Source organism: Alligator mississippiensis, chromosome 11 (genome assembly GCF_030867095.1).
Source record: "Alligator mississippiensis isolate rAllMis1 chromosome 11, rAllMis1, whole genome shotgun sequence".
Classification (NCBI taxonomy): Eukaryota; Metazoa; Chordata; order Crocodylia; family Alligatoridae; genus Alligator; species Alligator mississippiensis.
Window position 1 is genome coordinate 12,273,255 of NC_081834.1, and position 576,716 is coordinate 12,849,970.

The 576,716-nt window shown below is 45.5% G+C and overlaps 3 protein-coding genes and 1 long non-coding RNA gene across 16 annotated transcripts; 2 read left to right on the forward strand and 2 right to left on the reverse strand.

The window, feature by feature from the left end:
* Window positions 1-2,496: 2,496 nt before the first annotated feature.
* On the reverse strand, window positions 2,497-108,477 carry SV2B (synaptic vesicle glycoprotein 2B). Of its 2 annotated transcripts, none has more exons than XM_019477881.2 (13): window positions 108,320-108,477; window positions 43,929-44,808; window positions 27,983-28,163; window positions 26,885-27,036; window positions 23,665-23,798; window positions 22,940-23,029; window positions 18,795-18,905; window positions 17,786-17,874; window positions 16,314-16,478; window positions 11,438-11,571; window positions 9,347-9,547; window positions 8,000-8,159; window positions 2,497-6,743 (listed from the first exon to the last, which is right to left on the reverse strand). In XM_019477881.2, exons 2-13 carry the CDS (start codon window positions 44,458-44,460, stop codon window positions 6,560-6,562), a joined length of 2,133 nt encoding a protein of 710 aa, XP_019333426.1. In that variant the 5' UTR covers window positions 44,461-44,808; window positions 108,320-108,477; the 3' UTR covers window positions 2,497-6,559. The 2 variants fall into 2 exon arrangements, with proteins under 2 accessions (XP_019333426.1, XP_006257950.2); XM_006257888.4 differs by lacking the exon at window positions 108,320-108,477 and adding an exon at window positions 102,663-102,908.
* Window positions 108,478-143,836: 35,359 nt separating this feature from the next.
* LOC109280620 (uncharacterized) lies at window positions 143,837-154,783 on the forward strand. The gene is made up of 3 exons (XR_002086997.2): window positions 143,837-143,983; window positions 144,338-145,059; window positions 153,722-154,783. It is a non-coding gene; the product is annotated as an uncharacterized LOC109280620 (long non-coding RNA).
* Window positions 154,784-161,170: 6,387 nt separating this feature from the next.
* Window positions 161,171-482,591, forward strand: AKAP13 (A-kinase anchoring protein 13). Of its 10 annotated transcripts, none has more exons than XM_019477514.2 (40): window positions 161,181-161,251; window positions 193,581-193,639; window positions 235,318-235,417; window positions 257,729-257,772; window positions 281,147-281,294; window positions 298,250-298,546; window positions 317,317-317,500; window positions 338,715-338,904; window positions 342,133-345,061; window positions 351,336-351,412; window positions 392,508-392,589; window positions 399,079-399,215; window positions 409,639-410,003; window positions 412,686-412,739; window positions 416,088-416,150; window positions 419,725-419,917; window positions 421,239-421,347; window positions 430,301-430,343; window positions 432,172-432,304; window positions 441,311-441,482; window positions 446,497-446,564; window positions 448,550-448,616; window positions 451,626-451,761; window positions 452,672-452,784; window positions 453,931-454,077; window positions 456,870-457,120; window positions 457,511-457,636; window positions 457,730-457,847; window positions 459,294-459,542; window positions 462,922-462,998; window positions 464,614-464,795; window positions 464,880-464,962; window positions 466,509-466,688; window positions 467,555-467,716; window positions 469,762-469,832; window positions 470,340-470,384; window positions 471,972-472,022; window positions 472,503-472,955; window positions 474,934-475,252; window positions 476,665-482,591. In XM_019477514.2, the coding sequence occupies exons 4-40, from the start codon at window positions 257,740-257,742 to the stop codon at window positions 476,712-476,714; spliced, it is 8,157 nt and encodes a 2,718-aa protein (XP_019333059.1). In that variant the 5' UTR covers window positions 161,181-161,251; window positions 193,581-193,639; window positions 235,318-235,417; window positions 257,729-257,739; the 3' UTR covers window positions 476,715-482,591. The 10 variants fall into 10 exon arrangements, with proteins under 10 accessions (XP_059570566.1, XP_019333059.1, XP_019333058.1 ...); XM_019477513.2 differs by having other exon boundaries at window positions 235,318-235,412; XM_059714584.1 differs by having other exon boundaries at window positions 235,318-235,412; window positions 409,642-410,003.
* An 11,081-nt stretch (window positions 482,592-493,672) lies between these two features.
* Window positions 493,673-518,727, reverse strand: KLHL25 (kelch like family member 25). Of its 3 annotated transcripts, none has more exons than XM_006271173.4 (3): window positions 518,625-518,727; window positions 502,730-504,543; window positions 493,673-495,550 (listed from the first exon to the last, which is right to left on the reverse strand). In XM_006271173.4, exon 2 carries the CDS (start codon window positions 504,524-504,526, stop codon window positions 502,757-502,759), a length of 1,770 nt encoding a protein of 589 aa, XP_006271235.1. In that variant the 5' UTR covers window positions 504,527-504,543; window positions 518,625-518,727; the 3' UTR covers window positions 493,673-495,550; window positions 502,730-502,756. The 3 variants fall into 3 exon arrangements, with proteins under 3 accessions (XP_006271235.1, XP_014461603.1, XP_014461604.1); XM_014606117.3 differs by lacking the exon at window positions 518,625-518,727 and adding an exon at window positions 517,244-518,275; XM_014606118.3 differs by lacking the exon at window positions 518,625-518,727 and adding an exon at window positions 512,489-512,604.
* Window positions 518,728-576,716: the final 57,989 nt, after the last annotated feature.

The following is a 576,716-nucleotide window of genomic DNA, read 5'->3' on the forward strand; positions in this document are numbered from 1 at the left end:
TGTGTGTGTGTGTACGCGCGTGTGTGCCTGCAAATATATAAGATCTTTATCTATTAAATGAGGTGTTGCGGGAGAATTTGTTTTCTGGCTAAAGTACAGCTTGTGCAATAGGAGTAAGGAGGGTTCATTAGTTAATGTGTATGCTGTACTTTAACAGTGCTATGTAGTTCCATCATGATGAGGACAGGGCGGTTTTAAGTTCTTCAGTCAGTCGAAATGACAAAGTGAAAGTGCTTAAAAACTAGACCTGTTGCAAACACTTGGATCAATTCTGTTTTGTGTGATAGACACCTGCTTACTAAGAAACCAGACTGAGGAATAAAGCTTAATCTCACAGTATCAGTCCATGGGTGGCAAGCATCTAAATTGCTCCCAGGTTTGGAATAAAGGGCTCCATCCCCCTTTACCCATGTCCTGAGCCAACCAGATACTCCAGCACATTTATTGCTCTGGCATAAGATTCCAGACTTGGCCATTTGAGTTTAATCTCACATTTGAGAGTCCCAGGTATGGAGGGTATTGATTTGTGAGGCCTCTAATAAAACAAAGGTCCAGCTGATCTAGCTTTCCATTTTAATCCATTTTCCAGTTGAGAGACAAAGGTTAGACCCTGTCTGTGGTTTTCATGGTTGCTGAGAAGAACTTTTAATTTTTCTTTCATCTCCAGCTAAGCTGCTGTGACAGCTGTTTTGGATGATGCTCTGATTTTAGAACATCTAAGAAATCCTGGTCCTTCTCCTAATGAAAATCTCCAGAAGTTTTACAATAATACCTGCTATGTAGCCACTAACTAAGAAGTTGAAGATCAGTCAGGTTAATAATATAGGAAAATGGGAGCATAAAAGAGAGCAATCCCTTGCTACCTAAGACAACCTAATCCTCTTCATAAAATTATCAGACTTCACCTTAAAACAAGTCAGGTTTTTATGTGCAGAGCTGATCTCATTCCCAGTTTGTAAATTCAGCTAACTGGATTTGCCTACTAAGATTTCTTCCTCATATGAAAAGTCAAATAGACTGCAGCACAGACCACTTCAATCCATGTCCAAGGTTTCTCGTGCAAATCTCTTTGACCCTTATTTAAATACCTGCCTCTGCTAGGCAAACAGTTTTTGCTGGTGGTTGCTAATACTCTACTTCCTGTGTAAATATGCAATGCACAGAAGGAGCTTATAAAATGTTAACTCTAAACAGATCTGCAACCTGAAGTCAGGCCTGGTTATTGTAATATATACAGATGGCAGGGGTCAGCTGAGAGCAATCTAATTCAGCTCTACCAGCTCACTCAGAGAGAAACTTCAGTTTATCTGGTTGAACAAGGGCCCAAAAAATGCCCGGTTGCATCTCAGCTGAGGAACTCTGATCTAGTCTTCTTTTCACCAATATGGCTGAGAAAACTCTCTGGTTCATTTAGTTCATTTCCCATGTGCTCTGTTTCCTTGTGTCTGACTTGAACATCTCTGCTTAGCTTCTGGTTGTTATACTTGATCAGTAGGCAAAGAGAGGACCTGAATGCCCAAGAGACCTTTCATCAGCCCTAAATGCATTACCAATGAATCAGATATAGGCTCCACATCAAGGCTAGGATCCAAACCCCTCTGGCCTTCAATGAAGCCTGGAATCATAGTTGATGCCTGGCTCAGGCCCATGGCTTTGCTCTGCACAATAGACAAAACTCAAATCCATGCTTAAACTATCCTAAGACAGGTGTCTTCTAGGTGTCTTCTAGGTGGCTGACATCTCCATGTTTTCCTGTGCAAATATTGTTAAGAATGTAGCACCTTTTCTCTGTATTAAATTATGAGCTACTTGGGAAAGGTACTGCATACAAGCATGAGGCTATGTAAATAATAATAAAAATAACAATTTTCCGTGGGCGTAATATATCAGTACAAATGTATATACACAGGTATGTTACCTGTACGCCTGTCTGCCCACCTTTCTGTCAATTTAGCCTTCAATTTTGTACTGACAGCCATTTTTACAATCAGCTAAAAGGCCCCTACATATCTAAAAATTTGATTTACAAGAAAAGTTGGCTATTAGAGTTCCACACACAATTTCCGGTGGAGAAATGGATGGATCCCTATATATAGATACAGCAATAGGTGCATGTATATGTGTTGGCTTGATTTTAAATTGCTGGTATGTGTTCATAAAGAAAAGTGTTCATTTTGGGGGTACATTTTTGCACTGAGAAACAATTTAGCTGTCTCTGGATGTGGATGTGATGCTTTTGCATCAAAATTGTGTGCCTGCTTCATCAGGTTGCCTTTAAGATTAAAGGGCTTCCCATATAATACATAAGGAAATACCAGGCCTGATAAAATGGTGATGGAAATGAGATGTAATCAATCCGGGCTTAGCGGGGGAGGTAAGGAGAACTGCGGTTGCAACCTCCAGGAGGCAATCCCCATTACTGAGGATGAAGGGTCATAGCCACGGGCCCTGTGAAAGGAGCTGAAGATGGACACCAAAGCATGGAGAATGCAAGAATTCTGTTGGGTTTTTTTCTTCCAGCTTTTAATGTAACAGACAGAACAAAAACTAAATGCATTGGAACAGCTCCATTTTCCAGTGACAGTCAGACACGGATCAAATCAAAGGAGTTTGAGAGAGGGGGAAAAGAAAGAACAGACAGCAAAGGAATGAGACTGGCCATTTCACATGTGGAGAGTTAGCTGCGAGAACATCGAAATGAAACATTCCATTAAATGCACCACGCTGGACATTATTTACAGTGAAACACACAATGCGCACACGTTTAGACAGTGCTAGAGTAACATACATCAAAGAAGTAAGTTAAGTTTGTTCAGATTTATTTTGTTTCCTTCCCACTTTCTTGGTTTGTTTCCTTCCAAAATCAGCCTTTACTGACGGGAGGGTGAGTGAGATTTGATGGCAACAGAGATTATCTTACACAAATATAAATCCTTCTGAAATGCCCCAGGTAATCTTTGGCCACCACCTACAAAGGCAATAAGGGACTTGTGTGGGAGGGTCAATGGACTTTGTCTCTCTCTAGCACCAAATTCCATTAATAGATGCCTCAGAGGTGGCACCAGAGAGGACATTCAGACCTAGATATGTCTTTCAATCTTCTAGGATCTGAAACCGATCCCCTAACCTGATCACTCCCAAACTTGAAAGAAGTTTGGCTTTGAATCCAAATTTTGCTCCAATGACCTATGTCTAAATAATAATATTGTGATGAGTTCATGTAGTGCTGCTTGTAAACATCAAAACATTTTACAGAACCATGGATGATGGTACAAAATTTGGGGGGACCCTTGCAGCCAATATTTTGGTTTAGCCTGGGGTCTAGTTAAATGGACAGAGCGGTAGTGCGGGTATTGGGCTGAGCAGGGTAGAGTATGGACAGCAGATGGACACAACAGGAATACTATGGCTGGGTTGACTGATCTCTGTAATATAAACAAGCTGAACCTTGTTTCTCCAGCCTTTGCTATATCCCCAGTTCTGTATCATCAAATATTAAATTCAGTATGTTTAGGCTTCCATGTTAGATCTTGAACCCATAGTGTGAAGTTCAGAGATAAGAGCTGTCTGAAGATGTAAGAATCACCTGTATTAGAGATATAAAAGGCCTAATTTCAATACATCAGTGATCACCTGGCCTCTGTAAGACTGATACCCACAGTCTCTTGCTTAGTGTCTAGCTCACCTAACTTCCAGACTCTGCTTCTGCCACCCGGACTCTGCGAGAAATGTATCCCAGGAAAGGCTTCTAAGGCTGAGTGACCATCTCCAAATTTACCTGCCTGTTTCTAATTCCTGAGCATGTTTCCTCCTCCTCCAAAAATTAATTGATGGGGTTTTCAACATAACTAATACAGCTAAAGTCATTTTTCCAGGTCAACAGGAAACACAAATAAGTCAGCTTGTTGCTTTTGAATGTCAATATGCTATATTTCTTAACTGAAAATTGCTAATAAAATAAATAGGAAGGAGCTGTGGCATCATAGAGTTGTGCAGCAGTCTAGCAAATAAAATAAATATCTTCCTCGATTACAATGGGATAAACAGAGTGAGTACCCTAGCGAGCACTGGCATCACAAAGATGACCAGGATCATCTTTTCAGTGATGAAGTAGATACGTACCTCTAATAGTGGGAAAGGTTTGGATATTTTTAAAGATAAACGCATCTTGGGAAACAGCAGCAGTGAAGGGGTTAAGGCAGAACCTATCTGCTACTTCCAAATTCAAAAGGACATAAAAGTACAAGTCTCCCCTTTCCAGACGCAATATGTGTATGTTTGAAGAAAATGAAACCTATAGGTCCTGAGCTGAAGAAAAGATGAGATGTAGGAAGCCCAGGATTATAACAATAGTTTTCAGACACAAAAAAAAAAAAAGTGTGGGGCGGGGGGGAAGTATAGCTACGTGTAACCTGGCAAGGCCATGATTATATATCCTGCTTGCAATGATCCCAAACCAGTGGTGTTCACTGGGGGCTTAGTGCCATTAGCAAGAAGTCATAGAAACATTTGCTCCCCATGATCTACACATACTCTGCACAAAATGGTGCGAAGAGTGAATCCTAGACTTTTCACGGGATAGTACAAGATGCATTACAGAATGATTCCCTCTGTGAAGCTGAAAGCAGATATGGGGGTTAAACCTGAACTTCCTATGTGAGGGTCCCAGGCAAGCCCTGTTCCTTTTCTGAAAATAAGGGACTCAAGGGAAAGGCCCAGTCAGTTCTTGGAGGTCATGGTGGAAGTAGTCAAAGCAGTAAAACATAGTGGCTCTGCTGGTGAAAAGGAAAAGGAAGGAGCAAGTGACCCATAAATCCTAGAACCCAAACAGTCGGGGAGCTCCTGGGGGCTGGTTCCCCCCATTCAAGCATATTATTTCTAGCTTTTAATCAGGAAGATACGTTATGTTATGGTGATTGAGCAATAATTGTGTGTTTAACTGCTGCACTTCCCCTTCTAGCAGGTAAGGGGAAATCTCTGATAGTCTCATCACCTATCAATTCAATGTGAACTGGTGCTTTATGAAAGCCCAAAGAAGAATCTTCATTTTACCTCGCATGGTGATAAAGCTGTCCAGGCTTCCTCTGTAAAAGTACAACTCAACTTTTCATGTCACAAAATGCCTTAGTGATTCAAATTCTCTCTGTAACACAATGGTTCCCAGTAGTGCCCAGTCAGTCTCGGTGCCTGCGAAAGGGCCCAATTGGCATGATCTATACTGCCATGAGCAGGGATGCTTTATTTATTTTTCTGCATTTCATTCTTGCTTTCCCAAAATATATGCAAATATGCCACGAGGATAAATTACTGTGTAACTAGTTGTGTGGCAACATCTAAGTCACAGTATGAAGAGCACGTGTATTTTGAGAATGATCATTACAGGATATCAAACTTAACTTTCCCACTTAACAGAATAAATGTACTGTACAATGAAAGTTGCTGAGTGCATTCTCTGGATAACAGATTAAATGGCTATAAGTAACTATACTTATAAGACCCAAATATATAGGAAACTCAGACATCATTTTCCTTAACTAATATGGCTAAAATGCTGGTAAGTTCTTGCAGTTACCATATTCTAAACATTAAACAAAAAAAAAAAATGTTCCCTATTTACACTGTGTTATATGTACACATTTGGTTTGTGGCATTCCCAACATCATGCCAAATTTCTCTTCAGAAAGAAAGCTAAATAGGAAATATCATAGAAATATCCCCAAATCAACACAATTCAAGGTTTGTTGGCCGGATATAAATAATGATGTGTTCCAGCTGGGACTGCTCTAGACATTTAGGATTAGCAGCACTGATTTTAGGTTTTATTTTCAGATGCAAGTGATACAGAGCTTAGAAATCAAAACTGCAGATGTTTTAAATTAAGAAATGGCCTAAGCTAAGAAGGTGGTTTGTGAATCCAGGTTCTCAACTAGAGACAATATCACGGCACTAGCCTTTTTGGAAAGCTCTGAGCACTTGCCATGTGAAAATCAGGCCCCTTTAAGGTGCCACAAGTTGGGATCCAAAAATCAAGACATCCAAAATCCCTAGTCCCAGTGCTGGATGTGACAGACCTGCAGTCAGTTTGCAAACTGCCGTCCTGTTGTGATGCCTTTCGTGAGTGAGCACATTGGTGCTAATCGCCAGGAGCAGCTTAGACATGCAGGTCTTGCAGCTCATCAAAGGCATAGGGGTGTTGAGTCTGTTCTCCCCCTGGGATGCACGCGCATGCGTGCACACACACACGCAAAGTCGCTGCTAATGGCTTGAGTCATTTACACTCATCCATAAGGAAGCGGGGCTGGACAGATCCTCATCTCTCCCCAGTATGGACAAGATCTACAGCAATGAGCAAAGCTCTATGTGTTTTGCCTTGGCTGCAAAGGGTCAGCAATGGTTGGGAAGAGGTCCTAATCTAGGGGTTAAACTTTCTTCCTTCACCCCACCTCCTATATCTGAGGTATCAGCAGAAAAGTTTAAGTGGACATTTTGATTTTTTTTTAGACATGGCTCTTTTTGTTGTTGTTCTTTGTCTTCTTTATTCCCCCTGTGGCCCGGTTGATCACATCAGGACCTGTTCTCGAGTCTCTGGTAACCGCAGGGCTACCAGGCCCCCTCCCACCAGAGCAGAGGAGGCCAGAAGAATGGGAACTACTTCGGTTATCCCGACAAAGGAGGCAAAGATAGAGTTCCCCAGGATGGCACCAAACTTGCAGAGACCATTGAGGATGCCAAACGCTGTTGCTCTGCAGGGGAGGGAAAAGCAGAAAATGATGGTTAGGAGTTGGGCAGCACTTCACCACTAAAAAGAGGCTCGATTGATTCTGGAAGGATTGAATATTGCTATCTCCTAATCTAAGGATTAGTTGATTTACTGGTACTCCTCATATACCAAGTGTTAAAGGTGTAGTTTTTAACCTTATTTGCTTGAGCAATGGAAGCTAAAGATAAGCACAAGGGAAGTTGCTTAACTTTAGACTAACACAGCTCACTACATGTCTCAGCCAAAGATAATACAGTTTAATGAAAACTCCAACTTCAAATTACATGCTATTTACACATACAGAGACAAGAAAGAATTTCCCATTCCCACAAACGCCAGCTGGAGCACTTGATCAGGCATAGGGTATCCCACTCTAAACTATCAGCTAGTGCAGTCATATTGCTTACATAGGCCAATAGTCATTTGAAATGCAGCCTATGCTTCTAGCAGGTAAGTGGAGCTGGAAAGAATGAACAGCCCTAATTGTTTTGGGTGATGGGGTGGGATCAGGTGATACTGGTGACTTTTATTTATGTCTGCACCCCCATCTCTGGGACTCAGCATCATGGCAACCACAAATAGAGCTTAGCACTCAGCTTGCTGAGAACATGTCAACACTGCCTCAAGAGCTGGCTGTAGTGGGTGGTTGCTGGAGAGACACACGCAGAGTGCTCCCACACACCCTGATTCACCCAGCAGCTGAACACACTGCCTTCACAGCACAGTCCTTCACAGCTCTTATCAATAGACTGAAAAGGGCAGAAGAGGCCTCTAACTATACTGACAGGCAAACTCTTCCACTCAATCCTGAAACCTTAATGCACACGATGCTTTGCCTCCCAAACACAGACCTTTCTGTGCTGTCTACCAGTACCAGAGGATAAAGCTGTGAGTGATACACTGTGACAACAGACTGGGGGGTGCATTTCAAAGGATTCTCTACCAGGTCTGTAAGTGTATGCATGCAAATGATAGATGCTCCATGTGCAAGTTTTGGTGTATGTATTTTGCACACATCTGCACAAATTCACATGCACAAGCTCTACTGCATGTGGCATAGTCCTCAGCTATGTCTGTGCTCATCAGATTCAGCCATGGGACTCCTGAATTTTGCTAAAAAATAAAAAGATAATTCTTCCAGTTAATATTGGGGGTTTTTTTTTCCTTAGGAAGTAGGAAAGGCAGTATCTAGAGTCCAAAAATTAAAATCCAAGAGGAGGCTATCCTGAGCATAGTCACCTTTTGTCAGTGGGATACAGCTCAACTGTGATGACGTCCAGAGCGTTCCAGGCTGCAATGCTCGCCCCACAGAATAGGCACTGCCAGCCGATCATTGCCGAATCGCTGTTGCCAAAAAACAGGAAGAAGCAGCATACGGCAGATATCAGCATTGAGCCACCTGTAAGGGAAGTCAGAGAAACATGATGGCATCAGAATCTCTGATCAGGAAAACTCATCATGACTAAGAAAAACCTTTAAACCAGTGGAGCTCAATTGTTGGGCCCTGCAGGCTGGATCACGCCCTATGCTGCTGGATTGGGTCCTATGCCCTATCTGCTCAGCCCTGTGTGTCTGGATTGGGTCACACACTGGCTCCACATCCCTGATCTAGCTCTCAGGACTACACAATCCTGACTGTGGGGATCTCCATGGCTCCAGAAATTTGGCAGCAGGGGAGAGGCAATTAATGCTACCACTACTTCCCTGCCACCAATTTTTCAGGCCAATGGGGATCCCTGTGAACCAGATGACATGGCTTTGTGGGAAGGATCTAGCTCACGGGCTGGGGGGTAAGCACCCCTGCTTTAAAGAACGGAGTTCCTTACCAAAGATGAGGGAATCCCACAAGCTTCTTCCAAATGGAACCAGGAAGAGCACAGCCAAGTCAATATGAATATCAGTAAGTGGGAATCAAGACTTTCAAGGATTTTGGATCTGAAAACTGGTTGGTAATATGGAAATTGGGGTTAGTATTGTATTCAGATTGCATGACACCTCTAGCTTCGGCTGGGCTAATTTACAGCTGATTATATGAAGCAATTAAGGTCTCCTGTAATGAGTGGGATACTCTTAGCCTGCACGGCACATTTACACGGCTACTGTTATTTTATGAGGAAGATTGAGGGAGAGAATGAAAGCATTCAGGCTCTATTACTTTCAATTCAGAGCCACCGACATGAGCTGTTGCACTTGTGTTAACGTTCACCAAAGCCAAACACACTGAACTGGAATTTTTCTATTCAAGACTCTCTGATTTTGTTTGAACCGAAAATGCCAGACAAAGTGATTCACCACTTCTTAATCACAACAGCTGCCCGATGAAAGGGTAACCCGCCCGCAGTCGCACAGCAGGCCACTTGCACAGAAACAGGACGCCAGCGTCCTGACTCCTCATCCAGCGCCCTGCCTGCAGAATCCTTCACCTTTCTGCTTTACTCAACATTAGTGTAACTCCTCCCCATCCTAGACAGATCCAGTTTCTCATCTAGATGCAGATGCACAGAGAGCTTTGCATCCCATGATTTTGTCCATGGTCATCCACACACCCATCCGTGGATGTGCCTTGTGCCCAACTTCGCCACTCACCAATCATCCTTATCCTTCCTATCTTGTCCATGAGCAGCGCTGAGACAATGTTGCCCGGCAACACAGACAGACTGCCCAGGAAGCTGACAAGATAAATCAGGAAATCGTTGTCCTCCTCGAAGTCCAGGTGACATCCCTCCTTCTCCTCCGGCTCGCTGCTGTTCAGGAACTTGCAGTCAATGAATTTGTGTTTGTAGAGATCTTTGAGGGAAAAGAGGCAAAAATGAGATCCTGTTGTACCAGCCTCCCTCAGTCCAGTTGCAACAAAACTGGCATCCAGGGTATATTGTAAAGCCTTGGTTTAGATTGTGGGATATCGGTGTGGAGGGAAATTCATATTACGTACGATATCCTGTAGGGCTCTGTGAAGCTTCGAATGGTGAGTTGACTCAGAGATTTGACCTGATTTGGTGGCTGAATCTCCGAAGCTGAGCTGAATCAGGGGACCAATTTAAAGGTCCGAATTGATGCAAAGCTCTCCAAATCTTCAGAAAAGATTTGGGGAGCTTTGATGATTCGGGCAGCCCCCGCTGGCAGGAGCAGTGAGTCCCGGGGTATTTTCATTTTTTTTTTTCTTAAAGGACCAGAGCTGGCCCGGGCAGGGCACCTGTGGGGGGACTGGGGGAGTGAGGAGGGGGCCAGGGTGCTCGTGCAGAGCCCCCCAAGCAGTGGTGGCAGTGGAGGGCAGCAGGGATCATCCCCTGGCTGACAGCACCCGGTGAACCAGGGCCAGAAGCTGGGACAGCCATTGCCATGCTGGGAGAGGGGTCGGGGATGGGCCTGCCCTGGCTGTTTCAGAGATTCGGCTGCTGCCAAATCTCTGAATCAGATTTGGCTGAATCAAATAGGGACACTGAATCAAATCACCGAATCAAATCACTGTCTCCCGAATCAGCCAAATCCAAAGCAAATACTAGCTGCTTTGCACAGGCCTAGTATACCGCACATGTAGAACAGGCATAAGCTTGTCTGTCACTTCTTGCATTAGCTGGTGTGTAGGGAGATGGGGTCAAGCATGTGTATCCAAATTACCTTCTTATGACGCCCTTGGGCTTTTAAAAGATATCATTTCCTTGCCTCCCAGGCCTTGAGGAGTGCCTACAGAATAACACCTGCCTTCAATAGAGAGGGAAATGGGACCCTGCTTCTTTGTACATGTTCTAATGCATGCACATTGAGTCTGCCATGTCAACTACTGGTGAGCAGTAGCCCAGGAGCTGGGGCTATAGGCTATGATTTTCATAGTCCAGTTGGTCATTTTCAGTTCAAGGAAAAATAAAACTCAGTTCAAGGGAAAATGAAAAGTAATTAATGAATAAATTACATTAATGAAATGTCTTGAGATCCCAAATTAGAAGCTGGATGTAGGCTAAAAAAATTACTACAAAAATGCATTGAAAGCCCACTACAATCCAGTTCCTTCATGACTTTATCCAACCAGCGTTTGAGTTTGGTTTCCCATGTTTCTCCTGCAGTGACCAATGACCCGGAAGTTACATGATGGAGGAGTCCTGGAGATGCATCTCTCTGATCTACTCTTAGCCTCTTGCAAAGTGCAACAGAAGAAATATGGGACAAAAGATCAGATTAAACTGAAATCATAGACTGGATCAGCCTCAGCTTTTGGAGAAATTCTCCTCTCAGTGCCAATTTTGTGATTAGACTCATGTATGAAGAAAAAGTTAAATTTGGATCTTGGGAGATGAAAAACTCCAAGTTCATGTTGCACTTTGATGCAAATGCGGTACACAGAAGTCCACCATAGTGAAACAGCTTTCACCTTCACACTCTCTTCCCCTCATCACACTCGCTACCTCAGTACACACATTCATTTTTCCCCCAACACACACGCACACACACATGCACACGCACACACCCCAGCATGCAAATAGACTAGTGCCTCCCAAACTATGCTCCACAAGGCCTTGAGAAGGGGTGCACCAATTGTATTAAACACCTGCTCCTTTTCTATTAAGAATTTCATGGTAAGCATGCATTGTGGTTGGTAAGAAATTTTGAAGGTTGACAGTGGCCTGCTAGTTCAAAAAGTTTGGGAGTCACTGAATTAAGCCAAGCCAGGAACCCCTTTACCAGTGTTATTGAAGATCGTGTATTCAAAAGTGCAGGTGTTGAAATAGGTCTCGCTGGAAGTCACATCAATAAAATAGCAATTCTTAAACAGGGTGTCCTCAAATGTAACATGTTTTAATTTTATCTTCATGAACCTGCAGGGCAGAAAAAGAAACTTTACTCCCAGAACTAGTGATTTAAGTGTAAAGCATAGAGGCTACGGACAGACGTTCAAAAAGCCTGAGCCTGAATTGATTGAATCTTGACATGTGAGTCTAACCTGCCTAGGCTAAATCAGGTTTGTAACTAGACAGGCTAGAAGCCAGGGAGCACTACAGCAGCCCTCCCTCCCCTTGTACAGAGCTGAGCTGAGGGGGGCGTGGCCAGGCCACTGATTAGGGAGGGTTCCCCCCCCCACTTGAGCATCCCAGCAGGGCGTGTTTATCACCTCCAACTCAGTGTTTATCACCCCATTAAGAAAACAACAGAGGGACATTACCAGTTTTCTATTGATTCTGTCTTCGTCCCATATGCCACAGCACGGATGGTGGCCAGGATGTAGTCTGCTAGCTAGCTAGCTGAGGTGTCTGTGAGGGACGGGGGAATGCCTGCTTAGTAGACAGTGGGCACGTGGGGGACAAGGGGAGAAGCAGAAGCCAGGCAGACACCTGCAGAGACTGCTGAAGCTGCAGCCAGGGAGCAGAGGGGAGGGGCCAGCCCTACTGTGAAGCAGAGAGCCCCGCCCAGCCAAAAGAGCATGCTAGGATGCTGGGGGACTCTGATTTAATTTAAACCAGCAAGGGGTCTGGGGCAGACATTGCATAAACCAGTTTGAGCCAAAACAGTTAAGTCTGATACTACATTCAACCAGGTTTATCTCAAACTGGTTTCAGCCAAAACAGTTAAGTCTGATACTACATTCAACCAGGTTTATCTCAAACTGGTTTCAGCCATTCTCACACTGGTTTATGTGCACTGAACACTTGTTCTGTTACAGCTTTAAACCAGTTTCTGATCACTTAAACCAGTTTATGTGTAATGTTTGTCCCTAGCCAGAGTGGCCGTTCCAATAAGCTTGATTCATGTACATAGGTTAGGTAGACAGAGTGCTAATTGGCAAATCTAAAGTTGTTCAGAAGGATCTCTCACCTCCAAAGCCTAGCTCAATCCTTGTCTCTGTGTTTTGAGTTTTATAGGGAAAGGTTGGGCTTTTAGCAGCAGGGGGAACTGTAGACAAAATCTAGGCATCTTCACTTTCTCATTCCTCACACTATCCATGTCTCACCAGCCAAGACCAATTCAAAGTGACTTCTGAACTGGTGCTGGATAATCTGAAGAAGGCATCACTTTACAGAAACGCATGGGCTGAGTCTACAGCTTCTACTTTCCTTCTGTCCCTTCACCTATAGTAAAGAAATATCCTTCACTGGAAGCCCTTTCATCTACTGAGCTAAGCATAAGGCTTTGAAGATGGGCACACCTAATTTCTAGCTAAATTTCCAGAAGTTCATGGCATTGGGTTAGACCTCTCTACCTTAATGTCCCTATCTGCACACTGAAAACATATTTATGATTGTACTCATGATGGATGGTCCTGTTACACACTGACAAGTTTTTAGTGTGAACAGTGCACCATCCTTGAAGAAATGCAGCAATATAATTAAAGATGTGGTGAATTTTCCTTTTGGGGAAGCTGTTGCAAGCAGCATACAGATTTGTAGTAATATCTGTAACCAAAATTGATTCTTGAAGTAAAATTGCTTCCTGAAAACCATTGCCACAATGTATACAAGAAGGTTTACCTAAATGCTATTTGTGTCCACCTCTCTTCAAGGGCTGCTATATATTGAGTAAATATAGCCAATAATACTAAGAATTTCACCAATTTCTCCTCTGATATGAAACCTGACTTCTGTGATCTGCTTGACAGAAAGGTGACACAATACTGATTCAACCACATATTTCAGAGGGACATCGTGAAGATGATTAGCTGAAAATGCAAAGAACTGTGTGCATACAAGTATTATTGTCCAAGCTAATGAGATCAGGGTTAGCATTAAATAAAAGGCTTCTAACAGAGATCCAGAATCTAAATTTAATTGAGCAATTGCAACAGAACCTAGTTTGATGTTTATATTTCATTAAATTAATTAAACAGGCTTCTCAACAGAAGCCTCAGACAGGCATTATTATTTCACAGAAAAATTACGTAAAGACTAATCAAGCCTTTTGTTTCACAAAGAAGGTCTCATGGGTTACAGTACAACTTAGACTGATCTGCATTCGCTTGGTAATAGCTTGTGATGTATTTACTCTCAAAAGCCTTTTAAAGAGCTCTCCTCCTACAGTTTGCTTTCTTAACATTCATCTTCAAAAGAGTTATGAAGCAGTTGCATGGTATTCAATGGGGTTCTAACTCACTGCCAACGGCTGGAGGGAAAACAGAGCTATAAATCATATTGAGAGGCGATGCAGACCATGTTGAAATGCAGGTTGAACAGGTTCTGAGTGAGTCACTGCATTGGGAAAGAACCAAGAGGGTATTGGGCAACACATATGAGAGTCTCTCTTATGCCAAAGGGAGTTTATGATCTGTGAGCTGCTGTGTGCTCTTCACACACCCACTGAGAAGTCATGGACAGATTGGATTTAGGAGAGAATTACACTTCTATGAAGTTAACACCTGAGCTCATATAGACTATGCTGATTCAGACCCATGGATTCATAGAAAAAATAGGTCTGGAAGGGACTTCAAGAGGTCATACAATTTGCTGCCACGCTCAGGGAAGAGACTTATCCCTGTCTAAACTAACCCAGACAAGTGTTTATCTAAACTGCATTTAGACAGTGTCAGAGATTCCACCGCCCCTCTCGACAGCCTGTTCTGGTCCTTAACCACACTCATCGATAGGAAGTTCTTCCTAGTATCCAACCAAAATTTCCCTTGTTGCAATTTCAGCTCATTTCTTCTTGCCCTGTCTCCTGTGAATACCGAGGACAGTTGATCACCATCCTCTTGATAACACTCCTTTTTGTATTTGAAGACTGTTTTCAAATCCTCCAGCAATCTTCTCTTCCTCCATCTAAATAAACCTCGCTTTCCAACCTTTCCTCATCTGGCATGGTTTTAGATGCCTAACAATTGTGTTGCTTTCCATTGGACATCTTCCAATTTGTCTAGGTCTTTTTTGAAATATGGTACCTCCAACTGGACACAGTACTCCAGCTGTAACCTTACCAGAGCTGAATCAAGTAGAAGAATCACTCCTTGTGACTTGCACGCAGTACTCGTATTATCAGACTGCAGAATGCTATTCACTTTTTTGCAACAATATTATACTGTTAACTCATCTTCATCTTGTGCTCCACTACAACCTGAGGTCCTTTTCTGTAGACTTGCAGCCTACTCAGTTTTTCTCCATTTTATATCTGTACATTCAATTGTTCCATCCTAAATGCTGGGCCTTGCACTGGCCCTTGTTGAACTTCCTCCAATTTATTTCATATCTTTTTCCAATGTTTCATGGTACTTCTATATCATAATCAGGACCTCTAAGGTGCCTGCTACCTCACCAGCATAGAGCCCATGGTAAATAATGGCTTTAATGCACCAGAGAAATGTTTGCTTTCAGGGAACTATATTTAAAAAATGTTCCTTGCTGAGTACCGCTAGATGTCAGTATGTCCTAAGGAAATAGAAGAAAGCTACCTCTGGATTCAGAGAAACCCAGCAGAGCTGGGCTTGCTCTCAGCTCCTGGTAGATTGGTCCCAGATGAATGAACTCTTGTGGTCAGAAGAAGTTTGCTGGCAAAATGAGCTAGGAAAGAGATCCCTCAAGTTTGCTTTGGACCTGTTAGTAAAGGTGGATGGGAGGAAAGTAGGGAAACCTGGGTAATGAGAGCATGTAGCCTATAGAGAGTTCCCTGTGGCACCCCAGGGATTTGCAAATCATGCATACCAGAGGCCTGTCCAAGACCTGTTTTGATGCCTCCATTACTTTGTCCTTCTATGGAGGCAGGGGGAGTCACCACCAGGTGAAGACAGCAAAAATCCTGTTTCCCTTTCAACTGTTAAGGTTGTGACCTTACATTGGCTGGGTCTTGTGGCACTGCTGGGGTTTTCTGTTTGCCTTTCTCGGAGGGCCACGTGGACACGTTTTACTGGCACAAATATCTAAGGGTAGCAAATGTCACGGTTGCACACATGAGGACCCACAGCCAATAATTCCCATGCATCAGGCCATCAGTACTGATGCACTTGGTGTCCTGAGCCTGTTGGCATAGCAAGGGGGCAGCGCTGTAGACCTACCTCTTCTACACCCTCCCTGTGCCTCATGGCCACAGATAAAATTTTGTAGAGGTTGGGTGAAGCCTTGAGGTGACCCCTTGTAGGGTCTCTTGTAGGGGTGTACCCTGCCACACCATGTGAGCTCTCATGGGAAGGTGTTTGGATGTCCTGTAGGGACAATGGTCACTCATCCCTGAGCCTGTGACCCAAGGTAACTGCCCTCCTGACCCCCCTATATCTACACCCTGGTTATACATACTGTACTGGTGATGGGCTGCACAAGTAGGGAGAAGATCCCTGCACACTCTTCTTCCTGTCCAACTACAGAAGGGCAATCTGCAACCTAGATTAAGCACTCAAATCCCATATTAACTAAGCAAAACTGTAGTATCTACCTCCCTCTGAAGTATCTTCCCCCTAACACTGTTTTGATGTATTTACCCTGCATCTCTGTAAGGCAATGTAGCACTATTACCCCCATGCTGGAGCACACGAAACAAGGCATAGAGAGCTTAAGTGACATGTCAGCACCAATAGCTGCACCAATAGCATCCTTCCTCTCAGTCTCATGCTTTCAGATGCAAAAGAAACTAGGTCACAGTTACTTACGTGTCATTAATATATTCCACATTTGTATGGATCTGGTTTTCCAGTGTGAAGTTGAAGGTGGCGTTTGATATCTTGTCGTTAGTGAAGTTTTGCCGTCGGGATTTATACGCCTCATCTTGGAAATATCGAATCATGTCAGGGAACCAAACAATAAGGCCATAGTAGCTGCAGCACAACAAGCAAAGGGACATGTTGGGGTACAGGATGTGGGTCCTAAAAATACTGTGATATTTTCACAATGTCTTCCATACCATACGGTTCACAGCTTGAAAGCTCCATATTTTGGGTTTTAGTCACAATTTTGAGCTGAGAGCTGGGAAAGGTCTGGAGAGCAAAGTCTTCTAAGTGTCCATAGAAGAGCAATGGCCTGGGCAGAGTCAAAGCAAGTGTTTCAGACCCCACCTTGGAAGGATTTAGGGAACTACCAGGTTTTGAATCTTTGCGACTTATTCTGTCCTCAAATTATCTGCTGAGGCTGCCAGTAGAGAGGGCACTAGTGATGCCAATTGGACATAGCTAAATAACTGTAAACTTCCTGTATAGATTGGCTTAACAACTCATAACCATACCTCTTTTGGTTCACTTTCTATAAACAAGCAGTCAAGTTGCATTAGCAGAGATCCTGGTGGAAAGTAACGGGTTAAGCCGAACACAACCCTCTCTTCCCCTCCCTCCCTCCACCACAGTGCTCATTAAAAGGGAATGTTAAAGTGACTTTCCATAAGCATTTATATCAGACACCTAAAAGTGACACACTTTCACACAGGAACAGAAATGATACCATGTGTGTCATGTAACAAATCTCAATTAACCAGCACGCCATAGAGTTTAAGGAATTCATTTATATTTCCCCCTCATATTTGAATCATACCATAAAACCCACACTCCATTCATGGGCATGCTCCAAAAAGAAAAGGACAAAACATTGCATATGTTTGTTTGTTTTTCCCCATATACACCCTTTTCTAACCCTGTCACCAGAAAATGTCTCCATTGTGGGCATTCATTGACCTTCACATACACTGAGACTATCCTCACCCAGTTTCCATATGCCAATAAAACTGCCATTAGCAATTACTTTTAGACATTGCTGATCGGAGAAGGATTCAGACCAAAGACCTGCAGCTGAAAGGCTCTATATAGCATTATTGAGCCATGCCGTACAAATCCATGTGCATGTGAGGAGGTCCTCAAGTATTGCTTTATTCAACATGTATTGCCATAAAAATTTTAGGAGTAGTCTAATCAAAGAGTAAATCATAGATGCTGAGCAGAGCAAGGCCTATTGTTACAAGGTCTGTCTTTTAAAATAGAGATGGATATGCAAAACTGAATTCTGATAACAATTTATTCACTTGAACAGGTAATTCTGCCCTAATCTAAGATGATGGTTTGTTGTAGATGGACCTTGACTTTAGCAAGACGCCTTCAGAGGGCTCCAAGCCCCTGATAAAGTTAGAGAAGTAACTTACCTCAAGGCCATTGTAAACCAAACCACACCCAGAATCAGGGTGTTCATCTTGTATTTGGCTGTCAAGCAACATAGCACATTATCCCAGACCTACAAATGCACAAGAAAGAGTGAGTCAGGGAAATCGTTGCAGAGATCATAAAAGATTATTTTCTGATCAAACTGTGAACTTAATGTTACAGGATAGAGGGTTTATTTGGGGAAGGTAGGCTGAGGCATTGTATTCCAGTGCTCTTTAGAGCTATGCTTGTAAGAATAGATTGCATACATTTAGGACACAGCATTGATACAGGCTTGCACTCCAGGATAGTTTAGTCTAAACACTTCTACAATGAGTTAGTGTGTGTGTGTGCACAGCACTATAATGCACTGAAAGGATTTGGAGCAGCTCTGCTCTGTGTGTCATAGAGCCTGGTCTTCCAACCATTGAGAGAGATTCTCATTTACTTCATGTGGCAAGGGTTTGTACCTCTGAAGCAGGAAAGTCTAAAAGGAATGGCTATGAAGTTCCTGGGCAGTCATGGTCTGGGTAGTATAATAGCAAATCCTTATGCGGTGAAGAGTCTATATTGTAAGGCTGAAGACTTGATCTCAGCTGGCAGAAGATCAAGGATCCAGCATTATAATTTATCCTGTGCAGTTAGCATTTTCAATAGAATAAGGATTCTGTATTAGGCTTTGTCAGTAGGACATCTCCGCGCAAGTAGAAGGGAAATCAAATGCTTGGGTCATCTGATGCAAGCACTCTGCCTTTAGCGTAGCTTAACTGGCTTGCTTTATGTAGCCAGTCCTTTCAGGAACTGACTGGTGGCTTGTGGTAAAAAAGAATCAGAGTGGACATGTATGTGCATCCATATAGAAAATATTACCAGAGCCCAGACCCATTTCTCCTACATGGTGAACACAAGCGGTGGTTTGAATGCAAATTAGGATCTCAACACACCTAATGCACCAAAGCCTCGAAGCCCAATGGGCAAAAGCTCTTGTAGGATGGTCTTCCTGTTCCGTACCTGTTTGAATGTAGTTGTGAATCTGACCAGCCAGCGCTGGTACCACGTCCCTGTGGAGCTCTGGATTTCAATAAACTCATCTATTTGCTTTGGAGTTTTGATGTGGGCAACCTGGGAATAAAAAGAAAGAAACCAGCCAACGTTTAAACCACTGAATGGACTTGTCTTCTTCCCTTCTGCACAATACTTTTTCTAACGTTGGCTACCGAATGTCCCCTCTTAGTGTTTTGTTTAAATAGGTTTCCATTAAATGCTGAATTGAATGATATTCTCATAAGCTATAAATTTGTCTCTTCCTTTCCCTCTCTTTCTGACACATTTCAAATGTATCGCGTCAACTTTGAATCTTCATTAATTAGGTTGGCATTAAAATCTAAAACTGATACCCATCATGTTTAGCCAGCACCGCAGTATGTGAATGTGATGTCTTTAAGAAACTGAGGAGCGATCAGAGCTGGCAATTACTGCAAAAAGCTCTAAGAACAGTCAATCATGTTTTTAAACAAATTTGCTTCAGCTGTGTCTTCTTGTTCTTGTTTCTCCAGTGCTACTGGCAGGAGCATTCCCTGATACAGCAAGTTTGAAGCATCAGTGTCAGAACAGTGGTGGAGCATGAATTCAAAATGCATAAATGTGAACATTTGCATCAAAAAAGTCATGCAATCAAGGAATGAAGCATGCCCTGTGACCAATTTGTCCAGCCACAGCAGACTGAATTTTGAATACTGTAAGCAGCCCATGAACAGCTAGGAATAGGTCACACAGAAAGTATGTGGTGAATAATTTTCAATAAAGGGCATGTTCAAGAAACCCAGGATGTGTTTGCAAATAAGACAAGGAGGTGAATGTTCATGGTGTAAGTTACTGAATAGGAATGATTCACCCCATTCTGTAGTCAGGCTCTGTATTAAATGTCAGGCCTGGGAAATGTCCCAGGAACAGCTGCTTCAGTACTTTATGGCTGACTGACGCCTGCTGGCCAATCAGAAAATTACAAATTCCAAAAGCTATTACTGACCTTATACACTTCATCCTCACACACAACAATTTCACTTTTAATAATCAACACTTCCTCCAGATGATGGGAACAGCTATGGGCACTAAAATGGCCCCACAGTATGCCAACCTTTTTATGAGCCACCTGGAAGAAGACTTCCTCAAAAACTGCACCATCAAACCCTTGCTATACTTAAGATACATCGATGACATCATCATTTGGACTGAAAACCTGCAATCTCTGATTGAGTTCCATCAGAAATTCAACAGTCACGATCCCTCCATCCGACCTTCTCTAGAATACTCCAGCACCAGCATCTCCTTTGTAGACACGATGATCAGTATCCAGAAGGGTAAAATACAGACCACGTTATACAAGAAACACACAGACCAACATACATATCTGCACAGAACCAGCAATCACCCTAAACACACCAAAAAAGCTGTGATATGCAGCCAAGCCCTCAGATACCACCGCATTTGCACTGAAGAGCACACCCGGGATTGCCACCTCACCAATCTCAAAAAGGCTTTCACCCAACAAGGACACTCGTCCAGAGAGATAGATCACACGTTTGAAAGAGCCACCTGGATACCACGTGAAGAACTGCTGAAGAAAACCCCCCACAAATCGCACACCACTGGTTATGATGTATCACCCCTCCCTTGAACCTGTATGGAAAATCCTCAAACAATTGCAACCCATACTCGAAAGAGACCCTATTCTTAAAAAGATCTTCCCAGAGCCACCCATCCTAGCTTTTAAACAAGCACCGAACCTCGCCAACCTCATCGCCAGAAGCAAACTTCCTCAACCCCAGAACACACCAAAAGGATCCAGACCATGCCAGGACAAGAAATGCAAAACCTGCCCACACATCTCCACCACCTCCACTATTACTACACCCCACAACAGAGCCATCAGCATCCCAGGATCTTACAGCTGCACCTCCAGAAATGTAATATACCTCATCCAATGCACCAAATGCCCTGATGGAAGATATGTAGGAGAGACCAAACAACAACTGCGCACCAGAATGAACGCGCACCGGAAATCCATCAAAGACAGAAATACCCAATTACCGGTGGGGGCACATTTCTCACAGGAGGGCCACTCTCTCTCCAATCTCTCAGTCCTGATCCTCAAGGGAAACTTACACAACACTTCCCAGAGACGAGCCTATGAGCTCCATTTCATCAACCTGCTGGATACTAGAGATCATGGACTAAACATAGACATTGGATTTATGACACATTATAACCTGCCTGACATCTGACTCCCCAGGTATCTCTCCACTTTCATCCCCCTTCTCTCTCTCTCTTCCCCCGCCCCAGCCTGTCTCTCACCCATTGACTCCTCAATCTACATTTTCACTGACTGCCTGTCTTGTATGCACACCAGCCCAGCCGCTGGCCTCTTTACTTTTCATTCCATCCAGGAAGAGCACACACCAACTGCTGAAACTTCCTTAGCCTGACGAAGGGTTTTTGAACCGGAAAGCTTGCTTAATAACTATTCTCCAACTATTTGGGTTGGTCCAATAAAAGATATCAGATTCACCCAAGGAGCCTTGTCTGCCTATGTCCTTAGACCAACACGGCTACAACCTACACCCCTGCAACATATTGCACCGCATTCCCAGAGCCTGTCTGCCTGCCTGCGCCAGTAAATATCAGTCAGTCTCGATTCACTAGCCAAACTCCAGACTTGAAGTCTGGTGTGTCTGATCATTTCAAGATACAGCCAATCTAACATCGCTAGTTGGAACGATGGGCACTGATCAGTGCCGTAGCAATCAGCTGCTCATTAGGAGCCTAGGAACAGAAGACTTCAGATCATCAGATGCTGGAATGAGCACACAGTGCCCCAACATAGGAGTGGTGTCAGATAGGCATAGACAATACACATTTATCAAGGGGTCCCTAAAGTGCCATAAACCCTGCAGGACTGTCTCACATCATAATATGAACCCCCCTGGTGTATCATAGCTAACTACATATGATAAAGGGGACAGGTGGGGCTGGCATGCAGCCGAGGAGAAAGCAGTCCTGCATGTGAGGCATGTGATATCTGGCTCATGCCCAGCTGCACCCCTGCCGATAACTCATCAGGCCATTCCAGTGTTCCAGGAAAGCGAGTTAATGATTTTAGAGCAGGTTGCTTTATTTTCTTTCTTTTTCAGAAGGGTTTTCATCCATCAAATAGCCTGTGCCCAGGAAATAGCACAGGGTCATTAAGCCTCTTGTCTGAACCTGGAGCCTGAACACATTTGAAGGTGCAGTGAATTAATTTCTGAGGGGCTCATTAGTTACAGACACCCTTTCTCAGTGACTTGTCTAAGCGGTGAGGCCTGCCTTGTTTGCACTGATAAGCTGAGCTTTGCATCCAGACGTGCCTCCTTTTCTTCTCGCCATCCTCCCGTGAAACGTATGTGCCTTCTCATACATAGCACCTGAAATCACAGACTGTTTCCTGGCTACTTCACTGACCACTTACAACCAAATTACTGTAATGTACAATTAACCCCACCACACACCGTCTGTCTGCTTGCTAAATTAGACTGTGTCCATGTTTCGACCTTTTTCACACAGAGCATTGGTCCAGTGCATAATAACCATTCACCTTACTTTCCCTCAGAGAGATTAAAAGCTGGATATGAAGCAGATGGAGTTTTGGAAGCTCATTAGGAAGTACACGGAGTTTAATCACAGTTTGATTAGAAGCCGGAATAGGGAAAGGAGTCATCGGCATTTCCCACAACTAATGTCTCTCCTGTTCATTTTTTCTGAGGGCAGAACAATTAGGCAAGTGAGTGCAACCAGAAAACCAGTGGGGTCTACATTGTGTTTTGTCCCTATGAATGTACAGCTCTCACTAACAGCTCTTGGGGCTGATCAGCTGCTGCAGAAAGAGGTTGGCGTGTGACTTAGTAAGTGCCACTATCATGTTCTCACCTTCTCCCGTCTGACACCCTGCAGGTCAAATAATAAATGGGACACTGGAGATCCCACTGGGTAGAATTAATTAAGGGGCCATCATCCCTGAAGGCAAATAACAAACCAGCTCGGAGTATAAGACGCTTCATATGTCAATGTCCCCACTAACAAGGAGTATAAATCATCCCCTTCCCCGGGGAAACCACACTCACTGTGAACACTCTCTCCGGCTCCCCCTTGGCTCGCATGTTGGTGTCATGAACTTGCTTGAGAATCATCCAGGCTTCATCATGTTTACCTGTCTGGGAACATGAAAGGAAGAAATATGCCCAGTTAGCCCGGTCTCCATATACCCTGGGGTAAAGTGGTGTGCCTCAGTTGCTCCATCTATAAAATAGGGCTAAATTATTCTTGCCTTGCTGGGGTTCTAAGACTTAATCTGTGTATGTAAACTTCTTTGAGAGCTTGAGATGCAAGATACCACCACGTGCACTAAACCAACTACTTGCTGTACCCTTGTCTGTGTATGCACTGAAATCCAATCCCCATGTCTTTTCTCCTAATCATGTTTCTTGCCTTTCACTCTTGCAACCAGATCCACTGTTTACATTCCCAAAATGCATGTTATGTTTGGATCTTATCCACAAAGCCTTTGATGGATTTAAAAACCCCGTGTCTGTTCATTCTTCTTATTGTTCACTGTGGATGTTAGCATTCAAGTGTGATATGCTAGAAGAATGTGAGTAGCAACATGGTACAGCGGGCCAGAAATGAGACTGTGAAGCCAAGTATGTCTCTGTCTCTGAGTCTGTGTGCATTTATGTGAGTGTGTGTGGTGGGTACATGAGCAGAACACATTACTCACAGTGGCCCCTCATGTGTCAGGAGGGACCAGGTGCCCTCTGTTAAAAATCTGATTGCAGTTGAGTCATCTTACCTCCAGCAAAAAACGTGGGCTTTCGGGCATGAATTTTAATGCTATCAGTGAAGAGATACAGGGCAGAACACAGACCAGTACAAAAACCCTCCAGCTGTGGAACTGGTACTTGGTCCCCATACCGAAACCCCAACCTGTAAACAACAAAAGGAAAGGAGTCAAAATTCTGGCCATTAATATAGATTGATCTCTCTCTCTCTTCCTCATAGCTACAAACCAGACCCTACAGGTCTGCAAATGATGATGATAGGCTGACGATTTCTCATCTGATGAAAGATGAACTACTCCTAGTAATGGATTCCCCTTGTGGCCTCCATCAAATGGTTCAATAGATAACAGCCTATGAGTTCATATTCATTACAGACAACGGAATGGATTATCACCACGTTCCTGTCTTTTTAAAGACTTTCTTTAACTTTCAGTTCAGAAAGCACGCTGGTAATGAGGCTACAGCTACCACGAAGGTGCCTACAAAGGGAACAGAGGGTCCAGTAGTGCTGTTTATAACACGTCTACTGCCTCTTTCCCCCTTACAAATAATTTCACATACTTAGCCCTTCTCTGTACTTCAAGGCACCTTGGAGAGAACAAAATACACAACATATCGAGGAGGAAAGCAGTCGTCCCCATTTTAAAGATGAGGATGGGATGATGGATGATTTCCAGAAACACACAATCAGGAGTTGGAATTGAAACTCCAAGGCTCTGGGCTTTAGTCTTATATTTAGGTTACACGTTGCTCTGGGATCTCCCTTGGTCTCTGACAGGGCCAGAGAGTAAGGCCAAAAAAGGGGCTGAGAGTTCAACTTTAAAGATTCAAATGGCAGCTGCACCAAAGCAGATGTTTCTTTTTTTTCTCCCCACAAGCCAGCATGAATCAAAGACCCAACTAAAATAGATCTTTAATCAAAACTCTCTTTTCTCAGTTTGCCTTCCCAGACAAAACTCATAGGGGGAGAAATGTGCATTTCAAACATTGCTTTTTCCACTCTCTTTCTTTCTCACAATACTGAACTAAACAAGTTGCGGACTTTTTAGCAATCAGAACTCCATCGGCCACAGCGCTATCCTCAGTCAATCAAGTCCCAAACAGGATGGAACAAGGGGATAGCAGAAAGGACAACTGTACAGCGCAGGAACCAGATGTACTAACAACAGACAGACACAGTGCGGAGACACCAATTGCAAGATTCAAGTATTACCTTTTAAGGGCTTCTTTGGTTTCTTTAAATCACATTTGCAAATAATGAATGGGTTTCAGCCCAACCCCATTGCACTGTAGTTGACGTGTCTGTTCCAAGAGTCTGAATGTACTATTACTGGCCAAAACTGTGATAATTTTTAAATACTAGACACCACAGATGGATAGATATTTTAGTCTTCCTTCACGGCCTCTTTGCCCTGTCCTACTTTTCTCCAACAGGATTTTGCAAGCAGTTGGTATTACTGGATCCTAGATAGGGCATTAATCTTTTTGATTAGATATTCATGGGCTGATGTGTTCCTACATTATGTGTAATGAGTTACCAGGAGAATCATATGACGTGAAGCTTTTCCTTCCTAACAACACTACATTTCAGAGACCTCACATCTCTTCTCTCAGCCAGGATCCCAGCACATTTATGTTCTAGAGAGACACAATCACAAAAAAACCCACCTGGAATCTGGCTAAGAAAAGTGGGAATATGATAGCTTTGCTCATTTAGCCCTGTATTAAAATCATAGGATTGGAAGAGACTTCCATGGCCACCTAACCCACCCCCTACCCCTGTTACTAGCAATTAAAAGCAGAAGTGCAGATGGGCTGAGCCTGTCACTGATAAAGGCCGTGGATTAATGAGCAAATGGCCACACCTGACTGCATGGTGCAGCAGGCCTGGCCAGGGGAACAGAAGTAGGAACAAGATTTGAGAGAGGAAGCCTCTTAGGGAAGTAGGGCCTGTGGGCTGCTTTGATAAAACAGAGAGACTTCTTATTTCTTTTGTGGAATAGCTTGTACCTTTTGGCTTATTGCTTTGATTTGATTTGGACTTGTGAACTGGAGAACTGGTTGGTCCTACAAGGGGAGGAGAAAGCTGGGGATAGGGGTTTGGGTGGGACTCCACCGGACCCCACCCCACCCCTTTTGTTTTTCATAGGGGCTAAAATACAACCCCAAGCCACATGGGGAACCCTAGCACATGGAGATGGAATCCTAAAATGTTGAGAGATGACCACTGAGGCCAGGCCTAAAGTCTGGAAGCTAAGGTCTTCATAAGGTGGACATAGATATAGAGAAAAAAGGAGACTAGGCTTTAACAACTGGAGCCCTGACAAGCTCTCAGAAACCCACAGGGACAATCCCAGGAAAGGGAGTGCACTGTGTGGGTGTGCAGGGGCAAAAGGACCCAAGTACGGTGATGGGTCTGGTAGAGCCAGCCAGGCAGTCTGTGAAGCTGCTGCCAGTCCTACGATTTCCTTCCACTTCCCAACATACAGCAACATCAAAGTCGTGGCAGGAAAGTAACAGAAGCATAGGCAGGTTGAGAGAAAGTTGGGGAAGAGCAGTGTGGGCTCTACCTACCTTACACCCCTGTATCAAATATAGGATATACTATTCCTATTGGGGTATGTAAGAGTTGCTACTTATTGGCAATTGTTTGGCTGAGCATGAACAGAAGTCATGGAGTTTCAGTCAAACCCTCCCCAAGTTTGGAGGTATACAGATTTGGGTCTGGTGCTTGGCAATTCATGAAGAGAGGACAGTAGCTGCAATCTGCAGTACTAGAAGTGTGATATACTTGTTGTCTTTGCTCCAACAGAGCCTTTCCCACTTCCTGGGTGTCTACATGTGTGTTACTGTGCAGTAACTAATTGGGTGTAATGCAGTTACTACTGCAGTAACTAATTGGGCATAAATTTGATACCTGGATGGTGCAGGTGCATGGTGCAAGTATCACATTTATGCTCAAGTCAACATAACTCACCATATTTACTGTGCAGTATGGGTGTGCACATGTAGACGTGCACCTGTACCGTGAAGCAATTTCAGTTACTGTGCAGTAAATGCACACATGTAGACATGACCAATGTGTTTAGGATGGACACTTCATCAGATATAACACTTCTCTATTTTCTGTGTTGCTAACATGTGGCTGGGTGAGTATGAACATATTCTGTGCATGCAGGCCTAGGGGTATTGATATGGTGTTCTCCAGAATAGAAACCTCAAAGCATTTACCGTAGTGTGGAATGATGCTCCAAGCCATTGCTGAGGCATAAATGCCACCAACCATCCAGAACATGCAGAGCCAGCTCAGGTGTTCTCCTCTCTTCTCACGAGAAAGGAATTCAGAGAAATAGGCAAACACAATAGGGAGGGATCCCCCAATACTGGGAAGAAGAAAAAAATATCAGACAGGAAGAATACAGGTCTTCAGGAAACAAGATCTCTCACCAGCCAAAGTGTCTTAGAGTAAAGGTGGAGCCTACTTTTTCCTTCGGCAACTCAGCAGAACCCACGGTCATTCTCCTGCATGGAGAATCATTGGCAAGACTATGATGCTAGCTAGCTTCCTCTGTCATCCTGTTCTTGGATATCAAGGAGGGACATGAAGCTTGTTATGAGCAGAAAATGGGTTTCAATGTACATTGTGAATGTAATGCTGTGCTGCTTTATCCAGAGAGGACCTGCTGAGCCTTTGCGCTGTAGCCACTTGTCCTGTCTGAAACTGCAGAACTGAGCATAGGAGCACGACCTCATTTTACAGTGGCAACCAAGAGCCAGCCAGTAGAAACAGCTTACGGTGGCTATTGGCTTCAGCAGATCCAGTCTGCTCATCTCTAGCAAGGACCAGTTCTGTAATTCCCCTTATCCATCCTCTGCACTTAGTCCGAGGGAAAATGTTTATGGAGCCATAGTGGCTGCTACGTTATTGGTGTCTTGCACCTCTCTGGAACAACAGGGAGAGCTCCGGTCCCAGTAGACAATCATCTACATTGCAAGGTACACCCGTCACTACCCTTATTAACAATATCAGCATGAAGACTGAGACTTCTGAGTCTTTCCAACAGGTACCTGGGCCTGACATGCTGAGTAAATGCTATCACCCCCCATGCTGTTTTGTGCAGTGGCTAAGATCTCTGCCTTCAGGGCTATCAATACTCCAAGCACTAAATTTATTTTATGCAGCACAAAACAAGAAAATGTATCTGGCAGCTTCTGCCTGTCCGTGTAGAACCAGCAGTTAGTCCGTCCATTGCCTCGGCCTCTGTGTGAACTGCTACAAGTCCCTCCATCAGAACAATTAGCTGATGGGCTAAAGACAGAGGTACCCACCCGAAGCCAGAGATAAGGCGGCAGAAAAGGAAGAATCCATATCCTTGGGTGAAGGAGGAGAGAAAAACAAAGGCAGCGTTGATCGCAAGCGATATGATGAGGCATTTCCTTCTTCCCAGTTTGTCTGCCAGGCCACCCCACATGACAGCCCCCACCATCATGCCCAGGTAGACTATCAGGCCTAGTGAAAAGAGAGAGACAGGGAGACAAGGCAGTTAGCAACATCCTCTCAGGTGTTTGGTGCAGTAGAATTTGACATCTCACATGTGTCTTCACGTTCAAAGTGTTTTCCACAAAATCTTAACCAGCTACCAGCCATGGGCTCTGATGAGAGGAGGATGGTTATTGAAACACCCAACCAGCCTGAATGCCTGCAAGTGCCTAAAATACACAGCCTCTTGAGAGAAACAATATTGTTTGGCAGGTACCAATGTGGATAATGCTTCTTCTCTGAGTACCAGGTATTTGCTTACATGTCCTCTTATGAGAGAAGAGTTTACGGGAATCGACAGAGTCACCGCCATGTTCGAGGGAGTCAAATTATGACATGTGAATATTCAAATACCCATGAGTTTGGAGAAAACAATGTTGACATATGTTTGGAAAGCCCCTGGCACTTCACAGCTGCCAGCAATGATCAGTATAAATAAAGCTAAGAATAAGTCATATTTAACAAATGGGATACATCCAGTTCTAAAACCCAAAGGTCCCAGGTAATTAACAGTCTATTACTTCTAGGATCTGCATATTAACAAGTCAGACTGGCTCCTGAAGCCAAGACCGGCTGAATTGTATTCCTGACTGTGCCAGTGATTCACTGTGTGACCCTGCATCTCTTTGCCTCTGTTTCTCCATATGTACAATGGGGATAATGACCTTGGCTTTCCAGGGCTGTTGTAAGAGCTGAAAATGTAAGGTCAAGTGTTTAAGTTGGTTGGGTGTTTTTTACCCTCTAGTCTGACATGGTTCCAGGTAACAAAAAACACCCGACTCACTCAGCTTCAGGGGACGTCTGTTTTCCACCATAAGAAAATGAGATCTTTGGCATTGTCCAAGTGTCTGCACTACATAATGTGTTGTTGTGCAGAGATAACCAAACTCTAAACCAATGTGCAAGCAGTTTTGCTGCAGTCTTGCTGAGCTGCACCCAGGCTAATTTACCTTGCCAAAGCTAGTTAGTTCAGCTATCGCTACACTGTGCTACAGCGTGCAGTAAAGACATACCCTCATTTGAGCAGACACAGAGACTTCTCTTCCCTACCTCACCGGTCACTCATCCCCCAGCACGCCAGCAACAGCCTGGCCTAAGCAGCTTATAACGCACGTGTCCCCAGTACGTGCCACTAACTATCAAACAGGAGTCTGTCTTAGCTCCACTAACCCAAGGGTATGGCTGGAGAAGCATCCTGAGCTCCTGCCTATTTTTCATGAAACATTGACAGAGCAGAGAGACGGTTAAAGATAGGAAGAAACTCTTTGCTGGTTACACCCAAGTTGCCCTTTAATTATGCCATCTTCGACACACTCTGGCTTTCACTGCTTCCCCAGGAAGGGCCATCCCATCTAGTCTGACCTTCTGTTTAACACAAGCAATAGGATTTCATCTATTTACTTCTGTACTGAGGCAATCACATGGTTGAAGCCTTTTCCAGAAAGGCATCCAGCCTTGATTCAAAGACTTCAAGAGATGGAGCATCCATCACTTACTTCCCTTGGTACCATATTCCCATAAGTAGTCATCCTCCTTGTGTACAAAGCTGTTTCTTATTGTTTATTTGACTAAACATTTAAAAAAAATATATATTTGTCTGGTTTTATCCTATAGCAACCGATTCTTTAAAAGATGGTTTTAGTCACTATTTTAATGCTATATTTAAACTGAAAAGAATTGGCTTAGCCACAGACAGGAACAGGCAAGCCCCTCACATGGCATGCAGCTCTCTACCATACCCTTGAAAGGAAGGCAATTCAGCTTTTCTCACCCATTCAGCTCTTGACCACCCCGCTGAAACGGCCAATAGAAGAGCCATTAGGAGGGGTGGACACTGGTCCGAGTTGGACCAGCTCATTCACTTCACATCCCTGCCTCCCTAAAGATCCAGGGATTCATGTAAAGATGCATGAATAATTGCGTTCAGAGCCTCACGCTGCTCTTCGACACAGGCCCGCAAGAGTCTTACCCATGTAAGGGCAGTTGGATCACATGCTGAGCATTAAAATCCGGGTGATGTGCAGTGTGTGTAGGTGCTAGCAGGGCTGGAAAAAAATTGATCAGGCAGAGTGAGATGATTTGATTTGCATTGCTGTAAGGAAAAAACCCCTGGGGATCAATCAATCCAGCTACTGCCGGCATATGGCGTGAACCTGTGAAAACAACACATTGTGGCTTGGTTTGATCTCCAGCTTTCAGTTCTTTGTTTAAGCTGTTTCTATTAGCAAATTCCCTTCAGCAGGGGAAAATGCAATAAAGGAAATAGTCATTCAGGGAGAGTTACCTAGCTGACCCTTTGAATTAGCCCAGATGAGGCAGGAACATCATTATCCGGTTTCATTCCATTGAAGCTGGCATAACTGATTTACCCCAGTTCAAGGATATGTCTCTTCAAGTTCAGTGCCTTTGTTGCTGTATGACTCTGCAGTTACTACCCCAAAAGCCCAGGACTGAACTGTCTGGTGGCCAAGTGGTTATTCATGAGATGCTCTGATTCCCGAAAGCCCAGTTAGACTGCGAGGTCCAAACAACACCACATTAAAGGAAATATCACAGCATCGGCAATGCCAGAGCTAATATATTGGGAATGAGATGCAGAACTGTTTCACCATCTTCAAGCTGAAGGATCACACAATAGTTTAGGGGGAACCCTAATTCAACACTGACTTCTCCTCCATGGTCTCTTCAGCACTACTGTAATAAAAGGCATAAAACCTTGACATGACCTTGATTTTGCAATTTGTATTCTCTTTTTAGCTCATGAGAACTGTCCAAATTACACCCTCCAGGAAGGCTCACATGCAAAAAAAAGACTTGGGTGCAGTAGAGTTAAGGGCTGTAAGCCCCATCTTGTAGGTGCCAGAACCTCATAGTAGAAGCCAAACCTTGTGTTAGGAATTGAAACTCCTGGTATGTTGAATGGAGAGAGTTAACAGACTCAGATGAGACAAGCAAAGTGAGTTGGGAGCTGCCTAGAGATAGCCAGCATGTTATGCTACTCAGAGCTCAGCATACTCATCCCTATAGACCACCTCCTTCCTCTTGAGATGAATGGTCTGGAGCCCTCCCCTTGGAAACAGGTGCCTATATCTTTGCTTTCAAAAATGGAGCAAGGATACTCTTTCCTTCTAAAACACAGAGGAGGTGGGGTTGCTTGTGGCCACACTCTTTTGCATAATAATACAAGGGTTAGAGCACTCACCTAGGCTATGGGAGATCCAGGTTCTCTCCCCCTCTACCTGAGAGACAAGCCCATATCACAAGCCTAGAGCACTCTTGTTTCCTCCTGAGGAATCTGTGCAACTGGGCAGAACAGACTTCTAGGGAGTCACAGAGCCGGGGAGAGAGCATGACTCGGTGGTCTGGTGGTTATGGTCAAGGAAAGGGGAGAGATGGATTCCAGCCAGTAGCTCCGACCAGGACTGAGCCGCTCACAAGAAAAGAAGTGTTGTGAATGTGGAATGTGGGAACTATCCCCGATGAAGCTTCACAAGAGGAGTCCCCTCAGCTCCCTAGAACCGAGGGTCCAAGCTCAGGTAGGTACCCAGGTGCCCCTGCTCCCACTGAAGACAAAAGCTGCTGAAGATGCAAAGAACACAATTGCAATAATTCATCATTGCATTAGTGACTGCACAAGATGACCACTCCAGTTGCTCTGGTGTGCTCTGCACCATGATGCAAAGCCAGCTAAGGAATGATGCAGAGGGGCATTTGGAAGTCGACACTAATATCCTTCCAGATTGTAAATGAATGCACCTTTTTTTTCTGAAATACATTACTAAATTAAAAGCTATGCAGCATACAGCCACTGCAGGATTTCACAAGCTGCTTGGCTTATATTAATCAGACCTGGAAAAGTTCAGGCTTCTAAAAACACTGCTTTCGATCCCATAACTAGGCTGTGGGAATAAGTGGTAGTGAATTATTTAGCCTTTTCCCCCATTCATAAGCTAATTACAATTTTGCTTTATGTATTTGTTCAACTTCTCTTTGCAATGTTTTCCTTTTATTCTTAGGATTGATCCCAGACAATTCACTAAGAATTTTTTCTAGCTGACAATCAAAAGTCCACCTACACTGATTGGTTGCCCAAGTAATGAAGTGTTATTTGTACTCTCTAATCTGATGAGTATATTTTTTATCATCAGGAGAAGGATTTTGGGTAGGCTGTTAAGGCTTTATATTCCTCAAAAAGAGAGAGAAAATAGGCAGAATGAAGGATCGTTAGTGCCTTTTCCTCTGAAATGATAAACATTATGCTTTAAAAAAAAAAAAAAAAGAGAGAGAGATTCATCATTGCAATCATTGCAAGATTTCTCAAGGTAGGATCATCTCATCCACACAAAGCAGCTGCTTGTTTGTGCCTGGTATTTGCTGCAAAGGATGTTATCAGATTCTTTATGAATAGTTTAACTGCCTATATGTTGGCGATATTGTGTGCCATTCCATGTTATATTATCATTTTATCTTGCATACAACATGTCCTGGAATAAGATACATGCCTTGCTTTTGAAAGGCTGAATGAAGGAAAAAAAAGATATTTTCTTGTAGTAAGTAACTGGGTAGCAGCAGCTGGGGAGCTGACCCTGCTCATGGTTTTGTTCTCTGTGGATCTGGGCAGATTTACTTTAACTTTTGCCTGCAAGCAGCAGAAACTGATCTTACCATATTTCTCACATAATGTGCACTCCTATTTCCAGTGATTGGATTTTGGGAAAAACAGATGAGTATTTTATGTACTAAAATGTGGGAAATAAGCCATTTCCAGTATAAGCATCAGGTGTCGTGGGTTCAACATCCACTCTTCTGCCCTGGCCAATTCATGATGCAGTGAATGAACAATTATGTATGTATTGTGTAATAATGCTTTAGCTAAAGATATATGGACACTAGAGCAGCCAGATAAAAGCATATGCATAGCATGGGAACTTTCAACCTCTCTCTCTCCAGACACCAGCCTCTGCCACCTTGATCAGAACATGCTGGATAAAGAAACAGATATAAAATCCAAAACCATAATGAAGGAGACTCCCTGTGGATTGCCATAATGGTTAAGGCTTTTACACCAGCCACTGAGATACACTAACATCGCCAGCACATCACTGCCCTCTATACTGATAGTGAACTCTGCCAACAGAGTGATGGAGGGTCGTTCAGCAAAGCTAAACCCACAGTTTTGAATCCAGATTAAAAATGAATGATCAGGCTGAGTTAATTGTGTTTTGCAGAGAAAATCCACGTTGGCAGCTGTTCATCTAAAGCTTCTTAAAAGTGAAAAAATATCTGGCCAGGAGCAGGAGCCTGCTGCCTTCTAATCTCCAGGATGCCTTTCCATTTTGATTGTAGCCAGTGATCTATTATTATTATTATTACTATACAATATCCTGATTGAGGGTGTGTGGAAGCCAGCTATCTGGCCTTTGGGGACATTTGTTTTCAGTTGCAGCCATCCAGCTCAGAGTGACTGAGCAACTGCTCCATTAATCAAGTGCCTTTGGTTATTACGTGTCTGACTCTGCTAGGTCCTCTCTTACAGCCAAACAAAGAGACCTGGAGGACTTGAAAGCTTTACTTTACCATGGAAGGCCATAGCCCTGCAGAAATTTCTTGCCTCGGCGCATTTGTTTCTTTATTTTATTCAACCCAAGAGCTGATCCTGTACAAGTCTGTGCATAAGAGGAACTGGAGCTACATTGAGCCCCAAAGCTAGTGACCACAGAGATCCTGCAGGTGCAAACTTCCCAGTCTAAACCACTTTCTGCACCTTGCAGGCACTCCAGATTGGCATCCTATTGTCTCCAGGGATATTTTTATTACTATAAAATGGTTATTACTAATAAAAAAAAATAAATATTTTTATTAGGATAAAACGTTAAGGGTATATAAAGAGGCTACTGTGTAGGAGAGGTGTAATCAGACTTCTGAAGTCCAATATGTAGAAGACCATTTAGGCAAAAACAGTTGCTCCTACCCAAAGAGAGAGTCTCAACTCCTAGGAGGAGAGAAGGGTATAGAAGTGTCCACATGCATAGCTCTGCTTTGGGGGCAGGGCCATAGTGTTTCTGCTACTAAATGATGGAGTTTCAAGTGCTGCACTCTTGGTGTGAAGGGAGCGAGTGGATGTCACGCATGATGCAAAGTGCAGCACTCCACCTTGCGAGCAAGGTGCAGGACTCGCAGCTGAACATTGCTGGAAAAGGACAACATTCGAAGGATTAAACAGGCAGCAGAAGAGGCCTGGTAGGAGAAGTGCAGCTGATATTGTACTGCTGAACAGTGCAGATTGTGAACTCAAGCACAGGCACCCAAGCTCAGGGTAGGCTTCAAGATTACTTCTCTGTGAGGCAGCATCTGTTATGCATTGAAATTAGGCAGGGTGAACCCAAGCTAGTATTTTCTGTTGATAAATACAACCTAGTCAAAATGGCATTAGTTCTCTATGTATTTTGTTTCATAAACCAGTGATGCTGTGCAAACTAACCCCTTCAGATTTCCAATAAGAAAGATGCGCCATAAAGATTGCAGCAGTGACTCCCATCAGATAATGTCTACATCCATTTCCGAGGCATTGGCTGTCTGGTCTGGAGGCACCCACTCCACAGCCCAAATGAAATCACCAGGATGCTTTATCATGATGGGCATCCTCCTCCTCCTGCAAAGACTGCATGTTCCAGACAGCATCATAAAACTTTCATTTGGGCAGCTGCTATAAACCACTCCAGTAGATAAGTGTCATCTCGGGGCTCCAGGTGCAGTAGTTATATAGCAAAGAAGGATTTACAGGCAGCAGTTTTCTGGAGTAACATCTTGCCATGGTGTTCATTCAGCATTTGTTATTCTTTTCTAAAATGTGCACCTGCTTCTTGGGGCATTTTCCAGGAAGCTACCATATAGCACTATGTACATGGTTGAGATCTGGGCACTGAAAAGAGGGTCACGAGTTTTGTCAAATACACAAACCCAGTGAGAAGCAAAACAACCAGAATCCTAAGGAACCAAAGGTGCTCAAGTCACTAGGCAAAGGAAGAGAAGTCTCAAGAAATGTAAATTAATTAGCCTGCATAGAAGAAATGAACCTAAGGAATGACAGTCTGGGAGGACTGTTATCCAAAGTCCTGCATACAAAAAATTGAGGACCACTAAACCACTTGGTGCATATATCACTACACCCAAAAATACTAATTAGGTACTGAGCTGTATTGAAAGAGGCAAGGGATGCATTGGATTATTTCAGGAATATTTTGACCACAGTCCCACCGCAACAATTCTATTACCTCTGAAGGAAATAAAGGTTGATACTCAAGTTTTAGTAGGACTAATACAAAAATCCAAAGTTAATTCCATTCTCCTGTGCCGCTCCTGCTTTTAACATTCACCAAATACTCTAGAAAACAAATTTACTGGCAGCAATATCCTCACAATAAGCAGTACTTTGAAAATGTTACAGAATATTCCTGGGAAACACATTCCAAACTTGGAGACATGAGAGTTCATACCAGAAACTTGATTCAAGCCGTTATACTCATTCAATCAACGTCCAAATTGTGTGACCTACTGTGTGACCTGTGTGTCCAGTCCAAATTAAATTGCTGGTGAACAGGCGCATATAACATCTGAAGTTGTTGCTGTGCTGGTTAGAGAGCAGTCATTGTTTGAAGACATCAGTCCATCAGTAACATAAAATAATGGGCACATTTGAGCAAATACGCCAGCACAAAACAAAAAAGTTTGTGAAAAGAAAAGTATGTGTGAACAGTAAAAATAATTTTTAAAAGAAAAAGAGCTGAAATTCAAAGAAAAAAAAGATGTGGTTATGAATGACTCAGCCAGCAGCTGTTGCTACAAGCAAAATAGAAAGCCACTGCATTTATTCCTGCTGGAAAACAAGAAAAAAAAGGGGGGGGGGGGTAATATATACAAAGTTTCTACATGAAGTAAGTTCTTTAAATGTTGTTAAAATTCTTCAACCTGTGTCATGGAAATCAAACTAGATGATGGGAGTGGCTCTTTCAGGCCTTCAAATCTGTGCCCATATGAATAGGAAGGACATATACAATGCCATGCTATGTAAGTGCTAAGCACTATTATGTCAACCAATTTGTTCAAGACAGATGGTTTCAGAAAGGGTTTCAAAACCAGTCTAGACTCTTATCGGACGTCTCCTACACCCCTCTACTTCAGTTCATGTGACATTTCTTTTGTTCAACAGATATGCAGCAACATCTCCCTAACAATTAATGACCCGTTCAGTTAAAAGTGAATCATCCCATCTATAATAGTGCAAGGAAGATTTTCCTGTTGTAATGAATGAGGAAGGAACGTATTTGAACTGGCTCGCAGTAAGGGATAGCGGCTGTAATCCTAGGGAATTTTGCAACTGAATCAAAGGAGAATTTATGAATCCACAAATGTTGCGACATGTCACTGAACGCACACGCTGAACATTTCACAGGTGCTACCAGCACAGAGAGTGGGTGGGTGTTTGCGCGGAGTCTGTTTCAAGGTACCCCCCACCGGGATTTGTCCATCAATATAATATTCATGGGACCATCTGGTTTCTTCACACCCAGCCCCTCTGCTAAACTGAACTTTTCAACAGAGGAAGCCAAATTAATCTTTTTCTGTTAAAGGAAAATCTGTTCATTTGGGCTCGTGTCAGATAAAATTACCGTTCTGTTTACAAATGAGGAGGCGATCAACACCCAGAAAGAGGCCTGCACGAAGCTCCACCGAGGTGAAGCAGCACTGACATTCAGGAGGGCTCTGTGCGTTTTAGTAAGCCGTGCCGCATGCTGGCCGGTGTGCACCTGTACCACCGCCCTTCATTCACGTATCAGGCCCACCCTTGTGTAGCACAAGAGATGCAAATGCTGCAAGAAGATGTTGACTGACATAGATGGGAAGGCTGGCTGTGTTTGTGCCCCTCTCGTGTTTGCCTTCAATGAATATGCTAATGAACCACTTCCAAGGAATGTCTCGAGGGAAATATTGTGCAGTATTCATAAACAGAAGATTTGGATTCTTGTAACCAGGAATATCTGCACCATCAATTTTCTTCTGTGTCCACCAATGCAGCAATCTCAGTCGCACCTGTACTAGCACGGTTCCAGGCACCTGCGTTCTGCCCTGGGTCTGTGTTGGTAGGCTGCACAGGATAACACTACTCGGAGGGTGTGCTAATCAACCCTGCTAGAGCCTAAACCATTTACTGGCATGGTTAGGCTTTTAGGCCCAAGGCATGGTTGGGGGTGGGTCTTAAAGACACCATATCTAGATGTATAAGACATTTATGCAGAAAAAATAAACTGGATAAGATACTGAGTTCTGATAAGATGGTAATTAGAATTTGTTGAAAGAAGAAGAAAAGGCAACACCAATATTTGCCTCTAGGAATAATAATGTCTGATACCAAGCCCCCAAACCAGCATAACCTTACATCAGGGGTGGGCAAAATATGGCCCGCAGGCCAAGGCCGTTCTATCCGGCCCACAGGTCCCTAAAAAAATTAGAAAATTAATATTTATCTGCCCTTGGTTCCTGTAAAAAATAACAGGAACCAGGAGTGATAGGACCCAAGGGAAGCCCAGTGGGCACCTCCAGCAGGGTCCCAACAGCAGTGCCCGCCTGGCCCCACCTCCCCTCAGCTGGAAGCCCCAGCCAGGGCTTCTGGCCTGGGACCATGTAGCTGCACCATGCCGGAAACTCAGGTAAGTGGGGTGGGGGGGGGAGAAGGGCAGGGGGGACTTTGGGCAGGGAAGGAGCTCAGCGAAAAGCTGAGTACGGGGGGCAGGAAAGTGGCCCTTCCCCACCTCGTGGCCAGCGCCCCACACTGCAGCCGCTCGCAGCCCATGCAGGGCTGCCTATGCCTGCTCAGGACAGCCCCACGCGGGCTTCAAGTGGCTGCAGTGTGGGGTGCTGGTCACGGGGCAGGCGAGGGGCCACTTTTCCCACCCCCTGCACTCAGCACCACCTTGAAACCTGGCCCCACTGCCAGCCTGGACCCCATGCCAGCTCCAGCCTCGCCACCACTGCCTGTGGGCTGCCCAGCATATGAGCTCCAGGCAGGCAGCAGCAGCCAACACTGCCTGGAGTGGCAAGTTGGGGGGGCTGCAGCTGACGCCGCCGACGGGCGAGTCTGGAGCCAGCAGGGCCCAGGCTGGCAGTGGGGCAGGTTACAAGCTGGTGGTGAGTGTGGGGAAAAGCGGTCCCTCGCTTGCCCCATGCCCGGCGCCCCATGCTGTAGCCACTTGCAGCCCGCATGGGGCTGCCTGTGCCTGCTCCAGACAGTCCCGCGTGGGCTGCGAGCACCTGCAGCAGGGAGCACCAGTCATGGGGTGGGTGAGGGGATGCTTTTCCCCACGCTCAGCACCAGCTTCTTCCCTGCTGGTGAGCAGGGGGTCAGGGCTGTGCACTGTCCCCTGCCTGTACTGCAGGGCTGGGGAGCACTGGGAGTGAGCAGGTGCAGGAGCCAGCGGGAGCACGTGGCCTGCACCGGTGTCCTGGAGCCAGTGCCGGCAGGGCCCTGAGCAGGGTGGTAGGAGAGCGGGATCCCAGCCAACAGGGGCTCTATGGAGCCGGGCCAGCTCCCCCCTCTCCCTACTGGTGCAGCCCAGCCCGGCTCCACAGACACCCTGCCAGCCTGCGCCCCGCTTTGGGCCCCACTGGTGCTAGCCCTGGGACATTGGTCCCAAGATGGTGACCAGAGGGCGGGGCACCTGTCAAGGGGTGGGGCTACCCATGCAGCCCTCCACAGCCTGCCAAAGCTGGGTAAGTGGCCCTTCGCCCAAAATAATTGCCCACCCCTGCCTTACATATATCCTTTCTAACTCAATTCCTAGTGCTAGGCATGAATTTCAACCTTGCTGCATTATCTACCAGCACAATTTTTATTACTTTTTTTGTCTAAACTTCTAAAGAAAAAATGGAACTAGGATCCAGCAAAGAGTTTTATCTTTAAATGGTTGTTATTATTGTTAAAGCTGTAAAAAGAAAGGATGGGCTTGTGCCTAATAGCTCTTAATCTTACTCTTGGCTCTGCTGTGGTCTATTCTGCAGCTTTGCACAGGCCACTTAAATTTCTCCTATTTTCTTCTCCCCACTTGCAGTGGCAAACCAAGCTGACATTACTGGCACTATGGGGATACTAACATTTGTTCTGTGTTCTTGCCATATGAAAGGTCCTAAAACTCTAGGTAGAAGATGCTATTATTACTCTTCATTTTATATTATATGTTATAGGTTTACTGCCCTTTATACATAAATAATAATATTTGCTACCTGGGCTATGAATAATGGCAATAATCCATCGTTGACGCTGTTGCTATTTTTGTTAAATTTTGGACCAATGCACAAATATCAAGTGAAGAACTGAAAATAAAGAAATGAACAAGCCCCATCTCAGCCCACAACTTTTTGAAAATATATACCATCAGTACTAAAAAATTTAAAACTGATTTTTTTCCCCCTTAAATTTCCCCTGTATGCCACTTTTAAATAACATTTCACAGCAAAGAGAAATCCAAAATACATGTTCTGTACCCACAGGGACAGCTGGGGCTAAAATAACCGTTCATTTGCATCTCATATAGAGTTGTTTATTTTCAGAATAAAATGCAAACGTTTTATACGATGTGTCACATTCATTTCACACTTTTCACAAAAAAAACATTGTGGGCATATGTTTGTTTGTCATTTTTGCTCAATTTGGGTATAATTTTGGTGATTTTTTTTTTCCCTACTGTTCCCAATGACAGGAAAACATGCTAAAGATTAAGGGTTTAAAGCAAACTTTATTTTAAATAATAGCTAATGTTCAACAGATCCTTTGGGGGACATCCATTTAGCTCTTCTTCTTTTCTTATATGGTTTGACTATTTCTCCCATGTTTTTTTCATTCGGCCATCCCCTCAAAACTGAAAGGGGAGACATTCTCTTAGGTGTATTAGCAACTACCTGAAAACCACCTCACCTCCATTTGAGATATTCTGATTTTTTTTTTTCTTTATCACAAACACAACTAGATGAACAGCCACCAGAGAATCAGTATGAACTCTTGTGCAAGGTCTATTTGTATGTAACAAAGAGAAGGAATTCATGTGTATCTAATGACCCATGGGCCCCTATAAAGTCATGGTAATTTGAGCGAGAAGCATGCCCACTCTAATAACATCTCTATTCATTTCACAAAGACCCGCTTTTGCAGATTATCACTAAACATTAGTCATAAATAGACATAAATAGAGCCAAAGAGCTTCTTGATTGCTACAATTACTCTGACAAATCAGCCTGTAAGTATCATTGAACCCTGAGTATTAACAAGCCTAATTTGCAAGAGCACAATCCCGAGAAGATCGGGGAACTGGAGTCCCCAGAGGGAAATGAGCTTGTGTCTCAGAAGCTCTCTGCTACTTTACAAGGTTTCAGTCTTGAGATGGTCTCAGGGAGGTTTTGAGGAAGCTTATTTTTTGGTATCTCTCCTTAGTACCTTCATGAGAGCCAGCTGGGAGATTGTACACTGGAGGAGACAAGGCCATCCTGAACAGTATGATGTTTGTGCCACTTGGTACTAGTTCTTCATGCTCAAGCATTTCTCTGCAGCCTGAGTGTTTTCAAAGCCCCTTGGAACACAGTTCCTTCTCTCATAGACCTAGATCCAAACTAGCCACATCTCCATGCAAGAAAATAGCCGGCAGGTGAATAAGAGCCTTTGTAAGAAAAAAAAAAGATTTATGTGCTGTATTTGAAAACAGTTTCCTCTCCCATAGCTACCATTAGCACGAGAGTAATATCCAGTCCACTCTCTTCTCAGCCTTTCCAGCTGAACTGTATCAGCTCTTCTTAATATGCATAAGTATTTTAACTGCAGCTGCAACGTCTAATTTCCAAACCAGACAGTTAAAGAGGGTGGAAAAATTTCTGCAAAACCAAGTTCCAAAAAGGTTTCAAGTGGGGAGGGGAGCCCTAGAGGAAAAGGAACTAGGAAGCATGTTGTTCCTCCTCTTAGAAGTAGACAGAGGTACTGGATAAACGCACAGAAAAGTGTGCAAGGTTATCTAAAGCTCATCTGAACCCTCTGAACTGTCCATCTTGCACTTACTGGAGTTGAAAGAGCATAAGAACAAGCTTTCTCTTGAGATTTCTGTCCTTTCTACTTCTGGTTGTGCCAGAAATACTTCAAAGATAGATTTCCTTGTGACATTTCAGTGCTCCTGACCGTGGTGCCTGTAGTCAGGAGCTCCACCAAGGGTAGATATTTATAGGGTCAGATATTCAGAAGATCTGAACTTTTCTATCTGGGCACCAAAATAAAAGACCTGCTTTCTGAAAGGTCTCCCCATTCAGTGGGCACCCGCCATGCTCAGCGATTTCCCAAAGCCATGAATCTTCCCATAGTGGCTTTGTTAGTCTTGTAAATGCACTATATAGTTGCATGGCTGACTACCATTATCACACAGGGCTGGATGCTTCCAGGGGTCCTAAGGGGTCTAGGAAAATTCTGCACCTTATTTTGGTTCATGCCTGAAGAAAAAATAATCTTTTATCCCAACTGTCCTACTCAGTCTCAGGTAAAATAAATAAACCTTTGTTTAAGCCCAGTGGGAGGTAGAAGCAGTGAAGCAAAGCAGATGTTGTTAATAGGCTGATTTTTTAATCCCTGTGTGGGACATTAATTTCAGTCCACAGATTTAGAAGGAAACCTCCATAGACTTCTTTGACCCAGTATACAGAAGCAAACAATTTTAGCAGAGAATCTGGCCTCTGAAGGGAAACGGCAACACAGCTCCTCTGCTAATTGGGACTTGGAGCAAAGAAAATGCAGGGTTGGACCAAGAAGGGAACATTAGTGAGCTTGGCAGTGTCAGGAGATGCAGTGTAACAGCTTGCAGATCAATGCAGTGGCCCGAGTTCTGCTGCTGGGAAATAGTAAGGCTGGGGGGAGTGGGACGTCAATGGTAGAAAATGAGACCATGGCAAGCACTGGCTACAGAATTGAGTTGCAGTCACCACTGACTCTCAGTGGAGATCATCAAAAGCTCTTCCTCAAGCATAACATTTTGAAATTCTTTGAACATGAGGCTGAAAGTGAATTGGGGTCTATCCTGCACTCCTTGTGCAATTCCCACAGATTTCAGTGCATTGGGAGGGGGTAAAGAACCAGATTCTTATAAAGCAGGATTCTGCTACTTCTAAGAGACCTCACGGCAGTGTTAGACTGTGAAACTACATCTGAAGTCGTGCTGAAATGTTGGGGTCCTGGTTCACACTCCTCTCTGTATTCTCACTGCAGACTTTGCTATGGAATAAGTGCACTCACTCCACTCTGTGCCAGCTTGAGAGGGGGCAGAACCTCATTGCAAAAGAGCTTGTAGTCTAAAAAGACACAGGAGACAAGGCAGGCTCACATTGCCCTGGCTGCCAGGAAGGTGGACTTCTTACAAAAAAGCCTTAACAGAAAATGTTCAGCAAATCCCATACAAGAGCTTTCTTCCCTGTCCTCCAATGTCAATCTCCATCCTCACCTACTCAGCACTCTTCATCCCTGATGAGAAAAATCCCTCTTTCCCTTATGCAGCACTCAGTACCTCAGTGACAGGTATGATTTAAATTTATAGACAGGCAGGCATGAAGATCAATACACAGATAAATTCAATCCTGCAGCAATAGGTATGCTTTCAAGGCAAAGAGAGCTAGACAGACAGATAAATAGGAAGATCCCATGTAACAAAAATGAATAGGAGTTTAAGGGAAGTCTAATGTCCTGGGAATGGAACATGCAAGCAAATGAATCTCAGTACGAGAGATTCTCCCCACTCACATTATATAGCTTAATATACAGGCTCTTCATAAAGTCCTTGTGCACCTTTTAAACTTTAATAACTTAGATTGTAGGTATGATAGAAACAATCTCTAAATAGCATTTAAAAGCAAATTTATTAAAGTTTTAGGACAACTTGAGTACACAATGCTAGGCTTCATAACTAATAACAAATTTATTCTTAGTTTACGTCCTTTGACAAACAAAAAATGGCTAGTGTAGACAAGAAGGTAAACTGTCCTGTGGCTAGCAGAATTGAAGTCATATCAGCTGTGAGAAGAAAATGGTGGTTATGTTGAAGTCTAGCATTGTGTACTCGAGTTGTCCTAGAACTTGAATAAATTTGCTTTGAAATGCCATTTACAGATTGTTTCTATCACACCTACAACCCAAGTCATTAGAGTTTCAAAGTGCACACGGACTTTATGAAGCCCTTGTATAATGACACCGACTCATACATGTTAGATTCCCTCGTACCTGGAGGACACTGGTTTGTGAGCTGCTCGTTAAAATCTAGCTATTAAAGAATTGAAATCTGGTTCCCTGAGGGCTGAGGTTGGGAATGTCTCTTGTAACCCTCCTGCTTGCTTGTCCTTCCGTGACACTCATGTTTTTGTATAAACAAGCTTCCTTTCTGAAAGCTACAGATGAGACTGCATAATGGAGGAAAGTTGAGTTCAGGTCTAGAGTTTTTCCCAAGCTGTGAGTGTGACAATCACAGCCCAGACAGGGCTGGGTGAGGGCACAGCTCTGTGTTGTTTTTGAGCAGCTTCCTTGTCATGGGAGTGCATGTAGCTGTCCTCAGTCCCATGAGCATGCATGAAATGAAGGTCCTGGGTGCCCCCACTTTAAGAAATAAGATAATGGTTAAATCCATCCCCGCTGCATGCTGCTTGAGGAAAGTAGTTAAAGGCACTTACCGAGCATCCCTTTGTTTGACCTGGACAAGCACATATCCTTCTCGGCGCTGGGTAGCACAAACCCAACCACAAACACCTCGATTCCATCTGCCATCAGGGCCAAGCCGAGAACAAAGAAGAGTGTCCACTGGAAGCGCCCGTGGCCACACTCTTCAATGATGTTCTCATATTGGTGGGCAAGCTGCTCCTCATCCTCCATCCTCTGTGTTATGAGGTCCGCATGGTCTCTATAGTCATCAGCCACACCAGGGGCTTTCTTCTTATGCTTGCCTTTAACGTCATCTGGGTGAGGGATGCCCTGATATTCTCCTTCATAGACTTCGTCATCTTCATCATGCCCTTCTGTGGCATCACTCTGGGCATCTTCTTCTTGAGCTGGCTCATTGCCACCGTGGTAATAGCCATCACTGGGTGCATACCCTTCATAGCTACTATCCTGATACCTGTAGTCATCTGACACTTGGTTCATCTCTCGTGCTATATCCTTAGCCCCTTGATACAGGTTTGCATTGTTTCTATACCTATCATCCATTATAAGCGTAGATTTTTACTCAATATATATATTGTTTATTTGTGTGTGCAATTTCTGGTATCAGCTACACAAACATATCTTGTCTCTCCTTTAGAAAACGGACTTGATGCAAAGTTCACGTGGCTTAAAAAAGAGTAAATCTTGAAAGAAGAGCTTCTGACAGGGCTTTTCATAAAGTTTCACGTTTCAGCTCTAATTTTTGACTCGCTTTCTTCAGGAGGAGGGAATGTGTAGGTAGGTCGTTGGCAAGAGATAAGTGAAGGATCAGCAAGTTTGTTCAACCTAGAGCTAAGAGGACTTGGCAGGTTGCTTGTTTTTCAGATTCATTGAGCTGATGAAGGTCATGATCTGAGAATGAGAAAGCAATAGTGATGAAACAGCAGCACAAAGAGGAGGGAAACGCACAGCGTTAAATACACAGCCTTTTGAATCTCCAAAAAAAAAGAAGATGGAAAAGTTGGGGATTATTGTTGCATTTTACAAATAGGTAAAGCCCAACCCAGCCCCAGCCCAGTCATATGAATGTTTTAAGTAGGCTGGAGGCAGCGTCCAGCCTGGTGCCTACTTTGAACCACACAATGCCATCCCAAGAAGTCCTGCCTCCAAAACTCATCCTAGGGCTCCATTGAGAATATCAAGTAGTGCTAATCAGCCAGTGCTTTTAGGTTACTACAGACATCTCTGTCTGCCTATCTGGAGCTCAGTCATCATGGTACTTTAGACTCTCCTCATAATTAAAATAACCTGAACTATACTTTTTTTTTTAAACCAAAGCCCAGATGCAATTTTATGACATGGATTTTGCTTTCATGAGTGTCCCCTCGCTTTGCAGAAAGACCAGGAAGAGAACACAAGTGAAGAGGGAGATTCCCATTTAACCATGCCCTGCTTATTCCAAGTCTAATAGCCACTGGATAAGAAGTTTTCACAGCAAGGAACAAATGAAGTTACTATGAAATCATCACCCTCTTCGGAGAAAACTGAGCAAAGCCAAATCATTTATAAATACTCTCAGATTTTGAACACCTGGAATCAATTATTTTTTCAACTGAATTGCAACCAGTTGGCTCTACTGTGCTCTCTGGCATTTGTCCCTGTGCACAACTGAAAATAAAGGCTTTGGAAAAAAAGGATCACTGATAAATAAACATAGAGTCGTGCTAGAAGAGTTAAAACACTGCAGACATGCTAGACACTTAGTTTCTGCTGTCTGGTTCTAGCCTAAATAAATGAATAAGCCATGGAATGACATAGCTATATTGATATGGAGCCTGTGGGCACTATGATTTTGTATGCGCATGAATGTATGCACACACAAACTGTATACGAGTGTCAGCAGAGTTTAACGTGCAAAGCTGGTATTCTAACTAGCAATGCAGACTCTCCACTCCAGAATATTATCCCTGCCACCTAGACACGGTGGAAATGCCATCAAACCAAAAAGATGTACATGAGTCAGAAAACAAATGTCACAAAATAAACCTTCTCAAATGTTCATGCTAGAAGGAAATTAAGGGAATTAAAGTCCAATTAGCATGGAAAATGCTGCTGTCAAGTTAAATATAGCCTACGCATACAGAACTAGGTCTTTTCTTGCTGCTTGAAAAGAATCCCTTTGTGTATGAATGGGGATCCACCAAGAAGCCCCAAGTGTTTATGAAAAGCCCCGAGTGTCCTGCTGAGATATGTATGCAACACCCTAAGGAGTTGCATGCAGAGTAAACAGGTTTCCTTCCCGTTGCTGCGGTGTCCTGTGATAGATCTGCTCACTAGCTCATTTACCAAAGAACTCTTCAAACCTGTTAATGGAGCTTGCTAACAGCAGGAAGTGTGAGCGTGCTGGGCAAGCATATATCTTTTTAAAGAGGCAGCTTCCCTTTACTTTTTTCCAATGCAATGCTATGTATGTGGCCTGATACTTCCAGGTTCACTTTTGAACCACCTGCTGCTTCAGAGATCTGGGCAAGTTCCCTTAATATGGTTCCCCCAGAAGTGGCATCATAAGCCTTTCTGGGAGTACGGTAAGGCCTGACACTCGTAGAGTAACCTCATGGAATCAGAACTCATGGTAGAGGTGATACCTTTTATTAAACCAACTAGATGTTTGCAAAAAAAAATAAAAATATTTAATTGCAAACCTTCAGGCACAAGCCCCCTTCACATGGCACTGTATATATGCCAAGGACGTTGCTGTAACTGAGTACAAAATGCTTGTCTCCACCACTGCTGAGTTAGGTTTGTTCTCATTAGCCTTTGAGCGTTCAAGACTGACCTCACTTCCAACAATCACTGAGGAACTAGTCATTTGACGACCACGTCTTACAGCAAATTAGTGGCCCAGTATTAAGTGCTTATAAAACGACCACCTGGCAGTGATCGACCCTAATCTCTTGAGGCATGACCTACAAGAAGCTAAGTAGAAGTTTTCCTTGGTCTGGGACAGACTACAGAGAAGAGTGAGCCAAAGTTGAGGACTGAATTGTGGATCCCTCCAAAGCACACCTCACTGTCCTCTGACACCACTTCTTGAGTACCCAAGGCCTGACCACTCCTCCCCACGCAGGCACAATCAGCCTTTTAGGAAGGCCTTTTGCCTTAAAAGAAACCTAGGGAAAACACGCATCTTTTGGCTGGAAGCAGACCAGGATGCTAGGCTCTCCACTAATTTCTTTCAGGATCACACATGCAGCTTAAGGCATGCATTTTGCTAACCTTAAGACCTGCAAATAGGATGCTTTCCCTTTAAGATCCAGGAAGCCGGCACCTCTCAGCAAACACTGCAAGACCATCCTTCACTGCTGTAGCTCCCCTGACATTTGTCACTGCATTAAGTATGTTTCTCCATTCCCTTTCTTTTTGCTGAATCACCCCATACATTTTACATTAGGTTAAAAAGGCAACCGGGCCATTTTCCAAGACTCAGAGAGCAATCAATAATGAAAAAGAAACAAAAAAACCCCACAACGCTAGCAACACGTAAGTGGTTCCATGAAGTCAGAAAGATCAAGAGACTGAGGCACACATCTAAGTCAGGAGAAACATTTGCATCTAGTCTTGGTCTGTTTATATGCAAGGGAGTTAATACATCTGACAGCCATCAGAGGCACTTAATAGGTTTTACAGCACTTGTTTCATTGCTAAGGGGCTGCTAGTGTTAGTTTAAAAAATACCCAGGCTGCAGCAGAGCTGAAAAAAACATCTCATTTGTGAAATAGCCTCTATTACACTAAGACTCATGCCAGGGGTGAACATTATGTTCTTGGATTCAGTGAAAATTGAATTCCACGGAGACATATTTTCTTTTAAAAAGAAAGGGGCAGGGTTTTAAACAAAAGGAACAATATTCCCTGCCACAGCGAATCCTAAGAAACAGCAGAACCTATTGCTGAACTCTTCATGTAGCATTTGGTGGCAGGTTATGGTTCAAAGTGACCCAGGTCTCAACCTGTCAAAGCAGAGTGTGTGACCTCAAGGTATTTCAACTGCTGCTTGCTTTTCTGGAAATAAAAAAAATTGTTCTGTGCTACTTGTTCTATAAATGGAACCAAAAAGCTTTCTTTCTAAATGAAAACATAATATGCCATTAGCAAACGTTAAAAGGTTCAAAATCAGCAAGACAATTTCAAATCCCAGATCAGTCACAGACTGTAAGCCTAGGCAAATATATACATAAAGTCAAATATATGCATAAGACGACAACATAATTTTAAATAATTTTCAATACCAAGATTTGAGCTGGGGGTTCCCTATGCCACCTGCAATAATAGATGTCCAAGAGCTGGAAGAAACAGGGGAGACCCATTGGAGAATCCAAACTATAAGAATTGTTTTCTACAGCATGACACCATTACATAAAGAAATACAGGGAATGCATGTCTCTCGGTGTGGACACATGTACATTTGGGGCCCTTTCAAATGGGGAATGTTTTAAAAAGGCAGCAGCAAGTATGTTCTAATGGCTAGGTCTGAGCCAATCGAGAATGGTTTAAATGTAGCAAAACTGCTCCAACTTCAAACCTGGATGAATTCATGTTAAAGCAAGAGTAGTTTTGCTACATCAGAATTGTTCTTGGCTTGTTCACATGCAAGAATTGGAACACGCCAACTGCTGCCCTTTTAAAATGTTCCCCTTCGGACAGGGTCCCAAATGTACATGTTCACACCCCATTGCTATGGTCTTATTGGCTAGTGATATCATCCATTGCAGGACAAAAATGCAACACAGAATTCAAGTCTTGGAAAATCAAAAGCTTTCCAGTTCATATTTATTTTACAGACTGCAAGGTTGTGGTTTGGACAACCCTAGCAGTAGCCCAGGGTCATCACAGCTTCTCAGTGGCCTCTGAGTTTTTCTTCATTTTGTAGATCTGCTAGAGACCAGAGGTAAATCCGTCATTTCCACAGACCATGTCTAGCAATATTTTCTGGGGTTTGGAGTAGGGGAAGTGCATCCTGTCCCAGGGCAGAGCTCTCTATTACTACAGCACTTGCAGAATCCCAGAGAATATACTCTCTCTCACTGTAACATGCAACTACTTTGCCAACAAGTCTGCTTTGATCTAAAGTGACACTAGCCACCCACTGGCTACCACCACTGTGTTTTGCATAAAAGCCTTTCTCTGTTACATGTACTTATATCATCAGTCATTAGTTTCCATGAAAGTCTAGGGAATATACCTCTGGTCGGGAAGCACCATATAGTCTATTATGGTTATTCCCCCACTTTTATTGCACACAGAGGACCCAACCCAATTCCCAGTGATATCAGTGACAATCCTCCCACTGGTTTCACTGGGAGCTGAGTTGTCTCTGGAGCAGTCTAAGGATGTGCTTAGGAACCGTGTTAGAAACACAGGGCTGGAAAGTCTTCCTGGCTTATTGTATCTGGCCCCTAATACTGCAGACAACTGTGTCATATGTTCCCTTTCAAAAAACCATCAAGCCCCAGCTTAGAAGTCATTGGGTCATTCAAACCTTTCCACCTAAAGGAAGGCTATAGCAGAACCTGTCCACACTGATCATTAGGAAACAGCTTCTGAAGTTCAGCTCAAATGTACTCATAGGTGATTTTTACCCATTTGTACTGGTGCCCAGCATTGCCCTTTAAATCTTCTTCCTCCCTAGTCTTCATGCCCCATCCCATGAGCTAGCAATCTTTGCCATTGGACTATGAAGGATGCAGTACAGGAGATGCTGAGCCATGGAGCTGCTCCCTAAAGAAAGGAGCAGTTGTCATTTCAGTTATTTTATTAACTGATGCCAGCTTAATCAGAAGAGCTGTAACTAGGGTTGCCACTTAGTCATGCCATTCAGAGTCCTTCACAGCCATCTCTAACTCCTGACCTGAGCAAAGGTAAGCATAATCCTGCCTTTCCCTTTGGACATGTCTGGCAATAACTGAGTCTCTGCCCCATATACTCTGGATTACTTGACCTTCAAGTACCCCATAACTGCAAGATGGGATAATCTTCCTCTATTTTAGGGTTCTCCATGGTCAGGTGTCTAAGAATTTCTTCAGCTCTAAATGCCACTTGCCCTGCAGTTGTCCCATTACGTATCCTACATACCACTAAATATTGAAGAATTTTCATGCTACTGACCTTGTTTTCACTCCCACAACTGCATGGGTCCCTGACACCACACTACCCTTGCCACCAAATTTCTGGACTCATGGGAGCAGTGGCAGGACCCCACCTGAAGCAGCAGGGGAGCGGAGGCAGCATTTATTGCCATGGCTCCCAGTGCCGCAACAATTAACACTACCCCTGCTTGCCTGCTGCTGAATTTTCAGGTCCATGGTGAACCCCACAGGGTACATGATAGCACTGCCACATGGGGCCATGCCACAGCTGGATCTGCGTGCTAGATTGCTACATAACCAGATCCAGAACTGAATGGGGTTAAGCCAGCACTCAAGGTCGCACCCACACACCGAACTTGCACGCTGCCCCTGCATGCAGGATCCGGCCCATGGGCTGACCCTGCACTGCACATCCAACCCACAGGGCCAGATAGCTTGAGCACCATTGCTCCAGAAATATTTTGTGTTCCAAAGCGCTGGAGCTGGGGACAAATGCAAATACTAGAGTACCTCCATTATAGGCCTAGGACCTTTAAAGTAGGGTAATTTCAAGATATATCCCCAGGCATAAGCATGTAACCTACAGAATATCATCAAGTTTCCTATAGCAGAGAGAGAGCTGGAATGAGGCAAGGCCTAGAAAGGGGCTCCACATAGGAGATTATTCATCAGGAAGATGCGTTCTCTCCTCTCTCTGGTGACAGGACATAAGAAAGATTTGGAGCGAGGGAGTTAGCATTAGTATATTGATTCATAGATTCATAGATGTTAGGGTCGGAAGGGACCTCAATAGATCATCGAGTCCGACCCCCTGCATAAGCAGGAAAGAGTGCTGGGTCTAGATGACCCCAGCTAGATATTCATCTAACCTCCTCTTGAAGACCCCCAGGGTAGGGGAGAGCACCACCTCCCTTGGGAGCCCGTTCCAGACCTTGGCCACTCGAACTGTGAAGAAGTTCTTCCTAATGTCCAGTCTAAATCTGCTCTCTGCTAGCTTGTGGCCATTATTTCTTGTAACCCCTGGGGGCACCTTGGTGAATAAAACCTCACCAATTCCCTTCTGTGCCCCCGTGATGAACTTATAGGCAGCCACAAGGTCTCCTCTCAACCTTCTCTTGCAGAGGCTGAAGAGGTCCAGGTGCCCCAGTCTCTCCTCATAGGGCTTGGCCTGGAAGCCCTTAACCATACGAGTGGCCCTTCTCTGGACCCTCTCCAGGTTATCCTCATCCTTCTTGAAGTGCGGCGCCCAGAATTGCACGCAGTACTCCAACTGCGGTCTGACCAGCGCCCGATAGAGGGGAAGTATCACCTCCTTGGATCTGTTTGTCATGCATCTGCTGATGCACGATAAAGTGCCATTGGCTTTTCTGATGGCTTCGTCACACTGCCGGCTCATGTTCATCTTGGAGTCCACTAGGACTCCAAGATCCCTTTCCGCTTCTGTGCCTCCAAGCAGGTCATTCCCTAGGCTGTAGGTGTGCTGGACATTTTTCCTCCCTAGGTGCAGCACTTTGCATTTCTTCTTGTTGAACTGCATTCTGTTGTTTTCCGCCCATATGTCCAACCTATCCAGGTCTGCTTGCAGCTGTTCTCTGCCCTCCGGCATGTCCACTTCTCCCCACAGTTTTGTGTCATCTGCAAACTTGGACAGCGTACACTTCACTCCCTCGTCCAAGTCGCTGATGAAGATATTAAAGAGTATCGGTCCAAGGACCGAGCCCTGCGGGACCCCACTGCCCACACCCTTCCAGGTCGAAACCGACCCATCTACCACGACTCTCTGGGTATGACCCTCTAGCCAATTCGTCACCCACCGGACTGTGTAGTCATCCAAGTCACAGCCTCTTAACTTGTTCACCAGTATGGGGTGGGATACCGTATCGAAGGCCTTCCTGAAGTCTAAGTAAACGACATCAACCCTCCTCCTGTGTCCAGGTGTTTTGTAACCTGGTCATAGAAAGAGACTAGATTAGTCAGGCACGATCTGCCTGCCACGAACCCGTGCTGGTTTCCCCTCAGCATAATTTTTCCTGCTGGGCTCTCGCAAATGTGAGCCTTGATAATTTTTTCAAAGACTTTGCCTAAGATGGAGGTGAGACTGACTGGCCTATAGTTGCCTGGGTCTTCCTTCCTCCCCTTCTTGAAAATGGGGACCACATTGGCCCTTTTCCAGTCCTCTGGGACCTGGCCCGTGCACCATTGAGTGTATCTGTTGTTAGTTAAACTTTTGCTATAAATTCAGCCCTAGGGACAGTGACTGGAAGTGGATCTATATGTTCCCAGACTTGGGAATCTGCATACTCTTCTTTCACCACCAAAAGTGTGTGCATGTGTGTGTGCACACAGAGAGGGAAAATAAGTCCTATAGAATTAAAATTCAGACCCCTGTCCTTCCAGGTTGAAGCAAGGAATGCTCTCGAAGTCTAAAGCTGTGGAAAAAAACAAAGGACAAGGAGAGAGAGTATGTGTGTGGGGGATGAGGATGGGAGGGAAATGCTAAGAGGAAGTGAGGAGGACTCACAGAAACATTTTCTGGGGATCTGTAGCATCCACCAGAATTATCCCCTGAAGCAGATGGCTGATCAGTTTAACATTCTGTCTCCGGGATAGCTTCTTTGGCAAAGTTTCCCTCCTCCCCTGCCCCAAGAGCTGCTTTCTGCTGGCAGGGTTGGGAAGAAGCCCAACTCCTATGGTGGCTATAAGGACACTCTGCAGTCAAAAAGCAGGCTGTATAACAAGACAAGGAGGAATTTTTTCTCCCTGAGGAGAAAGGAAATCCTATAGATCCACTTGTCTGATGTTCCAATCTCTACAGAACTATTAAAGTTGATGCAAGTAATGGGTTCATTTATATGCACACAGGGCCAGAGTCTCAGAGAAGCTGAGAACCTGCAACTCCCACTGGGCAATATCCTGGACTTCGGGAGGGTCTGCATTTATATGGTTATGATTAAATGTAGTAAGGTAGCATCAAAAGGACCAAGCTGAGGCAGCAGTAATGTACTAGGGTCCCATGCTTCTTCTCACATATGAGATGAAAGCTGCTCCTGTGGTTAGGGCAATAGTGGGAGATACGTATTCATTTTGCTGCTTTAGTGTTGACTTTCTTGGTGGCTTTGGGCAAATCACTTAGCCTTTTAGTATTTGTTACCCAACTGGAACTGACCCTGTCCTAACCTCATGGGAATGAGTGCATTAGTTGGCTGTTCAGACACTGGATGAAGCCATTGAAGATAATGAAACAGCTTTTGCCCAAAGATTTTTTCAGCCTAGCTAAATAACTGGAACTGAGACCCTGTGAGGTTAAGTGATTTCCATAAGAGAGACTGCAGCAGAAGGAGCTATTGAACCCTGTAGTTTAGCTACAAGACCTTTGCTTCTTTCTGTTTGTAGAGCTATGATCAATGGACTCAGTAAACTATGAATTCTCTCTGAAATAGGTTTCTCTGTCACTTATAATATAAGGTTTCCTTTGGAATGACCTGGATAAATCTCTTGCTCTGCACCTTCATCTACCACTCTGCATGCATTCCTTTCCTTCTTCTTTCTCACAGATATGTTTCTCTCCAATAGTTCAGAGCCTCTCTTCCATAGACTTTATGCCAGTGATTCCCAACCAGGGTGCTGTGAGATCCTTTCAGGGGTGCCATGGAGTGCCACAAAATTTTAGCATGGTTAGGTGTGCCAACGTGATTCACAAGATAAACCCAGAGATTTCAAACAGGATTACATAGTGTCAAAACCATTCCAATCTGTTGTGAACCTTCTAATTTCTTTGCAACAGAAGAATTGCCCCATTATTTTTCTATAGTCAAAAAATGAGTGAATGCTAAGAACTGGCATTTTTGAGGGATACCTTAAGTCTATCTAGGAGTGCCTCAATGCTTCAAGTCTATCAAGGGATGCCTTGAGTCTAAAAAGGTTGAGACCCACTGCCCTATTCTGCAGCTCCCAACATCTGAAGCCCCATGTCATGCATTCAGGCAACAGAGCCATGAATGTCTGAATCAATCTCACCTTCACTATTTCCTCCCCGCTTCCCCCAGTTGTATTACTTCCTCTGGAGTTTTGCTTGTTTTATTTGCTCACTTTAGAATGTTTCTACCTGAAAGCTTAATTTAATGGCCTGAACCATCTCAATTTCAAGAGAGGGCTTTGGGAGATGGTAGGCAATTCAAAACTGAAGAAAAAAACCCTCCGATGCATAACTCTCATGAACTGCTTACCCACAGCAGAGGAAGCAAAGGAGAATGGATATATTTTAGTTAAAACACTGTGTTGGTATTCTTTGATTTCACTGGAACATCATAATCTTTGGGGGACTGCCTTAATGCTTTGAGCCATTTTTTCCATTTTGCTAGAATAAAACGAAACAGGCTGTTTTCCTCTTGTTTGCACTGCAATATTTTTTCCACTTCACTTCCCTGTTTTACAAGCAGCCACAATTCTGCCCTCTATTCCCCCTCTGCAACCTCAGTGACTTCAGCTGGATTTGAGAATAAAATAAGGGTCTAGCACAGAAATAATTCAAAGAGGGACTTTATTGAGTAAAGTGTGGAATGATCAGAGCAGCATGAGTCTGGCCTTTAATGAGAGGTATATAGGGCCTGTCTGTTTTTCCTTCTCAGAAAGCTGAGGGTGGCTTTTGAAAAGGCAGGTCAATTTAAAATGTAAAGCACTGAAAACAGAAGATGTAAATAAATCCTGCAATTTTGGGAAAGGATAGTTCTATCTTCTGGCAGATAGCTCCCACCTGCTTCTTTTATTCCCACTTCCAGCAAAGCCCCCAGTCAGACTGATCCATCCTCCCCACTAATGACAACTCATGATGGGAACCTAGAATCCCGACCTTTTTTAATATATGGTGCATTTAGTGAAGAAAGGCTAACAGCTTGCAACCACAGGTTGGCAGATACATCTAATCTGACCTTAAAACTAAACCACGCCCTTACCCATATCAGTTCTAATCACTACTGCATCATGCCACCTCTTGTACTGTACTTTGCATATTTGCACAGTAAATAGCCTATATAACTGTGTCAGCTAACTGGTGGGCATTGTTTAGGAGCTGTATGAGGTTTCATAGATTTCATAGACATTAGGGCTGGAAGGGATCTCACGAGATCATTGGGTCCACCCCCCTGCCTTAGGGGCAGGAAGTCATCTGGGGTCAGATCACCCCAGCAAGGTGAGCATCCAAGTGATTCTCAAAGGTATCCAGAGTAGATGCTTGCATCACTTCTGCAGGGAGTCTATTCCAGACTCTGGAGACTGGGATGGTAAAGTTTTTCCTTATGTCCAGTCTAAAACGGCCTTCCAGCAGTTTGTGACCATTAGACTTGTCTTCCCTTGGGGTACCCTGGTGAATAGATGTTCTCCCAGCTCCTGATGCACACCCCTTACATACTTATAGGCTGCCACCAAGTCACCCCTGTGCCTTTGTTTCTCCAGGCTGAACAGTCCCATGCCTCTCAGCCTCTCCTCATAAGGCCTGTTCTCTTGACCTCTGATCATGTGTGTGGCTCCCCTCTGGACTCTCTCAAGCTTCTCCACATCCTTTCTTAAGTGTGGAGCCCAGAACTGGATGCAGTACTCCAGCTGTGGCCTCACCAAGGCCGAGTAAAGTGGGAGGATGACCTCTTCGCTCTTGCTTGAGATGCATCGGTAGATGCAAGCCAGATTTTTATTTCCTTTGCCAGCTGCAGCATTGCATTGGTGGGTCATGTTCATCTTGTGGTCAATCAAGACCCCCAAGTCTCTTTCAATTATGGCGCTAGTGAGTGTGGCACTGCTAAGCCTATAGTTATGATGTGGGTTTCTTCCCAGTGATTGCATTACCCCCTCAGCCTCTCTAGTCCCTCATATCCAGGAGACAAATGGGAATTGTCCCTCCCCCCCAAAAAAATGTTAGAGTGAAATTTGTCAATACTGCCTCTTTCCAACCAATAGTTCGTGATTTGAGGACCCAGTATATTCTGACCAAAAATAATTCATCAACATTTTCCTGACATCTGACATTATTCTGTGAGCAGCAGTTTCTTCTGCTGGAAACAAGAATGAATGCTAAGAAAGGGGAAGAAAGATGGCTCTACAGTCTAATGACTTAGTTGAAAGAAAATGGCACTCCTGCTGGCTAAATAAGGCCAGACTTCCTATGTGAATGAACCTGCATTTTCTCTGTAAATGAGGCTATGCTTTCTAAGGACCTGGCCTCTTCCATTTGCTAATGCAACTGTTTCAGTCCCAGATGCAAGATTCAACACCTACAATATCTGAGCAATGCTGTATCTTCCCTGATGCCTTCTTTCAAGAAGTAAACTACTTATCTTATCTGGAAAACAAGGCCCTTGGGGGATCAAATCAAGATGATAGCTACAAATATTGAATTCTTTGCAGCTATATCAGCTACTATCTTTTGTCCTTACTATGGGACTGTGAGAGACTTCAGTACTTAACGGAAGTGGAATCGTAATCACGCTGTACAGCGAAGGTATTTTACGTATCAATTAGCTTTATCATACCCATTGAATAACAACCATAATCATCATGTGGTGAACTTAGCACCAGGCACTACAGGTCTGTTTGTTGTTAATAAAGCAATGTTTATTCCCATGACGAGCCCTACTAAAGAAATGTAGTTCAAGGAGCAATTTGACTGAAAAGATGGATGATGCACCAGAAGATGAGATTTCTAGACCTATGGAGCAATGCAGAGAAAGGATCCAAGACAGCAGTACAGCAAGAGGCTTGAAGAGAGTGAAGATACCAAGAGGGGCACAAGCAAAAAGGCTAGATATAAGAAAGACACTTCAGGGGTAGAGACTGGGGTGAAAGGTGATAGGGAAAGGGTTAGGGCCTGCAAAGGGAGTATGAAAGCTCTTCAGAGAATGATTGGTACAAAGAACAGTCTCCATTGCTTAGAAACATGAACTCTGAATTTCACCTCTCAGTACAATAAATCCATCTTATGCCACCCCCATTAGAAATGAGCTCTTAATCTTCGGTCTGACTCTAGAATCAAACTCTTGATTCACTTTAGGAATCTCTATTTCCCTGAATAATAAGCATACAGAGGACAAGGGGAAATGTATTAAGCCATATAGCTTTGAAACACATTTAGACAAAGTTAGTGGGGAAGAAAATATCAGCTCGTCTAAATCACTACCAGCTTCTTGAAACATTAGGGGATTATGCCTGGCTTGTTCAAAATATATCCCATCTCTTCTGTTGTGGATTTTCAGCTGTTTGCTCCATGTTTCATCCAAAAACCTAATCACGTGGAAATGATGAGAGATGAATCCCTTGGGATTTTCCCATAGCCAGTTCATGAGCTGGTGTAAATCAGCCTGCTTCTATTGAAGACAGTGGAACTGTGCTGATTTTCATCAGCTAAGGATTGGGCCCATTGTGTGCTGCTTTCTGCACGGGGTCCATGACAGATGCTTGTAGACAGATATGGGCAGACAGGCAATAGCAGACATCACCTAAAGAAAGAATTATATCAAATTCCTTTTGTTTCTCTTCAAATCTACAGTCAAAAGGATTTTCAGTTGGTTTCACTGGATCTCACCTGGTCTGTGTTAAAGGAGAGAACAAGCAACCATAATGCTAGACTTGAACTTCCCAAACATGACTTCTTAGGCCCATCTACCTTCCCAGCTCCTTCTATCAGGCTTATAGCTAATGTGTTTTATCAGAGCTTTCCTGACAGCGGTGTTTGACATAGACAAGGGGAAGAGGGTTTTTATTTTGCCATGAATGAAAGTAGTTCAAAAGAGCTACAAAATAAGCATGTTGTAATGAACGGGCATTGCTCTGTACTGTGTATGAGTTGATGTCATGGCCACGCGGCATAGCTTCATCATGTATCCACACAACACAAATTTTACCAGAGCCAGGGGAAGACATTCAGTCACTATTATTGTATCCATGCAGTACAGTGTCTCATTGCTGCCTGGGAAGAGAAAAGGTGTTTCCTTTCAGTCTCTCACCAGTCTCATGGAAGGATCACGATAGAGGATCATGCCAACCTCATCTTCTAAATGCTTAGAGTACTGAAAAAAATGCAAAGATGACTCCTTATTCTGTCCATCCATGAGCAGAGCTCTGTTTGCTCCTCCCTCTGCCTGTAATCAGGGGTAGTAAAGTGATGCACATCTTCTTTCAAGGCCATGCACAGTAGTGCTGATTGAAGGTTTATATCACTGCAGTAAATCTTTGCTGATTTACATTTATTGCCATCTTGTGATTTAAAGCAACACACTATTGAATCACAATACACACACACATACACACACACACACATTTATATACATATACACTTTTCTTTCACTTGAAAGAAGGGTTACCACTCAAGATATATAGACTCTTCATCCAGTTCTGTGTTTATAAAATTGAGCACACAAATACTTGTGACCATAATAACTGGGCCTTTTGTTTAGACAGCCACCTGATTTTTAGGTATCACTAGGCATGGGTACAAGTACAATCAACTGAAAGTGAATTTATTTGTGGGAGTCAAACTCAGCTGTAAAATAGAAGGCCAGATTTAAAAAAAATCCAGGCTAGAACAGGCTATAATAGGGTTTACTTTTTCAAACATTTTCTTCGAGTGTCTGGTAAGGGAGGCATTGCCCAGTGTTGTTTAGCTGAAAAGTATGGTATTTATTGAAAAATAAAAGACTTGTTTGCAATCAGGAAGTTATTTGATGGATACTCTGGTACAAGCCAGAAAAAAGCATTAAGTGGAGCTTATTAAATAAACTAACTGGGTCACAAATTCTGAATAAGCAGCTATGAGTTACAGGTCCTATGAATAGAAAGTTGTTTGAAGGTCATTGACTTCATACCAGCCAGTGCCAAGAAATGGCTTTCAGTACCATAGAGAGCACCTCATGGTTTCTCTTCTGTGAGGCAGGTGAGTCAGGTAGAGTAAAACTCCACCACTCAATGCAAGACTATTGATTTGTTTTGAGATACTGCTATGTTTTTTCTCTCTCCAGAATGGTGCTCATTTATTTACTCCGTCTGCATTATAGATTGGTTGGCAGGTGGTAATGATGTGTCCATGGTGTAGAGAAAACAAAGCTTGAGCAATTTAGTGTGCCATAAAGACAGATGAATCATTTAATAATTTATAGTATTGTCCTATCATTGTTGGATTAACTCAATTTATTGACTGCAGGGTTTTTTTGGTTTTTTTCTTGTATTTGCAGACCGAGTGGTTTGTTATTTTTTATTTATTTCATATTTGTACAGCAGTAACTACAGCGGGGATCCCATCTGTGACTAAGGTACCAGCGATGAAGAAGTGGTCATATATTACTTCATTGCACTAGTGCAGATTCTATGATGATGCATGAGGAGAGCAGGAGATAAGTAACTTATCCTGACAGTTTGATGAATTTGGTGTAAATAGATGTAAAATCACTGATGAAATTACCCCAACTTATACTGGATGAGTTTCTATCTAATAGGCCTATGGTCTATTTCTGCTCTCCTATTTCATGTTGCATAGTGCCTTTCACAAGCTGAAATGGGTCCATAAAGACCAAATACAAAGCAATTTTATTTGATGTGAGCAAACAGTGAAAAATGGAAACACTTGAAATGGAACATTAATGTTGCAATGTGATCCAAGTGGTTAATACTTAGCGGAGTGGGGAGTGGGGGTATGGAAAGTAATTGCATTTTTAATTGGTTTTATAGTCAAATTGGAAAGTTATGGACTCTAACATGAACAAATGCAATATAATACATTTTTTTAGTCTCAACAGCTTTAAGGGTGGGATTGGCACCTAAATGACTCAGGGTAGAGGACATATACTGATTTTTAATGCTTCTAAGCTATGAAGGTACCTTTAGAAACCACATTTACAGTGACAGTATGTTGCAGGGTAAAGAAATGTAATATATAGTCCAAGAAAAGGACTCAGTGATTCATGGTAGCACTTTTGTTCAATGTATGATTCTATAAGGAACAATTAAGAGTTGTGCAATACACTTTGTCTTTGGGGCCCGTAATGATTCTGAAAAGCACCTTTAAAAGGACTACTTTATATTTAGACTTATTTTTCTATACTGTAACGAGGTACTAGTAAAACACAGACGTGATAGGCAAGAGAGGGGCATCTCAATGGGACCAGGACTCCCCACACACTTCTTGCATCAGTGTAACAGGAAGCCCCTTTCAGGAAGCACAGTTCTCCTGGTTTTATCTCCATTTCCTCTTGCCCCACAGTGACCAATGGCAGTTGGGTTTCACCCCATGTGCCTCTCAGTACATCTAAAGAGAGTGGACACTCACTACAATCAGACACTTTGGGCTGATCACTCCACCTGGTGTGGGAAAGGGTAGGAAAGTGTTCATGGAGCAAGTTGTACTTTAGTTTCCTGTCCTGTAAGGAAAAGTAGTTGGACACTTTCTCTAATTTATGCCAACAGATAATTGCTGTGAAAGACCTCTGCTCCCTCCACACCCCTTTTCACTTTCCTCACCCCAGCTTCCCCTTGCTACCCTTACACATACAAAGTTCTGCTAACCAAGAAAAATTGTCCCCTAGCTATTTCTATCCTGAATCAGGTGCCTCGTACCACACAAGTGGCACAAAGTAGATAGCGTGGACCATAGACTGGGCTTCTTGTGTGTTGCCATAGCCATCCAGGTCTTTTTAGATGCTTAGTTGCATGGTTCCACTCAGAGTCATGGCAGCGTCTTTCCTTTTAAGGCCCAAACATTCAAAAGATGGGTAGAGTTTCTCCTTAGAGCCTGACGTGCCCTTCCGCATAAAACCGCATTCAGAAGAAAACTAGAAAAATGCCATTTCATTTGATTCTCTGCTGAAGCAGTACATCTGATGTCTTTCCACCATACATCAGGAACCCAGCAGTCTGGCATGTTTTCTTTTCTTCCTACACCCACCAGGACTTATGTGTGGTTTCCATTAAAACACATATTCTCAGCAACGATTAAAAGTGCCATTGCATCACATAACAGCAATCTTCACAGTGAAATTTTCTGTGGGTTGAGCCTAGCTTGTACTTCCTTGTGCTTGTGTTTTGAACTGAGCGACAAAAAGTGGTACAGATTGTTAAGGAGCTATTACATTTTTAAACTGAATGTTCCTACGGGTGTGGATGCTTTTAAAGGTCAAGTCTAAGACAGTATGTGCCTATGCTAAGCTGGCACAGTGCTGATATAACAGATGAAACAAGTAACAATTATCAATGTTATCTGAAGAATAAACAGCTTTTTTAAACTTAAAGGCCGCAGAATAATAAGGAGAGTGTTTGTGAAACATAATATTAAATAACAGTCTTGGTAAGACCACGTCTCGCAGCTGTGAAACAGTGGCGTAGACGGTGCCAAGGAAAACTAGTCTACATATGAAGGGGCAGGCAAAAGGCGATAAAAGGTCAATTGACAGGCTGAATATGGACGGTGAACTGAAACAGATGGCATAAAGGCAGCTAATACATAACTAACAGATGGGGAGGAAAAATCCCAGCTGAGAATTCATCGAGAAAGAAAAAGGTGAAGGGGAAGAGAACAACATCAGGGAACAGGGATGTCTGGGAATGAAAAATGGTCACTGGCTCCAAGGGCTGGACTTCTGGGGAGGTAAGACGAATAATTTGTTCAGGGCCATACAAGAAGTAACCACAATGTAAATGCCTACTCTGGGACCTGGCCAGCCTGCTGGGATGCTCAGCCTTGGTCATGAGAACGGTGCCATGGTCTCTTCAAACTTCCTTTAGGTATTTATCCACCCACCCCCATGCACACCTCACAGTTTAATGCATTTATCCTCACTTTACTGTCACAGTCAGGTAAGGAAGTGCTGGTATCCACAATATATAGAGGGGGGAATGAGGCTCAGAGACTTAAATCCTGTCACCTCTACATCCTTACATGGCACCTGCACATAACTAGCCACGTCACTACAATGCAGGGGATTTGTTCACAGTTTGGAGACTATTTTCCCCCATTGTGGAGCAGGATCACCCAGGTATGTATGTACCTGCCAGAAATGAGGAGGAAGGCACTTCACCCTTTTAGCCCAGTGGCTAGGGCACTTCCTCACAAAGTATGAGACTCGGTGCTAGGTCCCCTCACCCAGGGGTGGCTTGAAGCTACAACTTCCTGCAGGAGTCAAAATCGGCTTTTCTGAAGTCCAGGGTCCAGACTCTGCTGCTCTTCTTTCTTTCTTTTGTCAGGATCATGAACTTGATCATCTCATGGTCACTGCTGCCCAAATTGCCATCCACGTCTATCCCCTGGGAGGCTGGTCTGAGGAGGAAAGGAGTCCAGGAGAGCTGGCTGTACTTTAAAGAAACCTTATGAGGATGCAGGAACAAACCATCCCTCTGCGCAGAAAGAATAGCAAATATGGCAGGTGACCAACTTGGCTTAGCAGAGAACTCTTCAGTGAACTTAAACACAAAAAGGAAGCTTAACAGGAGTGGAAGTTTAGAAAGATGACTATGGAGGAGTATAAAAATATTGCTCAGGCATGCAAGGATGAAATCAGGAAGACCAAAATGCAATTGCAATCGAAGTTGCAGCTAGCAAGGTTCATAAAGGGTAGCAAGAAGTGTTTCTACAAGTAGGTTAGCAACAAGAGGAAGGTCAGGGAAAGTGTAGGTCCATTACTGAATGGGGGAGGCAACCAAGTGGCAGATGATGAGGAAGAGTCTGAAGTACTCAATGCCTTTTTTATCTCAGTCTTCACATTCAAGGTCAGCTCCCAGACTACTGCACTGGGACAGTTTGGGGAGAAGGTGAGCAGCTCTCAGAGGTGAAAGAACAGGTTAGAGACTTTTTAGAAAAGTTGGACATGTACAAGTCCATGGGACCAGATGCAACGTGTCCAAGGGTGCTGAGGGAGTTGACTGATGTGATTGCAGAGCTGCTGGCCATTATCTTTGAGAACTTGTAGCAACTGGGGGAGGTCCCGGATAACTGGAAAAAGGCAAATATAGTGCCCATCTTTAAGAAAGAGAAGGAGGAGGATCCAGGGAACTAAGACCAGTCAGCCTCACCTCAGTCCTCGGAAACATCACGAAGCAGATCCTCAAGGAATCCACTTCTAAGCACTTGGAGGAGAAGGAAGTGGCCAGGAACAGTCAGCATGGATTCACCAAAGGCAAGTCATGCCTGACCAATCTGATTGACTTCTATGATGAGATAACTGGCTCTCTGGATGCAGAGAAAGCAGTGGACATGATATATCTTGACTTTAGCAAGGCTTTTGATATCATCTCCCACAGCATGCTTGCAAGCAAGATGAGGAAGTATGAGTTGGATGAACGGGCTGTAAGGTGGATAGAAAGCTGGCTGGATCGTCAGGCTGAATGGGTAGTGATCAATGGCTCAATGCCTATTTAGCAGCCGGTATCAAGTGGAGTGCCCCAGGGGTTGGTCCTGGGGCCAGTTTTGTTCAATATCTTCATTAATTACCTGAAAGATGGGATGGAGCACACCACCAGCAAGTCTGTGGATGACAAAGCTGGGGGGAGTAGTTGATATGCTGGAGGTGGTGGTTCAAAACCACCTGAAGGGTGGTTCAAAAGAGAATGGAGCTGGACTGTTCTCAGCTGGTGTGTGTAGATGAAATGGGGGCCCTAAATTGAAGCAGTGGGTTTTTAATAATACCGCTTCAATTTAGGGCCTTTTAAAGCCCCATGTTGTGCACACAGCTGAACTTACCTGCCTCTCCAGTGGCAGGGAGGGGAGGGCAAGCTGCCGGTGGGTGGAGTGGTCCCTGGGCTGCAGGTGTGGGGGTTGGTGCTTCCCTCCATGGCAGCGGCAACCCGCACCCCAGGAGGCACCCGTCTGCAGGCACCCAGCTTGGGTAGTCCCGGGGGGCACTGCAGCCATGGAGGGAAGCATGGGGTCCCCGTGCAGCTCAGGCAGGCAGGCAAGCTCCAGGGGGGAAAAAAAAAAAAGAAAGAAAGATCAGGCTCACCGCCTTTCTTGGGCAGAGCCTGCCTTCCCAGACTGCTGCCAGGCTGCCTGTAGGGCTTCCTGCAGAGCCCCTGAGCTGCACGGAGCCCAGTGCTTTGCTCTGCAGCTGCAGGGCAGCAGACTAAAACTCCTCAGAGTCACTTAAGGTATAGTACACTGCCCAATTTCCTACAGTAGCAGGAATTACTGTGTAATATGTCGCTGATGCGTGCAAACACCAACACCCTTAAAGTGGTGCAAAAGCATTTAACTCACTTTAAAGTGTCATGCACACATGCTCCTTATTTTGTCTACACACGGCCAGTGGTATCAAAAAACATAACAAGGAGCCATGGTCTCAAGCTGCAACAAGGGAAGTTTAGGTTAGATATTAAGAAAAACTCTCTCACTAGGAGTGTGGTAAAGTACTGAAATGGGTTACCCAGAGAGGTGGTGGAATCTCTGTCCTTGGAGGTTAAGGCCTGGCTCAACAAAGCTCTGGCTGGGATGATCTAGTTGGGGACAGTCCTGCTTTGTGCAGGGGGTTGGACTAGATAACCTCATGAGGTCCTTTTCAACCCTAATTTTCTATGATTCTATATGTAAGGCCAGGAGGAGGAAAACAAGCCAGAGGGAGGATGGCTTAGTGACGTGGATGCTGCCCTGTGCTCTGGCCCCTGCACTCTGTTGCTTTTCTGCACCTTGCATTTACAATTCATTGGATACAATGGATAAACCAGAGTGGAACAGTTTCTGCTCTTTTGGTCCAGGGTAGAACGCAGCCTCCCCCTCCCCGCAGGGCAGCTTTCAACACACTTGTCCACCATCCCTCTGGGAGTGCAGCCCCTTGAGCATGCTCAGAAGAGAAGCACAGGGCAAATCAGCTACTCAAGCAGAAACAGAATATATGCTGTGTATAAGTCAAAAATGGAAGTCACACTGTTACATAAGTGACACTTAGAAAGGATTTAGCCCTAAGTGTCTTCCCTGAGGTCTGTGGCACAGAATGGACTTGAGTGAGCCCAAGTCTGCCAAGTTTTCAGCTAGTGCCCTAATATCCACCCAGCTGTAAGGGGTGAGGCTGAAAGATTTCATAGCTCATGAATATGCCGGCATCATGCTGATGCACCAACTTAGCACAGACTAAGAAGGAATCGTGTAGTTACTGGCTACCCCTGGCCCTTCTGACCAATGCCTATGTCTCATTTAGAGCAGGGGTGGGCAATTATTTTGGGTGGAGGGCTGCCTACTGAGTTTTGGCAAGCCATCAAGGACCTCATGACAGACAGCCAGGGGCAAATAAGTATTAATTTTCTAAATATTTTAGGGGCCCCGCAGACCGGATAGAATGGCCTGGTGGGCCGCATCTGGCACACAGGCCACCATTTGCCCACCCCTGATCTAGAGGGTTCCCCTTGGACAACTAAGCCTCTGTTGTCTTATGAGCAGGGATAGGTTCACAGCCCAAAGTGGTCTGATTGTAAGCTGATAGCCTTTACAACAAACTCCCTGCAACTCAGCAAGTCTTGCCTGCATCAAACAGCAAGATGTGCTTTATTAACAAGGAGCTGCTTAACACATTGGCAAAGACATGCCTCTAGCTACAGAGGGGACTTTTCTTTCATTACTCTTTCAATCTCTGTTATTAAATAATGAGCTACCTAATTAACAAATTCATTAATACATGACAGGGATGAATAGATTTGCTCCAGTGACAGTCAGTCATGAAAGCTGATTCTACTCTTAGTGGGGTTACACATGTTATCCTCATACAGAGGGAATTGCCCTTGAATAGGTACCTTTATTAAATATCTAATTAAAAAACTGCCATTTATGCTGTCTTTTACTAACATACAGAAACAACAGTTAGCCTGTGTACCCCTTTACAATCCATAGTGTAGACTCAGCATCTTATTGCCTACACTCCTTCCATCACCCTTGGATATCTCCCGCCCATCTTCATGCCTCATTGCAGCTCACCCTAACACCTGGAATTTATACCCCATGCATTTTCCCATGCAACCATTCAACCCTATGCTCAATTTTTTCCATCAAACACCTTTTTCTTTCTAGGAATTTCAGCATTATACCCTGCACGTCTCCTGAAGGTTGTCTTCACACAGTTGTGGACAGTAGCTATGGCTAAAAACTCATTATTTGTCAATAATTACCACATGGTAGTATTCAAGGTACATGATATTTCCTTTATAATTAATTACTTAACATGAGAAATAACTATAACAACTCAGACACTAGATTCATAGATTCATAGATTTTAGGGTCGGAAGGGACCTCAATAGATCATCGAGTCCGACCCCCTGCATAGGCAGGAAAGAGTGCTGTGTTCAAATGACCCCAGCCAGATGCCTATCTAACCTCCTCTTGAAGACCCCCAGGGTAGGGGAGAGCACCACCTCCCTTGGGAGCCCGTTCCAGACCTTGGCCACTCGAACTGTGAAGAAGTTCTTCCTAATGTCTAGTCTAAATCTTTTCGCTGCTAACTTATGGCCATTATTTCTTGTAACCCCCAGGAGCACCTTGGTGAATAAAACCTCACCAATTCCCTTCTGCGCCCCCGTGATGAACTTATAGGCAGCCACAAGGTTGCCTCTCAACCTTCTCTTGCAGAGGCTGAAGAGGTCCAGGTGCCCTAATCTCTCCTCATAGGGCTTGGCCTGCAAGCCCTTAACCATACGAGTTGCCCTTCTCTGGACCCTCTCCAGGTTATCCGCATCCTTCTTGAAGTGTGGCGCCCAAAATTGCACGCAGTACTCCAACTGCGGTCTGACCAGTGCCCAATAGAGGGGAAGTATCACCTCCTTGGACCTATTCGTCATGCATCTGCTGATGCACGATAACGTGCCATTGGCTTTTCTGATGGCTTCGTCACACTGCTGACTCATGTTCATCTTGGAGTCCACTAGGACTCCAAGATCCCTTTCTGCTTCCATGCCTCCAAGCAGGTCATTCCCTAGGCTGTAGGTGTGCTGGACATTTTTCCTCCCTAGGTGCAGCACTTTGCATTTCTCCTTGTTGAACTGCATCCTGTTGTTTTCTGCCCACTTGTGCAACCTATCCAGGTCTGCCTACAGCTGTTCCCTGCCCTCTGGCATGTCCACTTCTCCCCACAATTTTGTGTCATCCGCAAACTTGGACAGAGTACGTTTCACTCCCTCGTCCATGTCACTGATGAAGACATTGAAGAGTATTGGTCCAAGGACCGAGCCCTGCGGGACCCCACTGCCCACACCCTTCCAGGTCGAAGCCGACCCATCCACCACGACTCTCTGGGTGCGACCCTCTAGCCAATTCGCCACCCACCGGACTGTGTAGTCATCCAAGTCACAGCCTCTTAACTTGTTCACCAGTATGGGGTGGGATACCGTATCGAAGGCCTTCCTGAAGTCTAAGTAAACGACGTCAACCCCTAGTCCTGCGTCCAGGCATTTCGTAACCTGGTCATAAAAACAGACTAGATTAGTCAGGCATGATCTGCCTGCTACGAACCCATGCCGGTTTCCCCTCAGCATAATTTGTCCTGCCGGGCTCTCGCAAATGTGAGCCTTGATAATTTTTTCAAAGACTTTGCCAAGGATGGAGGTGAGATTGACTGGCCTATAGTTGCCTGGGTCCTCCTTCCTCCCCTTCTTGAAAATGGGGACCACGCTGGCCCTTTTCCAGTCCTCCAGGACCTGGCCCGTGCACCACGAGTGTTCAAATATTCCCATCAGTGGCTCTGCAATGACGTCAGCCAGTGCCTTCAGCACCCTCGGATGGAGCTCATCCGGGCCTGCCGACTTAAAGGCATCCAGTTCTTCCAAGTGACTCTGCACCATCTCAGGGTCTACGCATGGAAGTCTGGCGCCTTGCTGCTTCCTCTCTACAACCCCAGTGAGAGACTTGTCGTGCCCCTCGCTTAGGAACACTGAGGCAAAGAACTCGTTGAGGAGTTCAGCCTTGTCCCCTCTGTCTGTCACCAATTGTTTCTGCCCATTTAGCAGTGGTCCTATTCCTCCCTGGGCCTTCCTTTTACTCCCAATATATCTAAAAAACAATTTCTTGTTGTCTTTTACTTGGGTTGCCATCCTCAGCTCCATGGTAGCTTTGGCCTGCCTAACTGCCTCCCTACAAGCACGAGCAGAGGAGGTATACTCCTCTTTAGTAATCTCTCCCTGTTTCCACTTTTTATGTGCCCCCCTTTTTGCCCGTAGGCTGCTGTGGATTTCTCTGGTCAGCCAAGGAAGCCTCCTGGCCCCTTTCCCTCTTTTTCCTCTCATCGGGATCATCTCCCTTTTTGCCCGAAGGATCATTTCCTTAAGGCACAGCCACCCTTCCTGGGCCCCCATCTCTTCAAAACTCTTCTCTGCAGTGCGTCCTTGACTAATCACCTGAGTTCATTGAAATCAGCTAAAGTCTAGCACTTTCACCCTACTAGTTACCTTACCCACTCGACGGCTTATGATGAATTCTATTATTTGGTGATCGCTGTCCCCCAGGTGACCACCGATCTGTAGGTCTCCTACCATGTCATCCCCCGTTGCCAATACCAGATCCAGTACGGCATTCCCACTAGTGGGACCATGTACCTCCTGCGTCAGATGGAGGTCCTGTACACAGGATAGGAACCTGTGTGAACGGTGGGACTTTGCTGTCTGCATCTCCCAGCAGATGTCTGGGTAGTTTAGGTCCCCCCTGACTACTACCTCCCTAATTTTTATGGTCTCCGAGAGCTGCCTCAGGAGCCCCGAATCTAGTTCTTCTCCTTGGTGTGGGGGTCTGTAGCAGACCCCTACCACCAAATCCCTTTCTCCTTGACCTCCATGTAACCTAACCCACAATCCTTCTACTTTTTCCTCCTCCGATTCCATTTTGATACGGGTCGATGTATATCGCTCATTGACATAGAGCTCAACCCCTCCCACTCTCTTCCCCACTCTATCCTTTCTGTACAGCTTAAACCCTCAATATGTACCGCCCAGTCGTGGGAAGAATCCCACCAGGTTTCTGTGAGCCCTACTAAGTCATAGGTGTTTTCTGCAAGCAGGAGTGCTAGTTCATCCTGCTTGCTCCCCATGCTCTTAGCATTAGTGTATAGGCACTTAAGCCCTGTGACTGGTGCCTTTTTTGCCCCCCAGCTCTGATGCCCAAAGGGCCCCTTATTGCTTACCTGCTTATTGTTTACCTGTGGTTTACTGCTGGCCGCCCCATGGATTATAGATAGAAATGTCACCACTGGCTTTCCCTTGACCATCTTCCCATATATATCTGTGTACCTGACTTCCCCTGGTTGACATAAAGCAAAGATCTGTGGAGTTACCTCTTGTACTGTAGAGGTCAATAGCTCTCTCTAGTGTGCTTTCTAGCAGGGTCTCCTGTGAAATCCCAGGTTCAGTTGTCCATGGCTCTAGGATTAAGGAGTCCATGGGCTATAAGACTTCACTGTTAAGAACCGTTTCTAGATATTAAGAACATGCCTTTCCTTACCAGACATCAGTTTCAGGCATTGCCTCTGGAGAATATTGCTTGCCAGCTCCAGTGAAAAAAGTGTACGTTTTCAGCAGATGTCCTAGAATTAAACTGCATCCCAAGAGGTCACCAGTGCCTGGGCCCATAACAGTGCTTCCATGACACTAATAGGTTTTGTATTTATGTTTCCCTTCGGTGCTGCTGTACGATAAAATCTCAGGACCCAAATTTATTATAATACTAAGGGTTAGATTAAATAAGAACGTGGTTCTATCTCTAAAGCTCAGTATCTTTCTTTTTTTCATGGAGCTCCACCAACACAAGTGCCTTGTGGCTGTTAAAACAATCAGAGTCAGAAACACAGCTCCTAATGTGCCCTGTCTCTACAGAAATATACACACAGGCAGCAGTGAATGTTAATAGATGCTCACTTTTAAGGTTCACTCCAAGGGTATTTAGCAGGAGAAGTACTGGGACAATGGATTTTAGTTCACCCATATTTATACTGCATATCTTTTGACTTCTTTTTGGTAGGACACTAGCAGGGCTGGGCAGTGGGGAGAGGGGCTGTCAGGTCAGACCTCCTGTCTGCAGCATCTGTGACTACCAAGTAGAGTCTATTAGCTGGTTGTCCAAGCCACCCTTACTATAGCCAAGGTAAAGCAAGGATTTGGGGGTGTAAACCTACAAGGTGAGCCTTCCCTGGCTGGTAGCAGTGGAAGTTGCATTAAACTTGTCCCAGCTGTGAAATGCATATCTTATCTTCTACGCACAAGTCCTTAAAGGCCTGACTGACATAAGCATGTGGCAGGAACTCAGGAGGATAGGATGCTTTTCCACACGGCTAAGTAGGCAAGCTGAAGGTGCTTCAGGGCACTGCACATCCCAGCACGGACTTGGCAGAGAATTCTGTGCCTTGCATACAGCAGCATTACATGGCTAATGTGTTCACAATGATGCATTATTTACAGTCAGACTTTACCCTCATATGTTAACTTTTATACTGAAGCAACCCATGGCGCTCTTTGAACTAAGTGCACACAAAAGCACTGCATCCAGCATCCCCTCTGCAGGGAGCTGGCTGGACTTGTGCACACAGTGTGCGTCACAGAGCTAACTGAACGTGCCAGCAACATGCCTTATACGGGGTCTTAGCAAGTGCCCTGTATTCCCTAACGACTCCTATAGTAGCCCTTCTTGCAAGACAGCCTTACAAGCTTAAGCAACATTGTAGTGGTTGGGCTGTCTTTCTGTGACTAGGGAAGACAGGAAGAAAGGAAAGGGACTGGAAAGAGGGGAAAGGAAGAGAGAAGAGAGATACCATTAATGCTTTAGATAACACTGACAGGCAAACAAGCAAGAAAGAGCAACAGCAAAGCTCACAGAGAGAGAAGTGAAGTGGGTGACAGAATAGAAAGACAGGAAGGGTGGTGACAGAATAGAAAGGCAGAGAGAATGGAGAGAGGCAGCTGCTGATGTGCAAGGAAGTTGTATATGTGGAAGGGTTAGATGGGGAACGAGTTAAGCTGTCACCCATGCCTAGAGAGTCTGCAGCCAGAATGGGTCAGACCCACTGACCTCACTGTCCAAGCACGGCCCTCATCCAACCCTCTTTGGCTCACCTGAGCCAACGGGACCAAGGCTCAAAGTGCTGCAGCTGCTGTGTAGGCCTCTCAGGAGTTGGAAAATAATATTGCCTTGAGCTAGTCGAAAAGCACAATATCGCCACAATCAGACTTTTTAAAACTTCCAGTGCAAAGACTGTGTCCTCACCTCTCCAGCAGCTGAGTAAATTCCTGCTTTCAGGCTGGGCATTAAGATAAATGATGAGGAGGCTTCAGCTCTGGAAATTAATAGCTGCAATATATCACCAGCCTGTGCTGCAATGGCTCAGTGTGTACGCAAGGAGAAAATCCTCCAAATTGCCTGCTGGGGCAGGAGGCAGATTTATTGATACTTTCCAACTGACTCAACTCATTATTTATTGCTTACCTTGACTGGTACTTGTGGGTAAGGGCGTGGTGCAAAGGACAGAAGTTATAGTGAACCTGTTATCCATCTACCATGTGTGGTAAGAAGTTATTTTTACTTGGGCTTCACCTGTGAATTTTCTGGGGCGTACGAAAAAGCTGACAAGGTGAGCGACATTGCAATCTGCCACATGGGCATAGCTTCCTGGGATTCAGAGAGAATAAGGATGGACCAGAGTTAAGGAAACCAGCAAATGGTTCTCCTTTCTGCCAGTCTTCCAGTGTGACCTTAGGCAAATCATTTAGGCTCTCCAGGCCTCAGTTCCCCATCTATAAAATGGGGTTAATGGGACTGCCACATTCCGCAGGAGTATTGTAAGGATAAGTGCATTCAAGGTTGTGAGGTCCTTTACCATCCATAGTGTGCGCTCTGTCCACACTCAGTAACAGAGCCATATCATAGGTACCTTGCATAGGAGGAAAGCTGCAAAAAGAGCCCTGAACATCTTAATGACTGAGGGATAAATTCAGAGGTTCAATCTTTGAGAGTTCAGATGGTGTTTCTCAAACCACTCTGATGGAGAAATTGCTCTCACAAGGACTGAGCCTTTTCAAGCCATTCTGGGAAGACTGATGTTATCGGGGTCAAAAATACCACAAGCCTCTCTCAGGGGATTTCTGCATTTCTACTTTCTAGTTCAGCTGTACCCACAAAACAGAAGCTAAGAAAAAAACCCAAAATAAAACAAAAAATAAAGATCCTTATCAAGCTCCCAGAAATGTTTGGTTTGAGCGGAGGTTTCAGTGAAGAGGAAGGTCAGCTCTTATCATACATGAACTGGGTCACTTATCCTTCGCCTGGACTTTGAGTGAACTTTGGAATTTTTGCTGTGCGCTGGCGTTGGCCTGCAGGGACGTGCTCGGCACCGATCCCCCCCTCTTACCCGAGGCTCTGATCCTGTCAGCTCTCCCTGAACACAGAGCCAGGCGAGGACACGTGCAGGAGTGATCTGCCAGGGAACTGCAAGATTCTTCCCAAAGAAGCAGCATTGAGTCCTGGGCTGTAGTAGGGGGCTGTGCTGCTGGGGGTGCCACGTTTACAACGAGAGGTAAAACAGATGCTTCTGGTGGTAATTTAGGTTCTTGTGGTATTTTTTTTTTAAGTAAAAGTATTAAACCCAGAATTCTGACCAAAATCCAACTCAGCTCCCTACACTTACGCATTCATTAATACACTTTTGCTAATATGCATTAAATGGAATATCTCCATTGTGAGATATTAGAAAAAGGCGCATTAGCAAAAGTGCACTTTTTGTGATGGTTTGATGAGCATTAAAATGGGCTAATGTGCTTTAAAGCATCACACCTGTTGACACCCCTGTGATACTTCAACTCTACCAGCACTTTTGAGTGGACATATATAATTCCTCATTTCCTGTCCTAAAGCCTTGCACAGTGACAGGCCCTGCTGTTACCAGACAACTTCAATGTTGAATTGAAGTGCCCTATCCTACTGCTTAATAATAATCTACTGTCTATAGAGGCTGTTTCTAAATGTCTACAGCATAACCTAACAGCTTTACAATTACTGGCCTATAAAAACTGAAATGAAAGCCAGATGTTGACTTTAAAAGCTAATAGGAATCCAGCCACTGAGTCAAGGTTTAGCCCAAAATGTTGGCAGTGAAACTGGAGGAGGCAGGGAGGGAATGTAGCCTGGAATAATCGAGATGTCGAATACAGCGAAACCAAACTATTCACTGTGACATGAAACTGAAACACAGGCGGCCATGTAGCACCAAGGGTCAGCATTGCAACCCAGGAGAAAGACATTTAGATAGACCCATCCACCTCCTACCCATCATCAACTTGAGTTCATCTTGTGATTCTCCTCAACAGCCTGCAGTAAAAATATGGAGATGATGAAGGGAAGGGGTTTCCTGTTTGGGGATAATAATAAGGCCAGCGACTATGCAGGGGTCTCATTAGCTGATTACTACCGAGTCAGAGGAGCTCTTCCTCAAGCCTGTCTGCATAATAGTGAGATAAGCTGCTTAGGGAGTAAATCTTCAGGAAAGGGGCAAGACTAGGGTGAAAGGATGGTTTGCTTTTTCAACTGGGAATACAGCAAAGCTGAAGCAGCCTTCGGTGTGTGTGCCTGATGGCAGGCCTAGTCTGAATAGAGGGGAGAGGAGGCAGAGCTCAGCACTGCTGGGGTAATGGGATTGCTTGGTTCAGTATGTACATATTGCAATAAAGAGACTCTTCTCCCCCAGTCTCCTTCCACCCAACTCAGCCCTCCAGCAGTGTGGACAGACCAATGTTTCAGGGCAGCAATATGAGGTGGGTGAGGTAAGGATCAGGGAGTTTACAGCAGAGCCTGCCAGCCATTGATACGTGCCTTCAAGCACTGCACAAGGGAGGGAGCCAGTGATGCCGCACCTGCTTCCACCGGCTGCGCGCTTGGCACCCGCGCTTCCCCACAGCTGCTGCGGTCGCTTTCTGCCTCGCTGAGATGTTACCGAGATGGGCTGTGCCGGCTGAGGGCCCGTCACTCTTGCAAAGGCTCAGTCTGCTGGCGTGCAGGCAGCTGGCCCCTGGTCTTAATTAGCCCAACTGAGAAAACAGCTCAGTGAAAGTTACTGTCAGCAGATCACCCAGTCCCTTTCCATGTATCTTAATCCTCCTTCCTTTGTCTGGGGTTTCGCAGGCTTGCACTGACTCGACGTATCACTCAGCCCTCTCTTGATGATTTACTGCCTTTCCAACTTTATCCAACTTTAAATGAGCCTGGTTATCAAATCTCCCTCTGCCTCTGTTTCATCTGCCCCTTGTAGGGATATACGGGGTCTTTAAGGGAGGTGCTCAGACACAACAGCTCTGAAGACAGTGCCGCATCACTTTAGAGAAGGGTGTTTGGACCTACTTGCTGGGGTTTGGGCCCTTGGGTTTGTCTTGTTGTAGACACTGCTTCTGCCAGTGTTACCACTCACAAGCACCTATATTCCAAAGGCCCCGATGAGGTATGCAAGGAGAGGGAAGAGCACAGACTTCCTGATTCCTCCAGTTTTCCTCTATGAATCTATATAAGAGCAACCAGAATCTGACACTTGGTCCTGATCCAGTGAGGACTTCAGTGCTTCTTGGACCGTGCTGCTCCCCCCTCCACTCCCACTGATAATATGATGTATCACATTGCAGACTCAGGCATCCAGCTCTGCAGGGATGGAGGGCATGCTGTCCAAGACTCACTTCACTCTTCTCTTGGATCCTTAGTCGTCTGCAGCAACTTTCAGCAGAACAAGATCCATCTCCTCCTTTGCACAGTACCTAAAGCACATATGTCTGCACCCGGGGCCAGGCAGCTCTGACAATAGAGCACAGTTGGGCCCCTTGACAGCTGGAAATGGGAGGCATATTATAGCAGCAAGTGCATGACTAGGGAAAAGTGTTTTTGCAGTATCAGCAAACTTCCTTTTCAGGCTGGTGCGGTCTCTTGTGTTCCAGCTGGCACTGTGACAGGAAACCCAATGGTCACACACCAAGTAAAAAAATAATCAGCTAGCTACCCAAAGTAACCAAGAGAGAATGTACATCAGGGCTAGAGGCAGATATTCAAAAAGCATGAGCCTGAATTGATTCAATCTTTGCAGGTTAGTCTAACCTGCCTAGGCTGAATCAGTTTGTAACCATACAGACATCCCCTCTGGACTGAAAAAACACACGCACATGCCTACAGCGGTTCAAGCTAAAAGCCGGGGGGTGTTAGAGCAGCCCTCCCTTCCCTTCCACAGGGCTGAGCTGAGGGGGGCCTGGCCAGGCCCCAGCAGGATGCTCTGATTAAGGAGAGGTCCCCCCGCTTGCTGGTCAATGAGGAAGCCAGCAGGGATTTTATGCAGCATTTACTTACACAGCAGGGAGTTACACGGGGAGCATTTAACATCCCATCAGCAAAACAAAAGGATCTCTCATTAGTTCAAGCTCTTCTTAAACAACTTTTTCCAAGGAAGAACATTACCAGCTACCTGTTGATTAGCTCCAAAGAGCCCTAAATGGACACAGCCCTATCTGTGCCTTTGCCCTGTCTCCCACAGCACAGACCAGACTGTAGCCAACATGTGGTATACTATCTAATGTTGAGAGGTGTCTGTGTAAGGCAGAGGGGAGGGGGGAATCCTTGCAGAAGCAGGGAGTAGTGGTGGCGGGTGGAAGGGGGGGAGCAGAAGGAAGCCAGGCAGATGCCTACAGTCTCTGCCAGAGCTGCAGCCAGGGAGAAGAGGGGAGGGGCCAGCCCTGCTGGGCTGGAGCAGAGAGCAGAGCCCCATCCAGGGTTGCAAAGCATCTGGGATTCTGAGGGACTCTGATTTAACTTAAACCAGGAACAGGTCTAGGACAGACATTGCATAAACCAGTTTGAGCCCAATTAGTTAAACCTGACTGAATGTAGTATCAGACTTATCTCAAACTGGTTTCAGCCATTTTCAAGCTGGTTTATGTGCACTGGACATCTGTTCTGTTATAGGTTTAAGTCAGTTTCTGATCACTTAACCCAGTTTATGTGTAATGTCTGTCCCTATCCCAGGTGTTCTTATTTTCTGACTCATCATAACAGAATACAAGCTACAAGCAGACCTGGACAGGTTGGACATATGGGCGGAAAACAACAGAATGCAATTCAACAAGGAGAAATGCAAAGTGCTGCACCTAGGGAGGAAAAATGTCCAGCACACCTACAGCCTAGGAAATGACCTGCTTGGAGGCACGGAAGCGGAAAGGAATCTTGGAGTCCTAGTGGACTCCAAGATGAACATGCGTTGTCAGTGTGACAGAGTCGTCAGGAAAGCTAATGGCACTTTATCGTGCATCAGCAGATGCATGATGAACAGAACCAAGGAGGTGATACGTCCCCTCTATCGGGCGCTGGTCAGACCGCAGTTGGAGTACTGCGTGCAATTTTGGGTGCCGCACTTCACGAGGGATGTGGATAACCTGGAGAGGGTCCAGAGAAGGGCCACTCGTACGGTTAAGGGCTTGCAGACCAAGCCCTATGAGGAGAGACTGGGGCACCTGGACCTCTTCAGCCTCTGCAAGAGAAGGTTGAGAGGCGACCTTGTGGCTGCCTATAAGTTCATCATGGGGGCACAGAAGGGAATTGGTGAGTATTTATTCACCAAGGCACCCCCGGGGGTTACAAGAAACAATGGCCACAAGCTAGCAGAGAGCAGATTTAGACTGGACATTAAGAAGAACTTCTTCACAGTTCGAGTGACCAAGGTCTGGAACGGGCTCCCAAGGGAGGTGGTGCTCTCCCCTACCCTGGGGGTCTTCAAGAGGAGGTTGGATATGCATCTAGCTGGGGTCATCTAGACCCAGCACTCTTTCCTGCCTATGCAGGGGGTCAGACTCGATGATCTATTGAGGTCCCTTCCGACCCTAACATCTATGAATCTATGACACTCAAGCAAACCGAAAGGCAACAGGTTAACATCAGGAAATCCTTCGTTAGACAATGCATATCTCACCTGTGGAATTCATTGCCATCAGACATCATTAAGACATGGAGCTTAGCAGGATTTCAGATAGGGACTGGACAGCAAAGGAGAACTTTCAAGGTCTCATTTATCACGGTAATTTATTTGCCTAAAAGGAAAATAAATATTTATGGTCCCTGAGCCAGCCACTGCCCAGAAGCATCAGATAGAAATATCTTCTGGGGTAGGTTATTCTATAACTGACTTCTACAGGCTTCCTTCCACCTGCTTCTGAAGTGTTTGTTCCAACCACTGCTGGAGGCAAAACGGTGCGCTAGAAACACGATGCATGATCGCATCTGGCAGTTATTGAGTAGCGATAACAGCATAGTTCTGAGGTGGCATCAGAGCAGTTGCTGTGGGGTTTTCTGAGGCACTTGCCTTAATTATGGCTATTTAGGCAGTAAGAAGAGATGATGCTCTGAAAAGTGGCATTTGCTCCTGGAAAGGAAAGTCCATTCCATTCTCAGCAGATCTAAGATAAAACAACTATAGGGCATTTGCTAGAAGCAAGACTCCTGAGTGATTTACAGAGAGAAGCCAGCCAGGCAATGGAAGTATATGAACCAGTGTCATGGACCCAACAAGGCTGGGCAAATTATAGCAAAGTTCAGCAGGATAATGAACACTTCAAGCTAGATGACACTGGTCGCACTTCAAAAGGCAGGATGGCATAATATCCCAGCTAAAGCAGGCAGCAGGGAGAGATGGTTTCCAGTAGCTATTTATCAGAAGGTAAAGTTAGGCTTTCTTGAGGGGGAACTGGAGGACAGCTGGCAGATTCAGCCCACATAAAGCCTTTAATCTAACCCAGATCGATAGTAAGCAAAAATCATTCTTCTCTGATAGCTGTTTGCTGACCTATGTGCAATAAACAAGCCAACGGGTCTCACTCTGGTTCCTAGGACCAGAACACTAAAACCATCAGCAGCAGAGCTGCAATAGCAAAGCCCTTCTCGATCATCCCAGCAGAGGAGCAAAGAACTGGCTTTGCAGGAGACAGAAATAGCATGAAGAAGGAGGAAAACTGGTCCAGCAGTTTAAGCCTAAGCTTTAGATGCTAAAGATGTAGGTTCAAATCCCTGTTCCACCACTGATTCCATGCGACCTTGGACAAGTCACTTAGGTTCTCTGTCCATTTGTTCCCCTTCTGTAAAACGGGGCTAAATAGCATCGCCTACTTCACACCATGAGGGCAAATGCCTTCTAAGTGGAGGGATGTTCAGTGACCCAGGGCAATGGGGGCCAACAGACAATGAGACAAGCGAGAGGCATTTGTAGGGTTGCTGTGTGGGGAAAGTTGACATTCCTATTGCCCAAGCCGCATCTTTAAGGACATTATTCTCCCCAGCTATGTATGTCCCCAGCTATATATCAGCACCGAGTTCATACTTTGGGGTGGAGTTGGGAGAGGCAGATATGAGGACCCCGGCAATCAATATGGAACAGACATAGTCCTAGCATCTCCACTCCTAGAGCAGATGAGAGCCCCGAACGGATTTGTCTGACTGCACACAGTTGTGAGCTAAACTCAGTAATGCATCACTTGGGTTTTTAGTGCAGCAGTGGAAGTGGTCTATTCAGAAAGAAACAGTTCTGCTGCAGGGATGGGGGTCAGATGGGTTTTACAAATGGGTCTTTAGGAGAAGCTTTCATTTACTAGAGGAAACAGTGAAGTTCTTCATTCCCAGATTCCCCTGAAGAACCTAATGGGCAGACATGCTCCGAAGACTGGAGTCATCCATAGTTAAACTCTGCTTTGTTCTCTGCAATACCTAGAGGAGAAAATAACAGCAGGGCTCAGTGCTTAATGGTCTGTTTCATCTCACAGCTCCTGCAGCTGTCTGAATAACTCTGCCTGTGCTGGGATGCCACTGCGGCTAATTTTTTATATCAGACGTGTATTGTGGCCACTGCTCAGTGCACCACTTTTCCTCAGAGGGAGCCAAATCCTGCCTCTTCCTAAGTCACTCTTTGAACAAGGGGAGCAGTGTCTACCCTCACGTTCCTTGTTTCCACTGCCACCACTTACGGTATCATCTATGTGCCCACTGGCTTGCCTTCTGGCATGACTTGTTTTGCCATAACCTCAAAGCCCAGAGGCACTAAAGAAAGAATGAAGCCATGGACATAAGGCTGGCTGTGAATTATACATTCATGTATGCCACACCCCAGCACCCTAACTTGGCTCCTACATGGTTCCCATTTCTTCCACTGTAGCTCAGGATAGGGCTGGTTGCTTTCCTGTAGCCAGCCCTGAAAACCTCTGTATTCTCAGGACTTCCCACAGCACACACATCCTGTCTTGTTTCATATACCTTCATACCCCATAGCAGACCTTCCCTCTGACTCGGAAACACTCTTACCTAGGTACTTGCCTCTTGATAGGAGGCAAACATCACCCTCACTAACCAGCTCCTGCACATCTAGCCGGGGCTTTGCTGGGGTAAGAATGCGGCATTTCTTGTGGTGGTGAAGGTAGCTAGATTTTAATTGTGTCTAATCAGTCCCAACTTCAGACTGCTTTGCAGGAGGGTGGGAATTCACACAGAACTGGTCCTTCCCTGCAGTAACCAAACCTTCAAATCAGTGAAGTGCCCAAGACCCCCGTATCTCTGAGGGTGATGAGTTCTGCCCCTATAGCATCAGCCTGTGCTACTGGAAACCCTGCCAAAGCACCAGCCAAAGACATCGCTGGAAAAGAGAAGGAATATTTTTGCTCTTGGTGACTTTGACTCCCCCCTCTGTTAAAATGAAAGTGACTGTAGACACAATCATGTTAGAGGTGGGACTCTCTGATGGGTGGCTGCAGAGGCTGCCTTGCTGCCAGGCTCTCTCCAAATAAAGCATTCTCAGTCAGCCCCACTGTGCAGTGGAGCAAGGCAAGTTTCTCATCATAAGATCTGCATTCAGGTCTTCAGCAACCAGGCTGGGAAAACTGGGGAGTGGAGGGCATCAGCGCTTCACTAGCTCCCTCTGGCTGCCTGGCAGAAGAGCACTTCAAGACTTCCACAAGGATCACCACTACTACCCCAGCATCTTAAAGCAGGAGTAAAGGATAGAGGTTACTCCCAATCCAACCTACCACACAGATCATAGGAAACCCAGCTCTGCTAATATTGCACTCAACCTCCTCCTTTATCTCAGGTAGTGGGATCAAATGGTTCCCTGTCATTTCCAGGGGTGGCATAGTCCTCAGTCACCCAATGGACAAACCAGCATCCATTCTCTTTGAAGTGCATGGGAAAACTTTGCCTGTTTCCTAGAGGCTCAGCTGTTTAGTTGTTTCTGTCAAGACAAGTCTGCAGAGGATGAGGAAAATTCAGTCCCTGCCTTTGCACAGGATTTCCTGTTCAACACAGCCTGTCTGATGCTTGCCCCTGTGCTGACAGAATTTGCTGCACAGCCTCTGTTGAAAAGAGTCCCTCCCAGGTTTTTACTGCATTGGCTCAGTTCCCTTTACATTTGCATGAAGCAGCTGGGGCTAGTCCAGACACTGGGCTGTCAAACCTCAGGGAACTTTCAGCTGCTTTCCCCAGAGCAGTTCAGGCTGCAAGTGGTACACGTATGCATGGATACAGTGCAGCATAGCATCTATTCCACTCCCTACGGGCCTGTGACTGTTCCCTGGGCATCACTGGGTTGACCTGTCACTGTCCTTGTTTCAGTCATTTGTGTCCTTTGGAGTGTGGGCTCTTCAAGCTGGTGAGATCCAAGAGGGTGAGAACACAGGGTGACACGGCTGCAGGCGTCTGCATCAAGAAGCGGCTTTGTGTCCCCAGAAAACAACCACAACCAATGTCTTGGGAATTAGCCTCCTCCCTTGCTCTGACTAAGAAAACATTTGCCCCAGAGAGTCCAAATTCTTTCTGTGTCACTGTGAATCTTTCTGGGTGCAGCTGATGTCAATCTGAAGTAACTCCACTGAAGTCAGTGGAACATCATGAGTGGAAAACTGGTGGAGAGGGCAGGGGATTATAAAGCACAGTGGACATATCTACACAAGACACTAACTGCACAGTACACAAATTCTACTGTGCATTAATGATTCGTCATGGCAAAAGCTGTGCTAATGTGCCGTAGAAGTAGTGTCATCAAAAAACCATGCACCAGTTACTGTGAGCTAGTACCTGTTATTGCGGGTACTAAACTGAATGTGCACTAACCATGGAGCATTAATGAATGTGAGACGCACCCAGTGAGTCCAAGCTGAGACTGGAGGGCAACACACCCCTGCCTACTGCAAATCTGAATATGGCCAGGGGGCTTACTCCAAACTTACACCAATGTGAAAGGAAATTTGGTCAGAGGCCTAGAAACAGTGAAGCAACAATATGGTGGTCCGGGCTGTCCAAAAAGGTTGCCCTTCTGCTCGCTGCCCATCAGTCAGTCCCTTCTTTCTGGACTCTTTCCTGTTACAAAGCAGCTATATGGTAAACACAGAGTATCATGCCAGGTTTCCTGACACACATTCTTCCTTTTTCCCTTGGTTTGCAGTAGAGAAGCCCTGACTGCAGCACTCTGCAAAGCAGGGGCTCCCTGCAGCATGGTGTCATGGAGAGAGCAGACTTGGCTCAAGAATAGAGCCGATTTTTCTGCTAGAGCAAGCCTGCCTGCCTATTTGGGCTACGCAAGAGCTGCTGACTCTCTGTATGAGGCATCGCCAGCACCTGCCCCTCAGTTACTACTTATGCTCATCCAGAACCCTCTTAGCATTCGCCTGATAAAACTGCCTGCTGCACTATTGCAGATGGGCTGGCAGAGAAGGGTGAACCTTCGCTCCTGGAAAATGACAATTTGTTTCAGGATGGGGTTGTCTGGCGTGTTCAGTCACTCCCTGGAAGATTTCAGTTAGCTGAGCATTGTTTATAAGAACAATATTGGTCACTCTGAATGATGCTGGGTCATTCCATTGATTCATCTAGCCTTGTTCCCTCCTCCCAGTGATGGCCATTTCTTGATGCTTCAAAGGGAACTGAAAAATGTCTATGATGTATACAGCCATCATGCAGTGCTGTATGGGAAATGAGGATGAAGGATACCACCCCAGCTCCTGTACTGATCAGCTATCTGATGGGCAAGGTCTGAGGATTCTTCATTTTACCTGCAAATTTCAGGAGCCCCTTCTGCATAAAAAGGCATTGGCTTACTCCAAACTGTGAAGGGTAGGATGAGAGCTCCAGGAGCAGTGGTTTGTTGTACTGTGAAACGATTAACATCCTGCCCCACCACCCCCACAAATGTAACCATGATAAAGAGGACCTTGAGACAACCAGATCAGAAGACAGTGATGAGGACAGCAGCAGCAAAAGCAACAGCATGAATTGATGTTTAACCCTGTATTTGGGGACACGACTAAGAGTCAACGGGCTTAAGGGAGATGAGGCCTTGTGAACGGGTGTGTGGGAGTGCCATTCCATGGGTGCTTATATTGTAAAGGGTGCGAAGCGGGTCAGGAGGCAATGATTAGTGACTTGTGTGTGTGTGTGTGTGTCTGTGCATATCTATATAGATATAGATATATATATATATATTAGTGACTAGAAGTGATTTGTGATATATATATGAGAGAGAGAGAGAGAGAGAGAGAGAATCTTTATATGTATCTAAAGACATATATGTTTGCAAAAAAAACCCCCATTTGCTGTTTACACTATCCAATAGCCATATATAAACCCAGTTACACCCATACACAATGCTCTGACTGGCTTCTGAAACACAAAGCACAGTGAGCACTCTCCAGGGCCGACAAATAATTTAAAGGAAATCTGCCCTATCCCTTTAGGGACAGGTAATCTTGCAATCTCTTCCAAAGATACTGAGCACATCTACACATTAATTAACATGCAGTAGTTACTGAGCATTTAATTTAGTACTTGCTTCACAAAGTACTAACTAAATGCACAATAACTACAGTTACTGCGCCATAGTACCAGCGCACAGGTTTTTAGTGACACGTACTGCACTGTAGCCTAATACTACTGCGCAGTAGTGTATTAGCACAGCTTTTGCCCAGCACACTACTGTGCAGTGTTATTGGCTACTGCACATTAAGTGTCTTGTGTAGACGCACCCACTGTCTGCTAAAAGAAGAAGAAATAGGGAATTCCTGGTGATTTTGACCAAAAAAGCCCAGCAGCTGGAAATCTAATGGATGCAGGTGAGATAAGGCTGTTCTCTTTTTGTTGACTGTTTGCTCCACATATCCCAGCTAGGAGGACAGGGATCAAAAAGCAAATTGTTTTCAGGAGTTTTTTTTAAATGGAAACTCAAAAACAAAAAGAAAGAGAAAGATAGAGAAATGGGTACTTTTCTTGAAAAATTCTATTTTTTCAAAAATAAAGGCATCCGTTTTCCATTGGCAAGAAACCAAACGTTTTGCTAAGAACTCTTTTCTCAGCACTGGGCAGAGGAGATGAATGCCAAAGAGACACAGGGTGCTTCTGTTTCAATGTGACACAATTGATTTATTTTGTGCTGTGGACAAAGAGGAATTATTTAGTGTATGTTCTAGGGGGAAGATCCGCAAGTGGCACAAATGCATGATGCTTCATTGAAATCAGTGGGTCCACACCCATTTACATTCATTGTGGGCATTTGTAATTTTGATTAGGAGCATTTGTAACTAGAAGTAAAGGCTTGAAACTCAAATCTAAGCGAAATCTCAGGAGAAGCATTTTGACAGCAAGATCTATTAGGCAGAGGAATGGGTTCCCTAGGGAAATGACAGACATCCCATCATTTGGGATGTTTCAGATCAAACTAGACAAACCTCTAGGACATGGCCCAGAGGCTTGTCAGAGGGTTGAGCAAAGTGCCCTAATGGACCTTTTACCTTTTGAACGTCTATGTGAAGAAAAGAGAGGTGAGGCATTGGCGTGCTGATTGGGATGTGGGGTTAGTCTGCTATTGAGTATGCAGTGGGATATGGGGAGCTGCTTGTTTTCTTGCTCTTCCCACGTACGTCAGAGTACAAGCAGATTGTAAAAGTCTAGTGCAAATGCCATCCAGCCATGAGCATCCAGTATAACAACGGGAAGAAACACATACATATTTCAGCTGTCTAGGAGTTTCCTATAGAAATCTTGAGCCATCATTACTCTTGCAGTGCAGATACCTTTCAAAGTCACTGCAGGCAAGAGCATAGCTCTGCCAGCCTCAGGGAGCCCAGGGATTCATGAAATATGGATAGCAAGCTAGGCAAGCTTCCTAGAATCAGATAAAGATGCACACTCTAATTGGCTCCATCTGCCCTTCAAACTAGAACTGCTTTGCATAAGGATACACGGTCTTCTCTTTCACTAAACTTCTATGTGTGCGCCTGACAGTTAAATAAGTCAGTGCTTCACCATGCGTCAAGGTTGTGCTGAGACCAGAATCAGCATGGACATGCGGTGAGCCAGCTAAAAAGCATGTCCACACAGTGTCTCACTAGGCTGCCTGGCAACCAGACATCTATTTCATGGAGTTTATCTATCCCACAAGCTCACCTGGCAAGACCGGTTTGCCAAACAGGGGCATTCTGGCAAACCCTGGGCTCTGTGCCAAGCCTGATCCTACAGCGCCTGTGCCCCAGGATTGACTGCTGTATTTGAAGGGCTTTACCTAGGACTAGGTACCACCAAAGGCAAAGTACATCAGATGCTCTTAAGCAAACTAGTGCAAAGTGGGCAGTTTGGGAAGACAAAGCCCTCAACCCCACTTGCCAGCTCCATCCCAGAGAATTGCCTGGAGCTTTAATCCATTAGCAAGGTCCATTCAATCCTGGACACTATACATATGTATCCTGAAGACTCCAGGCATACATGAGCAGACCTGGTAAATTCCTGTCTGGCTTACATGGTACTTGCACCTGATTAATACTTGTGCTTATGTCACCTACATCATCAAGGGGTCGGAAAGCCTGTTATGATAGTGGGTGCACAGTATTAGCCCCATTTTGCAGAGGGGAAAACTGAGGCATGGAATGGTTATATGATCTGCCTGATCTCACAGAGTAAATCAGTGGTAAAGATAAGGAAAGACTCCAGGTCCCCTGATCATAAGTGCTGCCAGCTGAGCTTGTGCACCAGGCAAACTCCAAGGTACCTGAGCTGCCAGGTGACCGCACATCATAACATGACATCACAGTGCTGTGAATGGGAAAAAGCAGGCTGTACAGGGCACTTCATAATGCTGCAGTATTCTCAGTGCTTTGTGCTACAGAAGTAGTCAGCTGTAGCACCCGCCCCTCATTTACCTTCCTAGGAAGGGATCAGGGCCAGTCAGCTGCATGTGTGCCTGTCAACAGGAATGAAACTCAAGATAGCATAAGGCAGGGGCCCATGGGGTGCACTTTCCTGTTTTCCTATTTCATGCTCGCACCATGCAGAAAGTGTTAAATGGTGCATCTGTACTGATCCAAAACACTTGGAGCACAGAAATCTCCAAGCAAATCCTCCTGACAAAAGCTTTTGATTTAACTCAATGCAGCAGAGATGTTTCACGCAGCAGACTTGCTGTTTGATTCACGCTCAAAACCCCAGAGAGCAATCACAAGGGGACTAGGGCTCCATATCTCTGAGCACCCATAACAATCACTACAAGTGCTCAGAACCTCACAGGAAGCTTCCTGCATGCTAATGAACTTGGTCACATATGTTGCTAATTATTAGAGTTGCTATGTGATAACCAGGCTGTAGCAATAACATAATTGGGTACTCAATCCACCCTAGCCTAAATGTTGGAAGTATCACTCCAAAAGAGATCTGGGTCTTTCTCCAGCATGAACTCCCAAAAAGGATGCAAGTAGCTGACCTCAAAAGGGGAAATTGGAAGCTATTTGTTCCTACCAAATTTTGTGGGATCACTTCATGCTTGTGGAAGCTCACAACAGAAAATTATTTCACAGAGTGTCCTGGGAGGCTTCAGACCTCGTTTTTACTTTAGTTAATGCCAGCAGTTCAGGATACTTACAGTCCTGCCAACCTTTTAACAAACTACTAGTTTTTAGCTGCCTCCACTCCAACCAAGCAACTAAATCCTGGATTGACACTTCCTTGCGCCTTGTGATGAGAGGTTTGTTGTTTCCCCAAACCTTGCAGAACAGCTATGAGGAAAACCAAGATACAGGGTTGGAGAGCTCAGGTAGTCCAGAGAGACACTCAACTAAAATACAGTAGCTCATGGTATCTGTTTGACATTTTGAGAAGGGCATTCTAAAGAACAGATTCTTGCTAGAAGGTCTGACGTGCTTTGCTATAAAGTTGTAGGAAAGAGCAAGGGAAGGGTCTGGGCAAAAGTGTGACAGTGAAGCACAGAGAGAATAGTTTTAAGGAAGATAATCTTTTCCTTATGGTAACTGCGTTTCTCCTGCGTTATTAAGAGAAAATAACCCTTTCTGGAAGCCTGTATTACTGTCACATGACAGCAGATGTACTATGTTTGGACTTCTGTGAAAAAATTGATATGATGTCTTGGTAGGTTGGACTAGGAACACCGTGTGATATAGGGTGGAAAGGGGCTGAAAAACCATCGACACATAGTAATAATAAATAGCAGCATCTTTAGCTGTTTAGTGGGTAACTCAGAGGGCAGCATTAGCTGACTTTTTATTAAACACCTTAATGGTTCTTGGAGCCAACTGGGCATTGATGAAACTCAGAGGTTATGGTACATGGAAGGGGTTACAGGTGCGTGTGATGACAAAGGAATGATGTAAAGGGAGCAAGAGAGGTAGGAAACTTGGCAAGCAACTAGCACAAAGCTTTAACCTCCCTGCTCTGCTTTCTCAGTGACAATTGGGAATGTGCAGCTAGTGTCCCTGCTGCCTTATAAGTCTGCTTCCTCTCTGCTCCTAATCCTTTACACTCTTTGTAACCTCCACAGGGAAAACATCTGGCTACCTGGAACATTTGGGTAGTAAGTAGTGAATGATGCGTGAATCCCACCATGGAGACATGCCAGCAGCCAAACAGTTTATATAGCACTGAGCTAACGGATCGCTTCTTGGTGAGCGGACAAAGTACACATGAGAAAACACAACTGAGACCTCTTATTGATGGGGCTCCTGGAGCTGGTGCTGCCAAATCATTACTGTAGGATCATTAGAAGGTGCAATAGATCCCTTTGTGTTCTTCTGGATCCTATAAGCTCTTCACCTTTATTGAAAGCTGCAAGTACACAGATCTTGACAGAGCCAGTTGTGGCTACTGTGCATGTGCCTTGCAGCTCTGCTATAGCATTTGTTTCTAGACATTGGGACGATTGTTTGGACTTACTGTTTTCTGATCTTCAATCGGCTTATTAAGAAATGTCTCTGTTCTTGATGGGAGCGTGAGGTCTGGTGAGCAGATACAGTGGGTTTGAGGGAAACCTTAACAGGAACAAGCTTTCCAGCTGGATAGCACATAATGCAATAAAGCCATGCAGGAAAGTGAAGTAGACTGCCCTGGCATTTCCCATGCTGGAAACTGAGTTTTGCTAATAGTGAGAATGAAATTCACTCTTGCCCCCATCAGCTCCTAGCTGCCTTCATGGTCACATTAGTAACATCTTCATGCTGACATCCTAGCTTCTACCACTAATTAACACAGCAGCAGCAGCCAGAGTTAATTATAGACACAGCTCCTTTATCCCCTGTAACCCTGACTAGATGGAAGCAAGAATTCATCATCTGCCATTGCAGGTTCAGTGATCTCCAGTCTAACAGCAGAGACAGAAAATTGCTCATTCTACTCCCACTCCAAGGCTTCAAGTTCTGGGCCAGCATCAAGGCCCCTCCTTTGTCAGTCGACATCAGACTGAACCGCTGTTCCCTTTCCTGCCTAGCACAGCATTCCTGTTCTCTGCCACAGTGTGCTCCATCCTATCGCTTCAAAAGCCCCTTCTGCATTCACAGCACCATAACCTTTTCGGTCTCATTGAAAGCCCTTGACAATGCTTTCCCCACACCCTCCTCTCGCCCACTCACATGGATTAAAGTCAAGCATTACATTCAGCCCAAGAAAGAGGGAATTATATATAGCAGGGCTAAATGGGTGTTAATAGGAAAAATACTGCCATTTACAATACAGATACTATAGTACTTCAGTGTTAGGACCCTAGTCTTTGCCATGTGAGGGGAAGAGCTTTTTTATTGTAATCAGTGGGCTTTTACAACACCTATCTTGAGTGCTTCAGGGCGGCACAACTAAGTCACTGTATTGCATATTTTCATCATGATTTTTAAATGTGCAAAGTCCCCAGCAACTCCAATTGACTTGAGTCATTATGGCAGGGTGATAAGTGCTTTTAAAAATCAGACCTGTCCCATCTGAGGGGCTAATTTATAACAAGTTCTGGCTATGCACTGAGATACCCACTGACCTACTCAGCAAGGCAAATACCCTTGCTAATACCCAAACATGTTGGCACCAAAAGCATAAGACCCAACATTTATATGAAAGTATCAAGCCATGATGGTCTCTGGAGCCAGACTACAGATAGAAATGTGATCACGTGCACTGTGTTGGTGTATTATGCCTTGGACTAGGAAAGTTTGGAGTCCAAAACACAGAAAGGAAAAAAATATTAGCATTTTTTATCAAAATGAAACAACTCACAACTTTGAAATGGTATTTTTCTTTTTTACTCAAAGAAAGAAAAGGGTTGTTTTGCCATGACATTTCATCACGAGAAAAATTATTTTTTTACAAAATGTCAGCTCGAAACTTTTTAAAAAATCTGATTCTCCTGATTGGGAAACTGGAAAGTGCTATTGAATTCAACTGTTTCTCATGGAAAGTGTTAATTTTGATTAAATCAACCTTTTCCATCTGGAAAATATTGTGTGTGAAGATTTTCAATCTGCTCTGAATATAATACAAATGCCATACAAATTTCAGGGTAGAAATAAAAATGCATGTCCGTGAACAAATAGAAAATGTGCATCACAATTTACATTTTGAGCTAAGAGAACTAGTGTGATGAATCAATGGTTAGTATTCTTCACTCTCTGAGACGAGGCCTGGATAGAAATCTGATCCCAAGCCGAACCAATGGCCTTCTGATTAACAATACCTAGCTTTTAAATAATGCTTTCCATCAGTACATCTCGAAACATTTTGCTGAAGGGGTCAGCCTCATCCTTCCCATTTTTTTTAAACAAAGGATTTAACAAACCCAGCAGATGCACTGGCAGAAATCTGTTTCAGGAATTTGGTTTTCAAGTATTAGAGGAGGCATTTTGGTTTGGAATCAATCATCATGACACAGGAAAGGTAAAGACAAGTGCCAGCAACTGAAGTTGACAAGGTATGGCACAGCGCTGGACATACAAACACACAGCAGAAAAAATGACAAGAGATTTGTACTCTGAAATCTCTTCCAGTTGCAACAAGAGAGGCTAGGATTGTTCCTTTGATTTGAAGCTTATCATTGGCCAGAACTTCAGCAGTGTGAATTAGCTCAATTTAGGCTAGGTAAGTATCTATCCATCATTTCTATCATGCCACTATCCCTTTAATCATGTATAACTTGCAATTATCATTTAGGGCTATTAAAATACTTAAAGAGTAATCCATGGCTGTTATAATGTTAGCTGATTAATATCATCTTTGAAATTGAGTTTCAGGGTTTAGTAATTGGTTCCGTAGAATAAAAAAAATGTGCAGGGAGCATTTATACACCACAATAGATACTATCTTTCATTTTGAACAAGCAAGATCAAATAATCCTTTTTTCCCATGTGCTGTAAACATCTAGCATCAGAAAGGTTTCTAAGTCCCTTGCTGGGCTTTGTGTGCTTTAAAGTAAATACTGAAAAAGTGCTGTCACCTAGAAAGCTAGCATGCCCCCATCCCACTTACGTTGCAGATACAAAATATATCTTTGTGTGTTTATTCCATTCTATTTGTAGGCATTTCTGAACAACTCTTTACCTCAACCTCAACCTCTAGAGATGATGAAAATGGATGCTTTGCTGTGTTTTTATTGCCATTTCTCTTTTAAAAAAATAATGCAATCCACAAAAATAGCTGCTAATTTCAAATTGGAAGAAATCTGGAAACACTCTCCTTTTACAAATCTTTACTTTCTGCCACAACTGTCTTCTCACACTGCCGCCCTGACTTGACCAGTGGCTTCCCTGCCACCAGCTGAGCTTTGGGGACACCACTTGAACTTTAGGTTGCTTACCCAACTTCCAGGCACTGTCTGGAGACTTCCCGTCTCAGGCCATCTTGTTGTCTGCTTACCTGTTGTTTTTCTTTCTTACCATATCCAGAGGGTAGCTGACATTTTGAACCCAAGCTATCCAGGGTAATTACAGATTATAGCAACAATAAAACCACGTGGATGCCAACTTTCTGGATAAACATCTACTGTGTATAAAATCAGGTGCACAAACACACTCTACTTCACCAGAGGAATGGGGAAAACAACCCTTCTACCTTGAGCATAGACACACACATACACACACATATAGGCTTAAATGCATGCAGCCCTTGTTCTCATTTTGATTTTGGAAAAAGTCTAATTAGCTCCTGAAAATAACCTTTGTCAAGTTCCTTACTGAACAAGGAATACTGAGACTTACTTTTCTCCAGGCCCAAAATCTTAGGCTGTTTCATTCAGGTACAAACAACACCTAACCGGGAAAATGAAAATAACTCTAGAAGAACAGAGGGTGAAGTTCTGGTCTCAAGCTCCATTTTAATATTATAAAAGCCTGCGTCTGTCTGTCTGTAATGCTTTATTCACACTCTGATTGGCTGTTTGTCAGCCAATCAGAGTGTGAATAAGCGTTCCAACAGGAGCTGGTGGCCATGATTGGCTCTGATTGGCTGATGGAAACAGCCAATCAGAGTGCTCCAAGCATGGCTGGGTGCTGCCATGATTCTGAAGCCATGCCAAGGGCCAAACAAGGCATGGGGGAGCTGGCACCAGTAGCGCTGGCCTCGGATCCCCCACCCCGCTCCCTGCAAGAGGCAGAACAGCGGCAGCATGGGGCGTTTGGTGGTGGCACGCCATCCCAGCCCCCTCCCCGCCCCCCCCCCCCGTAATTCTTGATGGGCAGATGGCTAGTTCTAATACTGCAAAAGTACATGTCTGTCTGTCTGTCTGTAATGCTTTATTCACACTCTGATTGGCTGACAAACAGCCAATCAGAGTGCGAATAAACATTCCAACAGGAGCTGGTGGCCATGATGGTGGGGACACAGGGGACACGGGGGAGTCAGGCCAGTGCAGCTGGCCTCACCCTCCCACCCACCCTGCTCCCTGGAGGCAGGGGCAATGGAGCAGACAAAACAGGGGGGATGAGGCCAGCAGCACTGGCCTCACCCCCCACCCTGCTCCCCTGCAGATGTCAAGGATGGAGGGGGGGGGGGCAAGGCCACCAGCTCTGGCCATGGCCCTCCCCTCCCCACTTCCATCATTGCTGCATGGGATGATGGACAGCAGTGGGGGAAGGAGCGGGCACCACACAGGTTGGGGGAATAGCAAGCGTGCCGCAGGTGTGGCAGTGTGGGGGAGGGGAGGAGTGGGCCCGGGGCCCACATGGGGGAGGAGGAGGACTGAGCCCGAGCTGAGGGAGAAGCCCACCCACCATGGCAGGGGGAGCAGTGGGCTCTGGCCAACCTGGCAGCAGAGGGGGAATAGGAGGAGCGAGCTTGGAGCCAACGGGGGCAGGTGGAGTAGGCCCAGGCCCAAGGGGAAGAAGAGGTTTGCTCCCCCAGCCATTGCCGCATCAGGCTGGGCCCACTGCTCCCCCCCAGTGCCATGGCGGGCCAGCTTCTCCCCCAGCTCGGTCTCCGGTCTCCTCCCCCACTCAGACCTGGGCCCACTCCTCCCCATCCCCACTCCTCCCTACCATCAGCTGTTCCAGTGGAAAGGGGAGGAATGGGCCCAGACTCCAAGCAGCAGGAGGTAAAGGGGGAGTGGACCTGGACTGGAAGGGACATGGGGCTCCGTCCTTACTTGCTCCCCACTCCCCGTCAGTCCTGACGGGCAATTAGCTAGTTCCATAATAATAATGACTAACACTTTAACCCTATAATTAGCCAATTACTACATTCTTCCCCTCTGAATTTACAACCCAGATATAATCTTTCAAATAACTAGGAGCTCTCCATTCTCGGGGTGGATAACGCCGCTCCTCAGGAACAGCCTTCTTCTCTGGCGGGGGGAGTACGTGTCTGTCTCTAGCATCACTGCCTCTGGACTAGGAGAGTTTGCGGATAGCTCCACATTCCTGAGCTCAGAATTCTTAGTCATTCGTAGTCGTTCTACCCAATTCCGGGTGCTCTGAAAATCCCTCCTCCTCAGGCAATGGCTCTGGTCCCTAAGGTAGTTGGTTCATAAGTGGATGTGGTCCTGATGTTGTCTCACCATTTAGCCATTACTAACTCCAATTATAAAAGATAAGGGTCCTGTTTGTTCTTGGATCCTGCCTGGAATCCAAGTAGGTTGGCAAGTACTGAAATTTCTTGTATAGACAGGATCACACCCCCCCCCCCCCAACACTCTCTCTTTAATGTGACAATCATGGTTGTGTTTTTGAGGGTCTGTTTTTTCTGCACTTCTTCCTCCATATTGGGATACAGTAAATCCAAATGAGTCCCAATCCACTTTCCCATTAATACCTGGCCTGAGCTGTGTGAAGTTTCAATCTCTGACTCAATTTGACGGTGATTCAGCCCAATTCGGTGGCCAAATCTCTGAATCTGAATCAAATCAGGGTTGTGCAGAGCCCCCAATGCAGTGCAGGACAGTGAGGGGGCAGCAGGGATCGCCGCCTACCTGGCAGCACCCAGTGAATGGGGGCTTTTTTTCCCCAAAGTGCTGGGGTAAACGGGCCAGCCATTGCCCGGACTGGGAGAGCGAGCGGGGGATGGGGCCTGTGTGGTTTGGAGATTCAGCTGATTCGGCCGAATCGATTCGGGACACTGATTCGAATCACCGAATCTAATCACTGTTCCCCAAATCGGCTGAATTCAAATCCAAAGCGAATACTAGCTGCTTCGCACAGGCCTAATAATAAGGACTAACACTTTAACCCTATAATTGCCCAATTCCTACAACCTTGCTGTCTTATTTATATTTAATCACATTCGGAGGAACTTTTTACAGGGCTTCTGCTCTGTGAAGCATTTGTGCACCTGCTTTGGACACTCAGACAACAAAGGGGACTTTCAAAGCTAAATGTAGGCCATGCTTATGCTCTGAAAAATCTGCCAACTGGCTGCCCAAGCTGCCTAGCTGTTCACAAGCTCAGTTGGGGCCCAGCTATTGGGCTCTTACTGCTGTTAGACATTATGGGCATTTATACACATGCTCCTGGAGTAGAGGGGGGGAGGGCTTTAATTAGAGTGGCTTTATATAATTAAAGCACCCAGAGTATCTCATGTATCAGCATCCCTGCACTTAAAAATGACAGTAGGGGGTGCTTTAACTACTGCTTATTGAATGAGCTATAGTTAAAGCACCCCACTGCAATTTTTAAGTGCCAGGACACTGATACACAAGACGCTGGATTCTGCTGGAGCGTGGTAATTACCACACTTCAGCAGACTCATGTATGGCGCCCTATGTTCCCTGGGCAATACTCTCCTGATCTAAAGGTTTACAGCATCTCCCCCTGTCCAAGTAGCACAGGGAACCTTCCTAGGGGGTCAGTTGTGGCCTGATAGAAGATAATACCAAGACTTCTCCTGCACATGCATTGATAGAAAAGCCTCAGAAAGGGGCAGTAGAGAGAGGGAACTGGTCACATTTCCTGTAGTCTGTGAGACTTTGCACTCTTCAAAAGCAAGGGACATCCAGGGAGCTGTCATAGCTGGAGTTCACTGCACTCAAGTTGCCTGAATGCTCAGCCGCTGCTGAGATTTTTAAAAGCCCCCCGGCACATAGCCTAAGTTCTCAGCACTGCCCAATATTTATTTAGCGTATGTGATTTTGGCATATTGTTTCAGCCATTTTTAGGCAATGTCATCACCAACGTGAAGAACTTGCAGGCCATCAGGTAGCACAGTAAATGAACATGAGTCAGCCATGTGGGACATGATGTGAACTTGTCCACAAGGGCATTTATTGTTATTGCAAAGACCGCATTGGTCTAGGTCTGAGGCACAGTGACCCTGTGCAGTTTGAAAATGGTTGAGAAGTGCCCAATAATGGCTTGGCCAGTTAAATCCTGGTTGACTGACTGAAGGGTCAGAGATGATGTGGTGATTCATTGGTGCTTGTGCTGACCATTCTTCATGCCATCAAGTTAGGAAAAGTCAAAAGATTTTGAAAGGGTGGACCATATTGGGTATCTTGAGGGGAGCCCAACTATTGGTGGGTGGAATACGTCCCAGTGCACTGGCAGCATAGGATTATCATGGAGTCTGGCTAGTAAATTTACATCAGGGATTAGACCTGCTGGACAAAAACCTTGGAAGTCTCTGAGCCAACTGGGACCCGAGGCCACGGGCTCAGGTTATAAATTGGGTGAGGTGGTTGGGAAAAGGCAAGGTCAAGGTGACACGATCTGGGGGATTTTGCTACCACAGCCAGTCATCTTCCCAGTGCCTAATATAGCCAGTATGTCCATGCTTTAGACACTCTTTTTGTTTCTACAGGTTGAAATGTTTTCCCGTGGATCCCTCTGCCATCTCCAGCGCCACATAGCCATGGTGGATCTCAGAGATCTGGCTGGGCTCAGAAGTGTCCCCATGTCCTTCGGAAAGATGTTGAGGGCAGTGGTGAGCCTGGCTGGGAGACAGGAGGATGCCAGCTCCTCTGGATCGCTTTCTCTGTTCCCACCTGCAGCTCAAGCTGCAAGCGAGTCTTTTCCCCTCCGTGCCAATGCCTCTGTGAGGTTGAAGCAGATTCTCTGAGGGAAATGTCTCGGAGGCCTTGGCCTGCCTATCTGGCATCTCCTTTCCTGGAGTGGTCTAGCGCGGGTCACCCGGAGCTGGGTCAGGTGCTCTACTGCAGCCTTCCACGATGTTGCCCCCTCATTTTTAAGCACTTCCAGCGGCTCACCCCTGGAAACCCCAGCAGGAGCATCCCAGCCCTTTCCACCTCTTCTCCTGACCTCTACTGGCCACTATGCTAATCCTAACCCTCCTTCTCCCCTTCACTAATACTAGAAACCCTCAGAAATTCCCCTCTCTCTCTGCCTCTCTCCATCCCTCACCATCTCTCTGTTTCGGTGGCGTGCGTTGCAGACAGGCACGAGTGGTGTGTAGTGCGAGTCTGATGGGGGGATTTTTAATCCCTGGGCACAGACTGCAAAGCAGCCAGCGAGCAGGGGCTCAGCTCCAGCCTGGTCCCTCCTGGGCTTTGAGTATCCTTGCAACATCAAAGGGTCCTGCTGAGAATATAGGTTGGACCTCTCGCCTGCACCCGCTCTCCACCCTGACACACTCACACCCCTTGCTTCTCAGTCAGCCTGGCTGTGCCCAGTCCCCTGTGCACCCAAGTCCAACTGGAGCCTTTATATTAGCATGCAAAAGACCGTTTGCACCTGCTCAAGTGAGCAAAGACAAGACCCACCCCGCCGTGCCAGCCCCAGGTTGTCTGCATACAACCTCCTTTTCCTCCAGAGTTAGGCTTTCAAGCAAAGACAACCAAAGCCTTTCAATATTTAATCAGCAGCTCAGCCTTAAGTGGAATGCATCAGCTACCAGCTGCCTCGCGCTGCGTAGGTGGGGAAGGGAGAGAGAGAGAGAGAGGCCCTTTCCTTCTATGTCCCTCACAAATCCTCTCCCTCTGCATTGAACCTGCCTTCGTTTGCACACCTGCCGTGGTGGACTGCGGCACAGGAGCTGTGTGCTCAGCAAGGAAGGCTTTGAAGCAGCCTCATTTCTGATCCCCAGCTGGTCCCAGCCAGTGAGCTGCCTGCCTTCCAGGTGTAAATCTAACTTCCTTCCCTTCTGGTGGCTGGGAAATCTGCTGTGTTCAGCACTCATAAATCACGAAAGGCCAGAGCTCAGCCTCCTTCTCCCTCTCTGTGTAGTGCAGTCTGGCTGGGAGCCCAGGCTCCACAAATGCCAGACACCCTGGTTCCCAGACTGTGGAGGCAGCTGTAGCCCTTTCCCAGTCTTCCCCCTGTTCACCATCATGTTCTTGGTCTACATGAGCCAAGAGAGCCCACCAGGGCTGAGTTCAGGGGTGCAATCCTCTTCCCTACCCCAGACTATGGAGTATGAATGACCCTCTTGAGACTGGAAAGCCAGCTCCTCAAGAGGCAGTGGCTGTGGGATCTGTGCAGCAGCAGAACTATTGGCTCCACCTCGCACCCACACTCTTAAGGGATCCACTGTGGAGCTGTGCCCTGAGACTGTTTCTGAACCTTTTTTGTACTGGGACCCATTTGTAAACATTGATGGCCAGTCCTGACCCAGTGCCACTACTCCTGACCTGCTGCCCCCAACCCCCAGTGTGTTTGGGGGGGGAGGGCATGGAGGGCACCAGGCAGCCCCTTGCAGGCGGGAACTCTGACAGCTTGCCCTGAACAAACCACAAGTTCCCACATTTTTCTCCTTTAAAGGAAAATCCATTTTTAAAATGTGTTCGCAACCCTTTCATATATTCTTGCGACCCACTTTTGGATCATGACCCACGAGTTGAGAAACACTCTGAGATGCACAAAGGGTGAACCACTCCACCACATACCCTGCTCTGCAGAGCCACTTCTGAGATCCGCCCTACCTATGGAAGGGGGTGTAGGATCTGGTCACAAGACTTTGCTGCCCACCGTTGCTCATGCAGCCATGTTCTAATATACAGAGAGAGGGACAGGGCTGTGGAGGCAGTCTGGTGGAAAAGCAATGAAGATGTTCCTTCTGGCTGCTGCACAGGCACAGACTGATGGGCTTCAGCCTAGGTTGTTTGCATGCACTCTGGGACAAAGGAAGCATTGCTGCCCGCAGGCCAGGGCTTCTGAAGATAGTGGTGGGAGGGGAAAGCTTTGTGAGTGCTGCCATCCTAGCTCTGGCCCAGAGAATTCAAGAGCTATAAGCATCAGATACTACAAATCAGAGCTCTCCAGCAGGGGCTTCAACACCCCCTCTATACTGCAGTGCAGTAAAAAAGAGAAAACTCTTCCCTCTTTAAGGAAGGCTGGTTTTAAAATGAACTAATATGTAGCATCTCACTGAACTAGCTAATGTGTCCCTACCTCCAGCTTTCATGGAAGATGGAAAACAAAGTCCTAATGATCTCTGGTCAACTGGGCCCCCCCCCCCAGGCATTTTTTGTAGGAGCCCCGGGGTCTTGGCCAAACATCCACCTGCTTTGTGGCTTGTGGAGTGCAGGGAGGGCCTGACCAAATGCTTCCTATTGGATTGTCTATTATGCCTTTGCCTATGATAGTAGGAGATTGGACTCCATGACCCAGCGAATCCATTCCAGCCCCATGTTCATGATATTCTTTCCTCATTTCTCCCTTCAGATTTGACTGGCTGTAGGTTTCTCCCTCGCTTCCTGTCTTCCTCTCATTATCGTGTAGATCCCCAGATCAGGGTATCTGATGGAGTGGTTCACCCTTTGTGTGTCTCAGGGCACAGCTCCACAGTGGATCCCTTAAGAGTGTGGGTGTGAGGAGGATCCAATAGTTCTGCTGCTGCACAGATCCCACAGCCACTGCCCCTTGAGGAGGTGGCTTTGCAGGAGGCTAGTCTGATCCCCATTATCCCCTCTCTCACTACCCTGGAGGTAGCTGCAGCCCTAGCTGGAGATGGAAAGGTTGGGATTCTTAAAGCAGAAAAACTCCATCTGAATAGCATTGTAAATAATTCATTATAACACATGCTAAATATTCTTACATCCGATTGTGGAGAAGCTGGGAAAGTACAAGGACATATCCATACAAATAGCAATAAATAAATGCTAATGCGCTGCTCCAGTTTGCATACCTGAGAAGGCAAGAGGGATGGGATGGAGAGGGTGACATGAGACTCCAAAGGACTCTCCACAGTCAACAGAAAGACCAATTTCTGCCAATGGTGAGAGTGGGGCTTCTTATGCAAATATCTGGCCCCTGGGAAATGGATGGCACACCGCTTTCACCCAGGCACCAAACAACTTCCCACAGTGACAACTCTCAGACCCAGTCAACATGCAGGTCCATAACTCGAAAGGAAAAGGCTCCACATCTGCTTCCCAGCTTTCTGAAAGCCTGGACAAATGGGCAGATGCAGCTTTATATCAGGAGTGGAAATCACTGGGATTTCTCTGGCTGTGCCAGCACATCAGTCATTAAATACTGTGTCTCAGATTGAGCCCAATTAAAATACATTAGATTCCTGACATGAGATGTTCCAGTTGAAGATGAATGTAGGGCCGGTGCAGTTGGGCTCCCAGCGTACATCCAGAGGAATACATCATGCTCAGCAAAGACCTGGGCCTCAGTGATGCCACAAGGGTCCAATTTCCAGATATACTGGGATCTGCTAATGACCTGCCCCAACAGAGAGTGCTGAAGTCTGACCTGGCAGGACTCCAGGAACCTACCGCAAAGCAGACCTAAAGCCATTACATCACCCCCCGGATGACAGCAGGGAGACTCCATCACACTGAAATATTTGGTAGCCAGAGAGCAAAAGCATATATGTTCCCACCCCCTCCCCACCCAAAAAGAGGAAGGGGCTGCTGTTATGCTGGCTCACTAAGCCTGTGCTCTGTCCTTAGATGGATGCAGCTGTCAGCAAAGTCAGGGGCAGTTATGCCTGGTCTTGTCCCCACAGCTGGGCAAGGAAGCCACCTTGTTTTCTTTTTTCCCTCCTCCCTGCTGCTTCCACTGTCTCCCTTCTCCCTGAAACATAGAAAAGGGTGTTCTGAAGCCACGCTCGTGAGAACAACTGCGGAAGCTATCGACTGTAGTCTTCCATCCCACGAGAACGGGGAGAAGAAAAACTGATCTAGTGCAACTCAACACCCAGGGTTCAGGACGCCAGTCAAAGGAGCTGGTGGATCAGAAGGATCAGGAGAAAAGAGCACTCTGATGGCACTGCAAGGAGAAGAGTCCTACATCCCAAGGCTTTGCTCTGTACCAAGCAGGCAGCTGCTGTGTTTTACAGGCCAGCAGATTGCTCTTCTCTAATGAGACCGTTATAAATGCTATACTGTACAGTGCTTTTCACCTCTGGTATCTTATTTTATGCACCATGCACCAGATTCCTTCTTCTGATATAAGGGCAAGACAGGAAGGAGAGAGAGAGAAAGAGAGAGAGAGAGAGAGAGAGAGTGTGTGTGTGTGTGTGCATGCGCGCACACACATTTTGCAGCTACAGAGACAGCTTAGCTGAATACTGGTCTTCACCAAGCCCCACACCATCACTAGTTAGTTAGATGTATTAATAGGTTTGCAGTAAATACACTACTCATATGTAGTGTCTGCAGCCGGGTGACATGGTGACACTTCATTTTTTCTGCATTGTACCTTGACATTCCTGAGGGTTAGTCCTCTGCACAGAAACTGCAGCCACTTTGTTCTCCTAGCTGCTGCAGTATGTTACACAGGAGGTACATGGCATGCACGCTGCTTTCTGGTGGAGACACCTTTTGTTCTCTCCTGTTGCTTCCCCTCGATATAAACAGTAAAGTCGGTGTAAAGTGGCAAGGAATGGTTGGCTAGAAAAATCCAGCAAGGCCAAAAAATCCAGCAAGGCCACATACTGTTCCTTTCTGTTCTCCACTGGGATTGCATGACTGACTCTTTCATTTTCAGATTGTGTCCTTCTTTCCTTCCACCCCGCTGGCATTCAGTCTGCATTCGCCTCATGTTGGAGTATAAGCTCTGTGGGGCAGGGACTTTTTATTTGTCATATGTTTGTACAGCACCTAACACAATGGTCTCTGTGTGGGGACCCCTAGACACTTCTTCAGTACTCACAGCGAATAACAATGCTAATGTCATTCTCCAACTGGGCCAGCCTGTTCCACAAGAGTGGTCTGAGCCTGTACTGCATAAGGGAGCAAAACTAACATTGAAGGCAGTAAAAATAGGGTCACTTCATGGCCTACACCATGCTCTTTGTTTAAAGGGAATTCTCATATGGAGACAAGATTGAAGAAGGAGGATGCTTATATGAAAAACAATGAGGGCCTTTCTCTGGCCATAAAGTCCTGACTCCTCTGCTTTGGTGTATTTTTCTAGGCCTTCCTCTTCTCACCATTTGCAGCCCAAGCTCCCCTTCAGCCCCGAGCCCAACTCGAGCAGTCCCCGTCCTGTCTCCGCAGTGTTGCCCTCCGCCATCATCAATGGGATAACAGAATCGTGACTGTGCTGGAGGAAAGAACAGGCTGAGCAGATGGGCTGTGAGGGAGGAAGTCCTCATATAAAACACAAATAGCTGCTGATAATTTAGCAGATGTGCCCAGACAAATGAGGAGAGACAGGCAGGAGGTGATTAGATTTATACCAAAGTCAAATAGAAGTAGTTTTCCCTTCTGTGAAAGTTGTTTACAGCTTCTCTGGTCCCACGTCATGATGTGATACATGTCCCCTGGCACCAGTGCACAAGATGACAGACCTTCATCTGTCTGGCCACATACTCTGCGGAGCTCTTCACTCAGGACACCACGTTCTCATGGAGCAAAGTTTCTCAGTGACAGCCTGGGTGGGTTTATTACAGTCTCTGATCACACTGGCTAGATATTTAATAGGGGAATAATCCATCCATCATAACTCATTTGCCTGTAATAAGGCACTAACCTCCAACCATGAGTCATGACATTCATAGGATCTGCAACATATACAGTTCAGTTCCTATCGATAGAGAAGAACACAAGCAGCACTTCCTAAGATCAGCATTGGCAGGGAATATTCTTGGGGATGCTACAAATTTGTCGACATTAACCCTACAGTAGCATTCACGTGACTGGCACTATGAAAAACACCAGACTCCATAGAGTTATGGTCAGTTCGGGCCCAGAATTTCAGTTCTGTGGCTTGTATCAAACAGATCACCACTAGGGAGGTTTCCACGATCACCTTTTCTCTGTCATTTATGAAGATTACAGGGCGTTTTTTATTAAGCACCATTCCCCTTGCTCTGTGGCATTGCCAACCCGAGCACTGCAGTATTTGGGCAAGTGGGGAACCTGGAAATGAAATCAGCTAGGAAAACTGACTTGACCCATCTCTTTTCAAATCCAAACAGGGAGAAATTCAAAAAGGAAACAAATGCACAGCTGACAGTAGAACAAATAATTGGATGTACCCATTCCTTTCATTTTTGTAACCTAACTCGGAGGCTAAATTCATTTGTAGAAACTTAGGATGTTTAATGGCGTGTTTCTAACAACACATGCCAAAGAAAAACCTATGTGGACTTTTATTAAAGGAAATGAACGTTGTTCATTCTGAGATTTTATCTCAGCTCTTTTGATCGTGTAATAGATGGAATAATCAAAGACACCGGCAGACCCAGTCTAGAAGGATTTCACAGCATCTGAAGAGCCAGGGCAGTCTCCTGCTATCAGTTCAGTTCTTGGGCTTGTACTATTTTCACTTCTGCCTTTGATCCAAAGACGTTACTGTGAAACATGTTTGAAACAAAGGGATCATCAAGATGATGTCTATAAGACATGGGTCTTAGGAGTTAATGTAATATCTACCAGTGCCAGAAACTCCAGGGACACTTTATAGTTAACAATTGGACCTGAGGGGAGTGGGGGAAACATTGCTTTCTGGTCACTGAATTCTTGGAGACTGTTGTCCTGTATTTACAAACTGGGCAGAAGAATGGGTTGTAATGGATGAAATGTCTTGGTGCATATATGTTTTATGAGGGAGACAGTTTTTGCCAAGAAACCCATTATAACATTTCCCCCAGTCAGATCTCTTGAAACCCTGCCTGCTAAACTCATAAGCACCAAGAAAACCTTGAAACCACCAAACCAAATGTTTTTTACAGATCTGTCTCCCAGGAAGGTCTCCAGAACTACTAGATCAATGCATCAATTAGATCATTTTCAGGACTGGGTCCAGGGCTGCTGAGAAGGTCAGTGCTTTGGAGCTGTCAGCAGAAGCATGGCAGGTTCATCGTTGCACTTCTTGCTTGCTGTCTGGCACTACAGGCACCTTATGGAAAGACGTTTGCAGACTCGGTACAGCCAGGCTGCTAAAACTGCCATTAGGTTTAACAGTCACTGTTCCTGTTTAGAAGAACAAGGCCAAATTCATCCCTGATGTAATTGCTTTGTCATTACTGGAGTCATAAGAGGAACAAAGCTGACCGTGTTGTGAACCAACTCAATAGCCCTGTGAATTCAACCAGCTCACTGCCCTCAGATTCAAAAGCAGCAGGCATTTGGGGGACACAATCTCTCCTGTTTCAGATCTGCAGATGGTTTGACTCCAGTCACACTTTTCCAAACAGTTTGCCTAAAAGTACTTCCTTGCTTCTCCTGGTGTGCTAGATACAAGCAATTCTGGAGGCCCCCTCCCCACCCCACCTCCTGGGCCAGAAAATAAGTCATTTAGACTTTGATTCTGGCCACATCTGCTAGCTACAACCTTTCTGCTTGTCTAAGTACTTTCACTACTTTCCTCGCTGTCTGACTGGAGCCACCACACACCTGGAACTAGTAATTAAATAAATTGCTCTGATGAACACTTGCCACCTGGCAGGCTCTGGTATAAACACAACTGATTTCATCAGGCTTCCTTCTTTTTCTCAGCTTCCCCCTCTCTCTGCCTTTTAGCTGTGTCACTCTTGCCCAGAAAGGGAACCAAATGGAAAAGCATCTCTTACCAGAACTAAGAAATAATTCATCCCAGAATCACCAACCAGTCACCAGTCACTGTCCCTCTTTGCAGTCCTTCTGGAGCTGTCCCTGAAAGGGTCGCCTTTGCCGCTAGGATGTCACAAGCTGGAGATTAGAAGTAAATGCTCGGCAAACCAAGCTGATCATCCCATTGCAAATGCACCCAGGTACTGAAGCGCCAGCAATGGAAGAGTCCGTCAGCCTGCAGAAAACACATACACACGCACGCACGCACACACGCCAATAACAAAGCAGTAGGAGCCCAGGAGGCTGCAGGCAGAGGGGGAGAGCAGATGGAAGGGGGGTGGGGAGCCCGGCAGCGGGAGATGCTAACGTGACAGATGTGTTGACTTGAACTTAAACAGGAAATTGATAATGCTCAACATAGAGGGGGAAAGACAATAGCTGATATTAAAGGCAGGGGCTGGTTGTACTTACTGACCTTTTCTTCCTTCTCTTTCTATTACTTTGTTCTATCCCGGCTTGTGCTTTAATTCTAGCTCGAGCACACACGCACAAAAAAAAGCAATAACAGGCTGCACTGACTCCACCTGTCTGTCTGAGCAAAGCAAGGGCTGACAATGCCAGGTCTCAGAGGAGCGTTAAACAGGCTTTCCCTTTCAAAGAACTGGTTAAGGACCTGGTCATTTATTCCTTATTCAATTCAAACTCCCAGTGAAGTTATTTAAATGGCATCAGCTAGATGACTTCAGTGAGAGTTGGCCCAGAGCTTCTCGAGCACCAGAATCGCACTCAGTTGGGGAAAGGAAAATACAATTACAGCAAAATGCCAGATGTAGGCTTCTGAAGAAGCAAATTAAACAGCAAGGAGTAGAGCTGACCCATTTACATGCATGGAAAATAAACCCCCTTGATAAAAGTCCTATCCTCAGGAATCAATCAAGGCCTTTTACCAGAGTTTAAATGACAACACTGCAGAAGCTAATGCTGGCCCTGGCTTGCCAAAGATGTGCAAAGGTGTATTCACACCCTGCCCCTCGAGAGTCCAACAGAAGTCAGTTTGCAGAGGGATATAACTGTCATCCAAACTCACTCCACATTGAAACTGGGCATAGCAGCAATGTCCTCAACTAGTGCTGAGAGTGCAAAGGCAGCCAAGGAAATAAAAGGCTCTTCCTCAGTGAAAAGAAAAATGAATAAAGGTAGTGACTGAAAAGTGAATGCTACCAGGCAGGAAAGGAGACAGAGCCAGAATCCCAGCTCCGAGGACATCCAGGGGATCGATAGCAACACCAGCCCAAGTCTTCCAAACAGGACCCTGGTTACTGCTTCATAAATGGATCTCCATTTCCAACAGAATGGAGACCGGGCCTGATTGCCCTGGAGATCGGAGTGTTTTATCCACAGGACAGGCAGAGCCACCCCACCACAGCTCTGGCCGTCAGGGCCAATTAGTATCAGGAGCAATTAATTTCACATGGCACATTCAGGCAAAGTGAGACAGTCAACAAGAAGACCCATTTTGGGTCTTGACACTAGGGACACAACTGAAACCCATCTACTCACACACAGGACCACACCCCACAACCTCAGTCACTAATGCCACACAGTCCTCCTAACACCACTCCTGTCTTCAACCCTTCCTTGCCCCATCTCTGCCTTTCCGAGGCTGGCAGCATCTCCCATGTTGTATCACATTCCCTCCCTTGTGCTGCTAAACTAAACCCACCATTTTAGAGGATAGTGATTTATTCCAGCTCAAAGCAGATGGGACTGACCTGCAAACCCAGTATCTTGTTGCTATAGCCAGCTAAAGCCAGGCAGATGCTTTCCATGGCAAGGCATGTCAGACATGGCTTCTAGGTGGAAAACTGTGTACCTGATAAGCAACCCAGGGCGCTGGTCAGAGGAAATGGCGTTTGACTCCTTAGCAAGATTACAAGGCACTGAAAAGGAGCTGCCTTGTGCTCCCCATCCTTCCCCCTTTATGCTGCTGCACTTCCTCATCTCTGCAATCATTTATAAAGCTCCACAGTCTTCCTTAATTGCAGCCCCACAATGCTCAATGTTACATCATATGCCACATCTGTATCATTGGACACCTGGACGTTTAGCCACCTCTCAGAGGGCATCATCTGCCTGCCAAACATGTCGCCCACACCGTCTCACCACATCCTCTTCCCATCCCTTGCCCCCTTCTGCACTGGTAAAGCTGGTCTGTTCCACTGTGGCCTGATGGGGCAAGGGAGGCCTGATGAGGAGTTTAAAGCAGTCTAATCCCTGGGCTGGATAATTCAGGAAAAGAGGATTACCCGCTCAGAACACAGCCCTCGCCTAAATATAGACTGGCCTTTCCTTTGCATTTTATCTGATGTAGCTGGGAGACATTTCCTCATTCTGCTCCCCAGCCCAGTCCTAGGGGGCTAACTCTGACTCCACTTTGCTCCAGAAGAAAAGTGGAGCCATTGGAGTGACCACAGGATAAAGCTGGTGTCTGCAAGAGGAGAGCTGGGGCTTCTTTTTAAAGCAAGTTTATCTCCCATCCTTTCCTCAAAGTGCAGGGCTGAAAACAAGGCTGGCCCTGCTGATCATATACCCCAGTGGCTTAAGGTGCATCCTCCATTTCCCTTCCCCAGCAGTTTGAGGCAGACAGCCCAGCCACCCCAGGATCCCTTTTCTCCTGGTATGTTTATTTGGTTGTTCCAGCTCCTTTTCTTCTTCCCAGATTTTAAGCTGCCGTAGCACTAACCTGCTCATTAGCATGGGAGTAATTCTATAATCCTCTCAGATGAGGACGTTTGCAAAGGTTCAGCTCGTGATCTGGAAAATTAATTTGGAGAACTGACAATCGGGGAAGCAGGATCCTGCAGGCAGAATCCTGAGCTTCCCCGTCACGACTGTTAGCATTGCCGGGATTTTGTACCAAGGCCAAAAAGCCACCCAGCTCCGGATCTGAGCAGAGGATGGGAGCTTTCTCTTGGCATTTAGTACAGAAGTGGGTTGAATGATGGTGGATCCTGCATCCATTGGGGATTGTTCCTCAGGAACCAGGCAGCCGCTCAGCCTCTGCTTTCCCAGTTTAACTCCAATTCCCCCAACCCATTCTGCAGAGGTGCCACTTCCCTCAACCTCTTACTACAGAGAATGAGCAGGGTTTTCACCGATCTCATGGTAATCTTCTCTGCATCTCTCTCCCTTCTCCACCCCTGCCTCTCCTCTCCACCAAGGTGTGACTTTATTTTCTTCTTATGCAAAAAACAACACATCCTTATTCCCACACCAACCCATGCCATTTCTCCAGCATCCTGGCTCTCCCTTAGAGATCCCCAAGTCAAGAGTGGACGAGAGCCAAACCCCTCTTGAGACTATACAATCCCACAAGAGGGTAGCTTTCCACTCTCAGCATGGGGTTTTGCACACTCACTTCTCCCCACACTGATGAGCTCGCCTCCTGAAGTTGGTGTCTATGCACTTTATGCACACAACCAGTGAGTTGTACACACTAACTCTGCACGCACAGAATGAGTGTTTGGTGGTGTGCCCAGCTGTGTGCTTACGAACAGGCGTGTGAGATCAGAGCCTGCCATGAGAATTGATGAAAGCGTGTCCTCTCTCTCCAGATCACTTCCCTGAATAAAGAGCTGTCCAACATTGCCATCTGTACATTAGAGCATGTCATGGACCACAGATGGGTGCATATAACATGTCCATGTCCTGAGGCAGAGCCCTGGCAACTGAAGAAGCTGAATAGCAAACCCTGATAAGAGCCTTGCTGCTCATTGGCCTTCTGTTTATACAGCAGAGATGTTCCAGGAACATTGCCCGAGCACCTACAATCAGTATTTGCACAACCCTTTCAGAAAACCCAAGTACCTAATTTCAAGCCTGATCTTCACTCAAAGGTCACTGAACAGCACAGCCCATCTCCCCCAGCAGGGCCCAGATAACATGGGGAAGAGATCAGGATGTACCAGCACTGACTAGAACCACTGTAAATCTTCCTGCCAATGACATGGGGCTGTAATGGATCCTCCAACATTAGCTTGGGGCTAATCATCACCTTCCTTCATCCACCAGGAACTGGAGGGGACCTTGCTCTACCCCGTAGGAGAATCTGGAGAAAGGTCTAGAAGGTCACCTCTCCTCCAACCCTCCTCCCAGGGATTGCCCCATGAGACAGGGTAAGTTGACTGTTAGTGTAGGTACTCCACAGATGCAGGGGTATAGTATAGTGGTATACAGTATAGTGGTATACACCTATACAGAGGTGGTATAGTGCATTGCTAACTGAACAGGAGACACAGGGCTCAAAGCTTTTGCCCTAAGGGAAACAATGCCGTGTTAATGTATATTAGACATCTAACTGGCCAAGTGAGGAGGTTAACTCATTCTCTCTCCTCTGGCAAATGATAAGAAACAGGAGCCTGGAAGATTACAATTTGCAGCAGCTATCAAATAGATGCATCGCTTAGTCCTGTCCTGATTTTAATGTCTGTCTAGATGTCTGGTGGGGGAAGATCCCTCTGAACTTACATAGTTAACTATTGAGAAAACATCCAATCAAAACTCACCCGGGTTCTCCTTTGCACACAAGAGGGAGCTCCACAGTTCCCCTCCCCCATCCATTACAATTATTGGGTTGGATTTTTTTCAGAGCCAAGGTCAAACATGTCAAGTAATCTTTCAACAGCTCCATGGTTTTTATGGGATCTTGCTATAATGGATTATGTCACTGCAGTCCTGCATATGTGATGAAAATCTCAACGGAACAGCAGCCATCCTCAGACAGATACACAATGCATACCTAAGTGTATAAGTCTCCGTGCATGTATACGTGCGCGCGCGCACACACTCACACACACACACACAGGATCAGATTTTTTTTAACCAGATCATAACAGCAGGGGAAATAAGATACAGTACAGCCGCAATTCAAACAGAAAATCATTTCCTTGCCCTCCATGGCTTCGTTTCTTCTCTGCTAACAGAGGTGACTAAGTGCACTTTTTAGTTTTAGTTACATCCACGGTACCGAGAGATAGGGAAGGACTATTACAAAGGACAATTAAATTGCATGCTTGCAGTGTTGTGGCCACATGGGAAAGCTGAGGGTGGTGGGGGTGGATGTACGCAATCCCATGCAACTCATATCCACATGCACACAGACAGCACAGCAGACTCTGCATATGCAACTTATCCCCAGTACCCACTCCTCAGCCATACACAGCCCATCCAGAACACCCCACCAGGGCACATTATGATTGTCCTTCTAAATTAAAGTAACCCTTTCCTGTTTGGATGCCTTCCATGCAGCTTGAACTACAAACAGCAGCTCATTGCTTCTCTCAGAGAAGGTAAACTTGGGCAGGGAGGGTAACGGTGTTAGTTTGAATTGTTGTTTTGCCCATGACATGACCAATTTCATTAAAATAACAAAGTGCCCTGCAATTCCTGCTACTTTTTCCCAAATGAGCTGCTGGGTCCTTGCCTTCCAGTCTCATTAGCCGCAACCCCTATTGCTTCATTTTCTTGGACAGGCTTCCCCTATTTTTTTACAGAGCTCAGAGGTAAGCCAGGCACCCAGCTGCCTCGTGTCTGGAATGGAGAGCCCACCAGCCATTTGCTGCCCCTGGGAAATGTCTTGTCTGTTTGCACTACAGCAGAAGAAATGACTTGCTCTTACCTGTAATGTGAAGTTATTTGCCGCTGCTGCTGCTGCTGACTGCTCAGCTCAGTGCCGGAGTTTCAAAGCCGAGGGATGCATCGCACTGGAATCTCCTCTAACAATGATGCAGTCCTGCCAGGCAGTGCATGTTAATGATGCACCGGAGGGGATCCCAGTGGAGAGAGAACAGGGCTTTATGTCATACCTGCATCACTGCCCCCACAACAAGAAGGAGGGAAGGGAGGGGGATGAGCAAATGCAGGGAGAGAGAGAGAGAGAGATTGAAAGGCAAACGGAGAGAGAAAGGAAAAGCTTGTGTAATTTAATCAGGGTAATAAAACAACCCATCCATTGCCTCAGCATTGAAGCTTTTCTGGGAAAGTGCCTGACTGCAGGGGGCAATTTATTTAAGTGCTCTGATGCAGGGTTAAAATCCGTGGGGAACACGGCACAGGGGACACACTGGCGGGAGTCTACTACAGACCTCCCACCCAAAGTCCTGAGCTTGACCAGGAGTTTGCCCGGGAACTGGCTGAGGCTGCATGCTCCAGGACCATGGTTGTCATGGGTGACTTCAATTACCCGGACATCTCGTGGGAGGATCGCTCAGCAAAATCTGAGCAGTCGCAAAGCTTCCGCTCGAGCGTGGATGACCTCTACCTGACTCAAGAAGTCTATGGGCCAACGAGAGGCAAAACGCTGCTCGACCTGGTGCTGGCTACTGGGGATGACCTAGTCGGCGACCTAGTGATCGATGGGAAGCTGGGTGACAGCGACCACGAGCTGATCACCTTCACCATCCGCCGAAAAGCTGGCAAGTCAGTCAGCAACACGCAAGTCCTTGACTTCAGGAAAGCCGACTTTGACAAGCTCAGGAGGCTTGTCAGTGAGGCCCTAAGGGACTGTGACCACAGGGAGAGGGGAGTTCAAGAAGAGTGGTTGCTCCTCAAGGGAGCGATCCTCAATGCCCAAACTAAGTCTATTCCATCTCGGAGGAAAGGCAGCAAGAGGGCACAGCAGCCCCCCTGGCTCTCCAGGGACCTAGCAGACCTCCTGAGGCTAAAAAGAAAGGCCTACAAAGGATGGAGGATGGGAGTCACCTCCAAGGAGGATTATTCTGCACTGGTCCGGTCCTGTAGGGAGCAGACCAGGAAAGCCAAGGCTGCAACTGAACTCCAGCTAGCTTTGAGCATCAAGGACAATAAAAAGTCCTTTTTCAGATATGTGGGGAGCCGGAGGAAAAGCAGGGGCAACGTTGGACCCCTGCTGAACCAGATGGGGCAACTGACAACTGACGCCCAGGAAAAAGCCAACCTATTAAATGGGTACTTTGTGTCGGTCTTTCATCAGCCCCATGGGACGCCCATGCCCGCTACAGGACAGGGAAGTCCAGGTGAGGGTGATCCCCTGCCCTCCATTAATGCTGACTTCGTGAAGGAACATCTTGAGAAGCTGGACACCTTCAAGTCAGCCGGCCCTGACAATCTTCACCCCAGGGTACTCAAGGAGCTGGCAAGCATCATAGCCCAGCCTCTGGCATGGATCTTTGAAAACTCTTGGCGCTCTGGTGTAGTGCCCGAAGACTGGAAGAAGGCCAATGTGGTGCCTATCTTCAAGAAAGGGAGGAAAGTGGATCCGGCTAACTATAGGCCATTAGCTTGACTTCTATCCCGGGGAAGATCTTAGAAAAGTTTATTAAGAAGGCCATCCTTAATGGACTGGCCGACGCCAAAATTTTAAGGGATAGCCAGCATGGGTTTGTTGCGGGTAGGTCTTGCTTGACCAATCTCATTTACTTCTATGACCAGGTGACCTATCACCTGGACAAGGGAGAAGAGATTGATGTCATATATCTTGACTTCAAAAAAGCCTTTGATCTGGTGTCCCATGATCACCTCTTGGTGAAACTGGCCAATTGTCGCCTTGGGTCCCCCACGATCCACTGGCTGGAAAATTGGCTCCGGGGTCGGACCCAGAGGGTGGTAATTGATGGAAGTCACTCATCATGTTGTCCTGTGACCAGTGGGGTCCCCCAGGGCTCTGTCCTTGGACCCATACTGTTCAACATCTTCATTAATGATGTGGACACTGGAGTCAGAAGCGGACTGGCCAAGTTCGCAGATGACACCAAACTTTGGGGCAAAGCATCCACGCCAGAAGACAGGCGGATGATCCAGGCTGACCTGGACAGGCTCGGCAAGTGGGCAGACAAGAATCTGATGGTGTTCAATGCCGATAAATGCAAGGTTCTCCACCTTGGGAAGAAAAACCCGCAGCATCCTTATAGGCTCGGCAGTGCTGTGTTGGCTAGCACTATGGAAGAAAGAGACTTTTTTTTCATAGATTTTCATAGACATTAGGGCTGGAAGGGACCTCGGAAGATCATCGAGTCCAGCCCCCCGCCCAAAGGGCAGGACGTCAGCTGGGGTCATAGGATCCCAGCAAGATAAGCATCCAGTTTCATCTTGAAGGTGTTCAATGAAGGCGCTTGAACAACCTCCGGCGGCAGGCTGTTCCAGACCTTGGGGGCTCGGACAGTAAAGAAATTCTTCCTTATGTCCAGCCTGAAACGATCCTGTAGTAGTTTGTGACCATTAGTCCTCGTCATCCCTTGGGGCGCTCTGGTGAACAAACGTTCCCCTAGATACTGGTGATCACCCCTGATAAACTTGTAGGTGGCCATCAGATCACCCCTGAGCCTGCGCTTTTCCAGGCTAAAGAGCCCCAGGGCTCCCAGCCTGTCATCGTACGGTCTGCTTCCCTGACCCCTGATCATGGGCGTGGCTCTTCTCTGGACTCTCTCAAGCTTCTCCACATCCTTTTTGAATTGTGGAGCCCAAAACTGGATGCAGTACTCCAGCTGCGGCCTCACTAAGGCCGAGTACAGGGGGAGAATGACGTCCCGGGATTTGCTTGAGAAGCATCTATGGATGCAAGCCAGCGTTTTGGTTGCTTTACTAGCCGCAGCATCGCATTGCAGGCTCATGTTCATCTTGTGGTCAATGATGACCCCCAAGTCTCTTTCTTCCATAGTGCTAACCAACATAGCACTGCCGAGCCTATAAGGATGCTGCGGGTTTTTCTTCCCAAGGTGGAGAACCTTGCATTTATCAGCGTTGAACACCATCAGATTCTCATCCGCCCACTTGCTGAGCCTGTCCAGGTCAGCCTGGATCACCCGCCTGTCTTCTGGCGTGGATGCTTTGCCCCAAAGTTTGGTGTCATTGGCGAACTTGGCCAGTCCACTTCTGACTCCAGTGTCCACATGATTAATGAAGATGTTGAACAGTATGGGTCCAAGGACAGAGCCCTGGGGGACCCCACTGGTCACAGGACACCACGATGAGTGACTTCCATCAATTACTACCCTCTGGGTCCGACCCCGGAGCCAATTTTCCAGCCAGTGGATCATGGGGGACCCAAGGCGACAATTGGCCAGTTTCTCCAAGAGACGATCATGGGACACCAGATCGAAGGCTTTTTTGAAGTCAAGATATATGACATCAATCTCATCTCCCTTGTCCAGGTGATAGGTCACCTGGTCATAGAAGGAAATGAGATTGGTCAAGCAAGACCTACCCGCAACAAACCCGTGCTGGCTATCCCTTAAGATGTTGGCGTCGGCCAGTCCATTAAGGATGGCCTCCTTAATAAACTTTTCTAAGATCTTCCCCGGGATAGAAGTCAGGCTGATGGGCCTATAGTTAGCTGGATCCACTTTCCTCCCTCTCTTGAAGATAGGCACCACGTTGGCCTTCTTCCAGTCTTCGGGCACTACACCAGAGCACCAAGAGTTTTCAAAGATCCGCGCTAGAGGCTGGGCTATGATGCTCGCCAGCTCCTTGAGTACCCTGGGGTGAAGATTGTCAGGGCCGGCTGACTTGAAGGTATCCAGCTTCTCAAGATGTTCCTTCACGAAGTCAGCATTAATGGAGGGCAGGGGATCACCCTCACCCGGACTTCCCGGCCCTGTAGCAGGCACGGGCGTCCCATGGGGCTGATGAAAGACCGACGCAAAGTACCTATTTAATAGGTTGGCTTTTTCCTGGGCGTCAGTTGTCAGTTGCCCCATCTGGTTCAGCAGGGGTCCAACGTTGCCCCTGCTTTTCCTCCGGCTCCCCACATATCTGAAAAAGGACTTTTTATTGTCCTTGATGCTCAAAGCTAGCTGGAGTTCAGTTGCAGCCTTGGCTTTCCTGGGGGTCATCGTTGACCACAAGATGAACATGAGCCTGCAATGTGATGCTGTGGCTAGTAAAGCGACCAAAACGCTGGCTTGCATCCATAGATGCTTCTCAAGCAAATCCCGGGACGTCATTCTCCCCTTGTACTCGGCCTTGGTGAGGCCGCAGCTGGAGTACTGCATCCAGTTTTGGGCTCCACAATTCAAAAAGGATGTGGAGAAGCTTGAGAGAGTCCAGAGAAGAGCCACGCGCATGATCAGAGGTCAGGGAAGTAGACCCTACGATGACAGGCTGAGAGCCCTGGGGCTCTTTAGCCTGGAAAAGCGCAGGCTCAGGGGTGATCTGATGGCCACCTACAAGTTTATCAGGGGTGACCACCAGTATCTGGGGGAACGTTTGTTCACCAGAGCGCCCCTAGGGATGATGACTAGGTTGAATGGTCACAAACTACTACAAGACCATTTCAGGCTGGACATAAGGAAGAATTTCTTTACTGTCCGAGCCCCCAAGGTCTGGAACAGCCTGCCACCGGAGGTGGTTCAAGCGCCCACATTGAACACCTTCAAGAGCAAACTGGATGCTTATCTTGCTGGGATCCTATGACCCCAGCTGACTTCCTGCCCTTTGGGCAGGGGGCTGGACTCGATGATCTTCCGAGGTCCCTTCCAGCCCTAATGTCTATGAAATCTTTGAAATCTATGAGATATGGGGGTTTTTTGGCTTTACACTTCAATAGCTCCCAGGGCATTGGTTGCTGTTTTATTTCAGAAGTGCTGCTACTGCCCCCAGCATCTCCCTGCCTGATACCCTTGCTCAGCACCACGTTTGGGTCCTGGTCTCCAGGGCTGGTATGACCCTAGGCTAGAGAGACTGCTATTATGAATGCTATGTTTCAGGAGATGCTCCACTGCAGGGATAAACCACGCAGCTGAACGCCCCTCCTGCTCCCTAGAAACCCCAGGTGGAGCAGATGGGGCAGGAGGGATCTGGATCACTAGATGACTCTGTGCTTTAGGAGCTCAAGTTCACTGTCAGGGCATGGTAGGCAGCAGGAAGCCAAGGTCCTCACCCTGGGGAGGGAGGAAGAGAAGACAGCTGAGGATGAAAGAAGCAGTGATAACACAGCAACAAGATTCATGGGAAAGACTTGGGAGCTCCACCAGTTTTTCTGCCTGAGATATTGGGCATAGAAACATTCTTCACCCAGAGCACCACAGGCTTGTGGCTCCAGCCCCTGGGGATGGCACTGTCCCAGAGGGTCCCTCAGTGGCCTGGAGTATCACTGCAGGAGGGGCTGATCCATGATACTGTTTGGCCAGGTAAGGCCAGGAGAGGCTGTGACCCATCATGAAGAGAAAGCTTACCTTCATCTTCCTCAGTCAGCTACACAGACCCACATGTCCACACCCTTGGCCCATAGCTAAAACTTCACAGGCTCCTGGGTGGCACTGCTGGGTGTTGAACCCTTTTCCAAGGCCAGATCCCCCTTGACCCCCATCATCAAAGGAATCTGTGCTCACGTACCACCCGCCTTTTAGGGATGCCTCCCCCCTCCCACCAGCCCTGAATCTCAGCTCAGTAAGAGACCAGGCTGGCACCATGGCAGGGAAGGAGGAATGCTCTATGGAGCTTGCCCTGCCCTGGAAATCTATCCCAACCCTTTCTGTTGTGAACAGACACACAGTGGATCCAGGCTTAGATGACAGGAGGGAGTTGGTACCAAAAACAACATAGCTGCAGTAACAGACAGCTTAGTTAGCAAGAGGAAAGCCATCAGCTTCAAGAGTGGGTTTTTCAGCCTGAACTAAGCTCTGTGCTGCCGCAGCTCCTCTGTTGGCACTACCCCAGCTAGCTGCAAGACATGCAGACCCTGTAGACACCCTGCTTGCCCCTGTGTAGCCAGGAAAAATTGGCTGGGAGAGGCATAGAAATCTTGGGCATTAAAGGAAACAGACTCCCCAAACAGCGCTCTCAGAAGGTTTTTCATTACAAAATACTAATCCCTCCCCATGATACCCTCTACATGGGCTATGGAGAGCATGATGTGGGGAGGGGGTGTGTAGCCCAAGGGGCAGCACAAGGCACCGGGTCTTACGAGACACCTGCCCAGGCTCTGCCCATATTGACTTGCTGCCCATATTTCAGATGCTTGATTAATGAAATGGAATTAATAATCCCATTTTGTCAAGTGCTTCGTAAAGTACTTTGAGATCCACTGATTGTAGCTTGTGTACAAGCTGGGTAATGAGGATGACCCTTCTTAACCCCTTGTTTATTAACTATCCCTTTCCCCTCCCACTCTGCCTGTCCCTCCCACATCCAGCTCCTTTTTTTTGTTTTCTGTCTTTTATTCTGCCTTTGTCCCACCTGACTTGAATCATGGGCTCAAGCATTTGCATGTGCTGCAGTGTCACAATGGGGTCGGCACACTGGGCACACTACCTGTGATGACTCCACATGCAAATAGGAGAGAGAGTGGGTTTTTTTGTCCACAGACTTAAAGCCCACATCCCAAAGTTGACATTTGGTTTCATTCTCCTGCATGGGATGCATTGTTTTAATCACATGTTTAATTCTGTGCAGTGCATTAATTGCTTGGATGTCGGGGCACTTTCGAAGTTGAGTTGTTATTATTTGTACTCACAAGGAAACCTTTGCGAGACTGGCGAGAGCTGTTCTGGATGCCGGTCTACTGCAGTTCCGTTGAGGACCATTTTGTTCACGTGTCTCTGCTCCTCTGAGTTCTCCAGCTCATTAATTCTTCAAATCCCATTAATTCTATTTGTGTGTCAGATCCATCGCGCTCTGCATGAGTCACACAAAGAAAGTGCAGCACCTTCTGTAATTGATATTTTCCTGAAGCCAGCTCTTCGGTAGTCTCAGAGATGATTTCACAACTCTATTCTACTGCCCTTCATATGCAGGCTGCCTCTCACGGGGCTGAAAGGAGGGGTGTCTCCACTGCATTCAGAGGGGTGATTGCAGCACAGCATGGCATACTAGCTCCATCAACAGTTAAAGTATGACATCACGGGCTAGCTACCCAGAGTCCCTGGCTGTCTTGTAGAACTGGCATGAAGCCCATGCCCCAATATTTTCACTGCAATTCTTACCTGTGCTCCCTAGGTTAAAACTAAGAGTAAAATCAATGCCCACCACTCATATGCCTCTATGTGAAGTAATTCCACCTTCATTTGCAGTGGTAATATAGCCACCAAAGAGAAAAATAAATAATCCAGGGGAAGTTCTTCACTGTTGCACTGCAAACATCGCTGGCCGTGTCTACGCAAGACACTTACTGCTCATCGCCCTAATAACATTGTGCAGTAGTGTGTCACAATAAAAACCATGCTAATAGCCTACTACACAGTGTTATTAGGCTAATGCACAGTAAACATCACTCATTAACTGTGTGCTGGCACTACTGCACAGTAACTTTAGGTACTGTGCATTTAGTTAGTGCTTTATTAAGAAAGTACTAAGCTAAATGCACAGTATCTCCGGTGCATCAACGAACATGTAGATGCACCCACTGTTTCCTAATTATATATATGCCTGAGCAGGGAAAAGGAAATCTGCTAATCACTGCCAGCAGCATCTAGGCATCTCAAAGAGAGGAGTGCCAACAGGGACAAGAAGAGAACCGTTTTCTCCGACACCAGATGGCCATCACAGGGAACCACAGTCTGCATGCCTCATCTATTCTGAGTTCTCACAAACACCAAAGGGAGTTTTAGACACACAAGGGCTACTACTCACTGCCAGCAGAACGTCTGATGGTAGACCACAGCCTTCATCATCACACTATCAAAGCATGTGTGTCTAGTGGCTCTGGGAAGCTCTGCTCAGCAGCTAAGTCACCAAAGCACCAAATGTAAATGTCTCCAAGCTCCTTCAGCCAGCAGCCAAAGCCCTCCTCAACCTAGCAAAGGTGGAGTAGTTCTCCAAGTGAAAAAGAGGGTCCTGTCTGCTACTGTCTTTGGGACTGGGCATGTTGTTACCTGTCAGCTCTGTGCTCTTGGGGAACGCTGGCGTGGTACCCAGCCTGTCTGACTCATGGAGGACTCACCCCCCGCCCCACCTCTGCCTGAACCACAACTGATCAGAGGAATGACTTACAAAAGGCAGTAAAGATGCCATGGGAGATGCTCCTAAATCCCTCCAGACAAGGGTGATAGGGGTAAGGCAACTCCCCTAGTCTCATTTACATTGAAGATGGGACAAAGAGGCACCAACATTAGCATTCAGAGTGGAGAACAGAGATGCCAAGGCAAGGACTGCACTGAACTCTGGGACCAGAGAAGCAGGGGAGCACTGCATGATGGGGGATCTCTGCTCCAAATGCTAATCAACCCATGTCTGCACACACCCAGCTCAGCATTTATCGGACCAATTCTAATGATGACTCCTTTACTGGCACCCAAAACACTGAATCTGCCTGTTTGCATTGTGAACTCCTTCAGAGTAACAGCTGCCCGTAGCCAGGAATGATCAGCTTCTATTGTCCAGCATAACAAAATAACTCTGGTATACTCCCTTGAGCCATCACTGACATTTCCCCATAAACAAACCCTTGAACCATTGCTGTTTCCCTAAAAAAAATCCTACCCAAGCTCCAGTTTCTGTTCTGGTGCTTGGATCCAAATGCTGCACCAGTTCCACTGGGACTTCACCTTCTCCTTTTCTGCCTGGAATACCTCCCCGGATGGTGCTGGGGGCCCTGCCTGTCTCAAGCACTCTGGACCTGAACCTGAACAGCTTGTCTGCATGCTCCAGCAAACACCTGGAACCAGAACCAGTTCAAGCTCCACAGAGTGGTGAGACCCCAACTCTCTCTTTCTCTCTCTCTCTCTGTTTAAGCCTTAAGCCCACTTTCTAAGCCTCAGACTTGACTGAATCTCTTCTTTCTCTCTCCCTCTCCTCTCTTACTCCAGGCATTACTTTATAAACCTGACTTTTGTTGATCAGACTTGAGCTAGTTTTCCAAAAATACCCAAATGAAGTTGTGTAGTACTGTAGCTGTTTTGTTTTTTTGCCTTGTGTGGCTATTACTACAGTATCATCATAAGTTTCATAATACCTGGTACTAAAATAACTTATGGTCAAGCTGTTTGCCATACTCTCTCTCCAAACCACATTTACTCTTTCTTCTTCTCGACCACCCCTGCCCACCCCACCCCACCCCACCCCTATTTGTTCTGCAGCAACATTTCTTTTACCTAAGCCAAAGATCCCTTTAAAGCCCCCAAATCCTGTGGGGTCTGCTCATCAAGGGAGTTACTATCAGGACAATTGGGACAAGAGATTGAGAAGTGTTGAGCTATGATATATGAAGATGTCAGCCTGTAAATGCTGAGTAACCCTACCTGCTCAGACATGCTCTGTTAACCTGTGTGCATGTGTCTGACTGCATTTTATTGATGCTCTTCTGAACTAAGTTCTGTGCTGAGTCTGTGGCATATGAGGGTGTCAGCCTGGAAATGCTGATTGACTTGGCCAGCTCAGACACGCTCTGTTAATCTGTGTGTGTGTGTGTGTGCGTTCGACTGATTCGGGAGCTGGAGGAACCCAGCCCCGTTGAAACTAAGCCTGCAAGGTAGCTCCATTGGGGGTGAGGACTTGAAGAAGGGAGAGATAGAGCCCCGTATAGAAACACAAGTGACACAAGAAGTACATTGATAAAATTGCGGAGACCCCAGGAACAACTCTGAGTGCACCTCAAAGGGATGGGCAAATCTGGTAACAATGTAAACACATTCAGTATCTTTCCAGTGAAACTCTGCAGTGGAGAACAGGCCAAAAAGACAGCTGGGTACAAGCTCAAGATCCCTGTACTGAACAGTGTATGCCAGCACTGCAGGGATACAGCTGTTATACAGCTGCTGGAAATGAAAAATAAATCAAACTGATCTTGGCAAGTGATGGGTTTGCTTATGCCTGAACAGAGTGAAGTCAAAGTTATCCTCAAAATATAATACAGATGGAAACTCAGAAGCCCATTTTGAAGGCATTTTGAAGAACAGCAGGGCACTGCTGGAGACCAATACAGTACAATGCCCATGCCTAGGCATTAATGACTCTCTTGGGGTCTGTGCTGCTCCCCCCTGTACCATGTAAACCCCTCAGGCCCTGGAAAGCTATTTCAGAGAAGGAAGGATTTATCTTGTGACCCACAAGTGTGATGGTGACATTATTCTCTTGCATCTTTATTGTATAACCAAGCAGGTTTGGTACCTCCCCTCTGCACCGTTGGCTCACACGGCTCTGTAAAAACATACTGAGGGAACAAAAGCAGAGAGAAGTGAAGTGGCAGCTGAGTGACCTCTGCAAGTGCTTGTAGCATGTTGACTAAAAGAGAGATAATTAGAGCAACAAGCATGAATCCAAAAACACACAAACCATGCATAGTTAATGACTCAACTGGAGGCTTCACTTCTGTGCCAGGGTACAGCTGTGTGATGCATTTGACGTGACATGGTGCCTATAGACCGTCAGCTGCGGCAGGCAGGTGTTCTTCACCTGATCTGCAGGGAGTGTTGAAGACCCTAAGTCAGAAGTGTTTTGTCACATAAATGGAAGTGGCAAATCCAAACCACATACAGTCCTGAAATTTGCCTGACTGGCATTTATTTCGAGGTTTACCCCTTTCCTTCTTGTACAAAGGGCACCAGCTTGATTTTTTTAAAGATGAGATTAGTCCCTTTTATTCTAACTATATTGTGGTAGTATCCAGTGGCCCCCTTCATAATCCAAGTCCCACTATGCTCTTCAAACACCGAATAAAATATAATCCCAGTTCCCAGATAGGGACAGGCAGGGGTGGATCCAGGGGGGTGCATTGGTACACTTGCACCCAACTTTGATTCCTGCTCCAGCCAAAGTTTAAAACCAACTGCCTGACAGTGGCAGCAGCATTTCTACTCAGGCCATGCTGAGAGAGTCACTTGACTTCATGGCTCATTATAATCTACCTGATCTCTTCTAAATCCTTCCTTCCACAGGTGTTAACAACCGTCTCTTCTTTTTAATACGCTTTTTAATATGCTTCTTTTTAATACGCTTTTTAATACGCTTCCTTTTAATACGCTTGATGTTCCACTAATCAAGATAGCCTTTGTTCTGCAATTCTGCTGTCTCTCCTGTTAATGAAGCTCCTATTTCACAGTCCTGCAGAATGTTTTAACCCATTGTAATGAAGTTATATTTATTTTTGCTTCGATCTGAAACTGAATAATATAGCCTAAGGCCCCAAGCATATTAGTAAAGCTTCTAGTTTATATTTAACTAGAGAAAATATGTGTTGTTTTATATATGATGATGCACCTCACCATCTGAACCCCATGTTCAAAGGTCTAGATCTGCCCATGGGTACAAGGGAAATTTCACTTCCATGGGCAACGTTTGTCATCACAGCCTACAAGACATAGCCAATAGCTGTAAGCATCAGAAACAATGGAGAAGGCAGAATGAGGGAAATTGTGATAAGACCATTTTTTTCCACAGGCCAGCTAGCATAGATGGCTCCTACTATTAGCTATTTATCAATGAATCATAATAAGCTAGAAATCACAAGTCCCCCCTGGCCGCCATCCTAGCTACCGCCTGTCAGGCTTTTCAACTGAGCAGCACAGATCAAGCAGGTGTGAAAGGGGATTTGAAGAGCGAGACAGTCATGGCTTTAACAGTGATCTCAGAAAGGGTATTCCATGCACAAGGGCACCATAAAGGAAAATGCAATGGTGCTGAAGGAAAAGGGAACAAATGGGCAGTCAAGACCGGCAAGACACTGCATGAGGGTAAGGTGGGAGGGCAAGTTAGTGGGCAAGTGTGAATCTGAGATGCTTCATTTTGGGTGTGTTGCCTTTGGGCTGTGATCCAAAGAATCACCTCACTGACCCCCTCACACAGTCAGACTGGTGCTGAGCCTAGTAGCAGGACAATGGACAAGGCCAACATTGCTTCACAAGCTACCCAAGGCTGTTAGGGCCAAGGGCAGGACTGAAGCAGTTACTGAGCACTCAGGCTGTCATGGTATTGTGGGTGTGTGTACCTTTATTACAGCAGGTTGGGAGCTGGAGGGGTGTGGGTGCTAAAGTGCATGGTTGACAGCCCAAGAGGTCACAAGTTCATGGCCATAGCAGAAGTGCTCATGGTGCAGCCTTTTAGATGAATACAATGTGCAAAGCTGTTTAAGTGTTAAGTTCATTTGTTATGAACAGGGATAAAATGTATGATGTCAGCAAAATAGCTGTAATCCATCTGCTGTGTAAGTCTTGCTTCAGAGAGACAACAATCACCATGACCTGCACACAACTAACAAGATAAAAGACAAGGATGATAACATAGAGCAAGGAAGTGAACAACAAAACATCCAACACAGCATCGCCATCTCCCCTTCCCTGCCCACCTCCCTCAGGGTAAAGATATAAATACAGAAAATTTCAGGAAAAATGATTATCAACCCCTCTTAGTTAAAAAGCTTTAACAAAATTAGCTGGGGATCTTTCTCACATTTCAGAACTCCTGCTGAAACCCTGCTGTCTGATGGGATCACTGCTACATCAAGTGCCGTATTGCCACTAGCAAGTAACGGGACTCTTGGACTGCAATGCAAAACCTGCTGTAAAAGAGTTTATTGCTTGCTGTATGCTGGACCATGGGATTTGACACACTAAATCGGACCATTGTTCCATTACACACCCCTTTCCCAAGCAATGACCACCACAAGGTGCTTCAGGTGGAAATAACAACAAAAAAACCACAATGATATTACACACCGCCAGTTGTTTAATGCTGGGAGGGGGGAAGAGAATTCCCCCTTTGACACCTGCCATCATCTGGGTATGGCCTGCAGCATAACATTGACTTCCTTTTTAAAATGTTAATCGCCTGAATTAAAAAATGTTAAAGGATCAAAGAATGAGGGTTGAATGGCAGGAAAAAGAAATCCTTTAAACATAGTTTGCTTTTATCACTAAAAGGCTCAGCTTTTCTGACTAAGATCCTATTTCCATAATGTTTAGTTTTATCCACCTTATAACCAGCCTGGCACAGTTTCCGTTGTATAAAACTGCCTGACAGTCATAGTAACCCATAGAAATCTCTGCACACTGTCTACTGCCCTTGGAAGTCATATCTTGGAAGTGCCCTTGCAATCCTTACTCACTTGGGTAGTCTCTGTCTACATGAATCAACTCATTGATCACTAGGAGAAGGCCCATGCAAGAATCAGGCCCAGGGGTAACTTGGCCCACAAGGGGCACAGGAAGCCCCTCTGTGTGGCACATGGCAACTTGGAGAGGGGACAGGCAGCCCAGTGACAGATAAGAGAGGGCACAGAAAGCAGAGCAGCAGATCAAAGCAAGAAAAGGGATTGGAGTGGCACCCAGGGAGAGTGCAGGGCTCATTTGTGGCATGCCTGCCAAAAAGGTTGGCCCCACTGACTACAGGATTAAAGTCATGTATATGGGGTGGGGGTGTGCGGTGGGCATGTAGCAGCAGGAATAAAGGGTAAGATCTTCAGATACAATAAATCATGAAGCTCCATCAGAACCAAATTCTCAGGGTCCTGTTATAGACAACAGAGTAATGCCAATTCATCCCAGCTGAGGATCAGGCCTCCAAGTGCAAATCCTAAAAGGTATTTGGAGACCTACTTCCTAGTTAAGTGATTCAAATCAATGCGAGTGAGGCACCTCCATAGCAAGTTAGCACCTAAAGACCTTTCAAGATCTGGACCTAAGTTTTTAGAGGCAATGTGGGAAAAAAATAATCACCAAGTTAATAATAGGTGCTTAGCTGAACTCCTGATACAGAAATACTGTTTTTCTTTCCAGGTACCCACCAATTCAGAACTCTCCATCATGCAATCATATCCCAAACCAATGAAAGACAGAGTTGGAAACTTTACCTCATCGAAACAAACTTTCATAGGCTGATTATATCCTGCAGGGTTGGTTGTTTCTTAACAACTGCCTTTGTCTATTGAGTTCTCTATTGCTTTCAGGGTCAGACACACGGAATGCAACAGATCCATACAGCGTGTGTCTGTAGCCAGAGTGTCTCTTCCAAACTATTTTATGCTTCCTAATGATCCTTTCAGTCCTGACTTAAAATCATAAGAAAAAGGATAGCAAGGCTTTTGAGAAGAGCTTGGATAACTTTCCTCCCCGCCCCTATCATCTTTCAACACTAAGGGTTACGTTACAAAGCTAAATATGACTTTGCAGAGCCCTATACAAAATTCAGGGTGTATTGATTTGAAAGGATGAATGATTCTGTAAGTGTTAATAGCATAATCAGTGACAAAATCCAAAGTATCAATATTTAACATCCTTGGTTCTGTTCATCCCTAGCTATTATTCAGAGAGGGCCGAGTCAGGAGATTAGAAGCTGTTGGAGTCTGAGGAAGCATGTATTTGGGAGATTTCCCTGAATAAAATTTGCAAAATAAAGTTACATTTTTTACCTGGCAGTCAACGTTGCCAAGACTCTGTGATTTGCTGAAAGGAGTATGACATTACCAGGAATTATTGGGCAGCTCAGCAGATATGGGAGGACTTTTTTTTTGTTTGTTTTTGTTTTGGGGGGGGGTGTTTGGGGCTTGTTTTGCTAACTATTTTCCTTACAGTATGGTATCAGTGTGTATGTGAGAGCGAATTTCAAACTAAGTCTCTTTCAAACAAAGCCCCTTTTCTTTCTTTACATGCACACCCTGTAAATGTATTATTATGTGCAAATTCATTTCTATCAGGAAATGAAGGAACAGGTCCAGTGCACAAGGCACTATTTGGATGCATGACGAGAGGCAGCCTAGTCCCCTAAGAGCTTGTGCCTATATCTTTCATATGAGTTAGAAACCTAAACGTATTCCCTGTGAGAGCTTTGTCTTTGTCTCTCTCTCACACGAACTCACACAAGCGTACATCTACCATATAAATACTATTTGGAGAGAATGTCAGCATTAAACCTGCTCTTTCTGTGTATTCGTTATGAGGAACCCTGTAATTACAAGGGATAATTGTTACCCAGGAAGAGCAGAACAGAGCTTCACTTGGTGCATAGCCCTGTGGATATCTGAATTATTGGTGTCATTTCTTTTTGAAATCACACATACATGGTGTGCTCAGAAGGCCCCATTGAATTTTTAGAATGACTCTGTGTTATTACACCTGATCTCTAGCCAGTTGCCTTGCTATGGGGTATTGCATAATTGTCACATAAGCTATTTGCAAGGACGCTATTAGAAATGGCTGCACTTGAACATCTCAGAGAACAGGCTGTTCTGTGTAGTATATGCTCATTCCATTAAAGCCTAATACCAAAGCTGAATGGTCCTTGAGACTGGGGACCCCACTGCACTAAATGCTGTACAAAACCATCTGTTCCCCAGAGACCTTTTAATACAGAAATACGAGACAGAGAAAAGGTAGGAGACGAAACAGAGGTGCAGAGATTAAATGACTTGCCCACGATGACAAGATAGGTCAGTGTCAGAGCATGCAATAGAAACCACATGCCCTGACTTCCAATTTAAGGCCTTGGATGCTAGGCCAGCTCCAACAGAGCTTCTTACTGTTGAGTCTTTAAGCATCTAACCATGGTGTTTTCTTGAAGTCATTCCTAAGGAGGTTTCCTTCATTCAATAAAGAGAGAAAAAGATGTTGCAGTCCTAACACTTTCAAACTCTGCTGGATGCCAGAACTTACAAGAGACACAGTCCAAGCCAATAACCTCATGGTTTGCTTACCTTATACAGCCTGCTGGGGCCTTGGCCTCATCTCTGCAGGCAAGCTCTGTTTAAGCTGTTGTGGAGTGTGAAATATCTAGCATGTGCTTAGCTGCTCTGTGCAACCCAGGCAGCCCAGTGGGCTAAAGGGAAGGAGCTTCATCTAATCCTTCCATTGCCAGAAAGACCATGAAAAGGCCTGGCTCAGAGCCATGTGTCTGGGCAAGAGGGGCACAATGTGGAGACCAAGGGACAGTTAAAATCTCCTGACAGATTGAGGAAATCCAGCAGGGGTGAAGCCAGAAACTGGTTGAGGGAGGGATTCCAGCTGATCCGGAAAACAGGATTTCGGGATCAGCAAATTTGTTTCACCCCCTTGGACCTCTCAGGTTCCACATTCCAGGCCTACATTAAACTATTTTCTCGTTTGCACTTTTTTTTGACAGAGCCTGGAAAACAAGAAGGGAAGAAAAGTCCAAAGATAGCAACAGGTGAAAAAGCAGAGGCAAAGATCAACATGAAACAATACATGCCAAATATAGGCTGCCACTGGCCTCATTCCAGCCTAACTCTGGGGGATATCCTAAAGCAGAGCAACGGCTGCAGCTGTGGCTCAGAAATCATGTTTGTTTGAATCAAATCTCTTTTAAAGACAACATGGGCTCAATACATAAGATTCACACTTGCACCCCACAGCAGGTGTGTGAACCAAGAGATTTGCAGACAGCCGGAGTCTCCTGCCCCCAGGGAAGGTGAAAGGACATGGAAGAGACCACTCACTATTACCTCCTCTGACACAGCTTCAGGGCATCAGCTTGGAATAGAAACCTGGTACTTCAGAGTGGAAAGCTATGCAGCCCTTCTTACAGAAGATGGCAGCAAATGAGCTGGCTATTGAGAAGTGACTGCTGTTTTTATCTGAGGAACCTACTGTGCTCTCTTTCCAAGCCAGAGTTGCTGCTGCTTACTACTAGACACCGAACACGCATCAGTGAATTTGTCCAACACATCATAACCTCCATTCACTACAGTATAAGCAATGCAGCTATCCAGTTCAGCAATTCATCAGCCTTATAATAACCTAAGAGAGCCCAGCATCGTGAAACAGGGTAACAGGAAGAGTGGTATGCAGGAAGCGCTATGTTATTACTGTGTCGCCAGCTGGACACTAGCAGTAATTTCTATATTTTAAAGTTGTTTCAATAGGCCAGTGCTAGTGCACAGCAGTCACCTCAAAGACACATCACAAAAGCATCTAGCTAAGCTCCAAATTAGTCAGAGTGAAAAATCAAATATGGCCTGAACTGAGAAGTTCAGCTCCGGACTCAGACTTGGCCAGGTTCAAAGGTGGGGTTAAGATGTATTGTTTCTGCTTGGGTCTGTCAGAGCTGAGGAGGGTCGAGAGCTGGGTTTTATCCCTTAAGGATGAAGGTTGAGCAGGATGGCACTTTAGAAACTAACTGGATTGGAGAGGCACAAGTATCTGTGGCCAGCAACCGACTTTCATCACATGCCTGTAGGATGAAGGATGAAGGTGAGGGGATCTGCTTTTCCAGATTGAACCCATCTCTGTAATAATAATGATGATGGTGATGATGGGTTTAGTGATGAACTATCAAGATTCAGCACTGCAGTTTCTATTAACCAGAAGCCCCTTGGGCAGATGTCCAGACCCAACATTGCTTCCCAATTATCCAGAAGTCTCCAGGCTCCAAGGCCCAGCCCCTAGTCTGTAGCAGCTGGAAATCTCAAGCTGCCCTTTTCCCATGCCATCCTCTCAATCCTCTGAAATTCTCAAAGCTGGACTCAGCCTGCACATCCTCAAAAGGAAGCTCCTTTCAGTACCAGTTAGTTTTGGAGAGTCACCCTTTCACCCAGGCCCTGGGGTACAATTAGAACGACACCCTAAGATTTTGGCTTAGCAGCATGTTTGATGACTTCACCGAATCTAATGAGGAAGACGTGTATTTTTAGCATTTTTAGCAATTCATAATTCATACCCCCATCATGTGCAAAACCATGGTGTCAAAAGTTACCATCAGAGTGTGCGGGACCACAAGCACCACTAAATAACAACCATGGTTGTTGATCTTCCCAGAAGAGATGGCCACACTAATGTATTATATGAAGCAGGTTGCTCTTGGGTTATTCCCAGCTCATCAGCTCATCTCATGGTGGAGGCTTTTCTCATGTGTTTTGCAGACCCACTTTTCAAATCCAAAGGATTTGGGATCAGATTAGAGACCAAGTCAGGTCCAACAATGACCTTCTGGAGTGTTTGTTCAGGATGACCTCCTGTTCAGATCTAACACCCTGAAACTTTCTCTATTTCTCCTTCCCCCCTTTTCCTACTTAACAATTATCACATTTAGCTTAGGAACCTTGGAAGTCCACCTGTCCTCCAGGCAAGGAGGGGCTCTGTTTAGAACAACTCAATGGAAATCATCTTTTGAGCAGAAAACCCTCTCCTTTGGGACAGGAGCAGTCTAAAGCCCTCAATCTGATTCTCATTACAAATGTCTAGACTTGTATAAAGCACCCATCACCAGAGAAACTAGGTGGTAAATACAAATATGAAAAGGAAGTCAGTGGTGAGTAATGGACTATATCTGTCTATTTATCAGAGGAGCCTCTGCCTCCCTCTAGACCTCTTATACATCTGAAAGCAGAGCAAAAAAGAAAAGCAATTTCATGCAAGTTTGCTGCTAGAAGATACAGACCAGGCGTGGGAGATTCTTCAGTGAACAAGTGCTAGCCAGGGGTGGTGATGGTGGAGAGTTGCCCAAAGCATGCCATGTTCTTAGCTGCCTCCTGATGGTATATGTTCCCTAAGAAACTACAGTCAGTTGATTCAAGCTGGAGTAGCCCAGGGGCTGCTTTAAGTCATGCCAGTAGTAACACAGAGAATAAAGAAGCAAAAATGTCTCTCTAACTACTCCGGCCCTTCCCCTGCCACTCGACTGCAAGCAGCAGAAGATGAATACAGCAGAGAATCTCCCTGATGGGCCCACCAGAGTTGATGCCATTGCAAGCCAGAGCAAAGTTGTGAGAGAGCATTTTTTCACTGCACATGCCTTGAAAGTCTGCTTCTATTTGAACAGTCTCAAGGCACAAAACCAGATGTCCTTATGGTCTTGCAAGTGGCCAACCTCTGTGGAAAGAGCACTGCCAAAGACTGTTGGTAAGGTGGACTGTTCCCACACCATGAGAAAAGCTCACTGGCAGGTGTCTCATCTTATTTAGATCACTTCTGAGGACCCACTTGTGCAACGGCAGTACCGGAAATGAATGTGGTTTCAACTAACCAAAAGCACAACTTTTGAACCATTCCAGCAACAACAGGCTGAATCCCAATAACGGGACCATTGTGTGTCCTCCCTTTGTGGGGCAGAACACTCACTTATCTACCATGTCCATTGTGGCAGAGCACAGTTTGTGCCTGACACTTTCAGGGGTCTGAGCAGGCAGTAAGCAGCCTGCAGGTGGGAGCAGGCCCAATTAGGCAGTCACACGTTAGGTAGGAGGCTGCCTGGGTATAAGGCTAGGTCCCAAAGCAGAACAGGCAGTTGCTGCAGGGGGCCGAAGGAGCAACCTCACCCAGCCGGCTATTGCTCCCAGAACAGCCTGGAGATGCAGGGCAGGAACTATGGGGATGGAGGAGGTTCCTGGACCTGGGGCATGACCTAAAACTACACCCTGCTGGGGTGGGATGGTGTGGTGGGGCTGCTTGTGACAGGGCAGCTTCCAGGGAATGCCACACCTGTGCCTCCCCAGAAAAGGATGAGTATTAGGTCTGTGCGAAGCAGCTAGTATTTGCTTTAGATTTGGATTCGGACGATTCAGGGGACAGTGATTTGATTCCATGATTCGAATGACTGTCCCGAATCAATTTGGCCAAATCTGATTCAGAGATTTGGCTGCTGCCAAATCTCCAAATCACCCATGCCCCTCCCCTGCCCGCTCTCCCAGCCTGGCAATGGCTGCCTCACCCACCTCAGCTTCCAGCACTTCAGGAAAAAAAAGCCCTGGCTCACTGGGTGCTTCCAGGCGGGGCACAATCCCTGCTGCCCCCCACTGTCCCACACTGCATGTGGGGCTCTGCCATGAGCCCTCCAACCCCCTCCCCACTATTGTAGCCCACCATGGCTGCCCCGCCTGCCACAGCTCTGGCCCTTTAAGAAAAAAAACAGAAAAACCCTGGACTCAGCATTCCTGCTGGGCAGGGGGTGATCCCCGGTGTCCCCTGTTGCCCCACATCATGTGCCCTGAAGCCCCAAGGCCACTGCAGGAGTGGTCAGTCCAGGGATTTTTCTCTTTTTTTTTTCTTAAAAGGCCAGAGCTGGGGCAGGCAAGGCAGCCATGGGGGGGAGGTGCTGGGGGAACAACAGGGCAGGGGTCAGGGGGCTTGTGCAGAGCCCCCCATGCAGCATGGGGCAGTGCAGGGCAGCGGGGATCGCCCCCCACCCAGCAGCACCTGGTGAGTCCAGGCTTTTTTTTAAAGCACGGGAAGCTGGGGTGGGTGGGGCAGCCATGGGGTGGGGCTAGGGGAGTGGGCATGGGATGGGGCCTGGCAGGAGTCCTCCCATGGTTCCCTCCCCACCTCTACCTCTCCTCCCCCACTCCTACTTACCAGCTCCGAGTCTGGCTGCAGCTCCCTGCTGCAGCCACTGGGGACTGTCCGAATCATTGAAGCTTTCCAAATCTTTTCTGAAGATTCAGAGAGCTTCGAATCGATTTGGACCTTTTAATTGGTCCTCCGATTCAATTTGGATTCAGAGATTTGGCCACCGAATTGGACTGAATCTCCTCTGAATCGAATCACCACCCAAAGCTTTGTACAGCCCTAATGAGTAATGGGGCGCTAGAAAACCTCAGCCCCTGCTGCCTTGCGGGTTACCCCATGGAGAGGAAAAGCTAGGGGAGCATACCCCGACAGAAAAGCACAGAACCAAGGCCCACTGAGTGGAGCCTGAAGTGGGGTCCAGGCTGTGAGAAGAGGGCCTGAGACAGGGCCTAAGTCCACTAAGTGGGGTCTGAGGCTCATGAAGGAACCAGGTATTGAAGTTCCAGGGGTGTGGGATTGAGAGCCCCAGTGTGGGGGTGTGGGATGAAATGGGTCCAGGCAGGTCTCAGGAAGCCTGAGGTCAAATCTAGGCTGGGTGAGGCCGTGTGTGGCCTAGCTAAAGGGCCGGGGGAGTTTGGGGATATGGATGCCATCTGTGAGGCGTCGGACACAGTATAAGGGTAGGTTCAGAGCCGTGTATTTGCCCTTGGCATCAGGGCAATTAAATGGACAGCCTCCCACCTAAGAACATCTTTAGTTACATCAAAGGCATGGCAGGCGGGGCAGGTGGGTGGATTGTCCAAGACAAGTGGGTGGGCCAACGTCTGGACTGGCCCCAGAACGGCCCACTTGTTGCATCCATCTTTTGGACATTAAGTACTGCAGGGCAGACACCTGCCCTCCATAGGTTTTGTTGTGAAGTGTGTCACATTTGGACACACTATAAAATTACCAGGAATGATAATAATCAGTCAGATGACCCGTGAGGAATAAGCTAATTCTATATACAAGATATAAGAGCTTAGAGCTTTACAGCTCTCCCACGTAACCTAGAGGCTTTCATCTTTCATTGATGCCTTACCCACCCCTCCACAGCACCTGTGCGCCAACAATCAGCTGGAATCAAGACAGTTATGAGGGGTTGCCAAGAAACCCTTGATAGCACAGCATGGACATGACGCACAGAAAGTGTTTTGCACAGAGGAGAGTAGATTATTCAGTAGCAAGGCAGGTACATGCCCAGCAAGTGTGTGTTCGGACAAAAAATTCCATTTATCTCGGTTGTTCTCAGCTAGCTCACACCTAACAATTAGAATACTGTCGCATGCCCATACCCATAGTCCTTGTGCTAGGCCTCAGGTCTACACTTTTCCAATGTAAGCAACTAAGCACGGTGCACAATACAGTATAGTGATGAGAGAGGCACAGCCTAGTTCATGGTAACCATATCAGCACAGAGCTGCAAGATGGCAAAGTATATTTAGGTGCTGTCTTTCACAGGAGGTCTGCATTTCCTGGGTCAGGGTGGAATCTCAGGACCTTCACCACTCTCCAATTGGCCCCAGGACAACTTACAGTGCGGGCAGCCTGTGTACCCCTGCCACCCTCCAAAGGGCGAATATGAATACTTTTTGCTACCGATCTAAACTAGGCCACTTACAGTAAACTGCATAACTTAGATCGATTCCTCTTCAGGCCTCTTGAATGCAGCTTAAATGTCAGGAGTTTCCTTCATTTGGCAATAGGAGGCACCAATTTGGCGAAGCGTGTGTGCATGCTTGTGTCTGTCTGTCTGCCAACAAGAAAGGGAGAGGGATAGCTTCATGACACCTTCTTCAGGGTCTGAGCTTTGGGCTTTTCCTATCTGGCCGGACTGCAGAAGCCATTAAACCACATCAGCCAGATCTTCAAAAATCCTTGAGAAACTCATCCTGGAACCAAGAAAATATTTTGCAGCACTGTGCTCCTGGCCCTGCTTCCAGCCCTGCATTTCCCTGCAGCCTCTCCATTTATTCCTGTAACGTATCCAGCCTGGCAGGAACTCGAGCATTTATCATAGCCTCTCCCAGCTCCCTGTGCCATATGTGTGCATCTGCCCAGATGCATGCCTGCTGTCTGGATGTTTCCTTACCACTGCCCAAGCTTTCCCAGCACTGAAAACAATCAGCTACTGTGCTTAGGCATTGCACTTCCTTATGGAGCATAGAGCGGGAGGGAGAAGGGGGGTTTCTCCTTGCTGTGCCTTGTTGCTCTTGGCTGCCATTGCAGTATATCACAGACCTAATGTAGAATATCCTTTTGGATTTCTTTTCCGCACTGCCTGTGTTTCCACTGCCTGCAGATGCTGAGAAATGACTGGAAAAGTTTAGCCTGAACAAAACTGGAACATCTTTTCATCTGGGTTTTCTCCCCCTTTTTAAAGTTTTGACCCCCAAAATGACCTTGTGAAAAGAAAAGTTTGCCTAGGTAAATGCAGAAGATCAGTAACAGTCTCTGCTGCTTTTTATTATCCATCTTCAGGCTTACGGGGGAGAAAGCACAAGCCCAGAGCCAGGTGGGCTGGTAACAAAAAGGTCAGGATCTTTTTGCTAGCTCAGGTGAAGGCTATGTGACAAAGGGTTGCTGACAGAAGAGTGTGTCCACACTTCAAGCTCCTCCATGGCACCAGAACCATCCTTTCCTGACAGAGAGGGGTAAAGCCTTGTCTACACTCGGGGGCTTCTGCCAACAGGCAGCCATCACCTCAACCACATGTTTGACTCCCCACAGCTTCTACTGGATCTGTGCAGCTGCGCGTCATCACTTGTGCCAGCAGGGCATCTAGTGTGCTGGGAAAACCACTGTTTAATAGTTTCAGATTTTCATAGATGTTAGGGGCTGGAAGGGACCTTACAGATCATTGGGTCCAGCCCCCCTGCACTTAGGCAGGAAAGACTGCTGGGATCAGATGACCCCAGCAAGTGAGAGTCAAGACGCTTTTTAAAGATCGCCAGGGTGGATGATTGTACCACCTCTGGGAGGGAGCCTGTTCCAAACCCTCGGTACTCAACTTGTAAAGAAATTTTTCCTTATGTCTAGTCTGAAGTGATCCTCAATCAGTTTGTGTCCAGTATTTCTTGTCCTCCCCTGGGGGTTTTGGTGCTTCCCCTGCCCTGATGTACTCCTCTGGTATACTTATAGGCTGCCAACAAGTTCCCTCTGAGTCTTCTCTTCTCCAGGCTGAACAGTCCCCTGTCTTTCAGCCTGTCCTCATATGACCTAGTCTCCAGGCCTCTAACCATGTGCATGGCCCTTCTTTGGACTGTCTCAAACTTCTCCACATCCTTCCTAAAGTGCAGTGCTCAAACCTGTACACAGTACTCCAGCTGCAGTCTCACCAAGGCCAAGTAGAGCAGGAAGATGACATACTTAGCCTTGCTTGAGATGCCCCGGTAGATGTATGTCAGTGTTTGATTGGCTCTGCCAGCTACAGCATTGCATTGGTGACTCATGTTCATTTTGCTGTCTATCATGACAGCCAGGTCTCATTCAGTTGTGGTGCTGGCAAGCATAGTACTGCTGAGCCTGGAAGTGTGTCGTGGATTACTTCTCCCCAGATGGAGCACTTTGCATTTCTCTGTATTAAATGACATCAGGTTGAGGTCAGCCCACCTCATGAGCTTGTCCAGGTCAGCCTGTATTGCCAGCTTGTCCTGGAGCATGACCACACTCCCCCGTAGTTTGATGTTGTCAGCAAACTTTGCTGGTTCATTTTTAATCCCTGAATCCAAATCATTGATGAACATGTTGAAAAGAACTGGTCTGAGTACTGAGCCCTGAAGCACTGGTCACCTACCGCCACGATGACTCAGTTCCATCTATCAGTACTTTCTGGGGCCTGTTATGGAGCCAGTTACCTAGCCACCAGACCACAAAGTAGTTGAGGCCACATTTTCCCAATATGACCATGAGGACACCATCAGAGACCAGGTCAAAGGCCTCTTTGAAGTCCAAGTATATGACATCAACCTCATTTCCCCTATCCAGGTGGTGAATTACCTGATTGTAGAGGGAGAGGAGATTGGTCTGGCATGACCTGCCATAATGAATCCGTGTTGGCTGTCCTTCAGAATAATGCCTTCTGTTCACCTGTCAGTGATGGGTTCTTTGATAACTTTCTCCAGGATTTTACCAGGGATTCAGGTCAATCTGACTGGCCTGTAATTCCCCGGGTCCTCCTTTCTCCCTTTCTTAAAGATAGGCACCACATTGGCCTTCTTCCAGTCTTCTGGGACCTTTCCCAAGTGTCTTGAGTCTTCAAGTAAGTTGGCCAAAGGTCTCGCAATGACGTCAGCCAGTTCTTTTAGCACTCTCAAGTGTAGTTCATCTAGTCCTACTGACTTGTACATATTTAGTCTTTGTAGGTGGTCCCCCACAAGATCTATGCCAACTATGGCAGGGTCGTCACCCCACCATGTTCATCCTGTATCCTGTCAAGCAGGCTAATACTCATGGCCTGGTGGAATACTGATGTGAAGTATTCATTCAGAAGTTCGGTTTTATCCTGACTATCAGTTATCCTCCGTCCCTTTTCATTCAGGCCAGCAGAAAGGATGGGTATATCTTCCTGACCCTGCTGCCAGCTTCTGGGTGGTAGCAGAAGTTTTACTTCACTTTGCCAAGGGGAAATAACTCTGCCAACCACAAGGTGGGGTGTGTGGCCAACAGGGAGCTGTGGGTAGAGGCGCACACAACATTTTGCTAACAGAGCTCTGTGGTGCAGACAAGGTCCAAGGCTTTCACTGCTTTTAGTTACCTGTGGACACTGCTGTGCCTTCTGCCAGCTGTTGACCAGCTGGGTGCTTTCCCTGGGTGCACCTGATTGTGCACACACGGTGATGACTGCACTGTCTGCCCCCAGAACTTCTCCCAGCTGAGACAGGAAAGTTTGCTTAGACCAGGCCGCAGCTACTCCTGGCCACTGTCTGCCTTAGGGTCCTACCTACTGTCCCTAATGCTGATTATCCCATAAGCTAGACTAGAGGGGGCCAACCTTTTTCAGCAGGCAAACCACAAATTAGCCCCATACCCTCCCCAAGCTCCTCTTTGATCCCTTCCCCCTGCCTGATCTGCTGCTCTGCTTCCTGACCAATCTGCTGCTTTGCTGCCTGTCCCATCCCCGGCCTGCCACACACACTGCAGGTTGCCCACCCCTGAGCTAGACAGAGTATGGGTGGCCCAGAAGGGGTAACTTGCAGTGCATACCTAGGTCAGGGGCTATGGGATAAGATGGCAGGGACCAGCGGTATGTTCTGGCTCCTAAGTTGGCATGTAGAGGGGTAACCACTGCAAAAAGAGGTGGGGCTGGGGAAAGAAGCCAGTGGGGTGCATTTCACCACAAACATGTTTGAATTTCTAGCTAGAATTTTTTCCTACTGAGGACGTTTCTAATGGCTCCCTTTGCAACTGAGCTGTCCCCAGTTACCACCCCTGAAGTTCAAAGGCTTTATGCCAGCTGTGACTTCAGCTGTGTTTTCCTACATGAACCAATGTTAGCTCTTTCCTGTCAGCTCTCTGGATGTTGTCAGGCTGCACTTCTCTGGATTGCAGGACCTGTGGCAGGAGGTAGAGCCCTAATGAGTGAAAAGCCCTCATTACCAGCTCCAACAGGTACTTCATCCACAGGCTGTTCAGCTGGAGGCTTGTCACTGGTTGTTTGTTTCACTGTTAACAGGCAACCTGCTGTGAAGATCTTCCCCTTTGCCTGCTATCTGACAAACAAGATAAGAGCCGACCTCCATCTGCCTGGGGCCAGGGCTCTTCACTGCTAGTTAGGACCCGTTTCTTAAGCATTGTTGCTAAATGATGTCACTTTGGAATGATCTCTCCCAGGCTTTTTACACTAGCTGGGACCTCCAAATGTCCCCATATTCATCTTCACTGACTGCCTTTCTTGCATGCATACCAGCCTCTGGCTTCTTTACTATTCCTTCCATCCAGGAAGGGCATACACCAACTGCAGATGCTTCCTCAGCCTGATGAAGGGTGTTTATACCTGAAAGGCTTGCTAAGAAGAATTTTTTCTAAGTATTTGAGTTGGTCTAATAAAAGATATCAGATTTACCCAAAGAACCTTGTCTACCTATGCCCTTAGACCAACACAACTACAACCTATACCCCAGTGGTGACATGTAGGGGGTGCATGGGGGTGTCCTGAGAGCGCCGGTGTACCCCCTGATGGCTGTGTTCACTGCTTAGGCGATGGGCAGGGGAGGGAGGCAGGTGGGAGCACTGGTGCCCCTCCTGCAAGCACCAGCCAATCACTGTGCTCACTGCAGCTGCTTTTGGGAGTGGCTGCGGCTGCTTCTGGGAGTGGCTGCAGCGATTGGCCTTTTTCCTTTGCTCCCAGAAGTGGCTGCATTCACTCCTGGAAGTGGCTGCAGTGAGTGCAGTGATCGACCGCAGTGATCGGCCACCATGGGATCACCTGGGGGGACACCCCCTGGTCAGTGGGATCAGCCGCAGGGGGACCCCCCCAGTTGGTGTGACTGGTCACAGGGGGAGCACGTGCCCCCCCAGCTAAGGCGGCACCAGTTGCTCATGCTATACCCCCATATCCTTCATAACCCAGCTGCATTGGTGCTTGTATCTTGTCAGTAAAGGCAAAGCTAGCTAGAGAAAGACTACTGCCCTATGGTTAAGGGGTTAGGAGCCAAGTGATGTGGGATCAGTTCTTGGCTCTACCACTGATTTTCTGGGGAATGCAGGAAAAAAACTCTGAATCTCTGAGTTCCACCTCAGAAACCAGAGCCAGGGAGATTTCTGGGCCCCCACTCTTTCCAGAGCTTGCCTATGGTGATCATAAACCTTGCTAGGCAGACCCTGGCTCTTGCCATGTGCATGCGTGGTGCCTGGCACAATGGAGTCATGATCTCACCTTCTAGGTGCTAAAAAGGTCAATGATGATAATAGTAGTTGCTGACCATTTAATAATAATGTTATTGGACCCTGATCATACCAGGATACAATGGTCAAAAATGGGAGTTGTCAAGGGGAGTCTGTTATATGCTAAGCCAACTTCCTTACATGTACTTATTGCCAATGATACAGGTAAAGCAGGGCTAGCAATGTGAGGACAGTTAGACCAAGCTGAGTGGCTGACATACAGACACTAGCCAGCAGATGCTAAAGCCCTACTTGCTCTAATCTGGCAGCCTGAAAAGCCATAGAATAGGTCAAAAGTAAATGTGGCAAAATGAGATTCAAATGACATTTGGACAAGCCAGCATGGGGGTGTCCAAATCCAGTTAGATAGACAGCTTCTAGCTTTATAGGGAGTCACTTCAATGTTGGGTCTAGTTACAAAAGGAGTAAAACATAAGTGCAAAATCCCTAGTGGAGTTAACTTTCAGGACCACAGCTACATCAGGCTTAGTCCCCATGTATGTAACCGAGTGGGAGCATGCTTTAGCTGTGGACAGTTGTGTTGTAACCACATCCTACCCAATGTTGTTACTGTATTACTGATGGAGTGATCTAAGCTCCAGCGTAATTTTTCAATGGTGTTTTAATATGGTTGGGTCCTGACCACATTGGGTGGGGGACCAAAAACAGACATCCACTCCTGCACACACACATTAGGGCTGTGTGAGTCTTCGGACTGTGCTTCGGATCTGGAGAAGCTTTGGACACTTTGGCATCCAACACACCATGTCCAGATCGAAGTGCTGGCTTTGTTAGGCTTTTGGAAGAGGTTTGGAGCTTGTGAACCACTTCAGAAAAGCTTCAGGGCCACTTTGGATATCCGGCCATAGGGTATAATAGGGAATCAATCAAATATCTATACTTTTGTTGTTTTCTGTCTGATTTGAATGAAACTTGCAGGAGTGGTAGCCTCTACTGAGAGCATGAAGCTTGCTGAGTTTCAAGAAGATCAGTGCAGGGACTCAGGGGGAACAGCACCTCAAATTCTTGAAAGCAAAACTCATGTCACGTGTATATGTTACGCCACAGGGGGGTGAAAACTGCAGAGATAGTGGCCCCTGCTGAGGCCGCAAAGCCTGCCAAGTTTCAAGAAGATCAGTGTAGAGGTTTGGAGGGAACTGCACCTCAAGCTGCTGACAAAGGAAGAAGCAGCCCGGGGAATACCCTCCACAGCAGAGTGGCAGACGGTCACAGCCAGGACCGGAGCAGCACACAGCGAACCGGTACCAGCTTCTCCAGTCCGACTGGTGAACAGGTACGAGGCCCTGGCGACCCTGTAGGAGATGGAAGGGGAGGAGGAAACCCTTGGGCAAGAAGAAACACCACGTTCTTCACACTCCAAACAGATCAAGAGATCCACGATGATCCAGAGGAGGAGGCAATGAGTGCTCGTCATAGGCGACTCCATCCTGAGAGGTATGGAAGGACCCATCTGTCGCCGGGACCCCTCGGCACGAGAGGTATGCTGCCTCCCTGGAGCAAAGATTCGGGATGTGACGGAGGTAATCCAGGCCAGGATCAAGCCCACCGATTATTACCCCATGGTCCTAGTCCATGTGGGTACTAATGATGCGGCCAGGAGAACCCCCGGTCACCTGATGGTGGACTACTGTGCTCTGGGTGGCGTGCTGAAGGAGTTCGGTGCACAGGTGGTTTTCTCTTCCATCCTACCAGTGACTGGACGAGGAAGACGGCAGGAGAACTGCATCCGAGAGACCAACTGGCGGCTTCGGCAGTGGTGTCTCGAGGCAGGCTTCGGCTTCCTGGACAATGACCCGCACATCACAACAGCTGGGATGGGCTTCACCTGTCCCCCAAAGGTAAGCGTGTGTTTTCTACTAGGTTGGCGGATCTCCTCCGGCAGGCTTTAAACTAGGCTCGTCGGGGGGAGGGGAGTACGAGGGCAGGGGAAGCTGTGGACCACCAAACCATGTGGCACCCACAAGGACAGCCCAGCCTGAAGGAGAATATTGGGAACCTGAAAGCCATGGGGAGGCCAGCACTACAGAACAGGTAAGAAACAAGAAGGTAAGAAACAATGGGCCCTATGGGACTCGGAGCAGGGGGGCAGCAAAGGCACCAGTCGCAGGGCTCAAGTGCCTATATACTAATGCTAAGAGCATGGGGAACAAGCAGGATGAACTAGCGCTCCTGCTAGCACTAAACACCTATGACTTAGTGGGGCTAACAGAGACCTGGTGGGATTCATCCCATGACTGGGCGGTACATATTGAGGGCTATAGATTGTATAGAAAGGACAGGTCGGGGAAGAAAGGGGGGGGGGGGGTTGCACTTTATGTCAGTGAGCAATATACGTCAACCCTCATCAAGACAGAATCCGAGGTTGAGGAAGTAGAAGGATTGTGGGTTAGGCTACATGGGGGGCAAGGAGAAAGGGATTTGGTGGTAGGGGTCTGCTACAGACCCCCACACCAAGGGGAAGAAATAGATGCGGGGCTCCTGAGGCAACTCTCGGAGACCATAAAAGCTAAAGAGGCGGTAGTCATGGGGGACCTAAACTACCCGGACATCTGCTGGGAGACGCAGACAGCAAGGTCCCATCGCTCACGCAGGTTTCTAACCTGTGTACAGGACCTCCACCTGACACAGGAGGTGCATGGTCCCACTAGGGGGAATGCCATACTGGATCTGGTATTGGCAACGGGAGATGACATGATAGGGGACCTCCAGATCGGTAGCCATTTGGGAGACAGTGATCACCTTATAATAGAATTCAACATAAGACGGCGAGTGGGTAAGGTAACTAGTAGGGTGAAAGTGCTAGACTTTAGGAAAGCTGATCTCAATGCACTCAGGCGATTAGTCAAGGAAGCACTGCAGAGTAGGAGTTTTGATGGGATGGGTGCCCAAGAAGGGTGGCTGTGCCTAAAGGAAACGATCCTTCGGGCACAAAGTAAGACGATCCCCGAGCGAGGCAAAAGAGGGAAAGGGGCCAGGAGGCTTCCATGGCTGACCAGAGAAATCCAGGGCAGCCTAAGGGCCAAAAGGGGAGCACATAAAAAGTGGAAACAGGGAGAGATCACTAAAGATGAATATACCTCCTCTGCTCGTGCTTGTAGGGAGGCAGTTAGGCGGGCCAAAGCTACCATGGAGCTGAGGATGGCAACCCAAGCAAAAGACAACAAGAAATTGTTTTTTAGATATATTGGGAGTAAAAGGAAGGCCCAGGGAGGAATAGGACCACTGCTAAATGGGCAGAAACAATTGGTGACAGACAGAGGGGACAAGGCTGAACTCCTCAACGAGTTCTTTGCCTCAGTGTTCCTAAGTGAGGGGCACGACAAGTCTCTCACTGGGGTTGTAGAGAGGCAGCAGCAAGGCGCCAGACTTCCATACATAGATCCTGAGGTGGTGCAGAGTCACTTGGAAGAACTGGATGCCTTCAAGTCGGCAGGCCCAGATAAGCTCCATCCGAGGGTGCTGAAGGCACTGGCCGACATCATTGCAGAGCCACTGGCGGGAATATTCAAACACTCGTGGCGCACGGGCCAAGTCCCAGAAGACTGGAAAAGGGCTAACGTGGTCCCCATTTTCAAAAAGGGGAGGAAGGAGGACCCGGGCAACTATAGGCCAGTCAGTCTCACCTCCATCCTTGGTAAAGTCTTTGAAAAAATGATCAAGGCTCACATTTGTGAGAGCCCGGCAGGGCAAATTATGCTGAGGGGAAACCAGCATGGGTTTGTGGCAGGCAGATCGTGCCTGACCAACCTAGTCTCTTTCTATGACCAGGTTACGAAACGCCTGGACACAGGAGGAGGGGTGGATGTCGTATACTTAGACTTCAGGAAGGCCTTCGATACGGTATCCCACCCCATACTGGTGAACAAGTTAAGAGGCTGTGATGTGGATGACTGCACAGTCCGGTGGGTGGCAAATTGGCTAGAGGGTCGCACCCAAAGAGTCGTGGTAGATGGGTCGGTCTCGACCTGGAAGGGTGTGGGCAGTGGGGTCCCGCAGGGCTCGGTCCTTGGACCGATACTCTTTAATGTCTTTATCAGCGACTTGGACGAGGGAGTCAAATGTACTCTGTCCAAGTTTGCAGATGACACAAAGCTATGGGGAGAAGTGGACATGCCAGAGGGCAGGGAACAGCTGCAGGCAGACCTGGATAGGTTGGACAAGTGGGCAGAAAACAACAGAATGCAATTCAACAAGGAGAAATGCAAAGTGCTGCACCTAGGGAGGAAAAATGTCCAGCACACCTACAGCCTAGGGAATGACCTGCTGGGTGGCACAGAGGTGGAAAGGGATCTTGGAGTCCTAGTGGACTCCAAGATGAACATGAGTCGGCAGTGTGACAAAGCCATCAGAAAAGCCAATGGTACATTATCGTGCATCAGTAGATGCATGACGAATAGGTCCAGGGAGGTGATACTTCCCCTCTATAGGGCGTTGGTCAGACCGCAGTTGGAGTACTGCGTGCAGTTCTGGGCACCGCACTTCAAGAAGGATGCGGATAACCTGGAGAGGGTACAGAGAAGGGCAACTCGTATGGTCAAGGGCCTGCAGACCAAGCCCTACGAGGAGAGACTAGAGAAACTGGACCTTTTCAGCCTCCGCAAGAGAAAGTTGAGAGGCGACCTTGTGGCTGCCTATAAGTTCATCACGGGGGCACAGAAGGGAATTGGTGAGGATTTATTCACCAAGGCGCCCCCGGGGGTTACAAGAAACAATGGCCCCAAGCTAGCAGAGAGCAGATTTAGACTGGACATAAGGAAGTACTTCTTCACAGTTCGAGTGGCCAAGGTCTGGAACGGGCTCCCAAGGGAGGTGGTGCTCTCCCCTACCCTGGGGGTCTTCAAGAGGAGGTTAGACGAGTATCTAGCTGGGGTCATCTAGACCCAGCACTCTTTCCTGTTTATGCAGGGGGTCGGACTTGATGATCTATTGAGGTCCCTTCCGACCCTAACATCTATGAATCTATGAATCTATGACAGGCAAAACTCATGACATGGGTGACCCTGTGTGTGTGAAGGTGCAGCAGGGTGAAAACTGCAGGGATGCTAGCCCCTGCTGAAGCCATGAAGCCTGCCAGCTGTCAAGGAGATCAGTGCAGGGGGTTCTGCGGCCCTGCACCCCTAGCTGCTGACAGACAAAATTCATGACATGGGTGCTTGTGGGACTGACTGTGTCTGTCTTGGGGCAGTTGATTGTCTATATTGATTATTTCCTCTCCTTAGCCTGTGTTTTTGTAGGTGTTAATCCTCACTCGTTAACCTGTTATGTAGTAGCTAAGTACTGTGTATTGAGCTGATCCCTGAGGGAATCATGATCCATTGGTAACTGGCAACACAGTAGCCTAGCAGCCAGGCCTGCAGTAGTGACTCCCGTGCCCCATGCCCCAAGGCAGAAGTCAGTTGCACAAGCACCCATGACACGAGTTTTGCCTGTCAGCAGCTAGGGGTGCAGGGCCCCAGAACCCCGAACCTCTGCACCTATCTCCTTGACAGCTGGCAGGCTTCATGGCCTAAGCAGGGGCCATCATCCCTGCAGTTTTCAGCCCGCTGCACCTTAACATGCACAGGGTCATCTATGTCATGAGTTTTGTCCCTGAACCACTGCACTGATCTTCCTGACACTTGGCAGGCTTCATGCTCTCAGTAGAGGCTACTAGCCCTGCAAGTTTCATCCAAATCAGACAAAAAACAACAAAGTTATAGATATTTGATTGATTCCTCATTATACCCTATGGCTGGATCTCCAAGGTGACTCCGAAGCTTCAGAGCCGCTTCGGCCAGATCGAAGCAGGAAACCGATCCAGAGCTCCAGATCAGATCCCTGGCATCTGAAGCAGCCAGATCCGAAGCTGGATCAAATAGCTGCCTACTCGCACAGACCTAACACAAATACATGTAGCCTTGCGCTCCCAGCTGAGAGGGAATGTCCTTTAGGACAAGGGCCTGGCTGAGTGCGAAATCCCACCCAGTGCCAAGTGCTTGTAATTTATACTCTCAATATTGTAACAACAAATGGAGGCAGTCAACAGCTTGTGCTTGATTTTTCCATCCCCTGCTGAGCAGGGGATGTCTAAAGCCTCATGGCAGCTAGGAGTCCTCGCTGCCAATGCAGGCAATGTTATTGCAAGCCTCAGGATGTTCAGTGTTTTTCCCTGAAAGTTCCAGCTCCTGGGGTCATATGATTAGACGAAATATGGCCTTTTAAGCTATGTTTCTAACCCTCTTGGGTATAGGGAAAAGCTTGTGAATGTATATACTGAAAACTTGGAAGCTAGAAGGCAAATAGAAGGAATCCAATATGCATTTTTTGAAAAGTCTCATAATTTTAAAGGCAATTTTTTGTTTTGGGGTGGGGAGGGAAGGGACAGGGATGGAAATCAGTGTTTTTCAACACTAGCTTACAAGCCAAAGGAGACATGCACCCATCTCCCAGGTCTAGGGAGCCTGTATGATCAGTGAAACAAGGAACCCAGAATCTAGGCATACAATTTGGGCAGTTAGCCCAGGTATCTGATGATTTCTCTTTTGACGTCAGGAGTGTTTGCTGGCTTTCTACAGAGGAGGTTGTTGCAACTAGGAATACAGTAGCAGAAGACATTGGGCTGGGAGACTTAGATGTTCCTTATTAGTTTAGCACTGGTTGCATTTTACTGAGGGCAATCTCCATTCAACTGCAGAGATGAGCCTAAGGCTCAGCGTTTGGATCCTGATGCAGGTATGAAGTTTCATAAAGTTTGGGGACGTTTTCTCCCAGGAGGTATCAATACTATTTCCATGACCACTTTTCCCCAGGGACCACCACATCAGTTCAGCAGGTGTCCTATGAGCCCTCTGACTAGCTGTTACAGGGTGGACTGGCTCACTAAGAGTCAAGGAGCCTAGGGCTAACTAGCCCAGCATAATGATCACAACCAGGTGGGAGAAGAGGTCTGTGACCGCCTAAAAAAGTCTGAAGAAACTTGGTGGAGGAGGAGTTGTGTGAGGAAGGTAAGTGTCTCCAGTTATTGGTACAAGGGGTGGGAACGTGTGTGTGTTTCTGCATTCTAGGAATAAGGTCCAGTTAAGCAGACAGCCTTCTCTTTTTGATGTGTGTGCCTCAATTTATGTTGGTGAAACAGTGCCTGGGCAGAGACTTGAGTATGGTAAGGAGTCCTTCCAGAGAAGCCCGAGCGATCAGACGACTGAGGACCAGGGAGGCAGTAGCTGCGCTGAAGCTGGAGTGCACAGGCAGACATGTAACGTCAGCATTTTTGGGGTAGGTTGGGGTGTCAAGTAGGGACTGTGCTCCCTGTTACCTAAGTCTCTGCAGCATTTCCTGTAATCAGTATCTCTGAGATCCTGTTAGAGACCTGCAAACCACTTCCATCAGCAGGCCCCGACCACAAACCAGTGTGAGCCATCCATTCTGTCACTTGCTCGAGCTAACTCCTCTGAGGCTGTGGCTGTCTTACCTCTTACCCTCTTCAGGGCTGAACACATTTTCTGTGCCTGACAAGTAAGAAAAAGTACAGGACATGCAGTTATACAGATGCTTTCAGAATGGCGCATCCTCCTGTGATAGCACAAGATTTTTAAAACCATTTTTAGCTCCAATTTCAAGCCGAAGCCCCTGGTTGAAATGGGTCAGGCCTCTGTTTAAAAGATAAACTGGGGTTGTGAAGATGCTGCTGTTATGATTTGCTCCCAGAGATGGTGAGCAGTGTTTGAATCACTTAAAGGCTTTATTTAGCAGTCCATGCAGAGGAGAGCCCCAGTCTCTTGTTCTTCATGTTGGATTGCTCCCACTGCATGAACTCAGAGCTGGCTACAGACCTTTGCTGTGTACTGTGCAGCTGGACAGGCATGTCAAATATTCACACAGAGCACAAGTTCTAAATATCTGATCTTTGCACCATCCTTGTCACTTTGAGGCTGAACTAAAAGCTGGTTAATAGGAGAGGAGTCCAGCCACAGCTCTCCCATAAGCCTCTGTCCATGTTACCCATTATCCTGTTGGGCTGCCTGGGAGAGCAGGGCAACTACAGTGTTAACAGCTGTGAAACACATGTTTGGTCACGTGGCCTTGATGCCTGCTTTTAATACCAGCTCCTCTCAGGTTTTATCAGCTGCTCTGGAGTGTTGAACTTAAATAAAGGGCCGAATCTGCAAGGCCTATCTGCTGTTGGAAGGCTCCCAGTTTCCGTGCTGGGTAGGGGAACGATAACAAGAACGTTGACATAGGGTATTAAAGGTGGAAGTACGTTCTGAGGGTGAAAGCATGAGATGGTGAGTAAGAAACTCTTGGATCCATTCCTAGTTGTGCTCACTGCTGAATGACCTTGGCCAAGCATTTAACTGTCTGTGCCTCCCACATTATCTGAGACTGGGTGCAATTTCAGGAGCATGCCCTGACACTTAAGTAATGAAGGTTTGCAGGGCACTTAGAGATGAGCAGGAATTGGATGTTGGAGAACAGTGAAAAACCAGCAGTTTCATCATGTCTTGTATGTGTAGGTCTTTAAAAGCTAAGAGGGGAGGGCTGGGGAAAGGGAAGAAAGCATGACAGTGAGGCTTTCACAGGCTAGCTTTGTGTAAAACTTGCTCATTCCATTTAATCTGCCTCCATCTCTTCTTTTTCAGGCTTGTGAGCAATTGTAGCCCCCATGGAAGCAACATGAAAGGCTCCAGATGTTTGATTGGAGCTTGCACTCAAGCACTCAATGCCAGAGGTGAAGTTCAGATTAGTATTTAGGAGTTTCTCTTAAATGTACCAACACATTTCCCCACTTCCCGTTCTGGGTACACAACAATACTTGGTGCTCTGAAAATCACTCTGCACTCTCAGGCAGGCCAGCATCATCAAAGCCATACCATAGATGGGAACTGTGGCGTTGATGATGTCTGAGGCTATTGGAAGAGTTATTAGCAGAGGAGGGTGATGGGAAGGACTGAATGCCTAGTCTGTGCCCCAGGATCCTTTTGCCAGGCTTTCTACTGAGTCAAGCAATACTGCTGCTTTCGATGAAGCTTAGAGACAGTGGACGGTGGAGGTAGTGCTGTGACCTTGCTAGAGAAGAAGGACTTGAGGAAGCGTGGGTTGCAGTCCTAGCTCTGCCTCGGACTGGCGGTGAGATCACAAGCAGGCTGACTCGCCTCGCTCACAAAAGCCTTTTCATTCTGGAAAGGAAGGCATTGGTTCTACCAGCCCGCACAAGCAGGGCAAGTAACTCACTCCAGTACAGGTCAGGGGAAAGAGAAATCAAAAGAGAAAAGACCGTTCTGGCAAGAACCAGTAGAGGCCACCATTGCACTCCTTAAAGGATTCTGGCATTTCCATCGTGGGATGGATTTTTAATTCCCAGGTATGTTCTGCGCCGGGGTGTTTCCTTTCTTCCCTCTGCTGTCATGTCTTGGCTTATATATCTCTGGCTTGATACAGTGAAGTGTGCCAGGGCACTGTGTTAATCCCCTTGGGAAGGAACCATTTGTGTCGTAAGTGCGAGGACTGCCTGTATTGCTCTCTCATTAGTCTTGTCATCAGCCCCTGTGGTTAGCTACTTCATAACATCCCAGCAAGAGAAGAAAGGAAGGCCAAAGTGCTCTGCTTTCTGATCTTTACCTGACATGATGTGCCCAGGGCTGCCTTGGTCATAATAAGATGTACATGACTGAGTGTTCACACATTTGCATGAATCTCTGCTATTTCTACTGGCCTAACTAGTTCTGCATGCCCTTCAGAAATATGCTTTTGTGTGTATGAGAGTGGTGGATCCACGGTACATGATTAAGTGTCCTAGCAAATAGGACGCAGGACTGAGATTCGGCACGCCTGGCTTCGAAGCTCAGCCCAGCATTGACCTGTTGGATAACCTGAGGCACCAAGAGAGGAAGTAAGTTGCCCCAGTTTCCCCATATTCACACTGAGCATGGTATCACTGACCTGTGTTAAGTGCTTTCAGAACAAATCAAGTTTTATTTATAGATAGATTGTTGTTCCAGTCCTGTTTCTGTCACTGAATTATCAGAATTTATAATGGCTTCACAACGTCCTGGTAAGATAGACAACACTGCTCGATGACATGTGGGTTATCACTTCATTTCGGTCCCTAAATGGAAGGGATGCATAGTGACCAATGAATTATCTGCAGAACACTTCTGCATGACCAGCTTGTTTCTTGCAGGGATCAGTAGCTGGCCTGTCTGCAGCTTGTGGTGCTGCTGACAACTCTGAACTCTCAGCTGCGTATCATGCCAGGGTAGGTCAACTGAAGACAGATATTTCCAGTGAGTCAAAGTAGCACTGAACCCACGCAGCAGCCTGCTGAGCTGCAGAGCACTGTAAATGCATAAGGGGCACGAGTGCAGACTTACAGGCAATACACTGCACTGGTGCTGCAGAGTCCGTACTGGTTTTACATAGCTTCTAGAGGTGATTTCTAGTGTTACTTCTGATGCATGTAATCCTAGATAGTAGCATCTACTGCATTCATTTATGCACGATACCCCCACAAACTAGTCAACCAATAACTGACAGTCAGTGTGGAGGTGTTCCACAGTTGCCTACTATAATCCATCTGGAATTTGATTAAGTCTTTGCCACTGTCAGAGACAGGCTACAGGCCCAGACCATTTTTCATCATTGTGACAATTCCTGTAGTTATATAACGTAATGCTGGAACATACATCAGTAGCCCATTGTATGTTCAACTGTATTGTGTACTATCTAGCAAAAGATGCCTTTGGCCAACAAACGTTTTCCTAGGGATTAATAATCCTTCCTGCTTCCCTGTTTTTAATTGATCATGTACTTAAGCAGCTGATGCCAAGTTACAATGAGAACAGTTAGGGGAGAACATGTGGTGTGCACATGAATGGGAGCTAATGACTTCACCATGACCAGTTTTGTGGGGCTCAGTGCCAAGTCAAACTCTTACTAATTGGTGCAAAGAAAATAGTACGCTTCTTTTTATCTAATAATCGGTGTTGATCATATGCGAGTGGCTAGACAGCTCATAAAGAGTGTGATTCAGGCTGGATACTTGGAAAGAGCACTGTGATGTAGGAGATATTTAACCAGATCTCCCTGGTCTGAGAGCTTGCCTCACTAAGCAGTTACAGAAATGTGTGTATGCAATTATGGAAAATAGGCATGCAAATTCTGTGCGTGCATTTTTTAATGCACACACAAATAGCCAGACATTTGACAGGTCCTCTGCATATTCTTTTCATGCACCTCTTTAAATTTCTGGCCCCAAACTTTATACTGTTGCAAATACTCCCAGTAAAAATGGCTTCTCGTGCTTTACTGGACTGAGTGCTATAGCATTTGGAAGAATGGCTCCATCTCCTTTTCCTTCAGTTTTAAAGGCATAAGACATTTAATCTGATTCCAGGAGTAATCTTGCAAGGTGATGCTACTCTGTCTGGTGTCACTCTCAGAAGTGAAAGTGGAGATTGGTTGTCGTTTCAGCAGTCACACTAGTCAAGCCTCCAGGCAGGCAGAGAGGAGTTGCAAAGTTTTGATGTCTGGGCAAGTGTGCAAGCTATCCAACCCACAGATGAAGAGATTTGTTCCCCCGTGCCCAAAAGGCTCTTCACCAGCTCTTCACACTTGAATAGATTGATCAAAAAATTGCAGACCAAACTTATGCTCAGTATAATGCATTTATTTCAGTGTGATCTGAGAACATTCACCACCATATCAAGATTATCAGTGATTTGTAAGATAGTTTATTACAATTATATAAATGGGTTGGAAGCAGATCTGGATGGTTGGCTTTAACCCATTTTTACTTTTTAGTGCTGTCTCCAATGATGCTTTCAGCCATTCATCCCTATTACCAATGATAAGAAAAAATCAAACTGCAACTGTTCAGAGGAGGGCCACCCACTTGGTTGGAGGGCAAAAGGGCAGGCCCTATAAGGAGAGGCTGAGGGACCTGAACCTGTTCAGCCTCAGCAAGTGGAGGCTGAGGGGGGATTTGGTGGCTGCCTACAAACTCGTTAGGGGAGATCAGTAGCAAATAGGAAGAGCCCTATTCTCCCAGCACCACCTGGGGTGATGAGGAACAATGGCCAGAAGCTGCTAGAGAATAGGTTCAGGTTAGAGATTAGGAGGCACTATTTCACTGTCAGGGTAGCTAGGATCTGGAACCAACTTCCTAGGGAAGTGGTCCTTGCTCCTACCTTGGGTAAATTCAAAAAGAGGTTGGATGAACACCTGTCTGGGGTCATGTGATCCCAGTGTGTGCTCCAACCAGTGGCAGGGGGTTAGACTACATGATCTATTCAGGTCCCTTCTGACCCCTAACTACTATAAAACTATGAAACTCTTGTATGGTCCCCAGCTACTGTACTACAAGTGATGAAACAAATGACAGTCTCCATTTATACTGGAATTTGAGCATGTTTGCTCATGGCTTAAAATGTCCTGTGTTTTATTGATGGTAAAAAAGCAGGGATGTTGGGACTCAGATCAGGAAACTGGAGCACCAGTCTGGGCCAGCATCTACAGAGCATCATAAGAACAAGAGATGGAAGAGACCTGTTTGATCACTTAGCCTGCACCATGGCAGTGTGGGTCTGTTCTGTACTGTATACTCTTTCATCCATTATAAAATCAAATGGCCCACCCAATGCATCTTCTATCTCGGGGGACTCTGCTATAGTCCAGTGAACTAGGCAACACTCAAGACTTATTTTAAGATCAGCTGGGTATTTAAAAAGCTGTGCTTAGATTTGTTTATGCTGGGGGATCAGGAATGCCATATGATGGCTGATTACGGTGAAACAGATCCTTCAGGTACAGCAGCAGCTGCCATCAATGAACGCTGTGCAGCACAGTCTGTCTGGCGTGGGATTCCAGCATTTGCAGTTACAGAAAACCAACCTCAATTTGCTCGTCAGGAATGTGCACAGTTTGCTGTACTGTAGAACATGCCATCTCCCATTCTCAGTGCGGCCAGTGTAATGACAACGAAGAAGCAGCAGACTAGGCTGCCAAGAAATGATGGGGGAGGCAGGTCTAGCAGACACTTCCAAAAAGTGTGACCACAGAAAGATGCTGTCAGGAGACGAGAACAACAGTCTTTCTGATGACATGCCCCACATACTGCAAACCGCAGATCAACGGAAACTGCCTCTGGTCCTTTCTTTCAGTCTCTAGGTCTACTGAGAAAAGAAAAGGAATTGTGCTTCCTGCTAGCAGCTGGGCTACAGGAAGCATATGGTGAGGGGTGTATGTAAGGAAACCATTGCCGAGAGGGAATGATCCATTGGCAGGGCAGGCAGGGGAGAAAGGGGGCAATGATTTCATTCATAACCCTGTGCTACATGGAGATAATTTTAGGTCCTGTAGGAGGAAAAAGGGGAAAGGAAGAGGACAAATCTGTTGACGAAGGATTTAGGGAGGATAAATTGATATTGGAAGAAGATTTAAATTTTGGTTCCATGGCCTATATACTATATACTCCTATATACTCCATGCTCCTATGCCCAAATCAGGCAGTCCCAGGGTGCATCTACACAAGACGCTTTACTGTGGAGCTGACTAATTACTTAGCTGCACAGTAAAACATCACCATCTACATGTGCAGTGCTATTAAGCTGCAGTAAGATAATTAACTCTGCTGTATAGTACTACTCGTTATGAGTACTATCCTACAGTGGAGTAGTTACATGTGGCAAAATGCATATGTAGACACTAATGGGGCTGGCTGGGGTACAAGGGTGCTACAGTGTGGAAGCTGCTTGCTGGCTAATGCTGCATTAATATACGTAGATGCACCCATAATGTATCAAAATCCTCTCTCTCACATAAGGTCAGACCTCAGGGACCAAATGATTGCCATGGCAATTCTACAGCTTCTACCAATGACTGATTAATTTCATTTGACTGCTCTAAGAAGGCAATACAAGATTACTTGGTTTGAAAACTACTATTTAGTAGCAGGGATAGTACATTATGAACTTGTTAAAGAAAGCAAGGGGAAGTACTATGGTAAGAAAAGAGAAATAGGACATTTGCTATTTTGACACTAAGACAGTGGATCAACTCCTGGTATCCTGCTTAGGGTATGTCTACCCAATATTGTGCATCCACAGCTGGTGAGCTGCGTGAACCTACCTCACATCATATAGTCTCATGTGATATGAGTCCTGGGTACCTGGCTCCACACTTTCATTCCCATAAATCCAGATGTGTGTTCTTGGGGGACAGCCCTGATTCCTAGTGGCACAGAGTGGAGCTTTTCTAAGAATTCGCTGGTGGTGCTCTGTAGAACAACTTCTCTATTTCTTTCATGGCCCCTATTTTAGCCTGTCATCAAATGAGGGGGGTTTGGGCATGCATTTGTACCAGTGGGCTAAACAGTATGTCTCATTGCTGGACAGTTGTTCATGCTGTGGGATCAGTGCTTCAAGAGATGTTCAGTGGCTTTCAGGTCCCTTCAGTGGTGATGCGTAGTGGATGCACAGGGGTGCACGTGCACCCTTTGAGAGTGCCAGTGCACCCCTTGGCCGGCTGTGCTTGCCCACCGCTTAGGCAATGGGCAGGGGGAGCAGGCGGGAGCACCGATGACCCCCTTGCAAGTGCCAGCCAATCACTACAGCCACTCCCAGAAGTGGCTGCAGCCACTCCCGGAAGCGGCTGCAGCAATCGGCCATGGGGGAACTCCCCCCAGCAGTGAGACTGGTCGCAGTGGGGGTATGTGTCCCCCCTCCTCCCCCCCTGCCTAAGGTGGCACCAGTTGCCCATGGGTCCCCTGAAACATGGAAAAGCACTGAGCTTCAGGGTAAGGGGGATGTATTCATGCAAGATGAGACAAATATGGTGAGGACTTCAGTTGCCATTCAATTCCCACTTGTAGACGAATAGTTCCCCCTACAGATCTGGGATGACTAGCAGTGACTGCACAATTTCTTTGCAAGAAGGCAGAGCTTCATGGAGCTGTATGAGGAGCTTGCTGGACCCTCTGGCACAGCAGTACTTGTTTTTGGGAACACATACCAATACAGAAGAATTTCATAGATTTCATAGCCATTAGGGGCTGGAAGGGACCTCGCAAGATCATCAAGTCCAGCCCCCATGCCATAAGTAGAAAGTCTGCTGAGATCAAATGACCCTAGCAAGACAAACATACAAATGCCTTTTGAATGAGTCCAGAGTAGGTGCTTACATCACCTCTGGGGGGCGGTTTGTTCCAGACCCTGGACACTTGGACTGTCAAGTTCTTCCTTATGTTCAGTCTAAATTGGCCTTCTAGGAGTTTGTGGCCATTAGACCTTGTTATCCCTTGGGGAGCCCTGGTGAACAACTATTCTCCAAGATCCTGATGCACTGATCATCTCTGGAGGCCACAGCTAACCCATTTGGTGCTAGCAAATCAGTAGTTGGTGGCAGAGGTTGAGATGAGGTTCTTACTCAGCTTATACAGACGAATGTGCCTGACAGGAGCTGGAGCGCTAAGAAGAGGGTTCCCAAACTGGGCCAGACTAAACATACATGTCTATGGCTTGCCCTGCTAAGAAAGCCAGTGAATATGGTGAACTACAGTGCAAGTTAATGAACATCATTGGTGGTATATGCCTTGCCCACACTCATAACAGGGTAGCAGGGAGATGTAGCATTTCTGTTTCTGGACAACCTAGGACTCTCCTTCCTCCTTATTAATGGCATATTAGTGCCCACTCTAATGACCATGAAATAGTTTTCATGATGAAGGCAGGACTCTGAAACACCCAGATGGGTATTAATGACGTATTAGTACCCACTCTTGACAAGCCATGATGAACGAAGTAGGAAAGTTCCTCCAAATCCATATCCTGATAATAGGGTCCTCCACAGAAAACTCAGCTACTCTGAGCAGCAGTAGGGTAGTGGTAGACTGTACATTTAGCAGTCTGAAAACAAGATGGCATTGCCTATGTGCATGTCTGCAGGGCACAGTAGGTCACAACCATAATGTCTGAAGCTAAAGGTAAGTGTTGGTACCTTCATATGGCATAGACTTTTACCAGGTTACACAACCAGACAGTGCCCTCATAAATACTGGCACAGGTTCAAGGGAAACCAGGAAAGCCATATGGGTTTGCATCATGACCACATGTGGTGATGGTTAATGAGGAATTGACTGCAAACACATGTGTTGCTTTCTGGACTGTGCTTTCCCATGGGACGAGCTGTAAGCTAATTTCTAGATTTCAATTAGAATTTGAGGAATGTGCCTGGGAAGGGGACTGCTGTAATTTTTAGGGAATGTGGTGGACCCACTTATCCAAGAATGCCCATAAAATCAAAAGCTTTTACCTTTGTCTGCCATCAGTCTAACTCTAAAACTGTTCTTGGCCACATGAGAGACTCTCATTTAACCTTGTAAATTTGTGTTTTATTGATGCTTCAATAAAACCATCTGGCATAAGCTTGACCGTTCATTTGTTTGCAAATAAGAGAACAATCAATGCTACACACAAAACATCATTTCATTAAGTATGTCCAGGGGAACCACAAGGCCAGTGCTGTCAGATCAGCTTTCTGTTGGCAGTTTGAAGGGATCCTTTTAAAAGTGTACAACTGACATGAAAAAAGTACGATGAGTGGGGCTCATTGTACTTCGAGGCAGGGGCGGGGAGGGGGGGAGGACTGCTTGTGTGCAGTGCATGCATCTGTTGATGATACTGAGCTTTTCAATCTCCCTCTCCCTGCTTCTTCATACAGTCTGCAGCAAACTGACAGCACTCACAGGTTGCATTCATTGCAAACCAGGTCATTTCTCACACCTCTTTCTGTCCCCTGTTGAATCCTGACAGAGTGCAGGCTTTGAAGCAAGCAGGCCAGCAGGGAGCTTATCAGAACACAAAGCTTATCAGCCCATCATGCCCTACAAAAGAAAACAAACACATCTCTCTCATTAGTATCAAGCTCTTCTTATCTGCAGGGTGCATTTGCAAGCCACTGGCTTCTAGCCCAAAGTAGACACTCTTCTGTCTGCCTTTGTTCCAGTAAAATTGGACACACACACACACCCCTCATCATTAGCTAGCATGGGGGGGGGCGTGGCTAGATACTGGCTGGGGTCCATGCTGCTGGGGTCCTGGCATGGGAGAGGGGTGGGAGTGGGGAATCCCTGCTTGAGCAGTGAGTGGTAAGGGCGGGTAGGGCAGGAGGAAGCTGGGCAGATGTTGCCGTCTCCCAGCTGCAGTCTCCACCTTCTTCTCAGTCAACCGGAGATCCCACTAGGGAGGAGAGGGACAGGGCCAGCCCTGGTCTCTGGAACAGACAGCTCAGCCCAGCCCAGGGCTGAAAAGCATGCTGGGATGCTGGGGGACTCAGGTTTAACTTAAACCAGGAAGAGGTCTGGGGCAGAAGTTCCATAAACCAGTTGGACCCAAATCAGTTAAGTCTGATACTACATTCAATCAGGTTTATCTTAAATCAGTTTCGGCCATTTGAAACTGGTTTATGTGCAGTGAACTTCTGTTCTGTTACAGGTTTAAACCAGTTTCTGATCACTGAAACTGGTTTATGTGTAACTTCGGTCCCTAGCCCAGGAGTGTCTAGCCATTGGCAGAGGTGGATCTGCAAAGTTTGGCCTACTCTTAACTGACTGATCAACTAGAACTGCACAACAAACTTGCAAGCCCTCTCTCTCAGCAGTGGGGACAATTCTGGAAGAATACTGGTCTTGAAAAACAGTAATCTGTGGCCACTTCTTTTCAGCAAAGCTGTAACTACTAAGCAGCACATTCTTGTAACCTATTTGTAAGCAGCTCATTTGTTGAAGTTGTATAACTGTTACATAAAACTGGTCAAGGAAGACTTGTGACCGTGAAATACTTTCCATGATGAAGGCAGGACTCTGAAACACCCAGATCTTGGTCTTTGCCTAGTTAATTTTTTTCCTCTTTACTTTGAATATGCCTGGCTGGGGAAAGCAGGGCTGGGATAGGAAAGTGGATGTGAAGAAGCTCTGGTGCCACTGACTCCAGCCCTGCAGAGATGATCAAGTTTGTTTTTTTTCCCCACAGAACAGCTCCTCTGAGATTTCCCTAGGACACTCACTGCAATAATCAGTTCAGCAGGCAGTTCCTGATGAAACAGAAGTCATCTCCAATCTCATCCTTTCATTCTTGTGGAGCTCTCAGTTCTTCCCTCTATAGACAAGACCCTGTTGTAGGAGGCAGCAGGTCAGTACTTGAACTCCAATGGAACAGGTGCATTGCTGGACCTCTATTTAACATCCTCAGACTTGAAGTATTACTATGTAAGGTCCTTGCTTTGCTCCAAGCAGCCTGAGAGATACTCAACAGTCAACCACTTTGAGTTGGCATTACAGTGGCATATATTAAAATCATGGTCTCCTCGTGAATGCTCCTCTAGTCACCTAGATGGATGTTGACAGGGCAACTTTTAGCTTGTCAGAGCAGGGGCCAGCTATATACTAGCAGCCTGCTAGGAAAATAAAGGATTAAAGACAAAGCACAGTGATGTTAAGTGCCATACAGTTTCTGGTGAGAAGAAGGTAAGTAGGAAGAATGCAGAAGAGCCAGAGGATGCTGGTCCATGGGATTGTGGGAATGCCAGTAGAGAACAGCCTGGACACGAGCATGTTGCTTGCTATCATACTACATCCCTGCTGCAAAGCATACAGGTAAAGGGATGGGTATAGGCTTAATGCAGCATTTACTGGAAACAGAGAAGTGCTTAAAGCTCTGTACATTCTTACCTCTGGGAAAGGGTATAAGGGCTTTAAGTGTGAATGCAAGAGGAGTATGGGTAAAGTATGCATGCAAATCTGAACCTATAGGTAGCTTGCAGGTTAGGCACACCCCCAGTCTGCCCTTACTTAGATGTACTCCCATGCTTAAGTAAGGATCTCCTGATTCTGGTTGACTGTCAGTATAGTTCTTTGCTGTGTATGCTGTGATGCACTTTCCACTGGCCACAGATGTAACAGGAGCAATTGCTTGTTTTAGGAAGAAAGGCATTAACTTGATCAGATTGAGCAGAAAATCCCTCTTTGGTGAGTTCCTCCTATTGTATAGCTTTCTGCTTACAACTTAAAACACTGTTTGTCTGTTCTCCATTCACCTTCTGTCCATGGTTAAGCTTTTTTTTAGATTTTAGTGGTGTTTCAACACTTACCAACTTTCTTGAAGCCTCAGTTCCTGGCATGAGACTCTCTCACCTTTGGTTTATAAAAACCTGACTTCCTGTGGTGCAAAACCAGGAAAAATGGCAAAATGCACCTTCAAAGTTTAGACATCACAGGGTCGTTAAAAGGACCCTAAATGCACTGCTGAAGGTCCTGAAGCTCTTATAGGCTCCCACTTTCAGTGATGTCCCCTGTTTCATAACAGGGAGTTCTTAAAGCTTCAGGCTGTTTCACAATAATACAGATTTGTAAGTAATGCATAAAGGGAAGCCAAGATTCATTCATTTCCTCTTCTATTGGTCTTTCCTGGAGCTGTGGGCCAACTGCAACTCATCAGGATTGTTCTTTTTGCAGCTAGCTTCCTCAAGGGTTGGTACAAAAGAAAACTAATATCCACTTCCCTCTGCAACAAGCTTTTGCATTGGGCAACCAACCAGCAAGCTTTTGAGCCAGTTTGCCTTTGCAGTCCTGGCTGTTTGGGTATGGTAGTCAAAGAGAACTAAAAGCCAGTCCTGAAAACTAGTTTGGTACGGTCATCGTAAACATACCCCGGTTAGCATGGGTCCTGATACCAGAGCAGCTGCCACCATAGAGTTCAGCACTGTGGGTCAGCACTTGCACAACTTCTCAGGTGTGCTGTGCAGCTTGGGATGAGCTCTATGCTTGCACAGCTATGTGGTTAGCAGTACCTGAGCTATCAGTGTAAAACTCTCTCCCAGAGATGCCTAGCTTACACTGAAGTTCTGCAGATCCTTAGTCCATCTTAGACAGCTGCCTGCATTATGAAATCTTTGCTGACTAGGACAGGACTGGAGTTGTGGGGTAATACAGATGTGCAGTTCGAATTTGATGGGATGTAAGATTGCAACATCATTTGTTCTAGTTCCCATGGCTATTTTTGCGTTGTGGGTTCAGTTCACTGAGGCAGGAGCCACTTTTACAAAGAGGTTTATTTATTCATGCCAACAGCACCCAGACACCCACGAGACTCCTCTCTATCTCTGTCTCTGGCTCTATGTATATCTGAAAGATATATAATCCTCACAGTCCTAGTGAGACGGCTAGCTTGCACAGGCATTTGGCATGCACCGTTACAAATAAAATAAGGCATGAGTCAGTTGTACTTTTCATGCCCAGATCATCATGCATTCTTCTGTATTTTGTAGTCTGTTGTAAACCTGCTCCTTTCCCCAAGTCACTGCTATGAAGTCTAACTGCTAATTTGTGTCCCTCTATCGTGGTGTTCAGGTTATGGATGAGGACCTGGGTTTTCTCCTGCTTTGGTGCAACTCATGTTTCCTCCTGAGAAGGCAAACACAAGGATGAGCTGGGTCCATTGGTTTGATTCCCTGATCTACTGCATGATCTTAGGTGGCTTACTTAGCTTCTCTCTGTCTGCCAGAAAATTGGCCATGCTACTAACCTACCTAGCAATGAAGTTTGCAAAGCAGCCTGAGACCCTCAGAGACCACATGCCCTCCTCTAATTTACCCACATCACAAAATCCCTGCAATTGGCTCACTGGAGAGTTACAGTTCTCAGCGTACAGTACTGCTAGTCAGGGTGGAGGCGGCTGATCTTCTCTGTCACCGTGGACTTTGTTGTAGAGATGGTTATGATTAGGGGCAAATCTCGCCAGCCACCTTACCAACTTTGTCTCCTTGTGCTCAGTGTAGTCTTTGAAAGTATTTTCAGAGGGTGTGTATGTGAACGTGCGGAAAGTGGAGGGCTGATTAGGTACTGTGTGCTGAGTATCTGAGTACTAAAGTAGAAATACTCCCATGATAGAAATCTTCAAGGATAAAAATAGATTGTTCTTATACATGCTATGGAAAGTGTAGGCAGCTGGCATCAGTTACCATGCCATTTTGTTGCTATTGAACTGCAAGGTCATGTGTTTTACATGGGGAGGGCCGACCTCCATGGGACACAGGTGCTACAGGAACAGGGTTTCACTTGGTGGCACTCTTTCCTCTGAGTCAATAAAGTGGCTGGGCAACATCCTGGCTCCTAGATGAAATCTAATAATGCAGGTTTCCTGGGAGCTGTTAAAGAACCTGCAGATCCTTTTTCACAAGAGTACGAGTATTAACCCCCTTAGCCTCATCAGACTTAAACTTGGGTACCTCCCCATAATTTGCCCAACAGCTATAGTTTCATTTGGAAGAGGGTGTTTTTCATGTCTGGGTATGGAACACTGCAGGCTATAAAGCAGCCAATGTGTTCAAGACCCCAAGGGCTTGAACACATTCTTGTGCTCATGCATTGCACAAGAATTTTAACCCTTGTTCTACTTGGTCTCCCATTTAAATGATGTTTTGCTTTTGATTTAAACAGAAGTGGGATCCAGCCCAAAGCTAGTAGATCACCATAGGAATATGTAGCCCACAAGGAGCATTTTTCATCAGTACTTCTGAAAACATTGGACAAAGGTGGTCAGTGTTGCCATTATCCCCATTTCATAGCAGGAGAAGCTGAGGCACAGCAAGGTGAAATCATTTACCTAAAGTCATCAGGCAGCCTAGTGGCAGACATAGGAATAGAACCCAGGTGTCCTGAGACGCAAGCCAGTATTGTATCTGGTAAGCAACACTTTTAGGTGCGTTACGCCGAACACTGCTCTAAATGAAGCAACACTGCACAATGTTAGTAGGACTAAGAGATGGGAAGTGTGCTGTGAGCCTTAGGTCTGCTAGTTTCCTCTATTTGCACAGTAGGAGCAATCAAGCATGCTTGGCCAACAGGAGCGTAGTGAGAATCTTTGCAGAAATAGAGAGATGAAGCCTACTTCCAGTGTGTCAATAAATCCAAGAAAGTGGATGCTTTTTTTCTCTTTGCAGGGCTCCCTTATGCAGGGTATATTTGAGAATGCTGTGGTACATGCATGCCACTTTTATTTGCACAGGATCAGCTTCTTTGATGAAGTGTGTGTGCCAGAAACACAAGAAAGAGATGGTTTATAAATGCTAGAGGGGGGAAGGTTAGAATGGTAGCACAAAGGGCCCTGTACACCTAAAGATAAGCTTTAATGGGGAAAAGTCTTGATTTCATATACAAAGAAATCTACAGTTTTAAAAAGCTGCTTGTGTCCATTGAACTCTGGCCCAGAAGCACCCTGTTATGAATAATCAGACAAAGCAGCTGAATAAACAGGAGTAGCTCAAACACGGAGAAACATCAAGGTAAAAGGCAGGTGATGAGATTCACTTGAAGACTCTTGGTGGAATCAGAAGGAGAGTCCCCAGGTCTTGGAAGACAGGCAGTGAATCTCTCTTCACAGGCTGGGAAAGAAGCTAAAAGTTATTCATGAAAAGCAAGATATTTTAAGTTGTTTGTAAAACCACTGCACTATAGAGATGAATATGTGGGGCATATCCACCCATCAAGGCATGGCACATCCTGAAGCAGGTGAAATGTAGGCACCTTAGCGCAGTGCTGGGTGCATGTGCCTGGAAGCTTGCTCTTTTGAGGTGCTTTATTATTGTGGTGCTGGCATCTCTCAAGAGAGCAAGCTTGTTAGTGTAGGCCTAGCACTGCGGTTTCATCTGTTCCAGGGAGTCGCCTGTTTGAAAAATGCTCTTACGTGCTCCTTTGCTGTAGAGAGCCCCAAAGCATCACTATTGATGTCAGAGAACGTGTGCTGTTTCTGTCCCAGAGGAAATGTGGACTGCTTGGGACTTATACGTTCAGCTTTTATAGCTTTGAACGTGATCCTGAGCTACACACAAAATTCCCCTCCTTTATTTGAAGGATAAATAAAAAAATCACACTTCACCCTCAGTCGGTTCCATTAAACCACATTCCCTCTGCCTGCCAGTAAACACAGAGGGAGCACTACTTCTGCATCCTTAAATTGCATGTCAGTGCCAGTGGTAACTCAATTGAGTGAGGTAAGGAAAAAGAGCTGTAATGTCCCATCACTTCCCTTGCCCCAGAGCTGATAAAAGTGACCGAAAACCTACTAGATCAGTCTAGAGCAGGGGTGGGCAATTATTTTGGGCAGAGGGCCACTTACTGAGTTTTGGCAAGCCATCAAGGGCCGCATAACAGGCAGCTCAGGGCAGATAAATATTAATTTTCCAAAGTCTTGAGGCCCCGCAGGCTGGATAGTATGGCCTGGCAGGCTGCATCTGACCCCCGGGCCGCATTTTGCCCACCTCTGGTCTAGAGAGATGAGTATGTGGAGCATATCCCTTCTCAAAGGGAGGCAGATATCAACCCTGTGTGTCCTTGTGTCTTCCAAGTCCATGAAGCACCTCTGTGCATTTGGTACCTAGGCCACTGTAGTCTCACTGTAAGTTAATACATTTTTCAGGGAAACATATAGAGGGGAAGGTTTCTCCCCAGTGGCAAAACTCCATTTCACCTCACTGGGGCTGTCTGGTAAGCTCTCCTGTTTTTCCCTTCCAACCCTGAAAATTGTCGCAGAGGCTTCATGGACCGTGGATGTCACCCGATAACTCTGGATTCAAATGTTTGTCCAATGTAAGAACTTTCTGGGACAAAAAACTGAGATCTTTGTCCCTCCCCCCGGCTTAGATTTTTTTTTAATTCCAAGAGGGCATTTCCCTTGATGAGGAGGACCTGAGTAAGAAACAGGTAAAATTTTCAGGATTAAGGCAGTTGAAAAAGTAGAGTGGTCTCCAGGAGGATTCCCCTCCCATAGACAAGAGACCACTCTTTTATGATATTTTACCTTGCGCCTGAGAAGCGTCAGATAGAGCATAGGGCTGATGCCTTATTCAGGTCGTACTTGTCCAGGTCCAGCAGTGCAAAAGGAGGCATAAAGCTACTGCGCAGATGCAGCTTCCCAGCCTTTGTCATCAAGAAAATACCTTAATGGCATACAGCTAATGCAGGCAGAGGTGGACCCCTCTCAGCCTCCCTGCTCACTAAGCACCTGCTGCAAGGCCTGGTAGGCAATGCCTGCATGTGATTCTGGACCCAAGGACCAAACCTGTTCAGGGCTGTTCTAGATCAGTGCTTCTTCACCTATTTTGTACCAGGTCCCATTTGTAAACATTGATGGCTGCCCCTCCCCAGCCCCTAGTGTCTGGGGCAGGAGGTGGCTGTGGGGCAGGGTGTGTGTGTGGGGCATGGGGGGGCCCCAAGCAGCCCCTTGCAGATAGAAACTCTCCCAGCCTGCAAGGGAAAACCCAATTTCCCACATTTTTCTCCTTTAAAGTAGAACCCATTTTTAAAGTTTGCTGATCCTTTTTAAAGTTCATTCAAGACTCTTTCATATAGTCTTGCGACCCACTTTTGGGTTGCGACATGAACGACGTATTCAACAACAAATAGGTAGAGCCCTTTTCTCTCCAGCACCACCTTGGGTACTAAGGAACAATGGTCATAAGCTGATGGAGAATAGGTTTAGGTTAGAGATCAGAAGGCAATATTTTACAGTTAGGGTGGCCAAAATCTGGAACCAACTTCCCAGGGAAGTCGTCCTCCCCCCTACCTTGGGCAAATTCAAGAGGAGGTTGGACGATCACCTGTCTGGGGTCTCGTGAACCCAGCCTCCATTCCTGCCTGTGGCAGGGGGTCAGGCTAGATGATCTGTTCAGGTCCCTCCTGACCCTAGCTACTGTGAAACTATGTCCCCGGCGGCCGGTGTTGGGAGCATGGTGGCTATAGCCGGGAGCTCCCGCAGACACCGCTGGCGGGTGGGTGGGCTTTTTGCAGGGGGTGCACCGCCACACTCAGAGGGTGCACGTGCACCCGCATGCACCCCCTACACGTCGCCCCTGGGTTGAGAAACACTGCTGCAGATGGCACGGAGCGGAGCAACCTCCCAGCCGCTCTACTCTGCGCTACCCAGGGGACACGGTGCTACCGGGCAGGGACAGGGGTAGCCGCCTGCAGGCTCCTCCTGCCTCAGCTGCTGCTTTGTGTCAATTCATTGCACGGGGAAGCCTGCAATTTCCACCCTGCCAGGAGGCGCCAAGCAGCCGCTGCACAGGGAAGGGGCAGCTGCGTGGGGCGAAGGCCAGCTGTGATCTGGAGGGGCTGCACCCCGGGGCAGGTGTCTGTACCCCGGGACAAGCCAGGCGCGGCTCCCGGACACCGGCTGCTGCTTCCTGCGCACACAATAGTTGCAAGTCGGCGGAGGAGGCAGCGCCCCGGGCAGCGCGGCCTCCCCCCTCCACGTGCTCCCCGCATTCGAAACCCGCCCCCTTCCACCGCTCGGCTCCTATTGGCTGCCGCGCCGCCTCCTGGCACCTCAGTGAAGCAATGGCAGCGGGCTCCCCAACGTTCGGGGCGGGGCCAATTCCGCCCCCTTCACTCCGGCCGGTCGGCGCATGCGCGGTGGCGCGGACTCGCTGGGAGGGCGGAGGGAGGAGGCAGCGCGCGAGTCTGGTCCGGACACGGCGCCGCCGCCGCCCGCAGCAGCCCCGGCCCGGTGAGGAGGGCGCCGCGCCGCGCCGCGTGAGGGGCGGGAGTTGGGCAAAGTTGGGCTGGGTTTGGGGTCTTTAGTGTGAGGGGTGTTTAGGGTCACGTTGTGCTTGGTGTCAGGGGGTGTAGGGTCAAGGGGTTCCTGGGGTCAGGAGTCCAGGGGTGCTTGGGGTCGAGGGGGTTTAGGGTCAGGGAGTTCTTGGGGTCGAGGGGGTTTGGGGTCGCCCGGCTGGGGCGCAGCGGGTGCCCCCGTGTCCTGCTGCCCGGGCTCGGCCCCGTCCCCTGCAGCCCCCGGCTCGGCCGCGGCGCTGGGGGTGCTCGGCCGCCCCCCAGAAGATGCAGCTTCCTCCGACCGGAGAAGACGGGCGTTGCTCAACATCGGGATCTGGGGTCGAGCCCAGAAAGTCAGCGGGACCCGGCCGGGACCGTCTGGCCCAGGCGGTGCCTCTCCAGCAGGCGCTGCGGCCCCCGAACAGGGGCGGCTTGATTGCCTTTCGAGGGGGCTGCGGCGCAAGGGAGGTCTGGGGTGGGATCCCCCACTGTGAAAAACATCCTGCTCTGCTGGGGGCTTTCCCTGTTCTGGGCAGCAGGAAAACATCGCTCTTTTGTCTGTAGTTGAAAAAAAAAAGTGAGGAGAGCTGGCGTTTTCCTTGAGGTGTCTCGCTTCTAGCGAGGGGTGGCTCCGGTCTGGGAAGGGGGCCTCGAATGTGAAAAGGTTGCGAACCGCATCAGCATTCGGGTCCGGACAGGCCGCGGGGTTGTCGCGCGGGGTCGCTGCTCCCAGACGGGCTCCCCCTTCGCTTTTCCTCCAGGCTTGGCTGCAGCTGCTCAGAAGTAACTTTTTCTTTTGAGAGCGGTCTGAGGCGCTGTCGCAGCGAAAGTGCTGCTGCGCCCGAACTCTTAAGCCACCAGGGTTTATTAATCCACCTTTCTGTAGCCATGTTATCCCTGCAGGTCATACAAAGGAGTTGGGATTAGCAAGAGATCAGTGTTACTGACCTCTCTAATTGCTTCTTCTCCAGTGTCCTGCACGGCGTCTCCCTTATGCTTTTCTTCTTTACATTCAAGCCTTTGCAATGTTGTGGTTCTGCAGCGATGCCATCTGCTGTGGTATTGCATCCCTTTACTGAGGTGCAGGTATTGAGGTGGTAAACAGAATATAGATGCCGCGGTAAACCAATCGGTAGCATATGTTGCTTGCTTACAGTCTTAAAGGCAACCGTGAAACTCAAAATACATGCTGAGATATGTGATGCAGTAGAAATATGAGAGGCATGTCGTCTATAAACGAAGTCTGGACAGTTGTCCTGGGTTGCAGGCGTGCCTTTTGTGCTGTGGGTCCAGGATCACGTAATATAATCAGCTGCGATGGGACAAGAATGGTGTGGTTTCTGTTTACAATAACTACTGAAGCTTGAACTCGGTCCCTCTCCACATTCTTCTTGTTGTTTTGCACACACTGGCTTATTGTGGGCCTGTTAGGGTGAGTTAGGCTGAAGAGTCCTTTTGGAAGGTAATGATTTATTAATTTCGCGCTGGAGGACATGTCCCTTGATATTACTCCTATTCACACAGGGGCTGATGATCTTAACTCCGGTCAAGTTGTCGTGAGGGGGACACGATTTTCTTCCCTTCCTGGATGGGAACTTGACTCACAAGTTACTTGGTTGAGGTCATACAACCATTCTGCAGCAAAGAGGGGAGCTGAAACCAGGCAGGAGTTTCAGGGGATGCTGCTTAGGTACAGGACCATCTTTTTTGGTTGGATGCTCTGTTACAGAATGATTGTCCCAGAGGAAATGCTAGGCAAGCTTCTGGGTCCATGTGCCTGCAGGTAATCTTGATGCAACAAACTATGCAGTGTGTTTTTTGTGTAGCTGAAAACAGTTTTGTCGTATTGGTACTTTGCATACACAGCTTGGCAGCAACAAAAGATAGCCTGATCTTACGTACATGTGATTGGCCAACACCCACTTTTTTTTTGTGTGGCTGGTGATTTGGGGTACAGTACTATTTTGAGACACCTTTAAATCAGTGATTTTCAACTAAGGTGTTGCAACACCCTGTGGTGACACAAGATCCCTTTACGGGTACTGTGTGATGCTGCTTAATATTAGCATTGTTAGGTTTACAAACACCTATACACAATTCACCAGATAAACCCAGAGATTTCCAGTAGGAATCCATAGTATCAAAATCATTCTTACTTGTTGTGGTCTTTCCAGGTGTTTTACAGGTCAGAAAGGAGTTGAAAGGATTCCTCTAGTATTTTTCTGCAGTTGAAAAAGTACGAAAGCTAAGAATTGGTTGAGGAGTGCTTTTTCTGAGAAGCTCCTTGAGTCTAATGAGAGGTACCTTCTGTTTTAAAAAGTTTGAGAAATATTGCCTTGACAGCTGAGGGATGGTCCTGGGATTGGGACGTGTAAATTTAAATCCTGGCTCCATCAGAGGCTTCCTCTGTGATCCTGCGCTGATTATTTAGTCTTTGTCTCTTGTCTGTTTTGTAAACTGAAAATAATAGCATTTCCCTTCTTTGCAGAGGTAACTGCGTTGGGCTGAGAGGTGTTCTGGTACTATGGTGACGGGCATTAGAAGTACCTAGGCTTGGCTTTTCTTTAGGGTGTGAGATGAGTGTCACATTAGCTGACACATCCATTCACTGTTTTCTGATAGTAGCAGTAGTGGGGCTATGGCTAGAAACTTCACTAAAACTGCCAAATGAATCACTGCTGCAGGTTCCAGGGTTCTGTGTGCTGGTTTCCTTAGCCATCTCATCTTTTACTGTCTTCCATTTCTGGAGCATTGAAGGTCTTCTGCTGTTGTAGATGGGAGCTAAAAACAATATCCCTTCTTAATCTGGGGTGTTTCTTTACTTTGGGTTATTTCTGGTATGGGAGAACTGTGGAAATTGTGTTTTAGCAGATGATACAGTGAAACCAAGGAAAACTTACCCACTTTAGAATGCCAGTCTGTAGGCAGGTGAAACGCAACCAGTTCTGAACAAAGAAAATACATCTGTTGAAGGGTTTGGGACACAGCATGGGAAAAGAAATAGTTGCAGCAGGCATTACGTCTTTTGTCAATATTATCATTTTTTTTATAGTGACATTTTATTAAGACTCTTTTTCCCCAGCAAAGAGCCAGCTATATGAAGGAGCTGGAAGTGCAGCGGTATATAAATCAAAACGTATCAAAACAAAAATGTTGATGACTTTGACAGTCTCTCCTTTCAAATCAGTGTACTAAAGCCTCCCCCTGCAACTTAATCCTCTCTTTTTGTGCGAAGTGTACTATAGACGAAAATACAGTTTATTAGGGAGTGTATCCTGTTAGGAGTTCAGTACTGAGTTTTGTAGCACTTGGACAAGACTAAGTTTTAGTGGGGAAAACATGTTTAAAGCTCACTTGCTTTGGATAAGTGCTTGCTCAAGCTAGTTAGAAATGCTTTTCTCTGTGAGGAAAAAAACAAATTTCAATCAAAGCAGCAACAAGAAAAACAAAAACTGGTCTTTGTTTGAAATGCTGCAGCAGTGGCTCATAGAAGCAGGTCAGGAGCATCACAGCCCTATCTCCATGTATGTGTTCAAGTCCTTGGCTGGTCTATATTTCTCAGGATGAACTGCAGCCTCACCTTTTGGTGTGATGCGCTCATGCTATGTTGGAGTCCTTGGCCAGGAATCACTGTGGGCCATCTCCTTTCTCAGCCAGGCTCCCCAGATGGACAGCGGGGCTCGTTGACATGTAAATGCCAACTCTCAGAAGGCACCCCTTGCACTTTCTGGATCCATGTTTTTACTTTTAAGCTGGGAGCTTTTGAGGAGCTTTGAAGTGTGCTTTCTGGAGAGAACTTGGACCTTTTCCCTAAATTCCTCTGAATTCCCTTTTATTTGAAAACCTAACTTTTCCTATAGGCAGATTGGATGGAAAAATATCAGCCTCTCTAGCACTCGTTGAATAGTTCAGTGCTGGTCATGGTATCACCATTTGGAACCACAATTCTTTAGTTACTGCAGAGAATTGCAAAAAAGAAAACCATGGAGATGGCTTGGAGTCCTTTTCCTTACCTGCCTTTCTCCCTTGGAAATTACCTTTATGCAGCTTCAGAAGCTATAAACTTCAGTGTTCCTTTGGCTAGTGATAAGGAGCTGGGCTGGCAGCACTCCAGCAAAAGCTGGGGCACAAATGCAAATTTTTTTCCAATAAAATATCAAGAAATCAATATTGATTTAGGTTGAAAGCACTTTTTCCAGTTTTCAGGCACACTATTTGTATTGTTTTTTGAGTACTATTTAGTTAATTTATTGTTGAAAGCTTTGGTTTGTACTTGGACATATGTAAACATAATATCCCAGAAAAACTTGTGTAAGGAACTCTTTCAGTCAGATTATCTTCCCTGAGCACACTGGTTGACCTTTCCATTTGGCATTGAAATCCTGGAGCTGGTTTCATCTTCACTGTCTGCATAGGGCTGTTAGTGGAAGTAGTAGGCAACCATCAATCCTTTTGGATCATGGTATATACATAACGGTTCACCCGGACCGTTGCATGTGCCTAGGTAGGAATATAGAGGAGTGAAGGCTGCCCAGATTTCTATTCCCCATTTTGGTCATTGAGACAGAATCCAAAGGCCCAACCAAGTCTGGACGTTCAGTGCCTCAATGGCTGTAGTTACATGCATGTCTGGGAATCGAACCCAAGTCTCCTGCCTGACACACAGATTCTACCACTGCACCAGGAGTATCTGACTGGTAAAACACTTTCAACAAATCCCTGATTTTAAGCAATCTTTTTTGACTGGGGAAAAAACCCCAATACTCTTATTTAATTTTTTATATGTATATAGTCATATATAAGTGCATGTGTAATATGTATCTTGATCAACACAAACTCTTTTGAACCTGTGACTTGTGTTTTCTCACTCCTTATCCAGGAAGAGTGTTACTGAAATGTGCAAAAGAATCGAGCCTGGTTGTATATTGCAATATGTTATTACTAGCTAAGAGCCTATGCATTTTTCTTTCTGTTACAGACCTGTTGCTGGAAAATATGTAGGGTAGCTTTCATTAAAATATAAGCAAGTATGAGGAGGGGAGAGAGATTATATGCAACTGAAGTAATATAATTCTGTAATGGGTGAATTTTGAAGCCCTGCTGCAAAATGGCAAAAAAAGCTGAACTGAGAGCAGTTCTTCAGGTTGAAGACGATACTATGTGGTAGGTTTTTGAAGCTCTTTGATTTTTAGAGGCACCACTCCAGCATAAATTATAGTACTGCAGCAATGGCTGTAAAAGTACCACGTGCTGTATACCCCACCTGGGTAGTCAGCAATGCAGAACAGCTACAATATAATGTGTTCCAGCTACACTTCTATGGAAAGTCTTGTTTTTGTCTGGATTTCTCTCCAGTAGTAAAAGTCTGCTAAGATTATGGCCCCTATGTGCTTTCACAGTTGGCATGTGGTTGGTGAGGCAGAGGCCAGAATCAAAGCCTGTATCAGCTCTTTTTCCTATATATTAATTTCTTCTCATAGGATTCTTTGTTAATTTTTCTTTTGCATCCTTCCTGACAAGTTATATTTTTCTTTGGATACTTCTTCTGTAAAGATTAGGAATTCCCTCTTCTCCCAGACCATCTAATTCTTGCAGAATGCTTCAGCTTGTCCTTCATTCCAAAAATAACTTTCCAATGATGCTGCCTGCCTCTGTCATGTTAGTAATAAATTCTTTCCCAGGCAGACACTCTTGTCTCCCAATGTTGGGGAGTAAATCAGCAGGCATAGTGACTGATCCTGCAACCCTGTTTTGCCAGGTTAAGCTTTGCATGACTAATCCCTTTGATTTCCATGGCAATACTCGAATGATGACAGATTACTTGCATCAATGAGAGTTATAGGACTGAGTCATCAAAGGGAATCCACTTAGTTGTTCTTGTGGAGTTCCGCCTAATTTAAAAAGAATAGATTTAAAGTACCAATAGCTGACTCAATAAATTCTCAATTTCAAGAATTTGTGAAATATTTTCTAAAATATAAATAGAATATTCATGTTGTCCTATCCATGGCTGTAGCTTCTGCCTACTGTTAGTTGTTGTAGGGTAGTTTTAAGGGCCTTGGAAAGGTGTCCAGGCAAGTTTTGGGGAAACTCTTAGACTGTATCAACTTTAGAGCATGGAAATTTGTCCCAAGTAATGTGTTCTTTTTAAGATCTTTCTGAACAGCAATTCAGCAAATGTGCAGATTGCAGTATGACTCTTCATGGCAACTTCTTTAAGGCCAACCTTCTCTAGTATATGTGGGGAAATACTTTGGGATTTTCTCTTACAGATATATGAGTAACTACTGAGGAGGTGGGGAAAGAAGAAAACAAATGACAGAGTGGATATGAAGAAGTGTGTGTGTGGGGGGAGTTAATGTAACTGATTCTCAGTAGGCCTGATCTGCTGTGATCATTTCTGAGCACAGCATGAGGGTTTCTGATGCTTGGTTGTGTATTTTAAAGGCTTAGGTTGGCGCATGAATTCCCAGTGTACCCACATCTGAATTATGCATGTAGCTGCATGCCTCTTGTCAACCAGGCTGGTGTATGCTCCTCATCTAAATTCTGCATCCACAGCTTTTGGCAAAACTTTTATGTGGTACTGCAAACGTCTCTTCTCTGCGTGGCTCGCATACAGTGGTGTGACTGCTACATAAAGCTTAGTGTTGTATTAAATGGAGTTCTTGCCAGTAAAAGAGTGTTTTGCTATCACAGGACTATTTTAAATAGTGCTCTCTCTGCACTAAAACCATTGACTCATTCTTTCCACCTTTTATGGACCGGCACACCTGGAATGTGTCATTCTGAACGCAGGCAGACTCCATCTTAATCTCGCTATTGTTCTTGTTATGAATTTAGCAGTGTTGAAGACAAGTGGGGTGTATCGGGCATGCTTTTGAGAAGCAGTCTACTCCTATAAATTTACATGGAGGAATATTTTGCCTGGAAGCATAGTAACTAAACTGTGAGGGAAGGAAGAGAGAGTGTTTTGGATGCATGTTGGGGTTTAAACCACCTGTTCTAAAAGTGAGCTTAGTCCTCTTGTTGAGAGTAGCATGGATCCTAGAATGTAGCTTCCTGCTGTGCTTCCTATTACTTGACTTCCCTTCCACAAACCCCAGCAGAGGTCTAGGGGATTAGGCAAAATTAAGAAGAAAATTGGGTGTGCAAAAGAGAGACTTTTGTGAAGGGAAAGAGCAGTCCCTGTGCATTGACTCTACATTGCAGCCTGACTTTCCTTTGAGTTCCCTCTGGGATGCTAAAACCTCAGATACATAATCATGGTTAGGATAACCATATGTGGGTGGGAGAAGCAAAGCTTGATAATGGGGAATTTGAGTTCGCTTCTGTGAGTCTGCAGGTTGCACAGAATTTTTTAGCTTAAAATGATTTAGGCAGGGTAAGATCACAGCAGAAATGGGTTGTCTTTTAGCTCATCTTGACCAGTACCCACAATACCTTGAGTGCTGTCAAACAAGGAGCTAGAATTTAAAGTCCATTTCCCTCAGAGCTTATAACATCTCTGCTCTTGATCTGTAGCCTGCAGCTTGCGCTGTTATAAACTACACTCGATGAATGCGATTTATATATGGCATATGAATAAAAATGGACAGCTGCTGTCGGCTTATCTGCAGGTCCACATGCTAGCACTGATATTAATCCTTAAAATAACATTGCAGTATGGTGGTTCACATGCTATGTACCACAAGCTATCTGTAGCTAAACTTCCCACAGTGGAAGCCCTGGCAGCAACCTGCGTGGTTCACTCAGGCTTATGAGTTGGAAGGATTTCATCTTATCACAGGATTCAGTTTCTCCATCACTGAGGAGTAGTTTTCAGCCCACTTTCTTCTGCTCCACCCATTTTCCTGATGACTGCAGCAGCTGAAAGCAAAATGAGAGACCGGAGGTGATGAAGAAAACTTTCATTGCATTAATTGAATGTAAATGTTTATGCTCTGTGTTCTCTTGGCAGCTGGGCTGAGGGTAGGTTAATTTGACAGTAACTGATGGTAGAGAGTGGGGAAGAAATGAGGGCTGAGGCCTGGCATATTTGTCTTCTACGTGGGCAGTTTGGTTTGAAAATGAAGGTGCATATAGTAGAACGAGCTATTTTCAGTTCAGAAAGTCCAGGTGACTGTGCCCTCAGCTACAGGCTGTCAGGAAGAAAACATTACTGAACATCAGTCTCGGCTTCTCCCTTCCCTGTGCTTGTCTCTTCATTAGACCAGTGCAGTAACCAGTAGGAAAGCAGCACATCATAGTCAGGCCTCCAGTAGATGAACCATGGGGAGCTACTTTAGGCTCCAGTCCTGCAGTCGTATTCATGCAGCCAATCGCTTGGGAACCTCCCCAGTCTTAAATGCAGAAGTCTGCCTGTGTACATCAATCTGCAGGACCTGGGCCTTAGTTCTGATCTGCACTGCATACAGCTAGTTTGGGGAAGAGCCTTTTCATAGTGCTCATTGAGGAAGTGGGCTGTACGTGGGCTCTCAAGCTAGAAGTTCTGTACCTACCTGCCTCTCATTTGCAAGCCCTCTTGCCTCCCCTGAGGCTCCTTTTTTTGCAAAATGGAGCTGATTATCATGTCTACTGCAGTATTGTTTTGAAGCTGAAGTCAGGAATGGGGCCCTGTTTTATACTGAGTTGTACCAAGTTAAAGAGCCCGTTCCTGGTTCAAAAGAGCTTATGATCTTAAAACTGGGGATCATAAATATGCTTGCAAGGAGGTTAAGAGGATTAATTGCTTGTAAAGTGAAGTGAAAATGGGGAGAATTAGAGACATGCTTAAGTGGTAACCATGTCACGTATGCATCAGTGACTTGTTCCCTTTTATTCCTCCATCAGGGTATAAGCAATGTTCACAGAGCTGTGTCATTAGTGTAGCTGCTTAATTTCATAAGGGCATGTATTGAAGTACTGACTTCTTCAAAGGGGGATGGAAGCAGTCTTATCAGTTTTCTTTTTAATACTGTGGCTTTAAGGTGATGCACCTTTTTCTTAGTATATCTTGGAGCGAGAACTTTTCAGAATACAGATCATATTTCTTTTTGCAGTTTGGGAGCACTGAAAATCTCCATTTTTATTTTTTCTTCCTTTATTAGATTAGCTAGGATTTTGGCAGGACTTCATGCTACTTGGTTAGCCAGTAGACTTGTACATGACTGATAGTAACTTTTCTGCTTTATAATCTCAGCATTCAGAAGTCAGCAGGCAGTCATTTCAAAGTAATGAAAGCAGTCTCTTTAGCAACCACAATTTACGCTGAATATTTGAATGGAAAACACATTCAGAAGCAGACATCAAGTCCCATAATGAGAATTGGGAAGGTCTTCGGGGTATGATAATTTATGCAGTGAAGAGGGCGTGTAAAAGATATGTTTTATATAATGTTCAGATGACTAAAAGTGCTATTGCCTTCACAGGTATTTTCTGCACTGAAACTCTTTAATGTGTTTCCCCTACAAAACCCTTGTCTAGTCGAACAGTTTATTCTGCAGTTTTATAATGCAAAGAGATTCAAGATTTCAGGTCTTTTTCCTGAGAGGTTTACTTGATTGCAAGAAGGAAGTGCTGCACAATAAATTAAAATATTTTAAATTGCTATAGCTTTTCTGTTTGGCTTGCCTGTTTTGAAATTAGCTTGTACAACCTGGCAGAAATGTACAGGACGGGGTGGTATTGCTATTTCCAATAACAGCATTAAAATAAAAGAAATAGACTGCAGGGGTGCTCAACTTCTGGCCTGTGGGCCAAATCTGGTCCATAGAGCCATGGCATCTGGTTCCTGGGCTCCCAATTGTGGTGGGGGAGCACTGGTAATTAGTACTGCCACCTTCTCTCCTGCCACCAAATTCCCAAGGCCCTTGTGGAGGATCTGAGCTGAGCCATGCCCCTTCCCATTGCATGGCCAGGTTGGGGCCAATCCATGCCTCCCTCCCCCACATGGCTGGATAGTTGCTGGGTTGCTCCCTACCCCCATCCATGCATCTGCCCCCTGCCAGCAAGTTGGGACCACCAGTGAATGCATCCTGTGGATGGACCAGGGGACCACCTATTCGGCCCACTGAGCAAAAAGGTTTGAAAACCACTGCTCTAGAATAATGGTCTTCAACCTTTGGTCTGTAGACCTCCAGGGGGCAGGGGGGGTCCACAGACTCTCTAAGAGGTCCATAAAGCATGCCTATGATCAGTCAAAAGTATGTAAATACCTACACTTACAATCCAAAGGGGTCTGCACCTGCATTCGAATTTCTTTTAGGGGCTGCAAATTAAAGGTTCAAAACCACTTCTCTAGAGAAATGAATGTTTAGGGCATATCTACCCATCCAGGCACTGCACATCCTGAAGCAGGTAAAATGTAGTATGCCGCTGGGTGCATGTGCCTGGAAGCTTACTCTCTTGGGGGTGCTTTATTATTGTGGTGCTGGCATTTCTTAAGAGATCAAGCGTGTTAGTGTAGGCCTAGCACTGTACCAAGGTGGCATGGTTTCATCTGTTCCAGGGGGTTAGTTGCATGTTTGACTGAAGCACATTCTTGCGTGCTCCTTTGTAAAGAGCCCTGATGTCGGAGAACATGTGCTCTTTCTGTCCCAGAGGAAACCTGGACTGCTTGGGGTTTATACTTCCAGCTTTTTATAGTTATGATTGTTATTCTGAGCCACATATACAAAACTCCCCTCCTTTATTTGCAGGATAAAGAAAAAAATTCACACTTCACCCTCAGTCTGTTCCATGAAACCCCATTCCCTCTGCCTGCCAGTTAACATAGAGGGAGCACTGCCTCTGGATCCTTAAATTGCATGTCAGTACCAGTGGTAACTCAATTGAGTGAGGTAAGGAAAAAGAGCTGTAATATCCCATCACTTCCCTTGCCCCAGAGCTGCTGAAAGTGACCAAAAACCTACTAGATCAGTCTAGAGAGATGAGTATGTGGAGCATATCCCTTCTCAAAGGGAGGCAGACGTCAACCCAGCGTGTCCTCCTGTCTTCCAGGTCCATGAAGTGCCTCTGCATTTGGTACCTAGGCCCCTGTAGTCTCAAGGAGCAAGGGAAAGTCTGCTTCTTTCGTAATGACAGCATGCTGTGTTTGCGGGCATAATCTTAGGATTGAAGAAAAAGCTAAGCTCTTACCTTGAGTGTGTGCGTTACCCTCATTAAGTGCATGGGACTTTCAATCGCATGGCAGTTAGCTCCCAAATCTGACCAACTCCTTTCTTTTTCAGGACTTTGACTGACTAGCAGCCCTGAAACTTGCCCCCCTCCTTTGCAAAGCTTCTAGTAGGCTAGTTGGTTTTCAGAGCTACTACTATGACAATATTTGAGACACATTGTTTACAGTGTTGTGGTATTAGCAGCCCTGGCACCAACTACTCCTGCCATTTTCAAGGCCTCAAATAGCACCCTTTGAACAGCTGCTTCCCCTTTACTGTTTCTGCTGCAGAAACTTCAAGTACAGTAAGCTGCAAAGTAGGTAGTGGTGCTGCAAGAGGCTGTGCATTAAGTGCTTCTGCACTTAGCTGATGTGCAGTGAACCAATGTTTGTTGCTAGGTCGGCAAGAGGCAACAAATTGGGAGTGGCACTGTGCTACGCAGTACAGCAAATTATGCAGTTACCCAGCACATGTATAACTGGAGTTCCTTGTAGTCTCTCTGTTCATCCGATGCATTCCCTACAGCAGGTAAGGCTGACCCTGTCTGTCAGTGGGCATTGCTTCCCATCTGGGGCTGTAGGGCAGGTGTGGCATGTCTGGTCTCCCTTTGTCTGCCTTGCATGGATGCAACCCATGCCAGCCTTGCATGGATGCTGCAAAAATTAAGGACAATAAAAAGTCCTTCTACAGATACTTAGCGAGCAAAAGGAAGGCACAGAGTAACATAGGGCCGCTGCAGGACAAATCGGGACAGTTGGTGGCTGCCGCAAGGAAAAAAAGGCAGAGCTCTTCAATGACTTCTTTGCTTCAGTATTCCTAAGTACTCACTGAGACAATTCCCCCACCTTGAACATAGATGTCCAAAAGGCACCAGACCACCAAAGGTTAGTGCTGACTTAGTTAGGGAGCACTTGGAAGGGCTGGATGGGTACAAGTCAGCCGGCCCAGATGACCTCCATCCACGGGTGCTGAAGGAATTGTCCAGTGTCATAGCTGAGCCGCTGGCACGGCTGTTTGAGTACTTGTGGTGCTCCGGCCAGGTCCCTGAGGACTGGAAAAGGGCCAATTTGGTGCCCATTTTAAAGAAGGGGAGAAGGGATTAGCCGGGTAACCTTAGGCCAGTCAGTCTTACTTCTATTCCTGGGAAAATACTGGAAAAAATCATCAGAGTGCATTTGTGAAGGCCCAGCAGGGGAAATGATGCTGAAAGGAAAGCAGTGTGGGTTCGTCACAGGTAGATCCTGCCTGACAAGACTTATGGCCTTTTATGACCAGGTCACACACTGCCTTGACACAGGAGCTGAGGCTGATGTCATTTACCTGGATTTTAAGAAGGCCTTTGACACAGTTTCACATCCTGTTCTCATGGGGAAGCTAGCAGGCTGTGGAGTGGATGTGTACACAGGTGGGTGGCCAACTGGCTTAGGGACCACCCGGAGAGTGGTGGTAGACGGGTCGTTCTCGGCCTGGAGGGAGGTGGGCAGTGGGGTCCTGCAGGGTTCAGTCCTTGGACAGGTGTTATTTAATATTTTCATCAGTGATTTGGACGAGTGTGTGGAGAGCACCCTCCAAGTTCATTGATGATACCAAGTTATGGAGCAAAGTTAACACACTGGAGGGCAGGGAGGAGATACAGACCGATCTGGACAGGTTGGCTCAATGGGCAGAATGAAATAGGATGCAATTTTGCAAAGATAAATGTAAGGTACTCCACCTAGGGAGGAGGAATCCCCAGCACACCTATAGGTTGGGAGATGACCTCCTCAGCAGCTCAGCAGCTGAAAGGGATCTTGGAGTCATAGTTGACCCCAAGATGAGCATGAGCCGGCAGTGTAACAAGGCCATCAGCAAAGCCAATTGCACCTTGTCGTGCATTAGCAGGTGCATGACCAACAGATCGAGGGAGGTGATGCTCCCCTTCTATGCGGCACTGGTCAGGCTGCAGTTGGAGTACTGTGTCCAGTTTTGGGCACTGCACTTCAAGTGGGACACAGAGAATCTGGAGAGAGTTCAGAGAAAGGCCACTTGCATGATTAGTGGCTTCTATGAAAGACCCTATGAGGGGAGGTTGAAGGATCTGGATCTCTTCAGCCTTCACAAGAGACAGCTGAGGGGAGACCTTGTAGCTGCCTATAAGTTTATCAAGGGAGGACAACAGGGAATTGGAGATGTGCTATTTACCAGGGCACCCCTAGGAGTAACTAGGAATTATGGGTGCAAACTAGTGGAGAGTAGATTCAGGTTAGACTTTAGGAAGAAATTTTTTTACAGTAAGGGTGGCCAGAATCTGGAATGGGCTTCCAAGAGAGGTAGTACTATCATCTAACTTGGAGGTCTTCAGGAGGAGTCTTGATAGTCACCTGATTGAGGTCATCTGACCTTGGTCCTCTTTCCTGCCAGGGGCAGAGGGTTGGACATGATGATCCTTTGTGGTACTTTCCAGCTCTACAATCTATGAAACGCATAGGTCTTTAGAGGGTTGGAGTCACTCGTATCAGGGTGAAAAGTCCGTGTGTCCCAAATATAATATATCTACAGGTATCCCAGTTCTGGTGTCTTGATGTGTATCACTCGTTTTCCCTGTGCAACTCTGCTTCTCACCTAGGAGTTGTTTCCAATCTGGCATGAGCTGATCAAGTAGGTAGGCCCCCTGACAACTTTCACTGGCTGTCTAACGTTGTCACTGGATAAACTCCCCCAGAGCCTCTAGCTTCCAGCCCTCTGCAATCCAAGGCAAAGTAGTGAGCAAAGCATTCTGCAGGTCTTGCCCGGGGCTGCTTCTGGGTTCAGCCTTCCCCCTAGTTTCTGCCTTGACTGTCTGGTTGAACAAGCCTCCCCACGACAAGCTTCGTTGTTACTACTGCTGTTGCTTGGGACTCACTGGCTGCCTGCTAACTTGAGGTGGAAACGCACCATTTTTATGGTGGCACAAATAGACATCCACACTTTTTGTTGCACTGCAATGTGGCTGCAACAAAAGGTAGTTACAAATTGTGCTATTTTATTGTAGAGGGTGTCTGTTTTATGATGGGAGAGCGTGGGTAGCTGAATAATTCTTCTCCAGGGGTCAAACACTTGTTTTATACTATTGGTGCAAACTAACTTTGCCTCCAAGAGGAAGTCCGAAAGGAGAGAAGAAGGCTTTAAGGCAGGGATGGGAAAAGATTTATGTATGTAGTCTTCCCAACCACTTATGGATCTATATTGATTTGCACATCGGGTGTCTTAAACTAGATTCCCACTTACTATTACAGACAGTGTGAAACAAGGATTCTCAAACTCTTTACTGGTGAATTGTATGTCAGTAGGGGGAATTGCAACCTTTTGCTCTTGGCTGCTAACAAGGAGCTGAACAAGCACCACATGACTAGACAGTTTTCTATAGACAGCCATCAAGTGCCCCCTGATCACTTGTGGACCACTGCAGAGTAGGAGAATCAGTCAAAAGTGTTTTTGCCTACAGCTAAAATGCTTCCAGGGATTTCTGTTTGTCAAACTGCTAAGCGATCTTGCTGTACCAAGCTGTGACTTCAGTAGCTCTGCTTAATAATGTTATAACACAATTTTATTAGCCATGTCATGCAGAAGTCACGGGTCAGAGAAGACTGCACAACATCTAAAACAACCAAATAAAATTGGTTATGCACCCCCCCCCCCCCAAAGGTGTACGCAGCTGTGGGAGCCGACCCCCCTCCCTGCGCCCCCTGGATGAGCTCCATACCTCTCCCCACCCCACTTCCTCCCTCACCGCAGGGGGTGTTGATCTGCACCCCCACACACCCCTTCCCTCCTGGTTCCCCTTCCCCCACAACAGACTTACCAGCTGCATGCAGCTGTATGGGAATTGGATTGGTATTGGCCAATACACCTACTTAAAATTCAGCATTTGGTATTGGGCCCAAAATCTTGATCAGTGCACGCCTAGTCTCTAGTTCTTTTAATGCTTCCTGGGTCTCTGGATGGGTTAACATGGTGAACATGCATAGAAACTTGTGTATTTTTTTAGGTTTTTGCATGGAGGGTAGGAAGCAGCGTGTTTTGGAACAAGAGGACTGAAATCTTATGGCTAAGAAGATCATGGAAGCACTTATTTTTTTGAAAAGTACCATTAGGTCATAGAGCAAACCTTGATTCATGAGGCTTCACATGGGGAAAACATACGAAGCAAACAAAAATCCCTGTATTAGACTCTTTCTATTTTGAAAGGAAGGAATTGAACTTGTCGTCTTTCTTTGGACCAGGAGTGTCAAGGTATTCTCTGCTTGAAGGCTATCCTGCTGAGCTGCTCTGTCGATTTGTTCTCCAACTCTCCTGTCATTTTTGGCCATGTGTTTGGCTCTCAGGAGAGTGCTGTTAAGAATGAGAAGCAGTTCTCAACAATTATTGTTCCTGCTTCTGTTCTATTTAGGTGCTAATTAGTGTAATATTTGAGTTCCTTCCAGTAGTGTGTTAACTGACATGACTAATGTTTGTCACATTGATATAAAAGCAGACAGGTGGAAATGCAGCTGACACTTGGTGCGTAGAAGGTCATGAAGTCCTTGGTTCATATGGGAATTCATTCCACAGCCTTGGCCTGGCCTCTGAGAAAACTGTCACTGGGCCATTTTGGTGGTTGTGGCAGGGGTTGTGTATGGAGCTCATCACTTCCATGGTGGGGCATGAGTGGAATTGTGTGTCGTTCTGTGCTTGAAATGAAGGTCTGAGCTGGTGCTTGGCAGAGGAAACTTGCCCCGTGGTTATTGGGATGGGTGTGAGCTTGCATGCGGTAGATAGCCTACTTCAGGGTTGGTGTCTCTAACTGCTGTGTGATGTGCGTGACGTCGCCCTTGCTTTTAAAGTGTTGTCTCTTCTTTGCTTACCTGTACGACTCTTGAGATAAGTGTATCATTAGGGAAGTAAGTCAGACACCTTCTCCCAAGAAAAGAGATGTGTTATAAATATTTAAGTCAGAAAATCAACATGAAGCCTGTTGATCTGTTCTTAACTCTTTTTTGTTTCCTGTGGGTTTTCTGTTTGTGTTACAGCTGAAATGTTTACATACTTCTGCATGTGCTTTTCTTTTTGGAAGATGTATTATATCATCCATCTGTTATGAAGAACAGGTTCTCCCCATTTCTGATAGCCAAGAAACAATTTTCCCAAAGGAACCGGAGGGAGAGATTACAGGAAGCACCAAGGGAAGAAATCTAAGAATAGAATTGTTTTTACTAATGCACTAAGGTTTGTTATAAACCTATAACTACCTTTCCAAATGTCCTTGGGCTCTGTGAGAACCACGCAAAGCCTCTTGTAGTTGGAATTCACTTTGGCATGGGTGCACCCTCAACAAGAGCTTGCAGTTTTTAGAAGTGGGAGTCTTGAGAGGGTTGTTTAATAAAGTCTTGTTTAAAGACTCGCATGAGATGTTAACATTAAATGTTAGTAGAGAATTAATTATACTCCTCAAGCAATTGGCATTGCGAGTCATTTGGTCTTCACATTGTGTTTTCTTTTCTTTTATACAGAGTGGGGAGCTAAGTGTTGCTTGTGAAGCAGAAATCTGATTTTTTCTATGAACTGGATGAAGCTTAGAAAAATATGATGCAGGCTTCCTTGGTTCTCCCCTGGGAACCCTGACCTGGGCAGGAGGAGAGGCATGCAGTGGGCTTGGGGAAAGGGAACATGTCCAATGGCACTATGTGCCCTCTGTGACTGGGCTTTGACTAGCTATCGGAAACGAGACCAAGATCAGCAGCCCATTTCATGTGCCCTCCCTTAAAGCAGCTCTGGCCAGGAGATACTGTTTTTCAGGCATTACCGACTTGTACCAGTTTTTTAATTGTTTTTTTTTCTTTTTTCAAGAAGGAGCCTTTTGGTGGTGGTTTTCTGAGCTTGATGCCGGTTATTGTTTTCCCGGCCCTGAAATAAAACCAGTCTGCATGTTGAATAATGGATTGAAAGGTTGCCTTGTTTCACAGAAGGGTCCATAAATAGCATTAGTGTCTGGCTGGTTTCCTTCAGCAAAGGAAGTGGACCATTGTGTCAAAGTATGCTAAATGGGGGATCCCTGAGCTCTTCTACATTAATGCTGCTTGCCTGCTTGAAGTGGAAGCCTTTTAAAACCCTGGGCAAGTTGAAACACTTACATTTTGAGGCAAAACCTTGAGCTTCTGTGCCCCCTTTCAGCCCAAGTAGGTTATTGCCATACCTGCTCCTCTCTTTCCTCCCAAGGCTCCTGGCACGGGGAGATTATGAGGGGACACTGCGGATGGTAATGGATGTGGCTAGATCATCCTGTGCTCTCTGAGCATCAACATGGTGCTCTGGGCCATAATTTAAGCCACTGGCTGGCAGTGTTTTTGGACAGGGTCAAAAACACCCGCCACCTTGACTTGTAAAGATGTTGGCATGCCAGGGGCAGGCAGTAGGGAAGCCTCAATGAGCCCGATCCTTGTTGTGGCAGTGTAGCCCCGGCCCCTTCCCTGCTGTCTCCCCAAGGTGCTTGTCAGTCCCTGGCACTTCATGTGCCGTGCTCTGGCACCTGTGCCGTGGGTTGCCTACCCCTAGTTTAAGCTGTTGTAACTGAAACCAAGCAGCTAGCTTGGTGTCTGCCTGTCAGGTCTGAAGTATAGGGGCATGGAGGAATGCCTCTCTGTTACTCCCAGACCTTTTAGGCCCTCAGCTAAATCCTCCATGCCCAGATCTAGGGGTCAAGCACATCTTGGTTGTGTGTGTGTGTGTGTGTGTGTGTGTGTGTGTGTGTGTGTGTGTGTTTGGGGGGGGTTTAATTTTATTTCTGTTGTTTTTATTTGCCGTGTGCCAGATAAAGAACTCATTTTGGTAATGCTGAGAAGAACGAGGAGAGGGAGTAGATGGAGACCCCTGTCTTTTGCTGCAAGTCCTTCTAGCTACTGCAGTAGGGGAAATAGGGCAGCCGATTTATTTGGAGGTGTAGAGCACTGTGTGTGCGCGTGTGCACATGTGCACACATACATGCACAGTATTACTTGGTGTTTCTGGGACTTCTTCTTTAAAGTGATTTCCAAATCCCTCATGCCTTGTCATGCAGTCCTTATGCATCCCATTCCTTGGGTTCGACAACCACAAGATTTGGACAATTAACTTCCTCATAATGTTTGAGGAATGTGCTTAATAACAGCATTGTCATTTTGCAAATAGGAAAATTGAGGGGGTAAGCGGTTTGCCTGAGGCCACATGGATTGCTGATGAAAGAACCAACATTACAATTTAGGTGACCCTGGCTCTTGCATTTTCAGAGACAAACCCAAACAAATTCAAGTTTAGGAACCAGAGTAAAGAAGCCTGCCTCCACTCTTCCCTTTGTAGCGACATTGTGTGTATGAGCACTTCCTTGCAGCTCCTTGTTTTCCTCTCTTAAACCAATTGTGGTATGATGACCGCTGGATGTTGAGAAATATAAATAAAACCAAGGTAGTGAACTCCAGCATTCCCAAGTCCTTGGCTGTGTTGAGTTAAAACATCTGTCTGCGATTCCACTCCAATTCCCTCCACTTACATGGCTGTCGAAGTGCCAGTCTTCACAAATCCTGATTCAGAAAGGATCTTGGGTGTGCGAGATGCTAGAGACCCATTCTTTCTTCAACTACTGCGGTATCTTAGGCAAAACAAAATAGTGACAACTTGGGGCTATAATTAAAATACAAAAATTCTTATTATGAGAGAGATCATGTAACTCTGTTAAAGCATCTCGGGTTCCAAGTTGGAGATCTGTATTTTATGGAACAGAGTAAATGTGGTACCTGATTTAAAAGGCCTGTGGAATAAGAGAGTTAATGTCTTGCTCAGAACAACACTTGGCTCGTCTCCCAGTCTCTCTCTCTCACTTAAATCAGAATCCCCCGCTTAGCCCTGATGTGGCAAGGGTACATATGACTTGTCTCTCAGATTCACAATAGGCTTTGACACTGGGATAAGTGTAACTGTTGCAAGGTTCATTTCAAAGTTTGTAAATCTGTGATTAAAAACTGAATTGCTATTACATGAAACCGCCTTCTGATTAGGGGTCAGGGAAACCAAACTTAAGATAGAGAAATGGGAGGTAACAATCATAACTGACCTATTTGATGCTGCTTTTTTTTTTAGGGATGTTGGGTGGGAAATACATTGGCAGTTCTTAACTATATAGCTTTTGTGTGACTTCTTGGCTAACATGTCTATGTTAATATTACAGGAAATGGGCAGGATGATGAGCTGTTTTCACAAACTAATTCGAATGTGTAACATAGGTGGAGGGAGAAAAAAAAATGTGGGGGGGGGGGCTGAGTGTGCACATGGCCCCCCTGTGGGAGAGTCGGAGGGGACAGGTCCATGGGGGTGGTGGGGGGAGGGGAGAGGCTGGGGCTGGGACCAGGCAGGGATCAGGAGGGAGTGGAGCAAAGCCGGGTTTGGGATTGGGGCCAGGTCTTTCTGTACCCGTGCAGCCACCCCTTCCCCCATGCCCAGGGTTGTTCCCGGCACTGGTGGCCCCTGCGAATCTGCCATCCCCCAGGCCTGCACCAGCCCTGGGCCTGCAGACTGCCTGGGGGGGCCTGGAGCTGGGGACCGGAGCAGGGCCAGCCTCAGTGGCACTGCTGGGCCAGAGGGAACAGAGCCTCTGGGATCCCCACAGCTGCCCTGCCCTGCTCCAAGTTGTCCCCTGAGCAGCCTGCAGCTCCTCCAGAGGAATGGTACTGGGGAGCCAAGGGAGGGCACATGCCCCCCAGTCTTTGCATGGGGCAAGGGTGGGCGGCAGCTGCAAGCTGGGCTCTGCCTGCTCCCTTCTTCCACGCCTCACTGCCGCTGCTTTGAAAGTGGTGTGGCATCATCTGCCTTGCTGCCCAGCCCGCCCAGTGGCAGGACTCACATGGCACCACACTGCACCACTTTCAAAGGCAGCAGTGAGGTGTGGAGGCAGGGAGCAGGCAGAACGCAGCTTGCAGCTGCAGCCCACCCTTGCCCCATGCAGAGAGCGTGGGGCCATGTGCCCTCCCCACCTTGGAGGAGCTGCTGGGCTCTGATTTTGTCCCTGGGGCCACGTTCATCATGCATGATTCGCCCCTGCACTGTGGCAGGTCTCTATCTGCTGCCATGGCCCCCCCCCCAACCAAACCCAGGTAAAGAAAGCAGGTTGAAAGAAACTTACCTGCCTGCTGAGCTGGCTGCGATCCTGGCTCTGCAGGGTATTCGAGTGTGCGTGCCCCTTTCCGCCGCAGCAGCCTGTGGCCGGGCTGTCCTGCGCTTGGGGTGGGGCTGAGCCCTGTTAGCCGCCCCCCCCCCCCCCCCCAATTCTTCTGCCTAATATGTAATGATAGATGATTGTGGCTTGAGATTCAGCTGCATTGGTGGATTTTGGGATCATAACGTTGCTTACTTTGAAGTCCAGTAAGATGCATGTGTCCTACTGACACTGGAAAAAAATGGATCTGTTCTATGTGGAGTCCATCTTGTTCGTGTTGCTCTGAATATTCCCTTCACTTTGAACTGTGTTATTAAATGGCTTTTTATTTAAATTGGAATTTTTCACAACTTTCCCACCCTCCTGTTTCCGCCATCTTTTTACTATTCTGGTGAGATGAATTGCATTTGTATGTTTTCATTCTTATGGTTTACCTCTTTCTTGTCTTTTTTTTCCCTCTCTTTTCCTGTCCTTTCAGTGGTAAGTTGAAGAGGAAATGAAAAAGTCACACCCCAACATTCCAATTAATATTTGTGAAAAGCTGGTCTTTTCCTGAACTTGTAAAACAGAAACGACACGTTTCCTACAACCACTCGGCTCCCCTCTTTAAACCTTCTCAAGTTTACATGAGAGGAGTTTAGGAGGCGGCGAGTAGAATGTGCTGTCTTTAAATAAAAAGGTAGGCAGACATCATCCGTTTCCTTGTGTTGTGGTAAAACATCTGACAGTGATTCAGATGGATTTCTGGGATCACATACTCATTTTTTCCCCATGGTTTTTCTTTACGTGAATGTGACTTTGCATGTAGTAATGAAAGAAATCTTGACAGTATTAACTAGACTATTGCCAAGCTTTGTCCTTATTTACATACTCAAACCATAGTATTCCCGTGGTTTGAATGAAAGGATATCAAATTCTTTCTTTGAAGATCCAGTCCCTTGCAGAAAGTCCCATGCTCAGCCTTCCCCTGTGAGGAAGCCACATCTCGCGTGAGGGCACTTTCTTTGGCTTTAGTCTCTGTCACCCTCAATGTCAAGAAGCACCACTCCAGTACCAGACTTCTCCTGTGTTCTCAAGCCAACTTGTGCTGGCTGCTCTGAGGTTGTAAACTTTGCTTAAAAAGCAGTGAAGACAACTTGGGCCTTAAATCAGTTTAGCAGCTTGAATTATAGCTTATACTTGGGTCTGGTGGTTAACTTGAGTTACATGTACAGCTTGCCTTGGTAACCAGCTGAAGTTTAAATGTTTGCTTTTTCTGTTTTTTGGGGTTTTTTGCAGCATAGATGTGTCCAGAGGAATGTGTCTTTGGATAACACTGCTTGTCTCCTATTCTCTTGTATCATTGTGAAAGAGGTACAGATGATTGTGCATAAAACAAAGTTGTTATCATTGCCTTTCCAGCATTTGCTCTGACTACAACCAGCGTTTGCCTGTTCAGTGCAAAATACAGTAGTGACATATGGTGAAGGGAACAGGAAGTCTGCAGGTTGCAGGGTTCTGCTAGGATACATGTGCAGTGGGGCATGTGTTTTTAATTTTAGACCTGGCAGTAAAATATGTAAGAGCAACACTTAAAAGTGAATAAACGTGTAAGAGCAATGTAAATGGAACAGGGGGTTGTGTTGTTGGCTACAAAGGACCAACTCACAGGATCATCATAAAAATATTAGTTTATTAGATGGATGCAAAAGTCAGATCATAAGCCTTGGGGCTGATCCCCTCAAACACACACACATTCACACATGCACACACACTCACAGTAGCTAGCTATGAACACTAAGCACCGATGTCAAGATACCTATCCCCAAGTGCTGGAGTCTGCTGTTGATGGCTAGTTGAGGCTCCTTTCAGTGCGATGTTGCTTCAGTAGGGGGTTGCTGACCAGTCCTGGCTGCACAGGCAGGGTGCTGGTCAGGTCATAGAGGGTGCCATTGGGGGTCATTCTTCACTGCTTTTTATCCCACTCTGCTAGACTTTGGAGACTCCCCAATCTCCAAAGATTGGGAAACTCCCCAATCTCCAAAGTCTAGGAGATCCAAAGACTCTCCTAGACTTTGGAGACTTCCCCAGTCCAGGGGCCATTGACCTTGTGGGATGTCCCCTTTGGTGGTTGCTGGATGGCAGCTGTCAGCCCCGGGGGTAACATCCGCAGATATGTGCAGTCTTGGGAGTCTGTTGATAAAGTTTGATTAATTCACTGCCGTGATTAGTTCAAACTGGGGCTTCTGTACCTTTAGCAGTGAAGTTGCAATCTATATTTTTATTATAAGTACACCTTATAGTCTATAAAAATAATAATATAATAAAAGAAGAAGCGGAAGGAAGGAAGGAAGAAAAGGTAGAAAGGAGAAAGCATTCCCCAAAAGGGGGCAAATACTGCAAAAGGGGCTTTTTTCCATATGGAGGGACTTCATGGGGGAGGGGGGTGGGGGAACAGGCAAAAAAAAAAAGGTTTCTTGCTACATTTTGAGAAATGTATGGCAAACCACAGTAGCAGGGTAGATGCAAATTTAAAAAGTAACAGATTTCGAGAGCTGTGCTAATGAGGAGAATACTTCTCAGTCTTGACTTTCATAGCAGGGAAGGTCAGTGTTGGTCTTATTATTTGGAAATGGTGTATATGTGAGCTAGTTTTATTGCTAGCTGTCTTAATTTGTTCTACGGCCAAATCTTGGTCTTGATTTGGGTAAATTGCTCACTATTGTCTGTAGCTTAGTTCTGCAGAATTGGTAGTAGTCTATCTTTGGGTGTTTCCTTTCAATTATCATCCTCAAACATCTATTTTGGTAAAAAAATGCTTCCTGTCTCAAATCCTTGCTAAGCAGCAGCTATTTTTCTGCAGATTAGTGGCTGATTACATGATGTTTTGTTATGTCTTTTTTTTTTTTTTTTTGTGCTGTAAATGCTAAGCACTTCATTAATGTTTGAATTTGTCTGCTTGTGTGAACTGAACTGAGAAAATGAAAAATGCTATCCTCCAAGTTAAAGGAACAGTGCCAAAGCTGCCGAGCAATGCAGGTGTGGAGCTGTACAAGGCAGAGTGCTGCTAAACTGATAGCACATCTTTGCTGGTCTAGGACAGGGAGCAAAGTGTAGAGTAGGATGCAATACGATGCCAAAAGTGATAGGGGCAGGTAAGCGCTATAATTAGAATTCATCCTGGAATGGCTGTGTTTGAAAGAGGGGTTTTAATGTATACACATTCATACATATTCACCGAGATGATGGGCTAGGTACGCAGAGTGGCGTGGAAAGGAAGGAAGAGGTTAGGAGTGTAATGAGGGTACAGTTGGGTAGAAGAGGATGAGTAGAGCAGCACTTTGATTACAGTTCCATTTTAAAGCTTGTTTCAAAGCAATCCTGCATATTTTTACATTCGTTCAGAAGCACTTGCACCCAGTGCTCTGAGTTTGGAAAATATTAGTGCATACAAAGGATTTTGCATGCAGAAATGTTCCCCCCAGTTATAGAGGACACGCATATGTGTGCAGCAGTTAAGGCTGAGATTTGTAGTGATGACTTTAGTTAGCTTTGAATAAGGACCCTGTAGGCACGTCCAGACAAGCATGCGTATGCCTCTTGAGGCAGGGCAAGAGGCACGTGCGGGAACGAAAAAATGTTCCCCATGCTACAAGTTTGCAGCACAGGGAGATATTAGACCCCTGGATATCCAGGGGTCTAAAAAACCCACTCTGCAATATTGTGGAGCAAGACATGGTTCGAGACCATGCCCGGAGCCAGCATGGAGTCGGTCCTTGAAAAGAGATGCTCTGGTTTTGGCCAAAGTGTCTCTTTGGTGCTCTTGCTGCCCCCGGCATTGTCTAAGGTAAGTGGGGTAGGTTCATGGGTGTGGGTGGGTGAGGGGTGGCAGGGGGATATGAGGAGGGGTTGGGGAGTGGCAGGCGGGATGTCCTTGGGGCTGCAGGGGGTGAGGACCTGGCCCAGATCCCTGCGGCTCACTAGTCCAGCTTTGCACTGGAGCGGGTTGCATGGCTCTGGGAGTTGCACACAGGAACAGCGCCTCCCGGAGCTGTGTGACCCACTCTGATGCAAAGCCAGACTAGAGAGCCACATGAGGCTGGGCCAGGTCCTCACCCCACCCCCTTCAGGCACAGTGGGGCAGAGGTGGGAGCTGGTCCTGGAGCCCAGCCTGGCTGGGCGCCACCCATGGTGACAGGACCCGGTGCGGCTTGAGGTCCCCGTGTGCCACGCCAGGTCCTTTCGCCCAGCTGGGCCCTTCCTATTGTCTCGGCCGGGCTGAGCCGACTCGAGGTGATTCAGAAATTGCTCGTTCGTCAGGGCGGGCTGGTGAATGGAGAGGCTGACAAGGTTTAATGGTTGTAAAAACGTTAGTTACGTCGCGGGTGGCTGCGACGGAAACGGTTCGGTCGTCTGGACAACAATGTGAGTTGCTCCAGCTGGCGAGGCCAAAGCCAGCAAATCCGTCCGTAACTCAAGCCGGCGGGAAAAGGGTACGTCTGGGACTGCGCTCAGCGACGGGAAGAAGGATCGATAGGTGATCAGTCTATCGACCAGCTAACCGCAAGTCGGATCTCTTTAGAGGCACTCTGCAGCTTGCCTCTAAGTTCTTCGACTTGGGTGGAAGTCGCGCTAATTTTTAAACGGCCAGCAAGCCAATTACCGGTCGCCACGTGTGAATAATTTAGCACTAGCCAATAGCGGGACACAAATTTGCATTCGAATAGCGGGAACTCTTTGCACCGTGCATTTCTGTGCTGCAAAGGGAAAATGCATCCTGCAAAGACAGCTGCAAATTGGCGGGAACTCTCTCCTGCACGCGGGTTCTTGATGCAGCAAAAACCCTCGCTGTGCAAGAGGCTCTCATGTGACAAGAAAATTCCATAGTGCCAAGGCACCAAAATCACTGGGTCGTGACACCTATAGCGGCAGGACCCAGCCACGGAACCGAGCCGGGTCTTGCCGGCCCTGGGGCTGCTTGTGTTGCTCGGTGCAGCCTGGTGGCATGAGCAGCCCCAGGGCCGGCAGGTCCCGGCTCGGCTCTGCGTGGTTCCCGCGTGCTGGGCCAGGTCTTGCCACTATAGGAAGGGCCTGGCAGAGCAGCCCCAAGGGTAACTGGGCCCGGCATGCAGAGACCGCAAGCCATGCCTGGTCTTGTTGCCATGGCCCCAGCTGGGTGGCAGAGGGGCCCCAGGACCCAGCTGGGCTTGGCACGCGGTCCCCACATGCTGCGCTGGGTCCTGCCACCATGAGACTGGCCCGGCTGGGCAGCAGGACGAGCCCCAGGGCTGGCAGGACCTGGCTGGGCTTGGTGCACAGTGCCCCACTAATGCTGTGAAAAGCTGTTTACGGGCCCTGGTTGTGGGGGCTGGGGCCCTCCAGGGTGGACCCTGGACCCTGGGTAGGGGGGAGGCCTCCAGGGTGCCTGGGACCCTGGGCAGGGGTGCTGGGGCTCTTCAGGGGCGAGCTGGGACCTTGGGTGGGGGGACGGGGCAGGGGACCCACCCCTCCTGAGCAGCTCCCTCACAAGGTCCCCCACAACCACAGTCCCCCCAGCAGTTGCCCCACATTTACCCACAAACCGACCCACATCCCTCCACACACACACCCACCCACCTTCCCCCACACCCCTTCTCACCCCCTCCTGCAAACACCACATCCCCCCTATCACACACCCATCATGTGTGAAGAAAACCAAAAGGACACATCAACACATATAGGTATTTAGAATTTACTTTGTCATAACGATAGAGACATTGGTAGGCTTCCACATTGCTTTAACATTGTAACTATACCAATAAAGCATTACTCAACTGATCGCTATCTGTCTCTCTGTATATATGTGTGTATGTAGAGTGGTTTTTTGTTTCAACTGTGGAAGAACATGGATTTTGGGGTATTTTTAAAAATGGATTTGGGATGCTGCTGCAGCAGTCCAGCTGGCACACGGGGTACCAGGTACCAATTAGCTGGGCCCCAGAAGCTCCTGAGAGTGAGTAGCCCTGAACTACTTGCCAGGGCAGCTTTTTGTGCTGATGGGGCCAGGACAGGGCAGCTTTTTATACTGCTGGGGATAGCACAGGTGCTGGCCCCAGGCTCTAGTTCCCCCTGGCTGCAGATCCGGGAGGAGCCAGGCAGGGTTATTTTGCCCCAAGTAGCACAATTTGCTCCACAACGAAGTGCATGCCCGCTTCTATTTGAGCTGCTGCAAGCACACATGCTTGCATGTGTGGATGCGCCCTATCTGAGCATAGTAGCACACTGAAAAATTGTCTGGTCTGTCTCGGTGTGAGCATGTTTACTATTTGGTTGGGGTTTTTTTTTGGGGGGGGGGAGGTTTCTAATCTTGTTAACTCCTTTCCATAAGCATTTTTCCCCTGCCAATCCCTTTGTATTACTTGTCTAAACGCTGAATAAAAAACGCGACTATTTAAACTGGTGGTGGTACCTTTGCATAGCAGTGCTTTTAGAGGAGATGTCCTATCAATACGTCTGGTAGCTTGGTGACACAGTACTTAGAGCCTTGTGGTTGGCTTAGAATTTTTTTGTGCGCGTGTGTTTGTGGATGTAGTTATAAATGGTTTACATCATGAGACATGGTATTAAATTCTTTGTAACTAAAATTATAATGCTGTCATCCAGAAGATACCTTTAGAAGTATGAGCTAATTTTGAAGCTGGATATGTATTGCAAGCAGCTTTTTCTAAAGTAGGTTTTTTGGACACACATTAACTTTTTGTGGTTCTGTTTATTCTTGTGGTATGGATATTCAAATCATTGTATTTTAGGACTACAGATGTTCGAGGAAAGTAAGCTTGTGTGAATGCTTATGGAAACTAGAATTTTTAAAGCAGGTATTTATACAAGAACACTCATGCTCATGATTACGGAAGAAATAAATACCTATTTGTTTATCTGAGCAACCCCAAATAAGCTTATATGTAGGGTTAAAAAAAACCCAAAACAAAACACATACTTGCCAGACATAATATATTTGTTTTGAAGAAACTAATCTCAAGAACATCCCGTGAGCAGAAAAGCTGGCTTTTTGAATGATTTCTGCAGACTTCTAAAATTGCAACTTTTATTTATTTATTTATTTTTTGCTACTTTTTTTTCCTTCTCTTTATATTGGGAATGAAAACCTATGAAATGTGAATATGTAGTACTATTAGGCAAGTTTCCAAACTTTTCCAAGATTTAGGATAGCTTTATTATACACTTTCTAAAAATAAAAATATCTTAATAGCTGTGCTGATATTTCATCTGAAAAGCTGTAGGAAGTCTGGAGGCTTCTGAAATACTGATTTTTTTTTTTTTTAATTTTTTTTGGATATTGAACTTCTGTTTCTGTAGGAGATGTCTTCTATATTAGTAGCTCCAAGAAAACTGAGGCTTGAAAATTAATGAACCAGAAGCAGAAAATATGTGGAGGAATTAGATGAGCAGTTTCAAAGTACTCTGTTGTATTTGTTGAATGGAGTTTTAAAAGCATTGCACAATCCACTTCAGGACAGGAGCAAACATTACTCTGGGTGTTCCCCAAGCTTTTCTCCTCTGTGCACAACTTGCTTTGCCCTTTTACCTTGTTTTACACTAGCCTTTGTTTCACTCTGCAGTAGTAGTGCAAAATCCCTGGTTACTATTGCTATGGTTGTTTCAGAGGATGGAAAGTTTAAAGAACTTTCTAATCTAGATTCAGTTTACGTTTTCTATATTCAAGTTACCACCTTAATGAGTCCAGGTTTGCTGGAAACTTTCCGCACAAATGGGAATTTGTTCCCATGAAACTCTAACCTATAGGATGAATGCGTTTATCGTTCTGAGCTAGACGTGGAGGGTCTAATACATTTGTGAGTAAAGGCAGAGTGCTGCTCGTAAAAGCATAAAGAGAATAATTTGGTTGCATCTGGAAACACAAACCAGCGTGCTGCAGCAGATTCTTGTAACGACAAAGAACCCACTGTTGAAATCCCTGCTTCCATTTATGCCAGTCTCAACCATTCCAAACATATAAAACTTCTTAAGATTATGGACGCTAAAGAAATGGGAGTTCTTAAACTTTGCACAATTCAGGCTTGTAAAGGAAATGGACAGGAATGGAGCGCTGCCCAAACAGACAAACGCTTTCTTGTTTTCAGCATCCAAATAACAGTGCCACGATGAGCAATTGTGAACGAGAAGGGCATTCTGGGTAGCAATAGGAAAAAAGCGTATAAAAAACCCCCCTCCCTGGTTCCTGTATCTATCCTGGCACATAAATAGCTTTTGGACAGGAGCAGGCTTTATTCTGCCTAGGTGGGCACAACTCTGATCCTAGAAAGACTAGGCCTTCCAGATTTTAAGGATAGAAGGGACCATTGGGATAATCTAGTGTCATCTCTTGCATGACGCAGACTATAGCACTTGTACCAGTAAAACCCTTTACCACAATATAAACTGTTGGTGGTACTAGGGATAGCTATGGGAGCCTTTCATTTTACAGGGCAGAATGAGACTTTGTGGGTGCACTGCTGGCCTGTAGTCCTGCTGTCCGAGCTCTTGGGATTAGAGCTGGCAGGTTTGGGTACTCTTTAATTAAATGGTGGTGCAACAAGGGCTGTCTTGTAACAAGAGAGAGCCAACTGTCTTACAAAATACACAGGCAGGCTGTGTCTTGCTATCCCATTACAACATTTCTATTCTGGGAAACACCCACTGGTGCCATCTGATAAGCTTGGCTCTATTAATGCTAAATTGCGAATTAAGTTATGTAGCTAATGGATTCTGTATACTCTAGATACTTATAACAGTACTTTGTGTCGATGTATCAGAAGCCCAAAGACTTAAGGTAGGCTACCCACATCCAAAAAATGGGGAGCAGCAGCCATAGGTTAAAGTCAACATTTTCCACTGAATCTGGGCGCGGGCAACATGAGTGTCTCCAGCTCCACCTGCAGCTGATGTGTATTGCATATTGGTAGCAATGGCTCAGGGTAGGCGCACAGAGTTGGTGAGCCCTTGAGAATTAAATTTCACTCTTGTGATGTGGCAAAGGATTTGTGACTTGGTAGCAGAGCTGGGAAGAGAATTGTGTGCCCTGTCTGCTCATAAGTACTTGCATAATCACAATTGTGTTAATTGGCAAGTTGCTGAGGATGATGTTGCAGCTTAATGCTGAAATTTGAATGGTCTTTCGATAGCAAGTGACAGTATGAAGAAGCCTGCATGCTAATGGAAAGCTCTGCTGTAATATGGGTGTTACTGCATTTGTCTATCTTCCATCTCACTGCCTCTGGCCACATTGGAAAGAGGATCATGCTGAATACACGAAGGGTCAGTCTGCTCAGAGGAGTCCCTTGAGGAACTCTAAAGACTCACTTTGAATTAAATAACCCAGGTAGTAAATTGGGTGTCTCCCAAAGGGGATTAGGTTGTGAAATCTTTTCTGTCTTATTTTTCTTTTTTTTCTCCCCTAGCACCTTTACTCTCCAAACACCACCCTGCCCCCTTCCCATTTCTCTTCTGGTACTTTGTGAGCAGGTTTGTGGCGCTTTCTCATTAAGTCCTGATGTAGTTTGAGCTGTAGGTTATTTCCAGCTCTTTCTGGTAGGTAGAAGTTGGAAATTGTTCATCTGTCTTTTCCAACTGTACTTGGTTCAGAATGGGTATCCATGGAAAAATGTTTCCCCCCTCCACAAGCATGCAACTCAAACACTGGGCAGAATGCCATTGGTTTTGCTCATAGGGGTTCTCTTCCTGTGGCTGGAGGGAGTCTAGCTATCAGGATTTGGCAAGATTTTATTCTGAATAGATTGAGTTGGGAGTGGTGGTTGTGGACCTGGTTTGTCTTGTGGTTGCATGCACTGTTCCCTCTAAGGTTTAGCGATCCATGAGCAATCCTGGTTGGGAGTGCATGGGTATTTCGGTGTGCCCACCCCTCTCCCCTCCTGCAGCAGCCTGTGGCCAGGTTGGGGCAGGTGGTGAGTGGCCAGATACTAAGCCAGTGGCAGTGGGGGGAGCAGCAGCGCCCCCTTGCCTGGGCACTGGGCATCCCTCCCAGGCCAACGCTGGGGGGCCATGTCCCCCTACCTCCCCTTTCTTTCCCCTCCCCCATCAGTATGCCACTGTGCATGGCATTAAAAAGTTATTATGCAGCATGATTTTTTTTATTGTGCGTGGCTTAGAGGGAACATGGTTGCACGGCAGTTTTGGCTTCAGCCAGTTGGGTAGGGATGGACATCACCTTTTATATAGCTTGTTATTCAGATTAATTTTGGATGAATAATTTGGTTTTGCTAGGCACCCTCCTGACCCTGCCTTCTGGAATCCTGCAAAGCTTCTGTTTTTATCATGGCCTTCTAAGCGTCAAGGACTTCAGTAGGCTTTTGGGGGCGGTGGGGAGCCCTTGTATAGAAAACAGTCGCTTCATTAGTAATGGTAATCTACAGAGAAACTGCTTGAGACCATTGCTGTGTGTTAAGAAATGTTGAGATCTCCATCCTGTTCCCATGGAAGTGGGGGGGGACCCCAGTGAGAGCAGAGTCTGATGATCACAGTATATGGAAATCTCTCATACGCGAGTCTTCTCCACCTGAAGAAACTTCAGCAGAATGGCTCTTCTCGCAGGTTTTCATACCTGTCTTTCCTTGCATTTCAGTCTGCATTTTATTTCACTCTTACACATGACCAGTCACCATGATCTGTCTCTCGATGTGCGCTTCAATTACCAAACACAGATGCATTCAGTTGACTACTGCCAGCTAAAATTTAAATTAAATCTTTAATCTCAAATTTAGATATCAAGAACTTTGTCCTCCCCCAGCCCTTAGTTCTGACTAATACGGTTGATACCTGTATTTCTTAATAAGAAAATAGATGGATTCCTATCTCTGCTGAGAAGTTTTTGGAGCAGTTTTAACAAAACAGTGCAACTTCCCTTCCCCCTCTCATGAATAAATCTTAAGTACCTTATCTGCTGTATCGGAAAGTCTTCCCTGGTTTTAACAGCCTCTTTAAGAGCAGATATAAAAGGGGCTTTCACTAGCAAACAGGAAGCAGAATGAATAGCAGGAACCTTTTGATAATGCACTGTCTGTCTGAGATAGGAAAATTGGCCTAACTAAATTGTACCAGATGAGTGAATGACAGTGGTTCAGCCAGGGCCAGAATTACAAGTTTTAATAGCTGGAACAGTTAATTCTCCCTCTTCAACTAATGATCAACTCCTTTCTCAATCTGTCAGCACAAACAGTCTGTTGCAACTGTCTTATTTACTTTGGGCTTTTCTTAACCTGCGGCTTGATAGGACTCCCTATTTTTAATCCACAACACACTTTAGAAGAACTACTGTGCCTACAAACATTGTGTTTCTGTGCCTGCTTATAACAAACACCGCTACAAGCAGGCATGGGTCTTTGTGGGATGCACTGCAGGGCTGTGTAGCTGTGATGATGTCCTACATATTTTAGCTTTCTGTATCCTGAGCTAAATGTTGTGTGTTCTTATATTTCTATTGGAATTTCACCCTGGGAGTGTCTAGATATTTGTAATGACCAGCGATTTCATTACCCCCTTCCAGTCTGGGCAGCTGTCTCTTGTGTTCTCCCTTCCATCTCATTGACTAGTATTCCTGGCTTGTTTAAAAAAATAAAATTTTAAACAAGTCTGACTATGGTAGTTGCTCAGATTAGCTAAATGTTTTGGTCCTGGTTTTCTACTGTTACACAAGTCTTTATGCCACTGAAATGTCATTGATTTCAGTGGAGTTGCAATTGGTGTAGAGCAGGTGTAATATAGTAGAAAATCCAGGTTCTCTTACTGCTGATATGCTTGTTTTCTGATACCTCCTTTTTTATTACTAAATAGTCTGCTGGTAATTGTACCGGAATTGAATGATAATTTTTAAAACACCTTTCTTTTTAAAAAATGTAGTTACTTCCTTGGTGTGTTTAGTATAAAGAAAGAGAAGACAACTTATTCAGTTATGTAAGTAACTCTGTGTTTTTCAGGCCTTTTCCTTGGATTTTAATATCAGAAATGTTTCCTTGCTGATGAGAACTCACCTTAGGTAGGTGAAGGAAGGTTTTTATATTTACAGATTTAAAATCCCATGTTTTATTTGTTCAGCCTGTTTTGTTTGGACTATAAACTGCCAGCTGGCCATACCATGTGAATGGTACTAAATTATTCCAGAGAGAGAGATTAAAAGTATGATAATGCCTTTATTATAATTTACAGGAGTGCTTTTTAAATTGCTTACTTTTTGGGAAACGTTCTTCATATAATCAATGGAAAAGGAGATGTATTGTAAGGAGGCCTTTTAGCCATGACCACATCCATTTACAAATAGATTCTTGATCATGGACTCAAAAACTGACATTGGTAAAGCTTCCTGGGTCCTGGGGCAGAATTTTTGGCTTTTGAGGGCAAATAATATGAAACGGGGAGGAAAAGCTCACAAGTGTTGCATTGAATTTGAGTTATCTCAGAAAACATTTTTTGTTCCATCACAACTCGCATGGCACCATCTCCAAGTTGAACAGTGAAGACACTGTCTCTGTCTCTTATAGGAGCTGAAGGTTGTTTGTAATTAAAATGGAGTTAAAACTGCCAAAGTCTAACTTTCTGGGCAAACGCTGTCATCTACCCACACCTCAGGCAGTACCTTAAGACTGACGTATAGCATGTTCTCTTTTTCCAATCCTTTTGCTGAAGATGAGGCCAGACTGCTCTCCTGCTTCAGAGTGGCATCCTGATACAGGATTGCGCTTCTCATTTAAGGTATAAGAGGGGGTGGTTCAAATTCCATGTAAACCTTTGCATGGATTGGAAAAAGTTACCAAAATTCTGCACGCTTGTGCCTCTAAGTGCTAGGATTTTGAAAGACCGTACCTTTCTTGAAAAGTGCCTTTTTTTTTTTTCCCTTTATTAAAATATCTGTGAAAGGGCTTTCTTCCCTCTCCCTGGTTCTACAGGCCACCTTTGGTCCTCTCCTGTGACTACATTGTGCACCTCATAGGCAGGCCCCTTTTGGGCCCCTTTTTTTCTTGAAGTCATGGACCCTGAGGGAAGTCAAGTGGATCCAAGCCTGACTTATGACTTTGGTCAAGGCTGTAGATCCAAAGGCCCCACACAGTCATGGGGTGCCCTGGTCTTCTGCAAGACCGTTCCTTTGTGCTTGCTGTTCCTGTCACCTTTATCTGTGATGCTCCAGTCCAGTTTTTAGGGCTGTGCAACGCTTTGGTAGCCCATTTTGATTTGGAGGAGATTCGGCGGCCAAATCTCCAGATCCAGATCAAATTGGGAGATCCATTAAAAGCTCCGAATCGAACCAGAAGCCTCTGAATCAATTTGGAGATTCAGCCATAGATTTAAACAGGGCTGCCTTGTGCTGCCAGTCCAGGAGGGCATGGGATCAGGCATTTGCCCCCGAATCTGCATGAGGCAGGCTGGGCTGGGCTGGGCTGCACTCTGGGAGGCTAGACCCAGCCGCCTGCTGTTGGGCTGCGCTATGTGGGGCGGGTGAAGCCAGGGCTGCGCTCCGGGTGACTAGCCCCAACTGCAGCCTGGAGAGCAGCCCTGGCTCCAACTGCTCCACAGAGTGCAGTGGAGTGGGGCCATTGGGGGTGTTGCAGCCACCCTAAAATTCCCCGTAGCCCCTGGCATTGGCCCCTCCTCGATCTGGGTATGTATGCCTGCCTCCATGCCCAGCTGCCCCCAGCCCCCCAACTGGTCTTTAGCAGCCCCAATCACTCCCTTGCTGTGGGGACATGGATCTGCACCCGAATGTCCCTTCCTTGCCCCCTCCACCCACCACAACAGACTTACCAGCTGGAGGCAGCTGTGTCCAGTGTGGTTGAGGACCACTGCCTGTTTAGTTTATGGCCAAATCTCCAGATCTGAATTGGCTGAATCAAATTGGGACAGTGATTCGAAACACCAAATTGAATCACTGTTCCTCCAAATTGGCTGAATCCAAATTGGATACTTGCCACTTTGCACAGGCCTACAATTTTGTACAGAGTATCACTCTTGCCTTACCCAGAAACTTGCACAGGATCTACAGACAAGAAGGCTGCCTCAAAAAGCTGTGCTGCTGTCATCCCAGTGGGCACCCACTAGTCTCACCGTGTTGGCACTTTGGGGCCTGATATACACTACAAGATGGGGGGTTCCTTAAGAAGAACCTTATGTCCAACTTGGATATGTTGACATCCTTTGCATCACATTCATTACAGCTGTCTTGATAGAGGTGCCTAAGGGTCCAGAATCAGTCATTTGGTCTTTCTCCAGATGTTTTCTGGTTATGAACAGTCTGAATGAATTGACCAAGGACTAAATTAGACTCTTTGCCTGTGTTTTGAGGTCTTTTGTTCTAGCTCTGTAGGATAAAAGAGGGAGGGTCAAGGTGCAGGCCCGTGTCATAAAAATGGGTTCTTTAGCAATTCTGACTGGCTTAGAAATTTTCAGTACAGCTGACCGTTCTTCTACGATCTCTTTTAGAAACAGGTACCTGGCCTGACTGAATTATAGCTCACAGATTGTATTTTTTTCCCCCCAGGCTTTTCAACAGGGCAAAAAATACTGCACAAACTAATAAAGAGACATGGCAGCCTTTATAAATCTGTTAAAGGAGCAGTCTCTCAGCGTTGTATACTAGACAGTACGTCAAATCTATGAACATACCCAGACCCAGGTGATAAATAACCCAGATAATTGTAGTTAAGAGGGAAGGACATAATTAAATCTGTCTACTGTGCTTTTAAGTTAGGTCCAGAGCACTAATGCTTTACACTAGAAAGGTAAACACTGTCATTATTCAACAATGAAATGCACACAAAGCTGACATTGTTTTTCCTCCTTTGATTTAATAATTATTTGCAACAGATTTAATGTACTATTTAGATTGGTCTCTCTTGTACGGTGGAACCGTGATTAAACCCCTACCCTTTTTGATAGGTCATTACTCCTTTGTTTTAATTTCCATTTGTATTAATGCTACTTTGCTGAAGAAGTGCATGCCATTCTGGAAGGTGCTTGCTTTAAACTTAGTACATCTGGGATGCTTAGCTCCTGTTGCTAGAATATAGTTAGCCCAAGCATGTCCCAACCGGCTTCTGCTCATCCGACTGGCCATGTTACACTCTCTGCTTTGCTGTGTGCTGTTCAGCATTGAATAGACAAGCCTCCAAAACAGGAAAAGGTTTTTCCCTTCCTGCATCTTCTTTTCTATATACGTTTATTATTATTTTTTTGCCTTCCAAACAAAACTTTTAAATTTGCTTGCTGGTGATATTCAGTTTTACACTATAAACTAGACTACAGAGATGAAAGGAGCAAAGCTCTTGACTGTACATCATGAAATGAAGATCCTGTTGGGACATCTGGACACCTCTGTAACACTTAATTCATCTCTCCTGAACCTGTTTCCAGGTGTAGTTGTTTATGTGCTGTGCTGTGCGCTTCTGTGGAATCCAAAGGTAGTTTTTTGGGGGTGTCTTTGGACTCTTGTTTAGGGTTGTTTAGTTCAAAGCTTCTTTTGGCAGATAGTCTTTGGTCTCTCTTACCAATGGTATACCAAATATATGGGAGATCCATAAGGCCTTGTTTACAGTGAAAAACTTAGTTTAGTACTAACACAGCTATCACACTGGCAGATGGGGTGGGGATGTGTCAGTGGCTCCTCTCAGCTGCTGTAGTTTGTCCTTTTTTTAAATTTTACTAATTTGTTTGGGGGTGGGGATTGCCACATGGTGTATTAAGATGTACAGAAATAAGGAACATACTTGTTAATGGGTACAGCTGAGACACTGGGAGGTGGCATATAAATTAATATCTGTGGGCATTTTTGCACACGCAAGTGCTGCAGCGCCGGGTGCTTTGCGGTGCTGCAACACTTGTAGTTGTGTAGGTTGTGAAATGTGCGTCAAAAATGGCAGCGCGAAGAATAAGGCGGCAGTGCGCTTTTGAACTAAAACACATAGAAGGTGCTTTAGTTCAAAAGCGTACCGCTGCCATTTTCTAAGTGCTGACTTGCATTTCACCACTTATACAACTGCACACAACACAGCGCGCATCAGCTTGTGTGAGGACCAGCCTCAATCAATCGAGTCTGCTCCGAAGCAGCGGATTGCCAGCGCGTTGCAGGACAAAGTATGTGTATAAATTCACCCTATGTTTGGTACAAGACCAAATGATGGAATTGCAGCAAGTTTACCAAAAGGGGTGGCTGCTTATGAAGCGACTGGTATGCAGTGACTGTTCATCTGATTGTCCTTACTACAGGGTGAGAGCAATTATAGGGTAAGTCCCTGTCCCCTTTTAACTTGCTGCAATTTGATTGTACAGACCCTCAGTGTGCAAGTGTTTTTGGGGGCCTTTGAATGTCCCTTTCCTGCTGAGTCCCTTTGGACTCTTGCAGCTCTAGCTCTTCTGATGTGAATTCTAGTCCAAAGCATTCAAGGAGTCACTGATGGGATATCTGCTTTGGCTCAATAGTTGCTTACCAAAGGAAGTGGTGGAAGAATTCCCAGTCCTCTTCAGACATATATTTTTTTTGGAAGACCGGTGTTTCTGTAATGTTTGTGTTTGGCCCTCTTGACATCTCTTTAGCGAAGCCACACTTACTCCCTAAATTTGAGCTGAAAACAGTCAGAGTATTTCCTGGACAAAAAACAGCCCCTTCTCCCCTTATCTCCAGTGGGATAAACAATTTCTAGGGCTTCGTAGTGTGAGTTCCACCAAATTTCCAGAAGCTGTACCACCTACTCAAAGAAGACCAAAATTGAAGCAAGTCCCTCCTCAATGAGGATCCAGGGGAGGCTGGTACGTTCAAGAGCCCTCAATTTCTCCTGGAAGCAGAATATATTTTGGGAAAAACCTGGTAGTAACGTTGTACGTTTGCTTTTGGCATGTAGCATGCCAGCCAAAAAGGCTATTGTTTTATGGTTAACATGTTTTTTGGGCAGCCAGTGATCTTTTTTATTTTGCTGAGGCAGATGGAGGAATTCCAGTCCCACAAGCTTAACCCTGGGAAAGATTAGTTGGTTTTAGGTTTGAACCACTTGAGCGGTGAGGTTAGCCTAAGACAGCAACATATCTCTGCATATGGAGCTGGTTCTGGCCCAAAGCATGTCTAGTGACATAAAGGCTGTGAAAAAACCAATAGGTCAACTGCAAACTACTTGAGGAATGTTCTATACGTGCTTTTGGCGAGGGAGAAATTTTGTGGCATGTCTGAACTGTTGTGTTTGTGTTTCTTGTTTCATGGTAGAGATGCTTGAATTGCAGATGCATGCAGTAAGTGTACTTGAAGAGTTCCAGTTATATGATTATAATGAATTGAAATATCTGTGTAAATGTAGTTTCTTTTATGGGATGATGGCAAGGGATCATAGAAAAAGTTGCTCTCTTCAAGCACAGAACATGGACTTTTATTAAGAAAGAAACCTGTGTTACCACTACCTCTCTGTGCTCGCTCTTGGATTTACTGTGGAGTTTCTGCATAGTACCTTTCCCCAGGTTCTTCCTGCTCGTCTTTTGTACTACTAATTTAAAGTATACACGTATTTTGAGGACACCTGTATTCTCTCTCTTTCGCTCTCTCTCTGCTTCTGCTGCTGTTAGCATATGCAAGTCATTTATTGTGTAGTTTCCTGCATAACTTGCTAGAGATGTAAGTGTGTTTGTCACAACCAGATAGCACAGTACACTTTTATGACAGTGTGTAGAAAACCGAATGTCTGTCAAAACAGGCTGGAATGAACTGAAATTTGTTTCCTTTTTGGTTACTCATGTAGCACTTATTCACTTCCCATCTGTTTTGGCTTCGAAGACTGCTGAGATGCTTCCTCTGTCTGACCCACTTGGCACTAGTCAAAGAAGATCATCTTTCTTCGATAGCCAAGTTTTATAGGGCTGCAGCTTATTAGTAAATAATCGTTAGGATTGTGAAACTCATCACTCACCGAGCAGGCAATTTTTAGTGCTTTTCCTTTGTCCCTCTTACTTACTGACCTGCTGTACGTGTCATGCAAACCCAAAGAAAATGGGGTTGCACCAGGTGCACAGAGGAGGAAGGCAGCATCTCGGGGGTTGTGAAGGGGCACTAAAGGTGGCAAACTCTTTATTTCACTAACAGCATCCAGACTTTTTTTAAAGTTATGTTTAGGCAATTTTATGCATCTCTTGTCCTTGTTTGTGGTACTGTAGTCATAGGCAGAGACTAGGATTCCTTTGTACATGGTGCTGGTATGAACACACTGACGGGTGGCATTACCATGTTACAAAGTGTATACAAGATGGAACGGCATGTGAGCACAGACACAGGCAGGAACACAAAGAGAATTGCTTCAGAGACTAACTTTCTTGCATTTGTTAAACATCTGCATGAGTTTAGAAGTGAAAGAATGGGGAACCTGATACCAGTTGACTGGAATGCAGCATTTCAAAGTGTGATGATCACTTTTTTATTTCCTCTCGAGTCCTGTGTCAGTCACTGCCTGCATATTAAAACTAATTTTCAGCTCAGTTAAACATCATTCCCTCTTTCTTCTAGGTGGTTAAATTGAAAAAAAAAAGTTACCAAAAAACTCCTATAAGCCTTGCTCCGTGTTCTCTGGCACCATCGTGGTAACTGGTTGCTTTCCGCTTGTCTTTAGATGCGTTTTTGCAACCACAAAATAAACTCTTTGACTGTCCGATATCATCTAGCTTCACTGAGAACTTTGTGCATGGTGGAGTAGTGTACTGTTATGTATTTTAGAATAGTGTTGGTGCTTAATGAACACTACACTAACAATGTTAATTTAATCTTTTTACCTGTTTAAAAAAAAAAAAAGGCTTTTTTCCACCCTTCCTTTCCCTCTTCCAAATCCCAATTGTTTTTGATTTTCTGTTAGGCTAAGCTTTTTTCAAGAGCTGTACTTTCTGTAATTAATGAAACCTTGGAATGCACATGGTCATGGATATAAATGATTAATAAAATGGAGAAACATTAAGTTCTAGTTATGTTCTCTTTATTTGACTAGATCCTGTTAATAAGAAAAACCTTGAGTGACAGGATGACAAATGAGATCAGCAACTTGAAAGAGATGCTTTAGGTCCCATGCTTTTATTTATTTATTTTTTAATTCAGTGCATTGAACATTGCCAAAAAACTTGATGGCTGTTCTGCTGCCTGATTCTCTTCTTGAACAAAACACCCTCTGAGTTGGCTGCTTCTCTGGTCGCATTGAGAAGGCACATGTGTCTTTAGAAGATATGACTAGACTTCCCCCATCTCCATCCCCAATTCAGTTCTTATTGGTTTTATCCTTCTAGCTATTTCCTGTTGCCAGTAATTTTAGTGTGGGAGAGTCTCAAACACTGGGCCCAATTCACATATGAGCTATTCAGTGAGTTCAGCGGTTCTGCAAACCAATTTCTGTGTGCTTCATTTACAGGCCCTGTGACTTGTGTGTGGTCTCTCCAGTCCCTTTGTTTCTAAGAGTAACATCTGATTGCAAAACGAAGACTTAATAGAAGTCTGGGCTGTTTTCTTTGAAAGTGTGCAGTTCAAAGGCATGTTAATAGCAAACTAGATTTAGTTTAGCATTAGGTTTTATTTCTTTGCCATCTCGTAGGTAGACGTTCTTGTGGCAAAATCCCTTTATTCCAGCTTTGGAGACCCGTGCTTTTTTTAAAGTTGTATACAGGTGTTCAACACACATAGTTTATGCAGGTGTATTTTATTTCTTTAATATAACCTACATATTTAACAATCATGTAAAATAATCATAAAATAAAAAGGGGTCCCTGTCAGTGGACTTAAGATTGACTTGCTGCAAACAAGTTACGCTTTCATTTCAAATAGCATCTTTAAATTTAAGTGCATGTCCTCTTATGCCTTTCTTGATCCCAATACCAGCAGGGTCTGAATGTCTATTATGATGGGCACAGGTTACAGTTAAGTGGTGCAATCTTAACAAGGAAGAATAGAGCCCCATTTAATGGTTGCTAAAGCCAATACAAGCTTGACGGCCTTTTGAATTTCCCAAGCTCTGGCCCATAGTACTTTTTGTTGTTGAAATGGAGAATTGTTCCAGTTTTAAAGACTACTTGGGAAATGCATTATAGAGTTCTATAATGGTCACAGTGTTGAGGTAGCTTTACCAGTCTGTTTATCAAACTTTAATACCCTCATATTAAGAAATCTCTGCCAAGAATTAGTCTTCCCTGTAGTAGCAATGTTATGTAGCATAAAAAAGTGTTCTTTAGGTTTTATACAGTTTTCCCTCTGAGTTTTGTGGTGGTAATGGATATTATGATGTCACCATATTTGCCACATATTAGTTAAACCCAAACAGATTTGAGAGCTTGAACGCATGCAAGTACAGGTACTCCTCAGTTAATGTTGTCCTGATTTAACGTTTTTTTTGTTATTACATCACTGATCTATTGGAGAACATACTTGTTTGAAGTCACGCAATGTTCGGTTATAATGTTTGGCCGCTGCCTGCTAATAGGTAACTACTGTGACATAATTAGATTTGCTTAACATTGTTTGGCTTAGTCACATTTTTCAAGAACGTAACTGCGACGTCAAGCAAGCAGCAGCTATATGAGATTTGCATATATATCGTGTTCATTCCTACTTATGTGAATTCAGTGAAGGGAAATTCCTGGGAATGTGCTGAGGAAAGTATAATAGTAATGAAGAGACAGGAAGGGAGACAGCACTACTTTTTTCACTAAGTTAACTGCCGCGCACTTTATTTTACTTGTACATAAAATACCTGTTTAATTAATATTGTAGGGTAGAACAACTCAGATTTTATTGGGGGCTACTTACAAGGTTCTTAAGTTTGCAAGTTGCAAGGAATTTTTTGGAAAGGGTCTGTCGGCGATCTCTGTGATTTATTGATGTTCTGTAGACATGTAAGTGGAGTGGAATTTCATGTTTAATATATAGGTGTTCTACGAAAGAAGCTTGTCTCACTCCATTCGACATGCAGACATGAGTCTGGTAGTGGATACCATTCTGAGAGTGCCTGTTTTTAACTTGGGGATTCAATTCTAGAGGCCACTTTCAAATTATGGTAATGTGCTGCAAAGTGCAGGATCCGCATCTAGAGTTACCAGAGATAAAATTGCTCATTCAATTAAAGTGTGTGTGTGTGTGTGTGTGAGAATCTTGATACATTCTTCATCTACATAGCTATATACAATTTTTATGGGGGACTCGCATTTTCTTCATCCTACAGGTTGGATGGTGTTTGAGACGGGTCATGGAGGCTGCTTCATTCACAGCTCAGTTTGCGCTGGCTGTAGTGTACAAGACATAAGAGAATACGCTGAACTATTGATATATAGCTAAATATTTAATAGTTTAATTCTCAGATGGCCTTGTAGCCTTGTTTACTGTATAAAGCCTAGACTCCTTTGGGCCTAGGAAATGAGGAAGTACTGGATATGATCCTATAATTAAAAGCTGTTCTCTATTCTTCCCCTTCCTACAAAGCCATCTGTTTTTTTCCCCCTGCCTTCTTTTCCTATCCCAGATTAATGGATCTATTATTTCTTCTCCTGCCTGTTAAATGATTCTCTTTTCTAGTGCTTCTCTGCAGCAATTTTTTGCAGCCTGAAGGGGCTCTTCTCAGCTTATCTCACAGCAACAACGGACCATCTCGACCCTTCTCTGACATGTTTTGGGGTTGGGATGGTCTCTGTATTCCTTTCAGGCTTTGAGTTTTCTCTTGGTGGTGAGCATCTCCTTTCTCTGCTTGCATTGCCACTTCTTTAGGTCTTGCATTGTAAGTTCTGCTTTGCCTACTTGCTCATTTAAGTCTGAGACCTCAAAGTGGTGGGATTTTTCCCACTTCCCTGGAGTGGGAACAGAATTGGGTCTCTTGTGTTCTCTTCCCTAGGGCTTGGGAGTGAATCTCTGGAGCTGGATGCAAGAAGCAGCAGCTAGGGGTGGCTGTAGGAGGATCCTTTAAAGGTGTGTCCTGCTCTTGACCCTCAGCTAGGGACAAGTGAGAATCTATTTTGCATTGATAAGAGAATTTTTTGAGGATTCATTTGGAGCTATTCTGTTGCACCTACTGCCAACCTGAGGCAGATTATTGGGTATGTCCTCTGCAGCCCTAGTAATGGGTATGCCTGCTCGCTGTTTGACTGGAGATACCCAACCTGGCTTGGACAATGGAAGCAGTGTTAGCATAACACTCCAGCAGAGCTGAATAGCTTATTGGGAGTGCTTCACAAGAGCAGTTGTTAGCGGGTTAGCTCTGCACATTCTAGCTCAGGTATCAGTACTTGGTACTGCGTTGTGCCACGTAGATATACCCATAGTGCAGCAGCTGCTACTTTTGCAGGGCCTGGCAGCTGCACCTCATTTATGCACAGCCTGCTCTTAAGCTTCCTTTTCATTCAGCAGCACTAGACAGTTTAAATCAAACACCAACACTGCACAGAATTTGATCGCTTACCTGGGGAAATTTATCCTTGCTCATTTGCTTGGGGCGAGTAGCACTTAAAAGACTGTAACATATTATCACCTGCAGCTGAAAATAAAATAGAGATCTGGAAGTAGTGGGTGATTTTCTACTTAGAGGCTAAAGCTGGCTAGCTGGAAAACTTTGCTGAAAGCCTTCTGATACAGGTGCCCAGTGCCAATGGCACTCTCTGTTATTGAAGCATTGGCGCACAAATTTTCAGCTGATTCATCCTTTAACAAAGGAAAGGGGAAAGGATCATGTAACTTGGTCTCTCTCTCTTGCTCAGCTGAGTCCTTAATTCAGGCATGGATAAATGGAGGAATTTGATCAGACCTCGCAGTGTCAGACAGGCTTTGAACTAAGTGAAATGGAACAGAGCCGGGTTACAGGGCATAGGGTTTCTCTTGTGAAGTCTGCAGCATTTGGCTTATCAATGAAAATACGCATGAATAACTTCCACCGGGCAGTCCTGTATGCTCTAGTTCACCTGCTTGCCTGCATCATGGTGTGGTGAAAAGGCATGTAACTACCTAGTAACTTCTTCAGTACAGCTAGCAGTTGATGGGTGTGGTGCTCATGAGCTGTGAGGAGGTGCTAGTTATTTCCCCCGTATGTCTCATTCCTGGTTATTTACGCTGTAGGGTGCGTGCAGAGCTGAACTCAGTCTTGGGTTACACGCATGTTCCATCCACCAGGGAAAAAATGTGCGTAGCGCTTGGAACCTTTTCCTGAGTCTGTTTTTCAAAATAAAATAGGGGAAAAATGAAAACTGGGTCAGATGGCTGCGTGTCAGTTGGTTCAGCTCTCGAGTCATGTTAGCCTGGAACAGTAGGAACTCTTGACTTCATATGTGTTTTCCTCTGGGGGAAGGAGGGAGCTCATTGCACAATTATTGTACTATTTCTTTGGATGCTGGTTTTGGATGTCTTCATGCTGTGACAATACAGAGTTCCATGTTCAGTTAAATCCCAAGATGCCTACCAAATTTGAAGGCACAAGTATATGGTAAACTTTTTTTTTTTCCATGCAAGATCTGGAGTTAAGTTAACTTTCCTGATGAGAAAGTTGGAGGACTCATGTCTAGATAATGAGCTGAGGGCATAGAAGAGGCCTGGAGAGCTTGCATTTAGGATAAATATGTCCTATCTAGAAGTACTCCTGAGTTAGGAAGCACCTCCTGGAGCCAGGATTCCCTTCTAGATGCTCTTTTACTCTTGGCACTCGCTCCACGTACTGTTTTTGTTTGCTGGTTTGCCATTCAGTGGCATTCCTTCTTTCTAGTAGTTTGGTGTGTGAAGTATAACGCTGCATAAACTCAACACCATTTGGGCAGCCTAGCAAGTTCACTGCCGTCCTTACGGACGGGGTAGCTCAGTTCTGTGAAGAGATTACGTGATCGCTCTGCCTTCCCCACCTGCTTTCCTAATCTGTGCTGCTTTTTCACCTTGGCTGGCTGTGGCTGAGTCTGCTGTTTATGCCTGTTTAAGAAGTTAATCTTTCTAAGAGCTGTTGAGCTCCTTGGCCCGATGTGGTAGTCTTGGCTACAGGAATGCACAACATCAGCATTGACAAACTAATATGGGGCGCTGAAGAGAAATAGTTAGATGCTTATTTCCATGCAAGGCTGCAGGAACCTGGGGTACATCTTGGGGACTTTCTCCTTAAACACTGAAGCATGACAACCTCCAGACATTTTTGTACTAAAACAAAATTATCTGAGCTGTCTGTTAGGTGACTTGATCAAATCACTGTCCCATTATGTCCACGTGGATCGTTCTTGTCCTGGTTAGCCAAAAAATAAAACAACTAAAGTACATAGTGTTTAAAGGGAAGGAGAGACTCTTGTATTTTGAACTCTTCAAATGCATGTGCAGAGCATCTCTGACTTTGGTTCTTGTCTTGTTCAGGTTGAGAGGTCCTGGGACATGACAGCCATGCAGTTAAGTGCTTGCATTGCTTGCAGTTGAAAGGTGAAAGGAAGTGGGGACATGCTTGTGGACTCACCCAGAGATCTTCTTGGCAATTGGCTCTCTCACTGCAGTGCAAAGGCGCTAGCTTTTTCTGTACAGGGTTCCCTCGATGTATGCAGTACACGCATTCCTGGAGAACGGTGCATAAATTGAATTTGCATATAAAGCAAACCCACTTCACAATGTAACAAATAGGGATAGGTTTCCATGGCAGGGAGGGAAGGAGTGAGGCTGGGACGAGGGAAGGAGCGGGGGGAGGGGTGATGAGGGAACAAGAGCGGCACTCACCCCAGCCCCGGCTGCAGCGGCCCTGGGAATGCCCAGAGCCAGCTGCCTGCAGCCACTGCACTGTGCTCTGCCTGTCCCCCCGTGCCTGGGCTCCACTTGTTCGCACTTGCCCCAGCCCCGGTTGCATCAGTCCTGGGAGCGGCCGCCACCAGCTACCTGCACCAGGGCACAGTGCAGCCCAGTGGCTACAGGCAGCTGGCATTGGCCACTCCTGGGGCTGCTGCAGCAGGAGCTGGGGTGAGTGGGGACAGGCAGAGCTCTGGGGGGTTCAGGGCACAATGCAGCCCAGCAGCTACAGGCAGCTGGTGTCAGCTGCTGCAGCCGGGGCTGGAGTGAATGCCGCGCCTCACACTGCCCGGGGCTCCACTTGTCTGCGCTCACCCCAGCCCGTACTGGAGCAGCCCCAGTAGCAGCTGACACCAGCTGCCTGCACCAGGGCACAGCGCAGCCCAGCCCAGGATCAGAGGTGAGTGCAGACAAGCGGAGCCCAGGTGCGGGGAGGGGGGACAGGTGGAGCACAGTGGCTGCAGGCAGCTGCTCCTGGGGCTGCTGCAGCCGGGGCTGGGGTGGGTGGGGCCATGGCTCTTTTCCCTCCCCCCACAGACTTACCTGCTTGGGGGGGGAGGGGCATCTGTGCTGATCGCATAAGAACGAATTTATGACACATATAACGAATTATGGGTCTAAATATGCTCATCGCATAAGAGCAAATTCACATATAAAGAACCTGCATAAATCGAGGGGAAACCTGTACTTCCTCAGAGCTCAGCCCCATGTTGCACCTTTGCTTAGGCTTGGCTTTTATTTCTTGAGAACAGTCATTGCTCATAAAACCTTTGTGGATTGTTTGTTCATGGGGTAACTCCACACAAATTGCATCAATGGTGAGTTTGACTTTCTGATGGTCACATGAATGGGACCTGGTTTAATTATTTGGGGTGCGGAGCCTCCAGACTTTCTCTGTTCAAGTGTTGTTGTGGTTGACTACTGTATACTTCCTTTCTTTAGTGGACTGCAGATGCAAGTGCAAGGTTTAATAGGAGCTGGTGCATCCCAAAACCAGGCCTTATGCTAGGAGACTGCCCAGGCTATTAAGCTCCAGTCCCTTATGCAGTATAATACTGGGACAACTTGAGCAATTTGGGAGTTGATTTAGGGAAGGGGCCACAGAAGATGTGCACAGTGACAGTGTGCCTTTGCACCTGCCTTGCCTGTTACTGTGTGGTTTACTGCCATGTGAAGGAGATTCTTGCTTTCATACAAGCAGGCATCTTTGTTTCTTTTTTGGCAGGCTTGCACTACCAATTCAGCAGGTTTGCATTGTCCCTTCCTATGGGTCAGAGTCTTTCATTATTTTATGAATGCCTTTTAGCTTTTATGATGAGCGTGGAAGATACAGTGACAATTATGCAGCTTGCAGGGTGCATGGAACTTGCCCAGGCAAGAAGTTGTGTTTGTTGCACAAGATCCACCTACCTACAGCCCAGGGCTTGGAAGAAATATAGTAAGGCTAGAGATAAGAATTAAGGAATAATATTAAATCTGTTTTTCCCCCACTCCCTGTAGCTAGGCAAGTTAAGGTTTGCACTAGGTTGGTGGCAATGTACTTTTAGTTGCAAGGTACATGACTTTTTTTTTTACTCTCTTGTTCTATACTAACCAAAGAACATTGGTAGCCTTAGTAGTTGAGTAGACGTGTTTCAGATGCTGAGGACTTTTCTGTAATATTAAAAATGGGTCTCTAATGTTGATGCTAAATGTTTACACTTATTGATGCTGTCAGGAGATGAATATTCACTATTTGGAGCCATAAGCGAGCTGGAGAAGAGATTATTTAAAAGCTTTGATGAGAGGAAGTTTAATTCAGCAGTGATTTCTGCTGTATAAAAGAGAATCTCTATAATTCTGACTTGTTGGATTATAACCGGTGAGAAACCTTACCCCAGTCAGCTCTGGTATTCATATGGGAAAAGGTTTGCCAGATCCACCTTTAATTTAGGCACATCTCTCTCTTTTTTTTTTTTTTAACAAGGCCAGCTCAGTAATACAGCTGATATATGATGTATTGTATTCACTGTCATACTAGATGGAGACACGTAAACATGAGGAAGAATCAGTGTGGACTGTGCTGGAAAACAAGCCTGTCCCTTGTTGTTCTTCGACAAGCAGCACTGGCAAAGCACTAATCTTAGGAAAGGCTGAGATCAGCTTTGTTTTATGTTCATAATAATTGCCCGCCCCTGTACTACAGGAATACAAATAAATAATATCTAGCCTGCCAGAGGAATGTGTAATAAGTCGTAATCCTCTTTGCAGCCTGACTAAACCCAGAGCCGTTCTTCCCCAGCTCATTGTGCTTTGGTCCCTGGCACATGCGTAAATGCTGCACCTGGGAGAACTTCTCTGGTGTGCACTGTGCCAGATTTTCTTTCTTTGTCTCAATTGCACGTGTAAATGTATCCACTGAAAGTCAATGGGATTTAAGTTCCAAAGTCACTGAAGTCTGGAACCTGGCCCATCCCTCAGCCTGAACCTGCACTCCAAGGAAGGGGGGCAGTTGAGTTCATTTCCTTGTTGTATCTGCTGCAGACCTGGTCAGTCCTGGCACTTTAGTTTGCTGCTGTGACATCTTTTCCTAGGCTACCTGCTCTAGGGCTTCCCTGAACAGCAGGGCACTGGGAACATTGCTGAATTTCATTGCTGCACGAAACCTTTGTGCACTCCCTCCTCTTCCCATTACTGACTATCATACTTTAGTACAGGGGTGGCCAACCTGTGGCACAGGTGGTGTCGGTGTAGCACATGGCAAATCGGGGAGCAGAGGTAGATAATGCAGGCAGCTGAAAGCAAAGTAGCAGATCAAACATGGGGCACAGGGAAGGAAGCAGAAAGAGCAGCAGACCAGCATAGGGCTGAGAGCAGAAAGAGCAGCATTTCGGGAAGGGGATCAAAGTGGGAAGGGTGCAGGGCTAATTTGTGGCACGCCTGCTAAAAAAAATAAATAAATAAAGTTGGCACTCATTGCGTTAGTACGTCAAGTTCTCGCTGCTCTCTTTTAATTGATGTGATCTAAGTGTTGATTCCTTCCAGTTATATGATGTACATCAGCAAATAAGAATGCCACACCTTTTTCTTCAGGGCCCAAAGTGAGAGTCTCATATTTTTCACCTTTGACGTTATTCCTGTACACCCTGACTTCTGAATAGATTGACACTAGACTTTCCTCTCCACTGGAGGTGCAAGAGTTCTCCTCCACTCCTCATTTGCCTTTTAGCGGTAACGCTTCCAGGGAACACTATGTACCCAAGAACAGAGGCACGTGTTTCTGAAGCACTTCATCATCCTGCACAGCGAAATGGAGCTATTTCTCTTTGCTCGGTGAGGTGATCTACGCATTACTACTTCTGCCTTCCTGCAGAAGGAGAGAAGTGGGCGTGAGATTCATCTGGTTGCTGGGACCTTTGAGAAGGGGAATAACAAAGCAGCCACCTTCACAGCTCCTTCTCCCGAGGGCGGCAGGGGTCTCTTTCTCAAGGTGGGTTAGAATTAACCTGGAAGCTGAACGTGGTCCCTAGATCGCTTTTGCAGGTGCTCAAAGAGTTGGATAATGCTGGTGTTACAGCCCTTTTGTTTTTATTGCCCTCCCCACGCTCCATCTCCTCCCTTCAAAGCATTTCCTGAGCCAGGAACTGTGGTGGTGGGCTGGCTTGGCCTGATCCCTGGCTGCAGAGGCGATGGCATGCTGCTTTCCTTACCCTACCGCCCCTTCTCTCCACTTGCTTGGCACTGGGCTTTTGCCTGCAGGCTGCTTTTGTAGGCGGACAACATGATGTAGTGTGGGAACGGGTTTTCATTATCACAAGCCGAGGGGCGCTGTCAGAGATGAGCCCTGATATGTTCTCCTTTAGACCGCAGTTGGGATTTGCTCTCACGCTCCCTCCTAACTCATGTTTACCAGAATGGCTCTAAGCACCATAACAAGGGTTGTTTGGATTGGTTTAGTTAGTTTATGGGGAATGTCAAGGTCCTTGGCCGGTTGTCTAAAGAGCAAGATGAAAGAATGTTTTCACATGTCCTTTCTCTCCAAAACACAAGCTTACAGTTTTTGTCAGAATAATCTACTTGGACGTCCGAGGCCAGGAAGTCGCCACGTTGTAAGAGGGGTCTGCAGCGTAGCGCACACATGTGGCCAATATGTCTGATGTTTTAGTGCAAGACTGTTGCTGGGGAGCTTAGCTTTCTGAACTTGGTATCCTACGGGCAGAAAATGACTGCCAGGCTGCACGCTCTGCTCTTCTTCCTATCGCCTACAACCCACCTCTGCACCTGCATAAACAAATCTTCCAGTTAAGTTTCTGGAACAGACGGTGGACTCCTGCCGCATGACAGACGACAGCTACCTTAGCAGTTTTTCAGTGTGTGGCCCACAAAGCATGCATCCTTGAACGTGATAGTCCCTCATGATCTGAGTCGAGTTATACTGCGGACTGGTGTAGTGCATCCATCAGAAACGCATCAGTGTTAGCACTCTGGCTCAGCCACAGTATGCTGCTTATACAGGCTGTCTGGACACCCTCATTATTAGTGGAGCAAGTGGTTTTTATTTAAGTATGCATTTTTTGACCTCCAGTCATTTCAGAAAGGCCCCGGCTTTAGTATGTGCTGCTGCCTTCTCTATCAGGGCTGCTCTGTGAAAGCCTGTCAGGACTGTGCAGTAAAGGCACACATGCTTACAATAAAAAGAAGAATGAATTTGCATTTTTCTCCAGTGCTTTTATGTGGCCCGTTGGTTTATGACTCTCAGCCTGTAGCATAGGCAGCCGTGCCAATAATGCAGCTTCATTTTTCCATGTCACGTGCTGCTGTGCCAGGTCCAGCAATAGCAACTGTTGAACAAAAGGGAGGAGAATAATACAACCTGCCTTACCAGAAGCCCAAATGGAGTCAGATCTGTGGGAAGCTGGAAATGACTTTTACAGCAAGTTAGACACTAATCACACTCTTTCCCTCTCGCCTACCCATTTATCTCTTTCTCCTCCTCCTCCATGTTTGACCATAAATAAAATGTCCACTCCTTTGTACCTGGGTGACTAATAGTGATGGTAAAGGGCATCTCTTTCATAATGGAAAATGTCTTGTAAATAACCAAGTGAGAGATGTGCCTAGTAAAACAAGATAGAGTTGCAGGAGGGAAGATTTTTAAGTGCAGCGTCGTCTTTGGAGGTCTAGGAGAGGCCAAGGATACTGGAAAAAGAAATGCCAACAGAACGCCCTATCAGTTTGCCTCAAAATGGACAGTGCAACCCTGGAGCAACGGCTGTTTACCTAGTGATGACTTGCCAGGTTTGTCTTTTCCATCTCGAGTTTGAAAATATAATAGGTAGGAGATGCTGCTTTCATTATTTTTATTCACCCTTCTGTGTCCTTTGACCTCAAATGGCTCATTGTTTAGCACAGTCTGAAGTGATGCAAAACCAAATAGTCTTAAAATGTGCTTTATAGGAAGGGATCAAATGTATTTTTTTTCTACAATCTGAAGACATTTGAATGGATTTTTTTGCAGTATATTTTAAAACTCCATGGTGAAACCCTACATATGACCAGATGACAAATTCCTTATTGGTTTGAACTGGCAGCACTCCATATGATCAGACCCTAGCATCTACCTTACAGTCTTTCCTGTAGGGGAAAAATGACTAGAAGAACATCAAGAACTGCTTTTATCGCTTCTAAAGCGCTGAGTCCTGAACTTAGTTTCCATTCCATATTTCCCTTTTCTTTTATTTGTAGTGTGCAAAACACTTCTGATCCAGGGTTTGAAGCGTGCTGTTCAGTGCTGTACTGTGCAAATGTCTGTGGAAAGTGGTGTCCTACAAACGAGAAACGCAGAATGAGTTACCCTCTGTAAATTGTATATGATGCATCTAGTAGGGGAGGGTGGAAGCTCTCCAAGCTTGGATGGTATCTTTCAAGATTGTTTTAGTTTTCTGATTATTTAGAGAGACAGAGAACAAGTTTTGATGTCATTTCTCTGATTTTTTCCCATGTACATTCCAATTTTTCTTGGCAATAGAGGGTACTTGGAATGAATCTAGTATTTCTCTTTTATTCAAGTGTTGGAATGTGAAGCTCATCTTTTATCTCCCACCCTCCCTTTTGAAATGTTCATATCAGAGGGGCTGTTTTACCATTTGGTTGAGGAATGAAGATGCTCGAGCCCCCAAATAAATAGCGCTGCTTGTTCAAATCAGTTGCTTGTTTCCAGTTTAGTAGTCTAAAGTACAAGAAGCCCAGATGAGTGTGCGCTGAGGTTTGTGACCAAAAACCCCCCCAAACATTTTAAAGCTTTCTGTGAAGATTTCAACTTCTATGCTGTCAGGGCTGAGAGTTGATTGGTGCTTCAGGGAAGGCTTCAGTCATGTTTGGACTTTGAAAGTTTACAAAGCCAAGTTCTATATATTAACTTTCTCTGTTAATTGATAAACCCATTGGCTTTGGATGTGGTCAGGTTAGTGCCTCTCATTCTTGATAATGTTCCTCATTTCTGAGACCATTTCAGATGCTGGCAACCTTGAAATGCACAGCCATTGATGGCTTTGTATGTAATTTTAACAATATCTCAATATAACAATATTTAAAAATATGCACATTACTAAGGATTTCATATTGTATTTTTTTTTTTAATTGGAATGCCTATCTACATAGGCAAGGTAAAATGCCAACTCTCTTCCCCTCCTTGTACCCATCCCATCCCAAACCAAATCAAAATAAATTTCATCTATGAAAAAGCACTAAAGTATCTTATTTAAAGGGCCTCGTGCCATCCTGCCTGCAGCACTATTACCTGTAAATAATAAGACAAGTTGCGTCTAACTGTGATTTGCTGAACCCTTTGTGAAAGTTTCTCAGGTCCCTGCTTTGTTCCAGACACTTAAGCTCATCCTGATCTTTTTGAATGGTTTTAAACCTTTTGACTGAATGAACATGACCTCTAATTTTGAAACCTTGGCTGATTTCACATCAAAACTATTTACAACTCAGGGTTTTTGTTCCGAGTTGCTTGAATCTCTATTGTAAGGCAGCCTTCAGGAGCGTGTGTATATTGAGGGGAGGCATAGGGGAGGGCAGCTGAGAACCAAGAGAGGATTCCCAGAACCCCCTCCATAGTGAACGGTGGCTGTAAAACTAGAATGCCTTGTGCTACCATGGAGCTTTTGTCTTCTCGTGCTTCTTTCTCCTTTTCTTTGGAGCTTAGGCCTGCAATATGCTGAGCTCTCCCCACCAATCAGCAAAGCACTGTGAAAGGAGGCAGGGGGGTACTCCCATTGACTACAGGGGCTGCAAATATGGATGGAAGGTGTGTCCCTAAATGCTTTGCTGAACTGGGACCAGAGCATCCAATGCCTTGCAGACCTGAGCGTCGCTTCTCAAAGTGAGTAGGCACCTACCAAAATTGCGATTTCATGGAAATCGGGCAACGCTTGTGAAATCCACAAGAGGGAGAAAAAAAAAATGAAACAAAACCTTACTGAAAATAAAATGCTGCCTCCCCACAGGGAGCCAGCAGACCTCATGATGCGGTGGCCCAGGTGGGTGGGAAGAGGACTGCTCGCATAAAGGAGAGCCCAAGGTGGCGGTTGCCCCTGTCCCTTGCCGCTGATTGGTTCAGAGGGCTGCCTATCATGCAGCCCCACCCCTCCAGGAATTGGCAGTGAGGGGTAGGACTGCATGATGGACAGCCCTTGCAACCAGTCAGCAATGAGGGGTGGGACTATGGCAGACAGCCATCATAACCAGGGGCCACTGGGGCCCGTCCACCAATGAGAGCATGGGGGGAGTGTCATAACCAGCCCATGAAAATGGTGGTTGACCCAACGATCAACCTGCGAAATTGGCCGGCCGCCACCTTGAGTTGGGTAGATCCGTAACTGTGAGCACTTGACTCCTTGACCCCTATTTTAGAGACTGAATCACGTACCTCTTACTCTTGTTATAGTGATAGCAAAACTTTCCCGTGAGGCCTGGGTGCATTGCACTTGAGTTAGCATCTGGAAATGGGGAGAGGAGACTTAGGTGGCTAGCACTATTTCTGCTGATTCTGACAGACTGGTGCCGCTGGTAGTGTTTGTGTAGTCTAGTGTATATCCCAGCCGCAAGGCCTTTATGAATAAAACTGCTCCAGCGTGAAGCATGGCAAGCAGGGGAATACCTGCCAAGAGGAGAAAATTCACAAACCCTTATTTCCTTGATGAATGGGGCAAATTAGAACAAAAAAAGCAAGTAATTAAATAGTTTTGTCTGTGTTTGTGACGGTTCAAATTGGTGAAATGCTTTCATGGCCTTTCATTAACGCACACTTAACTAGACAAGAAAAAGCATAATCTAGGTTTAGACCTTGCTATTTTCTGTGCCTTGCCCTGCTGCTCTTGGGTATTATGGGGAAGGAGGGGTCTGGGAATAGAGCAGGAGCTGAAAGCAGTAAGGTGAATCGAGGGCAGAGCGAGAGGCTTAACTTGTAATTTCCTTGCTTTTGTTGGTTCAAATCTGACCCTTTCGCTTTAAAAAAAAAAAAAAAAGTTTTGTATTTCATTTCCTTAGTTGTATAAGTAATGGGAGAGGTGGGTAGAAGGAGCTAGGGACAGGGGTCAGGTTTAGGACAGACAAAAATAAAGCAAAGCACCTGATTTTATTTTATTTTATTTTTTACTCCCAGCAGAGACCTGCATACTTTGAGTAGGCCAAGAAAGATATAAAAGTGGTTGTCTTCTGGTTGAATGCTTGAAAGCTTTTGGATTTAGCTGGCTTTATAGCTTTCTGTGCAGCCCTGGAGTATCTCCCTCCCTCCAAATACCTTCTGGGCAAGATACACTGACCCTGACTAAGCCAATGTAGCTGGAAAAGAATTGGGCTCAATTAGGCAGAGAAAAACAGTCATTCTGGCAACCGAAGGGGACTTCTTTCTTTGGCTCCTCGGAGGCTAGCTCCCCTTCCCAACCATAGCACCGTGCCTCTTTCCTGTTAGTTCTCTGCCAGCTGAAAGATGGAAGCAGCAAAGGAAAATAAATATGCTTCAAGCTGTGGAAACATTACCGAAGACAAAAACATCCTGCGTGTTAGAGCTAAAGCTCCATTTTTAATCGCACTCATGAGTATTGGTAGGTGGACCTCTGACAAGGCATAGGCTTGATGCTAGAGTTTCTGGGTGAAATCTTATGGCCTATGAAGTAAAACCGAGTAAGCATTATAGCCCCTTCTGGCCTAACATCTGTTTCTTTCCCTAACCGCTTTCCCCAAATGTAATATCTGTTTAAAAGATGGTGGCACTTCCTAGAAACAGGCTTGGGCATGGGGGAAGCAGACTCTTACTTGCATCCATATATATGTATACAGGGATATATACAGGATCCCTGTTGCTTAATATCCCCCTGCTGTTTATTCCCCACCTGAGGTTCTCGAGAGATCCATTTTCGTGGCAGCAAGCAGAGGAAATGGCTTGTAGGAGCAACTTCCCTCATCTTTAAGTTACTGGACAAAGTGGTGTTTTTCTCTCTCGGATTAGTGGCTGGTCCTTGATTTTCCTACTGTAAGTCAATTCTTTCTTTAAAAGGGAGTCTTTCCCAAACAATAGCAGAAAAGTATTTGTAAGACAGTAGGCCTATTTATTAACTGAAACTTTAAATCTAAGAGTTTAGTAATTTTAGCTGAGTTATCTGGTACTTGTGGGATTTCTTATTAATTATTCCTGTAAAACGGCACTTTTTAAAAATGAAAATGGTCTGTGGACAGAGATATTTAAAATGGATACTCCTTATAACTGTTATGGCTTGCTTACCATGAAGTAAACCCATTGCTTGTGAAAGCTTATGCTGTATACATCTCTGATTTAGTTAATCTGTAAAGTGATATTCTACCCTCCTTTCTTGCTTATCATGCATTTTCTTGGTCATCTCTGCTTTTGCTACTACTTACTCCTGCTGTCTTCATAATCCTTTTTACCTGTACCATTCAAGATTAGTTTCTTGATAACAGCTACACGGACCACATTGTTTTATCAGCTGCCATGAGCTCTGACTTGTTTGCCTGCCACCTCTAGGGTTTACATCCTTCACAGCTCTGATCATTTGGAAAGCATAGTTCTTCCTGGAGTGCAGTTGCGTCCTCTTCCTGGGCACATGCGATGAACTGGCTTCTTTCTGTGCTGGTTTGCATCAGGGCTGCAGGTTAGGGCTCTAGATAAGCAATTCTGGATGTGCTATTGGGTAGTTTGTGCCCTGAAGGGTGTGAATACTTATTTGCAGATGCTTCGTTTATTTAGGCAAGAAAAATGCTTCATTACTTTAGATGCAAAGTCTTTCCCAGAAGATGATAGGCTTTAGAAGATCTGCTGTGGTCTCATCCCAGGGTCACATGGAGAAAGGAACAGAAGCAGCAGAAAGATGATTCTGATGACTCTACTTTAGTGGCCAGTACCTAGCAGAATCAGTACCTCCTTAAAGGCAACCTAGCATGATGGTGGACAGCATCATCTGGCCATATATTCAGGCATGCCCCCTCACAGCTTTGTAGCCTGATTTTTGTCCTCTCCTTCACCCTCCTGCCTTTCTCCTCCCCTCTCCCCCGCCACAAAGTACTGAACACCTGCAGCTCCTGCTGACTTCAGGGGGTAATCAGTACCTCTGAAAAGCCAGCAGTTATCACTGTTTTGGTCCGTGATGGAGTAGTATTGAACTTAGACACAACTTGAAAGGAGATGTAGGGCACTCTTGATTAGCTTAGCCTTGCAGATTGAGCTGTCTATAAATACACCAGGTAGGTAAACAGCCAGGAAGGAGAAGAGCTGTTCAAGATAAAAGACGGCGCTGGCACAAGAACACATGGCCACAAGTAGGTTTAGGCTGAAAATGAAAAGAAGTTTTTGTTCATCAAAGGAGTAAAGCTTTGGAACAGCCTTCCAGTGTTGGGTGAAGGGGCAAGAAACCTGAATTGGCCCTAAGATGGAGTGCGATACATTTGTGAAAAGAATTACCTGATTTAGCACCTGTTGTTGCAAAGCGCAGGACTTGTTGACCCAGGAGGTCCCTTTGAGCCTGACGCTCCTGTTTCTGAAATGAACTACTAGGTACATGTGAATCTGTCACTTAGTGTAACGCAAAAGGCTTGCAGGTGAACCTGGTTTTTATTCTGCTGCCAAAGCTCCTCCTCTGGGTCTTTGCTTACAAGGGTGGGCAAAATACAGCCTGCAGTCCAGATCCAGCCTGCCAAAGGATTTTGTCCAGCCCACAGTGGGTCCCTCAGCTCCACCTGGCCCAGGCACAGGTGGCAGCCTAGGCTGGGGTGTGTGCAGTTGGTCCCATTACTCCCCAGATGTGCAGTGGGGCTGGGACAGTGCAACGGCCAGACTTGCTTCCTGGCAACCCTAGCAGCAACAGCTCCTTCTGGCTGCTGCTGCTGCTGCTGGACCTGGGTCCACTGCCTGGGCACCCCAGCCTGTCTGCCTGGCACCCACCACTGGGGACACCAGACAGAGCGGGTGGGCAGGGCGTTCATGGAGACCAGCCTGGGACCTGCGCAGGCAGGGTATGTGGCCGGGTGGATGGGATGGGGGTCATAAGTGGATGGGGAGCAGTGTCTGGGACCATGGCAGGTGGGCAGGGCCAGGGCTGAGACTGGGATTGGGTGCAAAGCGGAGATAATGTGGAGCCAGGGCCCAGGACAGAGCCGTGATCTGCTGTGTAATATCACTGCGATGGGCACTGGTTCTGCAGGCAGGGGCATGCAGGGAGTGGATTATGGCTCTTCCTCTGGCCCCGGCCCCATGCTGTCACAGCCCCAGGATCTCAATTTGAGGCCTGGCCCTGCCTGCCCTTCCTGCTTCCAGACTTCACTCTCCACCCACTAGTGGCCCCATCCCATCCACCTTACCAGGGTCCTGCATGTGTGTCCTGCCCAGTCAGTGTGGGGTCAGGGCCCAGGGCAGAGCCTCCATCTGCTCCACATGTCCCCCTGCCCGTGGAACTGGCACCCATTGCAGGGGAATGCAGGAAGCAGATTGCAGCTCTGCCTTGGGCTCTGGCCTTGTACTATCACAGTCCTGCAGTCCCAGGGGAAGAGGGGAGTGCTGACCCGGCCCACAGCAGCTCACCAAAACTGCCTAAGTGGAGCCGGCCCATAATTGCCCACTCCTGCCTTAGAGGATCTCTGGCCTAGGAGTAGGAGGTCCTGAGTTTTTGGTCCTTTTTGTCTCCTTTGGGGGAAGGGAGGATGGAGGGGTGGGTGTGTGGACGATAAAACCTATTTGTCCTGTTATTAACATGAGATACAAGAGCGGCACAGATACGGCAAGGAATTTATGAATATAGAGCAACTTGTGTTCCTTGCCCTGAGGACTGTGCTGTCCAAGACCCTGATTTGCTAAAGACTGGCCATGTGCTTAGTTCTGAGCATATGAGCAGTGCCTTTAAACTCAGGAAAGCCAGCAAATTCAAATATCCTGAAGGCTTTTTGTTTTCAAAGAGATGTTTCTTTTTTATTATTATTATTTTTTTGTCCTTGCTTTGCCTTTGCAGTAGATCGTTAATGGTACTGCTGGAAGAGGCAAGAGATTTTTAGATCATGATTTTGAGCAGCGTTGCAACAAATAGATGAGCCGTGGCTGCTTGTATGTGGGTAGTTCTGCATTTGGGAATGCACTGTCCATGTGGAAATATGGGGCAGTCTTTAATTTTCTTATTGTGTTTGTATTAAAATAATGCCAGCAGACCCCAAAGATCAGGGCCATATTGTATGAACACACAATTTGCAAGTATTTTGAATGCAGAGCAGGGAGAATTTATTGCTTGTACCCATGTTAGAGCTGAGCTCTAGATGTCTTTTTAGTAAGGTCACCTTTTTTCTTGCAGTATTCCATATGTTTTATGGAGAAATCTCAATGGACACCTGATGAACTCATTATTGGGCTCATCTTTTGGTACCAGAGCTCTGGTCAGTGGTTTAACCAAAGATTTATTTACTACTCGAGACTGTAGTGCTCTCCTCTCAACCATCGCTTGAAAGGCGGATGCTGCGGTTGTGTAACTTCATGTTCCTGTTGGGAGCTTCAGCCATTAGTGAAGGACTCCGAATGATTTTCTTGCTGCTGAAATTGTTAGCAGTCTCCTCCCACGAGGTTTACAAGCGAACAAAGGACTGGCAAAAATAAGATATACCTACTTCCTTTGAAAAGCGTGTTCCCCACTGTACCATAAGCCAAAACATACGATGCGTCACAGAACTTAACAATACAATAACTTCACTGGCGCTGTGAAATGCAGCAGAAAGGAAAGCAGTGAGGATGTAATGGTATTGCCCGACTACATGATGCAAAGTGGTAGCATGTTTGTATAGCTTACACAGTGCTGATATTAATTTTTGAGGCCCAGGTGACATGTCCATCCATTGGCATCCTTTTCATTTCACTTGCAGCTTCAGCTTGCCTTTTTTGTGTAGCCTTTATAGCAGTGTTATTGGACAAACTCCGGGCATTGACCTCCACCGTGATTAACTAATTCATTTCTGCATGTCCCTTTGTATATAATACACAATAGCATTTCAGGAAAGCTGCTTGAATATGTTACCATTGCAACCCTTCCTGTCTCTTTGGGGCAGCAGAAAAGTAACAGAGTAAAAATGATTACCAACTGAATAAACTTGATTCCTCTCAAAAAGTGTTGACTGAAAGAGAATCAAAATAGCAGGTCTAGTTCTGGGTTTAGGATTTTCAGATAAAAGGTGCCTCTGTAGTTTCAAAGTGTTAATTTCCAGCTTCCTGCAACAATATTGTAAATGATTTGATCTAGGGCAGTTAATCCCACAAAAGGATTGTAACCACAGTACCTAGAGATAAGTTCCACTTAAGGGGAAAAAAATGATTTTGTAATTTAAATGAAACAAAGTATAAATGAGCTTCAACTCTCCGTGATAAGCCTTGAAGTCGGTGATATTTGCACAAGAGACAGCGAAAAGACTTTCATAGTAAAGGGTCCCCTTCTTCAGAGAATGTTTTTCAAGGTCTTAGAAGGATAAGAAGTTAAGTGTGTGCCAGCACGTTTATTAAACTTGCGCTGCATGTGTTAATGTAACCAGGAACAAACTGTGCCTTTTTCTGCACAGAGCAAAGCTAGAGGCTTTTAAAAAAATAATTTTTAAATAGATGTTGTTTGTTTTACAGAGTCTCTCCCCTGCTAGCTGCCTTTCTCTACCCCATTTTTCAACATTAACCTTGTCATTAGTATCAAGTTCTCTCATCCTTTGTGGAATGTAGAGGGCATATCGAATGCTACCTTGGAAAAGTAATAGCTGAGGGGGGAGGATAGGAGTGATGCATGGAAGGCCAAACTTGTGCACAGGAATGAAATAGTTTCAGTTTGGATTTTAAAAGGAAAATTTTGAACAGTTTTTTGTTTTCCAGGTGAATGGGTAGTAATATTCTTGTGTTTCCATAATAGAGACAGACTTTTTATGGTGAATGGAACACAATGTTGCTTACTTTGATATAAATCTAGGTATTGCTGGACATCTAATTGGGGCTTTTTATCCAGTAAAAGAGAAAGCAAACCAATACCATTCCCCTCTCTAATTTCAGTACTGGAGTTTCTTACTCGGTTGATTATGGATGTTGTGAGCATCCACTAATGTTTGAGCCCTCGTGTAATTTTCATTAATACTTCTTAGTTCCAGGACAAGTCCAACACGTTTCATCTATAGATCTCTGAGCACTTTACCAAGGGAGGGCAAAGTTATACTGCTAAGCTGAAATCTGATACCTGCACTTTTTGGCATCTAAAATGCAACTTAGAAGGTGCTGAACAGCCATAAAAAGGGGGGGATTTAGAATGAAATGCTTTCTCACTTAAAACATAATACTTTTGTAATAAAGAAAAATCATTACTGTTTGGCAGGTTTTCTACATGGGGAGGGAATCCCTTCCAATACTAACCTTTTGGTCATGACCACATCCCCTCCCCACTCTCTCATCCTGGCTATCAGTGTCTGACAAATGCCTAAATAACTCCATCCCTCATCACGGAGGCTTGTGGATGACCCCTGTAGATACTGACCCCTTGCTGACACTGCTTTTAGAACGGGTTCCAGCTGGGAGTTCAATCACACAACACAGCCCAACTGCAGTGACTTCTGCAAACTTTACTGCACTGTTTTCACTTGTGTTGTGTGTCAAGGAACAGGATCCTTTTCTGCATAATGGTCTCCTTGTGCTACATGCTGAAAATAGCAGTTCTTTGTGCTTGGGAGAAGAGAGCAGAGTGCAGTTTGGACAGTTGTACCTCGTTTATTTGTTGTATTTGGAGTGTGGGTCAGGATCAGACTTGGGGGAAGGACGGAGGCTCTTTGTTTCATCTTTTCTCCCTTAATCAGTGATACTGATGCTAGACTCCCTTCTCTAAGGTCCTGATACAGTGCAAGCAAATGTCACTGCCATTTTGCTTGTTTAATGTCAGACGGGGGTTGTGGGAAAACAGGTATATTTTCTTTGCTAGCTGCCGGAGATCCTTAATAGTTGAGCTCTCGTGTAACGCAGCATGTAATTTGAGATGAAGTCGCAGATTTTGGTTGCATCATTGGACCTCCTCTTTCATTATTGGTTTAGGAACATTATACAGGTCTCCTAATTCATATAATTACATTAAATGCTACACAATCCCAATGACATGTTGTTTTGAGCAGTAAAACAATTTAATTCTAAGGTTGCCTGGTTGGTGTTCAGCAAATCTGGGCAGGTCTGCACCATATTAAAAGCAGATCTTCCTGAGGTTTAGGACGGTGGGAAGCCTATAGTTGCCTTTTTTTTCTTGACGAATTTTTAGTAATCAAGTCTTTGCACTAGCGATTAGGATGGTAGCCGGGGAGTTGGAGACCAGGGTTCTAGTTTCAGTTCTGACCAAGCTAGGACAGGTCTGCTGTGTGACCAAGGTCACTTCACTTTTCTGTCCCTGTGTTCCCCTCCCACCATCTGTTTACCCTGTAAAGCAGGGGTAGGCAAAATACGGCCCGCCAGTTGAATTTGGCCCACCAGGCAACTTAATTCAGCCCACGGGCACCCACCAACTAATTGTACCCCACCCAGGCCACGTGCTTCACTCGCACCCTTGTGGGCACAAGGGCCTGTCCTAGCCAGCACGCATTTTTTTGGGCAGGGCTATTGCTGTCACTGCTGCAGCTGCGGGAGGACCTGCTTGGCTTCCCCAGTGTCCTGGCTACGGGCAGCAGGTAGGGAAGCGGCTGGGGTGGGGAGGGAGCAGTAGCTGGGCGGGAGCATGGGGCTGGGGCTGGGGCTGGGGCTGGTGGTAGCGTGGAGCCTGCATCCAGATTTGGGTGGGCAGAGTGTGGGTGTGAGGGAGGTTGGGGGGGGTTGGGGACACCCCTGCTCCCCATGGCACACAGGCCCTGCCACTGGTGGCAGCAGCAGAAGGTGGTAAGCACTTGGGGTGCTCGTGCCCCATGCAGGTGCTGCTGCCTGGTGGCACACAGCTCCAGCCAGTGCTGCACATAGTGGTGAGGAGCGCATCTAGGCCAGCCCGCCTCTGCACAGGGCTCCCTGCAGCACACGTGCATCTCCGGGATAGTCCTGCGCGATGGAGCCGGCTGCCTTCTCGGCTCGCCGTCATGCAAGTCCCTTGACTCTGGCAGGAAGCCAGGGGGAGGCTGCCCTCTACTTCTGGCAGAGTCTTGGGACCTGTACAACAGGGAGTGATGAAGGCAGCAGGCTGCATTGCATGGGGCTACCCCTGGTGGTGCGCGAGTGCCAGGAGCTGCATGTGCACCATGGGGAGCCCCATGCAATAGAGGTGGGCTGGCCTGGCTGTGGTCCTCGCCACCATGTATGGTGCTGGGCGGAGGTAGGCAGCAGTGCCTGTGCAGGGCATGAGCACCCCAAGTGCCCGCTGCCTGCTGCTGCTGCCAATGGTGGGGACTGTGCACCATGGGGGGGAGGGAGAGTTTGTGTGGGGGTCCCCACACCCCCCATCCTCCTTCACACCCACACTCTTCCCCCACAACTTTCCCCACATACCCCGTTTCCCCTACATACACCCACTCACCCCTAACCATGCCCCACACCCCGACACACAATATACAAGAGTAAGACTTTCTTCTTGAGTTATGCAGTCCCATCTACATACACTTCACAAACACAAATCACAACAAAAATATTTTGCAATAAAATTAAAATATGTTATAGTAGGTGTTTGACGTGTAATGTATGATTTGGGTTTTTTTCTGGTTCCAAGATAGCAACCATCCCCTCCCAAAAGGAGTAGTTCTGGGGGGCAAGGGGAGGAACTTCTGGTGGCAGGGGTTGGAGTGGGACTTTTGGTTCCAAGATGGTGACCAGGAGGTGGGGCACCTGTTAAAGGGCAGAGCTACCTTTGCAGCCTTCGACAGCTCATTAAAACTCGTTAATCTGCCTTCCAGCCAAAATAATAGCCCACCCCTTCTGTAAAGAATGAAGCAAAGGGGCTGTTAGTACAATATGTACAGTGTTGCAATTTTTGGAGAAGCCTTTGGGCACTATCATAACAGAAATAAATAGCACATGTTTGGGGAGAGGAGAGCCTGCCCTTTGGGGTTAAGAATGCTACAGCCATGTAAAATATAAGCACTGAGGCAGAATTTAGGCTTGTATTTCAGCTCACCCATTTTACTAAATATTTGATTTGCTTCAGAAAGCTGCTCGGTGCTTGTCACTGGCTTCTGTTCACAGCATGAGTTCTGATAATTTAAAACCTGTGGTTCTCCTAATTTCTGGCCCAGTGGACCCTGATGTATCTTTCTCAAACTTGTCAAAAGAGGGAGGACTGCTGTCATCCATGGACCACCAGTGCTTCATGAATACGGTGCTCAGGGGCATTCTCCCATATTCAAGGAGTGAGGCCAGTGGCTGTTCCTGTTTGACCCTTCATGGTCCTTAGCCCCGTCGCTGGTTGGACATTCGGTCCTCCACATTGGATATAGCTACTGGTCAGTAGAGCTTCAGGATGAGGGGTGGGAGTCAGGATCCTATTGTTACCAGATTTAATGTTAGGCTTTAGATAGTGGCACTGAATTCTTAAATGCTTGAACAAGAATAGTTCGTTCTCTGAAGACAGCATTTATTGAGCACAATTCTCAAATTCAAGCATATGACAAAGAACAACAAAAATCTTCACTTAATCTAAGGCAGCTCAGTAAGACACAGTGAGAACACACACGACTTAGTTTAACTTAAAATGCAATATAATAAACCAAAGAAGACAACAGAATGCCTTTGCATGAGTCTTACATAGTCCCCGAGGGCAAAGGGATTTGGAAAGTCCTTCTGGGGAGTCTACAGGTGGTCATAGGTGTTTGAGTGGAGATCCTACAGGGCTCATCTCTGCCTGGGCTTTTATAGGCGAATCTGTACCTCTTTCTCTCCTTTGGGTGCCTTGACTGTAGTCACATATAGCAAACCTCTTGTGTATAGCATGCCTCTCGTACATTCATTGTATTCCAGTCTCTCACCTCGTACAGGTACTGCTTTGACATGTATATGTAGTCTTCTGCTGTCTTTGGCTATTCCAGCCCAAGCAGTCTGGACCTTCTCCTGCTCCCTTAGCTCTGTCTCTGGTGAACACATGTGATGATTGTGCCAGGTCTTTGCCAGCACTGTGGAGGAATGCTTGGGACAGAATCTGGGAGAATGAGGCCTGGGTTGCTAGGTAAGTTGTGTGTGGTCTAAATGGAGCCTTTTCAGTGACAGTGGCTTCTTTTTAAGGAATAATGAATTACCGTCATTCTGCTTAAGGGCACTTCTATTAAAGAATAGCACACTGCAAACTTAACTTGTATTGTTGAGATCCTCTTGCTCAGCGACACCTGCGTAGAAGCTCAAGTACATCCAAAGAATGCAAAGTATTTCTGTTCCTGGAGGGCTGCACACTTGTGGTCTTTCAAAAATAATTTTTAAAAAATGTATTTGTGCTTGGTTTCGGAGGGTGAAAGGGGGAACCTACTCTGGGCGGGGGGCAGTGTTTTCATGTGAAAAATAGTTTCTGGGGCAGGTCAGTGACAGCATCTAAGCGATGACCATGTTCCTGTAGTCCTCAGCTTGCTGCTGTTTGCACTTCCTCCATCCTTCCTGGCCTGCAGGTGGGGATTTATTTTGGGCTCTGGCCCATGTTAACAGAGGGGACAACCTGTTTAGATTATACTCTGGATGTCATTTTTAGCGGAGACATAATTCTTTTTGTCTTGTACTAACAGACAGGGGGGCCCATCCCCTGGAAGGGAAACACTAACAAACACAGAGGATCTGTGGCAGCGTTCAAACTGTTTTGTCTTGTGGGAATGGCTGTAGGCTGGAGCCGTTATCGCAGCTTGACACAGCTTGGAGCTACTTGCCAACCAATAAAAAGACAATATGGTTCTTTAGGTGGAGATAGAGGCTGGGTCTTGGTGTGAAGATTATAGTGTTCAGACACCTCAGTTATCCGTGGTGGGCTCTTTTTTATTTAAAATCCATAAGTTTGTAGAATCCAGGATTTTAGTATCCTCCCAAAGTGGTGGTGGTGGTGTTGGTGAAGCAATGAAAGGCCCAAAGCAGACACAATTCTACAAGTGGTTTGGGTTTTTTGGGGTTTTTTTTTGGGGGGGGGGGGGTTGCTGCCCCCCACCCCTTGTTTTTAAATCAACAAATCTGAGTAATGGTAATTTAGCATCGAGGTTTGGCAAGACTAGGTCTTTGGGCCCAATCCTGTTCTCTATGGCTGAATGCTCTAGTTGGGCTTAAATCCCCACACAGTGTTCGGGTTGTGCTGGTTAAATGCACAGGAAGACACGATTCCTGCTCCTGGGGAGATCTCTTATACTAAGATTGTCAATAGGTGATCCATTTTGTCCTGAGAGAAAGCCCTTTGCCTGGGATAGCGTACAGGTGAAAGTCTTCTGTCCTGTTTTAAGTTCCTCAAGTCTGTGGGATAAAATATGCCAGCGCTTCTTCCTGGGACACGGCTGTATGCGTCTGTAAGGTGACTGGGCTTTTTCTCCGGAGAAGTCAGCCAGGCGCTGTGCTCCTCTCTGGCAGAGGAGAAGGAAAGGGCCATGTGTCTAAATGACTGTGCTGCTCATGGCTTTGAGCTGGATCAAGCCCTGGGACAATCAGGTCTGTGTCAAATGAGATGTCTATTTACAGCCTAAATGGACAAGAAGGAGAAACAGTAACAGAGCCAGCCTGTAAAATAAATGCCAAAGGCACGCACCTCTGTTTCTTCCAGGTTCTGTGATGCTGACTCAAGGTGGCCGCCTTTCACATGACTCAGTGGTTGCAGTGTCAGATCAGTCTCCAGGTGTGTCTTGGGCACATTCTCAGCTCTGTGCTCTTAGGGGATGTTAATGTTTGTGGGTTACTGTTGCTTTGTTGCCTGGCCTTGCCTTACCATGTCTCTGTGGATCAGGGGTGCCTGAATCATCATCACGCGAGAGAAGCTGGGCTGGCGTGCTTCTTCCTCCCCCCCCGCAGCCCCATGGGAGTCTGGATGTAAAGCAGAGATGCCTGGCCTTCTCCTCGACTATAGGCCTAGGCAGGTAAATCTCTGCCAGTGCTATGCAGAGTTTAGAGTTTCAGAGGTAATAGGGAGAGCCTCTGCACAGCATTCCTTTCTCGTCTAGTTCAGCAGCAAGGCCCGCACAAGTATTTTTGGCTTTGGGTTCAGGAAGGGGACAGTAGGGATACATTAGGAATAATTGAACTGAGAATGAATTTACCCGAGTCCTTGTTTAACCAGTATTATGGGGTCCAGTTTATGCCTTGACATTACCACTTACCATGCACTGTGGGGTGAGTGATCAGGAAACTTTTTAAAAATCACTAGTTTTCTTTTGCTTGGTGTGGAACTAGAAATAGTACAACAAAGCCAAAAACCCTACTAGTTATATGAATGTAAGAGAAACCTTCCTGTTTTTACTATAAAGCATGTGAACCATATTCTGTTCTTGGTTACACAGGCAGTAATATAACACCTTTACGTCCAGTGGAGTTGCTCCAGATTTATACCAGTTCAAATGGAAACAGAATTCAGTTAATTTTTTTTTATCTTGCTGCATGTTTGTGCACTACTCTTGTAGATCTGGTTTTGGCACCTGTCGCCAAGCAAATGCACATAGAAGCAGATTGTTCTGCTATGTCTGTTGTGTCACTGTTGCACATCAGTGCTAAGTTCTGAGCATTATCTGACATGGCTTTCCAGTCCAGGTGGGTCTTCGCTTCATGTGTGCTCAAGTAAGAGGGAGTTCAACTGCATGAACGTGGCTGTCCATCCTCCGATTCCTCATGAGGAGGACATGGTAATGGAGACTGTCCCAAAGTCCTTCCCTAGTCTGCATTTGAAAGCATGGTCTAGATTACAGGCCAAACTTTCAGAAGATTTCCATGAGCTGTCTTGGAGAACCAATAGGCACTAAAGAGGGTACTCCTTAACCAGGAAAGCATGTGTATGTGTGTCGGGGCATGCAAATTTGTCTGGCCATTCGGGGCATGCTTTCACTGGCATGATATGGTACAAACTTCTGAGGGGGGTTTACTGGGCATGTCTACACATTCAGTTAATGCACCTGCATTTTCTGCACAGAAAATTCAGGCTCATTACAGTGCTATCTGGCTCACATCTACATGTGCAACCCCATTGAGAGCAAATTGAGGCTGACTGGAGCAACCCAGTCCAGGTCTGTTCCTGCCCTGCTCTGCCCCCCTGCAGCTGCCAGGAGGAGCTCAACGCTCTCCTGGGTGCCAGCTCTAGGCTGACAGAGGACACAGGGCTTAGCCCTGAGTTGTGGAGGGTTTGGCGGGGGGAGCTGTCCCAGCTCTGCAGGCAGCTGTGTTCCAACGTGGGGGAGATCAGGCTGCCCCTGAGTTGGGAGGATGCCAGGATGGGAGGGGGAGAAGCTGTCTCAGTTGGGTGGGCAGCTGCTTCCCAGCCATGTGGAGATCGGGACCCATCCCAATCTCCATGTGGCTGGGAGGCAGCTGCCTGCCAAGCTGGGACAGCTCTCCCTGCCCTCCTGTTCCATAAGCCGATAGAGCAATTTGCTCCCAGTTAGTGTCTACACGTACGGAGCAGCACATCAGTCAGTACACCGTTTTTCTAGTACCTCTGTTTATAGGTACTAGAAAACGGTGCATTAGACTAATGTATTACACAGTAATTGCTGCGCACAGTATACAATGATGTTTACTGTGCATTAGATAAGTCTAATGTGCAGTAACGTGTCTCATGTAGACGCACCCACTGTGTGGGTCAAAGGTGTTATAAACTTTATTCCAAAGGTTAGGTTGTGTGTCAGAACTGTAGGGTTGACCTAATTAGGGTACTTTGGCCAGCAGGTGGTCTCAGCTATAGCAAAAAACCCCAAAGAATCGGTGATTCATCTTATAGGTCATTAACACCCATTTTTATGCATTGTCTGAGTTGTTGAAAGCTTAATTACAGGAATTCCAGACACAGTCTGAGACAACTCACTGTACATGTCAAAACCACGGAAGTTTTCAAAACAAAGCTGGTAAGGTTTCTCAAAATATGCTTAAGAAAAATATGTTTCTCCGAATGCTTAAGATAAGGAAACAACTTGTTCTTTATAGCTTTATTAATGCCTGCTTTTAACTGGCGTGCTTCTGAGGCATGTTCTGTTTCCTAGACCCATCTTGGGGAAGAAACCAAAAAGTGAAAACCTGCAAATGTTAAGGTTTGCTAGACGTTTCCTTGTCATATGGTGATTCTCCCGCTGACCTTATTTCAGGCTGGTTGGTGGATATTTACAGCCTTCTGTCCCAGAATTGATGGCAATCACCTTTTTTAACCTTGGATAAGTTGTTTCCTGGAGAGTGTACCATCTTCTGGTACGCGTTTCCGATTATAGCAGTAGAGACGGGTCCATCGAATGCTTGCTCCATCACCTCTAAGTCCACATGAGAAGCTGATCTCCTTTATGGTACACATTTCTGACTTGGTGCACAAAGGGGTTTTAAGTCACCAATCTGACAGAGTGCAAACTTACTTTCAGCATTGGCATTATATCTTTACAAGTGTGCAAGTTTGCATCCCATCACACTAAGCCTGGCCCCTAAGTGGTTTTCATTAATGCATCTCTGGCATAGACATGAAGTACCCTGACCTTCTTAGCCTGGGTGCCTGCTTTTATGCCTGAACAATAGACTGGGCAGTATTTTGGCAGATGGGGCAAAGATGGAGCCAAAATAGGGTGTGCACTGATTTAGATTCAGTTCATGTTTTTATAGATATCTTTGCTCCTTTGTTCACCTGTTGCATCCTGTCTCTTATACAGCCTGCAGACTGTCTTGGAGTAGGGACCATTTTCTGTCACTTGTCCATTGGTTCAGATTGGGAATCCTCAATGTTTTTCTCATAGCGATATTTCATTTGAGGGCCATATGAAAGATGTCACTTACCACTCTGGGAGACGCCCCTAACTAAGATGCCAGTTGATGTGGTTAAAGATAAAGCTTCTTTATCTTGGCTCAAGCTGTTTGCTAAATCAATAAATTAGTCTCATAGTAGACTTAACTTCTGCAACCTTCCTCATTCTTCTGGCTTCGGCATCACTGTAGATGTGGCAGTGCTGAGAGCACAGCTTAAAGCAGCACTACAGAAATATTTTGGATAGGAACCGGTATTTGATCAGTGACTGTTCAAATGCTCTTAGCTAGTTGCTGTGAAAGTTGATATGCTCCATTTCATTTAATATCACAACTGTCCTTTTACATAACTTGGCCTTTTAGCTTGGTTTCTGCATCTTTTTCATTGCAAAATCCTTCAGTGGGCAGTGTCTATTTTGTATACTTGATAGGTCAAGTTAATCTCTGATACCATTAAACTGACTTTGACTAGGCAGTATCAAAGGATGACCTGAGCTTGTTGGCTTTTTATATCTTTTTTTTTTTTTTTGTATGCCTTCTGGAAACTGGGTGTCAATTCCTTTCTCTGACTAAAATTGAAAATTAATTTCATATTCTCACCTTACTACCTGGTAAAGATTCATTTCACATTTCCCATTCTGCAAGCAGCTCAGTTTAGTTTGGTTGACATCCTTTTCTTGCCATGAAAAGCTTTATCCTTAGAAACTGAGAGCATCCCTCCAACATATACATATAGAACCAACCCAAAGAAGTATATAGAATATATATGTTTTGGTTGGTTGTTTCTGTGAAAGACAAGTTTTACAAACAATGGTTATGTGACCTACACAGAACTAAACTTTCACTTGACTTACGAGTATTTTATTGCTGTACCCTATACCTCAAATTCCTCATGTATAAAATGTATTTATTACCGTCTTCCTTTCTACAGTACTTTTCAGCAGTAGATCTTAATGCCAAGCATTAATTTATCTCCTTTTGGTGTCATTCTTTGAGTTGCATTGCTGCTGTCTTCTTCCCTACCTCATTCTCTAGCGCACCCAACTTTTCCCTCAACTTTGTTTCTCTTCCACTAGCCATTTTCTTCCTCTGCCTTGTCCTGCAGGTCACATTTTTCCATGGGTGTCTCTTCTTGTCCAGCAGTCTGCCCTCTGACTCCTCCAGTTCTGCAGATGCCTGCAAATCTTGTGTGGTCTGTGCAGCCTTCTTTTTCCTCTCCTCTATCTCTTCAAATCCCCTTCTGAATTCCTTCTTCTGTTTGAGTGCAGCATGTTGTAAAGGAGCCTTGGCTGTGCTTTATCTTCAAGGCCTTGGCTCTCTTTCCAAATAGAACCTATTGCACAGGCCTGCTGCTTCAGGAGTCTCCCAAGTCCCTCAGACAAGTAAAGAATCAAACCTCAATCAGGCTTTGGGATGGCAAGTGGGTGTGTATGTGTAAAAGAAATTGGGAAACCATAAATCCAGCAGCTATTTAATAGGTATAAAGGGAAGCAACTTTAGAGATTAGTTCATATGAATTATTTTGGAATAAAATAGGGTGAGAATTGAAGGTAGGTTAACTATCCCAGAAGAAGTTCATGTAGGGGATTTAAAAAAAAAAATTTGGAGTAAGAAATGCTTACACCAAAAGCTGTCCCATAGAAATGTGTTGTTGTTTTTTTAATTAGCTATAGTGGAATTGCTCCATTTGTAGACACTCTTTAGATCGGGACAGACAATTATTTCAGGTGGAGTGGAGGGCCGCTTACTGAGTTTTGGCAATCTGTGGAGGGTTGCGTGGGGTAACCCTGCCCCTTGACAGTGCCCCGCCTCTTGGTTGCCATCTCGGGACCAGAAGTCCCACCCCCTAACCTTTGCCACCAGAAGTCCCTCCCCTTGCCCCTAGAAATACTCCTTTCAGCAAGGGTTTTTGCCATCTCAGAACCAGAAAAACACCAAATTATATTCTAAAAACGAAACATCTACAACCTGCGTTTTTTTAATCGAATTAATTAATTTTGTCCTGTACATGTTTGTGTAGTGTACACAGAGAGGATTGCACAGTAGCTTAAAATGAATTCTGACTCTTGTACATTGTGGAGGGATGGGGGGTGAGTACAGGTTGGGTGGGGCTGTGGGTGTATGGTGGGGTGGATAGGTGTGGCGGGTGAGGGAGCACTTGGGTGTGCGTGTGGTTATGTGGGGTGTGGGTGGCTGTGGGTTTTGTGGGGGACGTAGCTGGGTGTGAGGGGGTGTGGAGATGGGGGCAGTGCAAGGCGGGTATGTGGGTGCATGCGTGTGGTGGGGTGTGCTTTTGGGACTCACCCTATGAACACACATACACTCTGTGCTTCTCTCACTGCATGCACATGCACACGCGCATGCACACCCACCCCACCCTCCTGCTCCTGGCCCTGAGGTACCAGTGTGAAATCATATGGCCCATGCAGCCTGGGCCCATGTGATGCTGGAGCAGGTGTGCAGGGAAGCAGTGAAAGCCAGGGCAGGGTGCCGGCCTGGCTTTGTTCATGAGTCCTGCCAGCTTTCCCTGGGTCCTACTGCCCCTGGCTCCTATCATTTTTGTAAATATTATCTTGTATAATATTTATCAAAGCTAGGAGCAGTTAAATATTAATTTTCTACACTTTTTAGGTGCCCCGCAGGCCAGATAGAATGACCTAACGGGCTGGATCTGGCCTGCAGGCCATGTTTTGCCAGCTCCTGCTTTATATGGAGAATGCTTTATCTGACTGGGCAGGTATAGGGTGGTAATGTATGGGTGGCTGGCTCCTTTAAAGGAAACTTTATGCATCTGTGTCTAGTTAGTTATCTAAGACCATTTTGTTTTTGTTTCCTTCTGTAATAATGTGTTCTAAAATCGCTCGAGAAGAAAAGGAGGAAATTTTATAGGCTGCATTACTGCTCTTTGATTTGCTAAGCTGGCTGATCCACTCCGCTCCCTGCGACATTCCAGGTCTTTTGGTGATTCAGAACGTTACTCACTATTTAGTTAACCAGTACTAGACACACCAGTGTTGTGTATCTCTCTGTTGAGATATTTAATTAGTTTTGAAGGCCTTTCTCTATAACTAAATTATACAAAGAAACTTTACCCTTGCTGACTTCATATCGTGTCTCTAATATGGGTCTTGGCTTACGTAATTAGTCATAGTCAGTTCTGGCTTGAATAAGCAAACCAGTGTATTTCAATTAATGGTTATACTTTAAAAGATAGTACTGGAGATATGGAACAGTGCAGCGACATTTGTGTTCCAATGACTATTGGATTGATTTTTGGCCGGTTTACAAATCACAGATGTCTTCTATACTAGTGGCTTTCAACCTGTGGTCTGCAGACCCCTGAGGGGATCACAGACTCTGTGTAAGGATGAAAAGATGACTATGATCAATCAAATGTATTTGAATATTCACACTTACAGTTCAAAGGGGTTTGCACCTCTATTCAACATTTTTTAGGGGTCCGCAAATGAAAAAAGGTTGAAAACCACTGTTCTGTACCTAATCTGCAGGCTGACGGGATAATTCTCTCCTCCTTCCACCAATTTACCAGTCATTAAAAATATTCTTTGATGAGCTTGCAGGTTAATACTATGTTTTTATAGAAGTATTGGGATTGGGAGCTCTTTTGAGAAATCTGATTTCTTTGTGTGGCTCTAATTGGAATAAGAACTAAGGCATCTTGTCATTAGTAAAATGAAGACAGCAGGTATCTGAATACACAAGGATAGTGAAATGAAGCTGGCTTATATGCAGTAGAAATTTGCTATCCTGCCCAAAAGGCCTTCTTCCTACCTCTCAGCAAAGACTTGGGAGCAGAAGCTATAATGTAGTCTCTTGTCAGCTTGCAAAACGTTGAACTGTGCAGTCACAATTTGGTATGCTGCACTTGTGCATTTAAATGCGAAAACTGTCTTTTGTGATGCATTACTTGTATGCATTATAGGTTAGCTGGATCAGTGGCTAATGGGGTTTCCTGCCATTACTGGGTTATCCCCTTGTCATTGCTGTGATTGCAGCTGTACTCTTAACTTCAAATTCCCTCAAGAATATTATTTCAGTCCACAATGAATACCTGTTTATCTCAGTGTTGTTAGTAGAGACCACTGAAGCCGGAGGTGCTTGTCTCCTGTATAGCAAAAGAGAGTATATTTATGTTGGGCTTGGGTTTTGCTCCTACCAGCTAAAATGTGCATGGGAACAATCTCTGTTGTGGTAATCTGGGACACCCTGGTGACTTTGATTTAACTAATAAGATGCTACGCATTAATTATCTGAATCATTAACTGACTTTTCTCTATGCTTACCTCTCTGAATTTAATCTTTGGGGCTAGGAACAGAAGTTGCATATAAACTGGTTTTAAGTGATTGGGAACTGCTTTCTATCTGTAACAGAACAGAAGCTCAGTACACACAAACTGCTTTCAAAATGGCCAAAACTAATTTAAGATAAACCTGGCTGGATGTAGTATCAGACTCAACTGATTTTGGTCAAACCGGTTTATGGAACTTCTATCCTAGATCTGTTCCTGGTTCAAGTTAACTCTCAGTCCTCCAGCATCTCAGGGTGCTTTGCAGCCCTGGGCTGTACTGTCTGCTCCAGTGGAGCAGGGACTGCCTCACCCCTCTGCCCTTTTCTTGCCTGTGTCCATCAGCCCATAGGGATGGGGGGTGGGGGCAGAGGAGCAGACCCCTCTAGCCAGGGTCTCCACAGCATGTGGGGGGAGGGAAAGCCCCTGTGGTGGGAGCTCTTGGATCTTTGCAGCCTCCCCCATCCTCTGTCCCCCTTCCCAGCTGCTGATTGCTTCAGCCACTGCCACGGGAGGGAGGGAGAAGAAGTGCTCCGGGCTGGATGCCTGCTCATCCAGCCCAGCGTGGGGACACCATGGAGCCTTTGCCTTGGGGCTACCCCCCACCCCAGCCAGGGCAGCCCCAGGGAGCTGTGGGGAATTCTTCCCCTCCTGAACCCCAGGGCTGCTTGCCTGAGCTGCTGCAAGCCTCAGGGATAGCTCGGAGCAGCCTTAGGAAGCAGAGGGAAGAATAGATGGGCATCAGCTTCAGTTCCAGCTTGAGGTTTTGATGAAGGTGAAGGTTTCCTTGGAGAAAGTTTGAATTCCCTTAGTCCTGGCCACTGGCATTCTTTGAGCATCTCCAAGCTCCCTGGCTGCAAGGGCTTGCATACTGTCTGCGCTTGTCCTCCTGCTGGATTTCTTCCTCGAATAAATGTAGCCTGTAATTGTAAGCATTTCACTTGGAACAAAGCATCTTTCACATGGATATAATTAAGTCTCTTTATTAAAGTGGGCAGGGGCAGAGAGGTTGCCTTCCCCATCTGCATGCTTGTTGGAGCAGTAGAGGAAAAAGGAGCCGTTTGGTTGGTCCCCTCTTTGGCATGTTCTTCTCGAAACTTGAAGCTTTGCGTGTTAATGGCAACGTGCATCCTCTTGCTGACCAATCGCTAGCCAGGTATTCGAATTAGCCTGTTCCACTTCAGCTGTCCCCGGGGTGCAGGACGTGTCGGGAGGAACCTCTGCCAGTACCCCCATAATGATTACCCATTTCTCTCTTTCAGGACACGTGTACCGCTTTCTGCTCTGATTCTCTCTGCTTGATTCGGAGGTTTTGGGAGGAGCCGCTGGAGCTTGCGCACTGCTTCATGCAGTTACAGTAAGGTTAAACATTGTTGATCTGCAATGAGTAGATAATAGCTGAGGTTGCCCGTTTTGTAAAGCTGTTTCCTGACTTGTCTGTTGATATCAGCACCTTGACTACGTATCAACTCATGCTTTATAAACTGGCTGAATGCAGGCTGTGGTAAAACTTTTACTCTGTCAGCTGTATGTGTCATGATAAAAAACAAGGTCAAGGCTGTTGCATTGAAAGGGAATAATGACAGGCATAGGTGTAGGGGATTCATAAAGGTACCCAAACAGAATAAAATAACAGCTAGATGGAGCACGGCATATTTTGTGTTCAGTATCTGTCTCATAAGTAAGCTCAGGTCCAGAGTTGCCAGGTCTAAAATTTCCCACTGTATCAAACAAGAAAAGGTGTTTCACTCTCCACAGGTGGGGTTTTTCTCAAACATGCTTAAGCATTGATACCTGGGATTTCCCTGCCAAAGCTATTTTATACCAGTCATTGCAAGGTTGTCCCTTACAGGAGTAATATTTTTAACCCGAGGCTTCTGCAACATCCCGCTGGAGTTGAGATCGGAGTTGTCATCCTGAACCAAGGCACATGTTTTTCTCCAGCTCGTATGTCTCCCAGGGCAAAGGGCACTGCTTCTGTAACACCCATCACTTTCTAGTTTGGTACCAGCACCAGGCCCAGTCCCTCCCTGTAATAGGCTCTTATTGTTGGAGCCAACTTCTGACTCTCCTGCATGTGTCAGTCCCCTAAGTCTAGGTAATCACTGTCGGTTCTTACCTCTAGTTCACCTAGGCACACTCATCAGTGCAAACCCCGTCTAGTGCCCTTTGTGAGCAGTCTGGTAGCCTAGACCCTGGAGTTGGTGCTCCAGCCTTCCTGTATCCCCCAGTTTTAGATGCATTTCCCCCAGAGCACAGATGGCTGTGGGAACTTTAAATAAGTCCCCAAGTCTTCTGTGGAGTGCAGCACATCATTTCCATGTTCAGAAACCTACCTTTGAAGGTATCAACCGTGAAGTCACTGCAGTGCAGTGAATTTTCACTAAGGATTTTCAAGCGTCAGAAGTCCTAAAGCCTGATTTACGCTTTGTAGAAAACATGAACCTCCTTTGAGTAGGAGGGATTCTCCCACCAAATGTACCTATCTTCTCTAGGGTCAAACTTAGTTCTTTCCTGGAGGTTGACTTCACTGTTAAGTCCTCTAATGCCTTGACAACTAAGCTTACGTTTTCTCACCCAGATGGACTCTTTCTGCTGGAAATGTTTGTGCAAGGCTCTTTTTAATCAGGGAGGGTCAAACCTCCTCCTTATGTACCTTGGTGGAGCTAAGTCCTCATTCTTGTCATAGTGCATCAGTGGAGTTGGCTCAGTGGCTTTATGCCGTCTCCTGCTGACAGTTTTGGTTGACAAAAGAGTCCTGCATCAGTATGTCAGGGTGATAGATCATGCCATCCTCCCACAACCTATGACGAGCTACAGCTTAAAGCTGTGCTAATTGTTTTCCTGAAAGAAAGAAAAGAGCAATTGTATAACTTGCAGTCCTAGTTAGTAAGAGGGAGCAACAAACCTTCCAACATACTGTCCTTTCAGTTGCACTGATTATTTTGGACTGGATTTTTACTCTCTCTTTGGGGAAGTCAGTGCAGTTGAAGGAGGGACTGGATTCCTTCAGTAGATGCTTTATTGTCAGTGTTTTGGAAGGATTTCTGACTTAATGGAATCCACTCATTCTCTCAGTATACTTTTGAATATGCAAAACCTGCTAGCCTTGAGCAAAAAGCTGTGAGTTCTGTCTTTGGAAACGAGACCTTTCAGCGCTTCTCCAGCTCTGCAGAAAGAGAGAGAACCGCAGTGCCTCTCCCCCCACCCAACACTGAAAACTTATCACATCCTCTCTTCCTGCGTCTAACCTGTTTTACCCTGTGCAGTGCCTCAGATTTTCCATGGTCTTACCCAAGAAAACTAGTGCTTTGAAAACTGTATGTATAACAATTTTGGGTCCAAATTATTTGGCATAGTTGAACCTTAGCAGCTGGATGGATTAATCATAAGCTGCTGTTAGTCTGGGGAGACAAGCATTTATTATTGTAATTATTTTAATTTAATTTTCCCTTTTGGACAGTGGAGGCACAAGAACAGTATGCATATTTTAGCTCTTGATAGTCTTTTGAGTAAGAAATAAATCCTTAGGCTTGGCATCTAATTTAAAAAGAGAGAATTCCTTTGAAGGCATGCATGGCTGAAAACCTGGCTTTGTAGTTCACCCTGAACCCCTGATACCCCACCCAGTGTGGCTATGTGCATACAAGAGGCTTATGTCTTCTGTCCCATAAGAGAATCAATGTAGAAAAGACAGAGTTTGGACCCCCTAAATTCCCGTTGCACTGTATTCACAAGAAAAAACTGTCAGGTCTGTTTTAGCTGCCAGTATAGTCTGCTCCCAGACAGGCTTTAGAAGATTATTATTGTTTCTGGCGTGCAGCAAGCCTGAGGTTTTTACTGTGTTCATTGTTCTGAAGCAAATGGGAGTCTCTTCCTAAGAGAGTGACTCAGCAAGGGGGAATAATGCAAATTCCTGATGCTGTCTGTTGCCATCTTCCTGCTCTCCATAGTGCCCGCGTGCAGGCCGCAAGGAAACCTCTCACCTGATGACTTCCTCCCAGGAAACTGCAGTCCCAACACTTAAGATTTCTGGGTGTGCCTCCTCCATGCAGAGTGTAGAGGCAGCTGAACTTGCATTCTCCATGCCCTTTTTCTTTTTCTGACTTCCTTTTTCCTCCTCCCTAAACTGTATTTACAAGGCAGAAAATGTTTTAATTTCATTTGTAATTTAGTAGTCAATTCACAAAGTTTACATTTCTATATGGAAACCTTAAAAATAGCCATCCAGGGCTGCAGCAAGGACCACCCGTACACTGCGAATGAATTCTGCGTTAGACTGCACTGGCAGGAGTTCCCTATGTGGCCAGCTCAGCACACTGTTGGCTCCTCAGCTCTGTACGGTTTCTGTTGTGATCTCAGTGTTTAAAGTTGTTTAGGGGGGAGAAAACCTCCTTGTCTTAGATCTGTGAACAGGTTTTGAGGGGGAAGGGAAGGGCTGCAGCTTCCACTCCAGCCCTGAGCTCGGGGCAGCCATTGCCCCATCCTTCCAGCCTCTAATCCATGCCTCTGCCTCCCCCTACTCCTGCTGCATACCTTCTCATCACAGCTTCAGCTCTGGCTGGGGCCCTGCTGCAGCTCGGAGCACGTGCTGGATCCAGGCCTCTGCCGAGGCAGGCAGCTGTCTCCAGCTTCAGTGTCAGGGCCAGAGCCGCTGTCACCGCAGCTGCTGCTACATGGGTGAGTGGGGGCCAAACCCAGCATGTGCTTTGTGCTGCAGACTGGATTGGACCTGAGTCAGAGCTGGAGCTGTGACAGGGAGGTAGGTGGCAGAGAAGGGGGAGGTGTGGGGAGGGGTCATAGCAGGGGGCAGGCAGAAGAGAGGGGCAAATGGTTGGGGGTGCAGGTGTCAGGGGCTGCAGGTACGGCGGGGAGGGGCAGGTGCCTGGAGAAGGTGGAAGGCAGGGCAAGTGGTAGGATGGCCAAGCAGGGGGGCAGGTGCCAGGTGGGCAAGAGGTGGGAAGGATAGGAAGTGAGGTGCAGGGGTCAGGCCACTTGACTCCCTGGCTTGCCCTGTTACACTGGTGGTTGGGGCTAAATTAAGACAAGTCTCCAATATTAGGTTCTATACATGGAGAATTGTAACAAATAGATACATTTTCCGTGTCTAAAATTTGAAGTAGTCTTGGATTCAGGTAAATATGGTACATTCTCTAGTTTGGATTTGTTAAACCTGATCTTAACTGAAGTTTAACCGTAACATACCCGTGTTACTGGAGCAGCATTGGAGCTCTTGGCTGGTGCTTTAGTGCATCTGTCAGCATTTTTTTCTAGGTTGTAAGTGGGTAATCTGGGTTTTTTTGAACAGCCTGCCCTAAAAAAGCTATCTAAATAGAGTGGTTATTTGCTGTGGCTGCTTATATAGATGAGATGGAAAGCATTTTAAAAGACTGCACGGCCTCCGTTTTCTCTGCCTGTGTCTCAGCAGCAATATGTGGGTTTTCTTATCAGGAATTTCCCATTTTGATGTAATTGCATCCCACAGAAGATTTCTGAATGGGTGGGGCTGTATTAGATGTTTTTTTTAGAGGGCAGGTCATTTCTGTTTCCCTGTTTTTATTCTTCGTCTCTCTTTAACTGCATGTCTGGCGTCTCTGTTGGCACCATGCATGTACTGCATGTACAGTTAAAACAAGGAACAGTGAGCAAATTCTTTCCTATGCCCTTACGCCCAAAACAGTGCAGCTTGTAGGGGTGAATGGAATCCCTTATGTTTTTTGATCTCTTTGTATTTCTTGGTCTTTTGGCGAGGAACAATTTCCTTCTCCATTTGCACTTGAGTGGAGCTCCACGTTGAGGATTTTAAGGTTGCAAAGAAAGTGTGTTAGAGGTGACAGATTTCTATGTCCTGTTAAAACTGCTAGAGTGGTTGTCATTCAGGCCCCAGGAGGTGCTGCCTTCTCTCCCCAGGTTGGACAGGAATTACTGGAGCACCTTAGGGAGGTGCGAAGGAACTGTTTGGAACTCCCTAAAGGACGTGGGTTGTTCTTTGAAGAGACTTTGTACTTGTGGCCTTCTGGGTCTGGTTCTACAGCATCCTACTGACCTGCAACAAACACTCGCTGCTTTGGGCTGAAGAATCCCTGCCGCATGTTTGGCTTTGAGCCTATTTCCCTGGTTTGCCAGGGTCTGATGGATCACAAGAGTTTTGGTTTAGTTTACCCTTTGGAGTGAGTGAAAGGCAACAATAAAGGTGGAGCATTTCTTGCTTTTGGACAGCTGACATTTTTGTGCAGAAGTGGTTGAATGGAGCTAACACAACCAGTCCAACGGAGGGACCCCAGGCCAGACGCCTTCCCTAAATACCACTGTCCACAGATGTGGAACAAGTCCTAGGAGAGGTAAGCCTCAGAGAGCAGAAGCTTTTTCCAGTGTAACAAAATCAAGAGGAAGGTGCATGGTCTATGGCAGTGGTTCTCAACTTTTTTAAGATGTGAGGCACCCTCTGGAAAATGCCAGCTCTTAGTTTTCACTTGCTTTTTGACTACAGGAAAAAAAAGAGCAGTTCTTCTGTTGCAGAGAACTGAGGAAGACCACAACAGGTTAGAATGTTTTTGACACTTTGAATTCCTATTTGAAATCTCTGGGTTTATCTTGTGAATGACATTTATACACCAAAGAGTGCTAACATTGCACAGCATCCTGAGGCACCCTTGAAAGCATCTTAGGGCATCCCTTGGCTTCCTAGTCGAGATTCGCTAGTCTATGGGATGTGGAGTCTGAAAAGAGAAAGATGATGTACATAGAAGCCAGGGTTTATGGAGGTGGTGTAGTTGATATAAGGTCTTGGAGAGAATATGGAGATAGCATGACATTTTCAACTCTACTAGCCAAAGCCAGGTAGGTAAAATGGGTGCATGAGCTTGCTGGAATATACATTTGCAACATGCATGGTAACTGGATCACATGTGTGTGGAAATGATGGGCACTATCAAATGATATGTCTGTGGGGCACCAATGTAGTGCTTCCATGTGAGGTGCAGCGTGCACTCCAGATTTGTTCTTCACTCTCAGCTTGAAGCCCAGGGCGGAGGGAGGAAGTTGGGAGTGGGTCCCTGTTTATTTTGGAACCTTATCTTTTCATTCACTCCTGGTAGCCATAAATCACAGCAAGTGCCAGTACTGCTGAATGCCTATACTTAAAATACCACCTCATTCCATGTCTGTGCAGTATCAAGACTGAGCTGGAGTCTGGGCCACCTGGGATGGCCTGAGTTTTTAGAATCAGTAGTTAAAGTAACATTCCTAGTGCCACTGTCTGTCAGATGGTGCATGGACTGCTGTGCAAATGGCTGCTTTCCAGCCGAAAGGATCATTATCCTGTTATCTGTATGGCTCTTCTTTAGTTTGCATTAAACAACGCAAGACCTTTTTATATGAAATAACAAGTACATCGTAGAGCCTGGACAGTCCAAACACAATTGGCTACAGCTTTTTTCCCCCAAAAAAGGCTTGTGAATTTGTGAAGCCTCATTTTTTGGATGACGCCTTATGAAGGACCTAGATTTTTGGCAGAACTTGTGACCTTTCCTATGAAAACCAGAACCCTTTGAGAGAGCACCCCAAAGCAGTGGTGGCTCTTACAACTTCAGGACAATTATTGTTGTGGACTCTAGATCTTTAGCAGAGGTCTTCAGATGACTGGACTGGCTGCTAATGGATTTGCAGCTAGGGGATTGCTGCCTTGCACAGAGATGAGGCAGAAACAGCTGTTTCACAACTTGCTTGATTAAATTTGGATGCATGCATAGACACATACTTTCATGAGCACAGAGAGTGCACTTGTTGCACTCCCATTCATTGAAGCCAACTGTTAGTTTCTAACTTATCTGTAGCCCTGATGAGAAAAGTCAGACTGAAATGTTTCTTTTGTCAGTTAGGGCAGGATAGCTCTTCCTCTGTTGTTTGATGTATTCTGCAAATAGATACTTCATAGCCTGTCAAATCTGTAGCGTCTGTTTGTGTTGAGTACAGTCACATTAGTAAAAGCATCTGTCTTTGAAAGCATTTATCACTTGTCACAGTGGGTATTTAAAAGTAGAAATAGGCAAGTGAGGGACAAGATAATGCCTTAGAGCAGGTGAATCCATCAGTAGAGCATCATAATGTAATGCAGGACATAGGCAGCGCTGTCCCGGAGTTTATGTACACCGTGCCCTATTACAGACCATGCACATTTTTTAAAAAGCCAGTCTTTGTGTTACACAAATAGATCTGGATTCAGGAAAGAGGCTTATGACAAGATGAGATCAGTTGGTATAATTAGAGCCAGCTGATAATCCTTTTTTACTCTCTAGTTTCAACATTTACAGTACTTCTTTCTATTTATTTGAAGTTGGGCACATGGGCTTTGGAGTGGTGAGTGCTGGCATTTGGATTCTGGCTCTTGAGACTATTTTTCCAGAGAGGGGAGGGTGGGGGGAGAGAAGCCACCAGCCAGGTGCATTTGCAGACGGGGACTGCTGCTTCCCTCTCCTAGGTGTGGGGAGTGTTGGCTTTATTAACAGTAGCTGCTGTTTGATCTGCCTCCAGCATTTCAGTTGGAAAGTGAGTAATCGCTTAATGATTTTAACAATTTTGTAACTGGAATGTTGCAGAAGGAAGAATGGAAAAGCATGTGTGTGGTGGAGGGGGCTCTTTTTTCAGGCTGGAAGCCAGAGTGCGACTTGCTGTTTTCTTTCTATTGTTCCTTTTCGTTTCTGTTGCATGCACAGGTTGTTTTGGTGGGGTTTTTTTTTCTCCTGAGCGGCACAAGAATGTGGTACAAGCTAGATTTTCTTCACTATGTCTTCAGAAACTGGGAAACTCCTCACAACTTTTGGACTGCGTGTAGCTGGTTTGGTCACCTGCCAGCCTAGGATGCTCGTGGGATGGAGCTGCTGATTGCTGCTCCTCCCACGGAAGAAAATGTACCCATTAGGAAGCTGGCAGCCAACAGCACAGACAGGGGTGGGCATGTGCCTCATGACCCAGCTCAAAGAGATCATTTGGTTTCGTTGGCCAGGTAGATGCATAAGTTGAGGTTCCCTGATCTCTCCAATGTAGTGGTGTCAGTGTTTCCAGCCTTGTGGTGCTGAGGAATCTAGAAGCATTGCTAGGATTTCCCCATACATACTACAGCCCAAAAATGGTGCTGAGGAATAGGCTGAAAACCGCAAGTGACTCTCTTAGCTGTGCCAATCCCAGGTTTTACAGATTCAAGTGGTAAAGGATGGTTCAGCAGCTTAGCTTTTAGCCTGGGACTCGGAAGGAAGGTCTGTCTGAGCCTAGTAGCCCTTTGGGCTAGCATGGTAAGGCATACTGATGTCTTAGCCAGGAGCAGAGAAGGGAGGGATGTGGCCAGGATCACATCCAGCTGCCATGGTCTCCCCAGCCTGAATAACCAGGCACCACCCTCTCTTTGGTCGCCTTTACACAAGCCTCATGCAGTACTTTAACTCGCATGTTCAGAGCCAAGATGCAGCCACCAGGCCCTGTGGGACTTGGGACACCTGAGTTCAGTTGTCTGCTCCAGCACTGACTACCTGTATGAATTTGGGACAGTTACTTGCTAGTTTTGTCTCATTCCCCCACCTGAAAATTAATATAATGTCATTGTCATACATCAAATTAAGAAGAATCCTAGTGAGCTTTCTGCAGTATTCCCACCCCAGTGGCAGGCTGCTTAGATGGCACCCCAGGATTAACTGCCAGCTATTGTCAGAAGGTCAGGGAAGGGGGACAAAGCCCTTTCCATGTGGTAATGGAGGTGTAATATGGCATCTAAGGTAGCAGGAAAGATGAAGGTCTGTTTAACACACAGTGGGCACATCTACATGTTCATTGGTGCGCCTTTGTTACTGCGCATTGAGTTTGGTACAGGTTTCCCTCCCTTTATGCTGTACATGCATTCCTGGAAAATGGCGTGTAACTCAAATTGGCATAAAGGGAACCCATTTTACAATGTAACAAATAGGGATACGTTCCAAGACCTTGACTGTGCTGACCCGCAGACCCATTTCTACCACTTTTACAAGACAATTTTGGTACTTACCGACAGTACGCACAAGCACAGGGCACTGCCATAATGGGGATGGCAACTACAGAAACACATGTCGCAGACAATGCGCGAGGAGCACAAATCCACACAGGAGACTATATTTTGATGCACATCACTCCCACAGTGCACTGCTCAAAGCAGCTGACTGCCGGCTTCCATCACATCGATGTCGTAAAAGTGAATTTACCTTGTTATAATGAATTTTGGTATAAAAGGTCATCGCATTAAAGCGAATTCGCACGTACAGAACCTGCATAAAGCGAAAGAAACCTGTACTTCTAGTATGAGATAAAGGTGCAGTAGCTGCACTAATGTGCAGTAGCAAAGGCAAACTTTTTTGTGACAATGTGTAGTAGACTAGCTCTACTGCACATTAGCACGGTTTTTCCTGTGACGCGCTCATGCCTAGCAGAACACTCCGCTGTGTATTAAGGCATCTCGTGTAGACGTGCCCGCAGACTCCATTTCAAGGTGAGTTTCATTGTTTTTGGGGGTGAACTGGAATTTTGGAGAATAAGGAACCTGCTGGAGGTTGAAGATTTAATTGAGACACGGCCAACCTGGACCTGGTTGGTTCCACACAGCTTCATGCGCTGTGCTTCAGTGGGGGTACTTCGAGTACACCCATGAAACCAGGCCAGGTTTCAGTCTGGTAACAAAGCACTTTCAGTTCTGAGTTTCAGGGAGGTAAGGTGTACAAAGCAAGTTAATCTGTATCCAGAGTGTTTTGTTAAATCATTAGTCAATGAAATCAGTGACTCTGTTGGCTTTTGTTCCCTATTGTGTCTTTTTTTTTTCCCCCTTCTTGGTGTGGTTTAATAACCAGGATAACCTGATCTGTTAAGGTTGTTGCTGTAATAGCTAGCTGCTTGAATCCCATTTGTTGGGCTGCTGTGCCTCGAGGGCAAGGATCTGGGGTTTCCAGCTATCAGAAAGAGGCTGCTTTTCAAGTACTAGTGTATTTTTTCAAGTTAAACGTGTTCCCTCTCTTTTCAGCTGTGTTGGGATGGGAAATCACAACATGTAATTTGTATCATCTCCTTCCTTTCCCCTTAACACTGTGTTAGTCTCTCCTAACTCTAGCCATCCTCCAAATATGGAGCTTGCTGTTGAATTAGCTCTGCTATGCTCTCAAGTTAGTGCATGGGGAGCAAGGCTGATCCCACCTTAAATCTTCAGGTTCCAGTTCCCCAGAAGAGTCTTGCGTCAGCTGCGGCTGAACAAAGCCCCTTGCGTTTGCACTGGAATAGCAGTGTGTGGTTCCGGTTGCCTCGGACAGGACACAGCTGGGGAGCCGGCATCACCTGTGGAAACGCTGCACTTGAACCATTTTTAGAAGCAGTCCATTGAACAGGAAACCATAAGCATCAGCGAGTTCTTTAAACACCCAGGGTCATAAACAAATGTCTGTCTCTCACCTTTCTTTTTAAGTTCTAAACTTGGCAAATCAGCCGTGATTTTGTCAAAAAACTGCCTTTTTAAAACTTAACATTTTTAAAGGGCCAGCACTTTTCTAATTGTCCCCTTCTTTCCACATGGCATTCAGAGACTTGTGGTGGGAGCAACCTACTCTTTTATTTCTTTGCAAAATCTCCCCTTGAAATATTTGCCACTGTGTCTCCAATATCCTGTCTAGTCTCTGACCAGATGTTGCAGAGAAGCATGCAAAGCCCATGCAATGGCCAATTAAACATCACCATGGCTATGGGGAAGCATCTTCTTAACCTCATGCAATTAGTGGTTGACTTCTGTCTTGGAGCATGTGGGCCGATCTATCTAAATGTTTATCCTAACTGGTATAACAGCAACTGTCTTCTCATTTGAGAAGCAAAGGGTTTAAACTACAGCAAAGCAGATTTAAGTTAAATATACATATAAAGAAAACTTCTCTACTGTCAAAGTAGAAAGCTGTGCTGGGAAGCTGTGCAAGCTCCTTCATTGAAGATTTTAAGGAATATATTGGATAGGCATTTGTCTTGAGCAATACTACATCCTGCATTTGTGTGAGGGGGTTTGGACTGGATGGTCATTCCACCCTTTGGACTCTGAGTCATGCAAATATCTAATCCTTTCTGTAATAGTGCTAATGTCTTTGCTTCTGTAGCATATTTTGGCAGTGAGTTGCACAGGTTACTTCTCTCTGCATGCAGAGCATTTTTCATAGATTTCATAGACATTAGGGCTGGAAGGGACCTTGGAAGATCATTGAGTCCAGCCCCCTGCCCCAGGGGCAGGAAGTCAGCTGGGGTCACAGGATCCCAGCAAGATAAACGTCAAATTGACGCTTAAAGGAATCCAGAGTAGGTGCTTGCAGGCCTTGGGGGCTCAGACTGTAAAGTTCTTCCTTATGTCCAGCCTGAAACAGCCTTGGAGAAATTTGTGACTATTTGACCTTGTCATCACATGGGGCGCTCTGGTGAACAGGCATCCCCCCAGATCCTAATGTTACACCCCTTATATACTTATAGGCAGCTACCAGGTCCCCCCGAGCCTGCACTTTTTCCAGGCTGAAGAGTCCCATGGCTCTCAGCTTGTCATCATAAGGCCTGTTTTTCTGCCCTCTGATCGTATGCGTGGCTCTCCTCGGCACTCTCTCAAGCTTCTCCATGTCCCTTTTGAATTGTGGAGCCCAGAATTGTATACAGTACTCCAGCTGCGGCCTCACCAAGGCTGAGTACAACGGGAGGATGACATCCTGGGATTTGATAGAGAAGCATCTGTGGATGCAAGCCAGAGTTTTCCTCGCTTTGCCGGCTGTAACATCACACTGGTGGCTCATATTCATCTTGCAGTCAATCATGATCCCCAAGTCCCTTTTGGCCGTGGTGCTAGCAAGCGTAGCACTGCCGAGCCTATAAGCATGCTGCAGGTTTTTCTTCCCAAGGTGGAGTACCTTGCATTTTTTGGTGTTGAACGCCATTAGATTTTTGTCCGTCCGTTTTCCGAGCCTGCCAAGGTCAGCCTGGATTACCATCCTGTCCTTGGGTGTGGATGCTTTTCTCCAAAGTCTGGTGTCATCAGCGAACTTGGCCAGTCCACTTCTGACAGCAATGTCCCCATCATTAATGAAGATGTTGAAAGGGATAGGCCCAAGGACGGAGCCTTGGGGGACCCCACTGGTCACAGCGCACCACAACGATTGACTTCTGTCAGCTGCCACTCTCTGGGTCCGACCTCTAAGCCAATTCCCCAGCCAGAGGACTGTGATGTAGCCAAGGCCGCAATTGGCCAGTTTTTCTATAAGGTGATCGTGGGATACCAGATCGAAAGCTTTTTTTTAAAGTCGAGATCTATGATGTCAATCTCTTCTCCCTTGTTCAGGTGATATGTCACCTGGTCATAGAAGGAAATGAGATTGGTCAGGCAAGACCTACCCACAACAAACCCGTGCTGGCTATCCCTCAAGAAGTTGCCTTCAGCCAATTTGTCAAGAATGGTCTCTGATTTTTCTCCAGGATCTTCCTGGGGATGGACGTCAGGCTGATGGGCCTGTAGTTCCCTGGATCTACTTTCCTCCCTTTCTTGAAGATAGACACCACATTGGCCTTCTTCCAATCTTTGGGCACTTTGCCTGAGCGCCACAAGTTCTCGAAGATCCGTGCCAGGGGCAGAGCTGTGATGCTTGCCAGCTCCTTAAGTACCCTAGGGTGCAAACTGTCTGGGCCAGCTGACTTGAAGGTGTCCAGCCTCTCGGTGTTCCTTCACATGGTCAACATTGATGAAGGGTAACAGTTCTCCCTCACCCTGGCTGTCCCATACCATATTGAGCAGGCCCATCCCTTGGGGCTGGTGAAAAACCGATGCAAAATACCCATTGAGCAGGCTGACTTTTTCCGGTTGTCAGTTGACCCATATGGTTTAGCAGGGGTCCACTAATAACCGACGCGGAGAAAAAAGCCAACCGGCTCAATTTTATTAATCCTTTCATTTTCTCTTATTAATTGTGACCCTTTTATAATATGAGACTAGGTGTCCCTGAATTACTTTCTCCATGTGTATATGTCATAACATTAATTAACTGTCTTTTTGCTAGCCTAAATGGCTCCAGTCCTTTTAATTTCCCGAAGGAAGGCCAGGGAAAAGCAGTGATAGATGGATACTAGTGCTGGTTATTACACAGTGGCTTACGGCTGTTCTTTATACAACATGGATGAAAATCACAGCACAGCAAGGCCAGCCGAAATCCTGTACATCAGCTGAGTTGCTCGTACGCCCAACCTCCATGATGTGAGAGTAGTCGGTTTTCATTCAGAATGAAAGCAAAAATGGAATTGCATTTTGCTTTGAGTCATCTCTCCTTTGGCAGTATTTTGCCTTTGGAATTTGCATCGGTTGTAATAATCTAGCTAACTTCCTTTCATTATTTTAGATTTTTTAAAGATTATAGTTACTACTAAGGTCAAATAGTCAGCAGCTGATAACAGAAAAACTAAAGGGTGATGGAGGAATCTAGCAGAACAGAATTGTGCACCACTCAGAAGGAAAAGGAGATGAAGTTCAAGCTCTATATGTCACCAAGATTTATCTGGAGGAACTCGAGTAAAAGAATCATTTTTATTATTATTAATGTGGATTATCATAGCATGAAAGTTCAGCATTGCAGAGGAGGGAATTTATCCTCAAGCTGCCAATCTGTCTGCCTTCTCAGGAACCCACACCCTCCTTGTCTTCTGCTCCCATCTTTGTTTGTCTTGAGGAGGTTTGAGCATAAGCACTTCAGGGCTGTAAACCTGTGTCTCTGTTTGTAGCTTGTATTATGTATGGTCAGTGTTTTATAACAGTGTGTCTGGGTGGGAGTGTTCTCCAGGATGCCTTCTGTGTTTTGCTGAATGAGTAGCTTGATGCTTTTGGAAGCTTGATTTCATTGTTGTAATGCAGGTAATAGAAAACTGAACCATGCCAGCAAGTTAGGAGGGCTAAGTTTGCTTTTATTTAGCATGGTTCGGGCTGTATTTAAGAATTTAGGGAGCACTTGATCCAGGACCATTGAAGTTGAAAAGTACCACCGAATGAAGTGGCTATTGGTTAGACCCAGCTCCATTCATGTTCTGTTAAATCTTCTCAACTTCTCTAAACTCTATCAAGTGTTATAAGCTATTGTTGTGCCCTAAAGTTAAAATGTAAGGAGTGCTATATAGGCATTTGGCTGCTGTATTCATCACTTAGTGTTTAGCATGGTACCTCAAGACACATGTGCGTTTGGGTACTCTCTCGCAATGTGAAAGGAAGTCAGCCTGGATGTGGAGCCAGTCTAGCTTGAGAGGGAATACATGGCTTGGATTGCTCTGTGAGATGTTATGTGAGCCAGCTGATTCCAGTGTCATCCAAGTCCTGTTTTGGCAGACTGGCTTTATACAATTAATCTCACATTGCGTCATAGTCAAATAATCCTTTAGTTCCTTCTTCTCAGCTTCAGGCCTTCGCGATGCTTATATGTGATATCCCTGACAGCTGAGTTCAGCTTGTACTTTGTTGTCCATCAGATCTCTTTTCAGATGTTTTCCATGAGGCCTACACAACCCCCATAGCATTCTCATGATCTTTGCACTTTCAAATCAAAGCACCTCTTGGCAGGAACGGCCTTGGAAACTACTAAGCAGTCAGTCAGAGCTTCTCCAACGATGACCAAAGCTAATGAAAGAAAATACTTCCTAGAATACTTCTAGACCAAACTCAAGTGCTTGATCCGGCCCACTGACAGGCCCCATACCACTCTTCTGGCCCATGGGGCCAAAAGGTCCAACATCACTGGTACAGTGTCTCGTCCAGCAGTGTCTTAATTCTGGTCAAAGCCTTTTGGGTGCTACAGCAGTGCAAACCAAACTAAAAGGTTTAATACTGTCAGATATTCCTGCTGTCCAGGGCAAACAGGAATTGCATTTATTCCTCCATCTCCACCTCCCCCTGTAAAATTAAATGCAAAATAGCACAAAGTCTCTTGTATGGATTTTAATAACTCGAGCACAATCTTGACGTTCAACGGGGCAGAAGGATACTTTTTCATAATAGGAAAAGTAGTAGCTTCATATTGCTCTCGCTCTTCCAGACCTATGTAGACTTTCACAGAGTTTAAACCATTGCTGCTTTCAAGAGCTTGAAACTGGAATTGCTATTTTGTACCCTACTTACAAATTTGCAAAGGATTTTACTCTGTTATCTGAAGGGGAGAGATGGAATTGAACTCCAGGGAAATTGTAAAGTATGTGTCTGAATTGCTACAAAGGCTGTGACAAGCCTGACATGCATTGAATTTCAAATGGTTCGGCTATTTGAAAGACCTATTATGAGCATTTGCAGGTGGCTACTCCTAAAGAAAGAGAAAGGTGTATAGAGCTGAAAATGGCCCAGCTGTATACATGGCTATCTCTTCACTCAAGAGAAACCATGGATATGCTTCAGCTAAATACATGTCCATCTTCTTTCTGCTTTCTGTATGAATGTACCAACAAGTGAATTTTCAGGAGGAAGGTTGTTTTTCCTTGTTTTTTCAAACTACTAGGATGCCGCGCAATGGGGGGCAGGCATTAGAAGCACCTGTATATAAAGCATTTATGAAATGTTCACTATTTGAGAATGTTCCCATAAAATGGCTCAAACCTGGATCCAGCATGCTGCATATTATAGTCCTGGGTGAAAGGGCCCTGAACTCAGTGCCTGTAGGCTTGTATGAATCAGTATTACACACATGCATGAGAACAGAGTGGAGCAAAGGGCATGAATGATCCTAATTTTAGGCCCACCCACTTCGAAATTATCCTCCTTCTGATTAATGCAGGATGTTGTCATCAACTTGGCGGTGTCTGTTCAGCTTAATTGCTTAAAAAAAACCCAAAAGATTTGCCTGGGTCAGTGGGGTGGCATGACAGCTGTGTTTGGGGTGAGGGCACGCTTTCAGCAGGCCTTGTACTGAAGAATCCCACATAGTCTACAAGCTGGCAATGCGTAGTCCCTCCACGCACATCCCAGATTCCACGGCAGCACCGAGCGGCAGACTTCTCTTACCAGGCAGTACTTCTTGCCAAAGTGTAAAATCTTTTTTTTTTTTTTTTTTTTTTAATCTTGTTTTATATAGCAGCGGAATAAATTTGCAGGGAGCACTGTGAAGAAATATACAGGTCTCAAACATACGAGATGTGATTGCGGAGGCTAACGTGGCATGTGGCACAACTGACATTATCATGGGGTTCCCATAGAAGTGGCTGCTCCCTAGAATTTGTTAAACCTTGATGCTAAAAGCTCTTTGAGATTTAAATAGCAAATAGTAGCAAGTCAAATTCTGCTGTGACCCTTGGACATGAGTAGTGGTAACCAAAGTGCCTCAGCAGCATATGCACCGAGAAGGCGCAGTTGTGACAAACGTGCTCCGATACAAATGGGGGAAAAAAGTGCAGTTCATTGGTCCTGCAGAGTGTGCAGATGTTGTGCTATTTGTGATTGAAGGCAAGGCATGACCAATGCATGCAAGTAAGCATGCATCTCCCCCTGCCAAAAAAAAAACCAATCCAATTCCTGCAGCGTTTCAGATAATAAGCTGAGTTGTGTATCACCTCGTTGAGTTACAGTAGCATGTTCTCAACCTTGCTGGGGCTGGCCTGTATATCAACACCCATACTGAGCCATTCTCTTTACTTGCTTCAGGCCGTCATGGCCCAGTTTCCTCTTCCGCCCCTTATCCCTAGTACAACCATACGCAGGGAAAGGTATTTAGACCTAATGTTTGTTTTCAAGCCATTAGGCGAAAATTTATCAAAGCTATGCTTTGTCCTGGGAGAAGACATCACACTTTTCAGGTCTTGTATTTTTTATTATATTAGCAGGACAAAACAATTCAGGTTGTTCTCTCATCTGTTTAGAACTATATGTGGTTGAGTTAGCAATTGAGGTGCACCGATGCATTGGTCTGATATCGGATCGGCACCAGTGTAAAGAAAATCGACTGTATCAAATCGGTCTGGTGTGGCCAATAATTTGGCCAATAAATGTTTGTGCATGTGCGCAGCCCCAGCACAGCATGTAGGCAATGAGGAGCACAGCCTGGCAGCATGGAGCGCTGCGTGCAGCTGGTAAGTCTGTGGTGATAGGGGAGTGGGGAGGGAAGTGGCATGCGGGGGCAGATCAACGCCTCCCATGGTGAGGGAGCAAGTGGTGCTGGGGCAGGCATTTCCCAGGCAGAGTGGGTGCAGGACGGAGCCACGGCTCATCCTGGGGGTGGTGGCGGAGCAGCTCCCACTGCTGTGTGTCACTTGTCTGCCAGCTCCCACCACTTACCCGGGGAGGAGGGGTGGTGGCTGGGGCCCGGGGGTCATGCTGTGATGTGCTCAGGGCGGGCAGTGCTGGGAGGGGGCTATGGCAAAATATGGGGTGGCTGCAGCCCCCACCCCCGGAGCCTCCCTTTTACTGCCACTGCCTGCCCTGAGCACAGTGCTGCACCCTGCCTGCCCTGCCCTGCCCTGCCCTGCCCTGCCCTGCCCTGCCCCCCTCCCCATGGAGACCCCCCCCACCTGGACCAGCCGCAGCTCTATCCAGTGCCCTCGCTGTCCCAGCTGGGCAGCACCTACCCCAGCCCCATTACCCCCCTCACCATAGTGATCTGCCCCTCCATGCCCCTTCCCTCTCTTCCCTCCCCCCTTTCACCACAATAGACTTACCAGCGAGAGAGAGCTGTATCGGAAATCGGATCGGTATAGGTGAATATCCCTCCTTAAAAATTGGCTATCAGTATCGGCCCCCCAGATCTCTGTCGGTGCACCCCTAGTGATGTAGCTGTGATGCACCAGGAACTTTGTGAGAAGCAAGGATTTCTTAAGGTCATATATTCTCTTGGACCAAATGCATGGTTTGCACAGTGTGTGACAGGCTTTCAAATGCAAGATATTCCTCATCTCAGCTCATTTGCAAAAGCTTGTCTAACTCCATCCCAGCTATACAGTTGGTCCAATAGAAGATGTTACCCTAAGAAATCCTTGTCTCCAGCTATATCTGAGCATTTTTTAATTCCACCCATCTCCAAACAAAGAATTTTAAGTGGCTGACACATGGCGTTTCCAGCTGCATCCCTCTTGCTGAACAGAGAGCTCATTCTACCGGAGCACAATTACTGTTTTCCACCTGCCCCAGGAATGTTGCAGGGTCTGAGATCTGTTCATTGACACTGTGGAGTAATTGCTGACCTCTCTCATATACCATGCCTTGGAGTTGGGTGCTAGGTCAGAAACCAGATTCCAAATTTGCAAGAGGAAATACCGTGATCAGCTGTATCAGTTGCACTGGTGAACCTCTTCAGTTCCACCATCCTGAGTGGCATCCTTTACCAGTCGCTTGCAGCAGATCCATGCTGAAGCAGACTCGGAGAGGAGCAAGCCGCTACTTGTCTGAATGTAACTCCAACTGAATTTGTAACAGCAACTGCTGTTCTTGGAGCTTGCTGAAATCTTGAAACACCATAAACTACGAATCGCAGGGAACTGTGACAGGGTGCAGCTGTTCTCCCTCTTCTGCCCTTGCAGAGGTAGTACAGATTGGGTGCAGCATGTTGCTGCTGCAGGGTGTCCTTGTCTAAAAATCTGTTCATGGGCCATCGTGAATTCAGGAGACTTGCCCCATCCAAGGAGTTGGCAGTGGTCTCTTTCCCACTCATTTAGTTTCTGTTTTTCTTCTTGTATATCCCTTCCTCTAACTTGTAAAGATTTCATTATAGCTGGCAATGTCTCTATCACAAAATGCAGTTATTTCTAGAGGCTTGACCTCTGCCCTCCCCATCTTCTGCCATCTGCAGGTGTCCCAATTCTTTCCCCTTTTTCTTTGAGTGTCAGGCTGCAACCTCAAACCTGGACCTCATCCTAGCCTCCTACTTTACTGAATTAGGCTGGCTTGAAACTTCCAGCAGGGCCTAACCCTCTGCCTACTCTGTCACCCGAGTAGCTGGCCAGGGCCAAATGACCATCTGCTTCTCCCCAGATAAACCCCTGCACAAGAAGAGGCAGTGACTCAACCTGACCCAAGACCGCTTCGCCGGTCCCTCCAGCTTGCTCTTGGACTCCATCCTCTGGTTGATCGTCTGGTTTCTTGATTTGGGTCTCTTCTAGACCCTGCTCTCACATTCATTTTCTGGCTTCCTGATCTGGTTTTGCCCTCAGATCCTGCTCACCCATCCTGCCCTTGGTTGGTGCCCTGATCCCTGGGTGACCCCAGACCTGGCCATCTACATCTCGGTGTGACGATGAGTGACACGGTGCTGTCTGCTCTTCTCCAGGGAGGCAGAGACCCAAGTATTTACTTGGATCACAGAGACCCAGACTTGTTGCTAAATGAGTACCAGTCTGGTGTAGCATTTCGCACAGAATTACGATGTCTGTACAGCAGGCGAGACAGTTAGATGAGACAGGAAATTTCTCTTACTGGGTCTCCTGCTAAATTCTTGTCAAGAGGAAGAATTTCTGTCTTATATGGATGTTCTGCTCCATGGTAGTTTTCTCTTAACAGCAAAGTTAATTCTGATACCTTCCTATGAAGTGTGGGTGTATGTGTGTTGAAATAGCCCCTTGGAGCTAAAACGGCTTGATTGCCTCTGTCAAGAACATAAAATAGCATCCTGTTGTTCTTGTTAAGTGCAGCAAAATAGGCCTTGGGATGAGATTGTAAGCACATAGCATATTTTAAAAAAAGCATAGCTAACATTAATGAAAAGTGCTAGAATGGCAACTTTTGGCTGTAAAATCCTCCTCCTTTCTCCATAGAACAGCTCTCTTGTATAGTGGCAGGCAGCTTTTCTAATATTTGCATGTAATGTGTCTCAAGATGGTTGTTCGGGCAACAGGAGGAGACTGCATTTGACATGGCCCACCTGCTTTCTGCTGCTACTGCCAACAGAGGAACCAGATGTTGCTCTCAGCTGCATGGCTGCCTGTCTACCAGGAACTGGACTGAAGCTAAAACTGAATTGCAGATTAATCTACACCTGTGTTATAATTAATATCAAAATTGCTATTTACAGCAGTCTACTTCCTAACCATTTTTCCAGTTAGGAACAAGCACGTAATACAAGCAGCTCTTTCTTCCTGTGACCTTGTCTCTCCTAGCTTCCTGGTGTTCTACCACTGGCTCAGCTTCTCTGGTGACGGGAAGGGCAGGATCCTCTAGTCTAATGAGATGCACCCCTTTTATTACAGTGACTTGCTGTGAACAGGGTGGTAAAAATGTCTGATGCATGCTGCAGCACTCACCATTTCTATAAACTGTTGGAGCACCATTGGGATATTCTGTGGGGAAGGCACGGGCTATTTTAGCGTCAGATCACATTGGTTTAATGACACAAGAAGGTGTGGGAATTTGAGATCTTGGTTTGCCTTCTAACTGGTTTCCCTCCTCCCCAGCTTCCCTTCCCTAACATCACCACAAACATGTACAATACCAGGGCTAAGGACTTAAATTTAGCTTAGAAAAATATCTTCCACCCTACGGCTGCTTCTCTTTTTGCACTGCAGGGTGCACATTGTTTTGAATTCTGGTCTCTCTAATTCTGCTACCTGTCAAGCTCAGCTTTACAGAACGGGTCCCAAGAAAAACAGGAAGTGGTGGCTAAAACCACGTGGTTGGCAGCCACCTGCAGTTCCTCTGTGGGGTGGTGCAGCACTTCTGTGAGCATCCTTGAATACTGCAAGGCCCTCACTTTCCAAGGGATGGGTCAGGATTGGGCAGTTCTGCCCCGCACATGTCTCACTCTGTGAAGAATTCTTGTGTATTCGTTTAAAAAGTCTTTCATGTGTCATGTCATGTGTGGTTGAGCTTCTGCAGAATGCTTCCAAGCAGTGCAAAAATCCCAGCAGCTCAAGACACTTGTATTGTACTTGTATTGTATTGTTTTTAGCTTATATTAACTACATGCAAACAATGAGACAGCAGTGGTTAAATTGCTTTCAGGCTCTAAAGGATGTACAGGTTAGACCAGCGTTTGGGATGGTTTAGGCCTGCCTTCAGCAGAAAGGTTGGGCCAGGTGACCTCCTGAGGTCCTTTCCAACCTTGGGGGTTTTTTTGTTTTGTTTTTTTTTAATGATGGTGGTGCAAACGCTGATTATGTCTGTTCATTTTCTGGCAGAAACCGGACAGAACAATATTTCATCCTTGATGTGAAATCTTCACGTTCCTGCCTTGTTCATGGGAGGAAAGCTTCCCAACCTCTAATTTTTTTCTTCTTTCTGAGATGTGATCCTTCTGGGAACTGAGTTGACCTCACCCCCTAATTGGTGGGAGAGGGTGTTATTGAGCTCCTTCTCTCTCTCTTGCAAAGGCAGAGTCAGACTCCTTCACGGCATGTGAAGTCCCCACTGTTTAAGGTGTTAGACCTTGGAATCAAGCCAGCGAGGAGTACTAGGCACTGCAGATCCCAAATGAACCCTAAACCTCTACCCCAGTGTTATTTTTGGTGTGGGTTTGTTAGTTCCTATACAGACACCCAACAAAGCTCGTGGTCCCTGTCTTGGCGTGCTTATTGAGGAAACTGGAGTTGCTTTACTGGAGTTAAATAGGCTTTGGATCAGAACTAGCATGGTAGCAAGAGATGAAGGGCAAGCAAACAGGAAGGATACACATGGTAACATGTAACAGGCAGCGAGCGGATTCTTTCTGGCTTTGTCTATGCAAAGCCGACAGCTGGAGCGCAGACGTGTTTGCCGTGTGTGCGATTCTGATTGCACGTAGATGCCATTCGCCTTCAAACCACAACAATCAACTAGTGAAGTAACCAGGGTGACTGCAGATTCTTGTGAACCTGACACGCTTCCCTGGGACCTTCAGATGCTGAGAGAAATCTCGTTTTAAAAAGGTGGGGGGAAGGGGGTTGTCATTGAGAAGCTCCACTTGTAGCAGATTCAGCCCATGCCCATTCCCACCCTGAGTTTTGTCTCGACTTAATTTGATTTTGTTGTTTACAAATTAAGCCTCAGTTCAAGAATTATACTGACCTTTGCGGTCCCTAGTTTTTTTGCCCTAAAGGATACCTGGTATGTCCCCTTTTCCTTAAAGGGGAAACCTCTTTGTTTGTTTTAACCTCAAAACTGTTTAAAAGATCCCTGGGTTTAGTTGTTGAGATTAAGCTGCAAAACAGCTCTACATGGCAGTGACGGGACTAATGCATCTCCTTTTTCTGCAAGCCTCTAACCTAGTCACAGCATCATGCCCTGCCTGCTTTAAAATTGCAACGTTCTTTTCCAAAAGTCCCATTAAGTGTCTCACAAAATGGCTCTTCTCAGAAGATGTGGTTTTCACTTCTTCCTTCACTTCTAGCTTGTAAGAAAATGCACTGCTTGTAAAACTGAAGGACAAAAAACATTGGCTTGAGTCTCATGCCATCTGTACTCTGGGCAGAGAGCACCTAAAGAGCTTTGCCAGTAGTTGTATTGATTGGGGGGGGGGGGCGCTCATCGTCTGATATGAGCAAAGACGGATCTACTCCTTGTATTAGTTATATCTGAAATCATAAGGCAACGTAGCATGAAACTTGCCATTGGAAAAAGGTTTATCCATTGTGGTGAGCTTGTGTGGACTGGCAGGTTTAGATTCTGTTGCAAACAAAAGAAGTGTTAATGTTTGAAGGATAAAGACAATGTTTTTAACCTCTCTTTCTTTTCCATTCTAGTGTTCTGGGTCATGAAACTTAATCCACAGCAAGCTCCATTATATGTGAGTAGAGCCATATTTTTGTTTGCTTTTCTGTTTCTTTTTTTCTTTTGACTTTTTAAATTTGCTTTTTCCTTTGTATTTATTTTGTGCCATTTCTCCACTTTCCAGGGACCCTAGCTTGTTTTGGTTTTTTGCTTCCCATGTAAATATGCAGTAAATCAGTGACAGGGAAGCATTTCAAGTAACACAGATGTCACCTTTGGACTGGAGTCTTGTAGGATGTTGTACCTTTGTTTGAGTGTGGTTGTGTGTAACTTATGTTGGTAAAAGCAAGAGTCTTTCTAGCCAATAAGATGGCTAGTGCAGTACCCACTGAAGGCAGTGATACTTAAGCTGTGGCAAAATTTCCTTCAAAGGTCTTGTTACAATTAGATTGCCTTGAAAAATTTTCCACTGCTGCTAGCATGGGCAAACCTTTGTTAAGTCCTTCTACTGGTAACACAGGTGAGTAGACAAGGCAATCCCTAGTCAGCAACTATAGACTGCTGCCTGGTGAGAACTGGCAGTAGATCTGTTCAAACCTTTCACATGGGGCACAGTTAAACTCTTCGAAACTAGGATTCACAGAGTTGTGCCAGCAGAAAGCTACCATATTTGCCTGCATACAACATGCACCTTTCCCCCAAAAAACAGCGACTGGAAATTGGAGTGCATCTTATAGGTGAGAAATATGGTAAATCCAGTTTCTGCTGCTCTGGGTAAAGCTGAAAGTAAAATCTGAAGCGATCCACAGGGAGCAGAACACTGAACAGGGTCCCTAGCTGCTGCTACTTGGTTACCCAAGGAAAGATCTTTTAATATGCACCTCTCCAAAACAAGGCACATACTGTATTCTGGGGTGTGTGTTGTATGCAAGGCAATACATTATTTCCCTTCACAGAGCAGGCTGCAATGGCCCAGAGGTCATTTTCCTCTTGCACATCTCTTCAGTGTCTGGTTCTGGATCAGGGGGCAAGTTCCTTAATGCAGCTCCTTTTCCTCTAAGCTCTCTCAGTTCCATATGGGAATCACAGCATGCCTTCCCAGCTGGGTCTAATGTTTAAGGGCTCTAGGATCCCTGTCCCTTTAAGGAGTAGATCATCCAGTGACGACAGTGGGTTAACCTCCATATTTTCGAACCCTGCTCTGAGAAGGCTTCTTGATATATGGTTAAAACTTCGTGGCCAATCTACCTTTCACCTTTGTTACCACCGTTGGACTTGAACCTGTGTTGTTGCTGGTGTGGGAGAGGGCTCATGTAAGCCCTAATCTTAGTATTACAGTAGGAGATGAGCAAGAGAGGTTATGAAGGGTGGGATGATAGTGCCTATTTTTTTTTCCAAAGCATTGGCTTTGGAAAGCATAGAAACATACCTAAAAGGCTTAGGAACATATAGTGACCTATATTTTGTGACTTTTTAAAATCTGCACATTTGTTCCATCACTGGCTTGAAACTCGCATTCCCAAAACACGTCCTTCCCATGCTCACAAAGCCCCCACGGCAGTGCGAGTCTCCTCTGAAAAATGACTGTGTAAAAATGGCCCACTGAAATCTACAGCTGCCTTCTGTGTAATCTTGAAACTAATTTTAGTCTGAAGGTTGGTAAATCACTAGCAGATTGTAGACATGTCAGCTCTGAAGGGACTTGCAGTTAGGACCTGCCAGAAAGCAATTTAAAGAAATTGCAGTTTATATACATATATATGATGTAAGCACTATATTAAAGGCAGATGAGCAAAACGAGCAGAGTTTAAATTTGAGTGTTTTAGATTAACTTTATGAATTTCCTTCTTGCAAGCACTTGTTTTCCCAGTCTTAAGCATCCACTTAACATGAGCAAGATTATGTTCTCATGTTCAATTAATTCTTTCCCACCGTTTTAATTGTTTTCTATTTAATAACTTAATGCAGTGCATACATTAACAAGTTTGTTTTTTCCTCCCCCACCCTTCCATGTGTGTGATTTAAATGAAAGTCTAGTTTATCCTCAAGGGTACAAAAAGATGTTGCTGCTGGCTGTGTAGTTTTCCTTTGTGTTTGTTAATAAAATCATGACAGAACAGTCACTGTTTCAGTAGGTTTTCATTTCAGCAGCTATAAGTGTTATCTGTTTCTCCTGAAATTCAGAAAAATACCCTAGAAAAGTAAATATACAACTTAGTATTTTTTCACTTAGTGTACTGCTGCCTAATTGCACTAGGATCACTTCCCATGTTCCATGTACTTCTAATGGACATCTGAGTTCTCCATTTGAGAGAACTGTTGCATGTAAGAGGAAGAAAAAGAAAGATTAACAACAGAAATGTTACTTTCCTCAAAGGGGGACCGGGGGGGGGGGGGCATACAGATGTTAGCAGTATTAGAGGCTCTTGGCATACTGTTTTTTCCATGCAGACTGATGTGCAAAGCGTAGGATCAGTTTTGAACTGCATTTCAACTAGTTAAGAACTATATCCAAAACACTCATTCATTAATAAATGACTTGCAGTCTGCAAAACCAAATGACTGGCGACGACGATGATGACAGCGATTATATAAATGAAGCCTCAGATTCCAGAGACTGTTTTCGGGAAGAGAGTGGGGTTTTTTTTGGTTTTTTTGTTTTTTAAAGGACCCTGAAGATATGGCCATTTGATTTTATTTGTGATAGATTTATTTTTAAATGAAAAATACATCTTAAATCTGATGAGTGATTCCTACTTTTTAAGCAAGTGTCATCCTGCAGGAACCTAAACCACACACTGAGTGAAAACATGCATGTCAGTACCCAAAATATACACAAATCATTCTCTGTGCACCAAAATGCAGCTTCTCTTGGATGCTGCTTTGCACTGGCACCACCTTTTTATAAAGCACCTGTTGTGGTAAAAGAGTAAAAATAGCATCTTTAGTTGAATGTCAGGGAGGTAAATGCAGGCCCATAATACAGTTAGTCTCTGGGAAAACCATGGAGCAGGTCCTCAAGGAATCTATTTTTAAGCACTTGGAGGAGAAGGTGATTAGGAGCGGTCAGCATGGATTCATCAAGGGCAAGTCATGCCTGACCAACCTGATTGCCAGTCACCTTGTCATAGAAGGCACTGTGGATGTGGGGAGACCAGTGGATGTGATGTGTCTTGGCTTTAGCAAGGCTTTTGATATGGTCTTCCACAACTTTCTCACGGGCAAGCTAAGGAAGTACGGGCTGGATGAATGGCCTGTAAGGTGGATGAAAAACTGGCTGGAGCATCGGCCTCAGCGTAGTAATCCATGGCTCAATGTTTAGTTGGCAGCCAGTATCAAGTGGAGTGCCCCGGGGATCAATCCTGGGGCCTGTTTTGTTCAGTATCTTTGTCAAGGACCTAGAAGATGGCAGAGTGCACCTGCAGCAAGTTTGCAGAGGACACCGAGCTGGGGGGAGTACTAGATATGCTGGACAGTAGAGCTAGGATTCAGTGACCCAGACAAATTGGAGGATTGGGCCAAAAGGAATTTCATGAAGTTCAACAAGGACAAGTGCAAAGTCCTGCACTTAGGACAGGACAATCCCATGCAGTGGTGCAGGCTGGGGGCTGACTGGCTGGGCAGCAGCTCTGCAGAAAAGGACCTGGGGGTCACAGTGGACAATAAGCTGAATATGAGCCAGCAGTGTGTCCTTGTTGCCAAGAAGGCTAAGAGCGTACCAGGCAGCACTGTTAAGAGTGTTCAGATGACCAAACACCTTTATACTTGTGAAAAGTGTTAGAAGAACTGAACTCAGGAAACAATCTGAACTCATGAAAGCTTTGACCTAGGATTTGTGTATGATGGGGAAGGAGGTGAATTCATTGACATAATACCCCAGGCTCCATGCTATGGCTGAAATTTGCTATGCTTCTGTGTTTGGCGGAAGGGAACCCCCAGATCGCCACAGCATCTGGCTCTTCATTCTCCCTTTTGTATTGGCTCAAGCAGCCACATCGTGAGCTCTCACAAACTAAGCTGAGCCGGGGCAAGTCCGCTCCTATGCAGTGACAGGTCTTTGAGAAAGAAAATGGGAAGGTGGAAGGGGACAGAGCTGGAAATACTTTTTAAAAGTAAGCGCGACTTAAATCTTCTGAAGTGTTCACGGATCACTCCCTTCTGAACAGCTCTGCAGAAACAATCTGCAACCTTTTGCAGCAACAGCTGCCTGCCATCAAACGCTTCCTCTGGGAACACCTTCCTTGGCTTGTGCAGATGACGTGCCCTGTAACAGCAAGAGTCACTCAGGAACAGCACAATGCCAGGGCACTGACATGTCCAAGAGGAGTCACCTGTAAAAGACAGCGACTCTGTGCCGTGTAATAGAAAATCAGGCCAGAGTGACAGAGTCTGTTCTGCCAGCACATGCAGTACTGCGGGAAAACAACCTGCCTGTGCTTTGCGTGTTTGGTTGCCTCCCCCACCCCAAGAGAATTGTATCTAGCTTTAAATCTTTGTGTAAGTTATCTCCACTTAATAACAATGCTTAATGCATTTTCTGTTTGCTTCAGTGTTTGGCTGTTCTCCCACTGTACATAGTGATGCAGTCATGAGGTCTCATAGCTTATGCCAAAAGAGATAGGGCTGTCAAGTGTTCCTCAATATAGCACAGTGGAAGTTCAGCATAGTGCGACGTAATTAATGCCAATATTGAAGCAGTCTGTAGGTCAAGCAGCTACTGGAGCAGTGTAGCTGTCAGCACTTAGTTACTTTATAAATGACATGGTGTTTCAATTCTGAGTTTTTTAGAGTTGAACTTGTACTATGAATTTAAGGTAAAAAAAATGAACCCACTTTTCTTCTCTTTAAAATATCACAGTAGGGTTTTATAACGTAGGGTGCTGTTTTATTGACAGTAAGCAGCTCTAAGAATAAGTCTAGGAATGTTCGGAAGTCATTGACACGGATATCCACGTTCAGATAATTATACAAAGGCTTGAATTACCACTGCTAAAGCAGGGAGTCTCATACTCTTCCGTGATATGGGCCACATTTTAATACAGTGATGTGGAGTCTTCATTTGTGGATATTTGCAAGAGCAGATTAGACGGACACTTGGCTGAGATGGTTTAGTCAGGGATAATCCTCCCTTGAGCAGGTGGCTGGACTAGATGACCTTGTGAGGTCCCTTCCAGCCTTGCTTTCCTATGATACTATGATCTTGTGGACTATAATCAGGTTGCAGCTTGCAAGAGACTGAACTTTATCAAGTGAACCCCAGTCACTTGACATAGGCCAGGAATATAAAAAGGCTAATATATATTTTAGCTGGCTGGGGTCAGAATCTATCTTCTCCACTGGCTGCTACTTTTAAAAGACTACTTCCCTTCAGATTTTTGGTTTTAGTAACCACCTCTGCATCCTTGGGTCAGCTCTGGCAGTTGTGTGGAAAAATGGCATTAGGAAAGTTGATATGCATTACATGCCTTGTAGTACATTTTTAGTTGCCGGTTGTATGAAGCAGGAGCCAGTGCTACGTGACCACACCATTTTCTGTGCAGCAAGATGGTTCTCTAGTTGTCAGTGGCATGCCCCAGTTTGGGATTTTGGGAAGAAATCTGGAAACATTTTTTTCAGGCTGTGTTATCACTTTGCATTGAGTAACCTTTTATCATTTCAGGGATCTCCCAAGTACTATAAAGCGGGTCAGGGATGGAATTTTAGTCAATGTGCTTCTTCTGTTTAAACCAGACTTTTGAAGTTAAAAGCGGGACGCTCACTTGTGTGTACAGGTGTATGTGGAATTGAGGCATTACAGAAATATTTTATTAATGGGAAACATAAGGTGGGGAAATAACCAGTATAGGATTTAGGATTTTTTTCCCATGGTCTTGTAATAACAACTCCCACCATAGCATTTCATAGCATCTGTTCAAATCCATTGCAGAACTTGCAGTTAGAGCTGGAACGTTAGGAGGTGCTGTAGTTACTGCCAATATAGTGTTGGAAACCCAGGACTGGAAGAGCCAGTTCTACCACAGGGAAGGATTGAGGTGTGTTAATGGAACAAAGTTAGTTGCTCAGTTTCTAAGTGCTGAGACTTTTTTTTTGTTTGAGACTTTTTTTTACTCCAAACAATCTTTGATTTCTGATCGGTTAAAGTCTCTCTCCATCTTGATCACATGAGAAACATGATTTTATTTAATCACTTAGATCAAAGGGAATTACTTCCTATGTAAGCCATTAGGGAGGGGAGATAGGAATTTGCTTTATTTTTTATGATTTTTTTTTTGCTTCCTTTCTGGCTAATAACACAACGGAGTCTAACGATGTAGAACATAATTGTGAAAGAAGCAAGGATCTCAAGCTGTGTTCTTATGTTCAAAACACCTTCAAGAAATATAGAATGCTATTAAGTGGAGACTTCACCTTGATCCATAGTTTCATAGCTGTTAGGGGTTGAAAGGGACCTTACAGGTCATTGGGTCCAGTCCCCCTGCACATGGGCAGGAAAGAGATGGATGTCAGGATATTTTTTTTGAAGATCGCCAGGGTAGGTGACTATACCACTTCTGGGGGGGGAGCCTGCTCCAAACCCTGGGTACTCAGCTTGTAAAGAAGTTTTTCCTTATGTCTAGCCTGAAGCGATCTTCAATCACCTTGTTCCCACTATTTCTCATCCTCCCCGGGGGGCCTTGGTGATGCTCCCCTAGACCCTGACATACTTATAGGCTGCAACCAAGTCCCCCCAGGTCTTTTCTTCTCCAGGCTGAACAATCCCAAACCCTCAGCCTCTCCTCATATGTCTTGGTCTCCAGGCCTCTAATCATGCATGTGGCCCTCCTCTGGACTCTCTCGAGCTTTTCCACATCCTTCTTGAAGTGTGGTACCCAGAACTGGATGTAGTACTCCAGTTGCAGTCTCACCAAGGCCGAGTAAAGTGGGAGGATGACATCCCTTGCCTTGCTCAAGATGCCTCGGTAAATGCATGCCAGTGTTTGGTTAGCTCTGCCAGCTATGGCATCGCGCTGGTGGGTCGTGTTCAGGTCTTGTTCAGTTGTGGTGCTGGCAAGCAGAGCACTGCCGAACCTGTAAGTGTTGTGGGTTATATCTCCCCAGGTGGAGCCAGATAGCTTATAATACCTGAATCCAAATTGTTAATTAACATGTTGAAGAGCACTGGCCCAAGTCCTGACCCCTGAGGGACACCACTGGTCACCCACTGCCATGATGACTCATTTCCATCAATCAGCGCCCTCTGGATCCTACTATGGAGCTTGTTTCTAGCCACTGGACTGTGAAGTAGTTGAGGCCACATTTTCCCAATTTGACCACGAGGACATTGTGGAAGACCAGGTCAGAGGCCTTTTTGAAGTCCAAGTATATGACATCAACCTCATTTCCTCTATCCAGGTGGCGAGTAAGCTGATTGTAGATGGAAATGAAGTTGGTTTGGCACAACCTGCCCGTGACAAAGCATGTTGGCTATCCTTCAGAATACTGCCTTCAGTTAGCCTGTGTGATGGTTTCTTTGATGATTTTCTCCAGGATTTTACCTGGGATTAAGGTCAAACTAATTGGCCTATAGTTTTCTGGGTCCTTCTTCCTCCCTTTCTTAAAGATGGGTAACACATTGGCTTTTTTCCAGTCTTTTGGGACCTCTCCCGAGCTCCACAAGTCTTCAAATAACTTCATCAGCAGTTGTGCGATGATGTTGGCCAGTTCTTTTAGCACTCTTGGGTGTAGTTCATCCGGTCCACATGACTTCTAGATATTTAGGCTTTGTAGGTGGTCCCTCACAAGATCCACATCAACTATTGGAGGGTGGTCTCCCCCCATGGTTATATTGTATCCTGTCAAGCATGCTAACACCCTTGGACTGGTAGAGTACCAACGTGAAGTATTTGTTCAGGAGTTACGTTTTGTTCTGGGTGTCTGTTAACAGCCATCCCGTTTCATTTATCAGGGACCCTATATTTCCCTTGTTCTTTTTATGACTTCCTACATATCTAAAGAAGGACTTTTTGTTGTCCTTTAATCCGTTGCATATCATGTCTTACTGATGCTTCAAAAGTGACCTGCTTGTCTCTAAATTTCAGCCTCACAGGTTATCTGCAAGGTTTTTATAAGATTATTGATCAAACTGCTTGCCTTCATTCACAGACACTTTCAGAAGGATAATAAAATCGACATACACTGTAACACAATATAGGGAAAACAGATGTCGGTGTGATAGTACATGCTAGGTCTATATTAAGTTAGTCAAATGGAGTAGTTACAAAGCACAGTAGTCCAATTCAGTATGTTTTAGAACAAGAAGAAAAAAATGGACAACAGGACAGGAAGTGCAGAGCAAGCCCTCCCTACATTAATGGGTGTTGCTGCCTGTTAATTGGCAAGGGGCTGAAGGTAACATACTGTACTTAAACTGAGGACTGTGCCTGAGCCCTGCCCCCTCCAACTTGCTCATTCTCTGCATATGCCTTTCTATTTATTTTTACCCTGCTATCTTGAAAGTAAGGGAAGTGACAGGGATAAAGTTTTGTAGCAGTGTGGTAGAGGTGATATCTTTTATTAGACCAACTAGCCAGTTGCAAAATAATTTATTTGCAAGCTTCTGGGCTCATGCACCCTTTCTCAGGCAAAGGAGAATACAAAGATTGTAAAATTTTTCCCAGGTAGAAATGAAAATTCATGTTGTACAGGAGAGCTGGAGGGTGGTGTAAGATCTACTGGCTGGAAAAGTTCATGTTGTGCAAATTAGGCTTGGATAAAAGTTGGAGCAATCTATTTACCTCGAAGGTGCCTGATGGCAAGCAGGATGTTGAATTATGTTTCTTCCTTGTTGAGATGTTTCATATTTCACAGGAGGACTGACTATGGAAAGGTTCTCCTGGGCAAGGAAGTTCTGTTGCCTTGAGGCTGCTCTACAAGTATGTAAAGTTGGCTCGAAACAAAAGGCTGGAGCAGGGGTGTTCAGCTTCCAAGTCTCGGGGAGCAGACACACACAGCACTTGAAGCTGATGTGTTGGTCAGTGCCGAGGACTGCCAAGTGCTTGACCTAAATTGGACCCAGGGGGTGTACTTTTGTCCTTTGCTCCAAGAACTGGCAGGATTAAGGGCATGGTGCATGCAGGTTATAGGTGATCAAAAATCAAAGGTCATTCTGAGCTGATTGGCCCATGGTGCTGGTGAGCTTAAGGCACAGTGGGGTTTGTAGCCAGTTGCACACGCAGGAGAGACGTGGCTAGCATCATGTCTGGCCACCTGTGACTTGGATAACCAGGTACCCATTTGTAGCTGGATGAGTCCAGAGCAAAACTGAACTCACACCTATGGAGTTGCAGTAAATGCCCTAATTGCTCTGTCACCCCACCCTTAGGTGTGTAATATCCAGATCCTTTATTACTGAGCTCACTAGTGTAGAGCTGCTTTTTGAACCCATTGACCTTCCTGGCAACACAGTGGGCTCCCGAGGAACTGATCTGGTTGCTTATGCTGATTTTTTTTTTTTGTGGTGTTTGTGCATGTGCCTTGAAAATAACAACATAAATACCTTATGATCCCTACTTCTCTCAACAGCTTGATAGGAGTAGCCTCTTCAGGACCCCCTCCCCCTTCACATACCCCCTCCTTGAACTTGCACTCTCCAACCAACAGCTGCTTCAAAGCCCAGGAAACAAATAGGCCTTATCTTGTACCTAGGAAGGCAACAGCTTAGACTCATCTATTAAAAACAGCAGCTAATGTGAAGGAGTTGGAGCTGCAGTGTGATGGAATCCAGTAAAGAAATGGTGTAGCCCTAAAGGCCCCTTTTTCTGCTTACTGCCAGAAAATTCAATAACATAGAAGTCTGAAATCTGATGTTGGGAGTGATGTTTTTGTGCGAGCTTTTTGTTTTCTCTCCCCCCTCTCCACCAGCAGTGCTGATCAGTGGGTGTGAACTGGAAAAGATTGGTACTTGGATCAGGCGCTGTGTAACTTCCCCCCTTATGAATAAAGAGAGCCAATTTGTGCTACTTCATCACTCTCTTCAGCATACTTCGTCTAAGGCGTGCCGGTGTCTTTTGGTTTAACAAAACTGAATGTGTCACATTGTGATTGCTCGGAGAGTGAACAAGAGCTGATTGGTTGATACAGGTGCATAAACGTCAGCAGCCAGTTCGATGAATCGGATGCACTGCCTGCTATCCTGTTTAGGAGCTACGTGGTTGAAGAATTTCTCAGATCTTAGTGCTAGTAAAGTTGTGAATGCCTGTTTCTATGATGTCTTCTCAAAAGATGTGGACTTCAGAGCCTCCCCCACTACATGTGTTACAAAAGAGGTTCTGGTTACAACATGTTTCTTCTTTACCCCCCTTTTCCAATTTATCACGCATCCAGAGCTTTTGCTGTGTTTCTTGATTAGGCTAAAAGCTTTCAGCATATCCGGACACCTGCTGTGAACTAAGGGCCTGTTTCTTTTTCACTTATACTAATACACATCAGATTGTACTTCACTGAAGTGGACTGACCTATGTGGACATAGGTGAGAGGAGACCTAAAAGTCTGGAAATTGTGCAGTAGCTTGAACTGGCTTGCAATGTAGTTCAGCTGCTGTGCCCCCCCCACTGTCAAAAGAACGGTGTATAAATGTGGGACACGTGTTGTGGAAAAATCGGCTGATATGGTCCAATCAGGCTAGCAGGGGAAGCCTAGACAGGGATTTATTTCAAGCTTGAAAACCATGTTTGTGGTTAGGCTACGGAGCGTTCAGATAATGCAAAATTGTCTCAATCCAGCTCCCTTTAACATCACCTGTAATTTCAACAGATGCTTGGTCATGCTCACGGGCTCAGTGCTGTGCAGGTGGTAGGTGAAGTTCCCTAACATTTAGTCGTTCCGCCCATGCCCACGTGTGCTGTCCCATAGGTCATAGGTCCTAGCTCACAGGCTGGATTGGGCCCATGGTGGACTCCACTTCCCAGCAGCCCCTGTCCACATCACTACAGCTAGTTTCCATGGAGAGCCTAGGAGTGGCAGGGCTGTACCAGTGCCAGGGTTTCCATGGAAACCGGCCCAGCAGTGCTGGCAGGATGCTCAGCTGGGTGGGTGATCCTGGGTAAACTTTTAGTATCAGGGTGCCCCTTCACCAGAGATAATGATGGTAATACAATTTACCATTTTTGGTAATATGTAATAATAAAAATTACCATTTTGGGGCCCCCTTTCTGTCCAGGCTCCAGGCAGCCGCCCAGTTTGTCCATGCCTGTGTCCATCGTGCCCTGTATGGTGTTCGCCTGCCCCTGTGCCCACCCGGCCCTGTAACGGTTTAGAGCTCTCTAGTTGTTTTGTGCCTCGTAAGCACAAATCTGCACGTGCTATGTTCTAGACCGTGCTTGTTGGAAAAGAGAGAGAAGGGGCATTGCAAGCAAACTACTCTGGGTTTTCCACCATACCCTGCCTCTTTTGTGTCTCTTGCAGGGATTGCTAAGAGAAGGAATTATTCTCTGCGGAGCGTGTACCACGGTGCCAAGCATGTTGTCAGCACTTAAACAGTACAAGTAATTATAAGGGAAGGCGCGGTACGAAAGTGCTAGGATGCAGGGAGAAACAGCTTTTTGCAACTGATTAGAAAGTAATTATTTCCTGCTCTATCAGCGTACAACAGAGAATGAAAATCCAGGCTTGAATAAAGTTGGTAGTATGAAGGAAAAGTGGGAAGAGGGGTCAAAGCTACCAGTTTCTGAGAGAATAATTACCATGGCTGAGTCTCCAAGGGTGTGACTTGTGCTGTTATGTGCTATAATTAAACTTTTTAAATGTTTACTGTAGGGATAAGGAACCTGGATGAAAATCCTTTACAGGGTTATAGTACTTGGCAGTAAAGTTTTGTCTTGGACCCAAGGGACTGACAGTTAAGTTTTAGTCACTTTAGTTCTAGAGGCGGTGAATCTGTTTTCTTAGAAGTGGTAGCTATGGTGATAAAGGCCACCGGGGACTTGTGGATATCTGACAATAGCAGGCAGGCAGCGTATAGAATGAACCTTGGCGGGTTTTTTTTTTAACATGGGGATAGCCTACGAACATAGTAGTGAGCTACACAGTAGCTCTGTCGTGCTTTCTCTTGTGATCCTCAGGCAAGAGGGGGGAAAAAAAGCTTTGATTTTTCACTTGGTTTAGGGAGGAGAATCTGATAATCTCTTGCATTTATTGAGCACTTGATTTTCCTAATAATGACAAGGTTGCATTATGCATTTGCTTTCTCTTTACTCCAGAAGCCTTTGACCTATACAATCAAGGGAGTTTTTAACGAGCTATGACGAATGCATTAGTCTGATGTACTGGCAGAGGGACTCGACCATTTCAGAAGGCTGGTAGAAAGCCTGAGAGGAGTGTGTGCTTGCGCGAGTCTTGACTTTTGAGAGCAACACTTTACTTATTTTTCTTTCATCTACAGATAAAGATGCAAGTATTCTGACACATTTTATTTTGCAATACTGTTCTCATCAGACCATGCTCTACATCAGCGCATCTTTGGTGTTTTGAACCTCTCCTGACATTTGATCTGCAGTCCCTTCCCTTCCCATATTTTTTCTCCTCTTTTGTGGATTTGCTCAACCCATTGTTGCAAGTTATACTCAGTCCTGTGTTCCTGCAGCCAGTATTCTGCTGCTTCCCTCTACCCCTCAGCCATGGCCTTGCTAAATATCCTTGCCCACTAGAGTGGTCATCACAGGCCCTTGCAGCTTTGCATATCACTCACACTGACTAATAGTTTATGTAGACATTTTCACACACCAGGCATTTGTGTAACATAATGGCCATTCACTTGATTAAAGCAACATTGTCTGGAGCACACTCCTGCAATGAACTCATTGTGAACACTGTTACTTTACCATCAACCAGTGGGTGAGTTGCAGCTGCCAAACCATTTCTTAACCTTTAAGTTTCCTTTCCCAAATTCTGCAAATTTCCCAAAATATGCTGCCCACCCAACTCCATATTGCATCTTCTGAGGTTCCTGTTTATTTATATACATCAATCTGATCATGAAGCAAAAGAACTGGCCTGGCTTCCACGGTATCCGGAGCATTTACTGGCTCAGACCCGTGCTCTTAAGTCACCACAGTCGTGTAGTAGCCTGCGTGGTTTTTAAATAATATGGCACTAATTTTTAAATAATTAGTGCCATATTATTCTGAGTTATTAAAGTAATGAGGGTGGTTATTTTATATATTGGACTCCAAAAAAACCTCCAGGAACTTCCTTGGAAAAGTAGCTGCTATCCTCCATACAACTGTAACTTGTTAAGCATGATGCAAAACGGGATGAACGTGCCAGGCTTGAAGTCTGGGTCCGGCGTCCCTCCCACAGAAGCAGGTAAACTCTAGCACCTGGGACGGTGCCCACAGGTTTGCATTCCTTACCCTGGGTTAGATGAGGATGTTCTCCCTGAGTTGGTGGCAGACGCTGATTCCAGGATCCCTGGGTGCAACAGGGGAAAAAAAGGACTTGCGCAGCCATGTCCTTTACAGCAAAACCCATATACCCCAACTCATTTGGGATCCTGAGCTGCTTTTGAGCGTGCTTTTCAGTTTACTTTTAAAAATAACTTGATAAATACCCTGCTAGCAGTCTCACCCCATCTGTTTCTGCAACAAAATGCCAACACTGCTTTTGCCAAGCATGTAGCCAGGAGCCCATTTTCACATCCATGCTAAAAACCCTCTTGTGCCTGGGCCAAAGGAGGGTTGCACTGAAGATGCTGACAAGCCTGGAGCTTTTGGAACAATTATGCCACTATATGTTTTTGAATAGCACCATCTATTCTCCTATCTTGGGGGGGAAAGGGTTCTGCTCCCTCTTGCCTCTCACCTCTTCTCTGGTTGGTGACCTATCTCAGCAAAACACTTTGGGATCCCAGTTCCCATGAAAGTTGAGGGGCAGGGTACAGCTCTCAGTAAAGCAATACCTTTGTATTTCTGCATAGAATAGATTACAAAATAACTAGGAGCAACCTTTAGTAATTTTGTGTTGAGACCAGTGCTTTGTACTGCCACCAAGTGGCTGCTGTGGTCTTGAGACAGATTTTAAAGCTGAAGTTCTCCCTTTCCTCTGCATCAATGGCCCTTTTTTACAGACTTTTTACTTTTGTGTCTCCTTTTTTTCCTTTCTATAAAGTCTTCATCTGGGATAGTGGAAAATGTTAGACATAACATATTTTAGTATTCTCTATTTGCAGAGACTGATGATGTGTTGAAAAGTGTCCTGCATATTGTATTAGGTCTGTGTCCTGTAGTTGTGAAATATTTCTGAATTGGCTAAGCTGTTTTGCACTGATAAGGGCTTCAATGCATTGAGGTACAAAGCATCCAAGCTATATTTTTGTAGGCTTTTACTGCAGTGCAGAGAAAGGTGGAAGCAAGGAGAAACGGGCTGCTCCCCTGTGCCTTTGTTTCTAAAGCAGAACTGCTGGGTTCAAGATCATGGATTTTTTTCCCCCTGTTCAAAGTCATTTATAGGCAGCTGTCAGTTATAGAGGGTTGTCATTTGTGTGTTGCCTTCCTAGTCTCTCTTTTTAAACCCATAGAACGTAGGACTGATTCTGTTTCTCAGGTGCTGGTGCATGTGAAACTGCCCACTCTCTCTCTTACTCCCAAGCTTTGAACGGGTCCATTTGTGTTGCTGTTATATATGGAATTGGTTGGAAATGGCATTGATCTCTCAGGAAGCCAGTAATAATATGATGTGGTTGAATAGGCTCTCATTGTAGTCAAGAGTGCGACCTTTTATAGAGAAAAGGATGTGGGCTATAGAAAGGATGTAGTCAAGTTGGAAAGAGTCCAGTGGAGGGCAATAAAAATGGTTAAGGGGTTGGGACACATTACTGATAAGGAGAAGCTGAGGGACTTGGGCTTATTTAGTCCTCAGACAAGAAACTTGAGGGCGGATTTGATAGCAGCCTTTAACTACCTGAAGTGGGGGTCCGAAGAGGATGGAGCTGGACTGTTCTCAGTGGTGAGAGATGACAGAACAAGGAGCAATGGGCTCGAGTTGCAGCAATGGAGGTTAAGGTTGGATATTAGGAAAAACTCTCTCACTAGGAGGGTGGTGAAGCACTGGAATGGGTTTCCTAGAGAGGTGGTAGAAACTCTGTCCTTGGAGGTCTTTAAGGCCCAGCTTGACAGAGCCGTAGCTGGAATGATCTAGTTGGGGAAGGTCTTGCTTTGAGCAAGGGGTTCGACTAGCTGACCTCCTGAGTTCCCTTCCAACCCTAATTTTCTATGATTTGGTGAAAGGAGAGCACAGCTTCCTCCCATCCCTGCAAATTGGTGCGATTGCAAGAAATCTTCAAGGTAGTTCTCAAGTTGCTGTAGATGCCAGAGAACTTTTGTTGTAAACCTTTGGATAACAAAAGAAATGAGAATTTGGGCTTTAGGGGTCTTTCACTGATGCTGCAAGTATCTAGAGAGTTTATTCCCTCCCACCCTCATAGGCACCCCAGCCAGCACCAAAGCAAAAAGAGGACTGATGCATGGGGCCACTTGATCCAGTGGAGCTTCCCTAGAGCCATTGTTCGGGGTCTCCCACAAAGCACTGTACTACACACAAGTGATGCATCTTCTTACCTCCTGTACATACTTCTGCTTTTCTGCAGCAGAACCACCCCGTGTTTGCTGTAAAGGGGCTTTCGCAGACAGCAGGTAACTCCTTGCTCAGAGGCATTGAGATACTGCAAATTTCCTTGACTTGTGGAGAGCGCATAGCTGGTTTTAAGCAAGCAGTCTACCCATTGTTTAAACTACAATATCATTAAAATGAAATACTAAAATTATACACATTCTTCTTTTTAGCTGTTCCATCACTGTGAGAAAACAACCACGCTATGAAATCCCAATCCTGGCAATTTTTCTGTTGCTGGTAGTCTCAGCAGCTTTTCTTTAGGTGTTGGGTATGGGATCAGTATTTTTGAAGACCCCCTTATTTTGTCTGTCTTTTTCTCTTCCTGTTCCTCCTTGCTTCTTCATTTTCTTTCTTTTTTAATACTTTAGTTTTATTTTTTGCCGTGTTATGGTTAATTCTGCCCACTTAACTTTATAATTTTTTTGAACATTTCTTGGCCCTTCAGTCATATAAACTAAGAACACATACTTTCTTTTTATCACCAGTGAGACATTTCTAATTTCACCCAAAGGTAGGTACATTGTCATCTCTTGCCAACTGCCTAGAGTGCCTTGTAGAATATAAGATTCCTAGTAAAGTCTTGTGATACCTGGTGAAGGCACACGTCACACCATGGCCTATTTGAAGATGGATGTGGTAGGGCAAGGCTAATAGAGTCTACACTTGAACGTTGTACATATATTTTCTTAATGAGCATCTTTCTCTCTCTGTCCATTGGTGTAAGATCTAGTGTTGATCATGTTTCATGTTGACCTTTTCTTTTCTGCTGTTACCATAAGGCTCCTGACTGATCTTTAGACACTGTTTCTGCTTTGACCTACAGCCATGCTTTGTACATTAAAATGAATGGTTAAATCTATTTCTGGATTGAATCCTCTACTTCTGTCTTGGTGTTGGGAGTCGTTATATAAACCTGTCTCTTAGCGTTGGCCTGGTAGCTATCATTGACGCAGGAGATTATTCGGTTTAGTGCTCTCTTAAAGAGATTGGACCGGCCTAGTCACTATCTGAGAAATGTTGAATGTTGTTCTGCTTTGAATCTTGCTGCTTGGTGGCCTGTGGGGGGTGAGTTGTGTGTGTATCCACCTTCTTTCTCATACTACCAAACCTGTTTTTCTCTTAACCAACAGTTGCTCCTTATGTCATCAGAGAGGATCTCAGCCCCAGGGTCTGTTAATGTGGAATTTCTCACTGGCACTAACATTAATGTTATTGATTTGAAACAATAATGGAAGAGAGAATTGAAGCCCGGTGGGGATCTGTATGTTGTATTGCTATGGCTTTTCAAGTAAACCAAAAATCAATCAATAAATAAACCTCTTGATCTTCAGGGTGTTAGACACCAATCTTTTTAAGTTTCTCATTGTGAGAACGGACCAAACTCTTCTCCAGCCCCACCCCAGACTTGGCTGTTTGCCGTTCCACTTATTTCTGGTGCTTGTCCCTGGAGGCTTTATCTGCAGGAGATTGCAACACTGGATGACATCTTTCTTTCTTCCTACGCCTGACCCCAGGTCATTCCCTTTATTTGGGGGGGGGGTCTCTCAAACAGAAGCAGGGATCTCAAGAGCCACTGAAGTTGGAACGATGTACGTGACACTGTCACCTGGCTCCTGATGCTCTGTGAAATGACTTGGGTTGATTTTTCTTGGAGGTTATCTTCCCCAAGACCTGTAGTCTCTGCACACCAGGCATTGCAATGCCAACAGGTATTAGCTCACTATACTGTGGACCTCTTACCCATTTCTTTCCATGCGCATCCCTTTAAAATGGCTCCAGTGAGAGGTTGGTGGGAGGATGAACCACTAATTAACATCAGAGTGATTTTGTTTTGGGTTATAAGATCTTCCCCTTACCCTCAGTTATATTCTGCCTTTTATTTTCACTCGGTACTTTTGACAGAGAACTTCATTTAGCAGAAAAAGTAATTTTCCATCCCCTGCCCCAGACAACAGTTTTGTCAGATCCTCCCCCCCCCAACCAAGACCTACACATGAGGGTGCTAGAGGCCCAGGGGTGTAAAGTGACCAGAATCGCACAGCAGCTCTGCCGTGGTATCAAACTCCTAGTCCTGTATGCACAGCGCTGGACATTGGTCCTTTTATGTAGGTTACATGACAGCATGTCTATCTCATAAAAAATGCAAGTCCACTTGTACTTTGTGTTCCTCCTTAAATGAAGAATGGCAGAGTTGTGTGCCCCAAGCCAGTGGATACACAGTAAATCTCTCTAAATGGCTATGGAGTGGGGAGGGGGAAAAAACAGTTTTGAAAGATTACACGGCATAATGTAGTAGTAGTAGTAGTAGTAATAATAATAATAATAATAATAAAAAAAAAGACCCAGGGCAAGCTTATTCTGTTGTGAATGGAAACTGAATAGATTCTGGTTAATAGGACTCGTTATTCTCACTCATTGAATCTGAATGGTAAGCCAGGGCAGTCCAGCTGGTGGTTTTGTGGCCCCTGGGTTCCCACCCAGTTGCTGCTCTCCACGTTGCTCTGGCTGCACTTGGAGGCTCTGGGCTCCCCTTTCCTTTGGCTTCTGCTTCCTGTCCTGCACCAAGGTGGGGTAGAGCAACATGGCCCAGTGCACAGTGCCAGAGGAGCCCATGCCAAGGGAGCTGAAGGTAGGGCAGGGGCATCCATTCTTTGGATGTGTGCAGTGCAGCAGTGCGGGTGGTAGGGAACGCCCATATGCCCTGTGCAACAGGGGGTAGGAAGTGCCTTTGTGCCTGCAGCAAGGGGGGCAGAAAGTACCCATGTGCCTGGTCTAGCAAGGGTAGAGAGTGCCTGGTACAGTGAGTGGTAGGTAGCACCTGTGGCTCATGCTGCTGTGGCCTCCACTGGTGCAGCTGTTGAAGCATTTGGCCACCAGCCTTTGAGAAGCTGAACAGCCCTGCTAGGCTAATGAATGAAATAGCAGAACTCTCCTTGGCACTTGGAGTTCGAAAAGGCAGGTGCTGAAGGGCGTCAGACCTATTCTTTGCACCCAGTTGGTACATTAACAACCGAATGCGTGGGTTGCAGTTGGAGAGAAGTTTTTGTTAGTTAACATTTCTTAAAAATCCAAAATGTAGACAAGATACTTGGGATTTTGTAGGTCAAAGTTGCCATGGTTCATAAAATAAAAAGCTTAGTCTTTCTAAAGGGGGTTGTTTTAAAATGTGTTTTCAGAAATACCTATGGACTTCTGTAGGATGCCTATAACATCACTATTTTGTTACCTTGGGCCTAGATAGATTATAGTGGGTCATGCTCTTTCCAGTTAAGCAGGGGCATGTCTGATCTGAGGCCTCGTATGTAAGCCTTACAAGGGGATCTCTAATTCTGTATCTTTGCAAGTCAGGAATCCTCCCAAATTGCAGACTTCCCAAAAAGCTGACTGATGTAGTTTCCCAGTAACTGAATTGAAAGCTGAGGCTTTTGATTAAAATGATCCTTTAGAAATCATAATAAGTTCCCTTTAGAAAGTGAATTATATTTTAATAGTAGTAAATAATACAGATTAGTAATACTTAGATCTTGCATAACAGCTTTCATTCTATGACTTCATAGCCATTTACTGACATTGATGAAGTAAGTCTCATATCAAGATACTTTGAAACAGTTTCTCTTTTTTGACAGATAGGGAAAGTGAAACAAAGAAAATGACTTAATCTACATGCAGTTTGTTTTATTGCTGTAACTATAGTTGCTTGGAACATAATGCCATTTTGACTATATCAGTTTCTAATGTCACAATTACATGGCTATAAGCATTTTTCTCAATATGAGCATTTTTACACTAATGTAACAGTGTTAGCAGTAGGGAGTTGTACCCTTTTATAATTAAACTGTTGTCTTAAATCAAGAACTCCATACTGATACTTAGAAACAGTTGTAGAAATAGTGGTACAAGACCTAAGAATAAAACAGCCCTCAGTGAATTCATGGCTAAGACCCTATTCATGAGCTGTGACCCCTAAAACTCATCATTCCCCAGTTTGAGATAGTGAATGCACTTGTCAGCAGTGGGTAGACTTCCTATTCTTTGTACCAGATCACGTCTCCCCTAATAATGTTTTTCATAGTTTTTTTGGATTCAGAATTTGGGAGTTGAAAGAGAGTGGCCCTCTGGAATAGGCAAAAATGCAACATTTTCATTTCCAATAGGCCCCAAGCCAAGTAAATGTTAGTGGGTCCAAGCCAGGTTTGAAATTCAATTATTCTTATTTGTTGGCATGTGCCAGAGAATCGCTTTGGCCTATCTGTACTTTCACCAAAGGGATATCGTCAGTCTGGCTTTCTACTTGTAGTCACTTAGGAAGAAAGAAGGGTTACAATAACCACCTTGTGGCAGTGATTTTTAACAGATGACAGTATTTGGGTAATATTAAATGAATAAAGGTAAACATGCCTCAATTAAAATGTTTTTCCAGGCTGAGTGCAATAGTGCTATTGGAAACTCTTCTGTGAGGGTTTAAGGAATTTGGCTGCATTTGTAACTGATTTGCTTTCTCTCTCAAGGTCTTTGAAAGAGAGAGCTTTGCATTGTAAATTGCTAAGTCATATTTTCAATGTAGTTTTATTTTATAGTCAGTTTTGGACCCTGATTATTTTAATGAGAAATATAACAGTTCTGTTGTGTTACTAATTATGCATGTGTGATACTGAAGGCAGCCCACTTTCTTATCAATTAGAGCTTGCATAACATGTTTCATCCAGCATCTCAATGCATTCCCCGGGCAATGAGTTATGCTGCATACAACTGCAGATAACAGGGGCAGTCTCAAAACTACACTGGCAGGTGAACAGGAGTGTTCAGTAATTAAAGAAATGGTACCCTCCCCATCCTGCCAATGCCATTGCTCCCTGCCAGCGCTGTAGGAAGACTCCCTTGTGGATTTTTATTTAGTTGAAAAACACTCTAAAACAACAGAAGCAAAAAAAAACTCGGGCTTAGTTTTTCAGATTGGGTAAACTGGACACTGGCTTCCTGCTTTTTAGTATATAACTGTGATAGGCTCTTGGGAGGTCTGGTTGCGATGGTATGTGAAGCTGGAATGTGAATTGCAGCGTGCAAGTCCCTAACTGCGGGGCAGGAGAGGCTTGTCTAAACTAGGAGAAAAGCTGCCATCTGCTTGTGTGAGCTCAAATGAGCTGGCTAAGTCAGATTGAAATTCTCCTCCTAACCAGTCTACACTGGAGTTGAATCAAGCTTTCATTTTTGGTGTGTCAAATTAAACTGTTTAAGGTTAAAAGTTAATGCTTGACCACATGCTTTTTTTTTTTTTCTCCCTGCTATGTAAACCTGAAGCCTTGTCTAGACAAGGCGGGGGGAATCCAAATGGTGAGAGAACTTTTTCCTTGTCTAGACCAGGCCTCAAGTCCTGTTCACACGGCAAAAAAAGGTGCTTGATCCAGTTGTATTAGTTTAGTCAGGTTAGCTTAATGCAGCAGGACCATTCCCTTAATGCTTGTGTAAACAGTTTCAACCCCTCAAATCACATAAGCTGGTCCTGCCATAACCTGGGCTTCCCTCCTGGATTTCAACTCAGCTAGCGTGATGCATCCTAACATCCATTTGCTCTGCATTCACTCAACTATTAGATGAAAATTAGAAGGAGCTAGTTAACTTGATCTGATGTTGTATCTTTAAATCCTAGTTCCAGCAGGCTTTAATCCTGTTGTATGTGACCAAAGTGAATCTAATGCTTGGCTCCCCACCTAAAGTGTTTCAGCATTAACTCTCTTGTGTCATCCTAGTAGCCTATAATTATATGCATACTTTGCTTTTTTTTGGTTTTTTTTCTGTGTGTGCGCGCGCACGCGTGTGCACACCTATACTTTGCTTTTGGGTGTGGGCGGGGCGGTGTAACAGTTGGCTCTGCGGATTAATTACCTAAAATTTCAGCTGGACCATAGGTCCATTTAAAAATTTGTGTATGGATGCCTTGGCAAAAGGGTGGTTTGAATAAAGAGAAAAAGAAACAAAAGTCAAAGCAAAGAGGAGGTTCCTAGGCTTAACGAGACTGTTTTTGAGTAGCTGTCTTGAAATTGGATGCGTTTCTTTGGAACTAAATGTTCAGTTCTGAACTCGTACGAGTTGGCCACGCTTGAATTTCAAAAATCTTGTTTTGTCCTCAATTGTTTTTATTTTATCACTGAATATACACAGTATACGCGTTTGTCTCTTCTCCGTATTATTCCTGTCATCTCATCTGGAACTCTGCTTTTTTAGGATCTGGTGGTAGCATCCAGTGCGTAAGTAAGTTTGTGCGCTGACATGCTCCCTCCCAGGAGTCTGTTGAGATGACACAACCATGCTTCTCTGCCTCTTAGTTGTAGCATTAGCAGTCATGACCAGCTCTGGTATTAACTACCAAGCAATCCACATCTTGCAGATGACCAGTTGTTGGTTTTGCCATCTTCTTTGAATTTATCCAGTTCTTTGATATTCAGTGTTTTTTCTGAAAGCCCAAGCTTCTGGAGTCTGGGAGTTGAGAGAATCTCTTACCCCCACTCCCCCTTTTTTCCCCTCTAATTTTATTGTTCTCCTGATACATTTAAAACTCTGATTTTTTTTTTTTTATTTCCTTTTTTTTTTTAATTCAATACTTTTGAACTAGCCATACAGTTGTGAGGCCCTGGGTTCTCTTGAAGGCTCTGCTGTGTTGAGCAGGGATATCTCCTACCCTCAACATCAGATACATCTGTAGTTCATAGGAGGTTTCCATGGTAAAAGATAATTGTCATGTTGTGGTGACTTGTTAAAAGTACAATTGCATGCAACTAAGACAACATGGTTGTAAAGGTTACTTTCGTGCATATTGGTACGTGCCAATTTATAGCTTTTAAAAAGGTGAAAAGAGCATCAGACTTCAGTGTCCCACTAAGATGGACATTTTTCTTGTGGTTTGGGTTTGCTGAATAGTATTCAATATTACAGTCCTTAATTATGTTGAAAGCTCTCTCTTTTTGTGTCTCTTTAATTCATTAGACTTTATGGGTTGGCTGCTTATGGTAGTATTTTCTAATGGTCAATAATACCCTAAGACAGGTGTATCACAGTTGTGGGCCACAGAGCTATCCCATGTGCCCCCAGGCTATTGGAGGTATGGGGGTAGGGCCTTTTGGGCATGGCTTTTTACAGCAGTAAACCAAGCAAGGGCTCTGCAGCTACAGCTCTTGGTTGTCTTGCTACTCCCTGGACTACCAGACCTGCCGAAACTGCTGCTGCCCTGTGGATCTGGCCTGGGAGGAGCCCTGCAGCCCTGATCCTGCCTGGGGCAAGCTTGACAGCCCTGCCATAAGGAATGTGACATTTTGCTACCTCTGTGCATCTGTATGGAAGAGAAGAGGAGTGATCAGTGCTTGAATTAATTACTACAGATGTCAAGTATGTAGTTACATAGGCAGGGAGAGGCTTTAGGAATCGAGAAGAAATGACATCTGATTCTGCTTTCAGCTTTCTAGCTATGCATCCTTGTGTCAAACTTCTGTGAGATGTTGTGGTGCCGTCAGGAGGTCGCAGTGTTAGTATGGCCATTTTGATCTTATATTGAGGTTTCCAGATTGTTCTCCTGGCTGCATCTCTGCATATCTTTAAAAGCTGACTCCGGTTTTGGTGATTAGGGCAAGATATATATATATATATATATATATGTCAAGAATTATTTGCACCTCTGAAGACGGGAGTAGAGGGACCTTTGCAGTTCTGTGCAGATGGATTGAGAACAGAAATTTGGGGCCTTGAATGCTTGGTAGATCTTTAAATAATAAAATTCCTAAAAATTCAACTTTGCCTTTTTTTTTTTCTCTTAGGGTGACAGCGTTATTACAGTGCTGCTGGCTGAAGAAGACAAACTTGAAGATGATGTAGATTTTTACTTGGTGTTTACTGGGTCCGCTGTCCAACACTGCACAAGCACTAGAAAGGTTAATCCTGGAACATTGGAGACTATTGCTCCTGGTAAATGTTTTATTATCTCTGCAAAATGCACAGTGTACCAATTTGAAAACTGATTAATCCAAGATGATTTAAACCCCATGTAACCTCAATAATCTTGATTTTTCCCTTGTTTGTACAATTTTTTAATGATAGAGAGAAGTAGATGATCCTTAAGTTTGGACACAATGAGCTTTTAAATATTCCAGAGCTGAACTACAGTTTTTGGTGCAACTATCACTATACCAGCTCAGTTATTGAACATGCATGTGTTGAATTTGACAGAGGAAAACACAGTTTTACTTGCACGTGACCAAAGGTCAGACAGGTAGAGAGCTCCATTACCTATATGCATTTGTTGAGGCTTCGCTTCCTTTGGGTTACCTGTGAAGGTTGTATTGACTGCATTTAGACTACTGGGATTGGTTTGAATGGGGAGCTATAACACTTTTATACACCTAGGAACAGGAACTGAGAGTTTATGAAGTTCTCACAAAGTGAGATGAATAGCGCTGTGTAGTTCTGGGTGACTTTTTCTCGAATTTTCAGGAAAGGCAGATCTTTGTTAGAGGCCACTACTCTTATCAGGCTTCATACAGTTAAAGAAACCCACATTTTCCTTCAGTGGCCTCCAGACCGTGGGAATGAAAACGGTCCAAACTGTGTTCCTTGCAATTAACCTTTTATTCTGACTATTGTTCTGCAGCACATTGATACCAGTGGGAGAAGAATCTACATAACGCCTTTCCTATATGCAGTACAAATGACATAACTCAGTATATTTTAGTTCCTGTTTTTATTGAACGTGTAGTAAATGCTATGCGAGAGATCTTAGATCCACTTTGGGATGAGGTATTTGCTATTGACAGCATGGTTTTGCTTCTACCTCTCTTTCCCCATGGTAAATGAAGTGGTTAAAACAAAGTTGGCTACACTATTCACTCTTTTAATCACTACTTTAGCTGTCAGGGTTGTTTAAGTTACTCTGGAAGGGTAAGTCATGACAAATACGGATTACTGGAATCCAATGCAATCAATTAGATTAGTGATGACTTTCTCACAGAAGTGATACAGAACTGGTAATGCGTATAGTAACCCCATGACAGCACTGGGTACAATGACCTCATCCATCTTTCTCTTGGGACCTGAATAACTGAATTGCCAGGAAGGGAACTGAAAAGATTCTGTGTTCTCTTCCAGTCTGAAAAGGAACCAGAGTACTGTACAGGATTTCCTTACGAATGTAATCCGTTCCTCTCATCGTTCACCCTGACCGCCCGAAACGTAGGAGCAGGCACTTAAAATGCTGCTTGAACTGTGTTGATTGTAAATGCAGCAGTGCCGGGTGGCAGCTCACTTTATGGATGTGCTGCAGAGACCTCGGTGCTTTCTGTTTGCTCGGGGTTTCCCAGATCTTGACACAGATTCTGTGCTCGATAGGTATGTGCGCAGTCATGTACAGACAGACGCACACATGCTCCCTGCCCCCAACCATAATTCACGCTGATCTGAAGTGACGTTTTGGGCAGCTTCCTCCCCTGCATTTGCGTTTCATTTTGGAGATGCTATAGGATCAAGGACTTCAATATTAAAAAAGACTTTGTGGGTGGGGAGGCTTGATGATGAGAAAAAGTCTTCTTGTCTTGATGGAGATGCGTTTGGCTAGTATATTTTGTGGTTCACTTGCTCTTGTTGAAGGTAGTGATTTTTTTAATAGGAACAGGATCTATTTCAACTCACCTCCTCTTCCTGCTGAACTCTACAGTGAAGCTGTAATCATGTGTTTACAATGTATATTCAGCTGGTTGCCTTGGAAATGGTTGTGGTGACTCATAGCCAGCATTATTTGACCTCAGCGCAGGATTAACCACGAACAAGAGACAGAGTGTGGGAGACCAGCCTTTATTTAAACCTCATAGCCTAGGTAATTAGGAGGATATAAAAAATATGAAAACCATGTGTACAAGGAACAGCTCCTAGCCAAAACCTCTTTCACTTAAAGGTTTGGGTGACCCTCTTCCCTCCCCACTGCCCCCCTGCAATGTCGGCATCCAGTGCAAAAGAGCCCTACATCAGGCGAACCAACTTCCACTGTAAGTGTTTCACCGATGAGCTGGCCGGCTCTTGTACTCAGGCCAGCAACTCAGCCTAAGTTTGACTTCCACTAGGTTTCCCACAGCTTGATCATACTGGTTGGTCATAAATAGAATTTGGGGGGGGAAATTAAAAAAAAAAAAAGTTTGAAGAAACACGATGCAAAAAAAACCCAAACATTTTTCATTTCCTTTCTGAACCCTTTCTGGCAGTGTAATTGTGACCCCAAGGCACCAGCATCATAGTGGTATAAACAAGCAAGAAAGAGAAGCTGCTGTGTGGTTTTGGTGCCTAAACTAAGGGGCATATTTACATGTAAAAAGATCCCTCATAAAGAATTAATGTTTAAGTAGTCTACATAACATAAGGTAGTGCTAGGCAGGCGCTTTTCGAAAATGTTATTCTGGCAGTGTCCCTTTAAATTGCTGATTACACGGGCAAATAAATGCTACATAGTCCGAAAGTCTTTAAACAAAAATTATCATTCCCCAGATCCAAAGCTTGCTACATTTCTTCCTCCAGTAACCTGCTCCTGTATGTGAATTTTTATGATTGGCTATATGATAACATATCTCTACGTGCACTCTTGATTCACTATTCAAACATAAGCTTTTATTTCTGTGCAGGACAAAAAGGAGGAAGGAACTTGCATCCATAATCAGAGGTTGGATTCTAGGGCAAGATTGTTACGAAGAGAGCATTTTCAATTAAAATATTAGATTCTGAATTTGGAGGTACCGGTCAGCAGAGGACAAAACAGATCAAGTCGCTAGCTGTGATAGCTTTGAAACAGCCAGCCCTTGATGGTGCTGCCCCAGTAAGACAGAGAGGAAGTGTCTAGTGATTGTACAAATACATAAGCAAAAAAGGATCAGACCTCGTCTTTTGTAGCTCGCTTTATGGGTGCTTGTACACATGACAGGGGGTTTAATCCCCAGGGTTTCATTTTATGCTCCCTGAATTGAAATGGTGGGTTTTTAATTGAAAACCACTGTTTAAATTTTTGCATTGTTATGGCGTGGGGCCCGATCCTCCCCCCCCCCCCCCCTCCCCGAGACTGCTGGCCTCTCCCACGGCTGGGGGGCAAGCTGCCAGGGGGCCAAAAGGCCCCTGAGCTGCAGAGGGCCCTGGTCCTTCCCTCCACAGTGGCAGTGCTTTCCAGGCCCACCCAGGGAAGGGGTACTAGCGGGCTGGGGGCTGCCGTAGCTCGGAGACAGCACCTGGCCAAGTCCAACTCTTCCCCGAGCCCACTGGAGCTTCCAGGATACCATGCACTGTCACCAGCACCTTCCTGCTGCCTGGGACACCCGGGGAGTGGGCTAGCGTGCCCCTGGGGCAGAGTGGGGAGGTGGCAGGAAGGTGGCTACATGTGCTGATGGCTGGAGAAGGCAGTAGGGACTGAGCACAGGGCGCTGGAAGCCTGGGCGGGCTTGGGGAAGCTTGGGCGTGGCGGGCTTCCAGTGCCCTGTGCACAGTCTCCACCACCTTCTTTGGCTTCCAACACCCTGGAGCCTCTCCATGCTGCCCCAGGGGCAAGCCGACCCATTCCCAGGTGGTCTTAGGTGTTGGGAAGGCATCAGGGACTGTTGCATGGGGCACTGGAAGCCCCAGAGGGCTCAGGGAAGAGTTGGATCCAGCTGGGTGCTGTCTCCAAGCTGAGGCAGCCCTCCTGGGCAGGCCCAAAAGGAAGGACTGGAGCCCTCTGAAGCTCAGGGGTCATGGGAGAGATGGACAGGCTTCGTTGGGGGGGGGAGAGGATTGGGCCCCTCTTCACTTTTGCCTTCATCAGGCGCCTGCTGAAGGGAGAAGTGGTGAGGGGCCTGATCCTTTTTTTCGGCAGAGCCTGCCCACCTCTCCCACAGCTCTGGGGTGGGGGGCAAGCTGACAGCTGCATAGTTGCAATTTGCAATGTTGCAAACTAAACTACTTGAGGATGTGGTTTAGTTTTCAGCGTTGCAAACTCATTTGAAATCCCCAGACCTTAAGCATGTGTATTGTGTGCTGCTATTAAGCCACACGAAGGAAACTTTTGTCACGTGTACATGGTGACAGTCATCACATGTACAAGTGCCCCATGGCTTTATAGAAGGAGTAAGTTTGTGTATAACTGTGTAAGCCAGCAGTCTCCCCAGAGCATGTACATGTTTTTATACCTATTTTCTTGAAATGTAGTGAGACTTTAGAAAATGCATTTTGCTAGATTTAATGCTGGATTAGGCCTGAAAAATTCCCACCAAGTGCTGGATATACTGTGAGTTTCAGTCAAAGGTGTCTTATTCTGAAATTGCTAAATCTTGTATTCCCATTGCTTATTAGCATTGGGGCTGAGAGAGGGTGGGTTGGAACGAGAAAATGTTTTTAACTTTGAAACGTGTTTAACTTTGAAGCAATGATCTCAGCAGTCCGTAAGAGGAGAAATATGGGTGGGAAAATCAGGCTGTCCCGGATTTGTACCAAGACTTGTATAATTAGTCGAATGGCACCTGTCTGTTTCTTAGGTGGTGGCAGATAACTTTGATTTATAGAGTTTCCGTTTCTTTTCAATACTGCTGAAATCAAGATTAGTAAGAACTGTGCTGGCTCATGCTTTGATCTTGCGATATCTCAGGAGAGGTCAGCTACATATGTATTTAATATTTCTTACACCTTTTAGTTACAGACTTACAGTCCAATGGCAACACAAGTGCCCTAAAACAGATGTTCTTTCCTGTTCTTGCCGCATCCAGGAACGATTTCTTCAGCTGAACGGTTCTAAAACCTTTTGATTATTTAGAACTCTTAAAATAATAAAGACCAATAATAGATGCATCCCCCTGAATTCACTGTACATCATAGGTGTGTACTTATTGCAATAGGATCTTGTTTTATAATTTTTTTGACCATTTTGGATTCCCTTTGTCTTTAGATAGTCTTTTCCTGAGCTGCCTGGCTCAGCTGTTTCTTGTGTGCCCCATGTTCTTGGTATTACACAGCATAACCGTTGTACTTGCTGTTTTTGGGGGTCTACCCAACTCGGGGCAGCAGCTGACTGATTTTGCAGGCGGTTCATGGGGCTGGCCACCATTTCCCCAGGGTTATTGGGGTGCAGCTCCTCCAAGCCTCTGATTGGCAGAGGGCCCTGCCCCCCCCCAGCTGCTGATTGGTAAAGAGCTGTCCATTGTGTGGTCCAGTCCCTCACCACTGATTGGTGAAGAGGGGTGGGGCTGCATGACAGGCAGCTCTCTCAGCCAATCAGTGGCAAGAGGTTGGGGTAGCAGCCACCTTGCCTGTTTGCCTTTATGCCAGTAGCTCCCTTTGTGCTAGGCTGTATGGCTGGGATGACTGCTGGGAGGCTGGCAGGAGCCAACGTTTAATTTTTAGTAAGGCTTTTATTGTTTGGTTCACCCCCCACTGCCAGGATTTCACAGAGATTGCTGGGCAGGCTCTGGGCATCTTTGGTGTTCACTTAAAACCATTTGAAAGGACTTGGGAGATTTAAACAAGTTAAAGCTGGTCCAAAGCTATTTAAAACTTCCGTTTCAAAACCAGTACTTTAAACTCCACTTGAGAGGTGATAGGCAGCCAGTAGAGATGATGGAGTATAGGTGACTTTTGTAGAGGTGTCCCTTACCTCTGTCCTGTGACCAGCTTAAATAACATGAGACATTTTAAGGTGCAGTTCCATGGAGGGCACAGAGAAGCAAGCCAGTCTGGAGGTGACTAAGGCATGAATCATGATAACAAGAGCCCAGGTTAAAAGAAATGGCCACAGTCTCCCTGCTGGGCACAGACTGTAAAAAAAAATATATATATATATATATAATTTTTGGCTGTGGTTGCAGTGTGATTGTCCAACAGGTGGGAGGTCTAACAGGAGTTTCTGAGTAGACTGTCCTGTTTTTGCTGCCTGTGGAAAGAAAAACAGTAGCATTGTGTTCAAGTCCCTATAGAGAAGGTTTGCAGAAGACTAATGTAGGTAATTAATCACTTTCTGGAAGATTTAAGTTATTACTGTTAAAGCTACGCTGTGCGTGGAGGGAGATAGTGGATGGATCTGATGATCAAGTGAGCTTAAAGCAGAAGTATCAGCTGAGGTAGCTGAAATAACAGTTAATTTAGGACCAGGAGAATAAAACATATTTACTAGGATTTTATTTACCTTTGTCCTCAGGGTTAAAAATGGACAGATTTTACCAGTCCAAGGGCAGTTACTTTGTGGCCAAATACTTTTTGGCCACAAAACCAAATCCCCAGTCAGGTCTGATCTATCATAATGCAATAGCAAATATCAACTAAATAGTAACAGATATTCCCCAGTTTACAATGCCTGCATGCTTTTATCAGCTCGTTTGCCAGCCTGAATACATACCTAGCCGCAATACAATTAAACCTTTCTGTTAGTTCCAGTGTACTGACATGCAGCATTTATTTTGTGAGCATTACTGCTTTCCCTTCATTTGATAAACAAGCACTTCTCCAAAGTGCTAGCTTTTGCTTTTCCTGGTTGATCTCATATTCATAACCCATAATTTGAGATGTTTTCTTTTTTAAACCAGCTGCAAATGCTGATACTGCAGACCTAGTCTGAAACTACATCTAGCTTGGTACTTTGTGGTGTTTATCTATCTGAGGTTCTGTCTCCTCTGGAGCTGGAAGGCTGATTGCAGCTCATGTAGACACCCAGAAGCCAGCTCTAATCTACGTAGCCCAGGTACCAATGGCAGCAAACCTGTGACTATACAACCTGTAGCTGGTAAGTACCAAGATCTTGGGTCTTGCTGTCTTGGGCAGCCCTCTACCCAGGGATTCTCCAAAATTGCAGCTACAACTGATTTGGCAGTCACAAGGCACAAAATCAGAAATGCCAGGAGCAACCAAGTTGTTTAAAAGTTTTGTTGCAAAATCACTGCTTTAAACTCTACCTGAGAGCTCATAGGCAGCCAGTACAGATGGATGTGGGTGACCTCTGGAGAGTTCATAGATTTCATAGACTTTAGGGCTGGAAGGGACCTCAGAAGATCATCGAGTCCAGCCCCCTGCCCAAAGAGCAGGAAGTCAGCTGGGGTCATAGGATCCCAGCAAGATAAGCATCCAGTTTGCTCTTGAAGGTGTTCAATGTAGGCGCTTGAACCACCTCTGGTGGCAGGCTGTTCCAGACCTTGGGGGCTCGGACAGTAAAGAAATTCTTCCTTTTGTCCAGCCTGAAACGGTCTTGTAGTAGTTTATGACCATTCGACCTAGTCGTCATCCCTTGGGGCGCTCTGGTGAACAAACGTTCCCCCAGATACTGGTGGTCACCCCTGATAAACTTATAGGTGGCCATCATATCACCCCTGAGCCTGCGCTTTTCCAGGCTAAAGAGCCCTGGGGCTCTCAGCTTGTCATCGTAGGGTCTGCTTCCCTGACCTCTGATCATGCGCGTGGCTCTTCTCTGGACTCTGGAGATGCACCTTAACCTGGGTGCTGTGACCTTCTTCACCATCTTAAGTTTCATGAGAGATTCCAGATGCAATCCCATGGAAAGCACGACAGAAGCCAGCCAGTCCGGAGGTGACCAAGGTAGCTCAGGTCTGTCAGTGCAAATTGCCCTCACACCCCAGGCTGCACTGTAGGTATAACCTGAGGTTCTTCTAAGACCCCTCTTGTTCTGGTATTTGGAAGCCTCCTAATCGTCAATGCATTTCTGTTCACAGCATCCCTATGAGGTACTATTATCCCGATTTTACTGATGGGAACTGAAGCACTGAGAAGCTTAGTTACTGGTTTGCACAAGATCACATGGGAAGCCTATAGAGGAAGCTGAACCTGGGTCTCCTGCCCATTGCCCATATCACAGACCCCTCCTGTCTCAGCTCAGGACATGAGAAATAAATGGGAATATGTTGAATGGTCTCCTCGTTTCTGTACGTATGTATCATTAAGTGGACTGCATTGTACAGCGGGCACAAAGGACCTCCAAGCCAGGCTGTCATTAGTTGGGCTTTTGGGAAAATGAGCAGGAGGGTTTCTAAGGAGAAAAAGGAAATGCAGAGTGCACCTCAACACCCAGACAGTCTTGGAATTAAGTAGATAACTATATTCCCTCTTTGTCACAGACATATTTAACTTAAAAATAAATTAGAAAAGGAAGTGAGAAAAAGAAAAGAAAATGGGAACTTTGGGTCTACTTGACTCACATGTGTTGGTTTTCCTTGCTTTGTAAATCCAGTTCTGTGGCAGGAAATTACCAAATCTTGCCTGAATGATGACTGCAAGTTTTGGCTCCTTGTGTTTTGAGACTAGTTTTGAGTTTTCTAGCTTGTTCAGTGATGGTGTGAGAGTTGCTTCTGTAGCAGAGAACAGGCAATAGCAGTACAAACTTCCCCATACTACTAGCCAGTTTGCCTCAAAGCCTGATGCTGACCTTAGGGTTGAGGAAGGGAGTTCAGCTTCATATATCCATTTGTTCCTTGGTCTCTGGATGAAACTTCAGCTACAATTAATGCCTTTTTCTGGCAGAGATTGAGGTGGAGACTTACCCATGTGATCCTCGCCTACCATCTGCATGTTCATTTCAACCAGCGCACAGCATTTAAGTCTTGTTACTTAGAGTGAAGCTTCAGTAATCTCTTTCCCTTTTAACTGTGGTTTTGGGAAGGCAAGGATTCAATGAGAGAAGGGCTTGAGTCTCCTACGATCAGTTGCAGTAAGAAGAACTGGCAGCAGATCAGGTCATCTTGGTTAATATACTTGAGGGGAAAATGCGCACGTGTGTGTATAGATGGATATATCTATAGAGATATATCTATATTTATAGATATCTTGTCATTAAAGCAATAAGTAAGGTGTTCGTATGCCATCTGTTGTCTCAATGCCCATCGCTACATTTTTTTTTTCATGTATCCTTTTCAGAAGTTGCCTTGTGGATATCCAGTTTCTTGGGTCCTTTCCTGTACCACAGACCAGTGGGAGTTCTGCGCTGGTATCAGTGGCAGTAAAACTCGATTTTTAAACACCAGTTTTGCCTATTTCTGTTGGGTGCCACTTGTTAACAGTTCCTATGCAGTTGGGATATTGCAGTGTTTTCTTCCCCTGTGTATGTGGAAATATTACAAGGTCTCCATCATAATCACTACCCGCTTCTGTAACTTTCAGAAACAGGATCTGCCTAAATATTTTGCAACATGTTTTATATTTGGATTTTTTTTTTCCCCCCTGATTTGACTGCGGCTGTTTCAAGTGACCGAAAATTACATAAAGTACAATTAAGATGTGAAAACCTTCATTTAAAATTTATAATGAATTATTGTCCTGCTTATTCTTTTTTTCTACCACTGAATGTTTGCCACCTAGGAAACTGGTGTTCGTTGAAAAGGCCATGCTCTCTACTTTCCAAATAATTTTTGTGCTGGAAGACTGAAAGGATAAACAAGTTGCGTAACAAAGGATCACTTGGCAATAACAGTCATGCGGACTTGTTTTAAAATGTTCTTAATTACGAAACAATAAAAAAACACCCTAAAATAGAGTCAAACTATGTAGCCAAGAAAAGTTCTGTATTACAGTTTTTCTGGTGTACTTAAGTGCATTATGCAGACTTATTAAAAAGAAATGAAGCCAGTTCTCACCGATACAAGCCATAAGGAAAAAAACTGGTGAACAGGGCATGGAAAGTACTTCTGAGTGGGCATTGGAGGGCTGTATAAATCCTATTGATTTTTATGATGATCCTGCAGTAACAGGACCCTCAGTGTATGGTAGAAGTAGAAGGATTTTTGGCTGGGAGACAGATTTTAGTGTTGAGGGTTTAAATTGTTGAATAAGGTCTCCTGTCTGTTGTAATTACACAACCTATTTATATTGCATAAAGTAAGTCCTTGTCCTGCAGAAGTGGCCACAGTAAGTCTATAAGTTACACATTCATGTGAGCCCGTAAGCTTCATAAACAGCTCTTACCCTTTGAAGAAAAGGAAAACTCACTTCTTTGGTACCAGGAGGAGGATCTCTTAATCTGTGTCTGAGAACCACTAGAGGGCATCGTTACTGGTTTATGGCAAGCAATTACATTACAGACAAACTAGACAATCTTTTATTTTCCTTTCCCTGCTTAAATCTGTTTGAATTAAAAATACAGAAGCTCATCTTGTCATGGTGACATGGAAAATACAATTGGGACAGGAATCCTTAATCACCTACCAGATGAACTTGGCATACATTTCCAGTGTGACTTTAAATAGTTGTGGATGCTCAGGACCAATTGTTCAATGTGTTAAATAAGACTCCTAAGTGCCGGAGGCTTGGACAGGATTTCCACTTCTTAGTTGGGTAGGAAATGAACTCATGTTTTAGTAAGGTGGCTCTGTTTAGCTGTAACTGTTTTGTTTCCATGTGTGCCTTGTCTAATGATAAGGAGCCTGCTGGGAGCTGCCACCACCCTTTCAAATGTGCCCTCCAGAGGAAAGTATATTAGACACAGACAGGCTTAAAAGCAAGTTAACCATTTGTGGTTCCCTCCTTGTAGCTTCAGAGTCTCCACATTTTTGGTTCTGCGTATAATTTCACAGAATGTCTCTACAGACCAAAGGTGTTTTTATTGGCTTACTTTGGTTCTCTTTGAATAAATTCATGGGGACCCGAAGCTCGTGTTAGCTCTCTCGCTATCGATAGTATGACGTATGAGGAAATATATACATTGTATATTTGTATATACATATATATCCTCATACATTGTACTATTTCCTGAAGCTGGTACAGAATTTAATGCGGCACTACAGCTAGGACAGGTCAGACCGGTAGCCATAATTAGGTTTAACTTTTGATCTGAAGCATTTCACCCGCTGGTACCTAGTCCGTCTTATATTTTACCAGCAAGTCAACTTACCTGCATAACGAAGCTGCAAAAGTGCCTTCCAAGTTCATATTGTAGGGCTGTTTTCACAAGGTCACATTTCACTTGATTTCTAATTTTTCCATTAAAAAATAAAATCAAATCTGTTTTTTCCATGTGTTATTTTATGCAATATGTATGCCCAGAAATGTACTTCTCTTAATGCTAGAGCTTAACCAGAAAGGCCAATCTAGTTATAAGACTTAAAAAAAAAAAAATAATAATAATGTCATTTCATTTTATAAAAATGTTCTTAACATGTGCCAGTTCCTGGCAGAGGGCTGGCTTGGATACGGATATTGGTTTATATTATGAGCCTAGACTCTGTCTTAACAAAGGCTTTGTCTGGAATCTCGAAAGCAAGTGCCAGAGCACATGAAACTGAGAACAACGGGGGGTCCAAGTTGTCAGGGTCATTAGTGGCTCAGTGGGAGATCTTCAGGTGAAGAGCAGCTTCATTAGCTCTTTCATATTATGAATTTTGTAATTTGTTAGCAAAGAGAGGAGGTTATGGGGAAAATGAACATATTGGAGAGGAAATCTTTGCATCCCTACCCTGAAATGTATAGGTTGAAAGTTGGTTTTATTTTTTTACAATGTACCCAGTCATATGCTGGCACCTCTTAAATCGGATGGGAAAGATGCACGCTGTCCTGAGAAGCTTGCCAACTTAAATTAGAGCTAATGAGATGCAGAGAAATGGAGGTAACTTCAGTAAGATGATACATGTCAGGAAGACATGGGCGGCACGATGAAGTAACACTTGGCCTATAGAAGGTTTTAAAAGGTTGCAGAGTCTGTTAATTGTCTAGTGTCATGAAGATGTTGTGGCAGAAATGAGTACAGATAAGGAGAAGCTTTGCACAGGGCAGCAAGGCAGTCCATGTGGAGCTGAGGTGTGGAAGCAAGCACAAAACGGTTGGGATATTAGTGGACAAATGTATTCTGTAGGCTGGCATCCCTGGCAGAACATTTTGGATTGCTATTGTGATATAATTTGGTAGCATACAGCCGTCATACTTTGTATCACTTTCCCAACCAGTAGGTTTAAACTCTTGAGGGAGGGAGGGGTGTCATAGAAGGTAGGCACAGAGGAGGTTGATGTGCCTGCAATTTTACACTCTGAAACAAAGAAAATTGCCCTCCTTCACCCTGTACATCCTTATCTTTCCAAGTTAGGTATTGATGTCATCTTCCTTGAAACACACACACAAAGGAAACAGGCAGCCTTGCTGATTCATTTACTAAAAAAGCAAGAGTGCTATGAAGTTACTTTGACTTGCTGGCAAAAAGTTGAGACACAGCTTTCTGTGATGCTGCAGATAAAAAGTGGTTGCAGACTCTAAATATTCTGTATAGTTAACATAGTTCTGTATAGTAAACATAGGGGACTGTTTCGCTTACAAAGCAGATCTAGGCTTGGGCAACGTTGGTGAGCTGATACTACCATGCATCCAGGAAGTATGCTGTTAGAGCTAATGGTGTTAAGTCCAGTTTTGCCTGACTCTTGTCCTGGGCAGGTCACTTACCCTATGGCGAAATAGATTCTGCTAATTACTATAAGAGCACAACATTTATAAATCATTATCCCATAGGAACATCAGCAAATTTAGCTAACATCTCTAATGCCATTTGACGCACTTTGTAAAAAAAAGAGTTGTTGAAGTCCAGATATTGTCAAGGGTGGGGGGTCTTTGAAGCCGAGAGCAATTTTCTCCCGCTGCCAGTGGTCCCTTCACAAGGTTTATGTGTATTCATGTATCTGAAGCGTACTTGCATGCACCATTCCAAAGACATTTCAAAGCAGGGGGCAGAGAGCTCTTGAGCAATCTTAGTATTTGCTGTGCTCCTTGCTTAATTGCTCCTCTTGCTTTTGAACTGTTTGCCAAAGTCAGAACCTGTCCCAGACTTTCACCCTGACTCTGACATTTTGTCAGATGTAGGGAAGGAGGACATCAAAGCCTCTGAGGGGAAAGGGTACGTTGCCCTTTAGAACATTCCCCTTGGTTTAGCAGAACACTTGTTTGATCCTATTAGATATAAATGAATTGTCAGCTCCCTCACCTCCCTTTGAAAGCTACATTGGATATTTGTGGGAGTTCCAAAAGACCATGACTGGCCGCCAACCAACACACAGAGTCTGGTTGCTTCCCCCTGTGCTACACTTAATACCCATATGGTTTTGTTTTAAATTGGGTGCAGTAATCCTGATATTTGGGGCTCGCTCCTCTCTTCTGTTCATGGGAACGTTTGTTCTGCATGGCTAGTTGACGTCTGTTATGAGACCCTGAATGCCGTGCCAGCTAATTTGGCAGTGGGAATCCACTTATCCCACATGGGATTTCTCTTGTTACTGTTTAAACTAAAAAGCCAGTGAGCAGTATCAGATAGGCAGAAGAATCGCTTGGTTTCATGTAGGAGGCGGTGGAAGCAAATGACACCAATTGTTTTCCTGGACACCAGCTTGCTTTCACTTGATAACTGCTGCTTGGCTGTGCTGGAAGAAGTGCTGTTTAAATCTGAGTGACAGGTGGCTGTCAACTCACACATCTTGAAGATGGGATGCTCCTGGAAAAAGAGAAAATTAGAGTTCAAAAATAGCAGCAGCAACCCAGGGTGTGTGTGTGGGGGGGGTGGGGAGGGTGTATGTGTTGGAGAGTCTTAGATTCTGAAATGGTTTTGAACTTTACAGGCTAGTGAATTGCTATCTCCAGTTGCTATCAGTGGTTGTTCTAGAGAAGACAGAGCCTTGACTGGGATGATCTAGTTGGGGATGGTCCTGCTTTGAGCAGGGGGGGTGGACTAGATGACCTCCCGAGCTCCCTTCCAACCCTCAATTTCTATGATTCTAAGGCAGCGTGCAGGACCTGAGCTGCTTTTTGTGGGTCAAGGCTCTGTAATTACTGTGGTAGGTACAATTTTATCCATCCTGTTGTGAAACAGGGATAGATTCACTTACTAGGCTCTTTCTAAGTAGATTGCTAATCCTACTAGCCTGAGGAAGACACAAAAGGTGGGGCTAGTGAAGTCCAAGAGCAGTAACCTAGTGAGGCGCCTCACCTTCTCTACCCTCCCCTACAACCTGTGCTGCTAAGATTTCTATTGGGGTATTATCCTCAGCTCCTGAATTAGCCTTACGTTATCCTATCCTCATAAACCTATTGTTGGTGATGGATATCATCAGCTGGTGCTGGATCTGGTTGAATTGCAGGTGTGAAAAGACCAGTTTCGCCATCTGTACCATTTCACAGCCCAGGCTCCAGCCCTTGTCCTGAGTACCATTTTCTGAAACGGTGCTGAATTCAGTCTTCTTTTCTCCTGCAGTTAAGCACTTGCAAGGCAGCTAGTAGGTTTCTGGTAAGTGCGAAGCCTCATTCCCCAAAACCAGAGCCTTCTGGCATCTCTGAGGGGCTGTAAAGAGATGTTTCAGCTGTTCTTCCTCCCCAGCAGCCCCTCTTTCTTTATAACCTCCTCTTCTGTGGAGGCCTTTGTAAACTGTCTCAATTGCCAATCGTTTTCTTAAGTAGTAGTGTTCTGTTAATATGATGCTTGACAATTTGACTGCTTCCACAAAACCCCCGAGTAGGAAAAATGGAGTGACAGTTCTGCTACCGCTTGACAAAGCTTTGAACAGCTGCAGAAGTGTTGGATCCGACTGAAAAGTTTCTCTTTGCTACCGCAAAGATGAGGGAACATATTTTTCTTTTATAAGTGAATGGAAGAGCTGAGACCCCCTACACCACCAGGGCAAGACTTCCTGCTCACCACTGGTATGTGGGTAAATGGCATTTTCAAGCCTGTGTATAAAAAAATCCTTCGTCCCGTATATTTAATAAAGAATAAATAAATAGGGTTTGATCAACGTAGTAAGATGCTGAGATCATGGGTAGAGAGAGAAGCTTTTCCAGTAATTAGTGAAGGGTCCATGCTGTTCTGGCAAAAACAGCAATGACGTTGGTCTAGCTTTGGAGCAAGAGACAGAAAGAGACTGCAGAGAACAGTGAACTTGAAACACAAACCGTGTTATTAAAGGGGCTTGTCTGGCAAATACAAATGCTGGTCATGCTGAAAAGATGATATATTTTCCCCTTGTAAATTGCAAGGAAGTTTATTTTGCATTTTCTGGGGCTGTGGAACTGCTGCCCCGCTGGGCCAGCCTTTCATTAAAATAAGTAAATGAGAAGTTAGCAGAGCTGTGAAAATAAGTTGCTTTTTTTTTTTCTTAATAAATATGAAAAGAAGCAATTTCCTTGTTCTCCAGAATGCAGCAAGCTTAGTTCTGCCATGTGAAACCAAATCCAAATGGCAGGTGCTGAATAAGAGACCTGATCACGTATACACAGCGTATTTGAAGCAGGCTATGCTATTTTTGTAATTGTTGCTTTTTTGTTGTTTGAGCAAAATTTATGAAGGTCTAAACACCGATGCAAGATGTAGCTTTGTAACACCTGCCCCTTTCTCTACTTCAGATGGGCTCCTGGGATCTTTCAAACATTTTTAGAAATATGATTTTTGTTGAACTGTGAGGGTTTGATTGTAAAAGTCCTAATGGGAGTTCTGTGCCAGATGCACCTGACTTTTTCACTAGGGGCTCAGGTGCTTTGGTACCTTTGAGCATTTTTCCCTGAGTCCATTAGTGGTCTTGAAATGGCCTTTTGGTGATAGAAGGGAGTCTACTCCCATGACTCACAGCGACCATGAATGGAAAGGAATTCAAGAGGTCATCTATACCAGTGTTTCTCAATCCATGTGTTGCAGCCCAAAAGTTGCAAAAGGGTCATGAACCAACTTAAAAAAGGATCAGACTTTAAAAATGGATTCTCATTTTAAAGGAGAAAAATGTGGGAAACTGTGGCTTTTCTCTTTCAGGCTGGCAGGGTTCCCTCCCACCCCCGCTTCACACACCTACCCCCTGCCCCACACACTGAGGGGCTGGGGGCAGGGGACCGTGGGTTGGGAATGAGGGGCACTGGGTCAGGACTGGCCATTGGTGCTTACAAATGGGTCCTGGTACAAAGAAGGTTGAGAACCACTGATCTAGACCATTCCTCTTTCCCAAAACAGGATCAAACCTAACTAGTCCTGACAGATATTTGTTTAACCTGCTCTCTAAAGCCTCCAATGATGGAGAATCCACAGCTTCCCTAGGTAATCATGTCTAGTGGTTTATTATGTATATAGTTGGGTGTTAAATGATTAAAAATATAAATTGTAATTAATTGTGAGACTTAAAAAACGGTTGTGATTTAATTGCAATTTTAATCATGCGGTTAAACAATAATAGAATCCCAACTTTATAATAAATATTTTTGGATGTGCACACACATACACAAACCCTAGACAGTCCCAAGACCTGGTCCTCCAACCCCTGTCCCCCCATACACTTACCTGTATCCAGCTGATGAGTCTGCTCCCAGGACCATGCCTGTGTCTGTCTGGGCAGCAGCAAGTGGGGAGGGACTGCTTTTCCCTCAGCAGCACAGGCAGACACACACCAGCGACGGGAGAGGGGCTGCTTTTGCAGAACAGGCAGGTATGCAACAGCGAGGGGAAAGGGGCTGCTTTTGCCCCACCGCCAGCAGTGATTAACATACATAAAAAAATGAGTGCAAAATCAAATTAACACATTAATGGCAATTAATAGTACTATATAGCTACTGTCATTTTTCCTGGAGGCAAGTCTAAGTCACCCTTGCTGCAAAGCAAGCCCATTACTACTTGTCCTATTCATCTGTGGACATAGGGAACATTTTATAATCTTTATAATTTTTATAATATGATTCAGTTCTGGAGAGGAGAAATCTGAGGAAAGATCCTTATTCACCCCTCTGATGATGTGATTCTGAATAATATGAATAGAGCAGTCCTGTTCAGGATTTTGTTACTCTATAGTTCGTCAAGTACTATTATATGGGTTGTTATAGATATCATGGTATCTCATGCATGATTTCATTCATAGGATCTTGTACTGTTCAGACGCATTTCTCTTCAGTCTCTTTCTCTATTATCATTATGTTAATTTCTTTGGTTTTATTTTCAGGCCATGACTGCTGCGAGACAGTGAAAGTGGAGCTTTGTGCCTCCAAGGAAGGGCTTCCTATTCTTGTGGTGGCAGAGGACAGGTTTCAGTTCATTCAGGATGAGGCCTATGATGCAGCTCAGTTCCTAGCAACCTGCGCTGGGAATCAGCAAGCACTGAACTTCACAAGATTCCTGGATCGGTCAAGGCCACCCTCTGGGGACCTGAATTTTCTGGATGAGAAAGTGGCTTTGGCATTTCGACATCTGAAATTGCCAGCAGAATGGAATGTGCTAGGAGCGGATCAGACTCTGAACGGTGAGAAGAGTAGCTGCTCCTGTTGCTCTGTGTGTGTATCTGTATGTGTAAATCAAAAGGGGTCTAGAAAGGCTTCTGTTAGGGTGAGTTTTTCCATCCATAAGGGGGGATCCTCCCAAATGCCAGCCAAGGTTTTTCTTCTAAGATCCTACATAAATGTATGTCAAGAACCTAAGCTTTCAGATTTGGCCATGCAGTAGATGCAAGGTCACAGCTTTCCCCAATACCTCATGCATATCCATTGCATTTAGAGCAATGCCTCTCTTTCTCATAACTTGGGATACACTCCAGTACTTTGCTGTATCTCTTTTTTGTACTAAAAACACTCTATTGTCCTCGGTAGTCTGGTATTTTAATGCATGTGCAAAGGGGTGATTGTTTCTGTACACAGGGGTATATGTGTGTCAGTACTATAGTGATGAGTGTTATTGGAAAGCTTGTCACTAAATAGTAAGGGTGACTCAGGCTTATCTAGAGACCTTGTCAAGTATTAGGCATGCCAAGTCCTCCTCTAAGTTCCTGACTAGTATACCTATGTGGAATCGTGCATTCATTGCATGTCATGTGGGAACGGAAAGGAAACGCACGTAGATTCACAAGATGAGCTCTGGTTTACATAAATGGCCGCGTTACTTTTTTCCCCAGTGATTTCTGACTGATGGCTTCACACACAGAACATGGTTGTAACGTCTGTACTGCTGAATCCCCTTTTACGAGAAAGGCACAGTTATGAACTCTGGCCAAAGACACTTCTGTGTATGCTAGTGTGGCAGGTTTGTTCCATTCATGATAGTTTTCTGTGACATTTTGTGGTTTGCAGCGTATGTGGTTTTCAGAGAATTACTGACCACCGTTTATTTTTACTGCAAACACAAACACACAGGAAGGCAATTAAACTAGCATTAAGAAACATTCATAATTTTGCTCGTTTGGTGGTTTCTTGCATAAAATCTCAACTAGCACGTCATCAGTTGAAAGAAGAAAAGCACATAGGGTTTCTAGCCTTTCCAATAAGTGAAAAGTGGTCTCAGTTGACGAAGAAGCTGAAAACCACATTTGAAAGGGTCCTGTTTTCAGAGATGCTGAGAACCACTCTCACTTCCACTGCATTTTGTGAGTTCTGAAAGCTCCTGAAAGTTGGACTGCTAGGATTTAAATTGACTCACTTGGGAAAAAAATCACAGAAAATTAGGGTTGGAAGGACATCAGGAGGTCATCTAGTCTACCCCCCTGCTCAAAGCAAGACCATCCCCAACTAGGTCATCTCAGGCAAGGCTTTGTCTAGCCAGGTCTTAAAAACCTCTAAGGACAGAGATTCCACAACCTCTCTGTTCCAGTGTTTTACTGCCTTTCTGGTGAAAAAGTTTTTCTTAATATGTAACCTAAACTTCCCTTGTTGCAACTTGAGACCGTTGCTCCTTGTTCTGTTGTCTGCCACTGCTGAGAACAGTCCAGCTCCATCCTCTTTGGACCCCCCTGCAGGTACTTGAAGGCCGCTATTAAATCCCACTTTGGGCTTCTCTTCTGTATACTAAGTAAGCCCAGTTCCCTCAGCCTCTCCTCATCAGCCATGCCCCCCAGCCCCCTTAACCATTTTCACTGCCCTCTCCTGGACTCTCTTCAATTTGTCCATATCCTTTCTGTAGTGGGGGGCCCAGAACTAGACACAGTAATCCAGATGTGGCCTCATCAGTGCTGAATAGAGGGCAAGAATCACTTTCCCTTGACGTGCTGGTAACACACCTACCAATGCAGCCCAGTATGCCATTAGCCTTTTTGGCAACTAGGGCACCCTGACTCGTATTCAGCTCATTGTCCACTGTAACCCCCAGGTTCTTTCCTACAGAGCCACTGCCCAGCCAGTCAGCCCCCAGCCTGTACTGGTACGTGGGATTGCTCCACCCTAAGTGCAGGACTTTGCACTTGTCCTTGTTGAATCTTGTGAGATTTTTCTATTGGTCCAATACTCCAATATGTCAAGGTCTCTTTGAATCCTAGCCTTCCCCTCAAGCATATCTACTACCCCCAGCTTGGTTTCATCTGCAGACTTGTTGAGGGTGCACTGTATGCCATCTTTCAAGTCACTGATGAAGATATTATACAAAACCACCCCCAGGACTGACCCCAAGGGTACTCCACTTGATACTGGCTGCCAACTAGACATTGAGCCATTGATTACTGTCCTCTGAGCCTGATGATCTAGCCAGTTTTCTATCCAACTTACAGTCCATTCATTCAAGATATACTTCCTTAGCTTACCTGTGAGAATATTATGGGAGACTGTATCAAAGGCCTTGCTAAACTGTCTGGAAGTCATGAAAGTTCAGGTGTGAATAACACCTGTACAGTGTCTGTTAAAGCCTCCAGTAAAAAAGAGAGGAACTCCTTGTGGCCCTGGTGTCTGCTGGGAAGACCGCGTACATGGTGTCTATTAACCTAACATAACGGGGATGAATAAATGTGTTGTCTATAATGGGATTAAATGCATTTAGCAGTAAGGAATATATAACTGTACCCACACTGGTTCACAAAAGTGTTCCCTTACAACAAGTCCTCCCACATGTCACTGTTTAAAGGCAGTTCATTGATCACTTGGTCTGTTTTGGTTCCTCCTGTCAGCTAGCCTTTTGTGTAGGAAGGCAATGGCTTTGGCACAGATAAGATATTTTGTTGTGATGTTGTCTAACCAGCTAATATTTTCGGATATGGTGACCCTCGAGTTGAGGCCTTCAGAAGGTGCAGTATCCCATTGCTAGTATAAACATTTATTTTGCTAAACAGTTTCTTTCCTTCAGGGAGCTCCATTTGCTGTGCCCATAAGGATATCTCAGCTCCAGGGGATAGAGAAGTAGCTTAGACAAAAAAGTGCACAGTAAATGCCTATCGGCTTGCACCACTTATAAAATGCCATATAAGTCACTCCTCCTCCCTGCCCCCCCTCCCCAAAATGCTAATAAAATTGCTTGCTCATTGCCACCACTCCCAGACCAGCAGAGTAACACCCAGTTACAGCTGGTCAGAATCTTTCAACTAATCTTTTCATCTGGATGTCCGTGCTTAAACTGAACCACAGTTTATAGCAATTGATATTGAAGAGGCCAAAGAACTAGCAGGCTGCAAGGAAGCATTCCAATACCCAAGAAACCATGTGACCTGCTTATCCATGTACTGTGCTTCATGTTCTTATGTTCACGTTAATATTCCTCCTTACTGTAGTTGCGGTATGCTTTTAATCCTTTTTCTTTTCTCTAACATTTCAGCATATTTGATACCCTACACCTGTGTGTGAAGGAGTACTCACACTCTTTTTAAGAAGTAAAGTTAATGATTTTCATTGTTCTTATATATTTGCCCAATTAGGTTCTTCATTCCCTGAGAGCTTTCCATTATTCAGGTGTTCTCTTTCCAAAGACCCAGACTTGGAAAAAAAAACACCCATCTCCCTTAGCTACAGGTAACGACACCCTTAATAGGATTATGTACAGCTGCCATAGGAGACTTGAAGTCATACCAGCACAACATACTTGTACTTGCACATATACATACATATGATGTATGAATGTACCACATTTATCTGAATAGATGACCCACCAATAATTAGATTCTGTTAATTGAAAATGTATACATTTGTTACAATTTTCCATGCATAGAATCTAATTATTGGAAAATTGTCTTACATTCATCCTGCCCTACCACTGTAGGCAAGAGGGACGGGGGAGGTTATGGGGGCAGTCAAGGGGGAGGCAGTGGTGCGGGGGGACAGGTAGTTGGGGTATGTAGTAGGGCATGTGGTGGGGGGTTGGTGAGGGGGCAGACAGTGGGGGTAGGCATGCAGTTTGCCCCCTGCCACCTCTTTCCCCCCCCCCACTTACCTCCATTTTGTCTGTTTCCTGCAGTCCAGCCCCCCCCCCCCCCCCAACCTTTCCCCCTCCAGGCCACTTCTGCTCCCTGCCCCCCAGCCCCACCACAACCTTGGGTCTCCTCCCTTCTACCTTCCCCTTACTTTTGCTCTGGCTCCAGGAGGCTGTATCCATACTGCCTGCGGCACAGAGCGTGGCTTCAGCCTAGCCCCGTAGCAGCACCGTAGAGCCAGCACTGCTGTACAGGGCCAGGCTGTGCTTCATGGAGGTAAAGCCTGCCAACACCAGAGCAGAGGTTTTGGGGAGGAAGGGGGGGCATGTTGCAGTGGGGAGACTGGGGGCAGCAGGGGCCCAAGGCTGCAGGGGGTGAGGGGGAGAGGGGCTGGAGCTGCAGCAACTGCATACCCCTACTACTTCATACTCGATTGTAAGACAGGGTGCTCCCCCCCACCATGTTAAATGGGGGTGAAAAACCTTGTCGTTTAATCAAGTAAACACAGTACATGCACATGCGTGTGCACACATTCGTATATGTGTATGTACATGCATCTGCACCAGCACCCCAGAATATTTAACATTTTTTTAACAAGTGTTGCTGGATTGGAAAAATTCACTCCACCCAGCAAGTCAGTAATCTTAATTTATTTCAGACTGACTTCTGTGTCGTCTCATCTCTCAGTCCCTCAGTCAGTCCAGTCTGTATCATTTTTTTTCCAGTTTTGCCCTGTCAAAGTAAACTGAAATATGATAAACTGATGCTGTGGAAAGAAGTTATTTCTTTATATGTGAGCCAACCAAAAACGTTGCAAGATAATGTATTCTTTCCAAAAACTAAAATTTTATCTTTTTTCCAAATGTAGTAAAAGCAAAACTAAACAGCATGTTCCAAACCACAGTGTTAAGTAGCTAGCACAATTGAGTGATGAGCATGTCTGGGGACTCTGGGTGGTGTTGGCATATCAGGAGTGATGATGCAGGTAATGACATCCTGCATGGTTGCAGGAGGCACAGAGATCTCTGTTCTGAAGTTCTACTAATTAAAAAGATTATCAGGATTTTTTCTTTTCTTTTCTTTTTTTTTTAAATCTCTTAAGGTTTTTGTCAGTGGCCTGCTCTTGTAATTTGCCATGTCCATCTTACAGCATTCCTGCCCAGCTTTCTGATTTGCTAAGGTAACCCATTTAGCAATAATCCCCATAGCAATTTTGAATGCTGATGCTAGATCACCTGGAAAATATTTTTTTCTTTAGTGTGTATAAAATCTCAGTCCCTTAAGCCTTTCCGCATGGCAGGTGCTCTTAAAAGGTGTAATCAGGTTTCATGCTCTTTGAGTCCGAGCTGTAGTCTTCTCAGAACGTGGCACAACAACCTGACACGCAGAGCTCACGGACCTGGCTGGAAAGCAAGAGGATGTCGCGTGTTGTGTTCAGTCCTGTCCCAGTGGTTAGCATTAGCTGCTTATGGTCATGCTGACTGGTTTATTTTTATGATTATGATTTTACTGCTACTTCTGCCACTCCAGGCTTCCATTTCACAGCTGATATCCTGACATTAGCCCTGACATCCATGAATAGATGCAAGTTGTTTAAACCCTATTCAGTTTGCTCTTCTTTGATTCTTCCCTGCAATCTCTCTTCTTTCTTTCTCTTTCCACTCCCCTCTCTCACTCTTCTTAGATGACCTAACATATCTATTGTGTGGGGTAACTAAATTATAGCATTGTACTTGATGCTTATAAAATTGCTCAGATTTGATGGTCATTACATTAATTAGTGTCATCTACAGTTTAGAAAACAACAAAACACAGCCCCAGAAAGTAAAAAAAAAGTGATGGTAAACTTTGGCATTGATAGTAAATTTTAAAAAACCTACTGAAAAGTCCCCGTCGCACATCTGTTTATCTGCATATCTCAGAGTGCTTGTGAAGAGGGGTATTATCAACCCTCCCACACAGATGAACAAATCAAAGCACAGAAAAGTGAAGCGACTGGCCAGAGATCGGCTGGCAGAACTGGGGATGATATAAACCAGGTTTTCTGACTTCCCAGGTCTGTGTCTTATCCATTGGACTACTCTGGCTTTTATCAAGGCAGCCGGAAGACTTAAAACCAATGGGCTAAATTAATTTGGTAGCCTAGGAGAAGCAAATGCAAAACTGAAAACTCTGTAGAACGGTAGAGGTCAAGAAAGCAACACTGGGCACACTAACAGTATCACTCCTTGGCTTGAATTATGTCTTTCATCTGATGCATTTAAAGGGTGAAGCAGTTCATATGCTCGTGTGATTAATGGGTGGGGATGGTGCAATCCATGGAAGGAATGTGCTCAAACCCTACAGGTTACAGAAGGGAGCCTCTGCTCCCTGCATTTGCAATTCTCTATTTCCCCTCTTTTCTTCAGCAGTTACATCTTCAGATGGGAACTATTTTGTCATCCAAAACTTCTTTCTCAGACAAACCTTTCTGATGTCATACTCTGTTACCCATTAATCCATCACGACTTTGAGAGTTGTCAGCGCTTGGTGCAGAATGCGCGTAGTTAAGGATTGCCAGTATCCCAAACACCGAATCACCTGCAGTTGCCTTTTAGTGCTGTCTGCCTCTTATTAAAAGTCCACTATATCTTGCTTAAGAATATAATTAGTTTGCTGGCATATTTACTGTCCGTGACGCACTCATGGTGCTGTATGTCCTGAGTTGTATGGTTGATACTTAAACCTGAAGCTATTATCAAAACTTTAAAAAAGGCCGTAAGACGCATGCTTTGCTTTCAAAAGTATCATTAGTGGGTGGCTATTGATTAATGGTACATTAGCAAACAGAATGTAACTAAATAGTGACAAGATCCAGAAGAGCATAATGCTAGTGTAACCCTTCTGCCAGGCATTGGGTGGCAATTACAAGGGCTGAGTTCAAATTTAGAGGCTTAACACACATTTTTTTAGATCTGTCTCAGGCCAGTACCCAGAAACCTAGGACAGTAGATTTTACTAGAGTGTTTCAAAGTGAACATGCTTCCCCTCTCTCAAGCAGCGTTCAACTAAAACAGGGTTTATTAGAGGAGAAAAGGGAGCAAATACACACAACCTTAAAGTAAGCATTAGTTGAATCCTGAGCCAGTTTAATCTGTCACTGGCAACCAGTCTAAGGGAGCTACCACGTAACTTGCTTAGTTGGGAAGGGAGACTCACCTAGCATTGACATCCAAAGGCTTTACCACCTATGCTTCCTAAGCATGTGAGGGGATGGGTAGAGAGGCCCATGACAGGACCCTGCTACTCCTTGCTGCTACTCCAGGGGCTCTACTGCCTATGACAGCCAAAGTAGCAAGTGCTGGGTAGAGAGGCCATCACCGGAGCTGGTGCCACTGGTGCTGGGGCACGCTTCTGGGTCGCTGCTGCCATGGATTGCTGCTGCTCCTCTTACGGGTCTCTTCAGTAGGTTTGTGCAACCCCAGCTCTTGAATCCTGATGTACCTCCAGGGATATTCAGTTCTTTTAAGCTAGGGGCTGGCAATTATTTTGGCTGGAGGGCTGCTTAATGAGTTTTGGCAAGCTGTCAAGGGCCGCAAGGGTAGCCCTGCCCCTTGGCAGGTGCCCCACCCCCTGGTTACCATCTTGGGGCCAGAAGTCCCTCCTCTTGCCCCCAGAAGTATGGTGGATTTGCCATCTTGAAACTGGAAAAAAAACCAAATTGTATACTAAAAATCAAATGTTGACAATAACAACATATTTTAATTTTATTTCAAAAAAATATTCTTGTCCAGATTTGAGTGTGTGTTCATGTGACGTATATAGACGTGATTGCATAATAGCTCAAAATGAGGTCTTACTCTTGTATATTGTAAGGGAGTGTGAAGGGGTGGTGGGTATGGAGAGGTAGGTATGGGTTTGTGTGTGTGTAGGGGATGGGTGTGTGGATGTGGTGGGGAGTGTTTGTGGGAATGGGTGGGTGGGTATGGAGTTTGTGGGGTGAGGGAGAGTGTGGCTGGGGTGCCTAGGTTTGCGGTGGGCTGTGCGTGGCATGGGGTGTCTGTGTAGTGGGGTATGAGTATGTAGCAGTGAGCAGGGCTCCCCCCCAAAGAATGTGGGTGTGTGTGTGGGGAGAGGGTACAGGTGGAGTTTGTGGGAGGGTGGAGTGGGTGCAGTGTTTTTGGGGTGTGTGATTGTGTGTGGGGGAGGGTGTGGTTGTGGGGTTTGCAGGGGAGGGTTTGTGGGTATGGTGGGGTGTGCATGGTTGCCCCTGCATATGCCCCCCTGAGCCAGTTAGCATTCTCCTTGCAACAGTGCCCTGTGGCACCTTCCCACCACCGCCAGCAGCGCACAACCCCAACATGCCCCACACCCGCTCCGGACTCACCCCCACCAGAGCGGGTCAGCTGGAACCTGGTCACAGCCCTGACCCAGGCTGGCTTGTGCTGCCTGCCTGTGGCACATCCAGCTGCCCCCTTGGCATGCATTGGGGTTAGGGCGGCTCCGCAGCTGGCCTGCCTTTCTAGTCCCCGGAGGCAGCGGCAGCTCCTTCTGGCTGCCACTGCCATCAGTTCCAGCCCCACACTACCAATGGGGACCCACACTGCACAGCCCTGACCCCGCGCACCTGCTCCAGGCTCGCCTGCCCAGGCTTAGCAGTGGCAGTGCGGGTTGCTCAGCCTGGCAACCCACACTGTGCGGGTTGCTCAGCCTGGGGTAAAAGCAGCTTCTCTCCCTCCCACTGCTAGCTGTTCCCTGCTGCAGCCACCTGGAACCCGCCTTTGGGCTGCTCTGCACCGCCACCGCTGCCCCACGGGGCAGCCCAAAGGCAGTGGTGATGGCAGCAGCCCTGCGTGGTCTCTGGGCAGCTGCAGCAGGGAATTGCCAGCAGTGTTGGGGGGGTGAGGGGCCATTTTTACCCCACACTGAGCAACAGCTTTTGTCCCACACCACCACTGCTGGGCCTGGGTGGGCGAGCCCATAGTAGGCACAGGGCACGTAGGATCGGGGCTGTGCAACGCTGGTCCCATGGGGCTGGTGGCGGCAGCAGCAGCCAGAAGGAGCTGCCACCACCTGGGCTTCCTAGAAAGGCAGTCCAGCTGCAGAGTCACCCCATCCGTGTTGTGTGTGCCCAAGGTGGCAGCATGTGCCATGGATGGAATGTGCCTGGGCTAGGGGACTGAAGGACCCGCTGTGGGCCATATTTTGCCTACCGCTGTTTTAAGCTATGGCAAGTATCTGGTTTTCTTAGGAGCTTACCAGAGGGGCTTGTGCCTGTTGTAAGCACTTTTCCTTAAGGGGTTGGTGAGCCATAAGTCCGTCCAGGAAGTGATTCCTGTCTGGAATCTGTTTCTCACACTGCCGGGAATTACATGTCAGATCTCTGCCAAGCTTGCAGTGAGTGCTGACTTTTCAGTAACTACCATTACATTTGCATACCTGCAGACTTCATAATTTTGGAAAGGTAGGTTGATGGACACAGAATCTGATCCACCTGCCCTTTACAATTGTATACTTTAACCCCAAATGGTAAAACCCAGGCTCACAAACTGCAAGAACAGGTACCAGTAGCCTTGATACCCCTGAACATGGATACTAATGAAGCTAGGTAGAGACAGGATACACAAAGTTACCCTTAATAGAGCATAAGCATAGCTAAACATCTATAACATAAGCCAGTTATGCAAATATGAGATGAAAGATAATGGATTGCTTGTTTTGCAGTGACAGGAGTTAAATACAATTTAGGATATGTAAAGGTAGAGATGGAAGGGATTTGGAAAAATTAATGTTTGAGTGAAATATCAGATCTCCCTTGCCTCCTGCCCCCACCTCTTTTTCCCCCACAGGATATTTAAATATTGTTAAACCCCTGGTATGCACAGGGGTCTCCTTTTTATTTGGATGGGTTAGTTAACTAGAGGCAAAAATCCAGCCCTTGGATTAAATGGGGGAGGTAGGAAATTCTTTGTATAGGAAAATTCTATGTAAGTGCTCCTGCTAGGACTTAAAGCCAGAGGTTTTTTGGCTAGAGGGTCTTGCCCCTCAGCTCAAGGTCAGACTGATCATTGTATTTGGGGTCAGGAAGGAATGTTACCCCATGGTCAGATTAGTAAGGACTATGGGGGTTTTTGCCCTCCACTATTGTTTGGGGGGGGGGGGGGGTGGCCTGCCACCTGGGACCTTTTGAGCGTATATTAGCAACCTTTTACAGATTCAGGACATCGGCTGCCATGGTCCACCTGCTTTACCTGTAGGGTATTATGTCTTGTGTTGTGGTTTGCTCGAGACAAACTGAAGATGCGAGACACCCACTGTATGAGCATCCCACAGCACACAAACGACTGACGTCGCACAGGAGCTTCCTCACCAGCACCCAGCCTCTCAATGCCACACCCAAGAGACATGACTACAAATGTGGAACGAGACTGAAAAAAATACCTGACTGTAGAAAAAATGCACGTCCAGAGGCCGAGCCCTTACCACGAGGGGTTGACGAACCATGGCAAAGGTGGCGGTATCTCAACCACCTATGCACGGGAGTTGGACACTCCAAGGAACTAATGAAGAAGTGGGGCTATATTATATCATTTGTTTCAACCACCTGTGACTGTGGCACAGAGCCTCAGACTGTGCCACGCCTGCTGCAGTGCCTGCTACTTGAAAACACATGTACAACGAAAGATCTTGCAAAGTACAATGAACAAGCACAAGCATGCATAACAGAATGGTCGGATGTGGTATAGAGACATGAGAAGAAGTCTTGTGTTGTCAGGATTGACAGTAGTTTTACCAAGAGATTAGATTATGGATTTGTATAGGATGATTTGGATAGGGATGATCCTGCCTCAGGCAGAGGGTTTAACTACATCAATGGTTCTCAGCCTTTTTTTGTACTTTTTTTGACCCACTTGTAAACATTGGCCAGTCCTGACCCAAAGCTCCTCATCCCCCCAGCCAGGTTGGTGCTCCTCACTCCCAGCCCACTGCCCCAGCCCCCCAGAGTGTGGGGCTGGGAGTGGGTGTGTGGTGTTGGGGGGACGAGCGTATGGGGGGCATGCAGTCTGGCCAGACCAGCATGGGCACAAGCTGCCGCTTTTGTGACCCAGCAGGTGGGTCACAGCTCAGGAGGGTGGAGCAGGGCAGCGAGACTAGTTGCTGCTGTTGCCACCACCTTAAACCCTGTGGCACCAGCAACACGAGGTATAATGGTGTGGGGGCACATTGCCCTCCTGCTACTGCAGCTCTACCCTACCACCATGGCCTGGCTGCCAGCAACTAGTCTTGCTGCCCTGCTCCACTCTTCTGTGCTGGGACTCACCCGCTGGCGCATGGAGGTGGCTTATGCCCTTTCTGGTCCAGCCAGGCTGTAGCCCTGTGCCCGCTCCCAGTGTGTTGCCTGTGGTCCTCCCCGCTCCTCTACACATTGCCTGGGCTAGCCCCCCCCCCAATATTTTGTCTATGCTTTCTCCCCCCGCAAATTAAATTTACTTACGGGAGATTCTCTCTACCCTGCAAGGCTGCCATGTGCATGTGAGTGCGTGCACATGCACATGGCTCCCCCTACATCCTGCTCCCTGCAGCCCCAAGCAACCCCTTGCAGGCTGGAGCACTGGCAGCCTGCAAGGGGAAACCCACTCTTTCCCATGTTTTTCTGTGATTGTTCGTGACCCTTTCAAATATTCTTGCAGCTCACTTTTGGGTCACGACCCATGGCTTGAGAAACACCGGACTGGATGACCTATGGAGGTCCATTTCAGCCCCGCTGCTCTGTAATTTCTAAATAGCAACTTAAAGTTTCTGAAGTATCCCGGTGGCCACCAAACTGCACTGAAGTAGGGTAATTACTCTCTAGGAGCATAGGAGCAGCATTCTGAGAACCAGGCAACACTCCTTTTAGAAACTGCAGAAGAGTAGACAATGGCTGCAGACTGTCAGTCATCAGAATACCGTTTTTAGACAAAAGATATGAAAACACGCTTAGCTTCAGGCACATACTGCCTTCAAGGATTTGTAAAACTTTCCAGTGACACTGAGCAGTGCAGCCATTTGCAGTGTTTCTTAAGGAAAAAAGGATATGCTGAATGATTTTGTGAACTTGCCAGGTATAAGGGGAGAGTCTAGAGCAAGAGACTTTAACTCTTTGTTTTTTCCTACTTCATCTGAACAGTTTGTTTGAATAGACTTCCATTTAGTTTTTGACACTGGTACAAAAATGCCAGCATAAGATAACCACAAATCACTTAACTGCCTAATGCAGTCTTATCACTGATTATGCTTCTTTTGAAAGTTTTGCTTTTATATAAGAGGACAAGGAAAGTCTGACTGGAGAGAAAATGAAGGTGAAGTCGGTGAAAGTGATCCAGGTGTTAACGAAGCTAGTCTAGCAAGAATCAAAGAATCTTTCCCAGCCCAGGTGTATGATGGAGGTAATATGACCAGGAAGATAAGATTTTATAGGACTTGCTGGGTTGATCACCTGTTAGTATCAACTCAGAGTGAGGGCAAAGTTACACGTTACACACAGACCCTACTAAAGCTGTGGAATATTCTAATTTTAACCTTGTTAACGTGCTGGGAGGTTAATGCTGTTTCTTGCCTGCACAGCTCTGACTTGCCACTAGAGGGCTAGTGAATAGGGATATGGGTAGGAGTCAGGTCACCTGGGCTCTATCCCTGTTCTGGAGGGGAAGCGGGTTGGAGCAGAGCTTCCTGGGATGCTGGAGGACTCCAAACTGCTTGTTTTAGCTCTATGGAGCAGATTGAAGTTATCCATACATGAGCTATGGCCAAAATTTGGAATGAGCTTCCAAGGGAGGTGGTGCTCTCCCCTACCTTGGGCGTCTTTTAGAGAAGGCTGGATAGGCATCTGGCTGGGGTCATCTGACCCAGCGCTCTTTCCTGCCTAGGCAGGGGGTTGGACTCGATGATCTGTTGAGATCCCTTCCAACCTTAGCATCTATGAAACTGTATTATGACTCAGAGTTAAACCGTGCCTAAAGTGGCATAACTGATGCTCAGAGGACACTTAACACAAGTTAACAAACTTTAATGTGCAGACACTTAGGTTTTAAGTGCCTTGAGTATGGTCAAAATGTAACACACAACTTCACTCCTAAAGCTCCAATGAAAGATCACCATATTTCAGACTCTTTTGCTGGTCTGTGCAAGAGCAAGGGCTTTGGCACATTGGTCTTTTCAGTATAGATTTTACTCTTTGCTGTGTGATTAGCATTATCTTGTTAAGGAGAGACTTGGCCATGCCTAGAAATTATAAAGAGGGAAAATGCAAACACACTGTACTTTTCTGTGTTGGCCCAGTGACAGCCTATACTTAAGGGTCTACCCAACTCGAGGCGACTGGCCAGTTTTGTGGGCAGATCATGGGGCTGGCTGCCATTTTCATGGGCTTATGGTGGTGGGTCCCCTCCATGGCTCTGGCTGAGTGGCCCCGGTGGCCCTGCCCCCTGTTGCTGATTGGTGGAGAAGGCCCCACCACTTGCCACTGATTGACCGAGAGGGCTGTCTGTCATGTGGCCCCGCTCTTTGTGGCTGATAGGTGGAGAGGGGCAGGGCCTCATGCTAGGCAGCCCTCTCAGCCAATCAGCAATGGGGGCAGCAGCCGTCTGGCTTGCTCACTTTCATGCCAGCAGTCCCCTTCATGCCAGGCTGTGTGGCCAGGAGGATTGTTGGCTGCCACTGGAGAGCCAGCATTCCAGTATTTTATTTTCAGTGTTTTGGAGTGGCGTTTGGGGTTTTTTTCCCCACAGATTTCGCAGAGATGGCCCAATTTTGCAATTTCCATGAAATCCGCACAGTCGCAATTTGTGTAGGTCCCTACGTATACTGTGCCAAAGCATGTTTTAGGCATGACTCTTTATAGTTGGTGACATCATCCTTTTTGAAGCAAGAAGCTATTGGGTAGATTTGGAGATGGAACTGGCCAACACTGTCACGGGAAAGCCAGCAACAAATATTCCAAACTATTCATCCCAGCGCCTGGCTCTTCCATTATGAGTTATCTCAGGATACGTAGAACAGGACAGGACAGGGGGGAGGAAAACACATTTATAAAGGGAAGCTCCAAATGAGGAAAAACGTTTTTTGGGGTTTTTTTTAAGTCTTGCTTTAATCAAACTCACCAAAATGAAGGCCTTGGCTCAGAGGACAGCTTGTTAGAACTGAACAGAGTCTCCCAATGCCTAAAGAAAGATATTTGTGCCGAAAGCTTGCAAATAACGTTTTTCCAACTATTTAGTTGGTCTAATAAGATACCACATCTACCCAAAAAACCTTGCCTGCCTATGTCCTTACACCAACATGGCTACAACCAGCAACCCTGTTCAGTTCTGTTGCACTCGATCATTTTGTGCCTCAGGAGTGATCTGTTTCTGGTTAGCAGCCCCTTAAACCTGGGGTGGGCAGCCTGCAGCATGGATGCCACAAATGGCATGGGCAATCCTATGTGTGTGGCACTGGGCAGATTGGGAAGAGGACAGCAAGCACAGAGGCAAATAGGGCAGGGAGCAAAAAGCAGAGCATCCGGTCAGGCAGGGAACACAGGGCAAAGAGCAGAAAGCAGTAGAGCAGATCAGGTAAGGGAAAGGGATTGGAGTGGCGCTGGGAGAGGGAGCAGGGCTAATTTGTGGCATGCCTACCACAAAGGTTGCCCTCCCACTGCCTTAGACTTTAGTCTTGTCAGTTTGCATAGTCAGTTTGAAGAAATGTTTGTCCCCAGTTATCCGTATAAACTGGCTATTCATGTGCCACTGCTGCAAAAAAATAAAAATAATTTTTTGCATGCCCTGCCAGCTAGATTAAAGTGCTCTGCCATTATGGGACAATAATCATATGTTTCAACCCTGGCTTATTACTAGGAGACAAGGAAGGAACAAAACAGCCATGATCTTGCCAGTATTACATGTACTTTATTTCCATAATTCTCTAATTGCAAAGAGCTGTGTGGTACTCGAAGGACTATTGTGATTCTACAGATCCTTCTGCTTTCAACCATTTAAAATGGGAAGGAAAAGCTATTTCATGTTAAAGGTTTTCTTAACTTCTCCATGCTTAGGGCAGATATATTCTGTATTATGACAACCTGTTCAGACAAAAGTCTGCCTAAATTCCTGATGTCCAGAGCCCTAAGATTTGTGTGTTGATAGACAAAGGGGAGGTAGAAGTAACTTTATCTCTTTTCCTTTCCCTTTCTCCCGTCTGTCCTTCCTTTTCCCTTTACTTCCAAGGCCTGGTGAAAAAAGCCTGTATATTTGCTTTGAACAGCCATACCAATGACAGATGCTTTTTTATTTTAGAAATTAATCCAGCACACAGATGTCACACTCCTTTTAACTAACTCAGACCATATAAGTTTTATATACACTGCCACTGCTAAGATCCTTGCCCGGAGCACCCACAGTTGTTAAGTGTATTTTACTTTTGTCTCTTGGATGCTGTGTCTTGTGCCCATCTGTTAGCATGGCCTCGTGCCAGTTCACACGTTTGTCAGTCCTGAAGGCTTGGGACTGGGCAGTGAATTTGTAGCCTTAATGTACTCACTGTCAGCAGCATGTCAGTAGAAGTTTGCCCTTTCTGCCATTGATACTCAAAGGCATTAGTGCTCCACTGAATTCAGGGGAATAGGTTATAACCGCGTTGGTCTAAGGACATAGGCAGATAAGGTGTTCTGGGTAAATCTGATATTTTTTATTAGACCAATTCAAGTAGTTGGAAAAATTCTTCTTTGCAAACTTTTGGGTACAGAAGCCTGACTAAAGGCATTTGTACCCAAAAGCTTGCAAAGAAGAATTTTTCCAACTATTGGAGTTGGTTTAATAAAAGAGATCAGATTTATCCAGAGAACCTTGTCTGCCACTGAATTCACTAGTTTATTAGACTTCTCCATCTAAACACAGCACCCAAACGCTGGGAATGAAGCATTTTGAAGTCAAGTTCGTGTCTGGCTGCCCCGAAGGTAGTTAGCATTGTTTAAAACAAATGGGTAAACATTTGAGGAGATTTAGGAACACAAGGAGCTTATATCACTTTTTAACAGTGGGACTTGGGCTCCTAAAGCAATTTCGGACTCTCGAAAATCCATTGTGTAGAAAACCTAAAAGCAGTCAGTCGGCAAGACACTCAATTTGGGGTATTGTTGCTTGTCAGTCCTATAGCAGGTGGTGGCTGCAGGGGTTAAATAAAGCCACAGCACAGTGAACGTGGTTATCATGATTATTCTTGCAATGAACTCCGTACTAGGAAGCCTGGGATTCTGATCAGTGATGGGATGTGTTTAGAGGCTTGTCTGGCAGAAGCAGGCTCAGGGGTGATCTGGTGGCTGCCTATAAGTTTATCAGGGGTGCTCACCAGGATCTGGGGGGATGTCTGTTCACCAGAGCACCCCAAGGGATGACGAGATCGAACGGTCACAAACTCCTCCATGACCATTTCAGGCTGGACATAAGGAAGAACTTCTTTACTTTTACTGTCTGAGCCCCCAAGGTCTGGAATAGACTGCCACCGGAGGTGGTTCAAGTACCTACTTTGAACGCCTTCAAGAGACATTTGGATGTTTATCTTGCTGGGGTCCTGTGATCCCTGCTGACTTCCCGCCCCTGGGGCAAAGGGCTGGACTCGATGATCTTCCGAGGTCCCTTCCAGCCCTAATGTCTATGAAATCTATGAAATAAGATAACAGTTTGTGTGTGTGTTTGACAATGAATCCTCTTCCTTAGCCCAGATTAGGTAAAGAGGAGCAGAAGGTAAAATAGGCTCACCTGTTTGTTCACAAATCAGATGGAAGATGTTGAGCTCACAGAAGGGAAAGCCACCTGCATCCTGGAACCTTTCCTTTCCTTTTTCAGCCTAGTTCTATGCAGTTTTGCCCCAGCCCGGTCTGTTTTAGTCAAGAATCTGACTCATATTTCTCCCTTCGCATGAAATGGCGATATCAGTACAGCCCCCTTAGCAAGGGTGCAGTCATACGAGCATGAGATGCTTCCCAGTGCAGACGGGAGTAAGCCATACAGATGTTCATACTGATGTAGTCTCATCTGTGATAGGAGGGGCGTGTCTTTTTAACCTTGCAAGCCATTGCTCCAAAACAGCTAGTGGTTGCATAGCTTTTGTACAGATTGTGAGCATACCGTTTCACTTTGTGCGGGTCCCACCTCCACATACTTTCTCTGATGTCTCTGTGGCTCTTCTTTCCTTTGCTCTCTGGAGTCCACCACCTTTCTTTCTGTGGTTTTTTTCCCTTCTGGAAGTCAGTAAGATCCCTTGATTAGCTGCCTTGTCTCCTTATACAATGCCATGCTTGATACCAGCACTTTTGTCATCTCTCCCCCCAAGGCTGTAAACGTTGCCTCTGAGCAAACTCAGTGATATCCTTTCTCTGTTCTGCTGCAACCCTGTGCCCAGCTACTCCAGAGACCAGATTTCTGCTTTACTCGAATAAAGAGGCTGAGATGGGAAGAGTGGTATATTGCCAAATCCCTAATTCGGGTTTCTATGGGAAGATTCTGCCAGGAAGCTGTTGGCTCTTGAATATAGATTAAGCTGGGCAGAAACTGATCCAAGAAGCTCAGGAAAAACCACATGGCAAAAAGTATAAAAATCCCTGTGTTGTTTTTACACTTGAGACCTTAATGATGTCCCTTAAAGAAGAAATAAAAATCCGGATGAGCAAAGGAGTTAAGGTAGATATAGCTGTCAGTACTGATTTGTACTGCGGCATCCTTCTAAAAGACGCTTGAAAAAAAACCCCCAAAACCTAATTCAACTTCAGAAAGCCTTATGCACTTACATTTTAAACCTGCGCTATGGGCTGGGTTGTCGACTAAATTAATACATATATAAATCATTCCTGTAGTTCTCGGGGTATTCCACCAGATCTGTTCATTGGCTTGGTTTAATACAGTCTCAGTGGTGCCTTTCTAAACTGCCCCGCTCTGTGCTGAAATGCTGTCTTAATTTTAAGAACAAATCTTTACTTTTTAAACTATTCTGAGGGTTTTAGAAATCCAGATGGCTGTGCCCTTGGTACAAGGAGTTGCAAATGCTTTGATCTGCAAATACTGTATTTCAGCCCTTGCATCTGGAGCTCATTTTGGGAGATTGCTGTTCAGAGCAAAGTTCTAGGGCTTCAGCTCTTGGAATAAGGGTTATTTTTCAGAGATGAAAGCTTATGCTCAAAGTGAGTTTTACCAAACTATAAGGCCATGCTTATTAAACATAAAAGGTGGTGGCAGGGAACGCACCCAACTTACAAATGCTGCTACTCAGTTATACAGCTGCTGTGCGTGCTGAAGTGTGCATCATAAAAAAGCGGTTCTAAGGCGTAATCAAATTGTAAAGGAAAAACCCCTGTTTCTTCCTTCCCAGGAGAAAGTGTGGACTGTTTTCCTTTACATCTGCTCTAGATTTGTACCTTACATTTAGCATTTTTTCATGTGCCTAGGCAGGAATCGCATCTGGCAACACCAAAAATGTCATACAGGTTTCTATGGGAGGACAATGCTTACATATATACTTGAATGTACATCTTGAAGCTCCTCTTGAGAAGTATTTCAACTCCATAGATTTTAAGCCCATTTAGGAAATTGGCCTTTTCACACTGGCTTGGGCATGAGGTCTGTTGTTAAGAGGTCAGGAGTGGTCCCAGCTTTCCTTAGGATTCCTGCGGCGATCCCCTTGCTTTGAGGCACCCAGCTTTCCTGAGCTCTAGCAGCCAGTCTTTGCACAGCATGTTTTTCCAGGTGCTTCAGTGTTTAGGTTGCCTGACTTTTTGGCTCGGAGCAACTTTTAGTTTTATGCCAACCATTGTACTGTATTTTGTGCGTGGCTCGAATCCAGTAACTGGGCCGTGGGGAAAACGATGTTCATCTAACCTGCACTCTACGAATACCGTTTTTCTTTTTTTCTTCTTTCTTTCTTTACAGAGAATATCCCCCGGGAGACACTGTTGCATTTTTCAGTGAGGCTAGGTCTGCAGCGGTTGACGTGGTTTCTGTTACAGCAGCCAGGTGGAAGAGGAGCTCTCTGCATCCGCAACAATGAAGGAGCTACGCCTGTGACTCTGGCCTTGGAGAGGGGCTATCAGAAGTTGCATCAGCTTTTGACAGAGTAAGGATGATTTTCTCAGTTTCTGCCTTGGCTTTCCATACCTTGCAACCTGCTTGTCTGTAAGATCTGTTCCTCTGCACCTTGCACTCAGTATGAAGGTGCAGGTTTTTTGTTGGTAACTTTTATTTTTGCCTCCTTTGCTGGAAGCGACTGGGCAGGCCCTCAAAGATTTTGGGAAATGCAAGAGATGTGCTGTGTTCTCCTTTTTGTTTTTATGGCACAATGCTTTCTTTCCAGCTGATCCTAAAAGCTCAGAATGAGTCAGTTTTTTGTAATGTTACTAATTAGAGTCAAACCTTATGAAAACACAAATGAACAAGTGAAGATCTGCAGTGGAAAGCTGCTTTGGGCGGTTCTGGGTTTTGTTTTGTTTTTCTATTAATTAGCACACTGTGCCAGTGTTTGCTTAAGTCATGCTGATTCTGTAGAAGAAAGTATGTATAATTGGGTTGGGTTTAAATTAATCCAGGCATTTAAAAACAAAATTAGAGGTTTCTTTTATGAATATCATAACCGGATAAGTCATACTAACAGCAAATAACTGGCTGTGTGTACATTTTTCTTGCTATTTCTTTACTGCAGTGCATTGCAAGTCTGCTATGGCTGACTAGGAATTATTTTGAATAACAGTATATTCAGAGACGCAGTGTTTAATGCCAAGCCTGATAAACAAAAAGCATGAGTGTTGAGGGAAATATTTGTCAAGGCAAAAGAAAAGGTTTTATGCGGTTGCACCCCCAGTCTGTACCATTATGCCTCTTTTATTACCTCAGATGTCTCGCCAGTGTAAGAACTCACCTTAACTTTCCTTTTCTGATATGAATTTTTGGTTCTGATCTCAATGGCTGAGTGTCATGCACAGGTGCCTCCAAAACTACTAGTGTCGCTGAACGCTGATCCAGTTACAAGGAAGGGTCAATCTCTTGAATTCCCATAATTATTTTATAGATGCTAGGGTCGGAAGGAACCTTAGCAGATCATCGAGTCCAACCCCCCGCCTGGGCAGGAAAGAGTGCCGGGGTCGGATGACCCCAGCCAGATGCCTATCCAGCCTTCTGTTAAAGACCCCCGAGGTAGGGGAGAGCACCACCTCCCTTGGAAGCCCATTCCAAATTTTGGCCACCCTCACCATGAAGAAGTGTTCTTCCTGATATCTAGCCTAAATATGCTCTCTGTCAGTTTGTAACCATTATTCCTTGTTGCCCCAAGAGGTGTGCTGATGAACAGAGCATCTCTGATCCCTTGCTGTGCCCCCCCCCCCCCCCCCCAATGAATTTGTAGGTGGCTACAAGATCACAAAATCTGTAATTCCCCTACCAGGTCATTCCCCGTAACCAACATCAAGTCTATTAAGGCATTCCCCCTAGTGAGACCGTATATCTCCTGCATTAGGTGAAGGTCCTACATACAGGTTAACCTACATGAACGATTGGTTTTGGCTGGCGGCTGCTCCCAGCAGATGTCCGGGTTGTTTAGGTCCCCCATGACAACCACGTTCCTAGACCATACGGCTTCTGAGAGCTGCCTCAGAGATTCCAAGTCTAGCTCTTCCTCTTGATCTGGTGGTCTGTAGCAGACCCCCACCACCAAGTCCCTTTCCCCTCAACCCCATGTATCCTAACCCACAATACCTCAACTTTCTCCTCCTCTGATCCCATTTTGATTAGGGTAGATGTATAATGCTCCTTTACATAGAGAGCAACCTCCCCACCTCCTTTCCTCCCTACTCTGTCCCTTCTGTGCAACCTGTAGCCCTCAGTGTGCATCTCCCAGTCATGGGTAAGGTCCCACCAGGTTTCCATTGGCCCCACTAAATCAAAGTTATTGTCTGCAAGCAGGAGTGCGAATTCTTCCTGCTTGTTCCCCGTGCTCCTAGCATTAGTACAGAGGCACTTGAGACCTCCGAATGGTGCCTTTGGTGCCCCACTGGCCCCTTAGTACTTACCTGGGATGTACTGTTGCATGTCTCATAGTTTGTAGGTCCTAGATTCTCCATCTCCTGCCTCCTCATCCCCCGTCGAACCTAGTTTAAAGGCTGACGTAGGAGATCAGCCAACCTGTAAGAAAAGAGACTCTTACTTTTTACGGAGACACGAAGCCCATCGCGTCCCAGGAAGTCTCTTGCACAGAAGTGCGGATCATGGTCCAGAAAGCCCAAACCCACACAATGGCACCAACTCTGGAGCTGCGGGTTGACTTCTCTGACACAGGTGACATGATGCCTACTGCGACTGCTGACTGGGAGGATTGACAAGAAGACCAGCTGTGCCCCCGTCTTCCTAAGCCTTGTCCCCAGAGCCCTGTAGTCACTCATGATATGGTCTGGACCACTCCTGGCCACTTCATTTGTTCCCACATGGATGAGGAACATGGGATAGTTGTTGGAGGGCCGGATGAGGTCAGGGGTCCTCGTCGTGACATCCCTGATACTGGCTCCGGGCAGGCAGCAGACCTCATGTGCCGTGGGATCCAGGCGACAGATGGGTCCCTCTGCTCCTCTCAGCAGGGAGTCGCCCATCACAATGACACCGTGTCTCTTCTTTTGGTTACCTGGCTGGCCCTTGGCTCACTCGGTGATGGCTGCATGCTCCTCCAGTGCACTTTCCTCCACCGCACACTCCTCCGATGCAGCCAGGGCCTCATATTTGCTCACCAACTGCACCGATGGAGCTGTCTCTGTGGTGAGAGGTCTGGCCCGGGAGCTGACCATCCTCCACTCTCCTGCATCTGCTTCAGGGCATTCCCTTGCTGCTTCTCCGCTAGGCGTCTTGTCCTGCAGAGAATGAAAGTAACCATCAGTCTCATCCTCTGTGGCCCTGATCCCCTGCAGCCTGCTCACCTCTGCCTGGAGTTCCCTCACCTGCCCCTCCAGGACTTCAAGCAGGGCACACATATAGGGGACTTTCGGCCCTCCCACTACCCCCAGGCCCTTGAGGACCCACCAGGCAACCCCTGCAGGCAGGGGGCCTGGGTGTCACCAACCCACCCAAAGGTTCTGGCTGGGTGCAGGCCTCAGAAGAGCCCCGGGTGGGAGGCAGCATTGGGGCAGGGTCCCTGGCTGCACTCCGAGTCACCACCCCCATTAAGACTCCCTTATGTGCACTTACCTGAGGACTCTGAAGTCTCTGTCCAAAGCCGCCAACGCATAGAGTTCAGACTCCTGCTCTCCCCCATGCGAACTGGCATGCAAACTCTGACGTGCCCTTCAAGAGCGCATCTGTTTGCAGGGCCTGTTTGCATGGCTCGGGAGCATTTCTCCTGCCCAGCATGGCTAAATAGGGCCGGGAGGGGAGGAAAAAACCCTTCTTGATTCCCTACAGCTGGCCTGGCTCTCTCTCCCCCTTTCTTGTAAATAAAAATTTACAATATTTATTTGTCAATATTCTCAAATTGAATCTTGCGGTGCATGCTGCTGGAGGAGCCACATTCTACCTTTACTCATGTCTGAAAATTTCTTGGCCATTGCCACTCTAAGGTAGGGAGAGGAGGACAGATGTTTTGCAGCAAACTTTTATTTAATATTCAAGTGCTGGGAATGGCACAGGGGGTCAGTGTTTCCTTGCTGTTCCCAAGTGTTTTTTGAGTTGGGTCATGCTGAAAGCATCCAGTCTTTCTAGTATTGCGATATCGACACACCTCACCTTTGTATGCTGGATGGGGGAGTAAAGGGGGATGGATGATTCCTATGAATCATAGGGCTGGAAGGGACCTCTAGGGTCATTTAGTCCAGTCCCCTCCCAGGTGCAGGATGTGCCACCAGAAACCATCCCAGACAAAGACCTAGCCAGCTTCTTTATGAAAATGTCCAGCAAAGTATTACTCCAATGCTCTGGAGTCTGCACTGGATTCCAGTAACCTTCCATGAGCTATTTGAGGTGCTGCTTTTGACCTATAAAGTCCCGTGTGAGCCAGGTCTGCCAACTTGTTTTCCATCACAATCCCTAAAGTGAGCTCAGAGCAACCTCCTGCAAGTAAAATTTATGCAGGAAGTTCACTTGGTGAAAACCCATGGGAAGTCATTCTCAGCAGTCATTCCTCAGCTCCGGACCTCCCTCCCCTTGAGGCCTTTCATACCGTGAGCCTGGTCATCCTTAGGAAGTTCTATAAGACCTTTTATTTGGACAGACTTTTAATAGGCAGGGCTAAATTTTAGAGCACTGTTTGGGGAGTTGGGTGTTTATTATACACGGTTCAGTTTGAATATTTGAACTGCTTTTATAATTTATATTGTGTTATATTGTAAGCTGCCGTGACACTTTTGTGGGGAGGGCAGCATGTACATTTAATAAATCCATAAATGAGGAGATTCTACAACTTCCTTGGGCAGCCTGTTCCGTGATCCTATCAGCCGGGAAGTGTTTTCTGAGCTTTAATCCGTGGCAAGAGAGAATAGTTGTTCTCCCTCTTTTCTGTGGCAGACTTTCAGATATTTCAAAACTGATATCATGTCCCATTTCCCCCTTCCCCCCATTATCTTTCCCCCAAACTAGATATGCTTTATTTAGTTCTCTCAGCCTGTCCCTGTAATGAGATGGGACTCTCTGAGGTGTTGAGGCACTTAGCAGCAGAGCAGGATTGGCATACCATCAAGAAAGTTAAATTAGTCCAAAGTTGATTATATGACTCTCAGCAAGTCCTGTAAATACTGCTGTTACCCAAATAGGAGCAAAGCTAGTAATTTAATAAAAATGGGGGAATAAACAAAACTATTACAACAGCCACTCGGTGTACTTGAGAGTTGTTGCACAAGTGGTTCCAGTATCAAAGTGGCTTTCCTCTCTTGGAGTAAAATGAGAAGATCAGAGGGCTTGGTTTTTGGTCACACCGTATTCTGTGTGGCTCGTTTCTCCAGGGAGCGTAGCTCTAAGCCAAGGAGCTTTCTAATGGCCTTGCAGTTCAGCTGTGAAAATAAGACTCTGTTCCAGTAACACGGCTATAACAAGATCTGGATTCCTGTCTTTCCTACTACTGCAGCAAATCATTCTTTAGTTTAGACAGTAGCATACTGAATCCTCTTTTAGCTTGAGTGGTGGGGTGTTAATGCACAAGGGTACTGTAACCACAGCAGCCAGGCATAGACTCAGAATATCAAATGCGCTTTCTCAAAACCAGCCTTCCAGAAACAACGATCTCTGCATAGGGTTGGGTAGATGGAGTCCTTCCTCTGTGACTGGTGCACTATCAGAGCCTCCTACTAAAGGCCATAGGTCACAATAAGGATCATGGCCCATAAGCTCTGCTTTGGTGTCTGCAGCATGTGGTTGCAGGCTCACAGCCAACAGGCTCTGACTCAGGTCCATCTCCCACTTCCTATGAAGAGCCATCATGAGAAAGAAGTGTATGGCTGTGAAGGAAATGGTTGTCTACATTGCAGTGATTCTGCTTTTAGTGGCTTTCATGCCTTGTAGAATGGTGATAGGTTTTGGACCTAAAAATCCCTGTTGAAGAGCAATATTAAGTTTCAAAATACAGAAAAGCAAGCACGTGTCTTAGGTTGTCCAAAGGCAATGGGATAGTGTGCAACCTTCTCCCTTGCACTTTCATCATGCTTCACAAACTTTGCATATGGAAAGCTCTTGGTATAACTCAGCAAAATACAGAACAGCAGCACACTGCAGGGAGCGCCCAGACAAAGACTTCATTCTTTCTGCAAGTAATTAAACTGCATTTGACAAAGTAAATGAACAGTGCACATTTTGTGGTGCCCCATCGTTGGGATTTTTAATTGTTCACTTGCAAGCATGCTAGGCTCCGTAATTTGCCATAATTCTCCCAGTGATCCTTGCAAATTAGAGGGGTTCAGCTGTAATGAGAAGGGTTACGATTCTTAAATAGCAAACACAAACTTCACAGTTGCTGCAGTTTTGTCTGTGTTCAGCTGCAAAGCACAGCTCTGATTCATCTGAGATGTAAATATTTTTCTAGGGAACTAATTACGTTAGTGGCATTTTGAATCTCTGTTTATCAAACAAGCTTTCCCTTTTTAGCTGCTGCAGTTCTTCATAAAAGCAGCTTTTAAATTTTCATTTTACAGGCCTTGGAGCATTCTTGCTTCCTGTGGTAACAGTCTGCTGGCTGGCTTCTGCATCATCTCTCCCTCTCGGTAGAAGTACACGCCTGCCTCAAAACCGAAAGGCAGAATGAGATTAGAGTGTACACAGCACCCTTAGAGAGAAATCTTAATGGGAGTGTTACAGATTAGTCATAAATCACCCTGTAAACATTAATCTATAAATGTAAAAAATCGAAGTAAAGCTTGCCTCTCCCTGGGGTGCAGATGGAATGGTGTATTGCATGAGTCAATGGCACTTTCCAGAGTACCTTTCATCAGGGGTATCCTGGTTGGTTAGATATTTGCTTATAAGATATTCAAAATCCACATGGCCAACTCTTGAGGTGTAAATCACTGGCCAAAATAATACTGGGACCTTGCCTACAGATGCTTAGGAAAATCGGTGGTATGCCTCGAGAACGGGGCCAGACACAAGCATGGGCAAACTGGGTAGCCACCTGGGGCCCAGACAAAGGGGACCCGAAAATGTTTTTGCGGGGGGGGGTTGGGTTTTTTTTTGCTGTTGTCTGATTATTATTATTATTATCATTTTCTCTGACCTGATACTAAAAGTTCTTCCAGGGCCACAAGGAGTCTTGGTACGGTGCTGCATGAGAATTAACCGTCTTTCAGAGGAGCAATGAGAGAGGATTCCAGTTAAGGATCCTTCCTTGAGATCACTTTGCCTGAAGTCGTCTCCTTTTTAAAACGTTCTCTTAAGAACTTCAGCTGATTTTAGTTGTCATATTACAGGGCAAGGCAGTGGCTTCCAAGAGCCAGTGCAGTGTGAAGCACTGGGGTAATCTCATAATTCAGCTATGTAAGAAGACAGCTGCGTTTTGCACACTAACTGCTATTTCCAAATAAAGTACAGTATAGAAACCCAATCTGTCTTTCAGGTCCATTTTTCCTGCTGCTTTGTAAGTCAGGCATAGGAAATGATTCCAAGGACTAACTAATATTCAGCTGGTCCAAGGGCTGGAAATGTTTTGCCTCGGAGAAAAAAATATATAAATAGATTTAAAAATTAGGGGCTGAGATTCGAGCAGGGCCAGGAAAGCATGCTGGCCACTTTGGACTTTTCATTGCATGTCTCTTGTTTTATTATTGACTATTTTCAGCAACGCTGCACAATTGCTGTTCATTTTTTTTAAAAGTAGGCATGCTGTTTGTATCTCTATTATAAGAACAAGCTGATAAACAGGGATCATGTTTTTTTCTATTTTAAAAATCTTATTCTCTGATAAAAATCACAAATTCTCTTATTAAAACCCCCAAATCCATGATTAAAATGAAACGTGTGTGTGTGTGTGTGTGTGTGTGTGTAATATTAGGTATCAATTGAACACAATGTTTTATTGATATATTTATAATTTTAAAGCAATTTGGAAGCCTGCCAGTGCCTCTTTTACTATAATACAATACATTCTAAATACCTATACATTTTGTTATTTGATTTTGGGTTTATCATGGAAAATCAGAGGTCCTCCTACCCGCTTTGCTTACCGGGACACAGGTTCAGGCTCCTCACTCACAGCCCCGTGGGCCCTGCTGGTACCCCTAACTCCCCAACCACAGCCTCCCCTGCCATCTTGCTGAAGGGGGCCCCCAGCTGCCAGGGCTATGGGGCCAGGGACCCAGGTCTGCAATGCCCGAGCCTTGGCTGCCTTCTGCAGGAGGCAGCAGCTGCCATGGCAGAGTGGACCACAGAGCCCGGCTCCACCTCCCCCACAGGTGGCATGGCTGAAGCAGAGCCCATAGGGGCGGGGGGCAGATGTAGGCTGCCCGCTGCGGGCTTGAGTTCCCCACCCAATTGCCCTCCCTCCGGAGCCTCGATGGCCCAGCAGGTGGGACCCGGCATGACAGGGCAGAGCGGGGCCTGCTGGGGAAGCTCCTTTTCGCTACAAGCCCTGCACCACCCTGGTGAAGCATCTCTTGTCCGCCTGGCAGCCACAGGGGACACAACTCTGTGCCACCACTCCCACTGCTGGGTGGGCAGGGGGAAATTTGCCAGGGTGGCACTGTGCTTGCGGCGGCAAGGAGCTTCCCCAGTAGGCCCTGCTCTGCCCTGCTATACCGGGTCCCACCCACTGGGCTGTGGAAGCCCCAGGGGGAGGGCAGCAGGATGGGGAGCTCGAGCCTGCAGCAGCCAGCTCACCCCTGCCCCATGTACAGATCTGGGGGACGTGTCCCATTTTTCCCCTCCCCTGGGAGTGCATGCAGTGGTAGGAAGCCAGCATCCTTCCTGCCCCGAACGAGCCACCTGCAGCCCTGTCCCACTCCTTGCCCAGGCCCTACAGCTGCCTATTCTGGCCCCGGGCCTTAAGCGCCACGCACCACGTGGCTGGGCAGCAGCCCCAGCCCTTCTCAACTCGCTCCCTCTGTCCCCCTCTCCTTCCCTATGGGAGCCTCACTTTCCCACCTTCCCCTGCCAGACTTAACTATGGGAGCTGCTCTCCAGGCTGCCTGGGGGCCATGTGCATGTACATGGCACCCACTTCCCCAACCCTTTGCAGGCTGGAATTTTGCCAGCCTGCAGAGAGCTCTTTGCAAAAATGGAAAATGCGTGTTTTTCTTGGTTAAAAGGGAAAACCTACATTTTTTTTATCCATTTTTACTTGGGAAATGGAAAACCCAGATCCCTGCTAATAAATACCTCCTTTATAATCTGATTTTTCTCAGGAGCAGTCTAAACCTCTTAGTTGAGTGACCTATCTCTTAAACCAGTTTCGGCCATTTGGAAAGCAGTTTACATGCACTGAGCTTGTGTGTTACAGATTCGAACCGGTTTCCTATCACTTATACTGTTTTACATGTAATTTTTGTCCCTAGCCAAGGAGAGTTGCACAACAAATGTGCTATTGGACCCCTTTCAGGACTGAGTGCTGAAGTAGTCACTAGCCTCTCCTAGAAAATGTGAAGGCTTTTTACACTAGTCTGTCAATCATCATCGCTGTCTGTAACAAGCACTTCACTACAGCTTATGGATGATGGACAGGGCAGGAGATTTTCACCCTTTTTCAACTTGATAATGGCCAGGTACCTTGCCTGTGAAGCTGTAAATCAGTACTCTAAGAAGCCGGACAGAGTGTGGTTTTTATCAGAACACAAATGCAATTTCCAGGTTCAAACTGACCCAGACCCAACTAGCAAAAAAGACTAAGAACCTCACTGGCAACAAAGAAGTTTTATGAGTATTTTGCGATTCTTGGCTATTGCTCACAACTGTATGTGTAAAGGCTGACACCTGTGATGTTGTCCTGGCAGGATAATATCAGTGCCTCTCAGGATAATCTCAGCAGTGCCTCTAGGCTGACAGACTTCTTTAGTAACACTTTCATTTCATAAGTGGATACAGTACCTGCTGTTTCTGAAGCCAGGCTGCAAAGGAGGCTTGCATCTGTCTCTGATACAGCTAGGCGAAACATATATACCAATTGACAAGGTGTGAGGGATGTGCTTCTACATGTCCAACTGATGAGCTGTAACAGTTCCATGTGTCCATGCTATTTCCTGGTAGGTAGAAGCTAAATTTATGGTAATTCAGATATGGTAATTTAATACCGATTTCATTTAGGGGTAAACGGCATCGGTTTTGTTTTTCAATTACTCCAAGATAAGGCAGGCATGTGAAACACTTATCACAGATCAGCTGAATGCTCTTACGGGAAGTTAATTCCCCTTATGTCCCCTTTTAATGTGTTGCCCGTGCCCTTTTTCCTTGTTATCTGCAACTGTAAGTACCAGTTCAGCCAGATGCTTAATTTTAAATGTGCAAAATCCATGCTTAATTTTAAATGTGCAATTGCTCCCGTTCTAATTCAGCAGAGGATGGAAGCCTAAACTTAAAGTTCAGTATGTGCTGAAGTGTTCTGCTAGGTAAGAGCAGTGTGTGAAGATCACCTGATATTTTTCATTTAATTTAAGGGATTTTTCATTTAATTTAAGGGCTTGGTAGATTTGTTAAACTCCTACTACAAGGAAAGTAGCCTATAACATAAATGATTCCAGAAACACCAGTTATGCATAGGAACTGATATAAGTAGTTGGCCAGCAAGTTTCAGTTCAGTTCAGTTCTACATTTGTGACTGCTGCGTGAAGGTTTCTCTGGCTGTGTGCAGGCTGGAATATCCTTGCTACCTACATGTCCTTTTTGGTTTGATGTGAGCTAATAATTTATAGGTGGAAAATCCTGTGCTTCCTGTGGTTTTCTGCAGGGATCTGGGTTTTCCATTTGCCTGTGTCTGGCCAGGGAGCAGGACAAAGCAATAGGTGGCTTGTGGGGGAGAGAAGGGGGGAGGGGAAGGGAGAGGGTGCAGCTCCTTACATCTGCATGTTCTCCTTGCATCTGTACACACTCACAAGGAAAGAGTCAGGTGCCACAGGCGATGTCAGAGGGGCATGGGGTGGGGCGCATCCCTCCAGATTTGTGTACCAACAGCAGGGCAAAGGGCTGCAGCTTGGCCGGACCCCCACCAGGCAGAGGGCAGGAGTAACAGACTAGGAAGGCTGCACTACCTTGCATCCTCCCACCACCAGCTGCTTGTTTGCTGGGTGCACCTGCTGTAGATGCGCAAAATACATAGGTTTTTAGAATTTATTTTATTATGTTGGAGACACTGGTAGGCTTCCAAATTGCTTTAAAACTTGTAAACGTATTAATATAATACTGTGTTCAATTGATACATACATATATACATATGGTGACATTTCATTTTAATCATGGAAAAATGCAGATTTCGGGGGGGGAGGGTGTTCTCTTTTAATCAGAGACTTTTGGATTTTTAAACAGAGAACACTAGGATCCCTGGTTATCTCTTGCTGACATTTTTTTTGTCTGGAATGAATGATAGCAGCACGATGCATGAACAAAAGAAAATTGAACTTAAGGGCATGCACAAAAGGTATTAATAACCAGTGGCCAAGAGGCGCTGTAACGGATCAATTTGTATATAATCTTTTCTTGAGCTAACCAGAGTCTTTGGTTAAAGAATGCTTTTGGTGTGACTCTTATCTGTCTGCTTTTTTTTTTTTTTTTTTGTCCCCCCCCCTCCCCAGTTATGATAATAGGTCAGGCAACTTTCTTGACTTGCAACGATATAGATATGCACAGAATATTGTGTTAGAAGAAAGCTGTTGCTTTGTGCCCAAAGTTCAGTAAAATACGAAACATGAAAGAGAAGGAATTGGCAGCATTAAAAGCTGAACAGAAGCGGTTCCTGATGTTACTAGAGGTGTCCAGTATGAAAACCAGATTCCTCTTGAATTCTTATGTTGTTATCGTTTAAGCCATAAGTGGGTTGTAGGTAGTACCATATTTACTTGAATAGAAGATGACCCAGATTATAAGATGACCCCCAAATAATTAGATTCTATGTATGGAAAATTTATACATTTGCTGCAGTTCCCCAGGTATAGTATCTAAATATTGGAGGTTTGCCTTGAATTTGTTGTCCTCTCACTGCCTCAGCAAGGAAAGTAAATATGGGGGGTCAAGTAGCCCTTTTGCTTTCTGCTTCCTCCTGAACCTTTTCCAGCCCTTTTTCCCTCTCCTTGCTGTCGGAGCCTGCTTGTCCTGAGCAAATTTGTTCCTCACATAGAAGTGAGGAACGAATTTGACAACCATGACCTTGAAATTAAACATGGCCGTAGCAATTGCATATAGTACCCATAGCCTTAGTTCCTCCAGGATTGCCTCATGTTACCTATTTTTTGGAAACTACTACAGTTTTTAGCATAGGTATTCCATAAACATACTCTTAAACAGCACTTTGGTACCTGCTTACATATAGTACAAACTATGTGCGATATTAGTCCAAAGCCAAAGGCTCCTTATTTCATTGGGCTGGGTTCCACCAGAGTCAACAACATTTCAAGCTGTGATGATGCCACAGATCAGCACCGCTCAATGTGTGTGTGTATTCCAGATATGCCCCCAACAAAGGTCCCTTGTACTAAGTAGCCCTCTGCTCATGACCGGAGCCAGGTGTTCTTGTCATGAGTCCTGGGATCCTCCAAAAATTTATATGCAGATGCAACACAGGGCAACCTGGTCCGGTTCCATCTCCTGAAGGCTGAGGCCACGCTAATCTTATGTGACAGGCTGAGAGAAGGGGTGACAGAAGGATTCTGGGTGACATGTTTGGGTCCTGAGTTGATGTTTACCAGGCATTTAAAGCTGGTGGAGAAACAGGAATCATTGGATATGGGAAAGAAAGTTGTAGCTCAGCTGTGGGAGTGAAGCAGAAGTTAAAATGTATGTAATGGAGTGGCTCACTATGACTTGAAAAAGTGTTGGTGCTGAGGGGGACTGCGCTTAGTGGGCATTACCATATGCTTCATTCACATGACTTGCACTAACCTATCTTTGTGGTAGCTTCTCATCAATTTTGTGACGGGTGGACTGCTTTTACCCTTTTTTTTAGCTGCTGCTTATTCTTTTGGCTAGGAACAAGCAAGAGTAGGGGGCATCTGAATTCCAAGACTTCCAGGGCTGGTACTTACATGTATGATGCCGCTCCCCCTGCCCCCCCAAAAAAAGTTTGGTTCAGCATGTTTTCCCAGTACAGTCCAAGTGTTTTCTGGTCATGCTCAGTGTAGGCTGCATTTAATCAACTTCATAGTTTGTTTCCATTACTGAGCATATGTTGCTTTCGGCAGCTGTTTAATGATAGCCAGTGTATTCAATGAGGTTTTCCTGTATGCAATTAAAAGATGAGGGTTTTTTTCTCCTTGCCAACTGGAGGAAAAATCTTGTCTTGTATTCAAGTAAGTGTAGTATTTGTCATTTAGCTGAAAGAAATGCTGAGCTTCTGATGTGCCATTCTCTTCAGGTGAAGAGAAGGCTTGCAGCTTAGGGAGAGGCTAAGGTAGGTACAAGGACAGGGGAGCATGAAGGAAATAGTCCTCCACAACCTCACATTTTACTGCCCCTTTATGCCCCTACTCCACCTCCCCAAATGTGATTGCAGTATTCATCACTCATTGCCTTCTTCTACTCACTCCTTAAGTGGTGTAAGCATACTAAAAAAGGGACATATCAGTGGATAGTCAAAGAAGAAGAATTGCATGCTTTCCTTGCAGGGAAGGAATCTCTGAGACCAGATGTACCAGGAGATAAAGCTCCCATAAGCATTCCTGAGAAGGGGTAAAATTAAGGGATGTGTGGAGATTTGGTAAGCTGTGAAAAGGGCATAATGATTTGTTTGTTTTGTGGCATATCAGGTCATCAAACAAGCCTGGATGTGCTAGGTGCTGTCACCCAAACAGCATGAAAGACTTGAGAAGCTACTAAATACTGAGGGGAGGAACCAGAGTTGGGGGAGGGGTGGGGTAGGAAATGAAACTATAAAATTATCAAAATCTGCTGTACAGATACACCCGCATACTTTTGTGATAGGCCATTTCCATTTCAGGATGCATGTAGAGTAGTGTAAACAAGTGGTTTCCAAGAACTGCTTCTTTGGTCTCTTGGCACACATGGGTTGCACTTCCTTTTTCTCATTTTGCTGCACTGTTTGGATCAAATCTGGCAGAAAAGGGGAGGGGGTGTTAAAGGAAGATATCATTTAAGTTTATTGATCTTCAGAGATTCAGACTTACCATGATCCTGGTTAATCAAAAGTGGCTAAAATGGTAGCAGGGAGACAAAATTCTGCCTTTGCCTGTGGTCAGACTCATTTCCAGAACGTAAGTACATCTGGCAGCAGCATTGGATCCCATTGTATGCCGCTCATCTTTTATTAGAGATTTTTTTTAATGACACGGGTACAACAATACACGCTGAGGTTGTCTCCATTGCTGTGCTTCTGTACCAGTGGTTCTCTGCCTTTTTTAGACTTGAGGCACCTGCGGAAAATGCCAGCTGTTAGTTTTTATTTGATTTTTGACTACAAAAAATAATAGAGCAATTCTTGTGTTGCAGAGAACTCAGCAAGACCACAACAGGTCACAATGTTTTTGACTCAACAGATTCTGCTTTCAAATCTCTGAGCTGCTCTTGTGAAACTTATTTTTACACTTAACACTGTTAACATTGACTGGCACGCTCATGACACCCTTGAAAGGATCTCAAGGCATGCCAGGGCATAGTTGCACTCTGTGAATCACTGCTCCTTAGTAAAGATGGTAGGGGATGCATTCCATTAGATTTCATCTCAAATTTTTGCAGGTCACAGGCACATCCTAAATTTCTAATAAGACCCTTATCTGTGAAAAATGTAGTGATCCTCCTCCTTTGCTATTGCATGTACTCTAATATAAGATGACCCCTCTGTTGCTCCCGGTTTAACATTGATGGGGAAACCCCTTGTCAGGGCTCTGTGGCTGTTTTGGCCCCTGCCCAAACCCACAACAGCAGTAGAGAAGGAGGGAGCAGCAGGAGTTGAGGCGCATAGGCATGGGGTGGGGCACGCACCACAGGGGGTAAGTGGTGGTGGGGGCAGGTGGTAATGTGTAGAAGGGGAAAGAGTCAGGGGTCAGGCCACTTAACTCCCCTACCACCTGCCTCCATACTGGCCGGCCTGCCCTGATTTCCCTGGTGTGGTGGTAGTTGAGACAAATGGAAGACGATTCTCCAATAACTGGATCATATACATGGACAATTATAACAAATGTATACATTTTCTGTGTATAGAATCTAATTGTTTTGGGGGAGGGGGGATTCTTGTTTTGGGGTAAATATGGTAGTTCCCTTTAATGGGGTATTTTGGGACCTTGTGATGGGTCCCAAAATGGCAAAGACTCTAGATTTGGATCCATGGACCTAAACTCCATGAAGTCCAAACCTTTTGAATATAAGCTAGTGGAAAATATGAAAACATAAACCACAGGAAGAAATAATTTAAAAGGCAGTTTGCCTTATGGAATGCAGAGTATGTGAATTGTTTTGCCTGGCAAGTATATTTAATACCAGTGTTGGAGTTGTGTTTTATTATTTTACAGCCCACATTGAGATGGAAAAATACTTGGTTGGAAGAGCCAAGAGGAAGGATAGTTTGATTTGCTGTGATAATAATTGGGCATATTCTCTGAGGATAGGTGGGTCTGTGAATTTTCATTAAAGAAGGGTTGGGAACCCAATTTTCTTTCTCACATGGATTATAGTTTGCCTGAGATTTGATCAGTGGTTTGAGGATTTTCCAAGTTACAGGATGCTGCATTTCAAAAACTGTTTGTTTATTGTTTCATCTTGCATTGAGAAGCACTGGTCGCACATGTCAAAATTTAGGATAGTGTCCAATTTCACCTCAGCATCTGTTAACTTCCGTGTGCAGTATGATAAGAGATATGAGATAAGAGATGAGTCATCAGCATTACACAAGTCAATTTTTTATTTCTTTCTACCTTGAAATATGAAATTTTAAAGGACCAACTATATAGTTGGGATAAAGTTAGACAAGCTTTCCAATGTGGGGTTTTCTTCAGGTTATTCTTGAGAAAGGGAGGATACACATTTATTTGTTGCTGTTCCATTAAATGTGTTTGAAACGTTTTACTGTCTGAGCCCCCAAGACCTGGAATAGACTCCCTCTAGAAGTGGTGCAGGCGCCTACTCTGGACTCATTCAAAAAATGTTTGGATGCCTATCTTGCTGGGATCCTTTGACCCCAGCTGACTTCCTACCCCTGGAGCAGGGAGCTGGACTTGATGATCTTTGAGGTTCCTTCCAGCCCTAATGTCTATAATCAGATACACTAGGTTTAAGTTTGTTTAACCCATTATAGACAAATCCTTTGAAAATGGCACTCAAGTTCCCTTGCATTGTAGGTCTAAGGGTGTCTATTTGCAGTTCATTTGGTATCACATTTTAGGTGTAGGTAAGTAGAGTGCCTGTGGCATGTCTGGATGTGTTCTGATAATGGGGACATTGGGTCGTTGTCTTAGGAGCGAAGGTACTTCCAAGAAAAATGGTGATCCAACAATTTTAGCTGTTACCTTTAAAAATGTACTCAGGGTATCCATGCAATAGAGTCCACTCTTAAAAGTAAGAGGAGACTCTAGGGTCACATACCACCATGCGGTAGATTTGGGTGAATGTTGGCTTGACGGTAATGCTGACATCCTCAGATTCTAGTGACATTCTAGCTTTGTAAATCTGAAAACTGAATTTCTATATTAAGGGACTTAGCTGCGAGCTTTATTGAAGTGCTGTTTTCAAGTTCCACACTGACTAAACTTCAACACCGTGTTTCAGGAGATACTGATCTTAGCCTTTAATACAGGACAGTTTCTTTGGAGTTTCATACAGAGCAAAGCCAAGCAATAAATAAATAAATAAATTCAAGAGAGGGATAGAACCGTTTGCTTTAAAACCGTGCAGTTGAAATGAATTGGTGGTTTTTCTCTGTCTTCTCACATTAAAGGTCGAAGCGTTCATATCTCACTTCCTTCACAACAAGCGGCGGAACCTTACCTAAAGAAAACCAAAAAACACACACGGACTTTTCCTTATCACATAATATAGCAAAAGAGGCTTACAGAAGAATCATCATTTATCATGAGACATGCAATAAATACATTCATACGAGTTGGCAGTTCCACTATATTTGCTTTATTTAAATCAAAGCCCAGCTCTGGAGTCTGGAAGGGGAACTCCCCAGGAAATCGCACGTTAGGGTCTCTGTCCCTCACAGTTTTTTCTTTTTCTTCTTTTTAAGTAAGGCGCAAGCTAGTACTTCCTAACACAAAGTTTTTTTTTTTTCTCTTCTAGTTGTCTATGGGCTTTTATTTAGCTGTGTATTAGAAAATTTGTCTGCATGCTAGACTTTCAGATTTCTGTGACTCAACTTTGGCTTCAGGATCTTAGCGTCCAACTGCAAATGTGTCTTTGAACACATTCTACTTTCTCCTCGCTCTTCTTCCCCTTTTATAAAAATATCTTGCCAGTATCGACAGGAAATTCTAGCACTTGCCGTATAGCTAGAGACTTTCCTCTGTCTCTCTTTCCGGTGCTAGATACAGTATTGGCACAGAGCTATCCTATATATTCTGTTGTATGACATTCAGTCTGTTGTTGCTGAAGTGGTGTCCAGTTCCTCCTTCGCTGGGACAGAACAAATGATCCACACATACAAGAGTTGGAGATAAGCAAATGTTGTGATGTTTTACGTTTCAAATACGCCAGCTAAACTGGGGTGCGGCCAGTCTATTTAATTTCCTGGACTGTGTAGGTAATGGTCAGGCAACCCAGTTTTTCGGTGGCAGAAGTGATTTGTAATTGTTCGGTTCTCCTCTCGTTCCCATCTGGGCTTGCATGCTAATCTGAGCCACGTTTCCATAGCTGCAAGACAATCTTGTGAAGTTTCTTCCTTCTCCATGCAAATGTATTCCTCCCCGAGGAGAATAACTTCCTCAGTTTTAGAATATGTTTTAATCTGACCGGGACTTCAGTCCAAGCAAGGCAAGCAGCGAGTCCAGAGAGCTTGCCCCAGCGGGAACAGTAGTGTGGACACACACGGTGCAGACGTGATGGAAGAGAAGAATGTAAACGATGAGCTTTGATTGCCTTGCTTTTCGAAATGAAGGAGCTGCCTGCAGCTGGCTCACAGAAGCATTTTCCACATCTGCCTTGTTGGAAATATCTGTTCATTTCTGTCTTCAAACATTCTTCTAGGAGGCTGAGGAAAAGGGAAAGCCCAGGAAATGATTGACTCAGTAAAATTAAAGTTCTAAAAAGACGCACATTTTCCTGGCCGCTGGTGTTTTCTCTTCAGTGCTCCAGTTTTACAGTTACAGGTGTGTGGAAACAGGACTTTTAGAGCTCTGGCACCCAGGTCTGTACATGCATCTATTAAAACAACCTAATATTTAAATAGTTGAAATGCATGTATGCTTGAAGGGGTATAGGTTGTAGCCGCGTTGGTCTAAGGACATAGGCAGATGAGGTTCTTTGAGTAAATCCGGTATCTTTTATGAGACCAACTAAAAATGTATGCATACATATTTTTACCTGCTGGCATAACAACTTGGTGGCACACTTGCACACAGTTACAGAGCAATTGATAATTGTGAAAATGAGTTGGGTTTTTGGTCAGACAGTCTAAAATGAATTCACATAAAGAGCACAATTTCTTCTAGAAATGCCTTGTCATATCCTGTTGAAAAACCAGGGTGTTTGCATGTGAGATGTTGGAGGGACATAGTGGGGATGAAGGATTATGAACAGGTGAGCAAGAGGCTTCGTTTACACAATCGGAGTACTCACGAAACAACTGTCTGTGGGCATAGGTATCTGTTTGTGTGTGCAAATGTGCGCCTTATGCACCCAGGGTTATAACCGCCACCCTTACTTACTGATACTGCAGAGCAAATTCTTCTAAGACCAGTCTCACTAACCTCAGTTGCAGCAGTGTCCTTAATGGGGATATTTGTGAAATGAGAACTATAAATGAGGGCCCTCAATTGCATCTCTGCTTACTGAAGGCATAGGCAAAGTGACTAGAAATGGCAGCTAAGCCTGAAGTCCTATGCAATGGCATGGATCTGAGAAGTTGGTAGGCCTTTTGGAAGATTTAGCTGCCCTTTGGAAAGGTTTGTCTGGACACGCATCCTGACGCTTGCATAGAGAAGAAGTTGCTTACTTTTGTATTTTAAAGTAATTATTTGATCGGTCTGGCATGTGTCTGACGGTGGAAAATTGTATTAGAGATAGGTGTAGTCATTTTATTCTGGTGACCTGCATGCTTGTGTGTAATTCATCTCTGAATCCAGAGGCTTTTGAAGTAATTTGGTGTCCTTTATACTCATGGATTCCTCTGATTCTTTGTTTGAAGATACTTTTATAAGTGTACTCGAAGCTGATGGGAAGCTGACAAAAGCTGCTGCGCTCTATTTTCTTTAATCTCAGTGATTACTCTCATGAGTTGGTGAATATGCTTTTTCATGGTGACTGCTTGTTTGTGTTCTGAAAGCTGCCCTAAATACAGTGATTTCTCATATATGACAACTGGAAAGGAAAAGAGTCAAGACAAAACTGTCTGTGTTTCCTTGGTAGAGGGGAGCCATTTATTCAGCTACCTCATGCTTTTAATAGCTCAGTTAACGTGGATTTCAGTGACTTGGTATTTGGTTTATACCCTAGTCACTAGAGCTGTACTCTGCCTTCTGTTCCTTTAGAGAAATGCTGATACTGCTTCTCCATAAATCAGGAGTCATTCCAGTGAAGTCCACAGAATTACCTTATGGTAAATGGGAGGCAACTTAGGCTCATTTATTTTGAGCTTGATTTGCAAGATTCATAGGTAAAATTTAAATGTCACAGAAATCGGAGGTTTCAACATCTACTCGGGCTAGTAGTTAGTTAGCCACTGCCCAGTATAAGGTTGTTCTTTGCATTATATTTTCTGGTGTGTAAAACTGGCTGTGGGTTGCTCCACCCTAAAGAGCACCATACCTGCTGCCAATTTGGAGAAGAGATCTGCTGCTTTGTTACTGCTCTGCTTCAGAGCCCTAGATGGTGTTTGTTTTAACACGCAGATTAGCTGTTTCAGTACCCCGTGGTGTAACTGCTTTCAGCTTGTCTTCTTCAAGCATATTTCTTATGATAGTCATTTATCTCTTTACATGGGTTACAGGAGTAATTCAGGAAAGAGTGCAGCTCAGGCCTTTCCTTTAGCAGGGAAAGAAATGATATCTTCTTCAGTTAAATTATCTAATATGAGATACCAACTTCATGAAGACAAGGCAGTTGGTGGGTTTTACCCATGGTGTCAGGTTGAGATAAAACCTAGGCTGTGAACTTGGCCTCCAAACAAGCACGAGGACTAAAAACTGCTTTGTCTTCCCTTGAATCATACCTCATCTCTGTTAACTCAAATGAAGAACATGCCTTTCTTCCCAGTCAAAATGAACCTTTTCCAAAGCTCATCTGACTCCCAGGCAATAAAGCCAAGAGCCCTTTTATTTCCTCACTCCTTTCCATCCAGTGCTGCTTACATGCACCCCAGCATGATGTATTGGATATATAGTGGCTGGTTTCTCCATTGCCCAGCTGCTCATGGTATGGATAACCAGTATGAGGGGCACTGGGGGTACCTTAGGTCCTCACATGGGTGGTGTACAGGAGGAGCCCCAGTCTGTCCTATAAAGGAAAGCACTTCTTTCTGAATGAAGAGGATGATGTGTGAGTAGTTCCTTGAATTCATTTTCAATTCAGAAAGAAACCTTTAAAGAGGGGGGGAGGGAGGGAACAAAGTGAACAGAATACTATGGAAGGATTCACCGTTCCCCCCCCCCCCCTTAAGTATGAGTGTTGTCTCATTGCATCTGGTGAGACTAGTCATGTTAATATAGCTAAACACTTGTACAAATGTTTGCAGAATTAGGGTCCAGTGTTTGACCAAAGGCTCTTATTTAACAAATAGCTGAACCATCATGGAAGTCCTATTCCACTTTTTCTACTCTGTTTCAGCTCACAACCTGTGCCAGTTTGTGTGATATCTGAGCATAACAGTTAGGGATGGGAAAGTTCGTAGTTGGATGTTTCTCTGCCCTTCCGACTGTGTGATCGTGCTGTGAAGTAGTGTGACTAATGTGATAGCACCTTGACTCGTAATATGTTCGTTTTATATATACTGGAATACAATTGAGCTCTAGTTTTTTAAACATTGCACGGATGAAGATTTAACATGAGACACCATTTTCCCATGCTGGATTTTTTTAAAGATAAAACTGTCAGTCCAATACCTGGAGGAGGCTGTATATGTCATAGAAATTGTTGCCTCCTTGTCCATTTTCCTGTTGCCTTTGTTCCAGGAATCAGGAAAATGTTTTCATTCTGTGGCTGCCAATTTGGCCTCCTTCCCCTACATTAAGTTCACTTTAAAAAGTGATTATGCCCTTCATCATTGCTTGCTGACATACCCTTAGCGCTTGGAAAAACTAGGTCTGTTGCTGAATTAAGTGTAAATTTGGAAGGACCATATGAAGTGGAGTTTGTCATTGACTCTAGCTCTGAACTCAAGTTGATTGTGTTGTGCCAAGATTGGGGAGTGTGTGTGCGCATGTGTGTGGGTGCGTCTCACTGGCCCTGGAGCCTGTACTCTCTTGTTTTTCTTGGGTCACCGATTCAATGACTATCCATGCTGAGGAACTGTCTGCGTGTCACAGCGACACAACATTTCAGCCTTATGTATATATTAACCCGAGTATGTTTTATTTCAGAGAAGATGCTGGCGAACCTGACTCTTGGAGCACTTTGTCTCATGTTGTGCACTCGGGGGACTGCTGTGTGAAATACCACCAGGGTCTGAGTGTTTACACGCTGACAGCTGAAGCCAAGAATGGAGCCAAGGCTGCCCTGGAGGATGACATAGAGCGGCTTCAGAAATGCATAAAAACCCACCAGCACGCGGTGAGAAAGGGGTCATGGCAATTATGGAATTGTAATGGGCCGTTTTTACCACACAGGCAGTGCTCACATGTGCGTTACAACAGGCTCAGGTGAGCTATGGGGTCTGGTAATGGCACTGTAAGGACACAGGAGGGAAAGTTTTTTCCTTCTGGGAGGTGGAGCTGGGTCAGGACCTCTCCCAGCACTTCCCTCTTCAAGTAACCTGCTTATTTCTGCTGCCAGCTTCTGAGTCATCTTTCTGGGCCAGGAACCAGCTAGCAGGAGGCAGGTCACATTATGAGGGCCAAGGAGACGCGTTTGAAGCACAAAGCTGCTCCCTGCAGCGAGGTTGGGTCACTGGGCAGGGAGCATGAGATGGCTTCTGGAACTGGTTGGAGTTAATGGAGGGTTAGGAGAGCAGGGATGTTTCTTTGTTTGGAAGAAGAACAAAATCAGGCAGGAGGCAGTGCTCCAGTTGAGGGGAAAGGCCCTGAGGAGCCTTCATGAAAACACACCTATGCGCTTAGAACCTCCGTACAGGTTTCTGAGAGTGACTTCACTCCTGTCTGGCCCTGAATGAGTTCACAGTGGGTTTTTCTTTCTCTCTCCCAGTAAAGCACTGAGCTTTAACCTAGCAGGTGACCATGCCTGTTCGTATTGGAGTCACTGAGAGCCTTATTAGATCAAGAGCCAGGGCTTTTGAAGAGTCAACTGTCAATACTTAAATGTAGCTGCGACAGAGTCTCTTTCTTTAGGGACAGTGGGGGAATGCAAAATGCAGGCCGGGATTTTACAGCTTATATAGAACCCCTCCGTTTTTGTTGCACGTCCACCATTCCCTCCAGAGGTCTGTGTTTGTATATTTGTGTATAATCCTACTTGCCTAGTAAGATTATACACAGCACACCCCATTCATTAAGATACAAAGAGGGGGAACAATCACTTTTCTGAGAGGTAGGAAGAATATTGGTCACTTAACCAGGATACTATTAATATGCGGATCTTTCTGAACAACAGCTCTCATACTTATCTGAACGTGTAGTGTTAACGTCTCTGGATTTTCACAGAAATTGCTGATACAAGTGGTAAAACAATACTAACTTTTGGAATAGCTTCACCGTACCTCCACTTCCCACCAGTTGACAGTAAAATGTGGCCAACGTACCAAGTTCATTTCTCATTGATAATGCAAATACCGGATGGGCATATTGTGTCTGACAATGAAATCAGAAAAAATGTTTAGATTTTTTTTTTTTCCAGCCCTGCTTTACTTCACATCTAATCTGATTTGGATTTGGAAAGCAGCGCTGCAATTATTTCATTTAGGTTCATTTAGGGTCAGCTGAAAGCCATTTGGCTTCCTCTAGCAAAGGCTCTATTTTTTCTGTCTATCAGCACTGTGACTTCACTGCAAGGACGTGAGGGATCCGACCCCCCTCCGTTCCAAAATCTTGTTCCAGAACAAGTGTCACTTATGTTTGTATCTGTCTGAGCTGGCTGGGAATCAGTAGAGCATTCCCTGTGCGCTGCTGCAGTTACAGCTACCAGGCAGCTAATACTCCATTTGAACTTGTTCATTTGCACACCAAATAAACCCCCCAAAATGGTTTTGCCTTGTGATTTTGCTTTTTATAGAGCAGAGGTCAAATGCTTTGGGCTTCTGTATCAACGCAGGATGTCAGATCTGTCAGTTAATGCCCACCGCCTCCTATTCACTTGTGTATCTACCATGCATCCACCTTGCATTGCATTGCAAGATTGGGGTTCTGTGCTAGGTTGTAGCAGACAAAGGAGAGGATTACTTTTATTCAAGGTAGGCTTCAGTGGCGAACACCAGAAATTCAAATAATGGTACAAGTTAGTAGTTTGCCACTACCAACTGTAGTACAGGAGACTTGTATGAATATTTAAAGTAGTAGGTCAAAGATAGGCATTATAACATCTGGCCCTCATATTAATGCAGCCTCCAGAGGTGTCTCAATGGTACAGTATCCAACCCACTACCCGTATACTTAAGAAAACTTTTATAGTCTCTGCCTCTCTTTTATGGAATTTTACTTCTTCTGGACATGGAAAATACCTTACATTATCTTAGCCAAAGCATAAAGGAAACTGATTGACTTGAAATGCAAAACCCCAGTAAAAGAAGCTGTTTTCATTGAATGCTTAATTTTCAAATTGTTGGTGCCCCCTTCTCATAGATGAGCTTGTCGGCCAGTTTTCCCTGGGATTGTTTTTGATGAAATACTTTGAGGCATCTGTGCAATGAGCCATGTTTAAGTTCATTAAAACTTGGAACAGATGAGAGGCTGTTGAATGTACTTGTAGAACATACTTTTACTAAGGGTTTTTTTTCTGTGGAGGGGATTGGCGCTTCCCATTGCCACTAGACCTAACCACAGCTACCGGAGGGAAAGAGCTTTGGACTGAGGCTTATGTGCTTGTTAAACTACAAAGTTGTAAACTATTAAGTCTTATGTAATAATTGATAATGGTCTCAGCTGGTTTTTGTCAAAGCAGAAACGAGGCTGAAAACCCCAGGGCTTTGAGAATCCAGATTCTTGTTTATAGGTAGCTATACTTGAATACTTAAATTATCAACAGTATATAAAAAATCCTGTAAATGCAGTGCATTTGAGCTGTGAGGGGCCACTGACTGCTGGACATTTTACTGGTAAATTTTTATTTGGGTAAGGAAATAGAGTCTCTGTATTTTAGTTGCGCACACACCTCACAATAGGGGATTTGATCATCAGCCAAGATTTGATATTTAGGCAGTGCTGAAAGTGGAACTTCCCACACTGTGGACCAGCCTAACAGTGATCCTCTTCTGGCCAGGAAGGCAAGATCCATGGTGTATACAAGCTGGAAATGATCCACAACAGTTCAGCTCTGAGCTTCTGCTGGACAGCATTACAAGAACCATTTGAACACCAAATTGTGCATTCAGATGTGTGTCATTTACATAATTTTAAAAAATGGGCAAATGTTGCTGGTCACCTGGCTTGAATCTATTCAAGCAGTAATCTTCAGTATCTCTGACTGGCGTGATATAAAAATAATACAGTTTTCTATTACGACGCGTTTTGTAAGTAGCAAAAGGATATACACATGGAGATGGAGGGAGGGGCATATATCATTCTGTGTACTCTTTGTTAAGGTTTAAGGGTCAGATAAATCCATGTGTTCACTATTAGAGTGTGGCATATCGCAAAACAAAGAGTCATCAGTTTTATTTCCCTTTTTCAGAATGCAAAGCAGCAGCCAGAGTCTGAGCCGAGAACTGAGGATAATAGCAGTAAAGGAAGACAAATGGAAGGACACCAGGCTGTTGTAACCCACAACTCTGAAGAAATGTCTACAGAAGTCAGCAAAGAAGGACCCTCTGCCACAGCTGACTTGGATTTAAGGCAGTTCTTGGCCCCCTCCTGCCACAAGGAGGATGAACGTGACAGTGGGAGTTTGGGAGTGCTTAACGACATGTCAGGTGATTTGCTGAGTGTGGTAAGCACAGAGAGCCGGGGGTGTTCCTCAGAAAGTCAAAATACAGCTACGTTGAGTAAAAAGGAAGAGGAGGGGCCAGCCTCTATTGTAGGCTCTGAAGCTGTATCAGATAAAAATGCCTGCACACTGAGCCCAGCTCCTGGAATAAACGGTGCTGCAAGCCTTCCATCCTGTGGAAATACAAATGAGGAAACTGGAATGACATCCACTGGAGTTATTCTGGATCAAACCAGCCTGGTCAACAAAGATAATATCCATCAGGAAGTGCAAATTGCTGAAGAGTGCGCAACTGAAAGCCCTGTTACCACGGTTGAAACTGCAAGCAAACCCCGAACTTCCGGGGAGGGTGTGGATGTGGCCATGGGCCAGTCTGAATGTAAGAACTGTGCGGGGACTAGAGATGCCTCTCCAGTACAGCGGCATGAAGAACATGTGAGTGCTGAGGCAACGGGTGCCAGAGCTGCAAGCCTGAAGGAAGTGCTCCCAGCAGGTGAGGAGCTGATCCATGCTGCTGAGCCCTTGCTTGGTGACGTTAGTGACGCTGCCTTTGAAGGTGGGGTCATGCAGGTGATGCAAGCACAGGACACTGCAAATGCAAGGACTGATGCTAATATTCTCCCAAATGGCCTTGGGGAGACTAGTAATGAGGGTATAACAGACTTTCAGGCTGAAACGACAATGAATGGCTTCTCAGATGCCCCAGGTCAAGATGCCCCTGTTGTAAAGGAGAGGCAGAGTGTGACTGCTGCTGGAGAGGAGGTTCAGGCAATGAGTGAGATAAAGCCTTCAGAGAATGTATTGAAGCAGGATGTGGTTGTCCTGGAAGTTAACAACAATAGCAAGAGCAGTGAGTGTGGGGTGCAGGTGGACAATGGAAGCCTGGCTCTTGAGCTGAATGAGCTGGAGTTGAGTGAACTTCCACATGATGGTCATCCCAACGCTGATGCCGAGCGGGGTGCCTTTGGCAAGCCTTATGAAATTGCTACCAAGTCTGCACGTGACCACAAAGCCGGTGAGTTAATAGCTGAAGCGGAGCAGAGCCTCGAAACACCCGTGGAGATGTTGGGAACTGAAACTGTGAGCAGCAGAGGAACTTCAGACACTGCAGATGGAGGCCAGGGGGCTGCTGGCAATTGCCATGCTGCTCATCAAGCTGTTGAGCAAGACAAAATAAGTGACAGCTTAAATCCAGAGGCTGCTGCAGCTTGCAAATGTGAGCTTGATTCACAGCTTCCACGTGAAGCAGGCTTGGTTTTGGCAGGAAAAGGGCCTCTGCAAAGCCAGGTACTGACTCCAGAAAGCACTTCAGAACTGGAGGGGGTCAGTGCTGAAATGAGACCACTTGCCTATCCTGTATTTAGGGAAGATGCACAGCAGGGGCAAGCAATTAGTCAGGAGACAGGTGCTGCAGTGTCACCTTCTGGACAGGAGGCATGCATGCATGATAATGATCCTAAATTATCCTCATGTGCCAAGGACACAGAGTCTATACAGGATAATTTCATAGGCACACCCTCTGCAATTCATAATAAGGAATCTAAACAAAACCAGGAAGTAGCAGAGACGGCAGTGGTTGCTGAACAGGGCAGTTCTGAACATGGTATGGTAACCACAGAAACTAATTTGCCCCCAGATCTCAGGGAAGAGGAGAACTCTGCGTGCAGTCTCCTGCCCCCAGCTGAGAGAAACAGCCCTGAGCCCAATCAGGAGCTGGACCAAAGTGGGGCATTTGGCAGAGAAAGCGCCTTGTCCAAGGAACCTGGCGTTGCTGTTGTGAAATCCTGTGCTTGCAATCAGGGTGAGCAGCCTGAGGTGAGTGACAGTACTGCAGACACTGGATTGCAAGGAGAAATCTCTTGTCAGGAGGCAACTGAGAATGTGGCAGCAGATGCAGGGGAAAGTATCACACAAGAGTCCGTGTTGGAGGACAAATCCCAAGATGCGAAGGATGACTGGCCTTCCAGCACAGCATTGAACCAAGAATGCGATCTCAGCCCAGCTCTACAGGGAAGCTGTCCATGCGCAGAATTAAAGGAGGCCTTGGGACTGAACACCTTTTCTGTTGCCTGTGAGAACATGGAACTACTAGAGGAGGCCCAGAGATCCCTAGTAACAAGTTATCCAGAAGACCAAGGGGATATAGACAATGTACTTTCCAGGGTATCACTTCAGCCCATTGTGGAAGAAGCTACATGTGATAGTGACTCCAGCTCAGACACTGTCTGCTTGGCCAGTGAGAGTGAAGCTGGTTCAGAAGTGAAAGAGGCCCAAGAGATCTTGGCTGAGCTCAAGGAAGATGAAGAAGAGCAGAACAAAGCTATATTTGCAGCACCTCCTTCATTGTGTTCAGAGAGTTTAAACGCTGCCGAGCCATTGGAAAATGTGGGAGAAAAGAGTTTTGTTCCAGAGGGTGATGGCTTTTCTCTAGATGAAATTATAGAAGGGGTAGAGGGCCCTGATGCAGTCGTTTCTTTAGGGGAGGCACCTTGTTCACCTGAACCGCCAGTTAAGAAACCAGAAGGTGTACCTGTTGCAGAAGGAACGGAGACCGAACCCCAAGCTGTGGTAAACATAGGAGCCATGCTGGATGGAGAAGTGGATTTAAGTTTGCCATTTGGTGATCTAACCAAGGGAGATATAAATCCAGGAGTGCTGGGATCTGAGATTGTTATAGGTAAGGAAAATAAGATGTTTGCTTATTTTTTGTATAGGCTTACGTGCGTGTGGCGTTTCGTGGGCGGGGGAAGGAAGGAAATGTATCGCACTGAACTTAGGCAGACAAGATTCTTTGGGTAAATCCAATATCTTTTATTAGACCAACTCAGATAGTTGGGAAAATTTTTCTTAGCAAGCTTTCAGGCACAAACACCCTTCATAAGGCTGAGGAAGCGTCTCCCATTTAAATGGCATTGTATGTATTAAGAATGAAAATCCAACCATGATGGCTAGGGAGGTGGATGCGAGAGACCTGTCCTTGATGAGGAATGCAGACAGGTGGAGAGGGCTTCTGCAGACAGCAGAAATCTGACTTGGTTATTAAAGGTGAAGCTGAAGTCCATGCTTCTGGGGTACCCTCAAAATAAAAGCATAGTCACAGGCATATATTTATGCCAAAATCTTTTTGGAAGAATCTGTAACAGGTACGTTGCATATTACGAAAGTGAGCAGTTAAAGGGCAGCGTAATGCCCAGATTTGTTATGCGTTGCAGTTGCACCCTTCCTTTTAGGCCAGGTGCTTTCCAGTTTATTTGCTTAGTGCTAATTCGAACGTTTCCTTCAGTCCTGCTCCTTATGCTTTGCTAATGTGGAGCCAGAGAACAGAATAGTGCTGCATTAAAGCTTCCTTTCTAGTCCAGTGGAACAGCTGTGAGTGTCCTTCTGAAGGAAGCAGCGCAGCTGCCTAATTGGTGGTATTAGGTCATTTAAAAAAGAGACAGCACAACCGCCCTCCTCCTCCTCCCTCCCCCCACACCACCCTCTTTTCCTGCCTGTGAAGCCATCATAGAGCAAAGAAGCAATCTTTTCCAGTGCATTTAAGCAGTGCTGGAATTCAGACTCATTCTTCACTTGGTATAACAAGCCAGGAAGCAAGATCATCCTGGAACGCCGCTGAATGATGTTATTGGAGATAAGTTACTGCGTCGGGAGAGCTTGGTCAGAGGTGGTCCCTGAATGCCGAGAACTAGTAGAAAGCGTCTAAAGGTAACCTCTTCTCCCCCTTCCAAAATAAGGAAACGATCTGATAAATGGAGCAAAAAACCCAACAAACCAAAAACCTTTCTGTGTCTTGTCTGGACTGAGATTGCAGGTGAATAGCTAGCCAGGCATGGAGCTAGTTCAGTCCAGGCTGTGTACTCCACCTGTTCAGGCTGATGCAAACAGTCGGGCTGTCTGCCACTGTTCCCTTGGCTAAAAGGAATCTATAGGCAAGGTGCATCTTTTCCCTAAGAAGCTTAAAACAAAGCAAAAGGCTAGGTAGGAACTTCAAAGAAAATAACCAGAGTAGAACAACTGCCAAAATTTTAAAGGTGGAAAATATAAAACCAAATAAACACCTGACTGCCTCTTTCTGCATAAAAAGGGAAGAGGTTCGCCCCCTCGCCTCAATCTCCCCCAGTTGTTCTCAAGTAGAGGTGCGTAGGAGACTTATTTTAGCAGTAGGTACTTTTTGGGGTGCGGGAGGATATTTTGCAATCTTTGAGTATTTAAAGAGTTGTATTAGTCATGGAAAGGCAATAGTTGCTGTGTAACAGGCTGTTTATGTAAATCAGAAAGCTCCTTTAAAAAAAAAAAGAAAAGAGCCTATTTTTGCGCAGTGGCAGGTTGACATTTCAATAGATTGGGAGCGGCTGTAAGTCGATCCCCGGGAGTGTTAATTTCTTCTGGGAGCTTCTTGTTTTGAGGCTTCTGCCGTCTAGGGCTCGTTAGCGGAGGTTTAGCCCTACACCTGCGATTAGATATACAGGTTTTTCGTGCACGATTTCATATCTGGAAATCCAAAGAGCAAAGAATGAAATGGTGTGAGGGACTAGTATCAACAATGAAAAAAGCAGCTTGTGTTTTTCCTAGCATTAAAGCTTTCTGTCGGATCAGGGTACACGAGAGGAAATGGAGAGGCGACCTTGTTACAGATTTAAAGTATGTGTAGGATGCATTACAAACAAGGATTTAGGATGTAATGGTCCAGTCCTACCCATAAGGAAGAGTTGTTTACCCAGAATATAAAGCTGCACTAAAAAAAAATTTGGCTAGAATGGCTTTTCTTAGGGAACTGTTGGATCAGTTTACACAGTGTAATGGCACTGGAGTGCAGGCAGGACAGATTAAAAGGAAGAGAAGCAGATGCTACGAATTGGAGTTTACACTTGGATTTGCTGCCTGAAATCCTTCTGCTGTAACCAGGAAGCTGGGCTGGATCTACACTAATCCTACCCAGCAGCAAATTCAGGCACTCTATTATTATCATGCGCACCTTTTATTTTTCTGCCTGGGCAGGTGCCTGACCCACCTGGGGAAATTTATCCTGTCAAAGGACCACACCGGTACTGCCGAGTCCTTCACACCTTCATAGCAGTGCTCTGTCTTGCTGGTTGTTCATTGACAAGACTTGTCCCTACCTGCCAAGAAATGCTTATATTTGTATTGTGGTTGTGGAGAAATAACTGTTTCTCAGCGGTATGTGCCAGAATCCTCTGCTTACAGGATGGGTTGGTGTCCGGCAAAGATATCCCCACATCAGGTTGCTACTTTCCAGAGACCCGCATCACTGTGTATTTGTTGCTAGCACAGCTTGTGATAAGCAGTCAACTGATTTTGCTCCTCAGTGAAACATGCAGGGTTAGGTACATGTTCTGATAGTTCTTCATTTGAAGCATTTGATGACTGCACTCAGTGACATTGCTCCTTTGTCTCATCAGCTTCTCATATGATCCACATCATCGAGATTTAGGCCCTCCCCAGCCCCGAGATATAAAAACAAGCCATCATCCCAAACAGATATTCATTGTGGTCCCAATGACTAGTGAGGTCAAGGAGACTTTCCTTTTAAAGAAATAAAAAGTAAAAAAAGCCTCACTGCTCCACAGAGGAGCCTCATGTGGCAACTTAGGGTTGAGTGTTTTAATCAGCGTTGAATTGCAACCAAAGAATGGGGTTTTTTTTCATGTAAGTAGTTGGAATTATGCACATTAGATTCAGGGATGCCTTTGGTAGCCATGTTGGTGTGAGACAAAAAGAAATGCAAAACAAACTCTTGGCTCAGAGATGATCTCTTAGTTGATCTAATAAAAGGTATCATCTGTGAACCAAGAGTTCCAAAGTTTTGCATTTCATTTGATCTGATTTGCATTGGGCACAGGTAACAAGGCACACCGGCCTGGGGCCAAGTCTACACTGCAAAGTTTTGTCCCTGTGATGTGAGGTGGGAGTGTGAAAAAAACCCCACATCCCAAGCATAGCAGTGCTGGCAAAACTTCTCAAGTAGAGGAAAGCTGTACCAGCAGAAACATCCTTCTGCCGACGGTTTACTTTCTTCTCAGAAGTTTTGCCAGAACTAATGTTCCATCAGTACAGAGCACGATGCTGGGTTTGTCCGTGCCCCGTGCCGGTGCTGTTCAGGTGGTGATTTGGAAGCTCACAAAGACCAAAACATCCAGGTTAGACTTGTCTAGTGTAAGACCTAATATGTAATGAATTGTCACACGCTGATTTATCATATTAAAACCTTACATTTATAGCTTATGACAGCCCTGTAGATTCACAATAATGATAAGGCTTGATGCTGCTAAAGGAGAAGTCCATGACTTCAGTAAACACGAGGACTGTGGGGTTAAGGTTAGGTCTTAATGGGGACAAGGTTTGATACATTCTTTGCATCCTATACAGCAGTGGTCCCTGACTTGAGGGCAACATGTTACCCAGGAGAGGGAACCTTTGAGGTTGCTTGAAAGCACAGAAAGTTTAAAAAAAAATGAATACTAAGGTTGCCTGGAAGAGCCAAGTAGGATATTGTGTGCAGCATATTATTACTTTAGTATTGTTGCTCATAGGCAGTGCAGGTGGGGACTGCTGTTCTACAGCACCTCAACATAAGTTACAGACCTCAGTGAATGTATCCTTTCAACTGTACTGTGAAAGAGGGAAGTATACTTAGTATCCCTGTTTCACAGACAAGAAAGCGCTGAGAATAAGTGACTTGTCCAAGGTCATGCAAGAAATCTGTGGCAGAACCAAGAATGCAATCCTGATTTTCTGATACCCTCAGCTGTGTTTTAGCAATCAGATGGTTCCTTCCCAGTCTCATACCTCCCATCTAACTTTCCTGGGACCAGTCTGTTCCCTCTTCCAGCCTGCAAACAGTTCTTTGCTCATACACCCCAGACCTTAAGCAATGGTGGAAGTCAAGGCACGTGTTTTCGGGTTTTAGCAAATTGTCACTTCGTACCAGCCTGTTCCTGGGGCCATTATCATTGCATTTATCTTTTCTGATATCGTGTCTCAAGGGATTGCATGGGAGGAGCAAAATTTGCTGGCTACACCCCTCTTATAGTAAATAAATTGGTCACCAGCTATTTTGTCAACTAACTCAAGTCCCCTGAGTGATGACTGCACAGCCATAGGAAAGTTGCTTAACTGGTTCCAGTTTTTAGGAGGTTCTCTATCAACACCCCGTAAGCTCATCCTTTCCTGTCAGAGCAGCACAACATTGTAATCAGTAATTTTGTGGGGATTAGCCTAACACGCAACAAAGCATGTCTGCCGTGCTGCTTAAGCCTACTGCCAGGTCCACTGACCATCTACATTAAACACTCTCCAGCCTTCCCCCAGGCACTTCCCTGAGCATCACAACCTGAGATTGAGCTTGTCTGTAGCCTGTCAACTACAGTTCAGTATTTATCACATCTGAGCAAGATGGAAGCAGAGGAAGTCTGCCAGGGGCAATTCAGTACCCGTTTCCTGGCTCTGATTCCCCTAATCGAAGCCAGCACAAGAGGAGAGACAAGATTGGTGATTCCTGGAAGAGCTGTGCTTGATTCTCCTGCTCCTGCCTGGCACGCTCCTAATAGGATTCAGTCTACCAACTACGTCTCTCCTCTGCTTCATGTGGATAAAAGAGCCAGGTGACGGAAGTTGGGAAGGGTCGTTTGTGTGGTACAGGGTAGTCAAAGGCCACCTTCAGCTTATCTCTGAACAGAAGTATGAACATACTCAAAATGTCTGTAGGACCTTAAAGCTATATTGGTTGCACTAGAAAACTACCAGTGATCCATTACCTTTTGCAATGATTTTGGTTTAAAATAGGACTCTGGTTTCCTGGGGCCACTGCACATATGGATTATCTCACTACAAATTACTGTATAATAAAAAAAGCAACCAAAAAAAAATTTAAAAACCCTCCTGTTCATTAATGTAGTGCTCAGGAACAAATGATACAGAGGAAGAATGGCCTCATGGTTAAGATTAGGAGACTTGGGGAGCTGGGCTCTGTCACTGGCTCAGCCACTGATAAACTTCATGGTGTTGGTCAAATCGCTTTACCTGTGTGTACCCGCACATCCACATCTGTGGAATGAGTGATATTTTCATAACTCGTAAGGAGGGGGATAGCGAAACTCCATCCACTATCTGCAGGGCAGTTTGTTATCCCTGGGTCTGTAGAAATTATTTCTTTATTTTGATTTTTTTATGTTTAAGTCCAAATCTCAGGAAGTGTCACAGGATAAAAAGGGTTATTAATTTTAAAAAGGGCCTCTTTAGAACTCATTAGAGACTCCCTTTAAGCTAGGAAAATGTAAAGAGAGTGACTTGAATGCAGTGGCAGCTGAGGAAGGATTGCATCGTTGCTTGCTAAGAAGAGGGAGCAGGGGGCAGAGCGTCCGCCTTTCAGTTCCATCAACATTGTCATTAGGAATAAAAAATCCTTGTTGTTCCTTGTTCAAATAATTCTTAAGGTCAGCTGGAGACTTGATGGATTTTTAATCTTGGGACCGAAGCAACTTGCTTCAGGATAAAGAGAAAAGAAATGCATTGTAGAAGCAGCACAGTGCTAAACACGTAAAATGCCAACTGAGAAAACGTCCCACCTTTGTCCAAGTTAAGTAAGAAGAGAAAAATAAATATGTACTGTTTGATCACGCGACAGCAATGTTGGAAGCCAAGCCTTCTCCTATGTGCACACGTACGCAGAGGTAGTATAGTGTAGATAGAGTGTGAGCCTTTTGGCAGTTTCCCAGTGCTCGTTGGCATTTCATAGTTTCCTTCGGTGACAGGCACCATCACTGTAAAACAAATAGCAAACAAGGAGCAAAGTTGGGAATGAAACCAGCTGCTGAAAGGAAAACTAACACTTGTTGAATTTTTTTTTTAATGCCTGGCATAAACAACAGCGCTTCAGTGGCACTGGAGGGATTTTATTGAAATTATGCTTTGCAAACCTTCTGTGCTTTCAGGAGCGGCGGAGATGAAAACTGAAGACGAGCTGGATTTTCTGAAGGACCTCAGAGAGAATTCCTTTTCTGAAGGAATGGTAAGTGAGTACACTCTTTCTTTTGTAACCAGCAGGGTTTTAAAAAGAAATGTCCTGGCTGCTGTAGAAGATCAGCTGATTTCCTCTCGCCCCCGCCTTGGTGAGACTAAACTTAGTTAAACACTGGGTTTCCTTTTTAACCTGCTGAAAACAGCATTGCTTCTTTGTAAAAGGTTGTTTCTGTTTTTAAAGAGTATTTAGCTGAAAGAAATAAAACATCAGAAGACGGATGCTAAATTGCTTTGGTTGTCTCCTAATGTATGAATCACTTAAGCCATTCAGTTCCCAGCAGCCTGCAGCTGTCCAAAGTTTTGGAGGATAAGATGCTAGGAAAAGCTGTTGCTGCTGCTCGTGGTATAGAACATATTAGATGAGCATATGTACATTGTTTTCCAGTGCCCTGGGCAGGAAGCTGGAAGCCTTTGGATGGTCTGACCAGCTTTGCTCTGGACTTTGTCCTTGGGCAAATTACTTTGTTGTTTTGCGATGAGCACTATGGGGAGCAATGAGAGAGAGAAAAAAAAGCAAATAAATGCTGCAGTATGCAGGGAGGTGATAAAGCAAGCAAGCAAGCAAGAAGTTTGAAGTGAAGTTGGGTTTATGTTGGGTTTAAAGAGTTTCTGTCACCATCATGTGTAGCCATTTCTGAGAATTTCTTAAAACAATAAATGCAAGGCTAGTTTGGCTGAGCTGCGGTATAAACCAGCCTTCCTATGTTTTTCTCTGTTGAAGGCAAGCTTTCTTGATGTTATCTTTCCCGGTGGGTTTGGAGGCAGTTTCCATACTTGCATGTGGCCATTTCTTTCTAGAGAATAGTTGAGAAGGGTTAGAAAGAACCACTCGAAGTCTGTGTGTGCGTGTGATGCTTTGCAGCAGCTGTGTTTGTGCGCGAGTTTGTGATTAAGAAGTTAATGTTACAATAGAAAACATTTCGGAGATGACTTAACATCACAGGGTGGAGCGCACAGACTCCTGCTCATCGCAGAGTGAAGCTGTTTGGGCGGCAGGATCTTCTTGCCAAGGCTGATAATACAAACAGGGTTACTTTGTTTTAACAGATTTAATAGATTTAGGTTTAGGTGTCTACAGTTGTTAGTTCAGTGAGTTTCTTTAGGATGCGTGTTCTCCGAATAAAAAATTGTTTCGTCATCAGAATGCAAAGGTGCTGACTTCATAATCTGTTCATTATTACAGATAATTTTCATGATTAAGTGACTGCTTGTATGTAAAGATATATTTAGAGAAATGCAAATAAGGACACACCTCAGGTTTATTTCTTCCAGGCCACGTGTGTTTCAAAAGAGGAACAAAAAGAGCATTACATTTATTTTTTGTTTTACATGTTTCGCGGCACACGTTCGGCGGTATGTTTGGATTCGAGGGAAGGGGAAGGAGGGAACTTTTTTTTTTTTGGTGTATATTTTGGTTTGGTTTGATTTCTTTTTTTCCCTTTTAAATCTGGATTAGCTGGTGTTGACCTGGGAGTGTCAGGAGAATGGAAAGTTTGCTGCAGAAGGAGTGACACAGCTTCCTGTTGCTAAGTTCAACAGAAACAAAATAAAAACTGCACTATATTAAGGTCATTTAAAAAAAAAAGTCACGGATTTATAAATAGAGCTTAATTCACACGTGTAGGCTTTCAGGGAGCTGGCTGGTGATTGGAATTGCAAAATATAGATCTGCTGCTCTCTGTTGTCTGCATCTGCTTTATATAGTGTTGGTTTTATAGTCAGTGTTTCAGGCTTTTCATTAGTGGACCATTTTGTGCTTAATAAAAGCAGTTTCTCTAGCTTATTCTGAATAGGAAATTTTTAGTGGTAGTATTTTCCAACTACTCATAAATGGCCCTTGTCATTTTTTTATTTTTTTTTTTTAAAGACCTAAGTTGAGGGAGCCTTCAAGAGAATTATTTATCTCATGTTTTTCAGGTGAGAGTTTTACAACTGTATTTGCATATTTATAATCTAGAAAGACATTTACGTGCTTGGACTATAAAGCATTGAACTTTTCGGGCCTAAGAGAGGCATTTGGTTCCACTTATGCATAAAGCTGAATTGGAGCAGGATACATTTGAATGGGTTTGCATACTTCTTTCTTTACGTGGCTTAGTCTCCCAGCCAGTGGTTTAGTTAGATGTCTGGTGCACAAGCATTTTGCTTGGTTGCATATTACCTGTGAAGGGCACCGATCTTTTCCTACAAGAATTGATAAGAAAAGAACAGGAAAAGGGTTTCTCCAATTAAAATATGTGTTTTGAAAATGGGTGTTTGTCAGATTTCCTTGGACTGTTTCCTTTTCGGCTCTGTTTGCTCAGATTGAGGTCTAATGCTTTAGCAAGGGTTTCCTCGGTAATTCTTGTTGTGTTTAGCAATATGGGCTGCAGACTCTGGTTCTGCTTGTGCAGCAGCCACTCATTTGTGTCTTCCTATATGGGTTATTTAGGTATCCTGAGTAGAGTCAGGGTACCGGCTGCATGTGATCCATTCAGAATAACCCTTATAATCTAAAAATGAATGTAAATGGAAAATGTGGCTACTGGGGGTCAAGGAGAGGTTTAAAATCAGCTGTGTTCTGATGCTAGGGTCTCCTTGTGTTAACCCCAGAAATACAGTGCAGCTCATTATTTATTTGTCTACATGTGAGACAGTGGAGGAAATACTGCCTTTAAATGTCCAAACTGGTGAGTAACAGATGGTTACAGGTTGATTATTGGAGAGAGGGGTAGTTTACCTGGAGTTTTCCTTGGTTGTTTTTTTTTTTTACTGTATACTTTTGAGCACAATACTTTCTCCCTTTATAGCATGATCTTGATTTACAATATGACTTTTCCAAGAAAGGTGCATTCCTGATCAGAGATGGAACTTGTAATGATCTCTACACTTAAAGTGTAGCGGGTGCTTAAAATGAGACTTCTGAGTTTTTCCACACATCCACTGATCAGATTTCTGCACAGTCAAATAACTCAAGTTTGACAGATCACTTGCACATCATCATCACTGAGACCACAGTGATAAATGCAGTGTGAAAGCTTGAATAGTATGTAATAGGTAAAGCTAAGGCTTTTTTGGTATGGGTTTAAATAGTACATTAGAGTAGACTTCTGAATCATGACCGGGGTTCTTATATGTATGACCCAGGTTTTTTTTAAATCTGTGATATAGATGATGATGACAATTATCTATTATTGATTTGAGCCAGAAAGAAATACCTAGTCTGAAATCAGTGATACTTAGATTCATCTCCAACACTTAAAAGAAATTGAATAAAATGACTAAAGTTAACGTTTGTGTATATTTAGGGTTGTTTAGGTGAGAAACAATAGCATTTAAGAAAACTCCTCTTAAGATCTTAAACAAATGTGTTTAAAAATAAAATTGCATTTCAAAGCAGAATATTTGCAAAACAGTTTTCCTTTCATTTAACAATAAGTACTGAACACAAAGCTTCATATAATTGATTGCCTTGTGTATGCACAATCTTTATATATGTGGGAAGCCATAAAGAACTGTGACTTTTTGAAGATCTAGTTGTCTTGTTGCAAGTTTCTTTTAGGGAGGAGACCCCTTTTAGATGTTCATAAACCTCCCCCAGAGTGTATGAACAGATGTCCCATAGAGAAAACAAAATGCAAGATTTCCCAGAAGTGACTCCAAGCCGCCGTTCCCTGTGATTCCCTAATGACCCCAAGCCACCATTCCCTGTGATTTGGAATGATATAAGTAGGCACGAGATGTTACATTAATTTGCAGCTATTGATGGATGGAGCTGGTTGCTCTGTATAATAATTAAGGTTGCTCCAGGTTTCCTGTTATCAGACTATTACAGAGGCAGGCAATTATTTTGGGCGGAGGGCCGCTTACTGAGTTTTGGCAAGCCTTCGAGGGCTGCATGACAGGCAGCCAGGGGTAGATAAATATTAATTTTCTAAGTGTTTTAGGGGTCCTGCGGGCTGGATGGAATGGCCTGACGGGCTGCATCTGGCCCGTGGGCCGCATTTTGCCCACCCCTGCTCTTTTAATTCCTTATGCCTTTGTAAAACCCTGACTGCTTGGCTCCAAGTTTGCTTTACAAACTGCATATGGCATTTGATACCCAGTACTTTAGACCAGGGCCTTGAAATTAGGCAGTGGTACTAGCCGAATGCAAGAGAGCAGATGCACAGCTGGCAGAGTAGTTATTATTGGTTCACTGTCAAACTGGGAAAACATTGCAGGTACTTGAACTCAGTCATCTTCAGTGTTTTGATTAACAAATTGGATAATGGAATAGAAAGTGTTTTTTTTTTTTTATAAAATATGCATATGAAACCAGGCTAGGAAGGCTGGAAAGCTGTTTGGCAGACACTATCAGAAATTAAAATGGTCTTGACAAATTGGAAAGATGCTCTGAGACCCCCCAAAGGGAACTTCAGTGACAACGAGCACAAAGTACTGCGCTTAGGAAACATCAAAAGCAAAAAGAGGAACAATTACTTAAACAGCTGTATGGACAAAAAGGATCAGAGACTCGTACTGGATCACAGACTAAATAGAAGTCAATAATGTGCTTTTCCAAAAGGGGCCAATCTTATTGTGGGATGCATTAAAAAAAAGTATCACATGTAAAAACTTGGGAGGTAATTGATCTACTCAACTTTGCACCTGGGAGATCAGAGGTGGAATATTTTATCTAGTTTTTTGGCACCATCCTTTAAGAAACACGTTGACAAACTCAAGAGAGTTCAGAGGAGAGTAGCAAGAATGCTAAGAGGTTTTGCACATATGACCTACAGGAAAGGTTAGAGGAATTGAATTTGTTTAGTCTAGGAAAGGAAAAAAAAACCCGGGGAAATGACAACCATCTTCTAATACATAAAATGCTGTTATGAAGTGGATGGCAATCAGTTGTTCTGCATGATCATGGGAGGAAGGACGGAACAAAATTCTTTTAATTTACTATCAACATTATTTAGTTTGGACAGGAACCCTAACCGTTGCAGCAATGGTTTTAAAGAGCAGGTTACACAGACATGTGTTGGGGATAGCGTAGGGTGACATGCCTCATCCTGCATCAGTGAAAAGGGTTGCATTAGAGGATGTCTTGAGGTCTCCCTCTCAACCCTCTCGCAGCGTTTCTGTGTTCATTGCACTCTTTGGTTAGTGTTGCAGTTAAATCCTATGAGAAGTTCATCTGTCTGGAGCATGCTCCAGTGCCAGGTGCAGCAGCTGATACCAGAGAGAGAGGTTCTCTTCCAGGGTTCCTACCATGTGTGGCCCAAGCATTGAGGAGGAGGCAGCTCAGGTAGCATATGAGGTGTAGGGGGGAAAACTGGAAGGTACAAGAATAAGGAGTGGCAGGACATGGGGAGGATGCAGGGTATGCAATGGGTTCAAGAGCCAAAGCAGCAAAAGGAGAGGAACCAGAGTGTGGGAGGATGTGGGGAGGCAGGTAGCAGCAGGGAGGGGTATGTCTAAACATAAAGCCTGCATGAGGGAAGGGTGGTGAGGAAGAAAGGAGTGGGGTGTTTGAGGTGTTGATTAGGAAAAGTGGGGTGAAAAGGAGCCAAAAGATGGGGATAGAGAGAAAGAAAAGGGCAGGGATGCAGGAGCATGGGGGTGGATAGGTGCATAATAATACAGAAGTAAGCTTTGGGTACAGGGGCAACAGTCCATCAGAGCCCACACCCCTCCAGAACCTAAAATTGCAGATGGCCAGAGTCTCTCTAGTCCACTGGTGTCTACAAATAGTTGTGGAGCCCACCAGCAAGGTGTACGTCTCACCCCGTCCAGTGGCCAGGAGCCACACTCATACCAAATTCTGCGGTAGCTCAAGAGGAGTTGGTTTGTTCTTTGGATCTAGAAGTAGGAATCCAGCCTATGAACCAGAGTTGGCAGACCTGTAGGTCTGGGTGGAATTTGTTTCTCCATCTTTTTGTTTTATGAAAAGTCTTTTTAAAATAAGATGTTTAAGATGTCAAGATTGCAAGATTAAGGATTTAGAAGTTAGGAAGCATTAGGAAATTAAAGTAGCCTCTGTAATGTTAATTTGGGTCCTTCTGAATATGTATTATGACAGTTTTTAATGATGTGATCCCACACTCTTTTTCCTCCCAGGACCTCTGCTTCATTCAGTGATTGAGTAGCATGGAAAATTTCAGCCCAAACGGTTTAAGTTTGGCAGCCATAAGCAAATGAAAACTAGGTCTTATAATGGAAAGGTCTTATAATGTTGGGCAACTTTAGCTAGAGGCAGTGCTCTGGGTTCGGCCTATTAAATCCTTTGTATAATTTTCCTTTTTAAATGTTTCACTGTATTTTTAACCAGTGTAAACATGGAAGGAAGCCATCAGAGACTGCCTTTGCTGAAATAACTTGCAGTTAAAACTTCAACAAAATGCCTTTCTTTTTCTGTGCTGGACACAAGATGACCAGCTCCCTCTGCCATCCCAAAGGCGAAAGGCAAAGGATTGAATATGGAGAAATGAAGTGAAATGGGAATATTTTACTTAGCGATCTGTCTGTACCTTTTGACATTTTCAGGAAGGTGACGCAGCCTGGGGCAGAACCTCATCCTGGTTATCAGTAAAGGCCTTTCTCACACCCACCGACATCCTGTCTGGCAGGGTCACTCGCAGAGCAAGAGGTTCACCAGGTCCTAGAGGAAACTGTCAGATGCTCCAACCTTTTTTCCTCCCCCTCCCTAATTTGTAAGCTCAGTATCTCCTAAAATAACGCACCCTTTTACGAGTGTTGGTTTTAAATGGTAAATATATGTTCTGTTTTGCTGCTCTCTACTGAACTGAACAGAGGTCATTTTGTTATGATTAGTGATGCCTTTAGGGCAAGCATTTCCCACCAACCTGTTTCCAGTGAAAAGCCTCTGCATCACCACATAGATATTTGCTGTGGTTGACTCCATAGTGCATGCTCTGTAGTTGGTGTAAAGATAATAAAAGGAATACAGAATAATAAAGAGCTTGCGATTATTCTTAACAAAGTAGAGCGGACCTCTTGTTTTCAAATCTACAGCAGGAAGTTTATCACAAGACTGATATATATATTTTTCCCCCTGACCTCAGTTTGGTTAGGATGATGTCATTCTGATTTTCTCCATTCCTGTATGCCAATAATTCATAGCTTGCTATAATATTTTCCATGTTCATACTTCAGGAAATTAGTAAGAGGAGCAGTGACACAAGGACAAAATCCCAGATACTGTGCCAAGACCATCGTCACAGGCTTTAGCTCAGGACAGCTCTGCAGGAGCAGGAGGTGGATGTGTTGAACCCCCACACCCTAGGATGCATAATAGAAACCAGCAAGGCTCGGTCTCTCTTACCTCTCCTGGTGGGTTGGGATGGCAGGTTCGTGTACAGCAGGGGCCAGCTGCAGAGCTGTTTTGATCCAGTCCACAAACATGAGGCTTCGGTGGCATTTGGTGATGTGGGGCCTCAGTAACTTTCCTTGCCGGTGCAGGGACAAGCGCCAGCTGCAGCTGGGTCCTTACACCTGCCTCCTCTGACCTGAACTGGATCAATCCAGCTTGCAACCTGCAAAGGTTGCCAAACGCTACACTGCTTGGTAAATTAGCTGTGCTCTGAGGTGTCTGGAAGTTGCTGCAGAGCCAGGCTCAACAAACGACAAGGGTTGTTGTGTGCAGCCCTGTACACCTTGCTGAGAAGTTGTCTGACCTGCAGGGTCTGCTGCAAAGCTCCGCTCAGCTCTGCTCCACCTTGTTGAGCACAGTGTTTCTCAACTAGGGTGCTGCAACACCTTGGGGTGCCTTCAAGGGCACCATGGGGTGCCACATAATACTAGCACTGTTAGGTGTGCAAATATTATTCACAGAATTAATCCAGAGATTTCAAATGGGAATCCAATGGTTCTCAACCAGGGTGCTGGAGCACCGTAGGGTGTTGCCAGATCTTCTGAAGTGTCACAAGATTTGGGGAGATAAATGAGTTGTTGGGAGATAAGCAGAGATAAATCAGGTGGGAGATGAGCAATAGTCTAGAGCAGGGGTGGGCAAACTATGGTCTGTAGTGGGTCTCTACCCTACCCAGCCCAGGTGTGGGGGGCAGCCTAGGCTATGGCACATGCATTCGGTCCTGTTGCCCCCGGGCATGCAGCGGGGCCAGGGTGGTACAGCGGTCAGACTTGCTCCTGGGCAGCCCTGGTGGCAATGGCTTCTTCCAGTTGCCCAGTGCCTTCAGCCCCATTTTCTGCCTGGCTAAACGTGGAGCAGAGCCACTTAGGGAGTTTTGGTGAGCTGTTGGGGGTGGGTGCGGACCCGGCAGGGCAGGGAGCGGTGCTGACGCAGCCTGCAACAGCTCATCAGAACTCCCTAAGTGGCCCCTGAGCCCAAATAATTGCCCGCCCCAGGTCTAGTGCGTCTTTTCTCCCAAAACCTTCTGCTCTCCTTGCAACTCCTAGAGCAGAACTGTCCTTGTTCCACTATCGGGAATTTCAGTGCATCCACAGACGGATGCCTGGATTAGCTCGTTCATGTAGAGTGGTTGTTTCTGCATATGCAGAAAATCTCGGGTCATTTTTTAAGAAAAGCCTTTCTACCTTTTTATTGTGCCTTTTGAGAGCTGTTCCCCTTCTAATTGCACCTGTGGTCCAAGACCAGCCACAAAACAAACGTATCCCTTAGCCTTTTCACTTTAATTGCTTAAAACTTCACAAGGTACCTGAAGTTTCCACTTCCTTCCACAAACACCAGTTTCCTGAAACCTCCCAAATCGTAGTGTATATTTTCCTGTAGTGGTGTTGAGGTAGAATATTGATGATGCTTGTTCTGCTCTTTGCATCTCATATACTAGTTAATTTTGTTAAGTATTAAGGGAATGAGACTGGCTGTTTTAAGAAAGTAATACCCTAAGGCCAACTACATTTAAGGCACCATTATATGGGGAACTTTACAAAGGTACACGAAAACAAAGAGCTTCCAAGCGAGGACTTTGGTACATTGACCTACTGAAAAGGAGTGTGTATTTTCTCTTCATGAAGTTAGGTGCTGAGTATTTTTTTTTAAACGTTTCCTATTTTAATATTTTTATATTTAGGTCATTTAAGGTATCTGTCAGCAATTTTAGAGGTGCCAATATTAATGTTGCGTCTTAGAAAGGAATGCTGCATTGTATTTAAAAGATTAAAAGACCCAGCCATTTTAATTCTTCCATTTGTATTTTCTCTCTTTCACTCTTGTCCTGCTATGGTTGAAATACAGTAGATCATTACCACATGGTCAGCTCTTCTAACTAGAGAGAAAAAAATGTGTTAACCTCAGAGACCGAATGCTCACTTTTCAGTGGAAACATCTATACTGGGAGAAAAAGAGCATTTTTGGAAATGATATTATCAGATTTTTACTTCCCTCTCCCCCTCTTTTTCTCTCTCAAATAATTGTTTCCATTCTGGTCCTTGGCAATTGGCATCCTGTAACCCAGAGAAGCAAGGACTTATTGCTATATATAGACTAATTTTTTCCACCGGTCATTGGTGGTTAGCATGTCTTAGAAAGAAACTTCATAGCTAGGAAGTTTATGCCAATGGTAGGCTTATAGTTTAAATTACCATGCATTTGCTTTTGGGTTTTTGAGGATTTTTTTTCCCCTGAACCTAACCATGAATAAAATATGTTGAGGCTGATTGTGAAATAGTCCTTTGCCTCTGTTGCCATCCTGGGCAAATGTTTTGAGGCTTGTTGAAGCTCAAGGAATGCACTAATTCTCTCAATTATTCACCTCGAGTGGTTCCAAGGTCCCTATTTGAGATAAACGCTGGGATTTTCTTACGTAAGAGCACACATTTTGTAGCAGCAACACATTCCATGGCCTCTGCTGCCATGGGTTTTGCCACTACTGGAAAGAAAATGTTTAACTTAAAAGTGTCTTAGAGAAAGCATTTGATAGTTAACAACTTCCGAAAGTTAGCACAGAGCCATCCCATGCAACTGCCTAGTAGTCCCGTGGTCGGACGTTTGGATGGTCTTCCAGAAAAAGATGCAACGACATGGCCTTCACCTAAAACCAAACGTGTCATTTGTTAGTAAAAATGTGTTGTGTCTTCTTAAAAAATAAGAAAGAAAAAGGCTGTGATTTTTGGGGTAATGTTGAAGTGGTTGGTGCTCTAGTCACGATGGTCCAGGAAATATGCTTGTCTTGAGTCTACCCAGTCATGCAGTTGGTCCAATAAATGAGACAATCCCCCAAACTTCTTGCCTCTGGCACTTTTGAGCACTTTTGCTTTTTGTATAGATGTTCATTGAGGGTCCACTATGTTAAATCTCTATCTTGGCCATGGTATATTGTTCTTGTGTCACACCAGAGTGATTTACCTGAAAAAGTTCCTGCCTGTTGCTTTGTTTGTAGGTTGACATCGCTTGGCTCTGCCCTGTGGCCAGTTCTTTTCCTTCCTGTCCCTACTTAGAAAACCACGTGACAGGAGGGAGCAATGCATAGATATACACTATATATTATGCTACACTACATATAAATTTATAGCATAAATAGATCTAAATATAGCATGGTACATATAGTACAGCATAGTGTGTGTGTGTGTGTGTTATATAATATAATTATATATATTTTTCAGTGCAGTGATTTTTGTTTTCCTCCCTGTGTATGGCATGATGTGGAAAAAAGTGATGAGGTGTGTCTGTCTTTTCCAGTGCGCAGAGTTTAACTAGCTACCATTTTGGCATCAGAGAAGAATTTGTTTCCCTTCTGTTCTCTTCCTCCACCCTCTTCTGATGTATTGACAGGCACATTAGACCTTTCTCTGAAACTTTCATGATGACAACAGGGCAAATTTAGGTAAACCTCAGTCATTTCTGACTTCTCCAGTGTATTTTTATTTTTTTCTGATGGTTAATTTTATTTGGCACCAGGTGTATTTTGCACTGAAGCTGTTAACCTAATGCAGCATGCGAAGATTTCATCGGTTCTGTAAAATGCACGGTTCTCATTGTTCTGACTCTTGGGACCATGTTGCAAATGGGAAAGGGCTTGGAAAAAAGATAAGGAATGATTTTTGATCTAGAGAATACGCTTTCCAGTAAAGGATTTGAGAAATCCAATTTATTTAGTTTCTCCTCAGGGAGGGTAAGAAGCAACTTGATTACAATCTACGGGCCTGTGGATGGGGAAAAAAATATCTCAAGTAGATGCATTTTTTTTTTTTGGCTAGTTGAAAAAACCTGCACAAGACCTTGGTAGACATTATTAGAGAAGAAATAAGATGCTAGTGATTAACAATGGGAATAGTTAACCTCATGAACAATTTACCTGGAGGTTTGGTGGGCTCTCCATCACCTGACATTTTAAATGGGGATGGACTAACCTGCTCAGCAGCCCAAGCCTACGTTATGAGCCCTGAAGCAGAAATTACTGGGTGAGGTTCTCTGGCCTGTGTGTTATATGGGAGATCAGTCTAGATGGCCCAAATATTGCCTAATGGCCTTAAAATCTTTACTAAAAGATGAGACCAAACCACAGATGGGCATGGACAATTATTTGAGGGTTCAGTGGGAATCACTATCCAACCTCTAATTCTTTATTAACTGCAGTACTTGTATTAAATCAGGAATGGCACAGTCAACTGAATCTTCGGAAAAGATAAATAGGGTAGTGTGTGTAAGAAGAAAATATAAAGGAAATGAGAGAGAAAGAGATTGTTTTATTTAAAGCTTGAGTGCAGATTAAAAAGAATAGTTCCTCTGTTAAGTATTTCCATTTATACAGTCTGAAGTGCTATGAAAATATATTTGGCATTTTACCCAATACCATTAAAACTCTTTCCATGGAAACATGGGATTGAAAAACTGGACTTCACGACACAGTTCTCAACTGAATCCTTCTATTTTGTGTTTTATCTCTGCCCACCCCCCCCTTTTTTTTTTTAAACAATGTTCTTCTTTTGTGATAACCCTTTTTATGCAAAGGTAAAAATTACAAGTTCTGCTCTTCTAAAATCTGTGCCCTGATGCTGACCAGTGCCTTGCATCTATTTGCACAGCCTGAAATTCAAGTTGGCTCGCACAGAAGGAGCCAGTTTTCTCTTTCAGAAAGGTGCTAGCATTAATTTTTCCAAAATACCAGGGCAAGCAAAGGTCTGGGCTTCAGCGTTCATGTGTGTCCCCTTACACAGGGGATTAATGCAATGCACAACCTTCCGGCTTGTGTAGACACAGATTTACATCTACTTGTAATTACCATGTGACCTTATTTTTAGGGACTTCAGCCTCGTCTCTGCATCTCCCCACAGATCGCGTGGTACTCTTGATAGTCACTGGATCGCATGAATCCAAGGCAAGAGCTGCATGGTTAAGAGAAGTATGGGAGCTGCAGTACAGAGACCTGGTTAAAGTATCTGCTACTTTAGTATCTAAGCATTTGGTATTTTAAGTGTTTCTCCCAGACTATGGGAGAAGGCAGGCTGAGGATAGCAGAAGATGCTTCAGGTGAGCATTTAAAGTACATTACCAAACCAGGATCCTCCTGCCCACATTATGCCTGACCCATAGTATGCACTGCTGTTTCATTGCACTGAATTCACCACACTGTCAAGGAAGGGAAACTTTTCAGCTTCATGGAGAGTCTCTGTATCGTTCCATATTTGTATAACAAGCACTATCATATTCTGAAATGCAGGCACTGCTAAAAAACCTTGGATAATATTGGCTTTTCTATTAAGACAGAACCCAAAAGTATATGCAAGACCAGCTTCTTGTTGTTCCTTTGGTCTCTTTGGCCTGTTGCTTAGGAATAAGCCTAGCATGGAAGCTGTGACCAAGTGTGGGATCTAGTTTTGCAGGGCTCTAATGAATAAATGGTAGCAGCTATGAGACTATCAAGAGATGCTGCTTTGGAAACAGTGGACCAAAAGACAAGTTTTAGTGCACAGCTTTTTGTCTTCCTTTTGCCTCAGTCCTTCCCACTAGTTTGCTTTGTATTCATTTATACTTAATAAAATCCAAAATTTTCTCTGTTTGTTTGTGCTAACAAATTTACAATTTAAATTTGTGGAAATGCTTTCTGTCCCTGAAATGCAAGGATGCAGAAAGGTTCCTATGTTACTTGCCTTTTTGCTTTATGGAGCCTTACCCAGCTACAACTGCATGTTCCCCTTTCCTGCAGCACTGCCTTTCTGTCTTGATGTCAGTAATAGAGTTGCCTTTGCCCCTATTGTGACACGAACTGGTTTTGTCCCCAGAAGCATTTCACTGTATGCCGTTGGGTGTACTGTCTTTTCATCTACTGGTTATCCTAGCTGATGAGATAAGAGGCAGGAGTGTGAAGCCCTGCCTTTTCTTTTCTAACTCATTAGCTCTGAGATCTGGTATTGAGTCTGCTTAACATCAAGGATGGTGACTTGTTTTTGTTCTGTCTGAGACTATACTTTCATAAATTAGAGCAGGAGCCTAAATATGAACTTATTTGACTTTGGACTTGAGCTCAGCCTCTTTACACAGCTGGGCATATTAAAAAGAATACCTAAAAGCAGTCGGGAGGAATATTGTTATTTCAGGTTGGCATAAAACAACAGGTTAGGAAAGTTGGAGATAAAATTCTTATATTGATTTCAATCTGTGATCTGGCACCCGGAGTTTAGAAATCTCTTGTGTCTCTTCTAAATGCTTCAGTAAAGCTCTGTGATGCTTATCAGGCACTAAAATGCTGATGGATATGGACAGCTGAGGTCTGTTGCCATTACAGTTAACTGTTTCTCAGTTGTTCTTCTCCACCCATTTTTTCGTTTCCTTTCCTTTTTGATGCTTTTCACCACCTATGACCACAAAAGGAAGAAGCACTTGTCTGCTGAAAAGGAGAAGAGCAGATGTCTTCCCCTGTGATTTGGCACTTGATCTTTCCTATCTGTTTTGTGATTTTTTTTCCCTTCTATTTCTTGCAAGGGTGCACCCAAACAGAGTGGTTCAGTGTACCACAGGGGAATAGGGATGGACCACCTTCTTGCCCAGTAGGGACTTGCTTAATAGAAAACACCCTTGCATTCATCACAAGTAGATATATTTGTATTACTGGGGAGTGAGAGTCCCATGAGATTAAGATGAAAAAGATATTGAACTTCCTGTTAATTAGGAATCAAACCCACTGCATCATCAGTGACAGGGAGGTGGCTTGAATTGGATTGCTGCTTCTCCCTGGATAAGAGGTTGAGAGACTTGTTAATAGTGAGCTGAGAGTGCTGTTGCTTTGGGGATGTCCAGAACAAGGCAGCTGCCTTGTAGTGTGGGGGGGAACCAGGCAGTTGAATGGGATTAGGATTATGATTTATGGGGTGTGTTATGGTTGGGCTCGAAGGGGAGAAAGGAGTGGTAGCTGGGAGTCCACCTTAAGGCAGCTGAGAGGGTTGAATGGCACAGTAGAAATATGAATCCCAAGCTGGAGATGTTCACTGCAAAAGCTTGGATCCTTTGACCCCTGTGGTAATACACAGGAGGGAGCACAATAGGAAATTGGGAGCAGTGCTGAAACTGGAGCCTAGACTGCTGCAGCCTGATTATTCAATGCTACATGTTGGCAGTAGCACAACACCAGCGCTTTGCAAGCTCCATTTGCTGCTCAATGGGAGGTGCGTACAGTTTAAGGCTGGGATGGCTAACTTGTGGCATGTGTGGCAGAGCAGGCAGGAAGCAGAGCATCTGAGTGCACTCTGGAGGGTGTCTGGGTTAATTTCTAGTACAGCTGCCAAAAAAGCGTGTCCTCACTGGACTTGTCGGTGTAACTGAGCAAAACCTGAGATGGCTTGGGATGTGCTTCTTTCCCTGTGCCAAGCCACTGCTGCAGTGAGCAGTGGAAGTGCTCCAGCTGCATCTCCCCCATGATGAGCAGTGCCTTAATTTGGGATTTCACTGCTTTACTCTCCTGCTGGTACCCAGGTCTGAAATAGGCTTCAGGGCACTCTGCAGTCCTATTTCTCCATCCAGGCCTTCAGGGGAAAAGGATGTGTAAGGACTCGGTTTTTTGGTGGTGGCAGGATGTTGTTGGCAAAGTTTCTGATGTGCATGTCAGTCCTGCTAGGAACTTGTTCCCTGGGTTGGGGGAAGTCACTAGTTTTGTGTTGTAGTTTATAAATGCTGTCAACGATATCTAGATCCCACCATTGATGCTTTACTTTTCTATCTCTTTCTCTCTTTGCTGTAAATCTAGGTAACCGTGGGGCTTGAGGGAACCTAGTACTTGGAGAGCACTCTTCCCTCTCCTTCCCCTTACCCAGTCTTTGTCTATACCTCCCAATTACTTTGCCTTTGGGTTTATCCAGTCTGGCCCTTCCTCCCTGTCCTTGGAGTCCTTATTGAGCTCCAGACACATATCTTGCATCTTAGTTGAGTGGCTCTTCTAATTCTTTGCGACGCACAAACCTCTCCTCTGTTTAAGAACAGGGCTCTCCCAACATCAGATAAGTGTGCTAGCTTTATTAGTGGTTACTGTTCTTTCAGGAAAGTATGGTAGAAATTAAACAAATAGCCAGCCAGACCTTAGTAACGCGTGATAGCAGCACATCAGAGTGAAAAGCAGTCAGCTGCACTCAGGCCAGAGGAATGCAAGACGAATTTAATGTTCTCTGAGCATTATCTACAATTCATAAGAGTACGGCGGAAGGGTCTTGTAAAATACCTGCAGCCAAGACTCTGCCAGAGCTCACTGAAATCATTTGGCTTCCTTCTCTGTTAGGAGAAAAGGGCTATCATACAAAAACGCTGTTCCACCAAGCGGCCTAGTTAAGCCTGTCTTTGAAAATGAGGCTATTTGGTTTATTTTAAAATGCTTTCCAGTTGATCTTTAGTCTCCTGAGAAAAGCACGAATATGGCATGTATAGAGTTCTTCCAATGAGTAACAACTAGTTCCTAACCGATAAGTAGTGTTGCCTGGCATAGTGTTGCCTGGCGAGCTAGATACCTTTGGCAGGTCTGTCTTTAAATGTATCGTGTATCCCTTTTATGGAGAATACATCAGCAGATGTCTGGGATCCCAGGACTATTAACAGCAGGGGGTGCGGCAGGACAAGCCTGAGGTTGATTGCCTGAGCTGGGAGGAGGATACAGGGGAAGCGAAGTTCTGCAAGTCGGCGTTGAGGTGTATGAGCATGGGTGTGTCGCACACTCTGGGATCTGTATTTGCTCCATTTATTCTCCTGTGCCAATGGCCAAGAACTCAAAAGGGGGAAGGAGCTGCCCAGCTAAAGGGTGCCGCCAACCTTTCTGCTGTTATACTGGGAGTCTTCTGCCTTTTCCCTGGCGCACTGAGTGGTTGTCTCAAGGAGAGGAGCTGAACTAACTAACGTTTCTTTCCAGTCTCTGAAGCTGACTGAGCCAAGATGGCATAAAATGGCAGTAGCTTTTGAAGAAGCCTAACTCACTGCACCGTCCAGGCAGATGTTCCTGTTAGACTCTAATGTTTAAGTTGTCCCAGGCTGAATACTGTGAGAGGAGAAGAGTTGAAAGGGTTTTCTGTACATATACATTTTAAATTCTCTTAAAAGAGGTTTTGCAGCTAAGCAAATCTTTACAAGCTGTCAATGAAGCTGTAAACAGAAGTACACCACAATATATTGTATTTCTTGAAACTTTTTTTTTTTCCTGCTCCAGCTTGAGTTGTGTCTTCTCTGCTATTACTGGATGCTTTGGTTAACAAAGAAAAATGTTTTCATTTCAATAGCATTTGGATCTTTTGCAGTGCATTTTTTTTCTTATGTGTCTGCATTAAATAAGCCCCTTTAAGAAAACTTGATCCTGTTATAAACATGGAATAATGACAGTGTCCCACATATGGGATTCATTAATTTTTGCATGTTTTGAAGTAGTTTTTTCTTTCTTTTTTTTCCTCTAAAGCCTGACTTCAAAAACATCAGATATTAGTGCTGCATAATAGCCAAAAGGGCTAGATGGCTACTCTAACTTTGAGTGGAAGAGGTTGGTTGTAGATGCATTAACCATTCTATAACTAGAAGAAATTTCTTTCTTGGTTTACAAAATAATCTCTTATCCTTTCTCTGCCCAACTCCCTTGTATTGTAGTTGATGTTCATTTTACTGGAATCTACTCTTCTGATTATCTGTAGGTTTCCTTCTTCTCACTCTTGTGAATGTTTCTTGTTTTAGGCCCTTGAGCGCTCTAGGAAATCTTTTCTCCACCTCTCCCTTTTCCCTCTTGTAATCTTCTTCTTGGGAATTGTTGGCAAGAATGCATGAGATCTTCCTCTTTTACTCGAAAGTAAGCTGTCAAGTGATACCAGGAATTTGAATGGAGGATGGGGCAGCCCAGTTTTAGACTGTACTACCCGCAAACTACCAAGTGTTTGAAAACTGTATGGGTCATTTTTTTGCCATTCATTTCTTAATCCAGTAAGTGGAATTTGTTGGAATTGTATTATGTACTCGATGCCTTTTTCACCTCAGTCTTCATAGGCAAGGTCAGTGTACGGGCCGGGGGCGGTCCAGGCCCGTCTTTGCGCACGCGGGCTGTGGCCAGCAGCCTGGGCATGCGGGGTCGGAGAAGACCGGGGGCGAGCTAGAATTAGTCACGGACGCATAGTGGTTGATTTAAAGATTGTTTACTTACACCAAAGATGGTCGTGGTGTAGGCTGGACAGTTTCCAGGCACAGCTCCGCTTAAATCCTCGTTAGAGGACTACGACAAGTTCGTTCTTTTCCCCGGAGTTGTTGAAGCTCCACGGGTTTGGTAGTTTCTCGTACAGGAAGGGATACGTCTAGGACTCTATCGGCGATGGGGAGAGGCTAGAGGCTGTTCAGGCCTCTATTGCCTTTTAAGAAATGCGTTGGGTCCGTGAGGATCCGCAGCGCTTGGAGATCTTCACGCAAGGCGAAGGTTTTCTTTCTCTCTCTCACTCCAATTTCTCTCCAACTTGGGCGGAAACCACCCAAGCTCTTTATACGGCTAGCAAGCCAATCGCTAGCCGCCACGTGTGCATATTTTAGAACTGGCCAATAATGTGGCACGAATTCTCATACAAATGGCACGAACTCCTTGCACCGTGCATTTCTTAGATGCAAAAGAAATGCACCATGCAAAGAAAGTTTCAAATTGGTGGGAAATTCCCCGTTGCACCGGGGTTCTCTTCTGCAGCTGAAAACTCCACCGTGCAAAGAAGCTGCAATTTAGCGGGAAAATAATTTAGCAGTGCCGAAGCGCACACAAACAAAAAATCACAACTTTGGGTTGTGACAGTCAGCTCCGAGGCTGCTGCACCAGGCATCACAGTCTGGGGAGCAGGTGAGCAGCCAACAGTGGTGAAAGAACAAGTTAGGGACTATTTAAAAAAAAGCTGGACATATAGAAGTCCATGGGGCCAGATGGGTTACACCCTAGGATGCTGAGGGAGTTGGCTGAAGTGATTGCAAAGCTGCTGGCCATCATCTTTCAAAACTCAAGGCAATCAGGAGAGGTCCGGGATGATTGGAAAAGGGCGAACATAGTGACCAACCTGATTGCCTTCTGTGATGATGAGGTGACTGGCTCTGTGGATGCGGGGAGACCGGTGAATGTGGTGTACCTTGATTTTAGCAAGGCTTTCGATACGATCTCCCACAACATTCCCACAGGCAAGCTAAAGAAGTACGGGCTGGATGAATGGCCTGTAAGGTGGATGGAAAACTGCCGGGAGCATCGGCCTCAGAGGGTAGTAATCAATGGCTTGATGTCTAGTTGGCAGCTGATATCAAGTGGAGTGCCCCCGGGGTCAGTCTGGGGCCAGTTTTGTTCAATGTCTTCATCAACGACCTGGAAGACGGCGTAGAGTGCACCCTCAGGAAGTCTGCAGATGACACCAAGCTGGGGGTAGTACTAGATATGCTGCAGGGTAGGGGTAGGATTCAGAGTGACTTAGACCCATTGGAGGATTGGGCCAGAAGAAATCTCATGAGGTTCAATAAGGACATGTGCAAAGTCCTGCACTTAGGATGGAGCAATACCATGCCACCGGTACAGCCTGGGGGCTGACTGGCTGGGTAGCTGCTGTGCAGAAAAGGACCTGGGGGTTACAGTGGACAGTAAACTAAATATGAGCCAGCAGTGTGCCCTTGTTGCCAAAAAGGTTAACGGCATACTGGGCTGCATTGGTAGGTGCGTTGCCAGTAGGTCAAGGGAAGTGATTATTCCCTTGACCCTGGTGAGGGCGCATCTATTGTCCTGTGTCCAGTTTTGGTCCCCCCACTACAGAAGGGATGTGAACAAATTGGAGAGAGTCCAGCGGTGAGGGGCTGGGGTGTATGACTTAAGGAGGAGAGGCTGCGGGACCTGGGCTTATTTAGTTTGGAGAAGAGAAGACTGAGGGGGGATTTAATAGTGGCCTTCAACTCCCTGCAGGGGGGTTCCAAAGAGGATGGAGCTGGACTGTTCTCAGTGGTGGCAGATGACAGAAGAAGGAGCAATGGTTTCAAGTTGCAGCAGGGGAAGTTTAGGTTAGATATTAGGGAAAACCTTCTCACTAGGAGGGTAGTAAAGCGCTGGGACAGGTTACCGAGAGGGGTGGTGGAAACTCTGTCCTTGGAGGTTTTTAAGACCCAGCTGGACAGAGCTTTGGCTGGGATTATCTAGTTGGAGATAGCCCTGCGTTTAGCATGGAGTTGGACTAAATGACCTCCAGAGGTCTCTTCCAACTCTAATTTTCTGTGGTTCTATGTCCACATCAGAAAATACACATTTCTAGTACCTTGAGGGGCTGTGGTTTCAGCTGCAGATGCCATAAATGTAGGTATTTCTGAAGTGCCTTTCACCTACTTCACCTGCAGGGTGAACATTTTTTTTAAATTGGGCTTTTCATTGTAAGTAGTGTTGAGCACGGCTGTCCTTATGGAGAATTTGATAGGTGGAAATCAGTTTTAGACATTTGGTTTTGAAATGGAACTCGGAGGCAGGACGAGTTATGGCTGAATGCTCTCCTCTGCACATTGAAGTTTAATTCTCTTTCCTAATTTCCTGATCTATTTTGTTGCAAGTAATTTTGGATCACAATGAAGACCTGAAAACGCTAGTTCCATGTGAATGTCCGTACGATGTCTAATTGGAATCATAACTATTATTCTCTCTTTGCTTATAAGGGTGAAAGGAACGTAGATACTTGCAGTCACAGATCGTTCCAATTACCAGTGGAGTCTCAAACCCAAAGCAAACCCTCATTTTGTTGGAAGGACCAAACAAATAACACAGTGTCTTCTCTTCACTGCCTTCTTCGTTAGCAGCCAAGCAAAAAAATTGACCTGGAAATACAGTCAGATGGCAGATGCTATTGTACAGCAGTGTTCTGCTTTCCCACCGCTTCCCCTTACAGACTTTAAAGCTATTTGATGAAAGAGCAGGGGGGGGGGTTTCTTCTTGATGGAATGCCCGGCAGGGTCCACAAACTGGATTGTGGGGCCTATCAAACCCAGTCCAAAGTCTGTGAATCCTAAAGACTTAAAGAGGGGAGAAATAAGAAGCAGCCAATAGGAAGCTGAATCATTTTCTGCCCCGACTTATGCACTCGAATGACCTGTGTCTGTTGTTCAGTTTGACTAAAGTGCTTTGAACGTAAAGGCTCAGAAGAATGGTGAAATTTGAATACTTTTGTGCTCCAGAATGTGGCATTTGATGTTGCATCTTTTTCCTCATTGACTTTGTATATGGTTTTGGTTGGAAATGGTCAGCCGCATAACCTGTTGTCCTGTCTCCCTTATTAGCTAGATGTCTAGTGCCTCAAAGAAGCCTACATCTGCCCTAATACCCTTAAAGTAATTGTGTAGAACATGGGAATTGCCATGTCGAGTTACTGGTCCACTGTCATCTCTAAGAGTGGCCATCAACAAATGCTTCAGAGAGATGCCGGAAATGTCTCGTTAGACAGATGTCGGTTAACCTATCTCCCATATGAGGTACCATCCCACATTTTAAACTGGATGCCTTAAATGGGAGGTTTAATACTGATGTTACCGGTATCTGTTATAGCTAAATGAATATGTTGTTCATAAAAATTCAGTCCCTTTCTGCTTCTCACCATGTTTTTGACATAAGGGGTGCAGCAGCAAGTTCAAGTTCTCCTGTTCAACGGATCATTTTATAAACAGTTCAGTTTATTTCCCAATATCTGGCATAGGTGTTCATTTGACTGCAGGAGGTGTTAGCAAAGGTGACTTCTCATTCTTTGTTAATCAGCTAGGAGTGTTATATCCGGTATGGCAGGGGCCCTGTTATGCGGAGCATTGCCAGTGGGAGCAGTTATCCGCTTCACCTCCTGTGCCCATTAATGGTACACGACTAGAATGACAGCTTATCATTTGTCTGAGCAAGCTCAATTTGTACTAAACCTATCTAAGGAGCAGGCTGGGAGGGACAGGGGACAGTTTAGGGGACTACAAGTCAAAATAATTCTCTCTCTGGTTCCCCTTTTGCCGCAGTGCATCACTGGCCTGTATCAGTTGACAGTGACTTCTGCCTCTCCACTAGCTCATCTGTACACATTTTGGGGAAGGAACTCGGCTCCATCCATAGAGACCAGTATGGAGAAACAGCCAGCGCTTCAGCTTTAGCTATGCAGGAAAGGGAAGATGACTCAAGTTAAGATTCAGGTTCTGCCCCTGCTCTATGCAGCCATATCTCTGGACATTTCTTCCTTTTGCATTTCAAAGACAAGGTACATATTTTATGCGGCATGTTGTATGAAAGTAAATATGGTATTTTGTTGCCATACTTAAGAGAAAAAGACCCCTTTTCAATGGAAGAAATAGTGGAAATAACCAAATAAGGCTTGCAGTCACTACAGTGATAGATGAGATTGAATGGAGACCGGAGAGAGTGGTGCATAACGGAATAACAGGGTAATATTTCACACAAAGCGATGTTGGCTGAAAATCCACCTGAGGGTCTCACGATGACACTGCAGTCCATGACATTAAAAATGCAAGCTGTAGCAGGACAGAGAAAGTTGGAGAGTAGTTATTTGTTCTTTTTTATTATTTTTTCCTGTTAGGAACCAGAAAGTGGAGAGTAGTAAAGTTGTTATTTATTCTTTTTTTATTCTTTTTAAAATATGCAGTCCATGTTTCCATTTGTTGGACAGTGTTTCATTTCTCTCTAAGTCCTGTCACTATTCCAGACTTGTTTAATATACAGTTATGAGTTTGTTATGAGCTTGGACACAAGTTCTGCCTGCATGATGCTCGAGTGTTGTGTCTGACTTTACAAATGCAGTCCAGTGATATTATGCCAGAACGTTATGCGAGAGCCTAATCGTGTTGTTCTGAAGCCCTCAAATGAGTATCTCAAGGATTTAAACAAAGTTTGCTTACACAAATAGGGACTGCTCCTGGTTAGTAAGAGGTTGCAGGATCAGGCTTTGTTCTTCAGCTCTTCAGAGCAGCAGATTCAGTCAAATGAATTTAGGCAAAAAAGCATCTTGACGTCCACCTTGCTGGGGTCAGCTGACCCCAGCGGTCTTTCCTGCTCAACTGCAGGGGGGCTGGACCTGAAGATCTTGTAAGGTCCCTTCCAGCCCCTAACACAGAGGTGGGCAATTATTTCAGGCGGAGGGCTGCTTACAGAGTTTTGGCAAGCCATTGAGGGCTGCATGACAGACAGCCAGGGGCAGATGCATATTAATTTTCTATATTTTTTAGGGGTCCCGTGGGCTGGATCCAGCCCATGGGCTACATTTCGCCCACCCCTGCCCTAACATCTATGAATCTCTGAAATGTGGGGCCAGGAAAGAACTTTCCTCCAGGGCAGATGGACAGGACAGGATCTTGGGAGTTGTGTCCTGAATTGCTCTTTCCTAAAGAGTCATCCCAAGGTTTGCCATGCTGCCAGTTTCCTGTGATGGAAAGGCAGGGAGGGAGGGAGAACCCGCTGCTCCTTAGTCCTTCTCATTGCAACTTTCTGTGCTCTGCCTGACGGGGGACTTGGAAGCGCTGCCTGTCCAAGTTAATTACTTCGGTTCTTGCAGATATGCTTCGGCATTTACTCAGCTCCTCTGGTTTACGGGGACGTGTGTTTAAGTGGTGGAATAATGTGATTCCACAAGGTGGCGCACAGGCTTGTTCGGTCTCCCGGCTCCGTACGTTCCCCAGGAGGCAGCAGGAGAACAAACGCGCGGCTTTGCAGACTGTCTGACATCCCAAAGACGAGAAGGCGGAAGGGGATCAATTTGAAAACCCCTCTCTGGCTATAATCACAGTACGCAAAGGAGCAGTACGTTAGGCAAGATGTGGCATCCTTGAACAAACTGCCTTATCCATGCTGAGCGGTCGCTCTGATGTGGAGAGATTGCCTAGTCCTCGTCCAGATGCCTGGCCCGCAAAGTGTCTTCTCCAGCCTCCGTGCCTGGCCACACTCTCTGGGTATAGCAACCGTGAATGTCAGGCCGTGCTGGATGCAGATCACTTACTAATTCTGCAGTATTCTGGTGTAGATTTTCTTTTCCTTATTTAGTTTTAGGGGAAACTGTTTTGTTTGGTCTCCTGTTTCATGTTCAGTGCCAGGAACGTAAAGCAGAAATAGCAACCACACTTTTTAAATAAGGTTATCTTCTTTAAAAGCAGTTTAAAACGCAGATCTTTTTTTTTTCTTTCTGTGTCTGCCCGATGAATTAAATAATTCCTGCGTGTAGTGACCAAAATTGGGTTTTGATTTGATTAGAAGGAAACGGGTCTTTTCAAGTCTTTTATGCACTGCTCCATTAATTCATATCAGAGCCGCAGCTTCAAATGTTAATACGCTGCAGTATTTCTGTAGATTGCATCATTTTGTGTTTCATAACTCTATGGCAAATGTAATTTGAAACAGATAACAATAATGCTGTCTGTCTCAGACTAGCCATCATTTCCTTGTCATTAAGAGGTCTGCAAGTGGGTGGGAGGGGGAGGAGTTTATCTGGAAGGGTTACAGATCATATGATGCGGTCGAACATGATTTTTTTTTCTTTTTCCTTTTTTTATTTTATTTTTTTTGGGTACTTGACGTCTGCAGCACTGGCCTTTGGTTTGGCTATGAGCCGATTGGTTCGTTTCAAACTCCTCTCTGCATGGTATTGTTCAGCATTTCCAGATGTTTTCAATAAAGAGTCCAGAATTGTCATATCAGCAGCCAGTGGATGAAGCTGCTGAGGACTGCGTCTCCTCTCCATTTTGTAGCAACTCTTATGAAAGAAGAACAGAGAAAGAACATGATTTTATTTACTCTTTTTTTTTTTTTTCCTTTCTCTCTCCCTCTCTCTTCCACGGATAGGCCTGCAGAGCTGTATTCTTGAGGAGGCAAACGGAGTGCCTTGCCTGTATCTGTATATTTAAGTTTATGCTCTCGGGAAACTGCTCGGCTGTGTGTAAAATGAATTCCCCTAGGACACCAAATAAGTACAAACTCGATGCCACTGCTCTGTTGGACCAGACAGGAACTTGTTTTCTTCCTTCTCTTTTTTCCATCTGTGTGTAAAAGTGGGGGTGGGATGTCTGAACGATGCAGGAGATGATGTGGGAGGAGAGGGACAGTTCCCTAAATAGGGGGTGCCCATGGCAGGTCTATGTTTGTGTCTCAATGTTAGTCTGGAAGTAGAGAAAAACGAGATGCATGGGGATTTCAGCTGCATGTGGGGGTGGGGGTGTTCCAGGGGTTAGTCCAGCCCCCTCATCAAGGCAGGATTACCGCTGTCTAAACCATCCCAGTCAAGCATCTATCTAACCAGCTCTTGAAAACAAGGATGGAGATCCCACCGCCCCTCTGGGCGGCTTGTCGTAATGCTTAACCACCCTCCTCGTGAGAACCGCTGCCAGCACCTGAGAGCATGGCCAGTGGGTTTATATCTTGTTCTTTTCCTTGTTCTTGTTCTTTCCTTCAAGCTGGTGTAGGATATACCCTGTATATCCTAGTCTAGATTTCACCCCGGCTTAAAAATCACTCTTACTTCTTGGTAGTGTTGGAGTGTTGTTGTAGCCATGATGGTCCAGGAAATATTGAAGAGGAAACAATTTTTGCAGGCGATTTATCTTTTATTAAGCCAACTGTTATTTCTTGCTTTTAGAAAGGATGAATGGGCTGCTTCTAGCCTGTACTGTGGTTGGCGTTGCACCTTCAGAGATTGGTCAGGCACTCCTTTACTTCTGCTCATAGCCCACCACCCTAATTAGCACCGATTACCATCCTCTTCCCTCCCACAGCTGTCTCAGTGGGGAAGGAAGGGAGTCCAGCAGATGAAAGGTGAGGTGGTCTTGAGGGTACAGCGTTATTCTCTGAGTGAGCAGAGGATGTGTGTGCCTCAGTCTCTTGAGACTGTTGCTAGCAAATTTGGTCATAAAGAACAGTTGTGGAGTTTACCAGAAAACAAAGGAAAAAAAAAAAACCTCTCCAGACTCAGTTGCTCAAAACCCTGGTTTCAAGGAAACATTGCATCAGAGCATCATTGTATCACAAGGGTTTTCATAGCTTTTCTTACCCTGAATTAAGTTCAGAATTTTGTGCACACCTGTTGATACAGCGTTTGACTTGAAAATGGGATTTGAGTAGGGGTGCACCGATAAAGAATTTTTTGTCTGATACCGATAGCCAATTACTCACTTGGCATATCGGCCAATACTTATCCGATAACCAATTTACAGGAATGCAGCCGGGCAGCGTGGAGAGCAGCGTCTGGCAGGTAAATCGGCGGAGGGGAAGGGGCGGGGGCAGATCAAGACCCCCACAGTGAGGGAGGTTGTGGGGCTGGGGCTGGGGCAGGTCTGTGAATGGGACCCCAGGGCTGGAGCAGGGAGCAGGATGGAGCCACGGGAAGCTCATCCAGGAGATCAGCATCCCAGTGCTTAAAAATAGCAGCAGGGGCTCTTGAACTTAAAGCTCATCAAATGAGCTTTAGTTCAAGCACCGCCACCACAATTTTTAAGTGTCAGGATGCTTTTAACCAGAGCAGAGACAAGCAGGGTGAGGGCAGAGGTGTTGCCTGCTGGGCTGCCTGTTGTAGGCTCAGGGCTCTTCTCTCTGCTGCCTTTGCCATAGGAGCCACATGCTGGCCACGCCACATCCCCTGCCCATCTGGTAGCAGTGAGCTGTGCCTCCTGCAGCTGGACGGGCAGGGGACACAGCATGGCCAGCACATCGCTCCTGGGGCAAACGGATCAGGGTGACAAGCCCTAAGCCCACAGCAGGCATCCCGCCTCCGCCCTCGCTCTGCTCGGCTCTGCTCTGGTTAAATGTCCTGGCACTTAAAAATGGTGGCAGCAGTGCTCGAAGTAAAGTTTATTTGATGAGCTTTAGTTCAAGTGACCCCACCACCATTTTTAAGCATTGGGTTATTGATCTCCTGGACGAGCTTCCCGCAGCTCCGGCCCATTCCCCATCCCGGCCTTGGGGTTCCATTCATCCCCCTGCCCCAGACCCTGCCCCACTGCCTCCCTTGCTGTGGGAGCCTTGATTTGCCCCCCTCTCCACACCCCTTCCCTCCCCCACGCCCCTTCCCCTCCACAGACTTACCTGCAGGACACTGCTCTCCGCACTGCCCAGCTGCACTCCTGACCGATGCATGCAAGCAACTGCGTGCACGCACACGGCATCCAGGGGCCCTGGTCAGTAGGCATATTATATTTATTGGTACATTATCAGCTACACCGGCCAAAAAAAGCCAATAACTGATAATGTTAATTTTCCTTTTATCAGTGCCGATCTGATATAGCACCAATGTATCAGTGCACCTCCAGATTTGAGGACACCTTTTGCTGTATGTGGAGTGCTTGACTAATGTGATGTGCTCTCTTTGACTTCTGTGATTTCTCATCTCAATGAGCACATGATTAGTGGGATTCATCACTGCGTGAAAACTGGTGGCTTCAGAAAGTCCCCAGTTCCTGTGGTGTCACCGGCATATGTTCTCATACTGAAAGCAGAAGCTAGATCTTTTAGGCCAGTGGATAGTGCTGCGGGAGAGATTCGGGTATGAGGACGCGGTTGTGTTGTGGAGGTGTGGTGAGAGGGGGAAGAGTGGAATTGCTGCAAGCTGAAGAAATAAGGTAGGAGCTGAACATTTTCCAACCATACCCAGCTCTTGCATCTCCCAGCAGTGGGCCACTTATTTAGTGGCAGCCCCAGATAAGGATGCCAGTCTTCTCTGCTTGCTTGGTGAATTGAACTCTTTGCAGAGGGTGACTTAATGGCCATGGGATACCCAGCTCCTATTAAGTGGGGTTGAGCCATGCAAACTGGTGATTTATCTTGTGATAAACTCTCTCACCTAGAAATATTTTACAAACCAAGTGCCTCTGACAATCAGTTTACACCCCAACACAAAGCAGGCACTCTTGGGGCAGAAGCCAGGCAGACGACCAAGCCCTAGCAGACTAGAGGTAGTGCAGAGAAGGGCTTGAGCCCCAACATCTAGGGAGCAGAGCTTTCTTAAAATCCTCCTCACAGACAGCAGGCAGGACCTCTGTGTTTTAAAGAGCCCTCTGAAGACCCTCTTGCATTAGATTCACATGAAGCTCAATTTTTATCTATTTCGGAAGGATGCAGGGTTGAGTAATCTGCCAAGGTTTTGAGTTTGCGGTTAGGAGCAGTCTTATACAAGGAGACTCAGACCACTAAGCTGCTCCCTGAGGGGCTGCATGGAAAGCCTGAGCAATCTCTAGCTGTCCTCATTAGCGGAGTGAATCCATGTGCTGGGGACATGCCTCCTCCCTGGGTGTTGAACAGAACAGCAGTGAATTTGACATTGCCATTACACAAAATCCATATTCCTTCCTTTGTGACCGGGCTGAAGAACTCCCTTAATTCCCATCTTCCTGTCTAGCAACAGCTGCAAGCTCCAATGTATGTTGAACCAATGTGGGAAAAAAGAAACATTATCTCTTCCCCCCCACTCCCTTTTCTGCTCTCCTTTTTCTTCCTGCCCCGGTTTCTTTCTTTTTTAAGCTCAGAGTGAGCGAATGTCTAAAGCCAGGGAAGTATGGAAAGATTGCATCCCACGAGAGGTCAGGGTGGGGTGGAAGCCGAAGGGGGCTGCGAAGGGGCTGAATCAATTTGAAAACAGGAAACCGTGTGGTAGCATGCATTCGGGGCCCAGCTGATGTGAATGAGCCATTGAGAGGGGAAGAGAGACTCAGCTACGGACGCACATCGGAGACGCACAAACTTTGTTTAAAAGACACTGCCTTTGCGAGTGCAGCAAATAAGAAAGAATTGTATGGTTTGGGGTTTGGGGTTTTTTAAAACTTTTTTTAACAAGCTACCGAAGCTGCTTGCTTCTCCTCTGTGCCCTGCCGGCAGAGAGAGCGCTGAAAATGGCTGGTTTCCGTTTTTCACACGTTAAATCATAAGTTTCCATTCCCGCTTTGGGGAAGCTCTGTCCAAAGCTGTCTCTCTGGCTTTACCTGGGCTGGGGGAGGGGAGAAGGGTTGTCTTTCTCTCCTGGCTCCTTCCTTAAAAACGCACGCACCTTTACCCTTCATCTCTGTGGACTAACTAAACCTGCAGAGAGACAGCAGCTCGAGCTGTAATGAACCGGGGGGGGGGGGAGAAGGAAAGCCGGTGCTTTTCCCCCCCTCCCCACCATCACCCCCTCCAAAGAGATGAATCATGTTCCCACAACTGCAATTAAGTTTTCAAAGCTCAAAGAACGCTGGTGCAGCACTAAAAAGGCAAGTAATGACGTCTCAGTCCAAATCAGGAGGGAGTGGCTTTGTTTTATTGTTTTCTCCCCCTTTACCGTGTGCTGTTATTAGAAATTTAAACTTATTCAAAAAACGATACCTCCCGCCTGGGGAACTGTGGACTGACTTGAAAGGAGAGAAAGTGGCTTTGTTTTCTTTTACACCTTCGAACAGTGAAAGCAGCAGCTTATCAGGGGCAATTGTTGTCTTTGGATTTCGTGCTCGCACTCCTTTCTTTGGATTAGACAGATTGTGGTGGAGACTAGCCCTGATAGTTTCATCTCTCGGTGTGTTACTGAGTGCCAGTTGCAAACAGCTGGCTTTTGTTCTCTCTCTCCTTTCAAGAACTTTACTTTTGTATGTTTTTTCTGCTGTTAAAATTGGCTGGAAAACTTTTTATTCTCCAAATGCAGTGGTCATTCTGGTGACATTCTTAGTGCTTTTCTTTTTAAAAAAAAAATCATATATAAAATACCGTCTCTAAAAAGATCGGCTTTGACTATAAATGCCTGCATTGTCTGTCTAAGCAAGCCCGTGTTCCAAGAGGACTTTATCAACCAGTTGCAGCTCGGGATTTTCTTTTTCCTGTTACGAGAATTGGCCAGGCTGATGCGATTCAGAGACGCAGGGACTTCTCTGAGCACATACGTGAGAGATTTGGAGCGTGCGCCTTGACAACTTGATCCTGGAGTTAATGGTGGGCTCTGCTCCTCACGTTTTGCCTCAGTTTTTTTTCTGGACAAAATGTACGAGCGACACAAGAGACGGTACAGCCTGTGTGATATTTCCAAGGTGGGCAGGACGGTAGACGTCGTGTTGTTGAAGGTAGGGTCTTGTTTTTTTTAACTCTTACTCCTTTGTGCCGTTTCCTCGTCTTGAATCCATGAATGTACTCTCTCCTGTAAATGCACCCCCAGGACAGATAGGTTTATGGCGGGGCGGTTTTGGGGAGTTTTTGAAGGGGAGGGAGGAACAGGTGGGAAATGGTTATCAGACACTGTGCTGCATTGATTGTCTCTTGAGATTTGCTATCACTGTGACACAGGTTGAGAGGGTACAGGCACCTACTTTTATATATTCTTTTTTCAGATGTTCTCACTAGTCACTGCCCCTCGCCCTGCGTCTAAAATCACCAGATCTCTTCTTGAGCAAACTTCGCGCACTGATACGTGGGTTAAGTGGTTTGTCTGTTTTTTTCAGCTAAAGGAACATTTGTGTCTTCCTCACAGAAGGAAAAGTGCACGCTTCCCCTGGCCGACTCTATATTTGGTCCTAAAAAGACACAGCCGCTTTTTTTTTTTTTCTTCTTTGTCTGTGCTGAATGCTGCTGGTTGTGGAAGTTGCTTAAAGCCTTTGCATATTTGTTTCTATGGACGGGGTGTTTAGCTGGTTTGTTTGTTTGTTGCCTTCAGATGGGTGGAAGCAAGTGCTGGCAGTGCCTCTTGGCTAATTGTCTGAGTGCTGTCCTCCCTTGTCTAAAATTAGTAAGTGCTCCACCAAATGGCAAGGTGGCAGTCTGGGAATGTTCTCCATCACCATAACGGCTCTTTTTTGGAGCTTAAACAGTTTCCTGGCAGGATGGATGGAAAGCAGGAGGCAGCCAAAGTGGCTTCATAATATAGCCTGGCTTTGATATCTTAACTCCGGGAGGAAAATTGCCTTTTTTGAAATAGGAATGATGGGGTACTGCACAGTTTTGTGTCTAATTTTTTCAGTGTCACATTTAGTAGCTCCTAGCATCCTCTCTTCTGTGTTTTAGAGGGGAAAATGAAAAAAAATTGAAGCTTTGTGCATGATTATTTTGATTTAAGTAATACAGTGAATACTTATAGGCTGCCACCAAGTCACCCCTGAGCCTAGCCTGGAGAAGCACAGCCTATAAGTACATCAGGATCTGGGGGAATATTTGTTCACCAGGGTGCCCCAAGGGAAGACAAGGACCAACGGTCACAAACTACTGCAAGACCATTTTAGGCAGGACATAAGGAAAATCTTCACTGTCCGAGCCGCCAAGGCCTGGAATAGACTTCCTCCAGATGTGGTGCAAGCACCTACTCTGGACACTTTCAAGAAACATTTGGATGCCTATCTTGCTAGGATCATTTGACTCTAGCTGTCTTCCTGCCTCTTGGGCCGGGGGCTGGACCTGATGGTCTTACGAGATCCCTTCCAGCCCTAATGTCTATGAAATCTATGAAATTATTTTCTCATCAGTTTCCTAATCTGTTTCCCCTGCCTTAATCAACCTGGTGTTTGCCAACTCAAATGCATTTTGACACGGAGTTGCCAGTTTTTCATTCTACTTGGTGCATTCTTCCTTCCCTACCAGAGAAAAAGGAAACAAATAAAGAACAAAACTGGTGTTTTTTTGTTTTGTTTCTTCCCCTTTATTGCATTTTATTGGAGCATTTTCTAATACTGCCTTTAATGATGCCAATTACAATAGTAGACGTTGGAATTCAATCTCTAGACACTCTTCTGTGTCACAGACAAAATACTGTGCAGACGTATTGTATAACCTCTGCTAGTTGTGGTGTGGCGTGGTCCCTTCTGATAGTTTGGAAGAGCACTGGTACCCCCTGACAGCTCCAGCTGCTTACATAAAAAGCAGAATCGTCTTTGAAAGCAATATTGGCTGTCTGGGCTAACCTGGAATTTGCTGTAACTACTCAACTAGTATTTCTGAAGTCATCAATTCCTGTAACTTTAATTGTTGTTCAATAAAACTTAAAAATGTCAAACAAAATCTGATTTCATGTTGGTTTCCATCAGTGTTTTTCTAATCGGCTCTCAAACCCATGGGTGATGCTGTCTTTTCCCAGAGATGACTCAGTGCCCGTGTATATATATGTACATGCACACGTTGCTTCATGGAACATAAAAATTGGAGATAAATGCCAAGGATTTTTAGATGGGATGGTGCTAGTGACAGCTATAGCTAAAATATATTTCAGCTTTTATTTAGTTCCTTGTGGGTAAATCTGATTTAAGTAATACAATCCAATGAATAAATGAGATTCATCTTACAAATGTCCAAGACAGATCCATCACTTGTCTAAATTAGTGGCAAATAGTCTTTTGACATCACTGGAACTTGAATCAGGGCTTTAGGCATGGACATGCTTTTGTGCATTAAAATATTTTTAGAAGGAAGGAAAACCCACACAATCATCATTTGGGTTTGGGTGACGTACTATTTCAGTAGTAAAACGTCTCCCAAGAAAGATCAGATATTGATGGAGTTAGACGAGAAAAAACCAGCATGATGGGACCATGTTTGCTCTTTGCTCTGTGTGAAATCATGGTGAGGTAAATCCAAAAAAAAAAAGAGCCGCAAGCAAATGGTTTCTGAGCTGGTCTATGATTTGGTTCCCAAGTGACTTCTGATTCAAATTCTGGCAGAGGTGGGTAGATGTGTCCTTGGCTTTGCTTTTCACGTTGGTGGTCTCTATAGCAATGAGACGGGGAATGCAAACAGCTGGTAGGGGAAGACATTTCAGACAAGCTGTGAACCAAGTTCTCCTTTTATCTACAGTACGTTAATAGCTGATTGGTTGCAAGACTTTGAGTACCAGAGGGTTGATTTGCCATGCTTGTCGCTTTCTAAAGGATTAACTTTTGAGGCTGAAATTTTTGTTCCTTGGATTGAGCCAGAAACTTTATTTTGGAAAATTTGACTCTCCTTCCGGATTTGGAAGAGATTTTTGGTATTTCCCACTGAAAAATCGAAAAGCTTTTTCTTTTTCTTTTTTTTTTGTGGGAGTATCTTAAAAATTGCTACCATTTGAAATACAGTATGCAATGATTTCCCTTTCAATGGCTCCTGCAGCACCACAGAGAGATCATAAAACTGGTGCAACTGTACGAGAGGATTCTGTCACTAACAAGAGTTGGCACAGTGATTCTACATCCCCTTTCCGCCTGGATGTAAGGGTCGGGGGTGTCACAGTGGGTGTGGTTATAGTATCTCCACCTACCTACCAGAGCTCTTAAGTCTCTACGGGAGTCACACTGGGGATTTTCAGAGTATCTGTGCATTAGAACATTTTCCACGTGGTTCTTGTACTGTAACTGTCGCTGTTATGACAGGGTGTCTAACAAATCTGACTTTCTATGTATAGTAACTGGACTCCATGGAATGATTGCACCTTACAAATAGCCTTGAGGACTAGCATATGCTTTGCTAAATATTAAAATAACAAACATGAATGTTTGAAAATGCAGGACTCAGCATTCCTATTAGAAAATAATTTAAAATTGTTCACTGCCCATTTGCACACTTCTTGGTATCTTTGCACCTTCCTACTTGTGAACCTACTGGTTCCAGGTCAAGGTTCTGTCCACAGGATGCTGCAGAAGCCATTGAAATAACTTAATATTTGCCCTTTGTTTATTTCTTCACAAGCAAAGAAATGGAGGACCAGATGCATCTGCAACTAAGTTCCAGATGAAGGCTCCTATTGATTATCAGTGGAAGTTGAATCAGACCATCAGTTCACAGACTACATTTTCAGTCCCTGGTCCAGCCAAATTGCACTAATCCATGTCTGGGATAGCAAAGAAAAGGATGGTGTATGTCATGTTTCATGTAACTGGTGATTACATAAAGTAGTCACGTGGTAACATGCCTAGTTCCTTAAAACCAAGGCAGTCAGCACAATTTAGAGCAGCATGTACACTGCTGAAATATTCTGGGGTCTGTTGGGAGGAAAGCGTAAAGGTGTCTTTAACCTCCCTTTCCCAATTCCTTGTTGAAGTCAAGTTGAGCCAAGGTCTCTTTCTTAGTTAGCATGTGTGTGCACACCACACACACATGCATAGTATACACTGTTACATTATATGTAGTGTGTGTGTGTGTGTATACACACAATATATATACTATACACTATTGAATTTTTTATATATATATATATATATATATATATATATATATATATATATATATATATATATATATATATATATATAAAAATGTGTGTGTATGTGTATATATATAATTCAATTTATAAAATAATGTATATATTATGTAAAAATACAATAGTGTATAGTACAGTGTGTGTGTATACACACTGCATATAATGTAATGGTGTATAGCATGTGTGTGTATATGGTGTACACACACATGCTAACTAAGAGAGAGACATTGGCTCGCTCTCTCTATATCAGGGACAGGCAATTGTTTTGGGCGGAGGGCCGCTTACTGAGTTTTGGGAAGCCATTGAGGGTTGCATGACAAGCAGCTGGGGGCAGATAAATATTAATTTTCTAAAGTTTTAGGGGTCCTGCGGGCTGGATAGAATGGCCTGGCGGGCCGCATGTGGCCCGCAAGCCACATTTTGCCCACCCCTGCTCTGTATATTTTTTGTGTGTGTGTGTGTGTGTGTGTGTGTGTGTGTACGTACGCATGCTTGAGAGGCAAGGTCTCATTGTTACCATATATGTGTGTTTACATGCATATGCAATAGTGTATATATAGCACAGTATATTTTGTGTGAGTGTGGTGTGTACATGCATGCTAACAATGAGAGACATTTCAAACTTATGCATGTGTGCACACACGCTCTACTACTACTACTATATGCATTGTGTGTATAATATATGTAGATGTATATGCATGTTCTTTCTTTGTAGATTTCCTATTCCTGTTTCTTGGCACAAGTAAAAATATTTAAGTTGCTTCTGTTTGTTCCGTAAACATTCCCATCAAGTTCAAGATATGCCTTTTCCTTTGTGGGAAGAAACCTTTAGCTTTTGGAATCTCCTGACTTTTTTCTTTGTTTGATTGAGTGCCTTAATACTGAATTAACATCAACGCGGGGGTGGGGGGGGAGGTTATTGTTTGGGCTCCTTTCAGAGAGAGAAAGTACATTTAATAGGTCGCAGGTTTAGTTTGCTTTGAGTCTGTTTTGTTTGGTGGTAGTACAGGACGTTTTCAGACTCCCTATATGTTGTTCCAGTCACCTGGACTTCGAAGAGAAGGGCAAATAGACACATGGCAGATGTCTTGCTCGTACTTTGTGTGCTCGTGTGATTTTTTTTGTTTTGTTTTGTTTTTTTGGGTTTTTTTGAGCAGTGTTCCTGTCTCAGCTTAAGTCATGAAATGGTTCCCATTCAGAATATTTGCCAATTACTTTTTTAAGCCCGTATTAGAGTACTGCTGAAGGAACTTGCGTTCTGCTAATGGGGAAGGGACCTCACTGTGGCAAAGGATAGAGAATGTCCTTGGGACATTTATCAACTTCCCCATTCAGGAAATTGCCAGAGGGAATGCTGTAGTCTGGGAACTCCCTGGTGTTGTTAGACCACAAAGCAATAATTTATTCAGCTGTTGGAAAAGAGTCTCTTCCCTGTTGCCCCTTTAAACTACAGCTGTTCATAGTCCTTACTTTGTAGAACTGCATGCGTCATGAATAGTCCCAGGCTTGCAAGGCATAAAAATAAGCATGGATGCAGGGCTTTGTGGGTTTGGGATCATAGTCCTTTTGTGGATGATCTGGTGGTTGTACTCCTCAGAGGTGATGTCAAACCCTTGTCCTTTTGGCTTTGCAGGTTTTGCACTCAGGAATATGTGGGGAGAGGGGAAGCGACTGAAAAAGTTGGGCAAAAATTGTAAAGTAAAAGGATTTGATACTGTTTCTGTTACATTGGCAGCCAAGATACTTAATTCAGAGGTGCAATTTTATTCTCTTAGTTGACCTCCCACCCCAGCTGCAACGATTTCTGTCTAAGGAACAGAGATGAAAGTTGTGTTTCTGGATTTCCCTTTCCTGTAGGCCCGTTTTTGTTGCTGCGTGTGGAGGATCTTGAAAACCTAGGACAGTGTCTTAATTTTTTGCAAGGGATGGGAATCCATTCTTGTCAGCGCTTTACTTTATTTTCGGATGCAGAAATTACAAATGGCCCCTGTCATTACTCCACCCTAATTTTTAAATATTTACAGTATTTAAAATACTTTAAATTCATCAAGTCAAATGATAAAGGTATTTTTGTGAATGCTGCAAAGGCAGGACTAAAATTTTAATTTATGTTAAAGCTCATTGCAAGGTTTCTAAATATTTAAACACATCGGATAAAAACATATTTGAAATAAAGTAAGAAAGATACTTCGGTAACGTTTTCACTGTATGCTTGTTCCTTGTTAAATGGTTCAGTCCCTTTCCTAGTGCAGAGCAGTACCAAGTATGGTATGGTGGTAGTATATAAACAGAGTTTAAACAAATGGGTCATATATTTTTCTTTTAGTGAGATGGTGCCTTTGGACAATAGTATCCTGCTCAAGTTATATGGTATAGCTTCAATGATGAGGGGTTTTATAAAAGGAGAGAGAGATGGAAACTTTACTTGAAAATATAAGATCAAGTTCAAATAATACAAAAGGAAATCAAATCTCTGGAGATTTTTGAGGAAATTAAAGTTAAACTCCTCTTGTTTCCTTTCCTCCGGAGATGCTTCAGTTTGATTTATAGTTCTGCCAGAAAAGTTGACAATTGCAAGGTTTTGGGTTTTTTTTAAATAGTGGAAAGCTTCCTGATGTCAGTGAAAAGCGTGAAGTGGAAATCAGGCGCTTTCAGAACATTATAAAACTGAGACATTTTCCAATAGCCGGTCTCCTCTCTCAATTAAAAGTGTTAGAGGGGCTGCAGACATCCGATGCTGGTATCCTTTCCGGGCAGCTCCTTTGGGGGAATCGGCGGTGTGGTAAAGCAGGAGCGCTGGCTGTGCTGTCAGAGTACATGGTGTACCGCCAACGGTCCCGGTGTACCTTGCAGTGCTGCAGTGTAGTTTATCCTAGAGCCATCAGTATACTCGACTTCCCAACGATCATACTTTTCAATGCATGTGTCATGGCAGCTGCTGGTTGTAACCGCAGTCCGGATAACTCCCGGCTTGGAACAGTGGCCTTGGGGACCGCATTCAGATCTCCCACTGGCACAGTCCCAGATGAGACGGATAAATGTAAATCAGCAATGCAGTTGACCTTGGCTGTCTATTTAACACTCTGAACCAAGTGTTAATAGTGACCATTGTGGGAGGGTCTGATGCGACTGTGTTTAAACAGTTGGTGTTACAGAGTACAGGCTGGTCTATAAGGATGTTAGTAACTTTGCTTAGATTGGTAAGCAAAAGCAAAGGCAGGGAAAGCCTTGGGGATCTTTTAAAATGGAAGAGCTTTGTGTTTAGCTAAAGAAAATAGGAGCTGGTGTTAGCTAATTGTTCCCACATGATACAAAATGCAACTTAACAGCCCCTTTTAGCTAGAGGACTATCTTGTGTCTCCTCTTCCTTTTATTTTGCAAAGAGGTTTTTGTATTAAGTTACTTTGGGTTTTAAATTAAATGTCTGCAGAAAGTTGGCTCTGACATTCAGGAAATCTGTGCGTATGTGCCTTGCAAGAGAAATCTGCCAGCCTGGGGCCTGCACCGTCCCTCGCCTGTCTGAGTCTGTTGCTAGCCGGCTGCAGTACCTGCAGGCTGGTCTGTGCACGGGGTTTTGGAAAGACGGTTCCTGTGGACGCTTTTTTGGATGCATTTGCCTTCATTGTAGATCAAAAGGTTTGAACCTTTCAGTGCAGCCTTTCCAGGGGCATTGCTCCTGAAGTCTGCGAAGTGAGAGACTTCCCATGCAAAAAGTCAGGTTTTCTTCTGCTCCTGAAATGCTGCCCCTTAACCTCTATTTCCACTCGGAAATCAAGTTGTCCAGAGCCAACAGGCTGCAGTCAGTAGCACTCAGTGCATCTTCCTATTGCTGGTGTCCCTTTGGAAGAAGGAGAATGGTGTAGGCAATTGGTGCTAGTCACAGATGGTGCTTTGGTATCCACCATAACTTCCTCAGGCACATGCCAGCCTTACACCCCTATTCCTTGAGCAGTCTTAAAACACCACCTTTACAAACTTGCCTTTCCTGTGTGTCATTCTTCAGCCCCTTCAGGGCATAATGTTTGGGCAGAGAGTTGAAGATGGAGAAAGGGAGCTCCAGGTAAAGACATTTAAGGTGGGATCAGCTCTGTATTGAGAGTCTGGAACATCCATTTTCTGGGAGCACCCAGAAATTATTCCCAGATGTTGCCGTCTTGATTTTCTGTGGCCTGGAGAGTGCTGATTTACTGGGTGGCTGGGGGTTGCTTGTTTAGTTTATAAGTCATATTCTCCCTGAATCTGTACTACTAAATGACCAGTTGTGGACATATCATAAGAACAGAGTTTGCACTATTGTAAGGAATATTAAATAAAAAATATTAAATTGTCTTTAAAAGAAGCCGCATTAATTTCACTTTTCAGTGTTGCTCTTTCATTACTTAATCTTAGAATAGAGGAATTTAAATGCTTGTAAAAGCCACAGACTAGGGAGGGCAGGACTGATTGGCTGATGGGAAAATATTCAAATATTTGTTGAAAAACCAGCAATATCTATAAAGCATTCACAATAAGTTATTCAGCCAGCTCTGTTTGAGAGAAAAATGCCGTGATGATAATCCAGCTCAATGCCGTTTATCTTGATTACAGCTCTGGGGTGAGGTATCACCACACTACCTTTTTATGTCTTCTGTTCCCTATCTCCTAATCACTTTTTTCTAGGATCAGACTTCAAAGAATTATTTCCCCACAAGTAAGATTAGTGTAAATGAGGAGTAATTTTATTACTTACTACGGAGCTACATTTTTGTGAAATTGGTGTCAGTGAAAGTAAACCCGCTGCTCAAATGAAGGGAGATAGACTTTTCTCTGTGGCCTAAAAACAATGGCCTTAAACTGCAGCAGAGGAAGTTTAAGTTTGGAGATTAGGAGGAGCTTTCTAACTGTGAGGATGTTGGAACAGGCTACTTAGAGACGTCGTGGAGTCTCGATCCCAGGACATTTTCAAGAGCAGATGCTTGGCTGGGATGTTTTAGTCTGGGGTGTTCCTGCCATGACCTGGCGTCTGGACTAGATGACCTCAGGAAGACCCTTCCAGCCCTACTTTCCGATAATCCTTTATTATTTTCAAGGGGGGGGGGGAGGGGGGATACAACATTAGGGACCAGTAGAGGGGACTTTGTTTTCAAGCATAGAGTAAGTGGCTGTAGGGAACTTGCTTCAGCCTGATGCACTTGAACAACCTGGCAGTCACGTTGCCGTGCATTTGCTTGTTCATTCCTCTAGGTTTGCCAGTGAAGTCCGAGGCATCCATTGCAAAGAGACTTTGCCTTGGCTTAGCAGAGTGGAAGAATACTGTTCTGGCGTTTAGCTGTCATCTTTGTGCTGCTAAGTGTGAAATAAATGCACGCAGACCAGGAATGGATAGGTGTCACTTTTGTCTTAGACACCTTTTCTCAACCTCACTCCTACATTTGCTCCTTCAGAAGTAAATGGGAAAGTAAAAGAATGGAAAAGTAAAATTCTTCAGTGTCTAACTGTTATTTAGTTAATGAGCTGTGAGTAATTTTGACAGACTTTACTGCACAATTGAGTTAATGTGCTGTGCATCACTTCCCAGGTAGTGTTCGGTTGCTTATAATAGGCCACTGTTGCAACCTCCCTTTCTATATATATCCCACACTTCTCGTCTTTAGTAATGGTGTTTATTGTCATCGGCTTCTAAAAGCACTGGTCATAGGGGCAAGATGCCCTAGTATTAAGCAGTGTACAAACATGGAATGAAAATGTGACCCTTGCCCCTGAATGATTATCGTTTATGATGGATGAGGAGGATTCTCCAAAGGATGCACCGCAGAAGTAGTTAGAAAGGCTGGAGGAGATCAAGAGCCCAGGGAAAACGATTTCAAGAAGATTGCAGAGGGATCAGTGGCTGACAAGTCCAACAGGCTTAAGTGTTATTTCTGAGATATGGCTAAGAAGGGGTCAGTCAAGATTTTGGCCAGAGCACTTTCAGTAGAGGGGAGGGGACAGAAGCCTTACTGGGGGCAAGAAACTTCAGGGAGTGATTGTAAGCAGCATGTTTTGGGAACTTAATAATAAAAGGAAGAAGGGACGTGGGGTTTTAGTGATTTAGTTATTTTAAGACAGGGAAAACCAAAGCATATTTGAATTACAACAGGAAATGGCCAGAGGGGAAGGTTAAGAGGAGTAAAAAAGGGATGCAAGTGGGTGCAAGGGAGATGAGGCAGTGGACTGGGATGGGGTCACTGAGGCAAGAGGGAGAGGTTGGGGGAGAGGAGCAGGTAATGGACCTCTTGCATCTGATTTAGAAGGAGGAAAGGGAAGAGAAAGTAAGCTTCAGGGAGGGTTTAGACAAATCAGTCAGGGGTGTTGGTATGGAGTCTGAGATAAGGGGAATATGCTGAGTTAGGCTGAAGAGGTAGAGTTGTTTAGGTAAGAAAATCGCAGAAGTGAAGGAGGGTGATAGAGCAGAGAAGTAAGTCAGCCTGGTCACAGGGGGTGCATCTACACGTGTGCTTTAGTGCACATTAGCCTATTTTAATGTGCATTCAAGTGGCACAAAAAACCCACACTGTTTAGCTAATGTGCATTAAAATAGGCTAATACATATTTTTCTAGTACTTCACAATGGAAGTACTAAATTTAATGTGCATTACCTAAAGCACATTAATTGAATGTGTAGACATGCCCAGGATTTCCAGAGAGGCTGCAAAGCATGTGAGCAAGAGCCAGAGAACTTGAATGTTGGTATAAACCAGGGACTAGGGTTGGCTGGGTAGGCCTTATGGTCAAAAAGTGGAACAAACAAGTCCAGGCAGAAGGGGAGAGTGATGAATGGAGGGAAACAGCAACTGTATCAGTGGAAGAAAAGGAGGGGAGAGTTGAGAACAGATAAGAAGCCATCACCACTGATGAGCTAGTAGTCATGCAAAGGCTGAGTGGTAGGGTGTGGTTGATGTTGAAAGAGATAGGTGGTGATTCTTAATAAGAAATGCCTTGCATCCATTTTTTTCATAATAACCATCACTTCAGCTGTTTCCTACATCTGAAATAAAAAAGATAATGTGCTCCTTGATCCCACTGTGTTTGGGTACATGCATGTTCCTGGCACCTTAGCATCTGAGCATTTTACTGGCCTTAATATATTTACCTAACAACACTCTGCAGGGTAGGGAGTTGCTGTCATGTCTTTTCTGTTGGCGGTTAACAGAAGCGCCAAGAGACAAGTGACTTGGGTGAGGTCACACACAGGCAGGAGAGCTCGAATTGAGCGTGGCTCTCTTGCATCTCAAGCATGTGCCTTCAGCTGTGGATCCCCCATGTTCTGAGCTCTCCACTCAAGCAAGGGACTCCTTTTTAAATTACTACTCTTTTGGAAGACGCTCTAGAGGATTTGATCGTTTCTGAAACCACTTAAAAAAAAAAACCCAACCCTACTCCACTGTGACTCAGTACTGAGATTTTTCTGGCCCAGTAGGCAAAAAGGAAGCCATATAACATTATGGGAGACTGTTTATATCTAATTATATTTCAGTAAGGCTTAGGCGAGACATTGGAGCTAAACAGCATGTTGATTTTGTGTTCTGTTTGCCTTTCAGATAAACCGTGAAAGCTGGTGTCCAATAGAGCCTTGTTCCGATCCTTCACTGCTGGAGTCTAAGCGGACTCGTAAATCTACAGGTAAGCACCATATTGTTTGCAGACAGCCTGTTCACCGGGGAACTGATGCATCTGTCTTTCCAAAAATCCCCAGGCTTCCTTCCATGGGTTTGCCCTTCTCCCCTGCCCTTTTCTCTTTCCTGTTTATCATCCCCTTAACATATGTTTGCAAGTGGAGGTAAAAGACACGTGTAATCACCATATTTATTTAAATACAAGATGAGATCTCTCCCCCCACCCCCACCCCAATCAGCATGGGGGGGAAAGCCACGTCTTACATTTGTATATGAGGAAGCCTGATGAAATAAATTGTCTAGCATTAAACTGCTGCCAAAAGCTGCATGTGCTCAGTAATGGAAATCAACTATGAAGTTCATTAAATGCAGCCAACATTGAGCCTGACTATAAAACACAGGACCCATATTGGGTAGACATGCTGATGAGGACTTTATATTGTGGCCTTTAAAAAAAAAAAAAAAAAAGAGGGCAGTTGCTTCCCCCAGGATGGATCGAGCACCTGGCCTAGAGGTACTGCAATACCAGGCTAGCACTCGGAGAGGCCGAAGCAAGTTTTGATGCCCTTCCCTGGTGTCAATAATGCTAATGGCAGCCTAGCACAAAGACAGATTACCACAGCCCATCTGACTAAGACGTATGGCACTGCCCATTAAACACAACCTTCCCCTCCCTCCCCCCGAGGTCTGACTCTTTCAAGTCTTAGTTAACTACTGCATTGCATATATTTCAATCTACACTCCTACAGCTGAGCTGCATCTTTCTTTCCCATTTCCAATTATTCCTGTTTTTTCACCAGCCTTATGCCTGGCAAACACAACCCACTGGGGTCCTAAACGGTTCACCCAGCATCACTGTATGTCCCCCTCCCCAGCCCCCAACCTGTTGCACATGATTAGTGTGTCCCTACCCTCTATGAGGTGGAGCCCAACCAGGTTGTCCTGCACCTCATCTGCGTATATATTTTTGGAGGATCCCAGGACTCAACACGCGGTTCCAGACACGAGCGGAGGGTTAATTAGCACGAGACCTTTGTTGGGGGAATATCTGGAGTATACACACATACTGAGCAGTGCTGAGCTGTGGGGTCCCCATGGCTTGACTTCGCTGGGGACTAGTTCAATGAACTGCATAGTAAATCATGATTCTCTTGGCTCTGGACTAATATCATGTATGGTTTATACTCTATATAAAGCAGGTACAAAAAGGCCACTTAAAGTGTGTTTATCAAGTACCTATGCTAACTTGTATCGGTTTCAAAAAATGTAAAATGCTTCAATTCTGGGTGAGCTAAGTCTGTGGGTACTACGTGCAAATTACTGCAGGTATGTTTATTTCAAGGTCATTTTTTTTCAAATGTGTCCCTCACTTCCATGTGCTTAGGGATAGCAGGGTCTGACAGTAAGGAGCTGTGGGAAGGGGCTGCAGGGGGAAGACTTTAGGGAGAGGCAATGGGTAAGGGACCTGAACCCCCCCAGATTTATTTTCCCTGCCATAGCAGTCGGAGGGGAACAAATTCAAGGCAGACCTCCAATACGATTCCATACCCAGAAAGTTATAACAAACTTATAAATTTTCTGCATAAAGAATCTCATTATTGAGGGTTGTCTTGTATTCAGGGTCATCTTGCATTCAAGTAAATATGGTATTAGCTTGTGGTTCCAGTGCTTGTATGATTGGTACTGAGCAATGTTATAACTGTCTTCTCATTAACTGATTCGGCATAGCTGTATTTTAGGCAGTGTTTTGCTTAGTGAAATACAGGGGGACCATGAGTGTGTGGATAACACCCCTGCTTATAAAAGGCAAACTTTAGAAGTCACATTTTGATATTCAGAAGTGCTGCGAACCTGGGAGCCTCTGCTGATCCACAGGATTAAAAAAGCAGAAAGTTTGTGCAGAGCCATCTTTTCCGCATTACCCCTTCCCTCAGTGGTAATGAATTTAAGGCCGTTTATGCTGTTTAGTATTTTCCTTTCCTTTGACATGGACAGAAAAACTAGCCTGGCCAGTTTCAAAGAGGGCTTGATGTGCGAGATAAGAAAAAAATGTTTCCTCTCTCCAATATCTAGTGTCTGAGCTAGTGTGAGTTGGGGTAATTTGCTTAGACTCTTAATGGTAGCTTTGAATTGGGCTTTCCACACAGTAGCCTCTTTTTCCTTTGTTTTCATGAAAGGAATCGCTTCAGCAGTGGTGAAAGATGGAGTTACCTGTTGATGAATTGGAAGCTAAAGGTTAGCTCGCCTGAACGTACATTATTGGCTAACAGCATTGTTGGCTTTTGAGCGTTCATGAACTCTTAGCTTCCTGCTGAATAATGCAGACAAGCATGTACATCAGGATACTCTCCCCCTCGCATCAGACCATATTGCCTAATAAGTTAAATGTGTTGGAGCCGACTAGTAAGCTAAGCTGACTGGCTGCCTATAGCCATGCTGACCGAGGAGTGACTAAGTGTCCCCTACAAACGAATATTATGTCTGAATTCTTGTGGGATGGCAACAGTAACTGTCCCAATAATGTGTTCACATGACATCATCTCCTAGTGTTTGCTGCTTTAAAAATGCACCAGAGGTTTTGGTGCAGTTCATCAAATGTGTTCAAGTTTTTCAGAATAACTCATTGAGGGTGCCCACTTGAGTCTCACCTGTTTGTGGGGGAAACTCAGAAAAGCATGGATTGAATCAGCAATGGGCCCCAGATGTGAAGTTCAGATACAGCCTGTTCACAAGTACAGTTTAGGAGGTAGTGGTGTGGAGATCTGTCTTGCATTTCAGTTCTGGTTCTTCTGTAGCTAGAATAGATCTCTAAACAATATTTGGCATAGTCTGGGGAAATGTCTGAGAACAGTGTACAATATGCTGGTTTCTGGCTTGCTCCCTCCCAAAGCACCTCTCAGCAAGCCTTTCCTGATTCAACAAACTCCCATTGGTCAGGGCTGGCCTTCTAGCCAGGTTTCTTCAATGTCATCCTCTGTCTGAGGCAGTAGCATCCATCTTGTCTACAAAAACATCTTCCAGCTGCATTCATGCATGGATACAAGACTCCAGTTTCTTGTTTCTCCATAAGATCTCCCTCCATTCCCAGCTGTGTAAACCAAATAGACTCCAGGTCTGTCCCTCTGCTAGCAACTTCAGGATCTTCACCTGGCCTGCCCACCTGTTCAAGCGCTTCCATTCTGGGGGCATCCATCGATGTCCTTCCTGCTCCCACTTCACATGGATATCCCTCTTTGATTCCTGGCCTTTTCCTTGGGCATGCTGAAGAGGTTAATCCTTGTCCTTCCACATCTGTTCCTCTTCCTCTTCTCGGTCCCTCTTGCTGGGGTCCCCTTCCAACCCTTCTTCTGGAGAGAGGTTGCATCTGCTTCTCCCTCATCTCACCCTGCCAACAGCTGGTACAGATCAAATCTGCCAGGCCTTCAAGGTGTTTATCCAGCACCAGTTACAGTTTAGGCTTCCCTAAGCAGCCCTGGCCCAAATGAATCACCCCCGTACTTCAGTCCCATTCAGCATTTCAAGCTCATGACAATCAGGGAGCTAATAAGCTCTATGTAAACAATTATATTATTTTTGAGTCCCTCCAGACCAGGGGTGGGCAAAATACAACACACAGGCTGAATCCAGCCCACGAAGGGGCTTTGTCCAGCCTGGTGCAGGTCCCACCTGACCGAGGCGCTACCTGCCACCCTCTGGGCAATGCAGCAGGGATGGGGTGGCTCCATGGTGGGACTGTCTTTCTAGGCAGCCCAGGCTGCTGCCACTGGCCCCAGCCTCACGGGACAGGTGGCGACCAGCGTGCGCAGCCCTGACCCCACGCTGGCTCCAGGTTCGCCTGTCTGGGCTGAGCAGCAGCAGCATGAGACAAAATGCTGCTCAGTGCAGGGCAAAAGTGGCCCCTACCCTGCCCCCTACTCCTTGCCAGCTCTATTTTAATAGAGTTTAATAGTGGACTGGCTGATTTCCATGCACTAAACCATCTCTTGTAGGACTAGAACCCCCAAATTCTACAGGAGACTATAGGCAATGTCACATGTTCTTTCTGTTAACTTTATCAGATTCTTCATGAAGGCTGTTGAATACTTTGCAAACTGTGGTTTTCCCTATGGATCATAGGGCAGCCAAGTCTACCCCTTCTCCTTCTCTTTGAGAAGATGATCTTGTAGTAATTGAATGTAGTGAACTGCCTGGAATTTTCTTTCCCAGGGTTTTTTTAGTCTGGAATTGTGTTTGTCTCTCCATATGGTCATAAAAATGTGCCCCTTATTTTATTTTCATGTGCATCTTGGAGAAGGGGAGAGAGCAAGTTGAGCAGTAAATCATGCGTGCATAGTAACTGCATGATATCTGCGTAAGGAAGAATCATCCGTCTACCTCTGTTGTTGCGAGATAGTCGTCATTGGGGCTTATCAGGTCACGAGTGCAAGAGACTGGAGTCCCGTATTGTGCAACGTACACATTGTTTTTTTTTTTGTAAAAAAAGAGCAAATGAAAACAAGCAAAGCCTCCTTGAAAAGGCGGGGGGGGGGGGGAGTTATTTCGAACAGATCTCGGATTTGGACAGTTCTCAGCACAGATGGGATGAGGTATGTGTGAGGGCTTTTTCCACCCCCCCTCCATTGTGTCTTGAAAGAAAGAAACTCCTTCTTCCTCTTCCACCCTGTCATGCCCCTCTGCTGGTCCTGCGATTCCTTTCAGTGCCTGCGGTGATTTATTATCTGGGTGAGGTATCCGTCCATTGGTGAATCTGGAGCTTCCCTGTGAAGTTTCCATCAGACCGTCGCTGAGCCAGTTTGTTTTTCAGGCTGGAATGTGGACATGCTCTGTTAATTTGCCAGCTGGATTGTCATGATGCTGGCTCACAAGCTATTTTGTTTTTGGGGTTTCTTTTTTTTTTCATTTTCTTTCTTTCTTTTCTTTTCCCTCCTCTGCCCCTCTCACTTACGGAAAAGAGGTTCAGATTTTCCAGGTTTCTTGAAAGGGGAGAAAGAGCAGGGAATAACCACACCTCGTACAGTAAGTGCTTTTCCTATTCTCTGCGGTGTGGAAACTCAGTGGAATATCGGTGTTTCCAATATGCCTCTTTCGTGAGCATAATTACAGTACCACAGGGAGCAACCTAACTCTCCACCAGTGGAAGGCAGTTTTCTAGGGAAGCGTCCAGTGCATTCGAGAGCATTATTTTCATTCTCTTTGCGCTTTCCACTATTCTTGTTCTATCCAGCAACTCCCAAGCCGTCTGCTTTTTGTGCTAGCCAACGGATGCGGATGGAAAGTGGGTGGATCCAAGCTGTTCCTAGACATAATGGCTTAGTGCTGTTTCCAAGTGTCAGTGGTTGGCCAGTTAGCTCTTACTCGCTACCTTAACGAAAGGCAAGGGCATGACACGTCCACAGTGTAGTCCTCGGTGACTCAGTGGACCGTGCGTTGCAGCCAGTCTTCCTAGCAGTTTCTTCTCTCGTCAAGATGTGCACCCTGAACTCCCTTAGCTCAGCTGAGTCTGCTCTTCCTACATTTGTGTCTCCTGGGCCAGGGCTGACGTTTCAGCGAGGAAGGACTATGGTAACTTGGGCTTCTGGGAAACCTTAGCAGTAGAACCTGCTTGGAAGTTATTTCTCCTGGCAACAGGCTCAATCCTTAACCCTTCATCTGAGCTTTACTAACTAGCTGACTACAGCTGATATCTTAGAGCTCCCGTCAGAGATCATTTGGACCATTGATAAGTCTAGGATTAGAGAAAAGGGGGGGGGGGGGGGGACCTCTTTTAGAGCTACCTCTCTCCTTCCACTCTAGATTTGTCCAAGTTGTACAGTTTGTAAGCTTCACACAGCTGAAGATGCAAACATGAGCAAAGGCTATATGGTATTTTTCCCTTTTTTAGGTTCCAAAAACTGTTTCTCTCTCACACTTATGAGCCAGTCTTGATGGGGGGGAAATGAGGGTCTGATCAAATGAAAATTATCGTGGAAAAAAGCCGTGTTCTTAAACACTTTATTTTTTTCCTAGGAAAGCTAAATGTTTTTAGCTGAAAAATGAAAATGTTCAGTTTTTTCATTTAAAAAAAAAAAAAATTGGCGGTCAAACTTGGTCAGCTCACACCTCAATTTTAAAACTCGTCAAACATGGCATTTCTGTTTTACCCAGACCATACACCGGCACCACTTGCCAAGCCCTCAAAACAATTTCTGGACTGTTGGCCAAATTGTTTAAAATCCCACATTAATGTTTTACAGGGGTGCACACATGATGCTAAACAAATGAGGTTTCTAAAGTGCATTGCATGCTAATTAGACCCTGCAGATAAATCTGGAGCAATTACCTGCCATTACTGGTACAGTTATAGGCCTACAACTAGCTCCAGGTCTAGTGATGCCATCTGCAGTTGATTTCATTGAATTTGTTTCAGGCACCTCATGCTGCAGCGCTTGAAACTCGGCATCTGTCTGCAGAAGAAAAGGCTGGATTGTAACTCTTTTTGTGCCCTCTGTTTCTTCAGAATGTGAACATTTCCTGGAGGATGGGCTGAGCGGAGTCTGCACCTCGTCGCAGGGTATCCTTAAAAGAGAATCTGGGAGCGAGTCTGAATTCTTCTCCTTGCCTGGGGATGGGATGGATGACATAGTCTTTGGAAAGGTAAGCTGACAGCACAAGGCCTGGTTCAAACTCCAAGAGCTGGTCCTACAAACGCCACAGAGAAACAACTCCCACTGATATCAGTATGGAAATCAGAAGGAAATGGCCTCCTGTTTCGATACAGCGATAAGAGGGACATGTTTGTGGTTATTTTCTACAAGGTGTTATTTTTTCAGAGACTCTGTAATCCCTCCTGCATTGAAGAGAAGATTTCTATTTTAGCAGTCTGTAGATAGATCAGCCACAAAGGGCAGAACTGACAAAACCACACTTTCTTGTAGGGCCTCTGATAAGGGCTGCACAAAGGCTTTAGAATTTGGAGGTAGTCGGTGTTTCTCAAAGACGTTTTCTCCAGCAGACAGGGACCCCCTGGAAAACACGTTGCTATCCATTGGCATCCTCTGCATTGTAGACTGTAGGAGAACCAGTGCGAGCCTGCTACCAGGAAAAAAAAACCCTGATTCTTCAGCCCAATTCTGCTGTACAGAGTAGCACAGTTTTGTTTCTTAAGGTAGCAAATATTAAGCAGTAATACTTCTAGGGCCTTGCATTTTGAGAGAGAAACTGAAGAAAATGTTTTTACACTTGCTAAGGATAGCAGAAAAGTGGAAAAAAACCCAAACCCAACCCCTTTTCACTGTTCTCATCCATCTACATGTAGTATCATGCTTTGCATTGCTTACTGATGATAAGGAAAGTCAAAACTGAGATTTGGAACCAGGCTTTTAAATTTACTTCAGACTTCATCGTAAGCCTGTCGCTCTCTGTACAAGTACAGTTTAGACCTGTCTTAATGGTAATTGATTTCTCCTCCTTGAATGTCCATACAGTCTGAGAATAAAATTAGGGCAACAAATAGTTGAAAAAACAGCTGGAAAAAAATGGTGCTCCATAATAATGGGGTCACTTGATTCCTGTGAACAATCATCATAAACCTTGGGACAGGCTCTGGGTGTGGTTCCTGCACATCTTGTCCAAGCATAATAGGGCATGTAGTCATCTCATGCTTACCTGGGGCATAGACATGTTTTTCCTTTAGAAAATGGAATTGGGCATGGTTTCCGTGCACACTTGCAGAGAAATGTGTTTGACAAACTGAATTTATCTTCAGTTAAATCAAGTCAGATGATGGTGAATGTTTTCCAGCAGGATGGGATAGACCACAGCCTGGACTTGGTGATCTCATGCGCTATAAATGAACTGGAAAGTCATCCGAAATGAATGTGGGAGGGCACAGAGCTTACCAGCCTCACCCTTTCCTATCTCACGTGCTCAGCACTGGGGGAGCCCTTGCCTCCGAGAATGCTGCAGGGCTTTTATCCTGGCCAGGCAAAGTAAAGCATGTCTCCAGTTTTCCCATTTGTAAAAGTTACAGAATCAGTCTTCATTTATTGTAAGTCTGATTCTAAGGAGGGTAGTTGGGAGAAAGCAAAGGGGAGCATATATTAAATTATATATGGGCCAGAAATTTTGCTTTTCCGTCTTTTTAGAGGGAGAGAACATTTCCCAACATAGAAACAGCAAAATGGAGGTCTGTAAAGGAAGTCCACGTGCCAAGGTTGTCCCTGGGGAAGAAATGTCAAGGTGCAGGATGCGTGATTCTTCCATGGCCCCATTTCAGTTACAGGACAGATTGACAAAACTGTTTTATTTGAAAAATGGAAAGCTCTTATCAACTCTGTGTTCTCTGACAGCAGAGAGAAGGATAATTCTTAACGCATTCAGGGATATAGTTTGGAAGGTTATGCAAAGCTAAAAGATGCAGGTGATTTCAGCCTTCCTGGCACTTTCGTCTTTCTTCACATTACTAATCTTCTATCTTTAACAGGTTAGTTGCCTGTCTCTGTTCCCCTTCTGACCCCTACTTCCTGCAGTTGTGCATCCATTCATCATATAATTGTCAATAACAAATTAGCTTAATTAGGGGTTTCATTTGATTTTTTTTTTCCTATGGGCTCAGTTAGACCTGGCAAAATCAGCATAAAAAAGCAAGGAACACTGAACTCAATCTGATGGGATTTTTGTTTGGTTTTCACAGACACTGGTACAAACCCATTTTTGTTTGAAAGTAAGCTTGCAAAGAGGAAACTGCTGCTGGTACTTATGCAAATATGTATTTCAGACAAATGCTTATAAAATACGTGTATTTAGCATAATCATAGATGCTGGCTGTGTTTGAATGGACATCTTGAAATTTCTTGTGGGTTTGGAAGGCATTCAGTTCCAAAGCATGGCCAATGTCATATAACTGAGGTGACCGAGCACACAGCAAACTGTGAACAGGCTGTAATGTTCACATCGACCAATTTATCAAGCAGTTCAAAACAACAAGCATGTTTGCAAAGATCAAAATCTGCCAGTTTATCTGGCTTTTTCACTGACATTTGCTGAATAAATCACAAGCAGCTTTCTCGGTTCTAGTCCCAATACTGATAAGATGGACTTTGTAAACCCAAAAAACTAGCCTGTTCAAGGAAGAAGAGCTATTGGACTAAAAATATTACCTATGCACTTTAGGTCACGTGCATTGATGTTTGCATTACTTAATGTGTAGGACAGGCAGTCAAAACTTAGGGGAAAATGAGAGAGAGAGAAACTAGGCTGTCTAAAAAAATAAATGTAGAGATAATATGAAAAAGAACAACAGTGGAAAACCCACTGAATAAATAGTGATACTGCAGTAGGATACCTATGTACAGTACCATGTTTACTTAAATCCAAGACAAGGTTTTGGCCCCCCCATTTAACATGGAGCAGGGGCAAGGGACAGGGCATTTGACTCCCTCTGCCCCCTGCCCCTATCCCACTGTTGCTCCAACTGCAGCAATGGGGGAGGGCATGAATTCAAGACAGCCCTCCAATAATTAGATTCTCAACATGGAAAATTATAACAAATGTATACATGTTCCATGTCTAGAATCTAATTACTGGGGGGGAGGAGGCATCTTAAATTTCACCTGGCATGCTGCAATTCGACCCATCCCTGCTGATTATTGTTATTATAAAAGTTCCCATTTCCCCCTTGGGTGGAGTTACACTTCAACTGTCTGTTGCTGCAGCTGTTAGCTGCAGAGAACACCTACTCCCATTAACAGAGGAGTTATGAAGAGTGAAGTGAGTGATGGGTCTGCTCTAGGAAATCCAATAGTACTTATGAAATATTTTTAGGAAACTGTAGGCAGATCAAGCCTGTACCTATATTGAGCTTCATCGGGAATTCTTGCCACGTCCACAGAATTGCTAAAATTTCATCCATTTTAAGCCCTCCTGTTTAGGGACCCTAGAGAATTGAGGAGCACCAGGGTCTGCAGGTGCCTGAGATGGGACCTGATGATAGGCATGTACGTTCTCATTACTAGGTACTGTGCCATATTGTTCTGAACAGCACAGACTGAGTTGAGCATCTTGTACCAAAGAGAGGAGAGCTCCACAATCATTAATACCCTGCTCAGACACTTCCTTCAGATACTTTTGGGGCAGCTGCTGGAATCCAAGTCACTTACAGCCGAGTTCCAAGATTTCAGCAGAATTTCATGCTCTGTTTCAGTGTTTATTCCCATGTCTAGTCATCCTCCTGGTTCCCTAAAGAGCTATCTGTTTAGTGGACAGGCTTTGCTACACCCTCTTCTCAATGATTAATGCTTTGTACTGTCATTTCCTGTGATGAGTTGCATAGCACTGCCTCCCTGGGGCATAGCTAGTAACATTCACTCTGCTTAGCTTTTAGGTTTAAGATTCATATTCTCTGCTAAACTTCTGATGTTGCAGATACTCTAAAGCAGATCTATATCTCTGATAACCATGGGTTTTGCCTGACACTGTCTTCTTTTACTTTGTGAGCTACATCACCCTTACTAATTAAGCTATGATGTATTTTGTGCAGCTGGAGAAAAGAGAACCTCTATGAATTCACATATATAAATTGTAGGTGGATAAGGAGAGGAGGATATATAGAGATAAATAATTATTTTCATGAGTAAATAGTGTATCCTCCACTATCCACAATGCACAAATGATTCAGGATTTGCCTAATGATCTCTTAATTAGTGCTTGCGTGGTTACACACATTGGTTCCTTCATCTTTGTCCTCCCCAGAAACTTTTGCACACCCCTTTCTAATAATTAGCATGAAAGCAACCAATAGTGGTGGTGTTAGCTTGACACTCCAATGGGACTCCAAGCTATAATGACACTCCAAGCTGTAGGCATATAACACCCCCTTGTGACAACACCTTCTCCAGTTGTTTGTACTTTTAAGGAATTTTGTTATCTAATCTCTTTTCCTGAAAAATTTCCAAGGAACTAGCATATGGATGTGAATGTAATGATCATCAGCATGATTCATCAGCAGTGCTTAAGGACAATTCTCTTTCACTCATGCAGGAGGACCTCATTAGCTAGAAGAAATAGCAGCTATGAACTGTGGACCAGGCACTATAGTGGGGATTCGTACTAGAGGTTATAGGATATATTAACATATATATTTAGTTGTACAGTAATGGAAGAATTGCTAAGCTTAAAAATAACCCTATGCAGTGATGCTGATGAGTGGTTTATGATTAGCAGGACTTGTGATGTGAAGAGGCTGCAGTCTTGTGTTGTGGGTTTTGCTTTCAGCATTTTGGTCATTACTTAGGTGAGATCTCCAAGCAGGGTAAAAAATGAGTTTTCTTAAGGAGTTTTTAATCGCTGATTTTTTTTCTTAACGCAGTTTTTACTGGTTTTATAATTAACTAGGTAAATTAGGGAGAAGAGACATAGTAGGTCACATTGAGCATTTTTACATGTGCTGAAGATTTGGGGGGGAGGAGTCCTTTAATTAGAACAGTTCCGAGAGCTGCTCTAATTAAAGCGCCCACAATGTCTTGTGTACAGGCAGTCCTTGACTCGCAACGCTTTGAGTTACAAAGTTTTGCACTTAAAGAGCTTATAAATTGACACCCTGTTTCAACTTTGTGACGTCAATTTTGACTTTACAACGCTTGATCCGACACCACGCCATGGGCATCACCCATTTCCCTGGAGAACATCTGGCCAAACTTCCTTGGACACTTTCTTTAAGAAAGCAGGCAAGACTCCAGAAAAACCTGTAGACAAAAACCCTTCAAAACGTCCAGCAAAGTCACCTCAAAGAAGTCCTTCCAAAACAATGATTGCTATTTACAATATAAATACATCAGTGTAGCTATATTATAATTGATTTGAGTACAAAACTCTGGGTTATTTTTCATGAAAATAGGGTATCAGGGCCTTGGTTCAGGAACCAATCCCCCATTGATAACATTGTTTCCTATGGCAAAATAGATTCTGAGTTATAATATTTCTACTTAAGATGCGGTTTTCAGGAACCCGTTGTCATAAGTCTGAGGACTGCCTGTATCAGTGTCCCTGCGCTTTAAAATGGTGTTGGAGGAGTTTAATTAAAGATCATCAAACAAACTTTAATTCAAGCGCCCCCACTACCATTTTGAAGTGCAGGGACACTGATACATGAAACATGGAGGCTGCTGGAGGCATGCTAATTAGCTTGCTCCAACAGATTAATTGAGCCTGCTCCGACGTGCTGTAATAACGTGCCCCCACGGCTGCAGACACCCATCTACAGTAAGATAGAGAATAATTTCAGAGGATTCAACATTGTATTTACTGAAGTATGTTTGTCTTCATGATCAGATTTAATTGAAAGGTACAGATTTCCAGCTATATTTTGACTCTGAATCAGGATTAATTTGAAACCTTCAAGTAAAACGCCAGTTTGTGTAATCCGGTGACCAAGGACCATTCTGCAATTGCTGTTGGGCAACCCTACAATAATGTACCCACACATATATACAGCTCCCATAGCAACCCCATACCAACAGACCAGAGTCCCCCTCATAAAAGGGGGCGAAACACGAAGAATAAAGATTGTACTTGTTCATACTGATGCAAAAAAGTAGGGAAAAGACATTTTATGTGTGCGTGGTAGAGTACAAAGGCCTCAGTTGTTTTTCACCAAGCGAAGCATTAGCATCCAGTTCGATTTAGGAAGCGAGGCCCGGTTAAGTTCCCCAAACCTCTCAGAACAGCTAGTTAAAAGGAGAGGAAAGCCTTTGAAAACTGGAATCCCATGCTCCCTTGTCACAGGGTTGGGCTGGGCTGGGCCTCAGACTTGTTTTTCTGCTTTTTTCCTTGTTTATGTCAAAAACATTTCTTGTTCTCTTTTGTAACGTTTACCCTCAAAAACCTCAGAAAAGAAAGCTCGAGGAGGAGGAAAGATTTCTCACTGGAACACTTTTTTTTCTTGTTCTTTCATTACTGAGCTGAACTGCCCACTGCATGAAATAATAACACTGGTAATAAAAAAGCTAACAGTCTAACACCACTGAGATTAATTTTGAGGTTGCCTGAAGCTGCAAAACTGAACATCCCTAAATAAAAAGCGACTCCTTTTCAATTCACTTATTACAGTCAGTTGAGTATCACAAACCTATTAGCAGAAACAGAATGGCAGGTACCTTCAGAAACGCAGTTTTTGGAGATTTTCTTTTCATTCTTAATACGTTCTAAAATCTTCAGTGCCCTTTTCAACTAGAGAGATTAGTCTATATTACCTGCCTACCACTAAAACTTCACTTACATCATTTTGCATGTTTTCTTAAAAAAAAAAAAAAAAAAGTCTTTGACAGAATTTAACTAGTATTCCTTTTTCAGGGCCTTCCAAGGTGAAGTCATGCAGGTAGGGGAAAATAGTTGTCATCTTTCAAACAAAAGGGTTTATGGTTCCTTGAGAGGCCTCTGTGCATTCCTGCTCTGAATGAGCAGGTACTGCCAGGACAATGCATCTCAAGAAACTCTGGTTACAGGCGATTTAACTTCAGTGTTTTCCTTCACTAGCTCCATGTATCATCTCTCTGAATAAGGACTGATATTGATGGCCCGTTGGACCAGGCTATCAATATCAGTCCTTATTCTTGATTGCACCACTGATGGCATTTTTTGGCAGTTAGCTGTATGATCGTGATTGGATCGATACAACTTAAGGTGAAGGTGCAAGGCAGCAATTCTAACTTAAAGAAAAAATAATCTTTTTACAATTTTTTTTACTTCTGTTTTAGCAGAAGAGTAAGTCAGGACTCTCTTCTGCTGTCCCAAGCGGGTGTTTAACATGGATTGGATTATAAACATTACATTGGGTTACAATCATTATACTATTTTTGGCATTTAGTAACAAAGTGTTCACATGTTTAAAACAGATGTGTTATACACAAATTCACGAAAGGGCAAGTCCTGGACACTTTGGGCATGTCCAGATGAGCATGGTCATATGGTATGTGGTGCTGTGTGGTTTGCATGCTACATAGTCCAATGTTCTCTGTGCTGCAAGGGTGCACTGCCCAACCATGTGCTGAACCGGGTTTTTTCCAGCGGGTTTTTTTGACCCCTGGATATCCAGGGGTCAAAAAAACCTGCCAGAAAAAAAAGCGGAGCAATGCACACTTGACCAGTATGCACTTCTGAAAATCGGAGCAAGCTCCCCGGAGCCACGCTCCAATGCCAGCCAGGCTCCACGTGGCATAATTGTCGTGACTGCAGCCCTCGGAGGCTCCCAAAGCCCCAGATAAGGCTGCTGGGGCCAGTGCAGTGCTGGCCCCAGCTGCCCCTACCCCACTTGGAGCAATTTGCTGTGTGCCAAAGCACGCATGGCTTGGGTGTTCCCCAGGGACAAGTAGCAGTGGTTCAAGATGCACCGTTGCTACTCGTTCCCAGAAAACCAAACGTCTATGCACATCTGGACACACCCTTTGAATCTAATAACAGATTTACCACTGACACTAAATTAGCAGCATTAAGTCCTCCCATCCTCTAAGCTGGGTATTTTTACATTAGTGCATCTACACCCATATAAATCTTTGCTATACTGTTATTATTATTATCTCTGTTGCAGTACTTCCTGGGGAGCTCACCCACTCAAGTATTGTGACATGTTCTGTGCCAGAAGAATCTGCATTTCAGCCCTGTTGCATATAGGCAATTTGTAAAGCACCCTCAGCTGTGTATACCATTTAAAATACAGTTGTTTGCATTCAATGCATGTAGACAGACCTGAACTCACGTCTGACCTAGAGATGGCTCAAGGTGTTGGGCCCTTGTGTACAAATCAGCTATGGAGCTGAAGGCAAAAATATAAACAGAACAGATTATTTCATATTTTTTAGTTGCATTTTGGTTAGATTAACTGTAATTTAAGAAACAAGCAAGCTCCTATGTGAGTGAAATGAATTCTGTTTTGTTTTAGAGAATTAAAATCCCTCTTCCTATTTGGGAGTTAGTGTGCCAGCAGCAAAACACATTTAATTTGGCAGTTCTGCTCCACATCCACTGTATTCACGTCCAAGATAGATGTTCCCAAACTGACACACCCGTGTGCTATTCAGATGAAGGACGGTCTTAATTCCCAGCGGGGATACTCCAGTATCTGTAACAATAGCTGCCTGTGTCCCAAAAGAGAAGCAGACTGTTTCCTTTTTGAGAGTTTTGTCCATGGAATGACTACTTAATTTGTCTGAATTTAGGCAATTTTGCCTAAAACTGGCAGCGTGACTCATGCATATTGTCAGACTATCTTCTACTATGTCAAAAATAAAATCAGTGTGACTTAACGGGCCTATTTTGTCTAGCGCGGCCTGCCCCCCCCCCCCCCCCTTTTATTTGTCATATTCTAAACCTTCTATTTAAATATACCCTAAAGTGTTGTTCTTGTTTGGGTTTTTTTTTCCCCACATTAGAGCATAATTTCATCACAGAGTATATTTACACAAAAGGTATCTTTAATAACTGATCAGCCTTACCGTGACACGCATACAAATCATTAAATGGTTTTGACTCCAAAATATATATTTAAGGGGGGGGAGTTTTATTGTGTGTAAGTATTAAGCTCATTCTGACCATTCCCTTCATTCCCGCCACCCCCTTATGGATGAGGTTGGGAGAATAATGTGGAATCTTTTATTTAAAACACGCAGTATACATTCAGTTCTGCACCTCTTAAATCAGCATAAGAATTAAAAACAGAGATACTTTCAGTGACCACCAAACTCGACTAAGGTTTCTCCTTAGTTTAGGAAGTATTTCACTGAAGGCCATTTAACAAGAAAAAGAAAGAAAACTTCCAAATTTCTTTGCTATATAAACACAGTAGTAGATTGTACTTATAATTTTGTTCCAGGACAAACTACGCCCAGAATGTACATGATTTTAGATTTCTAATCTATTGATTTTGAAAGACCGCAGACTTTTGGACCTTGCTATGGTAGTGAGTTGTGTGGCAAAAGGCTTCACGCTGTGTGCTGCCTCGCTAAAAGCTTCTGGCAATTTGAATTCTGTATCCTCGGCAAAGGAGAGTTGACAGACTACAGCTCCTTGGATGCTCATGTCCTGTTGAGTATCACCAAGTCCAGTAGCTGAAGACAGTTATTTGCCCTGACTTTCTTGAATAGCCTATTATATATAATCTAACCGATCACTGGGCATATCACTATTTTAAATGACACTGTGCAGGGCTCTGCAGAAGGATGAACTGAAACTTCGCACGACAGTCCCAGAAGGCAAACACCATTCCTGTCATAAGGTGATGTCATGAACGTACTTGTGTGTTTTATACAAGCCACCAGGAACACAGAATAATCATAGACTCTCTTTAGGATGTATTGTCAGCATGTGGCATGTAGCCAGACAGAACCAGCTTGAATTCCACTTATTGCTTTTGGAGCAAACTAAACCCAAAATTACAGTATGAATCAAGACCTGTAATACAGCGTGGTTGATCCTGTGGAACAGTCTTTTTCAATTACAGTCAGATTAAAAAAAAAAAAATGCTGAAAGCCCTGACGTTAACTTTTTGCTAAATGGAAATTGGATGGGGGAAGGGACTTTGTCTTGATTTTTGTGTGTGTTTCATGCAACCCAATCATGTTCAGTTTGTGTGGGACAATGCAGTGCAACACTGTGTCAGCTTTTCAGCTGTAATGGCTAGAAGTTACCAATCTAGCTCAGGTCACACAGTAAGGACTGAACTTCCTGACTGAAGTCATGGTGACCCAGTCCCCACTTACTAGGTCTCCAGCAGTAAAACCAGGTAAGTACTTGACAGGTTCACAAATCTTGGCCTCGTTGGAGGTCAGGGTTAGACTTGCAGGTGACACTATGTTAGACATAAGGCATGTTGTGTGAAGGAAACACTGATGGGAGAGGCTTGGGATGCATCAGCACACCTGAGTGGGAGTCCAGGTTAACAGTAGCTGGGATGAGGTATAAATTTGGATAAAGTAACAGGGTGTAATCTGCTATGAAAAAAAGGAACAGATTTAGCCTCTCTGATGATCGGATTGCACACGTGGTTAGTTGCTATCAACTGAGTTTGTGTTTTTTGCTTTTGCCGCAGCAGCCAGAAGAGGAGCAGTCTGCTTGCGATATCACCAGTTCCAGCTCTTCAGCAGATGACACGGTGTCTTTAGAGAGGAACTCATCTCTCGGAAGTGACATTTCCCTTCCACACGTCTTAAGCTCCAATAGGCATAAGGACAGGCACAGTCTGGATGGGAGCTGCATCAATATGGCCAATGCAGAGGGAAGGGACAGTGAACCTGCTGGCTCAGGCGAGACAGAAGAAGAGATGGATAGTATCACAGAAGTGCCTGCCCATTCCTCTGTCTTAAGAAACTCAATGCGACCACTGTCGCCTTTCCGTCGGCACAGTTGGGGGCCAGGGAAAAATGCTGCTAATGAGGCAGAAATCAATCACAGGAGGTGAGTTAGAAGGCTGTAGGTATTTATGCCTACACATGTATATTCATGTGAGCTTTGAATGTGATATTTGAAAGGTGAGATGAAATGCAGAGAAGTGGGTTCATTTTTGATTATTCTGTGATCATGGAGAGGCAGAAAAAAAACAACTTTCCTACAAAAGACCTCCATGGCTAGCATATGTTTTAGCTTTCCAGCATAATACCTGACCCAATGCCCATTAAAGTGAACTGAAATATTGTCAACCAGGTCTTTAATTTGAATTATCACCCCACATTTCCACAGGGAGGTTTTTGGTAGAGAACCTTTTGGAGTATTAAGCCTAGGAGATTAGGGAATAAATGCAGCCACTACTAGTTTTGCAGTCAGATGTTTTATGGCCTACAAGGACTTTAACAGAGATGTACAGGTCTCTAGTCTCAGATTGATTCATGGTGGGTGTGCAAGGGACTGCTCTCACCTCAGTCTCACATGGACCATACCTCATAAAATAGTCACCAGGGCAGTTGGCAGCTCTGCAGGCACACTCCCAGTTTTTCCCCATGGCTTCTCACCTTTCAGAAAATGAGAGAACGTCATAGCAGCAAGGCTTTCAGTGTGACAATTCACATCAGCCACTTGAGAAGACCAAGATATGCTCTTTTCCAAAGTCATTCATATCTTGATCTCCACTTACACAAAAATTGCACCTATAAAGTAGCTTGCTCTGCCTCTTGAGCATCATGGTCTCCAAATTCCTGTCATACCCAGCATGTTCTTATACAAATCAAATTTCTCTTTCAGTGATGTGGTACAAAACTTAACATTGTTTTACTGAAGTCATTTTGAGCCAAATCCTGATTCTTTTCAAATCAATGGAGGCTTGGTCAGAGACTGAAGAGCAGGCATCTGGCTCTCAAAATAAGTTTGGGCAGTTTGTTTCAGAAGTCCCACAGTGTGTGCATCCATCCTCATCTTCAGCATGGATGCGTGGCTTATAAAAGCTAAGTCCAGGCCTGCAGTTTTGCATTACGCTCTGAGTGTTATTGCCACAGTGAATGCTGAGAATTTGTCTTCATGGGTCACTGCCCTCTATTAAAGATTAATTTGGCCATCATTAGATCCATTACATTCAAACCAGCAGTATCTTTTGTTTTTTCCAGTCACATGCATGAACCAAAGTGAGACTTTAGATCCTTCCTGTTATAAGGTTTATCTTGCTGAAAGCCAAAGTTAGGGAGAAAAACACACAGCACTCTAAAAGTTACATGACTGTTGTTGTTAACTATTTATTTTCCTACATAATCTGTCCTGTTTCTCTGGATGCGATTCCCAGTCGCATGGGGGGTGCATACATAAATAAAGCAGCAGCAATACTCTAAAGCTGCATGAGAGGCAACTTCAGAAATAAAAAGCTGGTCTGACAGAAGAGTTTATAAGCTCATAAACTCATTTAGAAAGATTTATTTTTTAAGTACAGAACCTGTTATGTAAGGATTTCTGAGGGTAATAAACTCTGCATAGCTGGCAATTACTGCTAATGCTAAACAGATGGAGGTAAAGACTTCTGCATCAGGGGTTGGATGGTTCTGTTTATGGTACGGGAAAATATTCCTACTGTAAATGAATGATACATTTCTTTAAAGTAAAGGAACACAAGAATTATTCTCTTATGTCCTTAGGCTCAGCTACCACTGGACAAGAACCATGGCTGTCCTAAGACAGTTTGGTCTTTGCTCTTTCTGCTTTACAATACATGAAGACTGACATTTTTTTGTACTTGTTTTTTATATTAGAAGTTTGCTTTGTATACCCCTAAAGGTTGGTTTAATGAGTAGGGAACTGCAAATACAAAGGAAGTAAAATTTGAATGATTGCTTTTTTTTATTCAAACTGGTTCAAAGTCTACCTACTATCTGTTTAGCTAGACCATTTGTGAGAGGAAGGGTTTTTATTGGAAGCCACTTCCCTTCGTCCTTCTATTAAGGACCGAGGGCTTGATCCAACTTCCAGTCAAGCTATTGGGAAGCTTTCTGTTCATTACAATGGAAAGTGGATCATGCTCTGGGGCAGCTGTTGGTACAAGAAGCAGGGAAGCCCACAAAGCAGGACAAACCTTTTTGTTTTTAAAGAACAACAAAGTATGGATCGGGAATTAAAACACATGCTTGGTTTTTCCTCCTCCTTCACTGCTTTACCTATAAATGCCTACATTTTTTCTTAAAATACTTATTCTTTATAAACCTCATAACAAAAATGTACACAGCTTCAGTTTATCATGTTCACCCTCAGCAATTCTTACAGTTCATGCTGGGTTTCCAGCCTCTCTCGCCTTGCAGACGACAGCCCTTTTCACGACAGGAAAGAAAAGGCTGAATATCTCAATGATATCTATACAGACCTTGCTTACACTACGCAACTAGAGCCCTTGCTAGTGGTGGTTGGTAGCGATGGCTGCTTTTGAACCGCTGGGGCGCAGTTTGTCCCCCTACAATTAGCTGACCCATGTTCAGCATCAGCTCTAAGTAACCTTGAATCTTTGTTTGGTAAAAAAGGCCGTAGTACAAAAGAGAGAGGAGAGAGCTTTTATAGATGATGCATTGGTCCTGATGCCACAGGTTTCATTTTCCCATTTTTTCATGCAACTGCCATATGTTCATTTTATTCCATTCTAATTGCTGACCACTGTCCATGATTCATTTTCAGTTCAATGCGAGTTCTGGGGGATGGTATAAGGAAGCCTCCCATTCATAGGAGAAGGTACAGCGCCAACTAATTTAACTAACCCTTTTGCATTTGAATGTCTACTAACTTCATACTCTCATGGTAGCTAATATGAGGTTAGCACCTGTGCTCCTCAAAACATACATCTCATCCTGGAACAGATACCCAGCTCCATTGCTTTCCCTCTTGATCTGTTACAGTCCAAGCCCAATGACTTTCAAAGCACGCTGCAAGGCAGTTTTCTCCAGGACAGCTTGTTCATGAGGTGGTTTGAAGGTTATTGGATGCTGCAGATTATTCTATTGGATATTTGTTCCTTCTTTGGGATGTACAGTTAAATTAAGAATGGATATGTCATTATTTGTTTGCCTATGTATCCTTAATTGTTATTTAAAACGTATCAAATTCAAATGCCAAGATATTCGCGATTGGCAGTTGAGGGAACATAATTGAAAACGATGCATAAGATAAATAATATGCCATCTCCTGAAAAGCTGAAAAATAAGCAGTGTTTACTCCTTTCCATCTGGCAGGAATTTGATTTCTAATCCCGCATGCATACAAGATATATATGTATACCTACATGGGCACACCTAAGGATAAGGCATACTTGTCTTGAATTCCTTGTCAAAGCATCAGCATGATTAGCCTGCATGAGCAACAGTGGGCCCAGCTCTTTAAAAAGGTTTTGAGCCCTGGTTCTGCACGAGTCTATAGAAACAGCCTCTTGTTCGCCTCACAGCTGTAGGATAAGCTGTCAGCCCTAGACAAGCCTTGTATAAGGCTATTAAACCTTGTCTTTCAGCTCCAGTGAAGACCTGCTTTGTTTAACTTGCACCTTGCTGTAACATGCAGAATGTTTGGTCCCCAAGCACAGCCTCGAGGAGTGGATACTGCACACACCTAATACAGCATCTTCCTTTTTTATTGTAACACCTACTAGAGAGGGAAATCTCACTTGAGTACTTAACTGATTTCATCATGCCGTTAAGAAAAAAAAAAAAAGCATGTGAGCGTGAAAGAGGAAATGGTGATATTGTTCTGTCCTTTCCCATGAATTTTTCAGCTGAGTGCTGCCTACTTTCTGACACCTACATCTGTCTTAATCACTGCCGACAGATTAGACTTTGAGTGATGTTGCTTGCTGTGGATGAATTTGCCAGCTCCGTGTTCACTTTGTGAGCTAGCCACTTAACTAATACATAGTGGATCTACCCAACTTCTACAGATCAGCAGCGAGTCTACAGTGTCCTGGGAGAGGACACTGGTCATCATAATGGTAACTTCTTTCAAGCAGGCCACTCAAAACCCTAGTTACCTTTTGAAAATTTAGATCAGATTCTTTAGAAAACATACTTATTCCCTGCACCTCTTTTCTAGGGCCCCAGCCATTTTGGTAGCCTAGAAATGGCACTGTAGAGAGGACAGTGGAAATCAGTTCTAGTCAGCAGTCTTGCGCACAATAGCCTTGTTCTCCACCCAGATCTTTCTGTAAAGGATTTGTACATGTTGTACAATGATCCACTCTCAAGTTTTGCATAGTGTTGCCAGCAGATGGTGGGTGGCTCACCAGCGAGATTATAATTCTATACATTTCTCTTTCCAGCGTGCTTGCCAAGAGTTTTTATCCCTCTCTGGGATATTCTGTCATTTCCTCTGTGCCGCCTCCTCGGTGCTACTCCTCAGTTTTCCTGCCCTGCCATTTTAAAGTCCCAAATTGTCACTATAAATTTTCAATAGAAAATTTTCTATTTTCATATAGGTCTGTTTCTTGTTCCTTTTACTTCACTATTGTCCACTGAAAGTTAATTTTAACCATTCAAGAGCATATATGCTGAACCCCCTTTCACCGCAAAGCACACACAACTCTGAGTAGCATAGGATCTTCATGGCATAGGACACATGGGTCCTTCCGGAAGATTCAACACAATTTTGTAGGTGAGAACAGCTACAAGCGATAGGAGCTATTTGTAGTCAAGCAGCACACGGGTTCCTGTGACTTTAAACAAGTTTCTTTCCTTGTTCTCAGATTTCCCAGCTGTAAAATGGGGCTAATACTTCCCTGCTCCACACTAGTTTAAGAAAATAATGGCTGTAAAGAGTGTAAAAGGTCTTCATGTTACAGTAAGGTGCTTGTCACAATGGCTATTTATGGCGATGTTCTGGAAGCCTTCAGAAAAGAGCTTACGTATCTGAAGGGAGAGGAGCTTCACTGGAGGTGTCACAGGTTAATTAGGCATCTCAACCAAAACCAAACAGAAATGAATATAACTCCTGGCCTCGCAGTTGCTGGCCATATCTACAGCAACTCGTTAATCTTCCAACAAAATGCCATGCTTCATTCAGCGAATTGCTTTTACCATTCCATTCATCTCGACTGCTTTGACACTTTTCGGAAGACCCTTTTCCCCGTTTTGCTGTGAGCACTAGAACCGCATATAGGAGAGAGAAAAGGCGGGAGGCGAGGATGACTTGTTCATGTGTGACTTCAGAGACTGGTGGCTGGTATTTTGAAAGTCTGCATTTGACTTCATCCTAAGGGAACTGAAAAAAAATGAGTATTGTCTTGTGATTTTAAATACAAGACTAGGAGTCGGGAGACGTGGCCTCTGTTTCTGACTGACAGTGACTTTCTGTGCAACCTTGGGCAAATTGCCTATGCTCCTGCCTCCTTTTTCCCTATTTGCAAAAACGAGATTAATAATTAAACTCCTTGGAGTGGGGTTTATTCCATTAAATGCTTTAAAGCTGGGCTGTCCTACTAGCACTGTTCCCCCCTATTGCTCCTGTTTCCACTTCCTGCCCCTGCCCATGGGCAGGGTTGTAGAGCCTGTTGGAGCAGCTGGAGCCTGGGGGTGGGAAATGCAGTATGTAGCCCCTGGCTGCTCAAAAGTCAGACAGCCCTGCTTTAAAGCACTGTTCAGGTCCTTTGATGGCAGGTGCCATTCATCATTACCAGTAACAGACCAGGTACCTCAATGCTGCCCCATGGTTTGTAACATATTGGCTTGGTGGGTCCCAGTTCCACGTTTGTAAAAGCACGTTCACAGCTGACACCAACTCCCGTTCAGTGGGCACGAAGTGTGAGCTCTGTTGTCACTCACAGAAGTGCTCACTGCCGTTCACTGTTGGTGCTCACTGATACAGCCAGCTTGAGGGAGGCTTGAACTGTCCTGCAACCTGTTGTCTGGTAATAAAGGGGGCTGTATGGTTTCTTAGGGCAGACAAGCTGTTCTGCTTTATTGACCACAAACTTGCATCAAAAGTTTTGGGTTTTTTTTAAAAAGACATTTCTAAAAAGAAGCAAGGGTCTTTAAACATTCCCTTTCTGTGCCAATCCAATAATTGCTGCCCTTTTCCTTTCTCTGCCTTTGATGTTCCTAGCTTGAGTTGGTGTCCTTCTGGCGTACAGTACATTGCCACGGGTGCTGACTTTAATTTTAGAAGGTATGGTATAAATAAGTGTGCAGCAGCGAAAGAGCACTGCAGAGTCTTGTCAGCTTTGTGCGTGTAGTCTGTTTTTCTGCTGTGGTGGCCTGAATATGTTTGCTTTGTCTGTTTTGGGGTTTTTTTTGTTCCACTTGGTAAAAGGTCTTCTACAGGGTAGGATGCTAGAAGAGGTGATGGCTGCTTGTGTCTGTGTTGGTCTCGAGTGTTGGCGAAGTTGCATTATTCGTCCTGAGCTCTTTTTTTCTCTGACTTTCTCTGATTTTTCCACAAAACGTATGATCCTAGCAGCAAAAGAACCAGTGAGAGCTAACGAGATGCATCACTGCATTGCTCCAGAATGATTGATTTTTTTTTTTTTTTTTATAGGCATTGACATTCATATAGACTTGTCCCTGGTAAAATGAGGGTTCTTTTCTCTCCAGCAGAGGCAAAATATGTAAAGTGTCAAAGAGTAAAACTGTGGGATAAGTCTAGATTCAAGATCCCTAGTGATTTAAAACTATCAGTAAGACGTCCAAAGTTGGGGTTGATGACCTCGGCTCAGATTCTCAACAGAAGTGAAATAACATCTGAAGATCTGGTCCCAGATTTCATAGCTACTGTTCTTTTTTTTTTTTTCCTTCCCAGTAATTAATGGCTCAGGAGAGAATCTTAGATATCACTTGCGGGGAAGGGGAGTGGGTGGGAACTAGATAGCTCTGAAATTTAGGCACAGGTTATTTTGCTTTGGGCCATTTGGGCATGGTCCAGATATGGCAGGTTGTAACCATATGTCACATTACTAGCCAATGACTGTCTGACCTGTGTGAATCGCATTGCTGTTTTGAGCCCAGCTGTTGGTAGGTAGGTAATATTAGTATCACAGCAAGCTACCATGTACATAAACATGATTTGGATCTGGGAAGAAGTGCCTTTCTGCTCCTAGATATTCAATAGAAATGGGACAGATTTCTCCTTGCAGATATTTGGAAGTGTACTGTACAAGCTGTTGGACACAATACAGTCAAAGACTTCTATAAACTAATAGAATCTCAAGTACCCAAGCATGCCTGCCTTCTCATTTACTAACCTAAAATCAATCTTTAAAAACCAGAAGCCTGACTCTTCTGACTTATAACTAACAGCAGCTTTTGCTTTCAGGATTCTGTGCATTTGTCATCTATCTAGCACCTCCAACAAAATATCAAATGCTAGCATCTATTATGTGCGTCTTTGTGAAAGTTTGTCCAGTTGGGAAAATATACTGTGCCATGCAGATTTATATTTTGAACATGTTATGAATAATAACTCACCAGCCAGCTAGATTTCATGATTAGCTTCGATTCTAGATATCTTGAGCATAGCTAGGGTTTGTTCTGTAAAACATTTGGCCCTCATCAGGTCACCACAAACTGATCCAACGTGGGAAAGCTGAAATTGCTAATATGCTGGACATTTTAGCTCAAGTTGCTCAGGTTCAGTGCTTGTCTTGCCCCAAAGTTTACAAAAAGTATTAGAAGTGCTGAAGTAATGTAGCAGGATTCCTTCCCCAAAATGAAAACCTATGCACTGGTATCACCTGAGTTCCTATAGCAGATTAGACCATCATGAGTCTGCCCTCTCAGAAACACTTTGATTTAACTGGCAGTTTGCTGCATAGCAGGAGGGAGCTTCACTGATAGAGCTGAGCTGGGAACCTAGGATTTTCATAGCTGGGGGTATTTCAGGTCACAAATAAGGTACATCTTGGTGACTGTGGCATTGATGCCTACACAGTCAGATGGGTGGCAAATTGGCTAGATGGCTGCACCCAGAGAGTTGTGGTGGATGGGTCATTTTTGACCTGGAGGGATGTGGGCAGTGGGGTCCCCCAGGGCTCAGTCCTGGGGCCTGCACTGTTCAACATCTTTATCACCAATTTGGATGTGGATGTAGAAAGCACGCTGTCCAAATTCAGTGACAACACCAAGTTGTGGGGCGAGGTGGGCATGCTGGAGGGGAGGGACAGAATCCAACTAGATATGGACAGGTTACGGAGGTGGGCAGATGAGAATAGGATGCACTTCAACACAGACAAGTGCAAGGTGCTGCATCTAGAGAGAAGGAACCAGCAACACACCTACAGGCTGGGGAACACCCTTCTTGTCAACACGGTGGCAGAAAGGGATCTTGGAGGCATTGTTGACTCCAGGATGAACATGAGCCGCCAACGCGAGGAAGCAGTCAGCAAGGCTTAGTGCACCTTATTGTGCATCTACAGATGCACCCCAAGCAGGTCCAGGGAGGTGATGCTTCCCCTCTACGTGGCACTGGTCAGGCCGCATTTGGAGTACTGCATCCAGTTCTGGGCGCCACACTTCAAGAGGGATGTGGCTAGCATTGAAACGGTCCAGAGAAGGGGCACTTGCATGGTCAAGGGGCAGCAGGGCAGGCCATATGAAGAGAGGCTAAAGGGCCTGAACCTGTTCAGCTTCCACATGGAAGGCTGAGAGGGGATCTGGTGGCCGTTTACAAACTCACCAGGGAGGACCAGCGGGAATTGGGTGAGGCTCTGTTCCCCAGGGCACCACCGGGGGTGACTAGGAATAACGGCCACAAATTGTTAGAGAGAAGGTTCAGGCTGGATATCAGGAGACATTACTTTACAGTTAGGGCTGCCAGGGTTGTGTGAGAGCCAAGAATTGGAAGAGTAGGGAAGATAGTGGTAGGTCTGGATAGGTCGCACAATATATGGAGGAGAGGGTAGTGTTGTAGGCAAGAATTGAGCTGTACTAGTATGGTTTTGTGCAAGAAAAACTTGCTTTTCAGCAGCCATAACTATAGCTGGGTCCAGCTAATCCCTTTAGAAGCACTGTTATGCACACAAGTGCTTTTTGTTTGGTTTGGCTTTCAATGGTTTTGTTTGGCTCATTGGGATGGATCTGGTTAAATAAAAAAAAAAAAATGATAAAAATGTGAGTCATTGTCTGATGGGGATTGCTTAATAATTAAACTCTGTCACTAGTGCCCTGCATTCTGCCAAGCCCTTCTGAAGTATTGAATAATAAGCAGCATCAACGAGCATATCTGCAAAGACAAGTGTTAACATTACATATATTGCTCTCTATAAACAACAGCTTCACTGGAAGGTGTAAAACTTTTCACTGTAGAACATCTGTTCAGGTGCAAACAGCTTCAGGTTATACTAGGTAAATAGAGCTGCATCTCGGAGGTGTAAGCAGGCATACTGTGCAAGGCAAAGAAAAAGTGAGCCTTCAAATTAATGTTCCAGGTTTTGTATTGATCCATTAATGGGAGAAAGAGAGCAAATCCAGTAATACGTTCATGTATTCATCCGTTATTCTTAGGCAACTATTTGCCTGATGGTACCAAGACACTGTTGTCTGCACTGAAGGAAATATAAGCAGGAGCTGCTTCCTGAATTAGGTCACATTGCAAAGTGACACAGAGGGAATAACATTCCTGTTTTCACTTTACTGTTAGCTTAGGGGTGGTGTCCCACTGGTATTAGAAGGTGGTTCATGAATGCAGTTCACACACAAGGTTATATGTTAAGAACGTTAAGGGACTGATCTTTGCAAAATGTCTTCAGTTACAGCCTCGAAGGCCTTGCGGGCGACTCTGATGATATCAAGAAGCCCCCCTCAAATTTAGAAACATCCTCCCTGAGCTCCAAAGACCCAAGACGTAGCCCACTCGCCAGTGATGAACAAGGGTCCTCAGTCCTGCTCACTGAAGAAGAACTTGAAGATGAGCATGGGGAACTCAGAGGGTTTGATCGTCAGGTAAAAGCCTATTTCTGTTCATATTTGGTAAATCAAGGGACACCACGTATTTCCCAGGTGTGGATCTCACTGCTAGGGCTTCACTTTGTGTTCATAATAAATGACAGATGGCCTCTCTTAGCCCAGAGACCCACAAAATGGAAGCTGAAAGACTCCCCTGGCTTTGCTTCTTCTAAAACAGCCTAACTCCTCAGTTGTAGAGGAGTCATTGATGGGCTAGAAACTAAAACTGGGAAACAAGAAATGCTTAAGTGCTCTGCCACTGACTGCCTGAGCATCTCTGGGAAGATTATCACTTCTGCCTAGTAAAGATGATGATAATTCTTCCATAGGGGTCTTAGGAGATTTAAACATTTAGTGTTTGTGCCCCCCTTTAAAAATATGAGGCATATAAAGGGGTCAAGCATCATTTTATCTGTTAAAGTGGTCAAGTTTATACCTGTGTCATATAAGGAAAGGGGAAGTCCTTTTCTCTTTTCATACCATGTGTACTCCATTTACTTCTGTAACCAACAGAGAGTAGTAAAGAAAATGGAGGATTACACAGATTTGTTAATACTTTCTTGGAAAGCGGGGAATTAATAATGTTTCAATCAGAAGAGGTGGGCCAGATGTACGGCCTTCTATCTTTGGTCCTTTTTAAAGGCACTGGGAGCCATAAACACTTTAAATACACAAAATGTTCTACTTTTCACCATAGTTCTCCAGCGTGTGTGACAGAGCATCTCTTTCTCCAGAATGAAAGGGTTGCTGAGTGGGATGATTGGATAGAGTCTCATTGCCCAAGGTCAGAAGATAAAGGCAGGTCTCATGAGAGCTGAGCTACAGGAGGTGGCATTACTGTGCCACAGTCAGTGTTTTGTTGAATGGTGTTCTTTGAAAGTACACTACTACTACCACCTATCCTAATAGCTGGATCTGCATCGCATACAATCAGCTCCCTTTCATTAGAGGGGTTGAAATCAGAGCATTCATCTAACTGGTCATCAGTCAAAGTCATACATGTTAGTTGCCTGCCAGAGGAGGAAGGAGCCTGTGCTTACCTCCAATTTTCATTGCATTCTCATATTTCTCTCCCACTTGAAAAAATAATACTACATTTCACTCTTACAACTCCTCATGTCTGTCATACTCCAGTTCCCCATGTTTCTGTCATACCATCTTACCTTGGACCAGATCCTCTTGGGGGTTTTAATGTTGCACAATTTAAAGGGATGGCCTGCTGCTGCTGGGCCACCAGGAAACTTGAGTGCCAGGCCTGTAGTCTGTGGTTGGACAGAGAGCCTTGTACTTGACTTGTCTGTTGTTCTCTATTCCACAGATACGCCAAAGATCACAGCCTCATGGATTTAATTTCTGTAGTTCTGCCATGCCCTCTCCACTGACCAAATCCATATCGCTGATGACAATCAGTCAACCAGGACTGGACAGTGAGTAAACGTGACTTTCAGTCTTCCTTGTCCTCCCATTTAAGTTCTTATTGCTTTCTTTCAAGAAAAAAAGAAGCAAACCTTCAACATTTTGTTTGCTTCCTCTTATTTTATGGAATACATACACTTGTGTGCCATACTTAATCACGGGCCTAACTCGCTTCAGAATACTGTGCTCTACATGTACCTGGTATTTTTTACTCTTGCCTCAATCATTGCTATCAGAATAGCGGTTTCTTTAAAGAGCACGTGTTTGATTAGTCTGACATCATTTGGGGGTTTCTTCCTTTGCTATTAGTGTAATGGTCCATCTTTGAAGTCTTGTCTGTCTTGGATCCAAGATAGTTGAGATGCAGAAAGAGGATCCAAGTGCAAAGGTGAAATGTAAGAAGGCCAGAGTACATTTCTCAAGTTATTTTCAGCGAAAGTTTCACTTATCCTTCTGTTTGAGCTCATATTTTTTGCAAGGTACAGCTACATGTTCAAGGAGAGAGCAGTCTTACACCCATCTTCCTCTTATTAACTGTCAGTCAGACACTCAGTATGATCTTTTATATAGATCATCACCAGCTGTATGAGTGCATCAGTTTTTTCATGTTACTGAATACATGGTATGTAGTTAATCTTATTTGTTAACCTTTACCTACGGTAAATAACATTTTTATTGGAAAGGGGAAAAATGTCCTTTTTTGACTAATCAACCAGGTTCTTCCCAATAAAGTTAATGGAGTGATGGTTGATTAGTTTGACTTGAAAAACTCGGCACCCAATTCTGTTCCATATAGTTTCATTATGTTGCTCTTTCCCTGAAGTCAGTGCCAGAAATCCATTACCTTCAGTAAAAGCATGCAGTAGAAAATGAGCTGTATTTCAGAACAAATGTTTGTACTCCCTAGTAAAAAGGTTCTTTTGAAGGAAGGAGTTTGAGTAGGTTCTCCCATCCAAGCTTCCAAACCTAACAGAGAGGGTGCTTTTAAGTGCCATTTTTAAGTTCATTTCCCTGTTTCTTCCATGATTAATAAGTATGTGGTCTACGGATGTGTCCCCCAGCAACAGTAACCAAAACACCAGCAAATCCACCCAGTAAAAAGGACTGCATCTTACTCTATTTTGTCACACTTTCTTTCCTCCTTTTGCTGAAGCCCTTCATTTTTTTTAAGCAAACAGTTTATTGGCATCATTTTCAGTTGCTAACCAAACACTATAAATAACATGGTTACTCCCAGAATACAGGCTTGCTCAGTGGGTGAGGAAGGTTGGCAGCCTAGTGCTAGTCTCCCATTACTTGGAAACTTTCTGTCAGGCTCATAGAGTGGGGATTGCATTTGAGGGACACTTATGCCACTGTTTCAGATTCATGTAAACTGCAGCCCACTTTATAAAGAATTTGCTCTTCTTATAGTGCACCACTCTACAACTGCCACCTAGGCCTGAATTAGTAGTAGATCAATTTGATCAGAAACCTTTTTCCCCAAATCTTTCATCTACTTAATGTCAGCTGAGCCAGTGGTCTCCGTCTTAAATGCTCAGGAGTGGAAACAGTAACTCAAACAGAAGGAGCTGGAGCACGTAGCGCTTGACAGCCAGTTCAGGGTGGACTACTGAGACTAGTTTAGCAACTCAAATTGGGGACAGGGAATCATGAGTTATGAGCCCTAATTACTTGGGTGACCAATTTGAGAGACGGCCTGATTTTGAAAGCATGAGTGCTCCATGCTTTTTGAAAACCTAGGGTCTTTTTTGAGCTGTGAAGGGTTTGCAGTGGCATACCCCAAAAATGAGGCCTCCAAAATCATTAGCCCTTTTGAAACTTTGGGTCTGTTCCCAATCCTGACACTCGCATTGAAAACTTGGGTAACTCATTTTGCTTTTCCTCATCTTCAAGTTGCTCTGAACCTTTTGGATAGTGAGATATCATTTATTAGTATATTTATAATATTTGAATGTTATTACTTATTTGTCCAGTGGGATGGTGTACCCTTATTTTGCATGATGTCCTTTAGAGCCTGTCACTGGAAAATGTCACAGCATAACACATAACTCCTGTTGTATTCTCAGAATTGGGCATTCATCTTTTCATAGTGCAATGCTTACAGTTATACCAGATACCAAATCTCAGTGATTTTAATTTTAGAGTAGATGATATAAAAGAACACTTTTCCCAAACATTGCAAGTTAGTCCAGGTGAGAAGAGAGGAATTTATGTCCACAGCCATAACTGAACTCCCAAGTTTTTAAATGTCAGGGGAGTATTGGCCTTTCTCTGTCTCTGCATGTGCATCATCATGCCTGTTGGAATAGTTAGTGGCTGTTTCTAGAATTGAACATCTTCTAATCCCTCCTAATTTGATGTCCCTGGTCTTCCCAAAGGGAATTGGCTGGTGGTACTGTGACCATTCACAGTTTTTGATGCTTCAGCATTTTATGCCGTTAGAGAGTTCACAACAGTTGTTGGCTGGAAAGTTCGAAAGGCTCCCACTGGCTTTGGAAAAACAAAATAACAGTTACTGAAATGGAGGAATTAAAGCTGTCTGAGGAGTTTTGGGTTTTCTACATTAAAATAACGCTGCTATTTAAGAACCGTCTGAGCAGATGGTAACCTAAAAAGGAGAAAAAATAGTGCTTTGCAATCCTGTTGTTCAGAACTGTGACAGTGAGAGGGACTGTGATGGGGTTGGGGTTTTTTTGCTTGTTTGCCAGTTAGCACGTGTAATAGGAATAGTAACAACACGAGAACTGCACGCTGTCGCTTGCAAACATTTCAGAGAGATTCTTTCAATTGGGTAACTTGTCTCTAGGATTGTTTCACATTAAGTGGTGGCATTGGTCTTCAAATGCACCACAGAACCATAACCATTTCACATGCGGACATTTTGACCAAAGGAAGAGGTACGGTTGCAAGGGATTTTGCAAGATAAGGTGTTCCCCACCTCATTCCTTATAGTCCCATTTGCAGTTATACCATACAGTAGAGCTACAAAATTACATTGTGTACTTTATACATGGTCAAAATACCCTTCATATTAAGTATTTCTGTTTTTTTTCCAATTTTCTCTTGGAAGCATGAACCTGGATTGTGTGTTTCCTTGGTATTTTCCTCTAAAGTGCATGCACGTTGATTTGTTTGTGCAAAGGTATTTCTCATAAGCTCTTGGATGCGCTCATTGATTTAGTTGTGAGGGCCGAGTTTTACTATAGGCATTTCTGGCCTGCGTTAGAAAATAGTCCGTTAAAACATCTATTGTTTTGTGAGTAAACAGCCTGAGGACTCAACAGCATGCCATGAATCCTGCAAAATTTTTTTTTTAAAGGTAGGTCACATTTTTGGCTAACCAGCGATATGGATGAGTTCCTATATTAGCTTCCCATTTCCTTTGGTGCCTTTTTTCAGCTAACCATACTGCTCCAAGTGTATGTGATGTATGTCTTATGTCTATTTAGTTGTCTTAAGAAGCAAAAGCTGCTCTTGTTTGGCTCTGAATTCACTGAAGAGAAATTACTTCTACTCTAGGGGCCAGATGCAAAAAGATATAGAGGTGCCTAACTCATTTCCATTTCCAGATCCCTAACTCTCCTGCTGGTTTCACCTTAGGCTCCTAAATACCTTTCTGGCTCTGGCCTACATTCTTAAAACTATGTTCATTTCAAGGAAGGAGTACCCATCTTCCTATTTTCTCTTTTGCCTTTATCCTCTCAAAAAAAAATCCTTATCTAATTTCATCCTTATTAAGCCTTCCCCCTTCTCCTCTCCCTAAGGTTACAGTGTGAGTGCAGCTTCTAGAGGCTGGACTGGGTTGGGAGGTGAGCAGACAGGCAGAGAGAAGCAGCAGCAGTGCAGAAGCACCTTCCAGCTCCCCAGCCCCAGAGCAGCTCCCTTCTGGGTGGAAGCTCCACTCACGTCGGCCAAGGGGCTGCCGGGTTGGGAGAAGCAGTGGTCACACGGGCACAGCTCCCTAGCTGGAGGGTAGCTGTGCCAGGGCTGCAGAGGCACAGGAAAAGGTCGCTAGCCCCTGTCATGTAGCCTAAAACCCCTGGTGTAGACCGGAGAATATTTATTTTAAGATTTCAAGATAGCCATTGTAAGATCCTAAGATAATTTTTCTTTATTTAAGAAACCTATTACATTCATATTGTTTTTCAATCCTATTGAATTCTGTGGGATTTTTTCTGTGCTAGCCATCAGGGCTCATGTCACCCTGTTCAAGAAAACTGCACTTTGGTTTAATTAAGAGAGATCACTGCTCTCAAGGCACTTCTCTTAAAAATTAATTGAAAATGCCAGTACAACCGAGTGCCCTTCATTTGGATAGATTTCAAAAGACACTGGAATGTGCCATCCATGTTGGCTCTTCTCCTGATTTCAGGGAAGATGCATAGCACTGGGAGGTGAAATTATGATTCCACAAAGTGAATTAAAATAAGTAAAACATAGCTTACACTTGTGCGTTGGTAGCCTAAGACCTGTTAATAGAAGATAGGGGTGTCAATATTACAAAAGCATCCCCAAATTTGGTACATGAGTTGGCAGATTCCTTGAAGTAAAGATTGATTTGGTTACAGAAATGCTGGTCCCAGCTATAGGTATTTCCTTTTCAACAAGTGTTATGTACATTGGAAGAGAACAGGAGGAAAGAGGCTCCTGTCAATGCTGTATTTGTTGGAAAGAAAAGCAGGGGATTTTAAGTCTCCCAGGGCTTTCAGTTCAGCAGCTTTCACAGGCAGTAAATTCACTGGGTTTTTTTTTTTTTTTTTTTTTTGAACTTTGGGAATGGTAGAAACGTTGAAAGTAAAACGTCAAAAGTTCAGGTGAAGTAGATTGACTGCAAGTAGCACCTGCTGTGCCATTTGAAATGGACACGGTATGCTCTCTAGCCCTGGTGGGGAGTCTCTGGAACACATTGCACTGAGTAGGTTCCTTGACAGTTCTCCCAATGAAGAAGGTGCTGTTTGTCCAGAGACCCGTTATGTAAATTCTTCTATATTTGGAAACATAATTGTTCAATACAAAATCCTAGGAAGAGCTGCTAGCAAAATCTGCCAATGAAAATAAGAGACTCCTTGAACTCAAAAGTTATGCATGGAATGAAACCTGCATCTTTTGGAATAAACATGCTGAATTCTTTGCCGCTTATGCCTTTTCTGAAGCCAGCTGCTTTGCAGACATCTACTTCGCTTTGTTTTTGTGTGCTTTTGGCTCCTTTCCTTTCCTTTTTTATTATTAAATGGATTTTCAAGCATGCTCTAATGTCTGCTGTTAACCCACTTCTCAGCCCAGGGACGGACCCGGCCATCCAGACGAATCTCCTTCTCCTTCAACATCTCTCCGCTCATTCCTAAGTCTAAAACTCTCTTTTCTATTGGCTCTTCTTCCAGTGATGAGGAGGAGGAGTCGGATAGTAAGTAGCTTACATGTAACACAACCTTTGTGGGTGGAGGTAATGGGTAGCCTGTGTTTCTGCTTTAGACTGTGCTGTTTTACTGTACTAACCACTCCATTGCATGACTCCTAACAGCATTTCTGTAGGCATGTGTCTGGATGTTTCACTAACAGCAGAATAAAAGGATTTTGTTTTCAGATCCAGCACCTTGCCTTCTCAGCTGGTTTGTGTTTGATGAATTTTAAATATTCTTCCTATTGGACTCATGAAGGAGGCGTTTTCAGTGTTGATTGTATCAGTTGTTTCGAGGATATGATTTACTGCCACGTGCGCTAGAGATTTTGTCATGGCTTTGTAAAAACAAAGAATTGATTGCAGTTCTCAAAATTTGCCAGTGAAAGTAAGATTTCAAACCAAGCTTATCAGTCTAATTGCACTGACCCTCCATGTGTATAGTCACTGGAGGACTTGTGATGCCTGAATGTTGATCCACATTAGCATTTCGTAGTTGCCTCTGCAACCTAGAGAGTTAAACGTGCATTTTCTAGCCTCAGGGTGTTCCACATCCAGTCCAAATTCTCTAGTCAAGGCAGTTCTGCAGGACACAGCTGTTCATGTGTTAGCTTTCTCCCACTGCAGTAGAAGGACTTCACCACTAGCCAGTTTTATTCTTTATTATTTTAAATCATCCTGCCAGCTTTGCAGTGTCTAGTCATCACATTAAATAATCAGTCTACCTTGTATTTTTCCCTCAACAGTACCGCTATTATCAGCGAACACTTACACTGGAATTTTAATGTCACAAAGCATAAAAATGTTACTTCCCTGTTGTTTATTTTCCTCATTCAAACAGTCCTGTGATGGCTTTATAAAAGGCTGGCTTCATCCCAGCCACTCACCCAGCTGCTTTCACCACAGGTATTCCTGGATTCAGTAAAACTTGCCTTGATTTATTTTCTTACTTCTCCAAGGTCCAGCTCTCATTGAGAAGAGATGGATGCATTTGCATTGAAATCAAGCATGCATTTTAATTGCCTTTCTCCAACCTGTTCAAACCCCAGCTTTTCCCCTGGACTGGGCTGCAGTTAGTCTGACACAATTGTGTATTTGAATTGCCTTTTTTTTTTTTTTTTCCATTTGACGAGCTGCAGATTTCAAGTGCCTAAATTATTACCTGACAAGTTGGTCTGTACATATTACCAAATGGTAGATGGCTGTTATCAGGCTCTTGGAATTCCCTGGCCCCCTTCAGTTTAATTACCGGCTGTCTTGGGGAGCTGCAAGCTGTTTTCTGTCATTGAGAAGTTCTATTTGGAATGTGCCAATGCCGTTGCTGCTTTCTGTATCACGAAGGCGATGAATTATTTTAAGTCCATCGATCACATGAAATAATGGTTGGCGGGTAAAGCTCACAAGATTGAGATTTTTCAGATAACACCCAGAAGTTTGGCTGCTAATCCAAACTCATTGGAGTTGCCCAGCAGGGCTGGAAACCTTCCAAAAACAAGATTTTTCATGAACTATCGAGTCAGGCTGCAGATCAGGGTTTCTTGCTGTTTCCCAGCACGTGAGCTTTCGGTTCCAGACAGGGCCAAGACACAATTTGGGAGGGAATATCACTGCTGTTTTCATGATCAATATAACCAATATTAGACTGCTAGCCTTACAACTCTTTTTGCACCTTAGAAATCAGTTTAATTCAGAAGTCAGATTAGTTTTGATTTCTCTCTGAATCGTTTTGTCCATCACTGTCATTTGCATTTAAATGACTATATTCTTTTCAGTTTAGTACCCCTGCAAGTCCATTTATAGCACCTGGCAAAGTAGGCTGTAGCCTGCACAAGCTCATGCCTCTCTGAATGAGTTACTCTGTTAGGTGCCACCTGGACTGCCTTCTATTCAAGATAAAATATTTTCCACGGTTCAAGGTGGATCATGAATGCCAGCACAGTGCAGCTTCTGGGCATTCCCAGGGGAGCAGAAAACCAGATCAGGAACACTAAATTGTTATGGATCTTGATTTAACATTGTTTTATACTACTTGTTCTGCTGGCTGTGTAGAACAGTCAGGACTTCATAGGAGATGTGGGATGTTCAAATTCAGTCAAGGCAAGTGATCAGTAGCAGAAATATTGATCAATGACTCCTAACCTGTGTTAGAAGTTGATTGAAGCTCATGCAAAGACCAGACCTGCTATGTTGTTAACAAGGGACAGCAGCTTGAGCCTGTGGCTTACCTTTTCAGTGCTTAGATATTTATGTAATAGTCACTATATGCAAATCTGAGCTAGACAGTAAATTTGTTTGAATAACTATCATTGTCATGGGGGATAGATTTGGAGCAGAAAAGTTGCTAAACAAAAGACTCAGTGAAGGATATACAGAGACAGCCTATCAAATCATGCCCAGGTGATCAGCTCATTCCAGTATATAATGTTTGAATATTAAAGAAGAAGGGTAAAAGAGAGCATCTTTTCTTTCATGCTGTTCTAAGCACTGTGGTCAATAATTGCAAATCTATTTTAGAACTGAGGGAGGCATCGTGCTATATAAAAGCATCTTGTAATACACTTACAGCGCTTTGTACTAGCTTGCATTTTGCTTCTGATGCCAAGGACTAAGGCCTTTTCGGCATCAGCTCTCATCTCTAACTTCTGTTAACACAGTTGGAAGCCGAAGTGCTGCTGTTATTACATTGGAAGAACAAAATGCTTATAAGCTCAGTTACACTGCCTGTTGTCCTTCTGGCATGGTCAAATATAAAAGTTGTAATGAGGTCTTTCAACTTGTGACAAGCCCTGTTAGCTTCTGAAGGAACGATCAGGCATCGTTTTGCATCAAAATTGCTCTTCTTGTTTTTCTAGCATTTCCAGACACTCCTTGCAAATAGTGGCGGCTACGTAATCCACTCCAAGTAGGCTATGTAGGCAGGCTTCTTTACTGTGAAAAGGAAGTTGTATCATGGGTAGGGCTTCAGTAGGATGTTGAAAATCATTTTTTCCTAAAGCTGCTTTTGAGTGACTAAGCTCTGTAAGTTTGTATAGACATTACTATAGAAAAATGAATAAGGCTCCTTTTGTTTTCCATATTTCTTCATGCCATGCTTGGAGATTGTGACAGGAAAATGAGCTATAATTTTATCAACTAGAAATCTGCTTCAGATATGAAAGCAGGATTTCTTTTACAACAGATGGATTCTGTTGGTACATAAGTAAAAGTATTGTGACAACATGTTTCTCATTTTCACATACTGAAATTAAATTACCGGGTCAGAATTGCTCACCCCGATATGTCAGTGAAAATAATACATTTGCATCTTTTGCTTAGCAGCTGATGAGTGATAAAACTGCTAAGCAACCCATCTCTCTTTTTTTTTTTCCCCACCTGATATACTAATTTGGAATCCCCTAGGAAATATGAACAGCCTTCCCCTGAGCACAAGAAGGCACCTGTACTACACCTTAGCTTTTGCTAAGCAGTTGCTTCTCTTCCTTTAACTATCAGAATCTACACGCTAAGTAAAATCCTTGGTGGCCAAGACTTTGCAGTCTAACATTTTCCCCCATCTTTTCCAGGCACGCGATCGTTCAGTGGTACCAGCAGTTCCCTGGCTCAGAGGTATAGTACATTGACCTTTTCTTTGTTGAAACCCGTCATTCTGATTTTTGTCTCCAGCAATAGTTAATTCTGGATGCTTCTGGTTTAATGCAACATAAGAACAATTTTAGACAATGATTTGAGTTGTTTTGCAATGTAAAGATTCTCAGGTTTACGTAACTGTGGTGCAACATAAAGCACCATAATTTAAGGTCGTTCTGATTGGTTCCCTTTCCCTTTTTTCATGATGGCAAGGGTTTTTTGTGTTTTTAGACATACTTTATTCTTCCTTGCCTGGCTGGAGGCTTTCATTCATCTTTTCTAATGTGAGGGAAAGATATCATTTGTGGCGTTGAGGGAACTGGATCTTTGATTGCTGCCTGGTATACACTGCTACTTTTCCTGATAATTGTAGCTTGTATCTCTGTCCCAGAAAGCTCTTGAACATGTTTTATAGCTGTTTTCTCTTCCCCTTAGTTTCCTCAGCTGACTAACATTTCACCTGAGGTTTGCATTCTGTCTCTTCTTGGAAAGATTGCAGCCTTTCCTAGAGTCATTTTTTTTCATGGAGATGCATGTTGTTAGTGGATATTTCACTTCTTCTCTGACGCCATATCCTTTAAATGGATATGGATGGAAAGTCATCCTGATGCAAGGTTGGGGGGAGGGGGGGGGTGCTTCTGAAGGACATATCTTAATAAGTTAATGTATACTATGGATTGTTAGCATGGCTATTGGTTTGAGCCCCATTGCGCTAGATCAGTGCTTTTCAACCTTTTTAAGTGCTTTTCAACCTTTTTAAATTTGTGGACCCCTCAAAATTTGAGTGGAGGTGCCCCCCTTTGGGAATTTAGAATGGAGGTGCAGACCCCTTTGAATTGGAAGTGTAAGTATTCACATAGTTTTGACTGATCATAGTAATCTTTTGCAAACCCCATAGACGTAGTCTGCGGGCCCCCGGCGTCCATAAACAACTGTGCTAGATGATGTAACAAAAAGATGGCCCCTGCTGCTCTGTTTTCATTGTAATAGAGCATGTGCAATGGGTTTTTGTGCAGAGCGTTTTGGCATCTTTATAAAATCTCTGTCATCTTCCCATTTGAGAAGCTCCAGGACAGTTATTTTATCTACGGTTACCATCAATCTGGCTTGCTGTCTTGCCTCTGAGGTCTGTTTCACCAGCCCCTCTGAAATTCTTGATGGCTCGGAGCACGGTGCGTTGTATGCCAGTAGATGAACAAATAAAAAGAACCAGTTCCTGTTTGATCTGCATGAAAGGCACCAGGAAAAATCTGTTGTCTATCAAAGATTGTTTTTAACTAAACCACCAATTAAACTGCATCAAAACTATTGGGGATACTTTCCAGACAGAGTGCTTCCTACTGGAGGCTGTCCTGCATGCAGAGTTCATCGTATATCTTCCTCTATAACAGTCTGATCCAAGTAAATAATAGCAGACGCTAATAATTAAGCATGGAGACTGAGAGTATACATGTGTAGTCATACTGACTTGGCTGTCTCGATGGAAAAATGCTGACAGTGAGTTCACAGCTATTTCTCCCCTACAGCAGCAGAGGGCACTATGACTTGGTTTGTGAATATAAAGTGCCAAAAAAAATTACTATGGAAATGTTTGTGCAGCTGACTACGTAGCATTTTCTCATTAGCTTGCCATTTTCTTTGACATAACACCCATTGACCGATGAATCTATTCGGTATCTATAGTAACTGGAAGAAATGTGTTTGGCCTTTTAAAAAAATCTAAGAGTGTTTCCTCTTCGATCTTCTTCATCTTCTGATATTCAGCAGAAAAGAAAAATAAATGTCTGTCCGTCTCTCTTGGCTTTAGTATCTCTGAAGAGAGCTGCAACTTCCCACCTAACAGCCCCTCTAGGAAAGATTTAGAGTGGAAAAGTGGAACAAAAGTCAGTCGCACCTTCAGCTACCTCAAGAACAAGATGTCCAGCAGCAAGAAGAGCAAAGTAAGTGGCATCAGCTATTTGTGTATTCTCTCTCTTTTGTGTTCACCTTCTTGAGAGTAAGAAAACTTCTTGTGCTGATAAGAGTCCTTCGGTCTTTTGGGCAGCAGAGTGCCGTTCTGTTCAGTGCGGGTCCAGGACTCGCTAAGAGCGTGCTTTCGTACTTCCCTTACTCCTGTGCTCATGTGCTTAGTCAAGTAGATGAACCGGCCAAATGAGCCAAAGCCTTTTCATTCTTAAAGAGATGCTGCCTCGCAAGACGTGATGTATTTTACTGAGCAAAGGGGATTTTCTCTGTATTGAATGTCTTTTATGGCAAATTGTTAACAGGCTTAATTGCAGATTTGAAATATTCACAGCTTCCTTTAAATATGAATCTGTAAATCCAGTCATAACTGGATCTGTTTTCTGATCTTCTGAAGGATGTGAGTCTTCAATAACACCAGAAGTTGTCATCAGCTGCTTGCGTGGCATTAGTAATCGGTTCCAGTTAATTGCGGGGAAGGACTCTGCCAGACAGTGCTTGAAGCATCTGCACGTTCTTCACGTGCTTCTTCTTACTTTACGGCTGTGTCTAGTTACCAGTAACTGTGCCAGACTGGTATCGTTTGGGTTGACTTTTTATAAAGCAGACCGTTTCGGTCGCTCATGAAAACAAAATTGGGGAATGACGTTGTTTGGTGATGCTAAAAATTCTCTGTCTCAACCTCCCAGCTCTCTGCTCCAGAACAGGATCTTGAAATTGGGCAGGGGGTTGCCTTTTCATCAGCAATGTGCCATTTGCTTTCCTCCTAGGAAAAATGCCTACATTTGGCCATGTTGTAAGCCTTCAGAAAATCTCAGTTTGCATATATGCTCAGTAGAGCCCTGTGAACATGGCTACATCATCCATCATGGCTAGGGGGCTACCCAACTTGAGGCAGCTGCAAGCCAATGTCACAGGCACGTTGTGGGGCTGGCTTGCTGTTTTTGTTGGTTCATCATGGTGACCCACCGCCCGCCCTTTCCCCATACCTCCTGATTGGTTGAAGGGTATTTCCCCCACACACACGTACACTGCTGATTGGTGGCAAGGGCTGTCCATCATATGGTTCTACCCCTCGCTGCTGATTTACCGAGGTCTGTCCATCACGAGGCCCCGTTCCTTATATTGATTGGTGGAGGGGGCGGGACTGTAAAACAGGCAGCCCTCTCAACCAATGCCTGCTTGCCTTGGTGCCAGCAGCCCCCTTTGTGCTGGAGTGTGTGGCCAAGAGGACTGTTGGCTCCCACTGGGGAGCCAGCATTTTATTTTTGGTAATTTTTTTTTTTCTTTTTCTGCTGATTTTTGCAGAGATTGCCCCATTTCACACAATCCGCAAAATGGAAATTTGACTAGGTCCCTAATCATGGCTCCTTTCTTGCTGATGGAGCGATTTCAAGCAGCCTTGCCAAGGAGGGTCGAGGCGGAGGTGGGTTTCCTCTTCACTTGGTGATGAGGTAGGACTAGGCAGTAGACCTGACAGCAGTGAGACCATCTTGGCTTTCTGAACCCCAGTGGGTCCAGACATCCTAGAAGAGGAACCATCCTGACTGAAGTGAAAAGGGGCAAGGGCCAGATTTATAGGGGCAGATAAGACCCTGGGAGGGAAATGGGGTAACTAAGGCTATAGACAGATATAACCAGTGCAGTGGTATCAGAGGATACCGGGACAAATGATTGCAGTCTAATTGTTCTGTCTTCATGATTCTGTACTGATAAAGTTTTCCTAAACTGCTCCAATTTTAAACCTGTATTACCCAAGGTCAAATTTTAGGTGAAAAAACCAACTTGCATCACCATAGGATCATGCAGACATAGCATCATATCATCTACTTGCATACTTCCAATCAGCAGCAGCTCCTTCCTTTTTAAAGCAGCTAAAATGTCCATACTCTGAGATAAGACAGAGGGATGGTGGAGGAGGGGTGGTAGCAAAGACAGCCTGTGACACTGCTTTTTGGCAATAACTGTGTGTTATTGTGGACGGACTGCGTGTGATCCCCAGGTAGCTACACTACGGTACAGTGTAGCTACCTGTGGATCTCACGATGATCTATGGTCACCATGTAGACACACCCTGAGTATAGAAGATGAGAGAAGAGGTGGGATGGCAAAGGGACTGTGGTGAGGAGTCTGTAGCCTACAGAGACCTTCCTACCAGACTTAATGTGGAGCCCAAGTTTTTTAAAGCTTAATTTTGCTCTTAGCGCATAACTGGGGAACACACTAGCACATTGTTGTCTCCCTCTCTTGTCTGGTTTTCATGGGGTACGTCTGCTCTGCAGTGGCGGTGTACCCCAGGCAGGACAACCCTGAGCACACGCCACCTACCCAAACTTGGAAGTACACCAGTGAAACTGCTCCAGGGTCCTTCCCAGGAGTAGCTCCCAAACATGTTGGAGACCCAGTTCTCAAAAGCTGCTGCAGAGGGACACCTTTGAGCATCTTTTGTTGTCATATTTCTGGACTTGAAGCATGCATTTTGAGAACAGGTGGGCAGGACTTAAGAACTTCTCACCCAGGGCTTGCTGCCGTGGTGTGCTTATGCCCACAGAGCTTGGCAACCTGCTACTTGTACCTGTTAATCGCTTTGTTCAAGGGGCAGAGATCTACTTTCTCATTCTAGGGCCCTGTATGCCTCCACATCTCATTACTGGTTTTGCAGTTACCCTTTTTTAAAAAAGAACCTAGGAAATAGCACGTGCATAAACACAGTCATGTTGGGATCATGTGTACACAGTACTTTATAGTGACGTGGTCATGTGCTGTTTCTCCCGTGGTTTCTTCTACCATTCAGTGGACACAGTGGACTATGGTCTGGTTCTCTAGGGAGTGAGGCTGCAGATTGTAAGACTCTTATGTCATTTATTATTTAAGTTGGAAGATATGTAATGAAATCAGGCAGGGTCTATAGGATTACAGCAATTGTGGGCTGCCCTAGAGAACAGGAATGGTGGCAGTAGTAGGTGTAACCTCCAACAGGATATTGCACAAGTTACTTCAACCCAACTTACCAGCAGGGACCAATAACTGTGTGTCTCATTTTCTGAGTTACCCAGCTTGAAACCCTAGCATCTAACTTGCAGAAATGCTGAGCACTCAGCAGTGTCGCTGAAGTTGGTAGTCAGAAGCTCTTCGAAAAATCAGCCCTTAGGCATCTCAGAGTGGGCATCCAAAATCTGTGGACCCTTTTGACCTTCATCTGTCTCTGCCATGTGTGGTTTGTAGAAAACAATGCCTTCCCATCATGCCTGGTTGTGTGAGACTAAATGGCTGCAAAGCATTGAAATAGTTTAGCAGTGAGCATCATTGGAAAGCCTTCAAGGAACATGATACTGCAGCCTGTTTGAATCAAGTGCAGAAAATGAAGCATAATGCCATTTAGCAAACTCAGTCCATATATTGTAGAACGACCTAGTGAGCATTCTCCTCACTGAATCCTGTGGAGAAACTAGTATGTTGTGCAGTAAAGATTGTATCAAAATTGCCATATGCTCAAGTGAAATTTTACTGCTGGTATTTGCTATCTTGACATCTCAACCTCAGTGTCTCTTTAACAAAGTTGTTTTTGTGTAATGTGGTGAACACACAACAGCAAGGTCATCCCTGATAGGTATCTTCTAGGGATTGCAACACATTCAGTCCCTTATGCAAGGGAGACCAGTTCCCTTTTTCGTGGATCTGTCTCTACAGGATGCATGTGGTCATTGGCAACTCAGCTGGCTTAGACTCTGGGAAATTTTAAAATAAAATGGAGCAGTAAATATCCTTATTCACCACTGCAAAGTGCCACATCGTGGCGTTTATTAACATAGAGTCCTTCATACCAGCTGCTTCAGAGAATTGAGTAGAGCCTGTGTAACAAGTTGGGGGATTTACTGACTGTTCTTGCTGAAACAAATGCCATACAGCAAGAACTAGGGGCTTGTAGCAATCAGGGTTATCTGCAGAGGGAGATTATTTTAGGATGAAAGGTAAGGTTGCATTATAAATTGGGAAGAAGTCTCTACCCCGGCCTGTTAAACTGGAGGTCACAGATTGGCACATACACTGACTTCTATGATAGCTTTGAAACCTTGGTAAAGCCAAGCTCATTGCAAAACACTGGATGTGAAGTGTATTTTTTTAATAAAAAGTCACAATACCACCTAGCAGCCCTTGACATTTTTACTACCTGGCAATGCAGCGTGTCAGATCTTCAGGAATGTTTGTGTGGGATGTGGTTGAGTTGAAGCTCCTAGGTGCAGTGAATCATTCCAGAGACAAATAATTCTTCAGAATTAAAACAAGCAAGAGTTAAAAAGAAGAAGAAAAAAACCCTTGAAAGAGGAAGTAGAACAGGAAGGCTGGTTTCTGCTTCTGTCCCTGCCTCTGTTTCTTGTAGGGCTAGAGAAACAAAGATGCAGCTGCTGCTTACCAGCTTCTGCTGTCCTCAGAGCTGTTACCTAGAGTAACAAGCTGTGAAATAAAGTGCTGTTTCGAAAGTTTGAAAGGCAGCGACCAATATTTAAAAGAGCAGTGACATTAATTACAATGCAAAGGAGACAAAGGCCCATGGAAGGAAATTTAAACATGGAGAAGGGAGGAGTAAAAAGTTTGCTACATGCACCATCACATTACTCCAGTTTTACATGCATGCGGGTCTGGTGCAGGTTCTGGTCTACACATACCCTTTCTCTGATATTGGATAGGGAGATCTTATGTCTGATGCTGTAGATGTGTAAAAGAAACCTCTCCAGCAATCTGTATGAGAACTACCTGGATAACCAAAATGGTATTATAACAGCAAGTATAACAACATCATAATGAAATATGATGTGTGCTTCTGTTTTGAATGGAATAAAATGTGCTTTTTATAATTACCCCAACATGAAAAATTATTTTTAAAAATTTTATTAAATCTTTCTGTCTTTTAAAATAATAGACTTGGTTTTTATGCAGCTGTCCTTTTCATATTCAGCTCTTGCCACCATGATTTCTATAAATGGCCATAGCAAGGGTAAAACGTGATAGAAGCAGCAACAAAATAGTTAAGTGCATCGTCAAGGAAGCCAACAGCCGTTCCTCCCTCCCTCCCTCCCTCCCTTGCACAAGTAGTCTCTGACTTCCTCTCCCAGCTCTATCATGGCAGCTTGAACGGATCAGTTTGTTCTCACTATGGACAACTGCGTGTAGAGAACAGCTCTCCTGCTCCTGGGGAACTATGTCGATAAAACGGAATAGGTTTAGTGAAATACCCCAGATAACGGTGAGGCTGGCAGGACTTTCATACTGGGAGGTAAGAGCTTGCCTGTTGTCTTATGCTGGAACCTGATGTTAAAAAATATACAGGAAAAATGAAGTTGTGTAATATATGAGGCCTTGAGAGAGATTGCTTTGTGTCTGGGTTATACAGTCCTGCATGCTGTTGGGGTTTGGGGGGATTCAGTCAAGTTGTTCCTTTGACCAAACTGGTTGTTAATGTGTGGCTGAAAAGCATTTTTATTTGCGCTTGTTTTTTGGTGATCTCTTCAGTAGCTTGTAGTGTAGAAAGAACATTTTGTTTCATGGTAACACTTTTTTTTTTTTTTGGTGCAGTTTCTGTACCAGTATGAGCACCTGACATATGAAAGTTGCTGTTTGGCTCACTGAAGGTGGTACATCATTTCCTGTTTTTAACTGAAGTATTCTGAGCTTTTAAAAGCATTTCTAAAAATTTCCTTACGATTTTACAAAGAATGCTTTCTTTTATTCCCCAGCCTTCAGAAAAACCAAATTGCCCAAGCTAGTCTTTAAACATCAGATGCATTCGTGGTGTAGTTCTGAAGGTGTTCAGGTCTTCCAATGTCTGGTTTGGGCCTAGGAAGATCCTGGTGTTCAGTGTCTGAATTCATCCAATTCTGACTGTCAAACAAGTAGGTTGTCAAGCTCCCATCCCGTAAGAACTAGTCCACAGCATTTAATTCCTGAACTGAACGCTGCTTGAGTCATCTAGTGCGGTGGATTTTGAATAGGCAGATATAGAGCCTTTCACTAGCAGGTCACAGTTCTAGATCAAAGGTTTGGTAGCTGACAGCACTGGGAATGAGCTACAGACAGGGGTGACAGCTTTAAATAGGACTGTCATAGTCTTGTAATGCTCTCATGCATTTTATGGATGACACTAAGATGTGGGGAGAAGTGGGCACACAAGAAGGGAGGGACAGGTTGCAATTGGATCTGGACACGTTACAGGGGTGGGCAGATGAGAACAAGATGGGATTCAGTACTGACAAGTGCAAGGTGCTGCACCTGGGGAGGAAGATCCAGCAGTACGTCTACAGGCTGCTGTAGGATCCCTTCTTGTCAGCACAGAGGCAGAGAAGGATCTTGGAGTCGCAATTGATTCCAAGATGAACATGGGCCGCCAATGTGAGGACACGGTCTGGAAGGCTAACCGCACCATGTCATGCATCCACAGATGCATCTCGAGCAGGTCCAAGGAGGTGATCCTTCCCCTCTATATGACACTAGTCAGACCACAGTTGGAGTACTGCGTCCAGTTCTGGGTGCCACACTTCAGGACGGATGTAGGCAACATGGAGAGGGTCCAGAGGAGGGCCACCCGCATGATCAGGGGTCAGCAAGGCAGGCCCTACGAGGAGAGGCTGAGGGACCTGAACCTGTTCAGCCTCCACAAGAGAAGGCTGAGAGGGGATCTGGTGGCTGTCTATAAACTGGCCAAGAGAGACCAGCAGGCAATGGGAGAGTCCCAGTTCCCCTGAGCACTGCCAGGAGTAACGAGGAATAACGGCCATAAGTTGACGGAGAGTAGATTCAGGCTAGATATCAGGAGGCACTACTTCACAGTCAGGGCGGCTAGGAGCTGGAACCAACTTCCAAGGGAAGTGGTGCTCACTTCTACCCTGAGGGTCTTTAAAAGGAGGCTGGATAGACACCTTGCCAGGGTTGTTTGACCCCAGTATACTTTTCTGTCCAGGGCAGGGGGTCAGACTTGATGATCTGCTCAGGTCCCTTCCAACCCTACCTACTACAAAACTATGGATGCTGTAGAAAGAAGGGCTTTGGGGCAGCAGCTGATAATCAGGAGGGGTTCTTTATCAGACACTGTTGGGATGGACTCAGGTCTTGGCATTCAGTCTTAGGTTCACAGAGAGAAGCAGAAATGTTATAATGTTAGTGTTACTAATTATTTGTGTGTTATCAAAGGCTCCGAAGTTTTTCTCTTGGTGATTGCAGAAGTTGCCACCCCAGCATTAACTACTTCATTGCCATTGTCCAGCTCAGCTGCCAAGCAGCAGGAGGGCTGACTTTTTTGTTTGTTTGTTTAGACCTCTGTTGCAAAAATATTTAGTCCCGGGTACATTGCGTGCAGTTAACGAAGTACAAATAAAAGCCACCAAAATCCATCCTAATTTCACTTCAGGCTTGGTTGCGATTTCTTTGTCACAAGACCTCATGGCTGCAGTCATCAATTGAAATTAAAAAAAAAAAAGGCATGATATAACAATAGTTAGTTTGGTAAGTGTTAGTGTTGGGGGCGGGTATTGCTCAGATTTGGAATTTGTGAGTGAGGAAGCAGAGCAGGGACTAGGAGCTAAAACTCCAGTGCTGGCTGTCCTGTATTTAAAAGGACTTCCAGGCACATAGGAAACCAGTGAGTCTCACTTCCTTTATTTTTCAGTATCTTTGTATTTAAGGGTTTTCAACCAGATCACGAGTGATATGAGAATCTTTGTGTCTTCTGTGACGTAGCTTTTGAGTTACCAATTAACCTGTAAAATTGGTATCAGGTTTTAAATCGATATTTTAGAGGAGTGTGACCTTACTGATTTTGAATGTTATCTTCAGGGTAGGAAGGAGAGACAGTTTTTTTTCTGGCACGGTTGGCTTTGCTAATCAGCCTGCCAAAAACTACCAAGCCTCAGAGGTTATGCCCTTCTTCTCCAAGCGGAGAGCAACTATTGGGACTTTTTTAGCTTAGCCAGTCTCTTGTCTGTCTTCACTCTCTCTGGTTAACAGTGGAGCCACACTGAAGATAGCACCAGAGATGACTCAGAGAACATTTAACCAGTGTCTAGTATAGCAAATTACTTGATGTGCTGTGGATAAAAAAATTGTGAAAAACATTTCTCAACAGTTATTTGCAGTCAATTGCATGAAATGGTAACCACTGAAGTAAGTGACGCCAAGTTAAAAGGGAAACCAGAGGCCGCTAAGCCAGCTTTATGTCCTAGAGCACACTCTTTAAACACAGGGTGTTTATAAAGTCCTTGTGCAACTTTAAACTTTAATAACTTTAGATATACACATAATAGAAACAAACTGTGAACGGCAATTGAAAGCAAAATTCATTAAGTTTTTTAGCATAGCGTAAGCTTTCTGTGAATTGGAAAATCTGATCGAACAATGCATCATGAAAGATGGCGGTTGTGGTGAAGTCTAGAAATTTGAGCTGTGCTGTCTTAAAACTTGATGAATTCTGCTTTTAGTCGCTGTTCACAGTTTGCTTCTATCATGTGTACATTCAAAGTTATTAAAGTTTAAAGCTGCACAAGGACTTTATAAACACTTGGTATAGTTCTGTTTCTCAATTTAAGATGAAATTGCAAAATGTAAGTCCTGTACAAGGGCCTTACAAGTTTGGTCCATGTAGAAACTGTTGGTTTAGTTATCCTGTAGTTTGTTGAAAGTTGTGCAGAACTTTGTTTTCCCCAGTTACTATTGAGTTATGATCAGGGCCAAGGTATTTGCCTGAAGCCAGAAATGAAAAGAAACACAAATGTTTGGAGAAGAAACCTCCGGTCTTGAGCAGCTGTACTTGTAAAATGCCAGTGTAGCATGATAATTCCTTTCTGTGTAGGCCATAAATTTGGTTCCTAACTGAGGCTTGGAAAGACCTATGATTACATATGAAGGTGTTCATGGGTCAGTAGAGCTGTGGCACTGAGGGCAAACGATATTGTCTTCAACAAAGTAACAAAGAGCTGCCTCGTTTTTTTTGGCAGGAAAAAGAGAAAGATAAGGAGAAGATTAAAGAGAAAGACAAAGATTCCAAGGAGAAAGAAAAAGACAAGAAGTTGTTAAATGGGCACCTCTTCAACACAACCCCTGTTGTGGGTCCCGTCACCTGTCACCACTGTATGAAACCTTTCAACAAGGATTCGTACCTCTGTGCAAGTAAGTGGTTTTGCCTTTGTGTTGCACTGCAGGGAGAAAATTTGTCATCTGTCAGGATGGCTTATGGTTGATTTTCTTCTTTATTTAGCCCTTCACTTTGAGAGTTTTAACACTTGATGAAGGAAGAACTAAATGGGGTTTCCATGCATCAGGTTTTTTTTTTTTATCTCAAGTAGCTTGGATTCAAATAAAAAACTAAAATGAAATTGAACTCGACTTTCAACCTAGTTTGCGACTGAGGATTGGCTCAGTTCAGAGGTATAATGTGATCTGGTGTGTTCATCCACGCTCAGCCTGGTTGCAGCAGATTAGGACTGAAAGATGCTACTGAAGCTGTGTAAAGGCTTGGGACTGAAGTACCTTGGTCTCAGCTTTGCATTTCCACTGCAGGGAGAAAAAGTGTTCAGTCCCACGTATACTTAGATTGCTGCCTTAGCTCCATCAGATGCTGGCTCAGTGTGTCAGTGAGCTCTTGGAGGGGCAGTGCTGCAGTCTGAAATGAGCATGCCCTCTTTGTGTTCCTGTGCACGTGCACGATGATGAGACTTCACATCAGATCAGATATCAGCCATAGTTCTTTTCAGGATTACCAGCAGGAGTAAATCTTAACTCTTGAAAGGTGAGAGTAGTTGTCTCAATTGTTGTAGCATCTTTCCATGCTTTCAGGTGCTTTTGATAAGGTGGGGGGCTGGGCTCTCAGAAACCTGATTCTGGTTTTGTTATCAAGTCAGGCAGAAATATGGCTGGTTTGGGGCAGAAAAAGGGCAGGTGCGTTCTCTGGTCCCCAGTCTAGTGGCTGTTAGCTTAGATTAACAGTGTCTCAGAGGAAAATATTAGCCATTTAACGTTGAAAAGACTGTGTGAGTGATAGATAATTATGGATGCATGTATGTGTGGGGAACATTAGTGAGGAAAGTGTGCAAGTTTGCACTGTTATCACTGAGGACTTCAGCAGCGCTCAGGATATGTTGTGTAGCATAGACAGCAAACTGGGCACTGGCTGGGAGATAGTTTCCTGTTAAAATGAGCCTGGGCATCTTGCTCTCGCTTCTGTTGAACAGTTATTCATATGACAAAGTAGTGCATGTCATTGATAAGGCTGGAAGATCGAGCTCAGCAGAGACCAGAGAACTGGGGGTGCTTTAGAGTATTGAGTGCAGAGCTGCAAGATGGGTAAAGAGCTGCACAGCAATGCTTTCCCCACTCCTGACTGGCACTTTCAATCCTTAGTATCTAATCCATGATGGTTTCCATACTCAAACTTAACTAGTGCAGAGTATTTGCAAGTACCTCTTCCAGTTAGAAGTGGAGGCCACTTTCTCACTTGGATCCTAAATAGTTTATGGATTATGCACAGTTCTGCCTTCCCATTAGGGGAGAGTTCTCCAGCCCTGAGCTATTGTAAAGCAAAGGGCTGTGAATGGTCTGTTGTGCTGCAGGGTGGGAGCTACTGCTGTTTGCAGCCTTCTGCCATCTAGCAAGAAGGATAAGGATGATCAGCTTCAACAGACAACCAGTGTCCACAGCTGCTATGGAGAGAGGCAGAAAGGACAATAGCCAGTTTGTGTCCCCAGAGTCAGAGGCAGCTTTGGAGTTTCCTGGAGGAGAAGGGACTGTGGCAAGATTGTTTGCATGAAGCAGTCTGACAGGAAGTGGAAAATGTTAATAATTACAGACTCTTAAATGTGTCCTCTCTCTTCCCTGTTTACTTTTTTGGGGGGAAAAAAATCTTCTCAATCCACTTAAGAAACCACATGTCTCTGTGTTTAACTTCCTTTACATCCCAGTGAACTTCAGTTTTTTTCTAAATACCTTTTGTTAATAAAGACCCAGCAGCTTTTGGACTTGCCAAGATCGGGATTCACTTACCAAGCCCCTCTAATTAGCATTGTTCAAGATGTACATTGGTTTGTGACATTTCCTTTCACTTCATGCTTGAAGCTACACAAAGATTTAAAGAGTTAAAAGACATGCACGCAGTGTAGGGACTTTTCACCATTCTCCAGTGCCTAGACTGCTGTCCTCACGGTGATAGGCACAAGAGGAAGTCAATTATAATCATAAAGACACCATATAATACTTATGCTGAACAACAACAGCTGCATCTCTGCAATCACTCACTTACGATATCCAGGGACCTGGGCAAGAGCTTTCAGGGATCCCGATGCCAGACTCCCTTATGTGTTCGTTGAAAGCTGGGAACCAGAATATTCTTCTTTCTTTCAAAATCCGTTCCTATACATGTGTGTGACCTCTCTAACTTGCACATTATGAATGGATGTACTTCTAAGGAAAAAGTAGATGTTACCCTGTGAGAGAGCCACTCACTGTAGCTGCATAAGATGCTGCAACAAATTTATAAGCATATGCTAGACTGCTCTAATTTAGCTAGTCTATAAAGCTGCAAAGCTGCCCTTTCTTCTGCTTGTATATAATCCAGCTATACTTGGAAGAGTCACTGCAAAATTACAGGAGCATGCAGTGTGCATTGGCCCTCTCCATAAGGTGGAATCGGAAGGGAAAACAACCAAGCGCTGTTTGCTTCAATGTCCCGCATCAAATCAGAGCCCCGCGGGTTGTAGGAAGAGAGGGTGCCTTGCTGCTTTAGTGTTTGAAACCCATGCAGCTCACCACTGAGAGGGAGTGCGTTGTGTGGGGAAAAGGGATGCATCACATCAGGGTGCAAACCGTTCAAACCAAGTGGCAGTCTAATTTGTGAAGCAAAACAGGAAGGTGGTCATAATGGAGGTGGCAGTTGCAGCTCCTAGATAAAGCCGAGTTGAGCTCTGCACTTAAAGCAGATACCCAGCCCACATTTCAAACGGCTGCTCTGAATTGTTGCCCGGATGCTTTGGCACTGTTTTGTGGCTTCCCCCATTGTTTCATTCCTCCTTTGTGAGACGAATCCTTTGGCACGTGCCCAGGGGCTGGGGGAGGGCGTGAGGGCCTGGAGGAGGTTCATATTTCACTGGAGAACGAGTGCCACTCGTACTCCATCCTGCTGCATAGCAGAGGCTTCCAGGCAGTTTCTGTATCTCAGAAATGAAACCCATATCAGCATAATCTAGGATCTGGAACAAACTCCCCCCGAGAAGTGGTGCAAGCACCTACTCTGGACTCTTTCAAAAAACAGGTGGATATATTTCTTGCTGGGGTCACTTGATCCCAGCTGACTTCCTTCCTATGGCAGGGGGGGCTGGACCCAATGATCTCATGAGGTCCCTTCCAGCCCCTAATGTCTATGAAATCTATAATGTTATATTCAAAAGGTCAAAGGTCCTTCAAAGTCCAGTGCCCCTTAGGGTTAGCACAGTTGAGGCGCTTCAGGTTGAGAAGCCAGTAAGGAGCCCCATGCCCCACAGTCTTCGACCCCCCACCTGAATGACAGGTACAGCTGGGTCAGCTGGCTGAACTTGAGCACAAACCTGGCATGGGGCTCAAGCTGAAGCCTCTAGAGCAGCAGCAAAATATCTTAACCGTATGCCCCCAAGACTCTTGTGATGCACATCCTTTTTGCGAATGACCAGCACTGAGCAGCAGTCATGGTATTTGCATCAGCTGGCCATAGCTGGTGGTTATTGCTTCAGCTGGCCATGGCTTCCTGCATCGTTGGCCAACATTTTCACAGACATGTCACCGCTGTGACTTTTTTTGTCATCTCTACGACTGTGGTTTAAAAAAAAAAAAAAAATTGAGAGGTTTGGGTCCTATTAAGTCAATGGATTTATGAACCGTTGAGATTATTTTTCCAACTGAGTAGTTCAAATTATTAAACGCTGCAAGAATTAACACGATCCTTTTTAAAATTGGAGACACTGCAGGTGTATTGAAAGGTCACTGTTGAGTAACTCTGGCATTTCTCTGTAATTTAGAATGCCAGCTGGAGCAAAGCAGAACTTCTTTCTTCCCTAATTATTATTAATGGTTTGGTTAATGGAGGGAAAAGTTGAAGGCTAGGGCTGGAACTATTTTTGGAAGCAATATTGTTGGAATCAGAATTTCCATATAAAATATGATGGTGGGGGTTTTGCATCAGTTAAAGCCAACACATTAGTGCTGTCTGGCCAGCTCCTTGGTCCTATCTTGACATAAGCACTTTATTTTTTTTATTGCAGATCCAGCTGAGCAAGTGACACTTGGCTCTAGATGAAGTGTAGATTAGGGTTTGAGAGTCAGGTCCTGAAACAAGATTGAGGCTTGAGTTTGAATTCAAATAGCACCGACATCTCTCAACTGGTTGTCAAATGATTTTTGCTTCAGATACCTGAAATCTTTTGAACGTGGCTGATAATGCATCAGAGCCTTTTGTCTTCTCAAAGTGTGGAAAAATCACAATATTATCCATTACTCTAGGCCAGGCCAGGAAAAGAGGGAATTCTTCACTCTTCTGAAACATCCCAGCACTCACTAAATGTGGATCTCACTGGTTGAGTGGTGAGATTAGGTATTCTTGGTCTTTTGTGGCTGCAAGGGTTGATAGCAAATATTATTAAAATTACAAGCAAGGAAGAGTATATGTAGTGGTCTGTGGGGGGAGGGTTAGGGCCTTATTTAGAAAGCATTTGGGTTTTCTAAAGAACTTGCTTGTGTTTAAATCTGTCCCTACTTCTGCCTGCCTCTGGTTATAAGCTTTTAATCATGTCTACACATGTTAATTGGCTTCTGAGTCTTCCCCTCCCCCTTTCCATCTCTTCTTTATTTGTCATCGAAAGCATAACAGGCATCTTTGTATCTTTTGGGACTCTGCATGCCTTAGATGTTTTACACAGATCTTCCAAAAAAAACCCCAAACCATACAGGATTTTGTTAATGATTGATGCCATTATGTGGCCTAATTATTATGGAGCGGGGCTTTTAGTAATATGTAGAATTTCTTCCTGTTTATGACCAGAAGTCAAACTCCTGAAGTATTCAAAGTCTCAATTAGAAATGTAAATGGTGTTCAGTGGACAAATGAACAGAAATGAAATGATGTTCTGACCTGGCTTGTGTGTATGTTTTCCCTATTTTGCAGACTGCAATGCAATTGTTCACAAAGGCTGCAAGGAGAGCCTGGCTTCCTGTGCAAAGGTCAAAATGAAGGTAAGAGGTGTCATGTTATCTGCTGAATGGGAGGGCTATGTTAAAATGCAGGTATGGAGCGTCTCCCCTACTAGTCCCAGGAATTTCCAGTTTGCTGGGCAGAAACTTCAGTACCTAGCATTACGGGGATGGATTTCCCTAGGCGCTCCTAAAATTTATAATCATTATCCAGAGTGAGAGCTGATGTGTAAATGGGAGAAGTCTTAAGGCAGGTTGAGGGATCTGCACAAAGGGTGAGGGTAAGGATTGAGATGCGGAGCCAAGCAAAGAAATAGGTGGGTATGCCATCTCCCTCTGGTGATGGTCTCCAGAAATAGTGATGTTCTGCTAGTGCTGTCGTGACTGTGGGTGCCTGAGTGGCAGATGTCTGGTGCAGAGCTAAAGGATCTAGCGATGCTGATGAATTCCACCTGATAGAATATCTATTTTGGGAGGGGGAGAGCTCATTTGTAATAACTTTTAGAAGATGGACACACAAGTCCACACTCACTAAAAGAGCATTAATGTTACAAAGTGAGGGGCTCAAGAATTTGGAAATGCCAAGGTTCATGTGGTCTGTCCAATTTGCTCATCTTGAGTATATGAGTTATAACAGTCCTTTACAGTTGCAAACATCTTTAAAAATCCCTGTGTCTGTGTTCTGGTTGGATGGTGCTCAATGAGTGAATGAATGCCACATAGCCAAAGTGGATGCATTTCTGCCTTGTTTGTTCTAGAAATAACGTAGTGAATGAGGCATGGGATTGTAGGAAGAGAACAGATTGTTTCAAGCTGCTTTAAGCATTAGGGGTACCTATACATGAGCAGCGAGGCTGCTCCAGCACACTGTAATTACAGCACATCAGAGCAAACTCGATTAATCGAGTCTGCTGGAGCGTGGTAATTAATTACTGTGCTCCAGCAGCCTCCGCTGTCTCCTGTATCAGCATCTCCATGTTTAAAAATGGCCATTTTGAGGCACATGGATGCTGATACACAAGACGCTTCAGGTGCTGGGCTTTTCCAGTGTGATCACTGCCTTTCTTCAGAATACAGATGTGGAGCATCTTCTGCACAAGGCCTTCCCTGTAATTGGTCCTCCCCAGCCAGAGGAACAGTAGACCTGCTGGTACAGGCAGGAAGACTGGGAAAGTGGTGGCTTGTTTGCTGTCAACACTCTCCAGGCTGGTGAACAGTCAGCCTGGAGAAAGAGGTAGCAGGCCGTCTGGAGTGCATCAGGGTGAAAAGCAGGGCTTAGAAGGGGATGAGCAAGGAGATAAAATAAAACAAAATGCTGATCAGATAATGGATCACAGTCTGTCTGCCATTGAATGAAGCAGAGATCTTTGGGAAATAGTAGTGTGTGATGATGTAGTTAAAGACAGAAGTATAACACACATCTACAATAGGGCACATTCCCCCTTAATTGTGGCATTTCTTAACTGTGGAGTGCTTGATTTTGCTGCTTAGAGTTTCTTTTAAAATAGTGGTTTGTGCAATAGATAATGGTTCTTGATGAATATCGTTGTCCAATATACAGACAGCCTTTATCCAAGTTCATCAGCCTACCATGCTTTTCTCATTTAAGTTTTTCATTTCTTTTTTTAAACAGGTGAGCTGTGGTTGGGGGGAAGTCTCTTCTTTGTGTTATGATTAGAGTTAAAAAATAATAACCCTGCCTGTTATGTATAATGCTACCTCCATGAATTTTTAATAGACTTTTTAATAATCTTGCAGTATCAGCCCTTCCTTTTGTTTTCTTTCCTTTGTGTTGCAAGTGCTTCTCTGCCTGTCATTATGTACAGTCCAATGACTTGGATTTCACCCCCAAGCTAACAGCAATGCCATATGCCAATGCCCAGTGTGCCGTGTCCAAACTCTAAGCAGTTCTGAGAAAATTCAGACCTTGGTAGCTATATAATGAAAACTAAAAAGTATCTATAGATAAGCAAAGGCCTCTACTCCTGTTAAGTGAGGAAATTAAGTCTATTTTCTTTTTCTTTCAGCCACAAAAAGGGATGCTGCAGGCACATGATACCTCATCATTACCCGCAGTAATTATGAGAAACAAACGTAAGCCTTTCCTTCTCTTTTTTTCCTTGATGTTCCTCCTTAAAAGCTGCCAATTTTTTATCATTATCTTTAATTATTGTGATCAAGCAATATTGCACACTTTAGTACGATGAAAAACATTTTATGATACAGGGAAGAGTTATCTATTCTGTGCACAGAAAGCAGTGCTCAGGATTTTAGAGGTGGTGACTGTAATGAGCAAACGGCTTATACTTTTCTGTGTTATCTGTATAATCTTAAATTGATTTAAGGCTGTGATGAAGTGTTGGAGATGCAGTGCTTTCTAATTATCCAGTTCCATTTAGGTGATTTGGAGAAGCTGGAATCTAGTCATGGCTGCTCAACTGAAAATGTCCCTGGGTTAGTGAGTTCTTAACTGGATCAGAGGCATCATAGTTGTTGTGTGAGCCAACTAATATCTCACCATAGTGGAAGGGGAAAATTAAGGATGGAGCAAAGCGGCAGAACTCTGCAACTGTTTAAGTGGTATAGGGACAATATCCACTCAGGTTTAATTTTAAAATAGCCCATAGGCTCCTCTGGCTCACATTGAAGCTAACATCATTTGAAACAAGAATGGCTGCCAATAACTTCTTGACACTGGAAAGAGTGAGCATTAGTGTTTTGTTAGTGTAGATTGCTAGGATATTCAGGACCAAAGAAAATGTATAAAACAATGGTTAAACTGAGTGTTTTATTCAAAGGCCAAGTTAAAAAGAATAGGATCATTCCAAACTGTGCCATCGGAAGGAGCTGTTCCTTGTTGCTACTGCCAGGCAGAGCAGCAACACCCCACTAAGCACCAGAAAAGCTGAACAGGGAGAAAAAGAAATGGAATATAGGAACTAGGAAAGGTGTCTGAGGATGTACCCAGATCCTTCAGCATAATTGGAGTGAGGATGACATAGGATGGATATTTCTGTCTGTGTTGTGCAAGCAGAATGTCAAAGAACCCACCCCGAGAGAGTTCAGGGCATATCAGGGGTGAGAAGACCTGTGCACTCAAGGAAGTACAAGTCGTGTTGCTCATTCAGTTGAACTGAATAAAGTTCTCCACTTCCCAAGAGAGTGGTTAAGGGCTTGTGTATTCTACCCAGCTCTCCGTCAGGCCACGGGTAGCACAGGCAGAACAGGGAAGATTTCAAAGGTGTTCCTGTGTCCCTTTTGGAAAGCACGGGCGTTCAGTGTAGTAACAGTGTGGTCACTACTTCCCTGCATGGGAATGTGAAGAAACAAACTGGGTCACAAAAAACAATGGCTGGCAGTGCATCATCTTTTTTCATTTTCTTTCCCCAGTATCACATTAGAATTTAATTATACTCAAGTGCTTTCTCTCTCAAGAGGCCAGAACCAATACAAACCATCTTGCCACGCTGTGTAGGCTCCATACTTTTCCAAAGATATTGGTGGGGGGTAGGAGGGAAGAAGTTGTAATAAGTGGCCATCTCGGGGCTGGTGGACTCGGCCCACCCGCTTGTTTCTGGGCTAACCGCCCTCCTATCTTGCCTGCTACGCCTTTGGTGAAACATTTGAAAGTTGATAACAAGGCAGGAAGCTGCCCATTTACTTGCCCTGATGCCAAGGGCCTATACATGGCTCCGACCTCCTCTTATACCATATCTCATGCCTCACAGATGGCATCCATGGCCTAACACCCAACCTAAATTTGCATGGCTTAATACCCAACATATAATCCTGTGCCCTCACACTGGGACCTGCGCTGCAGTGCCTCACATTGGGACTCTCACTCCCATGCCCTCACACTGGGGTCACAATCGCACTCATTTGGAGCTCCCAGCCCCTCCCTTTTCCTTGGGCTCCCTGCCTGGTTTGGGACCCTCTTGGTCCCCTCACGCTCCCCACACTGGGGTCTTAATCCCCTTGCCCGACCCTGGGCCTCAATCCCCTTGCTCCTGGAGCCTCACGCCCAGCTCCTTCTTAAGGCTCAGAATCCCACACCCCTTGGAGCCTCACACCCAGCTCCTTTTGTATGCCTCAGGCCTCACTGTGGACCTGAGCCATCAGACCCCTTCATGACCTGGACCCTGCCTCAAGCTCCACATGGTTAACCTGCGCCCTTGCTTTGTCTTTCGGGGTGTGCTCCCCTAGCCTTTCCTCTCCATGGGGTAACCTGCAAGGCAGCGGGGGCTGAGACTTTCTGGCACCCCATACTCGCCCTTCACTGGAGAGGCATAGGTGTGGCATTTCTTGGAGACTGCCCCACCACACCATCCAGCCCCAGCAGGGTGTAGCTTTAGGTCATGCCCCAGGAGCCACCACCTTCCCCATAGCTTCTTCCCTGTACCTCCAAGATGTTGCATGATCAGCAGCTCCAGCTGGGTGATGTTCTCCCCTTGGCTGCTAGAAGCAAACTGGGCTCTATGGCTCAGGGCCTGCTTTTATCACCAATGGTTGGGCCCCATTCCCAATCAGGCGGCTGTGCCTGGTTGGGAGTGCAGCCACCTGCAGGCTGCTCTGCTGCTCCTGTGCCCCTGTGACTAACAGAGCACAACTTGTGCTTGCTTACAGAAGTTTAACCCTAAAATTGTACTTCAGCAAAATTGTCAAAGTGAATGGAAAAGTTACCTTGATTAGGATTTCTTAATGGATCTTATGTTAAAATTGGTTTGAAGGGAGATCAGATTTCAGCAGAGCTATGACCGTGCATAGCTTGGAATCTGCTCCCAAAAGCGGGGGTTCCCAAACTGTGGTCCACGTACCCCTGGGGGTACGCAAGGTATGTCTGGTGGGTACACGGGAGAAATTGGGTCATAGCGTATTTAATTTTCATTATAATAATACCTAGCATTTATTGGGTTAAAATGTAAAATGTATGCTGGTAGGGGCATGCAGGCAGCTGGAAAATCTGGATGAGAGCAAGAAGAAAACATTTGGGAACTCTTCCATAGAGGAAGTGCATTGTACAAAGCAATTTGGTTGAATTGTCCTGTTGAGGTTAGCAAGGAGATGGGATGGCATCTAATCAGAAATCTGACTTTTCTCCTCTAGCCTCACAACCTAAGGAGCGCCCCCGCTCTGCAGTACTTGCCCCTGATGAAAACACCGTCACCTCACTATTCAATAACAGGAGATCACAACAGAGCACAGCACTTTCAAAAAGCGTTTCAATACAGAACATTGCTGGGTAAGGGTTTTTGTCTCACCGTGAAAAAGCACAGCAACTGCACTGTGAGGACAGTGAAAGCTGTACATTATTTCCTGTTTTTTTTAAGAATAATCTGCGTGCGCACTTCTGTATATATAGTTATAAAAGATGTTTCCTATACAGAAATACAAGTCTTTCATTGACCATGCTCAAAAGGAATAAGATACTGTGAGAAACATAACTTAGATTTCCTGTCTACTGTGAGTTTCAGTTTTCAACAGTTTGCAAGTTATGGACCCATTCAGACCCCATGATAATAAGAGCTCTATTACCCACACTATCATTATACATACAGAAGGTTGATAAAGAGGAAGCATTTCTACAAAAAAAATTCTCATTTCCATTTTTCTTAACACCAGTGATTTTAAAATATACTCTGGGGTGTGTGTTTGTAGAGGTGTGAAAGGGAATATCAAAAGGCTCTATCTGGGAGGGAAAGAATTATCTACAAGTTTAATTTTGTATCCAAATCTTTAGATGGAATGTATTCAGCTAGACATTTGCTTGCATAGGCTCCCTTGGGAAATTTCCAATCTTTCTTAGCATCACTGGAAATGGAAAAACAGTAACTTGAACAGCATTTCATACTATGTTTTGGCTTAAATCCTATCCCAGCTAGAATAAGGAACTGGGTGGCAATACAAATAGGGAAAAATACTTCAAAGATTTGCTATATGTTTTTAGGAAATGCCCAGTTCGGTTAGAATTTGAGGTGATCTAGTTTGCTGAACCCTAATTTGTTGTTATTAGCAATAAACGTACGTAACAACACTACATGCATCTAGTACCTACATTTGTGCATAACTAGACAACATTTATGGCAACTTGCAGAACAATTGCCTGGCTGACAAGAGTCCTGACCAGTCTTCTGTTTTCTTTTTGTCTGCAGAGTTGGCAGTGAGGAAAGCTTATTAAATAATTGGAAATACCTGTCGCAGTCAACAGACTCTTTACATAAAATCAGCCGAGTGAATGAATCCACAGAGTCGCTCGTTGATGAGGGTAAGAAATCCTAGTGGTATTCAGATAAACAGAAAAGCATCACCAGCACGTGGAAGGTCTCAGTGTTACCTGCTAGAAATGCAAAATCCATTAAATGCGTTTTGAAATCAGTTTTCTTTGATGGAAAGTTAAAGCCTTTATTTCCTTTTACTTTAGAAAATGTAGACAATAAAATAAAACATGGGCCCATTTAGTAATTTCTTTATAAAAGAGACCATTTTAGCAAGTTCTAATTGGGAGCGGGAGGGGGGAGGGAGACGCAAAGGGTTTCATTTACATTTCAGTGACTTGGCTCTCTATAGTTTAGGAGTGGATCTTTCTTCTCTAGTCTTCTTTCTTTCATAGTTCTGCTTTTCTGGTCCATTCATCTACCTGCCCTACACATTTTACATTTTTTCTTGTCAGTATGTTCCAAATAGAGTTTAATTTGTCCTCTTTTAGTTAAAAATAATGAACCTAGTGTAACTCAAACTAAGAAAAGAAGTTAACTTTTAAGCAGAGAGTTTTCTAAGTTATAATTTAGTTTTTAAACAACTCACGTGGTAGCTGACACTGAGCAGCAAAATACAGAATGGACTTAACTCGGGAGGAACCAAACAAGAGAGAGACTTAGGTGGCAGGGAAATTTTCCAGCTGCCTTGAATTCTTGCATATTTTGTTCCAGGCACAAATGCATGATTTCTTTGGAAATAGGTTGCTACTGATGCATATAATCTTCCACTCTAAGCCCATGGTTTTCTTAGCTTCAAACTACAGGCTTTACAAATCTCTCCTTAACAGTTCTGTTAGTTTACTGGTATAAACAAAAGAGGACAAATAGCACTTTAATTATTATGCAATTATGTAGAAAATACGGCTATTTTTTTCTAGTCTTTAAGCTACAGTTCAGTCTACCTGGTAACTGTGGACTTGCGTAGTGCAACTACCATGCAACCTAGAAAAGTACTTTTCCTTACCAAACTTACTGAATACAGTTCCACGTAATTATCTCCATGCCAGTAGTCAGAAATGTGTATGATGTTCACGGCACTCGTGGCAAAACCTAAAACTGAATACCTAGTAGAAATTTCTAGAATACCTAGTAGAAATTTCAAATAGGGCCAGTTATCTGTGTCTTCATAACCTATTTATGTTGCCTTTATGCAGGTACAGACATGAATGAAGGACAGCTGATGGGGGACTTTGAGTTAGATTCCAAGCAGTTGGAGGCAGAGTCGTGGAGTCAAGTAGTGGACAGCAAGTTCCTGCGTCAGCAAAAGAAAGATGTTGTCAAACGGCAAGACGTCATTTATGGTGAGACATGTAGTCATTATAAGAGACTTTGTTTGACTGCAGGAACCTTCTGTTTTGGAACAGCTATTTTGGCATTGTTTTTTTTTCAGTTCAAGAATAATTTGGAAACTTTAATGAAAATGTTAACACTTCATGAGATCCAGAATTGGCTGGAAATGAAGCTCTCCAGTGCCCTTTTGTAAACTTTAGCCACCTATCTTTCACTCGCCTTGAACGGTGCAAACAAACTGCATTCCCCAGTTTCTGTTGCACACCTTTACACTCAGTTACCGGTGCATTCAGAGTAGTTACTTGCATTTGTTTTTTCACCATCTTGATACAAGTATCCTAATGTGTTGCACACAATCGGATCATTGCAGTGGTTGTTACTGTTATCTGTCCCTCTGCAGTGTTCAGATTCTGTTAACAATATAGATATTCCCAGAAATAAAGAGCAGAAATAGATGACTGGCTCCAAGCTATGCCATAAGTAAAATTCATATATTCACGTCTGAAAATTCCTGACATTTGTAAAAGAATTTTCAGAAATGTTCTTGGTCAACCGCTAGCCTCAAGCACTTAGCAGCCGATTTTCTAGTGATCTGTCAGTCATCTTCTTTGAGAAGATCATCAAGGAGCACATCTGTGATGGGCAGGCATCAGGGGTGATGCTGAGGGGCAACCAGCACGGTTTCATTAAGGGCAGGTCATGTCAGACAAACTTGATTGCCTTTTACGATCAGGTCACAAAAGCATTGGATGCAGGTGTCGCTGTGGATGTAGTCTTTCTGGACTTCAGCAAGGCCTTTGACACTGTCTCTCACCCCATCCTCGTTAAAAAACTAGGTGACTATGGCATTGATGCCTGCACGGTCAGATGGATTGCTAATTGGCTGAAGGGTCGTACTCAGAGGGGGGTGGTGGATGGGTCATATTCGACCTGGGGGAAGTGGGCAGCGGAGTCCCCCAGGGCTCGGTCCTTGGGCCCGCGCTGTTCAATTTCTTTATCAGCGATTTGTCAGCTTCAATTTCTTTATCAGCGATTTGGACTATGGGGTGAAAAGTAACCTGTTCAAATTCGCTGATGATACCAAAATCTGGGGTGAGGTGGGCACGCTAGCAGGGAGGGAAAGACTGCAGAAAGACCTGGATAGGTTGCAAGGGTGGGCTGACAAAAACAGGATGCGTTTCAATACGGACAAGTGCAGGGTGCTGCACTTGGCAGGAGTAACCAGCAGCACACTTATAAGATGGGAAACTCCCTTCTTGAGAGCACGGAGACAGAAAGGGATCTTGGAGTCGTCATTGACTCCAAGATGAACATAGGCCGACAATGCAAGGTCACGGTTGGCAGGGCTAACTGGACCCTATCATGCATCCACAGGTGCATCTCGAGTAGGGCTAAGGAGGTGATCCTCCCCCTCTATGCGACACTGGTCAGGCCACAGCTGGGGTACTGTGTCCAGTTCTGGGCACCCCACTTCAAGAGGAATGTGAACAACATTGAGAGGGTCCAGAGGAGGGCCACCCGTATGATCCGGGAACAGCAGGGCAGACCCTACAATGAGAGGCTACGGGACCTGAACCTGTTCAGCCTTCACAAGAGAAGGCTGAGGGGGGGACCTGGTGACTGTCTATAAACTCACTAGGGGGGACCAGAAGGGTTTGGGGGAGACCTTGTTTCCCCCAGCACCCCCCAGGATAACAAGAAATAGCAGCCACAAGTTGTTGGAGAGTAGGTTCAGATTAGACATCCATAGGAACTACTTCACAGTTAGGGCAGCTAGCATCTGGAACCAACTTCCAAGGGAAGTGGTGCTGGCTCCTACTCTGGGGGTCTTTAAGAAGTGGCTTGATGCCTACATGGCTGGGGTCACTTGAGCCCAGTTTCTCTCCTGCCCCAGCAGGGGGTCGGACTTGAAGATCTACAAGGTCCCTTCCGACCCGACTTCTGTGATTCTATGATCTATCCGTCTCCTTATTGCTCATATTCTGTTATAATGACAAACCACCACTCCTTCCATGCAGCTGTTCTCAGGGTTATTTCTATCTCTATGGGCCAGGACACACAACATGTTTCTACCACTGTGATTGACCTTTAAACCAGTGTTAACAAGGAATAGACAGGTGATATAAACTCCTAAAAGAATCAGGAGTAAAACTACTCTAATGTACATTTTGCGGGGATAGTCGTGAACACATCCACGACTTACCCCAGAGTAGCCATTTGCTCAGTGCAAATAGGTTATAACTGGCTCCCCTGCCACCTAGTGATGAGGTATGGTAGTGGCAGCCTATGGTCTGCTATTTTAGGATAAGCTTATGCATTGTCCCTTTCCTGTCCTTGTGCAGTTTACATTCATGTACAAAACAGATGCACCAATGTAAATAGCTCGTGTCCCAGCCCTGATGTGATGAACCATGCTATCCTGTGCTCTTTAAAAATAAAATATGGTTTACATTACTACTCTGTGCAGTACCTAGTAAGAGAGGCCAAAACAGTCCAGCTACAGTGTGTTGGAGCCCAGTATCCTGTCCTGACTGCATTGTAAGCAGAGTTTTTTCCTGAGTTCACATGTGTACATCCTTTCAGTACGAGTAATATCAGAATAGGGAAAATGTGTCCTGTGGCACTTAAGTGAACTTAATTCACCAAAAAGATTCCTTCTAACCAGCTTACTCTGACAATGGCATTTCCTTGGTTTTGCAATGTGCTATGGGTAGTACAGCACTCTAGAAGATACTAATAGCGTAGTGCATCATAATGGCACCTCACATGCTTCTTTTGTTGGCCCTGTCCCCATCCTATTCAGAACTGATGCAAACAGAGATGCATCATGTCCGAACGCTGAAGATCATGAGTGACGTCTACAGCAGGGGAATGATGCAGGAACTGCAGTTTGAACAGCAAACGGTAGAAAAGGTCTTTCCTTGCCTGGATGACTTGCTGAACATCCACAACCAGTTCTTCCAGCGGATTCTGGAGAGGAAGAAAGAGTCCCTGGCGGACAAAAGTGAAAAGAACTTTGTCATCAAGAGGATAGGAGATATCCTGGTGAATCAGGTAAGTGATGAAAAACACCTGCGTGTCCTGAGTATGGAGCCAGAAGTTGGGTATTCCCAAGTTCCAGATTCTAGTTTCCCCCTGACCAGCTCTGACCCCGGGCATGTCACTTCACCCCTCTGCACCTCTGTGTTCCCTCCATCCCTTTGTCTAATTTATCTACTTAGAATATAGCCTCAGTGAGGCAGAGTTTCAGAGTATTAGTACAGTGGGGCCCCAAGCTCAGTCCTTTATGTTCCCTGGTATTATGTTTTTCATAACTTAGCTTTAGAAAAGTTCTGAAGTGGCCTGCATATGAGCTGACAGCATCCCTTCAGTTGATGGATGCATGATAGCAGGTTGAAATCCCCCAAACCTAGTGGGATCTATCATGTCACTTGCCTCTTGCAGTTTTCTGGTGAGAATGCCGAGAGAATGAAGAAGACGTATGGCAAATTCTGCGGGCACCACAATGAGGCCGTGAATTATTTCAAAGACCTACTCTCCAAGGAAAAGCGGTTTCAGGCATTCATCAAGGTAAGAGCCAATGGGAGATGTATTGGCAGGGCCAATAGCATGTCTTTGCTGCACGCTGGCATCCACAACACTTTACTTCTCATCTTTTCTCAGAAAAAAATGAGCAGCGCAGTGGTGAGGCGGCTTGGCATTCCTGAGTGCATCTTGTTAGTAACGCAGAGGATCACAAAGTATCCGGTACTACTACAAAGAATATTAGAATACACCAAAGGTGGGTGCCCTTTCCTCCTCCTAATCCCCTGTTGATTCCCTCTACAGCTCTCCTCAAGACTTTTTCTAGTAAAATTGCTCTTAGCAGAGCTGGCCAGTGCCTAGCACTGCTGTGATTAGAAACCAAGATTTCATAATTTTATTCAGGATACCATTCCTCAAGCCTGATGTTACTGCAATGGTAGAGCACACCAGCCCTGTGGGGAACGGAGTGCTTTCATATAGTGAATGTAACAGCAATCTCCAGCTAATTGTGCAGCAGCATTCATAGACTGCAGAATCTCTTAAATACTAGCTGTGATATAATGCCTGAAGGTGGAGGTGAGAGAGGGAGAAATAGGTTCCTCAGATCTGCAGTAGAGTGTGCCGTCCCTCAATCTCCCTTCCACCCGAGAAATCCTGGACAGCCCACACTTGCCATGTTCTTGGCTCGTTCATTTTGAAAGCAAAACCATTCAGTTCAACATATAGCCTGCTTTCCATAATCTTCTGGTGTGGTCTATTTATTTTCTAGACAAGCCTTTTATCAAGTGAGGATGAGGGATGACTATCTGGGTCGCCCTTCTTAAGTTACAGCAAGCTTCAGAGCTGCTTTTTATTGTAGGGTATTGCTCACAAAAATCCTCTGGCAAATGATATATGCATATTGCCGTCTGTTCTTTTGCTAGTGGGTATGCATTCTGAAGATACAGCAGCAGACATTCATCAAGTAATGGCTGTATCTAGCCACCGTGTCTTGTTTTATAATCAATTTCTTTCAGAAGTTTTCAGGGCTTTTTGTTCGCCTGTTTTATAAAATCACATTCTGTTCACAAGGGGCTGTCTTGTTGGCTATTATTCTCTATAATAACACCTCAGACATAGTGGCCTGTCCCATTACCATGGTTTATATAAAGAATGAAATTTTATTTATAAAGTGAAAGGTTTATGTACTGTAACTTCATTGAGAATGGGAACCAATAGGAATTTCACTGCTACCCTGATGGCTCATTAATAATCCAGACCATTAAAACATTCTTAACAAACATTATTGTTACTTCACTGATTATTTTTAACAGCTTCTGACACTCCAAAATAGCAGCACTTTATGACCACACAAATGGTCAAGCTCCTATGCAAAATGGGTGCCACGCTTATTTGTTCCTCGCTTGACTAGTTGGCCGAGTACCTGAAGAGATGGAGGGCGTGATTTTTGTTTGTTGCCCTAGTCTCCCATGACTTAGAGTGTATTTGCTACCATTCCCCTTCATTGGGGTGATGCATCTTAAAGGTTACTTCGGTTTTGTTTTTGAGAAATAAAATGAAATCTGGCTCAAGAAGGCATGCCTCTTTGCACTTCATTGTTTATGACTTGATAGAGCAAGGGGACAGCCAAAAAGTCACAAGGTAGGCTCTCTTCGTTTGCAGTAAGGCCGGATTGAAATGAAATTTTCTCTCTTTCCTTAAGAAAATGAAGTGGAACACCAACACTTGACTCAGTCGTTAAACCTGGTGAAGGATGTGATCGCTGCCGTGGACAGCAAAGTCAACAATTACGAAAAGAAAATGCGTCTCAGTGAGATCTACACCCGGGTGGACAGCAAGTCCATCATGAGGATGAAGAGCGGCCAGATGATCGCCAAAGAGGACTTGAGGCGCCGAAAACTCATCCGCGATGGGCCTGTCTCACTGAAGAATGCAGCCGGGAGGTTGAAAGGTAAGAAAGCACTGCAGATCGTGTGCCTGGAGGATACGACTCCCAGATGAAGGCAAGGCTCTCATCATTTGGCCACTTGCAACCTTGTTGGTTCCTTTCCCTTCAGTCTAGAATTATTCTTCCTACTGCAGTAGGTTTCCCTTTAAATCACTGGCTTGATTATTATTTTCATTGTATTTCTTTTTTTGCATTTGGAGAAACGCTCTCAAAGTAGAATCATTGCATCTTCCCCTGGGCTGCTGGTAATATCCTGAACTAACATTGCATGCATTTCTATTGTCTGCTAATGCTTTCCAGTGATTCTGCTTGTTCATTTTCCAAGTTTGCCTCCTCTTTGAAACTGAAACCAAAACTGGTCCTTTTCACTTTACTTCTCAGAAATTAGCCTGGTGTTCTTGGTTTGAGCTTTTTTTCAGTAGCTTAAATCGAGCAAATCCATTTACCAAAAAATGTGAAAAAATAATTCATGAGAACCATTATGTTCGCATTAGCCTGGTATTAGGTCTGCCAGCTTGGACATACCTTTTGCATACTAGATCTGAAGTTGATTTGAGGTGTCAAGTACCAGCATGACGGGTGACCAGCACCAATTTGGACTTTTTCTGAGACAAACAAAGGCTCAATTGCAGCGAGTAGCTTACTAAAACAACTCCTACCTAGCAAAGGGAATTCTTGATCTCAATTATCTTAGCTCTGTTGACAAGCAATCACAGGAGCTTGTAACAGAGCCAGTCACATGTTCTACCGGGCTTCTCTGGGAGCAAAATTAATAGAGGGGGGAAAAAAAAATCAGGTAGCAACAGGATCTTGTGCTGCTGCTGAACATTTGTGTTTGATGTTCATTGAGCACTTGCAGCCCAAGGGCACCCCAGCACATTAGAAATGCAGACACTATATGAATACCTTGAGCATGGAGACCAGCAGGATGCACTGGCTGCAAGGCGGTAAAACGTTTGGGTTCTGAAATGTCTCCAGGCAATAGTCTCACTGCATAGGAAGCCAAACCACTGACACTCCCAGGTTTGTTGCTCAGGACCAGCAGGGCCATCACCATTTCCATATCTGTACAGTCCTTCATCGCTACTGTCCAGTCCCACCATTGCTTTCTCTGTTGCACCTAAATCCCCAATGTGCCTTACCATTGCTTTCTCTGTTGCACCTAAATCCCCAATGTGACTCTTAGGGCCTGGACAGATGTACTAATTACAGAGATAAAGGGAAGAGGGGAGGCAGAGTCGCTGTACTGACTGCCCCATGGGTTTCATGGGCCTGATGCTATCCCACCTGAACCCTTAACCAAAGCAGTTTACCCCTGAGTGAGACAGGGCTAAGTTACCAAAGTTTAACTTTCTCTAGTTCTGGGATAGGAGCAGATGTGTAAATAGTTACTACAGGGCAGCAAACACATGGTAAGCCTTTTGCCCATCCCTGACTGTAGCTCAGTATTTGTCTATCCCGATAATTTCTCTGAAGCATTTCCTGAGCTGCTGCTCCTAACCGGTGAGTTTTTCTGTTTTCCTCGCATCCCTTTAGCTGCCTCAGAATGTGTTATTGGCACCGATTTCTGGATCTCTTGAATTGATTTTCATTCAGTCACCAATGTAAATCACTTTGTGAAGGCACTGTGCTTCCAGTTCAGCCAAGCTTCATGCTTAAGTGCTTTGCTGAATTGAGGCCTAAAACATTAAGGTAGGACTATGTTGTTAATTCATCCTCCATGAGAAGCAGCTGCCAAAAGCAGCCAACACTATTCCACACCCATCCGAGATCCTGGGCTTGTTTTCCTTATCCACCTTCCTCAATTGTATAAGCCTTGACATTAGTAAGTGTGGAGTTCAGGCATTGGTCTGTGGTGTGCATGGAAAAAGGCCTGATATGTGGAACATTATAAGGTTGCATCTTTCAGTAACATCTGGAAGCGGAAGAGTTCGTACCTGTGCATTCCCGCAAAGGGAGGATCATTTATCAAATTCCAAAAATAATATGATTTACCCTAAGGGTCTGGAGAAAGAAATTCTAAAGACAGTTTCTAGATTCCCAGGAATGTACTCCCTTTGAATGGTGGGTGAGGCATGTTCTGTTACTATTACAAAATCTCCCAATAAGTAGAGAGTATATGGCACGTTGCCAATAGAAAAAATGGCTTGTGCTTCCCCTAAGGCCATAGTAAGATGTCCCGGTTAGAGGTGGTCTTGTACAAACCATCCATAGAGGAGCAAACTTGTGAGACGTTCCAGGTGGAAGAGTGTCTGCAAGTCCAGAAGTTAGTTGCTTATCTTAACTTCTGGGGTATGGAAGTGTATCCAGAAGTAGCATGGGAATAGGTTTCCTTGAAGTATTTCAGTACTTCCTATGCTGCAGGAAGAGCAGAAAATGTAGCAATGCGTGGAAATAAAAACAAAGCAACATAAAATGAAGGATCACCAAACTCTGGCAAAAGTTTAGTTAGTGGTTGATCTGAAACAGATTCTCTTGTTCACAAAACGAAATGGAAAGAATTATCGTGGGATGAGTAAACTTTTGGGTTTACCTCATCTGTGTCACACGATCTCCAAGCATGTTACACAGAAGCTCTTTGTGCTGCAGTTTTGGGTGGGGCAGCACACTCAATAGTTACTGTTTAATCTTGTGATATATCATGGGGGGACTTGCAAGATAGCATATGTGTTTTACGAAAATAACCTGAAATCACTTCTTTTACGTTGCTTTCCTTTCTCGCATGAGAACCAGGTTCTGCCCTCTGATGCAGATCAAATTGGCTGTGCTTGAATTGAGTGAGAGCCATGTATAGCTGTGGGCAGAATCAACATCAGCTGCTCAAGTCAGATTCTGGGGAAGAAATTGCAGCTGACAAGTATTGTTGCAAGACAATTTGCACCCTATAAACCGCTCGTCAAGAGAGCCATCAGCCCAAAACTTCCTGTGCAGATCTTTTGCTTGAGGACAGAAATATTGATTGTGTGAATGAACAGTGCTTATGTTCAGAAAGTGTCCAGAGGTTGCACTGCCTCACACTTGCAAGATTCTCACAGGGCTCATCGTTTGGAAAAGATAATCCCAGCAAGTGCTTATAGTTTGGATAAAATTCCCTCCGAGTCCTTTCAGAGGTGACTCTGCATTGCCCAGCCGAGTTACTGTGGGGATTATCTAGGCCTCCAGCTTCCCAGGAGCGAAGCATGTTGCTAGGACAGGGTTTACAGCTTCATTTTCCTAGGAAGCAAAAAAAGACAGATTCATATTTGCAAAACAGAACCAAATATTTACTCACATGCTCATTAGCAGCCAGAACGCCTCATATTGCTAAAGAAAAGATATTGGTTGGCTTGGAATCGGTGATTGATATAAATATAGATATTTTGTGGACTTTCTTTTCCTGCAGAAGTCCAGGCTGTCCTCCTCTCAGACATCCTGATTTTCCTTCAGGAGAAGGACCAGAAGTACATCTTTGCCTCATTGGTAAGGATTTGGCATTTTCTTTTCCTTTCTTTTCCATGTGTGGTTCTAGGACAGTGGTTCTCAACCTTTTTAGACTCCAGGCCCTGCTTAGAAAATGCCAGCTCTTGGTTTTCACTTGTCCTTAAATGCAGAAAAATAATAGCCCAGTTCTGTTGCAAAGAACTCAGAAAGGTCACAGCAGGCCACAATGTTTTTAGCACTCTGGATTCCATACAAAATCTCTGGGTTGACCTTGTGAGTCCTGTTTGCACACCGAACAGTGTGAAAGCTGCATGGCATCCCACAACACCCTTGAGAGGCTCTCAAGGCACCCCAGGGTGCCACAACACTGGTTGGGAATTGCTGTTCTAGTTATATATTGAGCAACCAAAGCAAGTCACTGCCCACTGCATCTCTTAGTTCTTAGTGAATGGAACGTCTTGTATTATATACAAATTTTATCCATGCATTCATGGCAGACGCGGTTATTTGCTGTTGAGAGCATGTCTTATTCCCTCTCTCATTTCCCACCCCTCAGTGCCTTGGAACACTTGATAATTATCTCTGAAAATAAACCTGTCACTGAATATGGTTCCTCTTCTTCAGCTTGTGCAAATGATGCTTGTTCACACTAAGGGTGGGAGGAATGTAAAAATGAAAGAGCAGAAAGAACAGACTTAATAAATGCCAAAAGGCAAAGGAAAGAAAGCCACCTGGTGCAAGGAAGTCCTGAGAGCAGCTTTCAGATCAGTGTGCCACAGGAGATGTTTGTCATGTAAAGAAAAAGCACCAGTTTTAGGAGAGAGCCCTCGATAAAAGGCACAACATAATGAGAAACTGCCGCTGATCTGTCAGCAATGTGCCTGTCCTGCGTATGTCCGGGAAGAGACTTTCTCTGCTCCTCATGTCCTTTCCATTTCTGAGCAGCGTTTAGCAAAGCTCTTCTAAAGTGCCAAGCATCCTAAACAGGTACAGTCCTGCTGATACCATAGAGGGACCGGTCAGACTGCATGCCAAACTTAACCCTAAGCATTTGATTGCACACAGATATTAGAGACACCGACAGCACGTTGTATATAATCATACACACAGTCTCCGATGGACAGTGTCACAAGCCCTTCCTGATGGAAGTCAGCTATAAGCTACTGAGAATAATAAGGTCTGGAGTGAGGTTTGAAGAAGAAAAATGTGATTGTCTAGGGCTGTAGAGGGGGAAGCAAAAACCACAAGTGAAATAACTAACAAACCCCATCAAGTGTGGAGACCCTGGGTTAAAGAGCCCAGGACAGAAGAACAGGAAGTCAGAGCTTCTTTACCCATGTTGAGTTGCTGGAGAGTTTGAATGCCACAAAGGTGGTTTTGAATGGATTCAGGGACAGCATGGGATGATCTGGACCTTCTTTCTGGATCAACAGAGGAAGGTGGCAGGAGTTTTGTGTATTCAACTGAAGTTATTCTCTGAATCTGTGTTGGATGAGACTAGCAGTTGTGTTTAGCCTGTGGTTGTACAAGATGCTTACAGGTTAGGAAGGAGGTCTAATTACAGGGATTAGGAGCTTTTGAGCCCTTGGGACCAGGCAAAAGTGCTAGTGTTTTCTCTGTCTTCTCATCTGTCTCCTCCCACCTATCCCTGTAGGACACGAAATCTACAGTCATCTCTCTGAAAAAGCTCATTGTACGAGAAGTGGCTCATGAGGAAAAAGGCTTATTTCTCATTTCCACGGGAGTGCCCAACCCAGAGATGGTAGAAGTCCATGCCAGCTCCAAGGAGGAGCGTAATAGTTGGATACAACTCATTCAGGACACCATTAACACCATGTAAGTTAAGGAACTGTTCCTACAGTTTAGATGTCTCTCACTTTTTTCATGGTGGTAATTGCAATGTGTCCATCTCTCGTGCAGGGACAAGGATGAAGATGAAGGAGTCCCTAGTGAGTCTGAGGTGGAAAAGAAAGAGCTGGATGCCAAAGCTAAAGAATTAAAAGGTAAAGAACTGGAGAGCAGAGGTGGAGGAAGCTGTTGACAAACCTCTCAGGCATTTTAGTGCTGGATTTTACAAGATCTTTTTATTGCTGCTTATCATCTTGATTTTTCAGGGGACCTAGAATTTTTACTGTATGTGAATGATTAAAGCCCTTGTTAGGAAGGAAATCTGTCTGGCTTGTTAGGGCAAGAGATGCTGGCATGAAATAAAGCTTTGAACCTCCAAAGTTTCAGGTTCAGATTCCTGAAATCTGGAACCTACAATTTTTGGGTAGCCTGGAAATCTGAAAAAACATTTCTTCACCTCTTTATTGGGACTAAAACAGTACTGCTGCTGCTGCCTGAAGTTCAAAAAACCCCCAAAAAACAAAAAGCTAAAAACCCTCAGGTGGAAGAGAGGACTTCTGATGGTGGGACTGTCACAACTGGCTCCCTCAGAGATGGCTGTCTTAGTATTCAGGCGTAGCACGAGTGAGCCCCTGGCACAGAGTTGATGCAGCAAGCGTCCAACCTCTCCTCTACCTTATCAGATATGCGTTCAAATTGTAATGGGTACCAGTAGCTTCCAGCTGTGAAGAGTGCATCTTGTGCCCTTGGCCAGTGCAGCCTAGGATGAGTGAGATATTTGGGAGAAGGTCAGAGTTCAGGTGCAAGTCATGCGAGGGAGCTACTGCTTTTGTAATGCTCACTGAGCAGCCCCTGAAGCTCCATTCTAGTGGCCCTCGGAGACCCCTGTTTAGCTGGTGGGGTGGGCCTTGACCTGCAGTGTGCTTTGATCATGGGAAGTAAGAGAAAAGAGGGAAGATGTGGAGCTGCCAATCATTGCTTCACCTGGCACTCGGATCAGCAGACAGCACGTGGCTCTTCCAGTACATATATCACAGTCTTTTCCTGTATGAAAGAGCTAATACACTTTTGAAACTGAGCATTGTCACAGGGTAACTGTTTGCTGCTGCCGGAGATGAGCTATAGGTAGTTGAAGCCTGAGTGAATGAGCCTGGCAGACGCTCAGCTGTATTAATTTTTTATTTCTGAAATACCGAGTGACAAACGTCGCTGCAGAAGTTCTGGCTCTTGGCTGCCGTTCCAGTGTTGGGCATTTAAATGCAAAGCAGAAAGGCTGGAGGGGGAATGCAAGGGAGCTGATCCCGCAGTAAGAAGAGTGCTGCGGCAGGGCTGCGAAGTTACTCCTGCCTGGGAGCAGGATACGAATGCCTGACACTAGGCCTTTTTAGTACAGGGAAGGAACCCTCTTAGGTCCCTGTCATCTTATTCTCTACCTTTTAGCCTGAATACCTGCAGATTCAGCAGCAGGAACAGGTGGGTTGAGATCCATTCCCATTTAGGATGTAGAACTGTCCACGAGTCTATCCCCTCAGACACTGTAAAAGCGTGAGAACGTGTCCTGAAAACTAAGGAGGTTGGAAACTGCGCACAATCATTGCTGTTCCAGAATATGCCACTGGGTGGAGCCGGGATCACAGGGATTATTCAGATTCCTTATCAAACCACAGTTTTTTAATCCAGGTTCCTCTCTCCACCCCACAGAACAGCTGCAGCAGAAAGATCAGCAGATCCTCACGCTGCTGGAGGAGAAGGGGAAGATTTTCAGGGATATGACCGACTGCAGTGTGCAAGAAGATGGCTTGGTCTCCAGAGTGCTGTTCAGAGCCAACACTGAAGAGGCACCCAAGGGGGAGAACATTATGAAAAGTGCAATAAATGAGGGTAAGTGAGCCAGTACGTCATATTAGTTACCTGCATCAATGCTCATAGCAGTTGTTTGGGGGAATCACCCGGGATCCACCCTGGGGTAAATCGACTTTCTTTCTTTGAATGAATAAACCATAATCAGAATGGAATGAATTTAAGCAAAGGTATATTCCCATCCCCCAAAGGGTGCTGAGAAGGAAAGAGATGCAACTCAGGAATGGAAGGAGGTAGTAATGGCTGGTGGAAAGAAGTTAGGGAAGATATCTAGAAGTCTTCAGCACGGCTAGAAATTTTGCATAAAGCCCATGGTGGTTCAGGAAATGGTAAAGATATGAACTTGAAGCTCTTTGCCCACCATTCCCTGGCATGTACTTTGGTATCTGGCTGCAGCCCAGGATCTGGTCTTTTATGCAACAGTTGGGCCGTGGTGTCTTTGGGTGGCTCCATTCAGCAATGTAGTGGACCGCAACAGGGAAGTTTAAAAGATTGTCATTGGGCAGCAGGAGGTGATGGATCTGGTGAGCCAGTCGGTTGGAAAATCCACAAGTAGGTGAATCCCAGCCTAGCTTTCCTGTGTGAGATACCCAGGAAGCTGGAGCAATCAATCCTGTAGGCTTGCAAACGCATACTGACAGCACTTGGAGAGGGAGGGAGATGAGGTGCTAGTGTGAAGTTCAGTGTGCATGACCTGTGACTTGACCGTTGAATGGCTGCAGGTAGCATGTTGGCATCTCCCTTCCTGCACAGCTGTCCTCTTTGTACAGACAAACACATAAAGTTACTGACCCCGTCCTCTAGGCTTGGGGGAAACCATGGTGGGCTGTAAGTCTTGAGGATGTACCTTAGCTGACCTTCTCTCGTGTTGCTTCTTACCCTTTCAGTCGAGTTGTTGCAAAGCATGGTGAGCAGGAGTCTGGGGAGTGCGCTGGGACCACAGGTCAGCAGCCCTAACTCTGAGCAAGAAGAAGTTGGCCCCATCTCCCTTCCAAGAAGAGCAGAAACCTTTGGAGGCTTTGACAGTCACCAGATGAACGCATCCAAGTGTGAGTATTCCTGCGCGTACACAGGGCTGGATTTGGGTTTAGAATTCTTTGTGCCCATCTGACATCTCCTTTCCAAGGAACTCGGGCACCTAATTAATCTTAAATGAGCTTAATGCCTCAGTCTTCTAGCATGCTACCCATTTTACATTTGAGGAAATGGAGGCAGTTAAAGGTGGAAGGACTTATCCAAGTTACTGGAAGTCCATGGTTGAGCAGGCACTCGGGGCCAGGTCTGCTGATCCCTTGTCCTGAGCTCTGTGCCTTTCTTTTCACACCCTTTACTCACCGTATTTAAATATTTGTTTTCTTCACGTCTGTTTATTTGCTACAGTATCTGCAGCCTGGTTCCCTCATCTCCAGAGGGCTGCTACCTCCTAGTTTGGATGCAAAATGAGATCCCAATTGACATATGACAACCCACCTGAGAGAGAGCTTGTTGAATCAAGCAGGTTATGCCTCCTGCCTTGTCTCCCATCTTCTTTGCCTATGCTCCTTACACACCCTCACCCACAGTGATTTCAGCCAGATGAGCAAATATGTAGTTTGACTGCACACCAATGCCCCACTTGTCCACTCCAGGCTTCAGAGGCATCTTCATCCCTCCAGGGCTCCTCTGCACACAAACCATATCCTCTGCTTTCCTACTTTCAGTTTGCTGAGTTCTGTCCCAGCACAGCTCTCCCTGAAACCCTTGCCCAATCTTCCATGTCACAGTGTAGTCTTTAGCTCCAGACAGTCTGCAGTGTGAAACCTAGAGGATTTTCTCAGCTGCAAGATATAGTGCCCAGTAAACCCTGACACAGCAACATAAAAAGCATTTTGCTCAGAGGACTTGAATTAAGGTTGAAGTTTCTTTTCCTGATTGCAGCAACTTGCATTGCCTCAGGCTGGGCTGGTCAAGACTGTCCAAGTCTTCCTTCTCTTGCCTGCACTTTCTGCAGAGATGGGGTCATATGAATTTGACAGTATGAGAACTGCATTTTGGGGGACGCTTTGGAAGGAAGATGCAGTCTATCAGATAGACCCAGCACTGGGAGGGAGGAAGCCAGGTTCTGTCCCATTTCCAACTGTCCTGCTTGCTCCCTCATAACTGAGCAAATTTCTTAGCCTTATCGTGCCTCATGTTTCCCCAGCTGCAAAATTGTGGTAAAGGTTGCTTTGACTGTTTACTCCTGTGGAAAGATGCCAGGCAGCAGGCCCTTGCACAGGATGCAGGGAGGATGCAGTGGCTGGGGCAGAGAGCATTGGCTAAGGGTTAGCATTTGTTTGTGTCGGTGACTAGAAAATCCAGACCCCAGGAAGGAGGCAACTCTGGACTACAGCCGGTCTTCTGTGGTTTGTTCGTTAACAGGGTTGTCTTCATCCACACTGGCTTGATGATTCACCTTTAAATCAATGAAAACAGCTCTAAGGGTGGTTTTTTCTCAGGTGGTTTGTCTCAGTTGGGAGCGGTCTCATGACGTGTCCGGCAGTCTGTTCTGAATTCCTGGGTTCTGATGCCCGAGCCTGCGAGAGCTCTTGGTACCCATGGACAAACCTGTCTGCATACAGATACTGCCCTCCTGGTATCCAACCCATTGCCTGAGTATCATAAATCCAGTCAGGATGGGTAGCATTGCAACGTAACATGATGTTTTAGCCTCCAATTCAATGCAACTGGCATTCACCACGTGTTCTTTCACAACCTGTCTTGGAAACCACAGCCAATGGTTTCCACGTCAATGCTAGTGAAATGGAGATGGGGATTGTGAGGCCTTAAAGATGTTTGACCCACAAGCGAGTGCACTAAAATTATTGGCATTTCAGGCGAAGCCCAAACCGGTCCCTAATCAAAGCTCCTCTTCATTGGGTCAGTGCGGGCTAACATTTAGCAAGGTGTGCTTGCTTCCTATTTATACAAATAAAGGACAAGCACATCTCAGCTGTGTTGAATCACCTGGAAAACGGGCCGTTTTCCCTCATCTGACACTTGCTAATGACTGAACACTTCATCTGCCGTTTGCAAAGTTAAATGATCCATGTCAACCTTTGGGGGGTGTTTTTAGGTGGAGAGAAGGATGAAAGCGAAGATGCCCAGGATCTTCGGAGGACAGAATCCGACAGCATTCTGAAGAAGGTATTGCCGTCTTGTATGTGTCTTATAGCAATAACCATGGTCCTTTCGTCCTGGCACCATCGTTTCTAAATCTGAAAAAACATGAGTTTCTGTCCATGTTAAACCTACCATGCTGGAAGTCTGCAATCAAAACCAGTATTGCTTTGACTAAAATTCCCACTTCAAAACAAAAATTAATGGGTAATAAACCAGTGTCACAGAAGACCCTATCCTGCCATCTGTCTGCAAACCAAATAAAACATGTGTCTAATTATGTGCTGCTATTGAAATGCCATGGCCAGACAAACTCATGCCCTCGTGCAGATTAGTTCATCGTATCGCTACAAAGTGATCCCTAATTAACATTTGATTTTTTTTGGCTGATTTTCACTTATATACATGAGATCTGCATTGCCAAAAAGGAAAATGGGAGGGTTTGGATGTGTTTCTATCATTAGTTCAGCTTTGAAAGGCAGTTATTGTACTGCTGGTTTGCCCTTTTATTAAAGCAATGTGATCTTTTCATAGGGTGGAAACGCTAATTTCATGTTCATGTTGAAAAGAAATAATGAGGTAAGAACAATCTCTGTTGCCTTAGAGGGGGGGTTGTTTCGCCTTCAGTTTTGATGGCAAGTGGATTTGTTCCAATAGGTAAAGGAGAGCATGTACTTCATATCCTGTTGTATAACTTGGACTTTTAAATGTAGTAAACTAAGCTTTGGATACTCAGTCCAGGGATTTATTGCCTGACCTTTAACTGCCATTAGTAGAATGAATGCTGATTATAGGCATCAGGGGTTAATTATGACTAGAGAGCACAGGACTGTATTCACCACGCATCTGCATACAGAAGGAGTTCAATTGTATGTTGCAGGTGCAGTGAATTGGGGCAATTAGGTTTCTATTCTCCCTTTGATATGCATCTAACTCCCAATTAACATTAATGGCAGCTAAGTATCTCATTGAGAAGAGGTTCCCTTCCTACCAGCTATTATGCAAGGACGGGAAACACTGCTGTTTGTGTTGGTTAAATTTTTGTATTGAAAGAGCAATTATGGTACATTGAACAGGATTCAGAGAAGCACTTGGCCAGTGTTTGGAGGGACAAGACACCATCTCAAAATGTCTGGCGTGCTGTTGGCTCTACACCAACACAAATACCTGTGCCTTTAGGGGCTGTATTTCCAAAGGTCTCGGGCCCTATGCCTGCAATAGTTGTGCACCCATTTGTTTGCATAATATCCCTGAAGAGGCAGAGGGGGAAGTGGAAGGGAAAGCAAACTTTTAATGCATTTTTAGGGCCTGTTTCAAGATGTTTTTCTGTGAAAGTCATTTTCCTGCAAATATGCAGTCATAGTTAATGCACGCAACCTCCCGTCCTTTATGATAACCTTCTCCTCAGTACCATTCCTCCTTCACTTCCCAGAAAGTGGAGCCACAAGGAGTACTGGCAGCCTCTGTGTGGCAAAGAACAAATTGGGGAGGAGACTGACAGCACAGCAGCAGATGGGGCAGAAAGCAAAGCAGAAGATCAGGCAGAGAGTACAGGGCTGGGAGCAAAAAGCAGAGCAGCAGATTGGGCAAGGGAAGGGGATAGACTGGTGCTTGGAGAAGACATGAGGCTAATTTGTGGCACTTCTGCCAAAAACACCACTGTAAAGAAAAGACCCCCCGAGACCCCACAAGGCAGGCAGAATGGGGTGGTTCTCCACATGCACCTTGCTGTGGGAGCATGCGACTGGCTTCTTCACTGACTGCTAGGGAAAACTAGAGGGAAGTGTGTGCCAGCAGGGTAGCCATAATGTGATGCACTGGGTGGGATAATTGGGCCTGTATTTATTAGCCTGCCTGAAGCACCCTAAGGACCCAACTATAGTGTTTCAAGTTTAGGAAGTGACCCAGGTAAAGCCATGTGGTGTGCTGGACACATTGCCTGGCTCAGAAAGTTTAACACACAGACATGCTCTAAACTTTGATCAGTAGGTGTATTTGGGATAAACGATCAATGGCATAGGTGGTGGGGAAGGGGTGGGGCAAGTAGGATGGCTGGGAGTCACCAAACAGATCAGCATGGCCATGCACAACTCATTTGCAGTGTTACAGAAGAGCGAACAGTAAGGTGAGGTAATACAGCAATGCTCTTCTTCTGTTTCCTTGCAGCATGTTCTCCATAGCATCACCCAGCTCCATAACCTGCTTAGTGCTTTGCAGGTAGGTCATCCTGAAGCCTGGTATTCTGCTTTCACATTCTCCATTCCTGAACATATGAATCCCCTCCATGAGCACTGACTTGTGACTGTTGACATCGGCATTTTGCTTGCGCCCTTTCCATTCCATTTGTATTCCCAGCCTGTGCTTGGACTTAAAGGTCCTGCTAAAGGGTCCTGTCTGGTGTCTGCCGTGTTGGGAGTATTCTCTTCTCAACTTTTTCTGCATAGATCTGCAGTCTGGAAGCAGCTAATACTCTGAACTGCCTTGGGAAAGTCTTGGGTCATGGGTACTAGACATGGCCTGTGTCTTACAAATGCGTGCTGGCCTTGCTGGACCCTCTAATCAGCCGAGATACATACGCCGACTTTTCTAGGCACCAGATGCAGCTGCTGACTGCTCCGTGACATGACAGCTGCTCTGTAGTACATGCCTTCCATGCAAGGAGGCACCGCACTAACTTTGTTCTTTCTCCCCTCCCAGGCTGTCGTGCTGCAGCAGGACACGTACATTGAGGATCAGAAGATGGTTCTGAACGAGAGAGCGCTGACACGGACCTTCTCCAGGCCAAACTCCTTGATCGAGCAGGAGAAGCAGCGGAGCCTAGAGAAGCAACGCCTGGAGCTGGCCAACCTGCAGAAGCAGCAAGCCCAGTACCTGGCAGAGAAACAGAAGAGGGAGAAGGAATGGGAGACACGGGAGAAGGTGCTAGCGGACCGGGAAATGCGACTGACCCAGAGAGAAGAGCAGGCTCAGAAGGGGCACCAAGAGCTGGAGAAGGAGAAGGAGGAGCTGCAGAAGAAGAAGTCGGCCTACCAGATCGACCTGGAGAGGCTCCGTGCTGCACAGAAACAACTGGAGAGGGAGAAGGAGCAACTCCAGAGAGAAATGGAGCAGTTGCATCATGCACAGCTGAAGCAGGCTGGCCACAATCAGGTAATTGCTGTTTCCAGTCAAGGGCTCGGGGTAGATGTGCAGCTGAGATGACAAACTGGCTTTCCAAAGAAATGGTCTGGTTAAGCCACAGGTTGCTAGGCTCAGTGCTGGAGTTGCTGGGGAGATTCTAGTCCAACTAGAGGGTAAGAAAATGGTCCACTCTGCCCTTAAAATCAAGGAGTCCAGGTATGAACCTGAGAGACACAAGACCTGATAATTTTTTTAACCCTGATCTGTCTTTTCTGCACCTGGTGTTTCCTGGTGTTTGCTGCTGCATGTTGCCTATTCTGTCTCGGGGGAGAGACTTCTAGCAGAGCAGCGCCTCCCAGATCCCCATGGCAATCCTGAGCAAATGTGCATCTCTTGTCTTGCCAGTGGGGTTCATGGGTGATTGCATCTGAACTTTGCCAGCTTTTTTGGAGACCTATTCCTTATTGGCCTGATAGTAAGTGGTATAACAGGCCAAGTTGAACAGCAAGAAGGAGCAGACACAGGAACGCTCAGGAGAAACCTCTGTTGCATTTCACTGTAGCCTTTTCACATCTGGGCCAGCAATTTTTTGTTCTCCCAGGCAGTCAGTCCATTAGCCTGGAGCTCCCTACCAGGCCAACTGCATCTTTTTACAGAAGCAACTCACTGGTGAAATGGTTTTGCTTGTTAATCTTGGTCACTACATTGTAAGACCTTGTTAATTTATTTGTAGCAGCCTCCTACAGTGTTCTGGACATCTCAGAAGTAGATGGACACAATCCCCGTCTAAAATACAGACCTCACACAGCAAGCTGGAGGGGGAGCAGTCTGGGGGCTTAGCGCTGGGCTGTACAACTTTGCAAAGAAGAGATTGCACAGAGTTTCTCATATTTATATAAGGTTTTTTGTCAGGAAGTTTGGGTTTATTTTCCATTTAATTTGGTTGGAGGTATGGCTGAAGGGAATCACTAGAAGGATGACTCGTTCCATACAGACATGCACGGAAATCATATTTCAGGCCTGTAGCCAATACGTTTAATTAAGGCACAAAATGAATCCCAGAGCAATATGTAATTTGTTTTGAGCTGAAGCAGCAGTACTTTATAAAAGTTAGGCCCTACATTCAGAGAGCGGAAATGGAGCCACGTGACTTAATTGGCTCGTTGAGTAGCTCAGATATTGAATTCCAAATAGCAGATAATCAGGGGAGTGTTTGCTGCCCCCTTATCCATTGGCAGTCCAGAGGCTGGCATTCCTTCATACCATTCACAATAACGAATGAAGTCATAAAAGTTGTAATTGGCTTGAGAGCAGATAAGTGTCGGTTTCTCCAAAGATCATGGTGCAAATCTAATTTATTTGCTTGGCACTTGGAGTCCATGGCCAAGGGCACGATAGAGAAACACGAGATAAAATAATTCATTCAGCTTTGCTGTAGGCCAGCTGGATACCAGTGTCATTCAAAGAAAGCAGCTTTTTGGAGGCATGTATCCAGATGTCAAAGCTCTGAATAGGGATGTCTGAATGGATAGGAGCTCATGTCCTGGCCTTCCCTTTATATATGTTGGGTGCCACTGCCTTTCTGGAGGACACATCAGAAAAGCAGTAAAATGATTTGACTTGTCCTTTCCCTTTGGGAAGACATCACTTGTCAGGCATCCTCCTGTGTATCCATCAGCATGCCTCTCCCTAAGAGGGAGGATTTCTGCATCTGGAAGTGGGAAGGACCGATCCTGAATTTCTTAGTGGACTTGCTCTCTGTTTGTTGTACCCCTTCAGTCTCGTTCGGCAGGGGAAGAAATAGAAGCACTCCTTTCTCAAATCCTCATCTCATTCCCCTCAGACAAAGGAGTGTGTTGGTTGGGAGAAATGTCCACATTACTGGATACTGCCTACAGTAGGTGGTTTCTTTGGGTAGGCGTGTGAAGCAGCAGGCTTTGTCTGCAACTGCAGCGAAGGCCTGTCTGTACCGGAGTGTATGAGTGAAACGCTTCTGTTCTCCTTTCAGGTTTCAAAGCCGCATGAGAAAACTATGAGGACCCCTTCCCTGTCCCCTGCTGAGGACCCCTCCAAACAGCAAAGCTCTTCCCTTCCTGAGCCAGGGCACTTTGATTCAGAACTGTCTGTGTCACCCAAAAGGAACAGTCTCTCAAGGACATCAAAAGAGAAATGCCCTTCCAAGTTGCATAGCACAACCAATCAGACTAACAAGGCAGCTGAGGGGCAGCACCAGATACCTTCCCGCCTCTTCGGTTTAGGGCAAGCCAAGCCAAAGGACAAGAAGGAAAAGAAGAAAAAGAGCAAAAGCCAGCGCTCCCAACCTGCTGGTGAGTGTTAGTATAGGATTAAAAGGATTAAGTGAGTGTAGGATTAAAAAGCTGGCTTCCCTAAAGCTGTTCAACCTTGGGGAAGCGTGGTACCCAGCCTCCAAAGAGTGATAGCCATAAGGGATAGGAAGAATGGCAGTGATGAGCAGAGCTTCCCACAGAGGCTGACGCTCTCTGGTGTTGTCTCATGTGTGCAGAGAGAACAGGTGTCGGCTATGGGATATTTTTCCCCCTGTGGCTCTCTTCTACAGACCACTGCTGTTGCTCTCCAAGCCATCTCCACAGCTAGGGACATTCCCCTGATGATCTAGCAGCAGGGGATGCTTCCTGCCTGCAAGGGACAGAGAGGGCAAATACTGCTTCTTTCTCCCTCCCTCCTCTCCACTTCATCTGGGTGACTTGACTCGCCTTATACTTTTCAATATCAGCTGTGTGAAATCAGTACTCCCAAAAGTAGGGTAAACTACTGATAAACACAGTCTAAAATCCAGGACTGGGTCTTGGGGGAAAGCCCCTCCAGGGGCATTTACCTTGAAAATCTTTCCACCAGTGTCCCTGCCCATCTTACCACTCTCCCCCACCACTAGCTGCCACCTTTCTCTGGTCAGGAGGGAGGCCCAGGTTCCCTTGCCTGTGACCACTACCACCCCTGGCTAGTCCATTTGCCTCTCCTCTCACATCGACCTGTTGCATCTCACTTCTGACCTGCCAGTGTGCAATCACCTGGTGGTTTTCTCTCATGGATCCACATCGGCTGTGGACTCTGCAAGCCTCCAGTGTACTGGGTGACAGATTGCTGGTTTATTAACCCTATTCATAGATTCATAGATGTTAGGGTCGGAAGGGACCTCAATAGATCATTGAGTCTGACCCCCTGCATAGGCAGGAAAGAGTGCTGGGTTTAGATGACCCCAGCTAGATGCCTATCTAACCTCCTCTTGAAGACCCCCAGGGTAGAGGAGAGCACCACCTCCCTTGGGAGCCCGTTCCAGACCTTGGCCACTCTAACTGTGAAGAAGTTCTTCCTAATGTCCAATCTAAATCTGCTCTCTGCTAGCTTGTGGCCATTATTTCTTGTAACCCCCGGGGGCACCTTGGTGAGTAAAACCTCACCAATTCCCTTCTGTGCCCCCGTGATGAACTTATAGGCAGCCACAAGGTCGCCTCTCAACCTTTTCTTGCAGAGGCTGAAAAGGTCCGGGTTCTCTAGTCTCTCCTCGTAGGGCTTGGTCTGCAAGCCCTTAACCATATGATGGCTGAGAGCACTCAGTCGTAACTTGATGATGTAGCTGAAACGGGATATGTCAAACACCCCGTTGTAGAAGTGAATGGACAAAAGATGCCAATTTGCCTTAACATGGAACTTCATGGTGTATTTCTGTGGTGAATAACAATGACTTTTCCTTTCCCAGATGGCCATTCATCAGAAGCACCACTGGAGGGCAAGGAAATCTTCTGCTGAGTGTCTGCTCCTAATTCTGCTGGGATAAGGCTCCCTCTTCACTGTACTGTATTAGAACCCATGCAGGCGTCTGGCAGGGCCAAAGCTCTCCTTGCCCACTGAGTGCTCTCAGCCATTGTATGGAAGAAAGCTCCTTGCCCCCACCCTGCAGCAGGTTCCTGGTTCCTGCATCCACCAAGCTTGCCAAGCCATGCATTCAGTGAAGCATGCATCAAGGTTGCAAGAGGCGGGCACAGGGCTCTAGCCTTCAGTCTTGTATGAATCCTGGCTGCAGGGGCTGACCACATAGCAAGCAGCACCCACTCCCTATGCAAACCTTGGTTTAAAATGACCTGTGCAGATAATTCCCTATTTCTCTTACTGGTCAAGGTTGAGAGAAGGTGGCCCAAGAAGTCTGTGCCTCTGCATTCCCCTTTTCTGGGGAACATAACCAAACCCAAGCATTTAGCAAAAGGTTAGGACTCTGCAGATGGTGCGTACACACTGGCATATATAGATATACTGTATATATATATATATATATACATATATATATACATATATGTATCTGTGTATCCACTGGGATATACATAAAGTCTGTACAGACAAGCTGGGTTAGCTTAGCTGTGCCCAGGGAGATAGATGAAACCTGATGACTTTCAGGGAGCGTGTAGATATTAAATATCTTGCCTTTACTGCTCAGTGCAGCTTCATTGGCTTGCCCGCCCCTTCCGCGTGTATCGGACATGTCGTGCTATATTTCAGGAAGGTACAAAACACCAGGCAGCAATGGCAGTGACGGGTGGTGAAGGGAGAGGAACAACCTGCCCAAATTAAAATCAGCCAGTATTTCTAACAGATTTCTGTGGGGCAAAAATTAAATTTTAAATAATTTCCAGCAGGAAGTGCAAAATCTCTGAATGTTTTGAAAGGAAGAAGAAAAATATACCAGGCTTGTTAAGCAACCCCGGGGACCCAGAACAGACAGTGCTCAAGTGAGAACCGCTCTGACTGCTTTTTAATGGGCTTATGTGCATTGCAGCCTGCTTACTCCCTCCCTCCTGCCCTTCCTTAAGCTGCAGGTCCTTTGTCAGAATACGTGTCTCCATTTGCAGTTGATTCATTACAAGCCCACTAATTGATCAGAGAAACTCCCGAGAATTTTTCCATTTGGGGATCACTTAGCTTATATATATATTTTTTTTTTTTAAACTATTGTCTGGATTTTTTTTTCTCCCTGGCATATGCTAATGAGGTGACTCACATGATCACTGGGCTTCTATTTCTCAGGATTTCATCAGCTCCTCTTACTTATTTCTTCTCCAAAGTGACATCACAGACATTTCCCCAGCACTTGCGTGAGATGTCAAGGGGTTGTCACATTTGGTGCAGGAGTGAGGGTTGCAGGGATGACCTCGGAAGAAACATGGCTCCTAGTTTTATGCAAATGCAGGGCGCCGCGCTGGGGAGACAGCTTGTTCTCATGGACCGAACACAGTGCTGCTGGTCAGACGCTCCAAAGTCCGGATTCATTGTGTGGCCTTTGGCAAATTACTTCACCTCTGTGCCTCAGTTTCTCCAGCTGCAGAATAGGATCATTAGTATTCTCTTTGTGGGTGAGAGACTATGCCTCAATGCACTGAAGCTGCAGGGTGTTACCCAAATGCCAAGTACGGTGGGTATGAGTGACGACCAGGGGCAACAAAATGTAGCAAGCCATCTTGCTTTTAAATGGAGAGCCACTCTCTGCCCCTTTCCAGAGATTTGCCTTAGTTTTTTTATGGCAATTTCAAATTGGCTATCACCTTCACTGCCTGGAGCGATCTGATGCTGTGATGCTCGTTCCCTTTCCCACAGATTCTCTTTTTTTTCAAATGGTGTCTTGCACTGTTTTGACTTGCATTTGCTTGGTAGCTTCTCATAAGCTAGTTGCGCACAGCAGATTTCAGCATTTGGTGCGAACATTGTTAATGAGCACTGATGACAGCTGCATGGGGGTTTAGACAGGTCTGTCTTGATGAATGAGGTATCCAGAATAGATCACTTGCTTTTGAAGCTCTCTGAACAATTTTCTCACTCTCACTCTCACACACACATGCACACACTGAATTGAGATTTGATTTTTGTCTTTTTTTATTTAGTTTTTAAATATTATTTGGTGCTCATACTTAATTGCGAGCTGGGCTTGCAAAAAAAAAACAAAAAACCAAACCAATATTTATCTTTCTGTTTATTTGAAAGAGGTCTGGTTTAAAAAAAAATGATTTACTTTGGTTTGTTTTGTTTTTATATTATTTTTTTTTCTAAAGATGAGCTTGAGAAACCAATGGTTTAATCTCACTGTTGCTTCATATAAAAACAAGGCATGTTCAGCGCTGCCAAGCAGCTGGTGTCCAGCCTGAAGAGCAGTCATATGCAACTAATTCCAACCAGAAAGCTGTCTTGAAGGCAAAGCAGCTCCTAACTAAGCAAAAATTGGAGAGGGGGGCAGTGATTCTGTGTATGAGTCTTGCTGTCCATTAGTCTTGGAATTTACATCTTCTTTCTAAGTTTTCCCATCTCTCTCTGAGCAAAGTAAAAGAGCCATTCATGCTCGGGTAGGTCTTGATCAGTGCCTACAGAAGTCAGGAGAAGTCTTTCTGTTGACTTCTGTGGGTATGGGATTATATCTTGATAATGGAGTTGTCTTTAAGGTTGTTAAATTAAAAAAAATCCTTCCCCTGGTATTGACGGCTGGTGAAACCTAAATTTGCAGAGAAAACCAAACCAATACACGGTAAAGTTACTGTTCTGTAGGCAGAACTCAGCGCTTTGGTGTTTTTGAAGGTTTCCATTTCATTGGCATTTGCTGTTTCCAGCACGGGTCCTTTCTTTTCTTCCCAGTGTCCTCCCCCTACCACTGACACCTCCTAAACCTGTGTGTCCTATTGCTCTTGGAAAGGCAACTGAGCAGAAGCCCCTCAACCAGGGCAGTGGGAAGGAAGCCTTGGCTGTTTGACTTTCTCCAGTCTCGCTGTCAACAGAACTGCATGGAGCGCACTGTCAGCTGCATCTGTACTTTTGCTAAGCAGCTACCCTGTTTCCCATCTGCACTTTTCCAAAGTAAACAGAGGATTGAATCTGAAGTACATCAATTCATATCAGAGTTGTTTGTGCCTGTTTTGTGGGGGACAGAAATCCTTTGTTGCTGTATGAGATTGTATCAGCATGAAGCCCTTAGTCCCCCTCCCTCTACCTTTTAATTTGTAAGAAGCAGGGAGGGGAAAGCAGTAATATATATATATAATTTTTTTTTTTTTTTTTTTTTAATCATAGCCACTTTTCTCGTGTTCCCCTTTGAATGGTTTGGAGTTGATCCCTGGAAATAGATTCCCACCCTGATCCCTGCAAAATCACCCAGACAGTGTTTGATTCCAGGTGCTTAGTTAAGAGTGGGTCAGTCCTCTGTGCTAGGATTTTGTAGCCTTGGTATCCTTTTCCTTTCCCTGCCTTTGTTTGTTTTACTTCCGTGCATGGCATCTAACCCATGCCTGCTGAGTGCATATTATTTCTTAAACCAAATCTGAATTGCAGTCAGATGGCCTGGATGATGTTAAGAGAACTGGTCTCACCCCACTGCCTGTTGGGGACCCAGGGGTCAGACGTGGCTGCACCGATGGCACGCTGCTGCAGGAAGAAGTGGAGTTAGGAAAAATTCCAGCTGAGCTTCCCGTACATGTCTGGCATTGATGGGAACGGCAGACTCCTCACAAGCGTGAAGAAGGAAAGGCTTGGCATGGTGGCTGTGTCTACGCAGCAGAAGGGGCATTAGGGAGTAGCATGATGAAGGAAGCAATCTCAGAATGAAGTACAGAAAATGGGGTGGTGAAGCTATCCCAGGGATCAGAGCTGTAGTAAGTATCTCTAGAATCGGAGGGATCAGATAGGATTAGCCTTCAACTTCTTTTAAACAAAGCGATCATCTCAGCCTGCAAGTTTCTGTCATGGTTCGATGCCATTAAGCACTTTAAATGGAACCTGTCTTGTCATTTGCTTTTCTCAGACAATCAGATTTGTATTCTTGCTTCCCCCTCTGTGTCCCTAATGCAACCTGGGATGGGGAAGGGTTAGGCTATATTCAAATATAAACTCTGCATGCGTGTAGGCTTTGCTAAGGTGCTGGGAGAGGGGAGTGGAGCAGCAGCTTTCATAGTATTCCTAGGCCAAAGGTAAGAAGGTGTGAATTTTACTATAACCACTCTGGAAATGGAGTGAACTGAGCGCCCTTCGCCTCATGCACTCTCTACTCCAGGGAATCTAGCTGTCACCCAGCCTCTCGGGTGAACCCCTGCTGGGAGCCCCCCCAGCGTGCATATGGCACAGGAGGAAAAGCACCTCCTGGAGACTGGGTCAGTCAGGTTCCCGAGAAGAGAACGAGCTTTCCCAAGCGGCACCTTCATTTCAGATTCCTCTCTTGCTCTTGGAGGTAATGCGGGGCAAAGGAAGGACGCTGAGGCCATTTCAAGGCACGGCTTCGTTTCCTGCAGGCACCTCCCAGGCTGACTCTGGACCAAGAGCACTTACTTTCCATGGGGTGGCCTGATTTTTTTTATTTTTTATTATTATTATTTTTTCACCCCATCCCTGTTGAGGTCTGACCACTGCTGGGAACCGTGGGACTAAGGGTAGGCGGCACAGATTGGCATTGCCTGACAAAGAGCAAGCACACTTGTAGCGTCTGGTCCTCTTCTTACCTTCTGTGGGTTGGTAAAATCTCTCAAAGCTGTTGTGAAACATGCCCAAATCCAGTCCTTCCTCACGGCAGAGACAGATTGGGGAGAGATTAATTAGTGCCAAATCTCAAGCAGATTGTCTGGGGAAGCCAGACATCAGTGATAACCCAGATAGAGGGAGGACTGGTCCGAGATGGCAACACCGCAGTGATTTTCCTGTTTAAACCTAGCATAACATTCCCCGTTAACCAGAACGCCGGAAAGTCTCCTGCCTGCTGGCCAGGTCTGTAAACGTTAACTAATTTAAGGCGCCCTCTTTTAATTAAACCTCCCCAGCGCTCAGAGTGCTTACTTCGTTTGTCAGACGGGGCGACCGTCCGCAGTTCTTCCTCCCGTGATCTAGCTAAGGTTTAAAAATAGGCAAGCTGAATTGGTTCCCTCCCGTGCGTCTCGTGAGCAACGGGAAGCACGGTGCTAAATCCTTGTCAAAACGCGAGCTAGGGGCAGTGCCCTTTCTCTTCGTGTGCACTTCGCTGCCATTAAAGCCCTGCCCAGATCCGTTCTGCTTCCATTGGCCGAGAAAAAAGCAGGATGTTCGCTTCTCCCATAGCAGCAAACACAAGGGTCTATAAAGCATGAATCACTTCCAGACTCTTAAGTATCATTTTCTTTATTGATGTTAAACACAGGCTCTAAAAGCCGATGTCCCATTCAGCTCGCCTATGGTTAAAGTTTAGCCTCGTGTTTATTTGATACTAATATGGAATGCACTAGAGTAATCCCCGAATGTTGAGGAGGTGTATTATAGTACCGCGCTATACCTCTGCTTTCAGTTTGTTTTGTTTCTTTCAAAAGAAAAAAAAAATGTTTTGCAATTTTATGTTCATTCTGTTTTAAAAAAAAAAAAAAACTTAAAAAAATTTTAAAAAATTAAAAAGTTAAAGATGAAATTTAAAAAAGAGGGTAAAACCTAATTGCTGTATGTTCATTTGTAATTATGTAAAAAGTGCTTAGGTTATCAACTGTAAAATTCTTCATTTTTTTTCTGTCACTTGCCAGAAAACATGGCATGGCTCTGGCCGTTAGGTTTTGTAACAAGCTTTTATTTATCTTCCTTTTTAGTTATCATCATCATCAACCTCTTGTAAAGTCATTTTTCCTCTAAATAAATTTGATTTTAAGTCTCGGAGCTGTGCCTGTGATTTTTCATCTCCTGCTTCGAGGTGTCCATTGTAACAATGCAAAATGAACAAATCTAATCTGACTATGAATTGATCTTCCTACCTTAAATTCACCATCCCTACGTGCACGTTTTAGGAAGCTTAAAACAAACCAGAGGTTTCCTCTCATTAAAGCTTAAATTTTCAGGAGAAAAAGTAATTGTTCTGATAGGGGTGAGCCTACATTACTTCACATCTGCATCAGGTGCTGCCCGCTGTTGGAGAGCGCGTGCCAGATTAGATGGATGCCTCGTCTGATTGAGTCTGGCAGCGCTTGTGCATTATGCCTGTCGTACACTGTAGGGATCTTCAGCACTCAAGGCTGTTGCACTGGTTAGGGTTGGGTATTTGACTGGTCAAAGTTTGGTCAATTGACCGGTCAAATAGTCAAAATTGTTAAAAAATGCCAAACAGTCCAAATACACAGAAAAAGCACAAATTTTCCATTGAGAAATGTCAAAAAACAATAGCAATTAAACAATATTTAGGTCAAGGAAATACAAAAAAAGTAGTTTACAAAAAGCAAAATTGCTGTCATCTTTACCCAGTCCAAAAATAGGCAGTCAATTGACCAGTTTGCCAACCCTAGCACTGGTATCCCTGACAAGCACCTAGTCCGGGCGCAGGTATTTGAACACAGATTTTGTGCTGCTCCTATTTACAGCGCTGGGTCCCGCAGTCTCCACCCATGCGTCCAACCCTGTTGGAGTGGATACTGTACCATAGACATGGGAAGAGTTGAGCAGGCCACAGATGCTAAATGTGAGACAGAAAGGAAAGGTCTTTAGCCATATTTTAAAGATAGGATTTGGGCCCCTCAGCTTTCCATCCATTTTGTCCAGTTGTATCTAAATGCCACTTGCACAGAGCCCTGTCTTTACCTGCTTGACTAGATTTGTCCTGCTCCCAGAAGGCCTCCCTACCTTTTCACCCAGCAGTCCATGGGTTCAAGCACTTGTCCATGAAGCAAGAAGACAGAGTCTAGTCCTCTAATTCTGTTTGAACCCAGGATCTTATGCTGCCCTCAACAATGCCCTGACCACTGGGCCACAGCACACCTGGGCTTGAAAGATGCCTCTGCCCCTTGTGCTGCAGTTGGCTTACTGAGCAGCCAAGAGGGTAAGATGTGGAGAGCAAGCCAGAAGGAGCCTGGCCCAGCTCTGAGATGGGCCCTGCACCCAGAAAGAAGTCATTCTTGATTCTGGTCCCACCTACATCCTGCTGTCCGGTTTGTCTGACGACTGGTAATACAAACACAGCACCAGGGGCCTGAATTTGCAGTGCAGTGTTTTCTTCTTACTCAAGCTAATGCCCAGTTGAACCATGGAGCAATGTTCTTCAGTTATGTCTCCTGTCTCATCCTCTCTTGGCTGGCCAATCCTTGGCCAAAACTAGCCCATGAGCTGGTACTTGGGACATTGTTCTTGAAAGGAAGCATTGCGGGTTCAAATCAAAGGTATGGGAGACGTAGAAGTTGGCTTTTCTGTTACCTTTAGCGTGGCCATCATAGAAGATATTCCAGTTTCTGCTACTCTACTTTTCTCTTGAAGAATCAAGAGGACAGAGGACAAAAGGCACCAGGTTTCGTATCAATAGAGGACAGAGGACAACTGGACTGTCCTCTATGATGGCCACCCTAGTTACCTTGGGAGGGGGCTCAACTAAGTTTTACTTTCCTTCCCACCCTCCACTCAGTTTCATGGAGTTACATTTCCTTCTCGGGCAGGAGAGCAGGCCTGCGGTGTAGGTGGTGATGGTGGATCCCTTCCGTGCATGCTCAGGACAAGTCTACTTGCTCAGGAGGAAACGGAAGCAAAGTTGCACATATACAGTTTGAAGAATAAGGGGCATGGAAAGGACTTCAGGCAGGACAACAAGCCCCACGTGATTCTTAGGACTGAAGTAGGATTCGGGACAGCTGGGTTGACCTGCACCATCCATCACCTTGGCCAAGGGATTTAGGCTTTGTGAATGCCTTGGCCAGGGTGCTAGGAGAGGTCACTGCCAGAGCTAAGAGTTGAACCCAACTACCCTGAGTCTGTCTTCTAGGATTAGAGACCTGCCCTGTAACATACTCAACCCTTCCTAGCAGGGCAGCAACCACAGAGCCTATGATTGCAGTGGGTACTGGGGACCTGCAGCAATTTGGGATGGAGAGGGAAGGCTTGTTGTGATCCATTCCTCGCCAGCTGCCGATGGTCAGTCCTCTCACCTACTGCTTTGATCTGGAGAGTCGCTGAATATCAGCAACATGCAATGAAGGCCAGCGGTATCAATGTTCACTGCTGCACCTCTCACAAACAGGTCCATAGCGCTGTGTGTGTCGTAATGATTTTTGCGGCCACGCTGGCTGCTAGGCTGGGCCCAGGAGGAAGCGTGGTCCGATGGATGGGCATGTAGACAAGGAAGGCATCAGGAGACAGTTTCTGTTCCCAGCTCTGCCACTTACCAAGTTGCTATGGTGCAGCGTTCATAGCTGCAATAAGGGTATAACGATGCACCTTTTATTTTTACTAGGTATTTTCACCTAACTTTTAAGGTGACATAACTGTTCCTCTTTCCATGCCCACAGTGAATCCCAACTTCTCCCTATGTGCCACATAAAAGTAAGAGTTTCTCTCTTCCCCTCCTTTCCTAGGTGTCCACAATTGTCCCGAAGGGCTGCGTCACCCTGGGGCACCAGCCCTTTCTACAGTGAGCCCGTTGTAGTAAAAATGAGTATTGAAAGAGCAGGCGTGTGTGTTTGCGAGTCACGCCAACGCTTCGCATTTGCAAAGCACTTTTCATGTGGGCATCTCGCAGCTTTGCAAGTCAACAAAAGCACCATCGCAACACCTCCTCCCTCGTCCCCCTTCGGTGTCCACGGGCATTCGCAGCCTCTATTCACTCTGGGGCAGCTGCAGGGGCCCCTTTCACAGCAGCAACGGCAGCAGGCCCGGGGATTTCTCCAAGCTCTTTCATTATTGTCCTAAAACAATGGGTGCCTTTGCCCCTGGGAACAGGAGCGGTTGCTGATGACAGGACAAACAGCATTACACGTTGGCATGACCAAGCTGATTTTGGTAGAATAGGGTAGGACCCAGAAGCGTCAGCCATGTGTGGGGAGAGTACTTATCCATCACTTTCCTATGTTAGGAGACAGCTCCCTATTGCATGCAGCTTCATCTAGCGAGACAAAGGCAGTGCAAGCACAGCCCGGCTCTGTGGCAGGTAGGGCTGTGCTCCCCTCCAGTCCTGCAGCCTCCCCCCGGATCGATCATATCCGTCTGCAGGGAGGGAGTCTGTCTACAGGGCTTCAGTGTGCACGGGTGGAAATGGACTCAGTTGTGATCAGGAGCGGTGGGATCTTCCAGCTCTGGAAAGTGGGGTATGTGCGAACCCAAATGAGCCCATTCATCTATAGATAGCTCCCAGCCTGTATCAGCTGTACTGGTGGCCCCGTCCCAGCCCCGGGGGACAGCTGTTCCTAGAGTGTATTGCAGGACTCAGCCGGCCCACGGCTGAGATGGTTCATATGGTGAGCTTGGGTTTATCTGTCACTCAGTTTGACCGCAGCACTGGGAGGAGAAAAAAAAATCCATGTGTTCACCATGTGGCTCCGAAAGAGAGCAATAAGCCAGCTGACTAGTCAGCTGGGAACGACTGGTTTTGGCTTTGTGCCTTATCCTGTCGGCCCCAAAGAAGGGGCTGGGAGTGACTGGGATGGAAGTCCAAGGGGGAGGTGTGCGTGCACAGTAATGGAGAGGACATGGATATGGGGCAGATAATGCACCGCAGCGCTGCTGTGGCCTGCGTTTTAATTTTGCACTACTTATATTTCCTTTTTTGATTCTGGAGCTGGCTTGATAAGACAAGGTCTGTGTGGAAATGGATGGGAGCTGAGCTGAGCTACAGCCACCGGGACCCTCAAGAAACGGGGAGAACAATTAACACTGCAGGCCTCCCGCTCAGGCCAAACGTGCCTATCAGTCCCGGCCTCTTTTATGGCCAAAGTGCCTGAGCACCACTCGAGGAGCCAGGGCCCAGGCTCCAGCTCTTCAAGCCCTGCCACCTCCAGGCACCGATTTGCTGCCATGCGCTGCTGCAGGCTTGGATGCCATCCTCTTCCTCCACGCTCCTGGCCCTTCTTGGCTTGTGGCACTCCTCTCTTTCCATGTTAACATCTTATTCAATGTGCCTATAAATAGAAACCCATCTTCGCTCTCAGCTGACCACTGTCCTGGCGCATCCGACAGTCCCCCAAGAGGAGCGATCCAGGGGCGCTGTGAGCGGCTCCTTAGGGAGGATTCATTTAAAGTCTGGGGCTTTCTCTCTCCTCCTTACCGTCTCTCTCCTGCCTGAATCTCCCAGCAGGTCCTGATCTCTGGCGTCTCTCACTGGCAGGTTCAGTGTCTGCACATAAATTTTCCCTCCCCTTTGCCAATTAGCTGCAAGTCCCTGGCTGCAATCATTAGCAGGGCCTTGCAGGAGGCCTAGGAATGGCAATTCAGAGAGCCTTATCCCAGGATGGGGAATGGCAGTGTCCTGAGATCCACCCCCCAGCCGGGATAATGCCCCTGGGTGTGACGGACTCGACAGCGAAGGGTGGGAGCGGAGATGAAGGCCAGAGCCAGGGTTATATGGGTGTATAAAGGGTCTGTGCCATGTAGGTAGGTACACACAGACACACACACACCCCAGGGACGTGATGCTGTTGGGCAGCTGCTCTCCAAAACCTTTGCTGGGAAGCGCCTGCCTGCGTCTATGTTGACTTCTCCCAGTGACCCAGAATCAAGTAATTGGTGTTTACTGGGTTTTCTGCCCCGAGCTAAGTCTCTGCACCTGCTCGCCAGAGCCAGGCAGCAACGTGCCAAGAGTCCGATTAAGCCTTTGATGCACGATCAGTCAAGCAGCACCTGGCCAGCCTGGGTTTTAACACCATATGGGCTGCTGGTAGGAACGAGGAACATTGGGCCAGTGGCATGGGGACCTCACTGAGCACCCAGTGCAGGGAGGAATGGCTGCGAGGGTATGCCAACCACGGCAGACGGGTTGGGGCAAGCATCATGTGGCTTACTCCCCTCGCCCCGGCTGGCCCCGCACAGATGCACTCACTCCTGTGGCCGGGCAGAGGCAGTGGTCAAGATTCCTCGGGGGGCGCACAGGACATCCTGGTGCCCAGCCAGCCCTTGGGTGCCTCCCACTCCCACTTTGTCTTGCCCTGGTTATACTGGTGTGAGGCTGCATTCACGTGGCCCCCAAACCCAGTGTGCTAAGGGTTAAAGGGCCCTGAAATGCTCCTAGTCCTATTCCAGGGAGCAAGCGCAGCAGCCCACTGAGGGTGGTAGGGTAGCAGGGCCGGGTGCCCGCTGAGGCTCCGATGCTGGTGTAATCCTGGCAGAGTCGTGCAGTAGCGGCTGGCAACCTGGCTCTTTTCAGGTTGGTGGCCAGGGCTGAGGGGCAGTGTGGAGGCTGGTTGCTCCGGGTGGTGGAGCGGGCAGATGAGGCTCATTTCCTTGTCACGGCTCCAAGGATCCCGCTGCTACATGAAAGCAGACCCAGCATCGGTCAGGTGGCTGCTGATCATATGGCCCAAATATGTGATCGGTTAGTTCTGAGCTCATAGTCTGAGCATCCTCTACAGACCGAAATCAAAGGCCTCACACACGCAGCCAGCTGTGCGCGCGCCAGGGCAGAAGGACACCACATGTTTCTGAGCGAGCCAGGCTCGCACCTTCGGGTGGCAGATCGCAGGCAGGAGGGAGGCGCCTCGGGGCTCCGGCTTTGATGACAAATGTCATTGTTCAGAGGCAGACACGGTTCTTTGGGTAGAGGCGATATCTTTTATCAGGCCAACTAAAGAGTTGGGAAAAGTGTTCTTTGCAAGCTTTCGCGTGCAAACACCCTTCTTAAGACGCTTCCTCTGCCTGAAGAAGGGTGTTTGTACCCAAAAGCTTGCAAAGAACACTTTTCCCAACTCTTTAGTTGGCCTGATAAAAGAGATCACATTTACCCAAAGAACCATGTCTGCCTCTATCCTTAGACCAACACGGCTACAACCAGCACCCTTGGAGTAGGTTTTAACTGGCCCTAAAGAAAGACTCCTCCGCTCCCCCCACCTCCTTCCCACGTCGGTTGTGCTCCCCAGCATTTTTGTTCAAAGGCTAACTGCCCACCACCCCCATCTGTACAGAGCTGAGTCTCCACCTGCTTCTCCTCTGCCCATACAACAAATACACACACCCGTGTCCAGGTACTTGCAGCAACCATCTAGGACTTGCAGCCCCATCCAAGGTGATAGAGCAGTGCCTGCCTGGGCAGAGCCCTCGCCTTCACCTGCCAAGATACGGCCGGTTGTAGGGCAGGGAAGTGTCCATAACAACACAGTGCACAATTGAAAGAAAAAACTGCATGGTTCCTTCAGCCAGAAGAGCAGAGGAGCATCTCATAGCACAATCCTTAGCCGCGATTTTTAAGAACAGCAAATAGCCAGAGCTGTTACAGGTGCTGAAGGAAGGAAGGGAAATGTCAGTGTGTGCATGGACAGCCTGGAAGCCACACTTTCTTCCGTCTAATTGGGGTTGTTATCCAGCTGAGAAACTCCAAATGGATTTGTTGGGCCCTGATCTTGTGATTTCAATTAGGAAACCAGCAAGAAATTATGAAGTAGGTCACACGCTGCTGGGACTAAGTCGTTGAGCCTGCACAACAGACGGCGATGTTAAATTAAGAGGTGGCGAAGTGGAAAGGAAAGGAAGATAGGCAAAAGAGAAGAAAATGAGTGCAGCCCCTGATGCAATTCACTACTCCAGGGCTCCAGCGCCGCCTCCTTTCCAGCCTGGATTTGTCCCTGCGTTCGTGTGCATACATCTACACACTCCCACAGGAAGCGCCTTTGGACAGGGGCAAGAGGAATCACCCCAGGCTTAGAAAAAAAGAGATGGACCTAAGGAAAAGAGGGAGAAAGGCAACATAAGAGCCCAGGACAGAGTTTGCAGGAGAACTTGTTCGGTGTAAAAGGGAAGGGGCTGCCGCTCTGGGCAGGTGCAGAGCTAACGGCAGCACGGAGAGAGAGCAGGATGCAACAGGATGCCCAAACCAATGTTTTTCAGGAAGCACCTGAACCAATTTATTCAAAGTTTGCCCCTCTCCCTGTTAGGGATCACTGGGGTCAATGAAGACAGGCAGGAATGAATGAGGAACTAACCAGCGTGTCTGATGGTGAAGCACTAAGCAAAACCCTACAGACCTTTTGTTTCTCTATTGCTCCCTGGCTGCTACCTATCCGAGGGAGCATCTCCCAGCTCTTCTAAACCAGGGAGCATGTTCGCTGCACCCGACTGCCCGCCCTCCTCCCATCACCTCCTTGTTCCTCATTGTAACTTTTTTTTATTATTTCCGTTTTTTTTTAAAAAAAAGAAGAACTAACATATTTCTCCTTGGTCGTATCACCTGTTCTTTCTTTCCCTTTCCTTTTATTATGGCTGTTCCTAAAATACACACAAACCAGATTTAACACTCCCCGCCCAGGTATCTTCATACTGGCCCTTATTATAAAGGTTTTTGAAGTATACTTGAGGCCACATTGCAAGGCCCCCTACAGATTAGGAGGGCATGGAGAGCGCATTGCGTGTTTATTAAGCTTTTTCAGGTACCAAAAAAATTAATAAAATAAAATAAAACAATCTGAAAAAAAGGATGCGGTCTGGGGGGGGGTCCCTCCACAGTACAAGCTGCCTCACCGTAGGACTCGGGATGCATTGAGATGCATTGCTCAGGCAACGATCACGAAGAGGATCAATGTCTTTCTCTGATCATTCACGGAGGAGGTTGGCACTGGCAGCCTCTGCTCCATGGACCCACGTAAAGGCCGTCTCACCACCGTGTACATCGCACACCTTCAGGGAGGGCCAGCTCAGCAGCCTGCTTGGCTCCAGTGGTCACAGCTTTGCTCGCTTATGTGATGCAGAGCAACCCCTCAAGCTCACGCCAAGCAGACGTTAATGAAGAAAAGTGATATGGGTGACAAGGTAAGACAAAGACACGGGGCCCGGAGTGAGCTAGTCACAGTGGCTCAATTCACGAGTATGTTGGCTTGCTGTAAATGTCTGCTGCTCAAGTGTGACTGTGCGTCTAACTCGGCAAAAGAATCCAAGAGAGGGCTTCGAAATGAATGTGGAGATTACGCTGGACACTGGAGGTGGTAAATCTCCAGCTATTTGCTTCTTAATTGACTCCGATGAAAAGGGAGAATGGGCACAGAAAGCTCATTCTGCTTCTCGCTCTGCTGCACGGTCTGTCCGGGGCCGCCCGAGCAGAACTGGAAAGATGCCCGTTGCCCACGTCCCAACAACGCAAGGCAGCATTGCCATCCAACAGCGGGACACTGCAGTGCCAGCTCTCTTGCTGCGGATGTTTCTTTGCCGGTCAAAGACATCAAGCTGGCAAAACCTGGGGATGGGCAAATCACAGAAAAATAGGGATGGAGGGGCTGGGGCACACGGCTTACGAGGAGAGGCTGAGGGAACTGGGCTCATTTAGTCTGGAGAAGAGAAGACCGAGGAGATTTAACAGCAGGCTTCAACTCCCTGAAGGGCGTTCAAAAGAGGTTGGAGCTGGACTGTTCCCAGTGGTGACAGGTGACAGAACAAGGAGCACGGTCTCAAGTTGCAGCGAGGGAAGTTTAGGTTAGATATTAGGAACAACTTTCTCATCAGGAGGGTAGTAAAGCACTGGCACAGGTTACCCAGAGAGGCTGCGGACTCTCCATCCTTGGAGGCTTTTAAGACCTGGCTAGCTACAACGGCCAACCCTGATGCAGGTCCAGTTTGGGCACTGGCATCCAGCCCTCCCCTCCCAGCCTGTTCCCTCCAAGTTGTGCATTCATTTATCCTTCCAAAACACCTCTGGGAGGGAGGGAATCGCTCTCCCCGCCTTAGTCAGACAGGGACTCTGCCGCAGATAAAGCAACTTGCTTGTGGTCAAAGGGACAGGCAGCCAACTACAGCCTGGAGCTGGCCCCACGCCCCAGGAGGTGGAGGGGAGGTTGAGCTCCCAAACTCACATCTTCACCCAGGTGAGGAGCTGAGTTGCAAGAGGCCTGCCGCTTGTCACCCAGGTGAGATGGAGAACACTCTAAAAAAAAATAAAGAAAGCTACTGCTGGTCAGAGATGGGCCCGACCAGGCTGTGAACCCTCACGGCTGGAAGACCAGCACGCCGGCCATGCTGCTGTTGCCCAGGAGCTGGCCCTGGGGGACTCCTGGATCAGTGACTCCAGGGACCCGGGGAAAATAAATATGCCCTGCACCCAAAACCTAGGGATCGACAGGCTGGCATGTTTGACTTGGCAAAACAGCCAACGGCACTCACAGGGCACCACCCTCTCCTGGGCTAGCAGCCTTCCGGGGACTGGCCAGGGCTCAATGCCTTCAGGACCCTGCAACTTTGTGCCCTGCTCCTCTGGCAGCTGCAGGCAGGCTCAGGAGCTGGGTGGGTGGGTGGGAAAAAACCCAGCCCGGCTAGGCAGCCAACCACACAGCTGAGCCCACACCAAACCCCGAACCTCAGCTGGTTTCGACTCCATGCTTGCTGCCTGTCTGTGGTCTTTCTCAGGTTATTATGGTGACACAGCCATTAGCATTATACAATAGAGAGATATCACAGCATTAAGTGGGGGGGGGGGGGGCTGTAGTGAGAGACACTTGTGCATTAGGAACCAGGGCACAGCACAGCCCAGAAAGGAAAACTCCTGCACTCCTTCCCTGCCTTGGTTGCACCTGAACTCTACAACGTGCCTTTTAATGCTGCTTTTCCCCCTCACAATCACAAATCAGCAGGACTCCAGAGTCAGCTGTAGTTTTCCCAACTGTTAACCCTCCGCTGCTGGAAGCCACGACTCTTTTGTAGCTCCATTCACACATAATCCCCTAGCAACAGGTTGATGCTGCGCCCAGCCGCTTGTGAGCCCTTTGGCATCGTCTTTCAGGCGAGATCCAGAATGGAAACAAAGGGGAATGTCTTGGGTTTTTCCCCGTGACCAAAACCATCGCCGCACAAATCTTCCGACGGGCCTTTTTCAACGGCCAGAGCCAAGATTAAAAATCAGAGTCAATGAAAAGTGATTAAGGACATTTCTTCTGTAGTCAAAGGGGGTCATAATTGTGTGGTCCTAATAATGAATAAAGTGGGCCAAGTTTCTTCCTATTTTATCACCCTACCCTCCGACTGCTTCGGTTACATTCCTGAATTTACTCTCCCAACGCCCTGTGTGCGGTAGGATCACGCTCCGATCTAGTTTTTACAAATGAAGAACATAGGCACAGCTCTTCAAAGGCGCACACATGCCTAATTCCCATTGAATTGCAGCGGAGATCAAGAAAAACAGATTGGTTTTCCCCTACGTCTAGGCTGCGCAAGCTCTAGTGTCCTCATAGTCGGGAGGAATTTCTAATGCTTCAGTAGTGAGGCATATCCCATAAAATGCCTGACACTGGCCCAGCAAGGGGAGGTGATGTTGGCATGAGGAGATGGTGCACGTGGAGGAGACCACAGTGGTGAGTGCAGTGCAAGACCGGAGGGAAGCTAGAACATGAACTTTCCCCTCCAGCATTGCAGCGTTGCAGAAGTCAGGAGAAGACGAGCTGGATGATGGCAAAGCGAAAACCCAGAAGTCAGAGCTCTTCTCTGCATCTTCGCTCATAGTACAGATTTCCCCTGAAGAGGGATTGTGTCTAGCGGCGACCACTGAAATCTGCTTGGCACCAGACACCAAGGCTCTCGCTTCTGCACCTCGTCTCACGGTTGGAAGCCTGATGCAGTCGTGTCCTTGATTTCGCCTCTGGAGGAGCTGCAATATGTCTTTCTGATCTGGGACAACACACTTCATGCCCTGCCTCAGTTTCCCCAACTGCAAAGATAATTATACCTAACCAGGTTAAATGGAATTGCTTATGAAATGCAGCCGTGAGGCACCACAACGTGTGAAGCGTATGATTATTCCTCAGCCCTGTTATTATACCTAAATCCAGCTTGCTTCGAAAATAAGACTCCCATAGCACAGACATAAATGGTTTCCCAGACCGTTTTATTCAAGTTTTCAGAGATCTGGGAGCCAACTACAAAATGTAAAGAAACATAAATCTGTCCGGTACAGAGGTCCCTGTGTACAAAGTGTGCTCGTCCTGACAGCAAAGGCAGCTCTTGGCTCCTGAAAGGCCTTTGTTATTTGAGGCTGTGTCAAGGGCTTTCAGTACATTGCATCATTTGGCTGGTGAGGCGGCAGCTTAAGCTAATCCGCTGAGGAAAGGACAGCTCAAAGTATTCACAGGAATGCTGGAATAGCTGTACGCCGGAGGGCAGCGGGCTGGCCAGGTGCAGAGCCCATCTCCAGCTGTGGCCAACCAGCAAGGGAAATGCCTCCGGCTCAGTAAGAAGCTGTATCCTTCTGTGTCAAGAGCCACAGTCTAAGAGACCTCCCCCGCAAGGGGGACAATGGGACACTAAGAAGTAGTGGCTATTATGTGGAAAACAGCACCAATGCATAGCTCACCTGTGACACTCAAGGTCTCCAAGAACTGAACATGGGTAATTTAGACCAGGACAACATGGCCAGAAACATTCACCTGGGTGGCACAGGGGTGAGGAGGGCTTTCCTCACCTCCGTACCCACCCATCATTCTCCGCGCCAGTGGTGTGATGCTTCACTGGATTCAGTTTTGCTTTTCTCGGAAGCGTCAAGCTGCTAGAGGCGGGATACCCTACTCAGGGGGGTGACAATCAGGTGTGGAAACCGCAAATCCTATGTTCATTTGCTAGCACCGCTTCCATTTGTGCAAGTGTTTGGGGAACGGGACCGTGCAGAGGGGAGGCACTGAAGATGCAGCAAGTTTCAGCTCTGCCCAGAGCAGCATAACACACATCCTAGTATTTTGGCACATTATTGGGGTGCAAAATCTCTTTGCAGCAGCCATGTGCAGCACGCTACCAGGCTGCAAATAGAAGGCAGGTGAACGTGCAAGGCAAATGCTCCCAATTTCAAAACAAGCCCCTGCCTCACCTGGCTGATCTGTCAGCTGCTTGGGCTATCTTAATTATGAGTCGGGGCTCCCAATTTAAGTTTCAGTGGCTGCCTTCACTGCAGGGCAATGGGAGCTGGTATTTGGGTCACCTTGCTGCAGTAGCATGGCACTGACATAGCAGAAGGGCCCAGCAGAGAGCAAAGTTTCTAACCCATGCTGAGCCCAGAGCCGAATTACCCAATCCCTCCTCCATCCACAGTCCATAACCATTCCCACCCCCCTCGCCCGCCAGGTCTTTAAAACAAGTTAAAGTCAGCTAAACAGCAGTGGCCCCCAATATAAAGCACTTGGCAACATTCACTGCTTTAAAAAAAAAAACACGTAGAAACTGCCCTTCTTCCCCAACCCAGTACAAAGAAAGCACCTAATGAGATTATTGTGCTATGTGCTCCTACACACACACGAAAACCATCACGGGAGCCTACTGCAATCTCCAGAGGGCACAGATGGCACTAGCGGCCTTACTCTTCCAGCCAGCTCTGTTTACGCTGCTACCCCAGGGCATGGCCATTACTCCCACCTCCTGCTACCAAACAGGCTTAAAGCAATGTCCATGTTTCTCAGCGTAGCAAAGCCAGGCCCACTTCCCTCCCCACCCAACAACTGCAGGCGAGAGCTCCAGTAGAGCATGGCTGTAACCCCACAGGATTGCAAACCGGCACCTCCTCCACTTCCCTTCGGTCTCTTGATCACACAGCAGGTAGACTAGCAGCTTCATGAAGCTTCCCGTCCCAGCCCACGTGGGGCAGTTTAGTTCCTAGGTCAGCCCTCGTGCTGTCCCGGTGCCAGGGACGGGCCACAAAAGATGCTGCGCACGCAGCGGTAATCAGGCTCCGGCAGGGAGGGAAGTGAACGTGACGCTGGCATCTGGGGAGGCAAAAAAGAGAAAGCTCATTAACAGGCATGTCATTCGTCTACCACAGCCCCAGCCAAGCACATCCCTCCCGCGCAGAGGAGATCACAACCAAGGCTAATCAGTCCCCCAGGGAAACAACGGGCTGCACACTCTTCCCCGTCTGCAGAGCCTCGAAACCCTTGAGTTGTCAGTCCTTGTCACGTCTGCTTCATTGCACCGCATTCCTGGGCCCACGGCCGCTTGGCGGGTCTTGCAGGGAAGGGGCTGGGGTGGAAATCATGAGGGGTGATCGAGAAATGATGGGGGGGTCATCAAGACAGTTCTGGAGAGAAGGGGAGTTGAGCTCGAGAAGAGACTGGACATCTCAGAGTGTATCGTGATTGGCAAAAACCCTGAGCCCTGGCTAGGAGATCTCCAAAAAAACCCCATGGAAGTGGAAAATGGAAGAAAACTGGGAACTTTGGGGGAGCAGCAAGTGACGCGCTTTCCCTTTTCCCTCGACACCAACCACACAAGATGGGAAGTTTCCAAGGGGTTGGTAAGTGCAGTCAGGAGCCATACCGCAGGCTCCAGGTGTTTTTTGTTTGTCCAGGTATAGGAGAAGCCCGATATCGATACGCTTGGTTCCTGCGGCCAGCCACTCCCTTCCCACTGCGCCCCGTGCACAGGCTTCAGAGATAAACACCTGCTCTTACACTGCAGCCAGTGACTGCCTTGCTTTTGCCATTAAGTAGATGCAAATTAGTTTTCCCATGAGCCACGACAAAAAATAAAACAACACAACACAACACACCCCACCCCGCTAATCTGGGACTTAGGCGCTCAGGATTATGATTAATTGAAATGACAAACGGGCCGCACCCATGAGATGACGTTAGCTACAGCATTTTGAGCATGGCCAGAGCTGGGTCCTGGACAACTTCATGATTGCCGGCAGCTTTCTGAGGTTGGGGGGTCTGGAAACCCAGAACTCAAGCTCATTAACCAAGGACAGCGCCAGGGTACGAATGTCCGACCAGCCCGTTCCCACTGCCCCGAGCCGGGAGAAGGCAGAAGTGGCAAGCAGTGAATTACGTTTTAAAAATGCTTGTTATCTAAGGGGTAATTAAATAACCCGGGGAAGGAATTGATGAACAGATATGAAGTTTATTGCGACTGTGGCCTCTTAAATTATAATATAGCTCTGAGACTGGCACCCAGCCCTAATCCTCAAAGCTATGTAGGTGCCTAAGTCCACCACTTAAGCGCCACGGATGAGCTTCAAAACCACCGCTCAGCTGCTGCCCCAGCCTTGCGTTTTTACTGGCAGGAAGATGCAAGGCTACGGCACGGCTGCGTGCAACCCCAGCTCGAGCCAAAGGTGCCGGACAGCCAGAAGCGAGGTGTCTCAAAGGGAGCCACTCCTTTGCTATAACTGTGCTCAGAGAGGCGCAGGGGCTATGCTAGACCCAGCCTCAAAGGCTTGCTTTGTAGCTGGGGACATAAACCTCAAATCTTACAAATCCCAAAGAGCCTGGAGTGCCCCAACCACTAGTTATGCTCAGTCCGGCAGCGCCCACCTTTTGAACGTCCTGCACCAACGCAGTCCTCAGCTCAGGCTCCCCGTGAGCTAGCCCCATACAGAGAGTTCGATGCACAGGAAGGGAACCAAGGAAAGCAGCAAGTGAGCAGGAGACAAACCTGAGCAGGTAGTAGGAAATGCAAGGAAGCTAGATGCCTAACTGTGGGCCAGGGGGAGGCATGCATCTTGGCCAGAAATTCTCACGCATTAATCCCCTCCTGGAGTTTAACAATTAAGGCAGGTCAGCTCGCTCTCAGGAAGCAGCACCGAGACCCCCACCTCATCTATCTCATCTTCTGCAGCAGGTGGGAGACCTGTTTATAAATCCAAACCCCACCAGCGTTGAAACAGAGACATGAACCCAGGAAGAGTGCCCAAACCAAGATGGGAGGATTTCAAAACGACTCTCTCTCTCTCTCTCTCCTATGAAGCTGTTCTGTACCATAAGAATAAATCAAATATTTATTGGGGCAGGACTTGAAACCTGACCCTCCCAACTCACAGATGAAAGCCCTAACTCTTGGGCTATAAAGCTCCTCCTGATTTTTCTCTTTCCAATTCTAAGCCCCTTTGCAAATTGACCCCTTACATCCCACACTGATAAGCTCCTCAGACAAGCCGTATGGAATAAGCCCGTTCTTATATATGCTCTCCTCCTGCTGCTCCAGGGGCAGAGCTGTCCTCGCTGGTGCTGCTGCTTTTGTTGAATGTTGCCTGCTTTAATTGTTCTTCATTTAGCAAGAGAACAGCCTGTCCTACTCAGCTAATCAGGCTCCCGATTGATTTGCATTTATCCTGTCCTTACTGAAGATCTCTGGAGTTCGTACATGCCTCTTTGCATCGAATCTGCTCATTCTCACCCAGCTCCCAAAGTGAAACAGGGCAGTTTCATAATGTGTCTCTCTTGCTTTTTAATGCAGGAAGTATTAACAAAACTAATATTGTACCATGGGAAAGAGGCAAAGTGAGTATTCAGAGAGTGAGACAGAGTGAAACGCTGAGCAGATCTCTTATAAAAAAGTCCAAATGGGAAGAAAGAGGGCCTGCATCACTTTTAAGCCTCGCAGAAGACCAATAAAATGTTATTATTTCATGGGTCACCGATCACTTGAGACACAGAAATCAGTTGCAGGGCTGCGTGTGCTGGGCAAGATCAGGCCTTTCCTTTTAAAGCTGCTAATTACCCTTGATCCCTGGAATTACTGGTGGGGATCAGCACTTACTTTACTGTCACACTGCATTCTTGGTGGGAACCCTGCGGAAAGGGGCTCTGATGCAGACTGGCCTATGCTGAAACCTGGCCCAGTGGGAGATCAAGCTTCTTCCTGGAAACAAGTTTGTCCCAGTTATGATTACTGCATTTCAAACTAAAGTAAGGTAGGATTGGGAGCTTTGTGGATCAGCATTTTGCAGGGGGGGGACGACATATGTGGACCATTAGGCACCCATGGCCCTAGGAAAAAAAGATGGATCAACCTGTTACATGCCTACTTCCCATTTATGTATTTAAACCCCCCGCAAAAACCCTCTCCCTCTCCTGAGCACAAACCTTCCAACTATGCTTTATCGTGTGGTTAAACAGCCCAACGCTAGCGCTCTGCAAAGCCATGCTGCAATGAATGTGAAGGTCCATCAAGGGGACGGACGTCCCCGATACGTTTCCCTGATCACAGTGGGTGATGGCAGAAATGTCAGGATGCGGGGAAAGTTTTCTGGGCTCCAGACAGTGAAACCAGCTGGACAGAGTTAGCAGCCAAGAAGAATGAAAGTTCATCTTGGCCCCAAGAGGCCAAACATGCCTTGGCTTTTGGTTCAATGTGTACCAGGCTGAAAGCACAGGATTTCAAAGAATAGCCATGGATATCTTGCTCCTTACTGAGAGCTGGTGTAAACAGAGCAAAGGGCAGCAGCAGTGAGGTTTCTACCATGCTGAGAAGCAGAGAGGCTTGAATACTGTAGAAGCTCAAAAAATAGTCAGATATGTGGGTGCTCTGGGAAACCTGAAGATGCACCTGAACGCAGCTGGTCTCAGAGAACGGGCCAGATGCTCTGCCCTGCTTCTGCACAAGGGAAAGGCTTCGTCTCCACCTCCAGGTCTCCGCAGACTAGACCCCGCTGAAAAAACCAGCAGCTGGTGGTGCTACTGACAGCAGTGCCCTGGATGCGCAAGATGGTCCTAGCCAACACGACCTGCAGCAGGCATCTCCTCAGCTGCCAGGCAGAAATGGGAAGGAAGATCCCTCTGTGCTGGACTGGCACACGGAGCTGCCCACAATGTGTGCACCCTCATATTTAATCCAGGGGGGGTAAGGGCAAAGGTCAAACCCTGCCAGACACTGCCCTTGCCCACATCCAAGACATGCTGCAGAAGGGCAGTCACTGCCTCCCAGCATCCTCCAACTCTCCAGAGCTTACTGGGGGGCCCTTCCCTGGCAGGCCCCATGGCACTCCCTGCCCCAGCACCGCAGCAGGCTGGGGGTACCAAGTTGGTCTGCTTCCAAACAATCGCAGTCTACAAATACGTGCTTTGCGTGCCACACCATCCTGTTCAATCTCCACCATTCTTGCGTCCCGCTCAGACACCAAGTGGTGGGACATCCTCGGCGAGGGTGAACGTCCCAGGTGAACCTATATTCTACCTTGATCCCTTGAATCCCCAGGGGCCCTACAGACAGCAGAGCGCTCCCCGTCAACCCTTGGTCACAGCCTGATTCCTCTTGGGCAGACAGAGTAGAAGGAGTTCAAGAAGGGAAGCAAGTGGAGGTTGCCAGAGTCCAGCTCTCCGCGCTCGGTCAGAGCTAGATGGCCACGATCCCCTCTCAGCTGCCCTTATCTATGCCAAGGCAGGCATCGGTTTAGAGTCCCCGATTCTGGGAGCTGCAACGGGCTCCCATAATAACCTGGGAGCCTCTCAAGGAGATGGTGGCCAAAGACACAAGAGATCCTGGAGCCGTTGTCTCCAGCTCCTGACTCTGGAGCCCTCAGAGTAGGGCTGTTTTGCCAGAGGGATCTTCCCAGCTTTTCCACCAAGCCCATCACAAATTGGGACAAGCCTCTGGGGGCTGAGCCTGGGCAACGTGGGATAGTCGCTCCGGGCAGACACGTTTAACCGCAGACGTTACTCTCCAGTTTTGGAGCTTTGGTTCCAGAAGCCCTCATTACTTAAGGACGTGACAGTGAATGAGTTTATAAATAAAGGGAACAAAAAGACCCCACATCTTGGCGATGGGATGCTCACTGTTAAGAACGCAGGTGGTTTTAAAACAGCCTCTTCTAGCCCAAGAGAAGTAACGCCACCACAAGCATTTCATACTGCAGCCTGCACTTCCCACCAGCTTTCTGCAGGTCACTCCAGGGCCAGATTGGGCAGCGTCACGTCCTATTCCTCCTCCACATGTCCAGGGCTTGGGACCGCAGGCGGCAAGGGAACACTGAAGCCCCAGAACTGCTCGAAAATGCATTGATTAAAAATGAATCGCTGAGAAAACCGCACTTGTTACTGAGACTGGAGAAGCTCAGCAGGTATATGTGGCTGCGGCCAGCCCTTGTGCCCCTCCATGTGCTGGAAACCCAAGCTAGGAATTAATTCAGTACCTGCAGCAGCACCTGACTCCACCCTAAAGAGCCCCTAGCCCCACTCCCATGTGTGGCTGGTGCAGAGGTTTAGTATTCAGAAGTGCCTGCGACCAGCTCGCTGAGAAAATTAATTTTCAGCTCTAGGATGGCTCTTATGGGGAGGCCCCATTGACCTGAACAGAAAACGATGGAGTCCTCACACTCTTTGCTGCAATATTTAATAGCCGAGCAGCAGTTAATTAGATTACTGAGCCACTGCAACAGATGCTAGGCAACACGTGAGAAGCACAGGGGGGAATTTGGGAAAGCCATTATAATTCAGTGCTGGAAACGCGGCGCACGCTCTCCTGTTAACCCTTGTTGTGCCTCGCACAAAGTCCAGCCCAGCATCTCAAATCCAAGAGCAACCCAAAGCTCTGGTTGTTTCTATCTTGAGGTGCCGGCGGTCTCCGAAAGGCAGGCAGCGGGCAAATGTCAGATGGAAGTGTCAGCAGCATCCCCTATGCCCAGCTGGCATTAGGACACGTTCATGGGGAAATCCTAGAAGGCTCCTGTAATGTCCATATGCTCTGCTACTCCGAGGCACACCCCTGATGCTAAGCAGGAACAAGGAGTTAACAGGGCATTACAGGCCTTGAGCACTACTTTTTGGTCTACGGAATTTTAAATGACAGCTGGATATCAATGCAGATATGGAGGAGGCCTCCTCCAGAAACCCCCATCCACCTTCTTGGGATAAACACCCTCTAGAGAAACCCTGCAAATCCACCTACGCCCTTCCATCCCAGGGCCTGGCCAGGGCTTCAAATCCTCTCCTGATCAGCTGCCTGACGTGCAAACAGGACAGTAGGCATCCCAGTGGTGGAGGATCTGTGCCAAGCATTCTGGAAGAAGTGGTGCCAAATTTCCTAGCAAGCTAGTGGGGAATGTTGCCCAGATCCATATTTGCCTTATAACAACATCAGGAAGGCTTTTAGGAAGCGCCGCCTTTCACCTGCCAGATGCTCTTTGGCACACTTTGCATGGATAATCTACAGGGTGATTTTAATGACACAACAACAGACCCAAAACTCATGACCAACATGGTAGCTGGGCCACCCCTGGAGAAGCAAGTGGGAAAGCAGCTGCCAGCCCTCCTGTCCAAGTTTCCATTGCCCCTCCTTTCCAACAGCGCTTTCCCTGTTACCGTGATCAGCCAAGGGAAAGAGCCCCACAGCGACTTGGGACTGAGTGCGAATGCCTTTCACCGAGCATCTCCTGAGTAACATGCACTCTGCTCCCAGCTACTACCCCCCTTCCATCCCAACCATGTCTCACACTGGAGTCTGTAGGGCAAGAGGGGAGGTATTTGATAGGCAGGGCAGATTTGCATCTTAAACTAACCAAAAGGAGATATATGTAGCACAAGCTTTTCTGGACTGAAGCTCACTTCATCAGTTGCTGTGGAAGGACATGCATATGGTGAATGGTGTATAATCATTCTGGTGTCACATCTGACCTTCAAAAAACAAATGCATCGTGGCCTCTCCTGTCCCACACGCCAAAATGTAAATGCACCAGTGCTTTTTACCTTGGACATCCCTGCTCCCCTCCCCCCAGCATACCAACAGTTAAGCCCTTCATGTCTATACTCATCAGCATCAAGCAATTACCCAGATACCCAGCACAGAAGACAAGCTGTCTAGGCATTTCTGAAGCGCTCAATCACCATTATGTCTCCCAGAAGGTCTACTATACAAGCATTATTAGAAGCATGATAGAAACATGTTGCTTGTGTCTCCCTGGGGCACCTGGGGATGGAAAGCTGTCTGAGTCTCAAAAGACACCAAAAGGATTGGTTTGAAATAATTACTGTACAAGAGCAAATGGAGGTGTCAGACCTACAGCATTATAGGTCTGATCACTCTACATTTCTGCGCTTTCTAAGATACACTCAGCTTGTTAGGAAATGGGGACACCCCCCGGAGCAAGACTAGACCCAGCAATCTTGGTGTGGAGCAGAGATGCACATTTAGGTGGTAACAGCGAAGTGTCAGGTTAAACATCCTCTTACCTGGTTGGGCTTGTGGGCCAACGCCTCTCAGGCTGGCAGGTGCTTCCACGTGCTGACAAAAGCCGTGGGTATGAGCGAGTAAGGCACGGTTGTTATACAGTTCCACGTGTCTGAGGTAGGGTCGTAACAGTCCAGCGTTTTGCATCGTTGAGTCCCAAAGTATCCTCCCACCACGTACAGTTTGTTCCCCGAGGCTAATGCGTGGCATGACATGCGTTTGGCAGTCATGTCCCCAACGCGAGTCCACTGGTCCGTCTCGCAGTCGAAGCGGTAGGCGGACGCTGCTGTGTATTCACTGTCACCTCCCATGATGAAAATCTGGCTGCCCAGGACAGCAGCTGCTGTGTAGCGCCAGGGCTGGGGGCACTCTGCTTTGATCGTCCACCGGTTCTCAGCAGGGTCGTAGCACTGCACCTTGGAGACCATGTCCCGGTGAATGCTAGTCCCGCCAAAGACAAAAAGCTTGAGCCGGGCACTCACCACGGCAGCATTGCTGACTCCATCCCTCAACGGGGCCACCATGGTCCATTTGTTGGCTGTGGGATCGTACTTCTCCACCTGCTTCAAGGAGACAGAGGGAGAGGCAGGGAAGACACCAGCCACTGCGGTATGGCCACCGACCACATACAGGCAGTTTTCCAGTTCAGCTGAGCCATGCCCAAACCGAGCTATCAACATGGGGGCAGCTTTGGACCATTCCTCGTGCACGGTGTCAAACACCCAGACATCTTTTGAGACCCCGTTCTCAGATCCCCTCCCGCCAGTGATGTACACTTTGCAGCCAATGGCACAGGCACTAAACTCTTTCCTTGGGCTTGGCAGGTCTGCTTTGGGAATAATCTCCTTGGCTTTGCGATCTACCTGATATATCTTGTCACACATAAAGGTCTGGCCACCCAGGATCAACAAGGTATGCCCAGCTTTGCGAGGCCGGGCGCAGAGACTGGTGACCACCCCATCATTCTGCAGGATCTTCTTCTTGCAGTGAATAGCCTCGTCCAAGATGACCTTGTTACTCTCATCGGCCATGATCACATTCTCACAAGCCATGGCTTCCTTGAGGCACTCTGAAGGCAGTAAGGCTAGACGCATGTTTCTCAGCAGCTCTGGGAGGTGAACCCTCCGTTCATCCAAATCGTACTTCACCCACTGGAGGACAGCCTTGAAGACCTTCTCCTCATCCTCAATCTCCAGCTCGTCGCTTGAGATGAGGTCCAGCAGCGTGTCCTTGGAGAGGTTGTTGAAGTCCTCGCTCTTGTGCATGGTTTCAAAGTTGACCAGGCACATTCTCCAGGACAGCTCATAGAGCCGCCGGCACTGGTGAGCATCCGAGAGCAGCATCATGCCCAGGCAGTTGGAGGGATGGAGGTTCTTCTCGAGGAACTCGGCCGCCGCATCTCGGACATCGTGGAACTGAAGCATGTCGCTGGCCTCCAGCAGGGACTCTGCGTTCTCCTCATTGATGATGATGCGAGAGGAGTATGCAAAGTCCAGCAGAAGCTCCAGCACCTCCGGGTGGAGGCTGTCATGGAAATTCACCTCATCATCCAGGCTTTCCCGGAGACCATTGCTGAACATGGCCTCAAAGTATCTGCTGGAGGCAGCCAGGATGGCCCGATGGCACGGGAAGGATCTGTTCCCGGCCCAGAGGATGACATCAGTGAACATGCAGTGTTTCCGGAGAGTGTTGAGGTGGGACAATACGCAGTCTGGGTGGGAAGCTTTGTGGAAGAGTAAGATATTCATGGAGCCGGTGCTAGTCCGGGATTTACGGTTCTCGTGGACGCTGACTGACATGATGACGGAGGTATCGTCTACAGAGAAACAGAGAAAATAAAGTGTAATGTCAGGGGACTACTGATGAGAGGCAGCAATAGTGAGAACTGGGAGCACAGTGCAGACATCTTTTGAACCGAATTCCCCCCTTCCCACTGATCTGTTAATGGATCTCAAAACATGCCCAGTGGCCCAGCATGGGCCCTTCCCAGCTCTGCTCCTGCTCCGCAGTCTGGATCTGCATGGCTTTTTACCACGCACCTTCAAAATTCGCCATTACTCTTCCAGAGCTCAATTAGTGGGTAATCATGGCAGCAAAAGAGCGCTCTGCATTTCAGCTTCAACAATCAAGCTCCAAAATGAAGCAATTAAACCCCAAAACGAAACAGCAAACTTTCTGATCAGCCCCTGAGGGGCACACAGGCAAACCGCAGAGCACTCGGTCTTCCTCCACCAAGAGGAAAAAGGCCGTCTCTCCAGGGTAAAGGGCACTGGGCGTGTTTTTGGCTCAGGTCAGGTCACGCTGCCTTCTGATCTAGGAGAGATTATTGCAGGTTTGGAAAAGGAGATTGCTACTGCATTTATTTATGGGATAAGTGGCTATTAGTGGCAGCCAAAGATTTCAGACTTTGCCAAATCTTTCTATGCTAGTCTGTGGCTGCTGAATCCCAGCAGACACTTCCACGTGACTTATCTGCTTTATACAACAGGCCAGCGCCCGGCTATCTGACACAGGAGACAGCTATCTTGTGCTTTCTCCCAGACAGGCAGAAGCAATACAGCATTGTCCCAGGCATCTCTGCTTGGCACTATCTCATGCAGTTGCTATCTGATGCCTGTACTTCTTGGCTAAATATGGATGGAGCACAATAGCACAGACAAATTCACAGAGTTTGCATGACCGGATCCGATGAGGCCATTTGTTCCAAAACATCCACGGACGGATTTTCTGCAGGAGATTGTGTCTAAGAGTGAGGGAGACTTACCCACAGAGCTTCACTCTCACAAGTTCCCCCTACCCCTCACTTTATTGAGGAGCCAGGTCCTAGTTCATACATCGAGCCCCACAACAAAGCCTCACAATGGCCAGTGTGATGTCACCCGTTGTGATGTCACACGTTCCCAACAGCCTGTGGCTGCACAGCCCCGCTCTGTCCATTGCCCTGGCTTGTCACAAGTATAGAGGGGTGATGTGGCCTTCTGGCACAGACAGTTGCCTTGTGTCGGATCATAAAACTTCCTGGCATTGCTTCTGCAGCTAAAATCCGGGCTCAGAGGGCAAGCTTAGAGGCCAGGCATATTAAGAAATCAGGCCAAACAATTTGAAAACTTCAAGGATACTTGGTCTTTGAAAGTATCTGCACAGACTGCCACTGAGGGTGCTGGACCGGCTGTATGGAGGGGCCAGGAGAACTGAACAGAGTGCACAGGGACATGCACTGTGCTGGGGACAGGGACAGAAGTGCAGTCAGGGTCCAGGGACTGATTTAGATGCAATTGTATTGCTTTAAGAATTGGGTTCAACTCTGCCTGCCCCGTTCTTCCAACAGCAGAGCGGCCCTTCCTTTTCTGCTCCTTTCCCCACTGAAACACTCCTTCGCAGGTCGAGTATCACTTGTTCAGCCAGAGGCACAGCGCTGTCACCTCGCATGTCTTTGGAAATCACGAGAAACGCCCCCACATACCCCCCAAGCCCATTAAAAAAAAAAAAAATAATCAAGAGAGTCTTCAAAAGCATTCATAAAATATAGGTGAAAAAGAAAAATAAGCATAAGCAGCTTTGAATTTGCTTGACGGGGCACTTGGAAAACAGCATGCCACCCTGAAAGCTGGAATCTTATTTCCCACTCCCCATCCTCCCATGAAAGCAGAGATTATTTTGCAGTCTCTTGATCCCACCAAGAGAGAGCCCCTACAGATCACGGGAGTCGGCAACGCTGAATTAGCTCACCGCAGAGGTCCCTGCCCACACAATCAGACAGACCAAGACAGAGTCTCGTCTCAGCTAAGGCAGCTCGTTTTTCCCAGGCAGCTGCCAAATGCTGAGCCCTTCTCCTCTGGGGAGACCAGCGATACGGTGCAGACCATGTCAGAGGAGTCGAGGAGCCCTGATGAGAACCAGGCTAAGCATTTAGGCTTTGTTTCAGGCCAGGTGTAGCATGCCCTACGATTTATAGGGCAAAAGGAAACAGCCTCAGGCTCCTGTTACCAGCCAAGGTGATCTGAAAAGCCAACCACAGAGGGGAGAAGCATGAAACCCTCCGAGTCCGGTGACAGCATGGCAGCCCCACCGGACACGGGGCGAGATGATCAACTCAGAGGCAGCTGCAGCAGTTCAGTGCTCCCACGCTTCACAGGTCAAAGACTCTGCAGAGGCTTGGTGCAGATAAGTCTGCTGGGGTCCCCATCAGTGGCCCAAGCATTTTCCCACCTCCCCAAACCCAAAATGAAAAGCTTGGGATGAGCAGTGACATGTGTGTGTGTTTCTATTTCTTTACCCCCTGCACTTAGTTACTGCACTGTGTACTGCACTGCACAGAGGACGGGGCTGTGTCATAAGCATGGGAACATCCTCAGTTTCCCAAGCTAAACAGCACAGCTGGAGCAAAGCACAGCTGTTAGTCCCTGCTCAGTGGCCTCCATCCCAAACAGCTGCATTAATGAGAAGATTTTGATTTGCCATTCACAGACTCCTGCCCAAGACCCCAAACACCTCGTGCTGAGGCTGCTAAACTCATTTCACTTGCGAGCAGAGCCAGCTCTCTCCAGAACCGCGACTGCATTATTGGAACAGCCGAGCTGAACACCGAGGGGAAATCTCTCTAGCAACAATGCACAGCTTGGGAGCAGTACCAATTTTGAAGGGTTAATACTGATTCTAGTGATATAATCTTTGAGCGCCGAACTGAGGAAAACAAATTAAATATTTATGAGTCTGTTAAAAGCTATCGATTCAGCCTGCCATTCCTACAGCCTCAGAAAACACCCTCCTAATCTATTTCTTTCTTTGATTACCAGACCTGAGCTGTGAGCTGATGCATTAATCTTTGGTATGATTACGGATTACTTCATTTTCCAGGAATAAAGAACACCCTGGAAACAGCGGAGTCCAGAAAGGGAGAATAGGATCAGTTTTTCCCTGAGCCTCAGGGATGAAAAAGTCTCTGTTCAGAATGGAAGGGACAAGTCTTTAAGGAACTAAAGTACCTAAATAAAATATTAAAAGTGACACCAAAGTCACCGGGATTGTTTTCAAATCCCAGTCCCATGCGTACAGTGGCTCATGCCTCGGTAGGTAGTAACCACATTTCCATCTCACGGCTGCTTTGTGCTGCTTGCAAGATCAGCTGGTGGGTTTCAGCCCAGTCCCTAGTGGGACAGATGTCCACGTCACTCGTGTCACAGCAGGCACTGGCTTTTCTGCCGTAAAGGGGACCGGTTGAAGACCAACCCGGCCATGGCAGAGAATAGCCCTTCCCTCTCACCGATGGTCCCTCGAGGCGCAGGGTTATGACGCGTCCTTGTCGACCACCGCCAGGCTGGACAAGCACGTTGCAGAACCAAAGTGGAGCATTATTTCTAGCAAGACGTTTCCAACTTCTGGAGCCACAACAAACCAGTCTCTTTGAAGGGGAGTGAAGCCGACTTACACGATCTCCCTTTCAAAGATAAGGACCTGAAATCTCTCATGACTTGGGTTTGATTCCTACCACAGCTGGCAAGAGTAGAAATGAAGCAGCTTCTCATTCTCTGGCTATGAGCAAATCACAAACCGGCCCAGAACCTGGCACAAGCAGGACTTTTCCTAGCCCATTCAAAAAAAGTGACGTGTAATAGCCCCGCTTACATACCAGATGGACAGATACAGTAGAGAAGAGCAGTTTCCCAGATTAGTTCCTTCCCAACTCCAGAAACCTTGTGAACTTTTAAAATCCACAGGTGAGATGACCCCCTGCGCTGGATAATTAAAATGTGGCAGGGCTAGTCCACAGCCCTGCTTCAGCAAAGTATTTAGGCTTAAATGTAAGTGCCTGTGGAGCAGGGCTGGACTTGAGCACAGGTTCTTAGGGGCTTTGCTGAAAAAGAAACAGAGAGACCTGGGATATTTTTGAGGTTTTCCTTACCTATCTATTGAGCTGCAAGAGAAAGATGGAGATGCTCTGGGTGAAAAACACTTTGTACACAGAAGAAACTGGACAGTGTCCGAGCTCCCACCTCAGAGCTCAAAAGGTTACCTAGCAGGCTTAGCTGTAGCCTCAGTTTAGCATGAGGCCAGTCAGTAGGATGGGTCGTTACAGTGGACCCAATTCTGTTGTTTCCATGCCTCAGCTCAAATAGCAGACGGACTGGCTGGAGCAGACTGGCTCTTGGATCTACCCATATGCTACAGTCATTTCGTTCTTTGAATGGGAACTATACAAACCAACACTGCATTGTCTCCCCAGGCTCCCACTGCGAAGGCAAAGGCAGACGATAACCCTTCTTCCATATGGACGAGAGCCTGGGAGCACTGGTTTTTTGTCAGCTATCCAAGGTGTCTGCTGGCTCGGACATTCCCTTGGCTCACTTCAGCCTCCACACAGGAGACGGTTCTTACAACACACTAAGATGGGGAGCTCTGGAAAACCTTCCACTCGGGGAGGAAAGTAATTGGAGACAAAGGTAAAAGTTCAGGAGTGAAGGCTCCTCAGGCTCCAGCTCACAAATGCTGTTGTCTCAACAGCCTCCAGAAGGGACAAAGCCAGTGGAAAGAGCAAGGGGCAAGGCCTGGTTGAATTCTCTGTTCAAATCATGGCTTCAGTACCCTCACCCAGCTGAGAGTCTCTCGATGGCACTATGGTGCCCTAAGAGGGAACAGCGCCCAGGGGAATACTGCTTGTGGAAAGGGGCTTCCCTGGTTCAGCACGTGGATAACGGCACATCCATATAGCCTAGGGGACAACGGCAGGATGGAGGGTGTGACTGAAGCTAGCAGAGTCCCGTATTTTTGGGCTGCTGCAAAGTGCCTTTCCGGATGCTCCTCTAAGTTGTGCTGCGAGGTCCCTGGTTTTTGCTAAGGATGGGGAGGCACAAAGCTACCTTACTACTGACTTTTCTCCCTGTCCCTGTATGAGCATCACCTGAAAGGCCAGCTTGGACTTGGAATAAATTCAGCTTTTTTTTTTTTTTTAGGCAGGAGTTTGTTCACAAATCTCCACATTTCTTTAAGGAATCACCAAATGGTATGGATAGTTTTTGCCACCGTGTAGCACAGTGATTTTCAACGATAGTCAACAGCATCCTGGCATGCTGCGAGATCCTTTTAAGGGTGATGCATGGTGGCAAGCAATATTAGCACTAAATGCAAACACCGACACAGGATTCACAAGATAAGCCCAGCGATCTCCCCTAGGACTCTATAGCCTCCAAAGCAGTCTGGCTGGCTGCGGTCTTTTTGAATTCTTTGCAACAGAAGAATTGGGCTACTATTTTTCCATAGTCAAGAAAGCAGATCTTCAGAGAAGATATTTTCCAAAGGGTGCCTGGAGTCTAACAAGTGGTTCAATGAGTCTAAAAGAGGTTGAGAACCGTTGGGTCAGACGGTATTGTTCCTGCTTCCCGACTGGACAATCAAGTTTGTTGGGTTTTATTTCGTTTTTAATAGGAAAGTACCAAACTGAGAATCACGCGCTCCCCAGCATGCATTTCTGGTCTGACGACCATTCCTGACATGCTGATACTACCAAATTTTGGGAGTCGGCTCCCCTCCCTGTCCCCACCCCAAAACCAGGAGTGGTTGGCTGAACACACCCGAGTAACACAAGCCCCACAAGCCTTCATGAACTGAATCCTCCTACACTTCTAGTCACCAGTCAGCATCTGAGAGAAGCAGAGAGAGGGTGAGTGAGCAAGAGATGATTTTCTGTTCGACCAGCTCAATTGAAAACTAAAGCAAGAGCAATCGTGGAAGTCAGCTGTGAACTCTCCAGGCAACCTTGGACCCGCGTCTTCATTGCTGCAACCTGCACCTCCCGTCTGCCATGATTCACATGCAGGGCAGCGTGCGCTGTTCAGAAGGGGCTTTCATTAGTGTTTAAATGCTAACTCTGCAATTCTGGGATCAAAGGCTTTGGCTCCAGAGTGTTCTCAATTTCCCTTTCCATTTATTCCGTTTCATTTTTGCTGTCTCTGTTGTTCCCGTCACCTTCTTTGTCTCCTTTTGCATGGGCTGTGGTAGATGCTCTGCATTTAAAGCCTTCAGAGAAACAAGAACAAGGTCACCCAAGCCTAAGACTTCTGGGCAGGGAGGCAGGGTAAGCCGTGGCACAGATCGGAGGGACACCATCTCTGCAGGCAGGGCACCGTGTGCTACTGGGTCAGACTAAGAGTATCCCAGCAGCTCCTATATGGCGTTTTAGTGTCTTCTCTGTAAAAATGACCTCAGATCAGGATGGGGAAAGAGCTGATATAAGGAGTGGAGGGAAAATTCAGCTGTCTGTGCATACACTTATACACAAAAGATCAGCACTGAACACAGTCACATGGGCCAGGGCATTAAACAGCCATAAAAAAACCCAGAAGTGTCTGGCTTCAGGCACAACCACTGTAGTTATAAGACAAATGCTTTTCTCATCTAGACCCGAACATCTTAGTGCAATCAAGGGAACTGCACCAGTAGAAATGCCAGGAGATTTTGATCCTTCATTTCCACTGGGCTGTGCCAGAGACAGTACTAGCACCACGACGGCAAGGAGGAAAGCAGATTTTCACCTTCCAAGTGGCAGCAACCTGTGACCCACTCATGCTGCACCCACACTGCTGCCCCTGCCATTGCCCTGGACCATACGACGGCAATGACTTTCATTCTACACCAGGTCAGACGTGCCTGGACCCCTGGACACTTCAGAGAAAGGCATAAAAATCCCCTGTAGTCCCTCAAATGCTGCAATACTAACCCTTAGGGGGGATTTCTTCCTGAAGAAACACTTCTTCCTAGAAGCACCAAGAGAAGTTTTCTGGTGATTACCAACCCTTTATCATGTTTTGGGTTTTTTTGTTTTTTATATGCCCTCTAAATTGTGGGCTTCTCTTCCACTTCTCCACCCGCCGCATTAACAGCCCTATATAAACACCACATGTCCAAGTTTGCAGCGCTGCTGGTTTCAGCCACACAGAATTACTGGGCAGTTCTGCACCTCCACCCCTTTCACAGCGCACAGACCCACCACTCGGGACCCTACAATGGATGTGCCGTTTTGTTTAAAGAGGGAGTCCTTTGCTTCCTCTCCTAAAAGTGTGCGGAAATGCTGTGAACTGGATTAAAGCAGCTGCCAGAAGCCATACCCCAGCTGTGGCTGGATTTTGCCACTAAGAAGTGTGATTCTTGGATATGGAGGTGGTGAAATGATTTGGAGTGAAGCGTGCTCCATCTATGAGAGAGACGGTTATTCACATTGCCTGCTGCTCAAAGGCAGCTGGATCAAACATCTGGTTCAGCACCAGAACTGGCCAACAGGACAGGGAAAAGAAACCCTTGTAAGAAAGACAGGAGGGAGAAGAGAAGTAGGGAAGATAAGAGAATAAACCATATGAGTTAAAGCTGCCACAGCTTTAACTGGAGCTCTAAATGTTTGCTACCTATCTGCCACTTTCATTTCACTCTCCCTAAGCAGCAAGGCATGGCTGGAATTGAATTTCCAAATACACCGCTTGGAGAGCTCAAAGCTGCAGCTCCCCGGCACCGCTCAGGAGAAGCCACTATGTCCTGGTGCATACAAGCGGATCTGCCTTAGAGACCAGAAATCCAGGCATCCCCACGTCCTGCACTGCATCCCATCAGGAGCCCTGGACAGAGAGGTCTGTTACTAATATCACCTTTCTATAAACAGCACTGGAGACGGGAGGAGTAAAAATAGTGACTGACACTTAGTACAACACTGCAACCGTTGACGGGCAACCTGGGTGCCTGCCAGGTGCCCCAGACAGGACAGGGTCTCCACCTACCTCCAGCTAAGGACCTTCCACCAAGGTGCCTGTCCACAGCGACCAAGTATTTTGATGCCAGACGCCAGGAGCTGTGCTTTGTTCTGGGCGACAGACGGGTGAATCCAGCATAACTCAGCTCAAGTCAGGGCCTTGCTGGCGTCTGTAAAGTTAGCTCTTCCCTGTCCTAGCAGGATGACTAATGCAGCAATGATGCAAGTATGATTTGCACCCTATAATTGACAGGCAGCGCAACTCTCCCACAGGCGGCAAAGTTACTTGGGATCTACATTTTTGCAACAGAGCAGAATTTGGCCAGCTGACAAAGCCACATTCAGAAATAAGTGGAGCAGGTAGGGCCGACTGGACTGAAACATGGAAGCGCTGGCCCACCCAGAACCACGGCCGTTTGAAACATCCCTATTCAGGTTTTTCCCTCTTTGCTGTTCATTCTCACAGCAGGCCCATGCAGCCTGGCAGGGAAGAGTCACATCACATGCAAAGCAGTCCCTTTGGGCCGATTCACCTCAAACAGAAATCACATAGGTTTTCAAGCCCAGATCATCAGGATCCAAGACACCAGCTTTCTGGAGAAGTCCTGGGCAGACAGCTAAATTTCTGGGTGCTTTATCCAAATGATTCAGAGCACAGAGACACAGTCTGACCATCCCACCTTCATGCTCCAGCCTATCTAAGAGCATCTTTTGCCGCTTCGTGCTATCCCACCCTTTTGTTCCCCCACTGACTCCAGTTCCAAAGTTATCCCAAAGGCTTATGAATGCCCAAGTACCAAAAATAATGGTTCAGGTTGTCCTGATTAGAAAGTTGCATTTTTACATATCTGGAAGGAATAAAAGAGGATGAAATTCGGATGCTTTGGACCTGTCGGAAACGGGTAAATCTAACCCAAACAAGCCACACAAAGCAAATTAAAGGTACCTGGAAAAAAAAATAAAGAGATTTAAGAGCTCATTGTCAATTAAAGCTGGTGAAAAACGATGCGCAGGCCAATTTGCTCACTGCTCCATACCACAAATCCTTCATAAAGCTTGTTATTAAGTTACTCCAAAAGGAATAGCTTAATAATAGTTGCTTAATAAGAAAGGTGGGTTTTGTCCATGCTCATTACTAAACACTTTGTTTGGCAGTACTGGGAACATGCTCGCTGCAACCACCGTCCAACTGGGAGAAATAACACTTTTAGCCACAGTTGAGATTGAGGACAATAGCTTTTAATCGCTGCATCTCAGCCCAGCGGATCTTTTCAGAGCTCTGAATTCAGTTCAGAAGCAGCTGGGGGGGTTGTCCGCCGAGCCGGCCCTCCAGCTCAATTAGCGAACGAATTCCCTTCAGCTAAATCAATCACAGTCCGCTTGCAAGATGGATGCTGAGCCGTTGATGACGCTAGCAAGTCTCCATCCTCCAGTCCCCTGTCTTTCCAATTATGCTCAGGCATGCCAAGAAGGAAAAGACCCATTTCATCATGATGCCCTTGCTCCCTCTACCCCAAGCGGGGCAAATACAGTCCACTGAAAGATGGCCTTTCTTCATGGGCTCCATCTCACAAAGCCACAATGCTCTGCTCAGTGGAGATGCACTGGGACAAGGCAATTAGTCAAGGTAATTGCAGAGCAACTGTGGCAGACAACATGGCTCTAAAAGGCAGACAGGTCTCTCCCACCTTGTCCTCACACAGATATTGGTTTGCGGAGCACCGAACAGGGATGCCCAGGATGCTCAAAGCCTCCGCTACAGACACTCTTGCCACTTGCATGTTCAGAGACTTGATCCAAAGCCTGTTTAAGGCAGGAAGTCTGACTTCAAGAAGCTTTGGACCAGGCCTCCCCGGGGTGGGATGTAAGGCTTGGAGCCTGACCTGTAAAACATGCAGGAGAGTGGGAAATAGGAACCAGGTACCAGCTCCTTACATTCCCTTTTGCATGCTGCATGCTTAATACAACATGGCCAATTCCAAAATCATCTGCCATAGAAAAATCCTATCATTCCTCTACCTCCTGAAATGATGCCCACAGCACATTTCATCTGCACACAGAGCAGGGGAACGGTCATTTAAAACATGTGCAATTGCACGTACTCATGACGTACATGGACACTGCACTTAGAAGCTTTTTGGGACCAGACACCCTGTTTGGGCTGTATTTATACAGCCTCTAGTACAATGGCTCCAGCTCATGGCTGTCAATTCAGAATTTAAATTCAGCTCCTGGCTAGAAAACCTGGTGCCCTCCTTATCTCTGCTAGGCAGGAATGCTTGGTAGCAGTCACTTGACAGCAGGTCTGGCATGGATTCAGCACACCACACAAGTCTGGGAGGGCCGTGCATCTCCAGAACTGGTTACCCACTAGTGTTGACATGGGGCTACAGGGTGTTCACCCCTTTCCAGGTAGAAATCAAATCTCTGATGGAAATTAAAGGCTATTGGGGTGGTGAGAAAAAACCACAGCTAAGGGGAAAAGTAAAAAAAAAAAAAAAGGCTCTTATCTTTCAGAGCTATGTAGTGCACTGAGTCGCATGAATTAAACTACCAGTGACTATATTGGGACAGGAGTACTGCAGAGGCACCTATTATCTGATACAGCATTTTATTTCTGCCCCAATCCACAGGACATTAATGGGATTTCCAATGTAGTATGATGCATGCTTCACCTCTGGCTCACAAACTATCCAATAGGCTCTGCAGGGACCACTGGTTTTAATGAGCAGGCAATTTGAGATGGCTCAGGGTCCTAGGACAAGGGAAGCAATGTGTCCACCACACTCAGAGGGGAGGAATAATGCAGCCCGCGCAGCCCTCCCTCCCCAGAGCGGTGCTGCGGGAATATAAACTTGATGAGCAAAGACACATTGATGTGATGGTAGTTAAAGGTCACGTCAGGGGGCCTGAGGCTGCTTGTTATAGCTAAATGCTTCCTAGCAGGCATTCCCATAGCCAGAGCTTTAAGCAGCACGGGCTACATTTGCTGCAATTCAATTACAGGCTACAAGGGATGGGATTAGATCCTGCTCTCCCTAACAAGTGCTGACATCTGTGCTTGTAACCTGGCCCTTTCAACACCCCCATCTGCCCAGGGAGCAGCAGCTCCTTCCAGTGTCCTGGACACACCACATCTGCTCAGCCTGTTTCAACCACCTACCCATGGGGCCAGGACCTGCCCGACTTGTTCCCCAGCGAACTGCTCACACCTCTCTCCATGTATCACCGAGCTCTGCCGGCCTTGTTCCACCCCGGCAGGTGGCCTCATCTGGTCTTTCCTGTTCCGAACTTTCACCTAATAAACGCCTGTCTGAAAGCATTCAGCTGGCCCGCAGGAAGAAGGACTTTTGAGCCCTGCCACCAGACTGTGTTGACAAGTGATGCTATCATCAATCATTCACCGATAATGACTTGGACTCCTCTCTCAGCCTTGACCGTACAAGGCCCATTTTCACTTTCTCACGAGTACACGACAGGTAGAATCCATCTGCTCCTCCGCTATTTCCCCCTTGCACATTGAACCAGCCTGCTCCTTCTCTTGTTGGGGGTTGAAAAAAGGCCTTCTGTCCTTTGGTGACTCCCCAGCTGAAGATCACTTAGGAGTATGGCAGAAAACCCATCACTCGAGTCATTTAAACCTGGGGTGACTAACACGGAGAACAAGTTAAACCACCGACTAACACAGAAAATTTCATATACAGCAGGGGAAGGAAGGCCGTATTTGGCCACTAGGTAAAACAGGCCTTTTCATCACTAGACCCCAGCAGTCTTTCCTGTCCACTAGCACAAGAGGCTGAACCTGATGATCTTGTAAGGTCCCTTCCAGCCCCTAATATCTATGAAACGATGACATTTCTAAGTACCAGCAAGGTCATTAGGGCTTGTTCCCTTTCCTGACACTGCTTAGAGTCGTGTTTCTTTACGCTAGGGTTGCGGCATTTTTCCTCCAGAGGGAATTCAGTTCTAGCTCTGGACATGAGGATCCCGTTTCTAGGCTGTAAGCAGCAGCGACACAATGCTTTTCAAAAAGCACAGAGCAAACTTGCACCGAATCTCAGCTACATCCCAAAACACTTCACTGAGTGCAATCCTATTCCAGAGAAAAATGGTAGCAGATGGCAAGAGAAATTAAAGCAGCAAAGGAGAGGAGATGTGTTTTCAAATAACATTTGATATGACACATCAAACAGAGCATGGAGCCGAGAGGCTCTTCCAGAACTACAGAAAGACAGAAATCATACACCAGCAGCAGCCAGATCCTGCGGCGCGGACCCCACGGCTGGACTAAGGGAAGGCCAGAGTCCGAGAGAAGTGCCAGGAAAGGAGGCAGCGCAAGTTCCTCCCAAAGTTGTTCCATCAACATGCTGCCTGCCTGCCCTGAAGGGACCACCTGTGGGACACCAGTCTAGCACCACCGACTATTTTTTGCCATTTGTACAGCGCCTGACACTTTACAAACATCGGTTTCTTATGTAGGTTAGATAAAAATATCAGGCAACAGAGAGACAGGCTGGCGGGTGAGAACGTGAGATGGGAAACAGAGGGAGACGGACACAGCACAGTGTTATAAACCACTTTTTTTTCCCTGCATCCGTCTCATCCTATAGAGAGAAACACATTTGGGAGGAGAAGGTCGAGGATGGAGGGAGGCCAAAAGGTGCAATAGGCGAGTTGTCCCAAGCACCAGGTCACAAGAGGGTAAAATAAACAGGAGACAAAGGTTGTTTGTGCAGCGAGGAAAAACTGGCAGCCGTGTCTACATCTGGAAATGTGTCCGTACCAGACAGGTGACTCCTCGGAGAGGATCAGGTGAGCAGCTCCCCTGAGCACAGCGTTTGTTTTGTTTCGGGATTTAAAAAAAAAACAGCATTAATGGGGCCAAGAATATATTAAAAAAAAAAAAAAAGACTAACTTCTGAAGGACCAAGGGGCCCCTGGGAACACAAGGCGATAGGGCAGAGACGGTCCTAACCGGACAGGAAGCTCTCTCCACTCCATCAGTCAGTTCAAATCAGGCATTCAAACACCACTGCAGGCTTTAAAACAGCATTTCTGCAGCTCATTATTTCCTCAGGAAGATCTGCCGCCCAGAGAACCGTACGCACAGTTTAAAAGGGGCATGAAGTTAAACGAGGTGGGGGGGAAGCCACGCTATTCGCATCCGAGGTGCGCGCAGCTTTTGGTTTTACCCTGGACATCCACAAAAGCATTCCTCAGCAGCACCCGGACCGCGCCGCCCGCCCCCCTTTCCTGCACCGGGTTATTCTCCGTGCGAGGGGCGCTCAGCAGCTCTCTGCCCGCCGGCACGTGCTGCTTTCTTGGAGCCACTCTGCTCCAGGGCTCCCACAAAGTGACAAGAGCGTACGGACGGGTGCCGAGTGGGGCGGACCACAGGTCCATCTCGCCCTGTGGTCTGTCATGCAGGGGCAGAGCGCGGGGGCCTTTCCCCCTCTTCCGCTCCCCCTGCAGCCTGGGCCATGCCAGACCAGGGAAGCCCTGATTCAGAGGCTGCCCCCCGCGCTCCCCAGCTCCCGACAACTCCATGCCTGCGAAGGGTCAGGCTTTGTGGTGCTTCGGGGCATCAGGAGCTGCGAGCGTGGGAGCAGCCTCCACCGTCCCCTGGCACAGGGAGGAGGGGCCGCTCCCCTCATCATGCACTTGACCAGGGTGCAAATGGGCAGGCAGGGCGCAGCTTCGCCACGCCGGCAAAGCCCGGACCCCAGGGGCTGGGACGCAAGGACCTGGACGGTGCAGCCGAGTCAAGGGAGGACAAAGCACGGCAGGGCAGGGGCGGAAGCAACCCTCAGCCCCATGCAGTGCCCAGCCCAGTGCAGCTCCCAGTCCTGCACACTGCCCAGCCCAGTGCAACCCAGCAGCCCCCAGCCCAGTGCAGCTCCCAGTCCAGTCCAGTCCAGTGCAACCCAACAGCCCCCAGCCCAGCACTCCCAGTGCAACCCAGCAGCCCCCAGCCCAGTGCAGCTCCCAGTCCAGTCCAGTGCAACCCAACAGCCCCCAGCCCAGCACTCCCAGTGCAACCCAGCAGCCCCCAGCCCGGTGCAGCTCCCAGTCCAGTCCAGTCCAGTGCAACCCAACAGCCCCCAGCCCAGCACTCCCAGTGCAGCCCAGCAGCCCCCAGCCCAGCCCAGCGCAGCTGCACTCACGCGCTCCGCCGCCGCCGCCCGCACCCCGGGCTCAGAACGTCCCAGCAGCCGGGAGAGAGAGAGGAGGGGAGGGGGCGGGGACTCCCCATCCGCCCGCAGCCAATCAGCAGGGGCGGCTGCGTGATGGACAGCCGCGAGAAGGCGCAGGCCCGGCTGTGCGGAGGAAGGGGCGGGGCGTTCCCGGCAGCGCAGCCAATCGGAAAGGCGGGGAGGGTGGCAGGGCTGGGCCGCGCCGGCTTAAAGGCGCAGAGGCCTCTAAAATACGGCTCCCAAACCCCCACACTCCTCACCCCCCCTCCACACCTACACAACACTGCCTAAGCAGCCCCCTTGGCTGCCCCTGCACCCCCTTAGCAGGGCAGGCTGTTGCATTAAATCCCACTGCCCACCTCCCATGCGCCAGCGTCTCTGCTACACTAGGGCACGGCCGTGCCCGTGCTGGTGACAAAGCGGGCAATGGGCGAGGCAGGTCGTGGCGCTGCACAAGTGAATTGCGCGGTCTGTGGGACGGGTGGCGACGGTCTTGGCCACCGCCAAGGAGTGCGGAGGGACAAAGGGACCCGCGGCGTGTAACGGGGCCCGTCTCGCCAGCACGGTGCCAGCCTGGTGCCAGCCACGGGGCTGTCTCTGCTCCGTCCCCCCCCACGTCTCCGGGCAGAGTCTGGCTCGGTGGCTCCTCGGCTGCGCTTGGTGCCCCCGCTTCGATCCCAGCCCACGACCCTCGCGCCCGCCCTCGTCTCTCGTCTGTCGCCCCAAGAGCTCGGCTGTTAACGCTCCCAGCGGCCTCCCTGACGGACGGAGGCGTCTCGTTTGCTTGTGGGGCCTGGCGTCTACGTCGCCAACTCCGAGTCTATTCCAGGAGGTTTCCAGGACGCCCCCGTGCCCGCGACATGCAACGCGAACGTGCCCGCCGGCTTGCGTACATCCGTTACGGATTACGGCGCGTAGACTTGACGCCAGGAAGGCTAAAGCACATTACGATGACGTTTTAAAAGCGCACTGGGCTACAGTATAGATCAAATTCAACATTTAATATTCGTTCAAATGAAAGCCCTGTCCTTGATCTCCCGGGTGACTCTCAGCGGTCTCCTCGGGAGTTGTATCTAATTCCCGGAGGCTCCAGGGCGATCCTGGAGGGTTGGCGACCCTACCGGCATAACAGCTAGGCCAGTTGGGCACAGCAAACGCACAGCACAGATACACATCGATGAAACCCTCAGCACAAGTCAGCGCTGGTTTCTTAGCTGGGCAGCATGTGTGCTGAGATCTCTCGGCTGCTTTAGCGTACAAGTAATGTCATTTTAAACAAAGCGTGAAACGTCTGCTTTAAAAACATATCCGGCGCTCAGGAGGCCTAGGCTGTGCCAAGGGCTACAGGGTGACTTTGATCAACTCACTTCATCAATCTGTGTACATTTTGAGGGGAGAGCAACATCCCCTCTTCTCAAAAGCGCTTGGGGGTCTGTGGAGGAAAGCAGCTAGACTGGGTAAGAGCTAGGTATTAAGTTATTAATAGTTGTAGTAGGTGCGAGAGGCAAGGATTTCTGTAGGTGATGTATTTTATTGGACCAATGGCACGGTTAGAGACAGGGAGATTACAGTAAGACATATAACACATGTAGGAGAGTACTTCTCACGCTTTTTGACCTCACTATCCTTGTACTCAAGGGAAATACAAAAACGCCTTTAAAGGATGAGCCTGGGAACAAAAAATCATAAATTGGCTAGACTCTCTGGACCAAGGACTGCACACCGCTGCTGGCTTCATAGCATACTGCAATCTACCTGACTCCTGCTAATCTTTCTTCACAAGTGATAACCACCCTCTTCCCTTTTGAAAGGTCTTGATCTCTCAGGAATCAAGCTATCTTTTCTTCTGTGATTTGCTTGTCTGCTCCCCCAGGGAATTTCTCTCTCCTCTGATTTCACAGCCCTACAGACAGCTGCAATCTTTACTGTGCCAGCTTTTTCCTCAGACCTGAAGAAGAATGCACTGCGTTTGCAAACTTCGTCTAAGTCTACCCCGACCGTGCAGTTGATCCTATATGAATTATCACCCACAAAATCCCTGCCTCTCACATAGGTTCGGGACCATCACAGTTATAACCTCACTTCAACACTATCGATTGTAGTAGATGTGATTTTTGGCCTAGAATCTTCAAACAATGAAGACTGTAATTTGCCTAAAAATCCAGAATATTTCCTTTGGAAAAAAAAATCTATATGCTCAGGCTGATTCTATTCAAACCGCATCTCATCTCAAAGAATGGACTCAGGGAGGGGTCTTTCTACCTTCCCAGATTGCCTCCTTCGCTTATGTCCTTTTGCTTACGCTGTCGCTCAGTAAGCAGCTCACACCAAGGTTCCAAATTGAAGTGCAAAATTAGGAGCCTTATTGACCACATGCAGTTGGCCAAATGGAAATATCCTGTCTAGGCTTTATGCAAATCAAAACAAAAGCTAGGAGAAGTTGGGATGTGTTTTTATATAGAGCAGGAGAGTAATTCATTTGAAACGCTGTGCATTATACAAAGCTTTTGATCAACACTGCACCATTTTCCCTCATAATTCCTATTGAAATGAGGTGTTGCAGCATCTTCTACATACATTAGGGCCGGGTTATTTAAAAGCAGTCCTCAAACCATTCTTCCCAATCCAGAAAAAAAAAAATCTATATGACTTCTTTCTGCCTTTGTTTCTTCCTCTGCTTGTTCCTTTGTATTATAGACTCCCAGGAAGCGCTGCTTGTGGGGCCAGTTCTACAGAGCACGAGGAGGGCAGGAGACCAAAATTGGCTGATACGGGGTTTATTGAGCAGAAATCTACATGGCAAAATATGGGTCCTCGTTCTCCAGTTCAGAGCCAGGTATTGCTAGGGTTGGCTGGGTGGGAACGCAGTCATTAGCAACCATGGTGTGTCTGAGAGATGAGGATGTTAAAAACATGTTAAACTCTTTTGCTTCTTGGATCTGAGCGGACTATACCAGACAAGTGGAGATTAATCCTTTGAATGATGCAATCCCAGGTCTGCTGCTTCTGTGCTCCAGTGGATGCAATACCCTGGTACTTTATTTAATAAGCTGCTGAAGACAGCAGGCGGGATTTGTGAGAAAGGCGGCTGCTGTGGTCCCCAGAAAGCATCTGTTAAACAATGGCAATGTTTAAAGACAAAATTGATTTTTTTCCCCCTTTACCGTTGATTCCTATCCAGCTGCTCCACACAATAAAAGACCCATCAAGGAGCGTAATGCCGTAATTGTTAATGGAGAGAGCAGTTTCAAACTGCTTCCACTCAGGCAAAGTCCTTATCTCAGTAAGCTGTGCAGAACTCAGCCTGTCTTTCATCCGTTTGTACTTGAGAGGGGGAAGGGGAGAGCAAATTTATGGCAGCTGCCACTCACAGGGGCCCACGGAGGGGAAGAAGCTTCATCACTCACAAGGAATTGCCCCTCTTCAGTTTTGCTCCAAGCAGCATTTTCTTTTTCTTTTTTGCAAATTTGATGCTTGAAAGATGTTTCCATTCCTCCAAACACAGGATGTCTCATGCTAAGCTTATTCGCGCCAGCTTTGTCCCAGTGTCATTTTTTGATCTCCATAGGGTCAGCAGTGGAATCAAGGGCAGAATCAGATCCCTGGAGAGGAATTCCAGCAGAGCTGCCTTGTCACGTCCCACTCACCCGCTGACCTGGAGGGCCAGTCGTGTTTTATGGCAGGTGATCATCAGCGTTGTCATCATGCTGAAGGGCAGGTGAGTGCATTTTCTGCCTGAGCTGACCAGTGCTCTTGTAACAGTTTAGCTGTAACTTGCATTGTCCTTACCTTAGTGCTGCTGTCAGTCATCTTTGTTCATCCCTTCACTTCTGACAGAGAGCCCACTGGAGCATGGCATATTTCCTGCTCGGTCCGTTAGGAAGCAATTAAAACAAATTTGGATGCTAAAAATAATCGTAATGAGGCCAAAATACAGGGCCCTCAGAGGCTGGGGTTAGGGTAATGGCTCCTACTTGTACCTTAAAGCATTCTAGTTGTACACAGTCACATAGTGTGGTCATAAGCTAACTGACTAGAAGCCCTGAAACCATGGTAGATGTCTTATTGCAACAGGGCAGAACTTCACTGAGAGTGCCATAACAATGTGGAGAGCATGAGTACAGCATGCAGCAGGCCTAGATAGCATGGTGATGGGCACATTGGAAGTATGCAGACTGGTATTTTTTTTTAAGAATTTTTTTTTGTGTCCCAAGTCAAATCAGCCAAATCGATTCCAAATCCATGTGAGTCATTCAAAAACCATACATGGCCCTGCTACTGGCAAGCATCCTCCACTCCTAGCTGGGGCTTCAGATACTTCCAAATCCTTTGGCAGGCATCCTATGTGCAGGCCCAAGTCCGGAGGCTTGGGGTTCGGATGCCTCCAGGTTTCACTTGCCCTCAGCCGCATGGCCACAGGAGCAAGCTAGGGAGGAGTATCCCATTGCCATAAAGTCAGCATCTAGCCAAGATCTTTGCATTGGAAGTGAAAGTGGGAGGCTAACTATGCCTTACCTCGGTCGGGGTACTACCCCCTGCCATGTTTGTGGTTTTCCCGCCAGTTGGAAAACCACCTTGGTGGTCATGGCTATTCCCCTGCCAGGTAAGTATGAAGAAATATGTAGAAATATACAGACAGTTAGATAAACTGACAGCAGGGAGTTGCATGAGAGTGTCTGACATCAGTGGAAGCAGTGTGGGACTGAATCGCAACAAAGGAGATAAGGGGAAGAGGAAGGAAGCAGGTGGCAAATGATCAACCTCTTTCCCTGTAAAAGGAGATAAGGAATGAAGCTAAGAAGCTCTCCTACCCTTAGGGAGAAGACCTGACCCATCTGTTGATGGCGTCAAACATACCAGGGATTTACATCCCCAATTATACAACAATTCAAAATGTCCTTGCAGCTCCAGGATTCTCCAGGATTATGGAAACTGGCCCCCACTGTCTGGTTCCTAGCTAGATCCTAACTTCCCCCAAATTGCGGTTTAAGAGCTTAGTTCTAGCTTGCATCCCATGTGTACTAGCTGTTTTCAGCCATCTAAATAGATTTGCAGAGCAAACTGATTAATTTTGCAGGAATTTTAAAATGTAACCAGAGCAGGTAATATCTGGTACAGAAACTTAGCTGGCTTCTAAGTATTTTTTCTGCTTCAGTTTTCCACTCAGCATTTCTGTCCAGGGTAACTCAGCTGGTTAAGTAGTGGGACCAAGTGCCTTTTTCCTGCTAGTGACTGATTTCAGTCCCCCTCAGGTCCAGGCCACAACCTGTTTCGTGGCATGTGCATGGTCTCAATCCAGACTCTATAGTGATAGATGCTCACATCGTAAAAATCCCTACTGCAGTTGGCTTCCTTATTGGCAGTCACAGAAGATTGGCAGCCACGGAAAAGCACCAGCTCTCTGAGTTTACAGGAGCGATTGTTTCTGCAACTTCCCACCAGTGCTAATACTAGTGGAGCTCTGGCAATGACTTGGAACTCCTACCATACTGTCTGCCATCAGGGGAGTCATAGCAATGGCAGGAACATCTCCCAGAAGACTCCTAAAGGAGACACAGCTGTTAGGTCCGGGTGGAAGCAGGCTGGGGTGATGGAGGGAGCTACCACTCGTGTGGCTCCTGCTCCTGCTGCTGAGAGACAGCTTACAGGGCAACCAGCCTTGCATCATTCACACACATTCAACTGGAGCTTGACGGAAACAAAACACCTTAGTGTTTCCTTTAGTGAGGGAAAGCAGCGTTCCCTCTCCCACCACATCCAATGCCAATTTAAATAGCGTTACTTTCCCTGGCAGCAGCAAACACTCGCTATTAAATATAGAACCCAGAGCTAGACTTTCAGATGGAAATTACAGCCAGGGAACAACAGATGGCATTGTTTGCTGGGATGGAAAGGCTGCATCTGCTCTGTATAAGAAATGCTAATAGGAGCTTAATTAGGCATTCAGAGGGAACCATTCCCTAGTTCCTGGGACAATGGCCATATGCATAGGATCCTGACAAGCACCAGGAAGTATGCAGCAAACAATCAAAGATCCTTCTTGGATTCAGTCCAAATTAAGCGGATAATACAATAGCACAACCCCAAGAATTTCCTGACTTTGAAATCCTTCCAAGCTCCTTGCAACAAAATTCAGTTCACTGAGGCTTTGTTTGTGGTGTCTGTCCCCTTGTCCCCCCCCCCCAATACAACCCCGCAGGGACCCAGGATTGTGTTTCTGGTTTCAAAGCAAATAATTTTAGTCCTAAATCTAAAGCAGATCCCCATCCACTTGCTCTCTGCCTCCTGGAGGTGTGCCGGGACTAGAGAGCAGAGGCTGAGCATCAGAGATGAGGGGAGGAGGAAGGAGATAACTAAATCACACAAGTTTAGGGCTGGAATGGACCTTGTGAGATCATCGGGTCCAGCCTCCTTGTTCTGAGCAGGCAAGACTGCTGGGGTCAAATCACCCCAGCAAGGTATGCTTTCAGTCTTTCTTTGAAGATCTCCATGGTAGGTGCATGCACCACCTCAACTGGGAGTCTATTCCAGAGTCTGGTCACATGAACCGTGAAGAAGTTTTTCCTTATATCCAGTCTGAAACCTTCTTCTAGGAGGTTATGACCATTGCTCCTGGTTTTGCCCTGGGGTGTTTTGGTGAATAGTCGTTTGCCTAGCATTTGATGCTCTCCCCTGATATATTTGTAAGCTACCACCAAATCCCCCCAAAGTCTTCTCTTTTCTAGGCTGAACAGTCCCATAGCTGTCAGCCTTTCCTCGTATGGGTTGCTCTTCAGACCTCTAGTCATATGAGTGGCTCTTCTCTGGACACTCTCAAGCTACTCCACATCCTTCTTGAAGTGTGACGCCCAGAACTGGATGCAGTCCTCCAGCTGCAGCCTCACCAATGCTGAGTAGAGCAGGAGAATAACTTCCTTACTTTTGCTAAAGATGCATTGGTTGATGCATGTCAGCATATTGTTTGCTCTGCTAACTGTAGCATCACAATGGTGGCTCATATTCATTTTATGGTTAATTATGACCCCCAGGTCCCTTTCGGACATGGTGCTAGCTAGCGTAGCACCACCGAGCCTGTAAATTTGTTGTGGATTTTTCCTCCCAAGATGGAGCACTTTACAATTCTCAGTGTTGAACAACATCTGGCTCTGGTCTGCCCATTTAACTAATTTGTCTAGGTCTGCCTGGATTGTCAGCCTACCCTGATGTGTGGTTGCACTTCCCCAAAGTGTCATTAGCAATTTTTGCCAGTTCAAGTGCTTTGCCAATACATTGCTTAGTCAGAAAGACTAAACAATGTATTCCTCTGCTGAAAAAGCAGGATCAGCCACAGTGAAGGTCCTGAGAAACAGTACGAGGAAGGAGGAAGATTGGAGGTTCATCAGAAAATGATTGGTCACAGGATGCTTCTACTGGCATTTAGTGTCCAGGGTAGGAGCATAGACCTCGAAGGGGGACATCTGGACTCTCAAGTCCAGTCCCCAAGCAAATAAAACCATTGCCCCCTCCATTTGGAATGACTCAGCTCTGACAACTTTCCTGGGAGAGACAGAGAAAGACAATGTCATTCCAGGACATGACTGACTTCTGTAGATGGCTCTGACAAAGTGTAGACTGGCAAGAGCATCCATGAAACATGCCCACGCAGTGCTTACCTGAGTGATGGGTTTCAACTGCATAGCCCAGGTCTAACTCTGATATCTACACAGTGTGAAAGTGTTCAGCTTCAGACTTGTCCACACCACACCACACCCCTCTTCTAGCTTGATTCACCTCCCCTAGAAATACAAGCAGCAGGTGCTGGGTGCTGATGATACATGTATTTTCCAATAGCCCTTGTAATAAGCTGCGAGCACAATTACATCAACTCACTGATGGCAACCTCTTGCACCTAAAGGGTGTCCAAAAATGAGACCTGGTGTCGACTTTGAACCTTGTATGACAAAGAATGGAGGCAACTGACTGAGATCAACTTTAAGATTTATCCTTGGCACCAACAAGAAGGCAACTTCTAAATGTCAGGGTGTGGAAGGGAGAAGGACAACTATATTCTGTAATGTTTTTGCATTCATTGGAGTTTTAGGATTGTTAAACTAAAGCCTGGAACAAATTACAGAGCCCAGGGCATCTGAGGAAGAAATAGGATGAAGGAAAACCCTGGTGTCTTGGCAGATGCCCTGGTTTAAGTGTGGGAGCTAACGGCAGAAACATGATGACATTTGCATCTCTCCATGGATTTCCATGGGTCTCATTGTCTGGATATCTAAGCGCATTGGAGTGACAGGGCATTACCATCCCTGCTGTATACGCTGTGCTCTGCAAAGTGCTTGTGGGAGGTCCCGGGAGTGTGGTAGAACTTTAGCCAACTATATTCTTTGCATTATCAGTTATCATGTCTCCCCCTGTGCCTCTTTGGGAGGACATTTAGCAATTCCCTGAGTCCCTTTGGCTCACTGGCAGCTAATACATTGCCCCCTGGTCCTGGAAGACACTCTCTTTTTCTGGGAAGCGTGGCAGTGGAGTCCCTGACCGTGGTATCATCAGAGCTGGCCTTCTTCCAAGCACTGCATTTCCATGACAGTACACAGAAAGCAGGTCTCTGTGTTCTGCATGGGTTGGCAGCAGGAACAGGAACTAAGGGAACATGGTGTGCAGTCATGCAGAAGAGGCATGCCTTGTCTCCAGGGACTGGGTGCCAAGCTCACACACACACAGGGGATCTCTGTGAGCTGGGATGCACAAGACTGAGGATTCCCTCTGAGCAAATGTTTAATGAGGTAATTGTGTTGCTGACATGCAGCAGCAGTCCATACCCTGGCTTTCTGAACCCAAAGGGCATATTTCTGCCATTGAGCAAATTAATGAGCATCTAAAGAGTAGGGGTCCAGCACTGCATCTAACCTGAACCTTAGTACTCTATTCACATCTCTTCCTCTCTTGGTGAAAACTGGAGCTGGGACTGGAAGGAGGCTTGTGGCCTAGAGGAGGGCACTAAACCTTTCCCTGTTAAGATTTGGCCATGACCCTCAAGTGTTACCACGTGGTGACATGGTGAGTGTCTGATGGCCCATGAATAGATGGTCAGTCCAACTAAAATGAACAGAGCATCAACCTACAGAAGCAACCAGCTTGATGGGCACTAATGGGCACCCTTGTTAGTCTCAGCCAGAAGGTAGTGGTCTTAATAAGCCAACTCTGTTCTGGCTATTTGATGGAAAGCTTGCCCTGCTGTGGCCGATGGCTTGTCTGCTCTATGGCTGGAGTGTGGCTCTTCAGCGTAGTCAAACCATTGGTTTTCACCAACATTATATTCACATGGAGAGAGACGTAAATCCCCCTGAGAGTCAGCAAAGGGGATTCCACCAGAGCTGCTGTCCCACCATAATTCATTTTCAATACCTGGGTGCACTAAAAATTATGGCAATCTTGTTGAAAGGGAGAATGAACTCCTTCTATGTAAGGCCATCCTGATGATGCAGCCTGTGAACTAGGACAGGTGGCTTGGGAGGGCTGTATCATGGGTGCATCAACATTGTCCTCTCCATCCTGATCGCAGCAAGACAAAACCATGGGCTTGTGTAGTGGCAAACAGATCTGGGCCTCAGGTTCAGCTATGAGGGATCTGGCTCCAGCTCACCCTATGTTCTTGGTATGAGGGGCAGGTTTTGGTGAGGGGAGGCTATGTTCTAGCTAGAGATACAGTCTAGCTTCTGGATCAAACTGGAAAAATAGTTTCTCTCAGTCGAAATCCTTTTTGTTCCCCTGAATTAATGTGTGCTGCATATGACTCTAAGGAAAGCCCCTGTGTCTCCAAGGAGTGCATGGAGCAAAGGGAAGCCCTGGCAACCTGTGGTTTACTCCCATTCGAATCCTATGGATACCTGCCTTGCAGCTAATGCTGCAGCACTGCAGCTGCCTGGAAACACTCTTTTGGTGGGAGGTGGCATATGTGAGCAGGTCAGTGGGAAGCACATTGGTGCTTTGGTTGGTAAGCAGCTCTGATGGAGCCCTGTTGTCAGGGGAAGGAGACAGCTTTGCATTGATTCAGCCCTGTGAACTGGGTTGCTACTTCTTTTCCCTATGGGTTGCTAGGGATTAGAAGCTGTCCCCCATGTGCTATCTTTCCCCTGCAGACCCTTCCTCCTAGGAAGCACGCATAGGAGATGTGGAGTTCCCTAGCCAGTGCCTTATCCTTGCATGATTTTCCTTGGAAGGTACAACATGACCCTTGAATCATTGCCGCAGCTGTGGAAAGGACTCTGCAGCTGGCACCTGCCAAGGTCACAGAGAAGCTCAGGACCTGGCCTTTCTTTAACACACATGGAACCACATTTCCAGAGGTGCTTATCATCCTGCTGCTCCCGTGGTATAACTTGTGCAACTAATCAGCTAAACTCCTTGTAAAAACATGTGTCAGGTGTCCCGGTTGTAGCCGTACTGGTTTAGAGGCAAAAAGAATCAGAACTCATGGTAGAGGTGATCTCTGTAATTAGACCAACTAGATTTCTGCAAAAAAAAAAAAAAAAAAAAAATAGTTGAAAGAAATTAATTGCAATTAAAGATTTTTTTTTTTTGCAAAAATCTAGTTGGTTTAATCAAAGAGATCACCTCTACCACAAGTTCTGATTCCATGTGTAAAAAAAACCCCCACTTAGCTTGATGTTTAATTGAGGACCTGATTTCTAACAGTGCTGAATGTTTGCTCCTCTTCTTGGCTTCAATGTATTTCCAAAAATCAACTGCTCCTCTTTCAATAAGAGATATTTATGGACAACAGGGTTTAAAAAGAGTAATTAATTATTGCTGCAGAGCCCTCTAGTGGTGAACTTCATTCACTCATGATTTAGAGCAGTGGTTCTTAACCTCATTAGAATCAAAGCCTCACCTCCCCTTGGGAAAATGCCAGCTCCCAGCTTTCGCGTGCTTTTTGAGGATGGAAAAATAGTGAAGCAATTCTTCTGTTGTTCTTTTGTTTCAGACTTCCTACCCTGATGTAATTATTTTTTGTAGTATAATGTTTAATTTCTGAGGGTTGACAACACAACCCACCGATCCCACCTGCTGCGTTTGCAACCGTGTTGGTGTGTGTGTGTGTGTGTGTCTGAGTATAAGACCAATCAGAAATCAAACCTGAAGCTGACTGTGATTGCCTTTGTTGTCCTAGATGAGAGAAATGCAAGGTTAACGAGAACAAAAAGGTGTAGAAAGTGACGCATACATCAGCTTTGTGTATGGAAAAACAGAGCATTTGTCATTTCAGTCGCCAGACAAGAAGCTCATTTACTGTTGCAGCGTTCAGCTAGAACACAGGTCAATCAAGCTCCTACAGAAGCCTTATTGCGTGTCTATGAGAGATGCGGGCAATTAGTGTCTAATAATCCAGGGTGGGTGCCGGCAGGCTACTGAGCTATAATAAAGCAAATCTTCCTGTCTAAAGCTGGTTGGCATGGCTGGAATTCTGATGAGATTTCAAATTTTGAAGGAAGAAAGGCATACTTTGTCATCCTCTTTTCCACTCAACCTGCTCTGTTCCTGTCCCCAGACTCTTTCAGTCAGTACAAGCCCGGTGCAGAGTCTCACAGCGGTGTGAACGCAGGTATGTCTAGGAAAATCTAGTACCAGAGCTAACTCTGACATCCCGGGGGAAGCCCCACACATCTTTGTCGTGTAGACAGTCCACCCTCCCTAATGAGCCAGTCATCCAGCTGAGCGGGGCCGACCCTGTGCCCTGAAAATGAGAACAAACATTTCTTTGAATGCTTCTGCTGAGAACTGGGGCTGCAAGCCTATCCCTGCTAAACCGTTATGCCAGATCTCGACATTGTTTATTGTCATTGCTAATTAGGTTGACTTGAGACGGCGATAACCAGAAGTGGTTATTGCAAATGTAAACTGACTGGCCAGCCACATCTCAATCTTGTTAGGCTGCATGAATGTGGATTTCTCTCTGTGTCCAAATCAATAATGCTATTATAATAAATAATAATGGCTTCGTAAAGCTGAAGTAATGGAGATTGCTATTTGTGCTATGGAAATGAGCCCCTGGGGTCTGTTAGTTTGTCTTCTATTTTTAGTGGTTGCGTCCCAGAGGGGGATTTCAAAAGCACTCTCAAATTGCCTTTCTACAGGAAGATTAACAAATTTACCCTCAGAAGGGTCTGGAGATGCAGGGATTAAAACTGGCAGAGAAATGATTTCTTTTCCTGCAGAATATTCTGACAAAAGCACATTTTTATTTTCATAACCTTTTCTTGGGACTGCTTTTGTGTTTTCATTGAAAATCAGTTTTCAGCTAATTTTAAACAAAAAAGTTCTGCTGCTGAAAAGTAAAATGTTCTTGGCTTTGGAAGTTTCCTCTTTTGAACATGAAAAGGGGAATTTTGACAGACACTGGTAAGTTTTCATGAAAATATCCATCAGAAAAGTGGTTTGATGGACAATTTTTAATTGGGTGTAAATGGTATTTCTTTTTTTATAGAAGTGGCTCTAAGGCCATGACACTCAAATGCATTGGTGATGAGCTTAGTATTAGAAAAGAGAATCCGAGGTCGTAGAGGAAGTTCATGGCTAGGACAACATATGATATAAGCCATGCTTGCTCTGCAATAAGCCGTATAAGCCTAGGGTGACCAAATGTCTTGGTTTGGCCAGGACAGTCCTGGATTTTTAAGGTTGTTCCCAGGCAGCAGGTGAAAATTGAAGTGAGCATCCTGGGTGCGGGGTGGGCAGGCAGAGTGTCATGACCTGTGATATAGAAAGCCCTAGCAGACAGCAAAATTGCCCTAAAATAAGCTAGCTTGATTAGTGGAATGACCATTAAACAGGGGAAATGATTATTAACACCTGTGAAGTAAAGAACAATTGGTTATTAATGGACAATTGATTCCTTTAGTTACCTGAATAGTAATATGAGAGCTGCACCACAGCGCCCTGCCCCATCCCCTGGGAGGGCGGGGGGGCACAGCATGGATTTCACATTGCCTCATACAGTCACTTTATATTGGTCCCATCACCCTCTCCTCCGTGAAGCAGAACAACAGATAGATGGCATGTCTTTCTCCATGCATTAAAGAGAAGATGCAAAACAGCAGTTGGTGTCAGCTGCAGCTCCGGGCTTCTCCCATCTTCTACTTAGAAGATGTAATGAAAATAACAACTACTTTGTTCCCTGCGGTGAGGGTGAGGAGGAGGCATTTAGAAGGGGGAGAGAGATGAGGCAGCTCTTGGTCTTTTCTTATATTTCGTTCCTAAGATGTTAGAGTAGCGGCTGTGAAATCTCCGGCCTTTCAAACAAGTGCCGGCATGGCCTTCCTTTGGGAGAGCCTGGTGGAGCTGCTGCCTTCTCATCCTTCTTTCTATCAGTAACACAATTCCCAGGTTTTAACATTTCACCTGAGTTATAACAGGTTTGGACTCCCTTCTCCACAGTCCCACATCCCCGATGAGACATAAAAATACAATAGAACTGCTCCTGCTCCCTCCATATATTATATCGTGCCTTTTGGCCAGATTCACGTCACTGTCATGAATGCAAAATTCAGTGGAGAATGAGAATACCTGGCAGTAAGTGGGTAAAACTAGCTCACACAATCAAAGTCAGTTATCATCAGGGATCCTGGTTTTCTCTGATTTAAAAAAATCCCCAATTTTCGGTTTTAAAAAAGTAATCCCAAATCCACATTTTTCCATAATGAAAATGAAACACCTCTCTCTCTCTCTCTCTCTCTCTCCCTCCCTCTATCTATCTATCTATCTATCTATCTATCTATCTATCTATCTATAGAAAGTGGCATTTCATTTTAATCATGGAAAAATGTGGATTTGGAGTTACTTTTTTTAAACCAAAAATTGGGGATTTTTTTTTAAATCAGAGAAAACCAGGATCCCTGGTTATTATGTTGCATCTAAGACAGGACAGACAAAGCATCCTTTTTCCACCTGGTTGAGCAGGTACTAGCTATTCTCCTTCTCCTTTTGTATCGTCCTGCCATGTGTGGTCTTCCTCTTCATCTGAATGAAACCTCCTGATGACCAGACACAGCACATGTCACCAGGAAGGATGTAGCTCTCAGCTTGGCCTTGAGCTCTTGGACATGACCTCAGATCTCCACGCCAAGAGATACCTCCCCTTTTGCCTCAAGGTCCTTTGAACTCCCACTGTATGAGAGGGGGCAGATGACTACCCTGAACATATCAATGGCACTCCTAAGTTATGATGATGGTCACTGGCTGAGGGACCTGGTCTCCTGCAAGAAGTCCCACTGACTTCTAAGGGAGTTTTTTTTCTGAATAAAAACAGTTGGCTTGATCTCTTCCATGGTTACAGTGATGGGCTGGAAGGATCCCTTCTTGGTCTCTCTGGGTAGTAGGGTTTGCCTCTGTTGGAGAGAACCACAAACCACCTTACCCAGCTTTGCAGAGCTGGAGAAGATTCATAGATTCATAGATGTTAGGGTCAGAAGGGACCTCAATAGATCATCGAGTCCGACCCCCTGCATCGGCAGGAAAGAGTGCTGGGTTTAGATGACCCCAGCTAGATGCCTATCTAACCCTATATAAGAAGGGTGATGTGTAATTTCCTGGTCCCACCCCAGGCAGGGCCACCCACTTTCTGCCCTCTCCCTTTATGCAGATCCCATCACAATGCTCGGAAGTGGAAACACTTCTACAGAGGAGGCTTCCAGTCCCTGCTTCCGGGATGGAGGGATGGGATGGGATGCATTCACAGACGCTGCCCTCTATGCGTGGATCCAGAGGACCAGGGCATGACCTGACCTTTACCTAGTGCTGTGCATAACTGTATGACACAACCACTCATGAAACATTTCCACTACTCATGTTAAATACTTTACAAAAATATAAGCTGTCAGAAGTTCCCAGGGAGCACAAAGCAGAGAGAGGTGATTGTGACAGGACCAAAGCCTCTTCATCTTACCACCACAAGTGGTCTCAGTGATTTATTCTTATTTACTCTGTAACCCGTGTGACTGACTATGTGTCGTTCCTCTTGGCTGGGTGCTTGTCAGTGAGATATGTAGTGCTAGCATCTCCTGGCCCCACAGGGAGGGAAGGGAGTGCTATCTTGTGGAAGAGGAAGAGAACTAAGACAGGGCACTGTTAGTATGCAAGTGCTGCTCTCCCTGTCTGGACAGCGTTATCCTGTTTTCTATGGGGTCCCAGACAACCATAGAGGATGGGTTCACCCTCGCTGTAGGACAGGCCTCAGCACGGGGACAGAGAAATGCCTGGTGCCTCCTACATTCAGTAGCTTGTGGGGACCAGTGCAAGAGTGCAGCTTTCTCAGGTCTGCCCTAAGTCACCTCATACGTTGGTGGTGAGAGACTTTGCAAGGGCATAGAGGAGCTGGTGCACAGATCTGACAGCTGTATATCCTCCTGCCCCAATTTACTCACTCCATTCCACCTCCATTTTTCCCCCAGCTCATCCCAGAGTGACCTGAGGGTCATTCACCAGGTGGGACTTAAGGCTGGCCTACATCCTCTCAGCATCTGCCTCTCTGGTACAAAGGGACCTTAGGGCAAAGCTGATTTGGACCGAGAGGGTTCTTCTGTGTTTCAGTGACATCTGCTAAATTGTGTCTGCCTATCCACTCATTGCCCCATCTATTTATCATGCCCATCTCATAGCATCTAGATTCCACTTCTCTTCTTCATTCATGGCCCCTGTCTAGGGATTTCTGAACACTGCACAGCCATCATGTTACAGCTTTTTCTCAGATCTCTAATTGATGTCCTTGGTTTCATGATTAATTAGGAGATGTCCCCTCCTGGTTGGGCTGCCCACACCATAGGAGTTGAGGGCAGGAGGATAATGAGCCTACAGTATTCTTGGCTTGCGCTGTTTACACATTAGTTCTTTGCAGGCATGCTGGGTCCTTTATGATGCCATTGTTATAAATATAAATGGAAGTATTAAAGTGACAGTCACTAATGATGCTGTTCCTGACAGGCCTGTCTCATCTTGGAGATCAGAGCTGTTTGGCAAGTAGGAAGTCAGAGGGGGGAGCTCTGTTAGCTGAGTAGTTTGCAATTGTAAATCTGAAAATTCAATCATTTTGACCAGCTATAAAACTGCTCACAAAAATGGGGATAATGTTTATGGACATGGTACTGGAGAGGTTCCCAAATTTCAAATGCTCGTCAGCACTTCAAAACTCAAAAAGTTTAGTCTAACAGTTATGCTGAGTGTTCAATACCTTTGCTGTGTCTGCGGTTTCATATAATTGGTTGGAACAAAAACCTTGGGACATTGACATTCATACAAATTTGTGGAATTTGTACAAATTATAGGAACTGTATTTTTAATACTTTACAGTAATAGCACTTTGCATTTCTCTAGTGCCATTCATCCACAGAGCTTGAAATGCTTCATAAATATGGAAGAATTCAGCTTCATGAGACCTCTGAGTAGTTAGTTGGGGTTATTTTTCTCGTTTCACAGGGCTAAAGTCTAATGAAAACATTTCACAAAATTTTGGCACCATTGTATCTGAGTCTGGATTCTAACCCCAATCCCATATTTAAATCTCAACACTGAACCAGATGAAAGGAGCCAATAGCAGGACTTATTCTTTACAAAGAGAGTCAGGGAACATAATGTGGTCAAATCAGTGGATGTGATACACACACTTTTTGGGGGGGGGGCGGGGTTCGTAGACGGAATGGGTAGGAGTCGATCCACGGGAAGAGATTGCAATTATTGAGGTGGCTGATGAATCTATCTGAGGCTGAAATGATGGTCCTGATCCTAACCACATCTACAATTGGTAACTAGATGTGTTCCTAATTGGCAGGGATATAAGCTCAGAACTTGGTCCTTTGCCTATAGTTCATGCCTATAGGACAGGGTAGATTCTAGGGCTGTGCAAAACAGCACCATTTTGTTTCAACTTCTCTTTCAACATTTCAATGGGACAGTGTTTCGTTTCGAGTTTCGTTCCGTTTCAAAACCACTGTTTCATTTTGTTTCGTCAAAACTGTTTTAACACTTCGCCCATAGGCTATAATGGGGAAGCATGAAACGGCCTATAACTTTGTCATTTCTTGCCTGATTCGGATGAAACGTGCAGGGATGGTAGCCACAAAGCCTGCCAAGGTTCAAGGAGATAGGTATAAGGGTTTCTGGGATACTGCACTTCTGGCTGCTGACAAGCACAAGGGATGATGTGTGACTATGTGTGTGTTTTCCAGCCCTCCCCCAGAGCACTGGGATTGGAAGGGACCTCAGGGAAGGATCACAATCACTGGCCAGCTACACATGTCAATATGAGAGCAGTCCTTCCCTCCTCGTCCCCCTCCCGCTCCTTACTTTCTGTTTCCCTGCAGGCAAGCCCAGCTTCAGCTCCAAAACTCAAAACGTTTTGATAGTTTTGAAACATTTTAACTGCCCTCATTTCATTTCGAGGCTGTTTTGAAGTCCTTCGTTTCATTTTGATTTTGCTGTTTCAAGCTTAAAATGAGTCGAAACGGCATCGAAATGAAACAGCCGGTGAAATTTCTCACAGCCCTAGTAAATTCTACCTTTTGGGCATGTATGTAATGCATTGAAATTGTTCAAATCTTACTAGTCCCAGCTGAGGGCAGAATTAGACCTTGTATAATACATGGGAAATACAATCTTCTTATATTCTGGGCTCCAAAACATTTATTGCCAGAAAAAAATACGAGTGAAAATTCCCCGAGGAGCCCTATACTGTACCTAACCTCTAGGTGTCACTGCTGATTCATGTTTGCGGAGCCAGTAACGAACTGTTCCTATGGTAACCAGTTTATTGATGAAGGCTGCCGCTTTATTTTTCTTTTTCTTTCCCTTCTTTCATGAGTCAGTTAGTGTCTGCTGCCTGCAATGGGATCTGTTGATATGCAGCTGTCAGAAAGATAGAGAGAGCAAATCAACCAGACATGATCACACTGTGTGCAAGGAAATAAGAAACTACAGACAACAGAAATTGCAGCTCCAGAATACGATGACAAGTGCCGTGTTTACATGACAAATCATACTCCTAATGCTGAGTATTCAGAAGAGCCTAACTCGTGCTTCTCCAGGAAGTAAAGCAAGGCAAATCGTATGGCTGCTCTGCGTGGGATTTGCGTGCTGTGTGGAAGCGCTCAAGCAGAACCAGGCTGACGGCATTTGTGAGCAAGAGAAGGAGACAGAGGAGGATGAAGAGGGCCTAGTGGGTTGAAGTCACAATTCGTCTTGTGTTTGGTGCTATCTCTGCAGCTATTCTGCAGCTACATATGACCCCAGCAGTCTTTCTTGCCCAAATGCAGGGGGCCTGGACCCGATGATCTGTACGGTCCCTTCTAGCCCCAACAATTAATAAACGGGGGCAAAACCTGGCTTGCAGTCCCCTAATTGCTATAAACTGGGAAACATGAGGAGAGAGATTAAAAGGATGCCAGATGATACACACAGCCCCCTCTCTTCCAACAAATATGATCTCTAGCACCTTTGCTTCATTGTTGAGCAGGGAGCAAATAGTCCAGACTTCTGAGGCCCCTGCTTCTTTTCATTATCTCCAGCATGTACATTTTGCTTAATTAAAAGCAGAAGCATCCGCCCCCCTTCCTCCTCCCCAGCACACACATATAGCTCCCATGCTCTAAACACAGCCGAGATGGGAACAAGCCCTGTGGCTGCCTGAACTCCTGCTTTTATTTCTTGTTAATTGCCAGTAGGAAACTCTGCGTGTGCTGCACTTGGGGTTCAATTAATTAGAAGCTCTTATGAAAGCAGTGTGCTCGGTCATGGGGTGAAGAGGACTGAGGGAATAGGAGGGCCTCCTAGCAATACCAATGAAAGGACTGCTCTGATGAGCAAGTGTTTGCAAGAGGGAGGTCCTGTATAGGTGCACACAGGAACGTTGTATTGGAAGGGCACTTCTGAGCCCGAGTCTAGCCCCTACTATTGCTGATCACCCACGTGCTGGCTGTAGCAATCCAGCCCCCCGGTACTTTTATAAATCAGCTGGACCAAAATCAACTGAATAGCTCCTCCTTCTCCCCTCCAAAAGGGGAATTACTCCCCCCCCACACACCAGCCTATCCTTGCCAAGACACTGAATTGGGGCAATTCAATCCTGTGCACATAGCAACTTTTCTTCACATAAGTCATGACTTTACAATTTGATATGTCCCAGCCAACTTGGGGTTTATCCTATGGGGAAAGGGGTGATTTCCTGTTTCCAAAGGGGTCCAAGCATTCAAGCCAAAATGTATCACTAGCCTTGAAGTCCTGGCTTTGTAATGTAGAGTAAAGCTATTTCCTTTTTAGATGTTCTCAACAAGTGCAAAAGCAATCTGGGCTCATGGTAGAGGTGATATCTTTTATTAGACCAACAAGCTGTATTTTACCCTCCTTCTGAGCCCAGGAGAGGGGAATTTACAGACATGAAGGCACCTAGCTTTACATACAAAGGAATAAAAGATAATCACAAGCTAGTTTTAAATAACTCTCTAAAATAATTTCTCAGGAACACAACTGGCATTGCCAGAGTCCATGCTGAGTGATCCAAATAGCCCAGCAAGTGCATCTCCAAGGGGTATAGGGATGTAAATCCTACGGATGGTCTGACTGGGCTGGAATAATTTACAGTGTTTGATGACTCATTGGGATGAGCCGCCTAATCTACTAGTGGCTTTGCCATGAGTAGTGATGCACCCATCAGGACTTCATGCTGCTGAGACTCGTATAATTCTCTCCATATTATGGTCCATGTATTTCAGTTGAGATTTTCAAAGCAGTTTAAGGGATGAAGATCATTACTTTTAATGGAGGATACAGGTCTAAATCCCCACACTGCTCTGCAGATCTGCTCTTGAGAGAGAGAGGGAGAGAGAGAGAGATTTTATATCTATCTATATATATATATATATATATATATATATATATATATGTATGCACACACTCCCAGTGTGCTTGGCAAAGATGTAGTAAGAGACCGCTTTTCCCTTGAAGAGCTCCCAGTCTAATTAGCCCTAATATGAAAAAGATGGGTGAAAAGAACAAAGCAATCAACTGACTGTGATTTTCCAAGACAACTCTGAATTTGGGTTTATGTTCTCTGAAGATACCCTGAAACAGGACTTTTCTCCCCAGTTTGAAAAATTGATCCTGGGGCAGCATACTGATGATCCAAGTGTTGGTAAATCCTGCCTTTGGGTAACCTCAAAGCTGACATGCAACTATCAAGTTGAGTGCTGCTAATCACTTTCATGGAGTGCCTGGGATTGTATCCCGGATTTTGTTCCCTGAAAGTTTGTTGTTTTAATTACTGTTCCTCTTTTATAGATGCAGCAGAATGTGAACTCACTTTGTTGGCCTTACAGTCAAGTTTTCAGGACTCGGCTTTGCTTCTGTGATGGTTTCACGCCAGCATCTCAGATCAGGAGTTTAAGTCTCACAAGAACAGCCAAACTCTTTAGATTCCCCTTATTTAGCTTAAATCTTGCCAGGACAGCTTGAGTGCAGTGAAATCCCAAGCCCAGAAGTGTAATTTTGGCTCAGGTACAACTGCAAAGCTCGAACACACGTAAATCGAATCCACTTCTATCACTCACCTGAGCCTTGTCCTGATTCGCAAGCAACGGAGAGAAAACACTTACTAACTGATAGAGTTCACCTGGGCATTATGACAAGATAGTTAGGCTATAGAGCTCTGGTCAGACTATAGCTCGTAATCAGGCTATATAACTACCTGCCTGCCTGTCTGTCTATGGTTTTACCTGGATGCCTGTAGCATCTAGACACAACTCAGCCAGACCACCTGTATGTCAATTAAGGAAGAGTAGATTCACAGTCTGATAAACCCAGCAAGTGCCTTGTAAGTTCTAATTGATGGAGACCATCCACTCCTGTTGCATTAATAACTCCAGAAGGTGTCCACTGATGTTATCACATCACGTCTGCTCCTTTCATTAATCACCCCCCACAACACTGCACTGAAATTTTCCACAGTGACAAGCTCGGCATCAAGACAAGTGCTGTACTGCTTTCACTGACATTAAAAAATGCCTGCCTTGTTAATAGTGTAAACGGACTAGGGGCTTTGCCTTCAGACTTAATTCAAGAGTGCTGTAGGCATGAGTGGGTTATAAAAGCTCTTTCTCCACATAAAAGACAGCTCTCTGCCAGAAGCAGCTCAAACATCTTTATGACATCCCAGTGCAAAAAACAATTGAAAAGAATCGTCATAAAGGGAACCATGTCAGTGGTGAACTTTACTGAATGGAGCCTAATGCAAAATTCATGCTGAGGTGTCGCGAACGAAAGGCAGTTTATTAATCCAACTTATCTGAAGCTGGTAGGTAGCAGTCATGGTACATTACTAGCGTATGAATATTCCTCAAGCTCATTTGGGTTTCTGTTCAGGCTCCCTCTACTTGCTTCTACAGATGGGTCGGAGGAGGTCTTTGGGACGAGTAGAGCAGCCTTCTCTTTCCTTCCCCTCTGCACACCACTTCATATGTGTCACACAGAGTACAGAGGGGCTAAATTAAGCATGATGTCTCTGCTGTCTGGCTGATCTGAATGTGACACCAAGATAGTTCATCAACAAGTATTTTATTCCTCCATTCCATTCTGTTCCTTCTCAGGCTAATGTTCCTTGTTCCTGATGATGGAGGATCACAAGGGATTTCCAAGTCTCCTTGTTCATCTCTATCTAGATCCCCAAATTGTCTTCTATAGAGAAATCACAAGAATTCCTGCAGCTCTGGAAAGTACCAAGGTCTATATATACATGGCTCCGCATGATGGGATTGCAGGTGCAGTAAGCAGTCTTTTAGAGAACATCATGTACCCCCTGATGAAGCCACATTGTAGGCTTGGAGTCTCCCTAAACTTGAGGGGAGGAAGAAATGAGGATGACTTGAATTGGTAGACCAAGCTTGTCTCCTGTCCCCATGATCTCTCTGCACAGCAGAACATGAGGCAAGGCACATAGCAATGGACAGATATCTTGAAAATGTACTGCTTTAGTCCCGACAAACATCAAGGATCTGCAGGTTTTGTTTAAAAGATTAGGTGAAACCCTGCTCCACTAAGGTTTCTGGAAATTTTGCTGTTGACTTTATTTGGAGTCAGGATTTCATCCAGTGATGGTTAGTTTTTGGTTGTAGCCATGTTGGTCTAAGGATATAGGCAGGCAAGGTCCTTTGGGTAGATGTGATATCTTTTATTAGACCAACTGAGTAGTTGGGAAAAAGTTCTTAGTAAGCTTTTGAGTGCAGTCACCCTTCTTCAGGTATAGTGAGGTTCATAGGTTTGTCTACGAACGGTGTTTTGTGAGTTCCCTTTGAGGATTAGAACGGAGACGTTGGAGAGAGAGTGGTTGTCTTGTGAGAAATGTGCCCCCACAGGTAGTTGGGTATTCTTGTCTTTGATAGATTTTCGGTGTGCGTTCATTCTGGTGCACAGTTGTTGTTTGGTTTCTTCTACGTATTTTCCATCAGGGCATTTAGTGCACTGGGTGAGATATAGAACATTTCTGGAGGTGCAGGTGTAAGATCCAGGAATGATGATGGCTCTGTTGTGAGGTGTTGTTATTGTGGGGGTGGTGGAGATGTGTTGGCAGGTTTTGCATTTCTTGTCCTGGCATGGTCTGGATGCACTGGGTGTGGTTTGGGTCATAAGGAGTTTGCTTCTGGTGATGAGGTTGGTGAGGTTTGGTGATTGTTTAAAGGCTAGGCTGAGTGGTTCTGGAAAGATCTCTTTAAGAATGGGGTCTTCTTCTAGTATGGGTTGCTGTTGTTTAAGGATTTTCCGTATAGGGTCCAGGGAAGGGTGATATGTCATAATAATATGCGATTTGTGGGAATTTTCTTTTAGTACTGCAGCAATCTTCACGTGGTATCCAAGTGGCTCTTTCAAAAGTGTGATCTGTCTCTCTGGAAGAGTGTCCTTGTTGGCTGAAGGCCCTTTTGAGATTTTTTCTCTGGCTTCCACCCTCCCCCATCCCTTCTGTGCTTTACCTTTTGTTTTCCTTATTTCTACCCATTTACATTCTCACTGACGTCATGTCACACTTTTAGCTTCTCTCACTGCTTGGAGTCTCAGAACAGCAGAGATTTTCTATGCCTGAAGAAAGGTGACTGCGCCTGAAAGCTTGCTAAGAGCTTTTTTCCAAATACTCAGTTGGTCTAATAAAAGATATCACGTCTACTCAAAGAACCTTGCCATCCAATGATAGAGAAGATGGGAAGGACCTGACTGTGGTTTAATATCATATTGAATAACACGAGCTAAATTCATCCTTTGGGGGCATGTCTACATGAAACGCTAACTGTGCAGTAGCTGAATAATACTACACAGTAGCATGTCACGGCACCAACAGTGCTACTATGCTACTGCACAGTAGCTCCAGTTACTGCGCATTTATTTAGTACTTGTATAATCAAGTACTAAATAAATGTGCAAAACCCACTATGCAGTCGTTTCATGTAAGCGCACCCTGGGTAAGCTGGCTCAACTCCACTGAAGATGATAGATTTTGGCCTAGGTGAAGTTAGGGCTGTATTTGGCTGGATAGCCTGGAACTGCAGAGAGATGAAAGCGTTGCTCAGGGCAAACCTATGATTGGGATGTTGGCTGCAGCAAGATAGTGGTGACAACAGACTCAGAAAGTGACTCAGCTTACTGAGGACTAGAGAGCCTCTGGACAGGGAAACGGTGACTCAGCTCCTCAAAACCAAAGTCAGGATGAGACCAACAACAAGCACAAGCCATATGGAAGGTGTGTCCTGGTACAGACCTGGTTGGTAGAAGATTTAAACATGTGCATCAGAATGCTTTAATGCTGACAGTTTTTGTCGTGTCGATGGATGTTACTTACAGCAGCTTTCATCAGATGTGTAGTTTGTTCAGCACTGAAGGGTAATTGCAGATAAGTAGTCTATAAAAAGAGCTATATCAATGCGATAGGGAGTTCGTTGGCCAAATTTGGTTTCTGTTTATATCTGTGCAAACCCATTGATTTTTATGACGCTTGTGCATGTATCTGTGATGGTAGAAGTTAGCCTGGTATGCAGCATGTAAAGGAACACATCAAGTTATTACAATAAGAGACTGGGAATCAAGATTTCTGGGTATCAGCACTGCCACTAACTTATTGCTAAGACTCCCTGGATCTCATTTCACCCATCTTGGCTGATTGACGCTGATCTGCTGTACCAGGGTATTGGTGTTATGAGAATTATTGAAGACTTGCAAAGCTCTTTGGGCACAGCAGAGACAAGCAAACCATAATTACTAAACCTTAGGCTCCTAAGGAAAATAGGGTGACAAGTCAACATGTGAAAGAAAGTACCATCGAATCACCTATCTTGGCTCCTCTCAGCAAAACCACAGCAAAATAGGACTGTGAGAGAAAGTCTACTGTACTACAGAGGGCAAAGGGAAACCATGAGCATATTAATCCTTTTCACCACGTGAAATGTCTTAAAACCCTGGCACTCTGTGGCTTTATACTGATGGAGGCCTCAGAGGGCAGTGACAATAGAAATATAACAATGGTGGTGCCCCCCAAGGGCTGTCCTGGTTGCTGGGGATTTCTGAGATGCAAGGACACTCTCACTATACACTACACCCTCTGTGCTGAGGGAGGGGGGTGTAGTGAAGTGTATGGTGTGAGTATGGTCCAGGCTTTCCAAGGCTGGAGGATTTCTCTGTATTAAGGGGCTTCTCAGCTGTTCATCTAAGACACCTTTAAGCCTGCTTTGAACCATCAGAGTAGCCCTGAGTAGGCTTAGCCGGGCTGAGGAATAATGACCCTGGGTGTGTTGTTTTCCTTACTTGCGCAGTTCTGTAGTTTCAGGGATGCTTATTTGGTATTTTTTCTCTACCACAAGATGGCAGTAGCTGCCAACGCATCAATCAAAGCGGACCAGCAGGGAGTCAACAGGTTCAGTCGTGGATATGTCCAAATTGACTGCCTGGCACTGAGGCACATCTGACTAGGAGAGACCTCACAGCTCCACGGGTAGGGCTCCACTGCAATGCAGAGGTTGCACATGTAGGCATACCCAAGTAGGGTTCAAGTAGCCCCCACAGGTGACTGTAGCAAGCCTGGCTGTGGTAGTACTGGCTTCAGCTTGGGCTTTACAAGGTCATCCAGAGCCCTGGGTAAGCAAGCAGTGATTGGACCCTGGGCTAATGGAGCTACATGACTATCAGCTCCCATGCTGGCTCGCTCAAAGCCAACTGGAACATGCCTACATGAGCTGTAGTGATGCCTTTGCGCTGCAGTGTAAACACATCTTTAGAGTTTAGACATCATTACGTGTCCAAGCTTCCCCTCAGAGCTGTCTCCCAAGAGCATATCTGCCTAAATACTTAAACTAGAACAGGAGATACTAATTCTTGCCCCCCCCCCCCCCAGTTTTTGATAGATGTTCTACCCTGCTGCTCTTTCCATCCATTAATATGGTTTTCCCCAGATATGGTTCTCCCAACCTGAAAGTGTGCTAGGCCTAATTCAATAAAGGTCTTGTGATAAATTCAGCCTGATGGAAATAGTAAATTTATGGAGCTGTAGCTGTTTACACCACTTCTGGATCTAGGGTCTTTCTGCCATTATGCCTGTAGTATAACATCAGTAGGCATAAGCTTGATTAGCTTCAGTAGCTTTGCACCCTCATTTGCTTTGCACCTTTGGAAACCTCTTTTTTAGTTGCAATGTGACTGATAAAACATCAAGGGAAAGTATTTCGTGGAAGCAGATAGGTCCACCAGTTACAGCTTTGGTATGGAAGTCAGGACTTTGGGATTCCTTCTCATCCCACAGTTTGCAATCTACTTTTCTGCAGCATGAGTAGACCACACGGTTGAAAAAAAACACTCAGTGACCATAATTACACCATTATCCCAGGCAATTAAAAGTGTCCAAACTACAATGGTATCTGAAATGAAACCATTGCTTGAGCGTTGAAGAGGTTTTGCCATCAGAAAAAACTCGAGTGTTTGCCTTTCCTAAAGAAGGATTTTGTAAATTGCTTCAAAAGAACAGGAAACAGGCTTAGTTCTGCCTATGTAACATCTGTCTTAAGAAACACATCACAAGCTATTGGGCTGAGAGGGTCTGAAATAAGTGGACACTTGCATCAGCAGTATCTCCACCCTCTCTTAGAGAACACATAGGGCATAACTTTACTACAAACTCTCCAGAGGACCATCAAAAAATGACATTATGCGACGAGATATCCTAGACTATTATACTCATAACTTGATACTACAACACTAGATTGTGGAGTTACTTGTATTTGTGCAATTCAACCTTTTTTGCCATCTATAATATTTGTCTTCTCTCTGCAATATAATACTTGCTAAAAAAAAAACCAGAAAAGGAAAACTGATCAGGGTAAATTTAGCTTGTGGTACAGCACAGTGGAGAGTGGATACCACCAGAAGTCTGGTTTGAGACGTGGCTTAATAGTACAAACAGATCCAGTTCGGGATTCTCTTTTCACACAAGGGCAACTCCATGGTAATCCTGGTTGTTAAAGTGGCATAAACGGTGGCCCTAGATGAAAATCAAGTCCTCTTGGCTGTGACCAGGTTGGAAGCATCCAGAAATCATGAGATGGCTGCTTGGTGGACTGTACAAAATCAGTTGGGACTCTCAGTCCAGTTCTGTTTCTTAAGAATACACTGTCCAAACTTGCACCAGTCTATACCCTCACTGTCTCGCTCAACAAATCTGTCAAGGGCTGTGAAGATGCAGGAGACAAAATCCTGTCTCGTCCCTGACTTAATTTCTTTGTAGTAGGATCTCTCCAAGCAGAGGGTGGGTAAAGGTAGCATGAGTAACACTTAGGGCCTTATTACATGTTAATTTGAAGCGTGTTCTGGAGCTCTCAACTCTGGACTGGCTGCACATTAACACCTTTTAAGTGGCTTCAAGCACTCATTATTCTGCTTAAAGTTATGCCACTCCAAACAACATTATTTCTAGTCTGCCTAATTTTGCTCCTTTTCCATTAAGGTGTGGCCACTCCAGACAGCTGTTCTGCCCAAGTTGAAGTCCTTCAGTATCCCAGGATGCAGTGGCCCCTCCTGAGTTAGGGCAGGAATGCTGGGGCACAGCAGGGCTGGGCCTGGTGCTTCTGCCCTGCTCCTTTCACCAGAAAGAACCAATGCCACAGCCCTGGAGTGCCCGGCAGCCAGGGTGCCTCCTGGACTGGCTCGCTGCTCTAAACACCCAGGCCAGACTTGGGCCGTAGTGGCTACAGGGGGCTGCAGGCTGGTGCTCACCCCTCCCGCTGACCTGTGGTTGAATCTGTGCCCACTCCTGCACTCTGTTGCAGTGTGTCCCCTGCTTGATGCCTGTGCCCCAGAGACCTGGACACATGCCCCAGTGAGACCAGGCAGCTGGAGCAGGAATGATCTTGGCAGCTGCAGTGTAGCAGCCCACTGGTCTTGCACCCCATGGGCTGTAATAAAGTATGGCCACCGGTTCCCCCTACCTAGCATGCCTGGTGGTGGCAGCGGATGGCAGGTGCCTGAAACCTCTGAACCCCTTGGGGAAGTACAGGGATGGGACTTTCTGTCCCCGTGGGGCTTGGGAGGTGCCTAGGAGTGGAGCAGACTCTCTGCCTGCCCTATGCATCTCCAACCTGGACAGGTAAGGCTAAGCCCTGTGTTCTGTGCTCAGAGCCACCCAGCTACTATAGGGGGTGGCAGACACCTGCCAACCATGGCTACTGCTGGGACAGCCAAAAAGAGGGAGCCAGCAGCTGGACCCTGGACAGCCTGGCAGAGAGTAGGGCCTTGACCTGCTGTGCTGCAGGCACTGAGCTCTGCCCTGCTCTAGCTGCCTGGCCCTGCCAGGGCATGTGTCCAAGTCCTGGGGGACTAATCCTTTTCTTTCCTTCAGAGCTTGCTTCTGTGCTGCTGCTGAGAGGCCTGATCCTTTTCAGAGTTCAGGTGGTGCCTGGCTGGCTGGTAGCTCAGGCAGGGGCAGTATGGCGGGGTGGGCTCCAGAGAAAAAAGGATTGGGCCCTTTGGAGCTCAAGCAGCAAGCTGGCCCTGCCCCTAGCTCCTAGCTCTGTGCCTGTTCACCAAGCTGATAGTGACAAGTCACAGCTGTGCAGGTGAAGGACAGCCAGAGATGAGTTTTTTGCCTTAAGGTGTGACTGCTCCACTAAGCCGATCAACACTAAGCTGATTAACATTTGTTCAGCTTACAGTGCAACGTGTAACAAGGCCCTTACACTCTCATTACCTAGATTGGGGTAAACCAAATTCCATGACCCCATTTGCTATTCAACACCATTAGTCTATATGCATGTAAAGCATCCCACTGAAGTCGGTGATACTCATTCTTTTAAGCGTTTGCATAGTCCCTCCCTGATAGTCCTAGTCTAAATTATTAGCTAGGCTGTATTGTCTTCCCCTCCTCATTTCAGTCCAAGCAGGGAAGAGGTTGTGTCTGAGCTCTTCCAGCCAGTGTTATTTAAAAAAATCAGGAGAACTTTTCTCATTGTACCTTTCTTTCCCCCTTCCTTAATCTTAGATCAAATCCTGGTTGTGTGCAGTTTCTGAGGCCAACTCAGTTTTGATCGAGTTGTGTTAAGTTTGAAAAGCCGACTGACTCCAGCTTAAAATGGATGCACTTAAAGGTGGATAAAAGGCCTTTTTTTATCAGTGTTGAAGGAAGTAGTTCAAAAGCAGAGACGGTTTCTTTCTGAAGACAAAAGAACCCCTTTCTCATCCTCCTCCAGTTATGAAAGGAATCCTTTGTGTGAGTAACTTTGTCCATCAGAGAAGAATCCAATGTACTGGAGGTGAAGTAGCAGTCTAGTAGGGATTGTATCGCCAGCCTTGTCATATTTGTAATGTAATTTTTATCTGCTGATGTAACATGCCCATTGGTGCCCTTCTGTGCTCCAAAAATCTTCCTGGTAATGGAAACTTTGTTTGGATAATCTGTTTTCTTTATCTGTTTTGAAATGACCACTGAATGTTTTCCTGCCTGGCTGCCTACAACCTGTCAGGGAATTATTGGCTTCTACCTTCTCAGCTCAGAAAACAAAGTCTACTTCATAGCTTCATAGTAAAAATAGCTTTAGGAGAGGATGAAAGGGGGTGGGAAGAGAGAGAGATCAAGAACAAGTGAGAGAGATACTGAATTATGAGTCCTAATTATATGAGTTGTTGAGGCCACCAGAAGAAGAGGGTCAATTTAGTGAGATAAGTTTCTACATCAGTAAGAGTTACTTGAATGAGTAAGGTGTTTTGCAAAAATTATTGTGGCTTGCAGATGACCATTTCATTTTGATCACCTAAGACCCTTGCTGCATGGTCAGTGGATGCTATCCTTTTTTCACCTGAGCCTGCTTCCAACCTGTTGGGCTGTTGCTAAGTTAGATGTCAGGAGCTCAACCAGCTGCTAGGAAAAAACGCCAAGAGAAATCCATTGTACTTCTAAAGGTGTCACAGGTGACTCATGGGGGAGACGTTCTCCCCTAGAAGGTGGTGTTGAGCTTGTGTCCTGCAATGTATTGGCAGTCTGGTGCTGTTGAAGTTGCTACTTTTAGGATAGCATAAAACCAAGGCCCTGACTGCTTCATTATTAAAGAGACTATTGCTTACTTCAGTGAACATGTCACATTAACTCTGCTGTCCCAGCTATATTCCAGTTCAGGCAATTAACTCATTTCCCTAATTTCCCTTTTCAGTTTCTTTTTCTTCACTTCCTCCCTTAAATTGTGCCGCAGTAGCTGTTTTAAGGCCACTCCCCAGAGGTTGCTGTCACAAAGGAGTGGTTATTCCCTTTTTTATTCCTTGGCGGTTCGGCATTTCCCCTGAGCTACCTTATTCAAATGCCAGGCATTCACAGTTATTTTTCTCTCTCTACATACTGTTCTCATCTGCTTTCCTAGGATCCACAAAAGCAGGAGGTTCATTCAGACTTCTCTGGCTGAAATTTCTGTTCACACTGCCCAGGAAAAAGATGCTTTTAAAACTTATTAGCTTTCTTGACATGGGTATTTAAGCAAATCATATTACTGCGTTCTCTCTCCCTGGGTTAAATTTTCTTTTATTCATTAGACTTAGGATGATAACTTCATCTCCCAGCTAGAGCATCGTACAAAAGATTTCTTTGCCTAAATGGCTTCTAAAATGGGAATGAGACAACACACACATCCGCACGCACACACACACACACACACAGTAGCATATAAGCATAATAAGCATGTTCGTATGAATTATTAAAGACAATATCACAGCAAAGCTGGCAGAAATATAACCTACATAATTGGCACCAGTGGGCTACATGTGTCAGAGAAAAATAACCAGGAATTAAATGGATATCAGAGGAAATCCAAAGTGGTTTCTTGGTCCATTTCTCTCTGACAAGTGAATTCTGCTCAGAAGCTTATGCAGGACTTGTAGAGCTAGTTAACCCTTTGGATCCTGCATGTATAGCTATTCACACAGCCAGCATATATATACCCTCCTAGATATGCAGCTGGCCTGTAGTCAAGGATATGTCAGCATTTGAGTTTGCTGTATAGGTTCAGTAGGAAAGTGGTTCAGAATGATGATTTAGGCACGTGTGTGTTGAAGGTGTTTTCATTTTCGACACTCTCTGGAACCCTGGGAAGTAAAAAGAATTTGCAACAGATTTGATTCCCTTTGTTTGGATTTTTGCCTTCAGGCCTGGTATGTCCAGAACTGCTAGCCTGTGTCTAACTCAGAGCTGCAAAGGTTGTTAGTTATGAAGGAGCAAACGTCAGCCTTGTGCGATGCCTGTGAGCATGCCAGAATAGCGATAGAGATCTCCCTTTGAGATGGAGCCCTGAATGTGTCAGGAACGGCACATCCCACCACAAAGCTCAGCTGGTCTAACATCCAGCCAATTGTTGCTGATTTGTAAAATGACTCAACCCTTCTGGCAGTGCATCTTGACTACCTCTATTTTCCATGTCTTTATCACGCCTACATTGTCTGGGGTTTTATCACGTTCTTTTCTACAACTAAAGATATATGTATCTAGGAAAAAGGAAAGCAGGCCATTCCTTTAGAAAGGAGGTGCATCCTGGAAAGCAATAGCTCCAGAGAAGACCTAGGGGGGTCCCAGTAGACAAGCAACTTGACATGAACATTGGCAAAGAGGACAAGTAAGTTCTTGGATTTACTGACGGGGGAGTAGTGAGCAGGAGGTGATTTTACCAGCAGTGGTGAACACGATGACAAGATACCACACACAGTTGGGCTGTGCTCACTTTTAAAAGGATGTTGAAGATTAAGAGAGAGAAAGCAGAAAAGAGCCACAAAAATGAGTTGATGTCTGGAGAAAATGCTTTGCAGTTTGAGACTTAATGGGCTCAGTCTGTTCAGCTTATCAAAGGAAGATTGAGCAGCAACTTAAATCACAGTGTAGAGGTGCCATGACAGGGAGAAAATAATGGGTACTAAAGGGTTCTTCAATCCAGCGCAGAATGGCATAACAAGAACCAGTGCCTGGAAGCTGAGGCTAAACATATACTAATAAGCAGCAGTTTGTAAGACTCAAGGTATTTGAACCACTGGAACAAAATACTAAGGAAATAGTGGCTTATCCATCTCTTAATGGCTTCCAATCATGATTTCATGTTGTGTGGGAAGAGGTGCTTTACCCAACCACAAGCTCTTGGGCTCAATACATGGTTATCTGGGTGAAATTTAATGGCCTATGATACACAGGAGGTCTGACTAACAGAACCTATAGGTCCTTCTGACCTTTAAATCTATGAATCTCTCTTTCCTTCTGCATTTTTGTCCAATTTAAGCCAAAACTTGGGGAAATCTGAGCTGCTAAAGAAATGATAAAGCACATCTGATCTTTGAGCACAGACATATGTTCAGAGCAAGGAACAAATCCTCTCCATATTTAGGGGGCTAACCTGAATCTGTTGAGTGTTAGGACAAAGGGCACGTATACAGAGCTGTACGCTAGGACTAACAGAATGGAATGGGAATGCTCTCCTCACACTGATCGTACAATGAAGCATTTCATTGTACGATTAAATTAAACGAGGACGTCCCCTGCTGCCTTGCTTGGAATTTGCATGCTCTGTTTCAGATTGCATTCATTTATAGTTCAATATGCTGCACCTTCAAACTGTATTAATATAACGTATTTGCTTCCTTTTGATGTGTGACTGGTAAAAATCCTCCTTTCGCAAGCTATGAGCACTTGGCCAGTTATTGAAAAGTCTGCACCAAAGACTGCACCAAGGGAATTGCCCAAACGGAAGCAGCAGCTCATCATAAAATACCAACACCGCCTTCATCTTCAACACCACTCCTCCCTCCCCCCCGCACTTCAAAGACTAAAAGAAGACAAAAGGTGCTGCATCATGCCCTGGGAGTCAATACATCAGACTATTTTGGCTGAAGGGCAGAAGGCCAGTCCACAACCCCCAGGTTCCCAGGAACAAAGCCCCGCCAGCCACCCCCTCACTATTGGATCCAGCATCAGTGCCTCTGCTAACCCCACAAATGGCAGACTGCCATGGGGAGAAATAGATGGAATTAAATGAAGAGCTGGGGCCATGATCTTCTCTTGGTGTAAATCAGTGTTGCTCCACTGCCTTCAAACAGACTCTTTCATTTTACTTCAGAGGAGGATCAGGCCACATGAACAGAGAAGAGTGAAACAATCTTAGGCTAGCTACAGACAGTCAAAAAGCCCAAGGCTGAATCAATTCAGTCTTTGCAGGTTAGTTTAAGATGCACAGATTAAATTGAAACAGAAGTGAACAGATATTTTACTTCTGATTTAGGAAATGCAGCCACATGCCTACAATCTTTCAAGCTAAAAGCCGGGGGATGCCAGAGCACAGCTCTCTGGCTGTGTGTTCACTTCCTCTTCTTGCTGCCCCTGAGGCCTTTGGGATTTTCAGTCCAGAATTATAGCAGCAGTACTCTGCAGGGTTGCACATCACTTCCTCGTCCTGCTTCTAGGCGTCTCTCGGATTTGTAGTCCAGAGTTGCAGCCAGCAGTAAGTTTGAGCAGGGGAAGTGGGCTGCATCCCTAGACAGGCTTGTCCCCGCTCCACTCCACCCCATCAGACTGCCCTCACTGTTGCAGCTAGGGGGCAGAGGGACAGGGCCAGACCTGCTCTGTGGAGCAGACAGCACAGCCCACCCCAGGGCTGAAAAGCATGCTGGGATGCTGGGGGACCGTAATTTAACTTGAACCAGGAGGGGGTCTGTGACAGAAATGTCATTAACTGGTTTGACCCAAATCAGTTAAGTCTGTTACTACATTCAGCCAGGTTTATCTTAAACCACTTTCAGCCATTTGAAACAGGTTTATGTCACTGAGCTTCTGTTCTGTTACAGGTCTAAACCAGTTTCTGATCACTTAAACTGGTTTATGTGTAAGTTCTGCCCTCAGACTTAAGGAATGAACCCTTTCGTGTTCCCCCAAGTCCTGCCTCCTGAGACACCTCTTCCACTGGCTTCTTTGCTCTTTCCCTTTCCAAGTCCAGTTCCTTGTCCTCCCTTCCAGATTTCTGCCTGTCTCTCTCTCTGCTTCCTTTTGTGTCCCTGGCTATACTGTTTCCCCTGTTCTCTCTCCTACGTGGATTCCTTTGTCTTTTTCTGTCTCTTTTTTAGGAGTCAGTGTTCCTCCTTCAGGAAAGATTCAGGGATGTATCCTCTGGCATCCCTAAACCAATGATGGTGGATGCCAGAGGAGGTATAACAGGGGAAAAATCACTCTAGATTTAACCTGTTTGTACGCTGTCCCTCTAAAGCATCCACTCCTGACGTTGTCGGAGACAGGATGCTGGGTTAGATGGACCATTGCTCTGATGTTGTATGGCACTTCTTGTGCCCTGATTGAGGTGGCTGGCAGGAAAAAAATAAGGTGCAAAGACATGGGAAGGAAAAAGCAGCAGAGATGTAGCCTAGAAAGAGAGGTCAAAGGTCAGGAATTAGCCCTTCTCTCTGAAAGGGTTGCATTAGCGGTGGCAGCATGTGTGCTATAAGCGGCTTGGGCAGCCTCTCTGTGTGGCACATGGCAGGGAGCAGAAAACAGAGCAGCAGATTGGGCAGAGGAAGGGGACTGGTGTGGCACTTGGGGAGGGTGCAGGCTTAATTTGTGAAGCAGGTTGGCTCCTGCTGTTCTAAGGGATACACATGCCCATAATCTGCTCCCTGAGGTTAGGAACAGAGAATGGTATTTTCCAACCAGCATGGCAAAAGAACTTCTGCCTTACTTTATCTACATTTTTCCTAACCCAGTAAGATCACTAATGGCAGCCTCTGCCACATTTATATACATCTCCTTATTAATTAAAAATACATATGCTTCAATTTGAGGTGGAAATGACACGTTTAATAGCATCTTTCAAATCTTGTTAATGCTCAATGAGAACTCAATAGTGACAATAAGTTTGCATAATAAGAATTTTGGTCCTGATGTTAAAGAACAAGCACTGCACGTTACGCATACAGATTATGAGAAGAGGAAGGCCCTAGTGTTCGGTTCCTTTGTCTCTCCTGTGGTTAAAGTGGATTGCTTTGATTTGTTCCTAAGAGGTCTATTTGTGCACATGGAGATATCACGTTTATTTATGCAAATCATCAGAGGTGCACCTAAATACCCCATTTGCCTATGTAACCTGGATTGTGGATATGCAAATTACAGTATTCATGTCCAATTGCTCGTCAGTGTGCTGGAAAGGGGTGAAGCAGCTCTGCGAAGCAGTGACTGACATCAGTTGGCTAACCATAGAAGCGGTGCTGTACGGGCACCTTGCCAAATCCCAGGCGAGCCCATCGGCCCATTTGGACCAGTTTGCATCCTGCATCAGGAGCCTGCTGTGGAAGGCCAGGAACCTCCTGTTGTACAGACACATGGATGCAGAGGTAGTACGCTGTGTAAAAATGGCTCTGAGCAAACTCCACATCTCCTACCAGAAATCAGTAGTGGAGGAGGGAGAGCACGCGGCCAAAGCCACCTGGCACAGAGACACGTGGCACTGGATCTTCCAACTTCCCCCAGCAGGGAAGGGGGCAGTCACAGCGAGGAAGAGGAAGAGACAAATGGAACCGAGGACAGTGACAGCAGCAGCGGGTCTTCCGGCGGGAGTTGGAGCGACTGTGACATGGACGACATGAACTGAATATATGACCCCGCAAGTGGGGTGGGGATGAAAGGAAGGGGTTGCCTGGTCTGTGAGAGCAGAGTTTGTGTGTGTGTAGCACGTGGTGTGGATATTGTAACGGGTTCGGGTGGCCAGCTGGCCTTTGTACGGCTGCGCGGGCTGCGCGGGTGCAGGTTTTCTAATGGGTTAAGGTTTTCTGTGTGGAGTGCTACTCGGCGTGTAGATATATATAACCTCATATGTATATAGACGTATTTTTAGAAAAAACAAATTGCTCGTCAGTGTGCTTTTTCATGTGAAAATGGGTGCACATGCACACACACAATGACGACGGAGATCTTCTGGGGCTGGATCTTAAAAGCTGGGCATTGGGGCACTGTTATGCTTGAAAGTTAATTTAGGATCAGGCACTAAAGGGATTTCTAAGTGGATTGAACAGAAATAAGACACTCCTTTATTCCAGAATAAGTGTGTCCACACACAAAATTTATTCAGGACCAACTATTACTAAATATCGTCAAGGCTACGCAAGCCCTTGAACTGATCTGGTTGATAATAAAGTGATAATTGGCTCTCAGAACTTCTTCCCTTATATCCATAGCACTAAAATAAAAAAACAACGTAATAAAACTTGGATTTATTTTTCCCATGTGTTCCTCTACTTCATGCATTTCACTCGACTCAGACTGTGAAAGAGACTTGTCTACATCAGTTTCTGTTCTAGTGAGTTGCTCTTTCTGCTCCTTATGCCTGGCAGCTGTACTTTTGTGTTTGGATCTCCACTTTGAGAGCGACTGTTTAAGCACGTCAGGAATAGGCTGAACTGTGTGTGGGGAGGGGCTTGAAGGATATTTTGTGGCATTTCTATTAGCAAGTTTCCCAAGGTTTTCTAAAACTTGAGGTTGTTTAGGTTTTAAAAAAATATATCTTACAATATTTAACTGTATTTCTTTAAAAAAACAAAATCAAGGGATTTTTTTTTCCTTGCTTGTGATGGGTAATGATATGTTCTGAACACCAAGGGAAGAATTCTCCCTTGACAAAGAATAAATAATATTTTATATTAATAGAAAGCCTTCAAAGCTTTGCACTGCCTGCATATTTATTAAATCTTAAACAAAATGTGAGCCTGATAGTATGTTTTATGACCTATTTTAACACTAACTACTGTTTTACTTTAACTAAATGCTTTTGTTGCATTGCATATATTTCAAACCCTAATAAAAAAGAAGTCATAAAAAGGAACTGTGCTATACAGTAGAAGCTCCTTTGTTCCTGTCTACTGTAAGGTCTGATGTTTGCAGAGAAGCTGAATTCACTACCACTCAGAAGAATGCCAGAGCTTTAAAGAAAAAGGTTTAGTTTGAAAAAGCTTGTGTTTGACCCCTAATATGGGGAGCAGAATAGCTTTCCATCTGTTTTCCATTTTAAGGCCAATATTCTCTTCTCTGATTCTCCTCACACTGCAGATTTCCATTTCATATACTGTATTTTTTCTCTATGCAGCCTTTCTAGAGGAGGTCAGCAGAGCACATACACATAACTTCCTTGCAAAAGATGTATCACTTTCTCTTGTGGCTCTTAGTCCACCTAAAGGAAAACAGCCTACAAATGTTGCTGGCTAATAGAGGTTTCCCTTTAGCTCCGATGGTAGATGCCTGTGCTTCTATGGTGACTGTCCCAGCTTTGAGCCTGGCTAACAACAATCTGCCCTAGGAGTTATTCCATGAGTGTACACACAGATGCATGCATAGTGAGCGCCAGAAAGACTCATTGCTTAGGAAACAAGAATATTTTGTTCTGCAATTTCCATAGGGAATTGAGTAGGTTTTCAACAGTGCCTCCTTTGCACATCAGTTCCATTTTCAGATCTACCCAATGTATATCTCAGGTGTTGCTTCTCAAGAGCACATAATAAGCAGACCCAGAATCTTTTTACACAGGGCTTCATATCAGTGTTGTTACTACCTCTCAGTTTTAATTTTTACAACACCCTTAGTGGGAGCAACTCAGCAATTTCAATCAAAGCTTTCTCTGTGTTTGGGTTTTGCTTTTATTAGTACCACATTGGCTCCTGCTATTGAACTAGTTGTACCGTGATTTTATAGACTTCATAGACATTAGAGCTGGAAGGGGCAGCTGTTTTTCTAGCTGGGCAAAATACATTTCATTCACAGGCTCCAGGGGGGAAGGAAGAATATCCTGATGGATGCTGAGCAAAATTCACCCCAGTGTAAGGAGATGCAAATCTATGGACTTCAATACAGTGGTATCCAGAGCAGAATTTGGACCATAATTTGTGATGGATGAAAATGAAGTTGAAAAAATGTGGAGAACTTGCTCCTGTTGAACTCAGTGACAAAGCTCCCTCTGATTTCAGTGCCAAAAAGTCAGGCCTGTGGCCTTGTAAATTGAATCATGCGCAAGCAACCTGACATATCTCTAGAGATAAGCTATTTTGCACTGATTCCTGCAGGACCCAAAGCAATTGTGATCTGCACTCAGTGAGGTAAGGCCCTGAATCAGTGCACACTGTGGAAATATGACAGCTGACAATGTTCTGGGTAGCTCTCTCTGCTGTTAATGCACGTTTGTTCCCCTGAACTTTGCTTAATGGAAAAGAGACTTTAGTGTATTTAGAGCAGCAGTTTGTAAGTAATGTAGCCCTGGGCAGGATGATGTGCTTAGGTGAGGAACAAGCCCTCCCTGCAAAGCATAACAAGCTTTTGAATTGCAGTGAATTAGTTTGTCTGAATTTGTTGGCCAGCTTATTCATCAAAAGGCTTATATCATGATTGTTTCAGCTCCAAAGATTTTCCCAGAGGTTCTTCTTAATAAAGATCTAGCTGGGATCTGGATTCACCCCATCTGCACTTACAAGTGGGTGAGACATGGATGCAGATCAATAGCAACAGGTGTAGAAGGGGGCAATCAAGGTAAGAGCCTGGATGCCCTGCTGTTTATTGGAGTTGCAGCCACATTAACCACATCTCTTCTCTCACACGGGGAATCCAATGGGAATAGCTCAGTGCTTCAGCACTCCTGTTTTTAGGCCCAGCCTGGCTATAGGAAGGCTGAGCCAGGCCTGAACTTTGAATCTGTTGAGGTCCCTTCCAACCCTAGTATCTATGAAATACAGTGAAGGATTATAGGGACTTTTCCAAACCTCAGAAAGAGTCTGGGTAGAGGGTGAGTTTGTGTCCATTCACAATTTGTCCAGACCAGGGGTGGGCGCACAGGAAATTTTGGGGATTCAGTTTTGGGGATTTAATCTTCACCTCTTTTTTTTGCAGGCCTCTTTAGACAGACTCCTCCCCTCACACCAACGCATCCTCAAGCAACACTAGCCTTCCCTGCTCACTCAGATGCTGTCCAGTCTTTCCTCATCTCTTGTCTCCATGATGTTTCTTGTATTATACAGCCTGCCATACCCCATCAGGCAGTCACTGGCAGCAGCCCTCCATTGTGTACTGCCTGCTATTCTGTCTCTGCCTTAGTCCTTATCCAAGCCACAGACATCAGATCTCAACGACCCCCTGAAAATCTGCCTCTGAACTTGTTCACTTCTGAGAAACAGGACAAACTCTATCATGTGAAGAACTGGTTTTAGCTGCTAAGACTAATCCCCTGAGATCATAGGAATGGTGGTGGTGACCCAGAATCAGAATGACCTCTAAAGAAAAAGGGCCAATTTGGGAAGACCGCATGGCTCAATGAGTGATATATGGAACCACTGGGAGTCCATGGTCCACTGTCTCAAAGGCAGTCATGGTCAAGGAGGAACTGACATCCACTCTGGTTACCATGCCAAGGCCTAGGAGAAATCTCTCTACATAGTTGGCTTAGATGAAATCACTCATTATATAGTAGTAGACAACCATTGATCCTTCTGGATTGTGGTGTATATGTGAGAGGTCCCCAGGACCTTCAACGCGTACGCCTAGGCAAGAGTATGGAGGGGCGGAGGCCGCGCAGACCTTCCATCCCCCCTTTAGACCATTGGGACAAAATCCAAAGGTCAGACCGAGTCCGGACACTCAGTGCATCAGTGGCTGTTCTTTATATAGTGCCCATCACCAAAGTATCAATGCCTCATTAGTATGGAAAAAAAGAAATGTACATAACAATCACCCTTCATCCTTTTCCTTCTTAGCCTGCAGCTTGTGGGAGTAAATAGCTTGATTAATTTATAAGTTTTTTTTGCTTGGGAGTTTTGGTTGTTTCTAAGTGCATGAATGACTAGGGCTCATAGCAGTTTTCTTCTGTATCTCATGCCCTTATGCAAAGTACATTAAAGTCAACAGAAAGACTTCTGTTGACCTCAAGAGACTTTGGACTGGGTCCCTGATGCATGTGTGTGTGACTGAGAGGGTGTGAAGAGAATATCCTGGACAAGCAACACTGAAGAAATGCAGTGAGGCTCAGTGGTAAGTTTGTACAAGGGGGTCATGGGTTGCAGTTCTACTCCTCACTGATATATTGTCCACATCACAATCCCTCTCCCACCACTTAACAACTGGATGGCTCATAACCCCAAACCTCTCACGTTCCTGAAGATCCTTCTAGGATATTTTTCTTTTCATTTCATTAGCAAAGCCCTACTTTGTAACAAATAGTTGCAGGCCCAAGCTGCAAAATTCAGCTTAGATCTGAGCTTTCCTAGCGCTCTAGGTGCTGAGATTTTGGGTTTTGGTTTAGCTCATACTGAAGGTGGGGCCAGCTGCCAAGCATAGCTCGTGATTCTCATCACTGAAGGTATTTGGCTCCAGACTGGTGCTTTGGGGGCACTAGCAGGCATTGAAATCTAGGGTGAGACAAACAGTGACACTCTGAGATAACAACATCTCAGAATGATGACGAGGAAGAGAAGAGAGATCTATAACCAAATGCGGCACGACTGACACAGATGGCTGCAGCACATTTGGAAGTGGAAGAAAAATAAGGAGGGATGGGGCTGGCCCACTGCTCCAGGCAAAGAGAAAGCTGACTCTATTCCTGGCATGGAAGTGGTGGCATTCGCACAGCACCTGAGAGCCAGGGAAGCTGGTGCTCAGAGCTTCTCATTCCAAGTCACTAACCTGAGACTAAATAATCCACAGTACCTTTTGTGCCATGAGCTTCTTGATGTGACGAGACGGGAATTTAAAGGATATTAAACTCAGCCCCGAGTGCAATTACCAGGCGGCTGGTGGAAAATAAGCCTTGGCAGATTTAGTGTGGGTGGGTGGTGCCCTATGAAGCTTCTATCTGCTGAGAAGGCACTGGGCAGCCAGCACGGAGGAAAACTCAATCCCTTCACAGCTCCGAAACATCTGAAATAATCAGAAATATTCAGGGAGGCGGCTCAGATTCTTTTTTTAATCGTCAGACACCTAGACAGTTCATGTCTCTCTTTCTCTCATGTATGTACTATTTGCAAGGATTCATTCTGGGGAGTATTGGGTGGTTCTGGCTTATGGAAGGGAGACATTGAGAGCAGTCCCCACTACTCATCCTACCCGCAGCTCACTGCACTCTTGCTATTCCAGTCCTGATGCATCCCCCACCACTTCCAACCTGCAGCACTGCTTGCTTTGATGCTCCTGGGGTCCTCCACCTTATTGATGACCCTCTAGGATGCCTGCCAAAGGATTTGGAAGCATCTGAAGCTCCAGGCGGGGGTGGAGGATGCTTGCCGGTTGCAGGGCCACATACGGTTCTTGAATGACTCACAGATTTGGAATGGATTTGGCTGATTTGACTTGGGACACGAAAAATAAAATAAAATAAATGTCCCTCTGATAAATCCCCTTTTATTCCTGGTTGGGGTCCATCAGTGCACCTCAATCCTGACCTACAGCACTCTACATTAGCCCATTCCTCTGGCTCTGCTGTGCAGAAATTGCTGACTAGGGCAAACAGAGCTGTGCCTGATTGTCCTGGGGATTTTGGATGTGGCACAACCCCCTTCGAATGCAGGTGTACCCTGCCGCGGTACCACGGGTTATCATGGTACCCCGCATCTGTACCCTGCCATGAAGAATATCCCCCACTCTTGCTCTTACACAGATGCCAAGTCCCAGAAACAAGGCAAGGCAGAGCAGTAGTGAATGCATGCCAATAAGCACACCTGGGACAGACTGCCTAAGCATAGTGTTAGGTATGCATTCAGGGATACCTGAAGGCCATGACTTCATCTTATTTTTGGGGCTTTGCAAAGCGAGTGAGTGGGGGTGCTGCCCTGCTCTACTGGCTGGGGCACCAAAAGGTTGTAGATATGTCCTGAGGCTCCTAGGTGACCAGAGGATCAAAGACAATGCTTATTTCTGCCTGTTTTCCACTATCTCTTCTTAGTGTACGTACTGTATTCCTGGACTCTGTGCACAAGGCTTCAGTGCTTCCCCTTCAGTGGAGTTTCACCAGGAGAGGAATTTGGCCCTTTCTATTTATTCCAAAATGGAGATACTTTCTGGGCAGCCTGTGATTGAGTTAGCCCCTGCTCAAGTCCTGTAGCGAATGAGTAAATATCCTGACTGGTCGCTGGGCAGCATTCTCCTGTGTTTATTAATCTGAGCCAAAATGATAGATACTGACTCCTCAGCAGCACCTTGCTATCAGGGGCAGCAATGCTAGATGAATGCTCTAATGTGTGTTACAGCCAGGCTTTACTGTCTAAGTGGGTAATTGCATCATCTAGGATTAAAGCACTTTATATCCCTGTTCAGCAAGTCTGTTCCTGGGGAGTACAGTATGCAGTCAGTGGCCAGGCCATGTAGCAAGTCCATTAAAGCCCAATCAAGCTCAGGTTTGAAAACCAGCTTTGATGCAGCTGTAAAACCTGCAGAGGAAAAATACATCTCTGACTAATCCCCAGAGAATGGAGAAAATAACAGCGGTGGCTCGACGTAGACATGTTTGTGCTGCAGCAAAGGCTTCCAGGCCTGGCAGCTGCATAGAGGGGTCTCGGGGCTCTGCAGAGCTGCCGCACTTCCATCCTACTCAAAGTGCATTTAGATGCGCCTGGGCATGCTGCATGCTTAAAGAAAAGTCAGAGTGATTGTGAGTGCCAGGGCAGAAAGTGCCAATCTGTTTTAAAGGGGGAGAGCCCCTGAAAAGGTCCCACTGCAGTAAATGCCAGTGGCGTCCCACAAGGAGAGGGACCGTCACGAGGGAAAAGATCTCAACTAGGAGAAGAAAAGGGAGAGAGGAGGTGAAAGATGCCTGAGAGGCAGCACTGGGGGTTGATGCTCAGCATTTCTCTGAACTATGTACAATGCAGGTAGCAGTATGGCCGGTTGCCAGGCACACACGGTGTAGCACCGTCAGTGTACGGCAGCGACCGTGAGACAGCAACGACATTACAGCTCCCTGATGACAGGCAAATGGAGCCTGTCTCACACACAGGTTGTACCATGCTGATTCCTCCCCCCCCCAAAAAAAGTGATCTCAATTAAGGGAACTCTTATACCCCGAAGCAATGTAGTGATACATAACTGACATCACTGTAATAAAATCTGATCAGATCTCAGTCGAGTTTATGCTAATACCTTCCCCCCTCCCCGCCCCAAATTTTATTCTTTTTGGAGGGTTGTATGTCATCTACCCTGGAAATTACAGTAGCTCTCTTCTCAACCTTTTTTAGTTCTAAGCTGGAGTGAATATGACCAGCCTCACCTGGCTGCCAGAAGTCAGCAGTGTATCCCTGCCCTAGCATACTAAATCCTAGGATACTAACTCCCGAAGTGCAATCAGATAGGACCAAAAGTTGCTTCTTTCCCAAGAAACTTTCTGTCTGAGATCTAATTTTGTGGCTCACTCCTAAACCCAGTGGGAGATTTTTTGGGGCAGCATTTTTCTCTGGTAGTTTTGCCCTTTTCTATTGTGTTTCTTCCAACCATAAGGTAGGAGGCAGTTCAGACCAGTTGCTCCTGCTGAGCGTGAGGAGGTACATTAAAGATGAATGAGAGGCTTGAATCTGAAATGGGACTCCTTTTGAGTTCAGCGTTTGAACCTTGTCTCTGATGCTGGTCTGGGGGCAGATGCATATCCAGTGCACCTCACTATTCTGTCCCATTCTATTGAATTAGCTTTAGAAGTAATGGATATTTTGGCTTCAAGGGTCTTAAACTTCATGAAATCACCTTGAGATGAAACCAAGCCCTCACGAGAAACCCTGGAGAACCCAGTGCTACTAGTAGGTTTCTGTCTATTGAGAGGTAGGAAGAAGAGTCAAAATATGCTTTAAAATTGTTGCAGCCTGGCAGGAAATGAACTATGAAATGTACATTTGTCCTTTACATCTGCACATCTACTCTGTGATTGAGGAACTTCCTGCATGCACGCATGCACGCATGTGCACACGCACACACATACACACACTGCAAGCCATGATTTTTGGCAAAACCACAAATGTCAAAGCTCCCCCTGCTAATGAAGAAGCCATGATACTCTTGAAGCTGTACTCATCTGTATTCAACTTTATTCTTCTGTACTCATCCTATTTGAGGTGGTATTCCCAATGATGCTGATGAATAAACAAGGTACCAAAGTACAGTATCCTCCTTTTTGGCAGCCTATGATCCAAAAAAGATATGAAATACTCTTTTCTTAAGCTTTAGTAAGCTCTTCTCACAATCTGACTCATTATATTACCTCTTCAGATTGAGTGAAATGCTTGAATTCTATGAAATGAAAAGATTTAAGAGCTAAGGAAGGAACCTGGTGGATAAATATCCCCAAGGACTAAAGAAGTAGGGCCTGAGGTAAGTAGAGAAAAATTTAAGACTAAACTTTGACTGACAGTTAGATCTTTTTTAAACTTCTTTTTACTTCTAACATTTGTCTTCCCTTTATAGCTTTAAAGTAACCAAAGGGACTTAAGAATGAAGGCCCAAGTACACTATACTGACATAAGAAATATTTCATTTAATGTGTAAATATGTCTTGAATGTGGAACGTGGCTGCTTCATTCAAAAGGCATAGACAATAAAAACCAGAGCTGTGATGTTTCTACCATGCTTCCCACTGCAGTGGCATGATTGAACAGTTACCATGTTGCTAATGCTCACGACTGTATAACAAAAGTGTCCTGATGTCTGATGTTTTTCTTCATGCTCCAGCTGCTGGAGTCATGGGATGTCATAAGTGTCTCAACATTCATTTATATAAAACTGTGGGTTTCCACCCCTCTGCTTAAAAACAGGAAATGAGTGAGTCCTAAAAGCTTAAACACTGGAAAAATAGAATCCCAAATATCAGATTTGAAAAATTTCTCATTATTTCTCATCTAGTCTTCCTCCTTTTATCAGGGGGACACTGGTTTAGCTCAAGTGCTTGGAACAGGACATTGTGGGTGATGGGATCACTGTGAAACTTTTAGTGACCATAATGTACAGCAGTGACAAGCTGTGAAGCTGTAGAAGGCCCTGGGTTTTATACTTAAGTTTATGGCTATTTTCATAGATTTCATAGATTTCATAGACATTAGGGCTGGAAGGGACCTCGGAAGATCATCGAGTCCAGCCCCCCGCCCAAAGGGCAGGACGTCAGCTGGGGTCATAGGATCCCAGCAAGATAAGCATCCAGTTTCATCTTGAAGGTGTTCAATGTAGGCGCTTGAACAACCTCCGGCGGCAGGCTGTTCCAGACCTTGGGGGCTCGGACAGTAAAGAAATTCTTCCTTATGTCCAGCCTGAAACGGTCTTGTAGTAGTTTGTGACCATTCGTCCTCGTCATCCCTTGGGGCGCTCTGGTGAACAAACGTTCCCCCAGATACTGGTGGTCACCCCTGATAAACTTGTAGGTGGCCATCAGATCACCCCTGAGCCTGTGCTTTTCCAGGCTAAAGAGCCCCAGGGCTCTCAGCCTGTCATCGTAGGGTCTGCTTCCCTGACCTCTGATCATGCGCGTGGCTCTTCTCTGGACTCTCTCAAGCTTCTCCACATCCTTTTTGAATTGTGGAGCCCAAAACTGGACGCAGTACTCCAGCTGCGGCCTCACTAAGGCCGAGTACAGGGGGAGAATGACGTCCTGGGATTTGCTTGAGAAGCATCTATGGATGCAAGCCAGCGTTTTGGTTGCTTTACTAGCCGCAGCATCTCATTGCAGGCTCATGTTCATCTTGTGGTCAATGATGACCCCCAAGTCTCTTTCTTCCATAGTGCTAACCAACATAGCACTGCCGAGCCTATAAGGATGCTGCGGGTTTTTTTTCCCAAGGTGGAGAACCTTGCATTTATCGGCGTTGAACACCATCAGATTCTCATCCGCCCACTTGCTGAGCCTGTCCAGGTCAGCCTGGATCATCCACCTATCTTCTGGTGTGGATGCTTTGCCCCAAAGTTTGGTGTCATCGGCGAACTTGGCCAGTCCGCTTCTGACTCCAGTGTCCACATCATTAATGAAGATGTTGAACAGTATGGGTCCAAGGACAGAGCCCTGGGGGACCCCACTGGTCACAGGACACCACGATGAGTGACTTCCATCAATTACTACCCTCTGGGTCCGACCCCGGAGCCAATTTTCCAGCCAGTGGATCGTGGAGGACCCAAGGCAACAACTGGCCAGTTTCTCCAAGAGACGATCATGGGACACCAGATCGAAGGCTTTTTTGAAGTCAAGATATATGACATCAATCTCATCTCCCTTGTCCAGGTGATAGGTCACCTGGTCGTAGAAGGAAATGAGATTGGTCAAGCAAGACCTACCCGCAACAAACCCGTGCTGGCTATCCCTTAAGATGTTGGCGTCGGCCAGTCCATTAAGGATGGCCTCCTTAATAAACTTTTCTAAGATCTTCCCCGGGATAGAAGTCAGGCTGATGGGCCTATAGTTAGCCGGATCCACTTTCCTCCCTTTCTTGAAGATAGGCACCACGTTGGCCTTCTTCCAGTCTTCGGGCACTACACCAGAGCGCCAAGAGTTTTCAAAGATCCGCGCTAGAGGCTGGGCTATGATGCTCGCCAGCTCCTTGAGTACCCTGGGGTGAAGATTGTCAGGGCCGGCTGACTTGAAGGTATCCAGCTTCTCAAGATGTTCCTTCACAAAGTCAGCATTAATGGAGGGCAGGGGATCACCCTCACCCGGACTTCCCGGCCCTGTAGCAGGCACAGGCGTCCCATGGGGCTGATGAAAGACCGACGCAAAGTACCTATTTAATAGGTTGGCTTTTTCCTGGGCGTCAGTTGTCAGTTGCCCCATCTGGTTCAGCAGGGGTCCAACGTTGCCCCTGCTTTTCCTCCGGCTCCCCACATATCTGAAAAAGGACTTTTTATTGTCCTTGATGCTCAAAGCTAGCTGGAGTTCAGTTGCAGCCTTGGCTTTCCTGGTCTGCTCCCTACAGGACCGGACCAGTGCAGAATAATCCTCCTTGGAGGTGACTCCCATCCTCCATCCTTTGTAGGCCTTTCTTTTTAGCCTCAGGAGGTCTGCTAGGTCCCTGGAGAGCCAGGGGGGCTGCTGTGCCCTCTTGCTGCCTTTCCTCCGAGATGGAATAGACTTAGTTTGTGCATTTAGGATCGCTCCCTTGAGGAGCAACCACTCTTCTTGAACTCCCCTCTCCCTGCGGTCACAGTCCCTTAGGGCCTCGCTGACAAGCCTCCTGAGCTTGTCAAAGTCGGCTTTCCTGAAGTCAAGGACTTGCGTGTTGCTGACTGACTTGCCAGCTTTTCAGCGGATGGTGAAGGTGATCAGCTCATGGTCGCTGTCACCCAGCTTCCCATCGATCACTAGGTCGCCAACTAGGTCCTCCCCAGTAGCCAGCACCAGGTCGAGCAGCGCTTTGCCTCTCGTTGGCCCATAGACTTCTTGAGTCAGGTAGAGGTCATCCACACACGAGAGGAAGCTCTGCGACCGCTCAGATTTTGCTGAGCGATCCTCCCACGAGATGTCTGGGTAATTGAAGTCACCCATGACAACCATGGTCCTGGAGCAAGCTGCCTCAGCCAGTTCCTGGGCAAACTCCTGGTCTAGCTCAGGACTTTGGGTGGGAGGTCTGTAATAGACTCCCACCATTGTGTCCCCTGTGCCGTGTTCCTCATGGATTTTAACCCAGAGGGTCTCCAGCCGTCCACCCTGGTCGCCAATATCGGCTTGCAGGGACGCGTAGCTTTCCTTAACATAGCGAGCTACACCCCCGCCCCTTTTCTCTACACGATCCCTCCTGTACAGGGTATTGCCATCTATCCCCGTGGTCCAGTCATGGGTGGAGTCCCACCAGGTCTCCGTGATCCCTATGACATCGTAATTGTTTGCACTGAGCAGGAGGATGAGTTCCTCCTGCTTATTCCCCAAGCTCCTGGCATTTGTGTACAGGCAGGCAAGTGCCCCCTGGGGGGCTCCTTCCTTGCCCACAGGTTTTACCAGGGCTGGGGCTGGGGCGGGCTCCCTTGAGTGCCGTGATCCGCTGGCTTTGCAAGGATTGCTCAGCGGGCCAGCAGTGGCGGTAGTCCCCCCGTCCCCCAGCGGGCTTAGTTTAAAGCCCAGTGGAGCAGGTCAGCCAGTCTGGCTGAGAAGAGCCTCCTCCCTAGGGGAGAGAGGTGGAGACCATCTCTTCCCAGCAGCTCGCTGCCTCTCTCGCCAAAGAGCGGGCTGTGGTCATGAAAGCCAAAGCCTTCCTGACGACACCAGCGCCGCAGTCTTTGGTTGACCACATAGATCCTCCTTTCCCTTCTCAGCCCATAGCCTGAGAATGGGAGGATCGACGAGAACACCACCTGTGCCCCCAGACCCTTAAGCCCCGCTCCCAAATCCCTGTAGCGCCTCATGACCTGGCTGGGAGTGCTCCGAGCCGTGTCATTGGTGCCCACATGAATAAGGAGCATGGGATAGTGGTCTGTGGGTTTGAGGAGCTTGGGGATCCTCTCTGCAATGTCCCGGATGCGGGCCCCTGGGAAGCAGCAGACTTGCTGATGATGCTGTCTTCAATGAGAAAAGATAAACCTTCCCTAAGCAATGCATTAGATGCAGGTAATGTAGAAGTCATGCACACAAATTCAGCCAGGTGCTAAGTTTTCAGCAGTAGCTCGCATAAGGTGTTGCCTATTAAGCAAGGCTGAAAAAAGGGTACTAGTGAGGAAGGGTTAATCATTCCGTGGCTTATCAAAAGTGCCATGAGATCACAGCCCCTAGAGAAGGGAAGCAGGGAGCGAGGGTTCAGGTTTCAGCTGCAGTGAAAAACAACAAGGGAATTGCAGATTTCACTAATATTTCACCTTGTTACTGTGGCTGGTTCAGATGAACACTCATATGCATCTCCCAGGACAATCTTTGGTCCTGAAGTTTAGTAGTGATGTTTACGGGTCTTTTGATGCATAGCGTGACACAATACACTAACCGGGCACTGTTACATTCATATTTATCTTGCAGGAGATCCCTTACATCACAGAAAAGATATACAGAGCAGTAGTGTAACTGGGATCACTAACCACTGATTCCTGGGGGCATAAATTGCTCATTATGCCAATGGTTTAGGAAAGCAAATGTTAGAGTAAGAGATTGGAGCAGCTTTTCCACTTTTTAAAACCCTTGTTACCACTGTCCAAGCAGGCAAAAGGAAAAGGAGACAAATATTGAAATATATGAAAATCAGGCTCCTTCTCTCTCCTTTATACCACTGTTTTACCTTTCTCCCCCTAGGAAAAAGAGGCAAAGGAAACAATGGGGAAAACGGTCTTGAAAATCCCAAAACTGAGCTGGAAAGATGAATTATTTTTATGAAAAAAACCTGGAAGATGAAGCATTGAAAGGCTTTTTTGTGATGTTTCTGAATTGAACTGTTCTGTTACCTGGTAAGTTTTGATATTTTAATATTTCATGGAATGAAAACCAATGTCAAAGTATTGAAAGTTTCCAGGGATGAACATACTGGTTCCTGAACAGCTTTGCATACTCTCTCAGGCTGGAAAGAGAAGATTCCCAGGAGAACATGATGCTGGCATCACATAAGAGAGAGATGAGAAGAGCTGTCACAGGAGATAAGAGTCTGTTGCACTTTATATACACATATCATTCTTTGTGGCCTCAGTTCCTGCCATTCTGCTATATCAGGGGCTAGTCCTTCCTGATCTCTGCAGGCAAGATCATCAGATAATCTGGGCTTGAAGCATGAGGCTTGATTTCCCCATGTATCCTTTTGCTCTGCATTGTGTCACCATGAGTGTTAGTCATGCACATAAAACTGTCTAAGCCTTTTTGAATCCGCATGAACTATTTGACTTGTTAACTTGCTGCAGCAGCTAATTCCACAGGGTGCCTGGACTGTGCTAAAAAAATAACACAATTTGTCTCTTCTAAATGATGTGCCTTTCAGTTTCATCAAATGTCCCTCCTGCTCTTGGCTTAGACAAGAAAAGTCATCTCAGGTCAGGCCTTGCTACATAGTTCATTATCTTCTATAACTGTCAAACCCCTTCTTTTTAAGGCCAAGCTTGCTCTCATTAAAGTTGAAAGCAAAACAGCCAGTGACTGCAATGGGTGCAGCTTTGAGCCTTTATTCTCCTCCTTTCTAGCTTCAGTCACTCCCAGCATTTGCAGCCTCTTTGCAAATCCAAGTGCCCTTACCTAGAGGGGTTGGATTAACCAAAAATCCAGCCTGCAAGTCCATTTGGATCTTGCTGGGTTGTATTCATTTGGAGATGACCCCTCAGTATGCAGAATGTGGGCCTAAATTTCCATCCCACTGTCCAGCCTCCTTAATAAGTTGGGGTTTTGCTTAACAACAGCCACCCACTCAGCAGGAAACTTCAAAGACTCCCAGGTCTCTTTCCAGAGAGGTGCTTCTGGCTTGGACTGAGAGGTAAAGGGGGTAGGTTTCGGTTTTCTCATCTGAAAGGAGAATGGGGCTGAGAGCTAATTCTGCAAGGCCCACTGGTGCTGAAAAAGGAAAAAGCAACATGAAGAAGAAACCTCCCTTTGCAGCACGCAGTAGGGCAAGGCACAGTGGGATCTGGAGCTGGACGTGTGCTGAAGCTTTGGTATGGATCAGATCCTGCTCTTTATTGCACTCCCCTCTTTCGTTCCCCTGTTTTTATATCACCTTCACTTTCCCTCTTTCCTTCAGCCTAATTTTTCACACTACTATTTTCTTCCTTGTTGAATAGAAAGAGTAAACTGTGGTTGGCCAGACTAGCAGCTTAATAAAGGCTTAGGATGGTATATAGACAGCAAAGCCTTTTCAGCTGTATTGGGGTGCAGCGCCCATTTTGGTACAGCTTTTCCCCTTTGTGTAATTAAGCATGCACAATGGGTTGTACTGTTCAGAGGGCTCCAGAGTGTTGTGAATTCTTGAACTGAAGTGGTTTTTTTGATCTGCTTTCAGGGTACGAGCATGCACAGTACTTGAGTGGGTTTTGGTAGGAAGAATGTATCCTCCTGCTGAGATAAAATTGAAGGAAATAGAGTGATTGGCAGGTAGGCTGCTGTGTGCAATAGAATGGCTGTGTGTGCACAGGTATGTGATTGATCGGTGTGAGGATGGCGCCTGTTGCTGGACTATCAGCAGATAAAAGCCCACCTGAGAGAAGAAGAGAGAAAGCCAAGAGAAGACATTTAAAAGAGAAGTGGGTTTAGTGAGTACCTAGTACATGAGACGCTGAGGTGCTAGAGACCTTGGCTATGGACCAGGTCTCCTGAGAGAGCTGATATGCTGCAAGCAATAAGGTGGCCAGGGATGGTGCTACCCTTACCCTAACAGCGAGTGGCCTTTGGAGATCAGAAGCATTCACATCTGAGAGCTGTTGGGTGAGAATGCCTTGAAAGGCTGGGATGCCTGAAGGTGCATGCACATGTGTGTGCAAAGGATTTGAGTGAGGACTGAGTGTCTGTTTCCCCATAGCTGGAGGCAAAGGGAAGCATGTTTTGCTTCACACACATGGGGTGTGTCCAGATGAGCATGCACGTGCAGTTTGTGGTGCCTCAAAGCTGTTTGAGGCCCTGCAAACCGCACATGGTGAATGTGCAACTGTTCACCACACTGCAAATTTGCAGTGTGGCACCAAAATTTGATACTGGGAACTCCCAGTATATATATAAAAAAAAAATCCACAAAAAAAAGTGGCAAGGTACATGCTCCTGGAGCATGCACGAGCAGACATGGAGGCTGAATCCTCCAGGGAGATGCTGGACAGATCATCTCTCCTCCTCCAGTTGTCCCCTGGCCCCTCCAGCGTGCCTGGAGCTGGAAGGAGTGGGAAAACAGCTGTGGAGCATTTTGCCCCACACCAAAATTCACATGCAGGGGTATGCACAGTAGCAAAAAGCAGCAGCACAAATTTGTGCCACTGTTATTTTTGCTGTGGCAAACACCCCCCATCCCCTTCCTGGGGGGGCACACCTTTAGAGACAGCTTGAGAGACAGGTTGAGAGCTGGAGGCCCCAAGAGGCTGATGGCTCATTCTGAGAGTGTAGGTAGAGCAATGTTGATTGTAATTATTGTTGCTGTTGATATTAGGGGTCTTGTTTGTTGTTCTTTTTAATAAATATCCCTTTCCCCCATTGGTGTGTGGAAGCAGGTTTTTGTTTAGGGATTCGACCAAGTCCTGTAGGGTCTGATAGATGGCCCACGCCCATCACTATCCACCCCTATCATATATTTAAGTGTTGTTAGTTCAACAGATTGGCACACAGCATGGGGCACTAGCATTGTGAGTTCAACACTTTGGCACCCAATACAGGGCACTAGCGTTAGTTCAACAGGGGCCAGGAAGTTCAGAGAGTTACAGAAGAGGTAAAACTGCCCTAAAGCACCCTGGTTGCAAAGGGCATGGGGGCAGAAGTGGTGCATTCAGAGGTTGCTCCTCTGCCTTGTGCTGTGGAAGACAACCCGGCACACTGGTCTGACAGCAGATAATGTAGCTAAGGACTCTACTTTCCTGGTGACCAGGGAACAGGGTTAAGACTGTGTTAACTTCAATTGTTTGAGGGCTAGTTTCTTATTTTCCTACACAGGACTTGCTGCTCCTTTTGTTTCCCTACAGGTTTATTAACTTCCCACCAGAGTCACTGGAAGGACTTCTACATGCTCATTCTGCAAAAGGGTAATGGGTAGTGTAAGTGGAACAAGTATCTACTCACATATTCCCCATTGGCTAGGAACACCAGCCCTGTACAGTACTTCCATGATCCAACTGCCTGCAGAGAACACACGTGGGGGGCACGCTGAATACAGAACAGCTTTGCTATTGATCTTAGTGGTCACAACTTTACCCTCAGACTTTAATGATTGTGGGCACTGCTGTTTTTAAGAAAAAAAGTCTCCAGATAATAGAAAACAAAACAGTACAAAATAATTTAAGCCCCATCAGTGGTCAGGCTCTTGGTTTCACAGCTTGTCCAACATAACACCTTCAGCAGCATGGCCTGAAACATCAAATGAGCCTTTGGGTCAACAATGTGTCACAGACACAAGCGTCTCCCTCTGAGTCATCAGCATCACCCTAGGCATCTTCAGCTGCCTCCATGCTGGTACTGATCCTCACGCTGCTGAGCTTGTAAAACCTGAGAGGGCAACAGCTCCCTATGGCATGGGAACTAGCCCTGAGGGAAGAATCTCTCTCTTGGGGTGTGAAGTGCTGGGGCCTGTTCAGAGCAGTGACAGGTGGTACATTTGGGTGATTCGATCTCCAAATGAGGTCTTACTCTAGTGCAGAAATGTCTCTGTGGTCTAGCAGCTACCTTCAGGGAGCCCCTCATTAAATGAAGAATGTCGCATGCAGCATGAAAGATAATATCCGTACGTGTGATGGAGGTGAGCCCAACGGATTGATCAGTGCTGCAGGGTGCTGGCATTGAGGGAAAAGACGCAGGGTGCTGGCAGGCCCCAAAGAGACACATGATCTGCTTCTTTCACTAGGGGAATTCTGGGATAATCAGTGGATCATAGAATCAGACAATTAGGGTTGGAAGGGACCTCATGCAGCCATCTAGTCCAACCCCCTGCTCAAGGCAGGACCAGCCCCAACTACATCATCCCAGCCAAAGCTTTGTCTAGCCCAGTTTTGAAACCCCCCCAAGGACAAAGCTTCCACCACCTCTCTGGGTAACCTGCTCCAGTGTTTTACTACCCTCCCAGTGAGAAAATTCTTCCTAATAGCTAACCTAAATTTCCCTTGCTGCAACTTGAGACTTGCTCTGATATCCTGGGGCTTCTCAGACTATCCCTTGAACCTCCCACTGAAAGGCTGGGGCTTCCACAGGTCTCCATGTATGCAATGGGTGCTGGGTGAGGCAGGTCCCCATGGGAACAAAGATATCGGGGCAAGGATGCTTTGGGAGTAAGGTGAATTTGCAGGTTGTGGAAGGTGGACTGGAGACAAGTTCCCTTTTTTACCCATCAAGAGAGGTGCAGTGGCAATCTAAGCATCCCCATACTTCTGACCTGGAGCAAATAGTGCAAATAAGGGACACTTCTATGAGAGGGAAAGGATGGACTCCACTGCACATTATTTATTTGTATTTTGATGATCTCTGGAGTAGGGAGCTTCTTGTTTTACACTTTGTAGAGGACTTAGCATGCATTTGGAGCTATAGTACTAATTAAGGGCATAGCCAATGTTATATTTTTAAGGCCAGACCTTGCTGAAAACTGTTGGTGCCCCCACACCCAAAGCTTTGCTAATGTCTTCATGATTGTCTCTGTTGGATCCTTTTGTGGAATATTGTCCCGCCCATGTAGAGCTCAGTGATGCTTAATGAAGTGTTTGTTGTGAGATTGGGGTATTCTGCTTACGTTAGTCTTGGCAGGAGCTGGTCATACATTTTTGACTGAAATGATTTTTTCATTGGAAAATGATGGTGTATCAACAACAACAAAAAAATCACATGATTGTAAATGGACATTGTGATGAGAAAGGTTTCTCAGGCCCAGGATGGAATTTTAGGTCATAAGCAGGGAGAAAGAGAGGAAGAATAAATATCCCATGATGCCAAAGTGACCAAAGCCTGGTGGTTGGTTAGGGTACTTGTATGGAACGTGGGAGACTAAGGTTCAAGTCCCTCGTCTGAACTGGGCAGATTAGCACCTGAGTCTGATTCAGCTTAAAGACTATGAAAGGTCTTGGGGATATCCCACTGAAGAGCAAGACCAGTTTTTCAAAAAGTAAAAGTATTTGTGGGCGGGGGAATGCATTTCCCTTACACCTCTTTTCTTGGTTTTGGGTCTCACAGCACAGGTGCAAGATTTCACTAGACCCTGCATGGATACAGAGCGGAAGTCCTCTGTTTTGAGAAGAAAACCAAAATAATCATTTTGGGTTCGCTTTGCTGTCCTGCTAGCTCAGAGTATCAGACCCCTGATGGCTGAGCTACTCTCAGTTTTGAAACCGAGTAATGTGTGAAGATCAGTAGGGCAATGGAATATTAGCTGGCACTTCTCGGGCATGCAGCACCCAAAGGACTATATTTATATCAGCCCTCAGTGGAAGGAGCTAAGTCTGAAGGACCATAGAAGGCCCTAATTTAAATGGTTTGCTAAGGTGAATTCATAATGCTATTCCCAGAGTCCTGGGAACTGAGCTTGGCTCACATTTGCAAGTGGTTGTTTATGACAGTGACAATCCACTTATATGCTCCCTTTGATGAGTGAAAAGGAAACGCTGCTAAAAGCTAGGTCTCCAGGAACCTGAAATTCAGTTCCACTTTACTTGATCTATAGATGGTTTTATACATTTCTCTTAATTGATATGGCCCAGTGGGTGAGTGCTCTCAGGAGTGGACACTCCCAAGGAGATGGCAATAATATGCGTGTTAGAGGTATGAACACAGGATGTTTCCATGCAGTATTGTCCATGGTTTCCTTGGCAAGGTAACCCTGATTACTGTCATATGAGGCAGTAAAAAGGAAGTTTTAGAGGATGATCTTAATGTATATTGATGCTCATGCAAGGACTCTTTGGGGATGGCCTCATTTCTCCCTTCCTTTAGCTTAAGCATAAAGATATCTTCTCTGGACCTTCTCAGTAGGCCTGTGCGAAGTGGCTAGTATTTGCTTTGGATTTGGCTGATTCGGGGGACAGTGATTCTTTTCAGTGATTCAGATCACTGTCCTGAATTGATTCAGCCGAATCTGATTCAGAGATTCAGCTGCTGCTGAATCCCTGAATCGTGCAGGCCCATCTCCCGCCTGCTCTTCCATCCCCGGCAATGGCTGCCCTGCCCGGCCCCGCTCCCAACTCTTTGGGAAAAAAAACCCTCAGCTTACTGGGTGCTGGTGGGAAGGGGCGATCCTTGCTGCCCCCCACTTCCCCACGCTGCACTGGGGGGCTCTTCACAAGCCCCTCCAAATTCCCCCTGCTCTCCCAGTCCCCCATGGCTACTCCGTCCACCCCAGCTCCGGCCCTTTAAGAAAAAAACCCAGGAAACCCCTGGATTCACTGGTTCCTGCCTGGCAGGGAGTGATCCTGGCTGCCCCCCCGTCCCATACCACGTGGGGGGCTCTGCTTGAGCCCCCCAAAGCTCCGAGGCTGCTGCAGGAGCAGGTGAACCCAGGGTTTTTTCTTTTTAAAGGGCTGGAGCTGGGGTGGGCAGGGCAGTCATGTGGAGTTGGGGGCTGGGAGAGTGGACGGGGGTTGGGGAGCTTGTGGCAGAGCCCCCCACACAGCATGGGGCAGTGGGGGGCAGCAGGGATCACCCCCCTGCCAACAGCTTTTATTTAAAGCACCAGGACCTGGAGTGGGTAGGGCACCTATGGGGGGGAGGGGAGTGGGAGGTCAATTCAGAGAGCTTTGACTCGATTCAGACCTTTTTATTAGCCCCCGATTCGATTTGGATTTGGAGATTTGGCCACCAAATCGGGGCGAATCTCCTCCGAATCAAACCAGCACCCAAAGCTTCACACAGCCCTACTTCTCAGCCCAAGATACCATGCAAATAGAGTGAAAGGGAGGTCATGCACTAGTCTGTACATTGTGAATTAGCCTGCTAGAGGAGCAATGGGGTCTAGCTGCTGAAGGGAATAAACAACTGGACAGAAAATAAAGTGGCAAGGCATATGCTGCAAACGCAACGTAGCAATCCATTTTCCAGAGTAAAGTAAGTTCAATGGAGTGTCACACTGGGGTAAGGAAAGGCTGCAGGGATTTGATGTGGGCAACAATGCTTCATAATGAGCATGTAGGATCATAGCATAGGAAAGAAGGGCTGGAAGGGACCTTATAAGGTAGCCTAGTCTAGCCCTCTGCTCAAGACAGGATCATCGTTGGCTGAACCATCACAGCCAAGAGCACCTCAACAGCCTTTCATTCCCTAGGTCCTTGGTTGAATGTCCAGCTTAGATGGGTAGTCTAAGCCAAAGAGCAAAAGTCTTTATGTTCTGAGGGCTCTTGAATGAGCTACATGAAGTGAATTGCTGGGGGATTCTTTTGGTGTCGTTGCGGCTGGCATGAATTTCCTCTCCATGCTTACAATATGAGCAAAGGGGCTAATGTGTGCCTGATCCATGGACATCAGTCTGTCCTTTCATTCCTCCAGAGACTCCACTTCAGGTCAGGCACGACCCAGTAGCACAGTGGCAACAGGTGTCATGTGTATGAATGAAGGCCTGCTCTGAGATGCCATGTATTTTGTGATTAAACGGAGAACAAGTTCAACCTCCAGAACTGACCATTTTGCCCCCAATTCATTTGAAAATGTAAAAAATATATTCATATATACTTTCTTGGCTACTGAATGGGTGCCTGGGCAACTCACGCTCCCTCTCCTGCAAGATTTTTGGAATATATATGTAATACCTGCCAGGATTTATTTAAGAAACATTCCCTAAGAGCACTTTGCCTGAGGGGTGTTACAGAGTTTGGGACCAGGTCTCCTACTTGGTTTGAGGGGCTGCCTGAGGCAGCCAAATATTTCTCTCCAGGAGAAAAACACTAGGTTTTGTGTAAGGAAGGCAGAAACTCAGTGTTACATTAAACCATGTGATCTCTCCTATCCAATTGCTACCGCCTTTGTGAGGTTAAATGTGAAGATGGTTAAGCCCTTGAACAGGTTGTTTCGAGAGTCTGTGGTGTCTCCATCAATGGAAATGTTTAAAAACAGTTTAGACAAACACTTTCCTGGGATGGTTTGGACAAGGATAATCTTGCCTTGAGCAGGGGTGAGACTAGATGAGTCCCTTTTAGCTCTACTTTTCTGTGATCCCGAGTCTTCACATACTAAGAAAATTAGAACAAACTCAACTGGGCAGAACAGAGCCAGGCATCCACTAGGATTAACAGAAATTGCACTGGCTTGGCTAGGGTTGAATTTACCCTATTATTTCCCTTTGCCCCATACGCTCTTTCACACATATTTGCTAAACATTTAAAGGAATAGTTTGGATTATAAAAGGATCGTTTTCAATGGGCCGGGTGCTCATAAATATTTCAATTGAGGCAGTGCTACCGGGCCAATTTGCACCAATATCTACATCCACAAGTGCTGTAGGTTGGGATAGTTCCCCTGGAATTGGGAGAGACGGAGATACCAGGCTGGTCACATCAATCAGCTGCACCTTGGGTGGTTGTTTCCTGCTGAGTTTCATTTTCTTTTTCTCACACACTAACATAATGGTCTTCTGTTTCGATTTCCAGTGTTTCAGAGGACTGAAATAATAAAAATGTTTTCACTTTCATTTTTTTTAAAGAAGTGGTCCAAATGACTTTTGGAAACTGTTTTTTTAATATACACGAAACTTGACTTAAAGGAGTGAACTTACTTGACAGCATCCTTTTAAACTTACACATTTAAACCCATGAGCTGTATGAAAGGTCTGGAAAAGGTGTGTCTCCAAAATCTGCACTATAGTGCTAACATTGCAAATGGATAATTTATGGAGGTGATTCTTATTTGGAGTGGAATCTGTTCAGATTTGAAGTAAAGGCTCCATATAAGGTCTGCGAGCCAGGTAAAACTTAGCTTTCAAAATCTTATACTGTGTATTACTGCAAATAGAAGTATTAATTCCCAAAGCTTCTCTCTATGTGTACTTCAAATT

Bases quoted from the DNA above. Each gene is read 5' to 3' on its own strand.
- SV2B (XM_019477881.2), bottom strand. From the start codon at position 44,460: ATGGATGATAGGTATAGAAACAATGCAAACCTGTATCAAGGGGCTAAG. The intron at 27,037-27,982 runs GTGGGTACCTCT...TCTTCTTCCCAG, and splicing joins CGCCTTATCTCTGGCTTCGG to TATTGGGGGATCCCTCCCTA. The intron at 11,572-16,313 runs GTAAGTAACTGT...TCTGCCCTGCAG, and splicing joins GTGGAATATATTAATGACAC to GTTCATGAAGATAAAATTAA.
- AKAP13 (XM_059714583.1), top strand. The intron at 281,295-298,249 runs GTAAATGTTTTA...TTTTATTTTCAG, and splicing joins ATTGGAGACTATTGCTCCTG to GCCATGACTGCTGCGAGACA. The intron at 410,004-412,685 runs GTGAGTTAGAAG...ATTCATTTTCAG, and splicing joins GCAGAAATCAATCACAGGAG to TTCAATGCGAGTTCTGGGGG.
- KLHL25 (XM_006271173.4), bottom strand. From the start codon at position 504,526: ATGTCAGTCAGCGTCCACGAGAACCGTAAATCCCGGACTAGCACCGGC.